General features: G+C 49.0%; 157 protein-coding genes and 1 non-coding gene across 158 annotated transcripts; 71 read left to right on the top strand and 87 right to left on the bottom strand.

Moving 5' to 3' along the window:
* Positions 1–20,591: 20,591 nt before the first annotated feature.
* SMC4 (Structural maintenance of chromosomes protein 4) lies at positions 20,592–25,141 on the bottom strand (the record flags this gene model as incomplete). The annotated part of the gene is made up of 4 exons (XM_049252850.1): positions 20,592–20,684; positions 20,737–20,814; positions 20,877–21,629; positions 21,677–25,141. The coding sequence occupies 4 exons, from the start codon at positions 25,139–25,141 to the stop codon at positions 20,592–20,594; spliced, it is 4,389 nt and encodes a 1,462-aa protein (XP_049108019.1).
* Positions 25,142–25,501: 360 nt separating this feature from the next.
* On the top strand, positions 25,502–26,251 carry FYV4 (telomere length regulation protein; the record flags this gene model as incomplete). Its single annotated transcript, XM_049252851.1, has 1 exon — positions 25,502–26,251. The coding sequence occupies one exon, from the start codon at positions 25,502–25,504 to the stop codon at positions 26,249–26,251; it is 750 nt and encodes a 249-aa protein (XP_049108020.1).
* Positions 26,252–26,689: 438 nt separating this feature from the next.
* Positions 26,690–28,378, bottom strand: ERG11_1 (Lanosterol 14-alpha-demethylase; the record flags this gene model as incomplete). The annotated part of the gene is made up of 3 exons (XM_049252852.1): positions 26,690–27,808; positions 27,857–28,054; positions 28,133–28,378. 3 exons carry the CDS (start codon positions 28,376–28,378, stop codon positions 26,690–26,692), a joined length of 1,563 nt encoding a protein of 520 aa, XP_049108021.1.
* Positions 28,379–28,876: 498 nt separating this feature from the next.
* Positions 28,877–31,151, bottom strand: DUN1 (serine/threonine protein kinase; the record flags this gene model as incomplete). The annotated part of the gene is made up of 6 exons (XM_049252853.1): positions 28,877–29,535; positions 29,594–29,610; positions 29,661–29,791; positions 29,856–30,448; positions 30,537–31,047; positions 31,113–31,151. 6 exons carry the CDS (start codon positions 31,149–31,151, stop codon positions 28,877–28,879), a joined length of 1,950 nt encoding a protein of 649 aa, XP_049108022.1.
* An 880-nt stretch (positions 31,152–32,031) lies between these two features.
* On the top strand, positions 32,032–38,581 carry STT4 (phosphatidylinositol-4- kinase; the record flags this gene model as incomplete). Its single annotated transcript, XM_049252854.1, has 12 exons — positions 32,032–32,073; positions 32,133–32,315; positions 32,374–33,990; positions 34,048–35,145; positions 35,195–35,303; positions 35,358–35,495; positions 35,548–35,908; positions 35,967–36,338; positions 36,391–36,631; positions 36,684–36,890; positions 36,942–37,229; positions 37,283–38,581. 12 exons carry the CDS (start codon positions 32,032–32,034, stop codon positions 38,579–38,581), a joined length of 5,955 nt encoding a protein of 1,984 aa, XP_049108023.1.
* Positions 38,582–39,512: 931 nt separating this feature from the next.
* LOZ57_003807 (uncharacterized protein) lies at positions 39,513–40,301 on the bottom strand (the record flags this gene model as incomplete). Its single annotated transcript, XM_049252855.1, has 1 exon — positions 39,513–40,301. One exon carries the CDS (start codon positions 40,299–40,301, stop codon positions 39,513–39,515), a length of 789 nt encoding a protein of 262 aa, XP_049108024.1.
* A 1,432-nt stretch (positions 40,302–41,733) lies between these two features.
* On the bottom strand, positions 41,734–45,269 carry LOZ57_003808 (uncharacterized protein; the record flags this gene model as incomplete). Its single annotated transcript, XM_049252856.1, has 4 exons — positions 41,734–43,087; positions 43,140–44,932; positions 44,998–45,131; positions 45,206–45,269. The coding sequence occupies 4 exons, from the start codon at positions 45,267–45,269 to the stop codon at positions 41,734–41,736; spliced, it is 3,345 nt and encodes a 1,114-aa protein (XP_049108025.1).
* A 1,015-nt stretch (positions 45,270–46,284) lies between these two features.
* Positions 46,285–48,141, bottom strand: LOZ57_003809 (uncharacterized protein; the record flags this gene model as incomplete). Its single annotated transcript, XM_049252857.1, has 2 exons — positions 46,285–47,326; positions 47,387–48,141. The coding sequence occupies 2 exons, from the start codon at positions 48,139–48,141 to the stop codon at positions 46,285–46,287; spliced, it is 1,797 nt and encodes a 598-aa protein (XP_049108026.1).
* A 1,757-nt stretch (positions 48,142–49,898) lies between these two features.
* atg6 (Vacuolar protein sorting-associated protein atg6) lies at positions 49,899–51,528 on the bottom strand (the record flags this gene model as incomplete). The annotated part of the gene is made up of 2 exons (XM_049252858.1): positions 49,899–51,397; positions 51,447–51,528. The coding sequence occupies 2 exons, from the start codon at positions 51,526–51,528 to the stop codon at positions 49,899–49,901; spliced, it is 1,581 nt and encodes a 526-aa protein (XP_049108027.1).
* Positions 51,529–52,592: 1,064 nt separating this feature from the next.
* On the bottom strand, positions 52,593–55,981 carry RAD16_1 (DNA repair protein rad16; the record flags this gene model as incomplete). The annotated part of the gene is made up of 11 exons (XM_049252859.1): positions 52,593–52,824; positions 52,892–53,644; positions 53,699–53,825; positions 53,885–53,931; positions 53,986–54,206; positions 54,261–54,319; positions 54,374–54,448; positions 54,507–54,615; positions 54,664–54,993; positions 55,046–55,902; positions 55,966–55,981. The coding sequence occupies 11 exons, from the start codon at positions 55,979–55,981 to the stop codon at positions 52,593–52,595; spliced, it is 2,826 nt and encodes a 941-aa protein (XP_049108028.1).
* A 678-nt stretch (positions 55,982–56,659) lies between these two features.
* Positions 56,660–58,658, top strand: RAD7 (UV-damaged DNA-binding protein rad7; the record flags this gene model as incomplete). The annotated part of the gene is made up of 4 exons (XM_049252860.1): positions 56,660–56,677; positions 56,851–57,369; positions 57,427–57,592; positions 57,655–58,658. The coding sequence occupies 4 exons, from the start codon at positions 56,660–56,662 to the stop codon at positions 58,656–58,658; spliced, it is 1,707 nt and encodes a 568-aa protein (XP_049108029.1).
* A 1,191-nt stretch (positions 58,659–59,849) lies between these two features.
* On the top strand, positions 59,850–62,796 carry LOZ57_003813 (uncharacterized protein; the record flags this gene model as incomplete). The annotated part of the gene is made up of 2 exons (XM_049252861.1): positions 59,850–60,572; positions 60,640–62,796. The coding sequence occupies 2 exons, from the start codon at positions 59,850–59,852 to the stop codon at positions 62,794–62,796; spliced, it is 2,880 nt and encodes a 959-aa protein (XP_049108030.1).
* Positions 62,797–63,158: 362 nt separating this feature from the next.
* On the bottom strand, positions 63,159–64,235 carry LOZ57_003814 (uncharacterized protein; the record flags this gene model as incomplete). The annotated part of the gene is made up of 1 exon (XM_049252862.1): positions 63,159–64,235. The coding sequence occupies one exon, from the start codon at positions 64,233–64,235 to the stop codon at positions 63,159–63,161; it is 1,077 nt and encodes a 358-aa protein (XP_049108031.1).
* Positions 64,236–65,560: 1,325 nt separating this feature from the next.
* Positions 65,561–66,006, top strand: RPB11 (DNA-directed RNA polymerase II core subunit; the record flags this gene model as incomplete). The annotated part of the gene is made up of 3 exons (XM_049252863.1): positions 65,561–65,576; positions 65,642–65,751; positions 65,806–66,006. 3 exons carry the CDS (start codon positions 65,561–65,563, stop codon positions 66,004–66,006), a joined length of 327 nt encoding a protein of 108 aa, XP_049108032.1.
* Positions 66,007–66,285: 279 nt separating this feature from the next.
* Positions 66,286–70,837, top strand: PAN1 (actin organization and endocytosis protein; the record flags this gene model as incomplete). The annotated part of the gene is made up of 3 exons (XM_049252864.1): positions 66,286–68,927; positions 68,987–69,562; positions 69,619–70,837. 3 exons carry the CDS (start codon positions 66,286–66,288, stop codon positions 70,835–70,837), a joined length of 4,437 nt encoding a protein of 1,478 aa, XP_049108033.1.
* Positions 70,838–71,375: 538 nt separating this feature from the next.
* On the bottom strand, positions 71,376–74,406 carry LOZ57_003817 (uncharacterized protein; the record flags this gene model as incomplete). Its single annotated transcript, XM_049252865.1, has 2 exons — positions 71,376–74,156; positions 74,389–74,406. The coding sequence occupies 2 exons, from the start codon at positions 74,404–74,406 to the stop codon at positions 71,376–71,378; spliced, it is 2,799 nt and encodes a 932-aa protein (XP_049108034.1).
* A 1,113-nt stretch (positions 74,407–75,519) lies between these two features.
* Positions 75,520–77,231, top strand: LOZ57_003818 (uncharacterized protein; the record flags this gene model as incomplete). The annotated part of the gene is made up of 2 exons (XM_049252866.1): positions 75,520–76,290; positions 76,374–77,231. The coding sequence occupies 2 exons, from the start codon at positions 75,520–75,522 to the stop codon at positions 77,229–77,231; spliced, it is 1,629 nt and encodes a 542-aa protein (XP_049108035.1).
* A 444-nt stretch (positions 77,232–77,675) lies between these two features.
* Positions 77,676–80,561, top strand: LOZ57_003819 (uncharacterized protein; the record flags this gene model as incomplete). The annotated part of the gene is made up of 3 exons (XM_049252867.1): positions 77,676–77,779; positions 77,928–78,513; positions 78,567–80,561. The coding sequence occupies 3 exons, from the start codon at positions 77,676–77,678 to the stop codon at positions 80,559–80,561; spliced, it is 2,685 nt and encodes an 894-aa protein (XP_049108036.1).
* A 587-nt stretch (positions 80,562–81,148) lies between these two features.
* LOZ57_003820 (uncharacterized protein) lies at positions 81,149–82,850 on the bottom strand (the record flags this gene model as incomplete). The annotated part of the gene is made up of 3 exons (XM_049252868.1): positions 81,149–81,748; positions 81,800–82,267; positions 82,338–82,850. The coding sequence occupies 3 exons, from the start codon at positions 82,848–82,850 to the stop codon at positions 81,149–81,151; spliced, it is 1,581 nt and encodes a 526-aa protein (XP_049108037.1).
* A 2,637-nt stretch (positions 82,851–85,487) lies between these two features.
* LOZ57_003821 (uncharacterized protein) lies at positions 85,488–89,220 on the top strand (the record flags this gene model as incomplete). The annotated part of the gene is made up of 2 exons (XM_049252869.1): positions 85,488–88,960; positions 89,016–89,220. The coding sequence occupies 2 exons, from the start codon at positions 85,488–85,490 to the stop codon at positions 89,218–89,220; spliced, it is 3,678 nt and encodes a 1,225-aa protein (XP_049108038.1).
* A 165-nt stretch (positions 89,221–89,385) lies between these two features.
* Positions 89,386–89,670, top strand: LOZ57_003822 (uncharacterized protein; the record flags this gene model as incomplete). Its single annotated transcript, XM_049252870.1, has 1 exon — positions 89,386–89,670. The coding sequence occupies one exon, from the start codon at positions 89,386–89,388 to the stop codon at positions 89,668–89,670; it is 285 nt and encodes a 94-aa protein (XP_049108039.1).
* Positions 89,671–89,750: 80 nt separating this feature from the next.
* Positions 89,751–91,049, top strand: LOZ57_003823 (uncharacterized protein; the record flags this gene model as incomplete). The annotated part of the gene is made up of 1 exon (XM_049252871.1): positions 89,751–91,049. The coding sequence occupies one exon, from the start codon at positions 89,751–89,753 to the stop codon at positions 91,047–91,049; it is 1,299 nt and encodes a 432-aa protein (XP_049108040.1).
* A 641-nt stretch (positions 91,050–91,690) lies between these two features.
* URA6 (bifunctional uridylate/adenylate kinase) lies at positions 91,691–92,413 on the top strand (the record flags this gene model as incomplete). Its single annotated transcript, XM_049252872.1, has 1 exon — positions 91,691–92,413. The coding sequence occupies one exon, from the start codon at positions 91,691–91,693 to the stop codon at positions 92,411–92,413; it is 723 nt and encodes a 240-aa protein (XP_049108041.1).
* Positions 92,414–94,125: 1,712 nt separating this feature from the next.
* Positions 94,126–95,621, bottom strand: LOZ57_003825 (uncharacterized protein; the record flags this gene model as incomplete). The annotated part of the gene is made up of 2 exons (XM_049252873.1): positions 94,126–95,252; positions 95,351–95,621. 2 exons carry the CDS (start codon positions 95,619–95,621, stop codon positions 94,126–94,128), a joined length of 1,398 nt encoding a protein of 465 aa, XP_049108042.1.
* A 487-nt stretch (positions 95,622–96,108) lies between these two features.
* On the bottom strand, positions 96,109–96,796 carry LOZ57_003826 (uncharacterized protein; the record flags this gene model as incomplete). Its single annotated transcript, XM_049252874.1, has 3 exons — positions 96,109–96,474; positions 96,542–96,621; positions 96,679–96,796. 3 exons carry the CDS (start codon positions 96,794–96,796, stop codon positions 96,109–96,111), a joined length of 564 nt encoding a protein of 187 aa, XP_049108043.1.
* Positions 96,797–97,909: 1,113 nt separating this feature from the next.
* Positions 97,910–98,650, bottom strand: LOZ57_003827 (uncharacterized protein; the record flags this gene model as incomplete). Its single annotated transcript, XM_049252875.1, has 1 exon — positions 97,910–98,650. One exon carries the CDS (start codon positions 98,648–98,650, stop codon positions 97,910–97,912), a length of 741 nt encoding a protein of 246 aa, XP_049108044.1.
* A 756-nt stretch (positions 98,651–99,406) lies between these two features.
* LOZ57_003828 (uncharacterized protein) lies at positions 99,407–100,129 on the top strand (the record flags this gene model as incomplete). Its single annotated transcript, XM_049252876.1, has 1 exon — positions 99,407–100,129. One exon carries the CDS (start codon positions 99,407–99,409, stop codon positions 100,127–100,129), a length of 723 nt encoding a protein of 240 aa, XP_049108045.1.
* A 176-nt stretch (positions 100,130–100,305) lies between these two features.
* LOZ57_003829 (uncharacterized protein) lies at positions 100,306–101,415 on the bottom strand (the record flags this gene model as incomplete). The annotated part of the gene is made up of 2 exons (XM_049252877.1): positions 100,306–101,222; positions 101,310–101,415. The coding sequence occupies 2 exons, from the start codon at positions 101,413–101,415 to the stop codon at positions 100,306–100,308; spliced, it is 1,023 nt and encodes a 340-aa protein (XP_049108046.1).
* Positions 101,416–101,966: 551 nt separating this feature from the next.
* Positions 101,967–104,924, bottom strand: TPS3 (Trehalose-6-P synthase/phosphatase complex subunit; the record flags this gene model as incomplete). Its single annotated transcript, XM_049252878.1, has 4 exons — positions 101,967–102,031; positions 102,097–103,426; positions 103,483–104,839; positions 104,902–104,924. 4 exons carry the CDS (start codon positions 104,922–104,924, stop codon positions 101,967–101,969), a joined length of 2,775 nt encoding a protein of 924 aa, XP_049108047.1.
* Positions 104,925–106,169: 1,245 nt separating this feature from the next.
* On the top strand, positions 106,170–107,408 carry LOZ57_003831 (uncharacterized protein; the record flags this gene model as incomplete). Its single annotated transcript, XM_049252879.1, has 2 exons — positions 106,170–106,737; positions 106,840–107,408. The coding sequence occupies 2 exons, from the start codon at positions 106,170–106,172 to the stop codon at positions 107,406–107,408; spliced, it is 1,137 nt and encodes a 378-aa protein (XP_049108048.1).
* A 659-nt stretch (positions 107,409–108,067) lies between these two features.
* On the top strand, positions 108,068–109,238 carry LOZ57_003832 (uncharacterized protein; the record flags this gene model as incomplete). The annotated part of the gene is made up of 2 exons (XM_049252880.1): positions 108,068–108,650; positions 108,808–109,238. 2 exons carry the CDS (start codon positions 108,068–108,070, stop codon positions 109,236–109,238), a joined length of 1,014 nt encoding a protein of 337 aa, XP_049108049.1.
* A 973-nt stretch (positions 109,239–110,211) lies between these two features.
* LOZ57_003833 (uncharacterized protein) lies at positions 110,212–112,335 on the bottom strand (the record flags this gene model as incomplete). The annotated part of the gene is made up of 1 exon (XM_049252881.1): positions 110,212–112,335. The coding sequence occupies one exon, from the start codon at positions 112,333–112,335 to the stop codon at positions 110,212–110,214; it is 2,124 nt and encodes a 707-aa protein (XP_049108050.1).
* A 2,692-nt stretch (positions 112,336–115,027) lies between these two features.
* Positions 115,028–118,918, bottom strand: LOZ57_003834 (uncharacterized protein; the record flags this gene model as incomplete). Its single annotated transcript, XM_049252882.1, has 2 exons — positions 115,028–118,489; positions 118,544–118,918. 2 exons carry the CDS (start codon positions 118,916–118,918, stop codon positions 115,028–115,030), a joined length of 3,837 nt encoding a protein of 1,278 aa, XP_049108051.1.
* A 966-nt stretch (positions 118,919–119,884) lies between these two features.
* LOZ57_003835 (uncharacterized protein) lies at positions 119,885–121,482 on the bottom strand (the record flags this gene model as incomplete). The annotated part of the gene is made up of 5 exons (XM_049252883.1): positions 119,885–120,087; positions 120,159–120,399; positions 120,456–120,772; positions 120,825–121,177; positions 121,232–121,482. 5 exons carry the CDS (start codon positions 121,480–121,482, stop codon positions 119,885–119,887), a joined length of 1,365 nt encoding a protein of 454 aa, XP_049108052.1.
* Positions 121,483–121,723: 241 nt separating this feature from the next.
* On the top strand, positions 121,724–122,917 carry LOZ57_003836 (uncharacterized protein; the record flags this gene model as incomplete). The annotated part of the gene is made up of 4 exons (XM_049252884.1): positions 121,724–121,941; positions 121,981–122,321; positions 122,389–122,690; positions 122,759–122,917. The coding sequence occupies 4 exons, from the start codon at positions 121,724–121,726 to the stop codon at positions 122,915–122,917; spliced, it is 1,020 nt and encodes a 339-aa protein (XP_049108053.1).
* Positions 122,918–124,095: 1,178 nt separating this feature from the next.
* LOZ57_003837 (uncharacterized protein) lies at positions 124,096–127,077 on the top strand (the record flags this gene model as incomplete). Its single annotated transcript, XM_049252885.1, has 1 exon — positions 124,096–127,077. One exon carries the CDS (start codon positions 124,096–124,098, stop codon positions 127,075–127,077), a length of 2,982 nt encoding a protein of 993 aa, XP_049108054.1.
* A 2,573-nt stretch (positions 127,078–129,650) lies between these two features.
* On the top strand, positions 129,651–131,112 carry LOZ57_003838 (uncharacterized protein; the record flags this gene model as incomplete). Its single annotated transcript, XM_049252886.1, has 2 exons — positions 129,651–130,064; positions 130,123–131,112. 2 exons carry the CDS (start codon positions 129,651–129,653, stop codon positions 131,110–131,112), a joined length of 1,404 nt encoding a protein of 467 aa, XP_049108055.1.
* Positions 131,113–131,679: 567 nt separating this feature from the next.
* On the bottom strand, positions 131,680–132,967 carry LOZ57_003839 (uncharacterized protein; the record flags this gene model as incomplete). Its single annotated transcript, XM_049252887.1, has 4 exons — positions 131,680–132,449; positions 132,513–132,669; positions 132,731–132,779; positions 132,843–132,967. 4 exons carry the CDS (start codon positions 132,965–132,967, stop codon positions 131,680–131,682), a joined length of 1,101 nt encoding a protein of 366 aa, XP_049108056.1.
* Positions 132,968–133,907: 940 nt separating this feature from the next.
* On the bottom strand, positions 133,908–134,603 carry LOZ57_003840 (uncharacterized protein; the record flags this gene model as incomplete). The annotated part of the gene is made up of 1 exon (XM_049252888.1): positions 133,908–134,603. One exon carries the CDS (start codon positions 134,601–134,603, stop codon positions 133,908–133,910), a length of 696 nt encoding a protein of 231 aa, XP_049108057.1.
* Positions 134,604–134,752: 149 nt separating this feature from the next.
* Positions 134,753–136,722, bottom strand: LOZ57_003841 (uncharacterized protein; the record flags this gene model as incomplete). The annotated part of the gene is made up of 2 exons (XM_049252889.1): positions 134,753–136,159; positions 136,528–136,722. The coding sequence occupies 2 exons, from the start codon at positions 136,720–136,722 to the stop codon at positions 134,753–134,755; spliced, it is 1,602 nt and encodes a 533-aa protein (XP_049108058.1).
* Positions 136,723–137,421: 699 nt separating this feature from the next.
* On the bottom strand, positions 137,422–139,714 carry PAK6 (Serine/threonine-protein kinase PAK 6; the record flags this gene model as incomplete). Its single annotated transcript, XM_049252890.1, has 4 exons — positions 137,422–139,115; positions 139,177–139,493; positions 139,565–139,595; positions 139,660–139,714. The coding sequence occupies 4 exons, from the start codon at positions 139,712–139,714 to the stop codon at positions 137,422–137,424; spliced, it is 2,097 nt and encodes a 698-aa protein (XP_049108059.1).
* Positions 139,715–140,497: 783 nt separating this feature from the next.
* ubx2 (UBX domain protein Ubx2) lies at positions 140,498–142,182 on the bottom strand (the record flags this gene model as incomplete). Its single annotated transcript, XM_049252891.1, has 2 exons — positions 140,498–141,627; positions 141,684–142,182. 2 exons carry the CDS (start codon positions 142,180–142,182, stop codon positions 140,498–140,500), a joined length of 1,629 nt encoding a protein of 542 aa, XP_049108060.1.
* A 795-nt stretch (positions 142,183–142,977) lies between these two features.
* On the top strand, positions 142,978–145,021 carry CDC6 (AAA ATPase; the record flags this gene model as incomplete). Its single annotated transcript, XM_049252892.1, has 2 exons — positions 142,978–143,029; positions 143,130–145,021. The coding sequence occupies 2 exons, from the start codon at positions 142,978–142,980 to the stop codon at positions 145,019–145,021; spliced, it is 1,944 nt and encodes a 647-aa protein (XP_049108061.1).
* Positions 145,022–145,705: 684 nt separating this feature from the next.
* Positions 145,706–148,477, bottom strand: rga8 (Rho-GTPase-activating protein 8; the record flags this gene model as incomplete). The annotated part of the gene is made up of 5 exons (XM_049252893.1): positions 145,706–146,592; positions 146,646–146,831; positions 146,890–146,985; positions 147,041–148,193; positions 148,250–148,477. The coding sequence occupies 5 exons, from the start codon at positions 148,475–148,477 to the stop codon at positions 145,706–145,708; spliced, it is 2,550 nt and encodes an 849-aa protein (XP_049108062.1).
* A 1,257-nt stretch (positions 148,478–149,734) lies between these two features.
* HIP1_1 (histidine permease) lies at positions 149,735–151,672 on the bottom strand (the record flags this gene model as incomplete). The annotated part of the gene is made up of 3 exons (XM_049252894.1): positions 149,735–150,803; positions 150,869–151,286; positions 151,360–151,672. 3 exons carry the CDS (start codon positions 151,670–151,672, stop codon positions 149,735–149,737), a joined length of 1,800 nt encoding a protein of 599 aa, XP_049108063.1.
* A 535-nt stretch (positions 151,673–152,207) lies between these two features.
* Positions 152,208–153,629, top strand: LOZ57_003847 (uncharacterized protein; the record flags this gene model as incomplete). The annotated part of the gene is made up of 4 exons (XM_049252895.1): positions 152,208–152,316; positions 152,426–152,713; positions 152,772–153,034; positions 153,087–153,629. The coding sequence occupies 4 exons, from the start codon at positions 152,208–152,210 to the stop codon at positions 153,627–153,629; spliced, it is 1,203 nt and encodes a 400-aa protein (XP_049108064.1).
* Positions 153,630–157,970: 4,341 nt separating this feature from the next.
* On the bottom strand, positions 157,971–158,560 carry LSM5 (RNA-binding protein lsm5; the record flags this gene model as incomplete). Its single annotated transcript, XM_049252896.1, has 5 exons — positions 157,971–158,012; positions 158,077–158,225; positions 158,303–158,341; positions 158,415–158,471; positions 158,536–158,560. 5 exons carry the CDS (start codon positions 158,558–158,560, stop codon positions 157,971–157,973), a joined length of 312 nt encoding a protein of 103 aa, XP_049108065.1.
* Positions 158,561–158,881: 321 nt separating this feature from the next.
* Positions 158,882–160,003, bottom strand: PEX10 (peroxisome biogenesis factor 10; the record flags this gene model as incomplete). Its single annotated transcript, XM_049252897.1, has 1 exon — positions 158,882–160,003. One exon carries the CDS (start codon positions 160,001–160,003, stop codon positions 158,882–158,884), a length of 1,122 nt encoding a protein of 373 aa, XP_049108066.1.
* Positions 160,004–160,268: 265 nt separating this feature from the next.
* On the top strand, positions 160,269–161,824 carry ERD1 (protein-ER retention protein; the record flags this gene model as incomplete). Its single annotated transcript, XM_049252898.1, has 5 exons — positions 160,269–160,359; positions 160,439–160,488; positions 160,578–161,260; positions 161,313–161,689; positions 161,751–161,824. The coding sequence occupies 5 exons, from the start codon at positions 160,269–160,271 to the stop codon at positions 161,822–161,824; spliced, it is 1,275 nt and encodes a 424-aa protein (XP_049108067.1).
* Positions 161,825–163,001: 1,177 nt separating this feature from the next.
* On the bottom strand, positions 163,002–164,117 carry LOZ57_003851 (uncharacterized protein; the record flags this gene model as incomplete). Its single annotated transcript, XM_049252899.1, has 1 exon — positions 163,002–164,117. One exon carries the CDS (start codon positions 164,115–164,117, stop codon positions 163,002–163,004), a length of 1,116 nt encoding a protein of 371 aa, XP_049108068.1.
* Positions 164,118–164,939: 822 nt separating this feature from the next.
* Positions 164,940–166,319, top strand: PCL7 (cyclin-like protein interacting with PHO85; the record flags this gene model as incomplete). Its single annotated transcript, XM_049252900.1, has 2 exons — positions 164,940–165,938; positions 166,014–166,319. The coding sequence occupies 2 exons, from the start codon at positions 164,940–164,942 to the stop codon at positions 166,317–166,319; spliced, it is 1,305 nt and encodes a 434-aa protein (XP_049108069.1).
* A 1,962-nt stretch (positions 166,320–168,281) lies between these two features.
* Positions 168,282–170,800, bottom strand: LOZ57_003853 (uncharacterized protein; the record flags this gene model as incomplete). The annotated part of the gene is made up of 3 exons (XM_049252901.1): positions 168,282–168,932; positions 168,999–169,453; positions 169,516–170,800. 3 exons carry the CDS (start codon positions 170,798–170,800, stop codon positions 168,282–168,284), a joined length of 2,391 nt encoding a protein of 796 aa, XP_049108070.1.
* Positions 170,801–172,021: 1,221 nt separating this feature from the next.
* On the bottom strand, positions 172,022–175,644 carry EST2 (Telomerase reverse transcriptase; the record flags this gene model as incomplete). Its single annotated transcript, XM_049252902.1, has 6 exons — positions 172,022–173,983; positions 174,063–174,299; positions 174,353–174,651; positions 174,710–174,871; positions 174,934–175,240; positions 175,288–175,644. 6 exons carry the CDS (start codon positions 175,642–175,644, stop codon positions 172,022–172,024), a joined length of 3,324 nt encoding a protein of 1,107 aa, XP_049108071.1.
* A 600-nt stretch (positions 175,645–176,244) lies between these two features.
* Positions 176,245–181,879, top strand: LOZ57_003855 (uncharacterized protein; the record flags this gene model as incomplete). The annotated part of the gene is made up of 2 exons (XM_049252903.1): positions 176,245–180,516; positions 180,578–181,879. 2 exons carry the CDS (start codon positions 176,245–176,247, stop codon positions 181,877–181,879), a joined length of 5,574 nt encoding a protein of 1,857 aa, XP_049108072.1.
* Positions 181,880–184,120: 2,241 nt separating this feature from the next.
* Positions 184,121–187,439, top strand: SENP8 (SUMO1 sentrin specific peptidase 8; the record flags this gene model as incomplete). The annotated part of the gene is made up of 7 exons (XM_049252904.1): positions 184,121–184,208; positions 184,330–184,344; positions 184,400–184,449; positions 184,511–184,530; positions 184,584–185,238; positions 185,323–185,484; positions 186,264–187,439. The coding sequence occupies 7 exons, from the start codon at positions 184,121–184,123 to the stop codon at positions 187,437–187,439; spliced, it is 2,166 nt and encodes a 721-aa protein (XP_049108073.1).
* A 1,383-nt stretch (positions 187,440–188,822) lies between these two features.
* On the top strand, positions 188,823–190,130 carry LOZ57_003857 (uncharacterized protein; the record flags this gene model as incomplete). Its single annotated transcript, XM_049252905.1, has 1 exon — positions 188,823–190,130. One exon carries the CDS (start codon positions 188,823–188,825, stop codon positions 190,128–190,130), a length of 1,308 nt encoding a protein of 435 aa, XP_049108074.1.
* Positions 190,131–195,754: 5,624 nt separating this feature from the next.
* On the bottom strand, positions 195,755–196,938 carry HIS1_2 (ATP phosphoribosyltransferase (ATP-PRTase) (ATP-PRT); the record flags this gene model as incomplete). The annotated part of the gene is made up of 5 exons (XM_049252906.1): positions 195,755–195,990; positions 196,045–196,182; positions 196,241–196,744; positions 196,831–196,865; positions 196,922–196,938. 5 exons carry the CDS (start codon positions 196,936–196,938, stop codon positions 195,755–195,757), a joined length of 930 nt encoding a protein of 309 aa, XP_049108075.1.
* Positions 196,939–197,572: 634 nt separating this feature from the next.
* Positions 197,573–197,882, top strand: RPS28A (40S ribosomal protein S28; the record flags this gene model as incomplete). The annotated part of the gene is made up of 2 exons (XM_049252907.1): positions 197,573–197,633; positions 197,788–197,882. The coding sequence occupies 2 exons, from the start codon at positions 197,573–197,575 to the stop codon at positions 197,880–197,882; spliced, it is 156 nt and encodes a 51-aa protein (XP_049108076.1).
* Positions 197,883–198,999: 1,117 nt separating this feature from the next.
* MSH3 (Mismatch repair protein msh3) lies at positions 199,000–202,499 on the bottom strand (the record flags this gene model as incomplete). The annotated part of the gene is made up of 3 exons (XM_049252908.1): positions 199,000–200,475; positions 200,526–201,622; positions 201,689–202,499. 3 exons carry the CDS (start codon positions 202,497–202,499, stop codon positions 199,000–199,002), a joined length of 3,384 nt encoding a protein of 1,127 aa, XP_049108077.1.
* Positions 202,500–203,182: 683 nt separating this feature from the next.
* On the bottom strand, positions 203,183–204,964 carry LOZ57_003861 (uncharacterized protein; the record flags this gene model as incomplete). The annotated part of the gene is made up of 1 exon (XM_049252909.1): positions 203,183–204,964. One exon carries the CDS (start codon positions 204,962–204,964, stop codon positions 203,183–203,185), a length of 1,782 nt encoding a protein of 593 aa, XP_049108078.1.
* Positions 204,965–205,780: 816 nt separating this feature from the next.
* BET2 (Rab geranylgeranyltransferase) lies at positions 205,781–206,938 on the bottom strand (the record flags this gene model as incomplete). The annotated part of the gene is made up of 4 exons (XM_049252910.1): positions 205,781–205,906; positions 205,970–206,421; positions 206,480–206,765; positions 206,840–206,938. The coding sequence occupies 4 exons, from the start codon at positions 206,936–206,938 to the stop codon at positions 205,781–205,783; spliced, it is 963 nt and encodes a 320-aa protein (XP_049108079.1).
* Positions 206,939–209,893: 2,955 nt separating this feature from the next.
* LOZ57_003863 (uncharacterized protein) lies at positions 209,894–212,062 on the top strand (the record flags this gene model as incomplete). Its single annotated transcript, XM_049252911.1, has 4 exons — positions 209,894–210,437; positions 210,497–211,166; positions 211,222–211,316; positions 211,377–212,062. The coding sequence occupies 4 exons, from the start codon at positions 209,894–209,896 to the stop codon at positions 212,060–212,062; spliced, it is 1,995 nt and encodes a 664-aa protein (XP_049108080.1).
* Positions 212,063–213,226: 1,164 nt separating this feature from the next.
* On the bottom strand, positions 213,227–214,002 carry RRS1 (Rhodanese- sulfurtransferase; the record flags this gene model as incomplete). Its single annotated transcript, XM_049252912.1, has 2 exons — positions 213,227–213,842; positions 213,938–214,002. 2 exons carry the CDS (start codon positions 214,000–214,002, stop codon positions 213,227–213,229), a joined length of 681 nt encoding a protein of 226 aa, XP_049108081.1.
* Positions 214,003–214,285: 283 nt separating this feature from the next.
* LOZ57_003865 (uncharacterized protein) lies at positions 214,286–215,919 on the top strand (the record flags this gene model as incomplete). Its single annotated transcript, XM_049252913.1, has 2 exons — positions 214,286–214,910; positions 214,967–215,919. 2 exons carry the CDS (start codon positions 214,286–214,288, stop codon positions 215,917–215,919), a joined length of 1,578 nt encoding a protein of 525 aa, XP_049108082.1.
* A 325-nt stretch (positions 215,920–216,244) lies between these two features.
* On the bottom strand, positions 216,245–220,150 carry PEX1 (Peroxisome biosynthesis protein pex1; the record flags this gene model as incomplete). The annotated part of the gene is made up of 4 exons (XM_049252914.1): positions 216,245–219,525; positions 219,583–219,639; positions 219,714–219,969; positions 220,034–220,150. The coding sequence occupies 4 exons, from the start codon at positions 220,148–220,150 to the stop codon at positions 216,245–216,247; spliced, it is 3,711 nt and encodes a 1,236-aa protein (XP_049108083.1).
* Positions 220,151–220,689: 539 nt separating this feature from the next.
* Positions 220,690–223,339, top strand: mcm7 (DNA replication licensing factor MCM7; the record flags this gene model as incomplete). The annotated part of the gene is made up of 4 exons (XM_049252915.1): positions 220,690–221,007; positions 221,069–221,199; positions 221,255–223,172; positions 223,265–223,339. The coding sequence occupies 4 exons, from the start codon at positions 220,690–220,692 to the stop codon at positions 223,337–223,339; spliced, it is 2,442 nt and encodes an 813-aa protein (XP_049108084.1).
* A 3,490-nt stretch (positions 223,340–226,829) lies between these two features.
* On the top strand, positions 226,830–226,901 carry LOZ57_003868. The gene has a single exon. It is a non-coding gene; the product is annotated as a tRNA-Arg (tRNA).
* A 219-nt stretch (positions 226,902–227,120) lies between these two features.
* Positions 227,121–228,927, bottom strand: LOZ57_003869 (uncharacterized protein; the record flags this gene model as incomplete). The annotated part of the gene is made up of 3 exons (XM_049252916.1): positions 227,121–228,073; positions 228,122–228,757; positions 228,828–228,927. 3 exons carry the CDS (start codon positions 228,925–228,927, stop codon positions 227,121–227,123), a joined length of 1,689 nt encoding a protein of 562 aa, XP_049108085.1.
* Positions 228,928–229,714: 787 nt separating this feature from the next.
* Positions 229,715–231,507, bottom strand: MT2 (Sphingolipid C9-methyltransferase 2; the record flags this gene model as incomplete). The annotated part of the gene is made up of 4 exons (XM_049252917.1): positions 229,715–229,930; positions 229,986–230,737; positions 230,802–231,288; positions 231,400–231,507. The coding sequence occupies 4 exons, from the start codon at positions 231,505–231,507 to the stop codon at positions 229,715–229,717; spliced, it is 1,563 nt and encodes a 520-aa protein (XP_049108086.1).
* Positions 231,508–232,083: 576 nt separating this feature from the next.
* LOZ57_003871 (uncharacterized protein) lies at positions 232,084–233,510 on the bottom strand (the record flags this gene model as incomplete). The annotated part of the gene is made up of 3 exons (XM_049252918.1): positions 232,084–232,877; positions 232,935–233,162; positions 233,222–233,510. 3 exons carry the CDS (start codon positions 233,508–233,510, stop codon positions 232,084–232,086), a joined length of 1,311 nt encoding a protein of 436 aa, XP_049108087.1.
* A 512-nt stretch (positions 233,511–234,022) lies between these two features.
* Positions 234,023–235,692, top strand: LOZ57_003872 (uncharacterized protein; the record flags this gene model as incomplete). Its single annotated transcript, XM_049252919.1, has 2 exons — positions 234,023–234,487; positions 234,541–235,692. The coding sequence occupies 2 exons, from the start codon at positions 234,023–234,025 to the stop codon at positions 235,690–235,692; spliced, it is 1,617 nt and encodes a 538-aa protein (XP_049108088.1).
* A 40-nt stretch (positions 235,693–235,732) lies between these two features.
* Positions 235,733–236,417, bottom strand: LOZ57_003873 (uncharacterized protein; the record flags this gene model as incomplete). Its single annotated transcript, XM_049252920.1, has 3 exons — positions 235,733–236,162; positions 236,298–236,306; positions 236,410–236,417. The coding sequence occupies 3 exons, from the start codon at positions 236,415–236,417 to the stop codon at positions 235,733–235,735; spliced, it is 447 nt and encodes a 148-aa protein (XP_049108089.1).
* Positions 236,418–237,072: 655 nt separating this feature from the next.
* LOZ57_003874 (uncharacterized protein) lies at positions 237,073–237,922 on the bottom strand (the record flags this gene model as incomplete). Its single annotated transcript, XM_049252921.1, has 2 exons — positions 237,073–237,425; positions 237,526–237,922. 2 exons carry the CDS (start codon positions 237,920–237,922, stop codon positions 237,073–237,075), a joined length of 750 nt encoding a protein of 249 aa, XP_049108090.1.
* An 824-nt stretch (positions 237,923–238,746) lies between these two features.
* LOZ57_003875 (uncharacterized protein) lies at positions 238,747–240,142 on the top strand (the record flags this gene model as incomplete). The annotated part of the gene is made up of 3 exons (XM_049252922.1): positions 238,747–239,574; positions 239,634–239,936; positions 239,990–240,142. The coding sequence occupies 3 exons, from the start codon at positions 238,747–238,749 to the stop codon at positions 240,140–240,142; spliced, it is 1,284 nt and encodes a 427-aa protein (XP_049108091.1).
* A 174-nt stretch (positions 240,143–240,316) lies between these two features.
* LOZ57_003876 (uncharacterized protein) lies at positions 240,317–246,537 on the bottom strand (the record flags this gene model as incomplete). Its single annotated transcript, XM_049252923.1, has 6 exons — positions 240,317–242,821; positions 242,884–242,954; positions 243,974–244,183; positions 244,240–244,347; positions 244,416–244,714; positions 245,732–246,537. 6 exons carry the CDS (start codon positions 246,535–246,537, stop codon positions 240,317–240,319), a joined length of 3,999 nt encoding a protein of 1,332 aa, XP_049108092.1.
* Positions 246,538–248,200: 1,663 nt separating this feature from the next.
* Positions 248,201–250,125, bottom strand: LOZ57_003877 (uncharacterized protein; the record flags this gene model as incomplete). Its single annotated transcript, XM_049252924.1, has 6 exons — positions 248,201–248,829; positions 248,886–249,339; positions 249,411–249,519; positions 249,579–249,672; positions 249,726–249,918; positions 249,976–250,125. The coding sequence occupies 6 exons, from the start codon at positions 250,123–250,125 to the stop codon at positions 248,201–248,203; spliced, it is 1,629 nt and encodes a 542-aa protein (XP_049108093.1).
* Positions 250,126–251,042: 917 nt separating this feature from the next.
* LOZ57_003878 (uncharacterized protein) lies at positions 251,043–251,754 on the top strand (the record flags this gene model as incomplete). The annotated part of the gene is made up of 2 exons (XM_049252925.1): positions 251,043–251,225; positions 251,290–251,754. 2 exons carry the CDS (start codon positions 251,043–251,045, stop codon positions 251,752–251,754), a joined length of 648 nt encoding a protein of 215 aa, XP_049108094.1.
* Positions 251,755–252,055: 301 nt separating this feature from the next.
* Positions 252,056–252,726, bottom strand: TPM2 (tropomyosin-2; the record flags this gene model as incomplete). The annotated part of the gene is made up of 3 exons (XM_049252926.1): positions 252,056–252,218; positions 252,281–252,585; positions 252,697–252,726. 3 exons carry the CDS (start codon positions 252,724–252,726, stop codon positions 252,056–252,058), a joined length of 498 nt encoding a protein of 165 aa, XP_049108095.1.
* Positions 252,727–253,677: 951 nt separating this feature from the next.
* On the top strand, positions 253,678–254,814 carry LOZ57_003880 (uncharacterized protein; the record flags this gene model as incomplete). The annotated part of the gene is made up of 2 exons (XM_049252927.1): positions 253,678–253,853; positions 253,929–254,814. The coding sequence occupies 2 exons, from the start codon at positions 253,678–253,680 to the stop codon at positions 254,812–254,814; spliced, it is 1,062 nt and encodes a 353-aa protein (XP_049108096.1).
* Positions 254,815–255,394: 580 nt separating this feature from the next.
* On the bottom strand, positions 255,395–256,499 carry bem46 (bem46 protein, variant; the record flags this gene model as incomplete). The annotated part of the gene is made up of 4 exons (XM_049252928.1): positions 255,395–255,545; positions 255,605–255,730; positions 255,784–256,296; positions 256,354–256,499. The coding sequence occupies 4 exons, from the start codon at positions 256,497–256,499 to the stop codon at positions 255,395–255,397; spliced, it is 936 nt and encodes a 311-aa protein (XP_049108097.1).
* Positions 256,500–257,450: 951 nt separating this feature from the next.
* Positions 257,451–258,105, top strand: PRE3 (Proteasome subunit beta type-1; the record flags this gene model as incomplete). The annotated part of the gene is made up of 2 exons (XM_049252929.1): positions 257,451–257,725; positions 257,784–258,105. 2 exons carry the CDS (start codon positions 257,451–257,453, stop codon positions 258,103–258,105), a joined length of 597 nt encoding a protein of 198 aa, XP_049108098.1.
* A 195-nt stretch (positions 258,106–258,300) lies between these two features.
* Positions 258,301–260,216, bottom strand: cdc1 (DNA polymerase delta small subunit Cdc1; the record flags this gene model as incomplete). Its single annotated transcript, XM_049252930.1, has 5 exons — positions 258,301–258,587; positions 258,649–259,645; positions 259,700–259,831; positions 259,926–260,112; positions 260,173–260,216. 5 exons carry the CDS (start codon positions 260,214–260,216, stop codon positions 258,301–258,303), a joined length of 1,647 nt encoding a protein of 548 aa, XP_049108099.1.
* An 853-nt stretch (positions 260,217–261,069) lies between these two features.
* Positions 261,070–262,414, bottom strand: LOZ57_003884 (uncharacterized protein; the record flags this gene model as incomplete). Its single annotated transcript, XM_049252931.1, has 3 exons — positions 261,070–261,820; positions 261,870–262,261; positions 262,319–262,414. 3 exons carry the CDS (start codon positions 262,412–262,414, stop codon positions 261,070–261,072), a joined length of 1,239 nt encoding a protein of 412 aa, XP_049108100.1.
* A 511-nt stretch (positions 262,415–262,925) lies between these two features.
* On the top strand, positions 262,926–263,963 carry LOZ57_003885 (uncharacterized protein; the record flags this gene model as incomplete). Its single annotated transcript, XM_049252932.1, has 1 exon — positions 262,926–263,963. The coding sequence occupies one exon, from the start codon at positions 262,926–262,928 to the stop codon at positions 263,961–263,963; it is 1,038 nt and encodes a 345-aa protein (XP_049108101.1).
* A 359-nt stretch (positions 263,964–264,322) lies between these two features.
* LOZ57_003886 (uncharacterized protein) lies at positions 264,323–266,098 on the bottom strand (the record flags this gene model as incomplete). Its single annotated transcript, XM_049252933.1, has 5 exons — positions 264,323–264,829; positions 264,877–265,141; positions 265,196–265,344; positions 265,439–265,713; positions 265,846–266,098. 5 exons carry the CDS (start codon positions 266,096–266,098, stop codon positions 264,323–264,325), a joined length of 1,449 nt encoding a protein of 482 aa, XP_049108102.1.
* Positions 266,099–266,859: 761 nt separating this feature from the next.
* CYM1 (Mitochondrial presequence protease) lies at positions 266,860–270,104 on the top strand (the record flags this gene model as incomplete). Its single annotated transcript, XM_049252934.1, has 2 exons — positions 266,860–267,227; positions 267,287–270,104. 2 exons carry the CDS (start codon positions 266,860–266,862, stop codon positions 270,102–270,104), a joined length of 3,186 nt encoding a protein of 1,061 aa, XP_049108103.1.
* A 521-nt stretch (positions 270,105–270,625) lies between these two features.
* On the bottom strand, positions 270,626–271,648 carry LOZ57_003888 (uncharacterized protein; the record flags this gene model as incomplete). Its single annotated transcript, XM_049252935.1, has 4 exons — positions 270,626–270,653; positions 270,712–271,200; positions 271,235–271,527; positions 271,592–271,648. The coding sequence occupies 4 exons, from the start codon at positions 271,646–271,648 to the stop codon at positions 270,626–270,628; spliced, it is 867 nt and encodes a 288-aa protein (XP_049108104.1).
* A 4,420-nt stretch (positions 271,649–276,068) lies between these two features.
* On the top strand, positions 276,069–277,807 carry ZRC1 (Zinc resistance conferring protein; the record flags this gene model as incomplete). The annotated part of the gene is made up of 4 exons (XM_049252936.1): positions 276,069–276,147; positions 276,204–276,250; positions 276,313–276,399; positions 276,485–277,807. 4 exons carry the CDS (start codon positions 276,069–276,071, stop codon positions 277,805–277,807), a joined length of 1,536 nt encoding a protein of 511 aa, XP_049108105.1.
* Positions 277,808–278,728: 921 nt separating this feature from the next.
* On the top strand, positions 278,729–280,598 carry LOZ57_003890 (uncharacterized protein; the record flags this gene model as incomplete). Its single annotated transcript, XM_049252937.1, has 2 exons — positions 278,729–278,815; positions 278,880–280,598. 2 exons carry the CDS (start codon positions 278,729–278,731, stop codon positions 280,596–280,598), a joined length of 1,806 nt encoding a protein of 601 aa, XP_049108106.1.
* Positions 280,599–283,232: 2,634 nt separating this feature from the next.
* On the top strand, positions 283,233–285,524 carry LOZ57_003891 (uncharacterized protein; the record flags this gene model as incomplete). The annotated part of the gene is made up of 8 exons (XM_049252938.1): positions 283,233–283,476; positions 283,527–283,648; positions 283,710–283,961; positions 284,028–284,122; positions 284,175–284,378; positions 284,431–284,552; positions 284,615–284,984; positions 285,038–285,524. The coding sequence occupies 8 exons, from the start codon at positions 283,233–283,235 to the stop codon at positions 285,522–285,524; spliced, it is 1,896 nt and encodes a 631-aa protein (XP_049108107.1).
* A 746-nt stretch (positions 285,525–286,270) lies between these two features.
* Positions 286,271–288,504, bottom strand: DAL81 (Fungal specific transcription factor; the record flags this gene model as incomplete). The annotated part of the gene is made up of 2 exons (XM_049252939.1): positions 286,271–288,104; positions 288,161–288,504. The coding sequence occupies 2 exons, from the start codon at positions 288,502–288,504 to the stop codon at positions 286,271–286,273; spliced, it is 2,178 nt and encodes a 725-aa protein (XP_049108108.1).
* Positions 288,505–289,756: 1,252 nt separating this feature from the next.
* Positions 289,757–290,804, bottom strand: NSA2 (Ribosome biogenesis protein; the record flags this gene model as incomplete). The annotated part of the gene is made up of 5 exons (XM_049252940.1): positions 289,757–289,772; positions 289,867–290,586; positions 290,645–290,680; positions 290,734–290,744; positions 290,802–290,804. The coding sequence occupies 5 exons, from the start codon at positions 290,802–290,804 to the stop codon at positions 289,757–289,759; spliced, it is 786 nt and encodes a 261-aa protein (XP_049108109.1).
* A 317-nt stretch (positions 290,805–291,121) lies between these two features.
* On the top strand, positions 291,122–291,856 carry LOZ57_003894 (uncharacterized protein; the record flags this gene model as incomplete). Its single annotated transcript, XM_049252941.1, has 1 exon — positions 291,122–291,856. The coding sequence occupies one exon, from the start codon at positions 291,122–291,124 to the stop codon at positions 291,854–291,856; it is 735 nt and encodes a 244-aa protein (XP_049108110.1).
* A 641-nt stretch (positions 291,857–292,497) lies between these two features.
* LOZ57_003895 (uncharacterized protein) lies at positions 292,498–295,014 on the bottom strand (the record flags this gene model as incomplete). Its single annotated transcript, XM_049252942.1, has 1 exon — positions 292,498–295,014. The coding sequence occupies one exon, from the start codon at positions 295,012–295,014 to the stop codon at positions 292,498–292,500; it is 2,517 nt and encodes an 838-aa protein (XP_049108111.1).
* Positions 295,015–295,686: 672 nt separating this feature from the next.
* Positions 295,687–297,313, bottom strand: LOZ57_003896 (uncharacterized protein; the record flags this gene model as incomplete). The annotated part of the gene is made up of 4 exons (XM_049252943.1): positions 295,687–296,787; positions 296,847–297,011; positions 297,070–297,160; positions 297,210–297,313. The coding sequence occupies 4 exons, from the start codon at positions 297,311–297,313 to the stop codon at positions 295,687–295,689; spliced, it is 1,461 nt and encodes a 486-aa protein (XP_049108112.1).
* A 983-nt stretch (positions 297,314–298,296) lies between these two features.
* LOZ57_003897 (uncharacterized protein) lies at positions 298,297–299,095 on the top strand (the record flags this gene model as incomplete). The annotated part of the gene is made up of 2 exons (XM_049252944.1): positions 298,297–298,564; positions 298,668–299,095. The coding sequence occupies 2 exons, from the start codon at positions 298,297–298,299 to the stop codon at positions 299,093–299,095; spliced, it is 696 nt and encodes a 231-aa protein (XP_049108113.1).
* Positions 299,096–299,187: 92 nt separating this feature from the next.
* LOZ57_003898 (uncharacterized protein) lies at positions 299,188–300,418 on the bottom strand (the record flags this gene model as incomplete). Its single annotated transcript, XM_049252945.1, has 2 exons — positions 299,188–299,912; positions 299,968–300,418. The coding sequence occupies 2 exons, from the start codon at positions 300,416–300,418 to the stop codon at positions 299,188–299,190; spliced, it is 1,176 nt and encodes a 391-aa protein (XP_049108114.1).
* Positions 300,419–301,400: 982 nt separating this feature from the next.
* On the bottom strand, positions 301,401–302,970 carry TIF1 (translation initiation factor eIF4A; the record flags this gene model as incomplete). Its single annotated transcript, XM_049252946.1, has 6 exons — positions 301,401–301,411; positions 301,467–302,109; positions 302,171–302,529; positions 302,579–302,647; positions 302,709–302,783; positions 302,931–302,970. The coding sequence occupies 6 exons, from the start codon at positions 302,968–302,970 to the stop codon at positions 301,401–301,403; spliced, it is 1,197 nt and encodes a 398-aa protein (XP_049108115.1).
* Positions 302,971–305,833: 2,863 nt separating this feature from the next.
* Positions 305,834–306,547, top strand: LOZ57_003900 (uncharacterized protein; the record flags this gene model as incomplete). The annotated part of the gene is made up of 1 exon (XM_049252947.1): positions 305,834–306,547. One exon carries the CDS (start codon positions 305,834–305,836, stop codon positions 306,545–306,547), a length of 714 nt encoding a protein of 237 aa, XP_049108116.1.
* A 2,255-nt stretch (positions 306,548–308,802) lies between these two features.
* LOZ57_003901 (uncharacterized protein) lies at positions 308,803–309,216 on the top strand (the record flags this gene model as incomplete). Its single annotated transcript, XM_049252948.1, has 2 exons — positions 308,803–308,918; positions 308,997–309,216. 2 exons carry the CDS (start codon positions 308,803–308,805, stop codon positions 309,214–309,216), a joined length of 336 nt encoding a protein of 111 aa, XP_049108117.1.
* Positions 309,217–309,795: 579 nt separating this feature from the next.
* On the top strand, positions 309,796–310,317 carry LOZ57_003902 (uncharacterized protein; the record flags this gene model as incomplete). The annotated part of the gene is made up of 2 exons (XM_049252949.1): positions 309,796–309,966; positions 310,015–310,317. The coding sequence occupies 2 exons, from the start codon at positions 309,796–309,798 to the stop codon at positions 310,315–310,317; spliced, it is 474 nt and encodes a 157-aa protein (XP_049108118.1).
* Positions 310,318–311,133: 816 nt separating this feature from the next.
* On the top strand, positions 311,134–313,467 carry LOZ57_003903 (uncharacterized protein; the record flags this gene model as incomplete). Its single annotated transcript, XM_049252950.1, has 1 exon — positions 311,134–313,467. One exon carries the CDS (start codon positions 311,134–311,136, stop codon positions 313,465–313,467), a length of 2,334 nt encoding a protein of 777 aa, XP_049108119.1.
* A 675-nt stretch (positions 313,468–314,142) lies between these two features.
* On the top strand, positions 314,143–316,611 carry LOZ57_003904 (uncharacterized protein; the record flags this gene model as incomplete). The annotated part of the gene is made up of 3 exons (XM_049252951.1): positions 314,143–314,248; positions 314,738–315,260; positions 315,450–316,611. 3 exons carry the CDS (start codon positions 314,143–314,145, stop codon positions 316,609–316,611), a joined length of 1,791 nt encoding a protein of 596 aa, XP_049108120.1.
* Positions 316,612–316,721: 110 nt separating this feature from the next.
* Positions 316,722–317,505, bottom strand: CTR2 (copper transpport protein; the record flags this gene model as incomplete). Its single annotated transcript, XM_049252952.1, has 4 exons — positions 316,722–316,836; positions 316,894–316,987; positions 317,198–317,387; positions 317,449–317,505. 4 exons carry the CDS (start codon positions 317,503–317,505, stop codon positions 316,722–316,724), a joined length of 456 nt encoding a protein of 151 aa, XP_049108121.1.
* Positions 317,506–318,010: 505 nt separating this feature from the next.
* On the top strand, positions 318,011–318,942 carry EAF6 (chromatin modification- protein eaf6; the record flags this gene model as incomplete). Its single annotated transcript, XM_049252953.1, has 3 exons — positions 318,011–318,190; positions 318,308–318,550; positions 318,691–318,942. The coding sequence occupies 3 exons, from the start codon at positions 318,011–318,013 to the stop codon at positions 318,940–318,942; spliced, it is 675 nt and encodes a 224-aa protein (XP_049108122.1).
* Positions 318,943–319,486: 544 nt separating this feature from the next.
* Positions 319,487–322,975, bottom strand: AMS1 (Glycoside hydrolase, 38 vacuolar alpha mannosidase; the record flags this gene model as incomplete). The annotated part of the gene is made up of 4 exons (XM_049252954.1): positions 319,487–320,105; positions 320,161–322,150; positions 322,208–322,713; positions 322,830–322,975. 4 exons carry the CDS (start codon positions 322,973–322,975, stop codon positions 319,487–319,489), a joined length of 3,261 nt encoding a protein of 1,086 aa, XP_049108123.1.
* A 1,289-nt stretch (positions 322,976–324,264) lies between these two features.
* Positions 324,265–326,370, top strand: YLH47 (LETM1 domain-containing protein ylh47; the record flags this gene model as incomplete). Its single annotated transcript, XM_049252955.1, has 4 exons — positions 324,265–324,404; positions 324,479–324,651; positions 324,712–325,262; positions 325,321–326,370. The coding sequence occupies 4 exons, from the start codon at positions 324,265–324,267 to the stop codon at positions 326,368–326,370; spliced, it is 1,914 nt and encodes a 637-aa protein (XP_049108124.1).
* Positions 326,371–326,892: 522 nt separating this feature from the next.
* PCD1 (8-oxo-dGTP diphosphatase) lies at positions 326,893–328,175 on the top strand (the record flags this gene model as incomplete). Its single annotated transcript, XM_049252956.1, has 3 exons — positions 326,893–327,049; positions 327,344–327,772; positions 327,835–328,175. 3 exons carry the CDS (start codon positions 326,893–326,895, stop codon positions 328,173–328,175), a joined length of 927 nt encoding a protein of 308 aa, XP_049108125.1.
* Positions 328,176–328,959: 784 nt separating this feature from the next.
* Positions 328,960–330,636, top strand: LOZ57_003910 (uncharacterized protein; the record flags this gene model as incomplete). The annotated part of the gene is made up of 1 exon (XM_049252957.1): positions 328,960–330,636. One exon carries the CDS (start codon positions 328,960–328,962, stop codon positions 330,634–330,636), a length of 1,677 nt encoding a protein of 558 aa, XP_049108126.1.
* Positions 330,637–331,257: 621 nt separating this feature from the next.
* Positions 331,258–332,871, bottom strand: LOZ57_003911 (uncharacterized protein; the record flags this gene model as incomplete). The annotated part of the gene is made up of 2 exons (XM_049252958.1): positions 331,258–331,984; positions 332,036–332,871. The coding sequence occupies 2 exons, from the start codon at positions 332,869–332,871 to the stop codon at positions 331,258–331,260; spliced, it is 1,563 nt and encodes a 520-aa protein (XP_049108127.1).
* A 673-nt stretch (positions 332,872–333,544) lies between these two features.
* On the top strand, positions 333,545–337,619 carry SMC1 (Structural maintenance of chromosomes protein 1; the record flags this gene model as incomplete). Its single annotated transcript, XM_049252959.1, has 6 exons — positions 333,545–333,575; positions 333,629–333,722; positions 333,772–336,742; positions 336,797–337,104; positions 337,165–337,531; positions 337,602–337,619. 6 exons carry the CDS (start codon positions 333,545–333,547, stop codon positions 337,617–337,619), a joined length of 3,789 nt encoding a protein of 1,262 aa, XP_049108128.1.
* A 1,049-nt stretch (positions 337,620–338,668) lies between these two features.
* On the top strand, positions 338,669–339,130 carry LOZ57_003913 (uncharacterized protein; the record flags this gene model as incomplete). Its single annotated transcript, XM_049252960.1, has 2 exons — positions 338,669–338,672; positions 338,745–339,130. The coding sequence occupies 2 exons, from the start codon at positions 338,669–338,671 to the stop codon at positions 339,128–339,130; spliced, it is 390 nt and encodes a 129-aa protein (XP_049108129.1).
* A 1,224-nt stretch (positions 339,131–340,354) lies between these two features.
* PDX1 (pyridoxine biosynthesis protein) lies at positions 340,355–341,361 on the bottom strand (the record flags this gene model as incomplete). The annotated part of the gene is made up of 2 exons (XM_049252961.1): positions 340,355–341,226; positions 341,283–341,361. 2 exons carry the CDS (start codon positions 341,359–341,361, stop codon positions 340,355–340,357), a joined length of 951 nt encoding a protein of 316 aa, XP_049108130.1.
* Positions 341,362–343,672: 2,311 nt separating this feature from the next.
* Positions 343,673–344,885, top strand: LOZ57_003915 (uncharacterized protein; the record flags this gene model as incomplete). Its single annotated transcript, XM_049252962.1, has 2 exons — positions 343,673–344,306; positions 344,332–344,885. The coding sequence occupies 2 exons, from the start codon at positions 343,673–343,675 to the stop codon at positions 344,883–344,885; spliced, it is 1,188 nt and encodes a 395-aa protein (XP_049108131.1).
* Positions 344,886–345,532: 647 nt separating this feature from the next.
* CDH1 (substrate-specific activator of APC-dependent proteolysis) lies at positions 345,533–347,493 on the bottom strand (the record flags this gene model as incomplete). The annotated part of the gene is made up of 4 exons (XM_049252963.1): positions 345,533–346,294; positions 346,355–346,935; positions 346,987–347,114; positions 347,255–347,493. 4 exons carry the CDS (start codon positions 347,491–347,493, stop codon positions 345,533–345,535), a joined length of 1,710 nt encoding a protein of 569 aa, XP_049108132.1.
* A 1,163-nt stretch (positions 347,494–348,656) lies between these two features.
* LOZ57_003917 (uncharacterized protein) lies at positions 348,657–350,439 on the top strand (the record flags this gene model as incomplete). Its single annotated transcript, XM_049252964.1, has 6 exons — positions 348,657–348,723; positions 348,800–348,861; positions 348,916–349,017; positions 349,075–349,210; positions 349,266–349,358; positions 349,421–350,439. 6 exons carry the CDS (start codon positions 348,657–348,659, stop codon positions 350,437–350,439), a joined length of 1,479 nt encoding a protein of 492 aa, XP_049108133.1.
* A 398-nt stretch (positions 350,440–350,837) lies between these two features.
* Positions 350,838–351,664, bottom strand: LOZ57_003918 (uncharacterized protein; the record flags this gene model as incomplete). Its single annotated transcript, XM_049252965.1, has 3 exons — positions 350,838–351,191; positions 351,243–351,592; positions 351,643–351,664. The coding sequence occupies 3 exons, from the start codon at positions 351,662–351,664 to the stop codon at positions 350,838–350,840; spliced, it is 726 nt and encodes a 241-aa protein (XP_049108134.1).
* A 436-nt stretch (positions 351,665–352,100) lies between these two features.
* Positions 352,101–353,303, top strand: PHO13 (p-nitrophenyl phosphatase; the record flags this gene model as incomplete). The annotated part of the gene is made up of 5 exons (XM_049252966.1): positions 352,101–352,169; positions 352,254–352,275; positions 352,343–352,411; positions 352,476–352,567; positions 352,623–353,303. The coding sequence occupies 5 exons, from the start codon at positions 352,101–352,103 to the stop codon at positions 353,301–353,303; spliced, it is 933 nt and encodes a 310-aa protein (XP_049108135.1).
* A 320-nt stretch (positions 353,304–353,623) lies between these two features.
* Positions 353,624–354,652, bottom strand: LOZ57_003920 (uncharacterized protein; the record flags this gene model as incomplete). The annotated part of the gene is made up of 1 exon (XM_049252967.1): positions 353,624–354,652. One exon carries the CDS (start codon positions 354,650–354,652, stop codon positions 353,624–353,626), a length of 1,029 nt encoding a protein of 342 aa, XP_049108136.1.
* An 888-nt stretch (positions 354,653–355,540) lies between these two features.
* Positions 355,541–356,650, bottom strand: LOZ57_003921 (uncharacterized protein; the record flags this gene model as incomplete). The annotated part of the gene is made up of 1 exon (XM_049252968.1): positions 355,541–356,650. One exon carries the CDS (start codon positions 356,648–356,650, stop codon positions 355,541–355,543), a length of 1,110 nt encoding a protein of 369 aa, XP_049108137.1.
* A 5,247-nt stretch (positions 356,651–361,897) lies between these two features.
* On the top strand, positions 361,898–362,272 carry LOZ57_003922 (uncharacterized protein; the record flags this gene model as incomplete). The annotated part of the gene is made up of 1 exon (XM_049252969.1): positions 361,898–362,272. One exon carries the CDS (start codon positions 361,898–361,900, stop codon positions 362,270–362,272), a length of 375 nt encoding a protein of 124 aa, XP_049108138.1.
* Positions 362,273–362,518: 246 nt separating this feature from the next.
* On the bottom strand, positions 362,519–363,562 carry LOZ57_003923 (uncharacterized protein; the record flags this gene model as incomplete). The annotated part of the gene is made up of 2 exons (XM_049252970.1): positions 362,519–363,275; positions 363,339–363,562. The coding sequence occupies 2 exons, from the start codon at positions 363,560–363,562 to the stop codon at positions 362,519–362,521; spliced, it is 981 nt and encodes a 326-aa protein (XP_049108139.1).
* A 2,478-nt stretch (positions 363,563–366,040) lies between these two features.
* LOZ57_003924 (uncharacterized protein) lies at positions 366,041–367,885 on the bottom strand (the record flags this gene model as incomplete). The annotated part of the gene is made up of 3 exons (XM_049252971.1): positions 366,041–366,394; positions 366,457–366,992; positions 367,039–367,885. 3 exons carry the CDS (start codon positions 367,883–367,885, stop codon positions 366,041–366,043), a joined length of 1,737 nt encoding a protein of 578 aa, XP_049108140.1.
* A 778-nt stretch (positions 367,886–368,663) lies between these two features.
* Positions 368,664–370,698, top strand: LOZ57_003925 (uncharacterized protein; the record flags this gene model as incomplete). Its single annotated transcript, XM_049252972.1, has 8 exons — positions 368,664–369,071; positions 369,146–369,190; positions 369,240–369,306; positions 369,355–369,598; positions 369,654–369,756; positions 369,816–370,127; positions 370,186–370,315; positions 370,361–370,698. The coding sequence occupies 8 exons, from the start codon at positions 368,664–368,666 to the stop codon at positions 370,696–370,698; spliced, it is 1,647 nt and encodes a 548-aa protein (XP_049108141.1).
* Positions 370,699–371,291: 593 nt separating this feature from the next.
* On the bottom strand, positions 371,292–372,644 carry RFC2 (Subunit of heteropentameric Replication factor C (RF-C); the record flags this gene model as incomplete). The annotated part of the gene is made up of 4 exons (XM_049252973.1): positions 371,292–371,456; positions 371,525–372,328; positions 372,388–372,466; positions 372,520–372,644. The coding sequence occupies 4 exons, from the start codon at positions 372,642–372,644 to the stop codon at positions 371,292–371,294; spliced, it is 1,173 nt and encodes a 390-aa protein (XP_049108142.1).
* A 211-nt stretch (positions 372,645–372,855) lies between these two features.
* SEC20 (Protein transport protein sec20) lies at positions 372,856–374,159 on the bottom strand (the record flags this gene model as incomplete). The annotated part of the gene is made up of 3 exons (XM_049252974.1): positions 372,856–373,469; positions 373,532–373,782; positions 373,855–374,159. The coding sequence occupies 3 exons, from the start codon at positions 374,157–374,159 to the stop codon at positions 372,856–372,858; spliced, it is 1,170 nt and encodes a 389-aa protein (XP_049108143.1).
* Positions 374,160–375,620: 1,461 nt separating this feature from the next.
* Positions 375,621–376,778, bottom strand: IPP1 (Inorganic pyrophosphatase; the record flags this gene model as incomplete). The annotated part of the gene is made up of 5 exons (XM_049252975.1): positions 375,621–375,762; positions 375,828–375,911; positions 375,967–376,310; positions 376,408–376,527; positions 376,599–376,778. The coding sequence occupies 5 exons, from the start codon at positions 376,776–376,778 to the stop codon at positions 375,621–375,623; spliced, it is 870 nt and encodes a 289-aa protein (XP_049108144.1).
* A 1,903-nt stretch (positions 376,779–378,681) lies between these two features.
* dus2 (tRNA-dihydrouridine synthase 2) lies at positions 378,682–380,019 on the top strand (the record flags this gene model as incomplete). Its single annotated transcript, XM_049252976.1, has 1 exon — positions 378,682–380,019. One exon carries the CDS (start codon positions 378,682–378,684, stop codon positions 380,017–380,019), a length of 1,338 nt encoding a protein of 445 aa, XP_049108145.1.
* Positions 380,020–380,615: 596 nt separating this feature from the next.
* LAP2_1 (Leucyl aminopeptidase yscIV) lies at positions 380,616–382,279 on the bottom strand (the record flags this gene model as incomplete). The annotated part of the gene is made up of 4 exons (XM_049252977.1): positions 380,616–381,384; positions 381,445–381,728; positions 381,787–382,107; positions 382,169–382,279. 4 exons carry the CDS (start codon positions 382,277–382,279, stop codon positions 380,616–380,618), a joined length of 1,485 nt encoding a protein of 494 aa, XP_049108146.1.
* A 3,434-nt stretch (positions 382,280–385,713) lies between these two features.
* FUN30 (DNA-dependent ATPase fun30) lies at positions 385,714–389,097 on the bottom strand (the record flags this gene model as incomplete). The annotated part of the gene is made up of 1 exon (XM_049252978.1): positions 385,714–389,097. The coding sequence occupies one exon, from the start codon at positions 389,095–389,097 to the stop codon at positions 385,714–385,716; it is 3,384 nt and encodes a 1,127-aa protein (XP_049108147.1).
* A 753-nt stretch (positions 389,098–389,850) lies between these two features.
* VMA21 (vacuolar ATPase assembly integral membrane protein vma21) lies at positions 389,851–390,264 on the top strand (the record flags this gene model as incomplete). The annotated part of the gene is made up of 2 exons (XM_049252979.1): positions 389,851–389,981; positions 390,042–390,264. 2 exons carry the CDS (start codon positions 389,851–389,853, stop codon positions 390,262–390,264), a joined length of 354 nt encoding a protein of 117 aa, XP_049108148.1.
* Positions 390,265–390,954: 690 nt separating this feature from the next.
* Positions 390,955–392,198, bottom strand: LOZ57_003933 (uncharacterized protein; the record flags this gene model as incomplete). Its single annotated transcript, XM_049252980.1, has 5 exons — positions 390,955–391,541; positions 391,599–391,643; positions 391,701–391,817; positions 391,888–391,965; positions 392,015–392,198. The coding sequence occupies 5 exons, from the start codon at positions 392,196–392,198 to the stop codon at positions 390,955–390,957; spliced, it is 1,011 nt and encodes a 336-aa protein (XP_049108149.1).
* A 2,015-nt stretch (positions 392,199–394,213) lies between these two features.
* RPL33B (60S ribosomal protein L33B) lies at positions 394,214–395,019 on the bottom strand (the record flags this gene model as incomplete). The annotated part of the gene is made up of 5 exons (XM_049252981.1): positions 394,214–394,311; positions 394,374–394,474; positions 394,537–394,632; positions 394,781–394,790; positions 394,995–395,019. The coding sequence occupies 5 exons, from the start codon at positions 395,017–395,019 to the stop codon at positions 394,214–394,216; spliced, it is 330 nt and encodes a 109-aa protein (XP_049108150.1).
* A 3,758-nt stretch (positions 395,020–398,777) lies between these two features.
* Positions 398,778–400,622, bottom strand: RLM1 (resistance to lethality of mkk1p386 overexpression; the record flags this gene model as incomplete). The annotated part of the gene is made up of 3 exons (XM_049252982.1): positions 398,778–400,295; positions 400,352–400,508; positions 400,567–400,622. 3 exons carry the CDS (start codon positions 400,620–400,622, stop codon positions 398,778–398,780), a joined length of 1,731 nt encoding a protein of 576 aa, XP_049108151.1.
* A 2,867-nt stretch (positions 400,623–403,489) lies between these two features.
* Positions 403,490–406,542, bottom strand: LOZ57_003936 (uncharacterized protein; the record flags this gene model as incomplete). The annotated part of the gene is made up of 7 exons (XM_049252983.1): positions 403,490–403,696; positions 403,812–404,999; positions 405,070–405,498; positions 405,578–405,609; positions 405,686–405,887; positions 405,956–406,280; positions 406,436–406,542. The coding sequence occupies 7 exons, from the start codon at positions 406,540–406,542 to the stop codon at positions 403,490–403,492; spliced, it is 2,490 nt and encodes an 829-aa protein (XP_049108152.1).
* Positions 406,543–408,651: 2,109 nt separating this feature from the next.
* Positions 408,652–409,791, top strand: LOZ57_003937 (uncharacterized protein; the record flags this gene model as incomplete). The annotated part of the gene is made up of 1 exon (XM_049252984.1): positions 408,652–409,791. One exon carries the CDS (start codon positions 408,652–408,654, stop codon positions 409,789–409,791), a length of 1,140 nt encoding a protein of 379 aa, XP_049108153.1.
* Positions 409,792–412,046: 2,255 nt separating this feature from the next.
* On the bottom strand, positions 412,047–412,993 carry LOZ57_003938 (uncharacterized protein; the record flags this gene model as incomplete). The annotated part of the gene is made up of 2 exons (XM_049252985.1): positions 412,047–412,649; positions 412,730–412,993. 2 exons carry the CDS (start codon positions 412,991–412,993, stop codon positions 412,047–412,049), a joined length of 867 nt encoding a protein of 288 aa, XP_049108154.1.
* Positions 412,994–414,366: 1,373 nt separating this feature from the next.
* On the bottom strand, positions 414,367–416,297 carry LOZ57_003939 (uncharacterized protein; the record flags this gene model as incomplete). Its single annotated transcript, XM_049252986.1, has 2 exons — positions 414,367–416,084; positions 416,165–416,297. The coding sequence occupies 2 exons, from the start codon at positions 416,295–416,297 to the stop codon at positions 414,367–414,369; spliced, it is 1,851 nt and encodes a 616-aa protein (XP_049108155.1).
* A 454-nt stretch (positions 416,298–416,751) lies between these two features.
* Positions 416,752–418,390, top strand: LOZ57_003940 (uncharacterized protein; the record flags this gene model as incomplete). Its single annotated transcript, XM_049252987.1, has 2 exons — positions 416,752–416,865; positions 416,924–418,390. The coding sequence occupies 2 exons, from the start codon at positions 416,752–416,754 to the stop codon at positions 418,388–418,390; spliced, it is 1,581 nt and encodes a 526-aa protein (XP_049108156.1).
* Positions 418,391–418,721: 331 nt separating this feature from the next.
* On the bottom strand, positions 418,722–420,149 carry LOZ57_003941 (uncharacterized protein; the record flags this gene model as incomplete). The annotated part of the gene is made up of 4 exons (XM_049252988.1): positions 418,722–418,940; positions 419,011–419,700; positions 419,806–419,966; positions 420,032–420,149. The coding sequence occupies 4 exons, from the start codon at positions 420,147–420,149 to the stop codon at positions 418,722–418,724; spliced, it is 1,188 nt and encodes a 395-aa protein (XP_049108157.1).
* A 537-nt stretch (positions 420,150–420,686) lies between these two features.
* On the bottom strand, positions 420,687–425,905 carry LOZ57_003942 (uncharacterized protein; the record flags this gene model as incomplete). The annotated part of the gene is made up of 3 exons (XM_049252989.1): positions 420,687–424,061; positions 424,116–424,270; positions 424,324–425,905. 3 exons carry the CDS (start codon positions 425,903–425,905, stop codon positions 420,687–420,689), a joined length of 5,112 nt encoding a protein of 1,703 aa, XP_049108158.1.
* A 761-nt stretch (positions 425,906–426,666) lies between these two features.
* LOZ57_003943 (uncharacterized protein) lies at positions 426,667–430,177 on the bottom strand (the record flags this gene model as incomplete). The annotated part of the gene is made up of 2 exons (XM_049252990.1): positions 426,667–429,919; positions 429,978–430,177. 2 exons carry the CDS (start codon positions 430,175–430,177, stop codon positions 426,667–426,669), a joined length of 3,453 nt encoding a protein of 1,150 aa, XP_049108159.1.
* A 3,972-nt stretch (positions 430,178–434,149) lies between these two features.
* LOZ57_003944 (uncharacterized protein) lies at positions 434,150–436,160 on the bottom strand (the record flags this gene model as incomplete). The annotated part of the gene is made up of 3 exons (XM_049252991.1): positions 434,150–435,654; positions 435,711–436,072; positions 436,150–436,160. 3 exons carry the CDS (start codon positions 436,158–436,160, stop codon positions 434,150–434,152), a joined length of 1,878 nt encoding a protein of 625 aa, XP_049108160.1.
* A 2,177-nt stretch (positions 436,161–438,337) lies between these two features.
* LOZ57_003945 (uncharacterized protein) lies at positions 438,338–439,276 on the top strand (the record flags this gene model as incomplete). The annotated part of the gene is made up of 6 exons (XM_049252992.1): positions 438,338–438,357; positions 438,424–438,496; positions 438,583–438,689; positions 438,777–438,910; positions 438,979–439,035; positions 439,113–439,276. The coding sequence occupies 6 exons, from the start codon at positions 438,338–438,340 to the stop codon at positions 439,274–439,276; spliced, it is 555 nt and encodes a 184-aa protein (XP_049108161.1).
* Positions 439,277–439,798: 522 nt separating this feature from the next.
* On the bottom strand, positions 439,799–441,088 carry LOZ57_003946 (uncharacterized protein; the record flags this gene model as incomplete). Its single annotated transcript, XM_049252993.1, has 3 exons — positions 439,799–440,347; positions 440,425–440,509; positions 441,066–441,088. The coding sequence occupies 3 exons, from the start codon at positions 441,086–441,088 to the stop codon at positions 439,799–439,801; spliced, it is 657 nt and encodes a 218-aa protein (XP_049108162.1).
* A 746-nt stretch (positions 441,089–441,834) lies between these two features.
* On the top strand, positions 441,835–442,978 carry LOZ57_003947 (uncharacterized protein; the record flags this gene model as incomplete). The annotated part of the gene is made up of 4 exons (XM_049252994.1): positions 441,835–441,875; positions 441,936–441,954; positions 442,034–442,886; positions 442,956–442,978. 4 exons carry the CDS (start codon positions 441,835–441,837, stop codon positions 442,976–442,978), a joined length of 936 nt encoding a protein of 311 aa, XP_049108163.1.
* A 1,625-nt stretch (positions 442,979–444,603) lies between these two features.
* On the top strand, positions 444,604–446,716 carry LOZ57_003948 (uncharacterized protein; the record flags this gene model as incomplete). The annotated part of the gene is made up of 5 exons (XM_049252995.1): positions 444,604–444,897; positions 444,951–444,980; positions 445,040–445,350; positions 445,407–445,528; positions 445,581–446,716. 5 exons carry the CDS (start codon positions 444,604–444,606, stop codon positions 446,714–446,716), a joined length of 1,893 nt encoding a protein of 630 aa, XP_049108164.1.
* A 788-nt stretch (positions 446,717–447,504) lies between these two features.
* LOZ57_003949 (uncharacterized protein) lies at positions 447,505–448,854 on the bottom strand (the record flags this gene model as incomplete). Its single annotated transcript, XM_049252996.1, has 1 exon — positions 447,505–448,854. One exon carries the CDS (start codon positions 448,852–448,854, stop codon positions 447,505–447,507), a length of 1,350 nt encoding a protein of 449 aa, XP_049108165.1.
* A 2,389-nt stretch (positions 448,855–451,243) lies between these two features.
* ZWF1 (Glucose-6-phosphate 1-dehydrogenase) lies at positions 451,244–453,424 on the top strand (the record flags this gene model as incomplete). The annotated part of the gene is made up of 9 exons (XM_049252997.1): positions 451,244–451,287; positions 451,537–451,609; positions 451,661–451,681; positions 451,750–452,094; positions 452,158–452,355; positions 452,408–452,492; positions 452,546–452,830; positions 452,884–453,255; positions 453,312–453,424. The coding sequence occupies 9 exons, from the start codon at positions 451,244–451,246 to the stop codon at positions 453,422–453,424; spliced, it is 1,536 nt and encodes a 511-aa protein (XP_049108166.1).
* A 2,889-nt stretch (positions 453,425–456,313) lies between these two features.
* On the top strand, positions 456,314–458,168 carry LOZ57_003951 (uncharacterized protein; the record flags this gene model as incomplete). Its single annotated transcript, XM_049252998.1, has 6 exons — positions 456,314–456,472; positions 456,562–456,628; positions 456,678–456,749; positions 456,804–456,993; positions 457,055–457,170; positions 457,222–458,168. The coding sequence occupies 6 exons, from the start codon at positions 456,314–456,316 to the stop codon at positions 458,166–458,168; spliced, it is 1,551 nt and encodes a 516-aa protein (XP_049108167.1).
* A 775-nt stretch (positions 458,169–458,943) lies between these two features.
* Positions 458,944–459,570, bottom strand: LOZ57_003952 (uncharacterized protein; the record flags this gene model as incomplete). Its single annotated transcript, XM_049252999.1, has 2 exons — positions 458,944–459,375; positions 459,454–459,570. The coding sequence occupies 2 exons, from the start codon at positions 459,568–459,570 to the stop codon at positions 458,944–458,946; spliced, it is 549 nt and encodes a 182-aa protein (XP_049108168.1).
* Positions 459,571–460,304: 734 nt separating this feature from the next.
* On the top strand, positions 460,305–461,808 carry PIC2 (Cu/Pi carrier; the record flags this gene model as incomplete). The annotated part of the gene is made up of 6 exons (XM_049253000.1): positions 460,305–460,601; positions 460,697–460,861; positions 460,931–461,184; positions 461,252–461,597; positions 461,654–461,673; positions 461,736–461,808. The coding sequence occupies 6 exons, from the start codon at positions 460,305–460,307 to the stop codon at positions 461,806–461,808; spliced, it is 1,155 nt and encodes a 384-aa protein (XP_049108169.1).
* An 877-nt stretch (positions 461,809–462,685) lies between these two features.
* On the top strand, positions 462,686–462,952 carry LOZ57_003954 (uncharacterized protein; the record flags this gene model as incomplete). Its single annotated transcript, XM_049253001.1, has 2 exons — positions 462,686–462,709; positions 462,785–462,952. 2 exons carry the CDS (start codon positions 462,686–462,688, stop codon positions 462,950–462,952), a joined length of 192 nt encoding a protein of 63 aa, XP_049108170.1.
* Positions 462,953–463,802: 850 nt separating this feature from the next.
* On the bottom strand, positions 463,803–467,301 carry LOZ57_003955 (uncharacterized protein; the record flags this gene model as incomplete). The annotated part of the gene is made up of 6 exons (XM_049253002.1): positions 463,803–463,876; positions 463,934–466,386; positions 466,440–466,668; positions 466,729–466,822; positions 466,889–467,046; positions 467,130–467,301. The coding sequence occupies 6 exons, from the start codon at positions 467,299–467,301 to the stop codon at positions 463,803–463,805; spliced, it is 3,180 nt and encodes a 1,059-aa protein (XP_049108171.1).
* A 2,130-nt stretch (positions 467,302–469,431) lies between these two features.
* On the bottom strand, positions 469,432–470,627 carry TIF34 (translation initiation factor eIF3 subunit; the record flags this gene model as incomplete). The annotated part of the gene is made up of 4 exons (XM_049253003.1): positions 469,432–469,791; positions 469,847–469,963; positions 470,028–470,546; positions 470,601–470,627. 4 exons carry the CDS (start codon positions 470,625–470,627, stop codon positions 469,432–469,434), a joined length of 1,023 nt encoding a protein of 340 aa, XP_049108172.1.
* Positions 470,628–472,768: 2,141 nt separating this feature from the next.
* ADE3 (tetrahydrofolate synthase) lies at positions 472,769–475,843 on the top strand (the record flags this gene model as incomplete). The annotated part of the gene is made up of 5 exons (XM_049253004.1): positions 472,769–472,892; positions 472,959–472,979; positions 473,031–473,068; positions 473,127–475,654; positions 475,735–475,843. The coding sequence occupies 5 exons, from the start codon at positions 472,769–472,771 to the stop codon at positions 475,841–475,843; spliced, it is 2,820 nt and encodes a 939-aa protein (XP_049108173.1).
* A 4,502-nt stretch (positions 475,844–480,345) lies between these two features.
* Positions 480,346–482,091, top strand: IDP1 (Isocitrate dehydrogenase [NADP], mitochondrial precursor (Oxalosuccinate decarboxylase); the record flags this gene model as incomplete). Its single annotated transcript, XM_049253005.1, has 8 exons — positions 480,346–480,408; positions 480,580–480,615; positions 480,669–480,679; positions 480,745–480,778; positions 480,841–480,979; positions 481,029–481,065; positions 481,118–481,614; positions 481,664–482,091. The coding sequence occupies 8 exons, from the start codon at positions 480,346–480,348 to the stop codon at positions 482,089–482,091; spliced, it is 1,245 nt and encodes a 414-aa protein (XP_049108174.1).
* Positions 482,092–482,876: 785 nt separating this feature from the next.
* LOZ57_003959 (uncharacterized protein) lies at positions 482,877–485,267 on the bottom strand (the record flags this gene model as incomplete). The annotated part of the gene is made up of 6 exons (XM_049253006.1): positions 482,877–483,185; positions 483,272–483,525; positions 484,291–484,574; positions 484,640–484,839; positions 484,893–484,940; positions 484,995–485,267. The coding sequence occupies 6 exons, from the start codon at positions 485,265–485,267 to the stop codon at positions 482,877–482,879; spliced, it is 1,368 nt and encodes a 455-aa protein (XP_049108175.1).
* Between the last annotated feature and the right edge of the window lie 814 nt (positions 485,268–486,081).

The following is a 486,081-nucleotide window of genomic DNA, read 5'->3' on the forward strand; positions in this document are numbered from 1 at the left end:
AATCCTTGAAAGAGCCTGGGCTCATAACTATTGAATGACACAGAAGCATGTGATGATCATGTGACTGAGTGTCTATAATATTGTGTCTGGTCTTGCTCCTAACAAATGAGACATGGATACTTATAGATGAACATGCTATAACTGAGGCTATGGGAAAAACATATGAAAAACCTCTAGCAAACCTCCACCAGCCCAATAGACAAAGATAATGAAATTGGTACCATGGTCAAGAGAAGAAGGTGGTGAACCTATGGTTCTCCAGTTCCTTCTTTGGAGATCTGGTCATCTGACAAGTCACCTGACTCCTGCTCAACAGGAGAATACACCACATGAAAGTCATGAGACTGTTGATCAGCCAATAAGATTGATGGAAACAATGACTAAGACACTAACTGACCAATTAGAAGAGACATGTGCATTGCCAACACCAAAGTCTACATCAGAGCTGTCAGCTCCAGACATCTACATCCAACTCCTTCCAGATGGTCCAACAATGCCATCAACTGAAATAGAGATGCTGGATCAACTTTCATTGACAGCCAATCATTCTGTTATGGAAGCTACAGAGGCAGTGAGTGGTGTTGTAGTTGAGCCATTTGAAGATATAACATCTACTACACTTTCTGCCACTAGCTCTACAGAGACAGTGAGCATAAATGACAGACAATTAATAGCCAATCATTCTGCTGCAGAGGCAGTGAGCACTAATGATGGGATTTCAACAGTCAATCATTTTGCCACAGAAGTGGTGAATGACTCAGCTGGTGCAAGCTCAAGTGTGGAGCAACCTCCTAGGTGAAGTGCTAGAATAAAGCACCAAAACACAGATCAAATTGACAGATGAACAGCTTATACAGCAATTCTGCAGCAAACAGCACATTTGGATTTTTTTTATAGAGACTATTTAACAGCTTTTACAATTACAAATTCTAGACTCCACAGAGAGAATCTTCCAAAGTCTTCAAAGCATTATTTTTCAATGTTGCAACATCTGCATGCTGGTGACTTTAAGACTGCCATGGATGTGGAAATGAAGAAGCTATGAATGAAGAAATGCTTTGAAGAAGTAGAAAGCTCAGAAGAAATATGTCCAATTTCTTTAATGTGAATTTATATGTACAAATTTGATGTTAATGGTTTTTTGAAACATTATAAGACAAGACTCATTTTTCATGGAGATCTGGATACCAATAATAAACATGACATCTACACCACTACTCTTGCTGTGCAAATATTTCGCCTTTTAATGGCTATAACAGCTTATTTTGAAATAGAGACCTTCCAGATTGATGCTGTTAATGTGTTCATTAATGCTTCATTTGATAAACCTGTTTATTGCAGGCTGACAGAGGGTTACAGTAAGAAAAGAGATGTTTGAAAGATTCTACATGTCTTATATAATCATTCTGAATCTCCATGACTCTGATACAAAGACCTCACTTCAACACTCTAGAAACTAAAATTTCATCAGATTTGTGAAGAATCATGCCTATTCATTGGTAAGAATATTATTATCTTCTTTTACATGAATGACATAGTATTTTTATATCACAGAAAGAATGTTGGAACATTTGAGCAGTTATTGAAGAATCTACAGATGTGTTACAAGCTTCAAGAGATTGAAGAGCTAGAGTGGTTCCTAGATATTCATGTCTTACATGATAGAGATGCTCAGAAGCTTTGGCTGTGCCAGGATAGTTATATTGAGAAGATTGCTAATAAGTTCAATCTTATGGGGTTGAAGCCACCATGTACATCAATGGTAACTGTGGATATAGCTTTTTATACAGAGGTGCAAGATAAGCAATGAATACATGTCTACCAACAGAAGGTTGGTTCAGCTCTCTACACTGCTATTGTAACATGGTCTGATATTTTGTTTGCTACTGCAAAATTAAGTGAGGCTTTGGTTAATCCAGAATCAGAACACCATACAGCAATTGAGAGAGTTATCTCATATGCTTTTTCAATGAAGTATTATGCTCTTGAATTTCATGCCAAGAGGAAGTTGAATATTCAGAGTGATAATAACAATGCTGTAAACATTCATTTAATAATCATCAGTGATTCTTCTTTTGCAAATGATTTGGGCTCTAGACACTTCTCCCAGAACTCCATATTTAAGCTCTTTGAAGACTTGATTGATTGGAAATTCTTCAGACAAAAGACTGTTACAATGTCTTCAATGGAAGCTGAGCTTTTAGCACTATTCTATACAGCAAAAGAGACCATGTGGTGGAAATGCTTATTTAAGAATATTATGTTGAAATTAGAAAGAGATTTTGATATTTTATGTGATAATTTGCAAATGATACAGTTACTGATTTCAGCAGCTCCACAACTAATTACCAAGCTCCACCACATTGATATTCATCATCACTGATTATGGGAAGCAGTTACTAATAAGGAATTGAATATTACCTGAATTGAAAGCAATAATATGTCTGCAGATGGCTTAACAAAGGCCTTACCTAGACAGAAATTTGAAAAATTCATTAAGCAATTGAGGCTCATGGATATTGATTATTTGGTAGAGGGGGGTTCACCACCTACACTGCTGCCAAAGCTACAGAAGTGTGTTGAGCAGAAGTCAGATGACTTGTCAGATGATCAGATCTTCAAAGAAGAAATCAGAGAATCATAGATTCATTATCTTCTTCTCTCAACCATGATACCAATTTCATTATCTTTGTCTATCAGGCTGGTGGAGGTTTGCTAGGGGTTTTTCATATGTTTTTCCCATAGTCTCAGTTATAGCATGTTCATCTATAAGTATCCATGTCTTGTTCATTAGGAGCAAGACCAGATGCAATATTATAGACACTCAGTCACATGATCATCATGTGCTCCTGTGTTGTCTGATAGTGTTGCTGGTTAAGGCTTAGTAAGCCAGGAACATGAAAACTTTTCACTGTGAAAGACTGATGAAGAGCCACCAAAACTGAGTGAATTCTTAATCAGTTTGAGGATGCAAGTATTTTCCTCTTGGGTATATATTCTTTAACACAAATGCAATCAATTTCCAGCATTTCAGGGCTGTAGTGGAGATGATTGTGTTGTGGTGACCAGACAAAGTGCCTAAGTAGCCAAAACTGGCAACCCAGTCTTTGGTGTGAGATTTTCCACCCACCACAGTGAATTGCTGGGCAAAAATGGAGAGAATAACTACATGAAACAAGAGCTTTTCAATGAATATATTTTCATTAAATTTGACTTAGAATTGATGGTGTTCCATATCAAGTGCTGTTGATGTTTCCATAGATGTGTATCTTATGTTCATTGATTGCTTTGACTAGCTTGGAGAGTTCTCTGTCATTAATCAGTTCTTTTGACTTAGTTCAGTATTGATTGATGAAGTTTGCTTCTGCTTCTGAATTCACTAAGATCAGAACTGTTTCTTTCTTCATTGCTGATTGAATCCATATTGTGATCAGAAATGACATGAGACTTCATCACTTTTTGTGTAAATCTAGAATCATCATGGCATTAATGAACTCTTTTACTTATTTTTTGACATGATGCCCATCAGTTTCTGTTTTTTGAGAATCAAGCAATCTTCAGTTGCATGTTCTTTTCACTTATGAAAAGTACAATATGATACTGATTTGTTATCAAACTTGTACTTTCTGCTGCTTTTATTCACTGAGAAATTATCATACTCTGAGTTTTAATCTGTTTTATTGTTCCATGACTTACTCTTTTTCTTCTCTTTGTAGTAGATTTTCTTACTACCTTTCTGGTAAAAGAAGAATGAAGAAAATGTTTTGGGTTTTGATTGCTTGTATTTTTCTGAGATGTTTCTCTCTGCAGTGGCAAGTCTTTATATCAGTGTGTCATAGTCAAGTGCATTAAAGTTATCTGCATACTTGTCATATTCCACATATACTTCACTGAGCATTTTTAAATAGAGATGTGATTTTCTCTGATGTTCATTATATTTATGTTTCAGTCTGTGTTTCAGAGTCTCTAATTGCATGATAAAGTCATGTATTTTTTGATTTTTCATCTGCATCAGTGTCAGATATTTACATTCTGCATCTCTAAGAGTACATTTTGAATCCACAATTTGACATTTCAATCATGCTTTAAAGTCTTTTCATGAGTTTCTTTCCTCAGAGTTCTTAAAGTTATGTGATCACTTGGTCAATAACTTTGATTCAAAGTGTTAGACAGCTTTCAACATCTTGTGTTTATCATTGTTCTTGAAGTATTTCTCTTGATAAAGGTGGAAGACTTCAGAGACAGTGATAAACTCTTCTAGATTTTTGAGATTCTGAGCAATGAATTTTTTTTTCACTTTTTGAATTGAAGCATGCACAGAATCTATGTCTTTTGCATCATCATTGTCAAAAGAGTTCTCTTTTTGTGCTTTCAGCACTGTCACTCATGCATTCATTGCACTCTTGATGTTTTTCATGATTAATTTCAGAGAAATTGATTATGTTCTAAGTGTCAGATTGAAGAAAGACATTGAAAATGTTGTTTCTTGATTTCATTCTGCTCTTTTCTTCAGTGAAGAATTGTTGGAGATTTCATTGTTCTTAATGAAATTTTTCAATCTTTGAATCTCTTGTTTTTTCTTGATGATATTGAGCTTTGTCTCAAGCTTCATGATAATTTGATCTGCATCATAAAGAAGATTCTGAACTGTAATATTCTTCTTCTGTTTTAAAATGACAGCTTCTGATGTCTGTTCTCTTGAAGTTGCTCTCTCTGAGATGTTCATCTTCATTGACTTATTTAAAGCATTAATTGAGTGTTCAACTTGTGCTACTGATGCTTCTTAATTACTCATTGAAGAAGTTTCAGCTATAGCTTCTGATGCTATAGTCTGGCTCATCTATTTCTCTTGAGAGACAGTGATAGAGGCTTCAGTCTGTGAATTATTATCAGAATTTACATTCTGTTGTCTCTTTCTAATTTCACTTCTGGTTTCAGCCATAATATCTAACAGCATGGATTTGTGTTTGTTGTTGTGTAAAATGTGTCAAATTTGGGGGGGTAGAATAGAAAGAAATTTTCTAACTGAGTAGCTTAATGAATCATTTCATGTTGAGATGATGAGAACTGTAGAGTGACAGTCTATAAGATAGATGTTAAAGAACAATGTATCAAGCTTACAGTGTAAGAAAGATAACTAAGTTGCACTTATAGTATTTAAGTAGTATTGCTATATGTGCAGTAAGAGAAGAACTCATCACTGATCTTCTGTGAAAGAAGGCCAGTGTGGCTTTAAGTACTAGTGAGATTAGAACTATGCTAACTAATAAGATGCTAGCTCTTAGGACAGGTCTAGTCTACAGTGAGCATGACACACATCAAGTCAAAATGCATATATACCTTTATATATGAGTTGATACTAAAAATAGTATAAAATAAGTTTTTCTTTTAAGTTTAGAGAAATTGAGAATTTCTATTTCCAATTAAATAATTTCAATCTTTTTAAGTTAAGTTCCATTCTCATCTCAGTACTTGAAACTTAAGTTTCAGTTCTATTTCAGTTTGAACTATCAAGTTTCAGTCCCATCTCAATTTCTCATTAGTGCATTAGAAATGAAATTCCAGTTGGAAAATCTCTGTTTCTGTGATCAGTCTACTTTAGATACTGTTGTGGCAATATAAATTATCTTTCTCTCTCTCATGCTTAGAACTCTTCATAATCACTTCCCACTCAATCTTATCTCACTTACAAAGACTGATGAATCATTGTCACATTATTCACAACTTTAAATTCTCACACAAATTCAATTCAGTTGATCTCAATATCTTCCCAAAATTTGAAAGTTAGTCCCAATTTCAGTTCAAAATATAGATAAAAGTCCCATCTCTAGATTTCCCTAATTGTAAAACAACTTTAATTTTTTTTAGACTTTATTTTGAAAGTGTATTTGTACATCAAAATATGACAAAATTGAAAAATTGATACATTAAGTTAAAATATATATACATGATTTTGATACTAAAAATAGTATAAAATAAGATTTTATTTTAAGTTTAGAAAAATTGAAGATCTCTATTCTCTATTTAATAATCTTAATCTCTTGAAGTTGAGTTTTATTTTCATTTCAGTACTTAAAACTCAAGTCTCAGTCTCATCTTAGTTTGAATCATCAAGTCTCAGTTCCATTTCAATTTCTCATTAGTTTATTAAAAATGGAATTTCAGTTGAAAAATCTCTGTCTCTGCAGTCAGTCTAGTTAACAGTTCTTTAAAATTAGAATTTCTTCATCCATCACTATTATATTATATATTTAACTGCTGTTATCACTGACCCACATTATAAAGTTATAACTTGCCAAGCTCTGATAATCTGGTTATCATGGCAGCTTCCCTAACAAATCCATTCAGTATAACTCAGTTATCAGCCAGCTTGGCAGCATGAGTTAGAGTTTGTGTTATATGGGGCTCCTGTATGGTGATTGACAGATGTGTAGAAATTACTAGACTTAAATGATGATGATGTGTACAGTGTGCAGTTGATTATTCATACAGTAGATCTGCTTAGCTTCACTGCTGAATATACAACATACATCCAATCACTACTGATTCCAGACACCACATAGAGGTGCAGTTCTTTGCCTGAGTGCTGCACACAGAATCTGTACAGCTAGATAAATCAAAAAAAATTAAATAAGTTATGCCAATAACACCATACACCACCTGGACAAAGAAAATAAGAAGAGAGAAAACACCATATATCAACTCAAACTTTTATAAAAGCAGAAAGCAGAACACAGAAAGAAAAGAATACTAACTCATCACAGCTACAATTGTATGAGACTAGATACAATCTGAATCATAAAAGACTAGTTAAGTATGATGGAATTGTCAGCAACCACACCAGAAACTGGAAGCTGGAGCTGAAGATCAGCAGTTAGAGAAAGAGAAGAGAGAAAGAGAGCTGTGCCAGAAGACATAAAGAATTAGATCTCTGTTAAATTATATATTAAAAGTTCATCTGATAGTTCTTATATGAAACAGTGACTTGCATGATCACATCACTTACAATTATCACATGCTCTGTCAAAGTGCTCTGTTGTATGACAGCACTGAAAAAAGAATATGAGATCAGAAGATTTGACTGCACATGCATTGCAAACAATCTGCAACTTTCTTTCATGAAAGTTGATCAGAATTTCATTGATGTATAAGAGTTAATGAGATGTAATCTGATGAGAATTTAATCACTCACATATAAACTTAATATTACAGTCTACTGTCTGACAGTGTGAGCAGAGCACAACTCTGTGGGCTGTGGCAGAACTGATCAAAGTGTGACAAGAATGTAAGTATAATTCTTTATGAGCTGAGATTGTCAACTCTTGTGAATTACACACATAGCAATTCTAGTGCAGCAACAGCTGAATTGTATAAGATCAGAGTTCTACAACAATCAGTATGTATGCATTACATCATATGATACACACAGAGAGTACTTACATTGTAAATGACAGATGAGAATAGAGACAAGAGTTGTTGTTGTAATACTGCAATTCTGTTAGCTAACTGTATGTACATACTGCATCAATCCATGCATGAGTGTGTGTACAAAGTCTGGGCTCACTTGCTTGCTCAGAGACAGATCATGCATGAGTGTGTGTATGAAGTCTGAACTTGCTTGCTTGCTCAGAGACAAATCATGCATGAGCACATGTATGAAGTCTGAGACTCTGAACTCACTTGCTTGCTCAGAGACAGATCATGTGTGAGTGCATGTATGAAGTTTGGACTCACTTACTTACTCAGAGACAGACCATGTGTGAGTGTGCATATGAAATCTGAGCAGACCACATCTTGGGCTTGTCTGTATATCCATCTTGCAAGTGTGCAGATGAGAGTATCAGTGAAAGAAGAAAAGAGAAAGCTTACTTATTGTAATTCTGACTGTGCATATCAGCTTTGCAATTCAACAAGCAGATAGCAGAAAGACTCATCAGTTGATAACTGATTAAATAAATCAAGAAAATACATACAAAGCAATTAGTAGTCTTCTTGAGCTTGTACAAGAGTTGAAGCAGCAGAGAGAGAGAGTTACTTACTGACATATGATGCTTAGAAGAAGAGAAGAGAAGAGAGAGCTTCACAATGTATGAGTAGATAATATAATTGAATGCTCACATTGAATCTAACTCAATTAGAAAGAGACAGATATATATAACATCTACATAATCTACTTTTAAAAGCTCATATAAGTTATTTAATTACTTTGTCTTCTGAAAAGCATACAAAGCAGTTTATTAGCTAGTCATTATAATATATATATATATATATATATATAATTGAACACCAAACACCCAAAGCTCTCTTTACAAGTGATGTATCTTTTTGAGAAAGATAGTAAAATCATGAAGAGTAAGTTTCTGTCTTATCTGAATGAGCTTTATCCACTTCACAATCACTGCTGTATTACAGCTCTGCTTCTGACAGCATACAATCTCATTAATGATTGTTTTTCTTCAACTGAACATCATTGCATTATATTTACATCAGCTTGAGCTCTTCTTCTTTAAGCTTCATATGAATGATTCTCTTCTTAAGTCTATTATTCATTCACATCATAAATCTGACACTGTTTCTATATTCTGTGAGAGTTTTTATTTCTGTGAGAATTGGATGATTGCAGATAACATGGCAATGACTTACAGTCTTCATAAATGAGGTTAGATTGGGTGAGAGATGATTATGAAGAAATCTAAGCATGAGAGAGAGAGAGATAACTTATATTGCTACAACAGTATTTAGAGTCTCTAGATATGTTGCCACTGATCTTCATAAAGAAGCATCTGTGACAGATTTTATGTGTTTAGTTTTGCTAGTGAAATCATGTGATCAGTCATGAGATTTACAAATTTCAGATGCCATGAAGCATAATCATCTAAGCATCAAGAAGATTTTATGAATCTCTTTTAGATAATGAGATGAATGTAAAAAGATCACAGTGTGAAGTCTTACAGATTTCTCTCTCTTTACAAGTCTTGATCTTCAAGATGTTGATGTGATCAAGATCACAGTGAGAGTGACAGCTTCACTGTAATTGTAACAATTTTGTACAAAATCTCTTTTTGGTGTGATGAATGTAAGAAGGCTGCAACACAGAGTCTTAATTCAATTTCAGTTTCTAGATGTAGATGTGACAGTAAGATCACAGCAAGAGTGACAGCTTTTCTGTGATCATAATGTAGTTGCTGTAGTGACTGTTATTTCTGATGATTCATCTAGTGATATTCAGCAATCTCTTGAATATAAATATCTCTTTCTTGATCTTCTTTCTCTCTCTTGTTCTTTTTCTTTTTCAACAACATTCTTCTTTATTTTGATAAGAGTTTCAGACAAGCATTCTCTTCTTGATGATTACAAATCTTGAGAGACTTTGTAAAGAGCTTTTCTCAGTGCTAACACATTATGCAGAGAGATAATTTTGCTGTGTCTCTCTTCTGTTCAAAATTAAGATGTCAAAACATGAGCAACAATGACTCAGTAAGTTTAAAAATAAAACTTCAATCAGTCACTGTTCAAAACTCTTTTCAGAAGTAATGAGAGAGATGTCTTCAGAATCTTCTGCTTTATCTGAAGCAGAGTTCTCAATCACTGTCATTTCTCAAAAAAATTAAAGTGAAGAGGCATCATTGCTGTTAATCTTCATTTATGCAATAGAGAGTTATGTCTCTGAAGACTTTGAGATCTCTTTTCAGACATCACAGCTCAGTTAGTCTGATTTTAATTATGATGATGTAAGTGATATTCTTTCATTTCTTCTTCTTTTAATGCTTCATAATTGCTTTTACAAAGTCTAAAATATTCTTTACAAAATGTTTTCTCACTTCATAATTCTCTTTTCTGTGTGCATGGCTGATGGCATATTCAGAATGCTAATATTTAAGCTTAGTGAGAACACTTAATGATGTCTACTGTGTCTAGTAACAATTCTTTTTCAACTACTAGTTTCATTGTCTCAGTTGATCAGATCTTGAGAGAGAATGATTACTCATCTTTCAGATCTGAAATTCTTGTTGATAATGCATCATCTCATTTTTCTTAATCTGATTCATTTCTATTACATTCTCATTCTCAATCTGTGCTCTTTTCTATGCTGCATTCATTCTCAAGCATTGATTCTGTCTTCAATGCACTCAAGATATGTTAAGTTGCTTTGTAATATGATTTATAAGACAGTTTCTGCTTCATAAATTCATTTATAAAATGATATTGAGAGTTTCAGCTAATGCTTTTCTTTCTCTAAAAGTCAGTCTCATCAACTTCTTCTCTGTCTGCTGTATCTGCTTCTGCTTCTTCTTCTGCTCTCCAGTCTCTGTTTCAGCTGTTAACTTATCAGTCAGAACATCAGTTACTATGAGCAATCTTCTGCTCTTAATTTCAGATCAGAATTCATCTGATTGTGAGAGATGACTTCTTGCTTTTTCTTTTCTTCAGTCTGCAACTCTTACTGATTCAACAGACTCTGTTTGACTGAGAGATAGAGCTCAGCTCTGGAAAGAAATTCTGATCACTATGACAGACAATTATCTTCAGCAGTTATGTACAGCATGCTGAGATAACTTAAATTCTTCATTGAGACAGTGTGTTGTAAGTTCTCTTGATAGAAACAGATGCAATAATTGTATCTATCAGACACACAAAACTTATTCTTTCAATTTTTAGAATTGTTCTCTTGTTTTCTTTCTTTTATTACTGTGAACTTTAATCACTAATAGTCTAGTTTTCTCTTTTTCTTATGAGCTTTGACCATTAATAGTCTAGTTCTTTCTTTTATCTTAGAGTAAATTCACTACTTCTGCTTCATGAACCACTTCTTGACAGTTGTAAATGCTTTTACAGACTGAGTTTTCTTCTAAATCAATTCACTATTCAGATCACTGCTCTTCTGCTTCATGAATCATTTTCTAACTGCTTTGTAAATGACTTTATGAATTCAACAAGACCTCTCTAAGTGCACATTCTCAGAATATGACATAGACTGAACTTGTCTGAATGTTTTCTATGAAACTCAAACAGCTTCTTATCTAGATGTCTCACATTCTTTAAAGACTCTCAAGTTCTTTTCTCATATCTCTGCCATCACACAAAATATTCAATCACTCAGCCATTCTTACAGAAGTCAACAATCTTCTGTATCTGATACTCTTGCTTCACAGAGAATGTCTCATGAATTGAATGATGTGATTGACTATTCATCTCCTCTCATTTCTTGTGTTTGATTAGAAGAGACACATGAAACACATTATGTACTTTCAGTTCTGATGATAGTTTCAATCAATAGATTTGAGGTCTCAATTTTTCCACAATTCAGCATGATTTATGTCAGAGAACATCTAACTTCTTGCTAGAATATGCTGTTCTAATGTTATGAAGATCTAACAACATCTGATCATCTTCATAAAATGATATCACAGTATGTTTCTTGTCATAATAGCTTTTCTGATAAACTTACATCTTTGTAAGACTCTTCTGAGCTGTCTTATGCAGCTCTTTCAACTGATCTGTCAGTTTACAAGATTTAGTTGTGACTGACACTGATATTTCTGCTCTCAGAAAATTCATCCACAGATGACTTACTGTTAAAAGCTCAAAGAGACTCTTCTCTGTTGAGAATTGTTTAGAGTTGTTGTAAGCAAACTCTGCATGAAACAATTTTTTAATTCAGTCATCTTGTTCATAATTGATGAAACTTTATAAGTACTGTTCAAGACTGTTCAGTCTTTCAGTCTGATCATCTGTTTGAGAATGAAATGCTGTGCTCATTTTTCTAAAAACTTTAAGAAGATATAACAGATCTTCCCAGAACTCATTTGTAAATATTGATTCACAGTCAGAGACTATGCTTGAGAAAAGTTCATGCAATCTGACTAGCTCACACATAATCAATTCAGCAAGTTGTTCAGATGTCAGCTCTTTTCTGACTGGAACAAAGTGAGACATCTTTGTAAACTGATTCATAATGATCAGAATACAGTTGAATTTCACTTTCTCAAAATTTTGACTTGATGAGAGATCTGTAATCACATCCATTGTGATGTGTTTTCAAGACTTTTCAGAAATTGGCAAAGAAGACATCTCTTCTTGTGATTTCATTCAGATTCATCTAAATTTTAAGTAAACATCACAGACATTAACACATTCTTTCATAAGCTTCTTCATTCTTGATTAATAGAATTTGTGTGCTAGCAGTTCATAAGTTCTTTCACTTGCAAAGTGATTCATCAGAGATAAATCATGATGTCTTTTAATTAATTCAATTCACAGAGCTTTACTTATGAGTATATAGAGACACTCTTTCATAAAGAGACAGTCTTTCTTCTCTGTTCAGTTTGTGAACTTAATTGAATCTAACTAAAGACTCATTCTAATCTCTATTGCATGATTGTCATCAGTAAGCATCTCAGATAACATTGTCATTAGATTCAGAGATGCAGTCTTTTATGAGTCTGTTTCATTCAGAGCATTACTGAGAATGAGCTGCTTAACATCTCATAACTCATTCTCAAATTTTTGAATACTGTAAGTATCACTCAGAAGCAGCTTTGTATAAATCTGCTCTGATTTATAACATGTCTTTCTGTTCACAGAGTGTGCATTTTTGTTAGACAAGACATGTTCTGAGTCTTTCTTCTCAGCTCACTGATCAGAATAGATCAGCATGAAACAGAGCTGCTCAGCTGCTTCATGCTCTTAAGTATTCTCATATTTCAATGCTTCAGTATAGTCTGATCTTTGCAAAGAACCATCTGCTGAATTCTTTTATTCTTTCACATAATCAATCTTAAATCAGAAAGCTGACAACTTCTGAATTCATAACACTTATTATTTTGACAGCTCTTGTGTGATTTCAAAATGTCTGAGACTGTCATGATCAGTCAGAACAGAAATGAATTAAATTAATCTCTTTAGTCAGCATCTTCATTGACAGAATGACTCAACTATAATCAGCAATTCTTGATCATAAATGTTATAGTTGTATTCAGCTGAAATCATCTTTCTTGAATAGAATTCCACTGATTTCCACATACCATCATTCTGTAGCTGAGAGAGAATTTCACACACAGTAAATTCAGATGCATCTGTTTTCAGCTTGATTTTCTTCTTTGAATTAAAGTGATATATCATCACTTGCTTTGTAAATGTCTTCTTTAAGTCATAGAAGAATTTATAAGTCTCTTCTGTAAGAAAGCTGAGTGAACTGCTCACTTCTTCACTTCTTCTTCTTTTTTTTCTGAATTGCTTCTTCCCTGACTTCCTGCCCTTTAACATGCTAGTTAAACCAAGCATGAGCTTGGAGAACTTCAGAATGAACCATTAGTAAAAGTTAGCAAATCTCAGAAAGACTTAAATATTTCAGCAATTCTTAAACTCTGATCAAGAAATGATCATATTCATTCAGACTTTTTTCATTGAGACATTTTCTGACAATATCACATATCTCAGAAAGTCTATCTTCATAACACTGAATCAGTACTTAAATCTCTTACAATAGAGTTCAGTTTCTTTCAGTGTCTTGAGCATTTTATGAACATGTTCAGTGTGTTCTTTCACATTCTCAGAATACATCACAACATCATTCAGATACATCATCACAAAGACATCTAAGTACTCTTTCAGTGTCTTGTTAATGTATGACTGAAACATCACTGATGCATTCATAAGTTTAAATGAAATTATCTGATATTCAAACATTCTCAGTGAAGTTTGAAAGACTGTTTTCCATTCATCTCTCTTTTTTATTCATAGATGATGATATGCATTCTTCACATTCAGCTAGATATAGATCTTAGCTTTTTCAATCTGATTCAGAATGTCTTCAATCAGTGAGAGTGAATATTGATTCTTTACTGTCTTTGAATTTAAGTTCTGATAATTCACACACATTCATAACTCCCCATTCTTCTTCTTTGCAAACAGAATGAATGATTCAGCTGATGATCTGAAGAGTCTGATGAATTCACTTAACAAGATGAAGTTGACATACTCTTGTAGAGTCTCTGTCTCTGTTTCTGAAAGTCAATAAATGAGGCTAAACTTTGACACTGCTTTCAGCAATAACTCAGTGTCTAGATCATTCTTCTGATGAGAGGGCAAGAAAGCATCTTTTGCATCACTAAATGCATTAATTAAATCTTTATAACTGTCTGATATCTGCAGTTTCACATTCATGATGATAACTTATTCACTTTTACAAACTCTCATTACATAGAAGAGTTTACCACCATCAATAAGTTCATTTAGAGAAACTAACTTAATTTTTGTCATAGAGTCTAATTCACTCTGTTTACAAAACTCAAGTGACAGATTTTCAAATGAAACAACAGAATCATGACAGTATAGTCAGAAGAGATCTAACATTATGTTCTCAGATATATTAACAATCAATGCTTGCTCATTAAACATCTGTCAATTATTCATAGTATTTTGTGTCTCAAAGAAAATGTTCATAATTTCTTCAGATACTAACTTTAAATGATTCTTTTCTGCAGTCTTCATCTCAACATTCATCTTATGAATCTTCAGATCCAGTCTTACTGCAAGCTTCAGACTTATGATCAGAAAGAAATATAGTGAGTCTGTCACAGCAGTTCACTTAACTTCTTTTTCTATTTCAGAGTTACAAACTCTGATGAACAATGTGATTGAGAAAACAGTTTGTAGTTCAGACAACTTTAATTGCTTGATATTCATTTTATCTACAGACTGCTTCTCAAACTTCTATTTCTTCTTTGACTTGATGCACTTATTCACATAGTGATCAGTCTCATCACAATTGTAGCAAGCATTCTTATCTGATTTTCCACCCCACTTTGAGTTCATAAACTGAGAATTGAAGATTTTCTGATGTTGATTTTCTTTCTGTCACAATGAGATTCAGATCTTGTTTCTATAACTCTGATCTTGTGATTCATGGACTCAATTTAAATAGAATGGTGTTCCATCACAGTTGATGTTTATCTCAAGATGAATTGTGACTTCAGATTGAAAGTGAAACTCTTGACACTAGATTGTAATTGCATTGCAACTGTCTGAATCTCATTCAGTTTCTCTGGGAGATCTTTCTGTTCATCCAGCTTATTGTGCATAGATTTGTCATATTGTCATAGAAAAAGATGTTTAATGAACTTATTCACACTCTGTGTCTCTTCACTCACTTATTGCAAATGTTGTTGGAATCATTACAATCAGTCAAAATCTGATTCATCATCTCTTTTATGAAGATCTAGCTTTAGTTCTATTGTATCTATTTCCTTTAATAATTCACTACATTTTTCATACATAGCATATTTTAAGTTCAGTTCAGATGTTCAGAGTGAAGTTCTGAGCTGAGTGTGATTTTCAAAGATCTTTCTCATTATAGTTCAATTCTGTGACTGCATACTTCAGAGTTTCATTGTTCTTCAGATCACTAGCATCTCAGATGAATTCTATTTGAGAGATAAACTGTCAGTAGACTGCATAGTTCTTAATTTAATAGTTGATCTTGTATTATGAAGACTTGATGACTGAACTCTTCTTTGAAGAATTTAAATTAAAGATCAGAACATTAAGTGATTCTGTTCATTCATGCTTTCTATTAAAAGTTTGTAAACTCTGCTGTAGTTCTTAAATTCTTTTCATAAGATGTATCTGCTCTCTTAAGTTCTCAAGAGATTCTATGTTTTCTGAAGATGATTTCTCAGTCTGAGTTATGCTTTCATTCAGATTTATTGTCACACTTGGTGTTTCAGTTAACTCTGATACTGAGAAAAAAGTTGAGAATTCAGTTTGATCTCAGTTGTTCTGTTTTATGAAAATCATTGTTGGGCTATCTACTTATTTAAGTGGCAAACTGTGAGGATTGAATGGTTGCAGGTAACATGACAATGACTTACAGTTTTCATAAATGAGATTAGATTGAGTGAGAGATGATTACAAAGAGATCTAAGCATGAGAGAGAGAGAGAGATAACTTATATTACTACAACAGTATCTAGAGTCTCTAGATATGTTGCCACTGATCTTTATAAAGAAGCATCTGTGGCAGATTTTGTATGTTCAGCTTTGCTAGTGAGATCATGTAATCAGTCACAAAGTTTACAAATCTTAGATGTCATGAAGCATGATCATCTAAGCATCAAGAAGATTTTACAAATCTCTTTTAGATGATGGAATGAATATAAGAAGACTGCAGTGTGGAGTCTTACAACTTTACAGAAGTGAAAGAGAAGACTGCTGATTTCTGAGTCTTCTCAACATTCATTTCACTCTGTACAGTAGTGATAGTAGTGAAAGCATCTCAGTCAATTTCATCTGATACTGTGAAGAAGAAAGAGAAATCTCTGTACAGCTCTGAAGCAGTATTAAACATTCTTTTATTTATCTGTATGATGAAAATTATTGTATCATTGAGCAGATTCATCAGATTGTCATCTATTTGTTTCAGTATTGTGACATTTTGTCTTTGTGTCACTGTCACAGCATGAGATATTGACTGCTCAATTGTTTGAAGACAAGAGACAATAACTGACATCATACAATAAATTTAAATCTTCTCTGAATTCTCCACATTGAACAGAGATACTTGCACTTGCTGTGAGAACTTAGTGTCATCTGATCTGACAAAAATAAAATCACTTCAGACCATATGTGCAGAGAATTCATGCCATAGAATCACAGAGTTCTGTAGAATAATCATATACAGTGTATTCAGTAGTTTTAAGTATCTCTGTGCAGTCAGATCATTCTGATCTCTCTCTTTTTCATTATATCATATGGAAGATGATGGAAGAGTAGACTGCAATGTCTTCTCAAAGAAATTAAATTAAGTTATTCACTCATTCATTTATGATCAGAGTGTCTTCTTCAGTGCTGATGATAATTCAATTTTTGTATGAGACAAATAGTAGCTCTTCTGCTTTTCTGAACAAAAGTCTGTTATTGCTTGTACAAACTTCTGAAGAATGTGGCTGAGATAGCAGTTGATGAGTGCATCACTATTTTACTGATCATTCTGATAAATTTATGTCTCACTGACATCAGCAAGTCCAGCATGCTTTGCTTCTTGAGATTGTCTGACATGTGTTTTTTTTAAAAAAAGAAGATTTGTTGCCTTAAAGATCTTGATAATTTAGTAACAGTGAGAATTGTATGAGAGAGAGACAGTGAGATTTATACTCTTCAGAATATGATTGTCATATCAAAATTCTCAACACTAAAAGTTTAGAACAGACTCTTTTAATATATTTCATCATATGAAGAGATAGAATGTCAACATACTTATGATGTAAAGCAGAGAATCTTTGTGTTGTATAACTACTTCAGTCATTCAAAAGAATTGATTTCTTCATTATTCATGATGAGAATCAAGAGATTGCAAGATATTAATCTCTCATTTCTCTGAGAAACTGTAAACAGATCAGTTATCTGTGTCATACAGTGACTCTCTCTCTGTAAGAGAAGACTGTGGCTCATCAGAAGATCAGCTGCTATATAAAAATAGCATTTTATCTAATCTGTCTTTAGACTTCTAGCTGTTCAGCAGTACTGTATCATTCATATGAAGATCTCTGTGATATATTCATTTTGTAAAGTATTAACTTCATGATTCATATACTGCTCTCACTTTCATCTGTGCTCTCTAGTGAAATGGACATGAATAATTGAAAACAATATGATTACACAAGAAGTAGAATGATTGTTAAATTCAGCACTTGTTTAATATTGACAGAGATTTATAAGAGCTGCACAGTAGATCTTAACAGAGCTTTTTCTCAGAGTCTGTATGATTTCATTGTCATCTCTATTCATACACTCTCTTTTATGACAACAGAGCTGAATCTTTTGGTCAATGATTTTCTTCTGCAGAAATAATGCTGTTTTTACTTCTGTAATCATCTCTTCATTTTCATATTTCTTCTCAGTACATCATTTCTGCATGCTGTACAAGAGTCAGATCATTAGCAAGCAATTTCACAGTTTAACAGAGCTGCATAGTAGTAAGTAAAGACTCACTCACTCTTCATTTCTGCTGCTTTGCACTGTATGCTCTCTGTGTGATCTTTAATCAGTTCATATGAATCTCATTCAGTGTCTTCTCAGTACTCTGAAACAACTTAATATTTAAAGCTACTTATAGCTTCTCTTGTAAAACTGCTGAATCTTCTCAGCATATAGATGTCATATTTCTAGAGCATGGAGATTATATACTGTTCTGTATGATGCAAAACAACAGAGAGCTGCTTGACAAAATCATCATCATGCATGACAAGCTGTACAGTGATGTAACATTCACAGCTAGTCTATCTTGGATCTAGTATGATAATTTGCCCCACTAAAGTTAGACAGCATCTTGGCATAACTTACATAGTAACACAGATTATAACACATACTAATTTACCTCTGTATAATCTGTGGTATTAGCATCAATACTTTTACTTTCACAATTAAATGAATGACATCTGTGTTGACACATGTAATTAAAAATTTTACTTCTCTAAATTATTATTAATATATTTATAAGTATCACTATCATCTATATTCAAATTAACTGATTTTAAATATTTTCATTCTGCAGTTGAATTACATTTAGAACTTCATCAATACTTTTGCTCAATTATTGTAACTTTATTATATAAGCATAAAAGATAACTAAAAAGTTCTTACTGTTCTACAGAATTCAAAAATCATGAATAATTAATTTGAAATTTTTCAGAGATGAGAAAACTTCTGAAAAAGAATTAAAACATATTTAAAACTGAGAAAAAAATGAGACTTTTATGAGTATTTTAAGCTGAAATTGAAACTGATGATCAAATTTTAAGAAAAAACTGAAAACAACTGAGTTGTGTTTTTTGTTCAGTTTAGTTTCTTGAGATTTTTATAGTAATTTGTTCAGTGAGTCTACATTGTTTCTCATAAACAATAGACTACTATCTATATAGTATGTTGGAAGAATTTCTGCAGACACAACACTCTTTTCATCTGAAATAAGATTAAGTAGTGACATCTGAAAGTGAAGTTGAGAGTCAGTCTTAATCAGTGTTTCTTCTTATATAACTGTCTATGATATTGTCTTTTATAAAGCTAGGACTCAAGATAAATAGATGCACACAGTAGTAGTAATTAAATAGTTATCACTGATCTGTATTATGAAGTTATAACTTGTCAAGTTCTGATAATCTGATTATCACAATGTCTCTCTAAAAAACTCATTCAGTATAACTTGAATATCAGCCAGCTTGGCAGCATGAGTTAGAGTTTGTGTTATTTGGGGCCCTCATATGGTGATTGGCAGGCTGTAGAATTACTATGCCAAAACAGTACATGTGCAGACAGACTGATAGCTTAGTAATTAGAGAGCTTAGTAATTACACAGCTGATTACACAGCATGCAGACTGATTAGTAAGCTTCACCACACATAATGTCAAGATCAGAAGTCTACACAGCACACAGACTGATTACTAAGCTTCAGTGTGCATTGTGTCAAGATCTTTTAAATACACTAGACTATATTGAACCTAGTATGATAACTTCCCTCACTAAAGTTAGACAGCACTTTGGCATAACTTACATAGTAATGCAGATTATAACACATGCTATTCTTTCTCTGTATAACTACTAGTTATCTTTCTCTCTCTCATACTTAGATCTCTTTGTAATCTTTTCTCACTTAATCTAATCTCACTTACAAAGACTGATGAATCATTATCACATTATCCACAACCCCAATTCTCACAATTAATAATTTATACAAGCAGTACTACGGTGGTAACCTTATTGCTGTAACTCTATTAGGAAATAAAGTTTGAAATAAACTTTTATAGAATAAGATTTGAATTAATCTCAAAAGAATTATAGATCAAACTTTATATTTAATCAAGATTTATGTATATGACTCTGTAAATGTTATAGAAGTTATACATGTTATACACATGTAATTTAAGACAATATATAGTATATAAATTTGATTATATTTGAGAATGTTATATTCTCACAACACTGAATGAAGAATGATATTCACAATGATAAATTAAAATATATGTATTAATGCAGTCAATCATGTCTACTCTAGCTCAGAAAAAATTTCTATATTCAATGATGCATATAAAATTCATTAACAAAGTCATTATTGAGAAAATGTTATTCTTTTTTGACTTCTTTTACTATAATTATTAACTCTAGCAACAACACATACTTTCAGTGCACATGCTTTCAGTGAGGACACTGATCTTTAAAACATATTCTGTGATAACTGACATGGAGCCTCCCTTACTGTACATAATTATGAAAGTAGCTAGATAGAAATAGTTAGTTAGTAAGTACCTCAAGCCTATCAATGAAGCTTGAAGGGAGATGGAGAATCATCTACTACACAACCAAAATTGCACAGACATTCCATAGCTCTTCCAGACCAGGTAGCATATTTACATTTCAAACTCAGTGAGTAAGTGACAAGTGTTATAAAAATAAAATTTGAAAACAGTTGTGAAATTTTGAATTTTCTCACAAACCTTTCTTTTGCTCAAAGGTTGATGCATTTCTTCCAACCAAGTTTTAGGTAATATCTCCCATTGTCAAGAAGTACATAGCAACAAAAAGCAAAAAAAAGCAACTCAGACTTTAAGATAATCCTTATTTTCCACAGTGACACTTTTGGTCATGTGGTTCACTTTATACACACCAACAAGTCGAGAAGCGAGTTCGAACTGGACAAGCATCAGCCATCATAGTGAATAAGCAACCACTTTGCGCACTTACCATATTATTTCGAAGGGAGATAACAATAAACTGCGCGTTCTTTGTGCGCTCTTTGATATAAGAGGCAACAATAGAAACCTGTTGGAAGATCAGAATACGTCAACGTAAAGCCTACAGGTCCGCTCCTGCAAAGTACCTACATTTCTAAAGTCCAAAGCGGCATCGATTTCATCCATGACGTACAGCGGAGTGGGCTTATAATGATGCAAAGCGAACACTAGGGCAAGGCTCGATAAAGTCTTCTCCCCTCCTGAGAGGTTACTAATATTCTTCCAGCTCTTTTTCGGTGGCATAACAGAGAACAATATACCCTCTGAGAATGGATCAAGCGAGTCCACAAGCTCGAGTTCCGCATTGCCACCCATGGTAATCATTTGATACATTTCTTTCAAGCGAAGAGAGATCGTATTGAATCCCTCCATAAATCCGGTCAAGCGGAGCGAACGGAGGGTGTCGAGACGAGATTTAGCATTTTCTCGAGAAACGAGAACCGCCGCTAGGTCGGCAGATCGAGACTCGTGCTCCGCTACTCGACGTCTATATTCACCTAAAACTGATACGTCCACCTGGGTATCCTGAGTTTTTTCCTCTAAAGCAGCTATGACGGCTTTCAATGATTCCTTATTCATGCCAGAAAGCTCATCTTTGCTGAAAACGGGTAGGTGGTCCGAGATTTGCTCCTCGCCGAGATCACTCAAATTCTGAACCTCTAACTTGGACAATTTGTCCTCCCAGTATTTGCCTCTCTTCTGATTTTCGACCAAAACCTTTTGGTTTTCATCTAGTTTATTCCGCATCTCTATCTCACTCGCACGAGTTTCATTAAGCTCGATTGTTTTCTCATCTAGTTCTGCTTTCAGGGTTGCCAGAACTTCCTTTCTGGCGAGCAAGGCCTAAAACAGCATTAGCGAGCTACGTATTCTTCAATGTGAATACTTACGTCTTGTGAAGTTTCAGCCTTCTCTTTCATTTTCGATGTCGTGATTACCTGGCCTTCTATTTCTTGAGTGAGTCTATCAAGTTCCTCTGCTAAATGCTCGAGTTCTGCTTCACAGTTAGAGCGTGACTTTTCATGCTTCACAAGCAACTTTTCTGTTTTCGATTTTGCTATCTCGGCATTTGACACTTCATCTGTAAGAAGCGAAATCTGTTCTTTAAGTCCATCAACCTGGGCCTTCTGTCCCCGAAGCCTCACGCCGCCAATCTCCATGATCTTATCTTGCAAGGTTTGTATCTCTTTTTCTATGCCGCCTTTCTCTTTATTTAATTGATCTGTTTGGGTTTCCAAAGTCAAAATATGTTCCTCAAGGGTAGTAACGCTGTCGTCATCATCCTGTGATGGTTTGTGTTCAGCAACTAGTTCTTTCACACGACGATTGGCATCTGTTAAATTCCGTCTGCTACTCTCAATCTCCAAATGAAGCTTTTGCATGACAGTTTCGATTTTAGGAATCTCATCCATTATTTCCTTAACTGATACCTCCAACTGCCGTTGTCTCTCCTGGAATGCCTGGAACCTCTTCTCCATGTAATCACGCTCCGCATCAAGTTTAAGCACTTGATCCTTAGAAACATCAGCAACCCTTTTCGATGACATGGCTCCTCTAGTAACCCGAGAGCCGCCTCCACTCATCGTACCGGATAGGTCAATAAGCTGACCATCGAGGGTGACAACCCTCCATCTTCTAGGCCCGTAAGCTATTTTATTCGCCTGCTCTAAATCTTTAGCCACAAGCGTATTTTGCAAAACACTGAAAAACGCAGGGCTAAATTTCGGGTCGACAGCCTTTACTAGATCAAATAATCGGGGTACACTGTCCGGAGTAAAGACTGGCGACATGTCCCTACGAGGTAATTTATCCAACAAGATAAAATTGGCTCGACCAAGATTGTTCTTGCGAAGGTATTCGATACATTGTTGGCCAACTTCCACGGAATCAACTACAAGATTGTCAAGTGCCGGGCACGCAGTCGAGATAGCCACGTCAAAATTTTCGTCGATTGTCCCTAGATTGCCCAGTCGCCCGTGAAATCCCTCGATGCGGCCTGATTCTCTCAGTCTCATCAAGCCAGAAAGAATATTCCCCTGGTTCTGAGTGCTTGTTAAACTAGCCCTCGCCTCCTCGGCTTTTTGTCTAGCACTGGATAGGCGAGAACGATAATCTGATTCCTTTTCGGAAAATTTGCGTAGTTCAGTCATGGCAGTCTGCGCATCATTTTCGAGCTCAATTTTTTTTGTGCGACGTTGTTCTAGCTCTTCGGTTTTGGCGATGACACCATTTTGAAAGGAAAATACCCTGGCTTGAGCCTCTTCCAAAGCAATCGCACCTGCACCAGATTTCTCACGAAGTATATCCAGCTCGCTTTGGGCGACAGCTATTGCAGACCTTTTTTCGTTTACTTTCTTGTTCCATGGTTCCAATTCCTTTTGCTTCTCAGCGATCAGTTCTGAAAGGCCTTCAGTCTTGCCTTTCAGGCTTTCGCGGATTGAAAAAAGTTCTTTTTCTTCGTATTTCATTTCATTCTCAAGCAAAGCAATCTCGGCGGCCTTTTTCTCAATGTCGTCCCTGTGTTTTTCTGCCAAACTTGCGCACTCCGAGGCTGCCAGACGACTAGATTGCATTGCTTTTTCCAGTTTCTTTTGTTTACTAAACATAAATTTGCGCTTTTCCTCCAGTTTGACAGACTCTTTATCATACTTCGACACCTCTTTCATGGCGGTCTGTGTTTCTGCCTCCATAGCTTCCAATTCGTTTATTCGCTGCTTGAATTGGCGCTGAAGAATCTTGATACCGTCTTCACTGCCCTGATGTTTTTCGAGCTCGAGATTCAGCAGTTCTTGTAACTGCAGGATAGCCTCCTCAGTAACCCTTCTGTTATCATTGCATTCGGCGATATAGATTTGATAAAGTGAGGATTGCTTTTCAGCGAGTTCATTCTCATCTCTAATGAATGCTAAAGCTTTGTTTTTCTTATCCTCCAGAGAAGACTTTTCCTTTTCAACATGTTTAACACGGCTATTCTTCTCCGCACACACTTCGTTCAGCGTTTCAACCTCAGCCGCAGCTTCGTCAATAGGAGACTTATACTTCGAAGTGCCTATGATATCTTCCAAGTACTCAAGCAGGCCATCATCGTGTTCGTTAGCAGCTTTTGGTTTCATTTGAGAAATGGACTCGACTTCGCCTTGCAGAATGAGGAATCGCTTGTGATCCAGGTCAATTCCCCGATCTTTTAAAAAATTAGTAACTGCTGTAAAACTAGTCTCTTTGCAGTCCATATAATATTTGCTTGTGTTATTTTTGAAGGCCCGCCGAGAAACTACAAGCCGAGATTCAGGAACGGTCTCGAGCTTCCCTCCCAGGAGATCCAAGACTTCTTCGAAATGGACTTCGACTTCACAAAAAGGAAGGCTGGGAAAATTAGCAGAGTTATGAATGAGTGCCGAAATTTTCCCCTGCCTCATTTTACTTGCACGAAAGCCAAAAACAAAAAGTAACGCATCAATCACATTGGATTTACCGGAGCCATTAGGCCCGACCACAGAAGAAAATGACACGTGGAAGGGGCCAACAACCTGCCTACCAGCGTAGCTTTTGAAATTGGTCAAAACCAAATGTGTGATAACCATTCGGGTATTCAGTTCCGTAGACCGTTGCGTTGGGGCAGCACTCGACTTTGGACTATCCATCGGGTTTTCTCCTATAGAAGGCCGCCAGTTGGTTGTTATTGTAGAAGATGGTTCACTGCCATATGAATGGTTGGGCTTTGGTATATCAATTGATGCTATTCCACTCCCCTTGAAAGAGGAGACGGGTGGCTCCTGTTGGCATGGTATCGAGGAGAATGCAGGCTTGGAAACACCAGGCGTTACGCTGCGGCGGCGCAACTTTGTTGATAGTGGAGCTAATGAGCTGCTACTCTCTGCGAGAACCAGCGAAGACTCGTTATGCTTAAGAGTAATGTGAGCGGAGAGAGGGGGACTAGGTTCTGGAGACAGTGAGGGCGCCGGGGTTGGGAAAAAGGATACATCCATGGCAGAATTGGCTGAAAACATACGAGCGCTCCAGTTTGTTGTGTTTCGCCGTAACCTCGAGGCAGCTCCGGAATTAGGAGGGGGAGGCGGGCCTCCACAACGGGGATGTGATAGATCAGTAGGCGAGCTAACCCTTGAACGTGGCATAGTGGCCTTGCGAGTCTGAGAGGTGAGGGATTGCGTCTTGCGTTGAGATGTACGTCGCGTTGTTCGATCTAAGGTGGGAATGAACTCCTCACCGCCCTTACTCTGTGATCTGGTAGAAACTAGATCACCGGTCGACCGGAACCCACCACCAGAGATTTCTGGGGTTCCGGGCCTCTTTCGGGGGGCGGATTGCGAGGGGAGAGATGGTAATGTAGATGACATGACAGTCAAGAAAGGCCAGGAGTTCAGCCCTGTTTACTTGTACTCCGTAACTATACGCGAAAATGCCAAAACATGGCGCGTTCACAAGAGCCACTAGTTACATAACTAACTAACTAGTTACCTGTTAACTAGTTAACTAACTAACTACCTAGTTAATTTCCTTATGAGCGGAAAATATTTATTACGAGTTCCGTCGCTTACCCAACCATTTTGATCCATTTTTTGCACCAGCAAGCTGCTTCTAAGAGAATCAGCTAAGGCGTTACGTTGGTAGAATATTTTCCGTCTCTCTACGGTTATGATCAGTTGTTCGATTTGACATCAGGTTTTGCCAGCACTACTGCCTCGCTGCTTTTTGATATGGCTACCAACAAATCTGCCTTTATCTCACTTTTCTCTTTTCGCGTTCCCAAATTCTTATCTGGCCCACGGCAATGTGCTCGTCATCTCCACAAAACAATCAGACGGAGCCCTCCTCCTCCTCCTACTCCATTTGTTCCAGATACCAAGACATTTCTCACGCTCATCGGCCGCAATATGTCGAAATTCAGCGATAAAATAAACTCCTGGGAGCAATTATTCACAACCTCCTCACAGGGATTTTGCGACCTTGGAATCGAACCTGCACGGCAAAGACGGTACCTACTTCGGTGGGTGGAAAAGTTTCGGCGCGGGGAGTATGGTGTTGGGGGACATTCAGATCATGTCACGGATGGAGTAGCGGAATTTCGTGCTGTTGAGGTTCCGCGACCGAAAATAATGACAAAAACAAGTGGCAGCGATACTGGAATACCTCCTCTTATCCAACTAGGCACTGCTACAACCTCTCCAGGATGTAAATGGGTGATTGTAAACCTACCCGTTGGCGAGACTCAAGTGAATAGTGAGAATTTCTCAATAAAGAAATACCCCGGAATTAAGCTCTATCGTGGGAACAAGATAAGAGGCCCTTACCTCAAGTTACTCCCCGGCGCAAATGGAACCGCAGCAAGTCTTTCTGTGCAAGAGGGGTTATGGGAGCACAAGCAAGGCCGAAAAATTGATGGCGGTGAGAGGCGAAGAGCGGAGGTCCGGGCGAAGCGACGAATTGCAGAGGCAAAGAAAGGGTGACCATGAGTATAATGTGCCATCCGCATTTGTATATGTATGTACATTAAATGGATTTGATTTAGCGACTGCTTTGAAGCCTTTTACAAAAGCCGAGTACTCAATACTTTGACAAGTTGTTACTTACACTGTACTCCAGGTACTCCGTACAGTATCTAGTACTATGAAGCTGACTTTAGTCTAAACATTAGATAAGAAAAAGAATAATACAAATATAAAAAGAAAAAGCAATTACAAGATACATGGTGTTGGGATGTAAAAATTATACGTCTAAGTACGGAGTCGTACCGGGAAGGACATTAAAACCTCTGTTAAGTAAAATTCTGTGCCACGATGCGTAGAGAGGAAGGGAAGAATCATTGTTTCGAAGGCATTTGTTTGCGTCTCTCCCAATATACCTTCGGGTTGCCCAAGGGTTTAGAAAAAAGCGACTAGCAATCATTAGTGAATCGGGCCCTGATAAAAATTTTCAGACACACTCACAGAGTAATCTGTATCAGGTATTTCCTGATTGTCTCCGTCAAGCTTTTTCAATTTAAGAGACCTTACTAGCGCCGCAGTGATTGTTCCTAGCTGTACGTATGCAAATTGCTCTCCAATGCAACGATGGCGGCCAGAACCGAAGGGAAGATAGGGGCTGTTTGCACCTTTGCTGACAAGACCATAACCGTAATCAATCTTTTCATCGCTATCATCTGATGCACTTGTGGCATTCACAGCGCCACCTTTCTCCCATCGATGTGGATCCCATTTCATGGGCTCCGGGAAGTAATCGGGCATACGTGATACAACACCTGGTGCGGCAAGAAGATTGTGTGTAATCGGGATAACATAATCAGTTCCTTCCACAGGCATTGGGGATTTCACAGCACGAAGAATCGAGTGAATGGGGGCGTGGAGTCGAAGAGTTTCCTTGATGACATTTGCGTGAAGCTCGAGGCGCTGAAGAGACTCATAGGTCAATGGGGGAAGATCGGGGCCTAAAACTCGTAATTGTTCCTGGTACAGTTCCTCCAAGATATCAGGGCGGCTTGCAAGTCGAAGAACAATCCATGAACCTGTCGACGAAGAGGAGTGTTGACCAGCCATCAACATTGCAATCATCATATGGGCAACTTCGATGTCAGGAACTGGAGTTCCGTTCTTGTAAACAGAAGACATCAGATTCCACACCATGTCTTCCGAGTCCTTTTTGCCTCCAGCGGCCCTCCTCTCATGAATAATGTCTGTATAGATTTGTGCCATTTTTCTCTGGGCTCTATCACGCTTTCGGTTATGTGGCAGCGGAGCCCAGGGAAACATAAAATTGATAGCAGCAAAGCCCATGTCTAGATCGGCGTACAGTTCAGCAAAGCTCGAGTCGAATTTTTCCCGGACTTCCTTTCCTTGAAGTGACCGAGAAGCGGTATAGATCGTAATTTCAGCAACGGATTTCGCGACGTTAAAAATACCAGAATTCCCCTGAAAAGTTGCCGATTTATCAAGGTAGTTTTCAACCTCTTTGGTGATGAGAGTGACGTAGGAACGCAGTGCCTCTGAAGTAAGGCCAAACTTGACAAACTGAAGGAATGAGCTCTAAATATTTCAAAGCAAAAGGTTCAGTATTACCTTTTTTTGCTCCATTAATTTGGCATTGGGACAGTCGTAAACAACATGCCTGCCGAAAACAGGCGTTGTCAAAGGCGAATAAACTTCTTCCGCGCAAACGTCCTTGAGTTTACCGTTGAGAATAAAGTCATTACCTTTTGTTCCTAGGAAAACAGTAGTCTTTTTGCCGAGAAGCACGAATGTGAAAATGTCGCCATACTATTTGTTGTCCAGAGAATATCAGAATTCAATTCAAACCAAGACGCTTTCCCCAGTGGCACTTTTTCCAAAACATACCTTTTCCCGGCAGGAGAAAAAAAACTTATAGGGATCAATGCCATAGGTAACCGTGCTGCCAATTATCGGAAACCAGTGAAATACCAATGGAGGCTCATTTGGATTTTTAAAGAAAGTCTGCTTTAAAACGTTCACGATAACAGAGATGGTAATAAATGAGCCTAGGGCCAACGAGGACAATACCCAGAGAGATTGGGTCGAGCAAGTTTCGCAAAAATGCGATAAAAAATCAGCAAGAAGTCCCATATCTGCCCAAAGAACTACTGTAGAATCACAGCGTTTGGAAGGGGAGCCGAAGATCCTTCAGGAGAAAAATAATGCGTTAGGCTTCGAATGGTTGGTACACATTAGTTAGTTAGTTACCTAGTTACACGGGATTCCGTACGGAAACATCAATACAGAAACGCTTACATAAGCTCATGTTACAGGTTTAGTCACGCCATCATGGAAGCTGGATCGACCGGACAGGCTTGAATTGGCAACTAGCAGCAAGGTATTGGCTGTAACTACTCCGTATGTCTTACAGATCCAAAACAAACATATAAACCAATATACGGAGCTTCTGTGTTGAGCAACACTGGCAGTTGTTAGGCGTGACGTGAGTGGCTCTCGGCGGCTATATGAGATCTGATCTGATAGGAGAATATCCATGGAATGTGTAATGCCGGGGAAGAATTATCTGAAATCTAAAAAGAGCTCCTTCTAACCAATACGAACCCGAGAGAATATGTAAGAAGTGCTGCGTCACTTCCGTTTGCCTTTAGAAGTTGCACCCTGAGTGTTTGTATCGTGTCCAAATAAAAGTTGGTCGCCGCGGCCTCCCATTTGCATGAATTCCATAGGGTGCCGATTGGAATCTGGCTTTGGTTCTTGGGGAGGGTTGATGCCTTCCTTTGGGGGCTTGTTATGCACTCGCTTGGCGGCATTGTTGTCAAATGCTTTGACTTCGCTATAGCCATGCTCAGAGCCATCAATGACCTGACTAACCAGAGCATTATTTATTTTACTCAACAAGGTCCGCTCCCGTTTCATTTTGCGTTTGGAGAAATCTAATTTTCCCATTGCCCCTGTCAATCCATCTGTGCTGTCCGTAAGGCCAATACCACCGCCCGTGAGCCACGGATGTCGCAGGCACTCGTCAATAGTAGTGCGATCATCAACGGATACGGTGAGCATCCTATCAATAAGATCGAGGGCTGGATCGCTCACGCTGTCCCAATACGGTGATGGATAATTAAACGTGCCCAATTTGATTTGCTCCACTAGGCTGTAGGGGAAATCGCGTGAGTATAACTCATCTGAGAAAGGCGGAAAGCCGCAGAGGCAAATATAAAGGACGACACCAAGAGACCAGATGTCAACAGCTCGAGAGTGTTTCATATCTAACACTTCCGGGGCCACGTCTATTCATATTTGTTAGAATAAGGCGTCAGGTCTGTTGGTAGAGGTACTCAAACTTACAGCTCGGTGTGCCACACCTGCAAATCCTGGTTAGCTGAATTTAGTGGGAATATGGAGGTAAACGTACACAGTCGTGGTGAATGAATCTTCTCCAATTATTTTCGCAAGACCGAAATCCGCCAATTTAACGGTAAGGCGCTTGTCCATGAGCAAGATATTTTCCGACTTGATATCTCGATGAACAATGTTACGGTCATGCTATAAATTAATGTGTTAACAGGACGAACTGTTATCTAAGTGTATAGCGGGGAGGGCAATTTACCAGGTACTTCAGCCCATCGAACAGTTGGCGGAAAACATGGCGAGTTTCAAACTCTGACAGCTTTTCGTGAGAAACAATCCAATTAAACAGCTCGCCTTCTGGAGCTAGTTCTAAGATTAAATAGACACCGTCTTTCTCATCGAATATGTCCTTCAGGCACAACAGATTTTTGTGATTCACGCTTTTGAGTATTGCAACTTCTTGGTTGCGGGAGGCGAGATCTGACTCGCTGTAACCGCCTGGCTTTTTGTCAAATCGCTTTGCTGCATATTTCGTTCCGGTGGCCTTTTCTGCACACAGATACACGGTGGCAAACTGGCCTTTCCCCAGCTGGCTTAAGATGCGAAATTGCTGCTGGAACCTGCCGATTTCTCGGTTGCGAGCGTAATGAAAAGAGAATCTAGCTTGATCTAAGATGTTGATTTCATCTCCATCCTCCAGTTCGCGTCTCTGATTCCTCCCAACTAACGCCCCTTTGACAAAGGTACCATTACTGGATAAGTCCTCGAGAATAGCTACCGAGTCGCCCCTCCTATGTTCGTGAAATATCAGACAATGCCGGTTAGAAATGGTGGTGTGACTCATAACCACATCTAGAAGTATCGGTATACCTGGTTAGTTGAACTTCTAAATACTAACAGGCCATCCATCCTGTTTGTTCTAGGCCAGTTTGAGACTTACCGCACTCCGCATGGCGTCCTATTAAATAACCGCTTGGATTTACATTTTGTGCAGCAATCCTCTCTTTACCTTTACGCCGGCCCCGGCTTATTTCTTCATCTAGCTCCGACGGAGTGCAAATATCTCTTTTTTTGAGCACCACAGTGTGGTCGTATGTATTATTCAAAGGATTGAGATAGCCCCAAATGCCTTCTGCCTCTTCGTCTTTCACGCCAGCCACAAAAGCTTGGGGTGGGACTTGGGAGAAGGCTTGAGTGTCACCAGGGGGCGACGAAAGTTGTGTTACATGCTCCGGTTTAGGCGTTTGATGACGAAGCTGACTGAGACGGCCTTCTGGGGGGCTAGCTGTGACATCTTTATTATTTCCGCTGACTATAGGTTCCTGGAACGTAAGGGGAGAAGGAAGGTAAGGCATGTTGGCCGGAGCTACTTGTGGCCGAGTTAATTGGGAGGATATTCTTTCGGAGCGTCGGGGCTTTTTCGCATCTTGTTCTCTCGTACCAGCACCGAGCTTTGATATATCTCAGATATTAGTACAACCCAAGGGACGTTGAAGCCTTAATAACCATCACTTACCTTTGCTCGCTTTAAGCTCTTTTCCGCCCGTGGTGGCATGGTTATGGTAAAATTGATGGATTATTAGCAACAATAATAACTGGTATATAGCCAGCAATTTTTAGAGGGCGTTAATTTCAACAAAAATTCTTAAAAAATGGTGTGCAAATTTCCAGCATTGCTTTGCGGAGCATAGTATGGGAGAGGCGCGAAAGACGGTGGGCGGATCGTCAACCGTTGAGTTTAGCCAGCGTGACAGTGTCAGGTTAGGAGGTAGTGGTGAATTCTAGGGCAGCGGTACGGAGTACAACAGATGTGGTCTTTGAGCCCCAGACTAGAAGGGACAGGCCGGCTGCAAGCCCTGTTGTTCTCCCTGGCCTGGTCAGGAGCCAACGTGACCTGGGCAAATGAGACGTCGAGTTATCACCGACCCGCGTTACGAAGTTATAACTTGCCAAGCCCTGATAACCTGGTTATCACGGCGGCTCCCCTAACAAACCCATTCAGTATAACTCGGTTATCAGCCAGCTTGGCGGCATGAGTTAGAGTTCGTGTTATATGGGGCCCCCGTACGGTGATTGGCAGGCTGTAGAATTACTATGCCAAAACAGTACACGCGCAGGCAGGCTGGTAGCTACCTAATTACTCAGAGCACGTAGGCTGATTACTAAGCTCTAGTGGGCCCAATGCCAATACTTTTTACAAGGACTAGTCTATACTGGGCCTAGTATGATACCTTGACCCACTAAAGCTAGCTGCACTTCACTACGGAGTACAAAACATTCCCTAGAGTCAAAGACACTTAACCAAGTTAACTATGTAACTAACTAGTTAACCTACTTACATACGGAGTACGGAGTACGGAGTACTCCGTATTTGAAACGACTCGGAGCTAACGACGTGAGCTCTGCCCTGCTGCCCTAGGCGTCAGACGCGCCCAATGGAGTACGTAGTGAACGGCATCCAGCTGCGAGATCAACATGTATGGGGGTTTTCTTCACTCTTGCTTACCACACCATCTAACCCTGTCTACATAGGCAGTCCCCCTATATCCGCCGCGCCGCTTTTGAGCGACTCGCAACTCTCACGACGAAGCACCCCTCAACTCGTGACTCAGCAGTGTCTGATATTGATCGACTGCAGAGCACTTGCCAGTGTCCAAAGGCATTGCCAACTGGCTTTCTTGATGGTGTTTTCAATTTAAGAGCATCCCCAGCTCCCACTGTATGCAATTTCTCTCAAACCTTTCATTTTAAATACCAGCATTGCTGACACCACGCAGCGATTTCGAGATCTAGATGCTTTACTTGCGCTCAGCGAGGCTGCGCAATCGCCATGCCATCCCAAGGATGTTACAAAACTGGTCCCTTTGTTTGCAGATTATCTTCCAGATTGCCAGTCTCTTATATTACATTCGTCCCCATTCCTCTACAGTCTCGAAACCTCGCCATGGGAGCTATTAACCCGAAATCTTGTGACAGCATTGCTCGTAATTGGTCTGCGGCACCCGCAACATCGTGATCTGGTAAAGAAGAGCATTTTTGCATACATAGAGCGTTGCCATCAGCTTGTTCGGGATTTGCCCACCCTTGATAGTCAGGCTACTCGGACGGGAGAATATGGAGATTATCAAATAGTTTTCGATATCGCTGCTCTTGCAGTCTCCCTAGTCGGATTTTTAGATGGAATGTCGACGTCTGCCCATTTCTTCAACCCTGGCGAACAGTTGCATGCCATTGAAAAATTACGCATGGTGCTTTCAGAGCAGTTTCTGGTTGCCGTTGAAACTACCTCATCTACAATTCGCAATTTTCAAAGTTCAGATCTCTCGCTTCAGCACTGGCGTCGGTATGCTAGACTCTCTGCAGCCGCTGGGCGGCCAATCAGCTCAATGTTAATGCAAAAGGCGTTTTTGGGCTTTGTGTTGTCATGTACGTCCCCAGTTGGGAAAGACGGGAGGATAATATCAGTCGATGCATTGTTAGATCAATACATCACTAGTCTGGACCCCATGAGGTATAATGATAAAGATTCGACTGCTCTTGCGGAATACTGTGCACAAATCGCAACCGACCAGATCCAGTTATTAGAAGACGGCTCTGACTATTTGCAACTGGGAGAACCATGGCAAAGACATCTTGCCTTCACCGTCAAATCATTTGCACTGGTCACTTTTGTTAATTGTGTGATATTAGATGAGGATTCTGCCGATATTGACCTTTTGCTGTCATGGCTAGATGCCACCCTGCTTCACTTTGACCAAATGGCAAGCAAAGCGCTGGCAACAGTCACATTCAAATCCTTGGTGATTTTGTCCAAGCTATCTCGCCTCAACGCGCCGAATTTGACAAGATCCCTATTGCGGTTCATAGTTCAGAGTGGCCAAAGCGGTGCTATTCTCATTGCGGCTGCTCGTGCATTAGCACAGACTCTCCAGCTGCTCTCCCAGGATACCATCATTGGAACATTGTACTCTCTAGGAAATGTCCTTAGTGCTACCCCGACACATGAGAAAATACACCAACCTACAAGTATACCAACAGAAGATATCAATACCTATTCACGTTATTTAGTGGCAAATTCTCAGCAATCGAATGACAGTTTCATCTCGCTTACTCTGAATGGTGACGAAGATACATTAGTTGCCTACAGAAATGTAGTACAGGCGATTATCATTATCGCCACGAACTCTGAAGATAGCAAGATAGTGGCGCTAGCACAATCTGTTCTTCTACAAAAAATTGGCAGAGTGAACGTTTTACTTGATGCCTGTCTTGTCCAGGAGACTGCTGCTCTTGCTCTAAAAAGCGAACCCGCTGAATTTCAGGTTCTACTTAAATTCTACTCACGTCTTTATCGGGATGCAGCTATTCAGGGCAATTCGCTCGTTGTCGACGCAGTATGTACTCAAGAGTGATTTTTTGGTGAATTTTTATTAATATACCCATTTGAATAGATCCACAAGGCAAGGGAACATCTTTCCATACATCTTCAAAAGGACAATGTATTATTTAGGATATTTTTGACATTCCTTCTCGAAAGTATTGTGAATAAAGGAGGAGCTACGGATCGGGAAAAAAACCGTTCTCAAGATGCTGAGCTTTCTGCCAGCGATATCTTGCCGTATTTGCGGCCGGTTACCTGTCTTGTATCGAAACTTGGATCGATTGAGGATTTTCCAGGTGGCATTTCTGAGAATAGCGACATATTATCTCTTTTGCGCGATGCTTGGTTCAACATTGCCGCCCATGATGTCTCTCTAGGCTGTGAAATTGGCTGTGATCACCAAGAGGATCTTCGCATTTTAGCCGAATACTCCCCCCCCCTAGTTTCAGAAAATTGGTCTGAGCTCCTAGAAAGCGATATTGAATTAAATACGGTTTTGAGACGAGGGATGAATTCTACACATATGTTTGAGAAGAAAAGAAGCCTAACCCAAGAACTTCCGGCTTTAGAATACCAGATAAAGCGTTTGAGCTACCCCAAAATTGTTTTTTTAAATGCCACTTTGCTTCTGGAGAGTCTGCGTGCTTCTTCCGGCAACTTCACAAAGGTATTCACGTATTTTCTAGATCCTACTTTGAACAGCCCAGATATCGTGGATTGCATGAAGGCCATTGTCGAAAAGATTGTTACAATATACCTCGAGAAAACATTATCCAGCGATTCGGCGAAGTTTTCTGCCCCATTCATTTCACAGCAGCTGGCGGATATGTTTGTTGCCTGCTGCCATCGGATTGACAGGATCCAACAAGTAGCATCATCGGCTGCGTCGAAGCTAATTGCCAAATGTCCCTCAGCGCTATGTGAAAAAAAGTCACTTTTTACGCTGCTGGACCTCCTAAGCCTTCTATGGTCATCTTGTTTGGATGAAGAATTGGACGAATATGAATGGAGGTCGACGTTTATTTGTGCGACAAGCAAGGTCCAAGTTGAATTGTCCGACGATTATGAGTTTCGAAGATATACTCTGAATAATTTGTTCAACTTGGCTAGATCTTGGGTATCTGTAGTTATGAAAATTGCACCTTTAGATGTCAAAGGGCTACTTCAGGTACATGTTTATTCTCCATATTTTCTATAACAACTTCTAATTTCTCTAGACTTATCTCTCCGATTATGATGATGATGGTGGTTATGGACATACATCTATGGGCCGATCATTCGCACTTGAGATGGGCTCAATGATACCTGCAGGCGACCAAAGATTAGGTAACCCTCATGTATATTTCTTTTATATGGAACATGCTCATTACGGACAACTAGGTTCTATCGAACGCAGTGGCAATACAATTTTAAATGTGGCCTCTGATTTCGTCGCGCAATATACCACTCGTCAAGAGTATCGTTTCTCTGAGACTCATTCACTCGCCGGCGAGAGCTTGCGTTTGCGTATTGCACCATGTGAGCTCGGTCTTTGCTCTTTCACGGAACTTCTTTCTGACTCATCTAACAGTCAATGAAACGGAAAGTGAAATTTGCAAAACAAGCCCTCGAGATATCCTAGAAGTATTGGTGGAACTGGAAGCTCTGATCTCGCAAGACCAACAGATTCCAGTGGAGATGCCGCGAAATGTACTTCGAAGAACGGCCACCATTTTGTGTAACCGTGAAGATCCTCAGCCTTCTATAATTTCTCACCTGGTTAACATTCCATTCCAACTCTTTACCAAAGAATCTATCAAAATGGGTATTTCGTTATGGCTTGGTGTAATTAATGAAAACCCAGACACGGAACCGAGAATACTAGTCGAAGTCGCACACGCCTGGGAACGCACCATAAGACGAAAAAGGGGCATATTTGACCCCAACTTTCAGTATGCCCTTTCTTTGAGTCATGAGCTTTTGAAGACATAACTAAAAGATCGATACTAGGTATTTAGATCCTTTCATGGAAAAAACAGAGTCTTTGCCTTCCGATAAAAATATGATGATGAAACGCCAAAGAAAAGCTCAAAATATCATCTCACCTCACCTACGCCTCCTTACATTTTTCGAGAGCCACTTTAACGCTACCAGGCTAGCTAGTTCTCATATCCAAAGAATCTTTAGACGGCTGGTAAGCGTTACACTTGACGCCATCAGAAGCACAGCCGCACATCCACTCGCTCGAGAAATTCACTTTCACACTATTCTTTTCAGCCTTAAAGTTCTTCGTTACTGTAGAGGGCAATCGAAAATTGCGTTGTGGAAACTGAAGGACCAAATTCTCTCCGCTGCTCTAAGTTGGTTTAGCCATCCACCCAGGTCGGTACCTACTCTTCTGTATTTTAGTAAGACCACAACTTATTTTCGTTAGGTGGTCTTTCGGGGCGAACAAGCTGCAACTAAAAGCTGAAGATAAAATTCTATATGATATCGAATCGATATTAGGTGTTAGCTCTTGGGTTGATCTTGGGGACACCACGTCAAGGAAATCTCTGAAAACTAAGCAAGACCTTGTCCTTGTCCTTATCGGTGATGAACGGGCGCGCCTCAGAGTATGGCTATCTCCCCTCGATAGCGATAAGCGGCACCACGGCGTCAATAGAACTTCAGAGGTCCATGTTTCCCTAAATTATTTTGGAGTTGCTTGTTCTAATATTTCTGTAGGTTGTGATATCTGGGTTACTAAGACTGGCTTGGACAGAAAACCCGAATTTGGCCATTCAGTTAGCTTCTCGATTTCCTTCGCCAAAAATCCAAAATGATGTTCGTTGGTTGCTTTTCAATTTCCCGGAAAAGGTTATAGATGAGCCGGATTGTTTGGAGATACTTCTCGGCCCTGCACTACCTGAAGACATTACCTTTCAATTAAAGGTATGTTTCTTGGCAAACTCCTTCTTACGAATTCTGACATTTCTCTGGCAGTATCTTCTCTACTGGGGACCTACAAACCCAATAGCAGCCGTGACTTATTTTCTCCCAGCGTATGGTAACCACCCATTTATCCTACAATATGCAATGCGTGCTTTGGAGAGTCACTCTGTGGATGTTAGCTTTTTTTACATTCCGCAACTTGTGCAAGCTTTACGTTATGATGCTCTAGGCTATGTTGAGCGATATCTCCTCGAAACTGCCCAGCTTTCCCCGTATTTCGCGCACCAGGTAATATGGAATATGAAGGCAAACGCATTTAAGGACGAAGATTCCCAGATTGTACGTTTTACTATATCTAAAGACCCCATTATTACGCACTAACAAATCACCAGCCGGACCCTGTCAAGCCAGTCCTTGATAAATTTATGGATGAGTTAATCTCAAGCTTTTCAGAAGCGGATAGAAGCTTCTACGAAAGGGAGTTTTCTTTCTTTCATGAAATTACCGATATATCGGGAAAACTTCGACCATATATTAAGCGGAGCAAACCCGAGAAAAAAGAAAAGATAGAAGAAGAATTACGCAAGATTAAAGTAGAAGTTGGGGTTTATCTTCCAAGTAACCCGGACGGCGTTGTCGTTGGCATAGATCGGAAATCGGGCAAACCGCTGCAAAGCCACGCGAAAGCCCCCTACATGGCCACTTTCCGAATACAAAAAACCAAAGAGGCAATGAACAGCGACATAAATGGAGACAATGGCAATATCGATAAGAGTCCTACTGGTGAGGTCAGTTACCAGTTGCAGAATGGTAAAAAAGAGACAACATATGAAGTTTGGCAGTCGGCCATTTTTAAAGTTGGCGACGATTGCCGGCAGGATGTCTTAGCCTTACAGATGATCGCAGCTTTTCGTAGCATTTTTAATAGCGTCGGCTTGGATGTTTTCGTATTTCCATATCGTGTGGTTGCCACTGCACCAGGTTGTGGAGTTATCGACGTTCTCCCGAATTCTATCTCGCGTGATATGCTCGGCCGAGAAGCCATTAACGGTTTATATGATTATTTTGTTTCCAAATATGGCGGCGAAGATTCGATTCGGTTTCAGGAAGCTCGAAGCAACTTCGTCAAATCTATGGCTGCCTACTCTGTGATCTCATACTTGCTCCAATTCAAAGATAGGCATAACGGGAATATTATGGTTGATGATGCAGGCCACATAATACACATCGACTTTGGATTCTGTTTTGACATCGCCCCGGGTGGAATACGATTTGAGCGAGCCCCCTTCAAATTGACTACCGAAATGATCGCTGTCATGGGGGGCCAAACGCCTCCCCATCACCACCACTCGGCACAGAGCAGTAGTGGTATCTCCTTTCCAGGGACATCTTCACATAATCCACTCAGCTCCCAATCTTATCGTTGGTTCGAAGCGCTTGTTGTGAAAGCCTTCCTAGCGTCTCGTCCGTATCAGTCCAGACTGTCACACATTGTCACGCTGATGCTCGATAGCGGACTGCCATGCTTTAAGCCAGATACTCTAAAGAATTTTCGCGACAGGTTTGTGCTGGAGAAGAGTGAGTATGATGCAGCACATCATATGAGGGAGCTGATTCGCAAGAGTTATGCCAGCATTTCCACCAAAGGTTATGACCAGTTCCAGTTGTTGACAAACAGTATTCCATATTAGGTAAATCCACTTGTAGTGCTGAAATTCATTTTCTTGGAGGGTTACCATATAGTATTTTTTATATCGCATACTTTTCTTATTTGTCAATCAAGTGTTAGACAAGATAGGTTATAAAGTATCTGGTTATTTTTAAGGTCGTACCTTTATGATGTGAGTGAGTAAGATGTGAATTTGAATGAAGATAACTTCTAAATAGTGTCTTTGCACTACATTCCTGCTGTAAAGCCTGCCTTTTACAGCTGATACGTGAGGCCCCTGTTTCTCTCTTGTTTAATACTAAATATCATCGCCCATCTCATCTGTGTCAGTCAACAAGATGGTGAAAGGTCCCACATCAAATGCTAACAAAGGCAAGTATCATGTTGAAATAGAATTTAGGATTGGGATTCACTTCTCAACTGCACTTCAATCTGCTACTAGAAACAAAGACGATGGCTGTGGTGTGACAAAAGCACAATGCTATCACACCCTAAAGAGGAGCAACCATACATGACCTATGTAAGGTAAGAAATCAGAATTGGAGACACAGACACATCTGAACAACCTGGTAAGAGGAGCCAGTCCAGCAAAATCTGTGAATGAAGACAGGTGCAGCCATGAATATCATAAATCTTCCAAGGCCCAATCATAACATCACACATGTACACCATAGCTGCATAAAATTGGGTTGAATCAGAAATATCGTTCAGTAGTTAATTTCCACCCAGCTTCAAATAAAAAAGATAGAGGGCCAAATCGATGCTAGAAAGAATTTACAATAGCCACCTATTCCTCCAGATTTGCCTAATGAGGGACCGAAGCTCTCAGCACTAAATATAGGCAAGAAAACCCTGAAATGCCCAAAACTCTTAATGTCCAGGATCGTAATTTAGCCGCAAATCATAAGTAAAAGAGGACGTTTGATTTTTCTTAAGAATAGAAAGGCATGGAGCTAGTCCATAAAATCAGCTCGCAAGATTTTCTCCTGAAAGTAATCCGGCTTCGGTCTTGCTCTGGGTTGGCCCTGTCTTTGCTGCTCCACCCGCTCAGGAGGTGGTGCTTCCATCGTTGCAACAGAAGCAGAGCGCTGATGATGCATATTCGGAGAGGTAGGGGGAAAGCCTCCGATTGAGGGGGCCCGTTCAGCTCTGATTCTCAAGGATTCAGGCCAGTTAAAACCTTCTCCTAATGGGCGGTAAGAAGATGGGTTAGATTTAACATTCTTGAGAAATTCTTGTGAGGTACTTGCGGTGGGTGCAGGGTCATCACTAGGGAATGAGCTCGCAAACAAGGACGAAGATCTATTTCTCTGTGTCCATGATTCCCCTAGGGAGTGGGATGTACCATTGGAATTTCCACGAAGAGCCTGTGCTCCAAAAGAGACACGGCGAGCAAAGGGGCTTGGTGGAGTTGTAGCAGCGCTTTCTTCTTCAGTTTCTTCCACAACAGCTTGGTCCACAGTAGGGGAAGTCGACATGACGGAGCTTGAAACGCTGGAACGACGCATAGAGCCGCCTGTGAAGGGAGTGGCTTGGTTGGGCGAGCCTGAAAGGCCCAAAGTGTTCAGGGACATCCGACGCTGTGACGCCTGAGCATTGGCACCAGTGTAGATCGGCCGAGGTTGGGTATTGGGTGTGGGCAGGACAGCAGTACCACCCTGTTTCTGAAAGAGTTCTGTGAAGGATGAACGACGGCGGCGCGAGGAATTTGCGGAGGGAGGGGAATTGGATTCGTGGGACATGGTGCCAACCGGTGTGGGTGTGGTCTCACGTGTGGAGTAACAATACGAGTAAAGTGCCGAGTTCTTAAGCAGAAGCGAGTGGTAAAAGACAATTGACTATGGTAAATAGCACCCCGTCGAGGTACCATGTAAATTGCAGCAGCTCCAACCCAGAACCCGAAGAAAGAGTTACAGACGAGAAGTTTGTCTGCTGGCTCAGGGTGGAATATTAAGGGCGTGAAAAGAGGGCCAACCCTAATGAACGGTGGCAAGGTTTAGTTGGCTTGCGGGGAAGGGAAAGACGTCCAATGGCGGGCCGATAAAGAGGGAACCACAAGTCGGGCGGGATTGCAATGCAAGCAGAAGGAAATTCAAGCTTTAGGCAAAGGGTGGGGGGGTGTACGTGGTTTTTAAGAAAGGGAATTGAGAAGGAAGCAGAGGATGCGAGCTGCGAGTCAAGAATGGCACGGGAGGATGAGGTTGATATAAAGCGGAGGAGGAGGACTGCAGTGGTCTGAGGAAAGCTTGAACCAGTTAGCGTGCCTGGCGCGCACGTGAAGGCAGTCGTCGATGACGTATCGATACCGAGCATGTACGGCCAGCACGCCGTCTGGTACGGTATGTTACGCCCCCTGTACCCCGGATTTGGCGATGTGGGGAGTGGACATCGGCCACTAGGCTGATCTGGGACTAGCTGTGAATCCTGCTGACTCTATGAGCTCTGTGATTGGCTACATGGTCGTGCCCAGCGGCACCGCACTGACTCGGTCGGAAGGGAGGTGGGCCTGCGCCCCCGCTCAAAGTACCGCACAAGGGAATTTACAGGGGCAGTGACCTGGCCTTGTGCTGGTTGGTCTCGCCCTTGACCAAGAGTGGCGAAAATCTTGCACGTCGAACAAAGAGCGACCAAGGCGCAAACAGGGATGGCGGACGGGCGCCAAGTTTATCAGGCAGCGGAACCAGAATCAATCAAGACGCACATCCTGGGTCTTCTATCGGTGGTGCAAAGCCGCAGACCCCGAATAGTGCGCCGGAGTGTGAAGAAGCAAGTATGAAGTGTAAGTAGAGGGAACACAAGGCCACAGGAATAACTAGTAAATTAAAAAGGGTTTGGGTTTAAAATGACATCGTCAGATCGACATGCCGTTGACTGAAGACGAAAAAACGGGAAAACGGCCGTTGACTCGACCGCACACCGTTGAAAAAAGAATAGAGAGAAGAAACGGAGGTAAGGAAAACGCAATAGCAGAAGAAACCCAATGATGCCTTCCGATAGTACCACCTACATGCGCACGTCCGCCCAATTTCCCGCCCAAATTATCATTACCGCGTATTTGCTGTTTGTTCCCCGAAGATATCGTATGCAGTGTCATCAGTGCCATCGAGTCAGGTCGGTGCGTCAGAGAAAGAATAAAAGAATAAAGAAAATAACTAAAGGGTAGCTATAACTGTATTAGGACCCGAAAGATGCGACTTTGCCTGCAAACCGAGCCCCCGCACTTCCACGTTTATGCAACTTCTCCCGCTCCTTGCTGTTCATTTCAGCAGGGGATGGGGATATGGGGGGATTGATTGCCGCACCAGAGCCGTGGATAGTCGGCAATGCCCCTAGTGTATCGCCTCCACTGGTAGTCACAGGCCCAGTACCACTGCCAACAACTCGACCGGTTCGCTGATTGATGTACAGCTGGGCAGCGGGTGATAATGGAATTGCTGGCATTTCTAGAGGAATTTCGGCTCCGTTTTGAACCAAAAGCTCCGCGATTGGAAATGGAATTGCTTTGATTCCGGCTGAGGGTTTAGGAGAGTGGCACTGAGCAGACAGACCTGTCATGGAGTGTGAAGGGGATGCTGGGTCTGCCGCTGCTAAAGCTAAGAACACTGCATGTGTATTTCGAGATCGATCAGGTACGTTGAGATTCGCACGCAAGGCAACCCCATAAAGAACACCCTGGATGTCGTTCTGTTTGATAGATGCAAGGAGCGTTTCGTCTGCTGTTCCATAGCGCGAGAGCGTCGGTGACAACGGGCGTATGAAGGCTCTTTCACTATACTTTGCCGTGATGAACTTAAGCCGTTGATCCCGAGTAGACTGCTGTGTCGGTTTCAAAGTTGGGTCCAGGAGCGCCTCCCACACCATATTACTAACCCTATTCCCAACTTGCAACAATATCTCCACAATGTCGTTGGAAAAGGAATGGATATCTAATGTAAGGGATCGAATCTTGGAAATATGAGTTCCGAGGGACCTGTGAATGCCACTGCACTCGATGCAAAGAACAATACCAAGATTGATGGACACCCATTCCACCTTTGACGCTGAGCCGCAGTCAGCACACCAATTGTTTCCTTGGTCAGCGTCGCGAATTAACTGAAGCAATTTAGAAGGATTATCGTCGTAGCTGCTGTCATTCCTAACGTAGCTTGGGCGAGCTCCGACCGTCGTCCTGCGACTAACATTGGCCGTGTTTGAGGATGAAGTGGTCTTTCCAGTTAAAACAGATCCGATATCTTTATGACTCGAACCGTCGGCTGTAGAAGGAGGAGGAATTCCTCGACCAGACTCAACAGCACTCTGCAAAGCATTATTGATAGCTGTAATCCAGTTCCCCATATCCTCTTCTGATGTAGCTTGGTAAATGCGCTTGAATTGCGGAGTAATGACTTCAAAACAGAACCGCCGCTCTGCATTTCTAGCCTCTCGAACAGACGCCATCCGTAAATCTATGGGCTCCATGTGTAAATCCAATTTCTGTTTCCAATTACTGTACTCTGAAAGCTTTCCCTGGTCTAAGACGATCCAAAATCTATCATATTCGTTAGCCATGTATTAGGGAAACTTAGTACGAGGAGACTTACTTATGCCAAGCCTGTTTATTAATGCCTTTAGGGTCAATATGAGAACCAGGACGCGACAACGCCCACAACAAACCTTCCTTCTTTTGCTGCACGTTCGTTTTGTCCACAATAGTACTATTAGAATGGCCGCGTTCTTCCAAATCGCGAATTCCTTTAAACCGATTCTGCCCCGAAGGACTGAGAGAACTCAATGCAGCTGTCCCGGGGTTAGAAGTTGAAGAGAATGAGGGGCGGCCGCCGGCGACCCCTTTCGCTTGGGAACTATTACTGTCTGCGCGACCAAGGTCCGAATCAGAGGTACAAGGCCCCGCATTTGGTGTGGCAGGCGGAACACCACTGGTATGAACGCCTTCGGGCTCAATGTACTTTTTAGTACTTTGTTCAAGCGCTCTTCTCTTTTCTTCACGTTCCGTCCGCTGAAATTGATATTCTTTGTCGGTTTCAAACACTTCGTGTTTCAAAGCTTCTAGCTCGGGGACCATTTCTTCCACTTTCTTCGCCGTAGAGAGGTAGCTTTGTGCCTGGCTGTCCGCATACTTTGTCAGTTGCGACAAAACCTCCTGCTCTTTTCGGCCTCCATGAAGATCCTGCATAAAGGAAGAATAGTCGAAACGCTTCAACTCAAAATTTCTTCTTTTCGTTTGGTATTTTGAATCACTCTCAGCTCGTTTCTTCTCCTTGAGTGAGTCCTGACGCTGTCCTAGATAGCGACCGACATAAGCATAATAATCCCGGCTTTCTTCGTCGAAGTCCTTCTTCTTCGCTTCAGCTTGTTTGATATCATTGTTATACAGTCTCGTTAGCGGGTCTATGATAAGCTTCTGGAGATTCATTAAATTGTTCTGCTCCCACATGAGAATTTCTTTGGCAATTTTATCGAAATAATGCTCAATAGCCGGCTGGATCGCGTTGGCGTTGGATGTGGAAGCCTCGTTTAGAGCTGTGATAAAAGCGCTCATAGCTTCAATATACGCAGAATGTCGTTGATGGGCAGATTCCGCCTTTTTCAAAAGCTTCTTTATCTTGATTCGCATATTGCCTGTCTTTTGCTCAAGCGTTTTCATTGTTGCACGAAAAAGTGGCCCATCCTCAACTGCACTCATATCCTCTCCTGGGCGCTGGCAGATATCCAGCTTAACAGGAAAGGGCGGTAAACTGTTGGGAAATGGATCCGCAGGGTCAACCGGAGACGGAGGCGCGTTTAAGTCGTATTCCAACTCACTTGCTCGTGAGATGGCAGACTGAGCGGAGACATTGCGATTGCGCGGGGGTACAGCCAGCTCAAACTTGGGGGACAACATCACCGGGCTAGATAGAGGCCGAGCAACATTCTGAACCCAGAAAGTAAATGTAGCAAGTGTATTCAGCCGGTTGGTTCTTTGGTCATAGTCTAAAAAACTGCAACAGTTTCTCCACCCGCCACCTCGGTCCTCCGCACGTTTCGGAGGTTTCCATGTCCAAGACCAATCAAACTGCACCGAAGGGCTACCATCTGTAGAGAAGGTACCAACATGCCGAACATTCGAATTATTCTGTAAATTAGGATTTGCGTGGAATTCTCGCGTAATTAAGTTATCCAATTCCTTCGAGTTTGATGCATGAGCAAATGTGACACCTTTGAGTGTTGTGTCAAAGGCTTCGGGCAGAGTACTCGCTACGCCGTTGATTGTAGCAGTTGTGGATGGCGCCATCTGAGTTTGCCGAATAATAAATGTGAATCGGAATGTCAACTCATCCTCATTTGTCAATCGTAGCAGAAAGGAAGGCGGGCTAGTAGGCAAAGAATCTGGGTCCTGGAACAACATCATGGGAATTAGAACTGATGAAAATGCTTCTGGAAGCGCACATGTTGACATACAAGAACAAAATCCACTGGCGCATCATCGCCCGCGTCTCTCCTTGCTGTAACGCGAGTTGCGGGGAAGGAATTAGGGTTGACATGGAGAACAATGTTGCCGCGTTGGTTGGTGATTTTCAAGGAGGATATTGTCACTAGATGCACGCAAGAGAAGGATGAGTTAGCTGGTGAGCAGTGACAGATTGCTTAGAATCTACTGGCATCATACACTTTGTTTGATCTTTGAGATAGAGGACGGCGGGGTCATCAACTTTGCTGCTCACATTCCCCATGGCGGCGACATTCAGGAACAAACCACTTCTGCCAGCTGGAGGAAAGTGCGCAAAGACTGTATCCTGGAGTCAGCAGGTGGGAAGAAACATCAAGAGATAGGGAGAAAAAAGAGTGGAAGGTAGTTGGTGTGGTGTGAGAAAGAGAAGCAATGAAGAGACAGCTTTCAGGGTGGTTGACAGGTTGACCTCCCAAGAATCACAAGCTTTGGAACGCGTGCCAGCCTTATCGATAAACTAAACTAACTAGTTAGTTAAGTACAGAGTACTCTGTATAGAATACCTGTTAAATGCCTACTTACCTAGTTAACTAATGAAGAACCAACAACGGTTGCCCTCCTGCCCTATTAGTGCCAGAAATGTTTTGAGAATACAATATTTGAATATGTTTTTGATTCTGATTACTTCTAACTAACTAGCCAACCACTAGTTAGTTAACTAACTAATTACGTCTGCTGCCCCTTCACCCTTGTCAAAGTTTCATATCACAAGATCCGACTCTGTTCTGTACATGACATATATACCCTTAAGAAGTAGCCATGCCATTCTGACTCGTTGCAGTGGCAAAACAGTAGCCTGGTTATCTGTGGTGAGAGTTGGTGCGTAAGTCCCCGGTGTGGCTCTGGCCGGGCAATGCTGTGGCCAGGTACTCAAGCCTACAAAGTACTTAACTAATGGTTTATTGTGTAGGAACTAACTAATCTTGGGTTTTCTTTTTCTTTTGCTCAACTCCTAGAATGTTTAACAGGAGCAGAGTGTTGCAGGAATAGTTGGTAAGAATTTCAACTAAACAATTTCAAGACAAAGATAAGAAGTCCTCTTATTTAGATCTCAATCCAGAGAACACAATAAGTATATTCTCATGGCTTTTTTCGATGCAACTTAGAATGCACTTGCAAATGAGTATTCGCTAAGTCGCCAAGTGGATGAAAAAAAAAATAAAAATAAAAAAAAAACCCAAGAAAATATGTAGTGACAAATAAACCTAAATACATAGGATTTTCGGGTAAAATCTTCGTTATAGTCTGGCAGAATGAGGTCGCTGTGAGGGTGGTGTGTCTTGTGGTAATGCTAAGAGGCTGGATGCTGCTGCTGGCCGAGGTTGGTTGTCAGCTACTGAAACAGGACGAACGTGGCCTGTGTCCAGCCATTGCTTATACGTTGATTTAGGATGATTAGCATGATGTAACACTTGGGCCAAAGGGTGCCGCTTTTTATGTTGTTGCGATTGACCCGCTCGTCGCTCAAGGTTCTCTTCATCTGAGCTAGAAATCGAGGATGCCGCTGAGCTGGCTCGGCGTTGTAGATATGTAATATGCCGACCGGCCTCCTTTTTGCGCTCCCTTTGTTCATCTTTCAGTTTGCCCATTTTCTCAGCATCTTTCTGACAATCGAGGGTCATGATATTGAGACATGGTAAGTTTTTCTCAAGGAATTCCTTAAGCAGTGGCAGTAAAGCCGCATTTGGACGGTATGTACCACTATCATTGTCAATTACGAGTTCGTAATCAGCAGGATTAGTTGATATGACGACAAGCTGTTCCGCCCCATTACTGTTGGCAGTGGATTCGGAGCGCGCATGCGCTTCATCAGATGTGACCAAATTGTCTGTTTTCTCGTCCTGCTGGTGGTGTGGCTGTTGATGCGAGCAAATTCGACGTACAAAAAATTCGCCAGAGTACGCAACATAGATTGATACGTTGCTGTGCATGGTATGTTTGCTCAGTAAGTCGATTCCGAACTCTTTCCCTGTTTCTGTGAACCGCCACTGTCCATCCAAAGTGAGAACATAAGTAAATATCCGACCACCTTGATCGTAATGTACAAACTCGAGGAATTTCCGAGCTAGTTCAACACAGGGGGTGTCAAATGAGCCATACATGGTGGACCGATCGAATGCATATATCCTCGAGTGCTGATGATGAAGAGTATGATTCAGAAGGCGGCCACGGATGCTCTGAGCGTTGAACATTCCGGCAACAAACGGCCGAAACTCGACATACCGATGGTAAAGCTTCGAAGGAACCGGGCCAGTCAATTGGATCTGAATGGCCTGGAAACTAATGCGACAAGCAATCAACACCTCTCTGCGGCGGGGAACGTTGCTGGTTGTGACTTACTTGTATCTCGACACTGGTCTCTTGCCGGCCTCCGACTGCACGGAATCTTTGGTGCCAACCAGTCTCCCTATCATGGGCGAGAAATGTCGTGTCCAATAATTTGGACCAACTGTGTACAGTTGACCGCCTTCCTCCCCAGGAGTTTTGCCCAAACATTCGACGCTCACGACGAGCTCGCCTTTCACACTGATATTTCTAGAGCACGTTGCGGCAATGGATCGGAGCAAATAGGCCCTATTACTGGCGGTCTTCTTCCTAATGCGGAAGGACTGTTCCTTGATGTCTGTCCACTGCTCATCGATCTTGCTCACATTGACGTAGGCGGTGCCGAGCCTGTCGTCGCGATCAGCGGTGTCTTCATCGTACACCCGACACTTTAAACGGAAGCCAGAGGCAGGCACATTGGCGACAATCCATTCACAGTTCCACTCAGGGTTGATGTTACGCTGGATTGTAGGGGTCCGGAAGGTCATGTCTGGATCCTGCTTGTGGCGACGTGGCAGGTCTGTATCGAGGATCATCACCACATACGGGTCGGACGACATGGTGCCAAAGTCACCCATCGGCAGGTGATGGGCGCGGTGGATAGTAACCCTGAGGGTGAACCCTGGGGGCGCGTCCGGGAAGGGCGTCTCGTCAAAGCCGCCGGCAGGGCCAGGCTGGGATTCATGGCTGGCGGTGGCTTTTTCAGCGGTTGATGGCCGGTCTGCGCGGTCCGCATCTGGGGGCGCGGGAGCCGCGTGCAAAAGGCCCATCAGTGGAAAGAGGCCGTTCGACGAGGGGGTGGCTGGCTGGCTGGTTGGTTCGGAAGGTCAACAGGCGAGGACCTGGCGGGAAGCATTTGTTTTATTAATCATTCGACGGCCGCAGCCACGCCTAACCGGACTCCGGCAGTTCCTTCGCCAATATTCCTTCCAAGCTGGGAAAGCAGCGGGTGTGGGCGCGCGCGTGGGCTCAGCCACACCGTCCATTGATCAAGCCGCAGCGCCTCCGTCACCGCAAAGCTTAGCCCGCGTGGCGCTCCGCTGGACGGCCAGCCAGCGGCGCGCGTCGGTCCGGAAGGCTGGGGATTGTTATAATTATTATTATTACTAATTTATTTGCGCCCGGCTGGCAACACACGCTTCGATCTGCCAGTCGCGTCCGAGGTTGCATTGCTACTGTTCTGGGTGCCCCCCCGCCCACGCTGGCGATACGCCGCGTAATGGCTGGCTGGGCGGGCATCAGCCACTCCGTCGCTTGCTCCTTCCTAAGCCCCCGCCCCACCCCCGGTGACCAGAACAGCCTCTCTCTGGGCGCCGGGCATTCTTGGGGATGCGGCCTAGCACAAATACGGAGCACATCTATCATCCTTGTCTGGTGTGCTACCATTCCGGATCCTATTTCGCTACGACTTCTATGGGGGTTATGTATGTAAGAAGTACTCCGCAGTTGGGTATCCTCCGCACCGGCATCGTACTGCTTGCTCTTCACTTAGTACTGCCAGCCGGGCTGGTACGGCTTCGGGTGGGCTCAGGATCCACTTCAGAACATCAAAGCAACAGATACGTCTCTTTGCCAAGAGGGTAGATAGCCCCCAGCGCCAAAACCAGTCTGGGGAGCTTTTCTGATGGGGTACAGGTCGTTTGCAAGGCGCGAACTTTCCCTGGTGCAAAGGTCGCGATTGTTGCCTTGAAGATGTCAGTATATTTTTACTTAGTGAGGGCGGGGCTGCCAGATGAAGCATACACACTGTCAAAAACCCATCCTTGTATTTAAAGTATACATAATCCAAGCATACGGCTACGTATCTTATCATGAGGTCACAGAGGCAATATTGTTAAGAATACGGAGAATCTTGGAGTACTAAGGCTGTTCCTTGCGTGAGGGATTCTATAGAAGAGAAGATCCCATCGTTTCTCTACTAGAACCTTGGAGCGTTTTTGAAAGAAACTGCCGCGAAATTCTTGCTTCAGAGATAAGGTAATCCATAATACCTTAATGAGCCTCTCATGGATTTGTAATAACACCGTCCTGTACTACAGAGAAAGAGGGCCTAGCTTGATATAGAGATTAGGTACCAAACCACAAAGGCCAGAAACTTGGGGTTTAAATTGCTCTTAAGACGAAGCTCCGCACTTTGGTGACTGCAAGGAGGAAAAAAGCCCGTTGACAAAAGGATTAAGCAACCTAGAGAGGCGGGCAAAGGCATTGTTGAGCCTTGGTCATTACGGGCGTCTCGGACTTCCTTATGAAGTGAAGGAATGTGTATCGGGTAGTAAGCCAAAAAACGGGCGTGTAGTTATTTTCGGGATATATACACTATTTCGCGTTTCCTCTTCCGGCTCTGTCATCTCGGGAAGCGGACGGGATATCTCCGGCCATATACAACCATAATGAGCGTAGGGTGAATATTCTCCGTAAACATTTCAGTATTAGCTCACTGCGATTGAGATTGTATAGCCAGAATCATACCGCCTCATCAGCGCCGGCGCTATATCAAAGCACAATGATTTAAACTTGCGTTTAATGGCTATGAAGCTGTGGTATTGTCGACTTTCGCCGTGGAAATGTTGCTCACATGTGCCAGCAGAAATTTGCAGCAAGTAAGTGTGTACTTGCAAGCACGAGTCCATGTTTCATCGTTCTGGTTGAAACCAAGTTTTATGCTTGAATCTCCGATTTTATCTCTCTTGATGTCATATGGAAGCTTTAAACCAATATGATTGGTTGGAATATGGCCACATTGTTTCTGAGAATTACAGTTCATGCACTGTGCTGTGGCTGTTGATGGAGATTGATTTGTTATCAGGCCGGGGCGTTCAACATGAGCACCAAGCTGATGTAGGCATTCAAGAAAAGCGACCATCCCAGCATTGAAACGTTGGTAAAGCCAAGGAAGATGCAGAGGAATATCGCCAGAGAAAAAGAGATCCAGCATGGCCACTTTTTGGGACGCCGTGCGAACTTTTGAACCAGTGGAATTGTGCGCAGGAGCATTAGAGCTTCGGTCCACTTCCGTTTTCTCTATTCTTGATGTTGAGCCTAATGGATGGAGTTTGTATCCTTCGAATTGGAATTGTAACTTGTCTGCAATGACTGTAAGAAGTAACACAGTTTGACCCCAAGCAGAATTAATCTCAGGCCACTCAACTGGAGGGTTGTTAAGACGGCCTAGTCGAAGCCCGTTTATTGTACCAAAATAACCATCGTGGCCGATACAAAACATATCATTATAGACATTTGTGCGCTGTAATCGCTCAAGTTGTCGAGAGTCGTGATCATACTTAACATTGAGCATGTCTCGATCATTTTGAAAATCTCCTAGGCTAAGTGCAAAAGCATTTCGGTTTTGCCAGAATTGCCTTTCATCTTGACTGAGTTGCTGGCATTGCTCGTCTAGAGCTAGGAGCTCCATGTTAATTGCGGCACTCTCTTCTTCCAGCGCTAGAAGCTCTTTAATCAGACTGGATTCGGCCTTCAAAGCAGCTTCTAAGGATCGCTCAGCGTCCCTAGTTTCATCCTCAGACGGAATGGAAACGCCCACATTTCTCAAGAAAGAGATATATGCATCCTGCTCCTTTGTTGCCGTGGAAAGCTGCTTTTGCATGCCGCTCACAAGAAGCTCAGTACACTCCATACAAATTGGCTGGTCAATGTCGGATCGAGCAGAGATGATCTCAAATAGGTGCCTAGATTTTTCCACGTGGGGATTGGACTGATCAATTCCATATACTCTTTTTTTCAGATCTAAATGTTCTGGCAAACTACTTTGCGCTGGTTGAGTTGTAAGGGTATTGTTGGTGTCTAGAACTGTTTGTGTTGGGAGGACTTGGGAGTTCGTAAGAACAACAAATGACATGCCGGTATCCTTGGAATTTGGCGACTGTATCTGGCCATCGCAGGCGCGGGCTTGTGGAATTTCACGTTCATACAAGGGTGCTGTTACTCGGTTCGGAGGTCGATCTTCGGGGATTAGGGGAGATCGGACAGTTTTGGTCGAGGGCGGCTGGCGTATTTTACCGGTTGAAGCTATAAATATTGATAAATAGGCCTAATATTAATCCAGGCGGTTGCCTACCTATGAGAATATCAAAAGACGCAGGGTTGAGAGTGTCGAGGGATGACTCTACCAGAGGGATGCGACAGCTCTGGCAATACATAGCAGGCAGCAATCAGCTCGTAAGCTAGGCGCTTGGGCATAAGATTCACAAAATAACAAGCCCTTTTTGCCAGGTAAAAATGGGAGGGAATGCCGTTACAAGTAAGATGATATAGATAACGACTGAGAAGTTCCGTTGATTAAAATGCTAAGACATACGAAGTACTCCGTGGTTGCATTACATAGCTAACGGTGACCAACTAGTTAATTGACTGACTAACTAGCGCGACTGCCGCCATAGCCGCCGAATCGCCTAAGTAACTACTCCATGGGAAGCTTATAAGCGCATAAAGTTTGTTTGATTTTTTATTATATAGGGTGAAGCCTAAATAGCTGAAAATTGCTGGGCAATTAAGGCTCGTCAAAGTTGAATTAAGAGGTATTGAGCTATTTTTTGTGATTTTGAATTTGAGAACAAAGCATTTCATAGCGGACTCAGGCCTTGCGTAAATAAATTAATTGAAAGATTGACAAACATTACAAGTTGATGTGGGATGCTTTTTACAGACACTCATTACAAGGCATTCCATGAAATTAGTAGTTGTTCTGTGTATCCGTGGGAATCTCAAGTATGTTCAAATGGTTAAAGTCATCAAGGTCAGGGGCTATTCGAACTTGTAGCACAATGTAGCGATGTACAGCCGGTTTCCCATCTCCAAACCGACTCAATTTTAGGCGATGCATATCAGACATAAAGCAAGTGCAGGGGTGGGAATGTTCAATATACCTGTATAGAGAGACAGGATACTAACATAGCGACAAGAATGACATGTATAAGGAGGTATGGGGTATAGATATACATAAAAAATAAACAATAGTACACTCTGCGCGACCCGCAAAAAACCGAGGACATTGTATTTATTTTAGCCCCTTTATCGGGTATCTGGTGGGAATATCGAGGTGCCAGATTACAAATGTATCGAACTAATAAAAGATCAACAAAAGGGAAATGCTAATATATTTTCACCCTATTATGCGTGGCATTAGCATCCTCCCTCTTTTTCCCCATCAGTAATCCCCTGATTTTTGCCATTATTTGAGGTCCGGGAACCATCAAAAATGACTTTAAGTTCCACGGAACAGGAATTCCATATCCTCCGGTGTTAGTTTTTCTAGAGCTTCACTCTGATCCTTATTAATCGTTCCATTAATCATGTTGGCCTTCTTTTCTTGTAGAAGAACCATGCGAGATTCAACAGAATCTTCAATGCAGAGTTTGGTGATTACACATGGCCGACGTTGGCCGATCCGATGACAACGATCTGCACTCTGCCATTCTGCTGCGGGATTCCACCATCTAGTTAAACACGCACATTGAGTTAGTATCCAATGCGAAAGCTGCATAGACCAGCGGTGGAACATACGGGTCAACAATAAACACTCGAGAAGCTTCGGTCAAATTTAGAGCAACACCACCAGCTCTTAGAGACACAAGGAAGACCTCTACGTCCACGTTATTCATGAAATACTCGATTGACTTTTGTCGCTGAACTGGAGTCATACTGCCATCAAGCATGACGGTGCTGATACCAGCCCGGTGAAGTCGCCACTCGACAAGCTGAAGCATCGAAGTGAATTGCGAAAAGACGATGGATTTGTGGGTTTGCTTTTTGCTCCTCAATTTGTATAAATCATAAACAAGCATTTCAATTTTAGTCGATGACGTCCAGTCCTCCATCTTGATACGATTGATAATCGAGTTTTTCTTAACTTCGCCTTCCTCTTGTTCGATATCTGGCTGCTCAAAGTCAATGGAAAGTGGAATATGGCACCGTGGACAATCTGGTTCGCCACGGGATTCAAATGACTGAATATACTCCTTTGCGCACTGACGACAGAACTCATGCTTACACCGAGAGCGTATGGCCTCTTCTGCTGGTTCGTCGCAGATGCTACAAACTAAGACATTCTGACCTCCTTCGGCGTGTTTCTTTAGGATGAGATCAGGGTGATTTGCAACTTGACGCATTTGCATAATCAGACCAAAGATATTGGCATAGTTATTCAACATGACGCCACGACTGACATAAGTGTCAAACTGTCTTGTGCTGTTTGTCATAATACTAGTTGAGAAATCGCGTTCAATTTCACCAAAAAATTCGTTGTGGATTTGAACCCTTTTAGATACAAAGTCAATAAACACTCAGGCTAAGAAGATTAGGTATTCTTACCTCTTCGGTGGCAATTCCATTGAAAAAGTATGGTCCTTCTTAACTCGTCTTAACATAATTCTATCGGTGATCAAACGTAGTTTGTCTAGCGCGTCTTTTCGTTTACCCGAAGAGCCGGGTGTAGTTACTAGATAGTGTCAATGGTAACCGTCTATAGCAAACGAAGATATATGATAGTCGACGTACTGGGGTTAAGAATCTCTTGGTTGAAAATGGAAACGTGATCAAATCCACTGCTATGTGTTAAATATGGTGACAAATTTGAGTAGAATCAAAAGCGGACGTACGTATGGTTGCAATGAAGGCATCGTTTATGTTCGTCTTGTGACCAATGCAATTGTTCACAAGGACACTTCTTGCAGAAATAACATGCAAACGGCTTGACATCGAGGAAGCGCAGCAGCGAAAAGAATTCGCCGATTCGGTTCTGAACGGGAGTTCCCGAAAGACACCATTTATATTCGGCTTTTAGTGCAAAGCAAGCTCTGGCCACGGAGGTAGTACGTTGCTGAAATGGAGTCAGTCACGGGCAAGGAATTATGTGAAGGCTTATTTGTGATACCTTGATGTTATGGGCCTCATCAAGAACAAGGCGATGAAAGCGAATAGAATGAATAATGCCTGTATCATGTAAGAAATGGAAGTTGTATGAAATATTGAATATTGATGACATACTATCTTCCTTCACAAGTCCCTTGCCACGGGTCCAGCCTTTGACTTCTTTGCGATGCATGGATTCGAGACCAGAATCTAAGGAAATGTCAGTTAAATCCATGCTGACTTTTCATAATGGATGAAGAAGACGAACACGAGATCATAATAACATCGTAGGATTTGAGCTGTTTAGCCGTGATATTCTTTACCTTCGAATTAGAACCGTGATAGACGAAAACTTTGAGTTTGCCGTCTGTATACGACTGGGGAAAGTTAGTATTAGACCCATGACTTCCGGGAAAAGAACGTACCTCTATTTCTGCCTGCCATTGCATGAGCGCGACAGGAGGAACAACGACTAAGGAGGGAATTCCAACAGGATAGTCCGACATGAGAAGGGAGACAGCTTGGATGGTTTTGCCCATTCCCATTTCGTCTCCAAGCAAACCTCCTTTCCACTTTGATTTTTCTTGTTCCATCATCCAACTCAACCCTTCGAGTTGAAAAGGTTTCAGTTTGCGAGAAATACCCGACGGCTGCGGTGCTGGCGGGGGAGCTAGAATTCTAATTTTCTCTAGATCCTCCCACATAGTTTCGACAGCTGGATGTTGCTGTTCAAGCTTTTTTCTTTCCTTTTCAGCCTGCAGACAATGTCAGTATATTGTTTATAGGGTTTTGGGAATCGAGAATTACTCTTGTAAGACGTCTTCGCTGTCTTGCTTGATTAATTGAAGAAGTAACACTCGGGATGGGTTGATTGTTAATGTCACTGTTCAAACCATCGAGACTGTCGACATCGGACTCCGTGAGACCTCCATAGTGATGAAATTCATTCCAATTCTCGGAGTCATCGCTATAGTTAAAGTCGATAGGGCTGTTTCCGATATCAATATCCGTGAGAGGGGACTCGGTATCCCGAATCACGCGGGAGATGGTACGTGACATTGATGTATGATGAGTAGACTTGGACGGATTAAGATGTCCATCGTTAGTTAAAGGGGACGAGAGATCAGGAAAATCCGCATCATCGTCATCCGTGGAATTTTGAACTTCGCGTCTGTTGCCGGAAGAAAAAGTCGAGATCTTTCTCCTTTTTGGGTCAAAATCTTGGGCGTATTCCTCTGCCTGTAAAGCCAGGGCCAAACGTGCATCAGAGCTCTCGCTCAACGAGTCTGGCACAATGAGCTCCTTCGTACCTCTCTTACGGCGGGTCCCGAGACCTAATGAGCTATTTCGTAATTCCAGAGCACGAACCGAGGCACTAACTCTTTTCGGACGGGCTGAAGGCATGCTGTCAGACTCAGTGGGTGTGGGATTCGTTGTTGTCATAGGGGTGTTGTAGCCGCCTGAGGTACTATGGGCACTTCCGCTGGTCGAGCATGAGGAAGGACTGATGGCGAGAGAAGCCAATGGCCGGATTTCAACTGCGATGGCTTGCAACTCGGTGCAAGTTCGATTTTGCGGGGCGAGAGAGAGGCTAGACCCCTCCGTGGGATTTTGTTCGTTTTGCGGTGGAGCGGAGCCACCAGGCTTGCCTCTAGGAGCTTTCCCTGACGATGCATTAGATTGTGTGTGCTTGAAGCCAGACAGGTGTCGGCTAGTATTATATTCACCTTTTTTCGGAGCCATGGTGCTTGTTTGATGGAGGAGAATATCTCACTCTTGCCGCATGAAAATGCTCAGAATTAGGGAGAGTCTGTCGGCAACTGCCCAGGCAGATCCCGCCAAAACAACAACAGAAATGGGAGGTTCCTACTAAGCTAGAGGTCACTGGCTAGCAGAGCATTCAAATCCAGTTGCACAACACAAGCAAGCCTAACAGGAAGGAATCAAAATTTTTGTCAAAGCATTTCAGGTGGCAAGCATTAAACAACAAAGTGTCTCAGGGGCTGCTGGTGACGGGTCGCAAGCTTTCTGGTCTGCACATTGAAGAACCAGCACTTGGACAAAGACAGGAAAGTAAAAGCACCCTCGCTTCACACCCACAGATCAAGAAGCCCAGATTCTCACGTCTGGGCCGAGTTGTTGCCTAGCCGTCGTTCTCAGGCCAACGCGTGAAGGCAAATTCTCGGACACGAGCCGCGAACCCACGTGACCCGTAAATCAATTAAGGGTGAGCGTGAAACTTGTCAATCGTTTTTACCAGCGAGCTGTGAAGCGTGGATTTTGGAGAGTGAGCATTTTACAATGTGAGTGCCTCTGATTCGCCAGCGAAGTTGCTGGCGCCTGCGAGTAACTATGTGCTGACCCATTCAACAGGGCGAGCAATCGGCCGAGGAGAAACATACAAGGCCCGTATGTAGAACTATGTCATCAGGCCGAATAGTAGTTTCATTGCTTACTAGTCTATCTGCAGCCATTCCGCACTTACAGACTTCCTTGCGGTGAGTCTGCGAGCACTTTTGCCGAATTTTGGAGTTTCTTTGGTGTACATCGTTACATGCATCATCAGCAATACTCTTGTAATTTCGTGCTGTTTAGGAGACTAACACAAACAGGCACATAATATCTCAGCAGCAGAGATTCGCCAGAGTTATCAGCAACGAATTGCTGAAGCTGGCCAACAAGAGGAAGATTTCATTCCTCAAGACGACGAGGAGGACGCGGTGGCAGAAGAAGTTGAGGACGGGGACTCCGAGGAAGTTGTGACAACTAGCAGAAAACGGACTCGCCGAAATGCAGCAACAGAAAAGGCCAAAAAGAAACAGAAGGCTAACATCGACAACGGCGACGATGAGTTCGGGGAGATGATGTACCAAAAGAAGAAATCCCTTCCGGGACAGCTAGCAAATTGCGAAATCTGCAGCAAGCGATTTACTGTGACCCCCTACAGCAAGACGGGGCCTAATGGCGGCCTGCTTTGTGTGCAGTGCTCCAAGAAACAGACAGCAGAAGACAAGAAAGCCAAGGCAAAGGCCCGCAAACCAACGAAAAGGACCCGCCGCCAAAATTTTAGTAAGCTCCTGGATGGCATTGCCCAGCGAGGTGCATTTAGCCTCTTGGAACTGTGTATTAAGGTATGAGATCTATTATTGGAAAATGTTGGCGAAATCTCGAATTGATAAGTTGTCTAGAAAGTTGCGGATAATATACATGATATTGAAGAATTCGGAGACCTCCCACCGGTGCTGCTGCACCGTTTGAGCCAGATTCTCTCCAAGAGGCGTGCTTTGACACCAAGAACACTGGATCTTTTTCTTCGCCGCGATGTTAAATGCATTGAGATTTTTGATTGTGCCAGTGGGTTCAGTTCCTTCATTACGGCTTTGGAAAAGAAGTATTTTTCGCTAATGGAAGTGTAGAACTGGAAACCGAGCATTTTCAGAAGATTTTTACGTTCATGCCCGCCCTTGAAAAGGTCAATCTTCGCTTTGCTGGCCAGTTGAAAGATCCTGTCATAGAGTATATAATGGAACGGGAGTGCCATATTAAGGAGTTGCAGTTGGATTCCGCCAATCTGATATCTGATGGCTGCTGGCAAAAGTTCTTTGAAACCTGTGGATCTAGGCTAGAGAGCCTGAAGCTGTCTAACCTAGACTGTTCTATGGGAGACCAGATGGTGAGGCACATGGTGCAGCACTGCCCGAACCTGCGGCGCTTGAAGATCCGCGACTGTTGGAGGCCCAGCAACGACTCAGTGCTCGCGATCTCAATGTTGACGCACCTTGAGCATCTTTCCCTGAACCTGATGCAGGAAGTCTCCATGGAGGCGCTGCAGACGCTCGTCTTCAACGTCGGGCCCAAACTGAAGACCTTATCACTGCAGGGGTTCAAGCTGGCAGATGATCTGCTGCTGGACACGATTCACCAACGGTGCAGCCGGCTGAGTAAGTTCCGGTTCTCGGACAATGCGGTGTGTCTGGACAGGGCGTACGCGGCGCTCTTCACGGGATGGCAGAACGCGGGGCTGCGGGTGGTGGACGTGTCGCGGGCGCGGCACCTGGACAGCTTGACGCCGGATGGGCCCGAGACGGCGATTGGGCTAGCGTCGGCGGGCTTCCAGGCGCTGATGCAGCACTCGGGCGACAGGGTGGAGCGACTGGACATCAGCTCGTGCCGGCATGTGTCGTTCGCGGCGTTTTCGGCGGTGTTCGACGGGAGCCGCACGTACCCCAGGCTCCGGGAGATCGACGTGTCGTTCCACACGATCGTAGACGACTTCCTGGTGAACAGCATGGTGCGGTGCTGCCCGGCGCTGGCGAAGGTGACGGCGTTTGCATGCTTCAACATCCGCACGCCCCAGGTACCGGCGGGAGTGGCGCTGATTGGTGGCGTGAACGCCAACAGCTTGCTGGAGACCGTGTGATGGTTGGGTGTGCTGTGGCCGTGTGGTACCCGGTAGGTACGGATAGTTAGCTCGTAACCAGCTGTAGCTTCTCTGTAGCTAGTTCGCTGTCCACGCTGCAGAAAGATAGACAAGTGCCGTACTCCGTACTCGGTAGTTATCTAAAGCGATGTATCGCGGCCTGCCCAACCGCCGCCACGTGAGCGAGTCGACCGCATCATTGGCGGCGTTTCGCCCGCGTCCTGGCGCTGTCATGGGGGTCGCCACGCTGGCTCCCTCTGCCCGCCGCCGCATCGTCGCATTGGGCTGGCGAGCTAGTTCGTTAGTTGACTGACTATTATTATTATTATTATTATTATGGTGCTTTTGATGGTGCGCCTGTGATTGTCCCCGATCGCCGCCGACCAGCCCGCGCGCCCACTCCCTAACTAACTACCTACATAGCTAGTGAGCTGACTAGTTAGCGGGCGCCCGCCCACCACCACCAACCGCCAAAAGGGACACCTCAACGTCCCGGAGCGCGCTGTCCTGCTCTCGGCCCCTTCACCCGCCCTCTCGCCCAGCCATTGCTCCCCTCCCCTGCCCCGTCGCCTGGCCTGCTGGTCGACTCGTCCCGCCCCTTCGCTTCGTCTGCTGCGACGGCGATCACTGTCTTACACAAGGTACGTCCGTCGCCTGCCGCCTGATTTCTCCTTCGCCTGCCCACCAGTCGTCGGGGATTCAGTGACACTGTGCTCCCAATCGCCTCCTCTTCCTCCTTCTTCTTTTTCTGCTGCCTTTCTTTTTGCTCTCTCTCTCTCTCTTCCTTCCTTCCTTTCTTTCTTTCTTTCGCTGCTGCTGCGACACGCGCGCGCGACGCCGGAGGATCTCTGGAAGCTTCTGCTGTGAACCCTGCACAGCCAGCCCACAACTCTCCTGTCGCCAACCTCCATCGTTTCATGCATTCCCCGACTGTCTTTTAGCACGACTGATCGAATCTCACTGTGTCGCTGCAGCGTTCGCTCGCTCGTTGTCTCGTCGCCCGTTCCTTACCCCTCATGCCCTCAGCGCCTACATCCGCCGCCTAGCTCGCGAGCAACCCAATTCCGTCGCCCCCCGTCTGCCCTCTGTGCCTGGGCCTGGGACTGTGCTCCTGACTCGGTTCCGTGGTTTGCCCGTCGCTACTGAAGCTTACTCAACCCTCTCTCCCGTCCCTACCCCGGTGTTTTCTCCATGCCGATTAAATTTCCAAAAGGCTTTGCGCGTCGAAAGTCGTCAGGCAATGCGCTGGAGGAGGTGCAGGCTCCGGTAGAGCCCTCCTTTCGAGTGTTCGAGCGCCCGCAAGGAGGGAGCAAGTCGTTCGACGGCACTACCGCTTTGAACCGCCTGAGCGGGCCCCAGAGGAACGCCTCTCTGGACGATCCTTATCCGGACAACATTTTTGCCGGCATAGAAAGGCCCCCCAGTGTCCACCACTATGCCCAAGAAAATCATCCGCCGAGGCCCCGAGCTGGAAAGCTGACTGGCTCGACTGGGAGTGGAGGCACAAACAACTCGTCGTCGCCCGGCAGATTGTACGATAGCTCGTCGTCAGCGAAATTCAGCTCGTCGTCCACCTTACCATCCGACAATTCTGCCCACGATATTCCAATCCCTCCGATCCCCGAATCCTCCTTTGCCTCTGCCTGGCGTGCTGCGGGAAGGACATTCTCGTTCGGCGGCAGACCTCCCAAGATCGTCCCTCCGAACCCAAGCACCCCGCGACAGAGTCAGTCTACCACAAGAGAACGCGCATTAACAGGAAGTACGAATAGCACTGCCACTCCACCGAGGCTCTTAGATTCGGATCTGAATTTAGACATGTCGGATGATTTCTCGAATATTTTTGAAGGGTTTGAGAAGAGGAAGAGTCAGACTACTCTTGACTCGAAACCGTCGCCTACGTCGGCACCGAGAGTATGGCCTTCATTTTGCGTACTTCTTTGTTTATTGCTATTCCTGCTAATGTTTCTTTTTTTAACAGCAGCTTACCCCCTTAGAACGACCCGAAGTACCGCGAAAAGGCAAACAGGGAGATAATGCTGCTTTGCTCTCTCCTATCCGTACAAACCAGCCTACAACTGCAGTGCCAGAGCCATCCCCTAGCAATAGCCAGACTTCAGCAGACGGGCTGATCTCATCCGGCTCCCCCGAGAGACCCCAATCAAGTCGCCTTGTCCAGCAATTCAATAAACTTCGCTTCTCCGAAGACGACAGCCGGAATGCTGCTAATAGTAGTAGGAACCTTACAGCAAGCTCCAGTACCAGCCAGGATCACAATTCTCTTAGCTCTAGCAATGCGACTTTAATGCCAGATAGACCTCCAATGCCGACGGTTACGATTGAACGTCCCCATCCTGACCCTGAAGTATCATCCATGTATGGCAGTGACAAGGATTTTACCACTGTTCCGCTGAATTCCCGAAGTCGAAAGCCGATGTCGGCAGAATCGAGTATAAAGCCGGTTAATTCTAGCTACAATGACAACTCCCTTACTGTTGAGGCGAGCCTCGCCGCTCGCTATGAAGAGGTGGCAATGAAAAATGACGAAAAGCCGAATAAAATAATGACCCCCGCTCAATTTGAGCGCTATAGACAACAACAAGAGCTGATGCGACGCCCGAGCAATGCATCGTCCATATTTTCAGATAACCACAGCGAAGAGGAGGAAGAAGAAGAAGAAGAAGAAGATGAAGCCGAGAAGAAACGAAAAGCAGCAAACCAACGAAAGAAGCAGGAAGCTCACTTGTCGGTGTATAGACAGCAGATGATGAAGATTACAGGCGAACAAATGAAGCTTCCAAATCTCGAGGCGAAGCGCGAAAGTTTGGATGCCGCAACCCCAGCCCCAGCGGGAAATGTGAATCGCCAGTCAATTCTAATGCCGGAGACCTCACCTGGAGCGCAAAGCACTGGTGCCGACGAGGATGATGAGGTTCCTCTTGCTATTCTGGCTGCCCATGGATTTCCAAATAGGAACAGACCTCCGTCTCAGTTGCTTTCTTCCAGTTCGAATCCCAATTTGCGATCTTCATTCTTGCACACTCCTCCATCTGTTGCCGGTGACACACCACTCCCAAAACGGAAAACCCTACCCGTTTTCGCGAGAAATTTGCCCCAGGACCCTTATTACGGGGCAGGCCTTGTCAACCAAACAAAGAGAGAATCTCTCGCCATGGGAGGTGGATCGCCATCCGTTTATGGAGGATCGGCGCCAAACTTGCCGCCTGGCGGATTAGTCGGTGTCATCGCAAATGAAGAGCGTGCAAGAGCGATGAGAAGGGGCAGCCCGAATGCTCAAGCCACCTTCGACATGCCCAACGCCACTCCTGGGGTGAATTCTGCCCCCGGTCAAGGCGGTTTAATCTCACAGATTGGAGGGGTACCGATTCCAGGGCCGCAGATGCCAATGGTTCCAGGAGACCAGAATCAGATCCAAGTATCCCAACAAATGACCCAAATGATGCAAATGCAGATACAATGGATGCAGCAGATGATGCAGATGCAAAGTATGCAGCTTGGTCAACCGATGCCAGCCAATAACCCAAACCTTCTCCAGCCTCCTAGTGGTGCCATGCCACGTCCTATTTCAATGTTATCGAATTTCAATACTTTCCCATCTGCTGCCCCACAGGCAGACCAGCGAACTATGAGCATGCTTGACCCATCCATGGGCCAATGGAACAGACGATCCTCATTCTTCCCCTCCCCCCAGGATATGGGAGCGTCGGGCAACATGGGCAATGGCGCAGCAATGGGAGCACCGGGCTACGCGCCGTCAGTAGCACCCTCGGAGCGAAGCAACGTTGGAACCGCGTCTCGCTATCGCCCTGTATCAACAATACAGCCGCTGCAAAACCGCTCATCTACCTTCACGTCGTCAACCCCTCGCCCATGGTTGAACGAGGCGCGGCATTCGTCGTTTATATCCCCCAGCCCGCAGGCTAGACAGCAGCCGCTGAATAGCACAATCAGGCCGGTGAGCGGGCTGGTTTCGTCGGCAAAGAATGCTAATGAAGATGACGATGACGAGAAAGGGTGGGCGGAGATGGCGAAGGCGAGGGAGAAGAATAAGAGTGGTTGGCGGTTTAAAAAGGGGTCGTCTAGTTTGGGAGATTTGTTCCATACAAACAAGTTCTGAGACTGCAATCAGCAGAGTTTGTGCAGGGGGAAGATACTCTGCCATAAAATGAAAACAGCTGAGAAATGGACCTTTTTTTCCAAAAAAAATGGCGAAATTTAATACATATTTTCTTGAGTTTGGGAAGTAATTGATTTTGTATCTAGATATCTCCTTGTTTTTTCCTGTTACTGTTTCTGCGCTTTGGGTCTGTTTTATTCTGTTGGTCTTGTGTTAGCTCTCTGGGTTGTTTTGTTTCCTGCATAGATATATTGGGCCTCCCGGAGTATGTACCAGTGCTTGTCCCTGTACATACATTTCTAGTAATCTAATCTCCCCATTCACACCGGTTCCATCCATTCAACATACACATATGCATACAACTATACTGTACGGAGTATCTTCCCTACTTGGTCTAGGACCTCATTTATAATCTTTTCCGCGGACGTAACATGATTCACCAAGCCTACCCCCGTCCCAGCATACGTCGTCATGCGGCCCGTGGGACCCCACCCCTCATCCCCTTTCTTCATCTCGATCTCATACAATCTCTTATTCTCCTCATCTGACATACCTTTCTCCGCATCGTAGTAGGTCTGGTTCTTCACTCCACGCCCATCATACTCCACCGGCCACCTATTATAACCGCGTACCCGATCATACACCGTCGTGCGGGTCGTCGCCAGCCCGCCATCATGGGCCTGCAGGACCACGTTCTGGTAGCCCGGTGACACATTCGCCTCCTCGCACGCAAGAAACCGCGTACCCATAACAACTCCGTCAGCACCTAGGCATGTCGCCGCGGCGGTGCCGCGCCCGTCCATAATCCCGCCCGCCGCCAGGAGCGGCATAGAGCCAAAACCTGCGGCATCCAGTGCGTCTCTGACTTCGGGAAGGAGGGAGATGATGCTCGCCGAGTCTTTGAGGCCGTGGCCGCCGGCATCCGAGCCCTGGATGACCAGCATGTCCGGGCGGATGGAGGTTGCGGTGGACATGGCGTCTCTCACGGTGCCGACTTGCACCCAGATTTTGGTCTTGCCGTTGGTAGCGGAGCGGACCTGTTCGGCCCACTTCATATACAACGCATCGGCTGGGTGGGCTGCAGCGAAGAGCCATACCGCTGCGGGGCGGTATTTGCGGATCAGGGGGATAGCCTGGTCGATGTCTGCGCCCCAGTTGAGAAAGCCAACGCCTACGGGGAGGACGTCGGCATCAATGCCGGTGAAGGGGGTGTCGGCAGTGGTCTGGTGTTGGCGGACGAGGGTGGCAGCATGCTCAAAGGTATTTGCGAGCTCCTGCATGTCGAAGCCGGCCGCAAGGAAGCCGAAGCCGCCCGCCCGAGAGACAGCAACTGCAAGGGGGGCAAGCGCGATGCGAAGCATAGGAGCAGAGGCAATGATGGGGGACTTCGTCCACGGGTAGGCCGTGGCGAGGGCGGTGGTGGTGGTTGGGTGAGCCATAGTTCGAAAGAGGTAGTTATGTTGGTGTTTAGACTTGGTGTTGCTTGAAGGCTAGATATTGGAGTCCGGAAGTAAATGGGTAGTATATAACTATAAGCTGAACAGCACTTCAACTGGTTAGTTAAATACCTATAGGCTGATACGCCTGATACTGTCCATCCGGACGTTATCCGCAGCCATCATACGGACGTCGCGCGAAGTCCCGTGCGGCGGCCCTTCGTGTGCTCTGCTAGCCGCATCCGTCTGGAAGTAGTTAAAAAGCATGGGAAGCATCCAGATTCATCCTGGAAGCCAACTACTAGATCAGCTCGTCGTCGGTGTTGCGCCGAACAAACACGCTTCATTGACACTGTGGCGACGCTTACTCAGCGAACTGATTCTTCGACGACCACCAACCTCGTTTCTTTAACCTGCCGTTTCTTGCCCGCCTTAGAAGCACCAAAGCTATTATAGCAGTGCTGTACACTTGCATAAATAAATCAAAATAGTACGCTGCCTGGCTTGGAGATACCCGGCGTAATCTTTCCCAGATCCCTTTGATACCCCTGGTGGGAAGTCCTCGCGCGCATGTCATAAAAGTATCTCCATTGCTCATTTAAGGACTTGTTCGATATCCGGTTGCTGTCGTGATTTTGTCCACCCAACTTTCTGCTCCTGAGAGAGCCCGCTTTCTCCTGTATCAAACAGGGGTCATTTTGCTCTCCTAACATTTTGGTTACATCTATCTCTTTTTTCCTTCAAAATGAATGCTCCTGATAGGTAAGAATTTTCTATATTTCTGCTTCCATTACATTTTGTATTTGATCTATCAAAATTCAATATACCAAGTGGACGAATACCCTGGACTGCACAGAGTACTGTATTACGCCTGCCATAATCATAAATCTAGGGCTTGCTACCCTTCTACTTTCTTCCGACATCATGTGTTATTGGTGCAAATTACTTCCCAAGCTCCCCACCATGACCACATAACCTCCTATTCCACACAAATTATTTGCTTCTACACTTCCAGTTCCTGTACTTTGATTTTTAGCATATCACAAAAATGTTTGATGATGATCGGCGCTTCAAAGGCCTTTTCTTCGACTGTTCCAGCTCAAGTTATCGCCAGAACCCTTGCAGGACTAAAGTTCGCCCTTCAAAAGATTCGGTTAACGAGTTATGCCCTCCCTGTTTTACCTTCCGTTTCATGACTTCCCTGGGATGTCGCGTCTTGTTCATAATTTAGGAGCTGGAAGGAACTGCGTTTGGTTAATATGACACTAACGCGTCGTTTCTGTAGATTTGAGTCCTTTGTTCTCGGCCCTGGCGAGAAGAAAGTTGAAATGGAGCCGGATACTCGTAAGTCAACCCACAGTGACAGTGCAAAAAAATGCATATTATATCTATCTAACAGTTATTAACAGGCCTTCCATCAACCGCCATATTTACATTTAATAAGGAAGACCACACCCTTGGAAATTTGATCCGCTCTCAGCTCCTGAAGAGTCAACACGTCCAATTCGCAGGATATAAGGTATGACATTCAGGCTGCCTATTTTTTTGATATATTACTCACTTCCCAGCATAGGTCCCCCATCCTCTAGTTCATAAATTCATGCTTCGCGTACAAACTGATGGCACCATCACTCCCAAGGATGCAGTCCTGGCTGCCTGTCATGAACTGGTGAAGGATCTCGGCACACTTAGCCGCGAGTTTACTAAAGAATTTGTATTGCGAAAGATGGTCAGCGCTGAGTTGCAACAACAGAATGCACAGAATGGAGCTTAGGTCTATCCAAAAAGTAGTTTGATTTTTGTGATGACAGGCGTTGTGTGGTGTCAATGTTGTTTCTGGTACTCTGCATTGTAACATATTACATAAGCTTTAATATCTATATCACGTGATGATTACGCATGACGCTTTCCTAGATAAAGCCTAGCGTCATCTCTCCTATACTCCAACGTCAGGCAGTCTCCCCAGGCTGGTGCCAACTGGGCATCGAAGCTCTGCCTAGCGGCATTCCGTTTGCTTTTGTTCTATTCTATATAGCCATACTCCTTCAACGCAATGTATTCTTCTCCTAACTCTTTTCTAAACCCCAATGCTGCCAGGCCTGGCCAACAGCAATATGGCCAGACCCAACAGCCATTCTCCGGGTTCCAGCAACAGCAGCAGCCGCAGCCCACGGGGTTCATACCACAGCCAACTGGCTTTGCAGGCGGGCAGATGCAGCAGATGCAGCCTCAGCCCACCGGATTTCCGGGCGGGCCATTCCAGCAGCAGCAGCAGCAGCCTCCGTTCCAGTCACTCCAACCTCCACAGATGACGGGTTATCCCCCTCAGAACCAAACTCCGCAATTCCAGCCACAAGCGCAGCCAGCGCAACAACAGCCTCCGCAATCACAATCATTTCCGGTACACCCTGCCGGCCAAACGTCCTCGCAGATTGCACAGTCGTTTCAAACTACACCCACCCCCGCTACACACCTTTCTTCCCAGATTACTACATCGAAGGTTCCGAGCATGCGATTGTCGTTTATCACAGCGCAGGACCAGGCGAAATTTGAGCAACTTTTCAAGTCTGCCGTTGGAGACACTCAATCGATGGATGGAGACACTGCTAGGGATCTCCTTTTACGATCGAAACTGCCCGGCAGTGAATTATCTAAGATATGGGTTCTGTCCGATACTACAAAGTCGGGTCGCCTTCTTTTCCCCGAGTTTGCCTTGGCTATGTATTTATGCAACTTGCGTTTGACAGGCCGCGACCTTCCTGCAACATTACCGGAACGAGTTCAAAATGAAGTATCCAGCATGGTGGATATTATCTCGTTTGCTGTTCCCGATGACCGGCCTCCAGTTATCCCCAAGTCTAACGCACCGAATTTTGACCAGCCATTGATGCAAAATACCTCCGCTCCGCCCGCTCCCCAACAGCCACAACCCCAGCAACCCTCTAACTCGCAACTACTTTCTCAGCTCACGGCCCAACCAACAGGCTTCTTCAATCAGTCCACAAACTTCCAACAGCCTCCATCAATCGTTGCACCGCAGCCCACAGGATTTCCGGGCCAAAGTACCGCATTCCGAGCTCAGCCTACTGGACTTATGTCTAATCCGCAAGCCACTGGCTACTCAGGCCCACGCCCTCCTATGCCACCTATGCCAACCGGATTTGGCTCCAACATGCCCTCTTTGCAACCTGGCCCTACAGCACTGACTGCTCAACCGACAGGAATGCCCGGTCAGTGGGGGTTTGTCAATACACCAGCAACGGGGCTACCCAATATCGAAGCATTGAAGCAGCGCCTCATGCCTCAATCTGGTCGTGAAGGCGGGTACACTACTGCCGGTCTTGCTGGAAATGCTACCATTCCCTGGGCTGTTACCAAAGAAGAAAAGAAGATCTATGACCAGCTATTCCGTGCTTGGGATGGGCTTAATAGGGGTTTTATTGGTGGAGATGTGGCCATTGAAATCATGGGGCAGAGTGGCTTAGACCGTAATGACCTTGAGCGCATTTGGACTCTATCCGACCCGAATAATAGAGGTCGTTTGAACATGGATGAGTTTGCCGTTGCTATGCATTTAATCTATAGAAAGCTCAATGGATACCCCATTCCAAACCGACTCCCACCAGAGTTAGTGCCGCCATCAACACGGAATCTAGACGATTCGATCGGCACTGTTAAATCGCTTCTCTCGCAAGATGCTGAACTGCGGAAAACGTCAGGCGCGTTTCTTCAGCCGCAGAAAACTGGAGTAAGCTACTTAAAAACTCACTCTTTCCGCTCCGGTTCACAATCCCCAGGATTTAGTAGAAAGGATGCTACTGTCTTCAAAAACAATGACGATGTTGCGGCGTACAAATCTAGCGCTCGACGACGAGGCGGTGCAGCGCAATCTCCTTCACCATCCCCTTCGTCTACTCCCTCTGAAAAAGTAAGCGATGACTTGTCAATTGATCAGTTGAACAAGAAAATTCGAGAGACAAAGGTAATGCTTGATGCCACGGATTTTAGAGACGAGAATCGAGCAGAAGAAGACGAGACTCTAAACCGACGGGACAGAAAGGAAGTGGAGTCACTCATGGAGCGTATCAGGCGGGTGCAGGATGACATTGACACTGATCCTAAAGCCGCCTTCCGAATTTCCGATTCCGGTGCTGAACGACGTACGTTAAGACGCCAGCTCCAGACATTCCAAGACCAACTACCTGAGTTGGCATCCAATGTTCGTAAATTAGAACGTTCAATTGCAGACAGCAAACTTGAGCTATTCCGTTTGAAAGATGCTAAGCTACACCCAGGAGCTGCTCTAGAAATCGTTGGCACAGGCCCTGGAGGAGCTGTAACTGAAGCAGATCGTATTAAGGCTCGTGCTCGGCAAAGAATGCAGGCCAGAGCGGCTGAACTGGCTGGCAGGCCAGCCCCACAGACGGATGATGGATCTGCTGCAAGAAGACTTGAAGAAGAAAAAGCATCAGTCACTGCCGAGCGTGAACGTCATGATGCAATGACTCGAGATGTTGAGGAGAGTGTGAAGGAGTTTTCTGTGAGTCTAGATGATAGCTTGAGGGATGAAGATGAGAACTCTACGCGTAGCCACGAACGACGACGTTGGGAGGAAGCTCTTGGGGTTGAAGATCACATTAGAGATTTCATTTACGATTTGCAGCGGAACCGCAAGACAGCAAAAGTTCGTAAGGAGTAAGTTTCCCTTGCGTTCTGCTATCTTCATCACCCCCAATTTACTAACTTTTTACCAGGGATCGGTCCTCCCGGACCGATAATTCTTCTTACTTACAACCTCAAGACCGCTACCAGAGCTCTCCAGCCAATGGTGATTCTCAGCGTGGAGCATCCCCACTCCGCTCTGCTTCTGCTTCGCCGTCTGTCTCTGGAATGACTCACGAAGAGCGTGTTGCGTCGGCCCGTGAGCGAGCGCAGAAACGCATTGCCGAAAGAATGGCGGCTGCAGGCCTAAAGCCGAACCCTGATACGAGTGAGACTTTTTCACAACGACAGGAGAGGGAGAGACTTGAGAAGGAAGAGCGATGTAAGCGTGCTGAGGAAGAGGACGCCAAACGTGAGGCAGAAAGGCAACGACGTCTAGCTCAAGAGAAAACTCCATCAGCCCCCTCTCCACCACAAGCCAAGAGCATGTCGAAGAAGCCACCGCCGCCTCCGTCGCGAAAGTTTAGAGCCGAAAGTACCGATCAAACCGAGGCCAAGAGGGCCGCGGATGTTGATCTTGTGACAAAAGCAAAAGTAGAACAGGAAGAAAAAGAGAAGGCATTAAGACAAGAGCAAGAGGCCCAGGAAGCAGAAAGTAGAAGGCTAGAGTAAGTGAATCAATTTCTGGATACTCTTAATCTTAAACACTAACCATTTCAAACAGAGACGAAGCTAAAAGACAGGAAGATGATCTTGCACAAGAGAAACAAGCCGCCGAAGCACGTCTTCGTGCCTTGGAAGAGCAAGTCAAACAAGGAAAGGTCAAGAAGCAAGAAGAAAAGCGCCGTAAACAACAAGCTGAAAAGGAGGCGAAAGAAAAAGAGGCTCGACTTGCAGCTCAGCGTGCGGAGCTCGAAGCTGCCCAGGCAAGGGAGCGCGAGCTTCGACGACAGCTTGAGAATATGGGCGATGAGGGCTCTTCTTCCGATGACGAGGGACCTGTTGAAATAACGCCACAGAACAGTCTTTCCCCGCAGAGCCGGGTTCTTCCTCCATCAACTTCGCCTCCAGTGCCGCCGGTCCCCAAAATAGAAGAGTCAGAACGGGCAGCAATACCTAGCTTTTCTAGCCCTGCAGCGACGCCAGAACGTGTCAAACAGAGCTTGCCTTCGGAGACAGAGTCGAGGAACCCCTATTTCCGCCAGCTGAGCCACGCTTCGGAAAGCCAGTCAAGTGCACCTTCAGCTCCAGAGGTGCAATCTACGAACCCGTTCCATCGCCTTACACAGCAGGAAACCGCAACTAAATCCGCATTTTTGCCAGATTCAACTGTGCCGGGCCCATTGGAACGTAAGTCGCGTGCTCGCCCAGAAGAGGACGACTGGTCCGCTGCAGAATCAGACAACGAATCGGATGAAGATGATAATCGTGCTACTGGCGGCAGTGCTAAGCAGCTTGCGAGCATTCTCTTTGGAACCATGGCACCGCCGCGTCCCCTTAGTGCTATGGACGAGAAGCCAGAATCAAAAACTGCTACACCGGTACAAGAGGCTCCGATTGTTCCTCCCCCTCCGCCTCCAGCTGTGGCAGAACCCCAAAGTTCACCTGAGATGGACGATGTGACATCTCCTGCCGAACCTGATGACTCGGGCTTCTATACACCGCCATCTATCCCACCGCCTCCTCCACCAATACCCAATATGAATGCCCCCACTGCACCACCGCCTCCGCCTCCGCCGGGCGAAGCTCCACCTCCCCCTGGTGCGGCTCCACCTCCGCCTCCACCAGGACCTCCTCCGCCACCGGGACCCGCGCCGACTACCGCTGGAAACGCAGGAGCTGGACGCGGAGCTTTACTTGCTGACATCCAAGCTGGCAGAGGGCTGAAGAAGGTTGTAACGAAAGACAGAAGTGGAGCGGCCTCCGCCGGGAGGGTATTGTAGGGACCTATTGTAATATAAACCGGAGCCGTATCGTACAATTTTGGGGCTGCAAGAATAGAATAGACTCTTGTCTCTGGAGTTGGAAACTTAGTTTCGATAAGCCCATTTTGCTACTTCTACTCTGTAGTCTGTCCATGTCTTTTATCAGCGATCAGTAGATTGCCATACAGATAGACTAGCCTATAAGAACCATTTGACGTGAAAACCACCAATAGTTATGTCAGCGCACCCACCTATTCTACTTTCCATATGGGAATAATCAAGGCATCTGTATTTCACGAGCTTTCCCATGATTTCATTTATTGTCAAAATATATATGATGGTACATTGGAGATTAGGCTGCAGTTCCAGATATTACATGCTTGTTGACAAGTCATAAATTTCAGCAACAATATGATAAGGGTCATAGTAGGAAGAAACAATAAAACAGGTATAAGATGATTAACAAATTACAGTATTTGTAATGCATGTACTCCATACTCTGTATGTAGAAACGAGTAAGTCAGTATTCATGATGCACTAAAAGGAGTTAATAAGCCTATGACAAAACTTCAATAATAACATTGCAAACGGTGCTAATGCACCACAATGCCACTAACCCCAACCCTATCTTTCTATCCATTCTCCAACCATTCAACGGGACAATGATAAGTAGACCAATCAAAGTAGCTAGGAGCGTTCCACCACTGATGGCCAAGCTCGTCGACACCTTGATGGGGTAGGGGTGATGTGCAGTGGATATCGCTCTCGAAACAATGGTGTCTAAGCTAGTTGGAGATACAGACATGCTGGTTTGTTTCTTTGTTGGATTGACAGTCATATATAATCCGCCAACACCAATACCAATAAGAATATTGAGCATAGGGCCACCGAAACAGGCGCTCAGCGCCATGACGGGATATCCCAGTCTAGCGACGGTGACATTAGCAACGAGATCACCAAGAGAATTCCCCACGGCGAAAATCGTTAGTCCCAATAAGGGATCGCTGATGCTAAGGATAATACCAAGAGCTTTAAGTAGATTGACAACTTCAGTGGCAAGAGTGGAGATCCAAGCGATCGAGACAACGAATCCCAGAGCGGCTAGGAAAGGGCGGGCACGAGAAGGGAGCTGTTTAGTGGTGTGGTTGGAAGTGAATAGGAGAAGAGTGAGTAGAATGGTTGAAATACATAAGGATATGAGAGCAGGAATAAGAAGGTTCCCGGCGTTCATGTTGGAGTCAAGGTTGATCCAAGCCGTAAGAGCGATAAAAAAGGGGGCGGTAAGAAGTTGAATTGCAAGAAGCCAGGGATTCCATGGCTTGGGAACTGAGCTGCTGTTCTCAACTTCTATATGTGATACTGGGGCTTCAGAATCACGACGGCACCGTGATATTGAGGACATTGGGGGTATTGATGATTTGGCTCTGGAATCTTGTGCGATGTTGTAGCCTGCAGATAATAAATGGGTATTCTCATCAGAGGTTCCAGGTTCTACATGAATGGTGGTTTGTCTAGAATGTTCGTTTGAGGTCAACAGAGGCGAAACTAGAGAAGGTGCGCTTTCTTCAGGTTCAGGGGGTTCGATAACCGGCAGAGTAATTGTTAAAAAGAAAACACTGGGTGCTGCTGTAATTCCCAAAGCCTTCTCCCACAGAGACTTTTCATTCCAGCAAGCCAACGTTGGAAAGAGGGTGGACATAAGAACAGAAGGAGGAGGCAAATATCGATACGGCCACCATGATAGTAACCGCTCATCATGGTGAAGGCAGGCATGTTGGCTGGATGGAGGCAGGGACCCAGCAGATATGCTAGGAGGTGGCAAAATAAAGCTAGGAATCTCAGAACGGAGGGAGAAATCATCCTCGTCATGATATGCAGGAAAGGGAGCTGTAGGGCTAGCAGAGCTATTGGCCCCAGGTGAAGGTAACTCTTGCTGTACAGTCCCTGGTGAAATGGGAGATGTCAACAACGATGCTTCAGCGGAATGCATTTCACCTCCTTCGGCACGGTAATTTGGATTGTGGAAGGCACCTGGGGGCGCTAAAAAGCTGGGTGTTCCACTCTGTTCTCCTGGGACAGGACTTTGTGATCTTGATGGATACCCCGAGGATGTAGGTGATGCAACAAGGTGTCTTGAGGCAGCAAATTTAATAGTAGGAGGTATAGATTGGCTAGGAAATACTGAAGGTGCGCCAATTTCTGACGTAACGTTGTGGGACGAGGTTTTGTGAAAATGGCGTTGAGTGGGCGGATTTGCCGATATGGCTCGAGCGCGACCGTGGATAGGTGGCATCATGAGGCTTGAAGTATCAACAACAAGCCCCGGGTGATGGTCGTTAGAATAGCTTCTAAGATGTATGCGACCAGAATGGAAACTTCTTGACCGTTCAAGAGAAGAGAGAACGGATCTAAACTCTAAAGCCCCAACAAGACTTGGACGGATGGGGCCCATTGCGTTTCCCCTCTGACTGACATGAGGTCCGCTCACCCTCATGTTTCCCTGCAATTCTGCAAGGTATCGATCTCGTGTTTCATCATCTTCCGCATCTTCGACCTTCCAGGTGGGAATATCTGCTCTTTCCAAAGCGTCAAAATCCTCGTCCGAAGCGCCAAAAACCAGTGGGCGTTGAACATTTGCGACAGGGGCATCTTCATCCTCAGGCACGTCGTGAATGTCTAGCTCCTGATTCTGAGGAATATGAAAGTGTGCCCTGGCCATCAAGTCTCTTTCGCGCTGTCGGCGTTTTCGACCCAAATACCAATGCCAGGTAACAACTGTCATAACATAGAAAAGATAAAAGCCAATCATTAACGCACATTCCCAGAAATACAGCTTGCCATCGGCGATAAAAACCAAGCTAACAGAGGCAGCACAAGTAAAAAAAGCAATGTCGCGAAGAAAACTTCGTCGAGCCACTTTGAATGGCCGCACTAATGCCATTGAGCCGGTGACAACAGCAGTGATAAAACCAGCAGCTCCGATCAATTCGCCGATGGCTAAACTGCCGCTATTTGACCTCATAGCCGCGAAAGTCGAGAAAACGTCAGGGCTACCATTTCCAAAAGCAAGAAAGGTGACGCCGGTCAAGCTCTCACTCATCCCAAGTATACTAGAAATTGTACTGAGGTTGACACAGAGAAAATCGCTGGCGGCAATCCCGACAGTGCTGAATAGAAGTGAGAGCCACAAGGCTAAGATAATAAATGCCACTGGTTTCGCTTGCGGAAGCTTGCAGTAGTACAGCTGTAAATAGGAGAGAAGACCAACGTCATGGTCTACACAATTAGCCAAAATATGAGCGCATTGGTCTTTGGCATGGTGGACGAGTCGGCATTTCTAACAAATATTAACAATCATTGAGGGCTATTTTGCAAAAAATATTCCAAGGCAAAGACTCACGTCATTCTCGTCATTCAGTATGCCTATTGATTGCCGACGTACTAACCACCGGGTGCCCAATAATTGGGACGCCTCCCGGGCAGTGGTTTCCAGTCGAGGTATAAACAAGGTGGCAGCGGCGAGTATTAGGACAGTCGCAAAGACTAGATAGAAAGAACGGGAGGTGTACCGGTGTCGCGGCCTCCATGGTGTGGAGACCTGGGAGAGAGTTGACCCCGAAAAGTCAACCATTTTCGCCCATCATGGGAATGTGGACGTGCTTCACCTTACGACGAGTTTCCGAAAGAGAGTGTGGTGGTAAAGTAGATAAGCAATGAAAGCGCAAAACGTCAAAAATGAAAGCCGAAAGTTGTGGTTTATCCCATGGTATGAAATATAAAATGCCGGCTCCGTGCAGATCGCGCAGGCACCTGAATATCGGCGAAGTGATGGTGGTGACTTGCCTGTTTGGGGTTGGGCGGTGACGTTGCCGTGCCTTGGCGTTTGAGCCACTGCTCAGCCTCACTGTGGGGCAAATTCTATTATGTTAACTACATAATTATATAATCAGTTAATTAGTTATATAACAGGATAATATAGTCAAGTTACGATGCCGCTTTTACTTATAAATAAAATTTGATACATAGGAGTACGGAGTACGGAGTACAGGTCCCATGTCACTAGGTAACCACCTATGGGGTGCAGAGTACAGGTGTTATCCAGGTGTTACTACACTCAAAACCACTGAGCGTGACAATTCACACAAACAAAGCACATTTCATTCTGTATTGATCCATCATGGAACGTTTTTGAACTTCTTGCCTGTTCATTGATAGTCAGAAAGTTACCAATGTGTGGCTGCCCATCAAGCTGATCCCTATAAATATGCAGTTAGTATCACCTTGGGCCGCCAATTTTGACCATGGTGTTACACTTCGTGCTCTGAAGGGTTATGCATACAGAGTACTTCTCACTCACTGCATCTGTCCACTCCTTCTACCCAAATTCGTGCATGACTGTCATACACATTCTCAACCTGTGCGATAAGCATGTGTCTCAATATGGCATACTTCTCTTCTCAAAGTCAAGATGTCCTATACCTCTTGAATTATTTAGAGGCGTTACACCAGATCTACAAATTAGGGCAAGGTGGCATACTATTAGGTTTCAGTCGTGTAGCATGCATTAAGAAGATGATTTATTCTGCTATCTTCACTACAGCAGTATTGATTTTTGTTCATCCTGTTTCAACCACAAGTGTCCAAGAAAAATTGTCATATCATTATTTTCCAGTTTGGCAGCCTGTCATCATTTGATGAACATGAAAATCCGGATTCCTAGTCTGTATATTGAGCAAACAAAATCCGCGTTTGCAGAAGGCAATGCGAGATGGACAAACCATGACCTAGATCCAATCCCTCATCATTTACGCAAATGGGGAGTCTGGAGTTTTATTGCGTACTGGATCTCGGACGCCTTCAACGTGGGGGCCTGGCAATTCTCTGGCAGCGTCATCGCTGTTGGATTGTCGTGGAAAGAATCTTTAGCAATTTCTGCACTTGGCTACTTTATCATATCATTTGTGATTGCTTTGAATGGGGCAACGGGCGTCATACACCATGCTCCCTTTCCCGTTATCGCAAGGGCGAGTTGGGGCTTTTGGGGCTCCTATGTTGCCGTAATTTCAAGGCTTATCCTCGCTTTATTTTGGTTTTCGATCAACAACATGAATGGGGGAAATGCAATTCGGAACATGATTGGCGCAATCTGGCCGACTTTTCTCGATTTGAAAAATGATATTCCCGAGGAACAAGGAATCACCACAAATGGAATGATTAGCTACATTATATTCTTCTTGTTGCAATTCCCTTTCCTTTGCTTTCATCCTAATAAACTTCGATGGTTGTTTGTAGCCAAATCGACAGTGGTTCCAATCGCTTGGGTTGCAATGCTTATTTGGGCTTTTAAATCAACGGGTGGAGGAGAAATATTTAAACACCGTGCTTCCGTTACCGGATCGGAGTATAAGTGGGCCTTTCTCTCTAGCTTGACTTCTGCTATTGGAAGTTACTCAACGTTGAGTGTTAATCAAGTAAGGGATATCCATTTCTTATGCATCGAAGCAGGGCCCCGCGATTAATGAATACGAATGACATACTAACCACAATATCATAGGCCGATTTTTCTCGCTACTCACGAGTCAGCGTCAAGTGGCAGGCGATGTACATCCCATTGCTACCGGCTATCTTCACGTTTGTGTCTTTCATTGGAACAGCTGTTTCGTCCGCCGGCCAGGCAAAATATGGTGGGGATATTCCCTGGGACCCAAATACCTTAATTTCTCTTTGGGAAAATAGAGCATGTCGCTTTTTTGCCGGGTTTTCGCTCGTCCTGGCGTCGATTGGCTTGAACATCTCTGCCAATTCTCTGTCTGCGGCAAATGACCTTACGGCCCTTGCACCCCGGTTTATTAACATCCGCCGTGGTCAATTACTGTGTGGTTTTATATCATGGCTTATTATGCCTTGGAAGATTCTCAAGTCGGCAAAAGTGTTTTTAAACTTTATGTCTGCATATGCGATTTTCTTGGGACCAATCGCTGGTATTATGCTAGCTGACTTTTGGGTGGTCAAATGTCAGAAATACGATTGCATGGCACTGTATCACCCCAGGGGTATTTACAGATACTCTAATGGGGTTAACTGGAGAGCCATTGTAGCTTTCGTAGCGGGTGTGGCGCCCAGCTTGCCAGGCCTAATCAATTCGGTAAACGACGAAATCAACGTCGGAACGGGTGTTTATCCATACAAAGTTGGATGGTTTTTGGGCATTGCAGGGACGAGCACCTTGTATATAGCCCTATCTCGCCTCTTTCCCGCCCCAGAGACCCTCATAGCTGAGGAGGTGCTTCCCGATCAAGTTTACATCCAGCGCTCTGAAAACAGCAACACCGCCGTAAATTTCAGCCGGGAGCAGCTGAAAAGTGAGGTTTCGAGCAACATCGTGCACGAAGCAAAAAATGACGCGACCTAGGACTCCCTCGGGTTGCCTTGCATTGTTCTCTGATGGAATTTTTGAAGACGCGCCATAAATGATCTTTATAATAGTAAACACTTCGTCTAACACTCCTCCACATTCCGTACACCGTACTTTCTCTGTACAGTTCCTGTTTTGGTTCCTGCAAAAAATGCTGTCAAAAATAGCGGTTTGGTTAGGTTACCTAGTTAGTTACCGTTATGTAGTTAGTTAATTAGGCCTGCTTAGTAATAACAGCCGCGACTGGTCCTCTCGTCCAGCGTATGTTTTGCTGTTCCTGATTGGCATCGCGACGACCAGACAAACAACAGCAGGAGAGTCGGGCTAAGTATTAAGCACCATACATAGTTATCGCAGATATTGTACCTTTTTACTAGTACCGCCGTTTATTTACACAACTCACATTGGACTACCACAACTACACTCCTCCAGTCGCCCACCATGCCGCGGGTGGTCAATCCTCCAACCAAGAGTCACCATGGCCATCGTGGGGCCGCTCGACATGAAACCACTCCGCATAAGATTTCGACCATGAAATATGTTAGGTATGGCTTTCTATCGCTCTATGACGCGAGACATGCAGAGGAAAGCGCAAGTAGGAAACAGGGAAGGAGAGAAAACCGCAAAACACGCGGTGTATGCCGCATATATTACACACACACGTCGCTAACTGGCTTCTCTAATACCCAATAGAATTCCACTCAACGACGATGCAGGTGAAAAGGTTGCGCGACTGCAGTCCCGCCAGGCGCGTCACGATATGCAGATGAACCAGATCAAGGCGGCGGTAAAAACGCCCATGCCTCCACGGAGAATGAATCATGATAGGGCCTCTGATAGCCCCCGTACCCCTCGGCGGGCGTCCATGCGAGGAAGAGACAGCGATGTTGATGCCCTTGGGAGAGCCGTGACCCCAATGAAGCGTGTACCCATTCTGGCGAATTTTGAAGAATGGATGAAAATGGCCACAGACAACAAAATTAATGCAACTAACTCGTGGAATTTTGCGCTGATCGACTATTTCCATGACATGTCTTTACTGAAAGAAGGAGATGGAGTGAATTTTCAAAAAGCCAGCTGCACTCTCGATGGGTGTGTTAAGATCTATACTAGTCGAGTGGACAGTGTTGCGACCGAAACAGGAAAGCTACTTAGTGGCCTGGCGGAATCTAATAACAATAACAAAAGAGGACGGGACAGTAGAGAGGGGGGTGGTGAGGACGGCGAGGAGGAAGAAGAGGGCGGGGAGGATGATGTGGGGAGGAAAGCACGGAAGAAGGTCTTAAGCCCATATGAAGATAACATAGCAGTAAACCCTAACTTTTTTCCTAGGTTTCACGTTCCCACGAAGCTACCCTTGCGCCCTCATTCGCTTCTTTGCAATTAAAGAAGTTCGAGCTGGAATTTGCCGTGGATCCCTTATTTAAAAAAGCCTCCGCAGATTTTGACGAAGGGGGGGCTAAGGGTTTGCTTTTAAACCACCTATCAGTCGATGGGCGAGGTAGGATTGTTTTTGATAGTAGTGACGATGTTGACGACGCTACCGCTGAAAGAGAAGACAATGCAGAAGCAGCAGAGGCAGCAGAGGCAGATGGCTCATCATCACAGACTCCAAGACCACAGACTGCTAACTCTGTGGACGAGACCGTTGACATTGATTTATCATCTTTAGCGAGCAAATATTTTCCGGACCTAGATATTCTTGTCGAGCAAGACATCTGCCCATCGCTCAAGAACCTTGATTTTGGAGATGAAAATGGAACGCTAGACGTTCCTTTTCTGCGTGCACCAGAAGATTGGCGTCAAGAAACTCAGCAACCCGACCAGCCGCTAAGGGAAGCCTCGGGAATAATGCTCGATGATGATATCGCTATTGGTTTTGACGATGACGATGCCACCGTCTCCGGATTTGACATCGGTGACCATGCTGGATTTGGTGAAGGCGGTGAAGTCTGGGCGCGAGAAGCCGCACTCGAACCTATGCTCCAGGTGCATCATATAGAAACGGGCGATGGCCATCAAAACAGTATGGCTGATGCGTTTGAATCTACCGAAGTAGATCCATATAAGATTTCATTATCACATCAGTCTGCAAATCATGATCACGAAAATATTCTAAGTTATTTCGATAATGCTCTGCGCAAAGATTGGGCCGGCCCAGAGCATTGGAAAATTCGAAGGATAAAGGATACAACCGCAGCATCAACATCTAATGCTCCCCCACGCCAGAGGAAGGAAAAGGAACCGTTTGAGATAAATTTTTCTTCTCCGCTAAACCCCGCTATTGCAGAAATGATTTATACACAAACCAGTTCGAATTCCGCAATTTCGCTGCCGAAAACGCAATGGAAGACTAAAGGTCGGAATCTCCTGCCTGACGACAAGCATTTCAACTCCCGACAGCTGTTGCGTCTATTTTTGAAGCCAAAAGCACGAATGGGCCTCCACTCTCGCGGTAACAATAAACAACTTGGTAATCGTAACCAGCAAGGATTCCCAGCCATCAATGGTGATATAGATGAAGCATTTTGGGCATCACAGAAGCCAGGTATGGGTGAAGCTGGCGCAGAAACCGTCGCGGCTGGTGCTTACGACGCTAATTTTTTTGCGGATGATGATGGCCTTCCATTCCCTCACGGGCTACCAATGGGGGATGACGACGATGATAACTTGCCCTTTGCAGATGCCCGGGAAGCATTCTCCCCTACCATTGATCCTAATGCACCGCAGGGAAGTGTCAGTGAACCAGGGGCGCTTTCAGGGCTGAATGCTATTTTAAGCAACGTGGCCACTCCTGGTACTGCTCTGGGAGGAGGGTTTGGCTCCCAGCTTGTAACTCAAGGTGGTCGGCGGGTACGACCAGACTACGTTGCTTATGCCCGCGTAGCGAAGAAAGTTGATGTGCGACGGTTGAAGGAGGTGATGTGGAAAGGAATGGGTGATCAGTTGATTGCCTCTTCCTCCTTTAGTTCGGGTTCTCCCTCAGCAGCAGTAACTGCCCCTCCTCCCGCGCCTATATCACTACCAAAGGGCCCAGACGAAGATCCTAACGCACAATCTACGGACCAAGTCGACACTGAGACATCAAAAGATCTAGACAGCAGGCTGCGTTTCACCGATATCATGAAAGGCCTTCAGGGATCCTATCCAGAGCAAGCAATGCGCGATATTAGCACATCTTACTGTTTCATATGCTTACTCCATTTGGCAAATGAAAAGGGATTAGTACTTGAGAATACACAAGGCAATGAAGGAAGTTGGGATAGTAGGCTGGAGGAGATCTTTGTGACCAAAGATGCGGGTGCCGTTATCGAGGGTGATGCATGATGCACTTTTTTATGGGATGAGATATGACTGAAAGCCGCTCAACATTCTTCTCAGCTTTTTTTACTGGGTTGTTTTCTTTCGATTTTTGTATTTGTCGTTTCAAACTCTCTGCTTTGGATTTGACTCTACATTGCTGCCAGAGTTGGGTCGTGGCTACTGAATGTGAGACGTATCTAGATATTTTCAATTTACCCCTCTGCGTTTCCTACTTTATTCGTGTATTCATTTGCTCCTTGCAATTCATAGGAAGGCTTTTTTAGTGTAGCTACACATTACAATGTCATTTGGCGATATCATTTTTCTCTGGAAGAGATTCTTTTGTTAAGATGTTACTAAAGGGTAAAGGGGCTCATAATAATATGATAGTAATGCTCCACAGAGACGTCATTGAGAGTTTCTTCTAGATTTTGTCCCATACAAACTAAAATAACTACATTATACACCATCTCGGCGTCGCTGGTTATTCAACAAAGAAAAAAAATTAAGTACGATAGATAGGTATAAAGCTGAACGCCATCTCAAGAAAATATAACACTTGAGTTTTAAATTACCAGAACAGTATTCCAATCCCAATCTGACTATAAATTTTATGAACGCTGAGAGGTCGTGGGATTGGCATCCGTCGTTATCGCCATTCCGGGTGTGTTATTAGAAAATTCTTGAGTTCTTTGCGATGGCTGCACTGATCCCTGGGACACGAAAGTCGGGCTGCTTAATGGAGTTGAATAGGAGCCTGGGATCGGCACAGATTCGTACTGTTTCTCTCCCGGTGCAGGACCAATGTGGCTGTTGATGATTTGGGCAAGGCCAGGTGATAGGGGTGCTTGGCCATCCGTGGGAGAGTTGTCACGAGTAGGGGCCTGGATGCGAATTGGAGGAGGCTGAAGTTGAAAAGGCTGGTTTGGAGCCGTGTTCGTGGTTGCAAACTGGGGGGTGGGATATTGGCCGTTCTCTGCGGCGGAGTATGGGTCCACCTTGCCAGCTGGACTGAGAGGGTATCCAGGTGTGTTTGGCGCGGACTGGGAGCGAAGGTGGGCGAGGTAAAGGTCGGAACGGGCGTCATCACGAGCGTTCATGGACTTTCTAAGCTTACGTTTCGAGTAGAACCGATAGAAAACGACAGCATAAATAGCGACGGTCAAAGTGTCAACGATGACTTCGATGATAACGCAAACCAACACCCAGTCCTATCAACGTTAGCGGCATTTAATGAGAATTTAGTTGATTCATTAACTGACCTGAAGTCGGCAAACAAGAGCGTAATCAATAATGTCAGAAAATAAATGGCTTCGAAGGTTTTCCTTGCAAGACCAACCCCACAAGTCTTTGCCATTACCGGTAGCTTTGCTATTGTGCAATATAACGGCCGCAACCACCCACATCACGATTGTAAAGGCAAAAAAGCAGGCACCGAAAACGGTGTAGTATATGCCAACCTTCTCTGCGCGACCGTGTCCACCACGACAGTATGCGATAAACACACCTACACAAAGAAAAACTGAGATCGAAGCCAGAACAACAATAACAATCTGAGGCCAAAGGCTGGTGTTGGGAGACCAGGGAGTGAGGTCGTTTCTGGATGCAAGGCGCTTGGTGGCATTGAAAATAACAAAGCTCTGCGCCAGCAATGCAAGAATGATCAAGCTACATGAAAAGTTGACACCACGCAAAAGGAATTTTGCTATGCGAACTCGCGTTTTGACTTTCTGCTCATGATATCAGCAACTTAGTTCTAATCTATATCTTTGGGAGGCAGGACGAGTGCTGCAAACTTACAACATCCTGAGCATTTTCCTTTTCGGCTTTCTTCTCGTGGTGATCCAGGATCTGCTCCTCCTTGAATGTAGGACTCAAGGGGTTGACCAAGCGGCCGGGGGTGCCAGGTGTCTTCATAGCACTTTTTAACGGAGAATTCGGAGGATTTGACTGAAGACCCGCATCTTGAGGAGCTGTAGCATGGTTTGATGGCTGGTTATCAGCTACGTAGCCGAATCCCAAGTCAGAAACTTTAGCTGTCGAACTGGACCCTGCGGGTACAGGTGGATTCGCAAAGGGGGACCGTGACGACGGCTCCATTGGAGAATCTACAGACGTTGCTTCGGTAAACCTTGCCGTGCGAGGGCAATCTATTGTGGGAGGATTTGCGTTTCCAGAATGTGTGCCGTGAATGTTGATGGTTTTTACGGGGCCAAATCCAACAGACTTTCGCTTGGGTTGCACGATATCGATGGGTGATACTGGTTCAAAATGTTCCTCGGCAAGGTAGCCGTTGTGCTGAGAATTGGACATAGCACGGTATATATCCTGGAGAGTATGCGCTGATTATTCGATACAACACTTGCTCGGTGGGACAGATTAGTTGTACGTTTGCTTCCTAAGAGAACCGGCTCCTAGGATAGAAGGTAGGTGATTAAGTTGATGAGCTTCAACAAGGAGTTAGATGAAGTGTACTCCGTAATCAAAATATGTATTAAGATGTTGCGGTGACCTACGACCGTGTGCCTCAAAGCTCCGGAGCTTTTTCAGAGAGATTTTTCTGTTATCCGCTCCTTCTGGAAAATGTTTGATGGGCCAGGTAAAACGAATGGTAATCTACGCTGTAGATTACCGTGCTTGACAAGAAGACTCAAGAACAGATAGAGGCACAGACAACACAGTAGATAAAGGCGAGGCCGGCTCAGATGGGGCAAGAAAAGAAAAGGAGTGAGAACGCCAGGGTCCCAAAAATTCGTTCAAAGACGTCCTGCAGGGAGGAGAGGGGGAGGGAAAGAAGAACGGCTCGTAAAAGTGCGAGCACCCGGCGATATACCAGCCGTATCACCCAGCAAGGCGGGCGGCAACAGGCTGGCGAATGGAGGTACGAGGGGCCGACTTCCGGGCCATTGACCAGGACCATCCGGGACTATCACCAAAGCGCATGACTGCATGGTATATTTAGATGCTGGCCTCGCCTTGGCCAGGGGAAACAATATGAACGACAGTCGCATTCGCCGAGCAGAAAAGCAGGACGGGCGGGGGGAGCCCGGCCTGTGCCGTGGAGGATTGCGCCGTCTCGCACGGACATCATTCCGGGCGGTTAACAGAAAAGCTGCATCTGGCGAATCACACCAGAGAGCAGCAGGCCTGGATCATCGCGAGGCTATTCTCATTGGCGGGAGCATGGGCCAGGGATGGTGCTGGGCAGCCGGCCAGTGCGTGTTGATCACACGCTAGAACAGTGTTTCACCCAATCAGCACATCATTGCCGTGATTCTCGCTGCCAACACTGGCAAGAGGCCGTTTTTGGCCGGTGATTGGAGGACGAGATGCGAGGCGGGTCAGTCGAAGGCTGGCGGGCGCGAAACGGCGAGATATGACGGGTGGGCGGTGGAGGGGACGAGGAAATCCGCTCATTCTTGGGCGGTGAATCCCCGGCGGGAGTGTCTGCGGTGCAACCCTTCGAGCTGTCGATCAGCCAGGCCCGCAGGCGAGAATGAAGTGGTTTCGCACGAAGTCTCTTGTTGTGGTGGTTTCTGCACGGGCGAGGGGTTGGTTAGTTACTTAACTAATCCGGGTACGGAGGAGGCAGCCCATACTTATAACTATTCACTGCAGAAGCATCTGCCCCAAATGCACTGCAGCCACAACCAGGATCACATGCAGGAGCAGCAGCGGGGATGTGCTGCCAATTTTCACGTTGGGTTGAACAGCCCAGCAATATGGAGTGCGGAGTAATGATAGAAAATTCTCTCTGGCAAGACATGCCAACGACCACCCGTGCAAGCTGGGCCTATCTCACGGCTGGAATGGCTGTAAAAGCCATGAAGGCTAGTTGGTAGAGAATTCCTCTATTCATGTCGTCCCTCAGACTGGCTTGCAACAGCACTGCTCATAATGCTGTTTGGAGATAAGAGAGCTACTCTTGTTAAACATGGCTTCCACATAGATGCCCAGAAACACATGCTCTGAGATGGAGGATACCTCTGTTTCTGCTTTCGTCTTTTTTTTCAAACTGCATAGCTTCATCTTTACTGCTATGTGCTTTTCGTTCCCTGATACTCTGATAACGGGAGCACAGCCTGATATTGTGTCCTTCATTATTGGTCGTGTCCTAACAGAGCATTATTCCTGGTTGCTCAGTCTTATTGACAAAGAATACATGCCATAGTCTAGTCGATGGAATAAGGGGACCTGGAGAATTTACAGAGAAATAATGAGAGGGACTTTTAATGGTGCTCTGCATTGGACCTTGTATGTGTGTATATACTTACATACATACTGAATACATACCATCTGTCCCTGGCGCAAGACAATGTTAATTCATAGCCTGTAAATGGGAGACTAAGGCCAAGTCAAAGCTGTTCTTGAAATATAAATTCAACAATAGGGGGTGTGTCTGGGGATAGCCGAAGTGAAGTGAATGAACGCACAACCGCGCTAGCAATATCAACTCCAACTGCCTACAGTCACAATGCAAAGACAACCCCCCCCTCTCTCCTTCTCTCACTTTTCCACACTTGAATAAGAGCTCATGACTCCCAAGTGAATTGGCGTGCAACCACATCCGGCTAACTTCTTTTTGTGAGCTTGACAAACCCCCTGAATATTAGTCCAGTCAGAAGGAATCAAAGAATGTTCCCCATAAATAGGCAAGACAACACACTGGGGCACAGGGGGATAATTGAACTATGCTGACTACTCTAAAGGGCAAATCTTTCCTACGGTCGGGGCCAGAACCACTTTCAGAGTCATGGCCAGGATACAACCCCGACTTCCATATGCCGGGATTTTCAGTCCACAAGAGGCTGTTCCAGAACGCATTGTTGTTTCTTGCATGAAAAAAGGGATACAATACCGCCTCCTAGAAACAGTATCAATAACAAAAAGAAAGATCTCAGTTTTCACAAATGGCTTTCTCTTATACCGCGGACGAACCAGGCCTCCTCTATGAGAGGTGTTGATACAGCACAATTTGCTCTTCTCGGTTGGGAGCTAATCCAAGAAAACAATGCAGGAATTAGCCAGCAACTTGTTACCAAGCTAGCGACAGATGAGGGGTTAGCAATGGTTAGAGCAATCACAAACATGACAAGCGATATCAAAGAACTAGAGGTGGTTGACGTCTTCCATTCAACATTGTCTCCTTTTTTTAAGATGATTTCTCACCCTTATGTGCTGTCATCTGCCATTCTAGAGGCCCCGTTGGATATTGTCTACACATTTTTGTTTGGGGCCAGCGGCCATCGGGCCATTGACCTGTTCAACGCAACCCAGAATGCTCTCAAAATGTTGTTTGAGGATGGAGCCACTAGCAATGAAAACATAGAAAGTGCATTAACTGCAAGTCTGCGGGTGTTACAGAAAATTGTTGACCTGAACCAAAGAGCTCAGGTGATTGAAAAATTCAGAAACATTGCGATGGATATTGCAAGCATTATCCCAACAAAATGGCCTCTTCACGATGCAAGAAGAGCCTTGTCTCGTATTCAGCAGCGTCTCAATATCGATATCCCAGCAATGTCCTTGGAAGTCCAAGATGATTTGCAACATGGAGTATTCAATATGAATCTTGACCTACCAGGGAAAATGTCTAGAGACGGCCAACGTCATGATAATGATCACGACAACATAGCAAAGATCAAGGTACTCCCAACAACCGGGGAAATAAACTCCCAAAGACCGGAGTATCTGCCACCCAGTTACCTCCAAGGCGGCCATCTTCAAGGAATGGCAGGATTGATCGACAGGCAATTTAGACTGTTTCGAGAAGATGCAATTGCACCTATTCGGGATATTGTCCGAATAGAGCAAGATAAATTGGGAAACCCCTGCGGCACGGAGCATTTGGGCCGGCGGGCGAGACACAGTATTCGATATGTGACTTACGAAAATGCTCGAGTACTTGGGGTAAAATCTGATTTGAAAAAGGGACTGTTGGTAATAATTGAGATGGACCAGCCACGAGCCGTTGCTAATCTACTTGAAAAACAGCGAAGGATGTGGTGGGAAAACTCAAAATTGCTCTGCTCAGACGCTTTAGTTTGTCTTGTCTCGTCAGAGAAGCGGGCGATTTTCTTTCAAGTGTTTACGCCCTTTGTCAGGATACTTGACGCAGACAAGGAGGAAACGGCACACGACACGAGAGATGGACGAGATGGAGAATTCAAGTATCATCGAGCAGCAGGCCTGTTCAAAGATAAGAATAGAGCTACGGTGACGCTTGCGTTGGTAGAACCAGCTGAAGAGGACGATGTACTGTGGATCATAGCGCATCTGGGGATGCATAACGCGAACTTCTCGCTTATCGAATTTCCAAGCCTTGTATTACCTGCATTCGAACCGACATTGAAGGCATTGCAAGTTATGAGTCGATCGCCAGAATCAATTCCATTTGCAGACCTTTTGACATGGAAACCAAATGATGGGCCGATACTGCTTTCTCCACCACAATATGCACGGGGAAAGGACTTTGTGTTTAATCTGGAAGCTGTAGCAGGAGGGAAGCAGCTGGTTTATAAGCCAGGAAAAGGGTTCGACCACAAAGAAATGCAAAAGACAACAACCCTGGACGAAGCACAACAGATTTCGTTAATTGCCGCGCTGAGTCGGAGCTTCGTCTTGATACAGGGGCCACCTGGGACAGGGAAAAGCTACACAGGTGTGTCGATAATTAAGACCCTGTTGACGAATAGGGAGAAGGCGAATCTTGGACCAATCATTTGCGTTTGTTATACAAACCATGCTCTCGACCAATTATTGGAACATCTAGTCAAAGGTGATGTGGAGCAGGTGGTACGCATTGGCACGAGGTCAAAATCGAGGATCGTTCAAAATCTGACGCTGCAAAATTTGGCAAGAAGAATGCCACAGACAAGAACGGAGAAATTCACGAAGGGAAAATATTATGGTTACCTAGAGTCGGAACAGCAACGGATTGTGAAGTTTTTGAAGCGTTTGGAATATCCACGGAGTTGGCAAAACATCCAGGAATACCTGAGAACATACTCGTGCCGCTATGCAGAACTGTTTGAGTCTGTGATAGATGAAGATGGCTTCGAAAAAGAGAAAATGAGACCCAATAAGGCGGTCAAACGCTGGATCAAGGGAAAAGGACCGGATCAGTTGATGAACCGCCCGTTAAATGAATTGACCGACATTCCTTTACATGAAATGTCAAGACGGGAGAGAAAGCGGTTGCACGAATTCTGGGTTGAAGAGAATTCGAAGATTCTTTCGAATAGCTTGCTACATTCTCTCGACGAGAGACGCAAAATCAAGGAGAAAATCGACAAATGTCACCAAGAAGTGAACATTAGGTGTTTAGAGGAATCACACGTAATCGGAGTGACGACGACGGGGCTAGCAAAAAATTTCGACCTGCTTCGTCGAGTGACAGCAAAGGTGTTGGTATGTGAAGAGGCTGGCGAAGTACTCGAGGCACAGACCATCACGTCTCTCCTTCCGTCAATCGAACATGTGATTTTGATAGGAGACCACGAGCAGCTTCGGCCCCAGATAAACACCTACGAATTACAGCATAACAGCCCGACAGGAAGGCAGTTTTCTTTCGATGTGTCGTTATTCGAAAGATTGGTTAGCCCGAAGATTGGGAATGCGACACTTCCGTTTAGCACATTGAGGATGCAGAGACGTATGCACCCGTTAATTTCAGAACTCATCAGGAGTACCCTTTATCCTCAACTAGAGGATTCCCCATCCGTACACCAGTATCCAGAAGTATGTGGGATGCGGGATCGATTGTTTTGGCTGCACCATATGCAGAAAGAAAGTGGCACCGATCCGACACAAGAAAGTTCATTTTCAAAAACGAACTTGTTCGAAGTTGCGATGGTCAATGGGCTTGTCTCTCATCTAGTGAAGCAAGGAGTATATGCCCGTGAAGACATCGCCGTGATTACTCCATACTTGGGACAGCTGCAGAAACTAAAGGAAAGATTAGCAAAATCATTCGAAATCATTATGGCAGAACAAGATCTCAACGATCTTGAGGCAGAGGGGATATCATTAGATATGGCTCCAGATGAAAAAGTTATGCGAAAAGCGGCACTTGTCAATGCGGTAAGACTAGCAACTGTCGACAACTTCCAGGGTGAGGAAGCCAAGATCATAGTGATCTCACTGGTGCGAAGCAATGCTGAGAGGCAATGCGGCTTCCTTCGGACGTCGAATAGAATAAACGTCCTGCTAAGCCGGGCGCAGCATGGCATGTATATTATTGGCAATGCTGATACAGCAAGTTCAGTTCCAATGTGGGCACATGTCCTCTCAATTCTAGGCATGGAAAATAGAATTGACAGCAAGCTATCACTTTGCTGTCCCCGCCATCCAGACACCCCTATTCAGGTATCAACACCAGATGATTTTGTGACACTGTCGCCAGAAGGAGGATGCAACATAAAGTGCCAATCAAGGTTAAAATGCGGTCACAAATGCATTAACAAATGCCACTCAGAGTCATTGCATGACGCAGTTCGATGCCTGGAGCGTTGCGTTCGACAAAAAGCTGGTTGTGATCATCCATGTCTGCGCGCATGTGGCGATCCATGCGAAAAAGAATGCCAAGTTAGAGTTTCTGGAATCACACTGCAATGCGGACATAAACCCAATAGTATGGCATGTTTCCAGGTCCAGGACCCAAAAAGATTTTGCTGTATGTTGAAAATAGAAACCAAAGTGCCAGGTTGTGGTCATAAGGTGAGGGAACTGTGTGGAAATTTACCCCTATCTGAGGAATACAAATGTTTTGCGGTTTGCGGGACGCCTCTTCCTTGTGGCCACACTTGTACAAAACCATGTAACACTTGCAACCCCATGAGTGGTGATGATGGAAAACGGCATGGAGAGTGCAAGGTCAAATGTGGCAGAATTTATCGAACATGTGGCCATACCTGCAAAACGCCATGTCATGGAGAATATCCATGCCCACTGTGTGAGCAGCCATGTGAAATACACTGTGCACATTCCAAGTGTGCAAAAAAGTGCCATGAGCCTTGTGCACCATGCGCTGAAGAGTGTATCTGGAGTTGTCCGCACCAAGGAAAGTGTGAACTGCCATGCTCTGTTCCCTGTGACATTTTACCTTGCTCCAAAAGGTGCTCAAAGAGGCTGAAATGTGGTCACCAATGCCCTTCAATTTGCGGGGAAGCATGCCCGGACAGTCAATACTGTCAAATATGTGCCAGCCAAAAAATGAAGGAAACGATAGTTGACTACATCATGGGGACGACATATATGAATATCAATCTTGATGAGGATCCTTGTATCGTCCCCTTGTGCGGGCATATCATTACCATGGAAAGTTTAGACGCGCATCAAGGAATGGCGGAATATTATGATATGTCCGAAGGGGCTGGTAGTGGAAAGGTGATAATGGGCCTCAAATCTTCAGAACCATTATCTGGGAGCGAGAGAAAACGCTGCCCTGTGTGTCGGGGTCACTTGAACGACATTAAGAGATATAATCGAATCCTGAAAAGGCGATGGATAGACGAGGTCACCAAAAAGTTCATTGGATGGGCTCATAAAGGATTCCTCCCGCTGGCAGGGAGAATGAGGTTGATCGAAACCGTACTCCAAAAAAACAGGAAGAAAGGAGAACCAGTTGAGCCGCCAGCATCGTTGACATTAGAACTAAAGAGTACGGCTGATAAGCAAATAGCCAAAATCGCCAAACTTGTCCGGCATGATGAGCGATATCGTGAAATACTCAAACTTCGACGGGATATTTGGCAATTTCTTGGTGCAGTGCATGAAAGCGAACAGCCATTTCACCGAATACGTATTCTTGTGGAAGACGTGAGAAGGCAGCGAGGAGTAGCCACTGAACTGAAGGGTGGACCAATGCTTTTGCAAGTGAGACACCGTCTGCTAACCACGGCTCTGCTGCTTCGGTGTGATTATGGAATCATTTGCCAATTCTTGAATGTTTCTGCGGATGAAGCGACAACATGGAAAATAACCGTTGGTTTTGAGGCTAACAGAAAATGCTGCGAGCAGCTCGTTTCAGAGTCTGAAATCGGCGTTCAGCCAGCAATTGCAGTCGAAGGACATATTTTTTGGGCTCGATTCGCGGCTCTTGAACGTGGTAGAAATGAGGATTTTAATTTACTATCACAAGCAAGACGACATCTTCAGCGGGCACGCGTTATCTGTGAAGAATTCCAGGCTCAAACCGCGGGACAGGTAGCTGAGATCGAGGAGGTGGATACTATGCTGCGCGAGTCAACGTTTTATCTGCCGGTCACGAATAAGGAGCGAGCAGAGGTGTACAATGCAATGGCACTAGAGCTTCGCGGAACGGGGCACTGGTATTACTGTGAGAATAGACACCCATTTACGATCGGGGAATGCGGGATGCCAATGGAAGAAGCGCGTTGTCCACAGTGTGGAGCTGTTGTTGGCGGTCGCGAGCACCAGGTTGCTTCAGGAGTGACGACGGCTAGAGACTTCGATGATCATTTCCGAAACCTATCTCTTGAGGAGCAGTAGAGCCGAAAGCCAGCTCAGGTTTTCCTGGGTCCTTCTTCAGGAAGCATTCGGAGATGGGTTGGTGGTTGGGATACATAGTTATGTAGTTACGGAGTAACTACATACTAGTTAGCTATGCAAAAACGAAATAAAAGAAAATAAAAGAAAGTACTAGTTATGGAACTCCTTCACAAGACAATCACAGATGGTGACCAGCATAACAAGAAGAAAGAGAAAAAGATCATGAAGCACGGTGTAATTAAAACATTTATTATGTAGACATTGAACCCAACAAAACTTAACCGCTTTGGGGCAGCTTTGCCGCAGACCTCATACCAACCTAACTTACTAACTACATAATCAACTCTCGGTCGTGAAAACCCAACACCAGCCAGAGTCCTCGGGCATGCCACTCCTCCCACCTCCAGCGCTCAGCAGCCGGCTAGTCCAGGTGCCTCGCATCTCCGGCCGTGCGGTCAATTGGTCCATCCGAGCGCCACCCCCAACAGCGTCTTTCCGATTCTATTCCACCCCTGCCCCTCATTCCAAGCCCAACGCTCGACACCAGCAGAAATCCGAGTTCAAGGTCTTCCCTATTGTCTTTTTGGTGCTACTGGGCTCGGGATCGTACGCATTGCTGGTGAAATCTCGCAGTCCCAAAGATGTCGAGTCAGGGTGATCCAGCTGCGGCTACCAGTGTCCCGCCTGAACTGCCCCTGCCAACAACTTCCACCAACACTACCCCTCGATTTTCCCAAGAGGACGTTTCGGTGATTTTTGTGCTGGGCGGCCCTGGCAGTGGGAAGGGTACACAATCGGCAAACTTGGTCCGCGATTACGGTTTCTCTCACTTATCCGCGGGCGATCTCCTACGTGCCGAACAAGACCGTGAAGCTAGTCAATATGGCGAATTGATACGCCACAACATCCGCGAAGGCATCATTGTACCCATGGAAATTACTGTCGCCTTACTTTCTAATGCAATGTCCGAAATCCTCGAGCAAAAGAAAGCCCAGAATAAGCTTACTCCCGGCGTACCGTCCCGCTTTCTAATCGACGGATTTCCGCGAAAAATGGACCAAGCAGTCTTTTTTGAAGATACTGTCGTTCCTTCGATGGCTACTTTGTTCCTTTCCTGTCCCGAAGATATTATGCTCGATCGTCTCTTAAAGCGGGGAGAAACTAGTGGCCGTTCAGATGACAACATTGAGTCGATCCGCAAGCGGTTTCGGGTCTTTGTGGAGCAAAGCATGCCTGTCGTTGATAATTTTGGCAAAGAGGGCAAAGTCATGAATGTGTCTTCAGTTGGCAACGTAGACGAGGTGTATGCGCGGGTCAGAGAGGAGGTTGAAAAGCGCGGGATCATGCAGGTTCAGGATAATTAGATGCTGAGATTTTCGGTGAATATTCTTATTTGGAGCTAATTTTGATATCCTTTGGTAACTAGATCTTGCTGCCTGTCCCATCTTGATCTGAACTTGGTTGGTAGAAGATAGAGGTTTGGTCAATAGACGTAAATGGCAGTGCCTTCTACTTATAAGACCTCTGATAGCCATCTAGGTCTCTACGGTCAAAATCATACCATTAAAAAGATATGATATGCGAAGTAGTCAAGGGTCATCAGAGTCAGATCCATGGTGTGAAAGACGCTACAACATCTAATCAATGGCTCCCCATATTCTCCTCATCGCCAGATATTAGACCACAGTGGAAAAAATAAGATCATGTATGTTGCTCAAATTGATCATCTTTATTTCTTTAAACCCATAAAGTATGCATCAGAAGCAACACAAGAAAAATGTCTCTCTACCTCAGCATGCGGAAAGGTTGAGGAAAAAGGTGTCGACATGAGGAATTAAGAGCTTTTGAAACTTGTCTACCTCTCATCTCCTTGCCGTTGTGAAGGTTGTGCTTCCATCTCAGCTAGTCCCGCATTCGCTGTAGTAACCAACACCCCCCGAACAAATTTAAAGGTGGAGGGCCTCATGCCGACTACATCATAAGAATCGGGAAAAGAGCTGACTTCGAACGACGGCAAAACAAGGGGTATAGGCGCGGATAGTGGGAGGTGGATATTTATCGGTACTATTGCATGGGGTTAATATCGATATACTATTTTCCACCGCGCATAGCGAGAAATGCCAGTTCAAGTCGACGGATATATATATACCTTGATGAAACCGATATCTTGCGACTTCTCTCTGAAGCACTGTGGGTTCAATCAAATCAGCGACCATTTTCACACATCACACCAAATAATGGTAGGCTTTTCTGGGTTCCAAAAAAAGGGAAAAAGTTCCATACCTGACGGCAGACGAGCAGACCGTATTTGCGGATCAAACCAGCCTTGTGGGCGCAAACGCGGCTATAAAGAAAAAAATCCAAGTTGATTAGCCTCTTATTCCCATTTCTTCGCGATAGCCATTATATGCGATCTCTTCTCCATCCACAAATTTTGAAAAAGCGACAAAGCGCTTTCTATAATTCCAATATTCCCAGCAAATCTTTGGTCTTCTCGCCAAAACGGAACCCCACAAAGGAATGTAGAATGCATACCACTGACGGCTACCCTTGCCATAGCTTCTCGGCCGGCTGTAAAACACAGACTCGTGAGTCATCTTGAATGATTTGCGAATGGATCTTCGTGGGGGTGAAGATGGTCGAGCGGGTAGTCGTTTGTCGGTTGGCTGGCGGGAACAGAAATCGTGAATTCGCTCGAGCTTCTTGTCGACTTCTCATGGCGGAGATCTTGTGTGGTGCTGATTATGTCAGCGATGGCTGTCGTTAGCGAGAGCCTTACCGTATAGAGACTAGTTGAAAGTTGAGTTGCGCTAGGCCAATAGAAGAAGTGGTAGGGTTGTGACCTAGATCTGATAAGATTGTGATTCAGTCAATACCAAAAAGAACAGTGGGCGAAGGTTGACTGTATGCCATGGCCGTAGCAATTATTCGTAGTCATATCTATCTCGTCGCATCCAATACGAAGAAAATTAAAAAAAAAAAACATGCGAAGAAGTGATACGTGGACAAGAAAGCAGAACGACACAGGTCAAAAGCACTAGAACGCCAATGATACTGCCATCCCATTTTGTTTTGTTTAATCCGCGCTGACCAGGTCAACCTCTCTGGGTCCCTGATGTCCACCGCCACCTCTCCGTCTGTCTCCCTGGCCCCCTCTAGCACCATCTCCTCGACCGCCCTCAGCCGGAGCATTGGCTGCCGCAATGCCTTCCCGGATGAATTTCTCTTTTTCCGCACGTACGACACCAAGGACATTTTCCAAGCTTCGTCGCCAAACCATCAATCGGCCATGGACCTCTGCCCATTGCCTTTCACCGAAGACGCGATAAGTAGCTCTGTGAACGAGGAACTCTCCCTTCAGCTGGCTCATCTTGCCCTCTACAAGGCCAGCGCGGATCGTATCGATAACCCATTTCTCAACATCTTCGCGCGGAATTCTAAGAGCGGTCGCAATAGAGTCATATGGCAAAGAACGAGTGGAACTCGATGCGGCCAAGCTTGCCAGGGTCAGAACACGCATTTTGTTCTGTAGGCCCTCAGCAGATTCGGCAAGGTTATGAATGGACGAAAGCGGCGTAGACTTAATCAACTCTTCATACGCATCCAGCGTATCCGAAGAGAACACTTCCAATAGTTCGAACAATGCGGGTTCTGTCGATCGCAGACTCTGCACGGCGTCGCTGGATGTCAATGGTGTAAAATCAAATACGAACGGATACGTTAGAGCTGCAATCAGCGCGCGCACAGCCAGCTCCTTTGCTTCGCTGGAGGCCGCCTCCGACGGTGGAACAGAACGTAGTGCCAGTACTAAATGGTTATACGACATCTCATCATCTCCAGCGTTCTTGGCTGCGTCTGACACTGCAAGGTGCAGCTTCTCCAAATCTTCCTCGTCAAGATTCCATGCAGAGATCCAGCCAGAAAGCTGGGTCTGAAGCTGGGTTTTTAGGGCTTCAAAGGCCAAGGAGGACGAGGAGTTACGGAGAACGCCCATGATGCCGAGGAAGACATGGTATCTGCCACCGTCGGTAGTTGAGAGGGTGTTAAATACGGTGCTGAGAATAGAGAGGGCAATGGAGGGACCATTTTGGGGGGCGGAGGGGAATGGAGAAGAGAGAAAGTTGCAGACTCGGGGAAGGAACATTCGAGGGTTGGAGGACTGGCGGATAAGGTGAATAACGAGATTGTAGGCGGCAGTGATTTCTATATTTGAAGAGCCAATAAGTGAGCCATATAAATTCGATATAGGACGATATGATTCGGTGTATATCAATTTGCAATATGAGAAAAGGGGATCACACCTTTCTCAGGCGCACTGTTCAACGCCGAACAAGTCGGCACCAACTTCTTCAACACTTCATCTCTCTCCTTCAGAGTCTGTTGCTGCTGCGCTTGATCAGGTTCCTCCTCTGACTGCTCCTGCTCCCGTAGTTTCTCGAGTGCGGGGCTGATTTCAGCGCCCACAGATCCGTCAGTCTGGGTTTTGCGGATGTTATCGACGTACTGAGCCAACTCCTCGGCAAGTTCGGAGAAGCTGCCCTCAACAAGAAGGGTGTTCGTAGGTGCCGCCATGGTCTCTCCCGTGATGCAAGTAGGAAGAGAGAGAGAAAGGGGGGGCGACGGGAAGAAAGTCGGATAGGCTGTGATGAGGTTGTCGTTCTCATGAATTTTCTTGTGTGGATGCGAAGTCTTGGCAAAGCCAGTCCGGCCACCAAAACCAAAGAACCAGAGAATCTACAGAGTACAATGTACGACAGTACACTTTGTCGCAACAAGCTACAGGTGAAGTTTAGGGCTTCAGGAGCACCGAGTAGTAGAGGTACAAAGACCTGGAAATCATATTATCTTGCATAAAGGGCATCAGGAAATACATGGATGCTGGATAAGCGATACATCATGCAATGCAACGCTCAAACAGCAATGGAATGCGAAGTCGTAAAACATACTTAATGGGGAATTGGATGAAACGCAACAGCGAATTTAGCTAACTAAGTGTAGAGGCTCAGTGCGGCGTGCGAAACAGAGGATTACAGTCTGGCACAGAAGATGAGCGATGCCATCAGAAGAAGACAGCAGAGAGACCCGTAAGAACGGTCGCCAATAGCCCGAGGGAATAGTCTTGAGCAGGTGCAGCACCAGCAGACGGGCTCGCTGTAGCACTGCGGCTGGAGGTTGCAGCGGTGTCAGTTCTGGAAGGAGTGGCGGAAGAAGTGGTTGAGGAACTCGAGTCGGAAGAGCTGGCTTTGCGGGTGCCGCATGACTTCTGGCCTTCCTTGCACTTCGTCTGGCCGTCAAGGTCGTTGGGATGGTTCTGGATACACTGGGCGTAATTGGCTTGGCAGACGAAGTATGGGAGAGTGTTCATGTAGTCCGAGACATTGGGAACAGTGCCATCGCCGCAAACGCAGTCAAAGGTCAAGAGGTTCTGTACAGGAGAACAGCGCGACATGATCAGCCTTTGGCACAAGCAAGGATTTTGGCATGGAACTCACCGCATCGCACCTGTTGCTTCTGGCAAAACCGCCATTGCAGAGCTGTGGGCAGGTATTCAACTGGCCATTGCACCAACCAGCTTCAAGAACATCAGTGATAAAGGCTCAAGAGGGAGGGGTTTGGTTGTGCGACTCACCCTTTTCACTGGTGCTGATGGCATTAGCATTGAAGCCGGCAGGAAGGGTGAAATTCTGCTGAGCCGACACGCCAACAGCCAAGAGCGAGGATGCAACAAACAGGGTTGACGACAACATTTCTGCTGGAGCTTGGTCGACAGTGACAGATTGGCGACTAGAGAGTTGAAACAGGGCACAAGTCAGCGAGACAAACGAAGATAAATGAGAATGCTGCGGGATGGGCTAACGCGCGCGCTTGGACTCGCGGGCAGAAGAGAAGCGAACCGAAAGAGGAAGGAAGAAGCGCCAGAAGTGGAGCGGTGATGTGGGAGTAGAGACTGACCGGGCTGAGCTGAAGGAAGGCGCGAGGTGGTTGTTGTGGGGGGTGTTGCGCGAGGAACAGAAGGTGCCGGGGGACGGAGGCGAGGACGTGCCTGCCTTAATAAGAAAAATCGTTGCACAGGAAACCGCAATGGACCGAAGGCGGCAAGGGCTGGGTCGTGCTTGCCGAAAGCTAGTGGCAGGTACGCGCTAGCCCCGTCCTGGCCTAGCGTGAGGCCGCCCGCCACTCACATGCGCCGCCGCCCAGCCACAACCTGGAGGCCGGCCGAGGATCAGCCGGTTCTGATTGGCCGGCCACTTGCTGGGCTGGTCGCTGGCGAAGACCCGGACGTGAACTCGCGGAGAAGGCAGCGGCCGTGTGCAGAAAGCGCTTGCAGACGCTCCATCTACGCAGCACACCAGGCGGTTCTGATGGTTCTGGACCAATCTGTATGAATGAATAATGTACATACCTACGGGCTACTACACCGTGCTTTCGCTCTGCGCGCACAAGCACTCCGCGTAAAAGCGCAAGGAATGCCCAGCATCCCATGCTCAGCGCGCCGTAGCATCCACAGCTCTTCCTTCATTTTCAGACACTCCCAGCGGTTTCACACTCCTGCCACTGGCCGACTACGTCGTCGGGATTCCTCAGCCCCATGCGGCCATGAACCCCTTCTCCCCACGATTCGTAGTGTGGGTAAACAATCGTACGCAGCGCGAGACGGGTGTGCGTTGATCCACCGACCGTGCAGCCACAACCCAACAAGCTGACCTGGCCGGAAGTCTAACTTATATGATACACTCCAGGGGCCCAAAGCATCGTCTTGAGACAATCCGCGTTACATAAGCCAGGGGAATCTTCCACGGCGCTTCCACAATACGCCAGAGTAATTTTCGCCCCGCAGCCATCGATCGCACATTACCATCTCAATCGCCGTCAAGCTCCTCAGGCTGAGACTCCTTGTAGTCCGGCCATTCCTGCGTCCATTCGTCCGTCACGTCCACTCCGTTAACCTGGATGGTCACCAGTCCGCCTTGGGTCGTGTCCAGTAACAGGACCGGCGTCTGGCTCAGTGCCCACATATGGAGTGGCTGGTAGTCATAAAACTTCCTCTTTAGGTGGAAACCCAGCTCCCGCCTTATCATCGCCAGTTTGAAATCGCGGTGCCAGTCAGGACGAGCCTCGTATGCTGGGCTGAGCAACCAGCCCATCGTCTTTGCCTGCGCAAAACAGGAGACATTCCTGCCATAGACGTCGCCGACTCCCTCCAGCGCTTTATGGAGACGGGAAGTGAGTGGATTTTGGGGGATAATTGCCAAGATGACTCCTTTCCGCCCGAGAATCATGAGCACAGTGCTCCGCTGCAGGTAATCCACGCCGAGCAACGGTGTCTCGCAAAACGAAAGAAAGCTGACCACGTAGTCGACTGACACTGACGCCATCGGGTGGCGATGCTGATAGAGTTGTCTCTCGCTACTCTCGACACTACTGGCTGGGGTTTGCGGGATAGGCTGGGCGCTAGGCTGTGGTTGATTTAGCACCTCGGAGCCGCCCTGGGTAGATTGATCTGAAGTAGCTTCCCCAGCCACTTCAGAGACTGGTGTATAGACATTCCGACGCTGTTGAGTACATATGTCCCAGTATGACATATCCATCGAGCCGGACATTCCGGTTATTAGGTAGTGAAGTAGCGCTACATGCGCTTCTCAAGTCTAGGGAATAAAGAAGGAAAGAGGCAAAAGTCGCCAATGCCAGTACGTCGTCTCGCCGACATGTTTGATATTCCACGTTCTCGCACGGGATCTACAGGCATCGAAGGAGTTGCGTCCATCTTTGTGAGCTCTTTCCGTCGAATCGAGCTACGCGCAAGGCAGCGGCTGCGGAATAAACAGAAAGCCATCTTAAGAGGTACCTACCACACGAGCGATTACATATTGAGGTCCTATAGAGACTCGAACCCGGCAGCCCCTATACCGCCTGCTGGGATTCCGGACTAGGATTTCGGCCATGTCAGTTCCACACCCTTTCAGCGGTTTAATGTTGCTATGATAATCGCTAACATCGTTATCCTGGCGCTTCATCACTGCCTTCGTGATCGCACTCAACCTTTAAAGACACAACCATTTCCAGGCTCGAATCTTGAAGAAATGGAGGCTGAGCGGGATCGGTTGAACGGGGGCTGGCTATCTTAGGTAAGCCGCTCCGGGACGGGGATTATATTTCAGCCGAAGGTCTGGCCTTATCTGATCTGATGAGTCAGCCACTAGCGTCAGCCAGTTATGCCGAGGTTATCCCGAGCCCGCATGCTCTTCGTTTCGCCGAAGTTGTCGATTTTCCTCTGTTGTGTGACGCTGACCTATCTTGCCCCTCGATCAAACAGTTCATATTGATTCTATCATACGGAGCGCCTTCATCCGCGAATAATGGCACAAAATTCCTCATCCCCTGTTCCCAAAAGTCAAAGTGCTTCATATACAATTCCTCCCGAAACTCTCTCCGCCTTCCGAGCAAACCCATGGACCGCTTCATTCATCTCTAAAGGAGACTATTTCCCCATCGAGACATCTGCACGTGTTAAGAAGCCATTGGGCGAGGACGCCTTCATTGCCGAAACTATTGCCACACCTACCACGATCCCACACTGCCTGACCCTCCAGCACCGCAACCCCATTGCGCCAGCTTCAGAGCCGCCCTCTCTGCCCGCACCGCCAGCAAAATGGCCGAAAATAACGACACCGCCGAATATTGTAACTCTTTTTGAGTTTGGCAACCCGGGAATCAGTGGGCATCCCAATACCGCCCACGGTGGAGTCATCTCGACACTAATTGATGAGATGATGTCTGTTGCGATTGCCATGCATATTCCTGGGTACACATTTAATGAAGCCACAGAAAGGGGGCGGATATATACACTACAACTGGACGTACGGTTTAGAAACCCGGTATATGTTCCCGGCCCGGCAGTGTTGAAGACCTGGTGTATATCCAAAGTTGGGAGGAAGTTTTGGCTGAGGGCGCAGGTGCTGCAAGAGGAAGGGTTGGGCGATGAGAAGGCCGCTGCTCAACCTCTGGAGTGGGCGAAGAAAAAGGTGGTATGTACAGAGGCGTTGGGGTTCTTCCTGCAACTTCCAAGTGAAAAGTTATGAAGCGAGATCTTTTGTCCAAGAGTCTTTGTATATATAGAGCTCATCTAACTAGATCCTATAAAGTATTGTTCAACAAATATCATGCATAAATGGATATCTATATGCTCAAGGCCACCAGTGACCAGCAAGAGTCTATCCCTCCGTCCATCAAGCGTACAACCAAGTCTTCCATATCATCATAACTTATTAGGCGTCCCATTCCCGTTCCCATTGCTTCCTCGCGCACTGGTATTCCTCTCCGCACCAACAACCAATGCGACATGGTTACTCAACGCAACCACATCCCCAGCCTCATCCAGCACGACAATGTCCAAATCCATCCTCCCATTCGTCAGCACCTTCGTTTGCACTCGCGAATACAGCCACTCCACGCCTTGCGCAGGCAGCTTCTTTTTGAATTCGATATTCAATAACACCGTGGGATACCAATACTTGCGCGACTCGCTCGCTTGCTTCTTCGCCTCCGGCTTCTGTGCGCCAGTCCACGGCTTCGTATCAAACGTCTCCAGCATCATCGGAAACATATCCACTAAGAACCCCAGCGTTTCATCCGTCCACGGCGATACCTGATCGTACGGCTTGAACCGCACCCACTGCTCCACAAACCCACGCTTGACTCGGCGCGGCGCCGTGGGTGTATATATCTCAATGTGTCTCGACGCTTTCCGCATCGATGTAAAGGCCACCTCGAACTGGGACCATGCGCCATCTTTCCTATCCCGCGCCAGCTTCCCCAAATCCACCTTTGGGCCCGCGCTCCCCGGCTCCGGTGCGGGCACGATCTCGAAGCCCGTGGTCATCGTGGGGCCGTCCTCGGTCTCGAAATTTGAGAGCGTGACGTACGCCGCAACCTCGTGGCGCACTTTGCCATTCGAGTCCTTTTGTGAGAGTGTGATGTGTAGTGTCGACGTGCGCGCGCCAAGCTTGGTATCTTGTACGTCGAACGTAGCTGGTCCAACTTCGGTGCGCCGGATGAACGTGAGGTGCATGGTGATCGGGTCAGCGGAGCCATTGTGCATAGTAGGGTGTGTATTTCGCATAGGAACGCGCGCCACGTTGAAGAAGGCAGATGTTATATAGCCGCCATGAGGGACTATCCAGAATACAGCGTATTAGAATCCAAGATACAGGGGTAACACTCGACTGGGTCAATATTCCGGGGGAGCGGCTTCAGACGCACCAGTTCCAATGCACCATTCCGTACGCAAGTTAAGAGCATAACTGTGCGACGATAATGGCTCAACAGAAATTGCTTCTTCGAAGCTCCGCGCAGGCTCAGATGTCATATTTTGTTTTGTGAATCGACCTTTTCCCGCAGTCGAATATTGTACGGAGTAGTTTGGATGGGAAAGTCCAAGGGTATCGAAAGCTGGCAGATGGAAATAAAACACCGAAACAAACAAAGTATATAGGTATCAAAGCGTTGTAGCAGTTCACCAACTTATACGGAGTACTCGCGGTCGAAGTCCCCCGCCCATCTTTTTTCCTGGGCTTTTCGGTGTTTCTGGATCGCAAGAGCTGAACCTGAGAGCCTCGGCTTCAAGGCTCGGCATATCTTAGTCAGCAGGGACGCTAAGAACGTGATTTGTATGATCAATGACATCACTGCATCCATGAATCATTTACCACCCCCTTTTTTTTGCTGTGCATCCTGGGGCCATCAAATTTGCGTGTAGCGACCATAATCCATGCCATAGAAGCCGTCACAGTGACATAAATCGTAAATACATACAGACATACATACATATACTTATAGAAATAGAACTAAACACTTTTCTCATACAGTTAAACAAGCAGCCAGGCACATTTCAAGTTTTGAATGAATTTTCGAACCGGTTTATTCACTGTTGAATTCCCCGCCTTGTGAAATGGCAGCAAGCTTTCCGAGGCATGATAAGACTCCTATGCAAATCAACGTTAATAACGTTAAAGTTTTTCCATGGGCAATATCAGGCACAAAATCTTACCTGTCACCCCTTGCGTCAAAGTAGCCTTCGCCTCCGTATTCTTCGAACCCAAAGTGACAGTCGAAATATTTTGAATAATACCATCTTCCTGCAACTTATTGGCCCAGCGAAACACCGCCTCATCCTCCCGACCATCGCCTACCACGAACAGAAAATCAGGCTTTGGAGCACTGCCGGGCATCGAAGACGCTCTGGTTAAAATGTGTTGAAGCACTAGACTCGCGGCTGTAGCTTTGTTGTGGTTAGTTGGTTCTGCGATCACAGCGCCATCAACAGCGACGGCGCGAATCTGGTGCTGTTGGCAGGTGTCATTGATATGGTTAGCGCAGTCAGAGGCGTGTCTTTCAGCTATGGACAAATCTTCCGCGTTGTCATAGTGGAATACCAGGGAGGCATGTCGTTCTTCTACCCAACTACCTTCAGTGCGAACATGGAAGTAGTTGATCATGTCGGCCAAACTATCCTTCCATTCCTGGGTCTCTTCGTCATCCACAAGTCGAATCCATTCTTCCCGGTTGGCTTCTCGAATAAAGCAGCCGTTTTCAGCTATCAGTCCGAGGCCCGGTACTTGGCGGAACAATCTCTCTAGTTCCTCTGGCATCCGTGAGCTCATTACATAGACGATGTTCTTGGGATCTTCGAGTAAGTCGTTCAGGGTATCAATAGCACGTTTCGGGGTCGTAAGAATAATGCTAGTCGGAGATCCCCATGATGCCAGGGTTCCTTCATAATCGAGGATAAATAGGCGCCGGCAGGATAATTTGTACAGCTTACGTAGGCTGCTCACGGAAAGCCGTGGAATGGATACATTATCACGACAAGACTGTTCCTGGAAAACGTTGTCCAGGGCGCTGATATAGTTTCTGATCCACTTGTCGGTAGTATGTATATTAACAGCTTCGTTAAGCTTGGTCCACTGCTGCTCCCGGTCTTCAGCTGACATCTCCAATGCAGTGTTGAGTGCGTCGGCGCATTGTTGGTAATTCCATGGATTGACAAGTAAGGGGTGGCCATCGAAGACTGAGGCACTGCCAGTGAATTCGCTGAGAATCAGCGGACCATGCTTCTTGCCCCCATATTTCCCATCCTGACAATGGATGTATTCATGACTGGTCAAATTCATGCCTTCACGTAGACTGGTAACCATGAAAACATCGGCAACAGAGATCAAGGCAAGATATTGGGGGAAGAGGAGGTCCTGTTTTAAGAAGACTAGGGGCTGATGAGCGAGGCTAGAATGAAAAGAGTTGACTCGGGTAGCAATGTCCGATACAATTGCATGCAATTCTGAATGCTCAGCGGTCGAAGATGCAACCTGTATCAAGACAACCTAATGCCATCTTATTGTTAGTAAGTGTTCTATTTGGTCAAGTTAGGCGAACTTACAGAATCTCTCCATTTTGGATACTTGTTCAAAAAGAGCTCATAGGCAAGAAGCTTCTGCCTCACACCACGAATATTATCCAGTTTGTCTCTGGCAACGATAAGGTATTTTCCTTGATACTTATCTTTGATAGTCCGAACCCATCTCTGAACGTCGTCTTCTTGGCGTCTGATTTCGAGTGATCGAGGATGGATTCCTATAGGGAAAGTACCAACGTTGACAAACCGATCCTCCAACTGGACCCCTTCATTGACAGCCTCAACCGTTAGAATACGACTGCAGGTTTGGAGAAAATGATGGCAGTATTCCTGAGTCTGGAATCCAATAAGATTAGCACCAAGAATGCCATACAGCAGCTCCTTGCGAACAGAAAGACATCTGAACACCTCAGATGAGGGAAAAGCAGTGTGAAGGAAGAAGCCAATTTTAGCATCCGGCAGCTGTTTCCGAACCATGGACGGGACTAGCAGCAGATGGTAGTCATGGATCCAGATAATATCACCTCTCTTCCAGTTTCGAACAATCCTATCAGCAAATGCCTGGTTGACAGCCTTATAGTAGACCCAGGAATGATCCTCGTAGGCTTTGCTCTTCGGATTATCCGGGATTTGGTAATGAAAGACGGGCCACAAGATTGTCTTACAGAAATGAAGATAATGACCGTCAAAATCGGAGTCGGTAACGTAGACAGTCAGTGATTCATGGTCGACTTCCAACCTTTCTGCAATGGTATCCTTCACATGGTCATCCAAGGCGTCCGTGGGCATGCCAATGGTTCCCACCCACAACTTGTCCTTGAGCACTTCTTCATCGACTGCAGATCGGATGGCATTCAGCAGACCTCCATTGCCTTGCTCTGAGGGCTCTATGGTCCAAGAAGCTTCCGAGAAGGCATTTTCTGGCGGCGGCGCGGCAGGCTCCACGGACCGGAAGGGCGCAGTCACTCTCTGGACCAAATCCGCGGGCGGGCTAGGAATGCTATTGTGATTCAAAATTGAAGAGGAAGGAGACTGGGTGGCACGCGGTCTGGGCTGGTTGAAAGACATAGTGGCGCCCCAGAGGGGTGCGTGAGGGTCGCTTGGGGTCAATGGCTGCTGGAGCCCAGTATCAGACCTGGGAAGAAGATCCGACGACGTCAATCTTTCCGGGGTCGGACTGAAGATGCGCGCATGGTCCTTGAGCAGGTAGTATTTAGGGGGTGAAGAAGAAGTGCTGGGCTTCCGGGGGAACAGAGTGTTGTAAGCTCTTTTATGGAGCTCCGATGAGCTTTCACGGCGATGATGCCGTCTCCTGGGGCTCGACGGGCGCCGCTGCTGAGAGCCCTCGGACAGCTCGAAGTTGACGGTATGCGGGAGGAACCTACCAAAGTTGCACCAGATCTAATTAGCAGCAGAACAGAGAGATCGAATGAGGGCACGTACAGAGAGACGATGAAGATGGTCATATTGGCGACGGTCCGCAACGGCTCGTCCTGACGACGGGCCTCAGCACAGCGCTATGTCGGGCTGACTGGTTTCGACGGACAGCGACGCGGCTGGGAAGGAAGACGCCGGGGACGCAGCTGGAAGAGTGAATCGCGAGTGCATGCCAGTCGTGGCTCAGGGCATCGGGGCAGCTGGAGGTCTTTAGCACGCCCGGAACAGCGCCGAAAAGAACGTTATAAGGAATTTTGGCGGCGTGCAGCAAGGATGTCTGCAATACCAGGCAGGCTATGACGGGATGCAGCTGGCGAGTGAGCACAATCTACGATTGTTTGGCAGCATATTTTGGCCCCCTTGCTGCCGTTACAGCGCCGTCACGCAGGGTACGTCATGCAATCCCCGAACCAACCGCAGCCAATGTGTGCGGATTGGGTCGCCGCCGGGCAGCTTAACCCAGAAATGCGCGCGGGTGACGACGCCGGCAGCGGTGCGCGCGCGCAGGAAAGGCCCGCGGCGGGCGCTGCCTTGATCGCGCACCCCGGCCCGGCCAGCAGGGCGACGCCGGATCAAGGCGCGCAACCCAGCAAGCGCGAGAGGCCCACAGCGAAGTGGAATTGCCGGAGGAGAGCTGTGACATAACCGTGGCGGAGTCTAGACCGCCGTGGGCGAGCTTGAGTTTGCGTGCGCAGACAAGCATCGCACGACATGGATGTCGGCCGGCTGTATGGATGGACACGCCCTTGCGCAGGACGGAGGGTTTCCATCCACTGCCCTACCCCCGAGAACACTCGTTTGACCCTTGCCCTCCTCTCTGCTGCCATCTCGTTCTGGCAGTCCAAATGACTCACCTAGCTGGGCAGTTATGGGTTGGCCATTGGCGAGTGTCGTTCGTTGGCTCCCGGCCTGAGCCCATTACTGTTGCTTCCAAATCCACACGAGAGAAAAGACTACAAAGCACACTGCGCTAGACGTCTGAACGAGCCCCCTAGCCGTGTCAGAACAGCGTCGCAAAGCGCAGTAAAGGCACCATCGCTGGATATCAAAGGAGGAGTTGAGGTGAGTGTTCCTCCAGCCAATAGCGGTCGTCGGCTGGACGATGCGCCGGATTCGGATAATCATAAATCCTCTATCCGGAGATACGTATATCCGAAATAGCGGGCGGATGACTAATCCGGCCATTGTCTTCGGAATTGGGACGAGAATGACCAGCAACACGCTCCAGGCTCCAGCAGCAGACTGCGTGAAAATGCCGGCTGAGGGAGTGCACGATGCCTCTCCAGTTTACTGCTGCGGCTTCGTCCCGAATCACAAAAGCCGGGACGCGCACTTCCAAGAGACACTCCCCATTTGACCGCCACCGACGCACCAAACCCGGCTCCCAAACCTCAACGAAGCTATCACAAAGGGACGACAACCATGACCGTCGCGCTGCCGAGTATCTGGGCGACCGCCTCCCAGATATGGGCCCATCGCACCACATCTCCGAAACGACGCTGGTGCGCAATGTGATCCAGGCGATCCAATACATCCAGAACACCATGTTCACCGACATGCCCGACTCGCGAACCGGTATGAACAGCACGCGCATCGCCGAGGTGCTGAACTTCCGCCGGGCGTTGCCGCCGATCGTTTCGATTGCTCATGTGCATATGTTATTGGACGCCCCCACGAAGGTGGAGAGGGAGATTGTGGAGCTGATCGACTCCGCTCGTCTCCGGCGGCTCTTTATCCCTGGGCGCGGGAGCGCGTTGGCTGGCCTAGGAGACTGCTTGGTCCTAGTAGAAGACTGGGAAGGTGTCGTCCGAAATAGCAGGCCCCTGGAAGAAGCTTTGAAAGGTGTGTATCCCCCCCGGAGTGCTTACATAGTTAGTTAACTACAGGGTGCATTTCCAAGAAAAGCAACCCCTGACAAAAGAGAAACTGACCGCTTCGTTACAGAGAAGTTCATCCGGGTCGTTCGCTCCAACACAAAGACTTTTGCTGTAGCGGCGAGTCACTTTACAACAGAAGAATGCTCGTCCTTGGTTCGCGCCGGGTTTCTTGTGTCCCCATCATCGCTCGCCAAAAGTACCTCTGCTACAATAAACCCATCCATCCCTGCTGATGCTGTTCTAGAAGAACCGACGGATTTAGAAACCTGTGCCAAGCGCAAGCGATCATTCCGAGACTCGTCCATGCTGCTTTCGTTGCCAAATCTGGGCCCGTACTTAAGGTTGCTCAGTGCAGGACGCTCGCAGATGCTGGCGATCCTCGAAAAGTCTAAGTATCGCGAAGCGCCGCTGTCTCTCCTGAAAGACCGCTGGGACGGATCAGTGGAGGCACAAACGCAGTATGGCCTGGCAAAGCGAGTCAGAGGGGAGTCTAGCGGCGTGCTGCCTGGCCGGACGAAGAAGTGGAAAGAACTCTTTGGCATGAACTTCAGATGGGCTTTGGAAGAGGCCCTGGGTGCTGGTTTGATAGAGATGTTTGATACCGGCAGTGTTGGTCCTGGCGTTCGGCGTCTATGAGAGCTTGGTGCTTCCAAATGATGCGAATAGTTTGATCTAGAACTTTCCCCCGGCCGGATGGAACAACAGCAGGCCTGATCGTGCCTATCACCTATATATGCAGTATTTCTTCTGAGCACACTCTGTTTAATAAACTTGCGTGGAAAGCTACCGCCAATGTTCTCCCTTCTACAAGAACCGGGTGTCTACGGTTGCCCTGACTTGCGCTCTGGCGATATCACTATTGCATGTTCTTGTACCACTGCACAATGCTGTCTTGGTGTAACAGCAAAGGCCACTCACAGTCAGGGTTGAGTTGACAAACCTTGCCAGGCGATTCTCATCCCGACCACGGACGGTTCTGTTCGCCATTAGCCTCATGCCATCACATACATACATGAAACGTGCATCCCGGCAATTTTTAGACGCCTGATTGCTTGCATCAATGAATGGTTCTGCAAATTCTCCGAAACAGCTGCAACGTTTCACATGGCCCTGAGGAGATATTATCCTGATGGAGAGGCTCGACTCCTTCTCGTACGATGCCCCGCCTGGCTCCCAACTCAAACTTATGGGCCTTCCAGCCAAGTAGTTAACTATCTCCATAACTCTATGCGTATTGTAGCATCATCACCATCCTCACCACCGCCGCTCTCTCAGTCACCCGGCGCGGCCTCACCATGAACCTCAGCGGCATCATCAAATCCAACCGATCACGCTCCTCATCGAGCACGCCCTTCACGCCTCAGCACCAGCAAATCCCCCGCGACCAGTTCCCGCTCTTCCACCCGGACCCTCTCGCCCTGATCGACATCCCCTGGCACGCCAGCTACACGCGCAGCCCTGCGCAGCACCATCCGGAGCTCGACCTCTTCCTCCGATATGCGCTGGACCAGGCGTACCAGTGGACCACGGCGCACATGCCGTGGTCGTCGGCCAGCAGCACCTCGCACCGCGTGGCCGGCTCGGCGGCGGCCGTGCAGGTGTGCCGGCACCTGTCGCGGTTCCGGCCGTACAAGGAGCGGCGCGAGCAGCGCGGGCCGTGTGCGGAGCACTGGTTTGGCCGACGCAGCGTGCACGAGGACGCGGCGCGGACGGGCACGGCCAGCTTCGCGGAGCTGCGCCGCGTGCTGAAGGACCGGCATGCGGAGATGGAGCTGCGGTATCACCCGGACGTGGTCGGGGCGACGCGGGTGACCACGTACGAAGCGGCGTCGTCGCGCGCGGCCGTTGGCGGAGGCTGGACGGAGGCCACGGCATGTGGTGAGTCGAGTGGCTCTGGCGGTGATAACGAGGTCTTCGCTTGGGGGGTTTGGCGGCCAGGGATGGCCACCCCTGGAGTGCACGGCTTGTCACCGTCCGTCGAAGAAACGTAACTCTCCTCTACGGCCTGATACTGACTGACTGACGCTGGTGGCAGTCAACACCCTCACCCACAAATACCCGCTGTGCACTGCCCGTCGCTACACCGTATTAGAAATCACCGCCTCCCTGCCCCCCGGCCAGCCACCCGACGACCCCCCCGGCTTCATCGTCCTCCAGCTCCCGCTCTGCCCCGCTGACTTCCCGTCCTCAGGCCTCGCAGACGCCAGGGACTACGTCTTCGCCAACTACGTGTCCATAGAGATGGTGCGCTGTCTGCACGCCGATGCCTCCGCCGGCCCGCGCCTCGAGTGGACGATGGCAACCTCCGGCCAGGCGTGCGGATGGATCCCCGAGTCTGTGCAACGCAGCTGGTCGCTGGGGGGTGTGCCGAAGCAGATTGTGAAGGATGTGGGTTTTGTGCTGCAGTATCTCGCCGGAGAGCGGGATAAGAAAAACGGAGACCTGGTAGTCCCGGCAAGCGGATAGAAATAGAGAGGATAATTATAATAGTAATAAAGAATATATGAATAAAATAAAATTTCGTGTATATCTCTCTGCTATCACTTCAGCTGGCGATACCTTGTACCTGGCTAAAAAAAAAAAGATACACCCAAGGTGGCCCGCCCACAGGCTTAACCAAGGCTTTTGATTCCATCAAATGGTTAAAAACGCAATAAAGCGGAAAGACAAAGGGGAGAGTTTTGTAGTCAAATAGGCAAAGGACAAGATGCTAGTCCATTAACCATTTCGTGACGGTCGGGGTGACATACACCAAGAAAATGGGAGGGAAAAGAGAAAAGTATTCGTACCGTTAGATATCATATACATTGAAGGAGCACTCCAAGAAGTAGCAAACGGCAAAAAGAAAAGAAATGAAATGAAAAGAAAAGAGAAAGGAAAAAAGAAGAAAATGATACTGCTCAGGGGATTTTTGGTTGGCTCAAAAGGGCAAAAGGAAAAAAAAAAAAAAAAAAAAAAAAAAAATCAAAACAGAAGTGGGTATTCAGTTGGGCTGATACGTAAAAAGATGCAGGAATAAAAGGAAGCTAGAGTGGGGGCATATCTCATTGAATGCATGCTTCTGCGGCGGCTTTCCCCATGCATTTCTCTTAAGCAATTTCAAATCATGACCGGGGACAATGAATATCAGTACAAGACATACTACACTCCAGCAGTAGTTAGTCCAAGACCCTTTTTTTGTTTTTGTGTTTTTTGCTTTGTTTTTTGTTTTTTTCGGTGGTTTCTTCCCCTCCCCTTTTCTTTTGTTTCGGGGAGGATTGATCCAATATGCTTTGTATATTCCCAAATGGCCGCATAGAGAGCAAACCAAGAAAAGCGTGCAGAAAGGATTAGATATACTGCGACTAAGACAATATCACCCGACTGCTTTTAGATTTCTGTCTCGTATATACGGCCCAGGGTATTCACAAACAGCATTGACAGGTACATAGGAACAGATTTACGCTCCATTAGTACCGGACGTGCCATTACCAGCGAGTTGCTCCCGTAACCGTCCAACTTCTGCCTCTAGACCATTCATCCGAGACTCCAGAGACCGCACATATTCCCACATCCGATCGTTGGGCGGAATGCCGAGACCCACGCTCGGAAGGGACGCTTGTCGCTGCTGCGAAAACATATTATGATTAATATTACTACTATCGGGGTTGGTTATTTCTGAAACTGGGGGGTGAGAAGGACGACCGAGGGAGTCTGTACGGTTGTTGACGGAGTGGATGGAGGAGATTGGGCCTTGGGATTGTTGGTTTAGTCCTTGGCTGTGTAGGGTGAATCGAGACTCGGGAGGATTCAAGCCTGGAGGAGGGGGAAGATGCGGCGTTGTAGATTGGGGGGATGGAAGGCTCAACGGGCCTGGTCCGGTTATCGACGGCACGCCAAGGGACGCCCCCGAGTTTTGGCGATTTCGATTAAAGTGCGGTTGTCCAGATTGAAACTGGGGTTTTAAGTTGGGGGAATGGCCTGGGGTAAGCTGCTGCTGCGGCTGATTTGGTGGAGGAAGCGTGTTGGAGTCCGAGCCAAGCGGGTGCGGCGAGAGGACAGCGGGGGAAAGTGGCTTGGGACTTTCTGTCATGTTCGTTTGTACGAATATTGAGGGAGATGAGCCTTGATGACCGGGATTGAACGACGAGGAGCTGCTGCTGCCTGGGGGGTAGGATGGCGAGATCGGCGAGGGCGACACTGATCCAGCGTGGCTGGAAACGGGAGGAAGCAAGCCACCTGGAGAGCGATTGCCGCCTATCGGGGGATACGTGCTCGATTGATGCGAAGAAAAGGAAACGTGGCGACTGCGGGAGTGAGGTTCCGGAGTGACGTTGTCCTTTCTGATACTGGGTATGCTCAGCCGTCTCTCATCGTCGTCATCCATGCGCTCGGGCTCGGTGTACATCAGGCCTTCCATCGCATCGTCTGCGTGCGTAGTGCCGGAGCCGCCGTGTTCCCCATAATCGTCCTCGCCACCGTAGCCACTCATACTAGACCTACGTCCCGCGCAACCGCCGGAGCCTTTGTTGTGTCGAGCAAGCGCGTCGCCTCGAGCAAAACGGCGACCGCATTTGGGGCAGATGTGGGGACGCTCGCCCGTATGTAACTTTGTATGGCGTTTTAAGTCGTGTAATCGTCTAAAACGTGACTGGCAGGTCTGACAAACATAGGGCTTTTCTTGACTATGGGTGAGTAAATGACTTTTTAGATTATGATGGCGCGTAAATTCGGTAGAGCAGTAAGGACAGCGATGTTTCTTGGTGGACGGAGACCGTGGACTTCCTTTGTTTAAGCCAGAATGTGGAAGACTCATGCCACGCCGGGGATCGTTTAGATTTGGATTGGGGACGGGTACGGGATAAGAAAAAGCTTTGTTGCTATCTTCCAGCATGGCCTCTTCATCCCTACGGTGAGACCTTTCCTCCAGAGGATTGTCCTCCTCGATAGGTCCTGGGCTGGCAACCGTGGTGCTATTCATCAGGGACCCCGAGTTCTCTCCATTGCCAAAGGTATCTGGCATACTGGCAGGGCTTGCCCGATGTGGCGATGGTCCTCGATGTTGCTCACTGGGAGAGCGGCGATGTGAACGGGAAGCGGGCTCAGTAGTGGACTGCGAGTGCACACCCGAAGCGGCGCTGTCGAATTTCTTCGGGTCATCCCGATTTACCCCCATGGCGGCGCCTAGGGCGTCGCGTGCCGCTTGCAGGTTGCTGCGATGGCCAGGAGCGTGGGTGTGCTCCCCATCGCCACGTCGATCAGCGCCAGCCATACGCGGAGAGAGTTGGCGGGACCTGTCCATGTAGGATGAGGCGGATTTACGCAGGCTGGCAGTGGCAATGGAGGAGAGGCTGGCCTGGGACTTTGGGTCGTCTGACTTCAAGAACAGGGAAATGGCGCTGGGGAGAGCCTGCGGTGGCACGGCGTCTGGCGCTCTGTAGTACGAGGTCGACTTGGGACTGTGGGCAAAGGAAGCGTCCATAAAGATACGGTGCGAGGCGCCAGTTTCGTGGGATGGGCGGCGGCACGAGGGCGGGCGCAGGAGGTCAATGGGCGGATGGCTAGCAACACGAGACGATGACATCGTTAGTGCTTCTGCAGGTTACTACTGGGAGAGTGGGAGTAAGGAAGAGAGGGGACGGGGAGGAAAGTCTATAAAACAGAAAACTAGGGTGACAAACAAGCCGGAGCGGTTGGGATTATATGGACGGGGGGGTGGGCGCAGAAGACGAACAAGAGAACCGGAAGAGCAGGAGAGCGCGCGAGAGATCAATGGGCGGCGCAGAGTTGGCTGGGGGCGGCGGCGGCGGCGGGACCAGCAGAAGGCTGCCAGGCGCGGCAAGGCGGACTCAAAGGGCAGCGAGCTGGGAGTGCGGCTGAGCGCGGCGGCGGCGGCGGACGGCGACGCACGCGAGAAAGGGCAGGCCAGGCGGGAGGAGGAGAAAGGAGGAGAACAGCAGGGTCGCACTCACAGCGCCGAGCAAGTCGTCGTCGCGGGCCCGGGAGCAGACACAGGTGTGGCGCAAGCTGACGGGCCGTGGGAGGGATCGTCGCCGGGGAGGGTCTCGAGGGGAATAATAATGTAGAAGAGAGGAGACGCGGGTGGTGGTGGTTGGTGGTGGTGAGCACGACGGAGCAGGCAGGCCGTTGGATGGGCCGGCGCTGAGGCCCAGGGAACACGCAAGCCACAGCAAAGGAAGCTGTGCTGGCGGGCGGGCAGCTTGGCTTGTGTGTGGAAGCGGGGAGCAGCAGGAAGATGAGGACGAGGCCGGGGCGATCGAGCGCGCAGGGCAAGGCGAGAGCGCGACGGCGGTGGAGAGAGGGAGCAAGAGAGCGAGAGCGCGAGAGAGCGCGGAGCGACGTCGTTGAGGCCGTGGAGCTTCGTAGCAACGGGCGAGCAGCGAGCACCGTCCCGTCCCGTACCGTACAGTACCGTCCCGTACGCCGGCCGGCGGGTGTCAGATGACCCACTGTGCGTTGCCGCCGCGGCGAGTAGCCAGGCTAGCGCCCTTACGCTGCCGTCCGGAACCGTCACGAACGCGATTGTTACATCTCGAAGCCAGCGGCCACCGCGACGGCGAGTATCAAGAACGCCAGCTGCTGCTGCTGCTGCTGCTGCTGCCGCCGCCACCGCGCGAGACAGCGACGCAGCCAGGCTGACTGACTGACTGACTCGTCGCCGGCGAGCCGCGGGCGGTCTCGAACTGCAAGCCTATTATGGGGCCTGGCCGGCCCCCTGTCGAGCAGCGTTGCGCCTCCCGTTTCAACCGGCAACGATCCCTCCCCGGCGCGGGCGTGCGTGAGCTGCCTGCCGGTGCCTATGGCGATATCCTCAACGCGCTGCCGTGCTCGCCCATCCAACCAGTCCCGTCCAGCCCCGTCCCAGCCCCAGCGCTGCCTCTCGCTTTCTGCGGCGTCTCACTGGCCCGTCGCTCGCTGTGGCGCGGCGTCAGAGCCTCAACTCAAACCCCGACGCCCGCCCAATCACGCCGCCCAGCTAGTTAGTTAGTTAGCTGCTCGCGCTGAAAAGGCCTTCACGTCCCGAGCGCAACACGCTGCCAGCTTCTTGCTTTCCGGGCGGCCTGGGGCTGTCTGCCGTGAACCCTGCCCGCCGGCCGATCTGTGTGTGTGTGTGTGTGTGTGTGTGTGTGTGTGTGTGTGTTGTGTGTTTGCCTGCTAAAATTAACCTGCAAACAGCTCTGGAATAAGAATAAGAATAATAAGAATGTTAATTTCGCCCGCTCTTTGGTGTCTGAACCCCCCGATGGATTTCGCCCCGTCCCTTCTAGCGCCAGGGGACCCGGCTAAAGACAATTTCCTTGGTTGGTCCAACCGCCATCCAGCAGCACAGCCACGATGCATGCTTCGTAGTCCGTCCAAACCCCTGGGCGGGCGGAGGGGCCAGAGAACGTAACTCCCTATTATTACATCTGTTTCAACGCTCGTCGGCTCCAGCTCTCCGCTCTCCTCACCTCGAGCACGCCCGGCTTGCTCGTAATTCGAGACTTGAAACAGGCCTTGCCTCTCGAAGGGGCTGCTGCTGCTCGTACCGCCCGCCTGCCATGATGTCATGGTTGATCTTCAACGCAACGCCTCCTGCCAGCAACAAGCTTTCTTTCCGTCGCAAGAAATTTGTTGGTCTCTTTCTTCTTCTTTGCCCGGTGTGCGCGTTCGGGAGGCAACCGAGGCAGATGCGCCATTTTACGTCTGCTGGTGCGGGTTTGTTTGCTTGGCTCCCAGGCGCTGTTACACCCGTACATGGTCACTCGGATTTTGCTTTTTTAAATTTGAATCAAGTAACTAGTTAGTAGTAATTCTTGTCCAAGCCCTGTGCGACGCCTGTAAAAAAGCCACACACGCCGCCAGCGCAACGTATCTACTCACTCCGTATGCACGGAGCATGTAGCAGCCAAACCAAAGAGCATCATCGTAGGCCTCCTCAAGATTGTTCTGGACGTTTGCTAGCGCCAGAGTCAAGCTTCGCGGATGGGAGCTATGCTGGAAACAGTAAGCTCTTCTTGGAAGAATGGATTCTTGTCGGAGACGAAGGATTGTGCGGTGGTTCCAATTCTGGAAACCAAACACTCAAAGTGTGTATATATGGAACAAAAGCCATCCAACCGCTAACCGCTACTCCGTACAGCTCCAAAAATAAAGACAGGAGGCTTATCCGACCCAGATCCGCCGTCCTTGCAAACGTCAAAATGCCCAAAAAAAAAAGAGACCCTCAAAGAAATTCGTGGATATCTGAATTACAACACAAAAAAAAATAAAAATTAGCCCTGCTTCGCCGCATTTCTCTTCTTCGCCTCTTCTAGCGCTTTTCGCAGCCGGTCCTGCTGCTCCACTGTGTCTGCCATGGGGCTCGAAGATCGCGGACTTGGACGTGTCGGAATTGCCTCGACCAACGGAGTTCCGTCAGGTATCGTAGGTCCTTCGCCGCCACCACCACCACCACCACCACCGCCACTTTCACCATCACCATCATCACAGCTGCCCGAAAACAGCCCGGCTTTCTGCATCTGGTCAAGCACATCCTTAATGCTCTGCAGGATTTCTTCATGCCCACTTCGAACATCCGCCATTCGGGATTCTAGATCTTCCTCGATCTTGCCGTCTTCTTTTTTCTTTTCTTCCTCCAGCCGTCGGAAGATATCAGCCCCGGCATTCGCCACTCTGGCCTCCGAAACTGAGACCTCATAGTCGGCATTGTTAAGCACCCGGTCCGCGATGCCGAAGCTAGACAGGATCGACTCGGAATCCCTGCCCAGGAATTGCACGAATTTCGTGGCGGAAGTCAACGTGGCTTCGGAGTGGGCCGGTAGGTTATTTATACTGCGCACGAGGCTGGGATCGAGCTTCTCGACCTTCATGGCAATATCATCCAGCACGGTCTGATTTTCGCCGATTCCACGCATGCTTGCGTCGTCCAGCGAGTCCATCAATTGGTTGGCGCGCTCGTCCCGCCGCTTGGCCGCATCCAAGACAACCCGTTTCTCCGCCGCCTCAAAGTCCTTGTCCATCTGCTTGAGCGCCGCCGAGTCACCCATGAACACAAAGAATCGACGCTCTGCCCGTTTCCTCCTTCTCTCGCGTTCAATCGTAGCACAGACTCGCTTGTCGTGGCGCTTTTCCAGTTTCTGGAATATGTCTGCGGCGTTTTTCATCACATACGATAGATGAAACTTTTCTAGTTTATCCTTGGAATCGCCAGACTCGGGGTCGAGAAGCTCAAGCGTCTCCTTATAAAGGGACTCTAAGCTTTCAATCTCCGAGCCAAGCCGTTCATCAACACGCACAAACACGATTTCGACAAATTTGTCGAATTCCTTTCTTTCCTCGTTTAACTGTTTCTGCGCCTCAACTTGCTTGAACTCATTCTCGAGAACGCTGATGTCAGAGTAGCCGATCTCCTTGCTATTGAAAAGAGAATCAATGTGCCGCTCTGACTCTTCTTGTCGCGTTCGGCGTACGCTCTCTAGCTGAGCTTGCCGCGCACTCGCCCCACGATCCCATGCTTCTAAGCTCTTCTCCATGAAACTGAAATCATCGGAAAATTTTTGTAGCTCTTTGCGCACTGTTACAACTTGGGTATGAGCACTGGGATCCGGTAGGACCGCCGGGACCAAGCCTCGAATATCATCCAATATCGCAGTCGCAATTCCCTTCTTGAACGGGTCCGTAGGCGATCGATTCCCTACATTCGTTTCGGGCCGTTTCCCTCGATAAGCAACACTCTTCTCCCGAACAAGACCCAAAAACGTCTCGGAATGTTCTTCCCTGACTGGCCGGGGTACATCCAAGGTATCTGAGTCCTGACGCGGCTGTAGAGTCGGCTGGGCCATCGCCCGACCGCTTTCTGCTGATGCTTGTCGCAGAGCCGAATAAGCCTGGTAGGCTGGACGGCTTAGGTCAAGCGACGGCGACCGTACCGTAGGAGCTTCTTGGTATCGAAATGGTGTGTATGCACGAGGCAACTCGGGTGTGGCTATAGACAGTTGTGTGGCTGGTGGAACAGATGTAGCTCGAGGAAGGTTCATCAATGGGTTTCCAGTAACTACAGGTGAGCCAACAAGTCCAAGCGTATTCGAAGCATCAAGCCGATTCCGAACCTGCGCTGGAGGATTTGGGTTTGAAGCGCTTCTCTGAAGACCGGCGTCATTGGTTCTTTCTAGTTTATCTCGTACAAGCGAAGATCCAAATACCGGGCGACCACCGGGACTATAAGTGACAACATCATCTTCTTGATCCACCGGTATTGGCAAATCCGTATCTAGTGGCCGCAACGTAGGCCTGTCTACCTCTTTCAGCGGCTCAACTTGTTTAGCCGGTTCGGCAACCACTGGTTTACTCTTTGGAGTTTCTGGTATAATTTCCACACTGTAGAGGATCTCTCGTAACTTTGACTCTTTCGCCATGAAAGCAGAGAAGAGTTTGAATTTTCCCTCGTCTGACTCGGTTGCCATTTCTTTCCTGAGCATAGCTACATACCTTGCCAATGAAGATTTATACCATGGGTCTAGGTCGGCATAAGGGTCCTGGATGGCCATGGCAGGCTTAGTAGAGGAAGATCTGGGTGCTGCCGGTGGAGTTTGTTTTGGTGACGTCCGAATAGGAGAAGGCAGAAGACTAGATACGGGTGTTGTAAACCGATTTGATTTTTCCTGGGGAACGACAGCTGGAATGACAGGATTCTCTCCCATATCAACGGGTGATTTATTCACGGCCATTGTAGGCTGGGACCATTGTTTGATGACACTCTCAATTCCCAGGCCATCCTCCACTGATATGGCGCTCGAATATGAATCTACGCTGTTCATTCGATCAGTTTGCTGGAAAGGACGAGACACGTGTTGGGTAGTATTAGCTTCACTTGACACGGGCGAAACATGGTCTGACTGGGGTATATCATGTGATACAGGTGTAGACGACCTTGCAGGTTGTAATATTGGTTTCGGTGTTCCGGGTTGGGCTTGAGTAGGCATAATATCAGATACAATATCGAGAGTCTGCTTCTGTTGTGGCGGATTCAGTGGCTTAAACTTAAATGACGCAGTATCATCGATTTCTCCTGGGTTAGTAGACAAATGTTCCCAATCTGATGGTGCTCCCAGTCCCAACGCGGACGAGTTTGGTATAGAATTTGAAGGTTGGGTGACTGCCGGCAGGCTTGGAACTGAAGTTGGCGTTGAGACATAGGCGGTCGTAGGGGGCATTGTTTCGTTGGTAGTGGGCTGTTGCACAGTAGGTGGTTCCGGGGGTGGTAAGCTGGAAGGTCTCTCAGGAGCGATAGTATTGGGGAAGGTATAGTGGGCATTTGGGCCACTAAAAGCACCAGTTGGGGCAAAAGGGAATTGCTGTAATGTAGGAGATATTATCTGACTAGGAGTCTGATTTTGCTGCGGTTGCTGTGGTAAATTTTGCTGTGACGGCTCATAGTTATGCGTGGGAGGATGGGTAGATATCACAGGTGCGCTAGGCCAGCTGTGTTGAGAGTGCTGCTGGGCTTCTGCCTGGTACGCAGGAGGGACTGGCGGTGGTATAGGAGGAATAGATTGGTTTGATGAACCAGGGTCCGGATACAAATGAGGCTGCCAGAACTGTTGCTGCTGTTCATTATTATAATTTACGGGGCTATTCTGTGTATAGTAAGGTTGTGGAGGTGGCGTAGAAGCCCACATCTGTTGCTGTCCCGGGCGTGGTTGAAATTGGTGATCGACTCCACTCGTTGGTCGAGGCTATCAAAAGGACATGGTTAGCATCTTTTCATAACGAGAAATAGAATAGCATACCGGCAATGGAGGGGGGGAGAGTGAATGGATGCCTTGAATACTCCCTGATTGGTGATGTCCATATTGCTGATTATACCGTACTCCCCAGGTCAATTTATCATTCGGTAAAGAGCTATTCATGCTCCCCTGGCCGTGCGAAGCATTCTCTGGCGCTGGAGAAGTTACGCTGGGCATCGGCCCGTACATACTTGGGCTATATGCAGGTGCAGTCGGCTGTGAAACTGCAGGGGGAGGTAGACTGGGCGCAGGAGACGACACTGAGGCACCTTGCCATGTCTGAGAACTTTTTGCTGGGCGTTTTTGCTGCCACTCAGGTTGTGTTGGAGGCGGCGCCGTGGGATGGTATGCTTGCGGGGGAGGCTGGGAGCCGTACATTGTCGCGACTCGGATCGCGTGCTATATAGTTCCTGCAGTGATGGCTTGTCAGTATAATATGCTGTAAACATGGATGGAAAACGCACTGTTCCCGGGCCCCAGCTATTCGGCGGTCTATGGCAGTGATCTTGAAGGGCGCATCAGGTACTATAAGTCATCGTCGCCCTCTCGACGAGGGCAGTGGCACGAGCTCAGGGCTGAGACAGATATCAAGAATGGCAAATGAGTGGCTCAAGCAACCGAGTGTACGAAGTACGTAGTTATACATGTAGAGAGGATGAGGTGAAGTTGTTCGCAAGGCTCGTATTGTTGAAGCCCAACCTAATAATGCCAAAGCAGCTCAGCAGCTCGTGATGCGCCAAGAATAGCCACGCGAGTTAACTAGTACCAGCCCCCAATCTCCTCTTGCTCCAGCCAACGTGTCACACAGTGCCTCCAAGGCTGCTGTGGGTTGGATTCTCCAACCGGGGAAACCTCTTCCCTGGTTTTTTGCCCTCGAGGCTACGCTGACCACGTCGGAATCCCGCAACGCGCTCTGCGTGAATTGGATTTCTCAATGATTCGTTCTAAAATTAACCCAGCCATCAAAACGTATTTTGTCCTTTTAGGAGGGCTTCTACGGAATCGCACTCAATGGTTCACGTTGATAAAAAGGTATTCCCGACGCAATATGATTTCTACCATCGTTCGCGATCCTGAAATCGTGGGTCTTAGCGAGGAGAGGAGACGAAGGGTATTACTGCTGAGCTATGCCTACCAGATGCCTGCGAGGACGCGCTTTGAATTGCATCAATGTTATCTACTCGGGATCTTTTGCACGAGAGGTTCATTTTCGATGCTTTGAAGTTATGACATAGTATTTACCCAGGCCGAAACTAACACCCTAAGCAACCCCATAACTCGCCCTATCATGGTCGGTTTCTTACTTCAATGACTCGCGGATGCAACTGAGCGTTACTAGCAGAGTCAAATGTTTTCTCTTTTAATTGATTCCTCACTAAGCCAAGGGTCTTCAATCAGTTCCTTCGCTGTTTTTCTATCACCAGGGAGCCACTGGAGCATTTTCTTTGCGAAGAATAGGAACTCGGCTTTTTGTTTTTCCCCGAGGCACGTAACCGTATCCTCCAGTCGAAGCTCACTGGGTATTAAATGCTTGTGGAGAAATTCCCCTATATCAAGTCAGAAAATTACCTTAGGAGGAGATTACGTTGTGGCATATAAAAATAGAGTGGATGCGTACCATGCTCATCAAAAAATGGACCACCATACCACTCGGACGCTGTGTTGCACAATTTTCCTTCCTCGTTATGGGCAGCTGGAGTCCACTTCCAACTCAGGCCTTCCCTCTCGCGCTCTAGTAGCTCTTTGGGCGGTGGGCCAAATAAAGCAATCATTTCTGCAATATGTGCAGCAGGATGATAATTTCCTTTATCGTCAACCGCCAAAGTAAACAGATTTCGAGACTCAAGGAAATTCCACATCTAAAATCAAAAATTCTGTAAGCAAACGAAAGCAAGCCTAAGCAGATCTGGTTTACCAGCAATCCAAGATTCCAAATATCCACACTATATGTCCACCCTGCGCCGAGGATAACTTCGGGAGCTCGATACGGATCAGGCTGAATAGGATGTCTATTCAACAGGGTGGCATCTTTCTGGCGCTGTGCCAATCCAAAATCGGTTATCTTAGGTAGGATGTAATAAGATCTAACAGTACCAAAATCGTTATGAGAAAGGTAAACAGTCTTGCCGTCCTTCGATTTCCGTGGCATCGGGTTTGATGGCTGTAATTCTGCAAAGTCCTTCAGCACAGAAAGCTCTTCAAATCCCACTAGAATATTGTCCGACTTAAGGTCTATTGATTGAGGTGTTAACAAGAATGTTGCATATATATAGAAAAAGGTAACACTTTCCCGTGTGAATCACATTGCAATCAGAATGGAGAAAATCAAGTCCCTTCAGAAGCAGCTTCACATAACCCTTGAGAAGACCCAATTGAAATCTCTGGTCCCGAAACCGTGTCTGGAACACTGTGAGAGTTTCTCTCATAGGCTCGTATCCAAAGCATATATGGGTTCCAGTTGGTCCCTTTTCTTCGAATTGCTCAACAAAAGTCCTCACATAACCACGGCCGACATGTCGCGAATCCGTGTTAGTGATATGGCATTCAGTGTCAAATTCGTGAGTGGCATGTTTTGCGTTTTGGAAATTACAGGTGCCGACTTTCAAAGCCAAATAACGTTCAGATTGCCAGTTCCATCTATACTCAGGTTATTAACAGCGTAATTCTTAATAGAGTAGCTGGGACTCTTACCGATGGAGATCTCGGACAAGCCAGACAGTAGAACATCCACCCCATCCCAATTTTGCCAGCGCCTCATATCTCTGATTAAATATATCACCAGGGTTGACAGGAAGATAGTAGTTCGCCTGAAAATCCGGTACAACTTCTTCCTCTACTAGAGTATTTGGAAGGATCTCGGCGCCAGTACCACAGAAAGTAGTCGGCTGCTTGCGACTGAGTGGAGATCTTCTCCAGAGTGACTGAAACGTCCGTTTGGCCATGTTCACGTACTGAAGGAATTTTTATGTTGAGTCCGAAATAACTATGTAGTTAATTACTCCGTTTTTTATAGGTTTTTAAGGAATAAAACATGAGCTATCTCAACTTCAAATTCCACGAAAACTACAACTTTCAGCTTCTTGTCAGAAGATGGCATCGCTGCTAAGTCGATTGGGCATTTGGCCTCTTCTTTCGCGCTACCTCCCCCAACGCGGATCTCAACCAGTGCGTTCAATTCAAATAATGAACGCGCCGGCTTTTACATCACCCTTGGCTATTCCCCACACTGGATTCAAGGAGCTTGATGTTTCGCAGGGCATTGAGGAGGAGTTGCTCCCGACATACAAAGCAGAGAAATATTTCCCTGCGGAGATAGGTCAGGTTCTGAAAGATAGGTATCAGATCATTGGTAAGCTAGGTTATGGAGGCTCATCTACCGTCTGGCTTTCTCGTGACTTGGAGTGAGTGAGCTACAATTGATATTCTTGTTAAATCCATAGACTAACCTTCCTTGACTTTTTGAATATGGCTTTAAAGTTATGTGTCAACGATTCCCAGAAAGCTAATCATGAGTTGGGTATCTACAAGCATTTGGACTCTATATTTCCTCTGGTGAAGCATAGTGGAAAAAATTTGTACCGCAAGCTATATGATTCTTTTGAGATACAGGGCCCAAATGGTACACATGTATGTCTTGTTCATGAGCCTCTTGGACTGAGCCTCTATCAGGTTCTTGACATCCTCCCTACAAGGACTTTGACTTTGGAAATGTTGAAACCTCCTTTGCGAAATATTATAGTTGCGTTAGACTTTCTACATCGTGCGAAAGTTGTACACACAGGTAGGTTCACACTTAGAAATAGGTCTTGGTAAATAGCTCCTGACTATTAACTACGTGCCTAAATTAGACCTACAAGCGCGGAACATGCTTCTTGATATTGATGATAGAACAGTTTTCTCAACCTTTGAAGACGCTGAGATAGAGGAGCCTGCGCCGAGAAAACTCCTTGGTGATCGCACCATATATATGAGCAGAAGAATCCCACCGACGCCTCGCTTTCCATCGATTACTGATTTCGGCGAAGCTCGAATTATGTCAAGCGGGAAGTTGCCATGGGAAGATGTGATGCCAGATGTCTACAGAGCACCAGAAATCATCTTACGGATGCCATGGGATGAGAAAGTTGACATGTGGAGCATAGGGTTGGTGGTATGCACATATAACTATCCACAAGTTATCTTGATGATGCTTATAATTTGGTTCGATGTTATACATAGTGTTGGGATCTTGTAACAGGCCGAACTCTATTCCGTGGTCGAAACTCAGAAAAGCTTCTTGATGATGCTATTCATCTTGCGGAAATGATTGCTATCATGGGTCGCCCTCCGAAAGAATTCTTGAAGCGAAGTGAAATGTGTCAGATTTGGTGGGACTAAAACGGTAAGCCATGCTTTATCCCTCGAAGGAGAAAATATTAGTATTTATGTAGAGATATATAGGGACATGGAGAGGAGCTGCGCCGATTCCTACCCATTCGCTCGAAGACTTGGCTGAAAAGATTGGAGGTGAGGATAGAAATGGATTTCTATCATTTTTTCGACGAACCCTACGGTGGTTACCTGAAGAGAGACCTACCACAGAAGAACTCATAAGTGACCCGTGGCTCATGGAAGGTCTGGGAACTTAAGATCGCATACTGTGAAGCTGATATGCCATGACTATTATATTTATAACCCTGGCTGTATAGCTATCCAGTGGTGGTGAAGCAAGAATGGATGTTTCGGTCAGTGATCACCTCTTCCTAATAAGTAGATAGCTTATTTCATAGGAAGGAAGAAATCTTCACTCTGTCTCTTTCTGAGAATCCTTCTTGCTCCGTATTTTACCGGCAAAACGTACTCATCGAGTGATATTTTCTAGCGATACAGCACTTAATACCGATAGGGTCAAGTTGAAGATAGTCTGGCATTTGCTGGTATTCTGACCGAGAGAAAGCATTGAGAAACGAGTCCCTAGCCGCATCCGAATTTCGCAGGATTCGTTATTCCCTTTGTTTTCGTTTCAAAGAGTATTCTTTCTGATTGAGGGATACTTTCCGGGTCCGAGACTTCCCTCGATGATTATTCTATAGAGGGCTCATTCATCCACAGTCCCATCAGCCATTATCACATGAACACCTCGCATTGGCTAAAGAAATGATGGTTTGATTCAGCCCATGAAAGGGAAATGTTTGCACTTTTTTGGATGGCCATCGAAATAGGCTGATACTTCATTCTCCTGGCATTGTGCATACTTAAATGAGCATTGTCATTTTTAACCATAAGAATGAAAGCAAGATTATTCCCCTGGAGCAGGAGGTTGAAGCATTGATAGCCCCCTACTTTTCAGTGTCCGTTTCCTTATCCATATATCCACGTTTCCAATATCCCACCAGATTTGATTTTGTTGTCCAGAACCACATACTGCGGGGTGTCTATTTCTCTATAGTTCCCTCTCGTGTTGAAAACTAACTCAAATTATTCCCTAGCTTTATAATCTCTCAATCGATTTTTAAAATATCGCTAATAATTAACTATACAACATTTGAAACATATAGCCAAAATTAACTGGCAGTATGGCTGCCCCAACCAACTTTCCTCCGCGCCGACCCGCCTTTCCAGAGCGGCCAAATTTGTTCGACGAGGTAAAATGGGGCCCATTGCCGACGGACTATGAAATAGAACGAGCATTTAAGGTCTGGAGGACTCAGGATGAGCTGCTCAGGAAAATGACGCCGATTAGCACCGACCCCGACTTAGTCCCGGAAGATGAAGACGTGGACACCTGCCTCGCTCAAAGTGTCTATGAGAGTCTCATTCAACATAGCATCTTACCTCTTAGTAGGGACCAGCAAACTATGAATGCTCAATATCCTGTTGTTGAGAGACCTAAAGACGATATTAGACAACCCAACATTATTAGGACACAAGGATGGGGATATCGAGAGATATTTGGGCTCCGGGACCCAATACCGGAAACGAGCACTGATGAAGTACCCTTAAGAGTAACAATCGGTGGTCAAGACATTGCTAGCTCTCACTGGAAGAAAGGAGAATTGCAGTATCAATTGCAGCAGAGACGTCTCCAAACCAACGGCACAATTGCAGAGCTCAAAAAGCGGCTATATGAATACGAGCTGCGCATGATCAACTCAAGATACAGAAACGTGGAAATGGGGAGCCGGCTGCCCTTGCAAGAATTGCCAGAATGGGGGTTATTTCGCGAGAACGAGTACCTCATAAAAGTAACATCAGACGCAAAATTCAGCCCTGTTGAGATGTATACCTGGGCAATTTCGCTCAGCCCATATAACCCCACGTATTGGACCAGCAGAGCATACGTCTACTATCAAATGGGATTTTTTGATCTCGCGCTCGGAGATGCATATCGTGCTCAGCTGCTATGCGAGATTCTAATTGACCCAAGGCAGCGAAATCTTCAGCCTGGGTTATATATTAGGACCTGGGATGCTATCGAGCGCCATATTATGAATATAAAAGTCGACGGGCAGCGAATTTCGGATCATGTGACAAAACTTCGAAGTGCGAACGGCGTCAACTACTTTATACCGCACCTGCGAAAGACACTCTATCACCTAGTGTGCTTGAGTCTTCTTGGCCTTCAATGTTGGGAGGACTATCGCCTGGTTGAAAATGACCTTCCCCAAAAACTGATCATGCGTGATCGTGATAAGTGGCTTATTGAGAAGCGTCAGAAATTGCTTCGGAACTTTCTTGAAGGGGTATCGAAGGAGAAACAAGATGACGATCGAGAATTTTTCTACGAAAGCCATTATGGGTATGTTCGCGGGCTGCAGTACCCTTTCAGCCAGCCGCTTGAACGCACATCGGAGACAATGCTTTCAAGGATCAACAAGGAGATCATTGGCAAGTCTCAGTCGATTCGTCTGTTCCCTCAAAAAATTGAAGTTCGAGAAAAGGATAGGGACCAGATAGGCGTATATGCCACAAGACATATATCCGCTGGAGAAGTTGTTTACGTTGACGAGCCATCGATTCGAGGCCATCTTCATAGTTTCTTTCCTCGAAAAGAAAAGCTTTGCGAGAATTGCAGGAAGCCAGTAAATCATGCATTGCACGACGAAACAATCAAAGAGTATGTAAGTAAGAATGTGGAGGGCTTGCGGGCTAAAGGGCTAGGGTGTGAATGTTGTCTGCTAGTATCAGAACCTTTGACCTGGTGTGTTCCCAGAGACGACGTACCTCTTGAAACTACGGGGCACCAGCAACCAAGAATTGAATCTCAGAAAAGGCCAGCTGAAGGTGATGAGGTTGATGACAGCTGTAAGGAACCACTGGCAAAAAAACAAATGACCCAGATACCTTCGTGCTTAGAGATAGCACTTAATCACTACCACTATAGGGCTTGTGGACGTGACTGGAAATGGCTCCATGATTCGATGAGGCCAGTCTTCTCCGATGAGTGGGTACAGTCGATTAGACATTCAAACGAAAGGCATGGTACCGCTTTGAGCCTGCTGCTTCGGGAGGTTTTCGATATTACTCTCCGAAGACGTGAAGTGGAAGGAAAGCCACACCTCATGGCCCACGAAATTGAGGAGTTAATGCCACTTATAGGTGCTGACAAAGGGTTTGAGAAACAGATGTTTCCTTTTTCTTATGCTGCAAATATCCGGGTACCATTCGACATTCTGCAATATCTCGGTGTTGACATTTTCCAGGACTTGGCATTCGACACTTGGGTTATTCAGCTAGTGCTCAGAAAGCTGCTCCTTAACGCGATCCCTTGGGATGGCGATCGGCGCCAGAAGGACTTTGTGGATACACCTGAGACCAAACAGCTCCGCCGTACGGGGCTGCCACAACTTTCTCTAGCGGAGTACCCCAAAGCTGTCCCCAGCCTCAAAAATCTATACATATTTCCTGGGGTGTCCATGTTTAATAGCACATGTCCTAATACAAACAACGTGATCTGGGATTGGGACCTCTCAGTTCCGAATCGCATGGTCCTTTGGGCTTGCAGAAACGTACCAGAGGGCCAAGAGCTCACCCTTCCATATGTCCTTACTAAACCAGCGGAGGACGTTGCGCATCGGGTATTTGGAGGGCACTGTCAATGTGAAATGTGCCCTTGGAAGAGAAAACTCCAGAGCGTAGAACGTAGTGGTGTGCACTACGGCGACAGTACAAGCGAAGAGGAGCGATACACCCCTCCCCCCCCAAGAACTAGGGGAACAGCTGAAGCAGAACACCAGCATACAGCAACTGTTAAAGATAAAGCCAAGAAATCTCAATCGCTAGGCGGGGCGGAGGAAACGTCGTCAGAGCCATTCGCTACGCAACAAGCCATGATCCCACGCTCTGAGGATGAAGGTGAGTATGACGAGAAGGATTTTGAATCTGTGCCCGTAGAGCCACGAGAGCACTCTGGAGTATCGTTCACGTCGGCGCAGGTCAGGTGGCACGCAAGGAAGCTGAGAACTGCGCTCAAAGAGGAGGCGGCCAGGCTTTCTCAGGGTCGGTTGGGAACAACGGATTCAGGAACGACTGGTGCAGGCCAAGGCACAAAATCATAGGTAGTTGTAGATGTGTTTTATGGTTAAATTGCATTATAGCGTTTATCGAAGGAGAAAACAAATACTATTGAGCTGGTTTTCAATGACTTCCGTTTTTGGTATGTTGAAGTAGGAATAACATTATTCCGGGGCTGACTAGGCCCATAATAACCCCCATCAACCTCCAGGGTGGCATCGCTTTCATCGAACGGCTCAACGAAAGGCTAGAGTTGTTCGACCACCGACAATAGTCCGTGGAATATGTCGCAGAAGATGCTGCAGAGGAAACATATGCCTGAGCGTCCATGAAATCTCCGATTCTGCATTAGATTGACTGTATTTTGGTCGTGACGCGGGCTATCATTCTTGCAGAAACAAGAGGCATAGCAGGGGAGACAAGCATTTTCCTGCTCCAATTGTGCATTACCAGAACGACACGGAGTCTATTGTGCATTCGAGCCACGATGATGGCACACGCGGTCCTCTCAATATCTATGGGCATGAGTCACATACTTATAGGTCTAGCCCCCCCCCCGAAAGACTCAGTCGAACTGCAGCCCAAGAAACGGCCACATGCAGACGCACAAATGCCCGCAATATGAGGCCTTGGGCCAGGGTTTTGTTTTCGAAATATCAGCACGACAAGGCTGCCAGAGTTGACACGCAATGCATCGCAGGATGACGGGTCGGAGTCATCGCGGCCGAGTCGAGTGGAGGGGAGGCCAACAGCCGTCCATTTCCTGGGATAGGAAAGATCTGGCGAACAGACGCAGCGCTGTGGGTATGGGGGCAGGGCATGGCCTCCGGTTGAGGATGCAGCGCGACGTTGCTGCCTGCTGGCGCTGCATCGTGCTGCATCGCGCTGCAACAGTCGGCTCTCTGGGGCGGGCGGGCGAGCAGCCAGTCTCGTCTCTTGGGAGCAACGGCGAGATCTCCGTGTCAGCAGTAGCGCGGGGCCGGCCGATTGACCGCTGCATGTATTGCGTGCTGGCATCGCCGGATCTCCAGCGATCGGTTGCCTGCCAAGGTAGTCCGCCAGTGCGAGAAAAAAGGCGTCGATGGCCGTCGCAGATACGAACCCTCCACTCTTCGTACCCGCAGCCCGACCAAAAAAGCAGCATCGACGACAACAACGACAACGACGTCAACATGGCCGTGGTAGACGCTGTGCCGATGGGCGTGAAGCGCGCGGGCCATAGGACTTCCTGTGCTGCGCAGTGCGGCTGAACTGCGCAGTCTAGCGATCAAGCCAAAGCCTGCCTGCGCTCCGTTCACAAGCCCGCCGAATCACAGGCGCTATACTGCGAATCTCGCCACTGCAGCTCCTGCGATCCCCAGACACGCAACGGCCAAGTAGAAGCCAGATCGAAGCCGCCAAATCGCTCGTGCGGCACAGGCGACCGTCAGCCCTCCCATCGCCAATCGGATTGCCTCTCGTTGAGCTTCTCCCCCGGCCCGCGGTATGCACGCCGCGACGACACTCGCCAATCCTCGACATGGCCACCCGCTGTGCCGCCGTTCCTGCTGCCCGTCCGGCCTAGTCAGTTATTTGAAATCGTGATCGAATACGACCCAGACGCGGGCCCCGCGAGCAAGGGCAGTGCCCAAGCTCCGTGCCCAACGGCGTGTGTTCCGAATAATATGACCAGCGCCGCATGCAGGCACCATGCCCCTTTCCGTGGATGCCTCTCGCTGGTTCTGAGAATAGCTCCTCTGCGTTAGCGAATTGTGTTAATACCCAGGATCTGGCGACGGACAAGGCCGAATGGCGCCTACGCCGTTGCGCTACTTTTTGGGGCTCATGATGATGGACTCATGGACTCATGGCCGAAGATGTTGCTGTCTAGTAAACAGGCCTAAATTACCACTCTAATGGCTTGGGGATCTATTGATTCAACGGGAAATCTACTGGTTTTTCTGCTTTTTTTATCTTTTGTTTGACTGCTCCTTGCTTGCGATCCCCAGCTCAATATTCGCCCAGCGCATGGTTGTTGCCTGTCGCTGGAGCTGTGCCGCAAGCGGGCAGTCAACCATCCGCTCCATATAACCCCTTCACATGCACATTGGCATTTCTTTTTCCATCTTTTTTTCCCGGGCTCCGGGCTTCTAGGTGTGATTGGAATCCCTGGCGCTTTTTAGAGCCTCTTTTTTCTGCGACCAGCTGTGCATCGGAGACCCAGAATGGGTAACTCCGGTCAAATGACGACGTTGGGCCTCGATCTTGACTCCTGCATTCTAAACAATCGCAGAATAGCCCAGCGTGACTCTACATATAAGCAGCGCTAGCTGACTCGTCGTCGTCCAGTGAGGGCTACTGGTTTGATAGCCCCCATCCCGGCTATTTCGTTTCCTTCCTGGTGGGACTGCTCTTTGCTCTGAGATTCGTCGAAAGCCGCGACGCTCTGCGCCTCCCCCTCGGTTGGGATAGACCGCAGTTGCCCTTTCCAGCTCTCCCAAGGATTGCTGAACAGATACAAAAGGGACAGGAATGCGCTCAATTTCCTCCTTGAAACTATCTCAACAGACTCCAAGGAGGAGACGCAGCTTTCATTGACATTTTCTTATATTCCTTAATTCCTCTCAGTGTGCTCCCGATGTCTGCCCCCACGAGAAAGCTTGGAAAGCTCTCTATAGGAAGTATGGCTGGCGGTCAACCACAACGTCAAACACGGCAGACGGCCTCCCCGTACGAAGCACGGACTCAGCATGAGAGTGACACAGAGGCAGAATCATCGAGCAGCGATGAAGAAGCCCAGGGCCCTGCTCAGACAACAGTCGTCCGTGGATCTACCAATTTCCCATTCGACATTGGTGGCTTGTCTCAGGCTGCCAGGTCCCGAGCCGTCCATGGCCTAAGAGGCGAATTTGTTATGGACAAGTGCCGGTCCACTAGAGCAGGCTTTGAATTCGACGTAGCAGACCGTGGCCGTATTCGGTTATCTGATGGGTCACTTGTCTGCTCTTGCAGGGACTTCCAGCAAACAGAACTTGCATGTCGCCATATATATGTAAGCCTCTGCCCTATATATAGAGTATCTGTGGGATCGATGCTAACAACATCGTTAGTGGCTTGTTGACCAGCTGCATGGAAGCTTCAGTGCTCGAGCCCCTCCCCACCCTGGGCGCTTGCAAGAGACTGGTCAAACACAGTTCTTCGCTCGTGTAGCTGAAAAACTGGAAAGCAGTATCGAAGAAATAGCAAAAAGCCGCGACTGGCCTTATCTTCCTGGATCAATGTCTCCTCCAGATATAAGTGATGATGAATTGGAGCTCATGAGCCGCCCTGAGAAGGCCCGTGACATTCTCTCTGCCTTCAGCGAGGCAACTTTGCCAAATGAGTTCCGTCTGGATCTTGTGGAGACCATTAACCAGTCTAGGACCCCTGAACAGTGTGTCGTTCAAGGTGACTTTGAGGCTACCATGTTTCGCCTCGCAGTCCACGACGAGAAGGTATACTCTGGCCTTCGCAAAGTTATGCCATCTGGTGCACGCGCAGATATATTTTTCGAAAAGGTGGCAGAAAGACTCCGTGCTCTCTTTGTTGAATTCGATCGATACCGCCAGACCGGTGTTGTACGCCGGAACGCTGCCCTCGAAATCCCTGTGCTTGTTGTACAGATAAACGCTAGGCTTAAACAGATCCAGGATAATATCCGAGCCCGTCACCCCCACGGTGCAATCTCCGCTGCTGAAGCTCTGATGCATTTATTCCGTGAAGTGGTCGCGCGTAATAACGATGCTTTTGAAAACAGCGACTGGGGCCGCCGAGCCCCTGCCGGGGAGACAGATGATGATCGCAATCTGTACAAGCAACTCATCGACCAAACCGGCCACGCGGAGACGTTCTTCATTCTTGACTGTTTGGAGACCTTGCCGGATCATATTCTGCGTGAATTGGCCCCCGAGCTAGGTTCACTTGCCAGCATGATCCACGTGAATGGTGCTTCAATCCCTTATCAGACCAAGCTGCAGGCGCTGAGAACTGCGGATCGCTCCGGCGGTAGAAAGAGACCGGCAACGGGCACCGCGGCAATCGGTGGCAAGAGAACCAGGTAGAACCTGGATAAGTCTCAGTCAGGTCTGGCATTTCAGGTGGATCAACTCGCACCAGGGAGTGAATGGCACTCTGTGTATGGACTCCGCAATTCTACGACCACCTACTGGCTACTTGACCCTAAATGTTCCGAATTTTAAGAAGGAAGTCTATGAACCGGCTTTGTAGGCTTCCTGACAGCTGGTAAAGTCCTACAATTTCCTTTACCTTCGCGCTTATCCTCTCCGTTATGCTCTAAAAAGCCCTGATATTTTGTCATTTATACTTATTACGAAAAGAAACGAAACAAAATTCTGTTATTTTGTTTGAATTTTCCCTAATGTACTAGTTACTTCCTCTCGACTCCTCTTTTTATTTATCCTCTTTGTTTGCTTTGTTCAGGTGCCATTGGCTCATCCAAGCAGGCCTTTTTGGTTTATGAGCCGGGCTGTACCTGTTTCGAAGGCATGCTGGATAATGATAAAATAATTTGCAGCACATTCGGGACATCGTTTCTCATCGTTTATAGTTAAATTAACTTATACACTCTCTGAAATTGTGACCATGATTCTGTACGCCGCATGCATGAATTATGATAGATCCAGAACCACCCTCCCCTGCAATTGGCCTTTTTCCATCTCCTCAAATACTTCCGTCAACTTTTCCATCTTCTCTACCCTAAAGTGCGTTTTGATAATCCCTCTTGCCGCAAAATCCATGGTTTCAATCGCCTCCTGTCTATTTCCCACAGCAGACCCCACAATGCTGAGCTGCTTGAAAATAAGAGCCGCGGGGAAAGCAGTGGCAATTGGCACCGGGTCATGCTCTGGGAGGCCTACACAGACTAAGACCCCGTTGGCACGGAGGAACTTCACCGCCTGTGCATATGCAGCATTGGAGGCTGTGCAAACAATAGCTGCATGAGCACCCATCCCTCCCGTCAACGACGCAATTTTCTCCCCAATCGCCTTTCCGCCATCATCAGATGGGAACTCTGTGATGTCCAAGAAATGCTCCGCCCCTGACTCTAACACTAGATCCTTTTTGCTTCCATGGTCAATACCAATCATGCGAAATCCCAGGCCGCGGGCACCCAGCTGCACAGCGATGTGGCCTAGACCGCCCCCTGCACCGGACACTACGACCCAGTTGCCAGGTCTAGCACGGCTGCGTTTGAGGGCGGAATAGACAGTGACGCCTGCGCACAGCATGGGAGCAGCTGCGTCTGAGGGGAGAGAGTCAGGGATGGGGGTGACGTAGTGGGCTGGCCCAAGAGCGTACTGCTGGAATGTTCCCGGGTTGTAATATCCAGAGACTTTATTGTTAGGGCAACATGCATCGGCACCTTCGTAGCAAGCAACTATTATTTTGGAAGGTTAGTTGTTCCACCGTTTCGAGATGAGGTGAGACAAGGCGGGCTAACGGCAGGTTCCACAAGTAGAAGCAACCCATTTAATGCCGACACGGTCGCCGATTTTGATTCCCTTATTTTCTGCGCCAGGCCCAAGTTTGACGACTTTGCCTACCCCTTCGTGTCCGCCTACCTGGCCTGCTGGGGTAGGGTACGGAAGGGCCTTCCACTGAAGACAACCAATGTATAAGCCAAGTTGAAGGTGGAAAGTAAGAAAAGGTATCACTGACGGTATTTGTCATGATGCCCAGGTCAGAATGGCAGACACCGGAATGAGTTCTGAATAGGTTTGGCTGTTAGGGACTCCCCCATTCTCCGAACCCATACTCGTTGCAAACATACAAATTGATCAGAACTTCTCCTGTTCCTGGCTCTGGCACATCGACCATAGTAACTTGAGTTGATACATTTCCAGGGTTATCATAGACGGCAGCTTTGGCCTGCTTAGGAATCTCAACTGTGACCATGGTGCTAAATGTTTAGGGAAACTGGTAGGGATGTAGAGCTTGAACTTCGAAATTGAATTCAAAGGAATTCAGAAGCAGAAAAGGAGTGTTTTAAAGCACTGTAAACCTCAGAGTAATGGGCAAATGGGCTTGGGGTGTCTTTATGGAAACGTCATGACCAAGACGGACATGGATGAAACTGCTTTCCAATGGAGCCAGTAGTTCCGAGGATCACGGAGTAGTGATCACCTTACCACTCGGCCCAATAGTGAAACCGTCTTGGACCCCGCTATCCCCGCATTTTTTGAGGGGATTCAAGACAGCGCCCGTCTCGGGATCCAGGATATCCAAGCTATATTGCTTGTGGTGGGATCCACTGCGCAACTGGCTACCGAAGATAGTTTGAAATCGGTCGGGCAAATGGGGCATTGACTGGTAAATATTGCAGCTTTTGCGGAACGCGCGGGTGTTGAAGGAAGACCTCGGCTGTGAGGAGCGGAGGTTAGTTTGTGGCGGCTGTCCGCATTTTTTGGTTCAGGGTAGCATTTCACTTCTTTCGGCCTTTTGTTAGTTCCTGGAACCGGTTGACTAAGCTTTGTCTAGTCAGGGAGTGAGATCAACCACAGAAATCCAATTCATCATCAAGCCTAGACTATAATGAGATCTCAATTCCAAGCATCATATCCTTTTATCCACATCCAAGGTGTTAAAGCACGAAGGGCAGCTTCAATTGCCTCAAACAGCCTATGATAGCCATGTCGAGTACGAATCGTTCCATAAAGGTTGAAAAGGTAGAATAATATTCAAAAATTTTGATCATATATACACCGAATCCCCATAGATATATATATTGGCGTAAGGAGATACCACTGAAAATCAGAGGACTTCTCGTTTCTAGTTTATCATGCATATCGACATAGAATATTAAAAAGGCATATACAATCGTCACATCCCAAAAGCTCTATTCACGTTGTACCTGAAACAGCCAATCCGTTTCCGGCGTTGGAACCATATAGTTGGTGATATTAAACTCATTTGTCATGGCAGCCGCTGCTGTGCCCTCCGCAATATCAGCGTTGATCATGTGCGGCACACCCTCAGAATTTGGAGGCTGAGAGTCTGGAGACGCAAGGTTTAAAGAGTGAATTGCTGGTGCAGGAGCTGGAATGATAGGAACGCGGGGAACATTGAAAAACTCGAAAACATCGAAGTATTCGAGCTCATTCTGACCAAGGTTACGTCCTGGGGAAAGGACTGTGCGTGGGCTTGAAAGAGCCGGGTGATGTCGTGGCTGGCGAGATATGAGAAGGTCAAGATCAAATGCGCAGCGGCGCATGTCAGCGAGGATCTTCACAGTGGATGGCGTGATACGCTCTGTCGCCGTGCCAGCAGATTGTTCGAATTCGGAGAATTCATCAACAACGCGCTGGAGGATTGTACTGTACCGTTCAGCCACCTTCCAATACTTTCCCATCCGGCGGAGTGTATCGATGAAAAAGTTCATTTCAGGATCGACTGTATGTGCAATGGTAGATCCACGAACTAGGAGTAGACGGGCGGCTACCCATAGACTAAAGGCGAATGGGGGTCCGAGTTTGTCCAAAAGATTATTGTCAAGAACGAATCGAGCGAGAAGCCGAATATTTTCGACTGCCATGCGGCATCGTTGACTAGCACTGTACGAAGGAGTGAAAATAGATGACCGTGTGGTTGGATAAGCAGCAGACGAGTGTAGGCGAATAACCGTTCTGCAAAGAACAGATTAGCACCCTAGGGATAACCGAATATACGACTATACTGGCTAGCTTACGTCTGGTGTGCGGCGTGGAGCATAACCCATCCACAATGAGCTGATTTGCATCCTCTGGGAATGACATTCAAGCGCGACTTATCAAAAGAATACGCCTTTGGCAAGTGATATTCCCATATTGACAGCTCGTTATCAAGCGTTCTATATGTGGACTGCCACTGTTGCACATCTGGAAGGGCCCCAATGTCAACTGGGCGCTTCAAAAAAAGATGAATCCTCGATAAGATACCAAGCACTTCTATATAAAACCCGAATGAGCCTAGGTGGTCTCTTCGGTTCATGTAATCGGTTCTTGACTGGGTTTCGAACCATCTAGTTTCACTAGGCTGATCTCTGAGGAAGTAATCAGTTTTACACGGCACTTTTCGATCAATTTCTTTGTCGTCCAGTGCAAAATCGAAAGCTGTGGCAATGGTGGAGTACCGGTCCAGCAAATATACCATCCAAAACAGTCTGCGTCGTCCTTCTTCCTCGATCCAGGTTTTGGGATCAGGAAGAATGTTGGCTCGTAAAGTATAAATGGATGGAAACATGTTTGCGACGAGCGATGATGTAGACTCTTGGGCTAGTCCAAGTTGAACCACAGATCGAACTATCAAAGCTAGCAATTTCCATCCTGGTGGACCATGAGAAGAGCCAACAAAGTCTAGAGATAAAACAACCAAAGCCTGCAACGCTGTCACGGAAGAATTATATATTCCATAAATCAGAACCTTTTGTTTAGAAATCTCATAGTAGCGCTTTCTATTATCCTCGTTCAAGCGAGGGTCCGTGGAAAATCGAAGGGTGGTGGCGACAATTGCATAAAGCAGCATTCGGTCTTCCTCCTTCAGCGGAGATGGCCCGAATAATGTATCAAGCGTTGTTCTCCTGTGGAGGATGGGGCACCATGTATTAATATGTTCAAAGTACAGATCTACCAAGGCATACAGTAGGTCATAAGGCGGTAGATCGGCATCAGAATTGGTCAATGGCTGGCTTTGCGAAGGAGATAGCGGTGTTGTTAATTGTAGGGAAGGAGTGTGGTACGCAAAATCGGATCGGGGGTCGTCCAATTGCCTTGTGCGGGAAGCTGGAAAGTCCGCAGAGGGGTTTCGGGGCGGCAGTGCTTGAGATATAGATGGTTCTGTGATAGGTGTCAATAGTCGTGTTTCGGGAGTATATTTACTGCGAGTGGAAACTCGCTGAGACACTGATATCTCAGGTGACCCTTCCTGATGTTTGGGAGCTATTCGAGGGCCATGTTCAAGGTCGCAAGAATGCTCTGATGCGGGTAGCCTTGAAGGCGAGTGGACATCTGATAGCCGTTCATGACTGGCTGGTGTGGTTTGTGCTTTTAGAATATGTGTTTCGATAAGCTTGGCCTGGGCTTGGATAATGCTCTCTAACCGATCTGGGAGGTCCTTTTTAGCGATTTATTCCCATGTGCATACAAATTATCACAAAACAAGGGATACCTAGTCGCTGCTCCAGTTCCCGGCCATAGCCAGCTCTTAGTCCAGGTTTTTTTCGCTCTTTATATTCGCATGTTTGGCCATTCCGGGAACACCAGCCGCAACTCGGCTGCACACGGTCTATGCGGCAAGTCTTAGGCAAGATATGGAATACAATAGCTGGGCGTGATAAATTTTACATACCACACTTCACTTTTCTATGCTTGCAAAGCTCGCATCTGTCTCCAGAAACATCAATCTATGAGTATATTCCCACGTAGCAAAACAGAAAAATCAACTCAAAAAGGGGTAGTAATCAACTCCAAGACCTACGATACTGAAATTGGCCGCTTCCTCTTCATACTATCGCCCCCTTGGGCTGTATGCGTATTGTTGTCTGTGTCATTTCCTGACCACACATTCTCCGGGCTTCCCATCTCGCGCTGGCCATGGCTTTCGTTTGTGAGTGAGAGCTTAGGCTGAACAGAGGCCTGGCGAAATCGAAAAAAATTCGTTGGCGGTGGCAGGTCCATAGAGAATAAAAACCCGAGCCACAACACTGCTCGGGTCCAGAATGCTCTCGAGAACGACACCCAGTGGTGCGATGGTCTGGTGTGCTCCCCGCAAGGTCGTCAGCCCTTTTACATATGTAGGTAGCTCAAGGATGCTAACTGTATTTGGACTAGCTGCTGACGTTCCCGGTGGGACGGGGCGGGGCAGCCCGAACGGCACGACTAACCTTACACGGCTAGCGCCAGTCGCCATCGACCCTCGTATCGTAGTGCATCCGGAGTAGATTCAAGATCAACGGTGAGAAATGTCGACTTTCAAGCTTGGAAAAGGGCCTAGCTCCTGTAAAAGAGCCGTTTTTAGTAGCCTTAAATGAAACCGTGACATTAGCTTATTGGGCCCCAGCGCTGCTCCTCCTGAAATAAATTGTTGTTTGCTGAAAGAATTTTCCAGTATTCTCGCTCTTAAAACAGAAGGTGGAAAGTAGACGAGGCATCGGAAATCAGGCCAAATTTCCTATGTTTAAAAAGAGGGTATATATCAAGAAAAAATTTAACAGGTATTACTAAACCAAATGCCGACAGGAGCAAAACATGAAGCCATAAAGTGTTCATAAGACGTAGTTCATGCAACCCAAACAGTCAAAGCGCATAGAAAAACAAAAGGGAATAAATACATTTTCCCATGGTCATCATCGTCAATCGTTCATTATCTGACGGACCCTACCGTCTTGCTGGACTCGGCTCTCCATCTTCCGGCTCTACTCTCACAAGCACTTCCTCTAAGAAGCCCTCCAAAAACGAATTAATCTCCCCGCCCATCGGCACTGGAGCCTCCTCATCCCACTTTTCAATATCCTTAAACAGCCCTGCTGCCTTGATGACCAGTCTCTTTAGCTTTTCGTGGGCGTACTGCCTTCTTTGTGCCGCTTCGGCCGCCTCAGGGGTACTTGGTTTGCCTGCAGAATTGCGAGATAAAGTATGGAGTGAATATGCGCGACGGCGAAGAGTAGCTTCGAGCGCAGGAAGGATTACGCCGTTAAGTGCAGTTATCTCATCGGTAGGCGCTGGGCGGGCAGTGAATGCAAGAGCGGACTGAGATGTTGTGGAGCTGGTGGATTTCTGAGATTCGATGGACTGAGTGGAGCAAACTGAAGTCTGTCTATGAGGTTGAATCGAAGGAAGCGGCCTCGGTTCTTGCGTTATTGGAGTATAATTTCGGGGTTGGAGGGGAGGTAGAGGAAGTTGACCCGGCAGAGGTTGCGGACGCGGAGATGATTGCGGTGGAAGCGATACATTCTGAGAGGACGTCCTATTATTAGAGCTACCCCTATAAGGTGGTATCTCGGGTAGTTGCATTGGAGCAGGTTTCCGAGATACTTGCTCTTTCGTTGAGGGTGTTGGGAGCGACTTGGGCTGTGGGGTTGGCAATTCGCGGGGAGAGTCGCCTAGTTGTAGATACCCCATATCTTGCGCCAGAGCTTGTTGCAAAGCTCTATCATAGTCTAAGCTTCCAGGGCTTTCTTTTTCAAAATGGACAGGTGCTTTTGAGCTGTGTGCTGGAGTGCTGAATAGTGGCTCTTGATACGCGGACGACTTTTGTGGGGATGGCGGTAGCGGGATTTTCGACGGCGGTAATTGCGATATGGACGGTAAAGCAGGTTTAAAATTTTCTTTCTGCGGTGTTTTTTGCGGCGAGAGTGGGGCCTTCAACGTGTGGTTTGATGATTTGCGCTGCACGTTGTTCTCTGGCGCAGCAAAGTCACGAGTTATAATATTACGATGGCGATCTTCGGCTCCCTGAGCTCTGGCATTCGCTGCTGCATCATTCATTGCACGCAAACCTGCCGTTCGCCCAGGGCCAGCTGGTCGGACCGTGCCGAAGTCCCAAAGCTCCTCCTCTTCTTTCGTGGGCTTGCGAGGTGCAGCATGTCCTTCATCTTCGTCGTCAGAGAGGTCATTTCCGTGAACAGCAACCCATCTTTCATATCTTTCAATCAATTCTGTAAGATAAGTGGTCTTTTTTGCACGTTTAAGAAACGGATGCCGCAACAGTTCTTTGGCGGTCGGTCTCTCTCTTGGGTCCCTTCGCAGGCATAGCTCCACAAAATCCTTAAAAGGCCTGCTGAAATCTCCTTGTAAGGTAGGAGGGTGATTCTTTGGGATTAAAAATAGGACTTTCATCGGATGTATATCAGAATACGGCGGCTGTCCCTCGGCAAGCTCGATAGCAGTAATTCCTAAGGACCAGATATCGGCCTTGTGATCGTGGCCAGATTGCTTAATCACTTCCGGGGCCATCCAAAACGGGGTTCCCACAAATGTATTTTTCTTAGTCATGGTCGCTGAGAGCTGACCAGATACACCGAAATCTGCGAGCTTCACTTGTCCACTAGATGTAAGCAATACATTGGCCGCTGTATAAAAAATCGGTCAGCGACTCTATACCCAACTTCCTGCTTTCATCGTATACCCCACCTTTAACATCCCTATGTAGTTTATGGTCTGTGTGTAGGTATTCTAGCCCCAACAGCAACTCTCGGAGAATGATCATAATATACTCTTCCTCAATTTTACCCGCACGCATAAGATCGGAACAGCTTCCACCAGAACAGAACTCCATGATAATCCATAGGTCAGAGCCCTTCAGATAAGAGCCGTGGTATTTCGTCACATATGGGGAATTGAGTTCCGATAGAATGGAAATCTCCTGGATAATATCCTCAACCTCGTCATCAGCATTTTCAACATCGATTATTTTGATCGCAACCGATTGCCCTGTACGCTTATCGACTCTGGTGCCCAGCGTTTGGCGTTAGCCCACGAAGTCCATAATTCAGATAAAAAAAAAGTAAGAGAGCCGGACCCTTTGTATACCTTCCCAAAGCTTCCACCACCTACAAAGAAGAGCAAACAATCAGTGACGTTTCAAAAATCTTCTCTGCAGTAAGCTCTGCATACCAATGCAATTCTGTTTCGTATACAGCGTCTCGGGATCCACCGCACGGCCCTCCATCTTGCAGAATGACTTCACGCCAACGATTTTCAGCGACCTTTCCAGTAACCAATTTGTATAAAATAAGCCACCTAAAGACGGAAGGGGGCCGCTTCGATGAATGAGTGGGGTCCCAAGGGATTCGAAGTCGGGGTGCCGGGGCGAGCGGAAGGCGAAAGTGGGATGGTCTCGGTGTCGTTGACCGCCTCAGAATCGAGATGACCCGCAGGCCCAGAGGTCCAATGTTGACTGCAAAGTGCAATGCAGCAGCGCTCGTTCAGGTCATGACGGCACACAGCGATTTCGTCGTTATCTGCGCAGCCCTGTCAAAACAAACAAACAGCTGCGGAAGCTTAACCTGCATGTTCAGGGACATCACCGGTCAGAGAAACGGCTTGATTGGGTGTTGGATATTTGTTATTCCGGATCCGCCAGGCATTGCCAAGATATTCGATGTTTAGTCATATACCGCCAATATTCCGTATGGATGGACGTATTGTAATATTACAGATCTTATCTTATCTTATCAATCTCATCTTACATTACTACCGTTTTATGCGTGTATTTCCGAGCCTTTGTACGACGTAAATACCACAGAACTTGACTCGGATCTGGTCTCAATGAATATGTGTAGTGAATCAGGTGGTTATTCAGCGATTTAAGTATGCATGTGTTTACTACATAAACATGCCCAGTTCTGATGCTAGACCAAGCGAGGCATCATTGTAACGCAGAATGCAAACTATGCCTGCCATCCAGACGCATCCCATTCGTTTGGGAAATGGCGATATGCATGTATGTTCATCAATCCTCCAAATATCCAACCATTACGGTTCCGTTTTTTAAGCCTGCATCTTGAACGCTTGCGTCTAGCATAGTAATCAAATTCTGCCCCATTGATACCAATTCAAAGTCAATTCCAGCCTTGCCCTCTATTGGGGCTGCTTTGAGCCACTCATACAGCCGGCATACAGGGTCCGACAGTGCAAAACGCCGAATTATCCTACCGGAAGAATGTCGGAATTGAATCCTAGTTGTGGAGGTAGGGTCTGCCGCAGGCTCATGGTGCGGTCGATTAGATGGTATGGATTTGAAGGCCTTGGTGCTTGGGTCTTCTTCTTCTTCTTCTTCTTCTTCTTCTTCCTCCTCTTCCTGTCGATTTTTAGCTGGCGGTTCGGTGTCCATCGAGCCGTTATCGTTAGCAGGAGCTTTGCCTTTCCCTTTAATGTCGCCAATACTGCGTGTGAGATCGTCGGGGTCCTCATGTTTTGGTACCTCCTGGCCCTCTAGACTATTCCGCAGAGCCATTTCTAACATCTCTTCTTCTGTCATTGTGTCTAATTTCGAAATAGGCTTCACCTCTGGTTTTCTTTTGGCCACAGGATTGCGGGCAGAATTGTCCAGGCTATATCGGTCAAGAAACTCATGTAGCTGCATGAGAAACTCTGGCGCTTTAACCACCGGTGGTCCAGACCATACCTTGACTTGCTCTCCCGTTCTAGGATCAACAATTGCAATATGTGGATAATTATCCTGAACATCACGGCCTGTAAAATAGTATTGGAGATATTGAGCTCCGCGTTCGTCATCTTTATTGAATTGCAAGAAAAGAAAATGCTCCTTGATCGTGTCCGAAATCTCACGATTCTTCCATAAGTCTCTATTCAACAACTGACAATCAAAGATGGACGGGTCCTGGACGTTAACCAATAACCACTTCATTTTTTCTCGTCCTTCAGTACGTGCGAGGTCCCAGGGAAGCCTCGAAATGATTTCAAATGGGGGTCTATACATTTCTGCTAGCATGCTTGATTTTGAAGACGCTTCTGATGCTCCTCCCGTTGCCCGAGAGAGCGTTGCGCGATGTGATGCTGGATCCTCGTCATTCCAAATAGAAGAAGAGACATCTCTCTGGTTAAATATCCCTGCACGGCCTAGGACAAGAATTATTAGTAGCTGGAAGGAGTAAAGTGTAAGGCTTAGCACCTACCAACTCTGGCTCGTTGCCGAGCTCGAACTTGTTCTAAGATCTCCTCATCCACATCTTCAAAATCCGCTCCCGGTCCTACAAGAGTTTCTGTTTTTCTAGCCATGGGAGCACGAACGGAATCTCCGTCGATAGAATCTCCACCGGCATATAGCTCCTCTTGTAATCGTCGCGCCATCGCTAGATCGTCTTCGAAAGTGGTAGTAGTGGTCCTGGGGGTCTCACGACTCGAGGTTCCAACAGGGATATCTGTTGCTTCATCATCGGAGTCAAGGTGAACAATACCGCTTTCATCTTCGTACGGGGCAGGCGCTTGGGAGCGTGTTGATGGTCTCTGGGAAGGAGCAGCAGGAGCCTCCGGTTGAATATCCACGGCGCCATTTTCGAAGTAAAGTTGCATAGCAGTCTGCAAATTGTAGTCCGATAGCTGCAGGTAATGAGTAGCGGTCTCAGGGCTAGAGCCGGTGATTTCCGTAAACTGAGCAACTGCGGCGTCCTCCATGTTTGCGGAATGGGAGACTAAGGGTGCAAAAGATAAGCAGGGAAAATCAATATGACCCAAAGCCAAAAAGGCAGATTAGGAGCGACAGAGCTCCTCCGCGAATGTTGACCTCTATGTAGGAAGCTTTTTGCGGTGCCCCGTCGAAGTTGCTAGAAGCTGTAAAGGAATGGTAGGAAGATTCAAACAAGAAGGGGGGGGTTAGTCGTGAAAAGAGAGTGGTAAGTAGCAGATGAGATGTTCAAAAGGAAATATAGATTCAGGAAGAACCTGGCGGCTAGCAAGCGGCAAGTCAGGCAGCCAGAATGACGAGTTACATCTTTGTTCAATTGTCTGGCGGCGATAAGCCAGGCGATAAACCAACTTAGCCTTAGCGCCCGCAAATACGTCAAGTCACATGCAGGCCCAGGGGAAATTATATTCCGCGTCCGACGGAAATATTATATAAGCAAGGCACCATCATACGGCGGCGCGCATAAGCCAAGAGTGCACTTCAACATGCACAACTTTTATGCACCGGGGCTGCGCAGTAGGGTTGATCAGCGCTCCGTATTGCCATCCCGCGTTTGGCGTGGTGCCTGCCAAGCCCGCCGGCCTACCTTCCATAATCGCGAGTCGGGGTCACGCGTTCTAATGGGTTTCGCGTCACGCTAAGAGCGACGCGACGGGCGGTACTTCCGCCGCGCAAAAAGGTACTTCGCCAGGTACCTCCTCCTCCACCACCGACTGTTCCCGCTGTTTTAGCAACCCAGCAAGCATCATCTTCCACCACGCACTCTCCCTACATACCCTTCAGCCATGGCCCCGCCAGTGCTCGGCAAGCGTCAGCGAAATACAGCAGAGCCAAATGGTAATTACATTCCCCCCCTCCCTCTCCAGCCCACCTGCAAATCCAAGCACAACATGCCCAGTCGTGCCTGAATAGCGTGCTAACCACCCGATCGACAAAGATTCTACATTGTCTTCCCCCAGGAAGCGGCGAGCCGCCCAAGTGCCTCGAATCCATCAAGACGAACGCGCTGTTCCCTTGAGTTTGCCGACAAGGGAGCGCAGGTCTAAGCGCGTACAGAATGCAGGCCCGCAAGACGTGTCCGAAGTCAAACGCCCAAGACTCGCGGTGCCTTGTAAGGGCCTTGAACCTGCGAAGGCCTCTGAGAATTCAAGCACACTTGAGAAAAGTAAGGAATCAGTCACAGGTCAGTCGAAATCCCTCGCCGAACACGATCCTAAAACTGACCTAGAACTAGATGAAAACGCGGATCCAGCCCCTCAGTTTTCAACTCCAAGATCCAAAAGATTCCGAGATGTCTCCTCTTTTTCTCCTATCACTCCCAGGCATCGTGTTCTGGTTGCTTCTAAACCCGTTACTCCGCGAACACCCCGAACCATCACGTCTGTTTCAGCCCGAACTGTTTATACAAGTGCCAGGCAACTATTCGCCCGAAGTGCGACCCCGGCACGCTTGGTCGGTCGTGAGTCTGAAAGACAGGAGCTTACAAAGTTTATTAACGATTCAATCTCATCGGGCCGCGGTGGATGCAAGTACGTGAGTGGGCCGCCTGGAACTGGAAAAAGCGCCTTGGTCGAAGAAGTCTGTCGCGAGATCCAGAAGGAGAATTCTGCCAAAGTCGCGTACGTTAATTGCGCTAGCATGACAAGTGCCCGAGACATCTACGGCAAACTGGTAGAAAATCTTTGCGGAGACTCCCAGGTGTTCAAGAAGAGCGAAGTCGAGCGCCTTCGAGGCATGTTCCTACCTAAGAAAAACTCCGGCAAAGGTGTATATGTTGTTGCTTTGGACGAAATAGATCATCTCTTGACAAGCGACCTTGAGATCCTATATGCTTTTTTTGAATGGTCTATGCAGGCAAACTCTCGCCTTGTTTTAGTTGGAATCGCTAATGCTCTTGACCTAACGGACCGATTCCTACCAAGGCTGAAGTCGAAGAACTTGAAGCCACAACTTCTTCCATTCCTACCATATACCCCAACGCAAATTACAACAGTCATTACAACGCGTCTTCGATCCCTCTTGGTGGAAGATATGGCTGTTGCAAAAGATTTTGTACCGTTCCTCCACCCTGCAGCAATTCAGCTGTGCGCGCGAAAAGTCGCATCGCAGTCTGGCGATCTTCGAAAAGCCTTTGACCTGACCCGACGTACAATCGAATTGATTGAGCGTGAAGTCAGCGAAAAGGCTCAAGCCGCCTCCAAACTGCCGTTGGTGGAAAACACAAACCTTGCAGCCCCTGCATCGCCTCCAGATACTCCTTCCCAGAATGACATATATAGTTATACGGCTGCCACGGCTCCTCGGGCTACAGTAGCCCATGTAGCTCGAATTACGTCCGCAACCTTTGGAAATGGCACCACTGAGCGACTGCAAGGGCTCAATCTACACCAAAAAGCCACTCTATGTTCTTTAATTGCATTTGGCCGCAAAAAGCGAGCATCAACAAGCTTTATTAATACTCCAACAAAGTCACCAAAATCAACAGCCCCAACCGTTAAAGAGCTATTTGACACATATTGCTCTCTCTGCCGGAAAGAGAACGTTCTGCAACCACTTACTTCTACCGAGTTCAAGGATATAATTAGCGGTTTAGAAACCATGGGCCTAATCGGCGAAGCTCGAACCCGCGGCTCCCGTTCCGGTGCTTCCGGGTCGGGAATATTCCGCACTCCAACGCGGAGCGGACGGGGTGCTACTGGTACTCCCTCTAGAAAAGGAGGCGAGGAAAGTGGGCTAGTTTGCTTTGTTGGTGAAAAAGAGATCGAGGCCCAAGTCACTGGTCCTGGAGAGGGTGTTTTGAAAGCCCTGTTGAGAGAGAGGGACGCATAATGCATTATCATGATGACGTTTGTGCGGCATTTCATTGCTATTAGACCACGCACATTTTGTGAGAATTCATATTCATACGGAGTACATGCATTTTATTAAATTCTTGTACTGTCACACTTTTGTTTTGGCATGGAAGGGGCATAATTTGGGATAAAAAGCTGGGTCATGTATTTTTTCTCAAGGAATGTTTTATGCAGGAATATTGATAACAGCACTATCAGTGTCATTGTATTTAATGGTTGCTCTTGTTTAAAGGGAATTGAAAAACCTTCTTATGATCATTCCAGAACAGATAACGGCCGTCATTTGCTGTACATATATATCCAAAAAAAAAAAGTGAGATTGGAAGAACACTATGTTTGCGTATACCATAATGGGGGCCATGAATTTTCGTCGGGGGTTGGAAGCACATATACACGACGGAAAGGACAAAAGTATGGTTGCAGGAGAAAAAAAACCTTCGATCAAAGCGATATAGGAAAACAGGAGTACCAGAAAGATATTGCCATACAACAGCAAGAAAGATAAAGAACTCGATAAAGCCTGCAACAGAGCCCAAACCCGCCAATAGAAAGAAAGCTACAAGGTGAAACCGGGAAAAAGAAATCCGTTAATCAGCGTGATCCTCTCTTTCTCAGCTGGCCTGGAATAGACGAACGAGTAAAAACTCCTCTCTGCAAGAAACTAATCATCCATCGGCTTATCTTCCAGCGTCACACCTACGGGTCTGGGCGGCACCTGCTCCGGCGCATCGTCCACAGCGCTATCAGCGACAACATTGCCATTGCTGTCTCGATTCAGACCCGCGACCCGCGAGTAGCGGCCGCTGGAGCGGGAGAGCGAGTTGCTCTTGGCTACTGCCGCTGCGGGGGCTTCGTCTGAGGCAGACGTGGAGCTGCCTCCGTTGGGTAATGGATTCTGACTGGGAGCATCCGTCGCCCGACTATCCGCGACGACGGGCGAGTCGAGTGAACCGGGAACCTCGAGGCTTTGTCTGGTTGCCCGTCTCTCAGTCGTCGGACTACCGACGTTGATTGGAAACCTCGTCGATTCGGAGCCGCCCGTAGATCGGTCGCGCCGATGCCGGTACCCGGGGGCGGGACTCGTAGCACGGCTGCGGCTGGCAATGGCGCGATTTCTAGCCTCGGTGTTTGCGCGTCGATTGCTTTCGTCGGAGCTTATGGCGCGTGGACGTGCCGAATTCGACAGGGTTCCTAGAGAGCTAGCTTGGCGCTTTAGTTCGCCAAAGATTTCGTCCTTGTGGTCGAAAAGATCACGGAGGAGACGGTAATTATGTCGTTCATCCATCGTGAGGTTGCTTTCCACACGAGGTCTAAGTACGCAAGGTGCAAGATTCTGAGCGAGGGAGGTGATATAAGCATCGTCTGCCGATGTCAAATCAATCAGACGTGTGAAATGGGTGATGATGGCGTCTAGGGTAGCAATATTGTTAAGACGGAGTTGGCCCAAGGTGTTTTGTAGCACTTTAACGCGGCCTTCGTCAGACGCATCGCTCGTAGCAGTGTATATAGTCCGCACTATTTCGTACACTTGGGAGGACACGAGGGAATCTATTTTCCATTAGAAAAGTGTTGAAATTGCAAGGGAATAGAGATGAGCTAACCAGGAAGTTCAAGTAAGTATAGTTTTAAAACGCTGGCAATAACGGGGATTTCGTATCGGTCTAGAAGATCCGGAGGAGCAAGTTGACCGTTGTTCAAAGCGTTGCGCAGATGATGCGTTGCCGAGAGTGGCACTTCATGCAGCCATATTGCTCGGCGAGCCTCGTCGCCTTCCAAATCAGGGTATCCTATAAAAGGCGTGAGTCATTGGGAGCAAAGAAGCCAATAGACCACAAAGTAGCTTACGGTTATCTAGATAAGTCAAAATGCTCGTCACAATGACTGGAACGCGCTTGCGATCGGCTCTGGCCCTTGCCTCAAGATCCACGCCAAAAGTTTGATCTATAGAATATCAGCCTTGCTCCGTTTTCTCCGATCTATTCGAAGTGCCACAAACCTTCAACAGAGCCATAGTAATTCTCATACGGCTGAACACGAGGCACAAACGCCCCAGTCCTATAGTTTTCCAATAGATACCTCAAGTCTCCTAGAGGCTGGATGGTTTCCTGATACAGCATCATCTGATCAACAGTGCTGCGCAGCGAAGGAATAACGTTGCTAATTGCACCGGAAAAGTCAAGCACAACGGCTTTGATTGCTCTCAGGCGATCCAGTTCGCATCGTTCCATGAACTTTAGATAATCGACAACTTCTTCCTCCATCGAACATCGCATACGGTCTAGCTTCTTCACGGCGACTTTGTAACGCTCGTCCGACTCTCGAGCCTCACGGCGCAGCTTCTCTGCAGGAGTTTCGTTGGGGTATGGGTTATTGAGAGGGTTCCACCCCGATATGATCTCGGCGACGGTGGGAGAGTCGGCATTATCATCGCTTCCTGAGGCAAGTGACGATACGCGCAGTAAAGGTTTCTTTTTTTCGGGGATTCCAGTAAGTTGGAAGACTTTCGGGCGCCACTGGTAGTTCATTTTCGAACTGTTGGCGAACGTGCTGCCAACATTTCCGATCAGCCGCAAAAACCCATTATCAACCATGTCCTGTCCAATTCTTTCCGCATAACTCATGCTTGACGCATTCAAATGTTTCTGGATGTAATCCACTATATCCGCACCGGTAGAAGTATTCAGATACGTTCCAAGAATTGGTACTTTCGACTCTCCAATTTTTATCGTTTCAAGCATGTGCGTAAGAAGCTTCTTCAGCTGATCTGGCAAATAAACCTGATCTCCAAGTTCAACTGGCTCTGGCTCCTCCTCCGTATCGGGTAAAACGATGGTCGGTGGTGCTGGGGGTTTAGGGCTGCCCTCCGTATCCTTATCCGGGTCTTGGAATGCAAGTTTATTTTCTTCCTCTAAGTCCTCTACCAATCGACATTTATTAAAATACTGGCTTCGTAGCTTCTTTACCAGTTCGGTCTGTTTTGAATGTTCCTTCACTCGAGCTTGAAGCTCGTCCTGGCTATTCGAAATCCGCATCTCATGCTGTGCAGCCCATCGACCAAATGGAGTAACCACAAGGTCTCTAATACTCGACGCAATCTTCTGGTGGTTTTTCGACCCTTCAATCATCTCACTTCGAATGCCTTCATATGCCTAGTCCCCATTGCAAATTAGCACAACCCCAGCAACCAAAATTGCATTATGCTCACCTTGCGCACACTAGCGCCATCGTCTCGCGAGAATCCATTCGGCATCCTATCCACCGACGGGGCAATATCGCCCAGCTTCGCGCCGTAAGTCTGCTCGGCATCGGCGCGCATCCGGGCAATGGCAAGGATCTGCTGGTTTTCCACTATTCCCTGCTGCAGCTTGGAGAAGAGAACACCCAGCCCGCTGGCATAGTCCGGGGACCAGAACGAGTCGGCGAAGCCCGGCATTGTGTGGGTCGCTGGTTGAATTCGAAAGGCTAAGGAGACAAAGAAATGGCTGCGCTGAGAGCTGGGCAGCAGCGAGCAGTGCCGAAAGGGGAAGAAGGGCAATTAAGCCCCTATGCCGATGAGGGTGGGTGGAAGACGTGGAATGCGTGAACCGGGCAGGTTCCCAGGAACGAAAGTTAAGCTAGATTTCCGACACAAGTGCCCTCGCAGAGGGGATCGGCAAGTTAAAAAAAAAAGAAAGAACCAAAGTTCTATTATGCAGCAACGAAAGGCTGTCGGAGATGGGGCGGGAGAGATGAGGCAGAAACGAACGGCTAAGGAAAACAGCAGCAAGGTGAAGAGGAAGAAAGACAGTCGCTGAGAGCTGGCGAGGTCGACGATGTTGGAAAGCCAGAGCGGCGAATCACGTCCGAGCTCCAGCCAGCCAATCTGGGCCGCCGCAGTCACGTGGCAGCCATCGGTGTGTGGGTACCAGTACTTTCAATCTGCACGGTGAGTTGGCGGTAGTAGCGGTACCAGTACCTAGCTCCGGTTAGGCTACTACGGCGGTGCTTATGTAACAGAGTTCGTGGCTGTGTTTCAGCCGCGAACGTTTACTCTTGAGGCGTCAACGTACCGGCCAGTCAATGTGCAGCGGGGAGATACTTCCTAGCGCCGGCCTTCCCCCAAACGCCGATGCCAACAAGGCTGAAGAGCAGAAAAAAAGGGGATGCGAGCCACCGGAGGACTCCGAAATGAGCGAGCTGATCTGGGGAGATACGCGCCAAGAACCAAGGACCCCGTTGCTCCTAGCGACCTGCGCCGAAGGAGTCGCCGTCGTCCTGGGTGGAGGAGCACGCTCAGGAGAAATATCCACTGCAAAAGTCTTCCCGTTGAACGACGAGCCCGTACGTCTGAAAAGGGCCGTTAAGCGCCCTGAGCACAGTGTCGAAGAGGGTCGCCGATCAAGGCAGCCGGCAGCGACGATGGTATCGAATCGATATGTTAGGGAGTATTGGATGACGTCCTGTCCCGCGGCGTTTTCCAGATCCTTCATTCACAAGCGCAGGATCCCCTGACCTTGACCGGAATGGAAGGCTAAAATTAGAATAAAAAAAGACAAAAAAAATTCTTAGATTGGGTAAATTAAGTCGTCAAGTCATTCATACATAATACAAAAAATATGTACCGCGTAAAGTGGCAACACAAGCCAGCAATTTACATAGGGCCAACGGGGGCCGCGAGAAGCAACCGGGCCTCCACGATCTATTTACAACATTAGCAGAAAAAATGGAAGACCTTTTTCCACACCGGCCAGCCCGCCCGCTCAGCACGCTCCTCCGCGATCAGATGCGCGATATCTAGATCGCGCCGGCCAGTCTTCAGGTCCATATTTCTCGCACGGACGATTTTCGTCCTAAACCACAGCTTATACGGGACGTAGAACAGAATCACAATAGGACCGGTGAGATAGACCGAGAACCAGTTTTTCGCGCGCGCCAGCGAAGGATTGGATCCCTCGTTGAGGATAATCGGCGCGATGCCCACCCAGAACTGCGCGACGAGCACGAGGATGTTGAAGATCAATCCCACCCACGAACCGATCACGCCCGGTTGAGAGGTGAATGCGAGTTCGTCGAGCGTGTGGCCTTGGACCGCCCAGCCGCGCCGGAAGCGGATGTGTGCCAGGCAGATAGAGCCCCATGTGAAGATGGACGAGAGACTGGAGATGGCAATCATCCAGGTGAACACCTCTTGCTGTCTGGAGGAGGCGGCGAGGAAGCCAAGGAGGCCCAGTAGAGACGCAATGCCGATGGCGAATAAGGGGCGGCCTCTGCGGTCGATGTAGGCGAGGAAACGGGGGGCTTGGTGCTGCTCGGCCAGGGCAGCTAGGGTGCGTGAGGAGCCGTAGATAGAGGAGTTTCCGACGGAAAGAATGGCGATCATGATCACCACGTTCATAACAGAGTCCAGCCCTTCGATGCCGGCGTTTTTAATGGCAATGACAAAGGGGGAGGCTTTGGCATCGGCCTGGTTATCGGGCCGTAGTAAACGCGGGTCGGTGTAGGGGACGAGAAGACCAACAAGAGTGAGCGCGACAATGTAGAAAAGTGTGATTCTCCAGAAGACTTGCTTCACGGCGGTTGGGAGTGCTTTGCGGGGGTTTGCAGCTTCGGCGGCAGCCAGGCCAACGAGCTCCGTTCCAGTGAATGCAAAAGCCGCATTGACAAAGCAGCTGCAGAGCCCCTTAAACCCGTGGTTGAAAGCACCTGGGTCCCGCCAGTAGCGGCCACCGATATATGTCCCGCCGGGGCCACCACCAATGTTTAATACGATTCCCAAAATACTGGAATAAGTCAGTGGGTTTGGCCATTTCTGATAGAAACAGACTAGATATCGAGGAGCACCTACATAAAACCAATGACAGCAATCACCTTGATGATGGAGAACACAAATTCGGCCTCGCCATAGGTCCTGACGCCGAACAAGTTGATCATGACAATCAGCACATAGAAGATGGTCACCCACGCAGCGGGCGAAATGTTAGAAGGCCAATACGACACAGTGACTGACGCCGCGACAATTTCCAAGGGCAGTGTGATCAGCCACTGTAGTGCGTAGTTCCAACCCATGGCAAAGCCCCAGGCAGGATCCAAAAAGCGAGTGGAAAAGGCGGAAAAAGAGCCGGCGACGGGAAACACGACAGCCATCTCGCCCAAGGCCTGCACGGTCGAGTATAGCATGACACCGATAAGTGTGAAGGCCATCAGCAGGGAAGCCGGGCCGCCCATGGCAAGGGATTTTCCAGAATTCACAAACAACCCCGTTCCTACGGCATCGCGAATCAGCATGGGCTGTCGACAAGCCAAGAAGAAAAGGGGGCGAGAGGGGAGAAGACGCACCGATCGAGCCACCGATGGCAATCATCTGCAGATGGCGACACTTGAGCTTCCGCTGCAAGGGCGACGAGGCGGTGTTGGCGGCAGCGCCCTCGAGGTCAAACAGCTTGCCGTCGACGCCCATCTGGCCGGGCTTGGAGACATGGCCGTTGGGGTCGCGACGGAAGCTGTCGACGAAGTTCCGCCAGGCGCTGGGCTTGGGCTCGTCATCGTCGTCGAGAACGAGCGAGCCGGGCGCAAAGGACGAGCTGTGGTTGGAGAGAGAGCGCAGCGGCAGGGCGGACTTGGGCTCGCCGGGGGAGGAGAACGAGACCATGGCCGCCGGGGCATTGGGGGCGGGTGGGTGGGCGGAGGGAGGCAGCGAGGACGCGAGGGCGGTCGAGTTGCGGTCGCGAGACTGGGGATTAGTTAGTTAACGACGCGGGCATCGCCAGCACAGGGCAGCTGGACGGGCAGCATAGGCGAAAAGCAACGCGCGCAGGCGGTGGTGCGCAGCCGGGCAGGATTGCCAATGCGGGGTGGTGGAGCGCAGGCTGGGCCGTGAAGTTTCGACGGCCGGAGGCAATAATATAGTTAAGCTACGGAGTACATACCTTCACTAACCAGCTAGTTAGTTCCAGAGCCGAGAAGCATCGTACATATCAACCACCCCGTACTTCCACGGACCACCGCTCGCGTACCTGGCACATGGCCAAAAGCTATTCCTGCCTGACAGCACGCCCGTACCAGCCCGCCGTCGACGCTGGCTGCTCCAGAGCATGCGTTTGATCCTTAGCCTACGACCTCGTACACCAGCCGCCCGCCGGCTCTGGCCATCCAGGCCCTATTGCCGCCTAGCCCACACTACTCATATGGAGCCTAGCACAGTCAAATACGACTATGTCGAGGAAGTTGAGCGTTTGGACTTTTACGTGCCTGGTGGGTATCATCCGACGGCCATTGGCGATGAGTTTTGCAATGGTCGATATTCCATTGCTCACAAGCTTGGATTTGGCCGATCTTCTACAGTCTGGCTGGCCGAAGACCGAGCCCAGAGTTCCAGACTCGTTGCTCTGAAAAATCTCTACAGCTGAATCGGCACAACAAACCCACGAGTTACACATTCTTTCGCAATTAGCCAAGGCTGACCCTAGCCTTCCTGGGAAGAGCATTGCTCAGGATATCTTCGATTGTTTCACGTTTTCAGGGCCAAACGGCATGCATCGATGTCTGGTCACAGACTTCGTGAGAATTAGTATTAGCGAGGCAAAAATAGCGGCAGAGCATCGAATTCTTCCCCTTCCAGCCGCTCGGGCAATTGCTGCTCAGCTTATACTAGGCGTCCGATTTATCCATTCCCAAGGAATTGTTCATGGTGGTATGCGCTGACAGTACAACTCCGTGCTTTGGTTGCCGTCAAGTTAACATGAGTATAGATCTTCATCTCGGAAATGTTCTCCTCTCTCTGCCGCCTGATATGCAGAATATGACCCGCAAAGAGCTCTATGCAAAGGTAGGCCAACCAACCATACAGCCTGTCCGTCGTCAGGATAAAGCCCCCCTTGAAAATGGAGTTCCTTCAAACGTTGTTGTACCAGCATGGCTGGGAGGTGCAAGCGATGAGCTCACGCTTGCAGATTCTCTCATCCAAATTGCAGATTTTGGAGAAGCTTTCAGCCCACAAAGAGAAAACCACTATGTTTGCCATACCCCATCTATTTCAGCGCCCCCTGAAAGCTTTTTTCATGCAGCCTGGGATCAGCGAGCCTCTTTCCTTTCCAGGAGATATATGGACTCTGGGCTGTATCATTTGGGAGCTTTTTGGATCTACTCCTCCATTTCAATCATTGTTTGGCACCATGGCTCAGGTCCTAAAGGAGCATGTTGAAATGATCGGTAAGCTACCTGACCCTTGGTGGTCTCAATGGGAGGCAAGAAGCGATTTGTTTGACGATGATGGGACCAAGAATGTGAAGGAACATCTGCAGCAATATTATATCAACTCTTCTTGGGGCTGGGATCAGCGCCTAGAAATGCAGAATAATTTCCGAGTGCGCGAGGGATTTGCCACCCTCCTACCCGAAGAAGACCAGGCTTTTAATAAGATGTTGAGATTAATGCTAGTTTTCGAGCCCCAAAAGCGAGCGACAATTGAAGAAGTGGAACAATCCGAATGGATGCAGAAATGGGGGCTGCCTGAGATGCAGAAAATGAAGGATGCAATAGAGGCAAAAAATGCAGAGAATCTAAAAGCTGCGCCTTCTCACGAAAAGGAAATCAATATTATAGCATGATATTACATGATTTAGAAGTCTCGAGAATACTCATATAGTCACCACTCATCCTTGCTGAAATCACGTCTGAGAGAAACAGACAGCTTCTGGCCAAAAACTTTTTAAATTCGAGCTAGACTGCATAGTTAACTAACTAACTATCTATCCAGCTGTCTAGCTAGCCCCTGACAGCATCAGCCCAGAGCCAAACATCGCGCCTCGTCTCTGGAAACGGCCGCGCGGCCAGGGGAAGACATGCAGACGCGCCGTCTCGCCCAGCCCAGCCGCCGTTATTCGAGGCACTGCGAGTCTCAGGCGCCCAAGCTCCCACGAGTGCGTGCACGTAGAGAGACGGGCAGCGGCAGACAAGACAGCCAGAGAATCGAATCAAAATACGAGCAGCATAGTTAATCAGCACACCTTAACTCGGCGCTAGAAATCCGCCGGCTTTTCCAGAACGTCATCTGATTCCGCCCTCCTCTCTCACAACATACAAGACAGCTCCTCCATAACATATCTCCTGGCGCACACAGACACGGGTCCAGCTCGCCGTCCGCCTTCTGAAACTCAGCACGCCTTCTCCTGCTTCAAAACAGCGTCCGAGCAACCCATCACGCGCCAAACATCCCCAGTCCAAGTCCATCCCTGCGCGCTTCGGATAACCCATGCTCTCTGCAAAACTAAAAACCCACCGGCCGGATCTAGGGTTCCATATGGGCATGCATACGGAGTTCTGAATGCTGAATTTATCCGGTCTTCTCCCGTGCCTTTTCCCTCGGCCATCTATTATTGTTTTGTTGTGGGGTAGTGCCTGCCCACTTGTCTGTTGTCTATAAAAAATCCTATAGCACAGAGAGAGCCAAGAAAGGCATATTTATTTATTTATTTATTTGTTATTTTTTCCTGCGTTTCACTAGCCCCTCAAGGGCTAGTTATATTTATCATATGTGATGCAATCACGTATTATTCTGTCAATCTCTTGAAGAAAAAAAACATATACCATTGCCTCGGGTTGATAAGAGAAAACGCACTATAGATAAGCCTGGGGAGGATCCGGGACGTCTTGAGCACCAAGAAAGGTACATTTTCCCGCTCAGCACTTCCCTTTTATGGATATGTATAAATGGGGTAATTTAGGGCCTACACAGCAGCTCTAGACGCACAGACGTGCCAAAACAGGGGCCACCCTTGGAGGATAAAATGCAAGAACTGCCACTCGGATCTGACCAAACTGCTAGCCAAAGTAAGAAAGGCAGGTTGCCAGAGAGGATACACTATCTGTTGATCAGATGCATAGATTCTGTGTGCATAGATGAGGAGTAGATGGAAATATCCCAGCAATTGCCATCAAATACAAGGCACCACATAAACTCACATGTGCTGGGATCATCACTGGGCGGGCTTTCTGGGGAGCTCCAGGCTGCGAGAGATGTGATCAGGAAGGAGGAAAACACTTCTGAATTTTATCCAATGCGTCTAGTCACTGTTGTGATCCCCTGGCTGTTTTTATCCATGATTGTCAAGAGTCCCATGGCTCGCTTTGACTCTGCATGTCATGCATTAGGCTACCTGCGACAGCAGCCACATACGGCAATTCGATCCCATGTTTCTATTATTTCCCTTGCTATTAGTTTTCAAGTGACTCTAATATCATGGTGATATGCAATTTCGTGTAGACCAAAGGATTTCATTGTTGCAACCTTTGGTTTGAGCTTTGCGTGCATAAAATTCTAAATCCCCAACACATCCTCTGGCCTTGGTAGGTGAGCATTCAACCGAAACCGCATGCATGTGTCCTCTTCTGCTTGAAGGTTTCCCAGTTTTCGCCAATTTCAATAAAGCACTTGCAACTGGCTGTACAAATCTGCCATCTTCAAGTCTTGTGTGTTTGGATCCTGAATTTTAAACACCTCAATTTCGCGTGTGAGTGGCAAAGTGCTGAAGCGGTACGGAAGTTCTTGAAAAATGTCTTTCATGAGAACCCAATTCTCAGATCTATGTGCCTGCTTAATTAAATGAACCGATTATCTGTGAAGATCCACAGGCTTCTGTGAGTTCAAAAACCCTTAAGATGGTCAAAGGATTTTCAGGACAGAATGAGTTCGGCTCCGGTTTGGAGTTCTAGAGCTGCTGCTGTCTACTCTTGATATGTTGCAAAGTTTTCATCATAATATACATTATCATCATCTATGTTTCGCCCAACAGAGTCACATTGTTCGAAATATGGGGCTCTTGCAGAAAGGTGGATGTAGACCCATACATTTCTGTTTCTGGTGATCATTTTATTTGTTGGTTTGGATTTTGTCTTTCCAAGCGTCAGTAGTAGACGATATCTGTTTTTTAGGTCAAGTCTAACACAAGCATTATCTGGTATAGCCCAGTGTAACCACTCCTGATTATATTCGAATGTCCTGGAAAGACTAAAATGCCTTCTAGCCATTGGCTATGTGTGATAGGCATGGCCATATCTATTAAATGAGGTAAGCCCCCTTTTATATTTGTCCAACATCACTTATTTTCTTTGCTTGACGGGGTTGCAAGCAGAATTCAGGATGGAACTTTGAAGTAAGCCACTTGGTGCCATCAAATACAATAAAAACCAGCCTATCATATGGAGGGCAAGGGAGCCTGCTCATGTTACCAGTTTCGCAAAAGATACAGGGATATCATTACTTGAAATACCCTTTCCAAGCTTGATGCTTGTGAACCTTTGCTCCCAGGTCCAACTTTTGCTGCCCACTAAACCCCGCTAGGTTTTGCCGGCCTGAATGTTGCTGCGTATTTACTGTACTTAGTTCTCCGACTGGCAAACACAAAGTGTGCTCAACCAGGAAAATGAATATGTCTGGCAGCCACCTGACGGAGAATAGAAATACAGCCTGAGGTGGCTGCCGGATGGCCTTTGTTTGGCATTTATCGTTCTTCTGGAACATTGAGGAACGGAGGCTGGCCAGGAGATAGCTGTGAGGCCACCTGATGGGTATGGTTTTCTAATGATATAGATTAGCTGACTGCTCAGTGTAAAAAAAGGCCGGTGTTTTTGCTGAGCTTGTCTTATATTGAAGATCGCTGGGTTTGAAACTTGAGAAACGCTGCACAATGTGAGCTAAATCCGGTATGGCAGTAGACACAGGTATTGGTGTTGGCAGTGTCGTGTATGTAGGTGATACACACACAAACCCCACTCAACTGAAGGATTGGGTGCTTCTGCAGGACCCAGCTATTGCCATCCACCAGCCATTCAATAGCGCAGCAGATGACGATCTGGCCCTGACAAATGGCAGGATACTGTGGGTAAATGAAGAATCGTCAAAGCAGGGGGCAGTCTGTCAACACAGTTTCAAACCAAATGTAGTGCTGTTGTTAAGCAGTTGGAGTTGTCTTGACGAGTCAGCCTGAACTGAACAAATATTAGTTAAAGGGCCTGGGGGTTAAAAGTAGCACTTTTTTATCAATGCCAACAATGGTTATACTTCTGTAACCATGCAATGTGTCACGATTCCTGATTTAGGTTCCATTTTGTAGTATTAAAATGAATGCTAAGTAAAAGTGTCCTTTGGTGTCTTTGTTTCCGTTTTGGAGATTTAACCCTCTGTTATAAATTAGAATGGAGTTTCGCCTCCGGTGAGTGGCTTATATAGCTTCATCTGCTGAGGTTCTTGAGGTTTTGGCGGAAAAGATTGCGGCAGCAGTGAGGATGATGAAAAAGAAGGGGAAAAAAAGGCGGGAGCTGTGGGGTACTTATAGCCTTGGAGGAGGATAAGGGGGAAGTACAAAGTGAACGATTCTAAGTGTAAGTGAATGGAATGATAAAAGATTGAGTGATTTCTCGGTTCCAACAACGAGGTGACTGCAACGTTTAGTGCTGCAAAAAGTGATGTTTCTGTAGTTGCAATTAGCAATCCACGTGAAAGGCAGTAAGATTTTGAAAAGTGTCGTGAAAGATATAAGGGACCCATGCGGCCGAAGCCCTGAATGGGATCTCAGAGTCGTAAAGTGCGGATTTTACTGTGAAAGTAGGAGTTCTAAGACTCTTTTATAGTCACTAGCACTGTCAAATTCATTTGGGTTCAATCACCTTCGGATACGCGAATTTTTCAGTGGAGTAGAAGGCGGCTACCACACCTGAAAACTGAAGTAGATCGAATTCAGTTTCACGTCTCGCATAATGGGTATCTCTAAATCTGCATTTTAGGATTGCTCTGGGATGCCATTGGATGTTGACGGAAATAAAAGATCATGTATGTTTGTATGTATTTTCATAAATCTCGTAATGTCACAAGATCCCAAAAAAATAAAACTCCAGGGTCTAATGCGAAAAAAAAAAAAAGACTCAGTCTCACAAAGACTCTCCGCTTCAATCTAGCTTGCAGAGCCACTCGGTCCCTCGCCACCGGGGATCAGCTAGATGCGCAATCGTCAGTTTCGCGACGTCAATTACCAAGGGAAATCACAGGGTCATTCAGACCATGCATATATTATTTCCATTTAGTAGGATCTTTGGAAGTTTGGTTTGGGCTCCTGTGTAGTCACTTATTGGAAGAACATCAGTGCAAAATTCAACAGTGAAAATGGTGGCCCATCCATACAATTCCGTGACATCTTCTAAGACCATATCTAAATTCAACTGTCAGCGTTCTTTCATTTACACCAAAAATTTCCATTTCCATGCATGATGGCAAAGGGATACTTACTAACATAATCATCAAATCCGAGTAAAGTTCCGCTGAACTCTATCCATAATCGAACGTCAGTCAGTCATGGGGTGCTTCAAATGATAGGGTAGAAGGGAGGAATCGGTAATACCTTTATCTCCTTTCATAACGACCCATATCTTAGATCCAACACATTTATCGATCAACTCTTCGGCGCCAAGCATACGTTAGCAATCGGGCACAAAACAATCGAGTAAGGGCTGGGCATGTACCAAGGGGCAGAAGCTGCGATGCCATATTTATAATCTGGGTATAATGTAAAAGAGGTGGACTGGGGTGTGCACAGAGGTCGATTCTTCTTGCGACGGTGTTGATTGAGATATCCTGATGATTGTTGGATGTTTCGTCGACTCCATGAAAGCTTATCGACAACCTGCGTAGAAGGCATGGCACGTGACTGGGTGTTTTTGATAGAGCAGCAATTTAATCGCTTTTGTCATTTAATACAATTAAGAATTTAATTGTTCGAGAATATACCCAGAAAATATATGCACATGCTCTAGTATATACAGAAAACACCAACTCCAGTACACCAATTCAGAGGTCCAAGCTCTCCATTCATCCCCGAAGGGGCAATATCTTGGACTCCAGTGCTTCTTGCCGACAGAGTGGACACTCCGGCTTTTCTCGTACCCAGTCTCGAATGCATACCCAGCAAAATACATGTCCACAGGTAGATACACTCGGATCCTTAAACGGCTCTAAGCATAAGGTGCACTTCCTCTGCTGCCCAGCGGGTATCCAACTTAAAGCCGTCGGTGAATCTTGCGCAAGGTCGTATCGCGGTATATTCGGTGATAACGAAGGGATAGACGGCGGATTGTAAATACTTTTCAGCGACGTAGTGGACTGGCCATCTGCCCCAGCCGCTTCTTTTTCGCTTGCTTGAGCATCTTCCTGAAACGACTCGGCAACGTGTTTCGCGTGCGCAACTCCCTGCACGACGATCTGTAGAACCATCAATACCCCCAGCACCTCGTATCCAATCCTCTCTTCCGATTCCCCTATTCGTTTGGAGAACACATATCGTAAGCCCCACAGCCGCTTCGAGATATGGTAGTATGCGCCGGAGAAGTAAAACGCCGCAAGATTAACAGCATAAATTGGTGAGAGTGATGTTAGCGAATCCAAGTGCTCCAAGATATACGTCTGGAACTTCAGAACCAAGTTCTGCTTCTTTTTCTGCTGCTCCTCCTTGGAGAAATATACAGACTTGGCCTTCTTGCGCGCTATACTTCGTTCCAGCTTCGCTCGTAGCCGGCGCCGAAACGCGGGGAGAATCCGCTGTAACATCCATGGAAGAAAAATACTGCAGACAATGTACCCAGCCCGTCGAGCCAGCAACGGAAGCCGTAAGGTGTCATCTTCCAGCTGCACAACATCACAATACTCTTCGCCGAGCGTCCTATTGCCAACGAGCGTCGTGAGCGACAGGTATAGAAGTTCTGTCAGGTTTTTGATAGTATCGGTGTTTGCATGGGTAAATCTGGCGCCGCGAAGAGCTCGGATTATCGATTGCGCTTGGGTGTTGAGGGTGCCTGTGATTTGGATGTCCTTCTCGTGAGCTCGGATGACATCTGGAGAAGTGGCCCAAGGGAAGAAGTGCGAGGTCGGCCGGTTAAGGTGATCTGAGGTGGAGCTAGGGGTAGGGGAAGCTGGTGTAGACTCATCAGACGGCATTTTTAGACTTGAAGGTGCAGTTCATGCCGCTCAGAACAGATGCAGTCGGTTTGAGGGCGCAAATCACCGGCAAGACATCCTTCCTGAGCTGCAATGCGGCCAGAAAGCCTCGGCAGCCAAGCCTGTTTCACGTGAGAGCGATCGGATTAGATAAGCACAGCCCTGTTCGTCTGCCAAGAACGATGCTGAAGCAGAACAGAAAAGTCTCCCACGAGCTGGCGAACTGTGTGAGTGTTCGGCGGACTATCTAGCCTTGGGATGGAATATGGACGCTGATCATCATGGGTCCGCCAACTTGGAAGGGTTCAACCTTCTTCTTCCGCTCCCGTATCGAGTTGCGGTGATTCTGGTCGCAGGTAGGGGAAGCTCTCCAGCGGCCATTTAATTCTCCTTCGAAATGCACGAATAGCTAACATCCGGCGTTTACTTCTGCAGGTGTATGGGGATGGGGGTTGAACCTACATTATCTGTCCCTAGTTAAAATCGTACGTTTATGCAGGCCCACAGGGCCCACGGGTTATCAGAGCGCGCCAAATATATAACACTACCATCATCTAACACCACACTCACTTAGGACGTCCCCGCTCTCATCCGCTATCCCTCGCGCTCATCCAGCGGTAGCGTCTCCGTCTACAAATCCACCTACCACCTCGCGACCCTCCTCTCGATCCCGCTCGTCCTCTCCCTTGCCCTTTTCTGGACCATCACCCGCCGATCCCCCGAGCTGGTTCTCGCATGGGAAATCCTACCACAGTCCTACCTCTTCATCTTCGCCGCGCTGCTCTTTCTCCCTCTGCACCATCTCTCGCGCACCGGCCGGCATCGACTGCTCGTCACGCTGAAGCGCGTGAGCCTGGGCGGGCTCGCGGAGGCGCAGGACGGGAAGTTCGGCGATATCATATTCGCTGATGTACTGACGAGCTATGCGAAGGTGTTCGGGGATCTGTTTGTGAGCTTCTGCATGTTTTTTGCGTCGGGCGTGTCGAGTACGGGTATCCCGGACCGGGCGTGCGGCGGGCATCTGGCGGTCCCGTTGCTTGTTTCTGTGCCGAGCATTATCCGCCTTCGGCAGTGTTTGATTGAGTATTACCGGGTGCAGAAGCGCGGAGTTGCGAGCGTCGATGGCTGGGGCGGACAACATCTTGCGAATGCTTTGAAATATGCGAGTGCGTTTCCGGTGATTATATTGACTGCATTACAACACAGTTACGATCCGTCGAACGTCGGCATGAGCGAAGCCGGCCTCCATAAACTATGGTATGTCGACCATCACATCCCCCCCCCTTGAATACCTACTGACCTGACCAAGGATCCTATTCGCCCTCATCCACTCCTTTTTCACCTTCTACTGGGACGTCGCCAAGGACTGGGACCTGCCCCTTTTCTCCGACCTCCTCACGCAATTCCGGCGCAACCCCTACCACCTCGTGACCTCGCAGCCCGATCTCAGCCTGGACGAATGCGACCCGCGCCCGTTCGGCCTGCGCCGCCACCGCTTCTTCCACGCCAACAAGCTCTACTACGCCGCCATCGCGATCGACTGCGTGCTGCGGTTTACGTGGCTGTCGCGGCTGACCGTGCGGCTGAACTGGATGAACGATCTGGAGAGCGGCGTGTTTGTGGTGATGGTTTTGGAGGTTGCGAGGCGCTGGATGTGGATATTTTTGCGGGTGGAGACCGAGTGGGGTGAGTATCTACACCCCGTATCTCTATTTTCGATAATGGGCTGCTGACATTGTATGTTTAGTTCGGAGCACGCAGGGTCCTGCACCGGACGATATTCTCCTAGGGGAATTTACGCCGAAAATAGACGAGGATTGATATGGCATCTGGGTTTTTCTATTTAGCAAACTCTTTTTTTTTTTTTTTCCTCTTTTCATGTTTCTTTCGGATAGACCTTTATTTGCTTCATGCATCCATTAATATTCTTCTCCTTCGAACTTCGAATGTACACCCTACATCTGCATTTCCGGATACATGAGCATTCCTAAGCACGTGCCCAGCGAAAAGAGGGCGCAAGACTTCATCATAGGTTTCTTTTCACGAGCTGATTTTTTTTATTGTATTATTATAAAGAGTACACGTGTATGGGAAAGCTCAACAATTGAACTAGACTTGATAGCCAAGCAAAAAACCAAACAACCAAATGCCCCGTCCCCAAAGGAAAACGACAACTGTACAGAATCTAGTGCGCCAGGGGGGATAGACAGAAAATAAATAAATAAAAAAAAGCTCAAAAACAAAAGGCCTGCTGGACTCGACCGGGGGCGTATATAAAAATAAGAAGGGGGAAGACGTAGTCGCAAAAACGCCATACTATCATTATCGAGCGACGCAAAACCGCTGAATTCAAGCAAAGCAATCGGGCCAGAGGATGTTGACGGGGAAAACGTTTATTGCTAAGGGGCAAGTAGGCCGATTCTATATGGGAGAAACTCCGTAGAGAGAAAAAAGGAAATATGTCCAGATGGTAGCTTCCACGAAAATGTACCTGGTGTCAAGTCATCTGCGAGGAATGGCCAATATACATTTTACCCTTGGGTAGATTTGGGAGAGAGGAGGTCGGGCGGGGTGGGCATGAAAAGGAGTTCGTCATGTTATAGATCGTTAAAAGATATTGACTCCGTATTTAAGATTGCGGGTTGGCCCTGTGATGTGGATCAAAGAGGTCATAGATCGAAAGAAGAATAAAATAAGGTAGAGTCAAAAAAGGGGGCCGAATACGAGTATAGATTTAAACCAAGTAGAAACGCCAGGAGCCGACATTAATCAACATGAAAAAGATATGATCCACTAGGCGGAGGGTATCTGGGCGCAGTTAGAGTATCCAGGACGAGACGGATATTATTTTGTAGAGTCAAGAGTCTTCGGTATATCTCTGGTATATGCTGCGAGGGATCATAACTTTTGAATGGGAAAAAGAGTTTGACAGGAAATCTTTGCGGTAGAATCGAGCCGCTCCGTAGTGATAACAGAAGGAGACGCCGCGATTGTCCGCTCACCGCCCGGGAGAATGATTGGGAGCATGATTCTCGAATAGGTCTTCAAGATAGGCACTTGGAGCTCTGCCTTGAGGGGGTGTCGACAGATTCAGCGAACTTGATGATGGGTGAAGCTGATCATGGCCACGACTACTGGGAGGTAGTATTGGAGATGCCGGTGGACTAGGCCCCGATTTCGTTCGTGAATACCCTTGAGCCTGGGGACCCAGTGGCGATAGGCCAGAACCCCCAAAGTGGGCGAGACCAGAGCCGCCTCCAGGGGTAGCGCCGCTAGCGGAGTAGTAGCCAGCGGGCAAGTAGCTAGAAGCACGGTTGCCCGGGTTATGCATGCTGGCGCCGGCGGTGGGGGAGAAGAACAAGCTTTGATTGGGGGTATGCGGCTGAATGACACGCGAGTGACGGTCTTTGGCGATTTTCTCCATGGACATTGAGCCGCCGGGAGCGTCCTGGTAGACGCCCGTTCGTCTCTTGTTGGAGTGAAGCAGGGCTGTGGCGTCGGACTGATGGGTGTTGTTCGTGGCGCGTCGCACAGAGCGATTGATGGACCAGGCGACGAGGACGCGCCAAGCAATTACGATCAAGGCCACCAGCCCCAAGGCGGCGCCGACGGCGATGAAGATGGTGCCCTCTGGCAGGTTGGATTTCTTGAGATACGGAGCGCCCTCTTTGGGGGGGATTTGTGGCGTGGGAATGACTGGCCCGCCAGTGAGGGAGGGGAGCGTGGGGAAAGCCTTGTCGTCGGTAGTGGTGGAGGTGCGGGTAGCGGGCGCTGAGCTGGGACTGGAGCTGGAACTAGAGCTAGAACTAGAACTGGTGGTCAGGCCAGGCAGATTCTCAGGGGAGGTTCGTGGCGATGGAGTCGGGGTTGGCCTGGTGGGTGATGAAGCGGACGTCGAAGGACGGTTGTTGTTGTTGTTGGTGTTGCTGCCGGGGGTCGGGGCGGGTGCTGGCGGCGGCGACGCGGGTCTGGGGGTGTTATCGGGCTGGTTTGGAGTTGCTGCATCGGGGGTATCTCGCTGAGCAACGACATGGCCGGACAGGAGAGCCAGCAACAGCAGGGCGAGGAGCAAGACGGGGGGCCGTGAGGCCCAGGTACGGCGCGGTCTCCGCATCTCCAGGCTGGGGAGGCGGGACTGATTCAGGGACGGGTGTGGTGGACCAGCCCTGTGAGTCGGATATGACAACGAGCGACCAGATAGCGAACGATGGTGGTGGGCGCGAACGAGTGTGGAGGAGTGAGGCAGTGAAAGCGAGACGGTCAGGATCAGAGATGGAAGAGTTGACGAGGCGACGCCGGGAGGGGAATGGTTGCCAAGCAGGGGAAATACGAGAGCGAGGAAGCGCTGGAGAGGGATGGGAGGACGGAGAGCAGGAGAGAGAGGGAGTGAGTGAGAGAGAGAGAGAGGGAGGGAGGGAGGGAGAGAGGGTGGTAGAGGAGGAGAGGAGGCTGGAGTGTGAGGCAGGAGAAGATGAAGAGAGAGAGAGAGGAAGAGGCTGGCCAGCCGTGTACGTGTACGCCGCTATACCGTGCAGCGGGGACGGGCTGGACGGGCTGGACGGGCTGCCCGGCGCGTCGATCCTTCTCGTCTCTCACTTACTCTCTCTCTCTCTCTTCTCTCTCTCTCTCTCTTCTCTCGTCTCGCCTGCTCACTCGCGCTGATACACTACTCTGCTCGCCCGTCGCGTCTCTTACCCACCGCCGCTGCTGCTGCTACTGCTCCCTGGCACGTTGCGGCGGAACCGCAGCCGATCCGCCAACTCAATCCCGGCCGCTCTAGCTTGTTTCCTCTCCGTCCCGCCACCGCGAACTCTGCTGGAGCTGCCCGACCGTCGCGATCTCTCCCGTCTGCTCTGCTCTGCTCTGCTCTGCTCTGCTCTGCTCTGCTCTGCTCTGCTCTGCTCTCTCCCAGCATGCCGCCCGTCCTGCCGTCCCAATGACCTCTCCATCTGCCTCTCTGCCCGCCACCCAGCGCTCGACTGCAGCTCAGCCCTCACACCCGTCGTCGTCCTCTTCTTCCTCCGCCTCCGCCGCCGCCGCCGCTACTGCTGCTCCCCCGCTACCCTCGCATGGCTCATCGCGCTCGCTGGGCGCCGTCGAGCCCGTGCCGCCCAGTCGGATCCGTGTGCGCGATCTCAATCACATCCGCAGCTTCGCCAGCGAGGAGATGCTCGCGGCTCCCTCGTCGCTACCGCCACTCTCGCCCTCATCTGCGTCTGCGTCCTCGTCCCGCCTCCACCACCAGCACCACCATCACCACCACCGCTACCACCACTCCCGCCGCAAATACGAAATCAGCGCCATGCCCGTGCCCGATGTCATCGAGATGGTCGCCGGCCTGCTGTCCAAGATCACGGCCACCAACGACCGCCAGCACGCCCACGTCCACCGCCACATCCCACCCCCCGATGCCGCCGCCACGGCCGCCCTGAGCCCGCAGGCTGCCAGCGTCCTGGCCTTCCACGGCAAAAACGTCCCCAGCATCTCCATCCTCAACTACCTCACCCGCATCCACAAGTACTGCCCCACCACCTACGAGGTCTTTCTCAGCTTGCTCATCTACTTCGACCGCATGACTGACGCCGTGAATGCCGCCTTCCGGCAAGATACCCGCGCCGCCCACGCTGCCTCTTCTACCATACCGCTGAATGCGCCCCATCCAGACCCAATGCCGGTCGACTCCACGGCGGATAATGACGACGACGATGACAATGGCTTTGACGAAGACGACGAAGAGGAGGAGGACATAATAGAAGAAGATGAGGCAGACGAACGGCAGCGACAGAACGACCCAGGCGAGGAGCAAAGCGTCCTCGACTTCTCACAGCATTTTGTCGTGGACAGCTATAACATCCACCGCCTGGTCATTGCCGGCGTAACGTGCGCCAGCAAGTTCTTCTCGGACGTCTTCTACACCAATTCCAGATACGCAAAGGTAAGCTTTCCGCCCGCAGTGCTTCTTTTGAACACTTGTGAAACACCGGCTTACCACCAAACCCCACCCCTCTAGGTCGGCGGCCTACCCCTCCTCGAACTCAACCACCTCGAGCTCCAGTTCCTCCTCCTGAACGACTTCCGCCTCGCCATCGCCGTCGAGGAACTCGACTTCTACGCCTCCATGCTCGTCGAGTACTATGCCCGTGAGGTTCTGAAACAGCGTGCCCAAGACCAGCACTCGGCCCCCACCGCGCCGCCACCCCCTTCCTCTAGCATTCCGCAGGCGGGAGCTAGACCCGGCCCCGCCGCCGCCGCCGTGGGAGACGGCCTGTACGTGCGGCCGTCGGCCGTGCGCCAGCTATCGCAGAGGTCGATGTAGATTTTCATGCTGTTCCGAATCCAACATATATCAACTGGCCTTGATTTTGGGGGAAGGGGGAATCTCCTGCTTTTTCTTTTATTTCATTTTATTTTATTTTTTCGTTTCTTCTTTGTGAGGATATGTTTTGTGTCTGGATATACATACATACAGCATATCAGAGTCGTTCTATAACACCGCTCCCCTCTTACTTTCACTCCTACCACGTCAACATGGGAATACAAAAAGCTTTGCGGGATTCTCTATAAAACACCCCATACCCACCAACGAATTATTGAGTCTGTCTAATGTGAAGGACGTTTTGTTTTTCTCTCTCTCTTTTTTTCTTCTACAACGGCCTTTTATTTTCACATTCTTTTTAATATGACTTCCCTTCATGACCCCCTACTGTCTGTGCGTCTTTGTTTCTTGATTATTGCCATTGTGCACAGAGTTCCTGTGTGCAAAGCTATATCACTCAACTGAGGATTATGGATACAGTGCGAATTTTCAACTCCCTACTTCTTATCCGACTGCCTATACAAACTGCTGCTGTAGTGGTAACCCGGCCCCAGGAGGGGAAAAGGGCAAATAAGAGTCCCTACGTAGAAGTTTAGAGCAAATATATGTTTGCATGCAATAAAGCTAGCTGCCCAACCCCTCCATGCCAAGCAGCTCGTCCTAGTGCTTCGGTCGACTCCTATATCGGTATCGGGATAACTGGAAGGCACCGGGCAGCCTAATCTTACGATTGACTCTTCTCTAGTGAAATGATATGAGCCACGTAGAGAGGAAAGGAAAAAAGAAAGAAAGAAAGAAAGATGTAAACCTCTGGGAATCATCAACCCATTCAGCCGCAGAACAGCGATAATCGACGACGTGTACCCCGTATAACCGCCAAACAGCCCGTCCCGACGCGTACAGACTATACAGTATACTCCGTACCTCACCCCCTGAACCTCCTCCCCTCCCGTTCACACACTCCGTATCTCTCCGTCCTCCGTGTCCCTTCCAGGGGGCCAAAAAAGAAAGGAAAAAGAAAAAGCGCAAAAGAAAGCCACACGCTGCAGCGCAAGAAAGAAACTAACTAACTCTCCAGGGGGTGGTTTCAAAAAGAGTCCGGATCGCAATAAATGACGAACGACATTTTTTAAAATAATCATAACAACGAGGTCGGAATGATTTCTAACCGTTGGCTTGCATGGACTGGGGGGTGGTTCGGTAGGGAACAGACCCTGGTTTGTGAGTGGCACTCAGGGTAGATATGTATGTATGGATGTTGGTTACTGCGAGCGAGCCTCACCCGGGTTTTGCAGGGGATGTGTGGTAGGGGGAGGGGGGCGCGAGATGAGGACGAACCTAACCCGGAAAAAAAAAGGGGGGGGAGAGATTTGGATGTTGTTTTTTTATAGTTTACTCCGTACAAGGCTAATGTGATGGTAGGATTGGGCGTGTTTGTTTCTTGCGGGGGGGGGGGAGATTATTAGGGGGCAGGTCGGATTTCTGGGTCGTTGCAGTAGATCTCTGGGAAGATCTTGCATCTGAGAGCCTTGTCTCGACTGCCCGGTCGATGGGAGGGGAGAGGGGATAGTCGGGGGTAAAACCGTGGAAAGTCAAATTGCTCTGTGGCTGCGGGAGCTAGAGACGCCATCGATATCATTGAACTTCCCCCCTATGCATGGGTGGACGGAGTATACGAAGGGCCGCTTTCTTTTCATAGCGTTATTAGAGATTAATACTCCGTACTGGATAATGGCGATGCAAAAAAAAAAAAAAAAAAACCCCCACAACAAGCAAATCAACACCTCTCCCTCCGTAGCTACCATGCTGCGACAAAAAGAGACAACAGAAGATTAAAAACGAGCGGATCGCCCAGATACGCAATGTCCGGAGTAAGTACAAAAATGGATGCCACCGCCCAATATCTATGTAGTTATGTACTTAGTATGTATGTATGCATGTATGTATGTATGTATGTGCTCTTCATCTCCCCGCCTCGCGAACAATGCTCATAAACGCCTCCTCGTCGCCCACCACTTCGACAGCCCAGTACCTCTCATCCAGGGCCGGCGCTGCCGCCGCCGCCGGCAATGACGACGACGACGAAGATGAAGACGAAGAAGACGACGACAACGACGACGCCAGGCCCTGCACGGGCGCCGACTTTCTCCTGCCCACGCCCATCCTCTTCGCGCCGAAGCCCAAGATGCCAGCAGCCTTGTCCTGGCCGGCGGCGGCGGCGGCGCCGTCCTCGCCGGGCGAGAGGCTCAGGAGCTGCGCCTCGAGGCAGCCGAGCACGGCGACGGCGGCGCGGAACAGCACGCGGTCGCCCTCGAACACCCAGCAGTCCCACACGCGGCTGAGCCGCTCGATGTCGAGCCCGTTGGTGAACAGCGTGCGGAACATGGGCTCCCAGATCTGGCTGTCGGTCAGGTACAGGTTCTCGCACAGGTGCGTGGACAGCCGCGGGAATTTGAGCCGGAGGGTGGCCGATGCGAGCGAGTAGGCGCGCGCCATGGCGCCGGGGTCGGCGGTGAGGAAGGCCAGCGGGACCGGGCGGTTGAGCGCATTGGCGAGCGTCTGGAAGGCCGAGGCGGGTGTGTGGAGTTGCAAGACGAGGAGGGCGGCGATGGTCTGTAGGGAGATGCTGTGAGTATTCAAAAATATCTTTTTGGGGGCGGTGCGGTTGGTAGGACATACGTGGAGGCCATAGAGGTACCCGACATCGCTGCGATACATGCAGTAAGCATCCAGAACCTGCACCACACTCTCATACAACGGGCCGCCCTCCATGAAGAGCTTCAAGTCTGGGAACGCGGTCGCCGTGTCGCGGCGAATAGCTTCGAACTGCTCACGGGCTCTGGCGTACACTCCCGAGGTATCGTCTGCACATTTGGCCTGAAGCTGGCGCGCCCGCTCAAGCGCCTTGTGGAAGGATTCCTCCGTCAGCGCAAGCCCGTTGCCAATGGCGCGTTGCCAGACTGCTCCTCGCGACCGGGGAGTGATGCCATGCCACCACAGCTCACGGGTGCGCGGCTCCTTGATGGCGTGATCCCAGTTAGGAAACACGTATTCGTCCCAAATGCGCTGTAGCATCTTGCGCGTGTCATCCCGCTTACACTGTGCGGAGGCAGCCTGGGCAGCTTTCCGCTTTTCTGTATAGATAGATATTTAGTCCAAAGTACCATCACGACCGCGCAACAAGGGAATCACATACCAGCTTCACGCGACAAAGCCATCATTTTCTTGTATTCCTTCAGATGCCTCTTCTCCTCCTTTTGATCCTTCGGAGGCAGCCAGCTCGGTCTCGTTCGCGACAGGACCTTCTCCTTCTCCTTGCTAATCGGCAGCGGATCGATCATGATATTCGGCCTCTGAAGCGGCGGGAGCTCCATCATGCTGCCGGACTCGCGCCTCGCCGCGTCGAAGCTAGATTTGGCGGCGGCGGCGGCTTTCCCGCCCTGCACGCGCTCTTCGTGCCGGCGTGCCGACGCGTCCGCGTGGAATTCCAGCGCCTCCGTCAGGATCTTGGCCTCCTCCGACAATTCAGACAAGACCACCTTCCGTGCACTGGCTGGCGGAGGCCGGCCGCCGTGGCCCCGCAGGTTGCCCATAGAGCTGGATCTCAAAAGCTTGGGACGCGCGCTGCTATGTCGCGGAGGCGAGGCGGACGACGGCGAGCGCGGCGGCGCCGGCGGGCTCGACTTGGCGTGTTGTAGGGGAATCGGACGAGGCCCGGGACTTCGACTGGGCGATCGACTATTACTATCAGTATTCCCGTCCGGCGGACGCTCATGCGGCGGCCGCGGGGAGATGGGAACGTTCCACAGCGCGGCGTCCTCGGGCAGTTCGTCGTCGGAGTCGTGGTATTCATCCTCCAGTTCCTGGGTGCTTTTCCGGGGCGGCCGGGAGGCGGAGCGGAAGGCGCCCGTTGGGATGGGCGGCGGGCGGCTTCGCGAGCGCGGCGCCGGCGGCATCAGCGGAGAGAGGCTGGGGGCGGCATTGTTCGGGGACGGGGAGCGAGAGCGTGGGTGGGAAAAGGGCGGCTGGTGTGGGCGTAGAGGGCTCGATGGGCTGTGGCCCCGTCGGCCAGACAGGTCCCGGCGAGGCAGGGCCAGCGAGTGCATGGCGTTCAGGGCGCCGTCGATCTGCACCTTGAGCTGCGGGTAGTTGTTCTTCTTCGGTGGGGAGGTGAGCTCCCTCACGGGGGCGAGCGGGGTGGTGGTGGTGGTGGTGGTGCCGTTGCGCATGGCGCCGCGGCCATTGGAGATGCGTCGCAGGGACGGGCGGAAGGCGAGCTTGTGGTCGTGGCCGAGGTGGGAGTGCTCGATCTGCCTCACGTCGGGGTCCTCGTCGAGGCCGATGTCCTCGAAGTGCGAGATGTCGGCGAGAATGCCATCGGGGCTGGAGCGGTGGGAGGAGGAGTGGAAGGAGGACGACTTGGAGGACTTGGAGCCGGACAGATCGGGCGGCGAGTCAGGCGCGGCAGGGATCATGGCCATGGTGGTATTATTGAGCATTATGACGGATCATATAGAAAAATTATTTAGTGGCAAACGGCCGTATCTCGGGTTCTGTTGAATAAGAATTTGTTTCACACGGGGGCAGCTGCGGGTGCCGCGTGAGGGGGTAGGGACAGATTAACAATAGAAGGCCGAAGCAAGAAGAAGACAAGAAGAGAAGAATGAGCGTCGGGCCGCCCGAGTGTGCCCGTCCCCGATGGTCACGGCTTCAGCAGCGCGACATGATGTCGGGGGGGAGGGAGAGAGCAGAGGTCGGTCAGGAGCACGGACTACGGTCGGAGGTAAAACAAACAGCGTATTAGATATAGCGACAGCGGAGGTGGGGGCTGGCAGGGGAGCAGCACAAGTAAAGGAACAGGGCAAAACGACAAGGCCCGACTGAAATGAACCGAAAACGACGACCACGACGACAAGACGAGAAAAAACAGGCGACGGCGAAAGAAGGAGATGAAGTCGAGAGCGAGCGAGCGAACGAAGCGACGAGCGATTATTTCCCGGTTGGGCGTTTAGGGTTCGCGCCAGGCACGCCGCTAGACTGTGTTTGGCCTAGCGCACGCCTCACTGGAACAAAACACCCCCGCCGCCGGCCAATCAGCGGCCGCGCTAGGCCGTGCTGGGGCTAGCGGCGCATCTCGCCGGCCGGGGCGTGGACGAGCGGGCCAATAGCGAGCCAGGGCGCGGTGGAGCCCGCCGCAGCAGCAGGGGTGGCGGCGGCGGGCTGGCCGGTACACGCGCGTTGCCGGCGTATACGGGCGGTGGACGGGGTATACGGGGGGCGATGTACGGAGGACGGCTGGACGGACGCGCACGGCACGGCCACCGGCGCAAGGGGAAGAAGCCGGGAGCTCGCGAGCCACGGTGCAAGGGAACGCAAAGCAGGTGAAACACGCCCACGGCCGAGTGAGTGGCTCAGCTGCCCAGACGCAAGCCACAGACAGAGACGGCAAGATTAAGCAATTTCGCGGTGTTTCACGTGCGGACGCGGAGATTAAAACAAAACAATAAGGCAGCGCGCGTTTTTCATGTGTACGGAGTTTACGGCCAGCGAGTCATGATACTTATTCGCAGTGCTAAGAATAATCCCGGCCCAACGCGTGCCCAACACACCGCGCCCCGCGCCCGCATCGCATTTAGGTAGTGAGAGAGAGTACATACGGAGTACATACGGAGTACATTCGGAGTTGGTTACGACTACTACCATCAGAACCGCGTCCGCCGCACGGCCGCCTGCCCATCGCGCACGACCGCGCGCAGCACGCCCGCCGCCGCCGCCGACGGGATGGGTGGTGTCTGCGCCGCCAACCAGCGCACCACGGCGTGCATCCCGCTCGGCTTGCGCGCCAGCACCGCGCGGAACGCCTGCACGCCCAGCCAGCGCACGTGCGCGCCGGGCACGATCCTGCTGCTGGTACTGTTGGCGGCGCGCACCTGCAGGCGACGCACGAGCGGCACGGCGAAGGCGAGCAGCGCGGCGACGGTGCGCGTGAACAGTGCCGTAGAGGATGAGGATGACGAACGGCGGCGGCGGCGGCGGCGCTGGAGGACCCGGAAGTAGGCGTGCATTTTCATCGCGGTGTCGACGAAGGCGGCGTGGATGGCGGCCAGCACCACGCGCGGCGCGTTGTGCGCGGGGTCCACGAACATGGCGTGCAGCTGCAGCTTGAAGCCGGCCAGCGTCTTGCTGGCGAAGGCGGCGCCGGGCCGGCGCAGGGAGCGGCGGCGCGGCGCGGTGTCGACGGTCAGCGTGTCGCGCAGGTGCAGGTCGTGGTTGTCGGCGTCGGCGTCGGGCGCGCGCCGGTCCTTGCTGACGGCCAGCGTGCGCGTGTCGATGAGGTGCGCGCAGAACGGGAACTGGCGGCCGGCGACGACGCGAAGGATGGGGGCCGCGGGATCAGTGGTCGTGAAGTTGACCAGCGTCTTGCCGGGCGCGACGGAGATGCCATAGTCGGGATCGCCGGCCAGCATGACGCGCAGGAAGCGGCGCGCCACGTCCTCGGCGGTGGTGACCAGCAGGTAGTCGTCGATCAGGCGCAGCAGCAGCGCGGAGCCGGGCGCGCGGTCCTCGGCGCGCTGCACGAAGGCCAGGCGCTCGCGCTCGTGCTGCGCGTAGAACAGATTGCACAGCGCGCCCGACACCACCGAGCCCTGCGGGATGCCGCGCGCCTGCCGGAAGAACTTGCGCCCGATGCGCACCACGTGGTGTCGCACGTGCTGCTCCAGCAGCGCCAGCACGTCGTTCGCGGCGAGCCGCCGGTGCTGGCCGATGTCGACGAACACCGTGTGGCTGCGCGTCGCGCCGCGGCCGTGCGAGTCGCGCACGAAGTCGTACGCCGTCTGGAAGTCCATGCTCGCCGCGGCTCTGGACACAAACTTGCGCGCGGGCTTGGCCGCGGGCTCCGTGGCGCCACCGCCCAGGAAAGAATGATACGGCACGCCCACCTCCGCATACTTGCTCAGGCGGTACTCGTCCTCCGACACCAGCTGCTCCACCAGCCGCAGCAGGCGTTTCTGCGGGATGGTGTCGAAGCACGCCTGCACGTCCAGCTTGACGAAGTACAGCGGGCGCTCCGCACCGCCGTCACTCGCGTTGCGCTGCAGCAGCGCCTCGCGAAACCGCTTCAGCCGGAGATGCAAGTCGCCCACGCCGCCCATGGCCGCCGCCCCCAGCAGCGCGGGCCGCCGCGCCTTCTCGTAGTTGAGCGTCTGGAACACGGGCGCTAGGAGCATGTTGATGCTGGGCCCCAGCTCGGTCGTCTTCTTGTTCCCGCCGGGCCAGCGGGCCTTGACCACCACGGGGCGGCGGCGCAGGTTGGCGATGGGCCGCGCGCCGGCGCGCTTGGGCAGCATGCGCAGGGCGCTGCAGCCGAGGGCGTGGCGCGCGGCGGTCGAGCGGTCGACCTCCTCGAAGACGGAGGTGGTGAGGCGGGCGAGGGACGGCGCGACGAGCGCGCGCCAGCGGTCGTGGCGGAAGTAGAAGAGGCGGTTGCGGTGGGCGCTGGACTCGGTGACGTAGAAGTTGGCGCGGACCAGCGGGATCAGGAGCGAGTCGAAGAGGTAGTACAGCAGCTCGAGGAAGATCTCGCGGCGTTTTCGGGCGTCGGACAGGCAGGGCTTTTTGGTGGTTTGCTGCTGTGGCGGCGCGAGCCATTCGATGCAGGAGATCTGCATTCGTCAGCTCGGCCGTTATTTTTTTTTTTTTTTTCCATTGTTTCACGGAGGAATGGAAGCAAACAAAACGCACCTTCAGCCCCTGCGCAACTTCATGCAGCGACAAGCTTTCGAACCTGCGCAGGTGAATGAAACGATCGACCTGGCGCATCACCACGGCGCGGTTGCGCTGGCCGTCCTCGCCTGTGCCGAATAGGTCGTTGGGGACGACCTTCTGCAGGGCGGCGCGACAGAACGCCGAGACCAGCGCCATGGGGGTCGCAAAGCTGGTCATTGGCTGCGCCGAATCGGGGTCCGGCTCGGGCGGCCCCTGGGGGAGATTAGAAAAGTTTGAGCACGGGGCGCGGGATGGGAGGGGCCTACTTGAATGGGGCAGTAGTATTTCAGCAGCTCGACGTAGGAGCAGCGCTGGTGGCGTTTCTGGAGCTTCTGCACGAGCCGCAGCGGCAGGCCGCGCAGCCTCTTGGGCAGCTTGTTGGGGTTCTGCTGGGCGGCGATCTCGTCCTCGCGCAGGGTGTAGTCCTTGAAGGGCTGGACGGTGGTTTTGGGGTCGACGGCGGAGGTGAAGACGTTGTGCAGGCCGAACTGGCGCGGGAAGATGTACTTCATGACGTGGAGGGTGTGGCGGGGGTTGGTGCAGTCGCGGTAGCGGTTGAGGACGTCTAGATTGATAAGTATATATATATATATATATATCTATATATAGGAGTGGGTGCGTACGGATGTGCTGCAGGCCGAGCTTGACGCGGCGCTGGGCATTGAGCTCGGGGCGGGCATAGAGCATGCGGTTGCGGACGAAGACGATGTGGTGGGGGGAGTGCCGGTCGGCGGGAGGAGTGGTGTTGGCCGGGTCGAGGAGGGGGAGGTCGACCAGCGGGATGCCTGTAGATGATCATGTCTCGTATATAAGATTATATATATATAAAGATGGGGATATTGCATACCGCTCAGCTGGCAGTAGGTGCCGCGGGCGCGGTCGAGGGCCGTAAACAAGCCGCAGTCGAGCAGCAGGTGCAGCAGGAGGTCCTCGGCAGCGGCGCCCAGCAGGTCGAGCAGGGCGGGCCAGGGATGGGCCTTGAGGCGCGAGACGTGCGGGTTGGGCACGAGCGGGACGAGGCCGGGCAGGGCGGCGGCGGGGGCGGCGGGGGGGGCGGGCGCGGCGCGGGCGAAGCCATGGCAGAGCAGGTGGGCGGGGCGGGCGTAGGGCCCGCGGTGGGCGCGGAAGAGCGCGAGGACGGCGAAGTCGACGAGCTGGGCTGTTAGTGAATAGAAGAGATATATTATCTTTATATACGCACCTCGACGACGGAGCTGGCGGCGGCGACGGCGGTGGTGTCGCGGGCGGACTGCGACTGGGTGAAGGCGGCGAAGTCGCGCTGGCGGGCGGCGGCAGCAGCAGCACCGGGGTTCCGGGGCGTCAGCACGCCGACCAGCGTGTCGTCCAGCAGGCGCGTGAGTTCGTCGTCATGGTGGGCGTGGGCGGCGAGGCGGCGGCGACGGGCCCTGGACGATGGCGGCAGCTGGGCGAGCAGGTAGGCGCGCAGCGGCACGACGCGGGCGTAGAAACGCGCCAGCACGGGGTGAGTCGGGTGCAGCGAGTCCGGGAGGGCTGTGGGCGAGTCAGGCCGGGGCCGCTTGCGCGGGCGGTTGGCCATGGGGAGAGTGGTGGCATGGGAGTTGACGACGTACAGAGTAGTTAGCTAATGTACATATGTAACTAGCTAGGGAGCTAGGCACGGAGAGGGAGGTGGTAGTTAGTTGGTTGGTTCGTTTGACGGGCCGGGCTGACACGAACCAGCAGGAGAGTAAGAATCATAAAGACGAGCCACCGATCGGCAGGGCTGCTGTGGTGGCTGACTTAGTTGGCTGGTTGGTGAGCTGGCTGGCTTACTCAAGCTTCTCTTCTCTCTACTCGACTTGCTCGCTCTTCTCTCTAGCTCTCTCTCTCGCTCTCTCGCTCTCGCGTCCACCACGAACCACCATCATCACCACCATCTCATCCACTCTCCCACATCCTCTCTTCTCTCTACACCTCTCTCTCTCTCTCTCTCTCTCTCTTTCTCTTCTCTCCTTTCTTCTCTCCTCTCTTTTTCTCTCTTCTTTCTCTCCTCTCCCCACCCCTCTCCCAACAGCGCCATGCCCGCCCCGGTCTGACCACCCCGGCCTGCCACGTCGCACCCTGCTCCTCGCTCACTGCCCTGCCCTGCCCTGCCCTGCCCGTGCCTGATGCCGCCGCCTCACCTCGCTGCTCCACGATGCCCGTCCAGGACGCCGACCACAACCACCATGACCCCGACGACGACCTCTCCGCCGACCCCCGCGACTTCTACCTGCACTACCACGACCCCTTTGCCGCCGACCGCCCCGGCCTAGCCTCCTCCCCCAGCGACCCGGCCCGCTGTCGCTCTGCCTCCGCCTCGCGCCCACGCCCGTTCCGCTCCGGCTCCGCTGCGACGCCGCCAGCCCCCGCCGGCCCCCGACACCGCCAGTCCTCGCTCAAGGAGCTGGTCGACCGCTTCAACCACGCCCGCGACGAGGTCCCGCCGCAGCCGTGCTCCCACGCCTCGCTGGCTGCTGTGGCTGCTGTGTCTGCCAAACCCTACACCCGTCCGCTTTCTCGTGCTGCCGCCCTCCCCGAACCGTCGTGGCCGTCCACCCACCGCTCGCCCAGTAGCCAAACTCCCGCTCCAACAAAGGACCTCGCCTCCAACGACCCAATGCGGCCCACCGCTGCCCGCAAGCCGCTGTTTGGCGAGATCCTGCCGCTCGACACCTTCGTTGGCCACCAGGAGCGCCGCCGTGCCTCGCACCGTCGCCGGGGCTCCGACAGCTGCATGCCCTCGCCCGGCCCCATGTTCCTCGACATCCCCTTCGACCTCACACCCGCCTGGTCGCCCTCCTCGCCCACCGCCTGGTACCTAGGCTATAACACATCCTCCTCCACCACTACTCCCCCCAACCCGCCTCTACTTCATCGCCGCTCCCGCAGCGACCTCGGCGTCAATGGCTCGCCGCCTCTGGCCGTGACTATCAAACACCCGCCGCCGCCCACCGCGCCCGCCGCGCCCGGAAGCCCCCAGGCCAAATCCCGCTCGCACTCACGCATCCCCGTCTCCACCCGCCGCCACAGCCAGACCTCCGACTCCGGCAACTCGTCGCCGTCCACCCGCACCAACTCCGCCCTCGACCGCCATCCCGCCAACGTGTCGCTGCCCCGCAAGGGCGCGAGCGCCTTGCCCAAGCCCGCCCCCAAACGCCGCACCAACTCGCCCATCTCGCCCCGAATTACTTCTCCCGCTCGCCGTAACAACCTGCCGCCGCTGAAGAGCCCGACCCTCAACGCCATCATCACGGCTCCGCCGCCCAAGGAATCTCCACCACTGAGAAGCTCGCGTCCCCGCCTGCCCGTCTCGACGGCCACCACCTCCGCCTCGCGCGCCAAGGTCGTCGATAGAATCTCCGATTTCCAAAATAATAATAATAATAGTAATATGGCTCTGAAGTCGCCGCGGTCGTCGCGCGCCAAGTCGCGCCGGCTGCCCGAGCTGGGCAATGTCGACTTTGCCGCGAGGCGCCAGCGCATCCAGCAGGCCTTTAATCGATCCATTGAAGAGAGTAACAAGAAAGAAATCGCGAAAAGAGCTCAAAGAGCCGCCCGGCTGAAAGAAACCGAGAAGCAGAGTCGGCTCCAAGGAGATGAGGAGAAGTCCGAGCACCGCGAGCCGCCCGCCGCGGTCGCGGAGAAGGTCGTTAGGGACGACGACCACAACGACGACCAAGCTCCCCAAGCTTCTGATGTGGGCGAGGATCAGGAAGCGTTTGTCACCGCCGACGAGCAATCGCCCGGGTTCGACAAACCTACGGAAAAACCGTTCTTTCACGACGACAGCGAGAATAAAGCCCTGACTGAGTCAACCTGCACTGAAACCCTGGACATCCCCATCGCCCGCCTAAACGCCCGCCCGTCCTCCGTCTGCTCCGATGTGGCCCCCGCCTCCGCCGTCACCGATACCACCACCATCGACATGGAGCCGCAGACCGACTTCCCGCAGCCCACGGCCTCGCACCGCACCATGCTCAGCCACATCATGCAGATGCGTGAATCCAGCCCTGACATCACCGACACCAGCGACGACGACGAAGAAGATTCGTCTTCCTCGTCGTCGTCGTCCGGCCGCGACAAGGAGTCCATCCAGATCATGCTGCGCCAGACCTACTTCGACCCCGTCGACACCAGCAGCGAGAACCAGGAGTACGCCGAGGAGGAGGACGCCGACCACGACCGCCGCAGCAGCAGCCTGGCCGAGCGCCAGCGCTGGAGCATGAGTTCGTGGAGCTCGTCCATCCATCTCCACAGCAATAATAGCGAGGAATTAGGTTCGGCCGCGGCCGCCAAGGCTGAAGCGCTTCCACACGACGACGACCACCACGACAATCACTCGGTTTGCGCTGGCGGCGAGCGGGTGACCACGCCGCAGCCGGCGCAGGGCCCCGGTGAGCGCGAGTTGACTGGATCGGCATCGTCGTCGAACGTGGTCCAGGACGCTTCGCCGGAGAGCCAGAAGCAGACGCCGCGGTCGGGAGAGCGGTTCAGCCTGAATCTGATGCATCGATACCCCGACTTGGCCAAGCAGGCGAAATGGGACACGAAGCGCGCGACGCAGCTGTACCTGCAGGAGTTGGCGAAGGCTGGGTTCGCCCAGCCGCGCATTCCGGAACCCACGGCGATATCAACTACCCCTACAACTACAACTACTACTAAAAAGGTCGAAGACGAGAAGAACGCGGACGATGGCGGCCTGGGCGGGGACGCCGTGATGCTGCCGGAGTCCAAGTCGATCCCGCCCGCGGAGTATATCCCGCAGCTTGCGAATTTGAACCTGAGGGACGATTGGGAGCGCGCCTCGCCGTCCATTGCGGACTGGATGCACCTCGCTGCGACGGAAAAGGAGACCCAGCAGCAGCAGCAGCGCGATGCGGCGTTGACGCCGCGGATATCGACATCGACCCCGAGACTGCGTGACCTGTCGACCAACATCGACGCCGGAAGCGGCCTGGGAGTGTCCATTCTTATCCAGAGCCCGCAGGATGGCGATTCGCCTACGATTCCAGAGCTGCCGACGTACCCGCCTCCGCCCCCGCCCGTGGAGTTAGACGCGCAGAAGGAGGATAGCCTGGAGATGTTGCACCCGGTGCCGCTGCTGCAGGCGTCGCCCAGTATTTACTCGCAGGATGCGTCGCCGGACATGCTGCCTACTATTTCCTTTGTTCCCAAGGACATCGACACGGACGCCCGGACGAGCAATGGTTCTTCGTTTGACCAGACCTTGACGTCTGGAATTGTTGACCCCACACGTGCTTCGCAGGAGCTGACGGCCGATGCTCCGGGGCAGCATCTTGAAGCTCCGTCGCCCATGAAAACGCCGACGCCGGAACAGCGGCGGTTGAAGAAGAGGCTGCTGGTGATCAAGGAGCTGATCGACACCGAGTACACGTTCGGCCAGGACATGACGGTGGTGGTGGATATCTACAAGGGCACGTCGAGTTCGTGCGGCCTGACGCCGGAAGACGTCAAGATTCTGTTTAGTAATTCGGAGCAGGTGGTCAAGTTCTCGATGGATTTCCAAGACGCGCTGAAGCAGGCGGCGAAAAGTGTGTACGTGCTGCCCAAGTCGCAGCGCTGGCTGAGCAAGCGCGCCAGCAAGTATGTCCCGAACGCCAGCAACAGCGGTAGTCCTGGTGGTAGTAGTGTGCAGGAGAACCCCGAGGTTTCCGACGACGAGAAGGATCGCCAGACGACGGTGGGCCAGACGTTCATCGAGCTGAGCACACGCATGGAGAAGGTGTACTCGGAGTATCTGAAGAACCACGACGCGGCGAACAAGACGCTAGACACGCTGCTGAAGAACAAGAACAAGCACGTCAACATCTGGCTGAAGGAGTGCCGCGACTGGGCGTCGGACCTGACCACGGCGTGGAGCCTGGACTCGCTGCTCGTCAAGCCCGTGCAGCGCGTGCTCAAGTATCCTCTGCTCCTGACAGAGCTGCTCAACACGACGCCGACGGACCACCCGGACCACGCGGCGCTGGCGGACGCGCTGCGCGAAACGACGGCGATGTCGGTGCGCATCAACGACATGAAGAAGCGCGCGGACGTGGTGGGCCAGGTGGTGGGCAGCCGCAAGCGCAAGGAGTCGGACGTGCGCGCGGGCCTGTCCAAGGCGTTCGGGCGGCGCACGGAGAAGCTGAAGCAGCACGTCGGGCTGTCGGAGATGTTCACGGACAAGGAGTACGACGCGCTGGCGCAGCGCTTCGGCGACAACTTCTTCCAGCTGCAGCTGGTCATGCGCGACGTCGAGCTGTACACGACCGAGATGCAGACCGCCACGGCCCGCTTCCACGAGTTTGTCGTGGCCATCGAGGCGTATATGACCGTGGCGCCGTCGAATTACCCCGAGATCGAGAGCAAGTGGTGCCGCTTCCGGCTGGCGGCGAAGGACGTGGTGGCCGTGGCGCTGGTGGATCATGTAAGTTTGTCTTCTTCCGTCTTGGTTTTGCAGGGGAATTTAGAGCTGATAGATGGTGTAGCTGGCTGCCGTTCGCAAAAGCGTTATTGCCCCCATGGTGACGCTGCTGAAGCTGCACGACGGGCCGCAGCGGGTGATGCAGAAGCGCAACAAGCGGCTGCTGGACTACGTCAAGTACAAGGCCATCAAGGACCGCGGCGACCGGCCGGACAAGAAGCTGACGGAGCTGGGCGAGCAGTTCGTGGCGCTGAACGTCACGCTCAAGGAAGAGCTGCCGCGGCTGCTGGCGCTGACGGGCCGGCTGATGGAGGCGTGCCTGAACAGCTTCGTGCAGCTGCAGACCGGCTGGCACGCGCTGGTGCAGAAACGACTAGGCTTCGCGCTCGACCGCCTGCCGCCCGACGTGGCGGCCATCCTCAGCGACTGGGCCGGCGACTTCACGTTCAGCGAGGCCCAGGTGTTGTCGCTGGGCGTGTGCAACGGCGCCGTGCTGGCCGACATCGCCAACGTGCACGGCAGCGAGCAGCCTGCAGCGACGACGTCGTCGTCGTCGTCGTTGCCGTCGCGCCGTCCGTCCAGCACCGCTGCCAGGACCTTCTCCGTCGAGTACGGCGCGTCGCCCAAGACCTCCGTGGACTTCGCCGCTGCCGCCGGCTTGCCCGCGTACCCGGCCGACGCCCTCCACACCAGCAGCGGCCGGTCGCGCGCCAGCTCCAACTTCTCCTCCAGCGCCTACATCACGCCCGCTGCCGCTGCCGCCACCGCCAGCGGTATCATCCACACCACCCCATCCTCGTCGCGCAACAGCACGGCGGCCATCTCCAGCAGCGCAGCTGCGTCGTCGTACCGCACGTCCGACGCCTCGCCGCTGCTGCCGCAGCTCTCGCTCGACACGCCGCGCTTCCCCGAGTTCTTCCCCGACCCGCTCGTTCCCTTGAACACGCCCACGCACGTCCCGCCCGATCTCGCCGACCACCCGTCGTCGCCCGACGCCCCGCGCTACTCGGGCTTCTTCTCCTCCGCAATGCCCATGGCTGAGACGACCACCACGACCACCGCTCTGCCCAGCACTAGCGTGCCGTCCGCCTTACAGCAACAGCAGCAGCAGCAGCCGCTGTCGCCGCCGCCGCCGCCGACCGTCGTCAAGGAGCCCAAGGTGCTGTTCCTCGCCGCCAGCATGTACGAGTTCAACATCGACCGCGCGCGCCGCGAGGCCGGCTATCCGTACCTGACGTACGTGGCCGGCGAGATCTTCGACGTCATCGGCGAGAAGGGCGACCTGTGGCTGGCGCGCAACCAGGACGATCCCACGCATCAGGTCGGGTGGATCTGGCTGCGGCATTTTGCGAAGCTGGCGGGGTAGTTAAGAAGAAAAATAAAAATTGTGGTGATATTTTGTTTGTTGAGGAAAGGAGGCGGTGGTTTGATAATGTTGTGATTTGTCGACCTGTGGGAAAAAAAATCTATCAAAAGAAGAAGACAAAAGTTTCGGAGCTCCCTTGAGATTTTTTCTATATTATTTTTGTCTCTCCATTTCGGCAGCGCCTTTGATTCTTCTCCTATTCCCTTTTTTTTCTTATGTTTTTCTATCTGGTTGAGCATCTCGGCTCTGAGACTTTGCCCCTATTCCTCCGCTTTTTTTCCTGTCTCTTTTTTCTTAGCCTGTTTTGACCTATCTTTTTTGTTTTTTCTTACATGACTGTTATTTCCAGCAAGAGGCATACATATATGGGCGCATGGACTGTTATGGGCTCATTCCTGTCGGGGTTCGATGATAATGCCCGCCGAGTCTCTTCCCCCCTTTTTTTCTTCTCCAAGGCCCAACAGCCCTTTCTTCTTAACCCCCTTTTCTCTACAACCTCTTTTACTTTTGGAGTGAAGCCCGTCTATGCAATTGATCTCCTTGCTACTATTGTCATGACGATATTTCCGTGTAACTTGTCTATGGATATAACGTTCACTGTCGATGTCGCTGTTCTGTGCACTTCATTCTCCCTTCCTCCCCCCTTTTTTGACGTCTGCTATGTATTTCTCTTTCCTAGCCACTGTGTATCGTTTCCTATCCCCGCTTCGATTCTGAGGCTGAGTTCACAGGAAGAATCTACACTTACCTGGTGTCTTGACTACATATCTTCTCCTGTCTTTCTTCACATAGCCTGTCTCGTTTCTTCACTTCCGAGTATTCCTCTCTCCCTCTCCTCCCAGACTGCCTTATTTTTGAGATACCCTTTTTGCCCCTTTCCATCAGAGCAGCGCCACGAACGATCGTTCCTGTACTAGACCAGCGTTGACAGTAGCGTCGTGAATAAGAATGCGAATCAGACCGGCGACCTTCTTCTACTCCGTACTATCCGTAGGATCAATAGTATTTCTTGTCCTCTCCCAAGCACCACGCTCCGCCAGCGTCGATCACCGGACTTGCATCCCTTCTCCACATGGCAACCCCCGTCGTCGATCCCGCAAGCCCCAGCGCGGCCTGAGCTTCGGCTGCAAGGATTGCCCCCTCCCCAGCACTACTAACTAACTGCGCCTCCAGTCTGGACCGCGTCGCCAGAGTTCGCCCCGCGGCGTCTTGGGCGCCTCCGCCAAGCACGCTGAGGCGACCAGCCGTTTCGTTACATCATCTTCGCCGTGCCCGTTGGCCGGTGGGCTTGCCGGCTGGTTCCCCCGCAGCTGGGGGGATCTACACCATCATTATTATTATTATTATCCTCCTGCTGCTTCTCACGAGCCCGGCGCGAGCGGTAATTTGGCATGTTTCATCTTCCCCCCTCCCCGGCGACTCAGCGGTTCCTTGCTGGGAGAGGCGCATGGTTACATTATTATTATTTAATTGTCGGGGCGTCCCGGGCGAGCACAGCGAAACAATTTCCAAGAATCGGCAGGGTCCCTACACGGGGGTCATCCCAGGCCCGGCTCCCCGTCGCCTTCGAAACTTGACACCCTTCATTCTTCTTCTTCTTGTTGTTGTTGTTCGTTCTGCGTTCTTCCACCCTTTTTTCCTTCTATTTCGTCTTTTCACCAAAACTGCGCGCGGCAACGGCGGTGACAAAAGAGAGTCTTCGGTGCTGTGCTCTCCCCTCTCCTCTAGTTAGTGCGACGGCGCGTTCAACGCTTCCAGCGACCTCGTGTTTCGTCTTCGCTTCCTTCGGGGACCCTTTCTCTCTTTGCTGAGAACGGCGCGCGGCGGGGGCGTGCGCCATCATGATGGGCGAGGGCGGTTTCCATCGCCTTCGAGACCGCATGCGCAGCCGCTTGGGCGAGTCGGTACGTTTGAAAAAAAAGTCTTGTCCGCAGCTCTTATTCCGGCCGGGGCCACCCCTCCCTTTTTCTTTCTAGCCGTCTGGGCCCATTTCGCGTGTTTCGAGATTGCACGCTTGTGTCACTTGTCGTCTGCGTGCGATCGCGCGTTCGGACGAGCTGCTCCCCCTGCTGTGTGGCGTTACCTGTCATCTTGTCTGCTTTCGCTGTCCCTGTTGTTTGTCTGTTTGCCCTCGTGTCCTCTTGAGCCGTTGCCGCTTGTTGTCTTGTGTGTCGTGTTCCTGTCAAGTCGTAGATGATGTGAACGCGTGAGAGATCTGGGTGCTTTGGTGACGACAGGACCATGGCGCTCTTCAAGCTCTGGAAGCTCATCGCGAAAGAATACGGGGCTGACGCAACGCAGGCCAACCCAGACGATACCTATCTTACATGTACGTGTTCCCCCCATCCCGTCCCGTTAGTCTTGGGATTTGAGATGCATCGGATGAGATTCTCACACGCGTGGCCACTTGGCGCATTCAATGGGGCTTTGCTGACGTTTGTCCTCTTTAGATAACGATATCAATTGTATGTCGCCGACTATCGAAGTTATGCCCTCATGCTGACGAAGGCAACTTGCTAGTGACGTATGAAGATGTGGATACATTGAAGAACGACTGGCTGACGGACAATGTGAGTGGCCTCTTGACGGGATGGCAGTGTAGTCAAAGCTAACGAGGCCTTCGTTTCCTAGGTAATCGCTTTCTGGGAAGAGTATGCTTCAAACGTATGATGCTCTTATACTGTCGTCTTCTGACGCCTGGCAGATACCTGGAGCGGGAAGTTATCGCCCAGTACAAAACCACCAACATCATCCTTCTCCGGCCAAGCATGTCCTATTTACTCTACCAGACACCGAATCCTCACACCTTGCAAGACGCTCTTCCCGACTTTACCAAAGCAAGCCACATCTTCCTACCCATCAATGACTGTCGCAGTGTGACGGAAGCTGAGGGTGGCACCCATTGGTCATTACTCCTCGTTTCCGTTGTGGATAACGTCGCGTTCCACTATGACTCCCTCCCTCCCGGAAACCGAAACGAGGCACTGCGGGTCGCGCAGAAAGTTAGCATCATCCTCGACCGTGGATTCCGCTTCGTCCAGCTGGACGACTCTCCCGTCCAAGAAAACAGCAGCGACTGCGGCGTTTATGTTTGTCTGACCATGCGACACCTCCTGATCAGCCGGCTGCTCAAGGCCTGCACGAGCCAGATGGTGAGCATGAGCCTGGGCGGCAAGAAAATCGATGCTTCTGCTGGCAGACGAGAAATGGTGCGCATAATCGACCGCTTCCGGAAGAAGAAAAGCCCGTATGTGCCAATCTTTGTTTTTGTGCTGAGTCTTATCGTCGCCGTCATGCTTGCAGCCATGCCTCACTCCGCTTTGTTCCCTAGCCTTCACCTCCTTTGTAAACTATTATCTGTATATTGGCGACAGGCATTGGATGCCGGGAGACGTCTTGCTAAGGCTGATGCTTGACGTTCCCGCGAACTCTGGATAATATAGGGCGACTCCGAACTCACACAAAAAGATATCCCCGAAGCTTTCTTTAAGCCCACGCAGATCAAGGTGATCCTTTTATCCTATCCGACGTCCCGTCGCTACGTTGCGGTCTCGCCCCGTGTTTATCATTTATATATCCCCCGTCCGCTCGAGTTTTGCGAACAGGTAAGGAGTTGATGAGCGAGCAGCAGGATTCCGCTCGCAGGGCTATGGTTTTTCTTAAGATATTGGGGGGCTTGTGGTATGTACATACAACGATTTCTGGGTGCGTTTATTTTCATGGCGTTTATTGCAGGAACGAAGTTACGAAAGTCATATTACCGGGCAGACCAAAGAAAAACTAAGTAATGAATATGAATGGAATATCCCTTACTCATAGTTGTAAGTTGTAACACGGTGTCTTGACAGCTTATCCTACATGGTCATCGTCCGGACAGAGTCCCTGAATCAACCCAACTAAACACGGGTAACAACCACATTTTAGTAAATACTAGTTGGGGCCTGTGCACCTGCAAACAGAAGCTTCAGCAGGAGTGAAACGTGAGAGGGAAATAGGCCCCGGCTGAGGCAACGTCAGACTAAAGAAGGTTCGTGATCTGAGTCAGGCGAAGCTGCTGAAGCTGCTATTTTAAAACGGCTTCCTTCAGGATCGCCGGGCGGTTCGGGATCATCATTTCTCCGCCCCGTGAGACTTTGCGACTTCCCGTTGGCTGTGCCGAGATGCGCCCGCAACGGGCCGAAGACGAGGTTGGCTCACTCAGCTGTAATACAACCTACCCAAGATCGCGTCTCAATGCAGAGATCATGCATAGTCACTACTAGAAAGCTACACACACCACGACCATGTAGAGTAAGCTGATCAATCGTGTGGAATTTATTCCTAACCATGTCCCCCCCGCTACGCCGCACCAAGTTTTGATGCTAACTGCAATTCTTAACATCAGCATTTCTGGACCAGTAAAAGTTGTTTTTCCCAGTCACATCTGCTGTACGAGCATGAGCTAAAGCAAGGCCGCATCCCTGCGGCTTACTACCGTGGTGGAACATCGCGTGGTCTCATCTTCCACACCAAACACCTCCCCCAGTCCCGTTCAGAATGGGCGCCAATCTTCAGGGGAGTGATGGGCTCCCCGGACCCCAATGGGCGCCAGCTCGATGGAATTGGCGGCGGGATATCAAGTTTGTCGAAAATATGTGTCGTGGGGCCGTCGAGCAGGCCGGGTGTGGATGTTGACTTTACTTTTGTGCAAGTGGGAGTCAAGAATTCTGATCTCGATTATTCGGGGAATTGTGGCAACTTAAGTAGCGCAATTGGCCCCTTTGCGGTTGATTCGGGGGTTTTCTTGCCTGATGTCCAAAGAGGGGAGGCGACAGTGCGCATATTCAATACTAATACGGGGAAAATCATTAAGGCTACATTTCCAGTATTTGATAGAGAGGCTGTGGCATATGGGGATTTTGCGATCGATGGGGTTGCTGGAACTGCAGCCAAAATACAACTTGACTTCATGAACCCAGGTGGCTCGAAAACTGGAAAAATGCTACCCACTGGTCAGGTTGTGGACTGCATCGACGGAGTTCGGGCTACATGTGTAGATGTAGGGAATCCCTCGGTGTTTCTATCTGCGGAGGAGCTTGGTGTTGATGGAACTATGCTTCCTGACGACACACAAAACGTACCCGGGTTGTTACAGCGACTGGAGTCGATTCGACAAAAGGCTACTATGATGATGGGAATGGCAAGGTCACCAGGGGAAGTACCTGCGTCAATTCCAAAGATAGGTTTCGTTTCACCCCCGAGTTCGCATTCATTACTCTCCGGTGAAAAGCTCGATGAGAGCTCTGTTGATGTTGTGGTACGTGCAATCTCTGTGGGCCAGCCTCACAGGGCGTTACCAATAACAACAAGCCTAAGCCTGGCGGCTGCGGCGAAGATCCCTGGCTCCATTGTGAGCCAGTATCTTAGACCCGGCGCGGATAAAAAGGAGGAATTGGTAATTGGACATTCAAGTGGGAAGCTTGTTGTCGGCGCAAGGATCGGTGATGATGGAGAGGTAGAGAGAGCCACGGTATATAGAACAGCAAGGCGATTGATGGAAGGCACTGTATACTGGAAGTGATGTTTGAGTGGGCGGCACTAGTTCGGGATAGCACATTGGAGCATGGAGGTGATTTGATCCTCTCTTTAATGTACTGTATATTTAATGAGGGACTAGAAGCTAGATAAACATAGACGGTTAGTATAGACATACATGCAATTGCATTTCTGCTGATTAGTTAACTACAGTTGGACAACATAGCTCTCATTTCAACGTAGACCTTCATAAACACCCTGTATTCTAGCACCCTGGTGTCATTGAACTCGCCAAGTAGACAGAAACAGTAATCACACGCCGTAAAGGCTCTATACACGGTAGCCCCTTTTCTAGGGCCTGCACCCACCCAGCGCCTGAGTACTCTTCACAGGGCAGATACGCATACACGCCGTCTCGCTGCGGGATGCGCTCTCCGTCAAGTTGTGCTGTGACTTCCCCTGACGAGGCCGGGGGCATCGCTGTCGTCGGCTTAAGCTATGTGGACCCTGCACCCATGCAGCCGCCCCACTGCGGCTCTGGGCACCCAGGAAGGCGGCGTCGATGTAGGATGGCCAAACTGCCTGTGCCATCTTGGGTTCTATCATCTCATTCTCTAGACACGTCGAAATCACTCGACAACAAGAGAATATGAAAGACCCCAGAGGTCTTTCAAAAACAGCGAAAAGGGTATAAAATGTGTGTCTGGGCGTAGAGAAACAAACACTTTACTTTATTTAGAGAGAAAATAATAGATATGTGTCCCTGGTAGCGTGCTGTCCATGCAGCCATCAGCATGGCTGATGTTTTTTTCGGCGTTTACTGGCTACTTTGGACGAACATGGCCTCCCCTCCAGCTGCACATCACACAACTGGGATAGATCAGCTCCTCTCATCGCGCCCATCGCGAATCTGGCGTCCAAATAAAACAATACGCAAGGGTTACGCCAGTATACGTGGATAACAGTATCTCCATATACCAGCGATACCGACCTACAGCGTTGTTTTCCTAAAGGGGCTGCCAACGGCGGGGGCGCACCTGCTATTTCCAGGCCAACACGTTGCGGCGGGAAACAACGGGCCACCGCGCCTCCCAGAATAGGTAGTTGTGCAGCAGACAGGGAAAGAGGTACGGCGTCAATGAGGCCATCTCCTGCCCCCAATCAGCAGAAATTGCCTGTTTTGGCAGCTGCAAATGCACGGCAGGAGCCGTGGGCTCTGTGCTGGGTATATTTGTTTACCTCCTCCTCTCTTCTTCCTTTTTATTTCTTCTTCTACCAAGCTTCATGCTCTTACCATACCTTACCATACCACATCCATATCACACATCCATAACATACATATCTCACATCCACATACTCATACTCATACCACATACCTTCTCCCATATCACTACCACGCATCTCTTATCGAGGAGTAGACAACATTGCAATGTCTCCCTACCACATTCCGGGTATTGAGGTCATCGCCAACGACCGTGCGGCCCGACGGCGCACTGGCCCGGCGTTCAATCCCTTTCCTCATCAGGTGAGCTTCAAGCCAACTGATGCGAATGCTACTCGTCCTTCTCTTCGTTCCCGTGCTGCTGCTCTATCTGCTCGATCCTGTTCCACCACTAGCTCTGTTGTTGCTCGTCATGAATCTTTTTCCTCTGCTGGTTCTTCTTTTATTCGTGCTGCCCTACGTCCGACCGAGTCTAAGAAGGGTCGTACGGTTTCCACCACTTCTTCCATTGCACGCAACGAGTCCTTTTCTTCTGCCGGGTCTTCTTTCGTTCGTTCTGCTTTGCGCCGAACCGAACCTGAGAGATGCCGTACCGCCTCTGTCACCTCTTCCATTGCACGCAACGAGTCCTTTTCCTCTGCCGGATCTTCTTTCGTTCGTTCTGCGTTGCGCCGAACTGAGCCTGAGAGATGCCGTACCGCCTCTGTCACTTCTTCCATTGCACGCAACGAGTCGTTTTCCTCCGCTGGATCCTCATATGTTCGTGCTATTGTTGGCCAGCCGTCCACAGCCGTCACTTCTTCCTCTTCCTCTCCCTCTTCCTCTAGATCTCTTTCATCGTCTGTTTCTTCTTGTTCTTCTATTTCTTCTCGGCGTTCTGCTCTTGTTGCTTCTTCCCGCTCTGCTCCCCTGCGTCCCGTTCATTCAGTACCTTCCAATCCTAGTAGTGCCCCAAGTTGCACCATCAAGTCATGTATTTCCCCGGCATCAAAAGGCCGCGCCCGTGCTGAAGCTACGATTGCTCGTCTCAATGACAAATACTCTGGACATACCCCGGAATCTGATGGACCACATTCTTCAGCACTCAAGCTGAAGAGTGCCATGAAGAAGCCCGGCCCCAGCAATACTGAGAAGCGAGTTCAGTTCACGGGTGGCAGAGTCAAGATTGTCGACCGATGGATTGTTCGTGGTGTCGATACTCATCCCGACCATTCCGCTTCGTTGCTCGGCAAACTTAGCGGATGGAGAGTGACCCCCTTATCGAAACCAGACAAGGACGGAGAAACCGAGAAATATACTGAATATTGGTGCTCTTCATGCACTCAGCTAAAGTCGCATTCTGTTCCATGCGAGCAAAAATGTGCATACTGCCAGGTAGGTAAGATTCAAAAGGACTTGAACCGACGGAATGGTATTTCGGACGATAGCCCATTCGACATTAGCTCGCAGTATGTCTTCAAAGCGTGGAATCAGCAACGAGAAAAATCGAGAGCCCGCGGAAATTGGGTCCTTTGAGGCCCTCGAAAACACTGGTAAAAAAAAAAAAAAAAAGAAAAAAGAAAATAGAAAATCATCCTAAAGAATCTCGGACGAGAAGTCCATTTGCTCTGAGCTTATATTCCATTTTGCAGCGTCTGCCTCATGCTTAAATTAGCATTTTTTTCATGTTAAGTTTTGTCTTTTTCTAGTTAATATTTCAACGGACATCTGCATCTCCAAGGTTTCAACGGTCTAGGAATTTGATTTTGGCCACCGTTATATCAATGGTAAGTGACCATTCATATTTACCTTGTCTTCAGCTAATGTTCTCAATGGTATAAATACGCCTGTGGAGCCTGGATGGGAGGTGGGCTCAGTTTTCCATGTAAACTATTCCGAGGTAATTAATAGCCAAATCTTCTTAACTTGAACTTTTAACCAACTGCACAACTTTCTTAACCCCGTGCGCATTCTTTCTTAAGAATGCGCACGTAGCACTCAAATATTTTCATTCTAGGTCGATTCCGACAGGGCGGGTGGGTGGCCATCGTATAGCGTTGAGCGTTGACACCGGTCCGGTATGCATGCCTGCCTCTGTGTTGCTAACCATCCTAATTCGCCATAATAGCAACACGACTCGATCAAAGGGAGGGTGGTTGGGAATAGCGCAATGTTGGCACCGGCCTGGTAGTAAGCAACTGGAACTCCACATTTCATGTTTGACTGTACTAAAAGAAGAACAGAACACGATTTCCCATATATTAAACATAGGTGCGTGTCTCCCATGGTCAAGAGCTGATTTTATAGACGGCCTATTGGTCTGATAATAAAGGGTGGGTGGTTGGATACAGAGCCTCGAAGGCACCGATTCGGTATGAAGCAGCTCCATGTATCACTGTTTAATAGATATACTCATCAGTATTATAGCAACGAAATCTCAAATATTCCTGGCAGACACAGGTACGTCTCTCATGGCTGAACGCTGAAGTTTATAGGAATGATCGAATTCGATAAAGGGCGGGTGGCTGGGTATAGAGCCTCAACGGCACCGATTCGGTATGAAGCAGCTCCATGTATCATTATAGATATACTCATTAGTATTATAGCAACGAAATCTCAAATATTCCTGGCATATATAGGTACGTCTGTCATGGTTTAATATTGACTTTCATAGAATATTCGAATTCGATAAAGGGCGGGTGGTTGGGTACAGAGCCTTGATGGCACCGATTCGGTATGTAGTAGCCCCTACATCACTATGAATAAATATATTAATAAGTACTGAAGCAACGAGCTTTTGATAAAGGGTGGGTGGCTGGGTACAGAGCCGCCATGGCACCGATTCGGTATGCAGTAGCTCCCTACATTGTTATGCATACTAATAAGTATTAAAGCAACGCACTCGTGTACTCCGTAGGCATGAAGCTTTTGGCGCCGCAGTCAAGATATTTTTTTTGTATAGGTAAGTATTTCCATCCTTATATATGAAGGACAAACTACACCATAACCCTTTGATTATAGTACAGGTTTTCATTTGATAAAGGGCGGGTGGTTGGTCTAGAGCCTCGATGGCACCGATTCGGTATACAATAGCTCCCCATATCATTGTGCACAACCATACTGATAAGTATTGTAGCAACGTATTTTGATAAAGGGCGGGTGGTTGGGTCTAGAGCCTCAATGGCACCGATTCGGTATATAGTAGCCCCTTATATCATTGTGCACAACCATACTGATAAGTATTGTAGCAACGTTATTTTAAAATAATCTTTTTAATAATAGGTAAGTATTCTCGCCCCTTTATATGAAGAGCAAACTATACCAGAGCTTTTTGATTATAGCACAGATCTTCATTTTGATAAAGGGTGGGTGGTTGGATACAGAGCCTCAATGGCATCGATTCGGTCAGAAACAACTCGTATATGCCTCTGCATATAAATCCACTAATCAGTATAACAGCAACGCCGCACACGTTTTCAATTCGATAAAGGGCGGGTGGTTAGGTATAGTGCCCCGCTGGCACCGATTCGGTAAGAAGTACCGGGCACATGCCACTGCATATAGATTCACTAATTGATATCACAGCAACGCCGCACACGTTTCGATTGCATAAAGGAAGGTTGGGCGGGTAGCTTTGGGATCAATCCAGTATGAAGCACCTGACATATGTTATCTTTTAAATATATATGCTAATCGGTATGGCAGCCACACAATTTCTACTGCAGTTATCAGGCATAGGTAAGCATCTTATTGTGGTATGCTAATGTCGGTAGGGCGGGACTATATGTCCAAGCATCGGCTTTCTATTTAATAAAGGATGGGTGGGTGGGCAAAGTTGAGTTCTAATATCAATCCAGTATAACACTCCCAACATTGCCATTGTATATGGATGGATTTGCTAATCAGTATGGCAGCCGCACGTTTTTTTTTTTTTTTTTTGCCAGCAGATAAGGGTAGGTATTCGTTATCTCGATATGCTGATTTTGGTAGAGCGGGACTTTACGTCCAAGCATCGGCTTCTGAATGGTGGGTGGGTGGGTAAGGTTTAGTTTTAATACCAATCCAGTATGACACCCAATATTACCATTTTATATGGATTTGCTAACAGGTACGGCAGCCGCACGTTGTTTTTCCCAGCAGATAGGGGTAAGTATTCATTATCTTGATATGCTGATTTTGGTAGAGCGGGACTGTATGTCCAAGCATCGGCTTCTGATTTGATGGTGGGTGGGTGGGTAAAGTTTAGTTTTAATATCAATCCAGTATGACACCCAATATTGCCATTTTATATGGATTTGCTAACTGGTACGGCAGCCGCACGTTGTTTCTCCCAGCAGATAGGGGTAAGTATTCATTATCTTGATAAGCTAATTTTGGTAGAGCGGGACTGTATGTCCAAGCATCGGCTTTTCATTTGATGGTGGGTGGGTGGGCAAGGTCTAGTTCTGATATCAAACCAGTATGAAGCATCCGACATCACCACGGTAGATGCATTTGCTAACCAATATGACAGCCGCACAATATTTATGCCAGCAGATAGGTAAGCCTTTCATTTTGATAAGCTAATTTTGGTAGAGCGGGACTGCATGTCCAAGCATCGGCTTTTCATTTGATGGTGGGTGGGTGGGCAAGGTCTAGTTCTGATATCAAACCAGTATGAAGCATCCGACATCACCACGGTAGATGCATTTGCTAACCAATATGACAGCCGCACAATATTTATGCCAGCAGATAGGTAAGCCTTTCATTTTGATAAGCTAATTTTGGTAGAGCGGGACTGCATGTCCAAGCATCGGCTTTTCATTTGATGGTGGGTGGGTGGGCAAGGTCTAGTTCTGATATCAAACCAGTATGAAGCATCCGACATCACCACGGTAGATGCATTTGCTAACCAATATGACAGCCGCACAATATTTATGCCAGCAGATAGGTAAGCCTTTCATTTTGATAAGCTAATTTTGGTAGAGCGGGACCGTATGTCCAAGCATCGGCTTTTGATTTAATATAGGGCGGGTGGGCGGGAAACGTATAATTTAGACATCAATCTGGTAAGTAGTTAAAAAATGAGTTTTGATGCCAAATGTGGTCATACTAATTATTAGTATAGAAACATAATTCCACCTACTTACTTTTTGTTGATACAGGTAAGCAGTCGCACCTCCGCATTAAAAAAGCAAACTACGCCGCCTTGATTATAGCACAGGTATTCGATTCGATAAAGGGCGGGTGGTTGGGTATAGTGCCCCGCTGGCAACGGTAAAGTAAGTTCGAACTCAATTGTGTACAGACAAGTGAGATTAATGGCCGTTTCTAGAAATTCGTTCGTTTTCGCACGGTCTTTGCGGGTTTCGACCTGGGCGGGTGGCGGGCAAAGATTTGCATATCAGCTTCATACTGCACTGAAAATCAGGTGAACCAATTGTCGTTTTGAACACCTTATCCAGTAAATTAAATCGCACTAATTGAGTATGGCTTTCGCAGGATCCTCGTGGGCTTCGGCCAGGGCGGGTGGGTGGGCATCCGCGCTTTTTAGAATTTTGTTTCTATATGGTTTCATCTGGTAAGAGATGGTAAGTGACAATCACTGTGTAGGCAAATGGTGACTTACATATTTTCAGGAAATCAGAGCTGCAGTTTTTCCGAGCAGTATACTATATCATTAGGTATTCCAAGGAAAGCCAGGTGATCTGAGAGTCGTTTCAGAATAGCCTACCCCCATCTTTTTGTATCACACTAATGAGCTTAGGCTTTGCAGAATTTTCGCGGGCTTTGGCCAGGGCGGGTGGGTGGGCATCCGTTTCTTAATATTTTGGCTTTATGTGATTTCAACCGGTAAGTGCAAATCACAGTCAGTGAATCGACAAATGGTGATCCCAATTTAACTTTTGACAGGCGACAAAACGTTCATATCGCATGGAAAGCCTGGGCGATTCTAAGTTCGCTTGGAAATACCACGACTTCGTACTTTTGAGCTAAGCGGACGAGATTTGTACTTCTGCGGAGCTTCGTGTCTTGGACAGAATCGGTGGGCATATTGTTGTTGATATGATCTTAATTCGACAATTTTAAAGCACGACACATCTTTAAACAAGCGAGAAAAATCAATTCAAGTGCTCCAATAGGCAGAGAGTAGAGAGAATGGCCAGAAGTCACATCCAACCAGGCAAACCGGATTTGTCGTGTTTGGATTTTCTTATCCGTACTTTGTCTGCCCAAATTTTATTCGGCGTGCAGATTTGACTTCATGAAAAGGACAGGAGGCCACAATAAAATCTAGGCTCTTGAGAAATAGAAACGTCGTAGGGAGAAGTGCTTGATCGAACCTTTCCGAGACTATGTTTGTAATGACAGAGCACCCCATCCTCCTTACCTTGTGCCACTTTTAGGTAAATGATTGTTTTAAAGGCCCAGGAAGACATAGCAACATTAGCAGGCGGTTGTTTAGCAAAAGCTGAAGCTATTAATATTATCACAATCCTTGGCCACCGAGGAAGGTAAGCAGAGATCAGGCTGACCAGTTAGTTAGGTTTGATTATATAACCACTCCTATTTTATGAGTCCGCACAGCGAATACATCCCATATGACATTTATGGAGAGACCAACGTCCGTAAAGCTAGTATCTCGAGGTTACAACGTTTTAGGGAAATTGATATCTGTGAATCTGCGTCTGATATGGAATCTGTACCGGCTAGACAAACCGCCTTGTCGATGGAGCTGTGAGCCAAAAACCCGCTATCGGGGCTCATCAAGTGTCTGTGATAGTTCATTTTCCAAAGGAATATTCCCCTTATTATAGTATTCCCAGTGTCTCCATAGGGGACACCCTTGGTCTTAAGCAAAGTACGGATGTGCCTAGAAATTCAAAATACAGTAATATCGGAGTGGTGGGAGGCTGGATATCAAGGATAATACATGCTATAACTAAGCCAGATTAGGGAGAGTGTACAAAAAACAATGAACACACACACACAAAACCTTTGGACACGCATAAACACTGCGCTTGGTTCGTAATTAGTTGTAATCCATTAAACATATGCACGGTACTTTCTATCTCACATCAGCGTCGAGTGTATACATCCATGAAGGCCTTGTTCAGTTGACGGCTTTTGTTCATTTTTCCTCGTAAGAACTTGATGAAACTTCTTACCTTTCACCACTCTCATTTTGTTCTAGAATTCGCAATGTCCAAAACCAAGATATCTGTTGCACCCACTGTGGTCAACTCATCCATCACCATGGCTATTGACTTTTTTTCTACCATAGAATTGACAGCTACCCAGCCACTTTCTTCTATTGCAGTCACAGTTGGAGCACGTTTGCCAGGGGTAATTATTGATGCCTGTGGAAGAAGGTTGCGAGGAATATTGTAGTGACAAAGAACATATTTTTTGGCATCTAGAACTAGTTAGAGCTGGCTTGAAAAGAGAAGAATGCAAGATGTATACATACTAATGACACCTTGAATTCTTGAAGTTATTAGATCAACAAGTGGGTTGGTGGTTCTGTGAGATTTTACGAGAACAGCTGTGCTGTCAACGACTGTGTCAATGGCTTTGAGACCAGCTGCCTTCATTGTTTCACCAGATTCTAAATTACAGTCAGCAAAATTCAAAAGTTAGGCAGCCCAGAGAAATAGCCTACATACCAACCAAATCAACAATCCCATCAGCCACACCTAGTGCACATGCTGCCTCTACACTGCCACCAACGTATTTGATCTTGGTTTTCAAATTCAAAGAATCATTTTCCTTTTTACTCACACCTTCTAATTGCGCAAAGTAACTCTCAGCCAGGCCCGTAAAGCTTGTGACAACATTCTTTCCCACGAGCTCTCCGGCTGTTTGGATGCTGCCATTTGCGGGAACCTGAACTTGCAGCTTGCAGCCGCCAAATCCAAGATCAAGAATTTCTTCAACGCCAGATGGCTCATTTGGCGGAAGCCTTGAGTCATGCTCCTTGACCTGGTCTCTGCCTGTAATGCCAAGATCTACACATCCATCTCCAACAAATGTTGGAATATCGGCTGCAGGAAGAAAGATAAGGGCGATATCGAGGTTTTTTACCAGAGCAATATCAAGACGGGATTCGCGGCGGAATTGGATATCACAGCCTGCGAGGAGATCAATCGCTGCTTGTTGGAGGCGTCCCTCTATTCACGAGTCAAAATATGTGGCAGTTAAGAGGTGTTACAGCAATTGAATAATAGAAAGAGAGAGTAAGAGGGCAGTAACTTGCTTTTAGGAACCGCAAATAGTAAGCGCCCTTCGAGGCTTCATATGTCCATTAGTGTCGCAACTCTTCGGGATGCCACATGCGAGTGACTCACTGATTGACCAGATCCATCTTTGCCAAATTTTCCCAAGAGTTGTTAAAAGAATGCTGATAAAAAGTCGCCCTCAATGGTAGCTATTGGAAAATAATAGAAAAGAGCATGAATACTTGGAGTACGGAGTAGATAAAGAGGCCCTGTTCACGCAGCTTCTAGTCTTGTTCCCCGCCTCTTAACAAACCCACGAGCAACACAGGCACTGCCAACGATACCACGTAAAAACGCCCGAGCGCGAGCAGATGGCGACCAAGATCGTGTATTGAATTGACAGAAGAAGGGCCGGCTTCTCTTTACTTGTTTGTACCCTGTATGTAAACTGTGTTGTTTTGCCTAACAGAGGAATCGAAGCTGCTCGGTGATTTGCATTGGAGTCGAACTTTACTTTGAGCTATGAAAAGTCAGGCCCCTCTCGGGTTATAGTTAGGGCTAGGGCAATCAGTCCTTTTGGGTTAAGTGCATTTTACTTTTCTCGCGTAATCTTCCCCCCTCAGAGGAGTTCCTCGGCAGAAACTGCTCTCCCACAACACCGTGCTGACACTTCAAACCACCAAAAAAGCGAATCTCGTTGTCGACATTCTCACGCTCCGCACCGCTGATTCCATTTCCATCCATCATCCCAGACGAATTTTCTCAAATTAACGAGACAATATGGATGCCGGCAAAGTTCCAATCAAGTACGCTAAGGTGATCGCAGTGCTTGGCCGCACTGGTAGGTTGATATCCATCCAGCGCGTTGATTGTCGAAGAAGCCATTTGCCCAGGCTCCAATTCGCACTTCCCAAAGATAATCGGTGTCGAGAAAGACTGAGGAATATGTGGCATACGGAAAATAAGGGCTAGATAACTGATGTGTGTTTGCTTAGGATCCCGCGGAGGTGTCACACAAGTTCGCGTCGAATTCATGGACGACTCCGACCGAAGCATCATCCGCAACGTCAAGGGCCCAGGTATGCAATGAAAGTTTCATTATGTGGTCAATACCAATTTCGTCACCTTTGTGGAATAGTCGACCGTTGTGCAAGGACAATATAACAGAACGCTAACCAGATTTCTTCTCAACTTCGCAGTCAGAGTCAATGACATCCTTTGCCTGCTCGAATCCGAGAGAGAAGCCCGCAGGTTGAGATAATCGATGGGAAGTGAGAGTTGAAACTCAGGGGCTGGCTTCGCGACTTGACTTTTCTTTGTTTCCACATCAATATTCCTCATGGTGCTGGGCGGGGAATAGGTGCATGGACGCCGCGATCAACCCTTGACGTATTCCATTTATTGACGCCAACTGATTAGCCATGGACGGTTCAAATGGAGTATCTCGGGCTATGAGAATTTGCGGAGGAGGCAAGAATTAACGGTAGAACAGGCGCTGTGGAGATGTATAAGATCGATGCACCAGATTGGGGGAAAACTATCTGGTCTTGATGGCGTTTATTTTACGATAACGGTTAAGTCTTGCAGTACTATATTGAGCCTACAAACTTACTATCCTCCGTCAAAAAACCCGCTTCAGATTTCAACCTTCTTGCATTCTGGTGCAGAAATTCTCATGGACTACGTATCTAATTATACTTTTTTTATATATCGCAATCATGAAAAGTATGCTTTGGTATTTTAGGGGTAGAATTGCTTATTCTACCAGTCGAAGCTTCGTCAGACGCCCGCTGCCGTCTAACAAGTCTCTTCGGGTTATCTATTTATCCTAACAAACAGTGGAGTGGAATTCGAATCTCTCATTTCCCCATTTGCCATACCTTAGTACAGTATCTCATCTATCGCCAAAGCCTTCTGAAGAGCATCCAACGGACCAACAGCTACCCAAGCTCTCAAGAATCTATCATTTAACGTAATTGTGGATATATATCCTTTCGGGGTAGTAATATTTTCTGGATATTTTGTGTTATATCACCCTAGAACATATTGTGTATTTGTACAGCACTCTGAATTGTCCTCGACATTGTAAGCATCTCAGTACCCTATAGGTATCTATGTATGTACATACATACTTCATGTTCCACAACATGCCTGCTTATACTTTACACTCCTGGCCCAATTGATGGCCTAATTGACAAGCTATAAGATTATAACTGCTCGACTTCATTCGCCAAGCTCTCCATAAATGCTGCCTCTCTTTCTTTACCTTGAGGCGGCGAAAGAATTCCACGAAGAATACCGGCCAGTTTCCTTCGTTTGATCTTCTGCTCGAGCTCCGCAGATTTTTTATAGGCCACATCTAGAACAGACGGTGGTATGTTCGCCAACCGTGCTACATTGAGACCATAAGAACGGTGAGCCACGCCATCGCCAACCTCGTATAGGAATGTGACGTCTTGTCCGCCACTTCCAGTTTCAGTAAACTTCATATGGACATTTCGCAATTCGCCGCCGGGAAAGGTCCGTGCAAGGGTACTCAAATGCTGGTAATGTGTGATGAATAGCGTCAGGCTTTGAAGTTCACGAACGATGTATTCTAGCACAGCTTGCGCGATGGCAACGCCGTCATGGGTTGACGTTCCGCGGCCTAACTCGTCAAGGATGACTAGGGAGCGTGGAGTGGCTTGCTTCAGTATATCTGAAGTCTCAGAAAGCTCCACCATAAACGTAGACTCCCCCGCAAGCATGTTATCGAAAGCTCCCATGCGAGTATAAACGGCATCTAGCATACCAAGAGTAGCAGATTCCGCTGGGACGTAAGAGCCGATCTGGCCCATAATGGCGATAAGTGCAACTTGCCTAACATAGCTAGACTTGCCGCCCATATTTGGGCCTGTGACTAGTAACGCACGAGTTTCGTTAGTACTCAGTTCCGTGCCATTGGGAACGTAGGCATCAAGTAGAAGCTGTTCCACCATCGGATGCCGCCCTTCCCTGATACTGATCCGGGCTTCATCGGTGTATGTTGGTTGGACATAGCCAGGCTGAGCAGCTATTGCTGCTAGTGAGACCAGGCAATCAAGTGTTGCTAGGGCTTGTATACAGTCACGAAAAGGTTGATATTTCGTAGAAATTTCCGCTAGAAGGTCCAGAAATGCCTTGTCACAAGCTGCGGCAAGGGCTTCCTTGTGTTGATCTCGTTCCCGTATCAGTCTCACGACATCAGGTGGATGGAAACGCGAGACCTTTTTTGTACCACTGATCTTTCGCCATGAAGCCGGAACTTTCTTTATTTGATATGGAGAATTCTCGACTTCGATAAGATAGTCGATACCGGCGTTCGCAACATAGTTAACCTTCTTCTTGCTCAGGATTTCTGCAGCCGTGGTAAGATACTCGCGAAGCTCATGCTCGACGCCCGCAATACCAAGTTTTTGCTCAGTTATTTCATCTGTTTCTTCCAATTCCTGAAAGAAACTGTATTTATCATCTGTTTTAGCAGCATGTAAATTTATTTTATTCAAATACGACACTACGTCGTCAAAAATGGTAGGAAGTGCAGCAATGGCATCATTGATTGTTTGTGAGTGAAAACCAGCATCTGCAGATGTCTTCACATGTACAAATTCCATGCCTATTGTCTGCAGTGTTTGAAGCACTGCAAGAAGTTCTGGTCGTGTACACTAGAATATGGTCAGAAACTTGAACCGCATCCACGGTTAGCTCAACTCACTTTTCCATAGTATATTCGAAGTAAATTCTTTTCAAGATCGGTTTTGACCTTCGAGAGAAGGGTCTTTAATCTACCAACTCTAGGGGTCAGATCGGAGTCCTTTAATTCAGTGACAGAGGCAACGCGGTCCTCAAGCTCCTTTTTATCTAGTAACGGCCTTCCAACCCACTTCCGTAACAACCGCTGTCCAAATTTTGTCTTAGTACGGTCAAGAGTCCAAAATAAACTGCCTTTAGAAGTATAATCCGTTTGGTTTTGATATATCTCGAGATTTGTGAGAGTGTTACCATTAAGAAGCATATGTGATCTTGCAGAGAACGATTGAAAATATTTTGTAAGATCAAAAACACTTTCTAGTTTATATTCCGTCAAATGTTTGATCATAGAAGAGAGGCATATAGTGACATCCTCTGGGAGCCCCAGGACCTTATCCAGCAGTTTTTTTGCTTTCTCGTCCTGAGCCGTACCTGTTGCTTTCATCCTTCCAGCATAAAAGCTTGACACGTGGCTATGTGACTCTGCTGCAGCGATTTTTTGTTTTGGTACTCGCTCGACACGGGCCTTGTCGCCAAATACATTTACCTTGCTGCCACTTAAATGCTGGACCAGCTTGTCCGTCGCATTGGACATGTCTCCTACAAGGAGAACCTCGCAGGGAGCAATGTGAAGAAGCCTGGTTTCAATCTCACTGCGCATGAAACCATCTTCAAAACTGTCGTAGATAATACTTCCAGTAGCAGGCTGAACAGCCACAATGCCAACTTGGACTTTCTCATCGTTACCCCAGCCTTTGGCATTGCTCTCCGTTATGCATAGCAAATAGCCCGTTGCAGGCGCAGCATAGTTGGCACCTACGCCATTCAAACCCTCAAGTTCCTCCGTATCATCAACGTATGTTCCCTTGGTATATAGATTCGTGAGTTTGCGCTCAAACGGGGCATTTCGGTTATCGCCTGCGGCCTTCAACGCAGCCGTTTCGATCTGTCTAACGACTCCAACCTTATGGCCCGCTTTGACTAGACGTTTTACATGAACGTGCAATCGATGGACGGGAATGCTGGCCGAGGCGAACCGGGTTAAATGGGCTTCGGATGGATCTTGAGTAAAGCACATTAGTCTGTGACGCCTTTGACTAGATATACACTCTTCCACTGACGACTCACGCTCATCAAATCTCAGTTTACCAGGTATACATACAATACCCAACTCCTTCGCTGCCACCCTCGCATCCTCGCCGTAGAACTGAAACTTATAACCAACCTGCACCACAAGAATGGCATCCTTGTGGCTGTTTTTCAATTCAATGACCTGTTTTTCCATGGGCGTTAGCTTCGTCGAAGCTGTTTTCCTGCCCCTGCCTTTTGTCGGAGGTGGCGGCGGAGGAGCCTCGTCTGCTGCATCTTCCTCTCCACTATCTCCTCCTTCAACCACCGTTTCACCAATAACCGCTCCGCGATCCAAAGACGGGAGGCAGTCTGGGCCACCCAATCTCCGCACGAACTTCTTATGTAAATCTTCCCTCTTCTTAAGCTCATCTTTAGTCTCCACGGTACCAACATCTGTCCCAGTACCTTGCTTCTCTATCCCTCCCTGAGCATCTGGCTGGGAGCTTAAGAATCGAAATCGTTCCGTTCTTGACGATGCCGGTATCGAGGAAGGCGGGCTCTCATGACGGTTTTTGTTGTCCAATGTGGCGATCTCATCCGCGGCTTGTACCACTCTCTTTGGGGGTTGAATTCTCTTTATTCTCTTCCGAGATGGCAGAACAGCTTCCTCATCTTCTTCATCTTCAACTGTCATTCCGCAATTATCTACCGTGTTCGTACTGGTCTCTTCTTCAGCACGAGGCAATTTCCTGTTTTCAAAGCCATTGGTGCAGCTCTTATTAGCCTCAGCTTGGGATGACGGAGCCCTGGTAAAAAAACTTGAGATAGTTGGCTGTTGTTTTCGCTTTAGGGAGCTAGATTGGCTCATTTTCATCTAGTGAGCGGAGTAGGATAAAACAGATTCTCAGAAGGTGTCGAACAGTTAGAGGGTGGGTATTTCGCGGGTTTGCATTGCCAACAATCCACACGGCATGAATGGCCTGTCTGAAGCTAGAAAATGAAAAGAATTGAGACCCAAAATGCTGTCTCTGCGCTGTTAGGGGCACTCTGGACGGAGTACGGAGTAATAGTTCCCCGTTCAACGGACGCGTTAACGCGCCAAAAGCGAATCGCGAATCCAATTTGATTACATAAACTTTCTGCACCAATCAGACGACACGATCTATTATCTCCACCAAAAGCCGTTAATTGTATTTCAACTCTTCTCGAGAATCTGCCTATAATGATGAATAACTATATAGGACCTCAACAAAGTGCTAGGCCCAGCCGTTCCTCCCTGGCAAATTCAATACCACCTTTTATCATACAACCTAATCCGACCTCAAGCTATGGCATCAACTGGCCAAGGATCATCAATCTTGTCCTAAACAAATCCATCATAACACTCATAAAAAAGTAATCGAGATGCAGCATTACCGTCTAAATTCATATGGAATAAGCCCGGAATAGTGCAAACCAGTGTGCACTAAAGTTAGAAGGAGAGTAAGTGCATTTTTCCATCTAGTGATGCTCGCTCCTTAGCTGGCATAATATTCATATTCGAATTTCGCGTTATGCCGTAAAGTCGTTGAGGTACATCCGTCCAATATCGTCTTGGTCCAGCTCAGACACAGTCCCATCAGGCGAGACGTTTCGGCAACTCTTAGTTAGCTTGCGTTCGGGAGACTGAAGCAGACCTGTCATTACAAGGCTTGTGCAATGTTTTTCATCCTCGTTGTGTTGAATGTGTGAAAGCGAACAGCTAAGAGGGTTGGATGAATACCCAAATGATTCGTTTTCTCCGAAAGAGCCGTAACCTTGGAAACCTGCTCCGTACATATATTGAGTGCCATACCGACTCTCTGATGCGAGCGGCGTTGAGTCCCAACTCGGGTTCTGAATATACTGACCATCGGGTTTCTGGGTGACTATTGGCTCAATGTTCTCTTTGCCACGATACTCTGGCATATGGATGGAATTGGAATTAGAGAACGATTTAAGGCCATGGTGGGCACCGTTACGAAAGGGTTTTGGCTGGTGGTTCAAGGCGAAGTGGCCGGCATTACCCAAAGGGTTGTAGTAAGCCTTGTTCCCATTTATGGCACTGCCACAATGGCTCGCTTCTGTTCCGTCATTGAAAATCGCAAACTCTCGAGGCGGCTTCTGTTCCAAATCGGAATATGACAACCTAAAATCCTCGTCTCGTGCACCAAAACCTGTGCCAAAATGCGCACTCCGGCGGGCGTGTTGTGGGCTGCCGACATATGACAGACCACGTCGGGAAAAATGTTCCGGATTGATAGTTTGTCGCCGACTTCCAAGCTTTCCGTTCATGTTATTGTTACTTCTTAAAATCCTGTTTGCGTTACCTTGGGAAAGGGGTTGTCGTTTCGGGCGGCTAGGGCGTTTTTTCGGTATCGGAGTTTCACCTTTAAGAGGACTGCTCTCGTCCACCATGCCTGTGATCTGACGGGCCTTGCGTAAAGTGCCTCCAGGAGAAAACACAAGTTCTGTCGCTTCAACCATTTCCGAAGTTTTTTCCATCTGTTTCAAAACACTTCCATCCTTCTTTTGGTTACGCTTTCGTCTCATCTGCTCTGTGGCAGAATCGAATATATCCATGCCAGGCCAGAATACTCCTTTTAGCTTTGTGATTTCATCCCTCTGCTCACTTTCGTCATCGTCGTCATCATAATCTTCTTCGTAGCTGGCATCATCGACAAAGGGGTCTGGTGTCGTAGGCCGAAAGTGGGAGGTCCGAGGCGGCATATGCCAGTCAATTGATTGCCGCTTTCTTAGAGATAAGGGGCTCATCTCTTGATTATCGTTTTCATCTGAGCCCGGTGAGCCGACCGTCCACCCCATTAATGCTGTAGGTCGGGTTGGGAGAGACCTCCGCTTTGGGGCCATAGGCCACAATTGCATACGGGGATCGGTTGCATGGCCATTAGTCATGGCAACAAAGGGCTGAGACAGCTCCGGATCGACGTAGCTTGGAATGGGACGTTGACTGGCATGAACGAAACCAGATGGAGGAAGCATGGATGTTGAGGCTCTGCGGTCGGGTAGGGTTTTATTATTGTAAAGGGCCGAAGAGTTGCGGCCTTTGTCTTTTCTGGCCTCTTTGGTCATCATACGATCAGAAAGTAAGCCGGCAAGATTATGATCCTGATACCACTGGTCATACTCTGCTAGGAGCTGGCCAGCCTCCGGCTCCTGGTGACTGCGAACTTGCAGTTTGAAGTAATGGGACAAATGCCCCTTGGAGCTGACATGGGTTAGCAGATGGGACACATCGCTAAAGTTAGGCTTTTTTGGACAAATATAGCACTTGAGAGCCGTAGATACCGGCATGATTGCAAAACACGGCTTAGCAGGCAAACTGTAGAAGAAACAGCCAGACAAGGAGACAGAGCTCCAGTATAAGAAATGCTCGAGACAATAGAAATGAACTAGAACCAACCCTCCTTTTCGGCGTGTAGAAGCCGTAACTCACGGAGCGGAGGGGGCAATTGTCGACGACCGATGATGTTGGAGAAACAACGAAGGCGAGGAAAGGCGGGAAAGGTTGAGGAGACGTCCGGTGAACTGGCGGGCAAAACAGGCAAGCACTCGGAACGAAGCAGTAACGTATCGTGAAACTCAAACAGGGAAACCATAACAGCGGGCGTAGGGGAAGGCGGTGCGGTGGTAAGGGCAGGCACGCCGGGGGTAAGGTAAATATCCTGTATTACCGAAAGCGGAATGGAGGGGGTATGGCCGTAGGGTATATACGGCTGAGAGGGGACGAGAGCTCATATCCAAAGCTCTGCGTGGGGAAGGAGGGGTTGGAAAGAGCGAGATCAGATGCCTGATGGCAGATATATTTACAAGGGCATTGAATTGATACTCCGGGACTGTGAGAATTGATAGAGGGTGGCTGGCATCAAGGACGGTCACGAGGTCTGTTGCGAGAAACAGTAATCACAGCGGATCTCTAGCCCCGCGCCTCAATCAAGTTCATTACACATCTGCACTTGACTTGCTGGCGACTAAATATATTCGAATGCATCTTTGAACTATGATACCTCCTCTCTATCCTCTTAAAGCTTTGGACGTGACGATCTTTGGCATGCAGCTGCATATACCGGTTAGTATATTTGGGGATTTTGATGGAGGGAGGGATTCATACTAGGCAGGATCGACTTCGTCGAGACCTGGATACTTCAGCAGACTCAGGCCCGCAAGACTGAACAACGTGTGAAAGACGTCCACCATGTCCTCAGGCCGATCTGCAAAGCCCCCCAGTTCAGGGTCCTATAATATACAATATCAGTTGATTAGTGGAGGGTATTAACCCAGCAAAGAGAAGCTGCGTACCTGGCAACTAAGTATAAACCCGGCGAGCTTATCCCCGTCGATCCAATGAAGCTTTCCAAGCATCGCCAGGCTGCTGCCAACCCACCAGCTATAACACACGTCCTCTTTCTTACCTGGCCGGCCGTTCAAGCCGCCATTTTCAAGCTGTCTTTCACTCAACCAGCCTGCCAGGCGCTCAGTATCAACCAAGTCGAGCCGTCCGGCGATAGTTAGAGCACCGACACAAGCAAAAATCTGCCCGGCATGAGACTCAGCGCCTGGGCGGACGCCGTAGCCTCCATCAAAATTTGCACACGACTGGACATACGAAACACCATTTTGCACATCAACTAAGGACAGCAGGTTTAATAACGAGAGTGCGTTGAATGCTCCGTAGAGAAAACGCGTGTCAGTCTCTCCCCATTCATCTCCTTTAAACGTGCCAGTTGAGGGCTCTTGGAGATTAGCGATAACTATGGAGCCTTCAGTTCCCATTTTCGCTTCAAGTACGTTGTAGGATGGGAATCATACATGAGCCAACTTTCTCCTTACCGCCTCGCCCTCGCTTGTCGAGTTCGTCGACAGCGTCAATCGTCACAAGAATCTGGACCGCGCTGACAGTATAGAGCATGTGGGCGTCATGGCCGGGGGCCGCACCAAAGCCGCCATTTTCATGCTGACAAGAGAGGACAAAGTCAATTGTCTGGTCTCGAGGCAGGGCTTCTGGGTGCCCAAGTAGATGCAAAGCCGTAAGCCCCCAATACACCCCGTTCAGGCGCAGGTGCTCAGTCAGCCAGTACTCATATTCATCTTTCCGCTAGCACGACAGTTCAGCGAACCCGGCGCGGGGCAACAAAACAAGGCAGAAACAAGGATCACGCGAGCACACACTTTGTCGAGACTTTTGATATATTCCACATGCTTCTCCGCAAAAAGCTCCTGGCTCTGGCTCCCGGCACCACCCCTCCCCGGGCCTGAGACGAGAGACATGGATGGCTATCAGGTCAACCGCGGAATAAGACAGTCTGGAAGTCCGGGGTAGACTCGAAGCGAAGCAAGCGGCACAGAAAATCTGAGACGAGCGAACTAATCAGAAAGCCACGGAACAATGGCTTTGAGTTGGCTATTGCATAAATGTCTCTAGGTGATGCGCCATTAACCTCCTGAAGCTCACTCGCGCGGTGAAGCGCCGCCTGTTTGAGAGGCTGCAAGTCATCGGCCGGGCTTGGCGGGGCCTGCAGCCTGTCAATCATTTATCGCCGGCGTTGACGCGGGCCTTTCTCGACGCCGACGCTGAGTTCCATCCCACTACGACCAACTACTAACTAGCTAAGTAGCTGACGAGTCATCTAGTTAATTACCAGAGCCCGCTTGACGCCCCGGCGGCCGAACTAAACCGTGGCTTCGACCGACGCCCCTACTCTTGTTGCGGGGCGAGCGTTTGTTTCGACTCTTGAATCTCCGGGTGGCAGCCCAGCCCGTCGGACAAGCACCGTCACCAGCGCGCCCACGGGCGAACACTCCGATCGCTGTTCCATCTCCTGCGCTGATCCTGACCGCGCATCGCTGCCAAAGCGGGGTCACCCATGCTCGCCCAAGACGGCGCTGTGCAGTCAGGATTTTTAACCTTCCGCAGAGGTCGTGTCTGCTGGCCGTCCCGACCGAGCCTGACCAAGATGATAGCTAAGCAGTGCAACTGGGCGGTCGGTTCCGTACTTTGCTACGCTCCTGGACGGGGACTGGAAATTTGACAGGCCCTCTTCTCTCGCCCCGTCCGCGGTTTCACCGGCCGGCTGACAGGCCGCCCGCAATTAGGGCTGCCGAACCCCCATTTTGCTCGCTTGTCGATTGCCAGGATCTTGGGTGCCCATCCTGCGCAGGTAAGCGCAGGGGAACAGCTAAAAATAAACGGCGCGCACAGAGGATTTCGAGGAATGATTATTATTATTATTGAAGCGCCTGCCCCCCTTTCTATTGACACCGTGCGCTAGTTATAGGATTGCAGCCTCTTTTCTTGCTATTATTTGTTGCGCGAGTTGGACCGGCGGTGGGTGCAGCAGCTGGGCGGGCGACTTGGCGGGCGCAGCTGGGCTGGTTGGAACTACAAGGGCGCCGGGAACCAGGCTTGCTTTTTGATACCCTCGCCAATTTGACTTTGGGCTATATACTGCTACGGCGAAGGCGAAGGCAAAAGGCGCACGGCGCTCAGGAACGGGGGCACGGAGGTACAGCCGATAGGTATGCAATTGTAGGCTGGCGTGTCTGTCGTGAGTCTGCAGTCTGCAGCCTGCAAGCCTAGACGTAGTAGTAGTTAGCTAGTTAGTTATGTCTGCCAAACAGCCTGTCAGCCTGTAGTTATGTGTGTGTTCCGTCTCCGTGGTGCGCCCGCACTGCCAGCGCTGCCCCTGAACTGACCGGCGCGGTGAGAGTGGCCCTGGGCCGTCGCTGGTCACGAACTCACTAACTAGCCGCGCCTGCATTGGGAGCGGGCCAGGGGGAGCCCGACCAGGCGCGAATAGGACTAACGCCGCCAGCAACATGTGAAGTAGAGTTCGCTGGCCTCACCTCGCTGTCGTCGTCGTCCGTCCCAATAATCATCCAGCTGCGCTGCGCTGCTGGCCGTTTGCTTCTCTGCCACTGCTCTGCCTCGCCTGCTCTGCTGTCGCTCTCGTCTGTCGCCTGGCCTTCGCTCTCCTACCTTACCCCTGCCCTGCCCTGCCCTGCCTGGCAGCCTGTCGCTCGCTCACTTCCTCCCTTAGCCGCCGTGCCCTCTCGCTCGCCCTCCACCTCCCTATCGTTCGCTCCGTCAATCTTTTTCGCGCATGTCGAGTGCAGTTCAGCATCTGCATCCTTCGTCTGCACATCCGCATTCCGCTCTGCAGTACGCTCGTTGTGCCCGATGGATGCTGCCCACCGCTAGTAGCGCTGCCACAGCCTGAGAGGGGGAGATCCAGCCTGTGCCTGTGTGACACTCCCTGTTTGCCAGGGCTCGGCCCATATACCGCCACTATTATAGAACAACGCATCTGTCTCCGTTCTGCACCGCTGCCGACGGTCTTGCTAGCAGGTACGTGGGCATAATAGCCACCCTCTCTCTGATCCATTTGTTGTTTCACTTCTCGCTCGCTCGCTCATTGGGGGTTTGGCCGCCCATCCTCACTACTTGGGAACATCGAAAGAGACAGAGAGAGAGAGAGCCTGTCATCAACCAGGCCTGCCCATCCAGCTAACCGCGCATTGTCTGTGCGTTGGATGTCTCTGTTCCCTTTCATCATCCTCTAACGGCTGTGTCACCCTTTGCTTGCCTGTATTCTCTCCTGTGTTTGATGCATGACAATCCCACCCACACACATATCGGCCTTGCCTAGGCTCTAAAGCTGAGCCCAGCCCAGCCTTGTACGCCCGCTTGGTTTTGGGCAGCCCACTTGCCTAGCAATACTGTTGAACGACACGCAGATGATCTGCCGTTAACCCTATTGTTGCCGCCTACGTACTGTACCCCTTTTACAAGATCTTCCCATGGTCTCCCCCACACCCGCCAATTTTCCATTCAAAGCGGCGTCCCTAATTTTGGCATCAAACGTGAGCACTGGCCTGTGTTATAATACCCGCCTGCTATTTGCTGGTTGGACGCCTGTTTGACTGGCAGGATTGATTTGCCGTCTCATGTTTGATCAAGTCTCTGACGACGCTTGCCTCCGTACCGTGCCCGAATTTCCTCAAATTGCCGTTAGGCGTCACATCGTCGTGCAGGGATATGCTAACACATTCAACCTTCTGGAACAGATCGCCCTACCAGTACTATCGTACTATCGTATTGAGCTCCACCGCTCCAGCCTCCTACATCGCCTGACCGTTTCATCGCGGCGTCCACATCTACCGTCCACATATTCAAACGTTTCTCTATATTCGCATAACACCAGCTGCTCATCTATATCCTCCACCATGGGCAAAAAGTCGTCACGCGCCCCAAAGCTGGAGTTGGGACAGTCGAACTTCGACAACGCTTCAAATACTGCCTTGCCGTCAAGCAGCCCGAAAATCGCCACGCCAATAACACCTGTGTCACCCTTATCGGCCACCGGCTCGTCCCACAAAACCTCGTCCTCCATTCGACCCGTGACCGCTCGATCTGCTTTTCCCTCCGACAGATCGATCAAGACGGCGAAATCCACGGGGCCCTCCGCTGGCAAGGAGGACGGAGAACCCCCTCCAAGTGCAGATATCACAGCCATTCCTCCTTATCCACCCTCGCCGAAAGAAAGCACAAAGCACGGCAGAGATACTTCAAAATCTTTCTTTACTAATTTTAAAGCCTCGAGATCTACCAATCGAGTATACAATTCTGATACTCCTAACGGCCGGACCGGCGAAGACAAGCCTGTTAGCCGCGGGAGCTCTAGAGACAGAGGGACCCAAAAATCAAAAAATCAGTCCAGTTTGTCAGCTAGCCCCCCCAAATCCTCCGCCAACAGCGGTAAAAGTAAAGGTATTTGCTCTTCTCAAAATGGAAATGTCCTGAAACCGCTAACGATTCACCATGCATAGGGGAGATTCCGGATGACAAAGCCAGGCTTAATCAGGTGGCCACCAATGGGAAAGCAATCGACGACGCTGATCCATACCATACTCTGACCTCCAAAAGAAGTAAACCTCGATTCGCGAACCTCCTCACCCGTACCCGCTCCATTCGCGTTGATGACGCCTTGTCCCCTGTTCGCCCAAGCGCCGCAAGACGACCCTCGAATTCATTGTTGCGGCTCGAAGAAATCAGCAAGGAAGACGCCCGGTTGGCAATGAAGACAGCCCCACTACAACCTGAACGATCTTTCAATGACGCCATGGGCTCTACAGTGCGCAACCGCTCCGTAGACCGTCCACCCACTGAAGATCGATCTAATAACTCGCGAAAGGATAAAGGACATATCAGCTCATCGCTTAACCAGGTTACGGGCTCGTCGATATTTAGCAATATCAAACAAACCTCCACCGGCGCAGCGGATCGGCTTGGAAGAGCTGGAAAAGGGTTCCTGGGCAAAATTACGAAAAGTGGTAGCATTCATGAACGAGACTCCATCACTGATGATAACTATGTTTGCTCCGTCATTAACTTGCCACTCGTCGAACAAACCCGTCGAACGAGGATATCGAAGAGGCTCGAAGCGTCGAAAGATAAAACCGAGTATTGGATGCCGGCCTTACCCTGGCGTTGCATCGAGTACGTTTTGACTTGGCTGATTTTTTTGTGTTTGGTGCTGACAATATTGTAATAGCTATCTAAACTTCAAGGGCTGTGAAGAAGAAGGACTCTATCGTGTGCCTGGAAGCGGCAAAGATATTAAGCATTGGCAGCGGAGGTTTGATACAGGTACACTCACTCCCCTTGTTTAATTGTGTGACGTCACTTGAAGCTTACGCCGGAATCTAGAGCTTGATATAAACCTTTTTGATGAGCCAGAACTCTACGACGTGAACACGATTGGATCGATGTTTAAAGCTTGGCTCCGTGAATTGCCTGATGAGATTTTCCCGAAAGCAACGCAAGCTATGATCGCCGAGAAATGCCCTGGTGCCACCAAAGCTCCGCAACTCCTTAAGGATGAATTGTCCAAGCTTCCACCATTCAACTACTACCTGTTGTTCGCGATCACCTGCCATCTGAGCTTGCTCCATTCATATGTCGACAAGAACAAAATGGACTATCGAAATCTTTGCATTTGCTTCCAGCCCTGTATGAAAATCGACGGGTTCTGCTTCCAGTTTTTGGTATGCGACTGGAAAAACTGCTGGCAAGGTTGCTGGACGGAAAAGGAGCATCTGGAAGTCGAACTTGAACATGAACGGAAATTGAAGGAGGCAGCGCTGAAGAAGACTGCTGCTCCCGCTGCCCCCCCTGTCTCCGAACCTGCCGCTGAAGAGCGAACGATTTCGTCCTCTGGTAGTAGCCAGCCAATGGAACCTGGCGGTTCGAGTGGTACCGCGACAAAGGCTTCTAGTCGTTCTACGAGTTTGAAAAAAGGACGCAAAACACCCCCGAATATTGATAGTAACCACTTGAAAGTGGCCTCGCGACTTCCGGAGTTAGGGCCTCCGCTGTCGCCCATTGAGATTTAAGCGCGATACCTGATTTTTGACGCTTTTAGTTACACCGCCCACACACATCTTCAATAGATGTTTCCTTTATTTTGCTGAAAGGGATACAGGCTTGTTAGATTTTTTTTCTGTTGAGCTTATACCCGATTTCGCAACACCACGAGAGCTTTTGCGGCCTACGGGCTATGTTTTTGCTTTTGAATTTTGCTCTTTTTTTCTCTTTCCTTTATTTTCTTTTGTCTCAGGAAGCAAAAAGGGACTCTTTTCAAACGGCGCTCAAGCTTCTAGCAATCGGCGTTGACGGTCTACTTGGTTTTTTATGTTGTCCTTTTGTCGTCCCTTTCCCTTTTTTGCCGCTTATCTGTCCATACCCCAAGCAGCGACTTTGCAGCTTTGTCGATATATGGCCCTCTCTTTATGTTTATAGTGACTTGTATTGCGTAACCATTTTCTTCTCGGACCGCGATACACACAATACTCTCCCCCCGGGTCCTTCTCGTTCATTTTTATCCTGTTTGGGCTGTCCGCTTTGGACCTCCTTTTTTCGAAGCATGTATCTGGCGCATGAGCGAAATCCATCCTCCATTTTTTGTCGTTTGTCCGTTGGGCTTTCGCGTGCCTGTTGTTCCTATGATATGTACATACGTGTCGTTCTGGTTGCTGCTTTGGGCCCCCGGACTGTCTGTTTTTGCTTTCGTTTCATTTCCCTCCTGTCTGTGTTGTTGATGTCGGCCTGTTAGCTTTCGAGCATAATTTACTTAGTAATGCTGGGATCTGTTTGAATGATAAAACCTTTCGTCCACGTAATGCATAATGGCTGGGCGTTCACCCCTTAAAGCATTATTTTCGTAATGAATCTCGAGCCTAGGCTGGCCCCGGAGCTACTGGTAACTCATACACCTAGGAAGCATGAGCTGGTACTCCAACCCCAGTAAAACTCCGCGACTGGGATGATCTTGTATCTTGGACTTTTGAAGCGGAATTGGGAAGGCCAACAATAATTTGCGATTGATATATTGTAGTGAGAAGTATCGCGTTAATATAACTCATGCAACATACCCAAACTTTTTGTTACACCTCCTCCAAAGGCCATTGACGCCTTGCAAAAGAATAAAAAAAAGTACTGACTTATGTATTATTTCCCACCAAAATTAACGCCAGCGCATGAAACCGTATTTGAATTAATCAAGCCTTGCTCTTCCCACCCCCGGCCCTCCGCACATTCGCTCTCATTTTCCTTTCATTTCTTCTAATCCTCTCCATCCTATCCTTGCGGCCCTCATTTCGAATAGACTCCCCCTTCTGGTTCATTTCCTCTTCCTTCTTCCACACCTTATCGTCCACCTCCACCAGCCACTGGTCGTCTTCGGCCTTGTTCTTCCCCTTGTAGCCCCATTTCGGCACCCACTCTCCCTTCTCCTCGTCGTACACCAGTTTCTTCCGGCGCTCGGTCTCGCTGGCGCCAAGTTTGGTGTTGTATTTGCCAATGCCCTTCTTGCGGGCGAACAGCTCCCATTTCGTGGGCGGTTTGGGGGTCGGGAGCGGCTTGAAACGTGGGAGTGGCGTGGAGGGGGCGGGGAGGGAGAGGAAAACGCCTTCGGCGGATGACGTGATGGGGCAGGCGGTTAACAGTTGGTTTAGGAGGCATTGGGCGCCATCTCGGGCTGTGGATTTGAGGGCTTCGTTGAGGGTAGCTGGGTCGGAGATAGAATTGGGAGGAAGGTTAAGCGGGTTGGGATCCAGTGCCATAAGCCGGCCAAGATCAAAGGTATATGGTGTGGGCTTCTCGACAGTTACAGGTCTGAATGACCGTGTTCGTTAGCAAGTGATAGCCTGTGGCCGGCGGTTCATTTTTAAGACTTGATTGGATTTCGGTAATTGTATGGCTCAACTCACAATCTCTGTGGCTTTTGCTGTGTCGTCGAGGCGCTAGAAGAATTCGGAACTTTTGTATTGGACATTTTGGCGGCGAATGGTTTGAAAATTATGAGGCTTTGCAGACCCTCTACTCCGCAATCAACTGGTCATGCGCGATAAACAAAAAATTATTGTTAGAGCTTCGAGAACCCCTCGCCGCCTTAGCCTCAATTCTAAGATTGTTATTATATAATCATCGCCTGTCGTTGCCAAGGCTCCGCGCATGATCGTTTATCCGAAGCATTCTCTCCAAAAATATCGAGACTGGAGAGACGCTTTCGCTGTCCTGAGCCGGCAATTGCGCGCGACCGGCCGAAATATAACACCATGGCGTCCCCATTTTGCCGGAGCTGTCTATCTAAGCTCCGGAACTCCTCAGTTTCACACACTCCGTCGACGTCAATACCCCGAATTGCAGCCGCGCCGTTCCATTCCACCAGTTCTGTATACGCCCTCCCGACCAAAAAGTCCCGGAGCCAGGATTCCGGCCCCAAATTTCGTGAAGCACGCTCTGCCCGAATAAAGAGGAAGGCGTCGAATATCAAGCAATGGGAAACGCCGGCGGAGCGCAAAGCCCAGGCCCATCGACTAGTACTCAGTAATCCCAATGCGCTTAACGTTCCCCTAACGGACTTTTCACTCAATACTATGACCGATACAAAGCTTCATGGGCAAACTTTGGGTATACCTATGAACCTGATCGAAAATTTAAGGGCGCTAAGGGCGTTTAAGGTAAAACAAGGATGGAATATGTTTCGACGGCCGGGAACGTTGATGCGAACAGAGACATTTGAATTGGCCAACCTAATGACCGAGATCAAAGAAAAGCAGGCTGTTGAAGCTACGGCGAAAGTTGTCACTGGTGACAGAGCCGTCGGGAAAAGTGTATACTTGTTGCAGGCAATGACTATTGGTTTGTTGGACAAATGGGTGGTGATAAGTATCCCTGATGGTGAGATTCCTCCGCACGAGTACTATAGATAAACACAGCCCTAACTAGAGACTCAGCTGGCGAGCTTGTCAACGGTACTACCGCATATTCTCCTCTTCCAGGCTCACAACCAACACAGTACGTGCAAAAGACTGCAAGTGCGCAGTTATTGGAACGCATTGCAAAGGCAAATGAAGCTGTGCTTTCAAAGCTTCACGTTTCTAGCGAGCACCCACAATTGAAGAAACTTTTCAATCCTAAAATGTCCCTTGCTGAACTTGCGACCATTGGATCCCAGCAGCCAGAGATGGCGTGGCCTGTTTTCCAGGCGCTCTGGTCTGAACTGACCGCAACCAGTCCGACGGGCAACGCCGATTCCTTTACGCCGTTCAAGCCTCGACCACCAATGCTGGTCACAATAGACGGTATTGCGCATTGGATGCACAACACGACATATAAGAACCCGGACTTTAAACCCATCCACGCCTATGATCTGGTTTTCGTTAAGCATTTCCTTTCCCTCACCTCGTCCCCGGCTAGTTCTATGCCGAACGGTGGTTTAGTGCTCTGCGCGACATCTACAAGCAATAATCCTTCCGTTCTCACATTTAAAGCCGGTCTCAACCACCTTTCCACCACCAGATCGCACAATAATATTAACCCCAACGAGCTTGCTCTCGAGATATATGGGAAATCGGATCCTCGCGTTATTTCATTCTTCGAAGAGGCAAAAGGTTTACGCCGGCTTAATTTGGGAGGACTAAGCAAGTACGAAACAAAATGTCTGCTGGAGTACCTTGCTCGTAGTGGAATCATGCGTAAGCAAGTCACTCCAGAACTTGTCTCTGAGAAATGGGGCCTTTCTGGCGGCGGTGTGATTGGAGAACTGGAGAGACTGGGAAAGCGAATACTGTGTTTACCGCGGCATTCACAGCTTGGTATTGATGGGATTTTAGAAGCCAAGCCTTATTTTCCTATCAGAGAGCCAAAATTAGCCTCTCCGGAGGATTACGGATATTCAGCCCATTGATTGCCTTTGCGCGCCCATAGTCATGTATAAATAGTACTTGTACGTATCGTATGTCGAGATTAGAATGACTCAAAGTTTTTTCTATACACATAGTTTTCCCAAAACCAAGTTCGTGACAGGATAGCCAGGAGCAACAGCCTAAAGATCAAAAGCTATCCTTACATAATTATAGTACACAAATGCACCAAAGCCAGCCGCCATGACAAACCGGTGCCTCCGAATCATGGTACATAAGAGTAAACCTATAACCTCGACGATTATATGTAACAAAGACGCCCCAGGCCATAAAATGCCAGAAGGGGAACTGACTGATGATGGTAGACAATCACATCAAACTCGTCCTACCACCAATTTCCCTTCCCCCTTCGCCGGTTGGCATCTCTCCATTTCGCCCTTCAATAAACTCGCGATATATGGCATTCAGTCTTCGTCTTTCAATGTCACTGATTGAACACCGCGTTGTCTCCAAGGAACGTTCAATATGAGCCCATTCAATATGGATGTTATCGCTCGAATCTTCATTGTCCAACACCCCGTTCGTCCCATTAAGGGCATTCGACATCTCCGATGATACGCCACGCTCCAGGTCTCTTTGGCGTCTTCGAGTCTTTTTAAAGGACTCTAATTTTGCAGCAATGATGGCAGGAGGCGTCAGCGATGGTGCGTCAGATGACGTGCCCCGTCCGCTTGCGGTGGCGACGGCATGCTCCTCTGGGTCATATAAGAACTGAATAAATGGCCTGTTTGTTTTCTGATCAGTATTAGATCCGTTGGTGTCGTTGGACGTGTATTTGGGCTTTGATTGTGGTTTATCAGCTGTCCTATCACCAAGAGCGTCGTGGATGGCTTCTAGATGCGCATTGTATACAACCGCCTGAAGATCGGCGCCAGAGTAGCCTTCAGTCCGATTAGCGACGGTACCAATGTGCTCCATGACTTCTTCGCTGAGCTTTAGCTTTTTGGCCAAAGCCAAGATGATGTCCACCCTGTCGTCATGATTTGGCATATCGCAGAGGAGTGATTTATCGAGACGGCCAGGGCGAAGCAATGCCGGATCAATCAAGTCTGGCCGTGATGTTGCAGCTAGAACATACACACCGGACAGTCCTTCCGCACCATCCATCTGTGTAAGTAGCTGGTTGACAACACGATCTGTTACCCCAGTGGAATCATGACCACGCTTCGGTGCAATACTGTCAAATTCATCAAAGAACAAAATACATGGTCGAGCGGCTTCTGCCCTTTCAAATAAATCTCGAACACTTTTTTCACTGGCACCAATATACTTGTTAAGAATTTCTGGCCCCTTGACGCTAATGAAATTTAAACCACATTCGCCAGCAACGGCGCTCGCGAGAAGGGTTTTTCCACAGCCTGGGAAACCGTAGAGTAGAAGGCCAGACCGAAGCCTAAGAGGACATTGGGCAAATATAGGGGCGTACTTGGTGGGATATTGTAGAGTCTCGAGGAGAGTCTTCCTAGTTTCATGCAGACCTCCAATAGCCGCGAATGTTGTAGATGAAGATGTCAAAGTGACATTGCGAAGGGAAGCAGGCGTAAAACCCTTTAAAGCTTGGTCAAAATCTTCTATACCAAGAGTAATGGTGGAGGAAAGAGAATCGATATCCTGGACAGAACGAATTAAGGCTTCGTTTCTTGCTCTAGCGACAAGTAGTACGAGATCTCCAGGCATATAACCATCAGTTTTCCCAGCCAAGTCAAGAAAATCCAGATCGCGACTCAACGAAAAGCCATCTTGTTCTTCTGCAGAACCAGGTCTTGTGCCTGGGTTAGAAGGGTCAAGCCAAGAATCCTGAGAGGAGGACTTGCGACTGTGCGAAATGCCATTCATATTATTAGGGAGGCTACTAGCCGGTGTATCTTCGCTAGTTAATTTCTCAAGGACTCTTCTTCTTCCTTCTTTGTTCGGGGCTTTCAAGCTCACTATCTCTCGGACCACATGGCCGCCAATAATAACGTTGTTAAGCGCCTCTTTTGATTGCGCTGTTGCTAGAAGAACAACAGAAGAATTCGCTGAACAAAATTCTCTGACAATGGCGCAGAATATTTCGCTTATTTGCCGACTTCGGCCATTCTCACCACCCACTTGAAGTTCAGTCTCGACGGGGCAGAGCTTGTCTATATCATCCAAGATTACAATCGACTGGCCGCCAAGCCGAGCACACCAAGAAGCGGATAAAAACAAACGATGGAGGGTATCTTTGATCATAGAAATCCGTGTTTCATCCGTGACTAGCTTCCGACACGGGAAGTAAGAGACGTTAAACAAGCAGTCCTCTTGTAGTTGCTGACCCAACACATAGCAAAGCGAAGTTTTCCCGGATCCTAGACCACCGGTAACAAGAATTGACGAAGAACGGGTCAAATTTGATATGCAATTCTCAATAATTGAATCAATTCCAACCATTTCAGGTATTTTATTCGGCAATTTTTCGTCGGCGGCAACGGGTACGAAGCTGCTTTCCGTTGGCTTGACAATAGCTGCTTGGACCTCAATATTAAATTTCACATCAGAGCCAAGTACCCACCCGAACGAGGCTTTGTCGTCTGAAGGAGTACTTGACGGTGGTTCGAACCGAACCAATGCTTCTTCAAAATCAAGAGATGGCGCCTGGCTCTCTAATCTAGGGAGCACCATACCGTCTGTGATTGGGCCTCCAAAAATTCCAGTATCCGCTCCCGGGCTTCCGTATACGGCTTTGATTCTCTCAACTAGAGCCTCCTTGTAAGCTGCAGACTCGCCTCCAAATTTCAAGCCTTCTTTTCTTCTTGAAGAGTCGAGGTTGAAAGGAAATAGTTTAACGGTTTTTACAGCTGCTTTCTGAGCTGGGGCGGCTTCTATTCGAACCAATCCCCCAACCATACCTTCTGCACCGAGTGCAGAGCATAAAACGGACGAAAGTGCCACATGATTAGAATCAGGGCTTTCATTCCACGAATATACTTCAGCAACCAATTTCCTGGTGATTTCCCCGGCCTCAGTTGATTCTTGTTCCTTGTGCTGCGTTTGTTGTTGGGGATCGACAGGTGGTAACAATCCAGCAGGGCGAACAACAGAGACGCATACATGAGTCGTACCTCGTAGCTCATACTTTGAAAGTATATCGCTGTGTATCCATACTTTGAATGTTCCAGGACTCAGATCTTCAGTCGCCTCATCGAACCAACCCTGTGCGAAATGTTTATCAACGCCGCGAAGATACACAGCACCCCGAGAGGGGTTTTCTGAGTCCCTGCTTTTTGGGCGAACCGTACCACTGCTACTACGGCCCCCAACACTTTTTCGACTGGTACTTGTGACGCTTCGACTTTCACCACGGGAAGACCTTGCGGACTTTGGGCGAACTTTTGGTGCAACAATAACCTCGGCGTCTGGTGCAATTTTCGCGAACGGAGATGAAGTAGAAACTGCTGGTGTCAATGAAGTTATAATTATGTTTGCAGTCGACGTTGGAGAAAGATGAAGGGTAAGTGGATGGGCGTTTTCTGCTTGTCCTGATGGGGTGCTACTATATGCCGGATTTGGAAGGGCCCGTATTTGTGAAAGGAGATTCAGCTCTAGGAAATTTGCGTGTAACTCGATGACTGTACGGATTGCAGTTTATCAGTATTTGGCCAATGATGTAAGACCAGAATACTCACTTTCCCAGTCTGTCGGTGTCAACGGCTCAATGTTGATCGTATGGGCAACGGGTGGATCTATATGTAACAAGATGCCAATCTAAATATGAATTAGTACTTTGAATACATTGATATATTATGAATCCATATACTCGCCTTTTGGCCGTCGTTTAATCCCAATACTCGCCCAAATGTAGAGTCGATTTCGACAATGGATATTTCCTGGTCCCTAGGCGCCACACGGGAGCTATTGATGCCATTCCTTCCAACAACGGGAGCAAGCTTTCGTTTACTTGGCATTCCTGTCCACCCAGTATATGCGAATCGTTGGGATGAAGAAGCCCCGGCGTTAATTGAGCCAGACGAAGAAGCTCGGTATTGCAATTCAACGATGACATTTTGGGCAGGCTAGGTAGCTATCTCAGTATTCCCAGGTATTTTCAATTATATAAACCACAATTTCTACACTCACAGTATTTGCATTAACCAGCAGAGAAACAAGAGATGGGGGCAAGTTAACCAGACAGTTTTTCAGTGGCACAAGGGCAACCTCGGCCGCCGTGGTCGATTTTCGGCTGCTTGGGGCCATGGAAGGTGCTAGGAAGAACGAAGGTAGTTCGAAAATATGGTGGGTAAGAGGTAGCACCCCAGGAAGATTTTAAATGGCCCCAAAAGAATGAATAGACCAGGAGTCTGCTTTGCGACTGCGTGGCCGTGATGGGGAGAGCCCGTGATCGCGGATATCCGAGCTTAGAGTTTGGCGGGGATGGTCGTACCGAGGGATAATCCGTGCCGCTGCGTTAACAACTAAGCCATATTCGGACCCATTAAACGCGCAGATTCGAGACGCGTGATTGACGCGACGGCCGCATTACTTTTTGGGGTGGGAACGCTTGGAGACGCCCACGACATCTAGCAGCGCGATTGAGCTGCCCTCTTCCTTACCCATACTCCTAGATACCTAGCGCGCTCGTTACTCGCCGAAATACAACCGATTTTTGAATTTTTCTATGCTCTTTTATTTTCCAGGAGCTTAATTAAGGAGACTGGTGATATTGGGCGATTTAACTGCGGTTTTCCAAGTTCGCGACGAGTGTCCCAGCAAGAGGTAACACCTGAAACTGCGACATGGCGCTTCTACAATATAAAGCGCCGGTGAAATATTCGGAGCAGAAAGAATTGTTCAAGGAATTTTTGCAGCACTTTAAGTCTTTCGAGTCTGCTTCAGAATCTGCTGCCACAGAGGCAATTGAGGGTCTACACATTGAGGAAAATGATATCAGCGACGATGATGACATTATGGAGGAAATTAATGGAGACACGCCAGGTGGACGCTCAGTTCGACGGCGCAACAGGCAGCCAAAGTTGAAGTATATGCAAGTGTTACAAGATGTCGCAGACAGAACGAAAAACAACGTTCTAATCGAGTTGGATGATCTAGACGCAGTAGGATATTTCATTTTCTAGTGCTAAATTAAAAGAAACTAACAATTCGATTTTCCGGTAGTTCGTTAAAACTTTACCTGATGGGTCTCATTCGGACCTTATCCCCAGTGTTGAAAACAATACAAAGCGCTATCTCGACGTGTTTTCGGAGGTTGTGGATGAGGTTATGCCAAAGGAGACACGAGAAGTTTCGTATGTGAAGATGCGCATTGTTATCTTATCAGTACACCTAACAAATGGGTTGTAGATTCAAAGACGATGTCCTCGATATAATCATGTCGCAGCGCGAGAGACGAAACGAGACTATGGCAATGGCTGCAGAGGCCAATCTTGATACTGGAGTGGCAGCTTCACAATTTCCTCCTGAACTTATTCGCCGTTATACCCTAAATATTAAACCTCGGACGCCCTCTGGCTCCAGCAGCGAACGGAACTCAAAAGCTTTGGCTGTGAGAAATGTGAAGGGAGAGCACCTTGGAAGGTTGATCACTGTTCGAGGTATCACGACTCGAGTCTCAGATGTTAAACCCTCCGTCAAAATCAATGCGTATTCATGTGATCGTTGTGGGTCAGAAGTATTCCAACCTGTCACGGCGAAGCAGTTTCTACCACTTCAGGAATGCCCTTCGGAAGAATGCACGAAAAATCAGTCCAAGGGTCAACTATTTATGTCCAGTCGTGCATCGAAATTTATTCCCTTCCAGGAAGTCAAAATTCAGGAAATGGCAGATCAGGTTCCTGTTGGGCATATCCCTCGAACTCTCACCATCCATTGCCTTGGTAGCTTGGCCCGACAAGTGAACCCCGGCGATGTCGTGGATGTAGCTGGCATCTTTCTTCCGACACCATATACAGGCTTCCGGGCGATTCGAGCAGGTCTGTTAACGGATACGTATGTTGAAGCGCAGCATATCACACAACACAAGAAAGCGTATGAAAACCTTAAAATGGACCCTCGCACGCTTCGGCGAATTGAACAGCACATGTATTCCGGGCATATGTACGAATACCTCTCCCGCTCCATTGCGCCAGAAATCTACGGCCATTTGGATGTAAAAAAGGCGTTACTTTTACTATTGATTGGCGGTGTGACAAAGGAAATGGGAGACGGCATGCGTATTCGTGGCGATATTAATGTCTGCCTAATGGGTGATCCTGGTGTGGCTAAATCTCAATTGCTTAAATATATTGGAAAAGTTGCGCCTCGAGGTGTATACACTACAGGTAGAGGAAGCAGCGGTGTCGGTCTTACCGCAGCAGTCATGCGCGATCCTGTTACGGATGAGATGGTGCTCGAGGGCGGTGCTTTGGTCCTCGCAGACAACGGTATCTGCTGTATCGACGAGTTCGATAAAATGGACGACGGCGATAGAACAGCAATTCATGAAGTTATGGAGCAGCAAACAATATCCATCTCCAAAGCTGGAATATCGACCACACTTAATGCGAGAACATCTATTTTAGCAGCTGCTAATCCGCTCTATGGACGGTATAATCCTCGAGTGTCTCCAGTGGAGAATATCAATCTTCCTGCGGCCCTTCTTTCTCGTTTTGATGTCTTATTCTTAATGCTCGATACCCCATCTCGTGACGCTGATGAAGAACTTGCTCACCATGTCACTTATGTGCATATGCATAATAAGCACCCGGAAACGGGTGACAATGAAGTGATATTTACACCTAACGAAGTCCAACAATACATTGCTAAAGCTCGTACTTTCCGACCCACCGTCCCTAAACAGGTCTCGAATTACATGGTGGGCTCCTATGTCCGCCTGCGCCAAGATCAGAAGACAGAAGAAGGAAGCAAAAAACAGTTTTCACACACTACACCACGAACTTTACTTGGTGTTTTACGTCTCTCACAGGCACTAGCTCGTCTACGATTCAGTCACGAGGTCGTTACGGAAGATGTGGACGAAGCACTTCGTTTGATTGAAGTCAGCAAATCGAGCTTGTACACGGATAACCAGGGCGGCGCGGATCAGACGCCCACAAGTAAGATCTATAATTTGATACGAGGCATGCGGGAAAGCGGCGCTGCCGCTACCGGTGATGGCGGAGACGGAGAGTTGAGTATCAGGAAAGTCAGGGAGAGAGTATTGGCGAAAGGGTTCACGGAAGACCAGCTCAGCAGCACTATCGAAGAATATACCGATTTATATGTGAGTCAATGCTACAAATATGTTCTCCTAGACTTTTTTGTCGACTTTAATTTTGGTTTTCTTGATACTGATGTTTCCTCTTTGTTTACTAGGTTTGGCAAGTTACCGGTAATGGTACAAAACTTGTTTTTATTGAAGGAGCTGAAGATGAGGATATGGACATGTAGATCATGGTTTTCAAAAGAGCGGTTTATATGTGCTTTCTTTCGGTCTTGATGTGCTCTATTACTTTAAGGCGTTGTTCACTTAATGAAATTTAAAGCATTGCATAGCAGTGGACTATGTTTCTAGACTTCTGTTTCCACAAGCTTGTGCTGTATTTTGGCATCTTGCCAGATCTGACGCTGATTTAAATATGAATGCTCTTATTAGGCATAGAATGATCTAATATTTCACGTTGACAAATGTCGCTGCACCATATAGACACCGGAGCCAGCGTGTGGCAGAAATTCATCCTGCCTTCCAGTTCCATGAGACCGAAAAGCACTTTGAGGCTTAGGCTGAGTTTGGACCCCCAGCTAGCTGTTATTGAATACGGAGCAATCTGACAACGATGCCCTCTTTGGTCTCGCTTCCATACTCTCTGTCGAGTCTTGGTATCGCCTCAACCCACGGAGCGCTAGAAGATGGTGAGTGATTTATATTTGTGCTTGCACGTACTGAGTATTGTTGAAGGATCAGCCTCATCCGCCAACCACATTCTACCCACCTATCTTTAGCCATCGCTTGACGAAATGCGGTTCCTTCTCGGAAAACATGGACCGAAAGTCTCACCACGTCACAGGTCGCTCGTGATTGGCCGGGAGCTTGAAAAACTTCGCCAGCGACCAATCATGGAAAAGCACATTTTAAGAGTTTCGTATGTCAAATGGTGATTGGGCAGAGTAGCAGCATATGTCTATAATTAGCTCCACACCTACGGAGTACAGAAAACTAACTAGTCCGTAAACGGCTGGGCCTCCTTGAGCTTCTTTTGACTTCCACCTTCCTTTATGCTGAGACATCCATCGTATTTCTTCTCCGCGTCTGTTCTCGCTGGCATTGTGATTGATCCAGATTCCGAAGCCCAGCGCGATGCATGCAGGCAGTCAGCGGTTTGTCTCACCTCCTAACTGACTTTGTTCTAGTCTGCCCGCTTCCTCGGCCAACATTGTCTGGAAGCCCCGCTCTTCACCTGGAAAACTGCCCATTCAGCCTTATTGGAACACGAGATACTTGCAGACAACCAAACGAGCTGGCGAGATGTCTCGTTCTAACGCCTCGGTTGTGCAACCCTCCCTGACATTATACTAGATTCTTGTTTATGCGTTCCCGACTGAACTAACTATCCTGGAGACGTGAAAGACCATCGAGGAAAAGCACCCTTGAGATGTACTCCGTAGCGGTGAATATGGTTGGTTTCCGAGCTTACCGTGGGGATCAGACCATTAGCTCTTGGAGGAGAAACCCAGCTAATGAGCAAGCTGGGTGTCGAAACTCTCCTACTAGATCGGCAGGGTAGTCGCTTCTGCATGCAGCTGGTCGGGTCTCCGTCTTCCATATATCGCAAGACTGGTTCTCAATCTTCCGTTTTTGATGGCAACCAATGGCCTCCTCTCATCTGCGAGTATTGCTACCCTGACATTTTTATGTGACGTCTGGTACGTGATGTCATCTATCATTCGCGCGTGGCTCATTACCTAGAGACGACCTCACGCCCATGGCACATCTTGTATTCTATATTTGATTGCAGCCTTTATGATGAGATTCTTATCAAGCTTGGCTCCAAGCTTTAGAATTGACCAGTATCCCCTCGCCACACTGCCTCTCGGTGCAGATTCCGGGGTCCTGCCAACAGCGCAGTGGCAAAGAAGCCGTTTTTTACCACTCTTGTATGTTCCGGTTTGGTACATACCTACCTTGGTGATAATGCGAGGCTACGAGGTTGCTCTGCCCATATTAAATGTCTTACGTCCCAGAATAACTTCCGGTTTTCTCCCTCAGGAATAAAATATCTCGCTTCCGGGCACAGTCCACGTCCATCTACACCGTATTTTCTCCTCTAGCCACCCCGGAATTTTTATGCTCGAATTGTGGATCCTTCACATCTGGGGCGTTCCAATCCGGGGATTGATACTCAACGCTGGATCCAATCAACCCTGGTCAGCCAGATAGACGAGCACCCGCAGGGTTTGGTAGCTTAGAAGAAGGCCTGCTTGCTTCTAAAATCTGCCGGCCCGAGGGAGGATACCTATATAAAGCCCAAGTTCCCATTGATTCCGTTCTTCTTTTTTCCTCTCATCAACCGGAATTGTTTCAACGAGTCTTCTACATTAATTGAAACTGTCGTCAGTCATAGCCTTCTAGCAAAAATGCATTCCTTCAAAGCCATCGGTGCCATCCTTCTCCTGGCCACCACTGCTCTTGCCCTTTCTCCGCCAGTGTGCCCAACCTGCAACCCAATTTCCGGCCAAAACAACTGCCACCCAACTACTTCTTGCATTAACACTGGCAAATACTTCCACTGTGCCTGCAGAGCCGGATACAAGGCCTTTGCTGGCAACGATGCCAGACAGTTCCGCCTGCCATTCCAGAACTACGAATTCTTGGTATTTACCAAGGAAAATACCGAGTGCAATGTGCTTTGCAATGACTGGACTCAGCCACCACCTGCCCTCTGCTCTGAGGTCCCTCTTCACAAGAACTGCCCTGTTTAAATAGTGGCCAAGTCAAGGCCGCTTTAGGAAAATTCGATGCTGAGAAGCGACGTGGACAGCAAGAACGACCCCATTTTTTCCCTTCTTTAGGGCTTTCGAGCACACTACTATTGACGGACATGAAAACGATTACGAATATACCACTCCGCGCAATCGACTCTGAATTTCCGACATTGGACGAACGTCTGGTCATGGACTTTAGATATCTTAGGACATATAATAATACTGGTCTACACATCTTGCTATGAATTACATGATTAATTGAGGTACATCTCTTCCATTATTCTTAATAGTAGTTAATCAGTAGTTTTTCACGGAATATACCGTGGTTTAAATACCAGCTGTATGATCATCTTTCCTAGCTCAGATATAAAAAAGTGCTTTGATGATTGCCTCATCTAGCATTCATCTTCTATTGCCATAATATTGGGAGCTCAGTAAATAGAGCGGTCAGAGTTGCATAGCAGACAACATAAGCTTATCCAGCCGCTATTAAGGGCCATCGACCGTCCTATCTAGACCTTATAGCATAGAAGTAATTACCATCATAATAGCACCAGAGGCCTCATTGCGGAAGGATGAAAAACAATTATACCACTATATATAGGGAATGCACTATCTATTTCCACCGTTTCACCGGTTTGAAATGGGGCTGAAAGGCGCGGGTGACCAAAGCGACTTCCAGAACCAGACGGATGGCCAAATGCAGCGAGACAAGAAAATTTTCCCTAGTTTATCACTATATGCTTTTCTCGACGGTTTCTATCAAGGTCTCGGGTATTGAGAGGTTGAGGAAATGACGAGCTATGGAGTTTGTACTTCAGATACATCATTAAAAGTTTCAAAAAATTGAAAGAAGTTTTATGATCCGGGAAAGTGCTGAGTTGAGAACGTTTGAGCTGTTTGCTTGGCCATATTTGGCAAGTGATGAGTAAGTCACATCACGAGCTTTTCAATCACGGGACTTGTGGCCCAATGGCAAGGCGTCTGACTACGAATCAGAAGATTGCAGGTTCGATCCCTGCCAAGTTCATATTTTTGATGTTGTTTCCTATTTAGGATCCCAGTTGAGGACATTGGGATGCATCGGTAATTGCGCGACGGAATAGTATTAGGAAAAGAGGTATATTGAAATTTTTATATATCGGTTATATACTGTAATTTATATGGAGTATGTGCAGACAGCGAGATGACTTTCCGCCGAATCATGGCGCACAATATTAACAGGGAAGAAAACTCATTAACACCTCTATTACAGCTTCGCTTTGATAGTCGCGGCTTCCTTCTTGGCCTGATCTTTCAGTACGCGTCTCAAAATCTTCCCACTAACACTCTTCGGGATCTCGTCCACAAACCGGACGCCACCACGCAGTCTCTTATGTGGAGCAACCTTGCCCTGTAGCCATTGGGCAATCTTCGCTGCCTCCTCTGGTGTTCGTCTTCCTGGGGGGATGATCTTGGGGTTGGGCACAATGTAGGCTCGGGGAACCTCAGAGCCATGTTCTTCACTCTCAATACCGATGACTGCGGCGTCTTGAACTGCTTCGTAGTCGGTAAGCAAGCCTTCCAGTTCTGCAGGAGCAACCTGGAATCCCTTATATTTGATCAACTCTTTGACACGATCCGTGATGAAGAGAAACCCTTCTTCATCTTCGTATCCGACATCACCGGTTCTGAACCAGCCATCGGGGGATATACAAGCAGCAGTCGCCGCTGGATTATCCAAATATCCCATGAAAACGTTCGGGCCACGAACATAAAGCTCCCCAACTTGACCGATGGGTACTTCTTGTGGTGCAGAATCATCTTCGGGGGATGTCATGTATTTGGCCTCTAGATTTGGGAGAAGTTTGCCAACAGAACCAATGCGGCGGCGCCAATCGTTCCATGATAAGGCGTGTGTGGTCGGGCTGGTTTCGCTGAGTCCGTAGCCCTGCTTGATACCACACTTGATGCGGGCGTACGTTGACTCGACAAGTTCGTGAGTCAGTGGTGCTGCGCCGCTGTTCATCATACGTAAGGTAGAAAGGTCATATTTGTCCACAATTGGGTGTTTCGTTAGCAAGAGAACAACAGGAGGAACAATGTAAGAGAATGTGATTCGATAATTCTGGACATGAGAGCACCATCGTTCAATGTCAAACTTAGCCATGACAACAACATGCAGACCAGAAAAGACAGCGTTGTGAACCAAACACGTTAGGCCTACAAAGGTCAGAGACAACTTAGAAGAGCGTTTTGCTAGCAACATACCATAGATATGATAAAATGGCAGGAATGCAAGTAGTCTGTCCCCCTTGCCATCAGCACCGCCATTCCAGGTTAAATTATTCTCCTCTCCAGCACTCATCTGATGGATATTTGTCACAATATTCTTATGCGAGAGCATCACCCCCTTTGGCACGCCAGTTGTACCTGAAGAATACACCAAGAACGCCAGGTCTTTTCCCGGGTTAATTTTTGTTTTGGCATATCTAATGGCGCGTGATATATTTTGGATGGATGTGAAATGCTTGTATTTGGCAGTTGGGTGTCTTTCGTCGCCAATCAGAATGATCCGATCTTCCGGGATGCCCACCTTCCTTGCGGCTTCGATCGCAGTCGGTAAGCAGGAGATCTGCGTCGCGATGACCCTTGCTTTGGTACCCCTGAGCTGGAATGCCAATTCGTCGGCGGTATACGCCGGATTGACGGGGCTCACAACACCGCCAGCCCAGTGAGTACCCCATATCACAGGAGGAATGTCGATCGTGTTCGGCGAGAAAATTGCTAATACGTCGCCCTTTTTCCAGTCCCAGGTTGCCTTTAGACCTTTGCCGAAATCGAGCGTCAGGGACCGGACTTGGTCATAGGTGTACGAACGACCGGTATCGGCATCTTGATAAAGCACTGACATAAAACCCAACGGTTAGCTGCACAAGTCCAAGTTTTCGAATCAACAAAGTCGACCACGACATACCCTTGTCTCCCGGGTATTTTTTGTCCTTGCGGTTAAAAAGAAGCGTCCAGATGTCGACGTCGGGAATCTCGAGCGGCGGGAAGGAAGATTTGATTGGCATGGTGGGCAGCGGGTCTGGGGAAAGAGTGGAGACGACAAATGCAAGGGAAATCCCAACGCAGCCCTTGCTCACAGCAGGTGATAACAGTGCTCCGGAGCGACGACAAAGCTTGCAGACGGAGCACCAAGGAATTGTATATGAAGCTCCCGGAGTCCGCCCGCAGCCGCGATCCCCAGACCCAGCCCCGAACCCGGGGATTAGCCTCGGCATCCCCGCGCCCGCTGTTGGCTGCTTGTCGCCGTCTTGGCGTCGCCGGCGATTGGCTGCGAGCCGGGATTTCGGGACTCGGCGGCTGTTTTTCCGCGCTGGCCGGCCGGGCGGATCAAGCAGCTTCGGCCATAGCAGTCGCCATTAATAATGGATGTTGGATGACAGGCGGCTTCCTTCGACTACCCGGCAGCCAAGGTTCGTGGGGAAGGCTTCTATGATGTGAGCATAGGCTTGAAGGTTCGGCACCCGCTTTACTATTCTATACTCCTCCATTCTTAAAGAGCAGAACTTTGGACTAAACAGCTATACAAACAACAAGCTCGAAACTGAGGGCTGGAAAACTGGTACATAACATCCGTCACAAACAGAACGAACATTCGGAGCAAATCCATCAAGCCTTATATCAACGTGATCGTCAAATGATAAAATTTCCTTGTTTTTCTCTAACCGTACATAGCACACGACTGTCGCTTCTCAACTTCATCGCTATTCCCATACTGTCGCACCGCTGTGCATTCGGGCTCCGAGGTGGCAGCCGGATGGAGCACATCTGGAGCTGAGGCTAGTTGACAGTTCTTTACTCCTTGCTGACAACCGGGACGTTGGCACTGGGCACTTCTCCCTTGCCAACTGTCTCCACGGACGTAGTGCGGGCTCCAGAGAGGCCAAACTGGCTATTGATGCCTTCAACACGGTGAGTGGAGTTAATGTTCTTGACCATAGTGATCTGGTAGCAAGTTGCGCTACCCTGACGAGAAATGATGGTAGAGTAAGCAAGGAAGTATTCCCAGATCTGAGCAACACTTAGTTAGATATATAGGCTCAAACACGGTGCTCTGGATACGTACTCTGAACCATTTCTTGCCGTATTTGGCCTCAACCTTATCTTTGTTGCCCATCCAGTTGCGGTACCATCTCCAAAGGGTTGCGGAGTAATGAATGCCGACAGTATCGATGCCCTTGATTTCGAAACCAGCTCCTTCGAGTTTATCGACAACAAAGCCCAAGGGAGTACTCGCATCGGCACCAGGGAAGATATATTTGTTCATGAATAAGCCCCAGATCAAATCCTCATATTGCCAGGCCTTTCGGAGACCAGCAATCTGCAAGAAGAAAACACCGTCGTCATCAAGCATGTCATGAACCTGCGACAAGAAAGTACCAAAATGACGGACGCCGACGTGCTCGGCCATCTCAAGACAAGTAATCTTCTTGTAGCCGCCGGGGACAGTGGGAGCGTCGCGGTAGTCACAGCAAACGATACGGCTTTGGGATTCATCAATTCCAGCTTTGCGAAGGCCATTGTTTCCCCAAGCAGTCTGATTGCGCCCAAGAGTAATACCAGTAGCATGAGCTCCATAGTGAACACTGGCATACTTAGCGAGAGTTCCCCAACCGCATCCAAGGTCGAGCATAGTGTCGCCTGGCTTGAGACCAATCTTCTCGCATACAATAGCCAGCTTGTTATCCTGCAATTGTTCTAGCGTTTCTTCCTTGTTGATATCGCTAATAATACCAGAGGTATAGATCATGCGCGGGCCAAGGAACCAGCCGTAGAAGTCGTCTCCGCGGTCATAATGACCGCGAACTTGCTCCTCGTCTGTTTACCAGGCAGCAAAATTAGCGACGTCGCAAATACTTGAAGGTAAAACAAAAACCCTTACCTTGACTGCGAGTGTGCATAATAACCTCCGGCATCATTCCCGTCAAGAAAAACTTGTACAAGCTCAATGTAAACCTGAAAGAAGCCCAGTCGTGTCTATACTCCAAAGCTTCCAAGCAGTCGCCCTTGAAATCCACCTTTCCGTCAAAGTACATCTCGTGGAAAGTTTCCATGGGGATTTTGCTCTTGCCATGGTACTTAGCTCGGTCATGTTCACTGTGGAACTGGAGGTAGTGCTCGACTGGTCTGCCGGGATACTTCGCCTTTTCGTTCTTGCGCGGGGAAATCGACGAGGCGACGGACCAGTAGACCATGAGAATGGGAATAGAGGTAAAGACCGCTAAGAAGATACTAGTGTAAAATCCACCGCCTATCTGGCGAGCGAGGTACCATGGAATGAGAACGAGAAGGCCAATTAGGAGGATGTTGGAGAAGCTGTCGCTCCCAGCAGCATCAGCAGGAAGGGGGCCATTCTTGATTGAAGGGTACTGTCCACGGATAAAAATTAGTTACAAGTATCTTTTGGTTTAAATAAGTGGCAATGGAAAGCTCGAACAATCCAATTGAGAAAAAATGCTTGCGTTACGGTTCGCACTCACCGACGTTGTCCTCACGCCACAGTTTCCTGGCGACGGAGACTCGCAAGGGGCAGCAGGGGTCTCGATGAACTCAAAGTCATCTGAAGACTCAGAATGGGCTCTCGCCATGATCACGAGGGAATTGCAGCTCGCGGAGAAGGGCGAAGGGACAGATGGAGCTCAACAGGAGTTGGTTGTGCAGCAGAGCAAAAAGCACAGGGGAGTGTTTGGCAGGCTGACCCTGAAGCTACAGAGCCACATGCCAACGCCGGTTTGTCTTTTCGCCCAAACTCAATTCGGTTGATTCGAACACAACACAAATCCATTGGGACCAGCGAGACAAGGTCGACGGCACAGGAAACTGATGGCGGAGAGCTGCTCCAAGTGATAAAAAGAGGCTAGCTATCATAATTCTTCCCTAAATAAGTTGCAACGCAAGCAATCACCAACGCCGTTGTCCTGTCCATTATTCACCCCTGAAGCTACGCGGCGGCCGAGCCCACAACGAATGCCTTTTTCTGCAGACAGGCACGGCCACACTCCGTAAACGCCAGGCCATCCACATCCTGGAACTCCGGCGCGCGTTCGTATTCCCCTGCGTGCATTTTACCGATCCCAAGCCCAGGTCACCAGAATCTAAGCACAACGCACGTGTACAAATACCAAATAACGCCTATGAAACATGTACTCCAGATATTAAAGACTTCATACAGTGAGCTGGAAATTAGCTGTCTCCTCATCTTCCTCGTATGTGACTGGGGGGATTTCATCGTAAATCGCCTTGTCCACGTCAACAGGATCGAAGAGACCCGCTGTCTTGCATCTCGACCACATTTCAGTGCCAACTGCCGGAGGGCCATAGAGCTGCATAAATCTCTCAGGAGAGATGATGCTGCTGCTGCTGCTGGTGGTGCTGGAAGGGGGCTTTTTCACGTTCTCTTTAGACGACTGATTGCGAAGAGCAGACGATACGCCGCGTCCCTTTGCATAGCCTAGGGTGGTTCTCGAGTTAATTACTGCGGCCGTATGTCGCATCGGTGATGGGTTTATAGGCACAACGGCCTTTCTTTTGCTCGTTAAACTAGGAATAACTCTAGACCTCGCGGTGGGAACCACTCGCGGTTTTGGCTGAACAGATGGGCGCGGCAACTTTGAAAGCGCTTTCGCTGCGGTGCGAGACTGAATTATAGACGGCTGACGACCGGTTTTTCCCATTGCTTGTAGCCGTTTTGCCTCGAGCTCCTCAATGCACGGCTCGTCAGGAAACTCTTGAATATCTAGAGACTTCATGTCCTGAACTTGTTGCAAGATGAGGTCATCAATTTTTTTGTCAAATACGGCTTGGTCTTTTCTCCATTCCCTCTCTTTTTTAGTAAGCCCGTCTTCCCCAACATCGTACTCGTCATTATACAGTCGTTCCCACCCCCGAGCAAAGTTTTGTCCTTTGAACTGTGGAAAGCTCGTGTCGTATATAATATCGTCAGGATGATCTGGAAGGGCTAGTGATCCGGAACATCAGAACCCTTACAATGGCCGCAATACCAGGTTTGACTTACGTGTGGGCTTTGGCGGCATGTATTCAATATCAGGGACCTTGTCTTCCTCATCAGCAGTTTTGGGCGCCTTGAAAATGAGCCCTTGCTTTGGAGCAGATTGCTTTAATTTACGGGCAGTCGAGCCTCGTTTACTCGATTTCACTGGTTTCGCGGTCCCCAACGGCGCTGGCGTCTGAAAAGCTTTCGCGTTCGTTGTTTTCATTCCTAATGGCGCACGATTCTGGTTGCCTGTAGAAATTCTTTAGAGACCCTCTTCAGCACCCAATAGATATAGTCAAACCCCCTACCCATTGGTGTAGCCAACGGCCGCTTCTCCCCGAGTCCATCCTTTCCGGCTTGTCGAACGACATTTTCTTTTTGGGCCTGAAATAAGCGTGGTCCGGCTGTTTGCTTTCCCAATCCACCAAAAGTCAACGGGTTGTTTTCGTCATTCAGCGGAATCCTAAAGGGCGTCTTTGGCACTTTGTTGCCCGGCGTTTTCGGCTGGAGCGATCGCACGTCGTGGTTGAGGGGTTTCGCGGCGGCGACGGTCTGGTGAGAGTGCACCAGGTTTTCCTGGTCTTTGGCGGCAAGCATCGTGATAGAATACGGCCCCTTGCAGTGTTCGTCGGTGTGTTCGGCGCGTGGTTCTATTACTCCAGTCGCTGTTGGCCAACTTTGCGTCTCTGTTTTGATGTTCGTTGCGAGGGACAACGGCCTCACCGCCAAGCTTTCAGGCACGTTTTAGCATTTCGGGACAGAAAATTCTAAATTCACTTTCCAGCTTTCAGTGTGCCGTATGTCTGCGTGGTTTCTCTTTCTAAATATCCAGACTCCTCTTACAAGCTGGAATCGAGGCGATCTTCGGATACATATCGTATTTAGCATACTCCGTACGGAGTAGTAGCTTAGACAACCGTTAAAGTAAAAGATGATTCGCAAACGGTATTTCAATGCCAACTGGAGCAAACAACGCAAACAATGGAAGCTTGTTCTTTTCAGGGGCGTACACTGCGTATCTTATATGTCTTTTCGACAGTTGCTCGTCGACTGCTAGCTGAGAAGGACCCAGAACAGAACGCGAAGCACAGAGAGCTACTGCGTTCATAATGCCAAAAACTCGTCAACTTCTCCGCGAGGAGATTACGTATTCTGTTGCAAAGGAAAAAGAAACCAACATCCTCCAGCGGCTATCATACGTTGAGAAGCGGGATGAGTTTTTTGGCCAACTTAAACGAAATACGGGTTGGATAAAGAGTACAATTACTCACCACATTGGATTACATTCCCCTAATGCATGCCAGATATCTGATGAGGACGACTGGCTTTATGGCAGCTTCAATGTCTGTATTCCAGTGACGGTTGATTCTAAAAACTGGAGATGGAAGCGACAGTATGGAAATCGTCTTATGTTTCGGCTTCCTCTCCCATATCGCGTTGCGGAAACTTTTCGTCCTGGAAGTGCGGATGAAAAAGTTCGCTGCGAAGCAGCAACCTATTCGTTCTTTCAACAGCATTGTACAGATGTGCCACTTCCTCGACTCTATGGCTTTGGTTTGACAACGGGTGAAACGGTATTTTGGTGTTTTATTATCTCAGCGAACGATCACTGACGAAAATGATGCAGTTCACGGAACTTGATACTCTCCCATTTTTAATGCGCGGATTCTTTAAAATAAAGAACTTCTTAAGGTCGTTATTTAGGCTCCCGCTACCATCTAAATATGTGCGTCACCAGCCGCGCCTCGCCCTTCAGACTGATGAGGGAAGACTCTCTTACATGCTGCTTGAATACATCGAAGACACGACTGGCGAGATGCTCTCAGCTACCTGGAAGGACAAGCAAAATGATGCCGAACTGCGCGCCAATCTCTTCCGAGGAATTTCTCGGATTTTGCTTAGCATTACGCGAATAAAGCTACCAAAAATCGGGTCATTCACGATGGATAACAAAGGGTACATTTCGCTAACAAATCGCCCACTAACATATCAAATGCTGGAAGCGGAGAATGAGAGCATTCCTACGGATATACCTCGTGATCGAACATATTCCACAGTAGAATCCTACACTCTGGATATGCTCAACTTCCACGACAATCGCATCCTTCATCAGCCAAACGCCATAAATGATCTGAGCGACTATAGCTACCAAACAGCAGCTCTGACAACAATGCGCGCTATTCTTCCCTCCTTTTTGGATCAAAAAACTCGTTATGGGCCATTTGTTCTGTGCTTTGGTGATTTTAATCAAAGCAATATCTTTGTTGATAAGAATTGGAATATCACCTGCTTACTTGACCTTGAATGGATGTTTTCTCAGCCGATTGATTTGGTCCGACTTCCGACTTGGCTGTCCAACCAGGCGTTGGATGAATTAGCCCATGAACCTGAACATTTTACAGCAATACGAAAGGAACTAGTGGATATTCTTGCGGATGAGGAGAAAAAATGGCACGCCATCCCTTCCCAGGAATGGACTTCAGAAATTCAAGAGAAAGCACCTTCATCGGCACTCCTATTATCTACGGCCCTAAGTAGCTGCTGGGAAACCGGTGCATTCTGGTATTCTCTAGCTCTTCACAATCCAACGGCTCTTTTTTCAGTGTTTTACGAACGAATTCAGCCAAAGTTCTTAGACAAGAATAATGATCACGACGCCTTCCAAAATATTGTTCCATGGTATTGGGCTACAGACTTTGTCGATATTGCGTTAGAGAAAGTTGAGGATAAGAAGAATTATGACATCCAGCTGCAACAAGCTTTCGAAGACTCAACGTAACACTTGCATCAAACAATCCTTCGATCCCAATACTGTCGTTTCACGCCTTCCCCTTTCCCTTTCCCTTATCGTCATTGCCAGAGCCTTCCTTGGATTTCCCTGCCGCAACGGCCTCGATCGCAGCATTTCCTTTCTTGGCCTTATTTTTCTGGCGGGCGAATCTAACCGCTTCTCCGGTAGAGGTAACAATCTGAAGGTTCTTTTCCCTGAACTCTTTTTCTTCGCGGGTGAGGTCAGCTGGCTCTCCAGCAGATTGAAGAATCTGGAGGTTCTTGAGCTTGTTTTTTTCGCGGGCAAATTTAACCGATTCTGCGGTGGAGGTAATAAGCTGGAGGTTCTTTGCCTTGGTCGAGACTCCGACGCTTGCCGTGCCTATTTCGACCTTTTCGTCGCTGGCATAGTCATCAGACATGTCAGACATTTTTGTAAAGGAGCGCCGATAATTCGTTCCGACTTTGCTGTCAGGAGATCTGTTTTTTGAAATAAGCAACGTATATAGATGCAGTCTTATGACCCCTTACTTTGTACCCTGGAGCCAAAACGCTCGTGCTTGGCTTGATATCGAAAAGCTCCTAACTGTTCACAAATGGTTTTGTTCAACTGACCGGAGGTTCCTGTATTGTATTTGCTTTGTAAAAGGGAGGATAGGCCGTGGAGAGGGAGCATTATATACCCTCCACCTCGTCTCTATGCGCTGCTTCTAACCACCTCGCCAACCAGCTCATTGCTTCTCATGCGATAATCGACAACCTATCAGCAGCATCACGACAAGGGTAAAGCCTGGCTCCGCTCTACATACAGGCGGCTCCTGCTACGTTCAAATGATGCGAACACGTCGAGCGGCACAGCAGCGTTGGCTGCGCCGACTGCATGCTACTCTGTGACATAGCCCTGTCATATTGTTAGCTAGTGTCCGGTAAAATATCTTTAGCAGCCCCTACTCCCTACGGATTGCTTCGTTTTAAAAGCCAAGCAAGGCTAGATGACGCCGCACTGAGGTGGACGACTCATAATGCCGCCCTCGTAGCCGCCGTGAGGGCGATGCGACACGGGACAGGGGCGCTGTCTTTTTCTGTGGGGTTGATGCACCGTGCAGACCCAATCAGCAAACACCGTGAGACCAGGGATGTGCAAAAGGCAAAACGAGGCGACAAAGTGGTTCGCGGCGGCTGCGGAAGGAAGTCGGCGATGCGGCGAACGAGGCAACCGTGCATTAACTAGGTGTGCCGATTCACAGCCAGCAAAATACACAGCCTCGACAGGAAACAAAGAGAGGGGAAGCGGGGCTCGTTTAAGTTTAGAACAGAACAAGGATTAACCATTTTTTGTTAGGCTCACTGACTCAATAAAGGTATCAAAATACAAACAAATGCTGAGGTATCACTGCGCAGATTGGCCATTCGGAACCTCCACCCCCCGGCTCTCTTTTTCAGGCCACGCTGGGTATCCGTTAGCTCGCCATTCCATGAATGTCTGCCCTCCAGCACAAGCCGGCATGCGAACCATCAAGGGTACCCGGATGTCTTCCTTCGTACCCAGCAGCTCCGCTTTATGCATCACGGTCTCGTCGATCGTTTCAAATCCCATTTTCTCGTACATCTTGTAGGTTGACGGCGATGCCTCAAAATACAGTGGCAGGCGGAGTTGATCACACATGTCCCGGGCCCATCGCAAGATAGCAGCCCCAGCCTTGCGCCCCTGGTGCCTCGGATCAATTGCTATGACATGGCAGTCTACAATAGTCAGCACGACTCTTGGCTAGATGGTAGTTACCTGCAGCGAAAACAGACTGGACGCAAAATAAGTGAGGCAAAGAAGACGGTCATGACTCACAAATATGTCGTCTAGCTCCCCAGAGCTTTTCTCTGACCTCCCACAAAGGGTATAAGACCTTCTCGGCGCGCTCCTTCTCTTCACCTTGCAGCCAGCCGACGACGGGTTTCTGGCGTTCACCTTCAGAACGCTCGTGGAGGTAGACATCCGCAAGGGCCATTCCAACAATCTCACCAGAGTCGGTGTCGACACACTTTACCGTGTATTGAACACCGCTCGTATGCCAGTAGCTGAGTGTACCAGCGGTGTGTGCCTTGCGAAACTCTTCCGTGATACCCCCGGGGAAGAGAATGTTCAACATGATCTCCCCCATCGGATCACCCTTGAAGGCGGCAAAGTAGGCATCGTACACCTTTGGGATATCCGGAATTAGTGCTGGAAGAAGTACGAAACTCATCTTTTCTGATAACGAAGTGCCTATGTATACGTAGGAAAGGGCCTCGACGAAGGTGTAGAGTAATAATGGATGGAGAATCGGATGGAATTAAAATCGTAGCGGGCTCTTCGCATACGGAGAGAGAGGGGAAGCCATCCTAGATATATAGCTAGCCCTCGGCGATTTCTGGTCGCTAGCTTGCCGCATTCCATCACAGACTATTCTTCGCGAGCCGCCACAATCGATACTGGCCATTCGTCGCAGCCCATTTCCGACTTCAACCGGGGAATAATGCTCATTCAAATCCATCGACGTTAGCGGGGATTCTAGACGTAAAATAAAAAACCTTCGCTATCTTTGTAGGCCGGCGAACGCTCAAATACGACTTGGTGGCCCGGCAGGTTTTTTGAGGTAGTTTTGAGCCTGAAAACGGGCTGCATCCAGATCATCTGATAATCTAATCTGATAACCCACCCCCCCTCATCAGATAATCTTATCAGATCAGAGTTTTCTCCGCCAAGCCCCCGGCCGTGCTGCAGGAGGATGATATCCCAACAAACCCACGCGAAAGATCCCAGCCGCCGGTGGAGCAATGCGGGCTCCTGGTAACTAGTAGTTGATCAGGTTTGTCGATACGAGCTCCCTTCGTCTAACGGAACCACTTTCGGAAATGGCGTATCAAGAAAGAGCCTCGGAGCGCGGAGCTTCGGCATCCTGCCCCTTGCTTTGTGCCGTCTATTCTTCGATTTCAGCTTGCATACCACCAGCGTCCATGCAATAACAAAAACATCGTAACTCAGAATAGTGCTTGTTCAGCTTCACACCGTTGCCCAGTTGCCCTCGCTATGTTTGAGAAGCAGGTGCTCTTTGTTGAGCTATTTGCCTACATCGTGCGTATTTCCTACGATATCCTGAGCCGTGCAGCCAAGCAATCTCTCCGACGCCGACTGCAAAAATCTCCGGAAGCCACTACGCCTGAGCAAGCTCGATACATCGTCATAATCGGCGCATCCTTTGCTGGATACCATGCTGCACGAATAATCGCAAACTCGCTACCCATCAACAGCCCTTACAAGGTTGTCATTATCGAGCCGAATTCCCATTTCCAGTTTACCTGGGTCCTGCCGCGATTTTGCGTTGTCTCCGGGCACGAACATAAAGCCTTTATCCCATACGGGCCATATCTCGGTAAGGCGGCGGAATCTGTGCAATGGATACACCAGCGGGTGCAGAGCATTGAACAGAAATGCGTCGTTCTGCAGAATGGAGAAGAGGTACCTTACGAATTCCTAGTGGTAGCTACCGGCTCGTCGCAAGACGGCCAGCTACCATCTCGTGTCGGCACTGAGTCCAAACTGGACGGCATCAAGCGCCTACAGGATATGCAGCGTCGCATCAAAGAAGGAAAAAGAATCGTTGTGGTAGGCGGCGGAGCCGCTGGCGTGGAACTCGCCGCAGATGCGAAGGAAAAATACCCTGAGAAGAAAGTGGTACTGGTACACTCGCGTGATGGACTCATGCATCGGTTTGGTCCGGAATTACAGGCTGCTGCGCTGAAGGGCCTAGAGAAACTGGGCGTGGAGGTGATTCTCAAGGACAGAGTAGTTTATGAGGCGTCCAAAGAAGGCCATGTCGTGTTAACGTCAGGGCGGCAAATCGAGTGCGACTGCTTGGTAAGCTTCTCATCTTCTCCGGAGTCTGTTAAGCATATAATTCACGAACTTTTCGCCAGGTAAATTGCATAGGCCAAAAGCCTGCATCGCACGTTCTCGCACAACTGAGCCCCGAAGCGATCTCAGAGTCAGGCCGCATCCTTGTAAAATCTACTTTACAAGTCGCAGATGTAAACCTCCCCAGGGTATATGCATGTGGTGATGTTGCCCTCACAGGGTTACGCAACGACAATGCCCGGACTGCAATGCACCAAGCCACCGTCGTTGGCGACAACATCGTCCGCGCGGCCACGGGTAAAGAACCAAACATTATATACAGACCTCACTGGGCAGACGGATTGATCAAATTGACGCTTGGGCTTGTAAGCCAGCCGGACCTGCAGCGTGTTTAAGTTTCCTACTAACTGGACTTTAGACTGAGTCGGTCACGCACTTTGGAAACGGCAAGACGGAATTACTCTTCTCTGGCAAGGAGAAGGATTTGGCGTTGATGGCTGGTGGGGCTTGGAAGAACATGGGAGTGAAGCCGTTTGAGGATCCTGATATGGAGTTCGCAGGCAAATGCTAAGAGGACAGCAGAAGCGCTTTGGACATTTAGGGATACTATAAAGATATCACTATCAACAACGAGGATTTATTGCCAAAGATGAGTCTCTTTAAATATATCCTAGTATTTACTGCATATCTCATGATCCTACGTCTTCTGCGTAATGTCCTCAGCTAGGAATGTTCTCAGTAACAATTATATTTCAGTCACAGTCATATGTTGGAATTTTTGCCATATCTTAAAGCCCGCTTTTTCATAGAACTCTTCGAGATGCGGGCTCTGAATATATCCGGTACTAACGTTTTTTCGTTGTAAAGATAAGATAGCCATAACAACCAAGGCATAGCCAACAACGCTGCCCCGTTTTAAACGAGGAAGAATTCCCCCGCAGCCAATATAGGCGTGAGGTTGACTGGTACGGGGATTCCTTTCAAAATTTGATTCGAGTCCCAGGTCTTTCGTGAGAATCCAGCCAATTTGGGTCTTCTCATGGTCCAAGGCTACAAGCACCCGTTCATAGCAACCCATACGAGCTAGGGTTTCGTATCCTAGCACCCACTCGTGGTTCTGTCCCCAGAGTTTTTTTATTGCTAATATTGTTTCGCGGTGCATACCTTCATTCCAATGCACAATTCTCACGCCTGCTGCCTCTGTGAGTTGAAGTATCTCCAACGGAGGACTATATGTCTTAATACAAATAGAATATATCTGCCCTATCTTTGAAAATGAAACGAATCCACGATGATGAAAGTACTTTTCGATCTCGCTGGAGGGTTCGATATGCATCCCTAGATGAAATCCGAGAAGATGCGAGCCGGTATGAGCTTGTGGAATGCCGAGTTGTGTCCTTATGTACCGACGAGCCTCTAGAATGAGTGCGGTACCAGCCCCCCTCGATCGATACGAAGGGCAAACAGCAAGAACCGCAATATACGACTGATATGTCGTGAGGAATCCAATCTTGAGGCCGTTAATATATGCCACAAATGAGACAGCTTTTTTTTCTTTTAAAATATCCGTTATTTGGTCTAATCCGAGAGGATCTGAGCCGAAACATGTCCGCCACAGATGGGCTACTAACCAAGAATCTGTTTCTACATTCAGAAGGCGAATCTCAACGCGCTTAGGAAATACACGAAACGGAAGTTTCCCAAGAGGCGGGCGTTGCCCAAAAATGATTTCCGCTGCTGCTTCATAAGCCTCACGAGTGGGTTGGTAGATCGCAATGCATGTATTGATAGCTGAAGAGATAAAATCATGCGGTAGACAAGTAGCGACGCTAATTAGCTTCTCAACGAAGCTTTCGAGCCATTTCCCTACGGCTAACTGGTATGGTGCTAGTTGGGCGTTCCGTGATGCTAGTATCACAGCATCGAAACATCCAATAATCCGTTTATTTTCATCATTTATGATACTCTCATCGAAGAAAGGAAGCTCAATGAGGTGAGGAGCGTGAAGCTTGATTGCACATGAGAATTCCGTAAGAGGAGCTGAAACCCGGGACTGCTGAGTACAAACATCATAGTCATTGTCAGCTCCAGTAGCCCGATTAGATCCCTTATATGGATAAACGTAGATAACAGAGTTAATCGGGTTCAAAGGAAGCGCACGTATATAGTCCCTGACAAGAGTGACGCTGTGATTGTAGATAGCTCTCGCCAATTTTGAATGATCAGTGTGAAGAAGAGAAAACGACGAAGGTGAGTTGGGTGTATGGATTGTCAGCCAGGATCTTGGATATCGGGCGCATTTTAAGCGTCTAATACGGATTGCGGACCGATGAATTTGAGGATAGAGGAAGCGGTAATCAATATGTATTTGTTCCAATGTCCGCACTTGCATATCAAACGAAGAGCTTAGCATCACACAGTCCACGCCAGCAAAAATGGCAGCTCGGGCTGCGATATGTGGCAGAAAGCATGATGAAATGGCGAACTTTTCCAGGCAGTCAGTAATGACAAGTCCATCGTGTTCCATCACATCACGCAAGATATTTATGACACGTTTGTTTATAGATGCTGGCAAATGGCCGAAAGAGGGAAAGACAGCGTGCGAAACCATCACTGCTTCGATTTTCTGGCTGGTTAGCCTTCGAAATGGCACTAGATCACAGATTTCAAGCCTTCCGTGCTTCTTATTGACCTGGGGACAACTCGCATGGCAGCTTGTTTTTATCGATCCATGACCTGGAAAGTGTTTTATACACGGTATAATGGACGCTTTACGCAGACCATTAGCCGTAGCGTTAGCTAACTGACCGACAGTCAACCAGTTGTCTCCTGCAGATCGAATTCTTATAGCTGGATCTGCAGCAGGGCTGCTAACATCGCATGATGGCGCGTAGATCATGTTGAAACCAAGCGCTCTCAGTGTTTCTCCAGTAGCATAGCCAACGTCGAAGGCATACTCAGTAGAGCTAGAGCCTGTTGCTGCTAGCGCGGTAGCGCCAGGCAACTGAACCGCAATTGACGGATTAATGCTTGCGAGAACGTCATTTTCCTGCTCAAAAGCAATGATCAACGGGTATTCGTGTCCTGCGTGCCTTGCGATTCTTTGAAGAGTATTGATGAGGTCAGTCAACTGAGAGGCGTCCACGATATTCCGGTTAAAGAGAACAATTGACCCGCAATAATACGGAGGCTGAATTAATTTTTTGACTTCCTCAGGGACAGTGACACCCTCGAATCCAATAATAACAAGCTGAGGTTTAAAGAATTAGGTTACTGGTAGACTTCAAAGAAGTGTAGAGAATTTAATCGTACTTGGCCAATGACTTTGCGAATTAGGACATCCGCTTCTACTAGTTTCCTAGTGTCCATAGCCACCCCTAGAGCTGTAAGTTGAATTAGAGGTGCAGATGCATTGATGTCTGGTGACGACCGACTACTAGGACCCCCGTCAAAGGCGCTGTGCTGCCATGTATCTTTTATATTCTCTTGTATGTATTTTGGCTCGCGTTTTCGCTTGGATGTTTTGGCTCTTGATGGGCTGCGTTGTGTTGTGTTGGGTCCTCGGGTGAATGTGGTGGAAACGGAAACTGCATTGTTGCTGCCACGAGCTCCTTCTGGCGCTGATTGTCTGTCTTCCTGGGGGTCTTTTTGCTCCAACACAAGGATGGTAGTTTATGCAGTAACGAATGGGGTGGTAGCGACCGCGTCTGATACGGTGAGGTATTCGACGCCCACTGAGCCGCGCAAAACGTGGACGCGAAAGTGGCGCCAGCATAAGAAGTAAGTGGAGGTTGCAATAAGCACACGTATTTAGTAGAGCGGAGAAATGCTAAAGAGATCATTGCCTATTTTTCCAGCTTGGATTCTGGGGCAGACGCCAGTGCCTAGCTAGAGGTGGTTGTAAACGTATACTCGAAAATGTGTAGGAACGCCAGACTATTAGCGACCGTGAGATGACCGGAAAACAGATGTCGTAGAGCAGGAATAGGAGATGATCCTGGTGGTGGATTCTGACCTTTGTATGTACGTCCTTAACCTCTGGCAAAATATTTCAGAAAGGCACTTGATGCTATGCAAAACAATCCAGCCGATCTAGGTCGAAAGGGGAACTGAGACCACAAATAACAATAATTCAAATCCATTATTTAGTATTGCAGAGAATATGAACATACATAAATGGCATTAAAGAAAACATTCCCATCACTGCTGTTTTTTTGCTGCTGCTGCCGGGCCATTGGCCTTGTCGAAGGCGGCATACGAAACTTTGATGCTGGCTAGCCCAGAAATTCCGACGTAAACAATGAGAAAAAACAAAAGGACAACCATGAGACCCATAAATATACCTTGGTGAAGGTGTTAGTGAAGAAAATGTTACATGAAATAATCCGTTTGACAAGCTTACCTGGGGTAAAAAATTGGTATTTCTCGAATAATGCCTGACTATCATGAGATGGGCTGGGAACATCGGTCTCTCGCTTGAACTGAACGTGAAGAGGATCTTGGGTCTTAAGAGTTTCGGTTTCTGCAAGAAATGAATCTCTAGGAGTAGTTGTATAGATAACAGTGTAGTTGACCCCGGGGAGATGATCGATGATGGTATCCAGTGAGAAATCTACAGTGTAGTTAGTATTGCTAAGAAAAAAGTAAGGCCTAAGCCTTGGTACTGACCATAATCAACGAGGGTCTCGGTGCGTTTCGAATCTGTTGGCAGCTCCGGAAAGTCGACTGTTACTACCTGAGGTCGTCTACGACTCGAAAACGATGGAAATGACCCCGCTATGCTTGGTCAGTTTATCCTAATGGATCTCTGGAGATTTAGGGTAGTTTTCGGGGTATAAACGTACACGCTCCGTCTACACCTATAGCTTCCGCCCCACATTTTATCTCAAGAAGCGCCGTTAGTCCTTCAATATCAATATTCCCAACCACTTCACTAACAGCGAAGCTGGATTTCACGGAATCAATCTTCTTTAGGACCTTTTCTCGTAATCGTGGGGCCGACTTTCGTGAGGTGTAATCTAGAACGTGAACGCCCGGTTGAGAAACGAGGATATAGAAATCTGATGGGCACGAGCTCAGTTTGTTGAAAATATCATCTCGAATGGAATCCGCGGACTCTATTTGTCGGGAATTCGTATGAAAACTATATAACATTCAAGAGCGAGTGTTAGCGGTTGGCATGGGATGGCGGTGGGTGAGGAGAAGAACGGTTATTACTCATGTGTTGAGAAAAAAAAGAAAGGAGAGGTATTGCTGAAGGCATCAGCGCCAAACACTCCCAAAGTTAGGAGACCGAACGCCCGTAACTTCATCTTAAAGCTTTGGGCTGTGCATGTAGCTGTCTGGTGATGGAGGCTCCGTGATGTTGCTGATTGAAATACGCTAGCTAATGAATAGAGTGCTGTGATTGGTTTGTAACGAAGTTTGCATTGTTTGCCTAAGCTAGTTAACTAGTTAACTAATGAAATTCGCCGCCAGATGCTGGAATTCCAGACCCATGAATACCTGCAAAATATGTTTTTTCCAAGCACAACATAGTGGTTGCCCTAAAAAGGTAATATCAATGTCAAAAATACTGGTGCCTCTGCTGCCATCCTACTACCCATGGCTCTGCCAAGCCTCCTCGCCTGCTCAGAGGTTTTATTGAGTTACTATGTTGCAGCAACCGGAATGTTACCATCCGGAAGTTCAGTCTGGACAGTGTGTCCCCCTTTGGCCTCTCACAATTCAAAAGAATAAAAAATAACAAACTGTGGTTTGACTCAAATGATATGAAAAAAGACATGAAAAAGTCGTGAAGATTTTTACTCTATGCCATGGTTGCAGTAGTGAGTATGAGAATATCTTTAAATACATACCCATTGCACTTTAGAATCACCGAATTCGTTTTCTATATCGTTCTGAAACTGGTTCATACCTAGGCTTCATTGCAAGATATCAACATGCTATCTTCTGAGCTAGGGACATAACTTGTTCTTGCTCTCTGGTGCAATAAAAACTTGGCGAGATATTAGGGATGAAGAGAAATACAAAAAATGATCATAGGGTGCTTGCCTGACTTCATGGTGGAGCGGAAACAGCGACTATAATCAACATGCAGAAGGCGGCGTTATACGAATGCCCAATAGAGTTGATATAGACAGAACATTTAAGTACCTACCGGAGGAGTTTCAAAAGTCCAATGACAGTCATCATCGAATCCCTGCGCAATTCTCTCATTTCATTCCAGGCGGCTAGTGTCTTCTTATACAGATCCTCTCCTTCAGAATCATTATTACTGACTGCATTGCACTCTTGGCGCAAAACAGACCTTAACACGTCCAATAGCTCCACCCTCCACTCGTCGTCATGGCCCCAGGATAGCCGCGCGTTAACATACTCAAAGTATGCCGGCACGACGTTTCCCATCTCCCAATCCAGCAAGCCAGTAATTGCGAGTGTTTCGGGATCAACCAGAATATTCCGGTCAGATAGGTCCCCATGCGTCAGGACAGGCCGATCGAAACTGATACCGCGACTGGAGGCCTCAGGGATATTTGTTTCGCGTTGTACTCTCTCAAGAGCGACCGCCCGTTCTTTTGCTTTCGGAGTATTAGAAGACCTTTCTAGAAGTATATTTACACGTGAATCATCCCACTCTAAGCGGGTAGTGCAGTGTTTGTAGGCATTGAAAACGTGCAGTTCGTGGATAATATAAGGCTGCCCGGTAGGACGACCATAGTATGAAAATTTGTGTTGACGCATGCGCAGAATAAGGCGGCAGATCTCCGCCTTTATAGATTGGCGTTGCTCTGCGGTGAGTGACGGCCAGATTTCTGCGATCGGCTTGCCGGGTAGATGGCTGAGAACAATGCCGTGCGCGGGGCATTCAAAAGGCTTGCTCTCAGGGGCGAATCGTATCAGAGTGATGGCGGAATAGACACGAGGAACACAAGGGCCGAGAACAAAGTTGGCAAGCGCAGTCATGGCGTACTCAGTTTCAGTAGTACCCAGCTTCAGGATGGTGGAGGGAGAGTGAATTGGTGGAGGGAGAGAGAATGTAAAACTGCCGCCCAATATCCGGCATAGTCGACTCTTCAGGGCGAGTGAACTTGGGAAGGTACTGCCATGTCTCCTGCGTGGGCTCATCAGGCAGTGTCATGGTGTGCAGACGAGATTGTGGGCAAGGAGCGGTTGGTTCATATCTGTATTGGAAGTGCGATGTCATTGCTAACCGCCTGTTGCCTCGAGAAACTCACCACTTCTATATTACAAACATAGCAAACACCTTAAATCACATGTACCTACCCAACAGGCACAGCGTATAAAAGTAGCCTTGGGAGCTATTTCTCTTATCAAATACATATGACTACGTGTATAGAAATATGGTTTAATAAAAAGATTATATTCTGTGTGGATTGACTTGCTCACGAAGTAAATTCTCTACATCAAAAGCCCAACTGTTCTCTGCGGCTTTAGGTCGAAGGGGAGTGCTGCCAACAAAACCCACAGCTACCGCCCTCAGGTCAATGAGGGAGCGCGCTCGTACTGGAAAAACTTAGCCATGGCATCTAAATATATGTATGATTATAAGAAATTGGGGTACACGCCCAACACTGAGTTAATTGGAGGGTGTTCCAATTCCATAGTTACTTCATACGGAGTACTTCGTACTCCAATCAGGAATGGGATCTTAAAGCTTTGGCGCGCGGCACGGAAGCTAACTATGGGCCCATAGCCGAAGTTTAATGCCAGGGCCCACCGCAGTGGATCATCACGTGACAAATAGCTAGATAGCCACGTGATTGTATTGTTACAAGCCATATAAATATGGAGCTCAAGACATTTCCTCAAAATCAAAACTTCGACACTCCCACACTTTAAAAATACTATAACGTACTCTAGCTATGCTTGCTCGTTTGAAATCTGTCATTTTCCCCCCTCCTAACCATTCTGCCGTAGTGGTTGTTGGTACCTTTGGTGACTTTATTCTCGGTGTTCATGTAGTTCCTGAGGATGGAACTATCGAAATCTTCGGCACGACGACTACACCATCTCCCTTCCGTCACTATGGAGCCAAAGAGCAAAGTCGCCAGCAGATCGCTACCGTTACAGTTAAAGACAGACACGAGTTCATGAGAGAAATCGAACAACGAATCCGTGGGCTGTGGAATGAATCCTTCTGCCTAAACCCAGAGACACAGCAACAAAAAGACAACACTGGGATCACTAAGCTGGTACAAAATGTGCTTCAGCCCGCGGCGTTCAGTGCGATCGATGCGCAAAAAGGTTGTGAAGGCTCGCCCGATGCTACGAAATGTACACACCCAGTCTATATTATTTACATCAACCGTGCGACACCTGGAAAAATAATCCCTTCTAACTTGACGAGTTTTTGGTTTTAAAGTTGTTGCTTGTTTTGTCTTTGGCCTATACATAGCCCCCAGCATACGATCAACTTCGGCCTTTTCACTTTTGTAATTTTCAAAGATCTGTATTCCCTAAGTTGATTTCAATCATTCCCCAAATCTTCAATACTTAGCCATGTCTCTTACAGCTGTCAATACATCTCAATTTCCACTGGATTGACTTAATTAGTAGTTTATGAAAAAGTAACATTTCAGATGCCGCCTACTCTGTACTCTGTACCCTATACGGAGTAACAATTTTCTTCTCCCTTCCTCGTAACATCCAGCCACACCTCTTTCCAGACATCACAAACACTTTTTCGGGGCTTATCATCATCAATAACTTCAAATCCCAGCTCTGTCATATTTATTGCACTGTGAATTTTCTCCGTATTCACATCACCCACTCTTGGCCATTTAATCGTCTGTGGATTAGCCACGGGGTCCCGTAGGATGTTTGGATTTCCCGTTTGAGCGTGACTAGTCAAATAAGACTGATAGGCACTAAAGATCGGAACCGAGTGGTTCCGTAGGGAGTCATAAAATACAGCAGGCACATCGGTTCCGTGAATTCCAGGCGGATAGGAAAACTGCATTAGATATGCCTTTGATCCATAGGCCTCAATCATGCCGCGTATGTGACAATGAAAGATAGCATCGCCAAATATTATTTTAGCCCTAGTACGAGGCGGTCCAGGTGTATTTTTATATAATTTCTCTATAGTCAAGGCAGCATCCGGAGCGTAGCTGGGGAAGAGACCCTTCAAAAAGTTTGCGATATAGTCAGGATCTATGGGGTTGGGGACATTACTCTCGCCCTCATCCACCACATGTGACACAATCAACGAGTCCAGGTGTTTCCAAAAATGACCTAATTAGAACAAAATGAGGCTAGTTAAGGGCGGAAATCAGGTTCTGGGTATCTACCTTCAGAAAGTTCAACATCTGGAATCCGTCTGATATAACGTCCATCTGGCATTGGGTTGTATATCGCAACTTTCTCGTTTGCATCCTTTAAGGTCGAAACATTGGCAGCACGAAGACATTCGATGCCCTGACTCTCACACCCAGCCGCCTTGGTGAAGTCCTTGAACATCTCTTCGACCTGGCCCTTGCGATCAATAATTGGAGTAATGCCTGGGCTCATGACAACTGCACGGTGGAAAAGGGGATCAAGGCTACCGCCCTCCGCAATCAAATGATGAAGGATAGACCCCGCTCCTGCGGACTCTCCCCAAGCACTGACATTATCTCGATCACCGCCAACATGATGGATAAAATCTTGGACCCATTGTAATGCTGCACGTTGGTCATGCAATCCAGCATTGGGGAGTGCTGTTGCTTCCATGGTTGTTCCAGCCAAAAAGCCAAACGCACCTAACTGTTCAGTCATCTTTTAGTAATTGTTATAAAACTTTGAAGCAAAGGGTAGCTTTATCAGCAAGGACTAACCCGATAGTTGATTGTGACTACAACCGCATTCCCATTAGCTCGTGTAATCAAATTAGTACCACTATATAATCCATGGGCTAGATCCTGATCTTTTGATCCGGAGAGATATCTGCAAGATATGCATTAGCAACTAAGCATGTATATCGTACGTAGTGATATGGGGCTAACCCTCCACCATATATCCAAAAGATAACAGGGAGTTTCCAGCTCTTCTTTATCCGAATGACCTTTCCTGGCACATAAACATCGAGGAACAAACAGTCTATAAAAGTGCAGTTAGGAGCCAGGTCTTAACATAAGGTGTAAGGGATATACCCTCCGCTCCCGTTTTAACCAGTCTTCTAAAAACAGGGTCATTGTCATAGGGGGGAGGTAGAGTGGCAGCAATGCAGTTGTACCCATATGAGCCATCCTGAATGCCTGAGACATAGTCAGGAGGAGCAGGTTTTGCCCAACGGAGATTTCCAGTCGGAGGAGCTGCATAACGAATGTTGCGAAAAGTATACACCTGGAAAAGCTAAGTGCTCTAAACAAGATATGGCCCGACCGTTCCTCAGGTTCTTACATCTGCCTCTTGGTCATATTGAGCAGCCCTCCATTTTCCATACGGCAGCTCTAGCAATGGAAGATGCTCAGTGGAGTTCGCTGTAGGATTAAGACCCACCGCAATAGCTGCTACCACTTCGACGAAGAGGAAGATTGAACGGCGAATCATTGGAGACAGTCAACGGTGGCTCAAATTAATTGGTACAGTGAAAGAACACAAATCAGGTTATTTCAACCTGGAGGGTTGAAGAGGATTGTGTAGGAATATATCCTAATCTTTCTACCTAAATCAGACGTGCCGTGAGATACGAGCAGTTGCCTTTTCAAGAAACACACGAGGCACTGCCACGTGAGTAATACTTTCCAAAGCTACGCAGAGCCTCTGTATTAGATGAATGGACATAACTTGTCAGTGCCTGTTGCATAAAACATCGATTTCCAGGAAGAGCGATCTGCGGGGATATCAAACACCGCAGCTCTAATATATGTTTCCACGGCTGGTTCATTCGAATATTTCCGGGTACTTAGCCCCCCTTGTACGTCCATGGATCAAGCATAGCCCCAGAGTCGCGTTAAAGTCGTTCGCTATAGGATGGGGGTGGCCCAGGGAAATATTTAGTCCACCATACAGCGCATACGACTTCAAGCAAGGACACTTTTTAGCGTGTAGAAAAATATAGAAAATAGAAAAGGGCATTTATGTATTTGTCCTGCTCATAGGTATCGTATGTAAAATACGGCTTGGATCGGCGGAATTTGACAGAATACCACTCGGACCAACGTTACTATTAGAAACCCAGTACAAGTACTCGGCTGTGCCCTAATAGTATCCTCAAATGATCGAATTGGTTGTTCATGGCATAATGAGATGTACTCCGCAAAAGATCTTTTGGAGATCCGTGGAGGCTGAGAGCACGGGCTGTGCTTGGCAGAAACTTCCCCAAAAAATACACCGCAATTCAGCACACTCTCGGGCAGGAGTCAAAGCGCGTTGCGACCACCACTGGTCGGGGCAAATTCACTGGGCGCGTTCCTAGGACATAGTTAGGCCCTTCGTGCAATTTCTCCCCAACACTCGGCGCACCAATGGCACCACCTATAAAACGTCGAAAATTGACAGTCGCTCCTGTGGAGGAAATTCTTTTTGACAATGAGTCTCGGCATGACTATCTGACTGGCTTTCACAAACGAAAAGTTCAGCGCGCGAAACATGCACAGGAGGCTGCTGAGAAAAAGGCAAAAGATGAACGGAGGGAGCACCGTCGAAAGGTATTCCTATTTTCACCAGGGAAAATATGTTAGGGGTTTCAAACACTAAACGGGCTTTTTGTAGATACGAGAAGAAAGACAAGCAGAGCTGCAGATAGTGTTGGATGAAAGCCGCAAACGAATGGAAGAGTTACAGAACTCATCTAACCCAGACGACATGGGCAATTCAAACGCCGAAGATGAAGAATGGGAGGGATTTCCAGAGCCGCCGGTGATTGATTATGAAGCGGAATATATCGACGAGAACAAATACACTACTGTTACTGTGGAAGACATGGACCCCTCGAAGGAGGGTTTATACAAAGCTGCGGGGAATAATGACAGCGATGAAGAAAATGGACACCCAAGGCCAACGAGCGCTGAGACTAAATCAATAAAGAAGGGGAAGTCGACGAAGGATGATCGAAGTCAATCGAAAAAGAAGAAAAAGAAAAAGTTTCGGTATGAATCTCCAATGGAGAGAAAGGCCGCAAGGATAAAGGAAAGAATGGGCAATCGGAAACAGGCAAAAGCTAGACGAGAAACTTGATGTTCTCGTTTCTACTCCGTATAATTAAATAATTTGGATTCCCTGGCATCCATGTTACGGAATTTCGAAGTAAACACAATATTCTCACGAGTTCATAGTGTATATCCCGTAACTGAGGAACGCTGATATGACAAATAGTACTCCGTAAAACCACTGGAATAGAATACTAAGGGAAAGAGGAAAGCGGGAGGAGAACCACATTTCACAATAAGGGTTAGAATTTACCGCGACCGCTATGACTGTCGAGCAGAACAGCGGCTGCGTGAAGTTCACAAAGAAGGGCGCAGTCCTCCACCTGCGCTTAAAGACTGTTGAGCGTATTTTCCAACTCCTTCATCTCTGCCTGCAAGTCGCTATACTTCTGAGAAATTTCATCATGTTTTGTTTCCCACACTTTAGCCTGCGATTCAGCGGATTTCGCCTGGCGTTCAAAATGCTCTGCTGTGAGTTCGGCTTCTTGGCGACTATACGTTGATTGCCGTTAGCTATTTCTTTAAGTTATGGCAAAGGGCAAAAAGAATACTACCTCTTGTTAGCTGCCTGTGCGGCGACAAAGGTCTCGTCAAGCTCGGCTTGTAGCAGCTCAACGCGGCTCTCAAGGGCCTTTAATTTCGCATTGTCTTGGGCACCGGCATCAAGCGCCTCTTTAGCCTCTCCAAGTTGACCACGGACCCTTTCGATGTCACTTCCAAGTAGTTCCTTGCCCTGGGAGAGCTCTGAGATCTGACGTTCCTGTTCCTGGTTCTGCTCCTTAAGAAGCTTGATCTCATCCTTCAACTGCACAACTTCGTCTCGGAGACTGTCATTAGTTTCTTGGAGTTGCTTGTGTTTCTATAAGAACATAATAATTAGGATACGGATGTCGTAAAAAAAGCTATAGTGGTATGGTAGTATTGGGTGGCCACGAATGTCCCCGTTTGAGCCCCGCGGCTCTAAACATACCGCAAGAAACTGAGCTCCCATGCCCGACATTTTGAAGGTCTATGGAGATGAGAAACAGGATAAAAGATTGGATATTAAGGATCAAGCGGATGAAGAAACAGGGTGTATTTCTGCTGCTAAGAAGGAGAGAATATGCTGCATCAGGAGTCAAGTCAACGGCATCTATTTAAAGGGACAACAGTGACAGGAGTTGCACGTGACGAAACGCCCCTCCTGAAGGCGCTTAACCGTATTGGGTTCCAACATTGCTGAGTCATGTACAAGATGACGTAATGTCATAGACCCCTTTCCATAACAAGCTTTATACCCAGGGGAAGAACCTCCTGCATATCACGGAGTATCGAAAGAGATGGGGAGCTTTGTTACCATATTCTCTAAAAAGACCTCTTCCATAATTATCTTTGCAGGATACTTGAAGGCAAGAGAATGAAAACCCAGCATTGAAGCTTCTAATCCGCAAGATTACCGCGTCGATAACAAACCAAAACCAACAACAATTAACTATAACCTCCACACTACGGAGTACTCCGTCCTCCGTAAATTTCCATTGTTTGATTTATAGTTTGGTAGTTGCACAGTGGAGGAGACGAGGTCACAACCTCTCTCCAACAAAGTCTGCAGAGAACAGAGATAGTATACGGATAGCCACCTTTTTGGCTGAGTGGCAGGCGCCCGTACACTTTGTAGCGGGACAGAGATGTAACAAATAGCCAGTCAGCCTGGTTGTCTCAGTATCAATGCTTCATAGATGATAGGTGGTTACGTGTAATAAATTATATATCTACGAGGCTCATAGCAATCAGAGCTGAATTTGCTTATTAACGAAGCTTCATTAAACTTTAAACGCTGCCGCCAAGGGGAACTTCCGGTCGAGTTCAACTTCAAGATACACTTTTCGCGTGGGAAGCACTTACTACCAGAATTACACGCTGTTGAGAGCCGCGACCCGCACGCCTCCTCGGCTGGGCATAACACGCCGCTATGGCCTTTCGGTACTCGGCTCTGCGCAATCTCGTCAATCCGCGCACCCCCATCTCACCTCTCACACATGTTCAAAGGCGCTGGGCGCAAGTGCATGATATCCGGTTCCTCGCGAGACATCAGTCAAGTAATGTGCTAGAGAGATACAAGGACAAGCTTGAACAAAAAGCAAAAGAGTAAGTGCAGCTTCAACATCAGTCATTCGAGATTTTTGCGTTAGCAACAAGCAGTGTGGTAACTAGAAGCTTTAGAGAGGGCCACTCCTCCATATCCTCACTGAAAGAAGCTTATCAAGACAAAATCCAAGCTGTCCGATCTGCGGATGCTGCTGCTGTTCCACTTCCGGACGAGCTGACCGGACTATCCTCTTCACCGCCACCACCTGCCGCTTCGCCAACCTCTTCCAGCTTACATGCGACACCGCCCTCTAAACCTCTAGAATCCTCCTCTAAATCCTCAACGCCGGGCATTAAGCCGCTCTCCGCGTACCTCGATGTCTCGAAAATCCTTACCCTACCGCAGAAAGAAATAGAGACTCTCTGGCGTCTCAGACATGCACCGAACCCAAACTCAATTTGTGCCACCATACCGCTCGAAACGTATCATCGAATTATCAAAACAGCACGACAAAACCCGCAGTTTATCTTACCCTTACCTCGGGAAATCGATACTCCCGCAGAAACGCCGTCTGAAACCGGGGCCCCTACCCGTACTTCCACAGCTGCAGAGATGCACTTCCTTCAATGGGCGTTTCACCCACCATCTTCGACACCAACTCGCCCACCTACATCGGCCGATTTTAAGACAGAAAATACACACACTTCCACCGTAATATTTACGCAGTTAGCTTCATATAAGCTACATGGCGCCTACTCGCAACCCCATACTATCATAACCCATCATTTAGATCTAGCGGATGACAAGGGGCTAGTTCTTATGAATGGTACAGTGATGCCTGATAAAGGCGTGAGCCTCGACGAGGCAAAACTGTTAGTGATGTGGCTGCAACGGTTTTACGACTGGGGCGTTGACGGGAACGAAGGTGGTAGGAAAGGGGAGATACTGAGAATGTTTAGTCGGGGAGATGTAGAAGGATTTAAAGTTGAGGAATTGATAGAAGAAGTTGAGAGAGTCTAGGCGTTTGTGGCGGTTCGCCGCCGTTGAGACATGTATGACCCAAAATCTTGGAATTGTGACGAACCATTTATATTAAATAGATATAAATAAACAATGTTGGAATGTTATAATTTAGACAATATAGGTTAGAATCCATGTCAATTCTTTAATTGTATGCATATCAAGGTTCAGGCAGAGCGAGGCACAGACGGACTGTTATCATCCATCCAACGAGGAAGAAGCATCTGTGTTCTCTAGATTAAATATTGTATAGAATATGAAACAAGATGGGATAGCACATGCTGCCAGAGAAGAGTAAGCTCACCACTAATAATAACCTGAAACAGGACATCAAACACAATAAATGCTACAGAAAGGGAAAAGCGATCGCATCCAAGCCGCGAATTTTACGTAAAACAGAATCCCGAACATCATCCCATCATACGAACATTAAACTCAATAGGGAAGAGGTATTAAAAGTAGTATGGAGTGGCCGCTGGAAGGTGTTGATCTTCCCTGGCCTTCGGAAGGAGCGGTACAAGTCTATAGCCCCGATAATCAAACAAGGAGAAGAGAAACAAAATGGGAATAAAAGGATAGCCTAGTCTAAAACTTCGTCGACGACAAAAGAGTGCATATGCTCGAAGTACCCTGGTTCAGTGACAGTATCATTGTGAGAGCCATTCGGGAAAGTTCGCCAGACCTTCTTTTTAGCTTGACAAACTTTGTAGAGCTGGAGCATGTGAGAGGCACTGCAACATAAAACAGATCAGTTTCAGAAGCTCAAAATTGTGTCTGATTTCAGACGTACGGAATGATTTCATCTTTGAGCCCACTGAGAAATAGAATTGGCACACTCGTGATTTTGGGTAGTACCTCTTCGCTAGGCCACTGCTGGTGACAAAGCCGAGTCACGTATTTCGCGGCCGGAAAGACACTGGGGCTGTGGTCAGCGAAGGGTTGTGAGCACTGTCCGAGGAAGTTACCCACCTTGGAATCAACTTTCGTATGCTTAGGAACGTATTCTCCACGATTAATCCGGCAATATCACCGTGTTCCTGATTTTTGGCAACAAGGTTGATTGCGACAGCTCCACCTAGGCTCTGCCCGTATATCAAAAACTTCGTGCCTTTTGTTTCTGGCAATTGCCGTAAATAATCCAGGCCAGTTTGCGCATCTATTTTCAGCCCGCCCTCGTCCGGGTTTCCTGTCGACAATCCATATCCGCGGTATTCGAGCAATAGAATATTACAGTTTAAAAGCTCTCCGAAGACCCGTGCAATAGGACACCGCTGGCCGATATTTCCAGCATTTCCGTGAAAAACGAGCATTGTAACTTTTGGTTTGGCAGTCTTGTTTGTCGGCCGGATGTATAATGCAGAAAGTATCTCGCCATCCGGCGTCGGAATACGCAGGTCGTCATAGTCTGTCATTCCGAACTCCGAGGGTTTGGGGACATCGGTACGTGACCCCGGGGGGAAGTTGCGTGGATAGATAAGGTCACTAGAAAGGAACAGCGTCAGAAAGGGGTGTGGGTTTGAGCGTGTGGGGGGGCCATACTTTTGTTTGAAGTAGAGCATCCCGCTTGCAACAGCTGCAATGCCAGAAGATGCAAGTAGGGGTAGTCGGAGGAACTGCACGACGTTTCCTGCCATGGCACTGAAATTCCAAGGTGAAGGTGGAGGAGGAGGAGGCGTGTTAGACATCTTTCCTGCTTTTTATAGACTAATATATCTTGTAGCCTGAAATGCGAAAGAAATATCTAGTTGCCTGGACTTCGCATGACAATAAGTATCAGCCTCCTAGGCGCCCGTTACACACAGCCAGGTGAATCAGACGGGGTAGAGGACGGTTGAAGGGAGCGACGAGATAGAACCCCACGTCAAAGCCTGGGCGTGGAACAATGGCCCGCAGGTTCAAGGAGGCGAGGCAAGAAGAGTACGGATAAAGTTGAAGATCTGGAGAGCCTCCTTGGAGACCAAATCCTTGTCCGTTCGACGATCGAAACCACGCAGCGCCTAGCCAACCCCATACTTTCCGCCGGTACCGTCCACACAACAAGGGGCCCGTATGGCGCGTACGTGTAAAATTACGATCATTACGTCAGGGAGCCAACTGGCGTTGTCGAATAAGCGCTGCCTGGCGGGAAGACCAATCAGAGGCCGGGGCCGCAGCCGCACAGAGGCTATTCCCGATTGGGCGACACACGTCCGCTGGCTGCCTTCAAGCTCCAGACAAGCTCTCGAACAGACTGTCGACTTCCAGACCATAACAATTCATATTCCTGCGCTCAAAAGGGGCCTTTGTACACAGATATCCGTGACGTGCAAACTATAGGCCTCTTTTTTGATCTTTTTCGCCTCCATTTTACGAATCATGAAACATCACGGCGTTACTGGTTGCTTAGGTGAAGGTGAGTGGCTCTATAAAGAGCTGTCTAGTATGGTGGCTCACCGTTGCAGATGGCATACACGTGGATATGGAACATCTCAAGAAAGGAGAGGTGAAGTACGTATTGGCATCTAGCCCCTGAAGTGGACCGGATTGATAGCTAACTCGTTCGCCGATGTACAGCCTGGGTACTTCGATGTAAGCCGTTCTAGCAGACATCCACCGATATACGCATGGAAGATTAACCCACCAACCCTCTTTATAGCATGGCAATAAATTTCAAGGACGGTGTAATTCTCGGTGCCGACAGTCGAACGACAACAGGCGCCTACATCGCCAACCGCGTCACCGACAAACTCACCCAAGTTCACGACACAATCTGGTGCTGCCGATCCGGCTCTGCTGCGGACACTCAAGCCGTAGCCGACATCGTTCGATACCACCTGGGCATGTACGGCGTCGTATATGACCAGCCTCCTACCACCCAGACTGCCGCTGCTTTATTCCAAGAATTATGCTACGATAACAAGGACATGCTGAGGTAAATCTTCTAAGAAAGGAACCGTCTTTTACGAATTGTGTACTGATTCTGGAAATAGTGCCGGTATAATCATCGCTGGCTATGATAAGCAGTACGGTGGTCAAGTTTACTCCATTCCGCTCGGCGGATCCCTTCATAAACAAGCGTACTCCATTGGTGGATCTGGATCGACGTACATCTATGGTTATTGCGATGCGCACTGGCGGGAAAATATGACTGAGGAAGAGGGCATTGAATTCGTCAAGGGGGCATTACGAGAGGCTATCAAATGGGACGGAAGCTCGGGAGGTGTTATCCGACTAGTGGTCCTGACAGCAAAGGGTGCTGTGAGACATTTATACCTGCCGGATACCGACTACAAGGGGCCAGGAACATACTAACCCGGGGGCTTCGTTGATTCGACTCATGTTTCTATGATATATCTCCCCAGAAACCTACAATTTTCAAGGGCTTCCTGGCTAAATGGCTCTCGGCTAATTGGTTGCTAAAAATACACTTGCTAAGATAATACTTCGTAACTCGTGGAAGCATAAGTGAATAATCACGCGAAGCGCGCGAGCTGTAACCCCATCTATCTACTCCTCCTCCTCTTCCTCCATCTTCTTAGCCTTCAAGGTCTCAAACTTGATCACCTCCACCTCTAGAGTCTCCGCATCCAACAATATCAACTCTCCCGTTTCACGGAACTTAGGAAGGCAAAGAAGCCGCACTCTGGAACCGTTCTCAGTACCTTCTAAATCCATAGCCTCCGAGGGGTATGTTTCGACGACTGCAGTTCTGAACGTAGGCTGGTTGCCAATGAAGAACACGTGCGGACAATCCTCCAAGATGAAGGGGTCGTAGTCTTGAAAAGGATAACACCCTGCCCAAATACACCGTTAGTTGTACGCAACGCCCCATGGCATACTGGCTGCAACACTTACACAACGTATCCGGTGCAGTTGGCACGGCGCACCTCCACCGTAGCATCGCCTCCATAACTTGCAGCCTGGTGTCTCCCTCTCGGTCTCCGCTGTTTTTAGTAATATCTTCCTCGGGATTGAGATATCGCAGAACATCATCGACATTCTGCCCACTGCAGCCCCAGAATCTCCACCCTTCGATGTCGCCCTGCCACGGGTTCGTGACTGTGTCCAGCCACCCGAATTCCGGCGGCTCATCTGCGCCTGGGTGGGGCAGGCAGCAGTAATTTCGGGAGCGAAGGAACAGGGCGCGGTGGATTTCCTGTTGCGGAAGTGAGAAGTTTGCTGGGTCTGTTGCGCCGGGCATGATTGTTACGGGAATGCTGGGAAGCACCTCGGCGAGGAAATTGTCTAGGTGCGTGATTGGAGAGGCATTGTAGTCCGATGCGTCGTACTTGTATTTTTTTGTCTCGCGTCCCTTCTTCGTCATGGAGATGGCGTCCTCCAGCGCAACAGCGGCGGTGACTTCGCCTCCTAGAGAATTACCGGCGATTATCAATCGAGATATTTGCGTAGAGCGCGTGGGGCTTGAATCATCCTCGGCGTTACCGATACCTTCGCCATAGCCAAGGAGGAAGTCGGCCAGTAACGTCAAGGTTACCGTGTCTCCAGACTCCCCAGAGATACCCAGTCCACTGACCAACGCAATCTTTTTTCTCCGTCCTCCCTCAGTCTCCGCCTGGCCTCTCTTCCTCTTGCTAGAATCTTTAGGCTCATGTTGCCAGCGGACAGGCTGGGGTGGTAAGTCCGGCAATCTGATATCTATAGCCTCGAAATCGCCATTGGCATTCTCCGTGCCGAGAACGGCTATAATGGCACCGGTAACAAGCATAGGGGAGTGAAGCGCAGTGCAGGTGAGACGAAGCCGGCCGGATTCATCCTCGAGCATGGTTTGTACGTCCCCCTGGTTAGAAGTGTCGTGATACGTCTCACGAGGAGGAGGGAGGGATGTGAAATGCTATCAAGTATGAATTAGCGCATGCAGGAAAACGACTGTTCAGTGAGATCTCACCTCTTTCGAGATATCCTCCAAAATATTCGGCTTCAGAGGTAGATCCATGTATACCGTCCCAATCACCCAGCAGAACTCGCCCTGCCTTACATCCAGCACTCGATCCACCCGACGAGCTTTCTCACCGGCGATCTATTTGCATAGCCTCTTAGCATCCATGGAACGAAGGCCACCAATTCCAATTATCCCAGACTTCACAACAGCCCCAGGGTTTAGGGAAACACACTTCAGCATCAGACCAATCAGCCAGCGCTTGCTCCGCTGCAGCTTCCTTCAATCTCGCCAGTCGTACGAAGTATAAATCAGCATACTGCTGTTGGTAGTGTCTCTTTTCGCCGGGAGGCAGACGGAAGGTATAGAGAGGGCTATAGTTCGAGGGCTGTCGGTACTGAGGAGGGTATTCTTCTTCCGTGCTAAACCGTCAATCTCAATCAGCTTGCGACGTTCATAAGACGGGCGGTGTGGGCTCGTACTTTGGAGGGCGAAGGAATTGCTCCGCGGGGTCGTCGTGAGACATTATTATAGTATCGGCAGGATACGGCGGATCGGAGAAGGAAGGCGGTCAATTGGACGGTAGTCGGTTGGTGAAGTTAATCCGAGAAGCTCGAGCTCGCCAGTCTGCCGGCCTATTGTGCTTGAGATGTTGTCCATGGCCATAACTAATTGATAAGACGCGGGAGACGCGATTTTCCGCCCCAGCGCGTTTTAGGCTTAGCGCTGTCGGAAGCTATTTCCCGCTGCACCGTCGGAGCTTCTGACGACGACAACACAACGTCGAGAGGTCTCTCATTCATGTCTAATCTAGGAATTAGAGTATTGTTTTGAATATGAAACATTTATGTCTATTTCTAAGCAGTCTAAGAAGCAACATCTCTCGTCCATATTAGCCTTAGTATCCATAACCTGCTGTTCAGGCTCGCAAACTATTCCACCATTCTAATATTAACAGGGCACCCTGCATCTTATTCTGCCATTTTCCATTGAGTATTGCTAATATATTACTTTCCTAAATGCTATCTATATTTCAAAACTAGCTTGTCCGTGATTAATATCTCATGGGACAACCAGGGAAAGTCTTGATTGGCTAGTGAATTATGATACCAGTGACATATACAACGACCTGATATTGGCTTTCCAATATCTACCAAATATGATTCATTTCAATAATTATGCCATCTCGACGGTCCAACTTCACGATTTAGGCGCGAGATAAGCTTCAGGGCTGCCGATACGAGGCAGCCCACCCGCAATGAGTCGATACGAACTCCACATAACTATGACCTCCAGAAGCTAAAGCGACTACAAGGGCTAATTCTCAATGGTATTCATTCCAGTCATATACCTCCACACACTCAACTCATCTTATCTATTTATCTCCGCTTCTTATCCTCCTCGAAGTCACGCACGACGCGGGCATAAAACTCCTCGTCCAGCAGCACATCCACACCAGTCATCGCCAGGGCCTTGCCGCCCATGACGGTGCGGTCATGAGCAAACGGCGTGGCGGCGGCGGCAGCGAAGCCGTGGGTGTGGATATTGGCGGCGTCGACGACGGGGATGCCCAGCAGGGCGTGCAAGCCCGGCACGGCGTGGGTGACGTTGCCCTGGTCGGTGGAGCCGGACAGGTCGTTGGGGTCCGGGTCGAGGATGCGCTCGCCCTGGGCGGCCATGTGGGCCTTCCAGGAGTCGCACAGCGGGGTGTTGATGCGCAGGTCGGCCATGACGGGGCTCTCGTCGAAGGCGAGCGAGCAGCCGGTGGCGAGGGCGCCGGCCTCGAGGCACTTGCGCACGCGGGCGCCGAGGGCGCGCGCGCCGGTGGCGGTGGCGCTGCGCACGGTGTACTTGGTGACGGCCAGCTCGGGCACGGCGTTGGTGATCTTGGGCGCGTGCAGGATGGTGCCGTGGATGCGCTCCTCGGGCCGGATCTGCTGGCGCAGCATGGAGATGTTGTTGTACGCGGCGACGACGGCGTCGAGCGCGTTGATGCCCTCGTAGGGACACGCCGACGAGTGCGCGCTGACGCCCGTGTAGCGGCAGATGATGTCGTAGCAGGCGACGGCGCCCAGGCCGCCGGAGCCGATGGCGCCGAATTTGGTGAAGGCGTCTTCGGTCTCGGGGTGGCTGGTGATGATAAGTAACTAGGTAACGGGCGAGAAAAACATATACTCACAGCATCAGCGAGACGTCCACGTGCTTGTAGGCGCCGGCGTTCAACAGATCAATCTTGCCGCCGCCATCCTCCTCGGCGGGGGTGCCCAGCAGCTGGGTGCGGCCGTTCAGGCCGAACTTGTCGATGGCGTGGGCCAGGCCCAGGAAGGCGGTGATGCTGGCGGTGGCGATGAGGTTGTGGCCGCAGCCATGGCCGATGTCCGGCAGGGCGTCGTACTCGGCGTTGAAGTTGACGGTGCGGGCGTCGTCGTCGGGGGCGCCGCTGATGAGCTCGAAGGCGGTGTCGAGCCCGTAGGCGTGGCGCGTGGGCGTGAAGCCGAGGGTCTCCAGGAAGTCGCAGATGGTGTCGTGGGCGTAGTGCTCTTTGTAGGCGAGCTCAGGGCGCTGGTGGATCTGGGAGTGGTGTTAGACAGATACTGCTACTGATGGGAGTGTGGTTGGTGGGCTCACTTTCTGGTTCAGCTCGAACAGCCGGTCGGACAGGCCAGCAATGTACTCGTCGACGGCGGCGCGGATCTCCGCCAGCGAGGGCGTGGTGGCAGCCATGGTGTGGTGGACAGAAGACAACTCGGCTCAGCAGATACAGAAACGACGGGCATACAGCGGACGAGTGGTTGGCGGGGCATTGCGAACACCCCCCCACCGGCCATTTATATATCCTTCTTGTCTTGTCTGGTCCCTCGCGCCGGCACCAAAGCGGAGTTGCTGGAACAATGCCGACCGTATTATCGCTCTCGGAGTACTTTGTAACGTGGTGTCTGGGCGCGGGGGTTGATGGCTGGCACGCCATTGGCTGCGGCGCCAGGGACAAAGCCGGGCCTTAGTTAGTGAGTTAACTGGCTAATTAACTGGCTAATTAACTGCGGGTTAATAGTTAACTAGCTAACTCCCCCCGCATCACGTTCGCCCCCGGGCCGCGGCTGCGGCGCTCGGCAGGCAGCCAGCCAAGTAACTACGGAGTACGGAGTACTCCGTATAGTTACTTTATTCTCTATATAACCCACGCCGTCAACCACCGCCACCACCACCCTCGCACTCCCATCCCTCCTCCTCCACCATGTCCCTCCGCACGCCGCTCTGCGACCTGCTCGCCGTGCGCCACCCCGTGCTCCTGGCCGGCATGGCGCGCACGTCGGGCGCTCCGCTGGCCGCCGCCGTGTCCAACGCCGGCGGGCTCGGCACCGTCGGCGGCCTGGGCTACACGCCCGCCCAGCTGGACGCCATGCTGACCGAGCTGCGCGCGCTCCTGGCCACGCCTGACCTGCCGTTCGGCGTCGACCTGGCGCTGCCGCAGGTCGGCGGCAGCGCGCGCGCCACCAACCACGACTACACGCACGGCCAGCTCGACGAGCTGGTCGAGGTCGCCATCCGCCACCGCGCCCGCCTGTTCGTCTCCGCCGTCGGCGTGCCGCCCGCCCGCACCATCGCGCGCCTGCACGCCGCCGGCATCCTCGTCATGAACATGGTCGGCGCCCCGCGCCACGCCCACAAGGCCCTGCGCGCCGGCGTCGACCTGCTGTGCGCCCAGGGCGGCGAGGGCGGCGGCCACACCGGCGACGTGCCCTTCTCCGTGCTGGTCCCCGCCGTCGTCGACGTCGCCCGCGCCTACACCTCGCCGCTGACCGGCCGCACGCCGCTCGTGGTCGCCGCCGGCGGCGTCAACGACGGCCGCAGCCTGGCCGCCGCGCTGATGCTGGGCGCCGCCGGCGTGTGGGTCGGCACGCGCTTCGTCGCCAGCCACGAGAGCGGCGCCAGCCGCATGCACAAGGACGCCCTGGTGGCCGCCGGCTTCCACGACACCATCCGCACGCTGGTCGTGTCCGGCCGCCCGCTGCGCGTGCTGCCCAACGAGTACGTCGCCGACTGGGAGAAGCGGCCCGACGAGATCCGCCGCCTGACCGAGAGCGGCGTCGTGCCGCTGATGAAGGACCTCGAGGACGGGAAGGATGTCGATTTGCCGTTTCTGATGGGCAGTGTGGCCGGCGCCGTCAACGAGATCAAGCCCGCCCGCGAGATTGTCGAGAGCATGGTGGCCGAGGCTGCCACCATGCTGCGTCTGGGCAGCACGTATCTGGCCGACGGGAGCAAGCTGTAATAATAATCAAGAATGGGTTGATTTCATTGGGGGGGTGGTCTGTTTGTATATTCATCGCATGTTGTCTGCTACTCAATTAATGCTTCCTATCAAAAACTCATCCGGCCCGGCTGTCGGGGGTATAAGAGCAATCACCGCATTGTCGACATACCTACAGCATCATACATGTACAAAATGCCCTGTCCACGCGCTTCACCAGCGGCTGCAGCAGCAGTAGGCACGTAACAATAACACAAAACACACAAACCACAGAAGAGAGTATAGCAGTCAATCAATCAGTCAAGCCCAATCACCCACTCACTCAAGTCGAAATCCTCCCCAACCAGAGACGTCCATCCAAACAGCCCCAATCTACCCCATCAATGCTTGTACCCATTCACCACGCGATTCCCATTCGACCTCGCTTCCGCCAGCGTCGGTGGCGGCGGCGGCCCGAACACCGGCTTCTCCGCCGCCGCCGCCGCCGCCGTCTTGGGCCCGTGCTGCGGCTCGCCGTCCACATACTCGCCCTCCTCGCTCAGATCTTCATCCTCATCCTCATACTCATCGTCGTACTCGCTCTCCGTGCCCTCGTCGTCATCCTCGTCGACCTCGAGGTCTTCGGCCACCGCCTGCCCGCGGCCCTGCTGCTGCATGCGCCGGCACAGCGCCTCCAGGTTGTTGCTCTTCTTGCGCCACTTCTCCAGCTCCTCGTTGTTGCGCGTGCGCTCCTCCGCCATCTCGAGGATGTTGCGGTTCGTCTGGTCGTGCTTGCGCGTCAGTGTCAGGTTCTCCTTCTCCAGCCGCTTCGTCTTCTTCGACATCTCCTCCATCTCCTTGCGGAACGTCATGAACAGCTCGTTGCTATTATTAAGCGTATCTTCGACCTACACAAGACCAGTCAGTAGCCAATCCCACCACCCGCACCACGTACCGCGTAGACGGCAACACCCACCTGTTTGAATTTCTCCACGTAGATGTTCAGCTGGCTCCGCAGCTCCGCCTCCGTGTGTGAGAACGTCGACACCTGCGAGCTCAGCGCCCGGCAGCGCGCCGCCTCCGTCTCGGCGTGGCGCCGCTGCTCCTCGTACTTGGCCGTCAGGCTCTGGATCTCCGCGTCCTTGTTGCGCAGGAGCGCCTTGAAGTGCTGCTCGCGCAGCTCGAATTTCTCGCCAATCGTCTTGATCTTCGCGCGAAGCCTACCGCCCACGTCAGAGAGACCCCGCTCGCGCGCTTGGACGTCCAGTACTTACGCTTCGTCCAAGTCAACGTCGACCTTTTCGACCCGCGCGTTGCCCTTCTGCGCCATGACGTCTTGGATATCGAACAGTAACGAATCGAGCCGGTCGTTGACGATCCCTCGCGCTCTTCGCTCCGTGTCCTCGAGTCTCTTGTTCTCATCCTATAACGAGTGGTTCATACCGATCAGACAAAAAACCTTTTGCTTGTTGGGAAGGAACTCCGCAGAAAAAACAGGGTCGTAGTTGATCACCCACTTTGACTTTCTTGTTTTCTTTCGTCAGCTCGCGGCACAGCTTCTCCAGCTTGTCTTTCATCGTCGCTGTCTTGTTCAACTCCGACTTGCCCTTGTCCTGGTCCTTTTGCAGCTGGTCCGCCCGCTTCTTGCTCTTGGCGTAGTCGCGGTCCAACTTTTTCATGTCGGCCAGCAGCTCCGTGTACTTCTTATGTACCGTCTCTAGGCGAGTCATGGGCGATTCAATGGTGTTCAGAAGCTGGTTGAGATCCCGCGTGGCCTTCTTGACTTCACGCTCTACACGTAAAAGTCAGTAAAAAAAAAAAACCTAGGCCCTCGTTCGACGGCCTGCGCAACGTAAATCGACGTTGCTGGCAAGACAGCGTCCCCTATTGCACATGAACAATCACTCTGGAGTAGATTACATACCAATCTCCGCTTCCTGGTCCTTTTCTCCCGCGGCATCTTGTTCGAGTTGGGAGATCTTGGCAGCGAGTAATTTCGATGTTTCGGACGGGTCGGCCGGCTTCTTGCCCTTCCCCTTCTTGCCCATGCCGGAGGGCGGCATAGCAGACGGTTTGGCCGGCGGTGGGTGGCCGTGGGCGAGGTTGGGGGTGGTGGAGGCTGAAGATGGGGTGGTGGTCGGGTTGCTCAAATGGGTTTGCGAGGAAACAGTAGCCATTCCCTCGGCCACAGGGGGGGAAGTTGGAGCGTCAAAAGCACCAATTGCGACGTAGCGCCCAAGTAGTGTCGTGCTGCTGCTGCCGGGCTCTGTTATGCCTGCAGACTGCCTTTCTCGCCCGGCCGGTGCGAAGTCATTCAGAGTTTTTTCCCCAGGACGGTGTGGCAGCGCGGTGTGACACAGCCAGCAAAGCCGGGTGCAGAGAGATGGAACGGCAGAAACCACACGCACACACGAGATGGAGCGGGAGACTGACGCTGGGGCGGCGGACGGGTGGTGCTGGGGCGGCGGCGGGAGTCGGATGGCGGTGGGCCGGCGGCGGCGGTTGTGGTTGTGGTGGTTGTGCTGCGTGTCGTGCAAAGCGTGCGTGAGAGAGCGAAGAGAGTTCCGACGCCAGAAAGCAAGAGGGGAGCCGCTCGCCATTGGCTGCCGCCCGACTAGCGCCGTCTGGCTCCGCCCTCATCGACGCTCCGCCTGCAACGGCGATGCTTGCTCTGCTGGCCGTCGCGGGATAACAGGCGTCGGCACTGTTGGGGATACTTGCTTTGCTGTTTCTAGGGCTGTCATTGCTGTGCTTCTAGCCTGTGTGTCTGGCGGGCTTGCCACCTCACTCACTACGCATCGCCCTCCCACCAAGACTTTTTTCACAGTCATCGGCACGGCATTCCTTTGACCGAAATTTCACCAAAGCGCGACGCTGTGGGATTATCTCATTACGGAATGGTATTTGAAATTGGCCTGCAAACAACCCTATAACCGTCATGCTTCGATCCTCAAGCTCTGTCTTGCGGCACAGGGCCTTTGGCTCCCAGATCCCGTGTCTCCGATACCCAGTTCGGCGTGCGCCGTTTGGTCAGCCCATCAGAGCAGCGTCAACCGTCACCGATGTGAATGAGTATCCCGAGGTAGGGGGCAAGCTCCATGGATTTACTGTGCAGGAGAAAAAACACGTTCCAGAGCTCCTGTTGACCGCCGTTCGGTTACGCCATGACAAAACGGATGCAGACTACCTGCACATTGCCAGAGACGATAAGAACAATGTCTTCACTGTTGGGTTTAAGACGAATCCCCCGGATGCGACCGGTGTGCCGCATATCCTCGAGCACACGACACTTTGTGGAAGTGAGAAGTTAGTTGGATGCATTTCTAGCCTTCGACGTTGCTCTGCTTATAATGAATGTACTATAGGTTCCCCGTCCGTGACCCGTTTTTCAAGATGCTTCCTCGATCTCTGTCCAATTTTATGAACGCCTTTACCTCATCCGACCATACCTCCTACCCATTTGCGACCACCAATAAACAGGATTTTCAGAATCTTCTGTCGGTGTATCTCGATGCCACGCTCCATCCACTGCTCAAGGAGGAAGACTTCAGGCAAGAAGGATGGCGGTTAGGACCCGAGAACCCCAGGGCCGCCGAACTCGCCAACACAGCTGAAGACGCCAGACCAGAAGATGATATCATTTTCAAGGGCGTGGTGTATAACGAAATGAAAGGCCAGATGACGGACGCGAACTACCTATATTATATAAAATTCAAGGAGCACATATTCCCTTCCATCAACAATTCAGGCGGCGACCCGCAGTATATAACAGACCTGACTCATGAACAGCTCGTTGATTTCTCCAAGAAGAATTATCATCCAAGCAACGCAAAATTTTTCACGTATGGCAATATGCCCCTCGGTGATCACCTCCAGCAGATAGGCGGCGTGCTGGACGGCTTTGAAAAGAAATCATGTCCGTTGGACGTGAAGACTCCCCGGGATTTAAGTACTGGGGTTGGTTATACGCTTGAAGGGCCGATGGATCCCTTAACGAGTGAAGACAAGCAGGCCAAGACTTCCGTTTCGTGGCTTGCAGGCGACTCATCCGATGAAGTTGAAGTCTTTTCCCTAAGCATTCTCTCCTCCCTGCTCCTTGACGGCTATGGCTCGCCGATGTACAAAGCGTTGATAGAGAGTGGCCTAGGCTCGTCTTTCACGCCCAACACGGGGCTCGATACTTCCGGAAAAGTGCCGATTTTTTCCGTTGGGTTAAACGGAATATCCGAGAAGGATGTCCCACTCGTCAAGAGCCGAATCGAAGAGGTTTTTCAGGATTGTTTCAAAAAGGGATTCGACAATGAGAAGATCGCGGGTTATCTTCACCAGCTAGAACTTGCACTGAAACATAGAACTGCGAACTTTGGAACTGGCGTCATGGAAAAAACGCTGTCGTCATGGTTCAACGGGTTCAACCCTACCAGGGAGCTGGCGTGGAACGACACCATCAACGCCTTCAAGGAGCGCCGGGAAGGGAAACAATACCTAGAGAGCCTGATGGAGACCTATTTTATGAACAATAAAACCTTGACTTTCACAATGGTAGGCTCTCCTACGTATAATGAATCCCTCGCTGAGAAAGAGAGTATCCGGAAAGAGAAAAAACTGGCAGAGTTGACCTCGAAGTTCGGTTCCGCAGAAGCGGTTTCTGAGCATCTCAAAAAAGAAGAACTCGAGCTTTTGAAGGTCCAGGAGTCTGCTCAGCTCGCTGACGTGAGCTGCTTGCCAACTCTTCATATCCAAGATATCCCACGCCAGATGGAACGGAGGACGGTTAGAGAATTCAATATCGGTGACGTTCAGGTAGTCATGCGAGAAGCTCCTACCAATGGCCTGTGTTATTTCCAAGCTCTCAACGTGTTTGACGATCTTCCTGACGTGGCAAGGCCACTCTTGCCTCTCTTCAATGACTGCGTGATGCGTCTGGGGACGGCGAACCGGACCATGGAGCAGTGGGAGGACTTGATCAAACTCAAAACCGGCGGTGTTTCCACCTCCGCGTTTTCTGTCTCGTCGCCTTTTACCCTAGGGGAGTACTCGGAGGGCCTGCAATTTTCAGGGTACGCCATGGATAAACACCTTCCAGATATGTTGGATATCATCACGACCCTAGTCGCAGAGTCGCATTTCTCAAGCCCAAGAGCACCAGAAACTATTCAAGAGCTTCTCCTTTCCAGTACCAACGGTGCCTTAGATGCTGTGGCGGGTTCGGGTCACCGGTTCGCTGTCAATGCTGCCGCCGCTGGTCTCTCCCGAAACTTCTGGGTACAGGAGCAAATTTCCGGCTTGTCCCAGATTGAGGATGCCGCTAAGTTTCTTCATGCCTCACAAAACTCTCCCACTCAGTTCAACAACATCATGCAGAGGCTACAGTTGATCCAGGCTTTTGCTCTTTCCAGATCTCCGAAACTTCGGATTCGTGTGGTTTGTGAGCCGGGTAGCGCCGGCGAAATTGAAGCCAGTCTCCAGCACTGGCTTAGCCGTCTGCCAAAAGCGGCTCTTCCCCCGGCCTTGGAGAATAACCGCCAGCCTTCATCGTCGTCACGGCAGATACTTTACGAACTCCCGTTCCAGGTATCATATTCCGGCGTCGCGCTTCCCACGACGCCGTTCACAGGCGAGGACAGTGCCCCGCTCAGCGTGCTCTCGCAGCTCTTGACACACAAATACCTGCATCCCGAAATCAGAGAAAAGGGCGGCGCTTACGGCGCCGGAGCCTCCAACGGGCCGATCCAAGGCCTGTTCAGCTTCTCCAGCTACCGCGATCCCAACCCGATGAACTCGCTCAAGGTGTTTGACAACAGCGGCGTGTTTGCGCGCGACCACGCCTGGGAGGAACGCGAGCTGGCCGAAGCCAAGCTGGGCATCTTCCAGTCCCTCGACGCTCCCATGAGCGTGGACCGGGAAGGCCAGCGATACTTCCTGACGGGCGTCACGCAGGACATGGACCAGCGCTGGCGAGAGCAGGTGCTGGATGTCACCGGTGATGACGTGAGCAGGGTTGCTCAGAAGTATCTTGTCGACGGAACTGAGCGCGTCGCTTGCCTTCTTGGGAAGTCGGAAAATGTGTCTAACCCTGACGAGTGGCAGATACGACAGGGCCTCCAGAATAACGCCGCGAATGCCGGTGTGGACAATGCCACTTCAGAAGCCGACGGTGCTTCTGCCGCTGCCTCTATATAATCATGTTTGCTATATACCATCGGACTGCGCATCTTCCTGGCGTTTGGAAAAGAAAATGAAGAAAGATTTTGTACTATAGACTAATGTATTTATAATGGTTCCCCTCTCAACGCTTTGTGATGCTCTGCTTGATTTTCTAGGTTCTCTCTTCTCTCATGACACCATCAGAATGGCACCGTGGCCAGATATGCTAGTAACGCGCTGCTCAGAACAGAGTCAAGACGTCTTCCAACCTCGCGTCCCCATGGTTGGCAGATCACAAGTCCCTCGAGGATCCCGTCCTCGAGAAAAAAAGCGCAAGATCGATATGACGGTTGCGGGCGTCGTTGGGCTCGTCCAGGAGATGTTGGCGTCGGTCTTGACAACACGGCAAACTTTGCACTGTGGTGGCTGGACCGGAGTCAGGGTCTATCTGGACGCGGTTCAATCGATCCCCCGTTCTGTTTTGCTTCCATTTTTCAGACCTGCCTGGATCCTAAAGAGTCTATGGAGGGCGGACTAAAAATGAGAAGACAGTGGAATTATCCGTCTTTGACTCTGTGATCTAATCTAGCATGTCATTTCTCATTATTCTTTCCGCACCGCTACTCCCCTCAGCCTTACATACCCCAGCCACTTACTACCATCCTCTCGTGTGATCACCGGGTCCAGTACCTCACACACATGCTTGACAGCGCTGTCCCGCTGCTCGCCTTCGCGCAGGACCTCGAAGAAGGATGCGCCCATTAGCCTCAGCCACCCTTCAATCCCTCCTTTCTCATCCGTGGTTAATTTGGTAGGTCGATACTCCATCTCCAGCTTCTCAACCCGGAACCCGATATCCTCCAGGGTCTTTCTCATCCATGCTTCGGACGGGAAGAACCACGGGTTTGCGTCCCGGACAGCATCCAGGGACACGCCAGAGTGGACCAGGGCAGCCATCATCGCACAGTGCACCTCAGGTACGTTTCCGTGGCCACCCATTTCAAAGACAAAAGAGCCGTTTGGCTTGAGACAGTCGTGGATTGCCTGCAGGACGGACACGCGCGTGGCCGGGTCCCGCAGAATCCAGTGCAATGCGGCGTTTGACACGCTGTTTCGGGCATCAAGACAGGCCCTGGGATTGCAATGGTGAACAGAACAGAACTTACACTTTATCCCAAGCTGCCCCTTCAACACTCCCCTCTCTGATTTCTTTGTCCAAATACCTGCAATCCAACTCCCGATACTCTACATTCTCCCTCGCCCAGTCCTTTTTCGCCGCTGCCACCATTGCATTCGACGCATCGAGGCCTAGTACCTGGCCCACGGCCTTCATGTAGTAGCCTGTGAACTTGCCATCTCCGCAGCCGATATCGAGCACGCGGTCCGTAGGCTGCGGGTCGATGTAGCCGAGCACGGTCTGAGCCAAGAGCGGGACAAAAGACGCGGATGCTTTGTAGGCCTGCGAAATATGCTAAGCAGTGTGATACGGCGGGTGGGAGTAGATCTATTTCTATATAAAGTACCTCTGAGGACCAATGATCTGTGCCTGCCGTTCCGCCGCGGGACGTCTGTGCTGCCATGCCTGCTTGGTGGTTTGATGTTTTGTTCCCGTTTGCAACTGGCCTAGTTTAGGAGCTGTCTGTCTTGGCCCGCGTTCCGTTCGTAAATCCCAGCTTGGATAGAAACCGGGCAAGAAAACAAGCAAGCAGACGAACAGCAAGCCAGCGTGAATGAGAGAGGCTATCGCGACGGCTTTTATCTACTGATCTATTGCGGAGAGCTCCGCAGTCTACGGGTGTCATGGAGAGCGGCAGGCAGGCCGATATCGGACCAGCAGGATGCTTGTCTGCATATTCAAGCCTAGTGCCGGGTTATTGGGGTTGAAGGGCTTATCAGGGCGGGTTCTTGGTTTTGGGATGCCGTCATGCGAGAGAAAACGTATGATAGGAGTGCTGTCTTTATATCCGTATGGAGAACGGTCTTCACCCCTTCCTAATAATATGTGCCCTGCATTATTAAAGCATATTACTTGAAAGCCGTAGCGCTAAATACCCCACTGGCATGTGCCGTGTGCGCTCCTTACGGAGTAGTAGTAGTAGTTACTTCTCCGCACTTCATCCTGAAAGGATTGCAGGGTTAGGTGCACGGTTAGGTGCATCTCGACCGTAAACGCCGAGAAGCACTCTGTTTTCAACCGCTTCTTATGAAACTTCAGTATAATGCGATGCTGTTATACCAACATGGATCCGTGATATTGTCTTCGCCCTCGTCTCATATTTCCCTTGCTCACGAACCTCAAGTGCTGCAATTCGTAAGACATTATTATTATTATTATTTTGATCATCAGTTTGCATTCTTGTTGCCCGCGCGGAGATTGGGCGAGCTCCCCCTTAACCATTTTGGATCTTGGCTCACAGCGAATGTTTTCCAGTCGCAGCAGAATTGACAGCAACGCTTTTGAGGCTTGGCAGGCAGGTAGTAATAACGGGGAATGTCGTTGAGAATGCCGAGAAAATTCTGTTTCTAGAGTAGACGGTTCAGTAAGACAGGCGCCCAGCGGTGTGTTTGAGGCGAAGCACACATTGAGAATACAGGGGGAACGCGAGGTGAAGGTGCCGCGAATAATAAAGACTCTGCCAAAACATCGCGTGTTTGGAAAACAGCCCGCCCGGCGATATTTATTTATTTCTCAAGCTTCATTATCGGGACCAGATGTGCCGACCCGAACGGTCCTTATCTTGCTCCCGATTCCGAGGCACAGTGGCGCTCCTCCCAAAGACGCTCGGTCTCGCAGCTGACAGGAGCATTTTATTCGAGTACAGGCCGGATGCGAAGAGGGCGGCCACGTTCGTCCAACGGTGCGACTCCGGCCGCGGCGATCGCAATCAAAGATATAGCCGATCCTAGACTGATCACCGGCGATCGTTGTCGGGCAACATTATTATATATTATTTCTGCGCTCAGAGGGGTATTGCGCGGGTATATCTTGCGATGGAGGTTCTGTAGACCTGCTAACCGATAGTTATCTCAGCAGCGGAGTAGTTATGGTTACGAGAAGTAGGAGTGGGCAATTGCATTCTGCTGGAAGACAACCGATGTTGGTCCCGACGCAGGGCTAACTAACTGGTCAGTTAGTTAACTAGTTAGCAGTTGGCAATACTATGACTGCTGGCATTGCGATATTGACGAGACGATAGACATCTCTGGCAGAACGCACACCCGGCACCGCGGATCGTACGCCCGACTCGCAGGGCCGGCGAGGATCGCGATTGGGCTGGGGCTCCGATACCCCTGCGGTGAATACGGACAATTCTCTTCGAAGGAGGGCGGGGATCCCTGCATCGGAGGGGAATTGCCTTGTAAGTACGGAGTATACTCCGTTCATTTATCGTTATAACCTCTGGCGGCGAGCTGGGTGGTCAATGGACGGCCTGCTCAGGCAGCGAGATGGAATACATTTAACTACTTTATGGAGATGCGTGAGCACCGGCTCTTGGGCAGAAATCGCCGAAGCGCCATGGCGTCAGGGTCCAGCCACAAGCTTCTGGCCAAGGGCGATTCGAGACGCCAAAGTGAAAAGGAGGCGTAGAAAAAAGGACCTGCTGGCTCGCCACCGGCGGCCGCGAAAAGCACGAGGCCTGGCCCTTGCCAGAAGCCGGGAGAAAGCGTTCTCGTAAAGCACCCAATGGCTGTGTTGCAGGCAGTCGAGGTTCCGGAGCAATTCTCGTGAGAATTCCCGCCCGTCTCGCTATATAAAGCCAAAACCTGGGAAAATCCAGAACAAGTCTGACCGCACGGCAGCGGAACAGCAATCGCACCCATCCAGACCATCTATCCTGTACCCTTTTTTCTCGTTCTCATTGACTGGTTGACAGCATTGCAGCCCCAGCTAGCTACATAGCTACATAAATCCATAGCTAGCCAGGGCCAACAGTGCAAGAAAACCGCCGGCTCGCCACCCCGTCGCCGCACTCCGCCCTTCCTACCCACCCTCAGCACGATCCGCCTGCAATGCGCCGGACACACGGCAGATGGAGGAACGCGCTGGCCAAGCTGGGAAGACCATCCAGCCCCCCGAACCCGCCGTCATCGCCTCGTCGTCGTCCCTGAGATCGAGATCGCGCGTCTCCGCCCTCGACCAACAACCGCAGCAGCAGCAGCAGCAGCAGGAGGAGGAGGAAGAACAAGACCAGGAGCCGCCGCAGCTGCCGCCCCACGACGGCGGTGTGCACGAGCTCTTCGAGCTACATGAGATCCCCACCCATACGCGGCGAGACTCGTCGCCGTCGACGATTTCGTCGGGCGAGTTCCGCGTTGTGAGCCGGCGGTCGACGCGCGAGAGCCAGATGACACGCAGCAGCCGCGAGCCCACGGGCCGGTTTCGCCATCTGATCAAGTTCTGGCGGCGCAATGTGGTGCTGTCGGTTGCGCAGGACCAGAAGCGGGACCATTTTGGTGAGTTGCTGCACCGTCTTATTGTATTATTATTTTAATTGCCGTGGGTACCTATGGTGGGGAGAACTATGGAGCGTTTATATTTATCTTTATATTTTATTTTATTTTTTTACGTTGGCACCGCGTGTTTGAAGGAGCGTCAAACCCGGGGCCCTGCAGCTAGGGGACCGGCCGGCCGCGCACACGCATTCTCCTGCGGCCTCACGGTGTGTTTCCCGCCGGGTGCGGTGTCACTGTGTCACTCGCTTCGTCTCCCTCCTGCAGCTTGTGTGATCTGGGCTACATAACTAACCTACCAATCGCTGACTAGCCCTGGAACGCACCTATCTCGCGCACATGCGCACGTCTCTCGTCTTCTCGCTGATGGGCGTCCTGATTGCGCAGCTCTTCAGCCTGCAGCACACGGAGCCGGGCCGGCCGGCGGCGTTCGGGTTCCGCGCCGTGGGCGTGCCGCTGGCGTGCGTCTGCCAGGGCTGTGCCATTGTCGTTGCGTTGGGCGCGGCGGCGCGGTTTCTGCGCCAGCAGGGCGCCCTGTCGCGGGGGAAGATACACGCAGCCGGCTGGGAGGTGATGATGGTGGCCACGCTGACGGCGGCGGTATGTATGGTTGCATCCTGGGGGGTTTGGCTCTGGCTAGGGCGTGCTAACGAGGTGTGTCGGTAGGCTCTGATTACCTTGCTGGTGCTCGTCGTCATGATTAGCGTTCAGCGAGACAGTACATGAGAATGGCGTTGTTGTTATTGCATCCTGGGCGGGCTGTCAGTCTGCAACTGTACGGAGTATTTTGATACCCTCATCGAGTTATTGTCCATGGCTGGCGTTGGGTAGTTAGTTAGTTACGGAGTAGTTTGACTATAAAAAAGGAACATCCCGGACTCCTCACCGCAGCTCCTCCCTAGTTAGCTCCGGTGCAACCCCCCAGCGCTGAAACCACGCGGCCTCCGCCTTCTAGAATCCGCTGGGCTGGTGGACGTCGCGCTAGCTGGTGCAAAGCTTCGCCGTCCCCATGCTCAACCTCTAGTCGCTCGCGATCGCCGTGTGCTCTGCGCCCATGCCCATCCCCGCCCAGCCGAGACACGCCGCTGACTCAGCCGATCGTCGCTGAAGGATCGCGATGGCGAACGCGCCAACGGCACTTCATCGCATCCAAAGCTAAATTACTTCTCGCGGCGACGCCCCCTGTCCATCTTCTCCCGGTCGATCTCGCCATGGCAGCGCGCTCTCTCCTGCAGCTCTGAACGTGGTTTCATAGCGAGACGCTTTCATTAATCTAACCAGCTGGCGTGCGGGCTCTTCGGCTTCCCTCCCTTTTGCTTCTTCTCCCCCCCGGCCGCCAGCCTTCTTCTCTGTATTTCCTGCTAGTTCACCATCCCGGCTCCTCTCTGCTCGGCGCTTTTCCGCCACTCGAAGCTTCCCGCGCCGACTCATTTTTCTCGTCCTTGTCCTCCGCGCATGACCTTCTACTTCTCTTCACCCAATTGCTCCTCTCTCACGCCTCTGGCCCCTTTCTGACTGCCACCCGCGACCCCCCCCCTCTCCGCCGCCATGGGCATGACAAAGACCCAGCGGATCGTTCTGCTGCTCATCATCGACACTATTTTCTTTCTCATTGAGTTAATCGTTGGTATGTGGTGGAGCTCCGCCGCTGCTCTGTGGCAGAGTACTGATCTAATTGTACAGGATATGCCGTCCATTCACTGGCCTTGGTGGCAGACGCCTTTCATATGGTACGTGTTCTGAGCCCATGATTATGATAACGTCACCAGTACTAATTACTATGCTCCGGTAGCTGAATGATGTCTTGTCGCTCTGCGTCGGCCTATGGGCCGTTAAGGTCGCCAACGAAAAGACCAGTTCGAAATCCTACACTTACGGTGTACGTCCAAGATTTCTCTCTTCTTTCTTTGCTTTTTTTTCCTGCTGCCCGTCGCCAATGCTGATCCAATATATATACGGAGTAGTGGCAACGCGCCGAGACTTTGGGTGCCTTGGTCAATGGCGTTTTCCTGGTTGCTCTGTGCCTTTCGATCTTTCTCGAAGCTATCCAGCGCTTGGTAGAAGTGCAGGTGGTGAAAAATCCAAAGCTTGTCCTGATCGTGGGCTGTTTCGGCCTCTTTTCCAATATCGTGGGCTTACTACTGTTCCATGACCATTCCCATGGACATGGCGGCCATGGAGTTGAGGAGGCAACCGATGTGGAACAGGGATACGTGGAGGATGCCGACACCGCGGCAGTATTAGATCCAAATGGCAATGTTGCTGGTGTGATGCCACAGAACGCCATCGAGGCTTGTGAAACAGATACGTCTGTAAGCACCGTCAGACCAATTCCTAACCGGGAGGCAAATGGTAGTTCCGGAGCTGCAAGGAAAAGTCATGGCAGAGGCCGTCGATCCAGTGCCTCCGCTCGCGCACAGCGGGACCCAGATAGCATCCAGATCCACCCCGCCAGTCTCCGCCAGGATATCATCGACGCAGGCAGATTCAGTGAATCCGAATCATCCGGTGCAGATGACGTTCGTGAATCGAGTGAAGTCACTGAACGCTCTGGGCTACTACAGAACAGCAAGACAACTTCTACTTATGACCAAAAGCCTATGAAAGCCACAAATGGTGCTCGGGCTGATCTGCATGTCGAGCATAACCATGCCAAGCCAAAGACTGACAAAAAGGGCCATGGACATTCCCACGATCTGAACATGCGAGGTGTCTTCTTGCATGTTGTGGGAGATGCATTGGGTAATATTGGTGTTATTGCGTCTGCTTTAGTCATCTGGAAGACCGATTATTCTTGGAGATACTACGTCGACCCCGGAATTTCTCTTTTCATTACTATGATTATCCTCTGGTCCGCTATTCCTCTCTGCAAAGCCGCCTCTCGCATCCTCCTCCAAGCTGTACCTGCAGGTTTAAGTGTGGATCACATTATCGAAGATGTGGAATCCCTACCAGGCGTCCTTAGCTGCCATCATTTACACGTCTGGCAGCTCAGTGATACTAAACTAGTAGCCTCTTTGCATATCCAAGTCAGCCATGATATCAAAGGAGAGGGCTCGGACCGATACATGACTTTGGCCCGAGATATTCGCAAGTGCCTTCATGCATACGGCATCCATTCGTCGACTATCCAGCCGGAATTTTATCCGGACAGCGATGACGAGGGTTCTCCAGCCCCTAGGAACGCGCCGGGGTCTCCACCGCGGAATGGGTCTGGTTCGGAGACTTCGGCATGTTTACTTCAGTGCGGTAACGAGTGTGCTGCGGCGCGTCAATGCTGCACCTAAATCATTGGGCCAACTGGCGTTCCCTTATCGGCGTGTCGCCTTTCGTCTGGTGTATTATTTAGACCCCCTTTCGTTTTTTATTTCTCGGATTTGTACTTTTTCTTGGTAAAATGTTGGGTGATAACAGCTGTGGCCTCTGGTTAGAGAGATACAGATATTCGGAGTTGGCGTATTAGTTGTATGAGTGTGTGCGGAGTAATAGGCAACTGCTCCGTAGTTTCATCACGTCTATGGAGTAACTATGGAGTACGGTCTTCCATTTTGGTCTTCTCTTATGGTCCTCGATAGGTTTCTAGTGCCAGTATTTGCATAACTATACCATCCTCACCCATGTCTCATCCATATTTCCTCACTTCTTCACACAGGGGTTGTAGTTATTGTGCACGTGACCTTGCCTCCGCCCCGGTCGGGCAGCAGTTACAACAGCATGGGTGGGAGTTTGAACGACGGCCCTCGCACACAACTTACAAGACTATCCGGCCTTTTGCCAACCCCTTCGAAAAGACCTGCCACCCGCGGGTTTAATCCTACACTGCAACATGGACTAACAAAATGGTCCTCCAGAGACTGTTCTATCCGACCACCTAATGCGAAAAGCAATCTCGGGATAAGCGCTTCCCTCGGAAAACAAACCCGACCAGGGAGAGAGAGGAAGAAAAAAATCGTAACCCCTGCATGGTCTCGTCGTTAGAATACTCTCGATCCCACCGCGATCATTTTGTCGAGCCGCCCGGTGTCATGGAGCGCGCATACCATTCCTTGCCATACGCCGCGAAGACGGTACTCCTTGTGCTGCGGGCGAGGGGCGATGCGGTTGCCGCGGCGTATTCGAGAGAGCGCAGGAGGGTTAAACACAAGCGTGGCGGATGCGCTCTTGCGCTTCTGCGCCTGCTGTTCTCGCTGCCGAATTTGATAATTGGGATGTGGTTCGTGACATTATGGTGGGGAGAGAGGACGGTTTTTAGGGATGCGGTGGACGAGTGTGTCTGGGACAAGTGGGAAAAATGGGTGAGTTCTGAGTCTTTTGTCATGCGTGGCTGAGATGCTGATGTGTCTTTGTTGGTCGATGTAGCCCCAGGATGCCGTTCCGCATCATACTCTGTTCATCGCGGATCCTCAGCTTGTCGATGCGCATACCTATCCGGGCCGCCCGTGGCCGCTGTCGTCGTTGACTATATACTTAGCGGATCTCTATCTATACAGAACGCATGCGTTACTACAACAGAAACTCCGACCTGACAGCACATTCTTTCTTGGAGACCTGTTTGATGGAGGAAGGGAGTGGTCAACACCGCGCAGCTCAAGCCCAGATCCGAGGTTTAAGAGGTATGGAGATCGCGCTTGGCTGAAAGAATATGGTAGATTCGTTCGAATATATCTAGACACGTTCAAGCTGGGCGGGACGAGATCTTTTGCGAGCCCTAGGGGCAGGAAGATAATCGCAAGTTTGCCGGGGAATCATGATCTGGGCTTTGGGAATGGAATACAGCTCCCTGTGCTCCAGCGGTTTCGTGCTTACTTTGGCGAAGGGAATAGGGTTGATATGATTGGGAATCATACCTTTGCCTCCGTGGATTCTGTCTCACTGAGTGCAATGGACCAGGAGAAGTCAGTGGCTGGAGGTCCAGCCACCGGTAGCTTTGCTTCAAAGGAAATCTGGGAGCCAACGGAGACGTTTCTAAACGACTTTCAGAAGCTCAGGTCGCGAGCTATTCGGGAGGAACTACTCTTGCTGAATGGTAAGCCAGAAAATCATGTTTCGACACACACTGCAACAGATGCGACTGCGCCGATAGCGCCAAAAATATTACCCGCTCTGTCGAGTGGTGATTTTCCTACTGTCCTTCTCACTCATGTCCCTCTTTTCCGGGAGGCTGGTACGCCATGTGGGCCACTTCGTGAGCACTGGCCACCCTCGTCCACTGATCTTCCACCGGAGAAGGACGAGAGAAATGCTATTCGAATTGGCTGGGGATATCAATATCAGAATGTGCTTACGCCGAAAATATCTAACGACATCATCAACAAAACCGGTCCCGTGATTCAGATTTATTCTGGCGACGACCACGATTATTGTGAAATCCAGCACCAAGAGTTTCGTGGCGCTCCGAAGGAAATTACGGTGAAAAGCGCATCATTTGCCATGGGTGTACGACGTCCTGGCGTTCAGTTGGCGAGTCTCTGGAACCCTATTGACCCAAATACAGGGAAGTCAGTAAACCCATCAGGATCTTCAACCCTGCAGAACAATCTCTGCCTCCTTCCAGATCAACTCTCCGTGCTACTTCGATATGCATATACCTTCGCTTTTACTATTATTATCCTTTGTGTCTACGCGATATACATGACCGTTCGAGGCCCCAACGATGCCTGTGGCCCAATCCTTCCTCTAACCGAACCTTGTGTCGGCGACATCCCTTCCACGTCAGTATCAAGCAAGTGCACATCCTCGTCATCTCCATCGGGCAGCGAGAGCAGGTTTGGAACCCGGTACAACAATATCATTGCCTCACGAGCAGCCTCGAGGTCCCCACCAGATGACGCAGCGCGATCATCAAAAGTGGCGCCATCATCAGGGTTTTCCGCTCCAGATGAGAACACAGACCGCTCTCGACGGGCGAATTGGGAGGCCATGGAAAAGGTAAAAGAAAAACAATGGTCAAGCTCCAGGGCTGCCACCGTTTGTAAGCAGGGATTCCCCCAGCGCCTGCTTAGAAGTCTTGTTTCTTCGCTCCAATGGGTTGGAGGCATTTGTCTAGTTTGGTACTTTTGGTTGCTTTGGACATGGTGAAGAAGGTGCATATACATCATAGACAAGGGTTCATCATCATTTTTGTTTTTTCCACTCCTTTCAACTCCCCCAATAATAATAATGAATACCCCAGCGAATAAGCTTGATACGATTGGCTCTTAGTTCCCGCCTTCTTTCTGTTTTTATCGGCCTGGAAACCTAGTTGTTCCCTCGCGTTCCTGGAGGCATCTCCACGTTTAGGCATTCTGGAATACCGCCTTTATATTATCTTCTATATCGAACATTTACCCGGATGATTTGTCACCATAGCATGTGTATTCCGTATTGATGTGTTTTTCTGGCGGAAGACTCTCGGCTTCAAAAATCAATACTTTTTTTTTTGAGAATTCTTGGCTTTCTGGTGTCTGGAACAAGGCCGGGGTAGCCCTGTCATTTGACCAGTGAGAATGTGCAGGTACTCAGTAGCTACGTACACACATGCATACCTCTACGGAGTCCTCCGTATGTGATGAGATGGGTTACGCGTTCTCGAAGCTGAAAAGTATGTAGTTATGTACGGCACTCAAAGGATGATGTGAGACTTTTGCTGGATAACAATTGACCTAGAAAGCGGTACATGCGAAGCATTGCCACTTCTGAAGATATGAACAGCATGAAACAGCCCATGGAGGTAAACTAAGATAGCGCAGCGACCTTCCCACATTGGTTGGGGGTTGGCATCATCAGGGCTACATGATTCATGCATTGTTGATGGCGGAGTACTCCGTACTTCGTACGGAGTATAGCCTGATTAGTGACATGTTGGAGTCTCTCGTCATTCACCAGCTCGCCTGTCGCTACAGAGTACCCCGTGTAGAGCTGAGGAATTGACGGCAGGCAGCCTGAAGTTCCTAATGCCTCGCCTCCCTCGGGCTTCAAAACAGCCAGCCCAGCCCACACTAGAGCTTAACCCAGGAAAAGTATTATTTTTGAGAACGAGCCAACGCCGCCAACGTGACCAACTTGTTAGCTTATTTGGTGGAGCGCCTTGGAAGTCCGATGATTCTAGCGATTCATGAAGCCATCAACTCCGAAGACGACGCCGGAAGATGACGCTGCACGGCGGAGCAACAAGACCAAGAAAACAAACGGCTACATGGTCTCCATGATGCCTGATTCCCCCAGGGTGTGCGGCAGAAGCGGGAAGTGTGCAGGGGGCAGGGAGATCTCGCCGGGGCAACTCGAAGGTTCGCGCTTAGGCGGTGTGCCCCCAGTTGGCTGGCTAATTAGCGGGCTGTCTATGGAGTACGGAGGAAGCTGACCCCTTTTAGCGCGGTTAAGGAGAAGCTCACACACCCGGCAAACTTAGCTGGAGCGGTTCCTGGCAGTCTCAGCGGCCAACCAGGCACTCTTATTGTGCTTTGATCTTCCTTCCTTCGGCTGCCCCCCATCAGTTAGTAATTGCCCGAACGTGCATGGAGGGGATGGAAACCATGCCCGTTTTTTTTCCGCCCTCCCAGAAATCTCATCAAAAACGTCCCGGCCTGGCAAAAGTCCTTCACAGAGCCGAGACACTCCCCTTCAAACAGAGTTGCCAGCTCCTTTGACGGAACCAGTGGACTGCTTTTTGGAATTTTGCCTTCTCGCCGCCTACGCCACAGTCCATCTTATTTACGTGTGTCAAAACAACGGATCCTTCGGACTAAAACTACTGTTGAGTGCCGAAACGGACGGTCCTGTGGGTTTTTGCGAGGCTCTCAATCAATTATTACCAGTTTTGTGGGAATACATTGCCACTCCTTGACCGCGCACCCCCCTCGCCGTCTAATGTCAGATGCATGCAGGCGGACGACTTGCGACCCAGGATACATTCTAGGAGTACGCATGTCAAGGCCTTCTGTATGCAATGGTTGCTGCCCATTCGACAAAAATGAATCCTTCTGTCCATAAGGTCTTTAGGTTCAACCTTCTTTCTACTTCCATGGATCTCAAGACACAACTGTTCAAGAGACCAAAGCACAAGCACTCACAGCTCACAAGGTTTACTAAGTGACAAGAAATCCATTTTCGGCTGCTTTCGCAAGTGACTGTGGTCTTATGAAAATGCTTCTTCCGTCTTGATTGGAGGGCTGATAAACGAGACGCAGTGTTTGTGCCCCCGTGTACCAAATTTAGTCTTAGCCCGCAGCCACAGCGCTACTATTCCGGACCATTGCTTTTTCTGGCTGTTCGGACTTCAGGGGACCGAAGCCTTTTCTAGCTGGGCTTGAATGATCGGCTCCAATGGTGGCCCGCATTGCGCGGTGTACCCAGCGTCAGGTCTTTTTTGGGGCTTCACCCTATATAATCCAAATCGCCTGCTTTTTCTGACAGCCAGTTCAAACTATTTTTGTTTCTGAAATGCCCTAAACGCATTTCTACTCTTGTTTCTTGCCTTTTCTGATACCAGTCACTCGTTTATGCGTCGCTTTTGACGCCCACGTATTGTCAATGTCCTTTCGTCTTTCCTATTATCATTGATTTTCTCTAATTTCTCATACCAATACTCGCTTTTCGGGCCCTCGTTATACAATTCTTTGATGAGTCTACCAGGTTGAATAGACATACCTGCCTTCTTCTATATTCTTCATATTAATTACTCTCCGATTTCTTCGCTGACGAGCGAAACATTGAGACACAAAATATTGAGGCACAATGGCTGAGATTAGAATACGGCTCTGGACTGTACTTCAAATAGTTTTGTGCCTTATTTTCCAGATCCAAGCATACGATATTACCGGCATCAAAGAAGGAGTCAAACCTTCCGGTGAACGGCCTGCACGGCAGAACCTGGTAAACTTCCAAAGTTCCGGGCCTGCATTTGACCTCTATATTTTAGCGTTCACACAATTTCAAGATGAGGACCAAGGAAATTTGTTGAGCTTTTATCAGATTGGCGGTGTGTATATCCCATCCAAGTACCAGGTGTTAGCTCCTCATGAAAACCAGGAGTTCACGGATACCCATTTCGCCCTTGGGATGGCGTAAACGGCCGCGGAGGAGCTGGATACTGTGCACATGCATCAACAGTGTTCCCAACATGGCATCGACCCTACCTTTCGCTTTATGAAGTGGGTCGCACATCATACATGAAGTTCTATTCCAATACCTAGATGCTGACACTAGACAAAGATGCAAATTTGGAAGAATGCGCAGACAATTGCGACGCTGTACCCAGAAAACGTCCGTAGCACCTATGTTGATGCGGCAGTCAACTTGAGAATTCCCTACTGGGATTGGGCCAGCAATCCAGAACTTCCACAGTCCATGATCACGCCGCAGATCGAAATCAATACACCTCAAGGCCGAAGAAGCGTTCGAAATCCCCAATACAGCTTCGTCTTCAATCCCACCGTCGAAAAGGGTTTCAACAGGGGCGACCCGGTTAGTTCATCTATAGGGGGCGAGTTTTCTCCTCATTAATCCACTAACGGGAGCTTCTCTATTCAGCTGCTGCGTTATCCAGGGTCGGTCCGAGCGCCAAATGCACAGGGTCAATCTCAGAACGCTGAAGTCCAGCGCAGATTAAGACAGAATGGTGCTAGGTAAGGTCTGTGTCCGTAGGATTGAAACATGAACAACTGACCTCTACTCTAGCTGGCGCCAGGCGACGTACTCCTTGTTAACCAGCGAAACAAACTACACAATATTTTCCACAAATGTCGTTCCAGGTCGAGGCAACGACTACAATAACGTCGAATCTACCCATGGGCAGGTCCACGTTGCTGTTGGTGGTTCTTACGGCCATATGTCCTATGTGCCATGGTCTTCTTTTGACCCTGTCTTTTGGCTTCACCATACGTTTGTCTTCCGAATTGCTCAAGTTAAATATGCAGAGTTTAACATCATGTAGCAATGTTGATCGTATCGTCGCGCTGTGGCAAGCAATCAATCCAGATTTTTGGGTACGACCATTGGCTATGAGAGGCGATACCTATACTAGGCCGGCAGGCACTGTTGAAGATGCTAATACTCGTAAGCTAATCCTTTATTGGTCTGTTCGATTGTGGGGCACCTGTTAACACTGTAGGCAACAGCTCTTCATCCATTCCATATGAGAGGCAGCATTTTCTGGAACTCCGATACTAGTAGATCAACGAGGACATTTGGCTATACCTACCCTGAGATTCAGGATTGGGATATCTCAAAACAGCAGCTTCAGCGGAATGTTCGCCAAAGGGTAAACGAACTTTACAACAGAGCTCAAAGTCTCAAAAAAAGAAGCAAGGATGGTGGAAGTGATTTCTTCAAGCCCGGCGCATTCCGTGATCTCGCTTCCGTCTTGAAAAAGACATTTAAAATCGACGAGATCTTGAAAGACCTTAGTGAAACGAGTCTTGCGGACTTCGATACACTTGGTATCAACAACATGAAAAAGCAATGGGTCGCCAACATTAAGGTTGACAAGTAAGCAATTCCTTTGCTTTGACCCCTGCGAACCTACATTGACAGCCCTGCAGATTCGCCATCAACTACCCCTTCAACATCCACTTTTTCCTTGGCGAACCACCCAGCGACTCCAGCACCTGGGAGCGCGCCTCCAACCTTGTGGGAAGCTTCTCCTTATTTTCAAGTTCTATGCCCTATCCAGAAGGCGCCGCACATATTGTTTACGGCCAGCAGCCTCTTACTCATGCCGTTGCCGAAGCCTACTCCAACAAGATTATTGACAGCATGGATAGCAAGGTCGTCGTGCCCTTGCTCAAGACCCATTTGCAATGGCGTGTTCAAAGTCTAGACGGAAGCGTCATTGACACCGCGAAGCTAGTCAGTTCATCCTCAAGTGGGCAGGCTGGCTTGGAAATTACTATTCTTGAGAGAGATGTCGAGCCTCTGGGTGAGGGGCAGGATACTGACTTCCCGAGGTTTGGCAACTGGAAAGCATATGAAGATGTCACAAAAGATAAGTCTGGAGGCTACAACGGAGGATTCGCAGGCCGACATTGAAGTTACGCTTGAGGAGTATGTACATATAACTAATTCATTTCAGCCAGCTTTCTCTGAATGTGTTTCTATAATGCATACGAGCTACGCTCGCTATTTCTGCCCAGTCCATCAAACCTGGAGGCCCTAAGGCTGTATTACATCTTCTAAAGGGCATGAAGCTATTCCATTCTGATGACAAGCGTTTTAAATAGAAGAGCTACTGGAGTTTGAGGAGTTTTACGCAAGGGCTAATAAATAATATTTTGACATGATAGTTTCTATCTCAGGTACTAGTGCAAGGACTTCTTTGGTCATGTCACTGGATCGGTACTCCAGAAAGGCACTTTGCTTTCCCTTCTAGGGCAGGATTTTCAGAACTCACTTACTAGTGCTGTTTGTTCGGCTCAAGATCATAGTCCGTATTTTGAATCTTTCATGTAGTATTTGGGATGGAAAAAACGACAAGGGGTGATTGCTGGGACTTGAGTGAGCTTATGAGAATTACTAAAGTAACTACATAATGACTTAGACCTCCAACAATGAGAGAAGCAGTAACAGGTTCTACGGAGCCTTCCGGATAAAGTACAGACGTGCTGGGATAATGATTATTACATAGGTCTTACTGGCCGCTATTCCCCATGGAAGAATCACAATACGAAAGGGGATAAGAGACATGCTGGCGAAACAATCTGGGTATTTAACTAGGGTACATGCAATATTTATTTGCTCCGTATTGAGAAACTAACCTACAGTTGGTATCAATGATATTACGCCCGGTCTGCCACATTCATTACATTCCTTTCTTCCGCTGGAACAACCGCACTCCCGCGTCGACTGCCTCCCGAGACAGATGTAGCCGGAGATGCCAACGCAGACACCGACAACGATGGGCCAATGGACTTCATATACTGCTTCCTGGTTGTCGAACTATTCGCGCTAATGGATCCTCCATCATCCTCCCCGTCCTTCGCATCCGCCCAACGACCACCTTGGCCATGCCGCCGTGGCGGTGGCGGCGGGGGTGCACGATCGTCCGGAGGGCTCACCTGGGCCATATAATCCTCCAAAACTGGCTTTTCCAGCCTAACATCTCTAACAACACCGCTCATGACATCCAAGCACTCCACCACCCATCCTAGGAACGCTGCGTGGCGCTTACTGACTTCCAGCGTCCACCGATACTCGCCTAGCCGCAGACTATAGAATTCTTCCTCTTCCCTTGTCTGAGCCGTGACGCGCAAGAGCATACCAAAGCCCACGATAAGTGCGAAGTTAGTACGTGAGGCTGCTGGCCAGAAGGCACGCAGGTGGTTTGGACGGAGTCGATTGACGAAGTCCATGGCAGAAATTAGACGGGTCTTTGCGGCGGAGCGGCATATATGAGTTAAGTAGTCATCTGTATGCGCAGCGCGAATGGAACGGACGATACAACGGTGAAGAGTGATTTCGGTGGCAAAGTAGGCGAGATGGAGGCCGCCGTTGGCGGTAGTGTCTGTGTTATGATCGTCAATAGGACTGAGAGAAGAATCCATTTTAAGCTCGCGTGGAAGTCGCGAGAACCACTCCTTAAGGCGGATTTGGATGGGTTTGGCACGTTCAAGGATGATGCGGGTGGCGTGATCGCCTGCGCTGGCAAAGTCTTGGGCGGCACGAAGTGTATAGAACGTGTCAAGGATGTCAGAGAGAATCGTGGTCAGAGTGATCAGGTGGGAAAAGAGCAAAGACCCAGAGGCGTGAGCGGGCGGGTCGTTGGAAATCGGGCCATTTGCATAGCAGTCATCGAAATCGTCCAAAGAAAGTTCTTGAACAGTCCAGTTTTGAGCGAAGATGTGTGATGGTCGACCATGAGCAAGGGCGCACCATTTGTCCTGAATATATAAAGCCCAGGCAAGCCTTTTTCGAAGACCTTTCTCCCAGTTTGGTATATTCCAGGGAGAACAGTCCTGATGTAAGCCCATATCAAACGCAGCAGTCACAAGCTGGGACATTAGTCTGGATGAGAAGAGAGTTGATTTTTGGGACAAAAGAAGTCCGGCCTGTATGGTGCATATTTGCGGCCGGGTAATAGAGTCGTTTAGGAGTTTGAGGGCGGTGAGCTCCAGACGTGCTGCATCCGGTTTGCGCAATGTTTGTATCCCGGAACCCGAATCCAGCCATTTTAAAGAGACTAGATAGACCGCGGATAGCAGAACCGGTGGTATTAGTTTTTTCTGATATATTGATCGAAAATTGTCCTCTAACAATATTGGAAAGGTGGGATGAAGATTTTGAAAAAACTTTTCAATCAAAGATGGGCCGAAAGGGGTGACCAAATTTTCAATTGTTTCCACAGTGATAGCCAGAGTGTCTGGTCCTGGTTGAGCGTTATCCATCATCCGCACATACGTCCCATCACTGCAAACCTTGCGAATGTGGGATGCGGCCAACTGGCCTTCTCCATTGTGGTCAAGAGGTAGGTAGTCTAAAAGGAATGGCTCTAGTTCAGTTGTTGTCCCGATATACTGCGTGGTGAGGGGCGAGCGTTCAGTCTGAGTAGCACGCGCCGACTGTGCTTCGGAGGCAGCTGCCATTGGCGAAGATGTCGACTCATTAGGAGCACGCCTATCCGGTACAGCGTTAGAAACAAGCTTGCAGAGTTGGAACGGCGAATCTCGTACCTCTTTATCGACTCATTCTCCTGACCAGAGGCTTCCAGCTTCCTTTTCCCCAGGTGGCTACCAAGCCTAAAGGTGCATTCCTGGCGGCGAAAATCGCAGGAATAGCACTCCTGCACGGACCCATGTAAAGCACACCGGGATTCTCTGTTATAGCATGCGTCACAGGCAGCGCTTGGAGCTCCGGCTGTCCTGGACGCATTAGCGGCGGGAGAGGGGGATGCTGTGGATGCATTGGAGACGGAGGCCCTGCGGCTTGCACTGCAGCTGGCGAGTGCTGGCTCAACAAGAGGATCACAGGGGAAAGCGGTTTGGAGTTGCTGATTGATCGAGGCAGCAGTGGCCATGACCACTAGATCGTTGTGTTGCACACTATGCAGCCGGGTTCATGAAGGTGGAAGATGGCTACTGGAGGGGCGTCGCAGAACAAAAGCGAAGTCCCTCTCGCTCTCTCTCTTTCTCACACACACACACACACACTGATATGAGTTCTCCTTGGCTGAGCTTAGGCCCACGGCTCTTGATCGACGAAGGAGCGTGCATGCGAATGCCATCAGCTGCCGGCTAAAGAATAAAAGCTGTGAGCGAAGGGAGACCGCCAGGCCTTTATTATTAAGACTGGCGACGCGGCGGCGTGGCCTTCACCCGCCCAGGCCAGGCGACGGTGTCTCCAGGGGCGTGCCGCCCGGTGCTTTGCTTCGCACCTGGCGCGGATTATTAACGACGACCGTTTTCATTATCCAATATTGAGCATGCGGGCCGCGGTTGAGCGCGACGCCAGGGAAGCGCACGCCGCTTGGTGTTTCGCCGTTCCGGGCCTGACGCGCCCGCCCCACGCGACGCCGCTCACCGCCCAGCACTTGCCTGTTTGTGTCATTCTGCCCCGGCCCCCGATAAGCTGCGCGCTGCTGATTGGCTGGGCGGCGGGTCCCGACACCCGGCTCCGGAATGTCCCGGCGCGCGTTATGTAATGCCAACGCCGTGTATTCTGCTGATGCTCGCCGCGGCGTGCATGGTCCCAAATGCAGAGCAGGGTGCATCGTCAATCTGGCCAACCAGCGCGCGCCGATTGGAACAAGCTTGCGGGGGGCCTGAACCTTAATACCGCCGGCCAATTGCCGCCCGCATGGCCCGGCTCCGCTTCTGACGATCCGAGCCAGCCTCAGCTTGGCATTATGTAAGGCTGGAGATATCCGTGACTTATCACGTGACCAGTGCACTTTGAGGTCTTTGCGCCTGCCGGCTATTATTGCAGCGCGAGCCAGACAGCCCGCTGTACGGCTGCCCAAGAGCGCCGCGATGCCACCGTCGCTCGTGCAGATTAGAATGGCGTGAGCCGTCGCGTGACGTATTCTTTTATATTGGATGCCTGAACTGTACCCCCCGGCTAAACAAAGAGGTATAATGACACACCCCAGGAGGACAGGCAAGGTGTGAAAGCAGGGAGTTCCTCGCCTAAGGCGCCACAAAACGAAGAAAAAAAAACCAAACGCTGAGGTCCGAGATGTTACACAACCAAAAACGCCACTAGCTGATTTGCCGTCCGCATTTTATTTTTGGAATAAGAAAAGATATGTCAGAGAAAGGAGACGAGCGACGCTAGACGAGAAGAACCCTGTTCAAGAGAGTCAGAAGATAATATATACCGGCAAGATATGTAATTATGTGTAATGGGACGGAAGAGGGGGTGGGGAAATGAAGAGACATACGCATTGACACAGCCATCGTTCTCACAATTATTCGTAATCTGTGCCCACTTGCCCCAGACTACCTTTCCTCCCGCTGTGACCAAGCCTAGTTCTGAAACATTAACTTCAATGATCGTGCCTTTGGTTAGAACGCCAAGCTGCGTGTACATCGGACTCTGTGGGTTCTTCTTCACGCTGATGATGGGCAGTTGCACAGTCACTCCGAGCTCCGGATGGGTTACATTGGCCTTCTTATACCGTAATCCCATCGGTCGAATAAATCGCTCATATTTTACTGGTCGTCGTGTAAAATCTCCGCCCACAAAGGTAGGCTTCGTAATCATCCTCTTCCAGCTTTTCTTTGCAGTCTTCTTACCCGTCTTGACCACCTTGAACATCTCCTCCTCACTGATTCCCTTGACTTTCGGCAATGGAACTGAGAACTTGGCAGCCTTTTCCGCCCGCTTTTCCTTTATCGCACTCGATAACGCTTTGGCGTTTGTGGTTTGTGAGCGATCAAGAAGGTATTGTGGCAGCGGCGTCGTAGAGGGTTCATTTGGTGTAGAGGACTTGACATTTCGTTCTTCTTGAGCTTTTATGCGTTTGCGCATCTCGATCTTCTCCGCATGACGCTTCTTATGATACAGCTTAGCCCGGAGGCCGCGTAGAGTCTGCGCATCTTGCGATTGTTTATGGCCTTCACGGGCTATGCGTTTGCGGGTGCGTTCCTCGTGGTCGAGGCTACGTTACTTGTTAGACCAAAAATCGGAATATTATAGGGCTAATGTATTCTACATACCGCTTCCCGTGCTGCTTCTGCCATCTCTCAATATACCTAGTGGGTAGAGTTAGTCTCCATAGACATCAAAAGCATCGGGCCTGACGAACTCGTTCTGAGGCTGTAAAATAAAAAATTAGCATTCTTATCTAAAATCGTGGAACACACTAACACGTACCATGGTGAACGGTATATCGAAGGCTTCACGCCCGTCTCGACTTCAAACTCTTATCGCTATCGAATTCTCGATTTTTGCTTTCATGTTTAACCGTCAATGACTAAGCATACAGAGTACTAACTAGTTCACGTGATAGTTGGGCTTGGCTACGGTAGGCGCAGCGGCCGTAAAAGTGCAACTATTTTCAACCTCAAAAAACCAAGAAAGCCATTGAATGATATAACAGACAACCAGCTCTCACGCATTGGGTGAATGGGGTGTGCATAGTGCTGGACCCGCCTTTTCTCACAAATTGGACATACCCAGCTTCATAGAACAATATGTCTTCCCGAATACCCATGCGGGCCGTGATCGACCTGCGCTCCCTCTCATCAGCTCTCCCCAGCACAACATTCGCAGCACGAAGGGCGTTCCTTCACAATGCCTCCTCCTCGACCCAATTCCGTGAATCGCATCCGGAAACGCCCCCGCAAACAGCTACCACGGAATCACGGGCCGCTCCCCAGCAATCGAAACAACAACTGCCTCCGTGTACCACTCATGACCTCCCGCCAGTTCTCCATACTAGCATTCCATCTCCTAAAGCACCTATCCCCCCAACGTTCACCGAACCTGTCAGCGTTACTGACGCTATTCTAAACCTTCTCCCACACCTCACTTCTCAGTCGCCACATTACGTGACCGCACACATTCACGCCCGGCCCTATTTACTCACCGTTGGCGATACAGTTCGCCTGCCCTTCCTTATGCCAGATGTTGAGACCGGCGATATCATACGTTTAAACCGTGCATCTGTGTTAGGATCTCGAGATTTTGTATTTAGAGGCGCTCCATATATCGATGAGCGTATGTTCGAGTGCCGCGCAAGAGTGTTAGGTGTGGAGTCGGAGCCGATGCGAATGAAAGAGAAGACAAAGAGGAGACAGAGGCATGTCCAGACAGTTAGGAGTAAGCACAAGTATACGATCTTAAAAGTGATGCAAATTAAGATCAAGACAGTGGATGAGCTGATGGCGGAAGGGGCAAAGCTTGAGCAGAAGGGAGGGAGCTTGTGATTGTTGGATTCACCTGCATCATTGGATTGCTGGGCTTGGTTATTCAAAATCAGGGGAAACGTTATCTTACCCCTTGTTATCGGAGTGATATAGTTTCTGGGGACCTTCAGACACCAATCTTATCTTCAGCCATGTATAAATAGAGATGTACTCATTTGCAAAAATAGTGGCGTCATGAATTAAAGGGGTCGTTACTTCTTAACTCAAAAGGAAATCAAAAGAGGGTGCCTAAAGTAAACCAATTGAACAAGGAAAATAGGCCTGCTGTCGAAGCTTAGGATGGCCCGTTTGCTTTTGCCGGGACTAGAAAATCAAATGCAGATAACACTGCGAAATATCGCCAATCCCAAGAAAAAACATGTCCAAACACGCTCAAAGAAAATGTATGACTCGTGTATCGCTGAAAGAGATATATATGCCACCGTCGATGTGGGAAAGGTAGCCCGAAACATCGAATACAAGTAAGAGATCAAAGCCGGGTAAAAGTTAGCAACCAAAATCAAGATCAACAGCGCTAATTCAGACAACTGGAAGAAAAGAGAAGGTATCATTCCAACAAGGCCATAACCAAGGGGGGACAGGTATTTGAAGAATAGCTCGCAGTGAGTAAACAATTAACGGGCTTGACAAGATATATTAAATCACCGGTCTTCCTCTATCGCAGATTTGATTTTAGTGAAGAACCCGGCTGGCCAACCGGCCAACTCTTCCTCTGTAGGGGGCCCCCGGGCGCGGCAATGGTTAACCACATTGCCTAAGATTCTAGCCAGCATCTCCTGAGTTATTGGTACAGTCCCTTCAAGGTGTGTATCCGGGTATAGGAAAGGGTCATTGCGGCTAAGTAGTTGGTGGATCGTAGGACGCAACGTTTGGTCCCGCTGAAGACACCTCTTCATCGTTTGCAGCAAAGCCTGCGGTACGGGTATGTTACCGACCCCAAGTAGAGGATAGTCAATCTGGATCTTCGGGTTTGGAATTGCCATGATACGTTCCAGTGGTTTCATGATATGGGCGAACGGCGCTCTCCCGTAAACCATTTGGTACAAAATGCACCCGAGGCTCCATACGTCGCTGGGTTTGCCCAGCTTCATCATTTTCCCAGCACTTGGGGATAAGCCAAGGCCAGCGTTGCAATCAATCAGAGCTTCTGGGGCCATGTAATTCGGGGTTCCTACCTGATGTTCACGGTGCACGTTCACCGTGTGATCCTGGATAGCATTCGCAATACCAAAATCAATTAGTTTCAACTGACCTTTAGCCAAAAGGAAATTGGCGGGCTTGAGATCAGAATGCACAATGTCAAAGTCATGGGCTGCTTGAACACATTCCAGCATCTCTTTCCAGTAGAAACGAGTAAGAACCGGGTCAAACGCGGCGTCTTCCGTGTTCAGCTTAAACCGAAGGATCTGGTTAAGATCCGATTCACCGATTTCCATAAGCACACTGAGCAACCGCTTTTCTTCGTTAATCTCCCAATCATAAAGTCGGACGACTCGGTCGACGTTTTGTAGTTTTCTCAAGAGCTCAATCTCCCCTTTATAGCCGGCTAGGGCGATCGGGTCCACATCTTCTAAGCTCACCCGCTTGAGTGCAAATATCTTACAATTCTCCGCCATCACACGATAGACCCTTGCACTCCCACCACGGCCAATGCAATCCAAGCGTGTATACACTTTCCGATTGACAGAAACTTGGGTGCGCTTTCTTCGGGATTGAGCTGCAGTTGCTGTCTCCAAAACACTCATCTTGGGTGGTGGTGGTGCAGGCCGGTGAGGTGTATTGCTGCTCATTCGGCCCAGTGGCTTTCGAGGAGACATCGATTCTGGTGCGGGCTTGCTGACACCCTTATCTTCTTCGTATAATACGGAGACTTTGTCGACTTTATCTAGCAGCCCAAAGCCGTGTGGCTTGGCCTTTTTGAAAGTCGGTGGTGGATCATTCTCCTGGTCGTGTCTTGAAGGTAATTCGGGCGGAGGAACACGGTAAACCGGGTTGGCATCATTGTTGGCCTTGAGGCCGTCATCATGCTCGGATCTGGACGAGGATACATGGTGACCTGATGAAAGAGGAGAGCGGTTCCTGGCTTCTGCTGTCGTCCGTGAAAAAGATCGTTCTCGGATGGGTATTGAATGGGGTATTCTCTTCGCCGAGCTGTCAACCACATTTTCATCCAACATTCGCGGCGATTCCTGTCGTTGCTCGAAAGGTCGCTGATTCAGTAGAACGGAATCTTTCGCCCTCGGAACAGACCCCGGTGCTTCTTCATCCATATTTCTTGCTTCGGAATCAAGAAGAGATTCCTCGGCGCGCGATTCCTCTTCACTTTGTCGCCGTAACACACCTCGCCTAGCCGGGCCATTAAGAAACAATCCAGATAATTTCCCAACTCTCTTCACTCGTAAAGAACCTTGTATCCCAGTTTCTGCCTCCCCTCTTGCTCGAGGCATTGTACTCATCCCAGTTCTCACATAGCTCTTTTCGTCCTGTATCCTCTCCACAAAAGACCGTTCTTCATGCCGGCTGACTTCACTAGATGATACTCCATTGGCAGAAGGTATCGATGCGGATGGTGAACGCGTCGTAGACCCCGTTGCAATCCTAACGCTCCTGGTCCGTGGCGCTGGTGTGATAAAATCAATCTTCCCGCCTTCCATTTCATCATAACCGGTCTTCTCCCTCAAAGGCGCGGCCGATCCATCCTTTGGCGACCGACGAGCCTCCGACCCAACTCGAACAATTCTCAACGGCGACGTTCCTCCTCCTCTCCCACCACCACTGACCCGGCGCTCGCCGGGTGACGCGATTCGGACATGCTTCTGGCGCAATCGCTGTCCATTCCTGCCGTCTATATAACTTCGTCTTGGTGATGTGTCTAGACCCGACGCATCCTCTCCCAACAAGGCTTTTACCGACGCACTGAATTTGATAGGCTCGGGGAAATCATCATCATCAGAACTGTCTCCGGTGGAAATCTGTCGCGATCTCGAGATATTTGCGCCTCCACTTCCAGAATGTGCAGAAATTTCATGTGGCGATCCATTAATGATACCTCTTGATATTGTCCTCCTGTGTAGATCATGTAATGATGCTGGTCGTTGGCTGTAGCTGGTGCCCCTTTGTCCAGAGGATAATGGTGTTGGTGAGCTGTGGGGGGTCATGTTAACTAGTTGAAACGCGTAATAGAATGCATTAAGAGTGGTGAATTGTTTGTCGATATCTCACAATTCATGTTCAATTCCTATCTAGGACGTTGGTTTATTGCAATGTCAAAAAAGGCCAACTGCTTCACGTGACTGACAACACTGTTTCCACAGCAACACACCCAAACAAATTACCACTACAAGATTGAGGATGAAATACAAAATCACTGGTTATGTTAAACGTATATTGTGGCTAATCAATAATCAATTTTTTCCAGGTAGTTAGGTCACACACAGACTAAGGAAACATAGGAGGAGCAAGAAAATGAGTATGTGGCTGAAAATACCAACGATACAAGGAGTACCCACTGCTAGAGCTTCAGTGCGAACCTCATACTCACATACTCACTGCAGTAAAGGATCCAGCGGACAGCCTGACTGAGACCCAATTAGCAAAACCGCTCTGGATCGGTTATGGTTGAGGAGTGGACTTCTCTGCCGTGCTGGAGCGACGTAGTGCTCTAACTTTCTCCCTGAGAAGCTTTTCCCGTAGCTCATTCGAAGACAAACGGAGTTTTGGGTAAGTCTACAAAAATGAACAAGAGTCAGGTAGCTGATACCCAGAAAGTGCGTGACCGCATAAGGGAAGGGTAGTTCGCAACAAACATCAGCTATAGTATATCGTAAGATTTACTGACCCACCTCGTCATGGGTTTTGGATCCATCTTTGGCATCCGATTCGCGTTGAGGAGGATGGGACAAGTGTCTGGCTTGGTCTTCTTCTGAATCAGCCTTCTTCTCTGGATATCTTATGGGTGAGGATGCTGGAGAGCCTTTGCGCTGTCTTCTCGCTGCTGGAGCATATCTTTCAATAGATTGGTGTCTCTTGCGCTTTGTGCGTCCACAGCTAGTGCTACGGGATCGAGACCGGCTGCGGGCACGATGTGGGCTATCGCTTCGACGGCCCCTACTTTGACTGAGGCGGTGACTGTTGTGTGATTTGGAGTCCTTGGTTATATCAGCTCGTATTTCGGCTCTGTCTTGTTTTGGGTTATTAGATGGTGGTGATCTTCTCCACCGACCTCCACTTCCCCTACGCCCCGGACTACTTGACCGCGAGCGGGAGCGTGCTGGTGACCGGGACGGATGTCTCCTCGTTCGGTGGTCTCGGCGATTACGTGGGGGAGGTGATCGGGATTTTCGGGAAGAAGAACTCAAAGATCTTCTCCGGAATCTTCTAGGAGAACGTGAGCGACATGATTCAGAACGAGAACGAGACCGGTCACTATAAACTGGGTTTCCTCTTCTTCTATGCCTGGTATCCCGTCGATCCGGGGATCGGGAGCGGCTTAAGGAGCGGCGGCGACGTCTGTCATATCGCGATCTATCTCTATATCTACGTCGAGGAGGCGAAGCTGAGTGTGACTGAGATCGGGATGGAGAAGGCGATGGAGAGGGCGAGTGAGACGGGGATGATAATGCAGATCTAGAACGTCGACGTCCTCTTTCAGCCGTCCAACGCGATCGTCGCCCTCCAGAAGGCGCGTATGTATCTCCTCTAGGGCGTCGCTGGTCGCGATATCGCTCGGGGCTTCTTCGCCTTAGAGGGGGAGAACGGGAATCTCGAAAATTTCGGCGGCCAAAATCTCTATTTACTGTACCTCGCCGGTTCCTTCCTCCACGACCGCGCTCTTCTCTTTCACGACGTCTGATCGCATCCGCTTCGCGCTCCCGAGCCGATTCTTCTTCTTTCTGACGACGAGCTTCCTTAGCAGCTTTTTCGGCGTCAAGCTATTGAGTGTTAGGATAAAAACAGACACAGGAAAAAGGCAGAAAGAAGCACGGCTAACCTTCTCCTGTATCAATTCCAATTTTTTCGCTTCCAGCAGTTCTTTCGGTACACCCTGAGGATTCGACTGGGCGCTGATACACAAATTCCACAGATCTTTGCAAAACTTTGCTGTATCTTTATCCAAAAACCCCGTAAGCTGAATCTGTAAGTGTTTGACGTTCGGCTGAAAGCAAATTAGCCCTCGCCGTCTCGCACCAGACCGTTCGTATAGGTAGACATACAAACCGCGAACCCTCCAGAAGGTTGAAACAAAGCTCAATAACCACATCGTCTTCATTGCCTAGAATCTCTGAGATCTTGCCTGCAATCCATCTATCGTCAAGTCAGACTGGTGGACCTTCACTGGACATGGAGCTCTCACTTCTTCATGACTTCGACATTGACCTTGTTCATGTCGACCTTTGTATTGAATTCAGGCGGAAATTTGGTCTGCTTCAGCAGTTTTGCATCCACCGTGGTCGCCATGGTGTAGACAAGCGGATGGCCTACCAACACGAAGGTAAAGATGCGACGCGTTGGTGGTCAGGCAAGTCCGATGCTTGATTCTTGCTGGCGGTTGCCTAGGCTTAGCTAAGCACGGTCAGGTTGACGATTTACATACGGAGGATTGAGGTGAAGCAAGCACAACGAGAGACGGCGCAAAAGGTGGAAGAGGAAAAGAGAGTCCGTGAGAAACTTGAAGAATAGTCATAAGTCTGAAACTCCGGGCATAGATAACAACCGCCCTCTTATGTACTACCTAGCAATACTACCCACGCGACTCCAAGACTCGGCAGTATACAGAGCTTCTCTCCACCGTCTCTGCTCCTCTATACACTGCCTAACTCCCTTAGAACTCTTACCACTTCCTCCCTAGCTAGCCGAAGATCCTTATCTACCAACCCGCCGCCCGCATATTGTTGATGCCTGAGCTTCACTCTCCCGTGTAGCTCAATTAGATCCTCCGCCCGCTGCAAATCAAGATTTCTCGTTGGTTCATTCCCAGCTTCAGCATCGGACTGCAAATTATCGGATTTGGTATTGGTTTTGGGCTTGTGGACGTTAACAAGAGCGAGGGCCTCCTCATGTCCCTAAAAAAGCGCATTATCAGTTGCAACCCAAATAGACTGTAGGGTAAGGCGTGGATGAAGGGCATACACAAGCTCGAAGAGATGTGAGGTCGGATAGTATTTCAGCGACCTTCATTCTCGGAGATGGTAGATGTCAATTGCTGGTATGAGCGGCGTTGACGCTGAGCCGTCTTCCTTCAAGCCAGCAAGCTTCTAGTCTATAGTCTAGGTATATGTAATGCCGAAGACACCCTAGTAGACCTTAAATCTTCAACTCCAGTACGGAGTAATAGAGTCGCATCAAGGAAGACAGCCCTCTTTTTACATATTATACAAATCCTAGTTCAATGGCGTCGATAAGACAGAATTGCCGAAAGGTCATCTGCATCGGCCGGAACTATGCGTATGTCCCACAAAACTTCACCCCCAGGCAGCTTCGTTGACAGCAATCGCAGAGACCATATCGCCGAGCTGAACAACACCCGTCCCAAGAAGCCGTTCTTTTTCCTCAAGCCCACCACCTCCCTCCTCACGACTGGTACAGGCAATGTTATCAGGCCAAAAGGTGTACGCCTTCATTATGAAGTTGAACTAGGCCTAATCATGGGCCAACGGCTCCGGGATTCTGATCCCAACGACGAGACGACCGCCATGAACGCCATTTCTGGTAAACAAATATTCAAACAACTTTAATCCCCTCATGGAAAATCCAAAAGAAACGCGCCTGTAGTGCGCATACTAATACAGTAATTTGCTACTGCATCGTATAGGCTACGTGGTTGCCATCGATATGACTGCCCGTAACGTCCAAGACTCCGCCAAACGCGCCGGCCTCCCCTGGTCTATCGCCAAGGGCTTTGATACCTTCTGTCCGATCAGTAATTTCATTCCCAAGTCTGCCATTCCGGATCCCCATAACGCCACTCTCCATTTGTCCGTGAACGACGCCGTGCGTCAGAATGATAGCACTGGGTTGATGTTGTATCGCATCCCGCGCATCCTATCTGAGATATCAATGGTGATGACACTGGAACCGGGAGATGTTGTCCTAACCGGTACGCCGAAAGGCGTTGGTGAGGTGAAGCATGGGGATGTGATGAAGGCCGGTATAAAGGTGGATGAAAAGGCGGTGCCCGAAGCGGGTATTGAGGTTGCTGTGAGAGACTCGGAAGGGAAATTCGAGTTTGGAGAGTTCTGAATACGCGAGAGTCATACATATATATATACCATTAACATAGAGCTTTTATAGTGTCCTTTGACAACGGGTTGTACCATCTATATTGACTTATATCACACCTCCCGCCGCCATCCATTCATCTGAGCGAGCAGCTCATACTCTTCATCTTCCGACGGCCATACAAGTGGGATCACCCTTTTCCTTTTCCTTAGCCTATTCTTTTCTGTCTTTGCTTCCTCTCTCTTTAGTGCTGGCGAAAACTCCCCCTTTTGCATTTCCTTTTCTGTGTTTTTCTCTTTTTTCATAACCAAAGCTCCAACGGCGGCTCTTAATGAACTCCAGCTCCATCCATCCTGCTCTAAGCTCTCTTCTATAGTCCTCTTATCGGATGGATCACGCATCCCCTCCCAGAATGCCTGGACTACCCGACTTTCATCACGCTTGCGCGGGAATTTTGATGCCAGGCTTGTTTCCCCTAGTTCAAGATAAGCCAATAAAGAGAGATTATGTTGATTGAGTATGGGACTATTATCATCCTTGTCAGTGATTGGCCCTTGCTGTCTAGCAGTAGGGCTGGGAGAATGCTGCGACGGTTCCCATGCTGTGGATATTTGGGAAGCACATTCGATACACGCCCTCGTCGAGTGCTCCATAACAGGCAAGGGGTAAGAGTTGGGTATCAGTTCCATGGAAGGCGGCCGTGTTATACACCGCGGTTGAAAACTGGATGGTGTTGCAGATATAGTAGATGGAAGGGGTGGCCGCTGAGCAGAAGGCGGTACAAGGGGAGATGAATAGATATGCGGTACGGAAACACTGGAGGGAAGTCTCGATATTTCTTATATCTTTTCAGTCAAGCGTACCTCAAAACTTCATAGAAAACCATCACTCACCATCAGCCCTTTTTATCTCTTCTATCTCAACCCTCAACTTCCCAATTTTGTCCATGCAGCGTTGCTCCAAATTCTCTCGCCATGCCAACCTCTCAATAGCCGCAGCCTCCTCTAAATGCCTCGTCTCTTCATGTATTTTCTTTGCCTCTTGGGTCACAACTTCCACCATCGCCCTCACCTCTGCAATTTTGCATTCGAGTCCCTCGACTTGTTTCTTAATCTCCGAGAGAAACTTTCCGAAACCCTCTACACTTCCACTTGCAGACGTAGTTCTCTCATTTACTACATCAGTATCTGTTTTTACTTGAGCCACAGACTGCTCTAACTTGATGATCTGTTCCACGAGCGCTTTGTGTTCCCGGCGCAGTTGATGTGCCCAGAGGATGGCAGCGGGGGTAATCTCCTGAAGGTTAAGAATGGACGAACGAGCGATAGAAGGACGGCGAGTCATTCTCCAAAGCTCCTAGTGATGGAAAAAAACTATAATTTCAATTAGCAGTTCCGTGGAGTACTGAATACTTTATAAATGTCAACAAAGAGAAAGGATGCAGAGGTTCACTCCCAGCCTGGAGCCCTGGATGCTATCATTTCCCCTTTTGGACTTCCCACCTATTTAGATTTGGCACACAATATAGATCTTCAGTCAATATAGACAACAGGTTAGTTCATAGAAGAAAATTAGAACAAAGTTACATTAGCTTCTCTATCTGCAGCAAGCCGACAATTTGGAAGAAATCAAACAAGCACGCACATACGAGTTTTCATAAAACAAAACCCCACCAGCCACCAAGGACGCGAAGCAGATACTTCAGCAGGTTATGTAAGTGGATCAGAGGAATTCCGTCTCGACACTCCTATAGCTCGTGTTTGTCATGATAAACAAAAAATGGATAAGAAAGAAGTCATAACAACAACAAACACAGCACGTTACATCGTAAAGCAAAAGAACTTCGATAGAAACCAATTTTATACCCACAGCCTCTTTCTTTCCAAAGTCTGACCAATTCAAGTTGAGCTAAGCCGGGAGCAAAGGAAAATCCCCAAGGTCAAGACAAAGAAGGTTACGGATGAAGTTAGGGAAAAGGCAGAGAATGCAAGTCTGAGGACATGGAACGTAGGGAATAAAATTGGACAAGACGCCCCTCTGAAAGTGCATACGAAGATAGAATAAACCTGAGAATATTCGCCATTGAAGCGAGCGAGAGATGTACGCTGTACACTCTTGCGTAGCTTCTATGCCAGAGCACCCAGAAAAGAGATACATGCCATAAACAAACCCGCAAGTACAACTTTTAAAAACAAGAAACAGACTGCCAATATCATCCATTATAAAACCCTAAGTCGTAAAAGGCTCTCATGTCATGAATCGAGTCTCTTACAACCCGCCAGTTTTTGGTGAACCGATTGACATAACAGAGAAATGATAAAACAAATTAAATGAGATCTATACCAAATGGTCAGCCTAAAGTTAAATTGAAATTTGGGGTTTAAAAACATACCAGCAACGTTCATAGGCATTTCTTCGATTTGAGTACTGTAGAACTGTTCGATCTCTCTCATCATACGGACATCATCAGCGGTCACAAAGTTGATAGCAACACCCTTACGGCCGAAACGACCACCACGACCAATACGATGGATATAATTCTCGCGATTGGCGGGGAGATCGTAGTTGATAACCAAAGACACCTGCTGAACATCGATACCACGAGCAAGCAAGTCGGTAGCGATCAAGACACGAGAAGAACCGGAGCGGAACTCCTTCATGATGACATCACGCTGGGACTGTTCCATGTCACCATGCATGGCTGAGACAGTGAAGTCGCGGGCAATAAGTTTGTCGGTCAACCAGTCCACCTTTCTCCTGGTGTTGCAGAAGATGACGGCTTGGGTGATGGTAACAGTCTCATAGAGATCAGAAAGGGTGTCGAGTTTCCATTCTTCCTTTTCAACGGCAATGTAAAACTGTTTGATACCTTCAAGGGTCAACTCAGCTTTCTTGACCAAGATGCGGACGGGATCGCGCATGAACTTAGTGGTGACCTCCAAGACATCCGGGGGCATGGTGGCAGAAAGCAAGACAACCTGGGTAGACTGGGGCAAGAACTGGAAGATGTCATAGATTTGCTCGGTGAAACCACGCTGTAGAAGTGGTTAGCAATTTACTTCTCTGCCAATGTAGCCAAGTTATCACACTACTTACAGAAAGCATCTCATCAGCCTCATCAAGAACGAACATCTTCATGTGGTCGGTCTTAAGGACTCGGCGCTGGATCATGTCATGGACACGCCCTGGGGTGCCAACAACAACTTGAGGGCCATCCTGAAGAGCCTTCATATCGTCACGGACGTTGGTTCCACCAATGCAGGCATGGCACTCAACGCTCATGAAATCACCGATGGCAACTACAACCTTTTGGATCTGCTGAGCGAGCTCACGAGTGGGGGCAAGGATGAGAGCCTGGCAGGCTTTGAGGTTGGTGTCGACCTTCTGGAGAGCAGAGATAGAGAAGGTGGCGGTCTTTCCGGTACCAGATTGGGCCTGGGCAATGACATCGGACCCTAGACAAGTCAATTGGGGGGGAAATGCAGTCAGATGAAGTGAACGTACCCTTGATGACTGGCATGATAGCGCGCTGCTGGATAGCAGATGGGCGTTCGAAACCATAAGCATAAACACCTAGTGGGGGGGGTCAGTCTCGGCCAGCGTCTCCTGAATGAGGGGCAAGAGATCTACGCACCTCGCAACAACTCGGGGCGTAGATTCATCGAATCGAATGAGTCCGTAATCTCATCGTAGTTAGATTCGATCTGGTCTATTGTGTGTTAGCAAGCAAAGCTCGACCTCCATTGTCAAAGGAAGCGAGATGAAAAAAAATCTCGACATGTCGCCACTGAGCGGCTCTGGTGGATGTGGCCGAGTAGGACGAGGTGACAGCGGGAGATGAGGGAAGAACACATACTATCGGGGATCTCTTCAAGACCCTTATCATTGGAAGCCATGATTGCGAATTAGAAGAAGGGCCACAGGCTGCAGGCTGTGGTCGATTGCTTAGTGAGGGGTTGAGTTTCTCGAGTAGCGAGGAAGAGCCACTAGGTGATCCTTGTGGCACAGAAAAGGGAAGATGCAAAGGTGTCAGGGACTAGAATCGGTGCTCGCTGAATACAGGAGCAACTAACTGATTCTAGTTGGCAAAGAATAGGTGCTGCGGTAGAGTGATGGTGATGAGAAATCTCAAAACGTTGTGTGGAAGATTTTTTGATTTTGCTTGGGGGAGAGAAATTCTTTTTTCGGGCGTCCAACCCGCTTAGCGCGGTTCTTTAGTTTAGCACCTCAGCACACCTAAGATCTAAAATGCCGTCTGCCTAGTTTAGGAGGGAGAAAGGGTTCCCGCCCAAACCTTCTGACTTCCCCATTGCCTGTTCGCTCCCACCAGCCCTATTAGACCAACAGCTGTGGAGATCAATACCAGCCCAGGGAAAAGGTGTGCCTTAAAATGCTCGTTTTTTTTTGACACTGATGCTCAGTGTCATCGCTGTCCAGGGAACAAAATTAGTCTGTTCAACATTTCCATGATCCTCCATGGATGTCTCATGTCTTAAAGTCACATCTCCATTCGTTCCAGCAAAATCCTACAATGCACGTTGTGTATTGTACAGCAATAAACAAACTAGCCTGATTGCGAAACAGCGGCTTACAAGGTGTTATTCCCTTCGAATTTGGCCACTGATAATGCTCCTGCTGGCCACTCATGCTTGCAGCTCGTGCTCATTCGACGACCATCACACATACCAACGCCTAGGACTATGGGCTAAGGAGTTGAAAGATACTACAATTCTTAATCCCTTCTTAGGCTAACGATCCCTCTCAATACCCCTGCTGCCGATGTGCAGCACATAGAGGCATGCAAATGAAAGGCATCCGCTCTTATAGCAGGCTGGATCTATATACATATGTACGCACACCGGGACAACGCTTGGTAGTTGGCCACTAGTGGGACTTATCAGTGGCACGGACCGTATGTGGTGCTTTTGAAAATTAAAGAGGCGCTGCTGAACTCCAATATTAAATCCCGTTCCCCAAGACGACACGGAATTCCGTTACGGGGATTTTTTCAACCCCCGCCCAGCAAGACATATGCGATCAGGTAGTAAACACCCAGCCTCTGTGGTAATATTGAATTACGTCTCATGGAAACCATCGTTGCTTTCAGAATTAATACCGCCGATTCCAGTTTGAGCCGCGAAGAAAGATATTCGTCCGCCGGTGATATCGACACTCCCTTTCCAGTACAATAAAGCCATTAGCTCGAATTTCCACAATGTTGATTAACCCTCTGGAGCCTTGGACCGCTCTTAAAACTGGTATCCCTGCTTTCCGGAAGATTGGTCGGATCTATCGAGACGCCAGTTGTGCATGGCAACTTTGCAACGATTCCCTGAATTTTAATACCTCTCGTCTATCAAGTCGTTAATGCTCGTCTGAGATAAACGCGCTCTCCTGGGTATTGTATCGCTGTGCGTACGTACAGTGGATAGTCAGCTGGATTGATTGTAGGAGTTGTGGCAAAAATATACGGCCCAATATCGGGAAGCTCTTTTCCGATACCCGATTCAAATGGAAACGAGATCCTTCACATAGGCATCGCATTGAGTCAGGGCTCAGAGTTACATACGTGCTCGGTATGCTTGGAGACTGCGTCCTGTTACTTCACCTGAGAAGGCAGCAATCTCAGTTTCTGTGTTTGGGGGGGGGGAGAGTTCAATAAGTAATGGATGGCCCCCAAGTTGACCCTACGAGCAGTGTAAACAAGCAAGCATGACTTTTAACATCAGTGTAAAAAGTCCAAAAGTCTAGCACACCATGCACCTAAGGAAGGAAGCCGTAGCGCTAGTATCCAATTAACTAGTTAACTAGTCAATCCTTTCACTCCTGGAAACTGAGTTTGCAGAAAGGTACTTCTGAACATCAAGAACAGCCCAAACCGAATCTTAGAACCATGACATTTCCATCTGGTTTATCAGCTCAGCCTCCAAAACACTCATGCCGTATAGAGTACTTTTTCTGCAACAATAGGTGGAGCAGACAGAGTTCAAGCAACGGTCGCACAGCATAGTGCGGGGTGGTATGACTAGCTGGACATGTGAGAGCGAGAGTGACAGAACCCCATCGGCTAGAAGCCATGCTGATCATGATCCAGGCACTCTATGCAGACAGTCTTTGGATGAAGCAACAATGGACCAAATAATTGATATGGATTTTTGGTATTGGCGTTCGTTCAAACACACCCATGCGGCTGAAAATGAAATCCCGACAGCCCAAACTCTATGCAAGGGAATTCCCGGCTTGCCTCACGGTCTAAATGGGCAGTTACTTCAGGTGGCTGTAGATGTTCTTCAGCTCCCACACCCTGTGTGGGGAATATGTTCAACAGGCCTGCAAATCGCTTGTCATTCGGGCCCTCGTATGGAGATCCTGCGCCATTCACCTGGTCAAGATTTTAATGTGGTCCGACAGGCCTTCCCAAAGCGACCACTAATGCAACGTGCAGCCTGTTGCTCCTAAAGGAATGTTTCTATTCTTGCCACGGATGTTTTTTGTGAAATGCGGTGATGGGGTCACCTTGTTCATAGCACCTCTAGCTGGATGGAGTCGACGATCTGGGGAGACAGTCAGACCTTGAGCGGGAGCTGAAAGGTATAAATATCCCCCAATGCTCCTACCATGAAGCGTTCCTCTCTCCATCTTCATCCAACGGGCACTCCTATCCTGACTTATAGTATGTACTCCTGATCCTCTTTTCTCATGTTGATGCTAACTGTATGTCTTAGTTTCTACTTCTATCTCGCAAAAAATTCTTCCACGATGCTCTCTCAACTCCTCCCAGTTCTTCTCGTGGCTGCGGCTCCTTTGATTCAAGCCGCTGCCACTCCCAATGCAGCTAACGCCATTACTGAACTCGCCCATAGCGACCTCAAAGAGCACGATGGAAATGGATTTCTTAACTGTGTCCGTTCCACCAATACTGATTATCACATGTACGTCGACGAGGGAACTATGGTCGTTACCCGAAGCCCCGGCCAGGATATCGATTTGGAAGAACACGATGCGCCTCTCAAGAGGTGTGTTGAGGTGTCAGCAAGATCCATGATGATTGCAGTCGAGAATGCAAGTGGCAAGAGCCAGCCTCACCCTCGCAGTATTCCAGTTTCAGACGCCTCCTTCGACTGGCTTAAGGGATCTGGCGCCCAAGGCCTACGAGGGGTTCGCTCAGTATCTCCAATCTCAGCTTCCGGTCTTGCCGCTCGCCAGGAGACTCACTATTTCGCATACCCGTCCTTCCACAAGAACTGTGAAAGCCCGGACCTCAAGTCGTCTTACCCAAACCAATGTTATAGTGTTGCGTCAGCGTACACCAGCATCCAATTCGAAAACCCATCGAAAACCAAACCGATGACTGCCACCATCTGGCCTCACCATTCTTGTGACAAGGGGAATGAAAGAAAGATCGTTGTTCCGAAGGGCACCAGATCTGCCTGCCAAAATAAGACAACTTACTCCTATAAAGGCCGTTTTTGAAGTTAGAGTACTGGTGTAGAAGCTACTCTCGCCCCTAAACACTTATGATTTCGGAACGCTCTAAAGTTTTTGCGCGCTGATTGCACTCCTTTATTGTGATCTTGTTTTGTATCTCGACCCTACTTTGAGAGTTGCAGGATGAATGAACAATGGTTTATACTTAGTACTCATATCCTCCATATCTTAGTCCTTTCTAGGCCCACAGCGCAAAAGGATATTACTTTTTAGTATCATAATCACTGCTCTACCTCGTATGGTATTGCCTTCTAACAACGCCATCGTAAATCAGTATTTAGTCTAGCTAATAGTAAGTCATAACGTCGATTAGAAATTATTCCACTCCCCTAATCCACTTACTTAATTCGGCTACAAAGTTCACAAATGATCTAAGAACCAATCATATTGCCTATCCCAGAGAGAGAGGGGTGGGGGGAGAAGGGCTACATTTTTCATCCCCCATTTTCATCATTTCCCATTCCACTCGGAGTAAGTGGTGGGGAAGTCAAACAAATGTGATCCTCCAGTGCCTTTGTAATGTGTTCTAACTCGCAGACAGCCAGCAAGAGGGCATTACGCAAATAATTTATTGTCGTATATGCAGAAACATAGGCGTCCATAAAATCATGAGGGATAAATGTAGGGCCTTCTGCTGCCCTGTACACTGCTCGGGTCACATCGTTGATTTCTGATGGGGCACAGAACTTGATAGTTGCTGGTTCCATCGCTTTTTTAAAGTCTCACAAAGTAACACGGGTATTTCCGACTCCAGGGTGTATTTAGGAATGATTTTATCAAGGAGTAATAGTGTTTAATTATCACCTTCAGCCATGGTAGTACTCAAATTATTGCTCCTAGTCAGCTTTCCGATTAACAAGTCGCATGGTATTATGTCATTGGCGGATGAAAAGCGAATGTTTTTGTATAGAGGGGTGGAACCCTGGGCAGATTTCTATAATAATAAACCACACTTTTTGATATATGCTTCAGTTGCTTTAAGGCATGCAAAATGTTGAAGGTAGGGGACACGTACGCATGCATAGAGCAGTCATATATAGTTCGGTTGAGTTACGAAGAAAGCATTAGTTGTTTCAATACCCCTGCGAGTTCATGGAATGGAGACTCCGTGCAGAGCAAGTACAGAGTCCAAGGTCCTGCCAAACGAACACCTTCAAGAGACTTGAATGTCAGAAATTGGAAAAGCAGCTGCCCTGCACTCTTGTGCAGCTAACACTTCATATCCAACCGACATTAGAGGCAAAGGATGCTGGAGATTGAGGTGCACAGCGTGCGTCTCCAAGTGAGAGGAATCCTTGGTTCACAACTGTTGAGTGGGGTCTTCTTGCATGCCATACGAAAACTATGGCCAGCCGCAGCTGTCTGTGGGGCCCAGAAGAGACGCGAGGGGGCTGCAACCAGTCTAGAGGGTCAATAATACTCCGGGAGTACGAAGTAAGGGAGAGGGGTTGTCCGGGGCTGTTTGCCATTTACTCCGTATTGGAACCAGGTCGCCGTTCCCTGTCCATGGGGAATTCAAACGAACGAAATCAAAATTCTATACTCCGCTAGTTAATACTGCTTGAACAACTTGAGGCTACCGGCAATGCATCATGAGAGCTGTCCTTTTCGACCAAGTCTTCGGGCCGCTTTTCTCCATTGGTTAGTTGATGGAGCAACGGCCCGAGCCGTGAGGCTGGGCTGTACTCCGTACAGAGTAACTACGTATTTGCACCCGGCTTCAGTCGGAAAGAAACAGGCGGCCTTGGTTTGATATCCCGCTTGATCCACCTGTTGAACGCTTGGTGTATGGGCGCTCAAAGAGGCAGCTCTTAGCTGGTGGCATGGCGTTCCGAATATGATTGGCAGGAACTCTAGAGCCCCTGTCCAATCAACGGGATTGTGGCTGCAAATTAGGCTCGGCAATCCCTTTCTTAGCGGCGACGGAGCAGTTCATTGGAGCTTGGCATGAGATTCCCCGTTGCTCCGGAAACGCCGCCGTTGCTCATTGGCGGCGATCAGAACGCTCGGTCATGACCAATTATTATTATCCAGGCAACCTGTCCCACCACCATAGGCACACCACCAAAGATACTTTGCATCTTTGAACTCTACACTTCCTTACGCTTGGTTTGACTTGATACATTTTTAAGGTGGAGTAGTGAGTGTGTGTATTTATGTCAGCTTTCTTCTGCTTTCCCTGAAAGATGCGGTTTTTTTTTTTAGAATCTAACATTATATACAGCTCTTTGTGATTGAAAATGGAGAAATCCCGTCCCCGGCTAGGCCCCGAAGAATGGCAGAAAGCAAGGACCAATGGGATTCCCGTCCTGAAGTTTACCGGCCTAATCATCATCTCCAAATTAGGCCCGTACACGTCAGTAGAAAAGCTGCAACGCGCGCTCGGTTCTTCTACTGTCCTGGAGCCTCGTTGGGTAAGCTTAGGCTAATTAAGCCAAAATGAGGAAGATCCAAGTTTCGAGAAGGTCCTGGTCTGTAAAGTTTCGCGGGAAGAACGTATGAGACTTAGCAAGACTGCAAAGTCTGCGATTGGGTATACGTGGTATGATGGGAAGCTCATGGCCTCGTATATCATTGGCGAGCCTGGCTCTGCATCTGAAGAGTCGGAAATCCCGAGTATTATTGAATGGGGCAAATCTCCATTTGCTCTTTGACGATGGAATGCGATTGCGGCTGGGCAGCTTGTTGTTTAGATGGCAATGGTAACTTGAGGTCCATCTACTAAGACTCTAATCAGCAAAATAATACTGTGCAGGTGTTATACCAATGGAGGTGCTGGCAATGGCTCGCATGTTGCATACATGTGCCTATTATTCTGATAACAGTAGTAAGTTTGCTTCGCTGATATGGTATTGAGGCTGTATCAAATTTTTGATTTGAGCTACTCTCTTTGGTTTCTCTTTTATGCATATTGTTTCCTACACCCGTTTAGTATTAGACTCAGTGTATGCAATCTACAAACCAAGGTGCAGCCATAGCTGTGCAGGTAGGTGGCGGTCCATACACTGATTGTATGGCCTTCGCCGCCACTAAAAAGGAAGAGGACCAGTCCATGCAGCCAAGTCGCAAAATAAGCGAAGGGGGTGGGGAAATCTGGGTCAATGGGCTAGGTAGAATCGACAAGATTGCATATATAAGCCCCCGGTTCTAATTCTGAATGAATTTCAACTAGAAACGTTGTTTCAATTTCAAAGAGACAGCATCAATCTCAATCGTTATAGAGACATTTCACCATGAGTGGCAGGGAAATTTGCATCAACTCTTCCTCCCCCCGCGAAGAAGCCATTAAGTTCGTAACAAACGACTACAAGTACCGCTTGAAAGTGGACAGCTTTATCGACGCGGGTAGACCCAGTGGGCTGGACTCTCATGTAGCCCCAGTTACCAGAAGTTTCCAACTGGATGTGAGAACAGCCTAAGACTCTGGTATGCTCAACCGCTGACTCATACAGCCAAAAACGAGCGAATACAAGTGCACCTACGAGACCGCCAAAAAAGGGATCAAAGGAACCGTCTTCGAGACAGGACAGTCGTTCACTATTCGTGATGACTTTGATTTCGCCAACCCCACGTCAACAGGGAAAGGCTACCATGTGAATGTGCAGCTGGGGACGGAGACCAGGGCCTACTGCTCAGGTCGTTATTCCGAGAATGACTATTATGACAGGACAAATATGACCGGCGAGAGGTATTTTATTGATGGCAAAGACGATGCTGCGGCGTGGTACACGAGTAATTATTCTATCAAGCAGTAGTGCGGCGGCAAGGCTGGAACCGACGGGAGTGCTTCGACAAGGTTGAAGTCCACATGCAGCCGGCAGCTGACGTTGTCTGATCGGCGAACGAGACGATTCGTTGCTTCCTGTGTGACTTGTTCAGTTGTTGCTAGTTAGTAGGTTATTATATTATTATAGCTTTTGATGTGATGGCTGGGATAAAGGTGATGCCTAGTTAGAGTTCACTGAGTCATCAAAACAAGCTCATTCAACGGGAAAGTCTGTTGCAGCGGAGTTTGCCTCCGAAATCCCGTTCCTAGGATTGGCATGTGGTGGTATCATTTATTCTCCATAAATACTCCGTACCGAAGCTAGACCAGACTTTTTTCGCCGTACGGAGTACGGTGCATTCCTACGGAGTAGTAGTGGTAAGCTTAAAATAACAGAGGGATATTCCCACCCCATGCTAACCTCAGCCGCATGATCTCCACCCGGAGTACACCGGACGCCACAAATAATGCACGGAAATCAACAGGCAAAGATGATCTTCTGGAGGGCTAATCCGTCGTGAGGGACCCATGGAAGCTGCTGCAGCTGTAGCTTCGATTGGCTGATCACACCGCGTCATGGTAGAAACACCTCATTACGTCTGTGGCAACACAGACAGTGACTCAACTGAGCGGGATCCGTGCCACTACCCCTCCACCCCTCTTCACCATTGCTCTTCCAGGCACCAGTCATACAGATTGAGTGAGATTTGCTTGCGTAAGTTGCTGTGCCCATTCATTTAAATATCTCACCGATGCTCTAGCTTATCATGTTTCTAATCGCCAGAAACGCGTCCACAGTTGAAAAATGACTTCTAGTTCAGGGGTGCCGGATGGCACAACAGATCTGCCATTTAACTCGGAGCAGCTCGAATTGGCAAGAGATTTTCTTACTAGGCTTGAACAACATGAAAATCCCGAACTGTCGATGCCAGAGGACACCGCACGGATTCTCGCCGCTCGAGAAGATGCCCCGTCCCCAGATGCATTCACAGTTGCATTTATTATCTACCTATTTGACTACTTGCTTCCAGAAGAATCGCAAGAAGTTGACTTTGACGTTACTGGCGCCTTAAGGAACCTCAGCTCCTTTGGTTCTTGGGAGCAGGGGCAAATCAATGAGCTTTACAAAGCGCTAGAGAGCTTTTCCGACATGTCGCCGCTTCTGTGCGCGTCAAAACATGGTTACGAGCCCCTTGTAAATCTACTGATTGCCTCCAAAACATTCGACCCCGGCAGCCAAGATGACCATGAACCTCTATCCCTAGCCGCGCAGAACGGGCATGAAGACATCGTCAGGCTTTTCTTGGCCACGGAGGGCATCGACCCTAATGTCAGGAACTGGGATGGCTATACACCGCTTTCGTCAGCAGCTCAATATGGACATGTGGCTGTGGTGACGCTTTTGCTCGCCACGCCTGGAGTTGACCCTAATATTCCCGATTGGAATGACAACACGGCGCTTACTTTTGCCGCGCAGTACGGACACGAACCGGTGGTGGAGCTATTAATCGCCGCAGAAGGAATAAATCTAGACCCAAGAAATTCTTTGGGGGAGACACCACTATCATTGGCAGCAGGAAATGGGTACTACGGAGGGCTTCGCCTTCTACTTGACACGGGGAACGTCAATCCCAATAATAAGAACGCGCAGAAAGAAACGCCTCTCTCTTTAGCAGCGGAGCTTGGGCATGAGGAAGTGGTGAAATCACTCCTTTCTGAGACTAACATTGAACCTGATTCTAAGAATGACAAAAATGAGACACCACTCTCTTTTGCGGCACTTAACGGCCATACAGGCGTCATCGATATGTTGCTTGCAACTAAAAGGGTTGACCCTAACTTTCCAAACTCCGATGGCAACACACCCCTCTTGCTAGCTGCAAAGAATGGGTATGGAGAAGCAGTTAAGCTCTTGCTGAACATGGGGAATTCGAATCCCGACTCCCAAAATATCCAAGGAAGAACCTCACTTTCACTCGCTGCTGAATTTGGTCATGAGACTGTTGTTCAGATTCTACTTGCTTCTTATGGTCTTAATCCTGATACCCAGGACTATGATGAAAACACGCCTCTCTCTTGGGCGGCGCGAAATGGGCACGAATCAATTGTCACGATACTTCTTTCTATTGACAGTGTGAATCCTGATTCTAAGAACTCTAACGGACGCTCGCCTCTTTGGTTGGCAGCAGAGAACGGACATGAGGCGGTAGTCAAGTTACTCCTTGCCTCCAACAACGTCGACCCCAATTTAACAAATTCTCAAGGGGAGACCCCTCTCTGGTGGGCTGCACATAATGGTCATGGTGCAATAGTCAAGCTACTTCTCACTAGCAAGGATATCGACCCAAACCCCCGAGACTTGCAAGGAAGGACTCCACTAATGTGGGAGGCCAAACATGGGCATGAAGACACGGTCGAGCTCCTACTCGCTAATAACGCTGATCCTGATCCTAAAGACACTAATGGTGACACACCTCTGCTTTATGCCGGTCAAGAGGGACAGGAGACTGTGACTAAGCTCTTACTCGCCAACGACAACGTTTCCTTTGACTCGACAAATAATGACGGATACACACCACTGTGGTGGGCGGCATTCCATGGTCATGTTGGCATTGTCGAAGCACTTTTTAGTATGGGTGCTAACGTCGAGTCTCGAACCGCTACTGGAGAGACACCCATATTTGCTGCGGCACGCAATGGACATGAAGCAGTGGTCAATATGCTTGTGGCTGCTGGCGCAGACCCCGACCCTAAAAATTCTCAGGGGGAGACACCGCTATGGTTGTCAGCTCGGTTTGATCGCGGATTGGTTATTCTAGAGCTATTAAAACATGATGGCGTCGACCCTAATATCCAAGATTCTAGAGGTGAAACCCCACTCTGGTGGGCAGCAAGAAATGGACAGGAGGCAGCTGTCAAGCTATTACTTTCTCTGGGCGCTAATGCAAATTCTGAGAACTCGGACGGCCAAACACCCCTTGCATGCGCTGCGGAAAACGGGCATGAGGCTGTGGTTAGACTCCTGCTCGCTGCGGGTGCCAAGCCTGATTCTAAAAATTGTGAAGACGACACGCCACTGTTGATGGCTCAGCGGAATGGACATGAGGCAGTAGTCACACTTCTCACGGCAGGAGATTGAGCTATTTGCCTTTAGCGAAATATGGTTGATTTTATTGATGGGTTCCTAACAAATGTGTGCTAACTTCAAAGCAGCGGTTGAATTTCGTTTTTGTACTCCGTAGTGTTTCTGGATTATTATTTTCTCATTCCTGTCTAGTTCATTTAATAATCATGGCTATTTCATAGGACTTGTCAATTACCTTCCAGCTACAGACAAGGCGCAGATATGATCATGATTGGTAAATAGTTGTCTTTCAGATATTATGGAGACCTCGGCGGTCAAGAGAAAGAGGCAATAATGTTTCTGCCTATTCTAATAAGGGGTGGACTCGAAGTTGCTCTTCTGTGACTGTATGGAGCACTCCGTACATAGCACATATTCCGTGCTCCGCACTCTAATCCTAGAGTTGGGGATACGCGCCGGGGGTGGGGGGCCTCAGACTTACCGGCCAGTCGACTATTATATGTAAAATGGTGACAGCCAGCGATTTGGAACCACTTGACTCCCTAGGAGCTAGGCATCTTCTGGCCAGGGGCAGCGTTAAGGTTGGGCACCTTGTTCAACAGCCCCATCAACAGTTGCTCGCCAGCCTCAGATATCTTCGGTAGGGTAGGATCGATTATTGTCCGCTCCCCTTGTTAAGATGGCTGACCACAATTATTTCAGTGCTGAATTTCTCTTTCAACCACAACCATGACCGAAGAGATCGCGACGACGAATGCTGAAGCAAGCGGGGAATATGACAGTTGCCAATTACCATTTTACAAACCATGGGAAGCTGACGTTATTGGCTGGGGATGTTCTGGGCGTGTCTATCGCTTTGACGAGAATGTATTTCCTGGCGGGAAGAACTATGCTATGGAATTCCTCGTAATGAATCCTGCAAGGCCTGGGGAGCTTGAAAATGAAATATATGCTCGCTTTCCAGATAGAAGGATATCATCCCAGGCTTCTCCCAATCAAGGGTTTACTTGTGACATAGATGACCCAAAGTGTGCTAGCCACCCACTAATAATGGGCAGAACCATCCAGTTACTATTGGCCCATCTTTTGCGGAAGCCTGACGCTCCGAGAAGGAGAGTGATGGGAAGCGTTCAGCCCACGTGAAAAGAGTGTGGAGTAGATTCTCTAGTATTATAGAAGTAATTAGTAAGTAACCAGTTAGACTCAGTATCAATAATAATCAGAGGCATCTTCAAAGTGGGCATCCAGATAGGTGTGCATTGCCGATAGATTCCATGTCGCTCAGCACCCCAGTGCTCACATCACAAAGGCGTATTCTTTTTAGGGGAGGGAAATACAGGACACATTCGCTGCATTCACCTTGACTGGGCTTCAATTACTCGTGCTGGTATTCTGTCTGTTGTTGTCCAGTCTGAGATTGATGTCGTGGGTTTGCCGAGGAATGAAGTCGGCCCACAAGCGAAACAAAATTATGAGCCAAGACAACAGAAAAGCACCCAGAAAGAACCTACGAACCAAGATCGAGATCCGCGATTCTTCAGCCCTTCAAACTTGTCAGTCATGAATGGCGCTCATCATCCCATCCTCAACGCCAATTCTGCTCTCGATCTTGATCTCACTGGCGCAATCCCAGCCCACCCTTTAGGCGTCAAGCCGTCTGGAAACGGGCTAACGGCGTCATGGAACTTGCGGGCATCCATTGGTCATTTTGGCATTCTGCCGGATGAACTGATATCTTTGCTGCTTGAGTCTTTGGACGAAAAAGCCCTGAGGGCCGTTGGTGCGACATGCAAGGCGTTGCACGCGTTCACGCGGAGCGAGGACTTGTGGAAAACGCTTTTTATAGAGTGAGTTGGCTGCCACAACTCAATTCTGTTTGATCTTCCCCTGGTTGCAAAACAGAATCGTCTGCGGATTGCACAAATGCCTGTTTGAATAGAGCGAAAGCTGCAACCAAGCGACGAAACTGTATCCAAATCTTCGGGGGATATTTGCTTGCAAGGTGCTATTGTGGCAGAATCTAACTAATACCGCAGGACATCCCCGTCGGACTTTATCTGGCGCGGCACATGGCGCTCCACGTATCTCAGTCTTCCTGACTCAAAGGTAGCTTCGCCAGATTGCTCGCATCTTTTTTCGGATGCTCTGCACCGGCCATTCTACTGCGCCCACATCTCGCTATCTCCCTACACGGAGAACATCCCAGCCAGAAATCAGATTTCACGGCTAGGAAATCTCACCTCAACCGAGTTTGACGATTCATGGGCAGATCGGCCATTTATTCTGACCGAGCCTGTCAAGACATGGCCGGTTTACAAGACATGGTCAATCGAAACACTTCTTAAGCAGTACGACAAGACTTTATTCCGCGCAGAAGCCGTAGATTGGCCGCTACGCACATATGTGGACTATATGAACAATAACTCTGATGAGAGCCCTCTGTACCTCTTTGATCGAAGCTTTGTATCAAAGATGGGTCTTGATACGGATGGGGAAAATGCAGCCTTCCTTCCACCCGCCTGTTTTGGCCGGGATCTATTCTCGGTCCTGGGGGCACAGCGTCCTGATAAGGAGTGGTTGATCATTGGGCCTGAACGAAGCGGGAGTACGTTTCATAAGGACCCCAATGCAACAAGCGCATGGAATGCCGTTATTACTGGGTCGAAATATTGGATTATGTTTCCCAGCTCAAGTTGTCTACCCCCGCCGCCAGGGGTGTATGTTTCGGCGGATCAGAGCGAAGTCACGTCACCGCTCAGCATCGCTGAATGGCTACTGAATTTCCATGCCGCCGCACGCAAGGTGCATGGCTGCATTGAAGGGATTTGCGAGGCGGGAGAGGTTCTTCATGTTCCCTCTGGGTGGTGGCATTTGGTTGTTAACTTAAGCCCGTCCATCGCAATCACACAAAATTTTGTTCCACGAAAGCACCTTGGAGCCGCACTTGAATTCTTGAGATATAAAGCCGATCAAGTCTCTGGATTTAAAAAGGACGTGGAAGATCCGTATGGAATATTCATTCAACGGATGCATGAGTCATATCCGGATTTACTGGAGAGGGCTATTAAAGAGATGGAGAGTAAAAAGAAAAGGAAATGGGACGAAATCGTCCGTACAAACGAAGAAGACCTTGATGATCGAAATGGAGGGTTCAGTTTTGGCTTTGGTGACGAAGGGAGTGATGTTGAAGTTCCGTGATATTGCAAAAAGCAAGGCAAAAAAGCTGTACATATAACCAACGCCATATATCCACTATTCTCCAATTGTCATCGTTTCATCACGCCGTATATACGCAAGCACGTAAAAGATTAGTGGCAGGAAGCGGATTTTGCCGCAGAGCCGGCACCAAAAGTCAGATATCCTAGGGCAGCACCAATACCAACAGCGATCATAACCCAGCCGTTATACGTCATAAAAAGAAGCCTGCAAATCCGTAAGTGCCCAAGTCTAGATAGACTTCCCAAGAGAAGGTCCACCTACATGATGAAGAAGCTGTAGAATACCTGAATACCATAGAGTACAGCAAGAACAATTTTATTGCGCCGGGCAATATGTTCGTTGTTGATGTTCCTTGCTGGAAAAAGGAGTGAGCTGGATTCGTTATCGGGACCCGCTTCGCAGCCGTCTTGTGGATGATATGCATGAGTTGAAGAGTTTGTCCCCAATTTTTATATAGATTTTCAAAACAAGGAGCATTTGGCATGCACCCGCCCGTCCAAACATGAGATGTATAGCACAAATCCAAAACTAGGAAGCGAGAATGAAAAAAAAGAGGATATCATACCGGAAGTTGGGCCTGAAACGAATGCTCTCGCGCCCTTTGTCTCATATCGCCTCGTCATTTCTCGCACAGCTTCGTAGCCAGCAGTCAACAGGATGACTGCAACGAGAGACAACAACAGCGAGATAGGCCCTGTAATCCGCCATTGACGGAACACCAGGCATAGATTTTTCGTAGACCACGTAAACAGCATCTGAGCAATCATGTCAGAAAGAAGGCTGAGAGCCGCGCCGTTGAGAAAGCCGTTAACGTACGTTCATGCTGCACTGGTCATTGCCCATATCCATGTCGCCGTGGCCACCGTGATTCATGATTATTGATTTTCTGGGTGAAGCTGATGGTGTTTCCTATAGTTTCTTCGTGTTCAAAGCCTCGTCCTCTTTATGCAGGAACTGGTTACGTGTACGGAGTAAGGGAGCTGTAGCTAGGAGGAATCGCGTTGGCAAGGAGCAAAACAACGGCTGTATATATGTATTATAGATGTATGTACAGTTCGTTGATAGACGCAAGAGAACCTTTGATGCATGCCCAGCGAAGTCACGATCAAACAGAGAATCGTCGCAGAGCTACGGCATCAGTCAGCCTTTATACAAGCCGGCATCCATCGGCTGCGGAGTCTCGTGTAAGGGCGGGCCGTGTGCAAACACGCCAAACACGCGACTCACCCAAACTGCCTCAAAAGCTCTCAGGCATCTCAGCAGATGCGACCCTGCACGCCCGCGAACTATTCCTGCTTCCCGCGACGCACCATCTGCAGAGCTCATCTCTTCCATCGTTGCTGTTGTGGCCGTCCTAGCGGCCACAAGCACCTTATAAATGGCCGAAAACATCCCACAGACCGCCACGGCAGCGGCGGCTGCCACCCCTTTGCCGGTAGCAACGCCGAACACAGGTCCCGATCAAGCTACGACGGCGCGCGGCGTGCCATACTATGAGAAGCTGCGCAGAGAGCTCCGTGAAACGTTGCAGAGGAAACGAATACTGGACAGAAATCTTGTGCGTTTTCACGTTTCCTTCCACTCACTGGCTCCGCTATGCATAGAGATGCGCAATATTGGAGATCACACTCCAGGGAATTTCCTAGGCTAATTAAATTATCCTGCATGAACTTAGGCCGCACTAGAAGAGTCTATCTACCGTTTCGAACACTCGTATCTCGAAGAGACCGGCGCTGGAAACATCATCAAGGGTTTCGACAACTACATCAAAGGCTCCACGGGCAGTTCTCTAAGCACGGCTGGCAGCCTTGGGGCCTCATTTGGTGGCGGAGCAAGCGGCGGAACATCGACACGGAGGAAAGGCCAGGTTTCGGATATGGATCGAGTGTTTTCTCGAAGTTCTGCAAGTTTCATGAGGGTTGGTCGAACCCCCGCCCTATGTACTTTTTACTTTCTTTTTTCTTTTTCAAATGCTTCTTCGAGTGGAGCAAAAGTCTTGAACTACGAGAGCAATATTTTAACCGGTGGAAACTAACCATGGTTGTTATTCTATGTCAGGACTCCCCCGCACCCTCCAGCGCCCACACCACCCCTTCCCACGCAGCAACACCCACCTACTCCGGCCCCAGCGGGCCTAATACAAAAGACACCTCTGCTCCAAATAGCGTTAAGGGTGCGTCAACAAGCAAGAACAAGAAGAAAGCTGCTGGAGGCACCGCTTCTGCCCGAGATAGGGAGGATGATGACGAAGGTGGTGATTCGAAGCCGCCAGTAAAACGACTCAAAATTACGTATGGGCGAGGGGAATAAAGAGAGGACAAAAAGCTTTTTTGTTTTTTGGGAAACACTTCGTGGTGTTGTGGTAGGTAAAAACGGAGGTTGGCTTTTTCTACTTTCCGGTGCCGAGGCGTGTTTGATATGCTGGGAGCATTGAGCGACGGTGTTTTTAAAGGGCTTTTTTTGTTGACTTGAATACCCGATGCCTGAGGTGGGTGGCCTACCTGCTGATAGACGGAATTTTGACCTAAAGCGGCGTAGCTAGGGTTGGTTTATTAAGGGATCTATGACCGGTGGGCGAGCTTTGTATCTTTCACCTAGATTTATAACTTGAGTAGGACTCTTGAATACCACGGATCTCCCATATAGAGAATGAATTCTCTAGCTAATAATAATAATATAGTTCGCAGCACCACGCAGCCTATTCTAGGAGCGACCATGTATCAACCTTGTCCAGAGCCGAAAGAACAACGAAATATATATATAGGCGAGCAAAGACAAAGAGGGGAATTCTGTCAGGCTGTCATAATTACATCGGCAACACACTAGGGAAACAATAAGCACCCTGCGGCGCATATCAGAGCTGCAGACGATATGTAGCGACTTCGAACGGCCGCAACTCAATATGGATATTGGCTTCACATTTTCCCTTCTGGATGCATAATTCATCCAGATCATCCTCAAGGATATTGCACTTGTACGCCTTCTTGATAGGCAACGTCACGCTAATCGTGCCGCGACTCTTGCCGCCTGTCGAGTCGTAAATGCGAATAATAATACTCCTTCCTGGTCGGCGCTCAAGCTCTCCACGAGATACGTCCTCATCGTCCTCGCCACGCTTGATTGCATCAAGAATAAGGCTTGGAGAACCGGATAATTGGATCGCTTTGAAAAGATTATTGGCTTCAGTTCCGGAGCATGGATAGACAACCAATGGGTTATTGAAGTTGTATCCAGCACGAACAGTGCGGTAATCGAGAGGACCAGAGTGAGGCATGATCGCATAACGAATGTGATGACGACCCATGTCGGCATTGCCGTCAGGAGCTTTGGGGGCACGAAGAAGGGACAGACGCATCAAGTTTCCACATGTCGCGAAACCATACTTGGAGTCATTCAGAATGGAAACGCCATAGTCGCTTTCTGACAAATCCGCCCATTTGTGGCAGCAGACTTCGAATTTCGCCATATCCCAGCTTAGAAAATATGTCAGCAACTTGGTAAATTTGAATGGAGGGGAAAAAACGTTACCTGGTATTATAATGAGTTGGTCTCTTAGTGATTGCGTACTGCGTCTCATATGACGCTTCCGTGTTGACGATATCAACTGGGAATTCGACTTTCAGGAACTTCATGGTCTCTCGCCATTCAACTTCAGAGTTCATTTCGACAAATGCTGGAGTGTCACCCTGTGCTTCTGTCAAACTGATCGTGGTCTTAACCCAGCTCGCATCGCTGATTTTCGTTTCTGTCACCACGCTCACCCGGTGCGGTCCCTGCTCTGCGATCTTAGTGGAACCAGAGGTCAACTCCTTGCGGGAATCAAGATGGAAAACTTCCACATCCCAGGCTTGCCAGTAAAGAGGCTTGTCATCAAAGATAACAAGCTGATTGGCTTTCTTCCCTTTAGGAATGATTTCCCGATTCGCCTTCCGATCGAACAGAGTTGTTATCACACCGTCAGCAACTTGCAATGACAGCGCTGCATTTTCAAGTTGGAATACCCCATTTTTAACCTCTTTTACGCTCAGTGATGTGGCCGTGGAGGAGCTAAGTGGCTCTGCAGTAACCACTCCCATCCCTCCACTAGCGAGGGCATACTGCGGCGTGCCAGATGCTAAACTCGGCTCATCCAACCTTACTATCTCAGTTCGATCCCAAGGCAAAGTATTGACAGCTACAAGCTTCTTCTTCGAGGCACCCTCTGGAGCAAACCCGAGAACTTTTGAAGCCTCTCCTTTAAGCTTTTTCGCCGTCTCAAAAACCTCTGCGTAGATTTTGTCCGAGTCATCATAGCAGATCTCAATTGAACTACCCGGCAGGCAATCGTGGAACTGGCATAAAAGCACAGCCTCCCACATTTCGTCCAGCTGCTTCTTAGGGTACTTATATTTTGAGTCCTTTAGAGTAGCTAGAGTGGCAAATAGCTCCAAATCACGAAGTACAAATTCCGACTTGCGGTTATTGAGCTTATTATTCGCTTGGGTCGTATATGTACCACGATGCAATTCGAAATATAGCTCTCCGTACCAGGTAACAAAATCAGTGCCATTGGCCGCTTTCTCTTCAAGCTGGCCGAAAAAGTCGTTGACAGAGCTACCCATGGTCACTCGAGGTAGAAGGCCAACTTTGTCACTCATTCCACGAAGTCGTCGCAGCTTTTCAATATGCTCGAAGGTTGGACCACCACCACCATCACCCTTCCCAAAAACAAGCAGAGAAGTGTTGTCCTGATCCATGGATTTGTGTTGTGTAATACTGCGCCTGACGTCTCCAAAATGAGCGCTAGCGGTATATGTCTCTGCTGGGGTCATATGGCACAGTACCTGGCTGCCGTCTGGCGACACCCAATTGAATGTAGTGTGGGGGAAGTTGTTGATGTTATTCCAGCTGAGCTTCTGGGTAAAGAAACGGCTCATATTTGCTAACCTACATAGCTGCGGCAGCTGCGAGGAGTAACCAAAAGTATCTGGGAGCCAAAATACGGAGCAACGTTCGCCGAAACGACTTTCAAAGTATCGTTGCCCGTACAAGAACTGACGCACAAGGGACTCGCCACTGGGCATGTTCGTATCATGCTCAACCCAGCTGCCGCCAATTGGTTGGAAGCGACCTTTCTTCACCCAGTATTTGACTCTGTCAAATGCATAGGGGTAGCCGTCTTCTAGCCATTTGAACTGCTGGGCCTGGGAACAACAAAATCGAAATTCTGGGTATCGTTCCATCAAGTCACACTGAGTAGACCAAGATCTGGCTACTTTGCGTTTTGTTTCTGCGAATGGCCAGAGCCAACAAGAGTCTATGTGGCAGTGGCCAATCCCAAACACAAGGGGTTTTCCTTCAGTTTTATAGACGTCTGCCGTATTAACCAGTGAGCCCAGATACTGCTCAGCAAGCTTGCGTGCCTCTTTGATGGATTCTTGACTCCCGTTCCCGTCAATAAAAGCATCCATCATGGCGTTTCCGATGCGTAAAGCTTCGTGGGACTGCCATGCATCCCCGGGGAACTCTCTCGCAGCATCTAGATTCAAGATTTAATACAGCTCCCCCAAATCGAATCCAGGCAGGGGAAGCATACCTCCAATCATCCAGAAATCATAATACAGAGCTCGAGCTTCAAGGTTGACCGCTGTAATGCGAGCAGTGTTGAGCTGGAAATACCTGTTTGGATTTGGTGGTTGGATAATATCTGCATCTGCATTTCCAAACATGCCATTGCATGCCATTTCAATGTAGAATAGGTGCTCCTTCCCATCTCTAAAGCTATCCGGTAAGATCCATTCGACTCTCTCGCCTCCGCCAGTCAAGCCTTGTAGCGGACGTCCATCATCAGACCAAACCAAACCCTCGTTGTTAGCATCCCAATGGAACTCGAGCCGCTCTTTTTTCCTCATATCTTCAGGCACTGTGAGTCCGATCTTGAACCAATGGGTCGACCAACTTGGTCCAAAGGATTCTCCCCTCCTAGTGGGCCTAAACTCCTTGGAGACGACATCTTCGAAGCCAGGTCGTTCTAGATTGGGAACGGAGTAGACGGAAAGCTTGACATGGTTTTCATCGTCATTTGTAGCTTCGAAGTACTTGCTGTAGTCGGCGACAGCGGGCGCAATTGCGGATCAATGGTTAGCCCTGGTCTTTCCTGTACCTCGGAAGGGCGACAGCAGAGGGGGAAGGGCAACACGAGAGTCTAGGCAACATACGCAACCAGATTCTGGCCCTGGTACTGCCCTGTTGCAGTGAACTGGCGAAGACGGTCCCTGTATATCCCACTAATCTTCTGGCCCACTGGCTTGTCGGCGAAGGTTGGGTAGTTGCTGGGAGCTCCGCGTGGGGCTTCCCCGCCCATGGTTGCGGGTGTATAGAAAGTAATTATAGCTTCTAGGGTTCACGAATGATAAGTAGCTGGTGTTCTTCGAAGAGGTGAGGTTGTTTTCATCAAAGGAGCAGCAGGATGGCTGCGTGCGGGGAGAACAGGGCGGGCGTGCTACTTATGTGTACGCTGCAGCTTCCTGGCGGCGAGCGGGGTCGCCAGCCACTTTAGCCTGGAGTTTCACCCGTTGCAGCTTCTGCCCAGACCTGTCAGCTGCGGCCATCACCAGAGTGTGGTGCTTGCTCGCAGTTGCTGGTTTCTTGCCGACAGCACACTGCCTGCCGTTGGCGTGATCAGGCCGATCTACTCCATACGCGCTTCATCACCCGGACTCCATGGACTGCTCCACGGCTGCTGGTTTTTGGCCCTTGGCTCTGCCCACATGACACCTCCCGCCGCCACTGGACCTGGTTCCTTAGCAATTGTCTCGCTACTGTGGATCATCCGCACTGCAGGATCGAGGCCTTCCAGGGCCCAGAAACAAGGAACAGTGAGCGCGTGAAGGGAGATCGCTAAGAACCAAGTACTGCTCCATACTCCGCACGCAAGACGAATCCTCAATTTCTTCCTGGCAGGTGGCATCCTCTGACCTTTTTCCCTACCACGAATACAGAGACATTGAATTTGTTTTCAAGCCCGACACGCTTCGCCATCATCCCCCTACAATGTACGGAGTACGGTTCTTCGGATACCTTGGAAGTAACGACAACCATGGTTTATATCTTCTTATCACCGACCTGGTAGTATCCTTGACTTTACGCGGTGTACACCTTTTTCTTGACTGAAGGCTGTCCTTTAGGCATGCATGGCTGCCTCCTGACAAATGGAGCTAGGATCTCCTATAACATTGTTGCCGCCTGCCGGGCAAAGCCACCCATTTCTGGTGTAGATAGCTGCTCCATACTCCGTACTATGGAACAGTCTTTCTCGGGCCAGGCAAGCAGACACCCATCAGTAATAACCCTTCCATTTGCGATATTCCCGGACAAGAGAAGATAGGCTTTGTTGTGAAGTCTTCATGTTTATCTCGAACTATGCGCAACATCAAATAGACTATTCTAGCCTGAATACGTGTCACTGAGATATCTGGCAACTTCTTGAATTGCCTGTGGTTTCGACTGTGTCGCCCAAGGTAAGGATGCATTTCACAGAAGGTCTTCAAGGGTTACTTTGCCCTTCTCAATTCTACGTAGTTTCTAAACATTCCCGTAGCTAGTACTCGGAATAGCGCGCGGAGCTATTAGAAAGGCCCGGCCAGAAGGCTGATGGCGGTATCTTCCCGTGCGCCCAAGATTGTTGACGTGCTGATGCCATCGAGGCCAGCCTATGAGGTTCGCGGTGGCGACGCTGGAGAAACGTTGATCCGCAACATCAAACCCGCCGAATTTCAGGCTCTGAAGCCGTTGTTCGCCATCACAGCCATCGTTCAATAATATTTACTGCTCAGTCGCCTAGTACTTGAAATCTATCTACCCCTAGTACTAAGCCACCTCTAGTCGTTTCCCTTGTTGCGGAAGTTTTTGTGATCGTTCTCTTCTCGGCAGCCCGAAGTCTGATAACCCGGCCTAGCCTGCTCCCCCTACTCACTCTCGGTATGAGTTTGACCAACGTTGCCCGGAGCACGGTGCCAACACAGAGAGTTATTTTGCGATGTACGCGACCCTCGTACCTATCTATCTCATGGTTAAGTACTGACCCAGGGCTCTTTATAGCTCGCTCCCGGCTTGCTAGCACTCTCGTCGCACACTCCGCCCTCAATGCCCGCCTAAATGGCAATCAATTACCATCGCGCATCCCTGCGTTAGCTTTTCTAATCCCGCAACAGCGATGGTACGCCACGGACCCTTCTACATCTCATGGACCGGGTGCCCCGCACAACTTTCCGCCTCCTGGGTTCAACGCGGAGCAGGCGAAAAAGCCGCTCGCGAAAGGAGCTGCCTCTCAACCCTCCAATGCGTCAAGCTCACCGGCTACGGAGGCGACCAATGCCCAAGCTCTGAAACCATCTGAAAAGAAACCAAAGGCCGATGGCGTAAAAGCCGTTGCAAAACCTGAAGAGACAAGTCTTAGCACGGAAGCTGCTGCTAAAGCGGTTGAGGAGCCAAAGGAGCCTAAGAAGCTTACGCTCGGTCAGAAGATTAAGAAGGAGGCTCAGCATTACTGGGATGGTACGAAGCTGTTGGCTACAGAAGTCAAAATCAGTACGAGGCTCGCCGTGAAGATGGCTGCTGGCTATGAACTTAGTCGGAGAGAGAATAGACAGGTTTGGCCCTCCTTCTGGGAACCTGCTGCTACGAGCATTCACTGATTCTTTTACATAGCTTGAACGTACGGTGAAGGATTTGGGCCGTCTTGTTCCATTTTCCGTATTCGTGATTATCCCTTTCGCGGAGTTACTCATTCCGTTCGTGATTAAACTATTCCCCAATTTCCTTCCAAGCACCTACGAAGCTCAAAAATCCAAGGATGCGAAGGCAGCGAGCTTGAGAGATACCCGCAAGGAGGTGTCATCCTTCCTCCGTAATACGCTTAAAGAAACCGGACTGCCGGTCAGCCCGACAAATGCAAAGAGGGAAGAATTTACTGAATTTTTTAGGAAGGTTCGCGCTACAGGTGAGGATCCAAGCCCAGAAGATGTCATCACTGTGTGCAAGATCTTCAAGGATGACCTTACGTTGGACAATCTTTCTCGTCCACAGCTGGTTGGGATGTGCAAGTACATGAACCTGAACACTTTTGGTACCGACGCCATGCTAAGATATAACATTCGCCACCGGATGCGTCAAATCAAACGCGATGACCGGGCTATTTCTTTTGAAGGCGTTGACTCCCTGTTAGTCACCGAGCTCCAGACAGCTTGTGCTTCTCGCGGGTTGAGGACACATGGCCTTTCGCCGGCTCGGCTACGGGAAGATTTGAGCATGTGGCTCGACTTGCGACTTAAGAAAGGTGTTCCATCTACGCTCCTCGTATTGAGCAACGCCTACATGTATACGCAGCAGTCGCAAGAGTACGAGATTTCTTCGCAAATCGACGCTCTGAAGGCTGTGCTTTCGAGCATACCCGAAGAACTATTCCACGAGATTGAGTTGGAAGTTCACAATGCTGAGGGTGTCGCTACGAACAAGCAACGCCTCGAAGTCCTCAAGGAGCAAGAAGAGCTGATTGAGGAAGAGAACGAGCAGATCACCGAGAACCAGGAGCAGGGTATGTCTTCGCCCAAGGATAACCAGAATATCGATGAAAAAGAAGACAAAGTTGCTGCAAGCGGCGATTCGCAGCATTCGTCGACACAGATGGCCCAAGAATCAGAGGCCGCGGAAGCAGAAAAGGATCTTTCCAAGCAACGGAAAGAGAAGAACATGGAGTAGGCGTTGTTTCCGGCGGAGATTTTGATATTTCACACTCTTGCCTATCGATTCTAATACCCTGACCTGGGCCCATCTGGAATGCGCATTGCGGCGCCATGTGCCGGCTCTCTGCCGGCTACATTCATTTTTCATTTCTCTTTTGTATGTACTATGACGATTTATATCTCCCGGCTGGGCCTCCTTTTTCCATTCCGGCGAGTACGAGGAGCTGAGGGTTTTGCGTTCTTGCCACGGTTGGCATATAGACTGGCGGATATTGAGACTTAGGATTTTTCATCTACCCTGACCTCTGGCGGTTGCAATATACCATGTGTAGATAGGAGCGAAGTTTACCACAAATACAAGCATGTGTTGGATCCTTCTGTCTTCATGCAGCGTGCAGCCAGTCTTGTTCCTGTCTGCCCCTGTCTGACATCCGATGATTAGTTACCTAGTTACTAACCTCGGCTCGCACGTCGCCGGGCGCGATTGAAACGCACCGCCGAACCTCCGCGACTCACGGCCTTTAGCCCGCGTTTTAAAATGGCGCTCGTCGTCTGCGGCGATGAGTCTGTTGCTGCTGCTCGGAGGCCTTTCCCTATACGGCGGCGCTCGATTTCCAGTCCGCTCAAGGTTGCTCCCGCTGAAGCGTCTGCGAAGGTTGCTGAGAACCATGGCGCCCTTGTCGCGGGCGTCGCTGGTGAGTGCTGCCCTTGGCCATCCGTGCGGAGACCGCGACTGATGCTTGTCTGTCGGGCGGTAGGACGCCATCCAGCGCCTGCGAGCGTATGTGCCGCCGCCCACGACCTACGATAGTGTGCCGGCGTCGAGGCGGGCGGCCGTGCTGCTGCTGCTGTACGCCGACCGGACGGGCGATCTGCGGGTGGTGCTCACGATCCGAGCCAGCACGCTCAAGACATGTAACGAACACACTCGGCCCGCCATACTCTGCTCTGCACAGACGCGCCGTTCGCTGACATCTGGTGTCCCCAAGATCCCAATCAAGCCGCGCTGCCTGGCGGCAAAGCCGACTTCTTCCGCGAGACGGCCTTCGAAACCGCCCGCCGCGAAGCCAACGAAGAAATCGGTCTGCCGGCCCTCGACCAGCCGTTGCCGGCGCCGTTCCGCGTCGAGCATCTCTGCGAGCTGCCAGCCAACCTGTCGGTAACGGAAATCGTTGTCCGGCCGTGTGTCGCGCTGCTGCATTCCCACGACGCTGCCACCGGCGCCAACGCCGACCCGGAGGATGCCTTCATGCCACGGCTCGATGCAAAGGAGGTCGCCGCTGTCTTCACTGGGCCGTTTCACAATTTCCTGAAGTCGAGCGACGAGGCCCGGGGGGCCCATGCCGACAACCTGCCCGGGTCGCCAACCGACTGGTATGAGGGAGTGTGGACCGAGTGGACTTCCGCGCCCTGGAGGAGTATGTTGCCCGGGCCAAAGAAACGCTTTCAAACTACCTATGTATTAACTAACCGGCTGCAGTGCATAACTTCTTCGTTCCCATCACTAATCAAAAGGTAATCATATCCCGACAAAAGAGCTGGGAGCAGGACGCGCCGGCCGCTCACGGCACACCCGACAGCGGCCCCCAGAGGACGACTCTGGGTCTGGAGCGATACCGGGTCTTTGGCTTGACGGCACGGATCCTAGTCGATGCAGCCAGAGTAGCATATGGCGAAACACCTGAGTTCGAGCATAACTCACAACTGGGTGACGAAGACATGATCTGGCGGCTCACCAAACTAGGCCGGTTCGCCGGCACCAGGGACCAAAACGGCCCGCTCACGAAAGAGGTATTCCGAAGGGCTTCGAAATTATCCTAGAAATACTCTGTATATTCGCAGACCTTTTTCTTTCTTCCCTGTTTTGTTTTTTTCCCGGTTTTTAGACTACGGCAATATGTTGGTGGGTGTTCTTGCATTCGTCCTACGAACGCGAATAGGAAGCTTGTTTCCCCTGCAAATGTCACCGGCGATGTGGAAACACTGTGACGGCTATGGCAGGGTCTTTTTCTGGGCTTGATCTCCGGCGCTGAGCGTTTTCATCGAGCGACCTTGGGCCGGTGGCTTGCCTTTAGCTTTTTTTTTCTCTTTGTCCAACACGTCGATCCTGCACTCCAGCCCATCTCGCTGGCTACGGTGGAGGTCCTCCTTTATGGCACCTGCATTGTTATATATATCATGTTTTCGAAGACACTTTTTTTTATCTCCTTGGTCTGTCTCACTTTTTTGAAACTGTTCACCCACATACGATTTTCACTGCCGTTGCGCCCGGCGATACTTCTTCTCTTACATCCTGCATATACAACCACCTTCGGAAGCGAATCATAGCCGAAAATGCCTCTTCTTTGTTCCTGGAAACACCGCACGAGGTAAATTCCCCATCAAGAAATGCTTTATTCTTCTTGCTTGAGCCAAAGTCAAAGGACGCCCCTGGCCCTAGCTTTAGCTTAATAATGGCTATCGAGTTTCAATGTGTGCTTGAAGCTCAGACTTTTGAAGGCGCTTTTTCAGAGATGAAGACGCTGTTCTATTTCCATCACCTGCCCCCCGCCGCAGGATTGAGATTCTTGTATCCCTCCTAGTCCCGAGCGGATTAACCTCCGCAATGCCTTTATCTTCAAAGGCCCGGTCGAATCGGCCGCCATCTTTGCTTCCCGCTGCATCGCTAGAGGGCCTAGAGAAATTTGTCCATCCAGACGAGGCATGGCCGGTAGATCAGAAAGATCCTTGGAAGTATAAACCTCTGCCCGACCTGCCTAGGGCGTCATCCAGCGATTACAGTCGTTCCATAGTTTCTTTGGATAGCGAACCGCGCAACGGAGCCGATGACCAAATGCATGACCTTAACACATCGCAAGACTCCCTTGTTTCCGGACGGATCAATCAAGGATCCTTTTCTAGGACAAATGGCCGTCGTCGAACTCCCATTACCAATCTAAAAGAACAATTTCAGCAGGCTTCTACTGGCCGTCGGGGCCGGTGGATCCTCCGTCAATCGTCCTCTCCAGCTTTATCGCAATATAATCCGTGGTTGGATAAGCATTCATTTCATGGAACAGAAGTGTCATGGACCCCTCCAGTTACAGTTTCCATGTGTCGGGACTCACTGGCATCGCAACACGTCAACAGCGTTCCTCCTGATAGTCCTACTATTGTTCCGCCTTTGTCGCCAAGGACAGTCGACTCGTTCGATCCTTCGCTGATTCCCCGTCCTTTGGGTGTTGATTCGGTCCAAGGGGAAGGCGATGGGGAAATTGGCAAACCCAAAGGAAGATCACCGCTCTTGGTAGTTGAAAATTCAGACCCGGATATATGTCTTTGCCATTCGCCGCACCCGCGACATGATCGAGTACCATCTCGAGTAACAAGCATTCAAAGAGAGAACCTGCCATTGCCCCCGTTGCCAAGTTCTCCAGGGTCACTACTGAGCAAGGGTCATGGAAGTCAAGTTATAGGAACTCCGAAGAAGCTGAATAAAGAAGAAAAGAGCAAGATCGAGCCTAAGAAGGTGGTCTGTCAGTCAATAAAGAGTGTAGGCCCTAATCGAACTCAGCTCTATTCCTTTTGTACGACTACCACGGCCGACTTGCGCAATGCCAGAACACCAATTCAAGGGCCGCATGATTCCTATATATTAGAAGCGGAACGGCCCAGGGCACCACATCCATCTCCACGATTGTCCCGATGCTCTTCCCTTCCCCAGATATTATCCTCGAGGCGTAACCAGCCAACTCCAACTAAGCATATTGCTATCCCGCCCACAGACTACCAAAAGTACGGTCCTCAGGCCCTAGCAGAAAATAAAAAAGCGGCAAAAGCAAAGCGGAAAGAAAAGGGACAAAAGGACAACAGAGAATCCAAGAAGCGAGGAATTAGCAGACTTCCACGGTATCTGAGAAAAATTCTTCCCAAAGCATTTTCTTCCGAACCTCTCAAGACAACAGCCCCACCTCCTGATTTGGAAAAACCGCATCCTAGACCTTCAACGCCTGCCATCCATCAAGCTTTCGCTTCTCCCCCTCCGTATCCGTATCAATATTCCGATGGAAAGAACATCCATTACTCCCGCAGACCTTCTGCTAGGCGGAAAAAGGAACTGCAATCAGACGAGTGGGGGCGGATAAAGGATTCGCGGAAAAAGAATGAATGGCAGGGCTCTAGGGACGAGAGGGGGAGAACTGGAGGTTCGAAGAAGGGCAGAAAGGGGAATAAGGGGAAAGGAAAGGAGAAAGGGAAGCGGGCGGCTCACGTTGGGGATGAGAATGGATCATATTGGCTGTGAGTTTTGCTTGGTTTCCTGTCCGGGGCCGGTTTTTCGTGGAAATGATTTGGTTGGTTTGTGTACGGGATGCTTCTAGTTGGGTTGATAACCGGGCTATGGAGATCCGGTCTGTTGGTAAAGAGAAGGATTACGTTATAGGCTCGAGGCCGGGGCCAGATAGTTATAGTAACCGATAATAAATTAATTAGATAATGATATAATAAGGTTGAATAGAATCCAGTCTGTTGAACCGAGATCTTCAAAATCGACGAGAGCCATTTAATCATGATCATAAAGAGTGGTTGAAACTCAAAGAAGCTCGAGAGGTTCCAGTCCCAGTTACAGAATAGCAAGCGGTGCATTAGAGTCATTAACCGAATACTCCGTGCTGGTATCCGAGTTGAAAACAAAAGGGCAAAGTTAAAAACCAAAAAAAAAAAAAAAAAAAAAAAAAAAAAAAAACTGCCACTTCTGGAACTATACATACAGCGAAAAGAACCCAGGCTACCAAGTGCAGAAATCAGGAATCACATATCAGGGTTCGCCAAGTGCTAAAAATCAGAAGGACCTATGAAACCACGAAAACCACGCATCATGGGGTATCTCATACTGAATTGCTGCAAACACTTCAAGCATCAAAAATCACGACGACTTCCTGTCCACACCTGTAGAAAAAGCTACTGTTTCAGTAGTTGGGCTTGCCTGCCCGCTAAGTCTCGGGAGTTCTTCCGCAGCAGAATGATTTGGCTTATCTGGTAGGCCAACAGCAAAATCATCAAGGCTCTTTAACGCAGTATTCCCATCCGGAGTAGTTGCGCCGTCCGGGGTTGCCTGCCATTTACTGACATCTCGTTTCAGCTGCTCAAGTTCGTTCTGGAAGCGTTTTCCAAATACATCGATATAGTAGGTCGCCCCATTATAGATGCTCCATACAAATACGACGAAAAGGAAGGTGCTGCTTGCCCAGCGATACCAGAACCACAGAGGGCATGGAGTTAATGTTAGTAGGGCGTAAATATATTGGATAAGCATAAAGGCGGGCTCCTGGAGAGGCTCTGGAAGACTAAGAACAAATTTGCCAATCCAAGTTTTGGCATATGACCGACGTAGCCACGTAAAGCTAGTAGGACGGCCAGCAGCAATTTTCTCTCGACGTCTCACAGTGATAAGAAGATGATAAGAGAGCTGCCAAATTGCGTAAGGTATGGAGGCCCATAACATCATGCCGGCAAGAGAGTAATGACCTGGGGAACCCACAGAGCTATATTTGATGTTGTAGGCAGCAGGAAAGCGCTTCTGTAGCAGCTCATGCGGGGTCAGGTGGACGATACAGTGAAGGGTAACCGGCGGCATTATGTGGATGAATAGGCTGGTTGATGATTAGTTTATACCAGACAGAACAGAGAATGACAGCGCATACCTAGTAACTTTGTCCAAACTGTGGAACACCATTGAGTTCCTCCACATTGCTATGGCGACTGCATTATTCCCGTAGGCAAGGCAGTAGGTACTCAAGAACAACCTCTTTGACCGTGGGAAAACCCATATGCTCAGTACCGTCAACAAGTTGACAAAGTAGCAGAGATCTGCCAAGAAGTAGTGATATCCTCTTTTATGGTAAGTGTAGAAACGAATAGGCATAAAGTAGAGAAGTTGCCCAGCAAACCAGTAGTGGAAATAAATAGGATATGCCCCAATAAGGTATCCACTGAAGAAAATATTAAGGACACCGGCTATAAACGACACCTTCTCACGGAGAGTAACGGTAGCGGTGTCATTCCAGCGAGTGCCAAGTCGCTCGACAGAATCTTTCATGCGCTTTCGATATTTTTCCAGCTGCTCCTCTGACGTGGGCATTCTCTTGCGCCATTCGCCCACCATTCTTTCCTTTGCTTGTATGCTTGTTGATTTTAACCTCTCCTGGTGCTTCTTTACTTTGGCCTTTTGTGCAGTTAGGGTGTTCTGCCATTTCTCAAGCTTCTGAGGGAGCGCCAAGTTGCTCAAAAGATCGAATACCGTCAACCTGTCTAATGGAGGAAATGGTTCCCAATCTTCCTGGTAGGAGTTACTGCTGCCGGACGAAGAGGAGGATGTTCGTGTCAGCTCGTTCGGGTGCGAAGGCGTCCGTACATGTTTGCGGCCCTTCAGCATCGTCTCAACCGTCTCAGGACTGTCTAGCAGCGCGTGTTCTTGCGTGATTTCCGTGTCGGACCTGCTTTTTGGAATAGACGTTGCTTCCCCCATTGTAGAGCTCATTGTAACACAGCTCCCACGCGAAAAGGAAAACGGCGTCTGCTCTCTGAAGGGGCTTGCAGCTGTTTACCGCCTGTTTCAAGAAGCGCGTTAGACAAAAAACTTTGGAAAGCGGGAATGTGACTTCACTCACAGGAGAGTTATCAGCGTGAGGAAGCTAGCCTGGCAGAATAAATAGAAGGCTACAGCACGCATTTATAGGCCTCCTGTGACTGTTCAACGGCGTCCTTGCGCGAGAAGGATCTCGGAGTCATCTGAGCCCTCGCCGGCGGTTCTGCTCAGCGGCGTTTGTTGCACGGCCAGGGCTGACTAAGCGCGCCGCTGAGCCGGGGACGTGCGTCGCTGAAAGCTTGTGGTTGGCGCGTCGGGCAAGCTTGTCTACCTTTGGACTAGCGTGACAAAGCTTCCCCCGTACGCCAAGAACGGGGGCTCAAACCAGGTGACACGCTAAAGTAATCATGCTTAGATAAGCGCGACTCATCACGTGGATGTCACTTCGCGTCCCGTTCCTACGCGCTCGAGGGGTTGAATAGGCAACTCACTTTGCCAATTTGCAGGCATTCGTGTTACAACGCGCATGTACTTTATATGAGTAATTCATTTGTTGTCAATGCATTATTACTCTTGTTTGCTAGGACCCGGGAATCTCTGACCGTTGAATTGATCGGCCGTCAAAATGGGAAAGTTGATCCGGTTGGAACTTTTCAGTACAGTCGCCTTGATACTATGAACAGGACATCGCTAACACTGTGTGTTTAAGATTTTAAGTCCTACAAGGGCCATCATACTCTGCTGTTTGGCGATGCCTACTTCACGTCCATTATCGGCCCAAATGGCTCGGGAAAATCAAACTCGTTAGTTCTAATTTGCTAATGGAAGGAACGCGACTGATCTGTATTATAGAATGGACGCGATCTCGTTCGTCCTCGGTATTAAGTCGTCCCATCTTCGCTCCACGCATCTCCGCGATCTTGTCTACCGTGGACGCGTCTTGCGCCATTCCAAAATCAACGATGACGGCTCGGCATCAAAAAATGCGCCAGAGGCAGAAGCCAACGAAACACAACAGGAAGATGTGATGGAGGAGCCTGCGGAGAGAAATGACCCGAAAACGGCATGGGTAATGGCTGTTTATGAAGACGATGCTGGCGAAGAACATTTATGGAAACGCTCAATTACCAGTCAAGGAGTGAGCGAATACCGTATCAACAATCGTATTGTAACTGCGCAACAATATAACGATGGCCTAGAGGCTGAAAACATCCTCATCAAGGCCCGTAACTTCCTTGTTTTTCAGGGCGACGTTGAGTCTATCGCATCCCAATCTCCAAAGGACTTGACTCGTTTAATAGAGCAGATTTCGGGTAGCTTGGAGTACAAAGCAGAATACGAGCGTTTAAAACAAGAACAAGACGAATCGTCGGAAAATTTGAATTATCAGCTGAACCGACGTCGAGGTATAAACTCCGAAATCAAGCAGTATCAAGAGCAAAAAAGAGAGGCGGACAGCTATGCAAGGAAAGCCGAAGAACGTGATGAAGCTATCGTAACACATATATTGTGGAAACTGTTCCATTTTCAGCGCTTAATCCAAGAATCAAGCGACGAGATACAAAAGCACCAGGACGAGTTAAAGGAGTTTAGACGCGGTGTAGAAAGATATGAACGCAAGTTGGAAGATGCCAAAAAAAGTCACGCCCAGGTTGGAAGAGACGTATCGAAAGTTGAAAAGTCCATTAAAACTAAGGAGAGGGAGATTGAAGACACTGCTAACTCACTGGTACCTTTGGATGAAAAGATTGAGATCACAACGAAGAAGATTGCGCGATACAGCTCTCGAATTGCGGAAATTGGGAAGGAGTCCGAGTCCCAGTCAAAAACTGCGAAGCAATTAGAGAAAGATTTAAAAATTGTGGAAAAGGCTCAGGCCCAATGGGAAAAGGAATTCCAGCAGGCTGCAAGCGTTAAAGGTGTAAAGCTAAACGACAACGATCTCCAGGAATATAACAAGCTCAAAGAAGAGGTCAATAAGCGCTCTTCGGCTGCCCAACTTAAACTTGATAACATGAAACGACAGCGGAAAACAGACGCCGAGACAGTTAACAGTTTAAAAAGTAACTACGAGAGCTCCGAGTGGCAAGTTAAGAACTTACAATCAGATATAAACAATATTCTTGAACGGAAAAAAGGCATGCTCGAGACTATTGAGCTCACTAGCAAGGAGATTGATCAAAAGAAAAAAGAATTAAATGGTTTGACATCTGAGCGCCTTAGGGTAGCACAAATGCGAACAGAACTTGAAGAAAAATTGCAAGTGACACTGAAGAAACTGTTGGAAGCTGATGATGGTCGCCAGCAAAGTGAAAAGGAACTGCGCACCAAGGAATTGATCTCAACCTTGAAGCGGATATTCCCTGGCGTCAAAGGACGTATTAGTGAGTTATGCCAACCAAAGCAAAAGAAATATGCCGAGGCCGTAAGCACTGTGCTTGGACGTCATTTCGATGCTATTGTGGTTGATAACGAAAAGACAGCCAAGGAATGTATCCAACACCTTCGCGATCAGAGAGCAGGACAAGCGACTTTTATCCCACTGGAGACTATTCAAGTCAAGGCTCTTAATTCTAACCTCAAGGGCATGCATCGTGCAATGCGTCCTGCAATCGAAACCGTCGATTATGACAACTCTGTTTCAAGAGCCATAATTTACGCCTGCGGCAATGCTATCGTGTGCGATGATTTAAATACTGCAAAGTATCTATGTTATGAAAAAGGTATTGACGCCAAGGCCGTAACATTAGACGGCACAGTTATCCATAAGGGTGGTTTAATGACTGGTGGCCGTGGGCCATCGCAGAAACATTCAAAACGTTGGGAGGACACTGAGGTCGCCAATCTGCACAAGTTGAAGGACAAACTCATGAACGACCTAAATAATCTCCCCAAGTCACATCGAAAAGGTTCTGAGGAAGAGGCACTTCAAGGTCAGCTTGCAGGTTTAGAGCAACGCCTCGCCTATGCCCATGAGGAACTTAAAGCACTTGAAAGGAATTTGGAAAGCAAGTCAAGCGAATTCGAGCACTGCCAGCGCCAAGCCAAGAGCGTGTTGCCTAAGTATCGTGAGAAATTGAGTTCGCTTGAGGAACTAGATAGCTCTCTGGAAGAACTTCAACAAACCGTTAGTGGTGTTGAAGATGAAGTTTATCGAAAATTTTGTCATCGGCTGGGCTATCAAAATATTCGTGAATACGAACTACAGCAAGGTACCCTTCAACAAGAAGCGGCTGAAAAGAAACTTGAGTTTGCAACACAGCGCAGCAAAATTGAGAATCAGCTGAGTTTTGAGAAACAACGTCTCCAAGCGACCAATGACCGGATAGGTGGTCTCCAGACACAGGAGAAACGTGATCAGGATATGATCACCGAACTTTCTGGAGAGAGAAAGACAATAAAAAATCGCCTTGATGAGCTTAATGCTGAGCTCGATCTCTTACAGGAAAAGCTAGAAGAGCAGAAAAGCCTCTATACCCAATCTGGTGAGCACCTCAATGAGCAACGGCGGGAGGCAGCGAAACGAAACAGGAGTGTTGAAGCAACTGTCAAGACAATCAGTGCCTCTGAAAGTGACATGCAACGCCACTCGTCCTCTAGATATGCGTTGCTCCGACGCTGCAAGTTAGAAGATATCGGTCTTCCTCTCGAAAAAGATTCCAATCCCCTCGACCAACTACCAATCGATGACCTTGTTCAGGCTGCTGATCCTGATGCGATGGAGATTGATGAAGATATTAATTTGGGTACAATACAGCCAATGGCTGTGCAGGACTACGGAATTGAGGTAGACTTTAGCAGCCTAGGTGAGACGCTTAAGGAGGTACGTGCCTATATCTTTTACAGTTATTCGAGTTTTGATACTAATTTGGTTTAGGAGTCGGATGAAAAATTGGACGATGAGCTCCAAGATCGAATCCGCTCCCTTAACAGTGAACTCGATAAAATGGCGCCAAACATGCGTGCTATGGAGCGCCTTGAAGGCACAGAGACCAAACTCCGTAGTATCGAAAAGGATTTCGACGAAGCCCGTAAACGCGCTCGCCGTGCAAAGGATGATTTTGAAAACGTAATGCAAAAACGCTCAGAGCTCTTCAACAAGGCATTTTCACATATATCTGAGCAAATTGAACCCATTTACAGAGACCTTACAAAGACCGAGAGTTATCCAATGGGCGGGAAAGCGTACGTTTCTAATTTTTAATACACGATGCCTGTATACACTCTAACATGCTGGCGCACTAGATATCTCGACATTGAAGACTCTGAGGAGCCATATCTTGATGGCATTAAATACCACGCCATGCCACCACTCAAACGTTTCCGAGATATGGAACACCTCTCTGGTGGAGAGAAAACTATGGCCGCTCTTGCTCTCCTATTCGCCATCCACTCATACCAGCCATCTCCGTTCTTCGTCCTAGATGAAGTCGACGCTGCTTTAGACAATACCAATGTTGCTCGTATTGCGAATTATATTCGCGATCATGCAGCGCCAGGGATGCAGTTTATTGTCATCAGTCTGAAGACAGGGCTCTTCCAGAACAGTGAGGCTTTGGTTGGGATCTACAGAGATCAGAGTGCGAACAGTAGTAAGACGTTGACATTAGATGTAAGTTTCATTTACTTTATCGTTTCCCTCTCCTTACAAATTGAGGTCTGTACTAATTATTCTTACGTAGCTCCGAAAGTATCGCTAAAGATACATACAGTGCTTGTTTCTGGTTGATTGCTATTTGTTATCTATTTCATGTCTCATTTCTCGTTTTATACTTACTAAAGTGCCCAACTCCATAACACACTTAACGTAGATGGCATTGTTCAAATGTAATCAACTTTGTGGCTGTCAAGGCCCCAATATCCTTGACTCGGAGGACTCGTCTCGAATGTTATTTAAGTTAGGGTTTTTCAGATGTCCTCCCTATCATTTTCCTAGAAAGCAAAGATCTTTTCAGTTACTGAATTTAGTTGATCTACTTGGGTGATAGTTAGTAAGAGAATTTATTTATGTTTTCTCGTGGCTATCCGAGAACTTAGTAAATTACGAATAAAAATCCCAGTATAGTCCAACTCCAGGGACCCAAATAAATCCAACACCTTTCGGCTTTCAGAGGCACTCACTCGTTAGCCTAGTCAATGGAGTTACCAGTGGTGGCCGATGAAAGCGAATTTTGTGCCCAAAGTTTTTGGAACACGTGATCGAAGGTCTGGGGGGCCACTTTTGGCTCTGGATGCCATTGAAACTGCATGGAGATGGTCAAATGACAGAGGGAGCTGTCTGGCCTGAACTTAACTATATGCAATACAGAGTTGTTGCTCCTTAAAAATGATTTCTCGGATAAGTCCATTTTTTCCTGGCGTCCGTTCCGGCTCTGTGCTTCTACCCCGAAAATCCCCCTTCATCGTACTCGGCTCTCTAGAAAGGCACTCGTCAAGCAAGCAGGCAGTTTTCGGAACAGCAGTGTCTCTTTCTACTCCTAAACAACCTCCATCGCTATTAAGCCCTGCGGCCCCCCCTCCAACACGATCCGACGAACGATTTCGCAAATTTAACTACCGCTTGTCACAATCTTCTGGCCCTATAGAAATATTCAAAGCTCCTTCGCACCGCTCTTACATACTCGGGGCGTACTCTATTGCATTATTCTGCTTCATGTACTCCGGGTATAACTTTTATGCAACCTCAGTTAACCCTTTAATGAAAGTCGCAAAATGGCAAGAATATACTTTCGGTGGAATATGTGTAGCGATGGGTGCTATGGGAGCTGTTTTTTTCCTGCGAGGAGGTAATCTAATTGCTTCTATAACTGCTAAAAGATTGCAAGGTCAGACACAGCTCTCAATCAAAGTTCGTCGCATGCTTCCTTTTCTTAAGCAACGGGAAATTCTCGTTACACCAGAGCAGCTATCTTTTTCGCGTCAGCTAGTCGTGCCTCATGAGCATCTGACCGAGGAAGGTCGTATTGCAGCCCAGAAACGCTGGGAGAGCCAGCGTGTTGTTTCCGAGACACCCTTTTACAAAGCCCCTCTTAAAAAGATCAACCTTGGGCTCTGGATGTTTTTTATGAACACACGGAGACTGTTCACTCAGGAACACTTTGTGTATACAAAAATTGCTGGGAAAAAATCCGATTTTAGAATGGACACAATGGGGACATTATCACCAGAACTTTTCCTGTTAGAAAAAGGCACAAGACAGGGAATATTATAACAAAATGACTTTGTCTTCTAAAACAACACCTTGCATGTCACAGCTATACTTGTGGCAGCAATTTTTTTTGTATATCTTCATATTCTCTTGTATTCTAGGCCCCCATCGGTTCTGAAAACCCTGCACTTTAATTTCGCACGTTGTTTCTGCTCTTCTCAAGACAATTCCCCGAGTCGCCAACTAAATTAATGATAGAATCGTCATAACGGCGTTTCTATTTAGTACTACATATGCCAATTATCCTAACCCATCATCCCTCTCGGAGTGGATAGAGCGAATCTAACTGGAACTATGGCCTTCTCCCCCAGGAGAAACCTTGCGGTATGCGCCCAGATGGTCAAGAAGCTTTGAGGAATGGCTGGCAGTTTTCAGGTCGCTGTCATAACTCAACAGATTCTAACATTCCTCCAAGCTCAATGTCGCTAAGTAGAAATATCAATGCGGTAGAGTGTAGGCATGGGAACGAGGGGGTTTCTTCCGTCTGTGAACGGAATCTCCTTGCATTGTAAGTACCTACTGAACCCTTCCATTTCTCTCTGCATTCTCTGACCTATCACAGACTTCAAGGAAACAACGTCACGGTTGATGTTGGCGATAACTTGCTGCTAACCGTCGCCATCTACAGAAAACCTTGCTGTGCGACTCGTCTCCGCTTCTCGAAGCCGCAGTGCAGGGCGACTTTCAGGAGGAGAAGAGGAAGGGGCTATACATGACGGAAGAAAATACCTACATTTCTGCCATTTCTTTGCAGTGACTTTATTGACAGTTTCTCGAGAAAATTATAGAAATGATGACCGCGGTATAAAAGGGACGCCTAGAAACCCCAAATATATTCATTCATATTGGAAATGCAACGCTTGCGACTATTCCATTAGAGGGTGGCAGCTAGCATACGCTACATCCTATGGAATGCCCTATTAGAAACGGTCTTCCGGATTCCAATGTTAATCCCCAAGATTATATGCCTAGAATTTGCATAAGACTTACTTTTTTAACAAGCATAATCTTTGTTCTTTTCCTTTTTCAATGTGGTGCTGTGCATATAAAAACAGAGTATTCAGAGAAATAGGATTGTTATTGATACCAGCAGATCATTAACCCAGTCTGGTATCCAGCAGAAAGTTATCCCCCAGTCAAGCAAAAAGGACCGCATGTCTTTGCAATGAACGATATGTATTCATGTGTGGATGAACGGCCTTAGTAGAAATCGTTGATATTAATAGTTCACAACATCACTAACTTCTCAGGTTCATCTTCTAATACAACCTGCATTCTTGCTAGAAACGCCTGGCCTCTCAGCTTTTCCTCATTAGGCACAGTTATACTAAATACACTCGTTTCTCCATCTCCCTCAGCTGCCGATATTTTCTCTCCCTGTTGGCGACGAACAATGTTTTTGGTGGACACCTTTCCAGAAAGGATATCGATAATATCCGCTTCTGGTTCGAGTAAACTTTCAGGCGCTGAGTTCAGGTCCGAAGCCGAAATGATATCTGGAAAATAGTCTCCCCTCGATGTCGGTGGCGGTTCATTTGTGGACGATCTCCGGATGCCAACAATCTCATCAAAAATCTGATCCGCCATCTCTCGCCCCGTACGACATCGGGTAACGGGGAGCTCATCGTTGGCAATTTCTGTGGCCCGTTCGACAAAGGTAGCCAATGGAATATTCACTCCAATCGCGGATCGAACCCGCTTCTGTACGCGAAGTACACGAGATAAGGAAATTGGAAGGGCAAGTCTAGATTCAATGTCCTCCACCGGTAAAGGCAGAGCATCGGCGGGTGGCGCTACCTCTTCCCGTTCTTTTGCAGGTGCCGGAGCCGGAGCTGGAGCCGGTGAAGCTGCAGGTTTGATATTACTAAGGTCGAGGTGTGTGAGTTTGGAGAGGCGAGAGGAGAGACTTGATGGATAATCAGAAGGAATTGTGCCAATGTAAGAAAGCACGTCGCCCTTGAGCAATCGACCATTCGGCCCCGTCGCAGGAATTTTGGGGATCTCGGAGTCCGGGATTTGATTCTCATGGATGAGTTGCGCGACGGATGGATACAGGGGTAGTGTTTGCTCAGATGATTGTGTGGGACTGCTCTGGAAGTCTAGAAACATATATGTTAGCGCGATGCGAATTGCTTAAAATTTCTTGAGTACCAACATCGCCGACAACTTCGACTTCCAAGGTAGCGTGAGGAAACACATTGTGATAATCGACTTGCCGATCTATGGCCAACCATAATGGCGGAAAGGCGCTTGAAAAAGTAATCCTCCGTCAGCCGTCGAGAATGCAGTTGAACCTCCCAACTTGCTCTTGTTTGTTAAACCTCAACTCGTTTTGATGCTCAAATGCTTGGCGTTGTTGGGCGACGCTATATCAGGCATAGTGTTAAGCTTAGTTACCTCAGCAGAAATAAGACACGCTGGTAAGACCTGCTAGGCTAAAACCGTTTAGCCCGGATAGTCTAATCCGACTTCATTTCCTGCATCACACTACAACACTCGAGCAGAGAATCAGATATTGCCCCGGATGCGTTGTATCATATCTTTCTTGGGTCCTCGCCCTGCTGAGAATTGACTCGGTCTACCTACCTTAAACATGGCTTAAAAGAGTATTATTGAGTTCTCATGGCCATGCCTTTCCACTTTGTGCCTAATGCTTTATGACTTGCATCTGCCTGTCAGTTTAGCAAACAACATTTGTCATCTGCTTTTTCTTATACTTTTCTTTCGTATAAGCCCAAGCTTTCATTATTTTATATTCATGAATGACATCTGAATTTGTTCAATGACGCCCCTTCTAATAGTATTGATTCAACTATAGAGTGTTAGTCACTTGACCAAAAGGTTGAATAACTCTCAAAACATCGCCGCCTATATTAATACTTGTGATGTTACTCACCAGCTGATATCATCAGGGTGGGCTTAGTAGTGCTGCCTAATCTTGTCTGCAGAGCTAATTCAGACATATATTCAATATTCCAGCCCAACAGCGACAGTACATATAGAAACAAGATATATTTTCTATTGCTGCTTCGCCCAACCATCACACCAAATTTATCTGATGAAGAAGTCTGATACACAAGAGGCTCAAATTGAATATTTACGCCCTCATTGTCGTGTATCCACTAAGTTTCCCTTACGTGCACACCATGCATTGAGTGAAAATGGTGGGCAATATTACATATCTAGCGGAAATATTTAGTTAATGGCTGACTTCCTACGATTTCTGGACTACCACTTTCTGCATCGTTCTGGCGTTTCTTTCCTCCCATTGCTTACCACTAATCAATTAAATAGCCAACCATATACCAAGCGGATATTTTACAAAAAGTACCCTTTTGAATGCTTCGGTAACGAGATAGGGAAATACACACATATACCCCTACTACGCTTGCTTCATCATTTCAAAAAGCGCGCTTACTGCAATGATCCTGTTTGCGTGAAGCACACTGCAAAAGTTATCCAAAAATGCGAAACGCTAACCTTGTAAACTATACCAGTGAAATCACTTAGGAGACTATTCTCGGGGCCTATACTTGCAGTTACGGTTGCTCGCAAGCGATCACACTGGAACCCAAACAATCTCAGTATCTGGAATCTGGTCCAGATAACTATGCTGCATTCGACAATCAGTTTATGCATACAGATACAGCTACTTTAATCTATGAATTCTTCGATTGAGGCTAATCAAACAGGCGGTTTTTCAGGACTTGAAACGTTATCAGATTCGAGGACCAGAGTTTGCAAGGGAAGCTATTACGGCCACGCCTATGGCGGAGCAACCTTCTACGGGAAAAAGGATGTATGCTGCTCCTTGTGAGCCCAGTCACTTCTATTTTTTTCCCAAGAGTATGAGATGCCCATCTTCAAGGGATGCTAAATCTCATTGAAGCTTTGAAGAAAACAGTATTCTGGCGGTAGCCATTGTAGACGAGAACCAAAATGAATAATGAAAGAATACACTAGAATGACAATCGCATGAGCACCCTACCAGCGATGCGTTTTGGTAAGGAAATGGTTCTTGCCCTGATAGTTAAACTATGTAACTAGCGCCTTAGACACATTTGCATGCCAAAGGCTTCAATGAACCCAACACGGACCTATGCACGTATTTACCCTCAATACAACAAAAGAAGAGGTGTAACAGGTATTCCTTTGGATTTTTAAAAGTCTAGAAATGGCAACCATTTTTCATTGGCTAGCCGGGGGTGCCTAGGCTGCTACGGAGTACTCCACACTGATCTTGTTTTCTGAAAGCAATCTGCTTTCATACCACTCGAGACCTGGTTCCTGTCGATATTCCCTGCCAAATGGCGCCTAGACTCGCAACTTGCTTTTTTAACGGCTGCACGAGGCCTGTTGTTCGGGGTTCAGATTGCATAGTATGCAAGTTGCACTACTGCGCGAAGCACCAAGCGGTTTCACACAGCAGCTGCCCCTCAGTGGCCGAGGTAGTTACAAACTATTTTCATTCAACATCTGGTAGCACTGAGTTTGTGGCTAATTATGGGTAAAGGTTAGCTTGATGAGGAGGTTTGGAAGAAACTCATGGATGATGAAGTATCTGCGCTGCTTAAACAGATTAATATCACCGAACTTGTCAAAGTCGCAACTGCACTGAACAAAGGAGAGCATTGTACATTCCGTACTAATAAGCACACTGGAGATGATTCTATGATGGGATGCGCAAACTACCACGCGAGCATATTGTTTGACAGTGGAGAAGGATGGCTGGTACGTGTCCCTAGGACAAGTGGAAGTCCTTTGCCCGCCAGCTCAGTGGAATATCTCGTTTCCAGCGAATATGCTACTCTGAAGTTCCTGGAATCGACGAAGGTACCGGCTCCGAAAGCGTTCGGATATGGACTTGTTTCTGATGCTCTGAACAAAGTCGGAGTGAATTTTTTGTTGATGGAGCGTTTGCCCGGGAAGCCATACCAGGAATATATGGCGAACAAGCTACAGAAACAGCTTGTCTTGCAACAGTTGAGCCATATTTTGATCGAGATAAACAGACACCCGTTTGACAAAGTGGGTTCTCTTTTACTGGAGAAGGGGAAAGTCCACGTATCTGCAGTTGCAAGCAATCGCTTCGGTACACTCGATCAATATGGTCCGTTCAATAGTGCCGTTGAGTACTTCTCCAAAATTGCAGACCATTATCTAGAGCTTATTGTTGATGGTCAGATTTACCCTGATTATCCAAGGGAAGCTTTTCTATTCTAAAACGCTTCGCTATCATATACCGGATTTATGCTGCACGAATAACACAGAGGCATCTCTACAGTTCTTCTTGAAACATGTCGACGATAAAGGTGATCATATTCTTGTGGATGAAAACTACAACATCACTGGAGTTATTGACTGGCAATTTGCAAGAGTTGTTCCCGCGTGCGAGGCATTTGGACCTTCCCTTGTTACAGCGGACCTCAATGCTCTTTATACTGGCCAAGCTGGCTCCACTAACATGGATAGGCTGCTGGCTCTGGCATTTCAGGAACAAGGGGAGCATACATTGGCTGAATACGCAGGCGGGAGCGATTTCTTGCGCAGGTTCCATTTTGGTCTTGCGAGTGGCTTGGAAAGAGAAGAAATCCGCCAGATGTTGCTGGGTCTTATCGTCAGTCTCGGCGCACCCAGTGAAACAGATATCGAGGACTGGATGAGCAAAGAAGCAATTCGCTATTCCGATGATCCACAGTGGCTGAAAATCGACGTTTTGCAGTTGGAAAAGAAAAACCTAAGCCCCAAGATATTGTGAGATAACTGGCTAAATGAAACTGTGACAGTGCAGCCCTTGAAAATCAGCATGCATTCGTAGATATTGAGGTTAAGGCTGCTCTCGTGTGTCTATTATTAACGAACTAGAAAGAGATTTCAGGAAGCATTGTCTTCTTTACACCTTCATTAATTTTCAAAGGATCTTATAGTTCAGGCTTTGTATCAGGAAGATTCGTTTTGTTGATGTACCCCATCCAAGAGCCCTGTAATCATTGTCTTGACTCATTGATCTCCACCCACTATAAACCCACACGCTAGCTGCTTGCCCATGAAAGCAGATGAACGCCACTAGAAACTTTCCACCGCAAGCGTCATGCTCCCAGCTTCCTCTGTAAGAGAGCAAATAACGCCGATAAATCCAGCTGCGAGCTACCAACCATCGCCGTCGCTGCAAAGAAAAAATGTCAGATTCCCCTTCCTTTTAATGACAAGAAAATGCTCAAATAACAAAACCCCGCAGAAAAGATTAATGCTAGATCATTATGAAAAATCGATAGGAAACTCATTATGTTTTGATGTTGGTTCGTATCGCGCTTTTCTTGTCCGAGAAAAATGAGAACACGGCGGGTCTTTGGAACCCGTGCGTAGAATCTCCAAGGTCCTGCAATCAACAAGTAGTAACGTCTTCTACCGAATTGTCGTCAAGGCTGCTAATTTATTTTCACGCCCATGATCTTTTAAGCCCTTTTTATTGAAAATTTTCCAGAAACGTAACGTTTCATCTCCAGCTCCGGTCACCACAGTTTGACCATCTGGGCTCATTGCCAGGTAAAGCACACGAAACGTGTGACCAGTTAAGGACACTATTTGTTCCATGCGAGGGTACTTCCAAACAACAATTTGATTTTGGCTATAGCCATGGGTACTGACAATCTCGTCGGAATTCTTTGACCAGGCTAAATTGCAAACTTGGCTCCCAGTGTCGACCTCCTTGATGAGAGTTCCGGTGGATGTATTCCAAAACTTGATAGTGCGGTCCGCCGTCCCTCCGCCAGACGCCAGTAAAGAATGTTGGTGGGGCGACCAAGCAATCGCTTTTACGGCAGCGGTATGATCAGAAAACCGATATAATGGAGTTTCACCTAACTTGTCCCAGACAAGCAGCTTATTGTCGTTACCGCCAGAAGCAAGCTGGCCATCTTCAGTATTCCATTTCAAACCACATATCTCTTGCTTGTGGCCGGTCAATCGACGGAGATATTGGTTTGGGGAGCGGACATCACGGTGATAAATAATCCGATCCCGAGAGCCAGAAGTAAGGATGTGGTCGTTCCAGGCAAGGGCGCCCACCCTAAGGGTATGCCCGGTCATCGTTCGTAGCCGTCGACAGTTCTCAGCATCCCATATTTGAACAAGGCCTTTCCCTGTTCCAACCGCGAGATGCGTACCCTGAAGAAACATTAGTGATAGGTTCGAAAAGCTTCTGATTCAGACCGCAAGGGGTCTTACTCGTTGTATCCAGTTAACACTGGTAACAGTATCATCGCTTAACTGACACAACTTGGTGACATTTCCACTTATAGAATCCCACATATAAACAGCCGAACCCAAACCCACACCTAAAATGTTTGTGTTCCCCCAATCCACAAGATTGAGATAGAAATCATCTGCCAAATCAGGCGCGTCTAGAACTTTGAATGGGACCTTGTTTACGTATCTAGGTTGTTTACGTAAACTTTGTAATATTCGCTGGCTGTCGAATCGTATCGGAGATAAACTGTAAATTTCGGACCTGGCGTTGAAATTGGACCCGCTGTGGGGGGTCCTGGATGGGGTTGGGTTTCCTGACGCTTTTCTGGGCGAGGAATATGAGAATAGGTTTTTACTGGGTGTTGAAGGTGTGATGCTAGCGGGAGGCAATGACGAGGCAGCTTTGTGAGACGGAGGGGTGTGCGAGCGAGTAGGATCGTGGGATGGTGTATAGCCAGGATGTGTTTCGGGGGAAAGGGTGTGTAGATCTGACTGGGGCACAGCATCCCCAAAGAATTCGTTTCGGAGAATCCGTGAGTATGTCCGGTTGGCTTCTTCAGCTAGAAAATTGTTAATAGATCACTTCCCAATCCTATACAGAATGTATTTACTTTTTTGAAAGTGGATTTCCCCGTGCGGAGGTCTCCTTTTCGTTTTCGAGGGAGTAGAGGGGCACCCATCTTCGTGCAAGAGGCTATAGCTCGCTTGCAAGTCCTGTCCCTCGCGGTTTGGGATAAATCTGCACAAAAGAGCGATTAGCTTTCCTAATATACGTTGCAAACACATTGTGCCTATGCAGTTTTCCCAGAATTTAAACATAGAGACAGCAATAGTCATTTATGTTGGTAATATTCACAAGGATTCATGGACAAAGCATACCTATCACCATAAACCCTTTGTCGCTTCCGACAAGGACTGCTTCCAGGTGTTCTTTCCCTTTGCCGACCAACATCCTCAAATTCCCTGAGCGCTTGTGCGAGAGCATCTGGGTTAATCGGTTCTGAGCCATGTCTAGATCGAAACTTTGCAGGTTCTAAGCCTGTATTTCGGGTGGTTGATTTTGACCGGCCGGAGGGTGGAGTATGGGAGCCAGGCGGGGAGACGAGGTTCCCAGGCATAGTGGAACGGTCAGACTTCGCCCGGACGTGCGATGACCTTATGCGACTGCTTTGTCTTTCCGCCATTATACCGTTCACCCGTATCCTAGCTGTAAGTCTCTACGACGGTTCCTCCAAGCAAACAGTGGCGCACGCAGCTGGGTCGCAATCGATGGGGAAGCGCGGAGTTAGAAGGCGCAAATGAGAAGGGTGGCGGATGCTGACGCGCGAGACAAACAGCTTTTAATGCGATAATTAATATTGCTGCGCTCTGGGTCCTCTCGTATCTGCTCGCTTTTGACGGGTTATCTGCCGGCGTCGCGCCCAGCAACGAAGCGACAAGGGGTCGGGAGTGGGCTGGGGATGGTTGGGGAGGTGAGAGGGGCGGTGCGCATCGGGAGGGCGGTGGAGTGTGACACGTAGAAGTGAGAGGCAGAGTGACGGGAAGTAAGAAAACCGATGCGATGCCCGGCGCTTCACTCTCGCGCGGCTGGCGGTCGATGTCGTCGAGCTGCTTCTTCGCTTTGGCGTCTGAAAGCAAATCAAACAACCGCCAAGGAGCGGCGCTAGACCATTTCCCGACTAGCTCTTGCGGAGAAACGTTTCTCCACGTGGTCTGTTCGCGACACGGCTAGTCCGCTTTGGGCTTGTTGTCAACAAACCGTTTCTTGGCGCTCGCTACAAGTCTAAAGGCGGCGAACGACCTGGCGGGGAAGACGTGGCAGGCGTTGCTGCGGACCGATTGCGCACCTAGTAACCCAGCTATTTCCGTAGTGTGTAAAATGTGTGTCTTTACAGCGCGAATACGGAGTAGGTGCTTCTTTTCCTTCTAGTTACATACTTCAAACACGTGATGTAAATTATTAGTCATCAATAATGCTTATAAATAGAGCGTTCACGTGGTCTTTTCGGCGGCCCGGCAGGCGGTGGAGATCCGGGGTATCGAAACAGCACTGCAGAGAGCAGCAGACAGCCTTGAAAAGTCGAGATCTATGAAACTCAGCATTCTGGACCCCCCGGTATTGTTCGGTTTTCGTTTATTCAACGCCTCAGCTTCCCGAGTGACTCTCTCAACAATCTCTTGTTCTAACTTCCCTCAGAACACAACGGCGAACCGACGCTCCCCGCCCATATCCCTTGTGGTCAGAAATCACACCACACTGGCTCCCAATTCCTGCCTGAAAATGGCGGGTAGCGAGTTCAAGGCAAAGGCACTGGACTTTTGCTCTTTTGTCAACGCTTCTCCTACACGTAAACCGCCCAAATATAGCGTGACAGTATGCAGCCAGATTTTTGTTTCATGGGCTTACCATACTGTTGTAACCAGCATTCCACGCCGTTTCATCTGTTCGCAAGCGTCTTATCGAAGCTGGGTTCCAAGAGATCAAGGTAGGCCTGTGAGGGAGCAAGATAGCCCATAAGCTACTGACATTGAACGCTTAGGAGAAACACTCTTGGTCTTCAGTATGCAAGCCTGGTGGCAAGTACTACCTGACTAGAAATGGCTCTACCATCATTGCTTTCGCCATTGGACGGAAATGGAAGGTTCGAATCCACCTCTCATAAACCCCAAGTAGCATCCGCTCACATATTATATACCAGCCGGGCAACTCTATATCTATGGTCGGTGCCCATACCGATTCACCATGTCTGAGAGTGAAGCCTGTTTCAAAGAAACAAGCAGAAGGCTTCGTTCAAATAGGCGTGGAAACGTATGGAGGCGGTCTCTGGCATACTTGTATGTCCACAAATATCCTAGAAGACCCTTAGCGCTCACTAAAAATCCAACACAGGGTTTGACCGCGACCTTAGTATTGCCGGCCGGGTTATGGCAAGAAACAAGGACGGTTCCATTTCTTCGCAGCTCTTCCATATCGATCGCCCAAGTAAGATCTTTATTTACAACGTCGCTTCAGCATGTTTGATTACTAACATAACTACTTTGCAGTTCTTCGAATTCCTACTTTGGCAATTCATCTCGATCGTCAAGAGACATTCACATTCAACAAAGAAACTCAATTGTTTCCCATCGCAGGCTTAGTAGAAGCTGAACTAGCTAGAGTGGGAGGCAGCCAGGCCAACTCGGAGCTGCCCAAGAATGACAATGATAGTAACCCTCCTGGCCCCCTGCGAAGCATCACGCAGCGTCATCACCCATATCTCGTTGAAACTATGGCGTCTGAACTTTCCATTCTGCCGGAGGACATCGTTGACTTCGAGGTCCTTCTCTATGACACCCAGAAAGCTTGCCTTGGCGGCCTTCTTGATGAATTCATCTTCTCTGCCCGGCTTGATAACCTTGGCATGTCCTACTGCACGACTATGGGTTTCATAGAATCTTTATCATCATCTTCCGCCCTAGATGACGAGTCATCAATTCGCCTGATTGCCCTCTTTGACCACGAGGAGATTGGCAGCAGGACTGCCCAAGGCGCCGACTCCAACGCTCTCCCCGCAATTCTGCGACGCCTTTCCTGCCTCCCCTCTCCTGGAGCGGACCCCACCTCTACTACTTACGAACAGTCTCTTTCAACCTCCTTTTTGATTTCTGCCGACATGGCCCACTCCGTCAACCCAAATTATGCTTTCAAATATGAAAATGAACACAAGCCAGAAATGAATAAGGGCCCTGTCATCAAAATCAACGCCAACGCCCGCTATGCTACCAACTCCCCCGGAATTGTGCTATTGCAGGAGTCTGCTCGTCTGGCAGCCAAGTCTGACAAAGATGGTGTCGTCCCGCTTCAATTATTTGTAGTCCGCAACGATTCTCCCTGCGGTAGCACAATTGGTCCGATGTTGTCTGCGGCGTTGGGTACTCGAACATTGGATTTGGGTAATCCGCAATTGAGCATGCATAGTATTCGAGAAACAGGCGGCTCAAAGGACATTCACTATGCCGTTGAGCTTTTTAGGAGCTTTTTTGAAAATTACTCCAATTTATCAACGAAGATCTTCGTGGATTAAAGCGAAGGACGTTCTATTGGAATGCATATCTTAAAATATGTACCTTTCAGCATTGTGATCCTATATTCGGTCATGTTTAGACAACAAACTTCAAGAATTTGACTATCAGGAAACACCTGATCTAGATCTGTCACAAGCAATCAAACAAACTCACTAGTAGGAAATACCTTGCAGCGGTGGTGTTTTTTCATTCTCTTCCGCGAAGTTTCTCTAATTTGTAGTTTCCACCATCATACTAGATCCATCTCACCTTTACCCCATTTACATTGGAATATCCAACTCTAAGCTTTCAGACTGCCCTCCCTCTATATATATCAAACCACCATACCACAGTAGAACAGACCCTCTCTTCAACAGTGGGAAGGCTACCCGAAGAGTATATTTCAAGTCTAGAATGGTTAGTTAGGTTGAGGCTGTTGAACAACAGGAACCCCGCCGTCCCATGGGTGCTCTAGACGTGCGACATTCAGCATTACCAAAAATTCCTCGGCATAGTCGTTGGGAAGAGCAGAGCAAAGCTGCTCTCCATAGTTAGGCATCTTTTTCTTGCCTGGCATATCCAAAAATATCCGAGCGACATCCCAGTATTCTGGAAACCATCCTGCCCATTCCCAATCGACAATTGCAGCAATATGACCACTGTCATCAGCCAGGATATTCCTAGGGCTGAGGTCACCATGTGTAAAACGGATTTCATGAATTTCAGCTGGCCGATGTTGAGTACCTCGAGCGAGAAAATCATTGAACTCTTTCTCAGTATTGAAGGGACCGCCTCAACGAGAATAATAAAAGCCAGATCTGACAGAAGAGCCATTTGCAGCTTCGATTCGGTGGCTCTTCAATTTTTGAGGTTGAGAAAGATATCCAGCAAGCTGGTCACAGACAGACGCTCTTTGGTCAATTGTCAAATTCATCCAAACTTTGTCTAGCGGCTGTCCAGGCATGTAATCCATCACAACGTAATAACTATCATCCTCCTCGTTAGGTTTGTTGTCATAGACCCGACGAACGGGAGTAGTTGTATTGGCAGCAACGAATTTCAGGGCCTCAATTTCACGGAGAGTAGAGTCGTTCTTCACAACCCGGTCCTCGTCCAGGCGAGTGACGAGGGGTAGACCGAGAATGGAGACCCCAACTACCTGGTCATAGCCAGCTAGAACTGCAATTAGCTAATAGTAAACGGGGTAGTCACGATGTTAGGACTCTTCGGTGCAAAAGAGTCCATTGCTGGAATAAGGGGGATACGCCCGCCCACTCTGATAAGAAAAGAGACAATATCGACACTCTCAGCTCAAAGAGTGAACGTTAGAAGCCGTCCACAACTAGTAGCCAGATGGACTGTGTAGGAACGTGGCTATGTGTTATCGGTTTTCAGACGTACAGTATGCCATGCGGTGCTCTGAAGCCTGAACCTACTTCTGTTTAAGATTATCTTGACAGGAGGTAGGATGCCGCATTAATATTTACCCGATATCCGGAAATGATGCCGTATTCGGGAGGGAAATACCATCTTCCGGGAACGGGGCAAGAACGCCGAAGGCGGGGCGGGCGGTCTTCAGCTTCAAATTGTAGTACTATTTCAGCTGTTTCCCTAAAATTGCATATAGACTTTGCATCTTTTTTTTGTAAATAGAGGTTGATTTTTTGAAGTTCCGCTCAGCATGAAAACGTCACCTAGATACCTCACTGGCAATAGCCAGGAAATCAAGGACTTTATCGACCAGTTCGATGTGAGCTTCCTCTCCTGTCTGATAAGCTGCGAAATTCTACCAAGACATTTCTGTTCTTTGTTCGTGCGCTAATTCATTTGGTAGGTCTTCCTGTTTGATTGTGATGGTCTGTTTGAACTGCCCCTTGATCACCTGTATCTGATAATCTAATACGAGCGGGTGGACAAGTATAGGCGTTCTATGGTCTGGCGATATTGTATTTGAGGGAACCGTTGCAACATTAGAGATGTTGCGGAAGAAGGGTAGGGTAATCCTATGTATAAATACCCCAGAGGCAATAGCTAAATGACAATGTCTTTAATATAGGAAAACAGATAGTATTTGTGACAAATAATAGTACCAAATCTCGACTGGATTACCAGAAGAAGCTGGAGAAATTGGGGATTCCCGCTGCTCATGTGAGTTTCAAAACCCGAAATTCTGTCGGGTTTATTTGTTTCGGATGGCTAATAGCCAGTTAAGGAAGAAGTTTTTTCCTCCTCATACAGCGCATCGGTATACATTGCGCGAATTCTTAACCTGCCGCCAAATAAGCGCAAAGTATTTTTAGTGGGTGAAACAGGCGCTGAGCAGGAATTACAAGCCGAGAATATCCCCTTCATTGGTGGTACAGATCCATCTTATCGTCGTAATGTCACCTCAGACGACTATCATAAAATCGCTTCGGGTGATTCCTCCCTTCTCGACCCTGAGGTCGGCGTAGTTCTTGTCGGGCTGGACTTCCACATCAACTATCTCAAAATCTCGCTTGCATACCACTATATCCGCCGTGGTGCTATTTTCCTTGCTACTAACATCGACAGCACCCTGCCCAGTGCAGGGACGCTTTTTCCTGGCGCGGGCACAATCAGCGCTCCCCTGATTCGTATGTTGGGCGGCACAGAGCCCATATCCCTAGGTAAACCCAGTCCTGAGATGATGGAAGCAATTGAGGGAAAATTCAAGTTTGACCGTCGCCGAGCATGCATGGTTGGCGATAGGCTGGATACTGATATCAGATTCGGCATTGAAGGGGGGCTAGGGGGAACATTGGGTGTTCTCTCTGGTGTAAGCTCAAAAGCAGACTTTGAAACGGCGGCACTGCCACCGTCAGTGTATGTTGATACCTTGGGTGACCTCCTGGACGGCGTATGATGGAAGACCGGCAACAGTGACGGATACACCACGGAGTATCCTTGTGACAGACGCACCATAAAACCCTATCCTATTAACAAGTTTTCCAGTTATAGACAATGCTTTATTTTATTCGCCTTTCTAGTCTCCATAATATTTCCCATCCAATACATCCAGTCACTTGAAATCTTTCATCCTCAACTAAACTGGCCGCTCCAAGCCTTCCGCGCACGATGAAATTTCTGCCAAGGCGAGCTGCAGAGTCCGATCAAAGCAAATCTTCCCTATACACAAACAATAACACCTCAAGCTGGTAAGCTGTGAGAACGTAATACCTTTTGCTACGGAGATTCACAAAGGCCATATTCTTGGATATGTGCCTCGAAATTGATCCAGTCTTCTATCCAACGATCATCTGGAGGAAATTCCTCCGGCAGTTCACTCAGTTGTTCAGGCATAACTACTTCCTGTCCGCCCGCAACAAGGTTTCGAGGCACACTCTTAGCGTACCACGAAGACTCTTCTCCTTGGACGGAACACTGAAGAAACATTAAAGCTTGACGAACTGATATCGCATCTCCAGTAAGTTGAGACGCAGTGTGAGATATCGGCTTCGAGCAATAAATGACTTCTTCGCTACCGATGGGGCTCCTCTTCAGGAAGAAAGTGTAGTCGTAATTGGTTAGAAATCCGTAGATCAAACCGAGCTCAATCATATACGTGCTGATTCGGGCTAGATGTTGGTTCTTTGGTAAGTTAAATAGCAACACACTATCACAGAAGTAGTACATACCAAGCACCTGCTCAATAGGAGCTGCACTATGAGCATGTGCAAACGATCCCCATATCTCTTGGAAGTTATAATCCCACGGCGCTTCAACCATGCCGATCATACGCGGCTCTCGGTTACTCTCCACGATGAGAGCAAGGTCGGGGTAGGGACTCTGGATGGTTGAATTTCCTTGGTAATTCCCAGAAAAACGGAAAAAAGACTTGTTTGTCGCTTTCCAGTCCCCAAAAACAGTTCCAAAGCCCATAACCCTGCCCACTGCTGAGACTGGACGGAGCGCATGTTCAACCCACCTATTTAGAATAGACACACGACTGCCACATATGAAGTGGTCTGGTATTTTCAGATTGGTTGCATTGCCGCTGGGCCGATAGGCAAGTACAGTGGGATAGTTTTCCCAACTGATATTCCTGAAATTCTCCTTCACCTCGTTCTCAAAATTAATCCATTTGAGGATTATTCCCGGAAATCCAGGAACAGTCTGCTCATCTTTCTCGTCAGCAGAGAAAGCACTGCCCCAATAAGTAGATATCGGTTGCATGATGATGTCTTTGGCCGTCAGGCCCACGATATCACTCATGCTGTCAAGAGAAAATAAAACGAGGTGGAGAAATAGAACTGAATGAAGCGAGCCGCTGCTTGAGGAGTAATAATCACAGGGGGAGGCAAAAAAAACGTTGTTTCAAAAGGTCCAGTCAGTTATGGGGCCTTAAGAAGAAAACCTGTGAATGAAGGTTGCCGTAGCAGAAGTAACGGGAGCCGCCGGGGGAAACGCTTTAAGGAAACGAAATGAAATAAAAGAAGAAGATTTTGGCGGAGATATGCTGACAAGAAACAATAAGGAGGGTTAAATAGAAGTACTCGACTTGCTGCATAGGGCTTTTTGAACCATCTAGGCTAGATCGAAATGCTATCTGTTACAGGTGTTGTTATTTTATGCGTCAGTCCAGTGCAAGAAGAAGGGGACATTTCCACTTGTTTCCGCACATAAAAAACCTGCTCATGTGCGTGTAACCAGGGAGCCAGGGCGATGACAGAACCATTCTAAATAAATGCTGATTTCTCATGATAGATGGGCCCTGGCACCAATGTCCACAAAATACAGCTGCAACAATGTGTCCTGCATTATTGGCCAAAATCCATTGTTTGGCATGAACAGTAAAGAATAGACCCTAGTTGTTGCTGTTGTTGGGATAAGAACCCAAGAAAAATGCCATAACACTTTCTAAAGAGTCGGAAGGTATATACTTCCAGATAACCATCCGCCAGTTGATCTAAGCACACAGACTTTGTTTCATAATTCAGCTCATTAGCTGATATTTGAAGCCATATCGTCCAAGTACTGCTGCGAGAATCTTCCGAGCGTAATCATAATAATAGAGAGATAACAGTTCCCTCTGGGGATTCAACTGAAGAAACCAGAGAAAAACCATTCTCGAATTAATAGATTAGAATGAGCTGGTTTGCTTCAGCTAGCTCCCACAGTCAAATACGATTGTAATTTCCATAGGCCTAGAATGGTCTGCACCGTCGAATTGCCTGACGGTCGAAGCAACACAGCATCTCTGGAAAAAAGATCGTGATGTTCGCGCAATTCCAGCAGATTATCTCTCGAAAATAGCCTCGGGAGGTTAAAAAGAGGGATTTGTGTTTCATGAAGTGGGAGGTCGATAAGTTCCTGTACGGGCGACGCATCTTCGTTACCATTCTCTGGCGAAGCTTGGAGAAGTAAAACAGCACTACATTTCATGTTCTTCAGCTCTCCCAATTTCTCCAAGGCGTTAGTAAGCCCATCCGCCAGCGTAAATTTTGGGTCAAGATCCAAAGGGCTCCATCGATGATCCCTCCCAATATTGCAACAATTTTTTATTGCTCGTATGACACTTTTTCTCAAATGTGTCAAAACAAACTCTGGCAAATCTTCTCGCCAGACAACTTTTTCATGGTCCTTATTTGTGAGGGGGCCACGAGGGCTCTTCCATCGATGCGGGAGTAGGGAGCGGGTGACATGCACGTTTTTGCCCTTGGATAATTTAGATAAGAGCACAGTATTATTAGCAAGACGGATCTTTAAGAAGCGGGAGGTTTTCTTTTTCAGCTGAACTGGATCATCGGCCGGTGTGCCATCGTCCGGCACCTGGTTGACCGTAGTTTCATTCCCCTCAATGTTTACTTCTTCTATACTTTGCTTCTCTACCTCTGTCGTCTGGTCTACCTTCAGCGCCATGCTATTCATCTCGTCTCTCAGGAAGTCTATGGGCATCATCCACGGTTCCTCTGACTGTGGATGCTCGACTAGCCCAAAGCAGCTGAGAAGCTCTTTGGGTAATCGCGCATGGGTAGCTGAGCACATGCGAACCGGGCTTGCGAGGGCCCGAGCCCATGGATTACGGCTCAGGGGGTCAAAATCGGTTTTTCGGGGAAGCTTCTCGTGTAGTTTTTCGCGCGCGCTTTTGCGGCGGAGAACGGGTGACTGTATGACCGTTCTTTCGTGTATGGATGAAGTCAGCGATCGTGTAAGAGGGGCGTTCCCCGGTGATATTGACGAGGCATCAAGATACAAACTGCCATTGCTCATACATTCGGCCTTGTCGTGGTGAAGCTGTAAATCGCGGGAATTCCCTGCCGAGGTGAGTGCGGGAACCGAAGACTGGAACTGCCGGTGGTGAGGGTAAAGGAAATTATTTAAACATAAAGGAGGCCTGCAATTTACATGCCGCCTGAGTGAACTGCAGATATAAAAAGGTCGCAGATATCTCTTTGCCATTGCTCAGACTGCTCCTCATGTTTGGAAGGAAAAATTGCTTTTGAAGTTGGGATTCTGTTGAGCAGTAACAAGGGAAACCTAACTTAGCCGAATACTTTCTTGATTTACTACCAGAACTAACTATGAACGAGGTGAAGAATGTTAAGCATTAAGGGGAATCAAGAAACAAGCTCACACCTTCAGTGTTTGCCTGCTACTCAATTGTCTTCGCATGGTGTTTTTTAAGGTTTTGCTGAGTACATGTCACGTTTTGGCGCTGAGCGCGTCTCTTGATTGGCTAGACTCCTGTTTGTGTACAGCGCTAGCCATATCCCGTTAGCTACTTGGCATACACTGTGGGTCTAGTGTTGCCCCTTTTCATGTTCACCTCACCATCTTATTATTAGATAGATGCGCAACATGCAACCTACAGCTTCTACAGCTTATGAGTCCATGCTTTAAAAAAGCAGCTTAATAGATCTTTTATCTCTTCATTCAAAAGATCAGATCTACTAGTTAATGATCTGTATAATCTCTCAGTCCACAGTACTATGAATTCTAAAAAGAAATGTTGCAATCCCCCACACAACCTCTTTCATATAATTCTGAGCATGAAGTGACGTGACTCTGCATAAAATACTGTCCCCTCACCTGAAATGTGATTGACAGGATGCTCATATTGTTGTCTTTGTTGTGTGACGCTAAAATATGGAATCAATCACAGGGCACTCTCTATATAAGCGGAATAAAGTATGCGGCTACCCAAATTACAACATGCGCAAACTCGATTTGAATGAAGAGGGACCGCCGGGCTGTGTCGGGGTGGTTAGCTGAATCAATCATGGGTTTATACACAGTTAGTTACATTGGATTTGGATTACCAGAACAAAAAACCCCGCACGGATTGTTGAAGCTGCCGATCTTTGGGGCCCGGGATTGCTAGATTTGTTTTCCCACATCTCAAACCCCCGCCCGCCGCCCTCAACTTAACTTCGGGGACGGGTCCCCCTAGTAACGAGATGATAGGACAATAAGTAGTTAGCTAAACCTTACTCAAGGAAGAAAGTTTAGTCTTGTTTTTTCTAGATCGGAAGTCCAACCGTTCGAACGTTTACTTGTATCTCCTCAGAAACCGCGGAATTGCCAAATGGCACTGCCTCGCGTCAATGACGTTGTGAGGCATACAGTTACTCGTAAAGCCCTTCATATCATATGAAGACGAATGTAAAATACTGATCTCGATCTGGCTGATGGTAGGCACGGCTCCCTGGTCAAGCGTATAATTTGGTCTCTAGGAATTTTTAAAACAAGGGGAGATATCTGGGCTCAGCAAGTATGCTACTTTGATTTGTTGTTCCGCCGTGTTCCGTAGAGACGTCACAATAGCTTCGTATGCGACATGCTCCGATGCTAGACCTTGGTCAGATTCATTTTAACATCGCGCCACTAGCCGGAACGGTTACCAACATTGGAATGAAGGATAGTACCCAAAAACTAACTCACGTAGAGGCAGCGAAGCTACAGTTGGTTATCACCGACCCGCGTTACGAAGTTATAACTTGCCAAGCCCTGATAACCCGGTTATCATGGCGTCTCCCCTAACAAACCCATTCAGTATAACTCGGTTATCAGCCAGCTTGGCGGCATGAGTTAGAGTTCGTGTTATATGGGGCCCCCGTACAGTGATTGGCAGGCTGTAGAATTACTATGCCAAAACAGTACACGCGCAGGCAGGCTGGTAGCTTAGTAATTAGAAAGCTTAGTAATTACACAGCTGATTACACAGCGCGCAGGCTGGTTACTAAGCTCCGGCACGCGTAATGCCAAGACTTTTCAAATGCACTAGACTATATTGGGCCTAGTATGATAACTCGCCCCACTAAAGTTATTGGGGAGTATGATGTAGAATCCTCTACTTACCTATCTTGGCGAAGTAAGATGACATCTGTTGACCTGAACAGACAAAAATGACTATGTAAGCCTTATGGCAATCATAGTGGTCACCTCTTTAGTCGAGTGGCTTGATTGTCTGATATTAGCCGTGTCATAATGTTGATAGTTACAAATCAACTTCCCCGCCTGGTTGTGAACCAAATCAAGGTACCCTGAAGTTTATAGAAGCCATTGATCTTGGCTCTAGATAGTTTCACTGATTGGGCGTGTAGATATCCCCCTATGTACAGGACTAGGAGGGGTGTCTGCTCAGCTGGACTGGGAGAGAGGCCACCGTTCTAGGCTTGCCCAAGTCATCGGGGTAGATTCCATTGGACACGCCAGCGGAAACGGCCAAAAATAGGGCAGCCCAGATCATCATTGAAGTCGGCAGATCCTTGGAGCACAGATATTACCTGCAGAACTCATCCATGTTCGTTCAAGTCCTGGCCTCTCAGCGTGTGCCATACTGTTAAAGGCGGCCACACAAGTTTTGGGTGACATGATTCACTACCCAACGCCCGATCCCTCCCAACGCCCGACTGTTACGAAATCTCTACTGTACAATATGAGTCCTAGAAGGCATGCTCTGATAGGTGAATCATGCAAAGCAAACAGCCAAATGCTCCCTAAAGGAGTTAGTAAGGAAATACGCCTTAGTACAGTCAATTTCGAATTGCGATGCATTTTCATGTTCACAACACTTTTGGTGTTTCTTGGCTTAACGACGGTGACGGGTAACACCGGCTTCCGTGGGGAGCTGCCGAAGATGAATCAGTCCGCCCGGCAATCTCAACGTCGAGGCAGCGGCCCGACCTGCACATCCGAAGTGTGGGGCTTCAGCCTTGAATCCAATCGCGACGCTCGTTGCATTGTTAGGAGGAGAATAAGGACAGTCCCTCTACAAATGGAGCTCGAACGATGGGTCCGGAGAGATCAAAAAGCCATTCAAATTCCTAATAGGGACTGTTTACACACTAAAGGTGTGTAAAGCATTTGCTTTCAGTTTGGAAGCTGTGGAGACTTGTCGATAAGTTGCGTGGCTGGCTGCATCGCCAGCAGTGCTAAGGGACTCAGCAGCACGGAGCCCCGGCTTCTTTCCACAGAACTCCTTCCCCCATCTTCAATTGAAGCCGCGGAGCCCCATTGGACACTTTGATGCCCATCAGGCTCGGTTGAGCGATCGGAACCATCCGAAATAGGTGCCATCTCAGAAGCCGCCGGGTTTGGGAGGTAGAAGAATGTTGAGAGCAAGTCTCAGGGATTTTTTGTTTGCCATCCCAATAAATTAACCCCTCTTTTCCTTTGCCCGATCTCAGGCCATTTGGATATATACAAGCTCCGTGCCGAGAGGTCTCAAAGCTATCAGTCAGGAAATATTATCGAAGCTGGGTCATAACATATTCATGAAAACCATCTGGATTTTTAGGCTTCCCAGTATGGAAGCTGTGTGGTTTTAGTGTGCCGCTATGATAAATCAATATAAGATGCAAGCATTGCGATCGTACGTCAGTCCATCCTGCCGATAGAATTGCAGAGAATGCATACCCTGAGCTCATAGCACACCATCATAGCAGGCCTGTTCTGTAGCTGCGGAAAGAGATACACCAGACTTTTGCCTCCAAAAAGAAGATCAACACCATTGGGGGATCATCCTACGTTGATGGGATAATATGGCATCTAATATCTTCGCAGATTTGGCAATTAAGCTGTTCAGGACTTGCCCCGTATGTAAAAGTGATCTGGTTTGCCTGAAGCTAGTGGGGCAGGTTTCCAAATGGGTAATCCCCCAACACATATATGATTGCTGATATCGCCTTGAATAATTGGAGTCACGGAATTTGTAACTGGCTTCTCTTTGGATGCATCTGCTTCTCTGAACTCCCCAAAGATTTTTTCGAAAAAACTTGAGGGAGAAAGAGAAACTCATGGCTGTGCCAATATTTCATGGATCTCTGCCCAGTTATCAAGTTTTGGTGTTTTCTGATCATCTGGGTAGTTATTTATACTCCGGCGGATAGACACCGTGGTCAATTAAATTCTGCAGAAAACTCCGACTGTAGGCTGAGGAGCTTGTAGTCATTGTTTTAGTCTTTGCATCCTTGATGAATGATGGAGGAGATTTGGTATGATGCTTCCTATGGTTGGAGCAGGACGTCCTTTGGCTCACTGGAAGTGAATACTGTGATCAGATTAGCACCTCTGGGGCCAGCATTGACTTGGTACTACTCTGTGCATACATTCTTAAATTAGATAAGTTTGAACCCCCCGATCTTGAACATCTCTCTGCCTCCTTCAGGTGAATAAGTGGACATTCATGGAGAAAGGTAAGAAGCCAGGTGGGTTTGAAGCCCCCTTGCTTGGCTTGAAGCTGCTGGGTGATGGACCTGATAGATCCACAGCCAGTTCTGTGGCTCCACTCCAATTATGTAAGTTCACCTGCGCAGGAGCTCCCTAAAAGCTTCCATTTAGTTATTTAAACAGGGATATTTACGCGTCCGATTGAATAAGAGTAGAGTCGTCAATTCACATCATATTAATTCATGAACTCTTCGCGCATTTTTTCGCTGGCGACGCGCCGCACATTTTGTTCCTCGATCAGAAGCTATTCCAAGGCTCGCGACTCGCTTGTACCGCGGGGATGGACACCTACACCGTTCGTGACGGAGACACTGGTATGACGGGGACTCAACAATGCGCCATAATGTTTGGCTGTAAAAACTAATTGATGAGTAGGGAGGAGGCTGGCATACATGTGCGCAATGCATACTCTATGTCGAGGCGCCCGCTGACAACAGATACGCTTTGAGAAGATGATATCTTTTCCAGATTATTAAAAGTGCATATTTCGAAAACTTCCTTATCTACACAACATGCAGAGCAGTTGGCTAACAACATACACCCGTTCTTTAGGAACGCATAATATGTTTAAATGGCGAAGTCGATGAGACTGTATCAGCTTCCATTGTCGCCCAACTTCTTTTCCTTGAAGCGGATAACCCAGAGAAACAGATCAGCCTTTACATAAATTCGCCCGGAGGCTCAGTAACAGCTGGTAAGCCCACACTCGTCGTTTTGAACCTGCCTGTTTAATTCCCATCTAAGAATGCCGGCGGTACTTGTGTAGGTCTCGCCATCTACGACACAATGACCTATATTCAGTCTCCCGTTAGCACCATATGTGTTGGACAAGCCGCATCCATGGGATCTCTTCTTCTCAGCGGCGGAGAAGCAGGAAAACGTTTTTGTCTTCCACACTCGTCAATAATGGTACATCAACCATCAGGAGGATACTTTGGACAGGCGACGGATATTGCGATTCATGCAAAGGAAATTTTGCGAGTCCGAAAGCAGCTGAATGAGATTTACAAACGGCATTTAACTAAAGAAATCTCGCTGGACGAGATTGAGAAATTGATGGAGAGGGATTATTTCATGGGCGCCAAGGAGGCGCTGGAGATGGGGATTGTGGACGGCATTATGGACCGTAGGATGAAGCCCAAGGAAGAAACTTCCGTTTGACAGTAGAATGTATATCCCAGATATTCTCGCCTCAGTCTTGACCAATATACGGTCGTGGCAAAATAGCTAATTGGTCAATTTATATAGAGATGCGAAGGTGAACAGCTTAGGTCGGATATTTTCATGAGATATCCTCCAAACTCCTATTGATATTCCCGGAGACGACATAACTCCCAATGGGGGACATAGCGACAACAGGAGCTAAACTATTGTCGATAAGCAAGGGTATAATACATACAAATTGACTCAAACGCTGGTACCAAAATGCATTCCAAACCGTCGTCTAAAATAAAACCGAGGGGACAAACTTGTCGCTGTGTCACCGGGTTCGGCATGCTCAACTTCTCGACTCCGCCGCCACTGGTCACGTATCATGCGAAAGACATTAATTTCCACAATTACGGCATCACCGGTAAGAAACTCATCACGCGCATGGTTATCCTGGCCTAGAGGAGGTTGCGTGCTGGTGGTGGAATCCGATAAAAAGGCACGCCTTTGATCATTTCCTTCCTCAATATCAGGTTCATTCTGCACGTCAGCAGATGGAAGATTTTGCAGTTCAATATCATCGCCGCCCGGGGAATGGAGCCTATGAACTCCTCGTTCTTCTGAGTCAATATCTTGGCTCATTTCCGCCCGAGCGTTTAAAGTAGAAGTAGAGGTTTCACGGGATAATGAGGCCGCGGTTTTCTCGCTCTCCAACCTAATGCCCATCATGATTATTTGCAGACAAACGACTAAAATGTCAAATGCTATTAACTGAAGTTTTGAAATCGGCCCTTTCTGACCAATAAAGTCAATGAACAAGCCCCCATGGAGATAACCGCGCGACACTTCACTTGCTGCGGGGGGAGCTGATAAAAAATGTGGAAGTATGCATAGGAGGTTACTGATGAGAATAGCGCCAATATAGGGCTGGTATTCGTAATCATGGAAGCCGGCTTTGGGGGAGAAGAATGCTATTTGAACAAATGCCCGGATTATAAAATGGACAATTGAGCAACTAGGAAATTTGATGAGCTATCAGCAATGTATTATATTATCGCTGTACTTTCGTGACGCTTACTCTATATAGTACAGACAGGATAGTTGGCAGTATACCAGGATATCGAAATCGCGGAGTAGTCGGTTGAGTAAGACCGTTTTCGTTTTGGTCTGCGTCTCCCTTCGATAGCGATATCTGGACTGGAGCTGCTGTGGGGTAAATTCTTCGCCATTATCATCATCATACGACAAGTTGGAGATGTCAGCGATGTGTTCCGCATCTCGGAGTACATCTGGGGTTGTCATAGAGCAGACATTGGGGAGCTTGGAGGAAGTAGAGGAGGGAGTCTGTAGGTGAGAATTACTGCGCAAAAGGGTGATATTGAGATAGTTAGATTGTGTAAGTACCACAAAGACGAAGCCCCAACGCCGCTATCTGGTATTGTTTGTGCTTGATTCCTCATACCACTTCCATCGTCGGCTCTCGTATAGGTCCCACCCGAAGTCATGAACGACGGATATTCCCTCGGCCCGAATATTATTAGTCATGCTTAACTAGGTAGTTTAACTAGGTACGGAGTACGGAGTAGTTAATTATGAATCGAATTCGCAATACGTTTGCAACCAACTGCAGTATTCCATGCAACGATCTTTATTACCAATATAACACAGCCATGGCCATACTTCCTGTGAGTTGGTAGATTTCCAGCAACTCTAGCCCTACTGATAAGATCAAACTAGCTCTTTCAACAAGCGCTCCGCCCACATGTGTCAAAGTTGATGCGCCCTTCTCCATTTCTACAATGTTCTTTATCTACCAAAATAAAGATAGCAATAGATAAAGCAGTTGCATCAGCACCTGTTGTTTTATTCATGAAGGGAACTCCAGAGACACCACAGTGTGGATTTTCAAGAGCAAGTATTCAAATACTGGGCTTGCAAGGAGTGGATCCTCATAAATTCACTGCATTTAATGTACTTGAAGATATTGAGCTAAGACAAGGTGTGTTCAAAGTCATTCTTATGTGGTATAAATTAATAATTTTTCTTTGTCTTAGGTATCAAGGAATATTCTGACTGGCCAACCATTCCTCAATTGTATGTTGACAAGGAGTTTATTGGTGGATGTGACATCCTAATGTCTATGCATCAGAATGGAGAGTTAGCAAAGCTATTAGAAGAAAAGAATGTTCTGACTCCGAGAGAATCCGAAGTTGAAAGATAGATGTTCTTGTGATTGACTAAAATAGGAAATGGCTACATATATATATTGACAGGTCTTGCTTCCAATCCACATTTCTGCCAAACTTATGTAGCAGAACCTTCACAGAGAGTGCGTTCGCAATTATGGCGAAAACCAGATTTCCAGTGCAACAGCATACATTCTTTGCCACCCATGGAGCAGCCAAAGCTTTATATCTGATGTTACTTATAGTGTGGGTGAAGTGAAGGCCAACGCGATACAGACGACCCTCAAGGCTATTCTAGCCTCAGAGCTTGGCGAGGTGGTCTTCTCTTAGATAGTAGACGGGTTGCCTACTCGTGAAGCCTCCCGCTTTGAAACATCTTCGAGGCTAGATATTCGTGATCGTATCCAACTGAGCCTGAAGATTTTACATTCATTCCGCTCTCTGCGAGATGATGAGTTAAACAAAGAGTTGCAATCCCCGAAGATCGAAGCGAAGGTTTGACCCTTCACACTGTATTTCCAGTTATTCACTGGTAGTTACAACTAGCAGCTAATAGGGCATCCCTTAGTTGGCAACGGCCTTTTTTCGTGCCCCTCCCCGCTCAGCAGCTTACAATCAGCTCTTTGCCGAAATCATTGCCGTAGAGATACACAAAATTGCAGGAAAGCTGGTTCGCAAGCTTCATCCTAATGGGGAACCTCCTAGACAGGCTGATTTCCCACCCTTACGAGGAGTATCACATTAAGCTACCGGCCTTGTCCTGAAATATCATCACCCCAACACCATATATGACGTTGTTGGATACTGGGCCGAATGGCAGCTGTTTGGAGGAGCTGTACTGTTTGATAGAACCCTGGAACTAGATTCAGATCCAAGAAGCATACCTAAGTTTACTCTTCTCGGCTTCAATATATATGTTCCCAGTCATCTAGTTATTTGAGTTCACGTTGCAAAGTTTTTGCTGGTTTCTGGAACATATATGCAGAGTAATGGAGTCTTCATTCACTCCAATACAGTGCCCAGCTACAGACCCTTGTTGACATGGGTCGAAACCAGGAAGGCAATTCAGTGGAAAGGCGTTTCATTTTGTCCTCTGCTAGAGGTGGTGGGTTTTTCTTCTTATAGTCTGTCGGTTGTTGGATGTATCTGTTGGGGTAGATATGGGAGACGGCTTCCAAGGCAAACCTAGTGCAAATGTGCCCAGTTAGGGGACGACCAAAGCTTATGGAAGCTATGGCACAAGCGAGGGGAAGGATACGAAGATAAAGTAAATTGCACATATTTATTAAATCTACTTCACAAGCTAAGGGCCGTCTCATAGTACGTGTACATTACATACTAATGCGGATGATCCTTGGATTCGGACCTATCTGCCCATTTCGAAGCTCAAATATCCAAGTAAAAGAGGGTTTGTTCAAAATGCCCTTTCGCCAATTACCGTAAAAGTATCCAGGTGTAGCCGGCGTGGTGTGACGTAGAATGTGGTCTATAATTTGGGAAATACTTAGCCTATTCGAAGACTATTTCCATCGAGGGGATATGAAACAGTAGCTACTGACACTGTATGCACTAAGAATATTCTCTAGCCCACCTTTCATTCCGAGTCCAAAATTTCGCAGACCGTCCGTTGGTTTGTACGAGCTGAAGGGTCTTTTTGCGGATGCCCAAATTCCAGATGGCTGTCACTATGGCACGAGGAAGTTGACTTCTTCATTGAGCGTTTAGGGTATCTACCAGTGGCATTTGTCTCGGTATTCTTCTCCATCGTTTTTGAGGGATTCATGTGATCAGAAACCGAATCGTCAATTAGAACATAGTCAAGGCATATCTCTTCGGTAGTCCGCATGCTATGCAAGGGGGTGGACCTAACTACGCTCTCCGCTTGAAAGCTGTTGGCTGCGTAAATACGCTTATGTGTATCGCAATTTTCCAGCTTCTGAGCCTTTGCCTTTATAAAACATATGTCAATCAGAAAAGTCTTAATAGTAAACCTGACGGGCGATTTATTACCTCCGAAGAACCAGCAGGAAGTTGATTTCTATGAGTAGTAGTAGCCCATACAATCGCCTGACACCATAAAATAGGAGCCTTTTCAAAGTTGTCTACACTGCGATAGGCTACAATGGCCGGGGTGACAACGAATTCAATTTTATTCCCATCTAGAGCGGTGTCGTCGGCTTTCAGGCGCATACCAGGATGTGGGCGCATGAATTCCGACCCATTTTGGAATCCGTTTTGAACAAGTTTGGGTGATGTAGCAGAAAGACAATGGAATTCTTCACATTGCTGCCAGGCCATCAAGGCTGCTTCTCCAGCAGCTCTAAATATCCTGTAAAGACTCGTAAGTCTCTTTTCGCATTGCCCCGAGATATCTTTCAGGAGACATTTCCAGGGACCATCTAGAAATGTGGACGCCATGTTTAGGTAGCAGTGTTCTTTTATCCTTTCTAGAGGACGTATTGTTTTTGGCTGTTGGCGTGGGAAACTAAGCGGGCAATATAATTGCAAAGTTTGTCCGACCCATTTGCGGGCAAGATGGTCATAGTCTAAAAATCAGCCAGCTACACACAGAACGGGTTGGTAAGGTATTACCTGCTGGAAAGATATCGGCGAGGCAATCCTTTAGCTGGGGAATGGTGGCTAATTTGGGCTCATCTCTGAAATAATGAAACGGCTCCTCAATCACCCTATCACAAATATAATGGGTCAACACCATATGCAAAAGAATAAATGGCCCGTAGCGGATTTGTTGTTCACAAAAGGTAAGTGTATTGCTAAAATCAACACACGACTTTGCAAAAATTCGATCCTGCGCTTCATGGAGAGCAGAAAGGCAATGAGGCCCGGGCATTGTCTCAGCACTGTATCTCTGGGACCACTCTTGGCACTGGTGCATAAGGGCGTAAAAAGATTTGTAAATTTGTTCGTCGGATATCATGCGCGAGTTATCGTGGGATTTCATTATGAAGAACGACTGCCGTAGCCTTCGGTTTGTTTCCTCAAGATCTTGTATATAACAGTGAAGCTCCTTCTGTTTATCTATTGCCGTCCTTAATTCGGTTTGTGCGTCTTTGCGTTCTTTTGTCAGTTGTGCCTTGGTTTTCGCTTTTCTTACCCTTGGCATGGTTTGTGATCGTTCACTGCCTTTCTGAGGTCTTCCACGACTGGCACATTTTCCAGCTCTTCCGGCTATCTTTATTGAGGGGCCGGTATTATTATGGTGCTTGGTGATAGTAGGCTTTGTCTTCTTCCAGCCCTCTTCCACTTCGCCCGCGTCGTTGAGATTTGGCTGTATACCGCCTGGTTGCTGTATGTTCTTAGGCAAACTCAGTTCATCATCAGAAGTGATGTCTTCTCCTCCATTTCTCTTCCTCTTATCCGCTGCCAACGTCATCATCTGCTGCGACTGATTCTCTAGAGCTCCCATATGACGAGTCATCGTTGGGGATTGAATGGGTATTGCTGCTACTTCAGTTTAGTTTGCCGCACGTTGTTAAAGAAAAATCTATGTCAAAAGTGAGGCGGCGGCAGCAGCGACGCTATTTGGTCGAAGAGAATTCACTGTTCTTTTTGTAAACATAAAGCTTCGTCATATGATTTTTTTGGTTTTTCCTGCAGGTGAATAAAAAAGAACCCGAGTTTGCGAGTAATTTTTGGCCGGAGGAACAAGTTTTCTTTAATATTCCCTCTCAGTCTGGCTCTATCCGCTTTCCGAGTTCATACCCCTTCTTTCAGCTAGGAAGATATTGAGATTATTACTTACCCTCCAAACATATAAAAATTATGACGCAAATTTTCGAGCTAGGGAAAATCGACGACGTCGGAGTGAGCAACTTGAAGAGAAAAAAATCACAAACAAAAAGGCAGTCAAGTAAGCGGTAAAGTGAGTGGAAATGACCAGAAAAAGAGCTAAAAGTGGGTAGGAGTTCGATGCAAACGCAAATCAACAAAAGGCGATAACGGCGGTTGTCTAATTGTTGGTATTGATTTTGGCACCACATATACTGGTACTGTCAGAATTCTCGTGAAAAAAAGAGCTGCTGACACGAGACATAGGTGTGAGCTATGTGTTTTCAAATGGCAGGTTTAACAACGTTACTCAATTAATGAAATGGCCTGGAATATACGATCGGCGGGAAAAAATACCAACAATCATTGCTATTGAAGGAGACGTTAGAAATGAGAGGACAGTATGGGGAGCCGAAGTGAAACCATCTATGGCCTCGTCATCCTGGTTCAAACTGGGAATGGCTTCGAAGTCGAGCTATGGCCCTGGCGATGACCCATTGTTGCAACAGGCTGTCGGAAAAAGTCTGATGAGAATTCCAGAAGGGCAAACGGCTCAAACGCTATGCAAAGAATTTTTGAGCTGCTTGTACAAATATATTATGGGCACACTCCAAGACGTGTATTCCCCAATATTCGAGTTGACTCCCATTGAGTTTGTATTTTCAACCCCGGCCGAATGGGGAGAGGAATACAAAATGTGTCTGAGAATGGCGGCCACGGAAGCAGGTTTCGGATCTCGCATAAACGACAAGATTTCAATGGTCGATGAGCCAGAGGCAGCAGCTTTATTCACCTTCGAATTTTATAAGGAGAAGGGAACCAAGTCAATTTTTCAGGTAGGAGAAAGGCATTGAAGAGACCGCGAACCAGTAAATAGATGTGCTAACAATGACCCACTCGCGCCGGCAAGGCAAACAAAAGAGTCATGGTGGTGGATATGGGTGGTGGGACTGTTGTAAGTGTCTTGATTCAAGTCAATACGTGGATGGAAGTAACAGTATTAGGATTTGATCACATATAATGTTAAGTCCACAAGCCCCTTTAAAGTGTCGGAAGCTTGCCCCGGAACCAGTAGGTGGCCATTCTTAGGTAGTTTGTCTTCAAACTGAATCGAGATAGGCGCTATGTGCGGAGGGACCACTATTGATAGAGAGCTCCATCGCCTATTAAAAGCAAAATATGGAAATGCCTTTTCATCAATGTCAGCAAAGGATATCAGTCAGGGCAGCGTCTTCATGAGAGAATTCGAGGATCTCAAATGCCGGTTTGGTGGAGAGTCAAGCAGCCATTCACTCTTTCTGCAAATGGACAGGAATAGCGGAGATGGGTATGATGCGGGGATGGGCCAGATAACACTGACAGGGTAATCGATCTCCATGCTCCTGGAAGCCAATATGGATAACTAACGCATAATGAAGCGCTGAAATTTGTGGAATGTTTAATCGAGTACTTGAGCCGTCGATTGAAAAAATAATGCAGCAAATTGCGGCATCGGAAAAGGGGAGCAGGCATCCACTGCAGGTAAGATGACAAAATACTGGGTCTAAATAGAACTAACATGATTGGCTGTTCATAAAAAGGCAATTGTTCTGTGTGGAGGCTTGGGAAGCAACCCATACATCCTTGCCAAGTTGAAGGACTTCTGCGAAAATGAGTTGAAGGGCAAAACGCAAGTAATTATACCATCCGACTCATGGTCGGCAATTGCAACTGGGGCAGCATTGTCACAAACAAGTCGAAGATTTGCAATACAAGACCGTATATGTCGTTGGAGTTACGGCATCTTGCAGCATCGGCAATATATTCCTGGTCGTGACGAGGGTCGTGAAACATTCAACTGCCCCCTCAAAGGAAGAAGAACAAGAGGCTTTCTTGAATGGCACATTAAAAAGGTACCGAGTCTTGCGATATAGCATAACGTGCAATATATGGGACTAATGGTGCTCTCAGGGCCAGCAGATGCCAAGCGGATTCAAATGGATAGATGGCTATATCGCATTAAACAGCAGGCGTCCATTGGCTGGGGAACTCCAACTGTACAAATGCAGAAAGGAAATTCCGCCAAAAACACTCTGCGATGGTTAGTTTGCCCCATACGGTGAAGAGCTGAGCTGAAATATACCAGATACTGTTCTCCTAGGTACAATACAACTTGATTTCGCTGGCCGTGCCAAGATGGTAAAGAGAAAAATCAACAATGAGGTACATGTTCAAATTGGGCAAGTGATGAGAACCAATACAGGAGAAGTTGAGTTTGTGGCAAGGATTGGGAATCGAGGCAAAAGCTTCGCGTGCGCTAAATTTGAATATGAAGCAGAAGCAGTTGAGGATTTGGAGAGCTCTGAACTCGTAAACGAGAAGTATTGGAGCGAAGAGGGTAAAGAGCGGTCTTTCAAAGGAGGGATTCAAGAGGAGGACGAAGAAGAAGAAGATGATGATGAGCTTGAGAATCTAGAATGGTGAGAAATAACTAGCATGGTGTTGTCCACATAACTACTGGGCAAAAAGGGAATATCACGTGATATGAAAATTTAGCCCTTAGTTAATCAATGACGGACTCGGTGATTGAAACAAAATTGACAGCCTCGATGAGAATGCATATTCATTAAGGACTTAGCCATAAGGGTGTTTTTAAAGTCCAATGCTGTGCATATTAGGCCTTCTAAAAAGGAAATACTTAGGGTTGGAGTACTAGCGGGACTAGGTAGTTATGTAGTTAGCCCAAGGGAACAGCTGGTAGCATTGGCAGGTCGCCTACAATACGCCCATGGTCCATTGTTGGTCTCGGAGGGTATTCAGCTTTCCAGTAAATAGCCAGCTCTTAACTCTTTTGAGACGACCACTTCAGCCTGGCCGAGTTTTATCGAGCCCTGGAAGTGCGTTCTTTTGGTTGGCAGTCCATCAAAAACCAATAATCTATATCCCCATCTTTTGTTTAGGATAAACAGGTATCAGTACTCCGTAGAAATCGTATGAGTTACCAAAATTAGGATTAGTTCCCATCAAGGTTTGTGATCGAGATAAGTGAGAGTTGATTCCAGAACTCTACTTGAAAATCATGAGCGGCTGAGAATTATGGATATTCTCAAAGCCAGGTCCAAAATTGTAAGTTGCTCATCCGCCCCATCAATTAATCGTTTATCAAGCTCCGAAAATACCAGAACAATGTCATTCTTCTGTATATCCGGTATTGCTTCGTTGAAAATAATTTGCCGGTACATCTGGTGGTACCGGGTTAGTAGGGGCTTAGAATCTGTACGTTGTTCAAGAAAAGGGCAGAAGAACTAACCTGGGACAACATCTGGCCAGCACTCCAGCCATCGGCCACAATGTCTGTTACTGCCTTTGCAACTTTTTCGTACACAGAATGTCCTCTTTTGGGTTGCATAGCTTCGATTAGTCCATCGACAACAATATCAGGAACAACGCCAGCAATTTCCTCCACAGTTCGGACATCAATAGGCTTTGATACACCCGCATCATTCATTTCTTCATCGCCATTTTCATCTTTCCTGTTTCCCCCTGATCCGATCAGTCTTGCAGCACTCTGCATATAAGTAATCGCCCTTCTCAGATCACCTTCGCTACACCGAATCAACGCTTCTACGGCTCCATCTTCTAGTTTTAAGTTCTCCGCTCTTGCAATGTCTTCTAACCGACTGCCTGCTGCCGACCCGTCTAAGGCCTTGAATCGAAATTTACTGCATCTGCTAGCTAGGGGGTCAATAATCCTTGTGACATAGTTACACACAAGACAGAATCTCGTGATTTTTGAATATCGTTCCATGGTGCGGCGTAAGGCGGACTGAGCGTCTTGTGTCATGCTATCTGCTTCATCGAGGATAATGATCTTGAATGGCGGGCATGGGTGTTGCTTTCTATACTCTGAGTCTTGGTCAGGTGGGTGGGAGAGTTGAATTCGAGCAAAATCCTTGATTTTTTCTCGGACGATATTAATACCTCGCTCGTCGGAAGCGTTCAACTCCAGGATGCGTGAACGGTAGAGTTTGGGTCCGAAAAGGGATTTGGCCAGGGCGAGAATAGTGGAGGTTTTTCCTGTGCCAGGAGGGCCATAAAAAAGCATATGAGGAAGCTATGCTCGGTAGATATATCAGCATTTAATGTTAGACTGGGTCTGTGAGAAAGCTATACATTCGAAGCTTGTAACGTCCGCTGTAAGACAGTAATAGTATGATCTTGCGCAGCTACATCATCAAGAGTCTTAGGGCGACTAAAGAACAAGTTAGGCTTCTTAGTATGGGAGAAATCAGGTGGAGAGCTTACTATTTCTCAACCCAGGGTTGAAGCCTCGAATTGTCCACTAGGTCTTCTGTGGACTTCAATTTTGAGGCTGCCGCATTAGCTGCAGCAGCAGCTCGAGCCTTATTGCTGAAGAAATTGGATGCCATGTTGTTATATTAAGACCCACAGGTAAAACCCCAGTTAGGGTACAGTGAAAGCGAAATGTCTACGGAGTAGTCCGTATTAACTGCTTGATCATGTTCACGACTACTGATTTGTTTAAAGTCGCGCCTGGACGCGTCTATCACGTGACACAACTAATTCGCCTGGTCAAGGTCGGCGAAAGGAGTAGACAGTTATCTGATTATGGGACTACGGCTATAATTCATCTTTCTCTACTGTATCTGTGATATTCTCCTCCCACATTCTCTTTTTCGAGTTTCGTGGCATTCCCTCTTGTCGTTTCCTCTCTTCGGGCGAAACGTCATCCACATTCGTGACATCATTGTCTCGAAGCCGACGCTCTTCTTCATCCCTATCTTTAATCATCTTTTCTATTTGCCTTGACGTGCTTCCAGGCTGCATTGTAGGTGATTCTTGTGGCATCTGGGTGCCAGTTCCCTCGGTTATGCCAGAAGGAAAAGCCGTCGCAAGCGACGTTGTCGGTAATACAGAGCTGACTGAAGGCTCTGTACTCAGAGCTCCTTTCTCAACAGCCCCGGGTAAGCCTACGGTTCCCAGTATTGCAAACATCACCCTGTACGCCATCTTAAGTGGAATCCATAGCAACCACCAAAGAGGCCCATATAATATTCTTCTGAAAACAAGCCATATTATTGTTCCGACCAGTATGTAGAAAGCCGTTTCTAGATACCAGGTATCTGATTTTTGTGAGCGCAGAAGGGAACCTACAAGTGAACGCGAGGAAGCGAGAAGGGTATCCAGTTGGCTATATGATTCCGACAAAGAGTTCAATGCTGCAGTGGATTGCTCTGTATTCATGTTGCAGTCAGTCTCCCACTTCTACGAATGTATCCTGCTGAGATATGGTTACCTAGTGTCTGCTGTGCAAATTGGCTCCTTGAAAGCTCAGACTGCATAAGCTGATGAGTTCGTCGGAGTGCAGCGGTGACGTCGTTCGATGCGCTGACCACCAGATCGTCGTGCGTCAGCTTGAGCGATGCTTTCTTGCGTGACACACCGTCTTCACCGATCCCCGAAAACAGCAGCTGCCTTTCTTTCTGCTTAGCTATTTCAGCATTTCGTTTCGCTTGTATTTGAGCTTTTCGAAACTGTGTTCGCGCACTACATAGACGTAGAGAAAGTCAGGGTTTACGATATATAGAACGTGGACTCTTAGTTCCTTTTGTCTCGAACCTTTTCATATCTGACTCCAACTTTCTCGTCATAGTCAATATCCTCTCCCTCTCCATTTCTTTCTCCTCATTTTCTCTCTTTCTGCCGCAGCCCGCTTCTAGCGGCTCAATGTCCACTCTCAGAAGCTCCATTTCGTCCTCCATTTCTTTTAATCGGAGATGGATCTCCGCACCAAGCTCAACGCGAGCTTCATCACCTTGACCTGGGGTAGCGCACCAGTTTTGTAACCGCCGTATTAATGGAATAGTCTGTCTGTGGGTGGTAGAGAGGGACGCGAGACGGCGCTGAAGGGGTAACGAGGTCATGGTGTGAAGGGCAGCTGTAGAACTTTTAGAATTCCTACTTCTTAATAAAGGTCTGAGTAATACATAATATGATTCTTTGAACAAGACTTGATTTCCGACGTATGAATGTTGAATTCCTCAGAGATGTCAAGTTGCAGCCAACAACTTGATAAACTGGCTGTTTGGCAAAGGTGCAAACATTTCGCCCTCAACGCCAATTCCTCTAATTTTCCAAGCAACAATGTTCTATGCGACCGCATTCGAGAAGCGGAGTTCCCCAAATACATACCATCGATACCTACTCTAGAATTTTATATAAGGTCTATCCCTTCATTGGATATTTGACTACCCCATCAGAAATACTTACGATCTCCACCCTCTACACTATACATACTGGTCTAGTAAGACTAGATCCAGGGCTTGAATCGGCTCTGAGTGCAAGCTGAATATTCCGTGCAGGTATGGACAGCCTTGCTCGGTTAATCTGTCGCCCAATACTCTACTAACTTTTCATTCTAGCAGTGCATCTCCCTACAGCTCTCACTCCCATACAAAACCCTGCACGATGGCTCTCCCACTCTCCACCATCGCGTCTTTCCGCACCTCCTTTTCGCCCTTCTCTCCACTCTCCAAGCCATGCCGGCTACTACTCTCTATTCTACAAACACCCTTAACAGCATCGGCTTCCGGCAGCTCGCATATCAAAATTTCTGTCACAAAATTACCCCGAGACAGTCCCCAATTACCCGAAATGACAATTGGATTTCGCAATGGGAAAGAGTTAAAACTAGAAGTTGGAAAGAATCGCATGAAAATTAGTGATATATTAGAAGAATTAGGACGGGTGGGGAGAGCAATTGAGAAAGAGGAGAGTTTGAAAGGTTAATGACATTTGCGGCCAGCATTACGCCATCCGCATCTTGCAATTAAAGAATTGGTTTTTTGCAAGGCAAGCATTTATGAATACATTGATTTTATAGAAATCACCATCTTACCCCGTTTGAAATGTGATATTGGTTATCTAAAAAATCCATATTTTTGTTACCCCTTTTACATAACTGTGATTTGGGAGTTGTTCCCAAGATGAACTGATAACTAGTGGTTGATTGTGTGCTATTTGAAGGCTCAGCATTCAGAGATGAGCGTGTCTTATGCCATCGCAGAATATTAGCATGAGTAGAGTGGCGTTGACCGGTGCCTTCATTCACAGAGAACAGGGGTGTTACATAGGAAAATATAGGTCAACCAGGCCTCCGGCCACAAGACAAAGCCGCCGCCATCTATGAAAGAGGTATGGTTGTATTTTGACAATTTTTAACTATTTTCGTTCTGCAAAAGGCAGTTCTCATCTATCGACAACTCCCTTCTCCTAAAAAGTGGATAATCCCAAGGAGCTTTTCCAGACGAATAAGTGGGAGAATTGATACAAATCCCATTTGACATGGACAGCTAAACTGGCTACATGCACGTCAAAAGGTGTATTTAGACAGCAGCACCAGAGATAAAGAACCACTTGTCAACACTGCCGTCAATTGGAGCAGGGGAAAGATTTTGACCAGCTGGGATGGAGCCAAGCTTGCTCGAGTCAACGCGGTCCGCGGAGCTTTCGACGGTGGCGTTGGCGCTGTGGTATAAAATTAGTTACTAGTATTTGGAAATCTTCAAGCGATGGGTACAAAAATAACTTACAGGGACATTTCACCACGAGGCGACTTGCCAGACATAAGTCTCTCCCAAGCATCGGCGCATTCATGGACAATTTCCATCGCGTATCTAAATTGAATCCGTTAGAGTTTTGGAGAATAGTGAGCATCTAGGTAAAACCGACTTCTTGTTCTTGCATTCGCCAGAGAAAGCAAACTGGTTCTCAGGCTTGCCATCCGGGATCTTGTAGATACGGAACCATTCGTTGGTAGCTCGAAGAAGGCCAGGGAGGTGACGCTCAACATCCTCAACATCGTGGAGCTTGCTGGCGAGAGGGTCATTCACGTCAATGACGATGATCTTCCAGTCAGTCTCTTCCTCGTCAAGGAGGGCCATCACACCCAAAACCTTGACCTGTTTGATCTGGCCAGTGTAGCCAACAAGTTCGCCAATTTCGCAGACATCAAGAGGATCGTTGTCACCCTTAGCTTTGGTCTCAGGGTGAATAACATTGGGGTCTTCCCAGGTCTGCTCAGAGCGATAACACAAACTGGTTAACACGTGATGCCTGTTGTAAACTCCTCCTCAATTGAGGAAATAGCATCAAGAGAGTGTGGAAACTTACGCGCGGGAATGCACCATAGTTCCAGAGATAACCTTTGTGTGGGAAGCAGTTGCGCACAAATCGCAACTTGCCTTTCTTGATGTCCTGCTTGATAGGGTTAAGAAATTCCTCCTTGGAGATCTACAAAAATTATATTGTCAGCCGACACTACTCGAGTGCTTCACAGAGAGATGGGTAATGCGACACCATACCTCGAGTTTCGCGTTTGTCCAGCGTGGGATCTCAACAATCATGTTCAGGATCGTCTTCTGTTCGTTGGCATAAAGAGGAATATCATGGAAAGGGGAGACTGGGACGCCATCCTTCTCGATGTACGCGCGATACTCAAGGGAGTTTGGCTGGCCGATCCGGCGGACGTTGTATTCAGACATGGTGGTGTTTCCCGAAGAGGAGCAGCTGGGAGACGAGGAGAAGTGGCGGGAGAGAAGAGAGGCACGATTGGCGGCAGACGATGCTAGAGGCCGGCCAGAAGATAAAGAGGACGGATGATGAGAGGGAGAGGGAGTGAAACGGAGAGTGTGAGGCGGCGAAGAGGGAGAGGAAGAGGAGGGGCAGGGCGTGCAAATTGCGCGAGAGTTAGTGGGGGGCAGCTTAGTCGTCGCCGTTCCAAGAAACGGGGTGCCGTGCAGCGCTGCACCGCGGGCAGGGGAAGATGAGCGCGCCAGGACTGCAGGGTGACAGGCGGTGCTCAAACCAGTGAAACAGGAGAATGCTCGACAGAGCGGTGAAAACAATGCTCTGGCTCTACTGGGCCGGACCGGGGGAGATGCGAAGAGCGGAACCTTGGTCAATTGGCATTCAAGCGCACTAACGGTCCACAGCAGTTGCGACATCGACTCTGGCGGGCGAAGAATGAGTCGGGAGTTGCAAGAGGTTGGTGCTGAGGATCTGGATCTGAGCTCTATGTAATCCGCGGGCTCTTAGCCGTCGGCCCACGTTCCTGGGCCGAGAAACTTGCTTCTGCGATGCGAAGACCTCGCGGTTCGTCGCCGAAAAAACTGTTTCTAGTCAAGATGGCGAGCTAATTCACTAACTTCTCTAGGCGCCCCCTTAAACCGAGGCCAGCGGAAAACATTACTCTCGAAGATAGCACGGCCAGCAGTTACGACAACAATGCCGGACAACTGTGTCTTTCTGAAGCATTCTGAAGATGAGTCTTCCCTCCAGGGTCAAACAGGGATCAACCACCGTCGAAACGGCAAGGGTGCCGCGGCCAATCCTCAGAGAAATACGGTGTCGGCTGCGCCAAATCGGTGCTCCATGTGCAGGCAAAGTAATAACAATGAGATCTCTGCCAACCGCCGTCAAGGATACTTACCGTCGATCCCGTCATTATCTATAGGCGTTGCAGGGGAGCAAGGCTTCATGTAGTATCGTCCGTGCAGGCAGGCGTCCAGTCTGACCAAGTTATCGCAGATGGACACTTCGCACAAAGGCATACCAAGACACAGTTGAGCCGTCCTCCAATTCTTGAATAAAGCTTCATACGAGAGCATATCTCGGCACCAAGTTCCGGCTGGAATCGTGAGTGAGAGACGGACTCTTGACCTCTGGTATTTCAATAATGCATTGTGTCTTGGCGAAACATGTTTGGAATTTCTGGCTTCTATAAATGCAGGGGATGCAAGGGTGTGTTGAGCCCAGGCATACTCCGTCGTACTTGGCTTCATTTCCATGTGGCTTCGTGTGCATGGGTGGTTGATCTAGACGAATGCCCCTTCTTTTCGAGTCAATTCAACGCTTTGAAGCTCTCCAAGCTGCCCTTAGTTGCTTCCTCATGATATTAGACGCCTTAGTGCAATTTCTGTCCGGTATCAAAAGTGTCTAGAACCACATTCCTAACCGTTTCCCCACAGACCCAAAATATGATATCTCGCCCCGTATTTTTGCTTTGATTCCCCAGCCCGGTGAGGTTACACCAGCTCCCGCTGCTCCATAAGAGGCTGTCTATAGCGCAATCTTACAAATCGCACGAAGCGCTACTGCAGGCCGCCGCCGCTCCCGCCGCCACGCTCAGGCTTTGTCTCGCCTCAATCTGGACTTCCTCTTTTGGCTCTATCACTGCCTCTTATCTAATCTGATGTCACAGGCAGTCTTAGTCATCTATCAGGTCAGGTGATCGCGTATTATCACGTGCAATAAAATTCCATTATGTAATCGAATAAAGCGGCACTCCACGGTCCCGCATCTCAACTTCTTCACGATAAGTTTCATTGCGACCGCCAGCCTTCTAGCTCAGCTGACAATGTCATGTTCAGACTCATTCGCGCCATCATGACGTCCTTTACAGAGGCAGCACCCCGTGTTCCCATTCCCAAAAACGGGGTGGACTACCGGGGCAAGGTCGTTCTCGCTCCCATGGTCCGCTCTGGAGAAACCCCGTCGCGACTCGTCTCCCTTAAGTACGGCGCAGACTTGGTATGGGGCCCCGAAACTATCGACCGTGCCCTGATTGGCGCACATCGGCGTGTTAACCCTCGCACTTCGATGATCGAATTCACACGCACCCCGTCGAATGGCGGCCAGCCAGACAAGCCGACGCAGCAATCTGTGATATACAGGATTGACCCCGTGCGGGAGAAGGGAAAATTGATCTTTCAACTGGGCACTGCATCCCCGCCATTGGCTGTGGAAGCTGCAAAGGTTGTTGCCGCTGATGTCTCTGGAATAGATGTGAACTCGGGTTGTCCTAAACCCTTCAGCACTAGCGGAGGCATGGGCGCCGCACTTCTCCAAACCCCAGACAAACTCGTCTCTATTCTCGAAGCCCTGGTTGAAGAAGTCGGTAAGCCCTATGAAGTTGGAATATCTGTGAAAATCCGTCTTTTCTCGGACCCCGAACGGACAGAATCACTCGTCACACGACTCTGCAAAACCGGTATAACCGGTCTCACTGTGCATTGCCGCACGACTCCGATGCGTCCGCGCGAAGCTGCTATTCGTCAGCAGCTGCCCATGATTGCATCGATTTGTCGAAAAGCAGGCGTGGCTTGTGTTATGAATGGAGACGTGAAGTCGCGCGATGAAGCGCTTGAGTTGATCCGCGAGTACGGCGTCGACGGAGCCATGATCGCAACGTCTGCCGAGTCCAACTTTTCCTGTTTCCGATCCAAAGCCGACGGCGGTCTTGCATACTGGCGGGATCTAGTTCGATCCTACGTTGAGGCAGCACTGCAATGTGAAAATAGATGGGGCAACACAAAATTCCTGCTCAATCAATTGATTCCAGGTAAAGAAAGGGGCTATGGGGAAGCGAAAAGATCCAAAACATATGAGGACTGTGTGACTATACTGGGATTCGAAGATCTGATCTCCAGAGCAGCTCAAGTCGACGAGATTCTTGGAACATCCCAGCAGCGCGTACATGACGCTAGTTCAAAAAGCCCTGCAGTCCTGAAAGCTATGGAAGAAAACAGCAGTGCAAAGGCTGCTGGCGGCGGTGTACTAGGGAAATCCATTAACCTCAAATACCCTACCCAGCTTAATATTGACGGTAGCGGCACTGGCCCTATTCGCACCAGCCAAACTACCAACAAGCCTGCCTCTGCTTCAGATGCTACTTCAAATATTCCGAGGAGCGTACATGCGCCCACTGGCCCTTTAATCGTATGATCGAAGGCTCCTGCCCTTTCACTCGATAGTATGAGTAACTACAGGGCTTCTTCTGTACACCTTTAACGCTTACGAAAAGAGAAATTGCCCATTTGTTATTCCCCGGCGCACCGTTTTCGCAGGCTATTTCGCATTCAAGGAGCATTTCATTACTTTTTCGCGGGTTGGGTTGGCGCGGAGGTGTTTCTAATGCGGTATGCAGTTGAAAAGGTCCTTGAAATACATCTAAATGTATATAGAAAGCGCTTTGGCCCGCGCGTTCCGTGTCTCATGTATTTTTATTAATGCGATTATCTCCACCATTTGAACAATAGTATAGAAAAAGGTGAAAGATAGGAAGTCGTCATGACTCATCTGTCTATTCTTTACTTTAGAATTTAAATGTTTCCACTATATACAAAGACGGGGAAACGACCGTAAAAATGCGTTTCCTCAGGGGGAGCAATACCTGCTCGATAAACTGGGCCAATCTAAGACCATCATGTGGTATATAACAACTCTCATATAGATACACGCCAGTGCACCGACGAGGAGAAAGACATTTAAAAGTTTATTGGGTCATAACAACAAAAGAAGAGCATTAACAGGAGGTGCTTTTAAATTTCGCAAGCGGCCTCCACGCACATTCCAAGCAAATCACCGTCGTAGAAAGCGCGGGCAGTGGGAGGCTCTGCCTTGGGTGGAAGAGCAGAAGTGCTAAGGGCATACTCGGCGAGAGCATAGGCAGCAGCACGAGCGTTCAAGAGAAAGGCACCGTGGTGGATGTTCGCAGTGGTGTCACCGCGGAGGTGGTAGTTAACATCGTAGGCTACACCAGCCTCGCCGCCGAAGAGTTTAGCCTGCTGGGCAGTCTTACGGCCTTCGGCGCCAGTGAAGAGACCGCCAGAGGGGATGTTCTTCTTGATGAAGGCCTCGTAGTCAGAGCGGCCGCTGAATTCAGTAGGAACATGGGGCCAGCCTAGGTCGTCGAAGTATTTCTCGAAGAAATGTTCGATCTCAGAAGATCCAGGAGGACCAGTCTTGTTGAAAGCGTTGCCATCACCGTCGTAGATGCCCAACATGTAGTTGGGGGAGCCGATCATGTCGAAGTTCAAGTACAGGCGGATCTTGGCCAGCTCTTTCTCCGAGAGGTTGTTGACGTAGTATCGGGAGCCGAGGAGACCGAATTCTTCAGCGGTCCAGAAACCGAAGCGGACGGCGTTCTTGACCTTGAACTTAGCGAGGGCTTTGGCGATGTTGAGGAGAGCAATCGTGCCGGATCCATCGTCATTGATACCTGGGCCGGCTTCAACAGAGTCGGTGTGAGCACCAAGCACGATGACATTGTTATGGTCACCTTCCTTGGTCTCAGCAAGGACGTTCCAACTAGAAACAAATCAGTCAGTATGCATAATGGTCTAAGGAGTAGCAAAAACCAGCACGTACGTGGTCAAGTTGAGATATTCGGTGTGGACGAAAAGATGGGCGAGCGCTTTGCCGGCTTTGGCTAACTCAAGAAGCTTCAAGCCATTCTCTCTGGTCACACCAACGGCAGCAATGCCTGGTGGGTGGGGGTTCTGGAGGCTGGCACGAAGGTCACCGGGGCCATTGTTGTAGAGAATCAAAGCCTTTGCCTTGGCGTTGGTCGCGGCCGTTTGCTTCTCAACAAAGGTGCAGACTCCACGCTCGACGATAACAATCTTTCCATCTGTCTCGGGTGGGTAGTCGGTCTGTAATGCAGTATCAGCTCATGGCTATCCATCAACCTAATCAGGTAGGGGCTCGTACAGCATTGCAGCCGAGATTACTGGCGGCGATAAGGTTTCCGGAGACATTTGCGGAAGGGCTGAAGGTAAAGGCAATGGATGGGATTTGCTGGCCATTATTGACCGTCAAGCTCTGCTGACCCTTGGTGCGGAGTTGCTTGTGTTCCTGAGCCTCCACCTTGTAGTACCCATGCTTATTAAGTTCGTGTACAAGGTAGTCAACGGTAGCCTTGTGGCCTGGGCCGCCAAAGACACGTGTATGGTTGTCCTTATCAGCAAACTCCTGGAGCTTGCTCAAGCCATCCTTCAAGTCTTTGAGGTTAATCTTGGCCATCAAAGCATCCTAAATGAGAGCGTTAGCTTTTTTCCGGATCACACAATAACCGTGGAGAAATTGCACGTACGTGGCTGACGAGGTCATGATGTCTTTTTGCCAAAAAGCGGTCCTCAAAGCTGGCGGCAGCAACGGAGGAAGCAAGGGCAGCGCCCACAGCCAAGTAGCCTGTTGTCTTCATGGTTGTAGAATGTCAACTGGCAGACAGGAGAGGGGAGGAAACGGGTATTGCTCCTGGTCACACAGGGGGAAAAAAAAAACCAGTCCGGAGAGGAATTCTCTGGGGAACAGCTCATCTTAAGTTCTCCTGGGAGACGCGGCGCCATGATTCGCGTAGCCACTAGAAAACTGGTATTATTATTATTGCATGTCCGGCCGCCGAATATGGCCGTCCTCTGCCGGGACTGAGGGGATATTGAGAGCTGCCCAGACGGCCAGGCCAGACTCCATGCACAAATCCTACCCCAGACTCCGCGTAAAAGAAAATAAAAGAAAAGCCGGGCCGGCGAGAGCACAATAATGCCAATTGGCGTGCTGCCCTGAAAGGGCTCCTAGCGTGGATCACGAGGGGAGGTTTCCCTGGCGCCCCAGAGATACGAGTGCTGCGGTACCTGGTCGAAGTACGATATAGACTTCGCGCAGCCCGTGATGGCAGCTGAACGACAGCCAGCGCGCGAGAGTCAATCCTACCCTGTTGCTTCTGGAAGGCTCTTGGCAGGTCCGTTCATTACCCGGAAAATAAACACCGTGGTCAGGATAGGGTCGATTTTCGGGAGAAGTAAGATTAGCAGCCCCGTCGGCCGTATTCAACGCTTGTTGTGGCCGCACACCACTCCTGCCCAGCAGTGGGGAAGCAGGCAGTCGCCCAACATTTTTATGCTGGCTCAGAACCAAGTAATATTACTAGTATTATTTAGTATTCTTGAGGATTTCTTCCAGAAGGCGGAGTTCATGATAATGTACGACGGGCTTGCCACGCCGAAGGAAGGCGTCGCGAGCGACATGGGTGGAGGTGAGCTGTACTCCGTACCACGGGCGGGTCAAGCCACGTCGTCGATCAAGACAGAGCAGAATACGAGCCAGCGAGCTTGGGGGAGAGAGAGAGTAAGAGAGGCCTGATGACAAGAGGCGCCGTCGGGATCAAGAGCAGTCCAGCGTGCACGAGGTCTGGCCAGCAATCGCAACAGCAACAACAACAACAGCACCAGCGCCAGCGCCAGCGCAACCGAGCACGAACCGCACGGCCAGGGAGCCCCTCGCAATGGCAGCCAGGCAAGCCCCGACTCTGGATCATTTCCAGCATAATCTCCCCGGCGCCAAGGTGTGACGTTTCATCGCCGCGGACGAGCTCCAGCAAGCCCCGGATCGACGCTGGCCTGGCGGGAGAAACACGCCGGCCGCAAATAAAATAATCTTCTGGAGGATCTTCGGGTTCGCGCCAGCGCCGGGCTTGTCCCCGCAGGTGACAACAGCAAGGGTGGCGCGTTGACTCGTTGGCTTTGGCGCGTGCGGGTGGCCGAGGTCCTGGTCTCCCACCCGTCTCTCCCTCTCTCTTGTCTCCGTCCGCGTATAACTACTAGGTGTGCGAGTAGTTAACTCGTTGGTTCGTTCGCTAAGGGCGTGAGAGCGCCTGTGCAGGCCAAGCGGGGTTGTTGCTGTCGTTGTTGTCGATGTAGTTACTCCGTCGTGCCGTTACATACGGAGTAATCGAAGGATCCGCGTTGCTCGGCTGGCTCGAGGACTTGAGGAATACAACTCCCAGCCCAGCTGCTAGAGGCGCGGCTATTGACCATTCACGCCCCGGGCGGATCGACACAGCCTTGCTCGCTCCGGCGAGAGTTAACGAAGTCGAAATTAAGTACGGAGCATTGGCTTTGCGAACTATTCGATGCTAAAACACCGGCTCGACGAAACGTCAAGCGCGCCATTTCCTTATACATGTGCCTACAGCCGCCAGCACCAGAGGATTATCTAGCTATATCATAACCGTCAGCCCAGCATTGAGACACCGGCTGCTGTTCATCACATCATCTTGTCTTGTCCGCACACAGCGGTCAGAGGATAACTATTCTTCCGCCACCGCGGCTGGGAGATCGATCCTCCTTGCAGCCTAAGCCTTCCTCACAGTGACATCCCGCATACACTGAGACAGGCGATGACGGGATGGAGACACACAGCATGACAGTAGAGACAGAGACAGAGAGATGACCCTCCGAGCAACTCAATCGACCGGCTGTACCCGATGGCCGTGAAGGGACGCGCAATTGGTGATACTTGGCTGAGTCTCCGGGTGAGACCAAGTGGAATGCGGAGAAAAAAGGACGAGAGAACAGGGGGCCAATGTAAGGCCCAATAATAATGACATTGCGGATGTGTTTGCGTCGCCCTCTGGACGTCAGAATCAGCTCTCTGGAACTCACCATCCGCGCAGCAGAGAACGTTTCCTCGAGCTGGCCTACATCCCACCCACCGCACAACAGCTGTAGAACTAAGGATGGTTTGCTTGCAGTAGCATTCCACGTTCTCTCAGTAGAGATAATCTCTTCGACATCATCATTTTTCCTCCTCATCTTCATCATTCAGATCCTCCGGAACCTTAACCCCTCAAGACCAGAAGAAACGGGGATACCCCCCGTCCTGGCATAGCTACATAACGTGCGACTGCGAAACATGGACGGACATTCTTGTGTACTCCGTACGGGGTAGTTAGTTTTTTACCCCAGGAGTAGCATTCCAAGCGGAGAAACGAAATCGAAATGGCACTCAAGCTTCTGAAGGAATCCACCCTCTCGCCAGGGATGTAAGTTAACAAAGAATTCCCGCCCCCAAACAAAAATAACTGTGGGCAGGTGAGAGAGGAGGATCGGCCCATTATTATTATTCTTTTACAATAGACATCCAGTACGGAGTAGTTTTATTTCATTATGGAAGGTCGAAGAGCCATGCGTATACTAACATTGCTGCGGCAGGAGTGAATGCGGGGCCGCTTCGCTTTCTTGTCCGCAGGAATCCCCATGGCATCTTCCTATTCTGTCTGCTAGCGGGGAAACGCACGGCGTTCCGAAGCAGCTTCTAGACGAGAGAAACGGCGGCGTGCCGGCCGGGGGGGGGCAGCTAACCGAGATCGAAGAGACGGGCAAGAAAGAAACACGAAGAGCGAGACACACATAGCGTTGTCGTAGTACGGTTAGTTGTATTTTTTTCGCTCTATGTATTAGTTGATCTAGTCTAGGCCCGTTAGACGATAATGATACAGAAGTCGGGCGCATCAAGGCTGTCTCAATCAGGCAATAAACAAAAACGAGGCAGATGTCAAGTGTATGCAGGCTTGCGGATTGTTCCAGAGACTCGACGCAGGCTATGCAATAATAAAAACCGATAAAAGCAGAAAATTGCGCCGGAAAGTGTGTAGGAGAATATGACAGTGGAGTGTCATAACGGGGGAAATTGGGCAGGGAATCTAGCACATCGCAGCATATCAAAACACGAGATCCGAGAGACACGGGAAAATAGCCAGGCAAACAGGCAATTTCAGGGAATTTCCTCACGAGTCAGTCAGTCCGTAATTCCGTAGGATTCGCAAACAGCCGATTTCCGATCTATTGCACTTCTTTGCTAAGATGCCGGGCTCTCCGCGTTCAAAGCTAGATCCTTCATCACCATTGCTTCCACCACCTTCATGCCCACTTCTTCGCCCTTCTTTCCGCCGTCCTCCTCGCCAGCAACACGCTGGTCAAGTACCAACTTCGTTTGTCCCAGTGCATAAATCTTCTCCTCAATCGTGTCCTTGGTCACCAATCTCACCACTTCCACCTCCCGCGTCTGCCCCACACGATGTGCACGGTTCTCGGCTTGGATGTCGTCCTGGGGGTTGAAGCTCGAATCGAAGATAATCACCTTATTTGCACATGCGAGGTTGATGCCAGCGCCGCCCGCCTTCGTGGAGAGCATGAACACGGGAATGTCGACTTGTTCGTAGAACGCATCAAGAATAGACTGACGGTCCTCCACCGAAGTCGTTCCATCCAGGCGGAAAAAGCGGATATGCAGGGTCTCGAGCACCTGTTCAAGAATGTCCATGACCATCGTGAACTGCGAGAATATCAAGACGCGATCGCCATTCTCAATGTACGTTTGGAGGAGGCCACGTAGCTTCTCCACTTTACCCGAGTTCATCCATTCGTCATTCTTCAGTGCAAATTTACCCAGCGAATCAGGATTAGTTGAGCACAGTGTATGGCATTCAAAGTCACTGTACGGCAGCAACTCTTCGTAAATTGCATCAGGATCGGACATGGCCCATTTAGGGTCCTTCACGCAAGCCTTTGCAATTCGACTCAAGGTCTTCTCGTCGTAGATTCGTCGATAGAACAAGGGATGGATCGCTGCCTGGCGTAGTTTCATAAGAATATTGGTGGTCTTGTTCCCGACTTTTTTCCCGGCTGCACGATCTGCAAGGATCTCGCGCACCATATCAGTTTGGTATTGGTATATCTCCTTCTGCGCGTCATTCATCGTGCAGTATTCCACACGGGCGATCTTAGGCGGCAGATCGATCACCTGATGCTTCTTGCGTCGCAAGACGAACGGGGTAAGCATGGACTTGGCCCGTGCAATTCGCTGGGCTGAGAGTAAAGTAGAGTGAACATCAATCGTTTTGGCCTTTGCGCTGAATATGTGGTCAAGATCGTCTTTTCGCTCCCTAAAGACCTGGGGAAGAATAAAGCCTAGAAGCGATGCCAACTCCTGCAGATTATTCTGCAGTGGAGTCCCCGTCAGTAATAGACGGAAGCGTGCAGGAATTCGAATAAGTTTATTGTAGAGCAGCGATTTACTGCTTTTTAGCATGTGCCCTTCATCAAAAATGCAAGCGCAGAAACCCATAGATGCCAGAAAGGAGGCATCATGCTTGGCTTTTGCAATTGTGTATGTGGTAATGACAACATTGATGTTATCACGCTCATCTTGAATCTGCAACCGAATGTTGGCTCGTTCGTTCTGACCAGCGTAGTAGGGCATGACGTTCAACTTTGGACAAAATACTGAAAATTCACGAAGCCAATTCTCCAAGGTAGATGATGGAACGACCACAAGATGAGGCCCGCGGACGCCCGTCTCGAACAGATGAGCCAAAAATGCAATGACTTGACATGTCTTGCCCAATCCCATGTCGTCAGCTAGGATGCAGCTGAGGTTCTGCTCAAAAAGCAAATTCAGCCAATTAATTCCAACAATCTGATAGTCTTTCATCTTGATATTCTCACTCATAATCGATGGTTGTCCGATAAATTTCTTTTTAGTGAACTCGTTTCCACTGGCGCTCGAGGAAGGTGACCCAATACCGGAGTCATGAGAAGAGCTAATTTTGTCTAAGGAAACCATTTCCAACTCCCCTGTCTTCTTTGCACCAAAAATATCGATGCCCCAGCTCTTCATTTCGTCGGCAATAGGCTTACCCAACGCCTCACAGCGTTTCACAAGCGCATCAACGGCTTCGTAACCAGTCCACATATCGAGACACTTATCAACGATTTTATCTCCGATCAATTTTTTAGGCTTTCGTGCCTTGGTGTCCTTGGCTGGCGTTTCGTTCGCGGAAATCATACGGACCTGCGCAAGTGTAACGTAAGGGCGGCTAGATACAAAACACTCAGCAACATCTGGGGTGAGTTCCGCAATATCAGTGAGATCCTCCAAAGAGCATGTGTTGAAGAAGTTCAGGACTTTATTTAGCAAGGTGCCGTCGTCCGCAGCTTTTTCGGAGACGGGATCCGAATCCGAATCAGAATCAATATGGGATACTCCGGGAGACGATGACGGGGATTTAGAAACGCGCTTTTTGCCTTGAACTAGTCTTCCAGGCATTTTTCCAATTCTGGTAGTTTGTGTAGCAGCTGGCGAAGGGCTGGGAGAATTTCGACGAGATCTAGCTCCTCTTATCAACCGTCGGCGTATCGATGGCTCTGCAACTTTTGGCTGTTGAGGAACTCGCTGGGTAGCTGCCCATTTGTCTTGGATACGGGTTCCAGCCTTGATCTGCTGTTTGGCGGCAACAACCGGCCCAGCCGCTGGGGCAGAGTTGTTATCGAGACTCAATTCATCGTCAGAAGTAAGATTCACAGTAGCAGGATCCTGGAGAGTGGCAATATGATCAATTGTATCTTCATAGTTCCCTTTCTTCAGCAGCAGAATTTGAAGACAGACTTCAACTGACTTGTTTGGAAAAATTCGGCGGATCCGTTCAATTTTGGTTCGAACATTGTAGTCTTCGATATCGGCAAGAGCGAAAGCTTCAAAGGAAGGGGAATCAAGACTATTTCGGGGTCTTTTGGTGGTCGGGGCCTGTACGATCGCATTACCAGCATCGGCCTCACGTTTGCCTTGGCTTTTGGGTGCAGCGGGGTTATAAAATGCAGAGGCTGTGATCTCTTTGAACTTGGCTGTGTTACTTAGTGCCACAGGGGACTCAGCGACTCGATATTTTTCGAAGCTCTTGGAGATATTGGTGAAGGTGGACGGTTTTATATCAATAGCGCTGAGGCGGAAATCATCTTCATCTGAGGAACCACCACGATAGGTAGGGCCCTCATCGTCTAGGATGGGCTGTCTTCTCACAGGAGCAGCCATGGCAGGAGGTTTGAAACGGGTGCCAGGAGGTGCAATGGCAGTAGATAGAGCTCCAGGCCTTGAGAAGGGATAGCGAGATAACGAGGAGTGAGGTGCAAGTGGAGAGGAAGTAGCAACTTGAACTATGGAAGCATTTTTAAGAGGAGAAGATTTTTGAGGTGTGATTCGCTCAATTATTTGTGTGGGTTGTGTGGTTTTTTGAGTGTGCAGAGGTTGTGTTGGAACAGTAGAGCCTTGTGTTGTCGCTTGCAAGTGCTGGTAAAGCGGAACGGTCGCAACCGTTTCAAACTCAGAATCCTCTGCACCCTGTGACAGTGAGTCCTCAAGATGAGTACTCCTGCGAATGGGAGTATCGGGTATTCGGTCTATCATGGTGCCTGGAACTCCTGGGCAACGCTATTCGATGTGTAGATGCTGGAGATCGTCTTAGGGGGTATGAAAGAACAAAGAGAGAAACAAGACAACTCAGTAGGAAATGCTATACGTAATAGAGATTTATCTCGAAACCTGCTTCCGGGGGCGTTGACGGGGGGCCGTAGCCGGTATGATCCGGAGAGAAGTCTGGAATGGGAATTTTTGCTTCCCTGGTCGGCGCCAATGCGGTGAGTGGCGGCGCGTAGGCCGCCAGACGCGCTGTCAGGTGACTGGAAGTGGTTTTTGGCGCGGCAGAGCAGAAGCGCCGTCAAGACGTTGTAGGAGCGTGAAGAAGTCTGCCTCTGTATTCTCGTAGGTATACTGTGTCTGCTCCATGGACACAGGGCATGTCCGCAGGCACACTCTGCCGCCTTACATACCACCACCAACCACCGCTGCCCGCCACCACGCCGCGGTCTGTTCGCGCCCAAGCACCGCCCGGCTTCCCGGGGCATCAGCGCCTAAGCCTGAAGCGGCTAGCCACGCCCGGGCGGCCCCAATCGCGCGTGCTGCACCCCCGGGCCGCTCCACGCAGCGCTTGTTGCGACGCAAAATGAAATACCACGCTGGCGTTCTGTTGGCTGTTGGTGGCAGGAAATTCCCCGGGCGCTCTTAATTTGGCTATATAAATATAACTATCTTCTGCCTCTTGCTTTTGCTAACTTCAAGCTGAAAACACTGCGATTCACCCCGTACCCTCACCTCGCAAGCATGGCTACCCGTCGCAACCCCGCCACAGAGAAGACCACAACGTCCACCACTCCATCCGCACAAGCGCTGTCAGCTCAAGATGCTCCGCTAAAAGAAGCCATGCAACTCCAAGACGTTCCCGGGTACCCGCAGTACGTGTGCCTTTACCCTGTTTCGTCACACCGTTGCTAACAACGTCCCCCAACCACCAGCCAAGTGCTATGGAAGCTCATCGTGTACTCTATCGCTGTTGTCGTCCTCCCCATCTCCGCTTACTTCTACTCCAAAAACTATATTTTCGAGGGAAATACCACATACTCTGGCGCCATCGCTGCCCTGACGGCGAACGTTGTCTTGATCTCATATATCATTCTGGCTGTGCGGGAAGATCGCGGGGATCTGATGAAGGGGCAAGAAGAAAAGAAGACAAAATGAGACACACGCTGCCATTTTGCTGCGTCTCTTGTTTGTTTGGGCACATTGACTTTGGTTGCATGACATTCTGGTAGGGAGGCGCGTGTTGGGATGGTCTTATGGGTATGCAATTCTATTATATCAATCAACTCAAATGTACTGTATGTATATGTGTGCACAAATAACTAGTATACCAGTGAATTTTCATTAGCACCAAATTTGGTTTGATAAATGCAGAGGCACATCTTCCTATCCTAGCTCTTCAAGTCTGCATTAGTGTTTCCCATCACGTGTGGCAACATATTATTACCAGGACCATAATCACTTAAATCCATTGCACCTAAAATAAAGGCAAAGAGTAGCCATCACCTCCAAGGGCCAGGCATCATGCAAATGGTTGTGACAAAGTAGCATAAATCATAGCAAAAGCACAAAAGAAATGCCCCCTCCCAAGCCTTTCCCAGTTTCCCCATGCCAGTTCAAAACAATCCGATAATCCATTTTCCCATCAATTTTGTTGAATAAAAAATCAAAAAAAAAAAAAAAAAAAGTAGAGTGTGTAAGAGGAGAAATCATATCTCGTAGCATGGACACCCCCGCCTCTCCAGCTGTTTTTCATCAAACGACCTTTAAAAGCCAGGTACCAAGTCAAATTATAACAAGAAAAGGGGAGAATAGGGAAAAAAACAAAAAGAGTAGCCTGAGCTGACTTTAGCCCCGACTAAACCTCTTGAACCAACTCTTTCGCTTGTCGCCTGAACCCTTCAGGAATGAATTTTTCCGTGAAGGGTCTGACGGAAGAGGCTTCGTAGCGGCTGCAGGCGGAGCGGTAGGGGCACCACTCTGACCAGGGTAGACGCCATTTGACCGAACTCCATTGACAGCATATGACGAGGATCCGTTACTTGAAGACTGGAACGGTTGCTGGTTGTAATCTAACTGGGGATTTGCGCCGAATCCGTTGAAGCCGTATGCATCGCCTCTCTGCTGCTGCTGTGGGATGGCGTCTCTGGAGCTGCTGAGGGAGCTAGGGTCTGTTGACTGCGCTAACTGGTCCATAGATTGGTTCCCCGAGCCGGAGGGGCTGTCATAGGACTGGTATTGACCGTTTTGCGCGTAGCCATTGCCGTTCTGTTGCCGTGGGTTCTGGCGTTGACCACGTTGCTGCTGGTCATACTGATTGTAGCCATAGTTGCCGTATCCGTCGGCGTAGCTCTCTTGTCTTGATTGTCGTTGGTTGTAATAGCTGTTCTGGTCATTGTAGCCATGAGAGGGATAGGTGAGATTGCCTCGAGGGTCTGCGTGAGGTGCTAGTCAGCAACTCGATCCGCAACGCGATGTCAGAGAAACCTTACCTCCAAAGAAACTGGTGGGACGGCTCTGGCCATTGACACTATCTTCTGCGATATCATCAGCACCCCAAACTACAGGTATTCAGCCTTTGTCATCGCAAATACCTCTAATATATGACATTCGTCGGCCATATGTTCCGTCTATTGCAGCCTCGAAGGCACGGATGGTATCCAGAGGGCGCTCGAGACGATGACGCGTCGGATTAGACAGGTCCGGGTCCGCTACCACGATGAAAAGGCCCCATCAGCAACAACGACAAACAGGCAACGAGACATGCCACCGGCGACTCACTGATAACGTTTCCATAGCGATCTTTATGCTGTAACGAGCGTAACGACTCCAAATTCGACTTCTCCAACGCAATCGCCGCTAGCTCCGGGTTAGTACAGATCACGCAGAACAAAGAAGGCAGCCTTACATGGCTGGAGTTCGTTTATCGCGCGAGTCGGATCCGCATGTGAGTGCATTCGATTGGCTTCTTTTTCCCGGTGTGTTTCGACCAGTTGCTCTTTGGTCTTTGAGCCCTGGCTCTTTTCCGACTTGTTGCTGTGGAAGCTGAGCATGCGGGTATGCCGCGAGCTCTCAGCCTGAGCGGCGGCCATGGTGGGACGCGACGTAAGAAAAAGAGCGACGGGAAGATTAAAGAGCGGTTACAGATGTAGATTAGAGTGAGGAAACGAGCGCAGTGGTGGCAGGGCAGCAAAAAGGCAGTGAGCCAGCGACGGGTTTTTCTGCGTGAAGGCCGAAAGCGGGCGGTTCACGACTAAGCAGGAGAGAGAGCGCGTGAGTGAAGGGCCGGCCTGCCGACGAGCAATTGCGGAAAACAGCGCAGAGCACAGCTTCACACACACAGGCGATTATTTTGCAGATTATAGGCGATGGCAGCGAAGGGATGCGAAGGCGGGAGAGCCGGCAGTGCGACTGTGTGGCATCTGTCTCAGACCTGGATGGAACTCGGGACCAGAACAGGGTAACCGCCCACGAACCAGAGGTTTCGGCAAAGTCTGTTGGATATCGACCCAGGGGCCGCGCGGATGCGTCGTCGCGAGCAGCAGACAGCTAGAGACGCACGGCAGAGAGAATGCGAGACTGTTTCTGAAGCACACAAGACGCCTGGCAGATGCATCCGTCTTTACACGCTCACGAACCGCGATGGCTGGCAGGGCTGGGGATGCGCAAAGGATGCCAATGCCACTTACAGGAACTTACTTTGCTCCTCGCACTTCTCGTCCAGCCACGTACGTAAGACCGAGCAGCCATGTCGCCGCTAGTGCTCTTGGACGGCAATCTCCTTGCCTTTGCATTGCTGGGCGAGCATCTCCCTTGGGCCTGCCCGCCGCACGGAGACTGGTCGACCCCCCAGGCCGCAACCCGCCGGCCGCCCGGGCTGCCGTGCCCATACGAGCGACACAGGCAACATTGCCCGCATCCAGCGCATCGGCCGATCCTGATGCTGTGGCCTGTAACTACTATGCATGCCGGGCTGACGACCGCGTCTCCACCGGCTCCAAGAGACCTAACACTCCCAAGCCGCACGGATCGCCGCAGTCGCCCCAGGCAGCCCGTCATCATTCTCGCCACGAGGGCAGTGCCGGTGCTCCAATGTTTCCAAAAAAATTAAGGCCCAGCGGCCCCAGCCCTACACTGCCTGGCTGATGCCATGCCGACGTTCGCATTCACGGGTCCCTTTCCATGGCCCGACGGAGCGCCGGGTCTTCGAGAAGCCGGCGCGACGTCGTTGCCGCCGTGGCCATAGCGGGCTCCACCATGTGTCAGAAAGCCAAACTCAGCCGGTGCTCCAGCATGGCAAAGATGAATCCGGACACGATCCTGGCACCGGCCTAGCGCAATATGTCATGGTTGCAGCATGACAGCCACTCATGGACATACATATATGGACGGACGCCCTGGTACTCTCCAGCTATGTATGATATACTCTGTACGGAGTACATGCATTTATATCGTACTTACAACTAAGCACGAAGCTAAGGGCGGCGTGCTTGCAATGAGAGAATGCTTACAAAGCCGCAATGTTTGGGCAGATTCAAGTGTATTTATTTTTGTTTCTAGAATTAACACATGATCTCATCAACTCAGAGATGATGGAAGTATAAGAGAAGAACGAGCCGTAAGAATAGCGGGCGGAGTACGGCCAGGAACCGGCACAAAGGCTCGGGAAAAGAAGCAGCGAAAGCGCATCCAGGCATATGCGATTCCATTAAAAACGTCAACAGATAAACGGTGCCACCCCATTTTCACCATTTTGGGAAACTGACTCCTCGCCCATGCTTTTACAGCCAGAGGTAACAAGAGGACAACAAAGGAGGCTGGAAAATAACATAAACCCATCATAATGTCGGAAGAATTGCGAGTGCAGAAGACTCTATTATCGTCCCGACCTCAGAGGGAGAGGATGGTGGTTTGCTAATAGCTGTTTGTTTTTGTGTGCATTTCCCTAATTTTTTTTGGAGTTTTCTTTCTCGAGCTATGCGCTGTGTAATCCCCGATGTATACCACGTAAGCACGCCTGCTTCCCTGATTCTCGGGATCGTATCAAATCAAATTCACAACTTCACCGCTCCCTGACTGCAACAACTCCGCTCCACCGACGACCAACTTAGATTGACGAGGGATAGAGCATGACTCTGACGGAAGCACCAAAGGTCTTGGGGGGAAGGTTGTGTCTGAATTGTGCGCGGACGACGCCGGAGTTACCTGAATATAGCATTAGAACTGTATATTCACATTGTTTCCTGATATATCATTCATAAACATACCATGTGGCCGGGTGACTTTGCCCCAGATGACTCTGATTTTGGATCCCTGTACCTCACGCTTTGCCCGGTAAACGAATGCGACTTTCTTGCCGAGATAGAAGCTGTGATGTAAATGTTTAGTGCTCCATGACCATCATCCAATGCATCGCTGGGATATCTTTACCTGGCGGCCTTCGAATCTTCAACACCCTCAAGCTTGATTAAACTTGTGTTTGGGTTTGTGTTGCGCTTGCCACGCTGGTAACTGAGGTGGCGTCCCCTATCAATTATCGACTGTCAGCATTCACGCTCCAATTCATCCACCATGCATCCATCGTGCAATCCACGTCCATTCAACTCTCGCTGATCGTTTCATTCGACACATCGCATTTAAGAACAAGACATATATGAACTGGAATATCGCTTACTTGACGTAGACTAGACACGAGTAGAGAAAATGTTAGCCAAGCTCATGCCAATTAATATTTCAAAATCGTCTGCGTTCCCGTTTCCATTTCCAAGCGAATATCTCCTCGTCGCGCGCGAAACAGCAAAGTCTCTCGAAATTTCCCAGTAACCACAATACGAAATCCTCGCTCTGTAAAAAAGATAGAAACTGGCAGGCAGAAGGGCAACACTCACGTCTGTGACCTTGATCAGAAGGCATCTTGAAAATGTATGTCCTCCGTGTATCACTGGTGTGCGCAAGGGCAAAAGTCGGAATATTCAGCAAAAGATGAATTTGCCGAATATCAGTCGAGAACCGCGCGCGAGGGTTTCGTGGATGGGGGGGGTCGTTGTCGCTGGTCGTTTGAACGGGCACACAAACACGCAAAGGAGAGTCAAGCGAGGCGGAAGTGGTGGTTGTGGTGGGCTAGTCCTAATTTGGATGTTAGCGAGCCCTAATTATGTAAGCCCCGCGTCTGCATAACGATACTTGTGGTGTTTGCATCCTTTGCTATGTTTGCATATAGGTAGTTAAATAAAGTTTCCGCGAGCCGCAACCTTCAACCTCAATTTTGGTTTTTGTCAAAGAATGGATTGTGGAGAGACAACGCCGTTGATGAACATATCTTAAAATAACATCTGAGAACGTGGTGGCCAGTGTTATTGCAGTCAAGCCTGGGGAAAAGCCAAGCCTTCAAAATTTAACGATAGCTAGCAGGAGACAGCTTTGTAGTCTTAACTACTTGGACAACGTCGAGGCCTACGACGATAACCCGTACATGAGAGCGCTTAATTATCGCGTGGTACAAGGAGGCTACTTTTTTTCTCTCAATGTATGATCGATAAACAGTATATCTCAAATCCGTCAGCGTTCCCCTGTCCGTTTCTACACTCCCATTGATTTTCTTCCTGGCTAGTTATTCCCTATCAATCTCAGTTAAGAAGTAATTCAGTCATGTCACTAATGGCCGAAGCAGAAGTCCTTGGCGTTCTATATTGTATACAATACTAGGATGTATCACTCCTGAATCAAAAACCACTGTCACCTGAGCTGCCTACGCACTTGGGCATCCTCCGCGTCCAGTGGGTCATACCATATTGTGGACAATGGACATATGAAAACTTTGGTTTAGAATTTTGGCGTAGACACCATGGGAGAGATTCTGAAAGATAGCAATAAATCGCTCCCCAACGAGAGCTTCAGTCGGATTGGACCCTGCTTACCATTCAAGCCAGCCCCATGTATTTGACACTGCTTAAAAATCTGATGCCGATCAAGTGGATTCAGACAAGTATGGCAATCTAAGCTTTGAAGGATTCCTTTGCGTTACCATGCGACCAAAAGGGCTATCATGACCCACCCTTCCCGACCATGGCGAGATAATAAAGCATGTAAGACGTTGGTAGGTTAAGGGCATCGCCGACAATAGAGCAATTAGGATTGTGCTTTCGGTGCGACACAACCACTCTCCGACGGCGCCAATCATCGTCCACCTCTCAGGCTACTTGCCATTACTGAGGTGCGAAATCTGGTCGCTTAGCATGGGTGCTGAACATTGGGCCACCGATATGACTAGCTAGAAAGTCTAATGCCTATCTATCACGAATCTTTATAAAGCAGAGACAGAGTATTATAGCCTACTTAAAGCTAATTTGCCAATTCTATCTCGACTGCATCCGTGGTCAACAAGCGAAGTTCTAGGATCGGTATGGCCACTGCCCAAGAACATCGGATTTCGAAATCGCGTGGATTACCACAAGTGCCGAAACAATAAAGGAGGCCTTCAATCACTTTATTAAACGACTAGTAATTTTACAGCTGGAATCGTAATAAGCTTGAGAATTTTGCCGCCCCCCAGTGATGAATAATATCTTTCTGAAGCCAAAATCGCATACCATAACCATATCACTACTAGACCGAAGTCTCTCGTCCTACCTCGCTAGCTCTGTGGCGAGGAAAGAGCGGCCCAGCGGGTAATTAGCCATAAGCCTTTTATCTTTTGAGGGGCCGTGCTCTCGGACGTTGCAGAGCAAAAGGCCAGGCGGCTTTATAAATGCGATCCGGAGCTCGAAGGCAATTTGATATCAAGTTCGTTGTTATTCCGTGCTCTGTGAGGCCTGCTTTTTGGTGTTGGTCAGGCTAAAACAAAATCCACTCGTGGAAGAACTAAGTGCAACGGGCATCATCCTGGGAGCTACCCTGGTCGCTAGTTGTTTGGCAGTCAGACACAGCAGAAACTCATATCGATGCCATGGAGCGGGCACTCTTGAAAATATGCTAGCTAGCTGAGACGCATGTGAGTGTGAAACAGCAAACTTGAGTCAAAACTAAAGTTGCTATCGTTATTCTTCTGTTTACTCCGTACTCCAAGTCATTCTCGTTCTTCACTCGGAGAACTCCGTTCCATCAAGCCTGTTTCCATATCTCGCCGTTTCATTAAGCTGTTATAGACTCTTAATGAATAACTGCCTAATGGAGCATAAATATCCTCACTCCGTATAAAAAGGCCTCGCTGTTGCACCCGAGAAGCTAAACCTGAACAAAGCCCTGGGCCGTTCTCTTATATTCGGTTCAATGTCTAAGCTAGCCGAGTTAATAATGTGCTGCAGCTTTCCATAAACACATCCGTTCCAGAATAATAGCTCTTCTTGTCAAATAAAGTTGAATCACCCACTGCTGTAAAACCTTCGATCCTATCCCATGAAAAATATCCATTGGGCACTCTTATCTTTTACCAGATTCGAAAACACTCTTCTGATTACCCTAAAACTTAGCAGCTTAACTTGTCTGCGGTTACGGCTCCGTTCACTATATCGGCCAGGTAAGATCCGGCGTTGTTGGTAGGAAAAGAGGGCAAATACTTTGCGTAATCGCCAGCCTTGCCAACCATTGGCTTGTATCCCAAGCTCTCAAGAAAGTGACCTCACAAGACGCTCTATCCTTGTTAGCACGATGGAGGCGGGTCTTTAGCTAGAGACTTTTTGACTCGGAATTTGCCGGAACGTGATAAAAGTGATAGACAATTTTGACCACGGGTAGTTAATTTCAAATAACCCCATCATCGGCTTTAAACATCGGCCATGTACGGAGTCACGAACTCCCAAGCCTTGCATAAGGTTGACGGCGGCAAGAAGACAAGCACGAAATTCCCAAAGAGAAAAATTAAGGAAAAGGAGCCTGGTCCATGCGCACAGGCGGCAAATATGTTGGACGGAGTAATGTCGGCCGCATCTTTAAGGGGAAAACTGCCCTGACCTTACCCCGTAGTTGTTATAGGAATGCGCATGATTATTGAGTATGGAGTACTGAATAATGCACATCAGTTTCCCCAAGGTGAAACCGAAAACTCAAAGTCTATCAACTTCATTGCGAAAAAGGTTATACCCGTTATTGCCAAGCCTGGTCCGGATAAATAGTATTCCCGATAAATAAGGTTCCTTAAAGGCGGCTTGTTGAAATTGCAGTCATATTCCAGTAGGCATTGTAGATACATGCACGCCGATTTACCAATAGCTGTTACCAGGAGACAGAAATAAACCCAAAAATAACAATAGATGACCGCAGCCCCAAAGAGTATGGTGTCTGTAAAAAGAGAGGAAATTTTTTTGGAGGGAAAATCATGGTGTGGAGGACGAAAAAGTTGTGGGGCGAAAAAAAGGAAGGGGGAGGAGAGAGGCGAAAGAGGCAGTATATAGGAGTAGAAGAGCTTGTACGAGCTTAACAATATAATATGGGAGTCATCCCCGCCCTGTCCATGAAGAGATCAACGCAAAAACACAAGGTGAGACAAAAAAATGCAAGATAAAATATCAATTTGGAATGCAAGAGCCAACATAATCCCTAACAGAAGTAGGAAACGACCGCCCGATGATAAGCACGAATAAGATCCCGAATGCACTAAGATAAACAAAAAAGACGTAAAGATATATAAAAACAGATGGGCAAAAGCAAAAAACCGAGCAATACCATTATAAACATTATTCTACTTTCAACCTCTTGCCTGCCCCGACGGGGTCAGGGACAGCCGTCCCGGTTTCCGGGCTCTTTCTCTTCCTTTCCTGCTCATCCACCTCCTTCACGAATCCAGTTCCAGCTTGCATCACGGGAGTTGGAAACGTGAGGGGACTGGGCAACATGTTACTATCCGGGCCTGTTCTTCCAAAGCCCCATTCAGGGTAGAAACTTGAAGGTGACGGAAGGAGGGCATCGGAGACAAAGCGGCTGGGAAGAGCGGACATGGGCGTTTCTATATTACTGCCGGTGGCTTGTGGGACGGCTCCGGGGGGAGGAGGCCTGGCGAAAGGATTTGGCGGACCATGGGCTCCTGCACTTAATAAAGCGCTAGCAGAGGGTGAGGGTGGTGGGAGGACAACAGCAGAATGTCCTGGATCAGATCCTGTTTTGGCTGGAGTTGCCCCGACATTTCCAGAGTCGCGAGACGAGGATTCCGTGGTGGCTTCGCCCGCATCTGATTGCTCACTGGGAATCTGTACCTTTAGCTGAGGACGTTTGACATTGCCGGCTATGCTGTTATTCCTGGAAATTGGATGAATGTCTGGCACCGATGAGGTCGATGGAGTTCGTTGCGGGTTTGGAAGTGATCTGGGGGGTTGGGGTCGAGGTGGTGGCGGGGCTGATGGTTTACCATGTTTGTCAAGCTCTTTCAAAACCGGCGAGTCAGTTTTGGGCGACTCTGCAGGGGGTCCAAATCCAAAATGTTGTGCCAAGACAGATCCCCGGTCGTCAATTGGAGTGAATATACTTCTTGATTTTGTGGGGTGTTGTCTTGATGGGGGAGATGGTTGATGTTCGACTTTAGGTTCCTGGTGCTGGGAGGGCATTGGCTGGTCTACAGGCGGCGGCGGATGTCGGTCCTGTTGTGAGAAAGCGGGGGGCATAGACGGTCTTCGCTGTTGGTCTTGCATGTAAGGGTGGTGAGGAATTTGTTGTTGTTGCTGGACTTGTGGGATGGACGGGTGTTGATGGTGTGACGGCATAGGCGGCTGCTGTCCTTGCTGTTGGGCGACGGACTGGGGCGGCGGTGGTCGGGCGTATTGGAACGCTCCTGGTCGAGGCTGTTGTGGCATATTAGGATTACCTTGTGGGTTGTAGACTGAGGGATTTGTAATATAACCATATCCATTTTGGACTTGGGGTGGCGGCGTTGCATGGTGATGTTGGGGGGGAACTAAATTCGAACTGACGGCGGGGATAGTGTTTCTCGACGATGGCCGAGAACCGACACCAGGCGGCGGTTGAGGAGTTCCATTCCGAGGATGAAACTGTACGCCATTTGGTATGGGAGGAGACACGGACGGTGTGTGATTCACATGTTGAAAGGCAGATTGTTGAGGTGGTGGTGGTGGAACACCATTCCGATGGATCTGTTGACCTAACTCATCGGGAGGGGGAGAGATATCATCTTCATCCTCTTCGTCGAGATTCTGCTTACCCGCGAAATCTGCGGGCCCCTTATGTTCATGTGCCTGGCCGTACTGAAAAGGAAAGTCAGTGCCATAGAAATCGCAAGTTTCAAGGGCTCACAACATACATATTGATAACGGCTCAGCGTCTCCTGTATGTCTCCTGACGAAAACTCATATAGCTTTTTATTATGTCCAAATATTATTACGGTAACATCGACAGAACAGAGTACTGATAGTTCGTGTGCTTTTTTGAACAGACCGCCTTTGCGCTTGAGAAACGTGCTGAGAAGGGGTAAGAATTAGCTCCAGCAACAAATTTTCGTGGACAGACGTGACTTACACAGATCGATTACGATCGTCTTTAATAGCCTTTATTTCAATCTTCCGTCGGCCCATTTTCGTTTCAAGTGCAGTATGGTGCGGTAAAAGATGTCAGGAGGACCTTGCAAGGCCAGTGGTGAGGCACGTCGCCCCCAATTCAAAGGAATCAAAAAGGATTCCTGAGGTACCTATTTCGGCGGCAATAGGGCAGCACGCGAAACGCGGAAGGAGGAGAGTGCGGGAGGTGTGATATGGGCAGGCGGTGATTAGTGAGACTGGAGGGATGGGTGGACGTCGCCAGCAAGCATTGTCTGTGCGAAGATTGGTAGGCGGAGAGGAGCGGCGAGCAAGGAGGAGGTATAAAGAAGAATCGGCGGCGATCTGGCTCCAGGAGTGGAGTTTATCGACAGCCAGCAAGCAACCAACAGCGATGGGTCGAGCGGCAGGCCGGTCGATGGTGGTGGTGTTGGTGGACGAAGAATAGACGCGGGACGTTCTAAAGATAGATATAAGAAGGAAAAACGCTGAATTGGCGGGAGATTAAGGAAGCCCACACTCGCTGACTCAGCAGCCCAACCGGCGGCGCGCGCGGCGGTGATTGGCCGGCGGGCGCCCGCTGGCGAAATGAGCGCCTGGACCGATCCGGCCTAGCGACGTTTCATAACGCCGCAGATCATCTGACCGGCGCACGATTGGGCTGCTGGACCAGCGCCAAGACCCGCCTCCACCCTACGCGCAGGCCCGCGCGCCGATTGGCGGCGACTGCAGCTGCTATTAATAGCCGTTCTTGCCCTTTTTGTGCGCTGCTGGCAGGCGGGTCGTGGCTGCTTGATCGGAGGTACCGGGCAAAGCGCGCAAACAAACACACTGCCGGATGCGGGGTGCGGGCCTCCAGCGGGCCGGCGTTTCACGGGGTTTGGAGGGCGACGCGCTCGACAACAACATGAACAACGTCGAACCTCGCTACATCCACAGGGCCGCCGGCAACATCCATGCCCCATGTCCACGAAAACTCTACTCGCAGGGTCTGGGGCCCAGCTCGCCATGAACCTGCACACGGAGTTACATATGCTAAAAGTCCCGTCGTATTTCTCCTCAGCAACATAAGAAAACGCTCCTGCGCCGTGCTCGTCCGCTGCCAATTCGGCTGAAAATGAGCCCAGACCAAGTTCCCGCTTTTCGACGAGAGCTATCCTGTTGGCGTTCCGTTCAACAGGAATAATGCCCGCCAAAACAGGAGCGAGAGCCCACTAACTAGGGACGACAAGACGAAAACGAAATAATATAATAATAATAATGCCCGCACGGCAAGCTAGGTGCAGCACACCCCTACAGCTCCAGCCAGCGTCCTTTCCCATGGGAATCTATTCTTAAAAGAGAATACCCAACCCAACTGCATCCCTGACCAGACTCCACGCAAGCTGGGGCCTCAGAACATCTTCCGTGCAGGTGCCCACACTGAAACAGACTCTCTTTCTCTAGATCCCCGTACCTTTTACTTTCTTGCTATCCCTGATAGGAGTCGGGGAGAGATGTGGCAGAAAAATGAACATTGCTGAAGAAAGATGAAAAAGGTTTACAGAGTACTTGGGTAGCACCCTGTCACCACCACAATACGGAGTATGCGTGCAACCTTACTGTCATACTGTCCCCCTTTCTTTCTTTCTCTATCCATTTGAAAACGCAACTGCACCTGAAATTGCATTTTGAGTCACGGTTCTTGCATCTGAAAGACATTTCAAGCAATGAGCCCCTTTCAGTGATAACCCAAGTTTCAGAACAAGCAGGCCTCTACCTCCACCTTCTTTTGCCCCACTACTGCTTCAGTTGTATTTATATACTACTCCGTATGCACATGCATATACAATTCCGGGCATTGCAGGGTCTTGTTTACTCCGTTCGGAGTTCGGTATATTTTCTCCTTGCACCAGATCTCCCTCGATGGAAAAAAAGCAGCCAAAAGAAACAAACGAAAATGAAGCAATTTTGGGGCCACAACTATTGGTGTTTATAAAGACGCCGGCAGAGGTGCCACTTGAACTTTACATTGCCGAGACTGGAGTTTAAAACAATCGCAGATGCAGACAATCCTTGCAGGAACCAGATGGCATGGGGCGATCTCAAGCGTTACTCAAGCATGGGTTCCAAAAGGCATCATACCACTAAAGAACCACCTCATGCAAGAGAATACGGACTACATGTTCAGATATGACGAACCGTTACTTCTATTTCCCCCTTTATGACGGCCGAAGTACGTATTCCCGATGTCATTACCATATGACCAGCCAATTCCAACGGGCACGCAATAATTGATATCTGTGAGACAAGAATTCTCTTATGATCCTGTCACTGTTCTATATTTACTGACCCTTCATACCTTCCTTGGAGCCAGGGCAAATGCTTCTTTCCAAAAGGCTTCGGCAGGGGGAACAATACTGACTTGCAGCGATCACGGAAGAGGGGGATGAATCCTTGCAGCCCTGCCAAATACCGTCTATTTATTTCCAGCTTCAATTTCTATTTTCTCGCTTAACAATAAAACTGCCTTAAGTTGGAGATCATCCAATTTCTCATCTCCCGCCCATATATCGCTGCATATGTATGTACAGTACATAATATAGCGGATCAAAAATTCCACCAGTGATCGCCCGAAGTATAGGGACCAAATAGCAAGTCCATAGGAATCAAAAACAGATTTAAAAAAAAAGCTAAGGGGATTGCAGACACATTCTCAAGCTTTCCATCTTTTATGGCATGAAGAATAAAAAAGAATTTCCACCCAACGATTTACCAAACCCGAGGCCCAAGCAAATAAAAAGCCCCTCCAAAAGATCTAATAATAGGCCACCCAGCCAAAACCCCGCTCGCTCTGGAATTTTCCCTCCTCATGCTTGTTCGCAACGTCTTCCCCTTCAACAAGTAGAAGCTCGTGGAGCGGTTTCCTAGGCAAGATACCCCGCTGCGCCGCTCGAATGGAACGGCGGGCCTACCGCTGGGGGCGGGAAGACAACACTACTCGTGGCGTTGACGCTATTGCAGTTAGCATTGCTGTTGGCAGTATTGCCATTGAGTTCCCACAATTCATCTTCCGTGGGAACGGGCCTGGGATAGTCGCCATTTCCAGGGTACTGGCTCTCCCAAAGCGCACACTAAAAATTGAGATACGTCGGTTAGTATTTGCTTATACGGGATACAGGGGCACGTTGTTGTTGGAAGGAAAAAGAAAAACGACGAAAAAGAAAAAAAGAAGGACAAGAAACCTACCCAACCTAGGTTCATCGGCTGGTCGATCATCGACTCCATCACCTTATAGGCGTGGGGCGGCGATATCCCGGAACTCATCGGCGACAACGACGCCCGACTAGTCTCGGGCGGCATCATTGTTGGCGGCGGAGGCGGCGGAGGCGGCGGAGCGGGCTGCGGATACATGGGATTGGGATCGTATTGAAATTGCGGTTGGCCGCCTGCGGACATTTCATTCAGCACGCCGCCGTTGGTTTCGACCCCTAGCATGTACTGTGTTGGCAGGGCCGTAGCAACTGCAGGGCCAGCCGTCGCGCTAGACGGAGGCGGCAGACACTCGATGGGGCTGACGGTGTACTGGTCACCCTGAAGGCTATGCACGGGGCTGGTGCAATTTGACATGCCAGGCATGACGGTGCCGTCTGTAATGGGCAGCGGACCGAAGACTTCTTTCGCTTTGGCGAGGATGATGGCCAATGCGGTCGCTGCTGTGGCAGCTTCTTTCGAAATGGACCGGTACTCCTCCCAGATGGCATGGGAGTGTTCCAGGGCCTCAAGCTTGGTTTCCAGGGCCGCGTCGCCGACGGGGGGGTAATAATTCTGCGCCGCCCTGCGCCTTAACGAATGCTCCACATCCAGCCCGACGATCATCGTCGCCAGGAGGTTCTCGCGGTTGAGATACGTGAGGAGTTTCCAGCGTTGCTTATACAGGATTCGATTCGGCTGGCTCTCTTCATGCATGAGTCGCTGTTGAGCGAGCATGCGCAGCGCGGCGTCCACACAGACCCCGCGTGAATACGCGTATCGCGGGTCTGGTACGGTGAGATACTTCCGGTGCAGCGTACACCGGGCTTGCTCGTACAGGGACTCAAATGAGAGCCGCTGGAGAAAAGTCATGGGGTCGTTTATTTCGGGGCCTTCACCAACTTTACAGAATGTGGGCAGCTGCTGATAGAGCGAGTACAGGTCGCGATCTACCTCTAAGATCGTATCATACGGGGTTTTGGCGGCGTTGTGGACCAGATCAGTGATCCGGCCAAGCATCTTGATCATTCTCATACGGGCGATGACATATGTCACTAAAGTTGGCTCGGCAGCTGGTCTTGGGTGTGGCAGTTCTGTCAAGTCTTCTGAGATATCCTCCTCTAGGAAGTTATGCGGCGGCGTATTATCGGCATGATTCTCATTGATTATCCTAGGAAGTCCCACCTAACAAAGAAAAAACGGTTAGCTGGAAACGGGCTTCTACAGGTGTGCAGGACGCCATCATGAAACAAACCCCAACGGATATTATCAAGTCAAACTGTATAAGGACGGTCCACAGGCGGCGGTGCATTTCGGCCTCAAACGGGGATAGATTCGGGTAGTGCCGCGGATCACGATGGTACCCCATGCGCATGGCCAGACTCACGATCATTGAAAAGAGCATGGGAAGACCGATATCGTATTCTTCCCTGCGCAAGCGTTCACACGAGAGATACAACAGCATGGCAGGGAGGCTGTGTTTGGAGGGCTTCGTATAGTCTCCTAATATCAAACACTGGGCGCACTTCTCCCGGTAGCTTTTGACGGCGACTCTGAGAGCGGCCTCCTCACCGCGATCGACGCCGGACAGGAGGCGGAAATTGGAGGCCAGGGACAGCATGGCGAAGAGCATAGCGATCCATATTGGTGATACGCCGGTGGGGTCGATCAGGAAAGCCTCGTACTAGAGGACACGGGTCAGCATGCCTGCAAAGGGATTTAAATTGGGCTTGGATGAATGGAAGGATTTTGTTCTCTCTCACTTCCTTCCGAAAAGTCGGAGAATGAACTATCACTGCAGGTGGGGGGAGCGCTGTTAGTTACCGGGAGGAAGGATGATCACCGGGAAAGGCGTTGCTGAGTGGACTCACGAGGGGATAGTTCCATGTTATGAAAGAAGAACTCCACCAGCGGCTCAACGTCCGACTGCGGTGGGATGGCATCATACAGCTCGGACGTGTCCACATAGACCCTGGAGCCAAGCAACAGGTCCAAGCCTCCATGGTCCACATCGTCGCGGGCCGAGAACGGGTTCTCTTGGCTCTCTGGAATCAGATCTTTCATGTAGCCGATCTTTAACGGCAGCAGACATCAGACACAACGGGCCCAGGCAAAGCACAACAGCAAAACGGGGGACAGACCTCATCCAGGATGGCCTGCCACGTCGAGCTGCCGAAGTAGCTGGAGCCATCGTCATCGATGCTCAGGCGCTCGACGGACTCGGCGATGTGCGGCTCGTCTTGGGGGTCGCTGCTGTCGGCGACGGAGGCGCGGGGGCCGACGAGGTTCAGCACGATGGCCTCGAGGTGGCGAATGCGGTCGTGCAGGCCGTTGAGGTAGGCCGGGTACTGCTTCGCGGACGGGCCGGGCTTGCCGTGGGCGTTGTTGTTGGCGGCGTTGACATAGACACACGACTGGCCGCGTTTGGAGCAATTCTGGCACGGCTGGCTGCGGTCGCATCGCAATCTGCAGAGGAGGCGGGATCAAACATCAGCACATCGGTTCTGGGGGGAGGAGGAGGAGGAGGTGGTGGTCCGTCTGCTTCTCTCCCAGCCCGGACATTGGTGGGGGGGGGGGGGGGAAAGGGTTCTGCCGTGGCTGCGGCGGCGTGAGGGAACTACTTTCTATGGCGGCACAGCATGCACGACAGCTGGGCCTTGTCCCTGCGGCGGCCGGTGGGCGGCGACGACTTGGAGGCGCGGCGGTCGCCATTGGATTGTTCGGTCATGGTGGTCGGGCGCGGAGAGTGAGGCAGCGGTGGTGTGTCTTGCCGGGGGACTAAGTCCACATGGCGTCGAGGAGGGCGGCGGCGGGGGGGCGGGCAGACCGCCGGGCAGGGTCTTATATGGAAGCAGAGGCTGGATTGCAGTTTCGACGAGAGAGGAAATAAGAAGATTCGATAACGAACGGGCGCGCAGGCGGCAGCAGCAGCAAAGCAAAGCAAAGCAGCAAGCAGAAGCAGGGCAGCAGGGCAACGCCGGGGCGGGCGGTGGCCGCCGCTGCCTTGCTTCACGTGCCGGGCCGGCGCGGGTCACTGGTACGCGGGCGGCGCGAGCGGGCGCAGCGGACGCGGCGGTGCCGGGTACGCGCCGAGCACGTCCGCCGGGCGGCCCGCGTCTGGGCCCTCGTGATCGCCGGCGCAGGCGCGTTACTAGCCGCGTACTAGCCGTGTGGCGGCAGCCAACCAGCGCGCGCGCCGGGCCCCCCGCGACCGCCAGCGCCAGCCCGCACCCTGCCCAAAACGGCAATCTTTCGGGTTCGCATAACCCCGGCGCGTCACGTGCTGTGCGCGGGATTTATTGGGCCGCAGCGACGTCGACGGTGACCATGGTAAGGGCGCGAGGGCGCGCGCTGGCGGCGATACGAGCATGCCATCATCGTCGCACAAGCGGTGGAGGGATGATGGCCTGTTGGCGAGAGAAGAGAGCGCCGTGGCAGCCGGGCAACTGGCTGCACAGCGCGAACGACGTCGACGGTAGGTGGCGTGCGATGCAGGTCCGGTGGCAGGAAGGTTAGGTACCAGGGAGCTAACTGGTGGTAGGTTAGGTACGAAGTACTCCGCAGTTAACTAGTTACCGCGCTGCTAGCTCCAACGGCCGGCGCGCAGTTGTCACCCGCGATGCACCGGCCGCCCGCGCGCCAGGCACCCGCACTGGCACCCCTGCCGCCGCGCGCGAACGCAGCGATCACCCAGCGGGAGCATGGAGGCCCGCGCCGACGGCCTGGCCTGGCAGGGGGTGGAATAATAATAATAATAATAGTGAAGTAGTTCCGCGCAGGCAGGCAGGCGTGTGTCGCGGCCTCCGGCAAGACAGGCCGTATACAGTGCGTGCTCGCGTGGCGACCCCTGTTGCGAGAGGGGACGTGTGTGCTACGCGCACGACGACGCCAGAGCATCGCACTGGAGGCTGCGCGTGTTGCGGTGGCACTGCCCGTGGCCCATACGGGGATGGTTGGACGCAACGGCCGGGCTGAGCGAGAGTTAGTTGAATAACTAACTAACTCGCGAGCGAACACGACGTCAGGCCCGCCACGCCCGGCCGCGGGGCAGCAGCAGGCAGCAGGCCGTCGCAGCGGCTGTCTGTGGTGGGATGTCTGGTAGTTATGTGAAAGACGTAGTACTCCGTCTGCCGGGTATGCCCATACAAGCTTCGCTGCGTGCGTCCGCCGCGCCCGCGCACGTGGTGCGCCGGATTGGCTGGATTGGCGGGCCGCGGGGGCTAGCCGGGGCTGCCACGGGGGGCACGTGGGGGCGCCGGGGGGGTGGCATGGGGGGCCATGTTCGCCCGTGTTCGCCCGGCTGCCCGCCCGCATACCCCCGTCGCGGCCCCCTGACATGCCCTCCTGTCTGATCTGATGCGTCTTCTCTTCTTCTTCTTCTTCTTCTCTTCTCTTCTCCATCTCCTCTCTACTTCTCTTCATCCTTTCCTTTCTTCCCTTTTCCTTTTCTTCTCTTCTCTGGTCTTCTGCCTTTTTCACGCTCCTGCACACTCCTTTCGTTCGCTTCCTTTCCCCTCCCTCTGTTCCACCGCTGTCCGCCGCTCCTCCGCCTCGGATCCTTCCTGCATCCTTCTGTCCTCTGTTCCCCTGTTCTCTCTGTCTCTCCTCTCCTCCATTCCCCGCTCCCTACGCCCGCACGGTGCTGCTCTGCGGCCTGGCAGCCGGTCCCGACGCGCCTATCTCAAAGTCAATCTCGCAAACCCAAACGCCCATCCTATAAAACCGGGCTGTCCCGCCCTCGCCGCACCCAGCGCCTCTCGCCAGCTCTCGCCAGTCCTCCCTACCCTCTCCTCCTCGCCGTCCTCGCCCCAGCGCCTCCTCCGCGCTCGCTGTCGCGATGCATCTTGGCAGCGGAATTGCCGTCCCGCCGCTGGTGCTCAAGGCCACCGACGCCAAGCCTGCCGCAGCCGCGCAGCCCACGCCGCCGCCCACGCCCGTGCTGGCCGAAGACGAGGACGATGCAGACGACGACGGCAGCACTCCCGCAACGGCCACGCCCTGCGACTGGGAGCTGCACATGCAGCGCGATGCCCGCGGCCGCCTGATTGAGTTTGGCCGTGGCGTCTGGAGTGCCGTCTATAGCGCCGTGGCCCGCAGCCGCTCGCCCGCCGCCGCGCCCGGCCGCATCGTCGCCGTCAAGACTCCGCTCCGCCGCGACGCCCACCGTATCTTGCAGGTCGAAGCCGCGCTGCTGAGCCGTCTTTCGCGTGTCGCCGGGCACGAGCGCTACCTGGTGCCGTTCGACGGCTTTGTCGCCGCCGAGCATGCCCTTGTCATGGCCGCCGTGCCGCTCACGCTGGCAACCTATATCACCTCCCAAGCCACCCTCGCCCGCGAGCGTTTCTCCACCCACACCATGTTCGACCCCATGCTGGGCATGGAGCGCTGGCTGGCCGTCGCCGGCCGTCTCGTCGAAGGCCTCGCCTGGCTGCACGACACCGCCCTCGTCGTGCACGGCGACGTCAAGCCGCAGAACATCCTGCTCCGCGTGCGCGAGCACGACGACGTCTTCCCCTATGACCCGCTGTACGTCGATTTCACGTCCGCCGACGACCTGTCCTCGCCGTCGGCCGGCCGCCAGAACCACGCGCTCGCCCTGTCCGCCCTCACCCCGCCCTTTGCCGCGCCCGAGCTGCTCACCATCGCCGCCCTCACTTCCGACACCCTGGCCCCGTCCAAGGCCGCCGATATTTTCTCACTCGCCGTCACCCTCCTCACGGCCGCCACGGGCGATCTGCACCTGTACCCGGGCGCCGGTAGCATGCAGTGTCTCGTAATGTCCCGCGAGGGCCATCGCGTTATCGACTTCGTGCGCAGTGGCGTCAATGGCTCCCGAGTCCCGCGCAACGGCGCAGTCGAGCGGATACTGGCGCCCGCAGTGTTGAGAGATCCAGACAGCAGAGTGCGGCCGGGCGCGTGGCTGGACTTGATCCATGCCGAGAAAACCGCTTCGCCAATAACGCCGGCCCAACTTTAACCATTCGCCGGCGGTTTTCGTTTTGAAACCCAACGATCCCCGGTTTTTTCGTCATCAGATGGAGTTCTTTCTAATGGTGTATTTGTATGACTTTTTCTTCCTTCCCGCTGTGCATCTGAATCTGAGGGTAGCAAACACAGATGGTGTTTTGGAGTTCTTGCGTGTAACATTCTATGGCATTCCTCTTTTGTGATTTTTCTTCTTTTGCGGGTTCGTTTCTTTTTGTTTGCCGGCCAGCAGCAGGGCAGTGGCTGTCTTATCTTCTTTCATCCTCACAATTCTTCAACACAGGCAAACGCCCTCACCTAACTGTTTGCTATGGTGCACTAACCCTATCCCCACTGACACTAAAAGAAGTTCTAGTCAGCACTGACCCTACAGAGTACACTGACTGACATTAAAACTGTTTCTCTTTTTTTGCTTCTTCTTTCCTTCCTTTGTCTTTTCTTCCCGCGACCTAAATCCTGCATGGCCTCCCTAGCCGATTGGGCTCATAGATAGCGTGATTCTTTCTCAATGACGATGATATGCATAGCACACTGTCTCTTAAACAGTCTGGTTCTAGATATCCCCCTGCCAGCCGGTTCATTCACACCCGTGTATCATCCAGGGAAAGCAGCGCCCGCTACAACACCTCCAGCTTCCCTCGCGCCCGCCAGCCCCTGCCTCGCCTGCAGATACCCTCAAGGCCTCTTCAGTATGGCGGAAGATCTCACTCCAAGTTCCTTATTTCACTGTCGCTGGCCATCTCCTCAGCATTGAGCCTATGCCGTCTGTTATTTTTACGCATCTGCACCCAATCTATTTCCCCTATCCTAGTATTCTATTTTCCTCTTTATGGCGGCGATATGCACCTTGTGTCCCAGCCCAACAACAACAACGATATCGGAGCCCTCTAGCGTGCACGCTGCCTCCCGTCCCGACAACCATGACAACGATGGCCAGCCGGATGACCACGGCGATCAGCAGCAACCAGCCTCCCGGCATGAAAGCCCCCCGCGTCCTCCACAGCCCATCACGCCCCCTCCGCTGCCGCCCCTGGGCTACCAACCAGTGCGGCCGATGATCCTCCCGCCGCCCGGCTACCTGCCGCCACACCAGCGCGAGACCATCGTCAGAATGCCGCCCGGCCAAACCCCGCCGCTACAGCCCAAGTTCTTCATCTGGCGGTCGAACGGCACACGGGTGCCGCTGGTGCCCGTGGACGAGCTGCAGCCGGGCTGGGCGCTGGGCGGGTGGTCGCCGGGACGGTGGCTGAACAACGAGAACATCCTGCGGTTCATGCAGCCGGCGTGGCCGGCGCCCATCCGCTGGGAGGGCTTCTACGGCATCGAGCAGGTGGACATGTTCAACTACGACGGCGAGACGGTCATCGTGCAGGACTGGCGGCGCTACGACCAGGAGGCCGACGACGACTCCGACACCCAGCGCGCCCGCAGCCTGCAGCGCAACCCGCGCTACCTGCGCTACCTGCGCTATCTGAAGCAGGCCTCGCGCTCGCTCCACGCCCACCGCTCCCCGTGGACCGCCCGCCACCGCAAGCGATCCCTGAGCGATCCCGCCGACCTGCCGCCCAACGCCGGCAAGTACAGCTGCAGGATCTTGGGCGACGCCCGGTGTGTGAAGGTGCTGGGGCTGCCGCCGCCCGCGCCGCCGCTGGTGCTCCCGCGGCCCATGCTGGACCTGTGTCCGTTTACTATGCCGGCCGAGTCTCCTTTGTCGCCTGGGTGGAGGCAGCGGCAGCCGCTCATGCTGGCGCCACGGCATCTGTTGCTCCGGCCGAAATTGCCGTTGGACGTCCTGCTGGCCCGGAAAATTGTGCTGGCAAGGGCAAATCGGCCGTGAGGCGCCCAACTCTTTTTTTTTTTTTTTTTCCCTTGTGATTTGCCCGTTCGTATCGGCTGTGTTTCATCGTTTCCCGCGTGGGGCCAGGATTTGTGGAGATTTTGCGTGCCGATTCCATCTTAAATGCTTGGGTGGGATGGCGCCGTGATCGGGCTCCGTGTTTGATGAATTCATGTTTCTACACCACTACTTTCGTTTCGAACGTATCGCAATTTGGTATTTTTAGCCTGCTAGGCGGTTGTATTTATATATATACTGCCGTCACCCCTTGGAGACGGCGTAATCAATAATGTAAACTGTATGTACATACGTAAATAGCCCCACGGATAGCTATCCAGAGCGTAGGCTAGCTCTCAGGTGCCAGAAAGAAAGGTAAGAAAGGCGCCTCGCTATGGCTGGGCCACGGCCAACTACGCGTTCTGTTTGATCCAATCGACGAAGTTCGAAACTCTCGCGTACACTCCTCCATACTCGGTGGCGCATTTCTCTCCGAACGACACAACTCCAATCAAAGTATTGCTTCCAGTCTGGTAGAATGGACCGCCGCTGTCATTTTGGCAGGCGTCCTTGCCCTGTCCACCAGCACAGACCATGTTGTTTGTGATCTCGAGTCCGAGGGAAGAATGTTTGGCTCTGCACGTCTGGCGATTGGTGATGGGGACCGTGACGTGGCGCAAGACATCGGAGTTTTGGCCCTGCCAAGCAGTATGTCCCCTGTTTGTTTCGAAAAAAAAAGAAAGACTTAGCATGAAGCTCGCTAGATAAATTCCGGGTAGAGGAATCTGCGCCAAGACGGAATGTGTATGAACGTACCAGCCTGCTGCTGTTCCCCTGCCGGAAGGGTCACTTCCCGGTGATGGCAAAGGGGCGTAGGCGATGTTGCCGCCTGCGTCAATAGGGTCCTGCAAGTACAACAGGGCAATATCGAAGTCATGATTCTTGAGGTGTGCCCTGTAATTTGGGTGCTGGCGAACGCTTCGAACTCGAGACTCCACCCCGCCGGAAGTCGGATACTAAACCAGAAAAAGTGAATAATTGTTTACTTTTTTACACCCCCCCCAGGTAAGGTCGAGGGTAGGACGGGCTAACATACAATAGATCCGGCGCGAACAGACATGCCAGAGTAGCCTTCATCAAGACAGTGAGCTGCCGTGACAGCCAAATGACGGCCAACCAAAGTAGCGCCACAATAGTGTCTACCGTTTCTGAGAATGGTCAGCGTGGCTGGGAATTGACCCGGGCGTGCTGGCTGTCCGCCGATAATGCGGTCCGAGCTGAGATCCTCGGTGGGAACTGCTGCAGCCATGGAGACAGCTGGCAGCGCGAGAGTGGCCGCGAGGGCAAGCGGGTTGACCATTTTCGACACGGAGGGACTGAGAAGGTGAGAAGGGGAAGTCTGATGGGTTGAGAAGTCTGGTGAATTCCTCGACCTGGAGGCGCCCTCTGGCCTGCCTTTATATGTTTGCCAACCAGACCCCTAAATGGGCTTCTTCCGTTAGGGCCCATGTTTACTCCGCAACATAGTTACATCAAAATATCCATGTCTGGGCTGGCATGAAGACTGCTTCTCCACAGCGATAGGTATCGCGAGAACTGCCTAACTAGCACCGGCCTTAGCTAGGTCTTGTAGTCCGCTTTTGGTAGGCCAAGATGAAGGATCTGGGTTTCATTTATTAGTATTGCGATCAGGAAATTTCATGGGGTGCAGAACTACTGGCGTGGGCCGTGTTGTATGATCTCTGTGGCGCGGTTTCTCCCCACCCAGCGTGCTCAGGGCATGCTTCTCTTACTCAGGAGTAGTAGTGTGTATCTCGAAATCATATTGTATGTGGAGGTGATGCAGGGCCCACGTCCAGAACACAGGCTACGGTGCTCCATAGATAGCACGAAGGGGGAGACACTGATTGGTCTGGCAATCGTTGGCTCCAACCCTTTGCTGGGGCAAGCAGGGAAGGCCGTGGGGGGCATATTCGAGTGGCGCATGTCGTTAATTAGTTAGTTGGCTAATAATGAGATGCGCCTTGAGTTGACTTCTCAGCCGCGCCCCGCGAAACAGTGTGTTAGGGGAATAATGCTAAAGGGCTTGGGTATCGGGGGAATCAATTCTAATAAGTGGCAGCGCCAACATCGTCTCCTGGTTACAGATTGCTGTTGGCAAAATCCTATTTCGTGCGGCCGCGGCATTTGTGAGGCGATGAGGGTCCATTGTCGATCTGCATCGCAAGAGAGGCAACCCTGCTGGTCGTCGCTAGCCGGGGCAAAGAATAAACATCAATGCAGGGACTTCTGGAAGGATTCTTGCTGTCCCACGTGTCTCCTGTTCGCACAATCACGCGATGGCCGTTAAGCTGCATTGTTACCCCATCGTAGCAGCATTAGTGGTGGTGGTCGTCGCCGTGGCCGTCGTCGTATTCGAACAGCTGAGGGTCTCGGTTGATAGATCGCAAGTTACTTAACTATCTTGCTCACAAGGTTTGCCTGAAGATCAACCGCGGATGCGGCAGCCCGGCATACGGAGGGAGCGAGAGTGGCGATCACGTTACAATTTTACTCTCGGCAGGCCGGTTTGGCGGCTCGGAAAATATTTTGAACTTAAACAGACGGCCTGGGACGGTTTCCAAGATCAACCTTAATGATATGAGAAGCCGGTGGAATAGTAGGGTCCCCGCCCTGCGAACAAGGGATAATTTCACGGGGAAGCGCAGGAAGGATGAAGCAAAGACGGCTGCTTCAAAGCTTCCGTTTAAACGTCGCTTCTATCTGGTCTATGGGTTTGCCGCCAAGCAGCTTCCACAAGTCTGGCGCCTCGACCGGCCTCAAGGGCCACTTGTTCCACTCCAGTGCAATATCCCAAAGCACATGCACCGGCAAGATGCGTAGAGTTGTATCCGCCAAACAATCCTCTCCGTACTCTAGCGTCAGGTTCTCCAATGTTTCCGCCCCATTATACCTTGCCGAAACCTTCGCAAATACCTCCAGCGACGGGACCGCCGCGACCAGCTCTGCCATGGACCGTCCTGGAAACAATGGTCGCAGCAGCGCCTTGTCAGCTGCCTTGGCGGCACCCCGAGATATTATCCGTACAACGTGATGGAAGGCGACGAGGAGGTTATGGTACGTATCACGGGGCTGGTTCGACGCGCCGATCGTGGCGAGTTCCCGGAGCATGAAAGAAGAGGGGTTAGGGCGGAAGTCAACAATGCTGCACACGACGGGGGGCTTGAATTCTTGCGGTCGGACACGCAGAGGTTCGAAAGGCCGGCGGTCCCAGCACAATAGGGGAGTCCTGTCGCCAGTGGTGGGAGAGACATTGCTAGTATGGAAAGCATGAGTCTCTTGGAAGCGTTGCACCGCATGGGATTTATGGAGTGGGGTGAGCTGTTTGCAGGCGTCTTGGTATTTGGAGGTCAAACTAGCCATCTCGGAGACAAGGGTGGTCGTTCGAGGCGGGTAGGGCCTCCCTGAACGCATCAGGGCGCGCAACTCAATTTGGATCTTGTCGATGGCGAGAAGGATCTCAGAAGCTTCTTTGACAAGGGGCATCTGCCGGTTTTCGAGGAGAAGTCGCTTTCGATATAAGAGGAAACGCTGAGACCTTTCAGGGTCTGGGAGAGACCTGGCGGTAGGATCACGCTTGAGATGTTTCTCATACTCCTTGACAAACTCCAGGTACTTGTCATGCCAGTCGTGTTTAGGCCGTGGGAAATACTTGATCTCTTTTGCAGCAATCATCGTGAGTGGTATGGGCGCGAGTTCTAGGGGAGCAACTGCGCGACGACGAGGAGTCGATACCCCAGCATGACTCGCGCGGGCGGCAACGGCCTTGCTACATTCCTCCCACAGACCCTGGCCCTTTATTGCTGCCTGATTTGACTCGAGTGTGTCACCAGTAAGCTGAATGATATCTGCTCCTGCGGCATCTGCGATCACACTTAGTCGTCGACGGCCAAATACGGTCCTTGGAAGCACCATCGCCGCATCCTTCGGACCAAATATCATGATGATACGCACGAGCCCATACTGGTGAAGGATTGTTTGGTTGAAATATGCCTCGAGGAATCGAAGGAAAAGAGAGAATCTATTTGAATAGTTCTGGCGATGGCGGGTCAGGTTTGCTAGGACCAGCAGAGACGGATTGAGCTGACAAGCTCCCTGAGGGCCCAGTTCGCGCCGAGTTTGCTCCGGGAGATGGCCCTTGGAGAACAACTTTGCCAATGACGCTACATCCAACGGGTCCCAAGGTAGAAGCTTGTAGGTCGAGCCGGACTTGACGAGTGGCTGGAGATAGGGCTTGTAATCTTGTAGGCATGGCTCCAGAAAGATATGGCGTCGTGGTTTCAAAAAATCGTGTACTTTCCTAGACCAGAGGCCAGTTCCGGGGTATAAGTCAACAATATCGATCGGGCTGCTGTTTTGGAACGACGGCGCAAGTCTCTTGAGGAGGTCATCTAGCAACTCAAGCGTCAGGAACACTAGACACCACCTGGCAGGAAAGGCGTACCTTGACGTCCTTGGTAGGCCTACTCACCGCAGAGCTTCTCGCTATTGATGTGGATGGAATGGGGATCCCGCTTGCCCTCGGAGAGCACAGGTGACGGATAATAGTAGCGGACAGATGTCCGTCCAAGATGAATGCGTTTTGGCGCGGGATAACGGCGCATTGGGACGTGGCACGAAAGAACAAAAACAGAACGCGGGATTATAACTGAGATCTAGTTACGCAGCATGCCGGCAGCATCAAGTCCTACACGCGAACGTTAAGAGTGAGAGTGGCTGTGGAGAGGATGTCATGTCTCGACTTCTAGACGTAAAAGGAAATCGAGTTTGCCATGTAGTCAACTAGCGGGAGTTTCTAGTTACAATGACGAACACGCCGCGCAGGCACCCAACGTCTCCACCGATTCGCACCGGAAGACATCTAGGCGCGGCATCGAACTACATGCTTAATGCTGCTGCCTGCTTCTCATCTCATCGTCAGCGGCGAAACAACCTTGAGAGCTGCCGTGCAGAGAACCACCACCTCGATATCCATGTCTTTGACTCATGCGTTTGATCGCCAATGAAGCCTGACCTGAATTGCTGAGAACACGCGGATTTGATTCCTCGGCGGGCGTCATGATCCCACCCCTCAGTGTTGCCGACATTGCTCGTCAGGCCGCCGAGTATGACTACGACCCGACCGTCAAGCTGCAATACTGGCTGAGAACCGCGCTGTCGCTTACAAAGGAGGTGAGTTTTGATTGCTATCATGCCCACAGCTGTCGATACTCACTCCAGGCTTGTCTAGGCTGCGATCTACGAGCGCGAAGGAAACGACCAACAAGCATACCTGCTCCTCTTCAGGCATGCACAACTGGTGCTAGTGAATCTCATCAGACACCCTCAGGCGCGAGAGCCGGAAAACCGAAGACCGCTCGCCGAAGCCCAGCGCGAAGTGCAGAATTCGCTGAAGATCTTGGAAGTTCTGAAGCCGCGGATAAACAAGCGATATGAGCGATACGTGCAGAGTCTCCAGGATAGAAATGTCGCTTCACAGCTAGACAGCGGTGCGCCCACCGTAGGGCGCACCCCCGAGGTGCTTGACCCCGCTATTGCTGGGCGACCGAAGCCCATCGCGGCGGCAGAGAACAAAGAACTCGCCGTCAAACTTGCTCAGAAGGAGCTCAGACGTCGAGCAGCAGCAAAACTGGGTCATTATTTCTTAAATGAGGGATATCAAACTCAGAAGACACACGAAAATTCATTTGTTCCGGATCACGATGGCGCTGGAGACGACCTTGCGAGACGGCTCCAGGAAATACGAGCTAGGGTTGGGACGGACAATTCCTATATAGGAGCCTCGAATGTGCCTCCTCAGGCGCAGAACGAGCGCCCGGCATCATCTCGCCGATCCGGGCTGAATGACCCAATCACATATAAATACCCAGCCGTTCCAGAACAGAGTGCCTTTAGCATTACGGAGACAGTGCCACCTATCCCCCAGAAGCGTCTACTAGAACCAGTTGCAGTACGCCCTCCAGCCCGCCCTGCTAAAATAATCGAATCTATCCAAGAACCCTCCGCCCCTCCCATACCTGAAAAGATCTCGCCTGGCCCTCCAAACTCCCTCTCGCCAGAATCTACCCATCAGAAAAACGCCCCCAGCCCTTCTTCCGACCTTCAACCCTCGACATTCACATTCAAACCCTCCTCCTATCTCGAGAACGGCACCCCGCTCCGCACAATATTTATCTCGCCCGACCTCCGCACCCAATTCCTCAAAGTCGCCCGCTCAAACACCCTCAAGAACCTCGAGACCTGCGGTATCCTCTGCGGCTCCCTCATCTCCAATGCCTTCTTCATCTCCAAGCTGCTCATCCCCGAACAAGAGTCCACGCCGGACACTTGCGAGATGATCAACGAAGCCGCTGTCTTCGAGTACTGCGACAGAGAGGATCTGATGGTGCTGGGCTGGATCCACACGCATCCCACGCAGACGTGTTTTATGAGCTCGCGTGACTTGCACACTCAGTCTGGATACCAGGTTATGCTTGCTGAGAGTATAGCTATCGTTTGCGCTCCAAGCAAGACGCCTGACTGGGGGGTGTTTCGGTTAACGGATCCACCGGGGCTGAAAACTGTGCTGGCTTGTACCCAGAAGGGGCTGTTTCATCCACATGGAGAGATGGATATTTACACAGATGCTTTAAGGCCAGGGCATGTTTTTGAGGCTAAAGGGCTGGAGTTCGAGACGGTGGATTTGCGGAATAGGTAAAATATACCTTTGTGCTTTACGTTGATTGTATGATTCGATTCAATGTTTGAATGATTTATGAGCGATACCGAAGCGCCCTTGACATCTATGAATATGCACCCTACCCATCATAATAGAAAATTCCTTCTAACTTTAGATTTTACACATATGTCATATTTAGTTCCATTCAGTATTAAATACACCCTATTAGTGCCAATGTACTTTAATTTGACTTCTAAGCCAAAGAATTCAAGAACAAAAGCCCTAAAATAATATTAGGATCTTGAACACGAGTCTTGCAAAAAGATGTTTAACCGCCGCAAGACGGTTCGATAGCCAAATAAGCTCTGTTCTATCCCAAAGCATCGTCAGGAAGTCGCCGCGAGATTTTCAAAATCTTTTCCAGCGGCCAATTGGTTTCATAGTGGTAGATTCTTGACCAGACACTATCGGGTAGGAGTTCGGCTTCATCCAACATCCTCCAGTTCGGGCTTCGCTCGTATTTTAGCCAGGAAAAATCGTCGACGTGGGCCCAAGCGTCTCTGGAGGTAAGCTGGTTTCCTGTTGAAAGCTAGGTCCATTCTTGTCAGATGACAGGTACAACAATACGCTAAGGGAAAAGAATAAGTCCGCCAACTTACACAGGGCGCTGGCATGTGAGTGAAGCGGATATCATTGCATCCTTCGATGATAGGAGTGCTCGAACAGCCAAGATACACATCAACATCGGCGCAATCATGCATTCTGAACTGATGACAAGATACTAAAATCACAGAATTTCTTACTCCTGTGACATGTGCCGCGCCATTGATTTCCCCACATAGAATCAAGCTGGATGTGACATCTCTCAAAGAAATCACAGCAAATGGCTGCCCTGTGGTCATATCGACCAGAGAGCTCCGTATGGAGGTAATTGAAGCAGGAATAGTCGGTTGAGCTGTGATTGCAGGCAAGACATAGAGAGCATTAGACTTAGAATGAACTACTATTGGTTTGATTCCTTCTTTTGGCATAAAATGCCCGTCCTCTATCCGTCGACGAGGTTCTGACGGAGTAGATGCTTTGCCGCCGGCATCAATATTAGATGATTCAACTTTGCAGTTATCACTCCCCAAAGAAGACTGAACTGGATTCGGGGTCACAGACGACTCTGCAGATGACCCCCCGGATTGGTAACCGGGAATATGCCGACGGCCCGCAGCATCAAGCTCAGCCACGTCAGCGAGAGATACCGCAGAACGATTCTTGCGGGCGGTCTTGAAGGAGAACTTTTGTCGAGGAGCGATAGCTGCCCTCGTCTCTGCAAGTTTCTCCTGCAGAGCTTTGATAGCCTAAACAGTGTAAGAAGACGGAAATAAATGGGAGAAAGCAAGCTAAATGAAAGGAATGGTTCTGATATGCGAACAAAACTTGGTTTATTTTGCTCAAGAACATACTTCAGCATAGACCCGTTGGTCATAGGGAGGTAGGTAGCTAGATGCATCTTGCACTTCACTCGACAACCTCGCAATTCCAGCGAGACAGTGGTCGATCGCATCTTTGCTTTCTCCTCCAGCCGTGGAGGTATCAGCAAGACGCCCCATCTGCCCCTGCAGTGCTGCAGTGGGTAGCACATATATTAGCTGCACAGAGCCCGCGAAGGCTGTGAAATATCAACCATACCGATAATCTCCTGTTGGAAATATCGAAAAAAGCGGTCGTTTAGCGAAGGTTCTGTCCTAGTATTGGAAGGCGAATCAGAGAAGCCGTGAGCGGCGGCCTTCTGCGGCTGCGATGCCATGACGACAGAGAAAAGGGTGTTGGCAGAACCCAAAAAACCGAAAGAGAAGAGCACAGAATCTGAGAAGTAGCTCTGTGTATCCCACCACGACGGAGAGCGGATCGAACCGTTAGCTGGCTGCGTGCTATCCGAAGACACAGAGATGCGCAGGGATTGGCGGTCGCTGGCGGCCAGGAACAGAGCCTGCAGCACGTCGAGGGAGCGGGAGGTGGCGTGTCGACATCGTCGTTGGCGTTGCGGGACAGTTGCTGTCGCGGGTGGCGGCTTCCTCACGCGACACGGCGGGGGGGGCGCGTGCACGGGCCACAGTCACCTGACCGGCCGGTCTCGGCGCCAGGCCGCCTGCAGTTTAGGGGCGGCCGGGGGGCGTCTCGGGGGTGCCCGGCCCGGGCAAGTCTGCGCTAAAATAGGCCTCCGCCGCGTAGGCGCCAGGGGCGAGGCTTACTCCGTACCAAGCTGTCACTCTGGGGGAGCGGCAAGGCAAACACATCTCGTATTATTGGCTCGATCACGCTCCGCATTCTATAAAAAAAGATCCTAGAACTCCATGCTCTGCAACTGCTCAAACCCTACACCCAGCACTCCACACGCGTCTCCCAATTCATACGCACATGTTCGCGTCCACTCATCAGGGCAATTCGCCCACTCCTCCAGCATGGCTTTCGCTTCTCCGCTGCGACTCACATCCGCATTCCCCGCCTGGCTCAAGAGTGCCCTTGAAAGCAATACCCTAGAAGTCCCAGAAGGAGTGCCATACTCGCAGCATTCACCCCGGCCGATTCGCACGGCGCAGTGGATTGCATCGCCGGCGGCAACGAACCGCATTGCTTTCTTAAGTGTCTCAAGCTGTCCAAACGATGACGGTGATGCCAGGCATTCCGTCATTAGTTCAAGAACATGGCGAGTAAAATTATCGTATTTCTCAGCTGACGAGTTGTGAAGATGTGGCAAAGGGAGTAACAGCGCCTGGAGGTCGAGCCGAGATGGCAACACAGGGGGCGTGCGATGGGGGTCGGAACACCATGATGGTGTGCGTAGACTATCAACATCGCGAGCAATCTGACTGACTATGAACTGGGCGTGGTTTTCTCGTGCAGCCGTAGCTAAGGAGCACTTATTTGGGAAAAGCGAGCTAATGGCAGACAGGATCGGACTAAGAGACCAGAAAGGCTGGCCTCGCGAATTTAGCTTAATCGGATTCCGAAGAACGATTGCAGCTCGTTTGCAGTATTCAAGAGCTGCATCCTGGCGCGTTATACCGCCCTGCACCTTCGAATAAATCTCAGACGTGACAAGGCTCTGGAATGTCGCCCCAAAAGCTCGATATTGCTTATTAGCTTCAATAAATCTGGCCCAATGCTTGCCAGCACTGGTGTCAATCCATTTCGGATCCCGAGCATACAGCAAATCCTTAACGTGACTGACTTTGCAAATGTCCAGGTATCGAAGGGACCATGCGCGATGGCGAAGAAGATACTCCTTTGGAAGATACTTGACCCAGCCATTGAGCACGGTGCTCTCCACATCGCTATCAAACGGGCCAAAGTTGGATATTGGGATCGACTCTGTCGGAATTCCGGCTCTATTGAGGAATAGGCGCATCCAACGTTTATGCTGCCTCGTGGATTCATCCAGAAGTGGCAACACGACACTCTTGACATAGTGCTCGTGCATATTCTCCGGAATGCTATTGCGCGCATCCCAGACCAGCACGTTTAAAAGTGACCGCAAGTCATCAACTTCTGGCAAAGGGCCACCGATCTCCACGCTCACCCAATCTGCCTCGCTCATTATTACTCTCTCGCTGGGTCCAGCGACTGCAGGATACAAGGATGTGATAGCAGAGTATATCTCAGCGGACGGAATGCCATCCAAACCCACACTTTTTTTCACAAGTGCAAGCAAAGCGAAGACAACTACACTTCGTACAGACATATGACTAGCCACACGGAATAACGATTCCAAGATACGGAGGCAAGTCTTGCTTGTAAATTGGCCGCTCTCTGAAATGCGCATCGTAAGTAGTTTGACTGTCGTAATTTTCACGCGGCGCACCTTTCCACTGACTGGATTTGCAAGTTCAGCAGGAGATGCACATTCGTCCGGTCCATCGAACTCTTCATCTTGGAGTTTGTCCCTTTGTCCCTCGAGAGAATTAACGACAAAAGTAGCAAAGTCTGTTAACCAGCTCTCCACGACGTTATGGTCTAAGTTTCGAACAAGTCTTACGGGTATTGACCTTCGATGCCACTGGGACATTCCTGGAAAATTCTTGACTGCAGAGAGACTGGGGTCGATTGCCATGCCTGGCTGGTCCATTTCAGTTAAAAGGCTAAGAAGCTTGAAAGTCGTTGACTGATAAATCCAGAAGCTGGATTTCGTTGCCAGCTTTGGCAGCCTTTGGAGCAATGAAGTCACTAATTTTTGTACGATCCTAGGTGGAACGATATTCTTGAGCTGTCGCAGAGCTCTCACTGCAGTGTCTGCAGCATCCTGCACATCAGAAATAGTAGAAAGGAAGCCATAGTCTAAAAACAAACTCGGGTAACGGGGAAATCGGGAGCTTTTGGGAAACTGCTGAGAGAGAATGTTCGAAGACTCGCCAGTGAAGGTGTCCAGGTATAACAATGCGGACACAATAATTGCCTCTTTGTTAGGTAACGGCAACCCGCGCACGTCACAATTCGGGGCCCATATCTTTAACGGATTACATCCCGACTCCGTATCGAGATCCTGCTCCCTTATATATGGCCCCCTAAACTCGGAATTAAAGTCCACGTACTCAGACTGTTCGGCCGAAAACCAACTATCAAAGATCGTAGCCGAAATTTCGTCCTCCATTTCCATATCAGAAGAGGACCTTGAATCTTCCGGCTGCGGATCCCATGCCATTGGGCCATCCTCGGTTAAATCCTCGAGGTTAGGAAGCAAACACAGCGCAGGTGGGTCGATTGTTTTCCGCACTTCCTTAATCTTTCTGGTACTGTGCTTGAAGCGATTTGACCTTGGCTCGACGTTCAAAGTCATATAATCGCACGTAGATAAAAGATGCTCTCTTAGGAGTCCAATATGCCTACCATTCACCGGTAGGACACACGAGAAATGATTCCAGACCTCCAATATCCTTTCAGACGGGCAACTTCCGGAGCTACTCTTACAGTAGGCATCAATCGTGAAGGTCAAATCATCAACAAATGCTCCTATTCCGGTAGTCTTTCGTGGAATCTTGGTAAGTGCGAGTTTTGATTCACAAAATAGGAGCTCCCGGAGGCGCTTTGACAAGTACGGTGCCGCATCGGGATGCCTGAAAGCTGCCGCTGCCCATTCTTCAGACGGGAACAGGAACTGCACAGGTAGGCCTTTTGGCCAACCAGCGTCCAAGATCGCCGTTTCTGGATGTCTAGAACGGCGCTGGGCTGCCCAAATATCCTCTCGTTTGCGAGCTAATCTATCAATGAATGATATTGCATATCGTGGTGTTGGGATCGGGCAATTTAGCCCTTGAAGAGCACCGCCAGTATAATTCCAGTGAATGGCAAGGTATCCTTCCGTGACTGCCGCTGTTTCGTACTCTAGTATTATAGGTATCATGGAACCAAGAAGAATCTCGGCCAACTCATCTTCGCTGCCAAGTCGTACCTTCCTATATTGCTTTATTCCTGCAATACGTGATTCAACAATGTCAGTGAAAAATATTCTGGGATCTGCAGCAAATGATCCCGTAAACCCTGGTTCCTGCAAAGCTTTTAATGTGGTATTCATTTGGGATGAAATTAGTGTATTAGCTTCGTAAACGAGTGACTTAAGACCAGAGAGGGATGTTGGGCGGGCTTTAGACTGCATTTCGACGCAAGATAGTAAAGGAGTGCATTTAAGACCCCATTGCAAGATATATATTTCATTCCAGACATACTTTCAAAAGTTAGCTTTATATATAGGGCTCTAGTCGAGGGTTGTTTGTCTTACAGGGTCACGCAGATATCTACCAGTCCATATGCTAACGTCTTTCAGAAAACGAATATTTTTGCTCTTAACTGCAATATCAAATGCCCTTTTGACAAGGTTAGATCGCTGATATTGATCAGGCTCACGTTCGGCTGCCTGTTTAGTTTCTTCGAGAACTTTAAATTTCTGGTTAGCATTGACCACGGTATACATCTCAAAGATCTCTTACGTTTAGACGTCATAGGAAACTCATCCTGCAAAGCCATGTTCTCCGCTTCCCACTTGACGCCGAGTATCTTTCCATGGTACCAAGCAGATTCTTCGGGAGAAACTACAGTGTCCTTTTCTAATGAGAGGCTCTCGATTTTCTCGAACAGCCATATTGAATCCGCTATTGGAAGCTCGTGAATAAAATCGATGTCCCATCGGAACAGCCGCCAATCCTTTTCACACGGAGGACATGCATCCAAATCGATTCGAATACCGGGTGCATGGAGACAAAACAGTTTAATCAGCCTAAGTTTTGCGGAGGGTGGAAAGGGGGTTGTGAATTCCTTGCTTTCCACTTCCTGAACAATTGAGCAGACATTGCCAGGAACAATTCCTTCTCGCGGAAAGGCTGATAGGTAACATGAAAGCAGCGCCTCTAGGTCTGGTCGATGTTCGGCGCTGGGCAATGGAATTCCACGAGCAATGCGCCTACGGTGCTTGGGTTCCAAGACTGTATAGGTGTCAATGACTGGGTTGAAAGCAACAGCGCAATAATAGATCAGTTGGCTCGGAAAAGGGTCTGGAATCCAACCCACGCCCCCATCTCGATTCATTACCTTTCTTAGGGCAATTTGCAGAAGCTCCAAAATGTCGGAAAAGGGAATATTCTTGCCGGTGGCTTTTTCGGTAGATTCCGCGGCCCAGCCTAGGATCGTACGATTCGGCACCGCCTCTATGAAAGATGGATCATTGGTGACAGAATGAATGAGATCTAGGCAAAAACATAATCCTGGAGTGGCAGAGCTAGATACCGGAGAGCTGGACATGCACTGAATTGAATACGGTACTGCAGAGGAGAAAAGCGATATAGGACAACGTTTAAGCAGCTCTAGCCGCACGGCCTCATCGGCGTTGGATGCACCAACAGCTATCTGGCGGAGAATACTTGGCTTAGCTTCGGCTAGGCTGTCTAGGGACGAGAATATGGGGGATGTCGAATCTATAGGCTGGGAGAATAATTTCAAGAGAAATGAGTCGCTGCAAGCGTTGAGAAGCGAAACAACATCTTCAAATGCAATTCGCCTCTTCGGGGCCTGGTCATCAGAGACCGCGAGCAAGGATGGATCAAGCAGCAAAGCCTGGACAAGAGTATCAATCTCTTCAACCACAGTAGCATCCTTCTTGCCGCGCATCCGTCGTCCAATAATCTTCGCAAGACGTCTTGTTTGTGTGACGCCAACAACCTGGAATATTTCAGACAGGCCTGCGGCGCCTCCAATGGCTTCCCACCCTTTGGTTTTCCATGCTGTCTTTTTAAGCACCTGGTCCAGAGCCTTCAGGCCTAGTGCTCGCACGAAATAGGACCTGTCAATGAGTATAGATCTGAGCAGGTGCGGGAAACGATGTAATATGGGGGGCAGCCAAATGCTGAAAATCGATGGAGGAATTGCACCGTCGTGGACCCGAGAGAGGATATGCGCGATGACTTCAAGATGCTGCTCAGGCGACAGGTTATCAGTAAGGCTGCGGTAATGATTTAGCAGCTCCAGGGAACTCATCGCAACCAGCAACCGGGGATTGAGCGGAAACAGCGTCTCCATTGTAACAATGGGTATTTGGAGCTGGATAGAAGCTAGAGAGAAAGTGGTAGCAAGAGAAGTCCACGTTTTGGCCCACGAAAAGACCAAGCCCGTGACGATGGGAAGATGCTGGGAGCGTCATCATCAGCTGCTAGGCGAGCGCCTTTTTAAAGCTGTGCCCTACTAACTAGCGAAGCTAGGCTGATGTGGCCGAAAAGGCGGGCAAAGGATTTGGGATTGCGCACGCATGGTCACGTTCCCCACTTGAGCCGGCTCGGCATGCTGTCAAGGTGCTTCGACAGCGAGCAAATTATATACGGAGTACATATGACTTCCGAACAATCACGAGTCCGGTTAAATAGACAACCGGCTCACGCCCACACTCCTCGGAGTCGCGGCGGTGTGGGTGCCGGGGCAAGGGGAAGAAATAATCGTTAGTTACATAAGCCGGTTCGGCGGTACTATATGCCGATGGGGCTTTGCATTTGACTGGGCTGAAGCAAGGACCCAAGCTCCATCCGCTTTTGTTATGTCACAATCTAGTTACATGACCAGCACGGTTACGGGGTATTGCTAAGATAGAGTAATGGAAAATCTCAGTTGAGTTGTCATCAGTTAAACACCGTATGTATTTTAAGAAAAAATATATTCATGCGAAACAGATAGGAAATGGTCAAGAAAAGAAGGGGTGCATGTCCTTCACAGGACTGGGCAAAAGAAGAATTAATTACGCCACTAGGCTATGTAGCAACCTTCCAGATCTAAATGCCTACAAAAGAACTTCAAAGTACGAAAGCCACAATCATCACAAAAGAAGCCAAGGCGCCGGATGAGGCCCAGCGAGGCCGGGAAGCCTTGCCCTGGAATGGCGCAGGTGAGTCGGTTGGACCCGGCGTCACGTTTGTCGACTCGGATGGGGCTTCGCCAGCCGGGGAAGGCTTGCCAGTCGACGACGGCTGGGGGACGACAACAACCACAGACGAAACAGTTGTTTGCGGCGATGGAGCATTAGCAGAGGGTGAGGCGCCATTTCCAGGCTGGGGCGGGTTACCGCCTCCGGGTTGAGATGGGTTGCTGCCTCCGGGCTGGGACGGGTTACCGCCTCCGGGTTGAGATGGGTTAACGCCTCCGGGCTGGGACGGGTTACCGCCTCCGGGTTGAGATGGGTTAACGCCTCCGGGCTGGGACGGGTTACCGCCTCCGGGTTGAGATGGGTTAACGCCTCCGGGCTGGGACGGGTTACCGCCTCCGGGTTGAGATGGGTTAACGCCTCCGGGCTGGGACGGGTTACCGCCTCCGGGTTGAGATGGGTTAACGCCTCCAGGCTGGGATGGGTTGCCGCCGCCGGGCTGATGTGGGTTGCTGCTTGGTTGAGGAACAACGGGTACTGATGGGCTGGCAGGAATATTGGAGGACTGCGGAGCCGGCTTTCCTGGAACCAGCGTAGAAGGAGCAGAACTAGGCGTCTGACCTGGAGGGGACGGACCAACATAAGTAACAGAGGGTGTTGGTGCCACTTCAGTGATAGGACAGACGGTTGTTGTGACAGCAATTGTTTCCGTGACAACAAATGTTGAACGATGTGACAGAGGGCATTGACGGACGGATGAGGGACATGCTGTGACAGTGTATTCAGTTGTCACATAGACTGTTGACGTGGTATACTGTGCTGGCTGTGAAACGGACACTGATCCCGACGGAGTGTTGGTAGTGGAGGCCGGAGAAGAAACAGCAGACCCAGAGGGACTGCCCGAGACAGATGAGCTTGAATCTGATTGTATGCTAGTCACCAAGGTGCTGGGGTTAGCTGTACCCGAGGGTGTCTCTCCCGTGCCAGTTGGCGTTGTTGCGGTAGACCCACTTCCAGTAGGGGTAGCAGTATTAGTTACAGTACCGTCAGTGCCCGTGGGAACAGTATTTGTTGGACCAGTGCCAGTGGGCGTGACAGTATCGGTAGCCCCAGTACCGCTGGGTGTCGTGGTGCCCGTCGGACTAGTACCAGTAGGATTGACGGTAGAATCAGTACCAGTTGGGGTGCCAGAAGGTGTTTTTGTGGAATCAGTACCAGTAGGGCCAGTACCAGTAGGGCCAGTACCAGTAGGGCCAGTACCAGTAGGACCAGTACCAGTGGGATTGGCAGTAGAATCAGTGCCAGTTGGGGTGCCAGAAGGTGTTTTTGTGGAATCAGTACCAGTAGGACCAGTACCAGTAGGACCAGTACCAGTAGGACCAGTACCTGTAGGATCAGTTCCAGTTGGAGTGCCAGTAGGTGTTTTTGTAGAATCAGTGCCGGTGGGAGTAGCAGTTTCCGTGCAGTCAGTTTCTGTTCCAGTAGGAGCAGTACCAGTAGGACCAGTACCAGTAGGGCCAGTACCAGTAGGACCAGTACCAGTGGGATTGGCAGTAGAATCAGTGCCAGTTGGGGTGCCAGAAGGTGTTTTTGTGGAATCAGTGCCGGTGGGAGTAGCAGTTTCCGTGCAGTCAGTTTCTGTTCCAGTGGGAGCAGTACCAGTAGGCGTTGCTGTGGAATCAGTGCCAGTAGGGGCAGTTCCAGTAGGTGTCACAGTAGAACCGGTGCCAGTAGGGGCAGTTCCAGTAGGAGTGGCAGTAGAATCGGTGCCAGTAGGGGCAGTTCCAGTAGGAGTGGCAGTAGAATCGGTGCCAGTAGGGGCAGTTCCAGTAGGAGTGGCAGTAGAATCGGTGCCAGTAGGGGCAGTTCCAGTAGGTGTTGCTGTGGAATCGGTACCAGTAGGAGCAGTTCCAGTAGGTGTCACAGTAGAATCGGTACCAGTAGGAGCAGTTCCAGTAGGAGTGGCAGTAGAATCGGTGCCAGTAGGGGCAGTTCCAGTAGGTGTTGCTGTGGAATCGGTGCCCGTAGGGGTGACAGTATCGGTACCGGTGGGGGCAGTACCCGTAGGGGTAACCGTGTCCGTGCAGTCAGTTTCTGTTCCAGTAGGTGTGGTTGCAGTGGAGTCGGTCCCAGTAGGGGTGACAGTATCAGTGCCGGTAGGACCAGTACCAGTGGGCGTGACACTATCTGTACAGTCGGTTTCTGTTGCAGTGGCCGTGGGTGTTGTTGCTGTTACGTCAGTCCCGGTGGGCGTGACATCAGTACCAGTAGGGGTATTTGTAGGAGTCCCAGTGGGAGTGATAGTGTCCGTGCAGTCGGTTTCTGTTCCAGTAGGCGTTGTTGCCGTGGAGTCAGTTCCAGTAGGCGTAACGGTATCGGTGCCGGTGGGACCAGTACCAGTAGGCGTAGTTTCTGTCGCAGTGCCTGTAGGTGTTGTTGCTGTTCCATCGGTTCCCGAAGGAGTGGCAGTGTCAGTCACTTTTGTATCTGTGCCTGTAGGGACAGTGTTTGTTGGAGCAGTGCCAGTGGGAGTGACGGTGTCTGTGCAATCTGTTTCCGTCCCAGTTCCAGTGGGTGCTGTTGCTGTGGAATCAGTTCCAGAAGGGGTATTTGTAGGGACTGTGCCAGTTGGAGTGACGGAATCAGTGCAGTCAGTTTCAGTAGCCGTGGCGGTCCCGGTGGATGCGGTACCGCTAGGTGTGGTTGTTGCTGTGGCACCCGTAGTAGGGGTGACGGTATTAGTCGGGGTTGTAGTGGGTGTATCGGTTTCACTACAGTCATCTGTAGAAGTGCGAGTGGGGCTAGCAGAGATCGAGCAACTTGGAGGTTGCGGCAAAGTGAGCCGAATATTGTCAACATCGATATATGCCCCATTTCGTGGACTTGAGCAGCTCCACGTAACAAGGAGGTTGAACATTTTAGCATTTGGCTTCCAGTTCACTGATTGAGATTTCCAAGCAGTTTTAGGACGGGCAGCGTCAATTTCTAATTGCCAATGTCCAATGGTTGTAAGGGAGGAGGCGATGGAGTTGTAAAAGTACATGTCGCAGCAGATTTTCCCTGATGGAACGCTGCAGCCAGAGAGACGCCAATCGAGGGAAAGGCGATAAGTAGACGACGTGTCTACACCGGTAACAATCTGGCTCAAGCCTTGTGAGACAAGAGGATAGTTCACTCGACTCCGGCTACAGGCTGATTAGTCTCACTTGTTCAGAGCATCGAGATTGTTGGACATACTAGAACCAGGATCCATCAGGAATGCTTGATGTGCCATCCGAAATGATCGAGCCTCCACCACTTCCAAAGCTCCATCCAGTATATCGCTCCTCAAATGACGGATTTTTCAAAAGCTGCTTTTCTGGAGGGCAGGTATTAACGACGGTCGCCGCCGCCGAACTTGAAAGAAGCCATAAGGACAGAAGGGTGCGCAAAGCCGGAGCCATTGCTAGCGTGGGAAGGGAATCGAGAAACTCGATTCAAATGAACGACACCAAACTAGGGCCTTGTGCAGAAGCAACGGAAAAGACCGAAAGGGGGTTGTCATTTTCGGCGAGGCGCTCACGCATTCTTTATATTCTCCGGCGCGTACGGAGGACGGCGTCGCAAAGGCGGTCACGAATCGGGCAGAGGGACAGACGATCCAGACAAGTAAGCCTCGTCAACTCTCGCCCGATGCGGTTAAGAGAGTCAAAGTGATTATTGTGGCTCAAAGGGCTCACATCATAGTCCTTGTCTGCAGGGTGAAGCGGAGCCTGGCCTCATGCAGAGGAGAGGGAAATCTCCCCCACACAGTGAGATGCGATTCGGACATGAGGCTGAAGGTTCAATAGTGTCATCGTTCAGCATACCAACGCTGCGGTTTTACTGGGCCTCGGTCACCGTTTGCGAGCCCACCATGTGGGCAGGGGGCGTTTGCAAGCCAGGTGGCCGGGTTCTCCGGCCAGGGGTATCCATATTTTAAGAACGGCCGAAACAAAACAACGAGGCGAAAGAAAATCGCCTTCTCGCGCAGTAGCGCTTGCCCGCGATCTGGCCGGAACACAACACTAAGCATCGTGGCCGCCGTGACGTGACGGGAAACGAGAAACGAGGGCGATGAACGACGGCCGTCTTTGGAAACACGGAAGCGAGGTGGGCCTTGCTCGATGCGGTCTAGCGCGGGCACGGACGCCAAAACAAGGTAGTCCAAGCTTCGGCTTAACCGCCCCCTGGGTACAAAGAGCCTCGCGGTTCCTGTCCGCACTATTGCTGTCGTGCACAGGCAGTGCTCATTTCTTGTGCGGTCGACTGCAGCATTCCTACCACTATCGATTCAATGACTAAATAGCAATAGCACCACCCCCGCTAGGCGAGTTCATTGACGGCTATCGTCTCGTGAAGGGGAAATTTATCTGCAAGGGCCAGGGAGATGTGGCGTGCAGCCTTTGTCTTACTTTCGCCCTTCCGATTTGCCGAGCGACCAACTGACAGTGCGGCCTTCCGGTGTGTTTTGCAATTGCATTTTGCTTGCCAGCAAACTGACTTTCGGGCGTGGACTCGTATTCAGGAGGCGTTGGAAAGGGGCACGCATTTTTCCAGTGCAAAATAGCTTGCCATCGACCCTTACTTCCGCCTAACACAATCATTGCCGCCCAAGCCTTGGTTAATAATAGTAGGAAATGACTAACCAGATGCCTGCAAGCCCGGTGGGTTTACGCCGTTGATTGGCTGCATGCCATGGCTTCTTCCACTTGGTCATGAACAACAATGCCATCACTGGCGCCCCACCCAGTTAGTTCACTACAACCCTGACCACTATGTATCGTGCATCAAAGCGGGAAAGCAAGCACATAATTCTTGAGGGGAAAAAAAAACAGCTTTCAAGCATTGATTCCCCGGCATCTGTGTCATCCAGTAAAGAAAATCCCCTCATCTTGCATGACTCCGGACTCCGTTGTTTAATTGATGAGCGCCATGTCCTAATAGCTGGCATAGCAGATATTCAGGAGAATGGTTCGTCATTTCTTCCAGCATGTTATATTAAAAACCGCAGGACTCTCTATCAACTTGGCGGTCTTCTGCCAGGACTCCACCGCCATCTACTAGCAAAACTACAGAGGGTACGAAGTAAGTCGTTGGAATTCTTATTCGAAGGGGAAATGTTCTCCTTCTACGGAGTACACCCAAAGTCAACCAAGCGAGATACTCAGTTAGTCTTTCCTTCCCTCATTTGTTATTTTAGACAAAGTAAAAAAAGCTTGAGCCACAATCCAGACAAAAACATCCGAGATGTTCGGATGCTGGCTCGGAACCGCCGGGGTACTCCGTAGCTGATTTTCATACAACCACATATCCTGTTTTTGTCAGGCACTTAAATTTGAAGGCAAAATTTTCTCCTTCCTACTCAGATATTTACATATATCATTGCCTCCGACTAGAATTATGAAGCGATATGGTTACCGAAATTTTAATTAATCACCTTATTATCACCAGTTAAGAGGGCTTGAGAATGTTACCTACCAAATTGTCGAATAAATTCCACTTCTCAGAACGGCGTGGCTTCCGAAATACGCACTGACGTTACGTGTGTATGCAGAGCGCGATGGTAAGAACTGCTAGCTTTTTAGAGCCGGTTCGCGACGTCATCTTCCTTACAGGTTGCCCCATAGCACTCTAAGATCGGCTACCAGATATCGAACAGAAAGCGAGGTGGGAACTTGTTCTGCTCATTAGCACTTTAAGCCATCTAATGCTTTTATGTTACGTGCCATGGCAAAGCAACTTACCGCTGTGCGATGGCAGACACTTATCATGTCGAAACCCTCTCTCCTGAGATGATTCTCAAAACAGACAGACTCGGTCCGGGACCTGAATATATATGGATGGCTGAAAGATATCAGGGAAATGTCCGCAAGCCTGCTCTTCGATAGGGAGTCAGGAGTGCATCATTTTGTCGGCGCGAATTTTGCAGAGGCCAGGAAAAGCCTGTAGTCGAAGACAAGTCGGTTCTCTCAAAGCATATAATTCTACGTGTAAAGGAGCACACAGTAAACTCCACTAACTGTAAAGAACAGGCGAAAGGCCATAAGGGGTTGAATCAACTAGAAGGCCGATGTTCAGCCGATGTTGAGCCGATGGACAACATACGAGTTGTGCTTCAGGCCATAAGATCCCAAGAATGATTATCCTTTTAGCCGAGTGGTTAGCACGATGTGCCTAAACGTTTCAGACTGTTCGGTTGCAAGGGTACGGGGTGGGCGGGTTACGATTTTTGGGGAGGTATCGTATTAAGATACTCTGAGGCACTGTCAATAGAGACGCGAATGTTGATCGTAAAATCAAAATTGAGCCTGAGCACGTTGATAGACCCCAGCTGATAGTTTTATTAAGAGCTATGAAGCAGATGTCAACATTACTGTAATGCATAGTGTTTTATGGCTTAGGGTTATTTAGAAATATCACATAGTTAAGGTGCTTGTATAGCAGCATATTCAATTTCTATGTCCTTTCGCCCTGCAGAGTGTCAGCGTCTGCATAACTAGTTAGGGGGCAACGCGTGACGCGGGTTAGTAAACTTCAAAACAAACTATGCATTAAATGCAAACATCAGCAAACCTCCTATAGAGTGACTTTCTACCACCACCTTGCAAAATTGTACTGTTAAAGACTTCAGAGCGTTACAAGGCTATTTGGTACTACTAGAGAGAGCTGCTTGATCTAGATATACTAAAACATTGATCAAGCTTCCCATTGGTTAGTTGGCCATAATTTGTATTGCCCCGAACCGACAGTAGAATGAATTTGCAACAGCTTCACCATTGCTGTTATTCTTGATCCTGTACTTCTAACAAAGACTAAGAGCAAGAATAGAATGGAAAATACAAAGGCACCCATATCGATTTGGGGGGTGCTGAGACACTCTAAGAACTTATATTTTGGGTTCCGGGTACAGTGCTCTCCTGCATGTGCAACTGAGCTGGCCAGATAAAATTAGACCAGATCGCCATCAGAATACTATACTTACATAGACTTTAAAACATTCTTACAGTTGTAGGGTAAGCATCGCAGGTACGCATCGTGGTTGTCGTTTCAAGCCTTGTATATTTAAATGAATATGCAACTATGGAGGAGATGATCTGCTTTCCACTAAACTTGGTATACAACTTTTTATGGCTCCGAAATAGGCACCGGTCCCCCCTTGGAATTTTGCCGCGCATCGGAAGAATATTCACCATTATGTATGTGCATACATATAGTACACACAAAAGGACATTCCAATTTGACGCTACAATGTACCCCCATTTTCAAAACTGGACTGGCTTGAGATCCAATACAAAAACAGAGTAGAATACCTCAAGCAGCCCAGATGCTTAATCAAAAGTAGGAAAGAAAAGGAAACTTGGTATTTGGAGTAAGCAGAGGTGTCCGGTTTCCACCTAATATAGCTTATTCGGACGCCAAAATGACGACAGGTCCAAGGACGAGGGAATATTGAGAGTTCTTTGTATAACATCACCTTGAGCAGCAGCTAACGATAAAGTTTGAGTATTGGTGTTTCCAAGAGTCATCATTTGGGCACTCCCATCGAATTCGTTGGCATATTGGGGTTGATGATTGTTTATCATGTTAATATAGGGGGTCTCTGGACATCCAAACCCAATCGATTGTCCAGATGTGTGGCCGTCCTCTATTAACTCATTGAATATTATAGAATCCAGAGTATTCGACCCGTTAAAGTCATTGCAAGGCAAATCGAAAGCTGGATTCTTTGAAGGTGTGTCAAAATGCCCATCATACTCATCAAATTCTGGTGAAAAAGGTCGTTTGACGCCCAGGGTCGAAAAGCCCATCCTAGGAGAGTTTAATCGTACTGAGAAAGACGCGGGAACTTGAGCCCTGTAAGTTTGGCAAGAACTACGAGAGATATCGGGAAGAAATTTCTGATCATCTTCATATCCCATAGGACTCGGTATGTCAGCCGTAGGGCGAGTTATTTCATCTTTTTTTAGGGAATTCGTGTCGTGACGACTAGTTACATTGCCGTTGTCGTTTAATGTGGCACCATAATTTGTTTTGCTGGGATTAGGAGCTGGAAGATCGGGGTTCAGCCCCTCGCGAATTTCAACCAGGTTATCTGTATTGGTTCCAATATTTCTCGAAATAATGTTGCTTGAGGGATCGTTTATACTGGAGGGATTGGCTTGGTTATCATTCGAAGTTTCCGTATGTATAGGGTTGTGAGAGCTTGGCTTATCTTCTGTTTCTAATATCGCAATTGACGTGAAGGATGGATTCGCTAGCTTCTGTAAATCCTCTAGACAAAAACATTCTGAATCAGATCTTTGCATAAATTGCTGTTGAGTCTGATCAAGATAGGCATTTTTGAAGACCATATCATAGACCCTTGACAGTAGGAAGGGGTCATATTGAAACTCATCCATGGGCAATGAACTTCCTGTTGTATCCGTTACATGGGGTATACCTTCCACAATGTCACCTGGTGCGTTTCTCTGCAGCCCTGCTTCACTAAGTTGTGATAATCTTTCAGTTTGGGGTCCTGGCCCAGGAGTTCGTTCAGAGTCAGACCAGGAGAAACAGCTTGAAGATCTGCTTTTTTGTTTCAATTTAGGAGGATCACATATTTTTGAACCCAGTTGTGGGTCTGATGTGATAAATTCATGTGTTTGTGTAGGCCTGATATTTCCTGTAAAGGAAGAGTGGCATTGGCTTGTCAAAGGGTCTGCAGTTGGTAGTAAAGAAAGGGAAGAATGTAATTTTTTGGTATCGTTTGCTGGTTGTGGCTGAGAAAAATACTCTGATATGTCTAAGATTGGAGGCTTGTTTGATGTCGAAGGCTTATTAACCTGGGTGCTGCCTAAAGTACCATTCTGCTTAGCAGGGCGCGATAAGAATTTCATTTCTGAAAACGTGAGGTCGGGCACTAAAATAGTCAGATTAGAGACTGCACATTGAGAGTTACTAGGTATTGATTCTCACATTCGAATCGACGTATTGGAGAAGAAGCACGTCCACGGGCAAACAAACCGACATCAAAACTGGGGCTGAGCTTCGATTCGAAACAGTCAATATTGTATTTAGGGTTAGAATATAATGCTCGTACCGTAAGGCGATCCTGCGACACATTTGCGGCAGTGAACTCCTCTTCAAGGTTCTTTCCATGCTTACGTTTCGAATGTTTTGTTTTTTGAGGTTTCTTGACGGAGGGGCCTTTGGCGCTACTTGTGGAATATTTATCTCTTGCTATGTCCTTCGGAATGTATCGATCTTCCCGTGTTTTTCGTCTTGATTTTTTTTCGTATCTCCCTCTAGGCGAGGGATGTACTGTTTTCGGTATCGGACTAGACGGAAGGAAAGTTGAAGGTATCGGATAAACAGGGGGCTGATGTCTGCATCTTAGCGCATGTTGATAGCTAACCGGGTATACATTACTGGAAATTGGAACAAGTTCAGACAACTAACCGGTACATGTGGCTTCCATAGGCTAGAATTTTCTACTACGGTTTCTATATGATGTAGTTAGATTTGCACAGAAGGGGAGATATCTGATGTTGACCTCTTGGGTTGTGTGTCCTTTTGTGAGATGTGCGAATATTCCACATATCATCATTTTCTGGCGAACGATTATTGGGTTTTAAATGGGGTACACCATCCAAGGGATCGACTTGAGAAAGCCATTGGACCACAGAGTGTTGCTTAGTAGATAGCAGGCTCGGGTCGTGCATAATCGATCCTTCACACCACCCAGTGGTCGACTAAAAGTACCGTCAGACCGCAGCGCTCGAGTATGCTAGGACCAAATGAGAGACCGGAAAGATGGAAACCCTTAGGTAGGAGTGGTCTGTTTCTGGATTCGGAAGTCACGCGAAGTCCGTAGCCGCAAGAAACACTCTACCAAAAAGGGAACTCCGACGTCAAAGCAGATCAGCCCCGAAAGGGCGACCCAGAAACGCACCATACTGGCCAGATCGAAAAAAAGAGGCCCAATAAGGCATACTCAAAGATCATAAATGAATTTTAAATCAACATCTGGGGGTATTGGAGAACGAAAAACAGGGCGAGCGACCTGTCATGTCATGGAACCACATTAAAGGATCCGCAGTGGGAGCAAGGCCTAATTGACGGAGTGTTTTCTGTGACAGAATATTGAAGCTATTCCGGAAAAGGGGGTTGAACGGTTTCTTCTCGAAAAAGAGCCCAGAAAAAGGCTACAAAGACCAAACATCCACATTTTACTTGAAGCGACTCTGATAATGAGAGCAACACGTTTCTGAAACAATCCCACGTTGAAGAAAGAAATTGAGGTCGCAGGATCAAAGGGTGTGAGCCACGAAGCCGACATATTTCGGAGTCTCAGACGCACCATATCATAGGTTATGGATCCAGAGAAGGGAAACAGTTCCGATCTGCTGGAAGAGTGCATGAATCACGTATTCCTGTCCACACATTGATGGAGAAAGACCAGCATGGCTGCACTAGTTACCAGCTTGGGCTGACATGGTAACTAGTGACCAAAGCTCATCCTGCTGATCGCTTGTTGTCCAGACCCTGATCCTGGCCACTTGTGCTCCGTCAAAGAGCCAATATATGGTTGCAAGTGAACAGACTTTTGCAGTCCCGTGAGATGACACAGCATGGTTTTCAGCCCTCGAGTCGCCCCTGTTCGGCGATGTGACTGGCTCCCGTCTCCCTTGCGGCAGGGAAATTCACGCATCAGCTAATGCTCTTTGGCCCAGTTGGAAAACGGGAAAAGAGATGGGCTGCCGAGATTCGTTAAAGACGAGCGGCTAGTGCCAATCCATCCTGCTCACTAATCCCAAGGCTGTTAGCCGATTCTGTCAATCCTGGTAGTTCACCCAACGGCCTGCGGGGAAACCAAAAGGAAACCGAAAGGAGCGCTGTGTACAGTGGTAGTTGAAGGGACAGTGCGTCGGCCTGTGGGCGGTCGCAAGAGACAGTGCATTCGCAGCCAAGGGGGCCGTGTCTTGCATGCACTGCATCTCCTCCAGCCCGTCCGAATATGTATCTACTTGTTTTAGGCTCAAAAAAACAACCAGAACCTCTCAACGCCGGACAGTTGAAAAGTTCTTTTTTTTCCTTTTCGTGTTGCTTGTGTCCCGGGTGGATTTTCCAGGCCCGACCCCTCTTTTGGCACAAAGACCGGCTGCCTCCATCTCAACCAACAAACATCCCCTGGCCGGCATCTGCCCTGTGATTACTACTCAGCGGCTTCCGGAACATAGCTTACGCCCACAACGGTTAGATCGCTTGATTCATTTTTTTCCCGCCCTTCCCCCCCACCCTCAGCGTGTTCTACCTCACCTTGTGCGTAGACGTTGCTGAAGAGACTTTTCCTCTTCTGTGGAGCCGACATCGCCTTCTTCTCTCCGGGCTACTGCTGATTTATTGGTGAAACATTCCTGCTGGTGCACTCTAATCACAACCAACGCTGCTCTTTAGCGTTTCTCTCGACCTTGATCATCTCTCCGACTCTCTAAATTTATCCTCTTGGGCCCAGGCTAACCTCTCCAACCTTCTCCCAAAAAGATCATTCCATCACTTCACTCTCTTCGTTTCATCAATTTCATCTCTGATTTGGTGTCATCATGTCCAAATTGTTTGTTGGGTTAGTGTGTCGCTTTTTATTGAGTCCTGTGCCTCTTCTCGCTCCAGAACTGACCTGACCTCAAAGAGGCCTTGCGTGGCACACTACCGATGATACTCTCCGTGAAGGCTTCTCCAAGTATGGAAACATCGAGGAGGCTGTTAGTTCTATGATATGCTCCTCGACTGCTCGTTGAATTCGATGCGGTGAAGGCGATTTGAGAGTTCTCATTCTAAACTGAAATAGATCGTTGTGAAGGATCGCGATACCAACCGCAGTCGCGGCTTTGGCTTTGTCCGTTTCTCTAATGAGAGCGAGGCTGATGCTGCGATGAACGCGATGAGCAACCAGGAGTATGTTCAACGCCTTGTCTTTATATAATGACGACAGCCTTCAGCGTCCATCTCAAATTGGGCGTCATTTAAAGTTGATCGTTGTAGGTTCGATGGCCGCATCATTCGCGTCGACAAGGCGGCTGATCGCCAGCCTGGCCAGCGCAATGAGGGCTTCGGCCGCAGCAACTATAACCGCTTTGATAACGGCGGTGCCGGTGGCTACAACCGAGGTGGCTATGGTAGGTCTCTCTTTTTTTTGTATCAATGCGACTCAAGGTACACGTGGCTAATGAAATCCTGTATAAAGGTGGCGGTAACAATGGCGGTGGCTATGAGCAGCGTCAAGGTGGTGGTGGTGGTAGTGGTACGTATCAGCACTCCGCTCCCTTCTATCAAAACCCTGCCAGCCCTATGGGTTGTTACTTGTGAAGCTGACTCTAGTAAAGGCTGGGGCGGTGGCTACCAACAGAACTGGTCCAACCAGAACCAAGGTGGATCTAATGCTTGAACGACGAGTCAAGTCGGATGATGAGGCCTCTAAAAAAAACTCGGCTTCCCCAATACCTCCAACTCCCACCTCAAAAACGATAATGGAAAAAGCCTGACCTACGATTCTTTATGTCCTTCTTATGAACTGACATTGGGGAGGATGTATGAGATGTACGCAATAATGGGATAGCCTGGTTCTGATAGTTTTCCTATTCATGTCACTCATCCTTTCCTCTTTTTAATTTCGCTACGAAGTAAACATGACGATTTATTACCCTTGCAGTTTATCTCTCCTTTACGCTCTTTGATTACCCTTGGTCGACTGGTTTTCTGCTCAATAGCCTCACCGGCACCTTTTAAGCTTCTTCAGCACAGTTGGATGATCGTTAGGTTTTCGCTTTGTGTTGGCAGCCTATTTCCTAAAAGTTTCAGCTTTATGACTCTCGTCCTTTTCTCGTGACTTGAAGTTCTTCCGGTGCGACAGTTGGCTTTTATTATACCGTTTTCCCCGCACGTGTATGTACGTATGCATGTACGCATTGAGTGATGAATCGATCCCTGGTCTCGATGTCTATAGTAGTCTAAAGCTATATGCCTCCATTCACAGAAAGCGAAGTCTAGAAATATCCTCCTTTTCTTCACGTTTGCTGCATGCGCTCGTCAACTTCTTCCATAACCTCATCCTCTCTATATTCTGGCTCTGGAAGAGCTATTTTCTCCACATCAATTTCGACCTGACTCTTCCTATCCCCCCTCACTCCCTCCAACATCCTGACCCTTTTCACTAAATCCGTGACATGGAAATCTTCACAGCCAAGGCCGATTCCCTCGAGAGCCCTCTCTAAAAGATAGAGATACTCTTTGTTTTCGCCGCTCTGGCCCCGGCTTTCAGATATCACTCTGGCCACGGACGAGGGGTCCCGATCTGCTGGGTTGCGGAGAAACTGGGAATTTGTTGGGAGGCCTATGTAGACCATACAAAGGAATGGCGATGCTCCTGGGGTTGAAGCGTCCGGTATGCTGTTCCCCGAGACTATATATGAGTGGAATGGGGTATAATGGACGCTGTAGCCATTTATCTCACGGTGATCAAGATACGCGTTTACTTCTTCAGCATGTGAAGCTGGAATGTGATATGCTGCGCCCCAAACAAGGGATTCGTTTGACTTAGGGTCTATGTCTTGGTGCTGTACTCCATATTTTTGCAGCAAAGTAAGTTGTCTGTCTCTGTGATTTATGAAAGGTAGGGTATTTCAACACTGACAGGATCTGACAGAGTCGCCCAGAAAGACTGGTCGATGACTGTGACAACACGGCCATTTGACTCAGGAGTACCACGATGATCTGCACTGAAAGACGAAAAAAATCACCAATTAGTAAAATGTACTGAAAGTGGATTTCGCTTAACCAATTTTTTTTTTCGAGAGATAAGCCCTATAAACGGGCGGTAGCTCCCTGTTCCGAACCAAAGTGGATGCGATTCTGTAAGCGAGAACAGCAGATAGAACGCACCTCGCCTTGAATTATGGAAATTATGCCATAGAAATTAGCGTTTATGGAAACACAAAAATGATAGCTTAGAAGGCCGACAGGCAAGAGGGCTGCCAATTTTTCCAAGGTGCTAGAACACATACCTGCCAGAAACGACGCACGTAGCCTTTAATATAGCCGGGGACACGCCGGTCTATAATATACAAGCGAATATTAGTTGATGTCCAGGTTTGTGGTGACGATGTTTCATATGCCCGTTTATCCTATGTTGGCTTGCTTGTCTGCAGGCGTGATGTTTCAAGCGCCACCACAGATTATATAGCTGATGTTCCAGATACACTGAACTCAGAAGCAGTTTGACTTCTGTTCAGACGCACACAGAATCTACGTGTCTTATGTTAAACTGAAACATACCGTAGTGCGGTGGTGGTTTCCATATCAGGCTTCTGGAAAGCAGAGCATCAGTTGGGTTCTGGCAGAGAAAAGATGTAGCCAGTCACCGACTTGATACATAGTTCAAGGCTAAGTGCAGTGGCAATAAGAAAAATAGAAGTCAAAAAAGAAATCCTGCGCACCCATATCCAAAAACCCAGACATCGCCATCGGGGAAGTGTTTCTTCCACGAACTCAAGGCCGAGATCGAATGGGTCGAGCCATGATTGGAACAGTCCGCCATGCTTCAACAATCCCTTGGTGGAAAATGAATACTACAAAAAATAAATATCTTTCTAAAGAGCCCTAAACTGTCTCACACTCAACACACTTAAAGAAGTGTCCTTCTGGCCTAACTTCCAGATGCTTGCTAAGCACGTTCTCAGCGGCAATACTTTAGTCCGAAAAAGGCCAGCAAGGCTAAAGCATGTGATTCACCTTGGCGCACGCCATGCTTGGCTACAGTGCTGTTTGAGCCGCGTCGCTGGAATGGAAGCACAGCGACGCCCGACCGAGGACGACAGGGCGACGACCAAGACTACACGCCTCGCCTCATGGGATACTCACTGGGCTGCTCACGGTACTTCTGAGCCTGCGAGCCTTGCGTTTCCTTGAAGAATGTTGTAGTCGCCCAACGAAACCTAAAAAGCCACCCTTCATCCTCCGCTCCGCCCCCTCCCCTCGTTTCTTAGTATATAACACCCCTTTTTCGTCGCAAGCGAGAATCTGCCAGCTCTAGATTGAGCTGAAAATGGCGTATAACAAAACCTTCAACCCGGATGCGCTACCTGCGTAAGTGGTCCCCTCCCCCTCCTGTCAGTCAAAGCTTTACCTGTACTAAGACGAGTTCAGGCATGCGGAACCAGAACAGGTAGGCGATTGACTAGCTCCAACAGTAAATGCAATCCAACTCTTCAAAAATATTAAAACTAATATCACCTGTACATTAGGCCGCTCAGATGCTGGGAAGCATGCAATCGCCAAAACCGTCGAGCCATTCACACGGGCAAGGCCCTCCGCCTAATAACAGTCACCCTCCGCGCACATATACCAACATTCCTCCCCGACAACCGCAGCAGCAGCAGCAGTACTACCAGAATTATGCGCCAGGCCCAGGTCCGCCCAATCTCAGCAGTAGCCCAAACCATCGGATATACTCTCCTCCTCCGCAGAGCTACGGCCAAGGTCCTCGACCAGTTCAGCCCGCACAGAATCGCCCTACGCCCTCGTCCTTACCCCCACGAACACCACATCCGGGCGTTCCGGGCCAGCCTGTGTCAGATAGCCCACAGCACTTATTCCCCCTCTTCCGCGCTGCCAATGCCTCAAACACGGGCTCGCTGTCGGAATCGGAGCTAGGCTCCGCATTAGTCAATGGCGACTACACTTCTTTCGACCCCCACACGGTTAGAATGATGATCCGCATGTTTGACAGAGACGGAAATGGTCGGGTGAACTTTGACGAGTTCGTCGCTCTTTGGCGTTTCCTTGCTGCCTGGAGAGAGCTCTTTGATCGTTTTGACGAGGATCGAAGTGGTCGGATCAGCCTTTCGGAGTTCAGCAAGGCACTAGTTGCGTTTGGGTACAAACTAAGTCAATCGTTTGTGAACCTGCTCTATAGGACGTTCGAAAGCAAAGGCCGCAAAAGAGCCATTCCTGCCGGGGCGAAAGGAAGCGACGGAATGAGCTTCGACCTATTCGTTCAGGCGTGCTTGACTCTGAAGAGAATGACTGATGTGTTCAAGAAATACGATGATGACCGAGATGGATATATTACAGTGAGCTTTGAAGAGTTTTTGACGGGTAGGCTCCTAATATATCAAACCCCAGCTTTAAACTCCTCACGGTGCTGACGTACTTGATCCATTTTAGAAATACTTCAACTTCGAGAATGAAAGCGATGCCTCAGCAAGAGTTTATGGGTCCCTGTCCCCCTATTATCATGCATTTTGTATGCGTTGCATATGGCATATTATTGTTTGTTTATATTTCGTTATTTTTTCAAGTCCAAAATACCCTTAATTATAAGCTGAGATATCGGATAGATAGGAATGAAAAAAGTATACTGTATCATTCGCAGCCTATGCTGATATGTATTGGCCCCCTCTATGCCTCAGTCATTCATTCAGCTTTGTGGTAGGGAGCATCCCGACCATATGCCATCCACAGTCCCAAGCATATCAGGAATTGCCAAACCTTGCCGCACAGGTAGCTAATTCAGCGCGTAGTTACTGGTGGTCACTGGGTCTCAACCACTAGCCGAATGGCAACTGCCGCCCCTAATCACGCCTCGCAGGTTGTATGGCATTTATCCTTGTGAATACCTAAATGCCGTAGAAAATAGATAGACTTCAGCGATTGTTGGCTAAATACCAGTTATAACGGCCGATCGAGGCAAACGGTATTCGTTATTGGGATGGTAAACTCCGCAAGTGGACGCGTGGTAGAAATGTGGTTTCTATTGCAGTCTCCGGTACGCGGGTTTTGAGAAGAAGAAACAAAGAAATCAAGCGAGAGGCGATATCGAGAATCTTCTTTATCCGTTAGTTAACTCAAGCCGAGTTCGCGCCCCGCGACAAGCAGCATGGAGAGAACCAGCAAGTGGACGCCACAGGTTCTCTCATATCCTTTCCAGTGCAGCCGGGTATAAAACTATCCAATACGGCAGGGCGATTATTCCGTAACTCGCTTACGAGCGTGACTAGGAGACTGGAAGAGAAAAGGCTAAGATTAAGGGATCGACGGCGCCAAACGACGTTTAAAGGGGCGGAAGACGGGAGGTCAAGGCGGCTCCGACACGTGGAGGCTTCCGATGTCAGACAAGCTTCCAGCGCGACATGCCAGCAACGGCCCCATTATTCGTGATGCCAGCGTGGATTCGGGTCAACAAGCGGGCTGCGGTCATGATCGAGTAGCGAAACGAGGAGTCGATCCCGTATTTTCGACGGCGAAGCTTTTGTCGAGCCAGGCTAACCCCGTTTTAACTCCGGCGCGACCAGCCCAAGGCCGGCATTTTCGATCCGTTCTTTGGGTGACCAGCCAGCACGGAGATATTGTGGTTGGTGGGAGGAAGCCCAATACGGCGAACTGGCGGACTTAACGATGGGCGGCACCCTGCGACGGTCAATTAATTTGCAGCACTACTATGGTGATTACGATGATGACTCGGCATCGCGTGAAGGTCCGCGACCCACTCAAGGGTGTATGGTGCTTTTCGTCTGACTCCCGACAATAAAAACGATGCCTACTCTCGCTGGCAAAGCCGGGTATTGCATTCACTATATATACCCATGCACTCTGCATACTAGCCTCCTGCATCTGAGGTGGGATTATTTGTCTTGGAACAAACAGCGAAGCAACTGCCCTGTGCCGGGGGCTTTGCCACAGCCGTCTTAGCCTTCGTCAGGACCGAAGGACCCGAAAAGCTTGTCTTGTACTTACAAATCCCGCGTGAATCTTGGACAGGCACCCGTTTCTTCCCCGGATATCGTGCGCTGCTCAGCAAGAACACGCCGAGACCATGACTGAGCCCATGGATCGCACCAAAAAGGAGGCACTTTCTGCTGGTTCGAGCGAGACTGCAGTGGCGGGCGCCGCTGAGTCGACCTCGGCGCAGATGGAGGTAGATGGAACTCGCCAGGAAAAAAAACTCTCGCCTTCTTCTTCATCGACGCACTCCAAGGATCAAACCGGGGAGCGTGGCTCGCCGGAATCGCTCTCGCCGGGCGAAGAGCATAGCCCCTTGCAATTGACGCCGTCGCAAAGTGAAAGGATGAACAAGAAGCAGGTGATGGTCATCATGGGCGCATTATGCGTAAGGATATACACTCCTAGGGTATATTGCGTGGTAGCTAACTGATTTGATAGCTGGCGCTTTTCCTAGCTGCATTAGATATGGTCTGTTCCCTCTGCTACCCGGCCTTGAAGAATCCACTGCTGACTCTCCACGCCTTCAGACGATTATCTCCACTGCTTTACCCACCATCGCGGCTAAGTTTCATGCCAATGAAACTTCATACACATGGATGGCATCGTCGTATCTCCTTGCCAACGCCGCATGTTTGCCTCTTTGGGGAAAACTCAGTGATATCTGGGGCCGCAAGATCATCATTCTCCTAGCAAACATCCTGTTCCTAGTTGGTAGCTTAATATGCGCCTTGGCCAACAGTCTTGCCGTATTTCTTGTTGGCAGAGCTCTACAAGGTATTGGAGGAGGTGGAATTATCATTCTAGGTCAGATCTGCGTAAGTGATCTGTTCAGCGTAAGGTGAGTCATTCTTCGGCCTTGTACTTTGGATTCTTTCTAATGGTATAATTTTCCAGAGAGCGACCTGTGTATTATGCTATGTTTGGTGCGGTTTGGGCCATCGCCGGCTCACTCGGCCCTGTTATTGGCGGAGCTTTAACCCAGAAAGTCACATGGCGATGGTGTTTTTATATCAACCGTAAGTCAAATCTACAATTTTTGGTACTTCAATATGCTAAATGACAATGCAGTTCCTGTGGGAGGTGTGTCGTTCTTGATTCTTCTTATTTGGCTTAAGATTGAGTCACCCAAAACTCCGCTTCTTGCTGGCCTTCAAGCGATTGACTGGCTGGGAACTTTAACGATCATCGGTGGCACCATCATGCTTCTCTTCGGACTGGAATTCGGAGGAATTACATACCCTTGGAAGTCTGCAACAACGATCTGTTTGATTATTTTTGGCGTCGTTACCCTAGGACTCTTCTGGGTCGTCGAACGGAAAATCGCCAAATACCCAATCATCCCCACCACCATCTTCGAATCTTTGAGCAATATCTTCACTCTCGGCGTCAGCTGGTCCCAATCCAGTCTTTTCATTGCCGGAGCATACTATCTCCCAATTTACTTCCAAACCGTACTGGGTGTGGGCCCAATTCTCAGCGGTGTCTACATTCTCCCGCAGGTCGTCGGACTAGCCGTACTGTCTATCGTTGCCGGATTCGTCATTCGTAAAACGGGCGACTACCTCTGGATCATGCGCATTTCCTTGGTGATCATGACTCTAGGCTACGGACTTCTCATCGACCTTAAACCCTACGCATCCTGGCCGCGCATTATTATCTATCAGCTCATTGCCGGTATCGGCATTGGCCCAAACTTCCAAGCACCCCTTATTGCCATCCAATCTGTTGTGAAGCCCTCGGACGTCGCCTCTGCCACCTCAACATTCGGGTTCACGCGCCAGCTCTCGACATCCACGTCTCTCGTCTTTGGCAGCGTGGTCTTCCAAAACGTCATGAAGCAGTCAGCATCTAAGATCAGAGAGGCGCTTGGCCCTGAGCTCGCACCAGCGTTCCTTGGCACCATCGCAGGCTCGAACATCGAAAGCTTGCATCTTCTTAACGACGCGCAAAAGCACGTCGTATTTGTAGAATACACCCATGCCTTGAGTCGACTGTGGGTGTTTTACACCGTGGTTGGAGTCCTGGGATGTCTTTTTAGCCTTGGGATCAAGAAAAAGGAGCTGAGCCAGAAGCACGAAGTCACAAAAACCGGCCTTGCGGAGCAAGAGCGCGCGAGAAAAGAAAGAATCGCGGAGGAACAGGAGAAGAAGAGACAGAAGGCCCAGCGAAACGGCGCCCAACGCGAGAAGCAACAGGAGGTTTAGCCATGGCCTACACATTTCGTATATACCAAGGGAATTCTACGAATACCCTACTCTTTACATACACTATAATGATATTCCTGCAGCTTGTGGATGGCACTACTCGTATCTTTCAACACACTTCCTGCCATCCGCATTATGCATATCTACAGTACTGATATAGCTCGATGATACCCGCAGCCAAGGCGCATATGGATTAATATTTGTAAATAAGTATTGCACAAAAGTACTTTTCAAATGGAATTAGGCAAGGCGTAGTATGAGACTAAATACTTATCATAATCTTGATTTTAAACATCCTCTCAGCCCCTCATTCACCTTGTTGGGCTTATGTACATTTTCATTTCCTTTTCCTTTTCCTTTTTTTAAAAAAAGGGGGAAGCCGTGCTCAGGGTTAAAATCCACACCAGTAGTCCGATCCTAGATTGCGACAGAGACATGCTAAAGAGAGAAATAAAGAAAAGAAAAAGAAAGAAACAGGAGAGCGACAATTGGGTGTGCTTGAATAGCTGGGGAAAAGGCAATTGAAGTTATTACCCTTCCACCCACAGTGTTCAAAGATGAGGTAAATGACCACGGAACAGCAATGTAAAACGGACAAAGCACTTCCTGTGACAAAAAGAAATTAAAAAAAGGGGGTTCCAATTTGGGTTCAAAAAACATACATCACATCGTATTGGCCTGGCCGGAGGGAGGGTCACTGATAGTTCGTTTTCAGAGATAGACTTCGGATTCTCTTTTCGATTTCAATGGTTCACCTCGCCTTGGCTGGACACAACAAGAGGACAGGATTAGGGGTTAAAAAACCCAGTCAAGGCCAGAGCTCTGAGCTTCAGATACTCCGGATCATTCTTGGCAAGAAAGCGGATCAAGTGGGAGGACTTGCGAGCACTGCGCGCGAAGTCGAGAGCGGTCAACCCGGCATCGTTGCGGATCGTCACATTTGCACCATGCTTGACCAGAACGGCGGCAACGCGGTCGTCTTCTGTCATGTGCAAAGCGGTATTGCCATCCATGTCCTGGGCGTCGAGGTCGGCGCCGGCGGCGATGATCTTGGTGGCGATGCTGGCTGACCGCGCGGTCACTGCGAAATGCAAGGCCGGAGCTCCGTCGTCGTCGCGGGCGTTGACGTTCATGCCGATGTCTAGCAAATACGGCATGGATCGATGCCTGTGTCGCTTGATGGCCCAGATCAATCCCGACCTGCCGTTGTTATCAGGAATTCTTCTGTTAAGGCCGTGGCCGAGGAGAAATTCGATGGATTTCGCTGGACAATTGGCACACGCATGGTGAAAGGCTGTGGCTCCGCTTACATCGATGGCGTTGATGTTTGCACCATTGTCGATCAATGTCAGCACGGTGTTTTCGTACCGGGTCTGAGATTCGCCGCGATAGATGGAGCTGTGCATGTAAATGAGCGGCGTTTGCTCCGATGGAGACCTAATTTCGACTGCAATGCCGCTGTCGATGAGGAACTGGCAAGTCAGAGGCCGATGGCGCCTCGCCGCTCTGTGAAGCACAGACTCTCCATCCTTTCCGATCAGAGTCAATTTAATTCCCTCTTTGATAAGGAAGGCGATGGTGGGAACATCTAGGGTTCCATAGACGCAGTTCAGAGTCCACTCCGGCTCATCATTCAAGCAAACCACGTCGGCACCTTTCTCCACAACAAGGCGAACCAAAGAGTCGCAGCCGCTTTTAATGGCGGCTTTCAAAGGCGTCATGGATTTGGCATACTCGGCGTTTACGTCAAATCCAGCATCGAACAGCAAAGCCAAGATATCAACGGCATTCGAGATGCAATATCTTTGCTCCAAATTGGAGAAGGAGGGCCTCAAGGACAGGAATAACTCCTCGAGTAAGGTTTCGCCGTGTTTGTTTTGCCCATGAACATCCGCTCCGGCGTCAAGAGCCATTTCGACAGTAGTAGGGCTGCCATTTTTGATTCCCCACGAGATCGCTGGGGCCTTTTTCCACTTCATTTTAATGTCACGGCGGTACAGATAGTGGTTTAACAGATCATAGAGCCGATGGCATGTTTGGGCGAGATTGTTGAGGTCACGTTGGGTGTCCGTTTGGTCTGCAATCTCGAGCAGCAGCTCTGGAGAGAGAGTTGCAAGCTCTAGCGGAATTTTTTCCATGGCAAATTAGCTCCTGGAAGCACACAAATAAGAGGTCTAGGCCAGTGTATTTTGTTTAGTATAAAATATCTCTCGAAACGTGTGGAGATCGGGGATTGCAATGCACGTACTGACGAGGAGAGCCAATGGGCGAAAAAAATTCAGCTTCAGCTTTGAGGATGAAGCAAAAAGCAAGATGAGAATTGTTCTGCAAGTAAGAGTAAAGCAATAGAGGAAGTAAATCCTGGACTTTGAAGATGTGTAAGAGTTGGTGTGAGAGCCAGAGAGAGTATGAAATAAGGGCTGCTCAGGGAGGAACACAAGCAGCCAGCATGACAAAGTACAAGCTGAAGAGAAAAATCGTGGAAGAAAGTGAAAAAGAGCGGCAAAGAAAGGGAGGTTCCTTTGAAAGCGTGCCATGAAGCTATGCCGAGAGAAACCAGCCAGGGCGCACGAACGTGCGTGGGCTGGGGACATAAACGCATGGAAAGAGAAAGCAGTGCACGGAAAACAGAGCTGGGCAGCACTACACTGCACAGCACAAGGTGGCTACATGTTCCTTGGGGGAGACTTTTTCGTATATGGTTGGGGTGGCCGTTCTTCATCTAAATGGGCGATAGATGGCAGGAGAAGAATGCAATACCAGGAGGAATGCAGGATCACAAGGTCAATCTGAAAAGATGTAAAGCAAAGTTGTTTTTCTCTGTAAAAGTTGACATATCGTCCTTGATAGGATACACTGAGATATTCCATAGAAGAACCTAGGGGCGCAGATATAATAGGGCAAACATAATAAGCCATGAGGATACCCAGGAGGTACCTTCGGCAACAGATCTGTCCAGCCAGTAGAGATTACTGGGTAACTAGCTAGTAGTACGGGCTCGGTCCGTTCCCGTAGCGCAAACTGCCAGCGCCGGAGGCCCTCAAGAGGCCTCTAGAGAGGGATTCGGGGTAAGAACGACATAAGAGGCAGGTGAGGTATATAGTAGGGCACAGCACAGCGGAAATCAAAAGAACGCAAGATCGCAACACCCAGCCAGAAGAACAGCTCTGTACCCCTTCTCCGACCTCACCGCAGCTCACAGCCAGTATCTACCAGGAGGCAGGTGCTTGTCAAGGCTTGTTAGCTTCGCAGCACTTCCCAATAGCTGGTAACATTCAAGCTGCGAAGGCACACAGAGTGACGGTGCATGAAAGAGCATGCAGGGCGTGTTCGAGACGGTCTGACACTGACACCGACAGCGACACTGACCTGACAGCGCCGAGCTCGGGCTGAGGCACAAGGGCGCGCTGAAGCGCACGGAGTCGCGAGCGTGCGCCCTTTTCCCACGACGGCGTACGGCGATGCGCATGAAGCACGGATCGACGTCGCCCGTCGGCGAACAAAGAAAATCTGATAAGATCGGGCTGGCGGCGGCGGGCAGGACTCGACGGGCGTGCAAAGAGAGAAGAAAGAGAGAGAGAAAGAAAGAGATGCAGCAGCAGCGGCTTCACGACCAGGACGACGACGAAGCCGCCGTGGAGCGGGCTGGCAACCCCCGGCCGAGTCGGTGTAGGATCGAGACCAGCGTGAAACGGACCTGAGGAGCCCTCCACTGCGCTCCGCAGGCCCCTGGCAGCACCGAGGCCGGCAGCGCGGCGTCGACTCGGAGAGACGGCTGCGCGCACGTCTCGGCCGCCTTTGCAATAGTACAGTTGATGATGCCTCCAGGGCAGGCCGAGCTGCACGATCGACCACCCCGGCCGCGCGACGGACGGCGGAATCCGAGGCCCTTCGCCCCCAGGGCTGGCGCAGGGTCGCGGAGGGTTCGCCGGTCTTCTGGAAGCACAATCCTTCGGCTAGGTACATAGTTAGTTAGTTAACTAGTTAGTTAGTTAGGGAGTGAGCAGCGAGCTAGTTAGCGCGGGCAGCGGCACAGCTCGATCGCGGGTCTCATTTAGTTACGACGGGGGTGTGTCAGCGAGGGCGAGGGCGAGGGCGAGGCCGCGTAGTGTCGCATCGCGGCGACAAGCAATAATCGCAGCACGGCCGCGCGCGCACAATACGAGCGTCGAGAACCTTAGGGAGTTGGCTGGCTAGCTAAGTTAATTAACTAGTTTGTTGCTCCCGGGCTGACATCACTGGCACAGCTTCTGCCAGCTCCGGCCCTCCACACGCCTTCGCCCCACCACCACCGCCGCCAACAACACCTCGCATCCTCTGCCTCCAGCTGCCAGCTGCCAGCTCCCCGCGCCCGTCCTGCTCGCGCTCTCTCGTCTGCTGGCCTGCCTGTCCTCGCTGCAACCGCTCCCGCCGTGCGCCCTCCGCAAAGCTCGTCCTGCTGCTCGCTCGCTGGGCCGCACACCTGCCAGAGACTGCCTCACCAGCCGCGGCTCACCCTCAGCCCAGGTTACGTCTCGCAATTGCACAATGCCGCCGTCCGCAAACCACGCGGGGGATCCCCACACGGCCAGGTGAGTGGTTTTTCTGTGTGTTGTGCGCAGTGCTGTGGCCGCCAGTTGTGCCCTGCAGACTGCGTGTGCTTGTGTGTGTGAGTCAGCTAGTTGCTAGCCAGAGTGCTTCCAGCAGAGAGTTGTGAAAAAAGTGTGATTGATCTGGGACTGCTATTCTGAGGCTGCTCCTGGGTGAAAACACAAAATGCAGCAGCAGAAACAGCGGATAAGATGCCATAGTCGGCCCTTCGGCTAACTTTTTATGCGTAGTGCAAAAGAGCTCAAAGATGACACCATCATTGTCGTCCTCGGCGCATCCGGCGACCTGGCGAAAAAGAAAACGGTAAGAGCATTCTCTATTGTCGTATGTGATAGCTAGTGCTAATTCTTGCAGTTCCCGGCTCTGTTCGGCCTTGTAAGTAGCTCCTCTCAGCCGCCCGCACCTCCCACTGCAGCCTCGAATACTCATTGAACTCTCCCCAGTATCGCAACAAATTTCTCCCCAAAGACATCAAAATTATTGGATATGCCCGAACGAAAATGGATCATGCCGAATTCATCAAACGCGTGCGCTCGTACATCAAGGTCCCCACAAAGGACATCGAGGAGCAGCTAGCTGGCTTCTGCGACCTCTGCACCTACATCCCCGGCCAGTATGACGAGGATGACTCCTTTGTTACATTAAACAACCACCTGGTGGAGCTAGAGAAAGGAAGGAAGGAGCAAAATAGAATATTCTATATGGCTCTGCCCCCAAGCGTCTTCACAACCGTGTCGGAGCACTTAAAAAAGAACTGTTACCCCGAAAATGGCATTGCAAGAATTATCGTGCGTCTTGCTCCCCCGCTGCATGCTATTGAAGAATTTGTTACTTATTTATTGCATATCTAGGTCGAGAAGCCGTTTGGCAAGGATCTCCAAAGCTCCCGCGACCTCCAGAGAGCCCTCAAACCCAACTGGAGAGAAGACGAGGTCTTCCGTATTGATCATTACCTCGGAAAGGAAATGGTGAAGAATATTCTCATCCTCCGCTTTGGAAATGAATTCTTCAATGCGACGTGGAATCGCCACCACATCGATAACGTGCAGGTATGGACATGGCCGGAGAGTTCAAGGAAGCAAGAAGTCTAATACACCATAGATCACATTCAAAGAACCTTTTGGCACGGAAGGTCGAGGCGGATATTTTGACGAGTTTGGAATCATCCGTGACGTTATGCAAAACCGTTAGTTTCCTCGTTCCCGTTCTTTCAACGCCCCGATTAACCTTCGCGAGCAGATCTACTCCAGGTGCTCACTCTACTGGCTATGGAGCGGCCTGTATCTTTTTCTGCTGAGGATATTCGTGACGAGAAAGTTCGTGTTCTACGAGGCATTGACCCGATCTTGCCGAAAAACGTCATCATTGGGCAATATGGTAAATCGCTGGATGGTACCAAGCCGGCTTACTACGAAGATGATACTGTTCCAAAGGGATCTAGATGTGCCACCTTTTGCGCCATGGTTGCGTACATTAAGAATGAGCGCTGGGATGGTGTTCCATTCATTTTGAAGGCTGGAAAAGGTATTGTCTTTACAATGGCGTGGTTGTTAGCGCAATTACTTACATTTCCACAGCGTTGAACGAGCAGAAAACCGAGATCCGCATTCAGTTCCGCGACGTGACCTCTGGCATCTTCAAAGACATCCCGCGCAATGAACTTGTCATCCGCGTGCAGCCCAACGAGTCCGTCTATATCAAGATGAACTCCAAGCTTCCCGGCCTTTCCATGCAGACCGTCGAAACAGAGCTCGATCTCACCTATCGCCGAAGATTCTCTGACCTGAAAATTCCAGAGGCTTATGAGTCGCTGATTTTAGATGCCCTCAAGGGTGACCACTCGAATTTCGTTCGTGATGACGAGTTGGATGCGAGCTGGAGAATCTTCACTCCTCTTCTTCATTATCTCGATGAAAATGAAGATATCACCCCCATGGAGTATCCATATGGTACGTACTCTCTGACTGTTTTCTTACAATTTCTATCTTCTAACCAAATATCGTAGGCTCTCGTGGTCCCGCCGTGCTCGATGACTTCACCGCGTCGTTCGGATACAAATTCAGCGACGCCGCTGGATATCAGTGGCCGACGACGAATTCTCCAAACAATCGGCTGTAGCTGTTCCCGCGGTTTTTTTCTTTTATGGCGCATAACTATTTTCCAGCGCAACATTCCCCGTTACTGTGATGCATGTACGAACGAACCACCCTTCAAAGAACGAAAAAAAGGTAGTTAGTTGGCTGTTTAGATCTAGCAGGTTTTTTTTATGTTTCTTTTTAGCTTTTTTTACTGAATACATACATGCAATGGTGACATCAATTGGAGAGAGACGATCTGGCTGTCGGGTCTTTTATGACTTTTTTTTTTGAACCCCATTGCTTTACGATTATTTCTTTCGCTTTTTTGAGCCATCATTTTGCGCGGTTTTCTATTTTCCCATGTTTTCCTGCTAGGTCCTTTTTTTTTCTTTTCCAATTCAACATATACCTTTCCACAAATCCGAACCAGACGGAAGGGTCAGAGCTCTAGATTCACGGTCCAATCCTGGGCACCGGAAATATGTCGATTACAAAGGAGCTTTTTCAAAAGGGAGGGTTAGTTACCCACTTAATTGGGCATGATGACTGGAGGGGTATTCGGGCTTAAGATAGAAATAGATTCCATCTAGCGGAATTAGCAGCAATGTCATAAATACCATGACTTACCTCGTCGAGAAGGCCTGTTGCCTGGCTCAAGAAGACACCAAGTTCGGGGCGGTGCGAGGGCTTTTTAAGCGATGACTACTTTCTGATCGTACCAACGAGCTCTGCTACCTCAACATAGTCTTCGTAAGTCCGCTGTAACAGCAGTCGAGATGAAGCAAATGTCGACTTCCGAGTCAGGTTTGAGGAGGAAGAAGAGCCGAGACACAAGGGTAAGAATCCTGGAAATCGCACCCTCTGCCCTCTTGGCCCTTGTAAGATTAAATATTCCAAATCATCTGTTGTGCCATACCCTGCATAGTGAAATATCACAAGGTACCACCCAGGAGACTTTTCAGCTACCATTGATACCTGAGAAAGTGTTGGGCCTAATGGTCCACCCAGGTGTTCTGTCTGATAGAGGTAAAATACAACTCTTCAGCCGACGGCAAACCCAGAGCATTCAAGAAAGACTGAAACTTATGGGTATCAATTTCAGTAGCCGTGTCAATCATCTCCCATCTTATAGAAAGAGAAAGAAACTTCGGTAATGGCGGACCCTTTTAGTTGCCGTTTCGATTTTTTGGAGGGCTTTTCTCTAGATAGAAGCCCCCTTTTTTGTTTTATTTTATTTTACTTCATTTTTGAATTTGCGGGTTAATTCAGGATCTGAAGCAAGATCCGTGACTGCCCGAATCCCCTAGATATTCCAATCAGCTTCGGCTGGCAGGGCAGCCTACACTCTACCCAGTTGAGCGCATGGGCTGCCCTCATTCTGGCTTCTGGATTTTATATATATAACGTATTACTGTTTTTCTGAAACAACGAAGGTGCCAGACTTGGTATATGTGGGGCAGCAAGGGAGGGTTGACGCATGGTCTATGGAATTCTGCCAGATGAAGTGGCTGTGTTCCAGAGAAGCAGAAAGTATGCCATATGCAAAGCAGAACAGCGACATGACAGCCCTCTACCTTTTGTGTCTCACCTCTCTCTCTCTCCCTCTTTGGCAGCTTTGACACCTTTGATGGCACTTGCTTGCATGTAACTAATGAGCAAATAAAGAAGCACCACATAAGTATTTGTGGGCTGTCGCCTCTCCCTCACTTGTTGGCAGCCTTTCGCTCTTTGACAGTTCGACAGCACTGGTAAGTGAATGGCTGTTATGAATGCTGTGGCTCCATGGTCATATTAGTAACAAAGTACAGAGTACTCCATAAGAAAAGTGAGAATGCGATTGGTGACATTAGAGCCTGCTAATAAGCAGGAAAGCGGAGAATGAAGTGAATGGAGGGTGGATGTGTGGAGCAGCGTGCGCTTCACATTGATGACATAGTTAACTAACTAAATAGTTACATACAGTAGTTACTCCGTAGTTACTTCTACGGGGCACTGAATCGCCATACGGGGCAATTTACTCCGGAACTCCGTAGACGACCTCCCGAAAAACCCATGGAACAACGCCTTAGCACACGCTGACACCCAGCTCCATTCATTTTCCTTTACATAACCTCATGTCCAATAGCTAGTCAAGTCCTAAGTACTAGGTAACAGTCTGGGGTGAATTCGTAGCGGGTTCCAGAGGAGTTAACCAGTTAGTTGGCTAACTAGTCACGGGAGTCGCCAAGACCACCAGCGCCCAGCTCCCATCACAACAGCTCTCAATTCATGGCTCCAGCTTCCCTGGTTCCATGAGTTTCATTGTTCGCTCTTTCTTCTCTTCTTTGACATTTGCCACCCGTCTGTAGGCTGCAGATATGCTCCTGGGACCATGAGCTGCCTGGATCTGAGAGGAAAGCATTTGTCTTTGATTTTACAGCTGCTGCACAGCCGCGCTTAACATAACGACGCGCAATTGTTGAATGCCATGCGACAAGCGGCATCATGGATGGGCACGCCCACCATCAAGGGGCGTACAGAGTCTCAGCGTATGGCTCTGCTGACATTTAGCTTAGTTGGTTTACAGTATGTCTGCTGCCTAATCACCCGTCAAAATGGTCTAAATATCCCGCGCCCTTGCATGATTCCTATTAAATTAGACTGTTCATACTGATAAGGGCGTTCTTGAAAGGTTTACCTGGGGAATTGAAATGACATGTAACTCCTCTGCTCCCAGTTTCCCGAGTACTGTTTCTTCGCGACCCCCTGCGCTTTGAAAACCCTCTCCTCGTCGCTACGCCTTCTCCCCATGACCGCACGCTCAAATTGATAGCTTACAATTTTCCCTCTACCAAAACCATCAGATTGCACCCCCTATCTCCTTCAACTCGGATTGACAAAGTCGCGAACCTCGCTGGTATGGATTGCGGGTCCGCTGTCTGGTCTGATAATGCAGCCATTGGTCGGCGTAATAGCCGATCGTTCAACGTCGAAATGGGGTCGCCGCCGTCCATTCATGATCGTTGGGTCTCTGGTGGTTGGGTTGTTCCTATTTATCCTTGGCTGGACATCAGAAATTGTTTCTGTTTTTGTCAAGGACCCACAATCGGTATGTTTCTGCTATGGGTTTCACACAGCCCATGTTATTTCAGGCCTTCGAAAGTTTCCGTTAAATATTGCAACCTAATGAGAGAATAGAGAAAGTCGGTGACTATAGCGGTAGCTGTAATGAGTATATATGCGGTTGACTTTGCGATTAATGTTGGTATGTGCAACTATACTATGTTTGTTTCGATTACTAACTGTCTGAGCAGTACAGGCATGTTGCCGTAGTTTAATTGTTGATACCTTACCTATCCCGCAACAGCAACTTGGCTCGGCATGGGGTAAGCAGAATTTTCTCTTTGCTTCAAACGCAGGTGTGCTAAGTAAGAATGCAGCGAGTAGGATGACAGCTATTGGTAGTCTTATTGGCTACGGAATTGGTTCAATCAACATGCTAAACACGTTTGGCACATTTCTTGGAAATACACAGTTCAAGCAAATGACAATAATAGCGGCATGTTCTCTCATTGGCTCCGTTCTTGTTACATCATATGCTGTGAAGGAAAGGGTATTGATATCAGTGAGGTTTGTGGAATATCACTCATCCATGCGCTTCGTAACTAGGGTACTAATACTATGTCAACAGAGACTCGGATAATCGCTCTGGCGTGATGAAAATCCTATCCCAGCTATTTCGGACCACATTCCGCCTACCACCTAGGATCAAAGCAATATGCTGGGCACAATTTTGGGCTTGGATTGGTACGTATTTCGGTGGTTTTATGAGTGCTCATATTTCTAACACGAAACTAGGGTGGTTTCCCTTTCTTTTCTATAGTAGCACTTGGGTTGGCGAGACATACTTTCGTTATGGAGCACCAAAATCCCAATTCGACAAGATAACAGACACCCTCGGCGAAGTTGGCCGCCTGGGAAGCTTGTCTCTTGTTATTTTTTCTGTGGTAACCTTGGTTAACTCTGTCGTGTTACCCTTCGCTGTTCTCTCACCGGGAAATGACAGGGGTGCTTTGACTCAACGACCTCCTCGTGGAGTTGTTCGATTTTTGAAGAAGATTTCTTACGTTCGGCCGGACTTACAGACGGCGTGGATGATATCGCATATTATGTTTGCTGGTACTATGGTTTTCGCGCCTCTAGCAAAGTCGGTAGCCTTTGCCACATTCCTTGTTGCCCTCTGTGGAATCCCGTGGACTGTCACCTGCTGGGCTCCGTTTGCTTTCATGGGAGTTGAAATCAATCGACTATGTCTATTGACGAGCCCATCACGTAGCTCTAATATTGCCATGATGGGTCCTGGAACTGGGCACAGAAACAACGCATACTTACCCCTTGAAACAACCGACGGATCGAATGGCGATCAGGAATTAGATGACAACAGTGTCTTGCGGTTAAATCACCGACTTGACGGCGAAAGTGACGCTAGCGACACGGAAGAGGATGAAATAGCATCAACAGGAGAGTTGGCTGGCATATATTTGGGTGTGCTCAATGTGTATACTACACTACCTCAATTTGTTGGCACATTTATCAGCTGGATCGTTTTCAGTATTTTTGAACCGGGCACGCCACCTACCGAAGGGCCACCAGCTCCAAACAACGAACATAGCAAATCAAAAGCCGCACAATGGCTTAATTTAGATACCGAAGGACCTAATGGGATTGCAGTGTGCTTGTTTATCGGAGCGATTAGTGCGATGATTGCAGCGGAGGCAACTAGGAGATTGAAATATGTCCGATAATTGTTGCTCTACAGATGTGATTAAAATATCCTGCGACACGCATCGACAACCCTGGATGTCACCCAGAATCGAAATATACGTGCAGGAACTAGAAGCTTACGACACTTTCACTCTAGGTAGAGTGATGGATAGTTGGTAAGCAAGAAACATGCAGACTAAGATAGTCTCGGTCCATCATGGTTCCCAATAGGAAGCCACCGCTATAATAAACGCGACTTTTACAGAACCAATTACCCTGCTTAAGCCCGAACTTGGATTGACTGACTCGATTTGTCGAACCTTTCCGCAACGCCCCCTATGATAATTCGTGGCTAAAGAATAATACAATTTTATCAACTCCATACGCCTATAATTGAAACGTGGCTTTCACAATTTGGCAGACCTGACTTTCGCAGAGTCAAGGCAGCCGGAGAAACATTCTTGGTGGCTCTTGTCCTTAGAATTACATCTAATATCAAACTTTTTGGCTCCCTTGGCTGGGGGATATCCAACTGTTCAGCCGTTTAGATTAAAAGAGGCTTTCTATACAGAGCTTCGAAACATCAAAGAAAGAGGTTGGACGATATTGGCGTTTTGTGATAGATAGAGTGCCCTATAGGTACGGAGGACAATCATTGGTGTCTATTTGCCTGTTTGAAAAATGTTGTATAACGATATCTCTTTCGTCATTGTGACCGATGGAACCCTTGTACCATACATTAGGAAAAGGCTCTGGTTGAGATGCCATACACAAGAAAGTAGCATTCAGAATATATCCCTAGAATCCAACCAAAGTTCAGGCTGGCCTCCTTTTCACGAACTGCTCTAAGTCCTCTCTCGTCGCAACCCCCAAAACGAACTTCCTACTCGCATCGGTCACAACTGCGAAATCCTGCTTGTCTCTCCTTTCCCCATCACCCATCTCGCCATTGAAAAACCTCTCCAGCTCCTCAAGCGGAGTATCCATCATAATGACCTTATACACATGACCTTTTCTTTGAAACTTCTGCATCGCTTTTTCTACTGGGTCGCTTTCCGTGACAGTGCCTTCTTGTATGAGGGACTTTAAGCGTGGGATGTTGAGGTAGCCGAGGAGTGAGCGAGATGTGGAGGAGATTACGGTGAGATGGGTGTAGTCTCGTTCGTAGGCGGCTAGAAGGGCGGAGGATATGGAGTCATGGGGGGAGGTGGATAGGGCTGGGGGAGGGTCGAGATCTTCTACAGTAGCCTGTGCAGTAGAATTGTGTCAGCTCAATATATTCTTCAAGTTCGGATTTCAGATGAGAAGGAGTGGGGGAGCCATTACGCCGCGGTATTTATCCGACCATGTTGTTGGCGCCTGGGATATTGAGGATAGTAGTGGGTTATTTATGGGGGATCTTTCACGCTCATATGCCTGAATAGCGGAGATATAAGACGTCATTTTATTTATTTTGTTTGGAGGCGTCCTGGTATTTCCCTTAAAGCACACCTTTGCTGTGCGGGGAAGGAATCTGGATGGTGGGGTGCTCTGCTGGAAACAAGCATAAAATAACCTAATTTAGGGGACGGCAGCGAGTTTGAGATATATAACTATAGGCTAGGAGCGTGCAGTTCGAACTAATTTAACGAGCTTCCATCCGTTACCTATGCTCCGTAAGTCGAAGGCCCTCGATGATAATCGCCGCAATGTTCGGTGAATTACGTAACATTGCGCCAAGCCATCGGTCATTCCATATGTGGTCTAGCGTACTAATAAACCTGCTATATTTAAAGCTGACATAATCTTGATCTCATACTTCCCCGTACTGAATACTCAGCTCTGACATCCACCTTCATCAGCTTGCATGTATTCCTCTAGTATTTCATTGAGAGAAATTCGCATTGCTTCATCAAATATCCCTTGTACAGTTTGCTGAATGCATGGAGGGCTTTGGTACTGCCCTCAGTATTTCCCTCGGACTTAAAGCTTAAAGCCGAGCTGAATTCCGGTCAACGTCTCTTCACTCTAGGAAAGGAAGATTCTGCTTGAGACATTCTAGTGAGCATGTTTACCATTTTCATGGTTATCTGCAGCACTGAGATGCTTCTTGTTTCACTCAAATCTTGGAAATCAGTCCATTAACTGTTTCCAGTTATATTGATCCGCTCTGCTGTCTTTGGTTCAGCATACAGATAATGCCTTCAATACTCCTTTCGCAAGAAGCTCTCGCCAAAGCTATCCAGACTCGTTACGGACTACAGCACGAACAGAAGCCTCAAGAAGGACAGCATGTTTCTGGCAATAAACAAAGACGTCTATTCCCAGCATGGAGTGCTGTGGACGACGTTAAGCATAAGGCTGAAGCCGTAGGCAATGCAGCTGCTAAGGAGTATGACAAAGCTAGCCAAAAGGCCCAAGCCAAAGCTGGCAAAATTGAGTTGTATTCGGCAAAGTATTATGCTGCTTGCACGTTTGGGGGTTTGCTCGCTTGCGTGAGTACAAGTCTAAACGGCTTTATTCTACATTTTTACTTTTCGTCTTTGTATTTAACTCCATTGCATTGACATTGAATAATGTGGCAATCTAGGGTTTGACGCACACTGCCGTGACTCCATTGGACCTGGCAAAATGCCGCTTGCAAGTCGACCCAACGATGTATAAGGGTAACTTTGACGCCTGGAGGAAAATAGGTCGTGCAGAAGGAATTCGTGGTATTTTAACAGGCTGGAGTCCAACCTTCTTTGGCTACTCGGTACAATGCGAATTTACTTTTCTCTGTGTACACGTTCCTACCACCTAGATCTGCTAATCCATCAAATAGGCGCAAGGAGCTTTCAAATACGGTGGTTATGAGTTCTTTAAAAAGTTTTATGGTGATCTCCTTGGTGAGGAAACTGCTACACGCTGGAGAACTTCAGTGTATCTTGCCGCTAGTGCTTCGGCAGAGCTGATTGCAGACGTTGCACTCTGTCCATTTGAGGCTGTCAAAGTCCGCATGCAAACAACAGTCCCCCCCTTTGCGACTGGGACATTTAGCGGAATTTCACACGTCACGGGGAAGGAAGGTATCGGAGGGTATGGTTGTATTTTTGATGAATCATCATACTATATACTGACAATACTGACATTTCATTTTAAACAGTTTGTACAAGGGGCTGTACCCTCTCTGGGGCCGACAAATTCCCTACACCATGATGAAATTCGCTTCTTTTGAACGGATTGTGGAAATGATCTATAAAAATCTTCCGGGTCAGAAATCAGATTACAACAAAGGTGCCCAAACTGCTGTTGCTTTTAGTGGCGGCTATCTTGCTGGTATTCTATGTGCTATTGTGTCTCATCCTGCAGATGTAATGGTCAGCAAGCTCAACGCCAACCGGCTGCCTGGAGAAGCATTTGGCACAGCGATGAGCCGCATCTACGGAGATATTGGTTTTAAAGGGCTGTGGAACGGGCTTCCCGTCAGGATCGTTATGATCGGGACACTGGTATGTAACCCACTGCCCATCCCTTACTTTTACCCCCAAGCTAACATGCACAATAGACTGGTCTTCAATGGATGATGTACGTTGCATTTTATAGATTTGTTACTCTACGACTAGGTATTTGCTAACGTATTCTTGCAGCTACGATTCATTCAAGATCTTTATGGGGCTTCCGACCACTGGAGGACCAAAAGAAGTCAAAAAGGAATCTTAAGTCTAGAAAGACCAATCGTAATTTTCCTTTAGCTTATGTTTCAATCCTATTTTCCAATAGTAGGCAGAAAAGTAGAAAAAAACTATCATATACAACAATACATCTAAAGAGCTCGTTATTTTCTCATATTTATCTTCCATTTATCAGCGACATCTTATCAGGGCGGAGATAAGATGATGTGAACTTTGATTGGCTCGGGGAAGCTTATCTTATCTCTGTCGTCTCCGCGGTCTTGGCATTATACGTCATTCGAGACTCGCAAAAGGGGAAACAGAGAATAAAATCGGGTGGTTTGGACATAAGTCCTAATATTTTTTGCTAGTTGACCTTTGAAAGGTACGAGATTGATCCCAGGACGTTTGAATAGCTTCATTCTTCAGCATATTATGGTGGGGTCAAACAAACCCATTGGCGAAACCCCGGACGGTGTTTTGGCACCCATAGTGTCTCATGGGCGTGGTGGTATGATAAACATCTACTCAAATTGTCTCTGTACGCCTTGGGCGAGTAATATCCCTTACTGATGCATATATCCTTGCATACAGGACAGGGCAATATACGCGCCGATGATACTCTGTACGTTGGCATTCCCCTTTTGCAATTTCACGGCACGGGCTGACAGAAATTCACATTCAAAGCTACGCTGATGGAGCGATAACTAGACAGGGTGTTGAGGGCGATCAAGGAGATGGCGCATACTCTGCTGGTGTTAGTATACCCCCCTAATTTCGATCCGATTATCTACCATTGCCGGTATAACAGCTAAAGACTGGGCTAGCGTGGAGGGATTGGAAATATTGGCTCGCCAGGAGTCAAACCCAACTCGTCGACGCCTCACGATAGGGACATCATCTCACCGTTAGCAGTCAGGCCCGACATGGAGGGTGATTATCATGTTGGAGTGAGTACTTCGGGAGAGAAGGCTGGGCACTTCAATGATTGGGGCCGGTCTAATGCATTTTCAATATTTATGTAGCGTGGTGGTCATGGTAACGTTTCTCATGAAGCAGATCGCAAAGCGGAAGATGCCAAAAATAGCGAGTCGAAACGACCAAAGGAGACGACGGCCTACGATGGCTCGAATAAGGATGGCGACGAGGGATTGGCTGATAGATTGAAGAATAAGATTTTTGGAAGAAAATAAGCGAGTGTAGGTTAGTCTATGGTGCTGACTAGACGGGTGGCTAGTAGTAACTCGTTACCAAGGCTCGTTGGTGTGTGGTTCTGTGTATTTAGTTTGCTGTTTAGATGTATACCTGTAGAACGGCTTGATAATAGCAGTTGAATATATATACTGTACAAAGCTTCGGTACGTAGTATGGTCAAGAGGAGCACAGCTAGGTTCAGTGGCATGTTCATTTTGCCAAAGGCTACCATCGGAAGTCGATTTCTGTAAAATAGATCAATTACTTCTGTACTATCAAATAGGTATTTTTTATTGACAAAGGAGAAACTGGGCAAAGCAGGCTGTGTGACAAGAGGAAAATGTCAGAGCAAGTAGCGTACAGTTGGGGTTTCGTGTGGGGGAGATCCAAAAAGCAAAGAGGTATCTAACAGGAGGATTTGGTGTACATTCAATTAATCGACTTGGTGGGCGATTGTACCGAAATCAGAAAAGAAAAATAAAAACGGACACACAAATATTCGAGAGTTCATAGGTAAATTCCCCATGCGTCGTTATCGTCCCATGGGGAACGGCTTCAAGGCAGTGAAGAAGAGAGATAAATCCACGAAAATGCAGGAGAGAAGTACAAAGAAATAATAAACGGTAAGTAATAAGACAAAGTACAGCACCCTGTTCTGGCACTGAAGGCTAAGAAACGCATTTCCATCTCTAAATCAATCGGAGGATGGGTATGTTATGAAAAAAAAAAAAAAAAAAAGGGGGGGGGGGGGTATCGATCCAATGATCTGAGATCAGAGAAGTAAAGTAGAAGAAAAAAAAAGGTTCAACCAGTTAATGAAGTAGCCAGTCAAAAAAATATGAAAACAGTCTATCGAGACGCTTCCATGTTCTTGGTCAACTCAGCAACACGAGCCCGAATGCGAGCAGCGCGCAGTTCAATAGCTAGGGTCATATGTTAGTTTTGGAGATGAAGCTTGAGATGTTGGGTTTTGCACTTACACTCCTGCGTTGAGTCCTGGTTACTAGACTTTTCGGGGATACTGTTTTTGACAACCGACTCCTCAGCAACTCCGGCTCTCTCAGCGGCGTTCTTTCTAATTTGCGCCCAGCGATCTTGGATCTGCGTCTGTGGGTCAACGGGAGCGGCAGTGGAGTTGGATACAACGTTCCCATTGACAGGCTTGCTGATAACTGGAGGCTTGACTGTTGGTGCAGCTGCAGGTGCAACTGGGGGTTCGGCCTTCGGTACAGGAGGCGGAGCAGCTTCTGGCATCTTGACAGGTGGAGGTGTTGGTGTCCGCGTAGGAAAGGACTCAGATATGGGCGTGTCCATTGGCACAAAAGCCGGTTGGTCCACAATAGGGCTCTGGTGGTCAAAGTTAGAGAAATGGCGATCTGCCTCGGCCTGTTCATCGGTATTAATACGAGACAGCTGGTCAAATTCGGCCTCTCTTCGGTGCTTTGGCGGTCCATCATACGCAGGCATTGCTGGAGCTGGAGCTGGGGTTGGAATAGGAGTCGGGTCGGGCGACGAAACTGGTGATGCAACAGTAGCAACAACAGCGGCGGCGGCAACGGGGGCAGGCTTTCGTTCCACGACAGGAGGGGTTGGTGATTTAGTAGCCGACCTCGCTGATTCATTGGATGGCTTTCTTTGACCAAAGTTTGACATGCGATTGGTGACTACAGTCTTTGGGGCCAACTGAGCCGGTGGTGCTGGACGGCTCTCGAGAAAAGCCTTTGTTGCCGCAGCTGCGGCCGCATTCTCCGTCGAGGACCTGCCCACGGGCTCGGACTTCTTCTTGCCGAAGAGTGCTTTGATTCCTGAGGTTCCTGGTTTTTTCTTCAGTTTATTGTGATCACGAGAGAATTCTCCAGATGGCCTGCCAGTGGATGGTATAACTTTAGGAAATGTTGGCTCACCAGGTTCTTGTTTCGTAGGGGTAGGCTCGGCTACCTGTGCTGGAGCTGGCACCTCTGGCGAAGTTTCCTTAGCCGGGGGCGGAGGCGCAGCTTCAGATGCAGGCTCCGGAGAGAAAAATTTCACCTCCTTTGGTGGGGGAGTTGGCTCCTTTTCTGCACTACGTCTGAGTCCAGTAGGTGTAGACGTTCCATTCCAGGCCATATCCAGATTTTCCGCGGGAACACCAGTACCTGCGCGGCTATTTCCAAGGTAAGCAGCTCGAACAGCATTCTTATCATAGTTGCTAGCCCATTTCATCGCATGAGATGCCTCATTCAGAATGGACGGCTGTAATGTAAGAACAGAGTTAGTCCTAGTTGAATACGTATCATCATGTCTGGTATGGGTTGCCATGGCTTGCTCCTGTTCCTCTCTATGTTTTCTTTGAAGTGCGGCTGCAGCGGCCTGTATCCTGGCATGTTGGTCAGGGCCAATACTGGTTCTGCTCGCCGGGAGACTACTGTTAGCAGATTTATACAGATCGCCATTCTTTTTGACGGTAGATTGACGCCGGGCCAATCTCCCTTTCCTAGTCCTGAAGCCAAAGAAAGTCTTTTTCTCTGCAATGTAGGCATCCGCATCGGGTTCCGGTGCCGCTCCTTTGACTTGCTCCTCCAGGATGAGCCATCGACCATTGGAAATAATAGTTTCGAGTAGCGCGCAACGACCAAACACTGCCTTGCGTGCAGCAGACTCTTCTCCAGCCAAGCTGGATATCCAAACCCACCAGAACGAATCATCAAGATCCAGGACAGAAATGCTGGCCAACTCGCCAGGGTCAAGAGTCGACCCTTGGTCAAATGAGCGCTTGTGAGATTGCGAACTTTGACCACGTACTGTGTGAATGGGCGGGAGGACTTTATCGGGAGGAAGAAGTAGGGGAGGTCGATCGTGGCTCTGGTTATCGTCTGCAAATCCGGTGGACAAGAAGTCTGCCCAAGATGGTGTAGTGGGCCGTCCAAGATCGGCTGTGCGTGATGCGGGTGCTGATCTTAGCCCAACTTGGCCGGACCGTTTGAGGGTCGAGTCCTCCTCTCCATCTGACTCCTCAATCGTGCTCCCAAACCCAACATCTTCGAAACGGGACCAGGAGGCATCGCGAAGGCTGGTAGAAGCTTTAGTTGTGGAAACATCTGACTGGTTAGTTGTGGAGATGCATCTAAGAACACGACGACACTCGTCGCTTAGAGCCTGAGCCGGATCATCAAAACTTGAGAAATTTCTGAGAATAACGTCGCTATCCCTATATTCAAAGTTCTTTGCACGTCGCAACAGGGCGAATGGGGTTGGGGAAACGGTATCGACAATCATAACGACTTTGGTAGTCCGAGATTGAAGCAAGGACGGTGCTTCAGGCGGGTACTCTGTCGCCTGGAGTAGGGTTTGTAGTGACAGAGGAAGAGTAGCAAAGCCATTAGTGCCACGGACGGAATCTGGGGAAAGTGACCGGAGATATGCAAAGAATAAATGACTTGTCGCATCGGCAGCACTAAGAGGCATTAGTATTTGCTCCCCAACATCTTTTCTAGGAGTGGAACATACCTAGTCCATGTCTTGTAGCTTGCTTCAAAACCCTTTCCAGTGTCGGTATGTTCAAACGCCCACCAGCCGGCATATCGGGAAAGCTTCCGGCCTCCAAGGCCATTTTTCTTTCCGTGAGCTGCAATAGCAGCCATGAGATCGAAAAAATCGAAGATAATTTTACTTCTGGCGTCTGACTCCACGCTTATTGGAATGAAGGTCGAGAAGGCATCACGAGCAAGCTGGGAATCTATAGGGGGCCAATTAGAACAGACCCTACAGAAAGCTCGTATAAAGATATTTTTCGTACCTTGTTCCCCAACCTTGAATAGCTCGTAGGCTTCCCATGTGACAATGCCTCCGGGAAGTCTACTCCAACACCATTTCATAACACTACAAAGCACCTAAAAGCGGAGTCGTTCTTTAGTTCCCGGTTTTCACGGAAGGAATTCAGGCCAAGTTGAACACACCATCGGCTCTGTGAGACGTAATTCTTGAACAAGACCTTCCCCACGATATGCTCTGGCTTTCTCTGGGGGAGGGCTAAAGTAATTACGAATGAATGTACGGGCGGCACTTGGGTCTGAAGTTGGGCGAAAGGGAAGTAGTAAGAAAGGGGTATCGAGAGCTACGCGGCAAAGGTAAATGAGCATCATCCACAGGCAACACATTTCCAAATCGACGATGTCTATAATCGGAAGAAGCACGTACCTCTGGCTTTCAATTCCCTGGTACATCCTCGCAACAACTCCTGTACCTCTTCTGGACTGACTTCCGTTCGAAGCCACGCATCTGTCCATTGGGGCTTCACGGGGCCAGTTGATTGTACGCCATTCTTCTTTTTCTTCCCATCCTTCCGAAAGACACGCGAAAAGAATGACATTATGTCGCGCAGCAGAGTCGTGCCTCTGGTTACGAGCGCTGTAGTTTAGGCCGAGCTAAGCCAAAGGCAGCACTCTCACGTTTCGTGAAAATACGGCCTTACAAACAAGGCAGCCAAGCGGATCACCTGGGTGACTTGGGGCTTGGTGGGTGCCCCCGATCGACGTTCAGTCAATCAAAATATAGATCGGATGACCAGCGGAGAGACGGCGACGGGGGGGTATCAGACAAAAACGGTCGAACAAGCTCGACAGGGCAAGCTCGAGCATACACGAACGAGCGACCGAACAGGCACTGAGGCGTGCAAAAAAGGCGTTTGAGGAGGCCAAAGACGCCTGGCCGGGAATTAAAGGGGGGATTGTGCGTGCGTTAGCGGGTGCGAGTCAGCGGCCCGTACGATCTGTGCATGGACAAGGGCAGTTAGCGGTGTTTGCAGACGCAAGCAAGGCCCCAGAACAGACAAATACCAGCAGGACTGACAGTGGATGTGCGTCCGGCAGTCTGGCCTAGTGTGGTTTCACCAGGCGCAGCATGCAGCAGGCGTCGAGGGGGGGGGAGAGCGAAGAGAGCGACAGGAAAGCAACGAAGAGGACAAACGAACGTGACGAATGGAACGGCGGCGGCGAGCACGCAGCAGACGGCAGGCCGGCGAGCGAGCAGCGGCAGGACAGCGACAGAAGAGAAGCGAAGCGAGAAAAAAGGAGTCGATGCAGTTTCAGCGGAAACACGTTGAAGACGGATCGTGACTTGGCGGGCGAGCGACGGGGCTAAGCTGCTAGCAGCGCGTTAGTGAGTGGGTGAGGCCGTTCAGGGGCCAGCAGCAACCACAACGCTCGCTCGCGCCAGAAGCAAAATAATAATGATAATGCACGCCGCGCGATGCAGCGCCCGCCACGCCGACCAGGCTGATCCTCTCTGCCATGGCCTGGCCTGCGAACTAGCCAGCTAGCGGCAGGCCACGCTCTCCTCCATACTCCATACTCTCTCTCGATCGGTTGTGAGCCTCTTCTCGCTCGCGCGGCCAGGCGATCGGCATCCAGACTCGCCTTCCAGGCGACGCAGCGCCCCCTGCTAGTCCCAACCGTAACCGCAGGCCAGCAGACGGAGCCGTGGCGGGCGGAACCTTGACGAATTTATTACTACTGTGCGTTCCTGAATACATCGCTGACATCCCCATCCCGTCGCACGTCTCAGTGCTTAAATCCACGACGTGACAGCTGGCCGCCGAGTCGCCCCGATCTACACGCAGCGCCTCTGTGCGTTTCCTGGACACCAGCTATGCTGTGCTCCGTATATGTCGAGCGTACGCGTCGCAGGCTGCGTCGGGGGTGTCGCCCCCGGGGAATTCGGGCAGACAACGCCTATCAGAGGCCCTCACGCCCGCCTCATTTTGCTGCCCGTCGCGGCTATACTGCTTTCATGCCAATGCTCCGACAGGATTGGGCTGCGTGCGCGAGCAGCCAGTGATTACAGGGACAGGGGCTTCAGACTGGCTTCTACGGACAGGGGTGCCGCCGCCAGTGCAAGTCGGTTTGAGGATTTGAGTTCAGCGCCTTGGGCTGCGTTCTGATTCGACGTCGCCGGGAGAGCTAGCAGCCGGAGTTTCGCGCTGTGACTTCTGCAAATATAAAGGACGGCCAGGCATGCCATGAGGTTTTGGAAACATTTGCACCGCTCCAGTCTATTGCTGGCTACGGGGCCATTTGCGTTGCCGGAATGCCGATACCACCTCCAAGGTGTGTGTGTGGAACACTAACCTAGCCTCATTAATGTGTGAAGCTGCGGTGAGATCCACACTCAGCACGCCACGCGATGCGAACCCTCGTGAAGTTTTCCTTTCTACGGAGTACTCCCTCTAAGAATCGGGCACCTCTACCTACGAGTCTCAGGAACGGAACCATGGAAGAAAACTCTATTACTGTTGCAACATTACCAGCAGGGCGCCAGAAAACCGCACAGGAAGAGCAAGAATACCAAATTCACAGAACCGCGGAAAGCAACCCATTTTCATCTCGCAATCGCAAGCCGTAAAATCATGACGAGATTAGAAAGAAACAGAGAAAGGAAGAAAGGGACCGACTTGGGAGGAGAAAAAGGGGGCGTCTTTTTTTTATAGATTCGAACTCATCGCTCATTTCCTCGCCTGCTCCCTCTCCACTTCATACATGAAATCAAAGTACGCCTTGTCAAAATGATGCACACGGACATATCCGTCCTCTCCACCGGACGCATAGCCCGTACCCGCTGGATGCGCAGCAATTGTGTTCAGAGGACCAAAGTGGCCTCGAACACGGCCAATCTCGTCCTCGAAGATCTTGTGGTAGAAGCGGGCTTCGAACTTTCCTTGTCTGGCGGAGGTGGTGGTGACGTCCATGGCGGCTTGACCACCGCCTAGAATGACAAAGTCCTTCTTTGCCGTCATGGCAGCGGTGTTAAGGGGGGTGTCGGCGACGTATGTTTTCATGACTTGTAGATCTCGGCAAGAAATAATCTGTGGCTTAGTTAGCGGGACTGCTCCAGCAAGAGTCAGAATAGTATTCACGCGCCTTTGCCGATTTATCTTTCGAAGCTGTAATACAATATGTTCGGTCGGGGGAGAATTGCAAATCGTTGACTTGGTGGTCGAACTCGTGGGCTTGCACGCTTTCAAGTTGCTCGCCAGTCTAATACAGATCAGTAATCAACCCATGGCACCTCCATCATAGAACATGAAAATAAACCACTCACCTTGGCGTCGTACTGACTTATACTGCCATCCTCATGTCCCGCAATGATATATTTCCCCAAGAAACTCCATCCCGCGACAGTAGCCTTACTCTGCTCACAAGTGATTTTCAAGCTCGGCTCGTCAGTCTGATCATCCAAATCATTGCCCTCTCCATCCCCATACCGCACATCGTATACAACAATTGTGCCCAGGTACCCCATACGCTTTTCCGTAACAGCAAGTAATCTCGACCCATCGGGGCTGAATTCAACTCTCTTCACCGCAGTCGGGAAATCCCACACTTTCACACACTCGCCGGTCTTCGCATTCCACAGGCGAACTGTGTTATCGGCCGCGCCCGTGGCCAAAAGAACTGTGCCGGGGCTGACATCCACGGTCCAGAGCGCACCCTGGTGTCCCGCATATGTTCCTAATCTCTCGCCGTTCGCCGAGTACCACGCACATAAAACCTTATCTTTCGCTACGGAGAAGAGGAGATCGCCATCGTGGTTGTATTTGATTTGATTGAGGGACCGTTCCTATAAACTTGTTAGCGAGGCGGTGTGTGGACGTGTAAAATATTTTTCACGTACATGGCCCTGGAGGAGGATCGGTCTCATGACAGCGGCTGCAACCTGAGGTACTCAAATGATATATTTATTCAGGTAATGCGCTTCAAATCAGTCTCTCTTGCCCACGGCTGCGGCTACAGTCATCCGCCCGCACATTGAATGTTCGATTTTGGTGCCAAGATTTCGCCTTGCGCCGAGACTTCTATGCACGTGACAGTTGGTTTTTCAGCCATCACGTGATAATATTAGTCTTGAGATTATATAATCACGGCATCCTGTCAACTGAAACTCAATCAATCCGCAACCGCATGACAGGCTGCAAAGGATTGATTTAAAGAATTTTTGCTATTCCTATCCAGCAGATCGCTAGTAGATTTATCCTCAATAATTGAATTATTGAAGCCCAATCAATAATCATGAAACAGCCATGCCCTCTCCCAAGCCTTCCTCTTCTCGTCAACATACGTGATCCAGAAGCTACTCTTTCACCATGCCCGACTTCCTTCTCTACATAATGACTAGGCCGTATTTCCAATTCCCGGAGCCATCAGGAGTCTACAGCACATTCACCACTTCCGCTGATCAATCCACTGCTTCAACGTCATCTAGCATCAAGTGTACAAGTCACGAGGACCCAGAACCTAACATTTTCTTGCGCTCGCGAGAAATTTGGCTCTTTAATATTGATCACTTGTGGGATAAGTTGTATTCTTCCGGAGTTTCACCTGCTGTGGCCTTGAAAATAGGCTTATTCTCAACGGCAGCTTATATTTCATGTATTTTGTATAGAAAATTTGTTTTGGGTTTAATATTTCTGCAATATCTTCTTCTGCATATTTTACTGCCTCAGAATTGTCCGGCAATTACGGGATATTGCAGAATAACCCAAAGATGTCTTGAGACCATTGTGCTTAAGAAGTGCTGGCGTCCGGCTTGCCGAAAAGGTGGTATAAGGAGCTGCATTCTAGTCGACATTGGAAGGAGCGTCCGATAAATCGTCAAGACCAACCTGGACATTATGCCAATGAAAATTGCTCTGTCCCCACCGAACCGTTCTCCCTATGAGGGTTCTGAGAATATGCGACCGGATTGAAATATCTAACAGTATCCTCGAAATAAAGAGTCTGTCATAGACCACGAGCCTAACATACGCGGGATCAGCTTACTAAACCCATGGCGACCTGCTCAGTGGCTGTACTATAAAATTACTATCGAAATTTCAGAGTATTAACTATCTGCAATGACCTTTCTCTCTCCTGCATTGTGATGGGAACAGCATCATTGAAATTCTATCTGAGAAGCTCTTTCATAATACCACAGGATATCACATAAAACTTGACTTACTATAGCAATCCGAAGAAGAGCATTCAGATTAAACATGAATACCGATCAGCTAGCTCTAATAAGCCAATGACTACTTACGTAGTTAACAGTAGTAAGGTCCATCATCAAGAGAGAGGCCCGGATATCAAATTACACGAAAATAAACCTCCATTTACTCGACAACGTACGCAATGAAGCAACAAATTCTCTTTTTGGAGCTGAAAACAGGCAGCTCACAGTAAATACAGAGTCGTATATTGCTGGAATTCAAAAATTTGTCTTTGCTGTCGCTCTGGAATTTAGGTAGATCATGGCGCGCGAAGTCAACTTCCTACTTCAGGGGTAGAAAAGGATGTTGCTAGCGCACGGGCCAAATCCAAAAGAAAAACGCTGACTCACAAAAAAAAAATAACGGCGACGGAGCGAGAGCCTGCGGTGAAGGAAAATTTCTAGTTTCTCAAAGTCAATTGCGTTCAGTGCGGGCAACGAGTCTTTGGTCGTTGCTGAGAATTCACCCGCTGGCTCGCATGTTCACAGCAGGCTTGCGGAGCCTGTCGCGGCGAGACGGGACAGTCCCGAGGGTCACACGCATGCTGCCGGGCGCGCTGCTCCAGGCCCGACTAACCACTCAATCCCGGCTCGCGTCGTCCATACCCCGCCATCAGCCCGCGTTCAGGTCCGTGATTGCCCGTCACCCTCCCGCTACAAACACTCCTCTTCTGGCTTCATCTCCAGAATCGGCTGCCAGTCCTTTGTTAACAGTTTCCAGAGCCGCAAGCACGTTTTCAAGGGCCCGGAATTCGCTTTTCAGGCCCCTCCGTCTTGCCCCACCTTGCGCGCAGCGATTTTCCTCGAGCACAGCGAACATGGCCGGCAGTAAGATCGATGGCACGGCGATAGCCAAGGGCATTCGCGAGAGACTTAATGCTGAGATTCGAAAGACACAGGAGTCAAATCCCAGATTCCAACCGAGCCTGGTGATTTTCCAGGGTAACAACTCCATTCGCCTACCGAACCGCCCTTGCACTGAATAGATGCTAATGTGATTTACTATAGTCGGCGACAGATCAGATTCAAGTACGCACTCTATGTTTCAATTCTCCCCAAGTCCGCGCTGAACTTCCATAGGTACCTATGTCCGCATGAAGCTGAAGGCTGCGGAGGAAGTACGTACACTACTACATATGGAAAAGTCAATGACTTACTAACCACCTGTTAATTTAGGCAAATATCCTTTGCAAAATTACCAAGTTTCCTGAGGATATCATCGAATCGGAATTAATTCAAGAAATCGAGAACGCAAACAACGACCCCTCAGTGCACGGCATTCTCGTACAGCTTCCGCTTCCAAACCACCTCTCTGAACATACAGTCACTTCTGCAGTCTCCAATCACAAAGATGTGGACGGTTTTGGTGCCAACAATATTGGAGAATTGGCAAAACGTGGAGGAAAGCCGCTTTTTGTTCCTTGCACTCCTCAGGGTGTTATGGAACTGCTCCGTACGACTGGAGTGGACCTAGCAGGGAAAGAGGCGGTTGTTTTAGGCCGAAGTGACATCGTTGGCAGTCCAGTCAGCTACTTGTTGAAAAATGCAGATGCCACTGTAACTGTTTGTCACTCCAAAACAAAAGACCTTCCTCAAATTATCAAGAAGGCGGATGTATTGATCGCCGCTATCGGCAAGCCTGGCTTTGTGCGGGGCGATTGGCTAAAGCCAGGTGCCATTGTCATTGATGTTGGAACAAATTACATCCCTGATGCATCGAAAAAGTCTGGACAGCGCTTGGTTGGCGATGTTGAATTCGATTCCGCCGTTGAGGTCGCCTCGCATATCACGCCAGTACCTGGTGGCGTTGGCCCAATGACAGTTGCTATGCTCCTCCAGAATGTGGTGAACTCGGCAAACTCATATTTTGAGAAGTTAAAGGATAGACGCATCTCACCGTTGCCCATCAAACTTCAAAACCCCGTTCCATCTGATATCGCAATCTCTCGAGCCCAACGTCCAAAGCCAATCACGCGCGTTGCAGCCGAGATTGGAATTGCGGCACACGAATTAGAGCCCTATGGCCATACAAAAGCAAAAGTTAGCTTGGATGCTTTAACTCGATTGTCCCATCGTCGAGATGGGCGGTATATTCTTGTCTGCGGTATCACTCCAACTCCATTAGGAGAGGGTAAATCCACCACTACAATGGGTCTTACTCAGGCCTTAGGTGCCCATCTCAACAGGATTGTTTTTGCAAACGTCCGACAACCAAGTCAAGGGCCGACATTTGGTATCAAAGGCGGTGCTGCTGGCGGCGGTTACAGTCAGGTCATTCCTATGGACGAGTTCAATCTCCATTTGACTGGTGATATCCATGCCATCACTGCTGCCAATAACCTACTAGCAGCCGCCATCGAGACGAGAATGTTTCACGAATGCACTCAATCAGATGCTGCCCTATACAAGCGTCTGGTCCCAACGAAAAAGGGGAAAAGGGAGTTCCAGCCAATCATGTTCAGGAGATTGAAGAAGTTGGGAATCGAGAAGACCGATCCTAACGAGTTAACTGAAGATGAAATTCACCGCTTCGCCCGTCTGGATATTGATCCTGATACCATTACATGGCGTCGCGTCTTGGACGTCAATGATCGACATCTCAGGTCCATCACGGTTGGCCAGGCTCCAACAGAAAAGGGCCATACGAGGCAGACTGGATTTGACATCTCAGTTGCAAGTGAATGTATGGCTATTCTGGCTTTGAGCAACGACCTTGCTGACATGCGAGAACGCCTTGGTCGCATGGTCATTGCAACTTCGAAGAACGGAGACCCTGTAACTTGTGACGATATCGGGGCTGGAGGTGCGCTCACAGCGCTAATGAAAGATGCCATCAAGCCAAATCTCATGCAAAGTTTGGAAGGCACTCCCGTTTTTGTTCACGCTGGCCCCTTTGCCAATATCAGTATTGGAGCTAACTCGGTTGTTGCTGACAAACTCGCGCTCAAACTGGCGGGTACCGAGCCTGATGAGGATCATGAAGCCAAGACCGGCTTTGTCGTTACTGAGGCTGGGTTCGATTTCACCATGGGCGGTGAACGTTTCTTCAATATCAAGTGCCGTTCATCCGGCCTTGTTCCCGACACAGTAGTCATCGTTGCTACGGTTCGTGCCCTGAAAGTTCATGGCGGTGGGCCTGACATAACCCCTGGAGCTCCCCTTCCCGAAGCCTACAGAAACGAAGATACTGAGCTCCTGCGACGCGGCTGCGTGAATCTCAAGAAGCACATCGAGAACGCGAAGCAATACGGCATTCCCGTCATTGTCGCTATTAACAAATTCGAAAGCGATACCGAGGCTGAAATGGCCGTCATCCGCGAAGAAGCAATTGCCGCGGGAGCAGAAGATGCCATTCCTGCGAACCATTGGGCCGAAGGTGGGGCCGGTGCCGTTGACCTTGCCAAGGGTGTCATCATTGCTAGCTCGAAACCAAAGGATTTTAAACTCCTCTATGACCTCGAAGGCACCATCCAAGAGCGGATTGAGAAGATTGGTCAGCTCATGTATGGCGCTGATAAGGTTGAATTCAGCGAGCTGGCTCAGAAGAAGGTGGACACCTATACGAAACAAGGGTTTAGTAATCTTCCCATCTGCATTGCTAAGACTCAGTACTCTTTGAGCCATGATCCAAGCCTTAAGGGTGCCCCGACAGGTTTCACAGTGCCCATTCGGGACGTGCGGTTGGCTGTCGGTGCGGGATACTTGTGAGTTCTTAGTTCCCCTTTCTCGCCTAATCTACCACATCAAACCTTTGCTTTGGTTTACTGATAGCTTTTACGTTTAGATATGCTCTGGCAGCGGACATTCAGACCATTCCAGGCTTGCCTACTGCGCCAGGCTACCTCAACGTCGACGTTGATGCCGAAACTGGCGAAATCGACGGTCTTTTCTAAAACCCATTTCACCCGGAATCTCTCTAAAAGAAACAGTCTGCATTTACATCTCTCTCTGAAAGATGGTGGAACAGGACCGAATTTGCGAGCGTCTGCGCAATATAGAGTGCAAATGTGCATAACTAATGTAGTTATGTATTCCATAGAAGGTGGCATTCTGCAACTTTCGAGATCTGTGTCATAAATGTCATGGTGCACAACTCTACCTTGCCCTTCGGCTGCCACCCGACTATCTCGCTTCTTGTCCACCCCAGACTTTCCTGCGCTCCGTGTTCCCATTCACACGGACCCCCTTGTTTTCAGCACATTCTATTTACTATATCCTGTTCCTGTAATTGTACTTCCCCTTCTTATTTTGATTTTTTCTTTTTGCAAAACGCCCCTTGCCCCTTCAACAACAAAGCTTATTTTTAGGCGTCTCCTCTCGCGTGGTTCTAAGTATTTGGTAGACCTAGATCAGGAATAGATGGGTGAAAAAGCGATAACAGCGGTCTTTGGCATTATCTTCAACAACACACTTTACTGCATGCCAGTTTACCTATACAAAAGAGGAGCCCATATATATGGCCGTGGAATTGGAAGCGTCGCATGTGGCCCCCTAAGCGAGATTTTAATAAAAGATTCTTGCGGGGTGATCGGTGAAAAACGTTTTATATAATTTTCGCCGCCATTCTAATAAACCAGCAAGGCTTCCTTGCAAGTACTAAAAATCAGCCAACATGACAGAAGAGGCGATCAAGCATCTCAACACCTTCAGACACTCTTTGCTAGAAGCAATACATCAAGCCAAATCGGCTGAACTGGCCAGGGGCCAGTATTATATGTATGTCATGGGTACTCTAATTGAGATGGAGCTTAATTTATAGTCATTTCATTGTTGCAGCGGCATAATGATCATTAGCCAGATTAGTCAGCAGGCCCGGATAGTTATAAGTTTTTGTACTCCGTATGGTTGGCTTTTTAGGGTTTTGCCCTATGTAGTCATGCTTCTCTTCATTGGCTGGATTTCTTGAAGCCACATGCGATATCTTTTATTGGCTAGTTAATAATCAAAATGTATGTACCTTGAAAAACAGGGGTAGATACAGCAACAGATAATATTCAAAAAATATCATAGATTGTTTCGATCATCTGAATCTGAGTTTAAGTGTTCTGTTCTCTTGAAGCATTAGTCCGCACAACTTGGTGGTTAGATTAGAACCCGTTAGTAAAGTTAAGGACTAATAAGAATTATGCTCTGTTGCTTGTTCAGATTGATCTTAAAAGCCGTTCCCAATAAATTCAACCAGTTTCTTAGTTCTTACCGGGCTAGAGGTAAGCAGCGTTAAAGTTAATTATAATGAGAGAAAATATAGGGTGTTTGACAACCATAATTGTGATATGTCCATATATTTTCTCGAAATCTTAATATCACCACCACTCTGATATCCTCTGGTTTATTGGAGCTTGTCCATATATACCAGTAGCACGTCACAGAAGGTACCTCTGGGGTGGATGCTAATGTGGGTGTTTAATGGAGACCTGTATTTGACTCTTTAAGTTTTAGGAGCGTTACTCCTTTCATCCCTTTATTGCAAATAATTATAGTCACCTACCAAGGTCGATGATCCTGGGCTAAGGTTAAGTAAGTTGTGGTGATATGGGCATCAGCACGTATATCTGCAAATTTGATCAGACATAGCCCAGTTTTCGAGGTACTTATTAAAGGCTGCTACCATAGACCACACCTTTGTTTCCATCAGGGTTTAAAGTGATATCAAGGGAGATTTGTAGATTTATTGCCTTTGTGCGCGATTCTTGAAAAATAGATGGGAGTGTGATCAAACTTAGCCAACCATGTCAATAGATAGCCCGATTCGATGCTCATTATATACTCCGTACAGCTGCAAAATCACCATAGATTGTCTTTGTAAAACGCAGTGATTGGCTTTGAACAAGAATTGAAGTTTTGGGAGGCATGTTGTCGAGACAGATAGAGTAGCTTGTTTTTGGCATTTGCATGTGTCTTCTACACGCTCATCGTCATCTTAGAAAAAATTTCCAATTATCGATCTGCGAGACCAATACGAGCCATTGTCATTGGATAATCATTCGTTTAGGTAGAAATGAAGGAAGGAAAGAAGCGTGGGTGCTGAGGGGACATGGTTCATAAGCAGGGGTATATATGGAAAATTTAAGGAGGGCAGCACCCATAATATTAGAAAGAGGCTTTTCGCGGCATGGCAGCCAAGTGCTGCTATAGAGACCTTATGAAACTACTGGAGAGATGGCGCCGGCGTTGTGGGCTAACCTAAAGGCCCCTCAAAAGATACCAGGCATATGGTCTGGAGATGCAAGACGGCAAAGCGAGACAAGCCCAAGTTGCCTTCGGCTCATGGTGGCTTTTGATCAGCCCGCTCGCTGAACACGGCTAAACGAGGCATTGTTCGGCAAGTCAGAGGGATGCTGCTGCAAGCATGGTTTTTGTCACCGAGAGACGGTCTGGGACGATATTTGTGGTATTCAGATGACGAAGACGGATATCCACAACAGCTCCTGAAGCTAAGGGTTTTAGGAAAGTCCATGCTCAATGTAGACGGGAAGGATGGACGTTGAACAGCTCATCATCAATGTGAAGCCGTTCATGCGAAACCCCAAATGCCGGCGCATCCCGCTATCGGAAGTGGATTAATTAGTATCCGACAGTATCTCCGCGGCGCCGAAGGCTTGGCAGGGCTTCGGCTATTTTTCTGCCGAAATGCTGTGATTGGCGGGTTTTAGGCAGCGAAATCTGACTCTCGGCCAATCAGCGTGTTCAGCGCGAAATAACCGCTCTAATCATCTCGCAGAGATTCTTAGAAGGAGATACACTACTGTCTCGATATGTTCCCTGCCGTGCGTTTTCATATTGTTGTTGGCTATACAAAGAAGGCAAGGAGCCGCAATAATGTCGTGAATAATGTCCTTGTAAAAAAGAGCCGGTTGGTCGGCGATTCAATCCCGAGACTCTCCCCGCGCCAGACTAGGATCTCAAGACACTTGAAGCGGCTTGCAGGGGATAACTTCTGGGCGGGGGCTGGGGCTAGGGAAAAGTAGCTTCCCTGCTATGTATATGTACAAAATTATGCCAGCAGGGCTGCATATACAACGGTCATCACTAGCAGCGAGGACCATACGTCGGCGTTAATGTCAAAGGAGCAACGGGCGTACACATGAAAAGGGTCCAGGCAGGATCAAAGAGGATGCTGCGGAGTAGGAAATGGATGGGAGTCTGAGCATATAACAGCTCATTGACCGGTCTTGGAGTCGCTGTGACCTTGGGATGGATGGACACATCATGACGCAGATCAGCGCGGCAAAAGGATTCCGGGCAAGTACGCTGTTTTCCGGGGAGCACGCATCTGTGATGAAACCAAAAATACGCTCGATGCACAGGAGTATGGGAGGAGCCGGGCAGATATGAAGGTGTCTCTTCGAAACGGATTGCGCCGTGAGATGAGACGGGCGCTGGGTAGTTGCTTCGCACAGGCGATGTCAAGTTTGCGGATGGCGCGGCGCGGGAGGCACACGTGACTTTCCCAGCGATAAGCGGCGATGCGACGCTGGCCAGCCGAGGAAAACCCCGCGGCGGCGCGCCAGGGGACGTGCCTGGCGGGGAGCGCGCAGGCATGGCAATGCGCGGGCTGGGCTGGACCGTTTGATTAAAAAGCAATCATCGGCCACCACCGTCGTCATCGCTGCGCTGCTCCCGCCCGCCAGACACCACGTCTCAGCACTGGACCGGCCGCGTGTGTGGTGGTGGTGACCTGCTGTGCGGCACGACCGGCGGCCCTAGCACCGTCTAACTCTACATAACACACCAACCAGCCACCTCACCCGCTGGCTCAGCAGCTCCCAAGGAACCGCTCACGCTGTCAACGGGCCCGCTCCATCTTCACGTCCGCTGGATCTGGTTCTCCGCCTGTTTAAGTTAGAGTTCCCACGCGCCGGAAATCTCTTCGCCGCCCGAGAGAGCACACCCAGTGCGAGCCTGAAGGCCGAAAGGGCGCCAAAACAACAAAGAAAAAGCCAAAAGCGAGCCCGCCCAAGCGAGTCGGAACCCACCAGACGCCAGACACAGGGAGCTTCATCTTGATTTCGTATTGCTCGTCCTCGACTGCGACGCTCCCCCCCTGGCTTCGCGCTCGCTGCCTGTCCCCGGAGTCCTGCCTGTCCCTCCCAATTACCCGGCCCCCAAAGCCATGCCTGCTCTTCGGCCTAGTTCCGCCCCCTCCCGGCTGTCACTGGCCCGCCTTCCGCGCTTTAAGTCCCTGCCCGCCTCCCGCGCGCTGGCTCCGTTTTCTACCCGCACCACCCCTCCTCCTCTGTCTTTCCTCTCGTCGTCGTCCTCCGCCTCCTCGTCTGCGCCGCTCGTCCAGCAGCGCTCCAGCCTCGATCGCAACTCTCTCACACGATCCTTTGCCCTTCTCAGTGCAGATCGCCGCACTGCTGCCCCCTCGTTCTCCTACATCCAAACACGCAACATGGCTTCCGGACGGAAGAAGATCAAGGTCAAGAACCCGTTGGTGGAGTTGGACGGCGATGAGGTGTGTTATATGTCCCTCTTCTCTGCTCTTGGGCGCCTGTGGATCTGCTGTTGGCGCAATTGCCCGAGGTTATTGCCTTTACAGTAGCCGATTGTTGATGGTGTTATACCAAGCACATTGACTTTTGATATTGGGGACGGGGTGGATAGCTAACGTTACCTCAATAACTAGATGACCAGAATTATCTGGCAGGACATCAAAGATAAAGTAAGGGCATTCGATTCCTCCTATCTACACCTTGTGTGCTAACCTTGAGCTAGTTCATCTTCCCGTTAGTCCCCACTCGTGGTCGAAATTGTTTCATTATGGGTGAAGCAATCTACTAACTCGGTGCAGATACCTCGATGTCGATTTGAAGTACTACGACTTGGTGAGTAACAATTCTAGGAGCCTGATGAAGCTTCATTTTGCTGACATCAGCTTCACTACCAGGGCCTGGAGTACCGTGACCAAACCGATGACAAGGTTACCGTCGACGCTGCAGAGGCTATTAAGAAGTATGGCGTTGGTGTCAAGTGCGCCACCATCACCCCTGACGAGCAACGTGTCGAAGAATTCAAGTTGAAGAAGAGTATGTATCTTTGCCCTGAAATCTCAGGCCTAGAAACTGATGAAAATAGTGTGGCTCTCTCCAAATGGAACCATCAGAAACATCTTGTGAGTTTATTTTTGCCGGTTGGAAAGTAACCGACAGGCTGACATTGATTAGAGGTGGAACGGTTTTCCGCGAACCAATTGTCATTCCTCGGATCCCAAGACTTGTACCTGGCTGGAAGAAGCCAATCATTATTGGCAGACATGCCTTTGGTGACCAATACCGTGCTACTGACCGTCTTATTGGTGGCCCTGGCAAGCTTGAGCTTGTATACACACCCACGAACGGCGAGCCGGAGCGAGTGACAGTATATGAATTCCAAGGAGCCGGTATTACCCAAGTTCAATACAACACGGACGAATCTATTCAAGGATTTGCTCATGCCAGTTTCAAAATGGCTCTGCTCAAGAGCCTTCCTATGTACATGAGCACAAAGAATACTATTTTGAAAAAATACGATGGTCGGTTCAAGGATATCTTCCAGGAAATCTACGAAGCCCACTATAGAAAGGACTTTGAAGCTAAGGGTATCTGGTATGAACATCGCTTGATTGATGACATGGTCGCCCAAATGATCAAGGGTGATGGAGGTTGCGTTATTGCCATGAAGAGTGAGTTTGAGTGCTATATTTTTCAGATGAAAATACTGATTGCATATAGACTACGATGGTGATGTCCAGTCCGATATTGTCGCCCAAGGCTTTGGCTCCCTTGGCCTTATGACATCTACCTTGACCACCCCCGATGGCTCTGCTTTCGAGTCTGAAGCCGCCCATGGAACCGTCACCCGCCACTACCGTGAGCACCAGAAGGGTCGTGAGACCTCTACTAATCCTATTGCCTCCATCTTCGCCTGGACCCGTGGCTTGATCCGCCGTGGTCAACTCGACGAGACTCCTGACGTCATCACGTTTGCTGAGCAGCTCGAGCGTGCCTGCATCGAGGTTGTCGACGAGGAGGGTGTTATGACTAAGGATTTGGCCCTGTCCTGCGGCAGAAAGGACAGGGAAGCCTGGGTTACCACCCGCGAGTACTTGGACGCCGTCGAGAGACGACTTCGCAGCAACCTCGCGAACGCCAAGCTCTGAATAGATCGCGAAACATCTTGTGTATTTTGCACCGAAGGAGCGTTTAGAAAGATGCTAGCATGAAAAGCTTTGCTGTTTCAATACACTTCTTGCAAACGTTATTCTAAACGATCATTCTTGCTGAATATATCGTCGTTGGAAAAAAGTCAAAAATCTTCGAGATTGTACAGCGCATATAAACCCGATGTTTTCATAGACCTATGGTTTGAGCCTGATGGGAAAGTTTCTTTTTTTTTCCTTTTTGTCATGATACATGCTTTTTGATGATATGGACCATGTATGTACGCATTATAGCTTAGGGTTCTCCGTTTATTTAACACCTTGATGAATTTGATCCTTTGAGTAATTATTAGATCAATCTATCCATAGACTTGGTCACTGTCATATATGTGGCAATAGCTGGCGTGACAAAGTTGGGTTTGATGCTTTGTGTTGTATTTGTTTTATTCGACTATCTCATTCTTCATCCCTAGCTTCTCATTCAGAGAAGGCGGGAATGCATTTCGAACCTCCCTCCAAAAACACAAATATTCACTTGGTCTAATAGCCATAATAGTTCATTGAGCGGGAACAGTCTCGAAAAATTGTACGACAGAAAGGGGCAAAGCGCTAAAAGAAAAAGGGGCAGAGAAATGATGGCAAATGCGTCGTGACATAAACAAAAAAGCACAAGAGGTTACCGGCGAAGAAGCAAGTCCAATCGAAGCCGTCTTTGTGAAAAAACCCCACCACCACCTGCATTCTGGCAATGGAGAGAGGGGAATATCATCAAATCGCTTCTAAATTCACTTCTTCTTCGCCGGAAACTTCTCATCCCCGATATTCGCACCACGCAACTTGACATTCAGGACTCTCTCCATGGACGAAAGCACCTTCTGATCGGGGGCAGCGGTACCACGTTCAAAGTCCTGGACAATGCTGACGGTGGTGTTGCATTTGGTGGCCAGTTCCTTTTGGGACATCTTGTATTTCTCGTCGTTGCGACGACGCTTGATGGCTTCACCGACTTCTAGACCCACAGTCTTGGGCTTGACAATGTCGTCGGAACGGTCGACTTTGGTGAGATGTTGGCCTTCAACGGCGGGGCGAGAGGCCTGCATGCGGGGTTGAATATTAGTTGGACGGTCTTGCTGCTTTGAGGGGGAAAGATGGGGATGAATTTATTGCAGAGAAGGCTTACAGTGTTGCCAGTAGCGAATTTCTTTTCTGTGCCGATGATGGCGCCAGATCGAGCAGCGGCGTTAAGAGCGGAGCGGCCCTTGACAACAGTCTCACGGGGCGCGGCTCCACCACGGTGCTTGCTACCGATGACAGTGACGGAGTCCCAGTCAGCCATTTTGTTTAGCGGAGTAGTGGGGTAAGGACTCGTAAAACGAAGCGAGAGGCAGAACGAGAGATGGCTGCTTGATGTGACTTCGTAGAGATAGTCAAGATCTGCCCCAGATGAGAAATCAGGTGAAAACGCTTTATGGTATGTGAGGTAAACGAGCAAGATACCAAGAGAGAGCGAAAAGGTAGTGGCGGCGGGTTGTTCGGGCGATGGTGAATAGATAGCAACCCCGTTTTATATCGGAGCGGCAAACAGAAGTTTCGAGACCGCTTCGCCGCTAGCCGAATACGGAATGGTTTCTGATAAAAGTCTAAACTTACCCGTCCAAATCGGGCTCGCCGCCATGTTATATAAGCAGAAAGATGGCCGAGAACGTCAAGAATATCAAGACGGCCCGTTGTGACGTTGAAGTTGACAATAATATAGTCGCGAATAACTCACAACTTAATTTCTCCCAGCAGTCCGGAGTATGCCTGTCAATACCTCAAGGAGTACTCCGTACCAACCTCATATTAATGGTAAAATATGCTTAAGAGGCTTAAAATCAGCCTGCCAGTCTAGTCCATGTTCAACTCAAACTTTAGCTCTCCATAAAATGTAGAATGTGATTGATGAACCTCTGGCAAATAGACATGTATCACATGTGATCCATTATACGGTCAACCATTCTCTATATCCACTTGCACCGAAGGCCTCAAACATTGAAGGTAAGTTTAACTTTACAGGCTTTACCCAGCAACTGGAGAAAACAACACATAGGCATATTCTTACTTGCCTAAAGACCATCCCACCCCCATTGACCTTGCAAGTCTGCAGTGCCAATTGCAGCTTTCATCTGCTATTCTTTTCAATCCAGTGGATATACTTACTGACCCGCGTAAATATTGTTGGATACCCATCTGTACCACAGAGATAACCAGCTGATACAACCCCAAGCAGTACCTGGCCAGTCTCATCAAGGAGAGGCCCTCCGCTATCTCCATAGCATGAGGACTTTAAATCTGCACCGGCACAAATTGTATAGTCTGTGACAATTTCCGAAAGAGGAAAGGGCTTGCTGGCATGCATCTTTCTGCAGGCATTGCGTTCAATAACAGGGAGCTCCACCTGGAGTAAAGAATCGGGGGTTGTGACATTAACAGATGTAGCACCCCTACCTCAGTTAGCACTGGGTGTTCTTATTTTGCGGTACGAGCATACGGAGTTACATATACGCACCAGCCAGCTGTCAATACTTTGGTTTTGGGGGCAGGATCGAAATATTTTTTGGGAAGCTTGGCATACTTAATATTTGGGCCCTCCGAAATAGGGGCAGCGAGAAGAAGTATGGCAATGTCATGATGAAGAGCTCTGCTAATGTATTGAGGATGCACAACGATGTCTGAAATACCAACTTCAACCTCACCAGAGGTAGCTATCTAAAAACAGATCAGCTTCAAGGAGCCTTGTGCAGATTGAATTAACAACTTACAAGAGATCCTGCACGAACGATTGTCGAATTGATAACATCAGGGAGATTCTAAAGAATCAGAATTCAGAAGGTGATTTAGCATGTCAAGTAGCATCCACTCACAGGAGGCGTTGGTGTGCCATTCTGGAATGTAACACAATGAGCAGCAGTGATAGCCACTCTGTCATCAATCAATGTAGCACCACATGCATGTCTTGTTGCTGTTGAATTTTCTAGGAAAAATTCCATGGACAATATGGAGGGATATTGCCCCAGTACTGCTGGGGATCCATTCACCACTCGGGAGATGCTAGAGGAGTGTCTTGGAGGAACCGCAGCCGCTATTGAGATAGCTGGCAGTGCCAGAAGTGCCACAAGGTAAGAAAGTTGCGCCATTGTGCCAGTGAAAGGTTGAGAAGCGTGTGGGTAATAGAATACCCCAACATTTTCAGGGTGGCAGCGGAATGGATTTATATAGACAAGGCTCCCCGCAAGTGGTCATACTCCTTACGGCATGGAAGGCTTTCTCAAGCCAAGAAGCAGCAATGGTTTTAATGTATGTATGTAAGAGATAAGAGAAACTAGAATTGTGAACCAGAGAGGTGATTGTAACATACTACGTCAGCTGCGGCAACTACGCAGGCATCTTGGCCAAGATGTAGTAGTAGAAAACAGGTGGGCTCAGTTTGTTGATCGAAGCAATAGAATGCTTGATACTGGAGGCTAGAACAAACAACCAGGAACATGTTTCTGGTATTTGTGCCCATTCAGCATGTGGTGCCGTACGGAGGTGTTCTATCTTGTATCTTGCCCCTATGCTGTAGGCTTAGGGAAACAGGCGAATCGGGACAAGCTCCATACGTATATTAAGAATGCCGAGTTGGAGGTTGTCAGGGTAGGGCTCAAGAATTCTTCCGGAAACATAAAGAGCCGCCGCCGTTGATATTTGACAGCTTCCCTGCCCCCCCAAAGTCAAATAACCATGCCGTCTTGGGGCTTATATTCATCTAGTCCTTTATCTCCGTACGGCGATCAATGCTTGCCATCGAGCGTCGGGGATAAAGAACGTAGTGCGTAGTATCGTTGCCTCATAACCTCAGACCTTCACCGTATGTTGAAGAGCCGTCTCCTACTAACTAGGGTGGGGCTATGCCAAGATACACTAGGCTGAATTGAGACTTCTCTTCAACATCCGTTGAAGGTCTGAGCC

Source organism: Ophidiomyces ophidiicola (assembly GCF_022830035.1).
Source record: "Ophidiomyces ophidiicola strain CBS 122913 chromosome Unknown scaffold_14, whole genome shotgun sequence".
In the NCBI taxonomy this organism is placed as follows: Eukaryota; Fungi; Ascomycota; class Eurotiomycetes; order Onygenales; family Onygenaceae; genus Ophidiomyces; species Ophidiomyces ophidiicola.